Source organism: Idiotropiscis lumnitzeri, chromosome 3 (genome assembly GCF_059441095.1).
Source record: "Idiotropiscis lumnitzeri isolate Australia: NSW breed Sydney's pygmy pipehorse chromosome 3, RoL_Ilum_1.0, whole genome shotgun sequence".
NCBI lineage: Eukaryota > Metazoa > Chordata > Actinopteri > Syngnathiformes > Syngnathidae > Idiotropiscis > Idiotropiscis lumnitzeri.
Window position 1 is genome coordinate 4,810,945 of NC_142393.1, and position 437,500 is coordinate 5,248,444.

Genomic DNA, 437,500 nt, shown 5'->3' on the forward strand with positions numbered 1-437,500 from the left:
TATTTTTTACAGGGCATTTCAGATTTTTGCTTCTGGCGAGGCGGCACCCTCCCTATCAAATAAATTCACTTAAGCCAGCTGGGGGATTGTGGGTAAACAACCCCAAACTTGGGTCACTGAGCCACTTTTATTTTCCCGTCACTTGAGCTTTCCTGCGTGTTGAAAATGCAATTGAATTAGGCCGGTCGCGGTGCGGCCCTTGTTGTGGGGGGGGGGGGGAACGGGAGCACCGGGGTCCATTCTAATTGACTCAGAGCGCCGCATCTCCACTTTTTTAAACAAAGTGACTCTCGCTTGAGCTTCATTACATGCACCCCATTTCCATAGGCCTCTGGGACCGAGACCTGGGCCGCTCCCGTGGAATAAATGAGTGCTCCATGATAAATGGTTCTATTAGCAATCCAGATTGTTAAACTGCGATATAACAGATCGGAGCGGCAAGCGGGGGTCCATTCATTTTCCTCCCCTCTGCACACGTTTCCATGTGTAAATAAGGTATTAAAACTGGGCATTAGCCGCGTTCTGTGATAGAGAGGAAATTGTTCCAAATAAATAACCCGGGCCTGCGAATATAAAACAGCCGACACGGAGGCTTCGAGGTGGGCACGACATAGGTAGCGTCCCTCCTCCATAAAAACGGCTGCCGTATATTAGCTTGGGCCTCAAGGACCTCGCCCTGTCTGGCTGTTCACTTATCAGGCGCCGCCTGGCGAGAGCGACAATAATGCCGAGAAATTCCGTAAGTAATGACTCTGTCAGCTGCTATCTGATTGGCTGCAGCCGGCGTGTTGTGATGTTGTTCACTTCAAATGAAAGCCCAAAAAAAACACAAAAAAAAACAGGAGGACTTTTATTGTGAAGCACTTATGTCACATTCTCAAACTGGAGTCGTGAGGTTTTGGATTGGCAAAAGTAAGATGCGGCACTCGAATGAGGGGGAAAAAAACTTGTTCTGCCAGCGGTGGGGGTTGATTTTTGAAGTTTTGGTTGATTGTTTTGAAAGAGAGGAGAAATCTATTAGCCTTAAGTTAACATTGAGGCTGAGCCATTGGCTCCGTTGATTGTCTGGAGCGCCATCCTTGGCAAGGAGACATTTTGGAGGACCTCCGCTATGAGAGGAAAAAAAATGGAGGACGATGTCACGTGCAACTCCAACAATTCAGAAACTTTGTTGTGAGAGACATAATAAGGGCTAATAAATTCACAAGTCAAAGCTTGAATATATTAAGGCACCGTTAACGAGGATGAGTTTTAAACTGGTTTTAAAATGAGCTGGTTACTGTTTATGTTAATATATAAATGATGTTGAATCAATATGGTCTGTCGATGGAAAAAAGGGACGATTGAAAATATTTGGAAAATGTTGGTGCGTGATACTGCAAGATTTGCTATTGATGCTGAAGAGTGCCGATGCTTTTTAACTCATTTACTGCCATTGACGGCTAAACACGTCAAAGATCCATTTTTTTTTCTTTAATCTCCTGGTAGGTTGATCCATGTCAAATAAATGTTCACGACCTTTAAGTGTTTTGATGCTTTTTTTTTTTCTTTCCGTCTTTGACTTAAAATTTTGTCTTGTACGATAGTGTAAACATAGAAAGTATTCTGAATCCTTTTCACTTTTAACACTAAATTGTATTTGTTCAATCAAATCTGAGCTGCCTTTGTTACATTGGTACATTTGTTCTAGTTCCACAAAAGGTTCACTCCTACATTTTATTATTCATTTAATTTTTTCTAAGTTCGGCGGGCCGGATTAAAACGTTTAACGGGCCGCATGTGGCCCCCGGGCCGTAGTTTGCCCACGCCTGTGCTAAAGTAACACATTTGAAACTAATATTGAGGAGGACTACATGTTACTTTCACCACTATTATTGACGTGATTGTTGTCTGCCAGACCAAAAGGCCTCTTCCGCTAAATTCTGGCGCTCAGTAGGAAGTCTGGGTCTGTTTCGTCCATTATTTGAGAAAGTGTCCTTTGTTCTAAGTGGCCCCAAAAGATTAGCGAATCTCTGTCGGAGAACACACGAAACGCTTGATGCACACTTTTCATCAGTCCAGGAAACACGCGATCTCTGCGTGGGTGTCACATGACCTTCAGAATACCACAAGCAACATGGCCGCCCTCGGCGTCGGCCTCGTTGAAATATTCAACAAGGTCGTGTCCAGCTTGGCTTGTAAAAGCGCCACTTCTTCAGCACGGGGGCCTCGTAGAACCGATCATTTCCACTTCAAAAGTGGCGTAAAGCGCTTGGCACACCTCCTCAAAGACACTCCTCTGCATCCCGGCTGCAACTTTCCGGAGTTTTATCGTCACACGGCCGCCATCTAGTTGGTTTTGCGCTGGAATTTGCTTGCCTTTCATCCCGCATGTATGTCAATGTTTAAATCATGACCACTGCGCTCATCAGTCCTTGAGTTGTCCAACCCAAACACTCACCTGTCTTCTCTCGCCACGTCGCCTATTGATCAGCGCTTACGCGCTCTTAAGCCGAGCACGAGTCATTAGTCATGCACTTTCACGTTGCCGCTTCTTCACGACTCCTGACTGCGAGGCCACAAAGCGCTTCGTCTTTTGATATGCATATTTGATTATTTCATCACCCCGCCCACCGAAGCCGCTCAAAGGCAACATTTGCCTCCTCCCCCCCTGAAAGTTGAACGTTACCTCTGGTCTCTAGTGGCTTCTTTAGGAGGTCTCCAAAACCACCGACGTCCATTTTGTCTTTCTTCTCGTCTGCTCGAGTTGCCTCCATGGCCGAGCATCTGAAAGACATCAACGCAGGAGGGCAATTTAGCGATGACAAAATGCTTTCCTGCATGTTTGTCATCTCTCCCGTGATTCAAATGATTGGGATTATTATCAGGCTCAAAACATGGAACGTGGAAAACGTGCACGACGGCGACCTTCCAGGGCTGGATTTGTCATCGATGACTGAGAGCAGTGCTTTCTCAATTATTTTCTGTTACGCCCCCTCCCCTTGCAAGATAAAAAAACGATTCTCACCACCACATTTTCGTTGCAAAACAAACACACCGTAGAGTTAATACTTGAGACAATGAGCCACTGCCAACTACTGGAGTGGAGGTGCAATTACACTCTAGTGTACTGCGATGGGCTGGCAACCCGTTCAGGGTGTACCCCGCCTACTGGCCAAAAATTGCTGGGATAGGCTTTACAAAAAAAAAAAAAAAAGCATGTTCCATAATATACAAAGGGATTCCTAAAATTGCATTTAAATTAATTTATTAATAATTATTAATTCATAATTAATTTAATTTTGATGATGTAATAATAATCCCCGTCTAGTATAGTGCTTGTAACATCCGATTTTGTTCAGCCTTTCATTGATGTGACTGCTTATAAATCAATCTCGTTGTAACCCACTCTAATTTGCAAAATAGAAATACATAATATTAATTTCACTTTCGACGAACAAGCTACTTGCATAACCATGGATGTGCTTACTTTGCCCTTTTAGCTTCAACTCAAGCTCTCTGAGTGCCGTAGAGGGCGGCGAAGCGATCAGCTGTGAGTGGCACGCATGCGCACACACGCAAATATGCAAGCGTTCCGTAAGCCCACATGAACAACGATCCCGCCAGCGCACAATTGCAGTTCCAGATTACAAATCAGATGAGATCGGGCTGAGGAAATAATAATGAATTTCAACGTTGAATTATGAACGGCGCTCTTGTCACCCTAACAAACGACCGTGCGTCTCAGCCCAAAAGGTCACGGCGCAGTAGAGTAAAATCTCTGTCAATTCCTCGCCAGCGCACCCCTTCGCAAGGGCCACTTGCTGGAATTTATGGTCGGGCCTGCCACCTATTCTCCTTTGAATAATAGTGGTCCCGTAAAAGAAAGCCGAGTCTAAAATAGACTGCGGCTCGGAAGGGAGCGAGTTGTTTATTGCGTGTGTGGCTGGTGTGCAAATAAAGGTGAGCAGATGACGTTGAAATTTATAGGACCAATCAAACATGATCTGACATCCAGTTCAAACCTGCTTGAGATTCTAGTTGGGCCATTTTCAATTTCTTATGATAAAAAAAAAAAGGAAAAAAAGAATAAATTGATATAATTAACATTTTTAATTCCGTTTTTTTCCCGACTATAAGCCGCTACTTTTCTTTTACGTTTCCTAGATTTTGAACCAAGCGGCTAATACAACGATGCGGCTTTTCTGTGGATTTTTCTTTCACCGGTAGGAGCGCAGAAAATACGCTAAATAAATCTCGTCTGTTTTAATTAGCAAAGTAGTTGCCGTGTTAAAAGGCACTGTTTTAACAATCGGTTTATGTACCTTTATGTGCAAAGTACAAAATCATTCTGTGTATTTAACTTTAAAGTACAACTTATCATGTATAGTAAATAAAATTTTAATTTTATTTATTTACCATTAATTTTTGTATTCACATTTTCAGTGCAATCAAAGAAAATGATGTCATATTTTTTCCATCTGTTTTTTTATTTTATTATTTTTTTTTCACTTTCTCATTTTTCATGAAAACTTGGACCTACTATTTTACTGTATTGTAATCTTTATGGTGGTGCTTAGAGAGCAAAATCTATATTTCGCGCCGCATTTAAGGGATCATGTGGAGTGAGTGGGTCCTTATTGTCATTATCATTATGACTCAAAGCCCTCTCATGTCCAAAGTTTGGCCAAAAGTGCGATCACTACTTATCACTTGTAGGAAATCAAAAGTGTGAGTCAGAGACGATTACGTTATTGTTACCCGCAATATGTTAGCTACTTCAATGCTAGAAACAGAACAGAGTTTATCTGTACTTTCTACTTTGTCAAAATAGGCTAGAAATTTACGTTGGCAGCCTGAGATTCTGATTGATAAAAATCTTGGGCTCTTATAAGATGCAAAAAAAAAAAAAAGTGGGACATCAGCGCCATGGAGAAACGAGAACCAAACCTAATTTACAAAAAAAAAAAAAAAAAAGACACACATACATGCAACTAAGGTGTATCGTTTCACTTATTTGTTCATTTAGTGTTTTTTTTTTTAGTCATTTCACAACATTAACGAAGCAGTGGGAACATGTGGCTTTGATAGCATTTACATTTTTTTTCTTCTCAACACTATTCACTTTACTTTCCCCACCATATTGCTGGTTTTTATGTTTGTTTTATTTTTACAGTGCAGACACAATTTCTCTCGTTCATCATCATGTTGATCATGCTGACCTTTTTTTTGGTTAGTTTTCATTAGTTTTTAGAGCAAGTTTATTAGTTTTTATTATATTTTTTTTCAAAAATGCTTTGTTTTAGATTATTTTTTATGAGATTTAGTGTTAATCTTTGTTTTTTTTTAAAATACATGGATGGAGTGTTTATCAAGTGCAAGATTTAAAAATGGTCATGAAGTACTACGTAATAAATTTAAGTAAACTAAAAAAATGTTTTCATGGATATGCAGCAATACAATAACATATACACTTAAAATACATTAGATCAACCCTGAAAGCTCATTTATGACTTTTTTACTTTAATTATTGTTCATTTTAGTTAGTTTTACATCCCAAAGATGTATTTTCAGTTAGTTTTTGTTTTATTAACGTATTTTTATTTATTTTGTTTCATTAACAAAAATGTTTTTTCCAATTTTCGTTATACTTGTTTTTTTATTTTTTCCGTTCACAGTCACAACCTTGCCGGTCTCCAGGAATCAGACAAGTTGACCTCAAGCAAGACAAAGACAGCTGACCACATGTCGACATGGACCATTCCCCTGACTTTCGCCTCCACATCCCTTTTTTTTTCAGGTACACACATGCACACAAACACATGCTTCATGTTTTGTCTTATTACAACTTCTGCGTCAACGCGTCTCTCAGAAGGAAAGCGGGAGCAAAAGAGGGAAAAATCAGCCGCTTCCCAGAGGTCTTCAGAAGTCTTGTCAAATCTTTTGCTCCTGACATCGAGTGCATGTGAGGGTTTCAAGTGCATGTATCTCCTCAAGCAGCCCAAAGCACTAAATGATTACAAGGCTGCTTTTCAGTTTTCTGCTTTTTAGATGTGTTGGGGGGGGGTGAGTGGGGGGCTTATGACAGTTTATTGTTATCTTTGGATGAGAGACCGAGCAGATTGTTTTAATCTTTGCCCCTGTCTGGACTGTGATGTGCTGGTGGCTCACGGGATGCAAGTGTGTGAAAAGCAAGTGAAGGCGCTCGAGGTGGTACAGTAGGAAAGTGACACGACCATCACACTTTTGGGAACACCCCCCTCGTCTTGCACATGTTAGTCTGACTCACATGAAAGGCCCCCTTAATTTGTTCACATCCTTTGACCATCTGTGGAAGGTTTTCAGCTTCTTCTTGGAAACATTTTCCTTCTACGTGTGGACCTGTATGAGCCTTCATGTTTTCAGTGTGTGGCCTCTCGCAATCTAGGCCATTTCGAATCGTCCATCCACTTTCAGCGCTTATCCTCATCAAAGTCACAAGGGAGAGGTGGGGCACACTCACCCTTGACTGGTTGCCAGCCAGTCTCAATATGCAAACATTTACACCAGCAGAATTTTTAAATTCTTCAATGAACTTGCCATGTTTTGGGGATTCTTGCAAGAAAGTGTATTAACACGCAAACCCCATACAGGTGAGCAGGAGCCTGGAATTGAACCCTCAACCAAAGAACTGTGAAGCAACATTGCTAACCGCTAGTTCAATGTTGCACCCACTTAGAATTAGACTGTGTTTATTTAAACATCCTTACACATTTCCTAAATTCACATCACATTCCAATCACTTGTGTGGTTTATAAAATACATCAAATGTTAATTTTAGCTCAAAGCACCAACTGTATTAAAAGCTTAAATTTTAATTAAATCCACACAATTTTGTTTGCATGAAAAAAACTGTAGAAAACAAACAGCTATGCAAAATAATTGCAAGTGCTCTATTATAGCAAGTGTTATATTATCAGTTATATTAATTTATTATTATCATCATTATTATTCGAATTATTATTAGTAGTAATAGTAATATTAGCGATTCAACCAAACTGTACCTATTTGTATTTAATTTCTGATGAAATAGGTGTCATGCACGACTCACCCAATCTGCCGGTTTTCCTCTCCCGGCGTCCAAATCTCCGCTTCGAACGCGTATTCAAGTCAAACTTGGCCTCTCAGTGCCAAATGAAAAAGCTCACGACGAGTCAACGGAGTCTTCCGAGCGGATCCAGAAGTTCGGTGCAATCGGGATGACACTTTCCGGCTGCGGAGCGCGCAACTTCTCCAAGTGAATGTGCGAAACTTTTTGGGTGGTGATGCTGCGAGCTGGAGACTCAGCGTGCGCTGCTTCTAAACGAAACCCCATCAGCCCCCCGCCCCAGAACCTCCAAGCCCCCCCAGTCCCTCCTGTTTGGATGTCATCAATAACCAATCACCGTGCAGACATCATGTAGATGCGAAGTGCCCGAAAACTACTAGCTTGCGTTTCTTGAAGTCGTTCATCTTTTTTTCCACGATTACAATTCATGCTGCCTTTTTAAAATGTTGATAAAGCCGCCCTTTTTATGCATGATCAAAAGCGTTTTAAATTCATTTAATTTAATTTTGGGGACCATGAATAGATGTTGAATGTTTTATTTTATAATGCTTGTTGCGCCGATTCTTACCATTATCACGTGAATGAAATGTATTTTAAAATCAATCGAATTTCCAACTGTAATTAAGAACTCCGCGAAGTCCATTAAATTTAAATCCTTAAAAAGCGGTTAAGAATTTGATCGATTGTGAAGTGATGACGGAGAAAACTAATACAGTTACTGTTTTTTTATACATTTGGTTAGTTATGGGCGCGTGAGTTCAAATATTAAGTCGAACTGACTTCAGCTTGACTGGCCTTCATCTTTGTTGATAAAACACTGACCCTTAGTGGCTAGAAATGTGTACTGCAACCAGGGAGTCACCAGTTCCTTGTAAACGCTGACCTCTAGTGTACAAATGACAGTAGCACTTTTTTTTCAAGCTTTTCTTATGTTGTCCATTTTATTTTTATGTACAGTACAGTTTCTATCCATAAACAGTTAATGCATTTTCTCTCTCTTCACTCTTGCTCTTTGAAATAAATATACAGCAGAGTGTGAATTTAATTTGCCCTTGATTCATTCTATTCATTTTAAGTATGAAAATAAATCAAGCATTTGGATTTCAAGCTTCCTTGTGCACAAGTTTCTCTGCAAAGACGCCATCGGCACCTGGCAAATCCAAGTCCATGATTATGAAACCAGCAGTCAATTGAAATGAAAATACGCAATCATAACGGCTACTAAAAAAGGCCATGTGGAAATAATCTGTCTGTCAGGCAGTAACAATGTACACCCATCACCCCCCCTTTCCAAAGTTTCACAAACGCCACATGTAACTGATGACTTCTCCAGAGACAACGCCTACGCCGCCACCAGACAAGCTTTATGTTAACTCACAGCATGAAGCGCCTTGTATGTTACTTACATGTACACGATACATGCTGTAGATTCACACATGTGAACAGAAGATTTGGTTACATGCTAGTTGCATGTTCGGGATGTTTGTTGTTTGTATGTTAGATTTATGTTTTGGGCAAATGTTGGTTACATGTTAGTTATATGTCGAGGTCCTGTTCTCGGCTGATCTTAGTTACAGTGACTATAAAAAGTCTATGCACGCATTTTCAAATGTTTTTGTGATACAAAAAATAAACTGAAACTAAATAAACTGTACAACTGAAACGTATTTTTTTTTCAATCTTTCTTCGCTGGTATTAAACTAAACAACTGAGATTATGCGGTTATGAATATGTCGGAAAATAGCGTTGATCGGGGTGTGGTGGCAGGTGTGTGCTGACATTAGTTCGGATTTGATTGGTTGATTCTGAGCACAGCCAAAGCTCAGTTTGAAGAGGGTGTGCAAACCTTTGCAACCACATGTTCTTGTTTGTTGGTACTTTACCTCTCCAAACGTTAAAAATAAATTGACAGAGCTTCAAAAGTTAAAGTTTTAAAATGATTTGTCTTGGTTTCATTTTTTTTAATAACAAAAACCTGACATTTGAACATAGGTGTGTTGATTTTATATATATATATATATATATATATATATATATATACCTGCTGTAAATGTCACATAATATGGTCTTTTTCATGTTGTCTCCAGATTCTGAGTGAATATTCTACCTTTAGCACATGTGCCGCCTCCATCTCATCTGTGACTGGCTGGTCTGTTTTGGTCGTCAGAAAACACATGTTAGACAACCCTTTGACCTTTAATATCCGCAAAGTTTATTTGGTAGACACCCCCCTTGCTCCCTCCTCTTCTGCTGCAATGCGTATTAAATCAGATATGTCGGATTGAGAGACATTTAACCCCGTGGTCTGGTATTTTCTCCTGCGAACTGAGTCTTCTCTGTTTGCTTTGACTGTGCGGCCGCACCTACTCGCCATCTCTTTCTCCCCGTGTGGCTCAAGTATTGGTCTGCTTATGAGCCCGGTTCAGTTCTGTTAGCAACCACTGGAGAGAGCTTGTCATCGTGTTTCCTGTGTCAAGACCAAATTGCTCATTGTGGATTTGGAATGTTGGGCCTGATTTGCTAAAACTCCGCATGTTGGTTATTGTATGTGTTAAAATTGCCGAAATACATAAATATGCGTGCTGAGCTGTTTTTCAACGTTGGAAAATGAGCTGAGCATCTCAGTTAGGTTGGAGAAGGGGGGGCTTGTATTTGATGGTTAGCCCCAGGACCTATGAGTCGGTAAAACCCGCCCTGCCTCTGTTATACTGCCCCCTGCCTTTATGATGCGGTATTAAAAGACACAAAACAAGCCACTGCAATGGATCTCAGATAGGATAAATGATATTTTGTGTGCTAAATGAATGTATTTGCGTGACTCCTCCCAATATCTTGCCCGTTTAAGTTTGCACCTGATTTGGCATGCAAAAACCTTTCGTGTTCTGTGATGTAATCGCGGCAAAGAAGCATTTATTTATTTATTTTTTAAATAACTGAGCTGATTTCCTGAGCATGTTGGATGATTGCAAGTGGCAGGGCGAGATTATGACATGATAGCCATCGCCTGGGAGGTTCCCATACGGGGCAGGGTGCCGCGCGCCCGTCAATGTTTGTGAATGTTTGCCCTTTTGGCCGCCAGCCAACAGAGATCTGTCAGCACCATCAAACAGCGAGCGGCAGGATGCTGACTCCCCCATCGTCTCTGTCACCCTCACTGCTGACACCCATTCATCACACGCTCCGCCCCTCAAAGGCTCCAACTTACTCCAGTTGGACTGTTCCCAAATAAAATGTGTGCCTTTTGCACCGCAGGTTGGGCCCCGGCAGCCAAGCTTCCACCTGCCACACCTGGACCATTGCGACTTGGGGAAGTGGACATTCACCATGATCAAGGTTGATGTTACAGGGAGCTAAATGGAACCAAGTCCCCAAGAAGGTACTTTACACTGTAAATAAATACATCTGGGGGCGGGGGCAGCCCCCAACAATAGCAAAAATATTTTTTTAATAGAAAAAAAATGCACTCTACAGTATTGTACTGTATAAAAACGCACAACCTGCCAACAGAAAAATATGAGAGTAAGACACGACTGTACCTAATGTATTGTCCTTCCTTGCTTTTCTGTGGGATTTGTTGAGTCACTGGCAAATTCTTTTCTGTTACGCCCCCCCAGCAAGAAAAAAAAACAATTAGCGCACCCCCACCACCACCACCCACTCTCCGCCGCAACTATAAATAATAGCATTTTCGTTGAAAAACAAACCTACACCGTAGAGTCAATACTTGCAGCATAGAGTGCCACTGCCAAATAGTGGAGTGGATGTGCAATTACACTTTATTGTAGAACAGTGGGGAAAAAACATGTTCCCCAGGTTCACATGCCCTCCCCTGGGGGGGGGGGCTGCCGCAGTATTTGAGAAACTCTGGCTTAAAGGTAGAGTGAAAAAAAACACGTACTCTTTGTCATATATGTTAAATCTGTCTAAATGACCTGACAATGAAATAGAATTGCAATATTTTGGGGGAGAGGGAGAGATTAACCTACTTAAGAAGAACTTTATTGAGATGTTTTTGTTTCGTTTGTCACTGAAAGTGTTTGAAGGACATCAATTTGCCTGAAATTAAAATAAATGATCGCACTACTGCCACCTACTGCAATGCATGTGCAATTACACTTTATTCTTGTTCAGCATAAAAAACATGTTCCCCGGGTCACTCATGTCCCCCTATTTGAGAAGGACTTAGTAGAGGCATGAATATCACGCCATCCTTCGTGGTTCGGGCATTCCTCGAAGTTGGCTGGTTCATGTGACCTGATGTTTGTGAGGCTCAGTGTCCAGCTTCGTACACAATGCCGCCACCCGTGCCACCCATCAGACACTTGGCCCGCAGCGCTTTGACTGCTCGGCGCCTGCTCCGCTCCCGTTGTGTTACGGTTCAAGTTCACCTTTTTGTTCAGGTGGCTTCCAATTGGCCACGCCGAGATCAATGAGCTTCTCTCTTTCTCCTTTGGGGCAATGTGAGAACCCGCTGCCGTCTTCCCCTCTATACGACGGCGTCAAGCGGCAAATCGGGAGTGGCCCTCGGAGGCCGGGAGTGGCCCTCGGTGTGTCACGGAGGATCTCCGATGGTGACGTGATGGCTGATGTATTGCGAGCAGCGTGCCGAGGTCAAGAGGCCGCTGACTTCACATGATATTTTAGGAGGCGGGCGAAAGATTAATGGCAGCTCTGGGCATGGTTTGGAGGATTAATAGATAATAGAAGTCCGGCGAGCACACGTTTGTGTAAGGAGAGACGGGTCCGGTCACCTGAACGGGGTCGTCGCGGCTGCAGAGGAAACGCGTTCCAGGCTCCAGATGCGTGCATGCAACGGCGCATAATTCAGAGCAGGCCTTTCCTTTGCCCCCCTCCTCCTTTCTACCCCCCTATCCGGGCTGCTCCACGCCACTTGCAATGTCATGTGTGAGATGTGTGTGCGTCTGTGACTCCGGGGCAGACGGGAACTTGTTGGCCACATGGGATTGGAGGAAATGAGACACAACGGACTGCATGTGCTGAGACTCCAGGAGACGCAAGAACATTCCCGACGTTCACGCCGCGGCCTTGAGCACCTGCGTTAGTTTGTGTGTGTTGCGTTTTCTGAATGAGCGTATCCGTGTCGGGAGGAAAAGGTCAACAGCTTTGTTTTTTAGCTTCCCCCTTGTTCTCCCGCACTGGAGCGGTGATGAATGTTGGTTACTTTCAACCGGATGACAAGAGGCAACAGTCTGCTGCATCTGCCGCATTTTCGCACTTGCAGGCAGTGTTGCCACAGTTAAAAATAACTAGTTAGTGACATTAAGAGTTACATTCAGCAGATCCCGACAACCCCGCTTGAAATTAAAATAGGCAACCGGTTTTACCAATACTTAACAAATTCAATCCATGACATATATATACATTTTCAAAATTGTAGTCCCTGCCTCCCGAAGACGTATTTATACGTCTTTGCGTCAGAGCTCCAAGTTTTTATATCTTTAGAACACAATATTCCGTAGGCCTTGAAAAATCAGTCAAAAGTCCAAAAAGAAAAAAGGCTGGGATTAAATGAGTTCAGTTAGTTTAGCAATTAAAAAAAAAAAAATCTAAATCACCTCACCACCCACGATTACTTTTCCGCCACCGTCAATGAATATTTCCCGGCTGAATTTTCATCCCAGCATGTCCCTGGATCCATATGTTTTTTTTTTGTCTTGGCCGTTTTTTTTTTTTTTTTTTTTTTTTTGCCATACAAGTAGGGTTTTTGAACCTAAATAACACTTTGTCACCGGCACAGAGTGTGCCACGTACGTTGTTTTCTTTCGCTGTCACAAATTCCAAATGGTGACTGAATTTCCAGCTGGAAAACACGAATCTCTTTCCTTCCTCCATTGTCACTTTTTTTGCGGCCAAAATGTGACACGGCTCATACGTGACGTCACTCTCCCAGAAGAGACCGCTAAATTGTCAAGTCTCAAAACGCTTCACTTCAAGCTGCAAACACTGTCGTCCCCTTTTCTTCATGTATTTTATAATGCATAGTTGTTTCCTGTATATTAACTAAGAATGGGGTCTCCTGTATTTTATTATTTGTTAATTATCAGTTTCTTATTACAAGCTTTATGCAAGTTCTCAGAGCAACTATTTTGTGTGCAGAGAAATATTTTCATCCCAATGTGCCAACATATAATGACAAGTGACAGTAAAAAAATACATTTTTACTTTAGTATGTAAATATATTTCATAATCTGTAAGTACAGCGTTTCATGCTTGCCAATAGACTGGCCAATGCATTTGGCGTCAAGATTCATTTTCCAGTTTGACAATCCGTATTAGAAATGAAATTGACCATAACTTTGCTGTCCATGCCTCAAGTCCACGTCCAAGGCTGCGTGAGGTCGGGCTGGGGGGCAAACCACAACGTAACCCGAGAGCGCTGATCCAGGCAGCAGCTCGTGTGAGTGGAGGTTATCGTCCTTAACCTCATGAGCGTTAGCATCCCACGTTACCTCATCTTCACCCCTGAAAACAACTCGTCATGTGCCATTGTTGTTCTTTGAACATCTGATGTGTGTTTGTGTGTTATTATCATTATCATTATCTTAACACCAATTTAATGTACATTAACTAACGTGTGTGGCCGTAAAAGTCATGGAAATTGTTTTTGGAAAGTTTTAACAACGATATTCATGACCTGTTCATTAGAAAAGAACTTGACCAAAATCAATCGAATATACGTCAATATTTATCTATGCTCGCAATCTGATGTGCTCTGCTTCCACTAACATCTCTGCGGGCAGGGTGAAGCTAGTTTACAACATTATTAATCACAAAGTTTTCTCTAAAAGTTGATTAAAAATGTATTTATATATTTATCCTTATTTATTATTATTATTATTTATTATTACATTTTTTATGAAAACATATCATTGTAAAAAGGTAGCACTTTTCATGACGCGCACGACTTACACTCTCAACATGGCGGCTTGGGGATAAATTGGGAATTAAAAGATTTTCAGAGGGTGAGGGGGATATTTTTTCGTTTTTAAAATCTTTTATATATGAAAATCTTCCAAAAAAATCATAATAATCTTTTTACTCTCCCTAAAGTTTTCTTTACAATATATATTATTTTAAAGCATCTGAGGGAGAGTAAAATGTTTTAAAAAAATGTTTTCCCCAAAAATGAGAGTACCAAAGTCAATTTTGGTTGAAGCATTTTCATCCGATTACACCCCCCCCCCTTTTTTTTCTTTCTTTCTTTTTTTATTTTTATTTATTTATTTTTTTAATATAACGGTGGAGTTGTGATGGCCAATGCTCTTTTGATGTCCTCACCTCGTACGCGAATACAATCAGATGCGTCCTGGGAAACTAGCTACCTAACTTCCCTCCTGACATTTTAACCAACACGCTGGTCAAAAGTTCTATTTCAAAGAAGGAATGAAGGACTGAAGGTGGGAAATGTCCAGAACATGCCTCCCACACTCCAACGTTCTGTGATCCGATTGGCTCTTTAGGACCTCTCTCTGCAGGATCCGCTGCGACCTGTCTTATCGGAGCTGCGACGGGCGGGCCGAGGGTTGATTGACGGCACACTCTGTCAAAAATGTTGATGTAAAGCATACAAATGTTCCACCCTCAAGTGCCTCTAAAAAGGAAACGTGTTTGGGTCCCAGGAGGAATGATGAGGTGGCGAGAACGTGCTCTCAGCCCGCCTCCCTGGCGATGGCGCCGATAAGAAGCTTGAGAGTAGGAAGCAGGCACACGGACGCCCCGCAGCTCAGCCATGGAGGCTTTAGAAGCCATTCCAGTGCTCCACCATGTCATCTCTGGCATTTTTCTTTTGGGCTCAGAGGCCACTTGGGTCACATGAGTCCACTCTGTCAAACGGCTGTGATTGTTCAGGCCTGAGAGGCTAAGTCAAGGGTTTGAGCCTCAACGGGCAGTGGCGGGCTTGAGTGGGCCGGTCGGTTCCTCTTGACTGGTCACAGCTGCAGATGGCATTCCTCTTCGTATCCATCCATCCATCCATCCATGCATCCATCCATCCATCATTTTCTATGAAGCTTGTCCTCATTATGGTCACAGGTGTGCTGGAGCTCATGCCAGTTAATGTTTATTCACAAACTTGTATTTCCAATTCTCTTTCCGCAAAGAAATGAATAACCAACGCCACTACGCCTCCCCTCAAAAACAAAATTTTATGTGGTGTTTTCATCAGAAACATAAGACTTTACAATGTTGCATTGTGAAAAAATGTATTGTAATAATTTAATAGTAATTATTTATATATTACTATTAAATTATTACAATACATTTTTACAATGCAATATTATTAATTATTAATAACATTATTAAATAAATATTATTATATATATATATATATATATATATATATATATATATATATATATATATATATATATATATATATATATATATATATAAAGATAAAGATGTCCTTTATTAGTCCCACAATGGGGAAATTTGCATTGTGAAAAATATTAGTGCTATCAAGTGATTACTTTTTTTAACGAATTAATAAAAAAAAATCCCATGATTAATCACATTTTTCAACTACTATTTTTTGCAAAGCTTATAACATATATTTACTTGAATAATATCTTGGAATTGATGAAAAATCACCAAATATGAATATTTAATTCAAGGGCTGTTCTAAGAGCTTTCTCGGATTCTTGAATACGATCTAAATGGAGACATCTTTGCAGACATTTATTTTCGAAACATTTCTCAAAACTGCCCACAAGCGCCACACTCCAGCAGTGTTGGTTTGCAAGGCCCACTGGTAACTTAAACACAGTGTTCTGTTCTGAGACATGCTAAAGACCGCGAATAGGGCACAATATTTGAAAAGTATGCAAATTATTTTTGAAGTTAATCAAACTGAGTTAACTGAGTTAAAAAATTTTGGATTAATCACCTGAGTTAACGCTTTTATTTTGACAGCCCTAATATATATATATATATATATATATATATATATATATATATATATATATATATATATATATACACATGTATATATATAAACATATATATATATATATGTATATATATTTTTATTTTTATTTTTTATTATTATTTTTTTTTTTTTCAATTGTTTGGGTTGAGCTTGTTTTACGTGCACTTTTAGTCCAGCTGCGACAAATAGCAGACGTCTATCTCGTTTCCCACACGCTGTGGTGGAGCTACGCCGCAGCAGTCAGATTTATAACGTGTTTCAGCGAAGTGAAAGAATTGCAGCTGCTAATCACTGTTTGCGCTGGCCGCAAATGGACTTTTTCCAAGACCATAAAACACCAGAGTTTTACATTTCAAACTGCACAGTCAGAGTCCAGCCTAATAGGATTCCGTTTGATCTATTCCTCTGGAGTCTTTGCGGCTGCATATAAGGTACCATTGCCTCAAAGGATGTCTTGATTTCCAGACAATATATATCATGAACTGTATATACAGTCATACACACATACGGTACTGTATACGCTAACTGACCTTGGTATGAAGATCACTTCCTCAAAATTCTTCCTCTAAAATTCTCTGTGTGTGTTTTCAATCAAACACCATGTTTAGTATTGTGCAGTAGTGGAACGTACATACATACGTTCAAATTACCGGTATTAGACACAGCTCTCATACTACACCACAGCAAAAAAAAAAAAAATTGCCACTTTAAAAAGTGATTATTTTTGTTCTGAAATGACTCGCAATTATTAACTATTGTCACAGTCACATGGCCAGGAGACACACCCCTCACCAGGGAGGGAGGGGCAGTGCGGGGATGTAGTTGAGGGGCTTTTGCTGTGATGAATTCATCCAGAGGTCAAGTTCACGAGGTTGGCGTGCCTAGAAATCCTTGAGGCTTATCTCTGTAAGAGTCCAGTGAGACAATGCAGATTGGGGGGGCGGGGGCACTTTGTGTCCATCTGGTAGGGGGGAAGCGGGGAATGAGGAAGGAGGGCAAGAAAGAGAAAAGGAGAAAAGAAGAGGAGGATGAGGGAGAAGAATTTATTTGTGACTTGAATTTTCTCCCACCCGGGTTGGCTTGTTGCCGGATTTCCATTGGCTGAAAGTGGTTATGATGTTGTGTAAAAATTTTCACCGGTCCAATTTATAGATCGGAATGACTGCTTATTTAACAGAGGTGTGAAAAAAGCCATCTATGTCCAACTCGTAAGACAAAAGAGGCGGTTCACGCCGTCCTCTAGCGTCTGCTTCCAACAATGTCCTCATTCCATGGGGAAATGCTTTTTTTTGTCACCAGGTAGGGGAACGACCGGCTGGGAATGAAAACCCTCATTCACCAGCCACACCTAACGCCAACAACAACCCTATTGTGACCGGCCCCTGGGGACGCACCCACCTGAGACATAAATAGAAGGAACCGTCCTCAACATCCAACAAGAGTCCTGTTGCCTCCATTCAACTTTTGTCGGCAGGTAATTGTGAACATCCCACAAAAAGTCGAACTTCTGCCAGAGGCAGCCCATGTCTATACGAGACCCTCATTTGACCCTTTTTTCAAACACAGAAATCTTCAAATAACGAAGCTCACACATCATTGTTTAATAGCAAACTCACCAATAGTCCCTCATGTCGCCACAAGGGGGAGTAAATGCCCCATACGAACGTTGAATTCCGTTTCACAATGCCAGTATAATACAATTACGATTCATGTTGCCGCTTAGTGCTGCCGCACATATCGTACATACCATAAACCGCCACTGGTCATAACCGAGCAAAACGCTGAACAGGCTGTCATTGTATAAAAAAAAAATTGTCAAATATTGCTCTTGCCAGCTATCTTCTCGCTTCCAAACACCAAAAAGGTTTTGAGACAATTTTCTTCCTTTAATCCTCTGCTGTGAATACTTTTTGAAATCTGTAGACCTGAAAACAGCATCTTTGTGCTTCAAGGCCGATTGGTTCTAAAACTGGGGTCTGGGTACCACCAGGTCTCTGTGAACTCTAGCTTGGTGGTCCGAGAAATTATCGGAGTCGAGCCGCTGCTCCTCCACATTAAGAGGAGCCAGATGAAGTGGCATCTGATTCGGATGACTCCTGGACGCCTCCCTGGTGAGGTGTTCCGGTCATGTCCTGGGACGACTCAGGAAACGCTGGAGAGATGATTGTCTCCCTCCTGGCTGGTCTGGGAACGCCTGGGTATACCTCGGGAAGAGTTGGCTGGGGAGTGGAAAGTCTGGGCATCCCTGCTGCCTCCGCGACCCGACCCCCGCGTATGGATGGATAGATTGATCGACCTACTGGCACTCGTGCAAAAATAAGACCAAACCGGTTACTCCTCCCTGCCTTAGTGATGGGCTGATTTGATCGTGTGACATGTTACATAAATCTGTCACTCATGAGTGATTAGATTGCAGCATCTGTAGCTACGAACAATCCAGATTTAAATACGTCAAAAGGTGAAAATGGACTCAACTGAGAAAATGTAGGTTGAATACCGTATTTTCCGGACTAAAAGCCGCTACTTTTTTCCTAGATTTTGAACCATGCGGCTAATACAACGGTGCGGCTTTTCGGTGGATTTTTCTTTCACCACTAGGGGCGCTCTATAGTTTAGAAAATACGCTAAATAAATCTCCCAAAAAAATTTCTCTTGGGTCTGTTGTCTTTTAACTAGCAAAGTTGTTGCCGTTGTAAAAGGCACGGTCTTAAAAATCTGTTTCTGTACCTTTATGTGCATTCACAGTACAAAACCGTTCTGTACATGCAGTAAACAACTCATTTTTTTCAACGTAGAAAACTACGGCTTATAGCATGATGTGTCTTATATATCATAAATAAATATATATATATATATATATATATATATTGTTGGAGTCGAGTCACCGTGGAAATGAGAAGTAGTTAGTAAATCAACCTTTAAAAGCCAAACTTACTCCAATGCGTGTTCGTTTTTTTGTACTCAAGAAGAAAAGGGTCAAATAAAGACTCAACAACTGATTAGAGTTCCGATATTTAGTTTCTTCAATTTCTGGAGTTCAGGAAATAGTACAAAGACAGATATCTGGGCGGCTTTTTCTTAATCTCACGAGAAACTGCACAGTCGAAAAATGCGCGCCATCTTTCAGCCCAGCTTCAGTTTTTATAGGAGTTTTTTATGTCAAGGGTAATGTAGGTTGAATCGGTCGTCCTCGCTCCCTCCCACGGCACGGGTCCACGTCCAAGGGAAGGTTTTCCCCAGGTTAGTCATCGTCTGGATAGTTGATGATGGTCGATTCCCGTCTGGTCCCGTAGACTGGCACGCCAAGGCTGGCCTTCTCCGGCGGGCCGTCCCTCGGTCTCTCTCTCTCCGCTGGCATTCTTCTGTAATCTTGTCGGTGTGCATGTGCGCGTGTATGTGCAGGTGTATGTATATGTCTGTGTGTGTGTATGCGTATGTGCATGTGCTCCGATCTCCAATTGTTATGTCTTTCGGAATGTGTTTTTCTTTTGATAGCGTCTGTGTGAGTCCTCCAGTGCCCAATTTGGTATGTTTGCATCGCTACGGCCAATGTGGAGAATGTGCTTCGTCGTATTTGTCCACGAAGTGCTGTGAATGTGAGGGCAGCTCATGGAAATGCTATGTGCATAAATCTATTCTCACTACTGAGAATTTCAATAAAGTTCACACATTTCAACTAAGTACTATAAATGTAGCATATGAGAATCATATAATAAATCAGTAAACATCAGGCCTACAATCCCAGTCATTCTTGTGACCCGTGCTTCTAGTTTCATTTGATAAATTCTTCTTGTTTCATCAATGTTTAAAATATTCAGTAAATATGAACCTGCTAATTTTAATTATCGACATTCTGTCTTGTATGTGTTTACAATAATGCCAGTAATCATAATAGAATCCTTCAATATATATATTATTTTTTATTTGTTTGTTTTTGGTGTGTGTTTCTAAAAAAAAAAAAAAAGAGCTGCTGCGGCTTATATGCAGGCACATCTAAAGTCCGTAAATTATGGTACATCTTTTCCATCTCGTGGCACACTGCACTCCCACGCTGTTGGTCTTCAGCATCCTGGTCACGTGATGTCACGTTTTAAATTTGTATTGAATTGGAAGAGGATGTTTTGGACTGGTGAACCTTAACCTGAGCTTGACCTGAACGTGAACCGCTGCGCGGGAGTCATTATCGGAGAGGGCGTTTCCATGGCTCAAGTGCCGTGTGAATGAGTCGCTGAGCTCTCCGACGCCTCATCTTGCCGTTGTTGGCATTGTCCTCAGGTGTTGCTCTGTCACCGGTGACGCCTGGCCAGCTGGACCAGGCCGAATTCAGGTTACATCCGACCCCGGTTGTTTGTGTGTTTCTCCCTTTTGTTTTCATTTGCACCCTTAATCGATTTATACTAATCAGCTAATGAATCGTTTAATCCACCATCAGATTACGAGCAGCAGAAGCCGCTCTGGTCACTGCGTCACGTCGTCTCATGTGACCGCTCGCTGGCTTGCGGCGGTTCGTTCGGCTCCGAAGCGGCGGGCTAAACATCCTCTGGTTCGGCGGAGTTCTAACGGCGTCGTGATCCAACGGTCCTGTCGTGCAGACAGCTGGCACGTCTGATCCTCACAGATTGGTTTTAGTGGCACAAACCAAAGCTGATTAGCAGCGCGCTGCTAGTCCTGCTAACCTGTCACAGACACCGCTGCCCTGGCCATGCCTTCATGCTGCTCACATGGGGGTACGCAGGTGCACCGAATAACGTCTGACAGGATGTAGCATCCCAGTCCGTACATCATGTTTTCTCATCTCAATACGGATGCCTGCAATGGCTTTGCTACCGGAAGTGGCTAAAGTCAAAAGATTTTTGGAAGTCTTTACGCAGTTCTGATCGGCTGGATCGAATCGGCATTTGATGCAAAATCGGTGATCGGTTGCCAGGTCATAATTGGCAAAGTGATCACAGCAAACACAATCGTGTTCACTCCAGGGACATTCTGTACTGCCATTGATAATAATCAAAGGCTTTTCAGCATATACAGTCGGATTTAAAAAAATCTGAATGCTTCATGTATTGAATGTTTATCCGTCTTTGTTGGAGAATTTTTATGGGTTTAGCTGTTCTTATTTTTAGCCGATGCATTTTGTTGGACATCAATTATTCACAAATATTCACAGGCCAGATCATTCCCGACCTTCCGTGAATCGCTGCGGCCTACACTGCAGTGAATAAACTAGTACTTTAAATACGTTGGCTAGATTGGACCATCTTGGCGGATTTTTTATTTTTTTTTTAAGACTCAGTGATCGGCTTTAATATCTTGATCGTTTAAAAACTAGTTTTTAGGTTTACTGAGGTGGATTTGATTTTCTTTACTGTTTTGTTCCATAATTGTGCTTTTGTGAAAGGCTTTACGGTGTAATATGAATCCCACTGGGGAAAAAATATATATAGATTTTTGGACTATAGGACGCACCTGCATATAAGCCGCAGCAACTGTTTTTTTGGGGGGGGGGGGTTTTGTACTGTGAATGCTCATAAAGTACGTAAACAGATTGTTAAAACAGTGCCTTTTTAACACGGCAACAACTTTGCTAATTAAAACAGAACAAAATTATTTAGCGTATTTTCTGAACTATAGAGCGCCCCCTACCGGTGGAAAAAAAAATCCACAGACAAGCCGCACCGTTGTATTTGCCGCATGGTTCAAAATCTAAGAAAAAAGTAGCGGTTTATAGTCCGGAAAATGTGGTGATTATTTTTTTGATCATTGCCGTTTTCTTTATATGGTGGTACACGTCGTACACATCTGACATATTCTGCCCAGGTTTTGTCAAAACTTATAACCAAAGAACTGTATGTCTTTGACAGCTCAACATGTCCAACATGTTTCCTCGCATGCTTCCATGTGTTCCTTTGCATATTTCCCTCCATTTGTGTTTGGTGTGCACGTTTCCTCCTCACCGGTGATGTTGAGACCCGAGAAACAAAGTTGGCGCTTTCACGTGGAGAAAGGAAGCGTATCTGGTGTCGTCACTTGAAAGGTGAAAGTCTTCACAGAGCTCCGCTTTGTGTGACGCTTTACAAAAGCCACCTCGGCTCAGATAAAGTTTAAAGCAGTCGCTGGAGATTGAGTTACTGTGTGCAAGCCACACTGCTGCCAACATGGCAACTGTGTTTCAAGTCTGTTTCAAAGTGAACAAAGCCCGCCACAGTTGGAGTGCAGGTTCTGACCCGAGCCGAGGGGAACCGCACAAATGTGCAGCGAGATATTCTCCACCGCCATGAGAGTAACTTCAGATCAAAGTCACACAAAAGCAATTGCGAAGTGTATTTTGTTGCTCTGACGCGACCCCTCCCATCACGCAACACCTCCGAAAGGCCTCACGAAAGGGTGACCACCTTTTGGTTATTCAAAATATACGTTCGACTCCGTGGGGACGGGTTGTAAAGTACAAAGTACGTTTAGCATTTATGAATGAACTCATTTGAGGTCAGCTGCTTTCAAATTAGAGTTCCCCATATTGCCGGCTGTGTTAGAGCATTCTGACGGATATCTTTGACATATTTTGCTCTTTCTGTGGACTCTTTTATTTGACCAGAAAAAAAAGTTATTCCTTTTTTCTGTTCAATAGTAATCAGCAATAGAAGAATGGTTGGTCTAAAACAGGGGTGTCAAACTCAAATACACAGCGGGCCGAAAAGTCAACTTGAACAAAGGCGTGGGCGAGCATTTAATTTTTTTAAAATAATATAAATGCTGATTTTTTTTTTTTTCCGCAATTTTTTTATTAGAAGTGGTTTTATTTGCGCGACACAATGTTTCATTTTTAAAATTACTATTATTGTTTTGAGTCTTACTATTATCATGTAGAACAGGCGTGGGCAAACTACGGCCCGGGGGCCACATGGGGCCCGTTAAACGTTTTAATCCGGCCCGCCAAACTTGAAAAAAATTAAATAATTAATAAAATTGTGGTTTTGTTGTAATGCTTTTGTTCACTTTCATTTAAAATTAAATGTATTTTTTTTTCTCTGATGAGGTGAGGTTACCAAAACACTCCTTCCATCTGCTCCTGGTCCGGCCCCTCTGTCAAATTTTAGAACCCATTATGGCCCGCTAATCAAAAAGTTTGCCCACCCCTGATATAGAATGTAAAATGGTACAGTAGTCATTTGGTGTCGCCTCGCGGGCCAAATATAATTACACTGCGGTCCAAATTTGGTTTGACACCTGTGGTCTAAAAAAAATACTTATGATGAAAAAACTGAGAGAGCAATTATTTCTTTTTGTAGAAAGCAGCAGCTCAAGTATAACTCAAGTATTTGACATGAATATTTTTTTGTGATACCTTAAAGTATAAAACAACAAAAACAAGATTGGAAAATAGGAAAAGTCTACTTGAACAAGTGAAATTTATTTGAGATTCTTCTTTCCGACTCAAAAAAATCAATGATGTTTGGCCCGGGAGCCAAATGCTCCTCGGACTGGTAACAATGATTGTGAGGCATCATCTTGTGAATGAGGATGGAGTAGAGCAGTCTGTCACTTTGACCAAGGCGGAGACGCTAATGCTAATCAGGACTTAGCTTGACGGGCGCTCAGTGACTTCGCTGGATGGACCGGTTGACAGATGATTACTCTGTGATAAGATTTGAATGGCTTAATGTTGCAGCTATTAATCTGCTAAGAAGCGTCTTTGTGCTGATTTGATGAGCAGCATCCGTTGAATTAATCTGCCGCCATATGACTGCAGCGGATGGTCGTGGCCCCGCCCCCCCTACGCTCCAACAGGTCTCACCACGGCTGAACAGTTGGAATCTGTTGATTTTGTGTTGCAACGCTAAGGTGAAGGCTGTGCTGTAAACAAAGTTTGCCTGGCCATGCTCGTGGCAACGTGATGACCTATTTGGGGCAGCCAGTCATTGTTTGGGCAACTGATCTGATCTATTCGATGGAGTCGGCCGCAATCTGGGCCAGCGCATTACCAGGCCAGGATTATCCGCATTCAAGCAGCCTTATGCTTTCACATATGACAACAAGCAACCTACACAAACAAATAAACAAACAAACAACGTCGTTGTGATGCTAGCAGGCGGCAAAAGATTTTTCTCACATCGTTCAAAGTGATTTTGTTAGAATTTTTCTTTTTACTTTAACGGGAAGTCGAGTTAAAACATTTCTTGAGTTAAACACAAAAAGCTGGACGCTTTTATTCATCTCACGGGGCGGCCATTTTGTCTCGTACTGCCACGTGCTGTCGACTGAAGATGACATCACAGTGCCAGGCTCAGGCAACGGGCGTCACGGCTCACCTGTTTTCCGGGTTTGGTCATGTGATGTTCGCAAGCTTATCTATGATGGATTAACAATGGCACCTATTCGCTGTAGTGAGAAGTGAAACCATTGGTGGAAATTTTACGTTGCGACTTGCTCAACAAACTAAGCTAACTTGAATACATTTCTCTGTGGCGTTTTGATGTTATTTTTTGTCTGTACAGCGAAAATGCTGTAATGTGTGATTTATGGTATCTATAAATCTGGGAGAAAATGAGAAGAAACAAATGTAAACCGAAACCTCTTTAAATCATAATTCACAATACTGAGATAATAAACTGAATTGTCGATGCAAACCATGAAGTTCGTTCTTTGAGCAGCTACAGCCGTGTTTTCAGCGAAAGCCGAACAGAAGTTTTCTGTAATAGCGGCAACATAGCTTTAACCCCCAGGGGCCAATTGTTAGTCCATTTTAAACATACAATGCAACCCAACTTTATTTATAAAGCATATTTCACAACAGCTGGAGCTAAAAAAAAAAAAACACTTTCCATATGGTGTCATATAAATTAGCAGAAAATTACACAAACACAAATTAAAACATATAAACGATAGATACCAGAAAAACAGCAGAACAGCGACAGTTTCATGTGGACTCGACAGCTAAGGAATAAAAATGTGTCTTCAAATGAGTTTTAAAAGTGGACAGAGAGGGGGCTTGCCTAACATTTAATGGGAGGTCATTCCAACTAACGGCAAAATGTCTGTGCCAGAGCTGTGTAAAACCGGGCAGATTTTAGTGTTTAATTCATAATCCACAAACTCAAAATACATCAGAATACCGTGTTTGGACTAGTGGAGGAGCATAGAACATATTATTAAGAAACCTTTTGACTTGACTTCCCCTTTAAGATCTCTGTGAGCAAATAAATAATGCACATAAATAACACATGATTGAAGGTAAGCGCGGAAAATGTGAAAAAAAACGGAGCGCTGTGTAATACAGAATTGTGGAGACGCACGTTTAAACTGTTTTCCAACATTTTTGTGATCCTGAATTTTTCTGCTGTGGCTAAAATGGTAACCCAGTAGTGTCGTTGTGATTTATCTGACTATATTGACCAAACTCCAGTACCTGATCAAGTGACAAAATATTTTGCTCGTTTTTTTTTTAATATGCCTGCATTAAGTGGCTAACGTTCGGATATGCTACAAAAATACATATTGCTATCTTATAAAAGGGACGAACACGATTAGGTCGGTCAGCCCCTTCAGGTTCAGAATTGGATTCTGGCTCCGGTGGCTCAAACTTGGATGGATGTGGAAGCTTCAGACAGATGCAGGATCAAGTAGCATCAATTTTTCAGGTTGTTATAGCAACATTTGATGACACTTGAATCGGGTGTGGTTTTGATGTATTCAGCGGACACGCCCACAGTATTTAAGACTTTGGTGATTTTTCACCATTCTGCATAATTATAATTTATATTCAACATATTTGCTTTGTAAGAACTTTAACAGCTGGAAGACTTTTTCTCTATTTGTGCTTTTACCAGTGTGTGTGTGCGTGTGGGGGTGTGTGTGTGTGTGTGCGTGCGCGTGTGCATATACACGTGCACGATGTCTCCTTCGTGCCAAGCCTGTTGCCTCAGACCCAACAAAAGCCTCTAATGCAGATTTAGATTTACAATCCTGCACCACAATTGTGCTCCCATGGACAGGTCAGCATCAACAATCTGTTGTTTCCTCCTTTTCATCACTCCACCATCATTCGCCACCGGGGAGGAGGAGGAGGAGGAGGAGGAGGTGACTGCTGGCTGGGCGGGGGAGTCTGAGGCTGAGGCTGAGGATGAGGCAGGCGAGGCAAAGATGGTGAAGATCCTAATTACAGGTTGCAACGGAGCACTGTAAGTAATCCCCCACTGCTGCTCACCGTGCACAAGCTGCGCACATCAGGAGCTTGAAGGTTCCGACCTTTGGTTACCGGTGAAAACGACAATTTTCGTGCGTCGAGCTCAAAATCTGCTGACTCATCAAATAGTCGGAAAATGACTCCTAGATGGGATGAGACCTATTTTGAAACCGAAAAAGAAACCGTGGTTTAGCAGAGCGCGATGAATGAAAACAAGATTACGGCGAGCTTGTGCTCCTTAAGCTGCCCGTTTCCCTCCCTCTTCTGCCGGGGGCCGAGGGGCCCCTACAAGCCCCCCCGCCATCCCCACCTGGGGAGAACAATATCCTCAGATCATCTTTTGCCAGCAGATGGTTCTTCCAATCCGCTGGTTTCCTCCCAGCTTGAACATGTGTTCACATGTTCCTGCCCTAAAAAACACACATGCATGACGCCGTGACCGTCACATGTGCCCGCCCTGATTATGGGATGCACGCAAACTATTACAGCTGGAAAAAATCTTCCTGACACTCAAAATATTTTCAATTAGAGGCCTGATTAACTCATTCACCACCAGCCTGGTAAAAAAAAAAAAAAATGGATCGTTGACGTCTTTAGCCGTCAATGGTAGTAAATGAGTTAATAATAATGCCTCTGTTGACTGCGATTTGACTCTACGTGTTCTCGCTGAGGTGCGAGTTGAACACGAGGTGATCAACTCGCGTCTGACGAAACTTTGGAACGCTGCAATGATGAAACAATTAGCACCTTCAGTGACTACTAATCTACGACTGCAAAATTTTTTTTTTTATTTTCTAGATGTCAGCGCTAATTAAATGCAAACAGCTTCCTGCTCAAACTGCTGGCAGGAATGTGGGACAAAACCCGGCAGGTTATTGCTAACAACCCGGCCGATGATGTCATCGCCACCAATGACTAAAGCCATTGTTCCCGCTGACGACTTAAGAGCAAAAGTTGCTATTGTACTTGTTTCCAGGTCACTTGATACATTTTTTACCCGGACCCCCCCCTCCCTCGCACTGCTCTCATCGGCCAATTATTTCATTATCAGGGCCCCACCCACGCAGCCCGCTGCCACTGGGAATCCCGCCGTGTCAAATGACAATAAAACAGGACCACAACTTGAGAGTACGCGTTCTCGCCACTTCAGTTGAACGATCGATATAATGCTTGTCTTAGAAATGACTTTGGTAAAAATGGAAGTCATTTTTCAACCTCTGTATTAAGAAAAAAAAGGGAAGTAAAGACTTTATCATGAGAGTAGAGAAGAAGTAAAAATGGATGTTTATATTCAATTACACTATAGTTAAGAGAGAATTCTAATCAGTGATGGCTTTGTGTGTCCCTAAAAGTAGTTTTACTGATTTCAAAAATGTCTACAATTTGAGATTGCAAATTGTGACTTACGGGTATTTTTTTTTTTTTTTTACCTAAGCGCAAAATGGATTTTACCATGCGTTGTAACATAGCTATGTTTCAGTAAGAAAAAAAAATCCACCTGTTACTGAACCAATCACTTAATCAATAAATATTACTAAATATAATGTTTAACTCATTCACTGCCAGCGCAGGTAAAATGAAAGTACGTCTATATCCGTCAATGGTAGCGAATGAGTTAAGTGCTAGTTGGTGTTGGCTTGAAACAGAATCTTCCCGCTTTGCAAATGTTGTGAGATTTGTGGGGAAATTTGAATATTTCTGGTTGATCTTAAAAAAAAAAAAAAAGACACCTTATTTGAAAGTGTTCTTTTCAGATTTTTTTTTTTTTTACAACAGCAGAAGCTGGTGGCAACACCGTTGCTGCCAATCATTCCCATGGCTAACCACAACAAAACTATTCACTTAAAGTAAACCACGGATGGGGAATATGTTGCTTTTCTAAATCTTCGTCAGGAATACTTAAGTCGTAGAAAGTCCAGATAAGTCTGTTATCGGCCACTTGCTCAAATCACGACTGCAACTCGGGCCTTGCACAAGAGGATTCAAGAGGGAAAGAAGTCCAAGGGGAGCTTTGCGTGCAAAACGTGCAGACTTGGCAGACACATTTCCCCTCTCACGTGTCGTCCCTGTACAAATTATTTAGGAAGGTTCCGAGAAGGTGGGCCCCGGGTCGGAGAGCGGCATGCTCGGGGAGTGCGAGTGCTGCCAGCGCATGTGCCACTAATTAGATGCGGGCTATTGTCCGTACAGGGTCAGTAGAGTGAGATTTGGGGGGATTTGCTGCTGCTTGAGCGAGCTGATTCACTGCTGACACTGATAGGAACACAGCAGGGGGCCACTCCAGTTACGTGCATGGGTGTGTGTGTGTGTGTGTGTGTGTGTGCAGGGTACATTAGTGCCACACATGCATGCACACACACATTATTATGCTCCCAGTCATGCAATGTCCCATCTCACTGCATCACTCAATCGCAGTGTGAAGCACTGCGGGGGTCCGTGACATCCTCCGTTCGCCACTAAGCTCTTACTCCTCTTCTGGGTGCGTGAGGGGGAGGGGCTCCGCGCGCGCGCGTGCATGGGTTTGCGTGTGTGGGTGTGTGCATGAATGCTGCCATGACTGCGTGAACACGTCAAGTCCAAATGCGCGTACGGTTCTGAGCCAAGCTGCTGGGCATCCTCGTCTTGCCTCTGGTCACGCGATGACGTCACAGTATTGGCGCGTACCCGTCAGCAGCTGGAAGTAAAAAAGTACAGTGGTGTCTTGAGAAGCGAGTTTAATTCGTTCCACTTGAAAAACTCATATTCCAAATCATTGTTCCTCAATGAAATGAATGGAAAGGTCATTACTCTCTTTCAGTTTCCAACCGTTTATATATCATGATTTAATCCTGCAATCCGGTTCACTGTGTCTTGGCCACCAGGTGGCAGTCATGTAGACACAATCGAAGTACTTTTAAGTCTACTACACTAGGACACTCAGAAAGATATTTTACATGTTTTCATAGATAACAGAGTACATTTGTTAAAACATGTGTTGCCATGTTTGTGTTCGAATGCACGTTCTTTAATAGCATCGAGGCTAGGCTGCTTCTCACGACAAAACCTACACGCGGCTCCAAGTGATGACGTTGCGGCCAGTACGTTTCTATTACCTACGAGGATTGTATTTCCACCCTTTGCCTTCATCTCTCCAAACAAGGTAAATAGGGAGGGGGAAGACAGATAAATGCTTAAAGGGGAAGTAATGCTTCAAAAACTCCCGACTTTCGATGCTAACAGTTAGCATGTCAATGACGTCTTGCATCGTTTGTTAGCACTAAGCTAAGCGGACATTTCCGACCTAAGGTTATGTGGTTGGTTTAAATACATTCATAATTATTTAGTCTTTGTTTTATATTTACTTTAAGAGTTCATTTAAATTGGCAGTGGCAGTAAACGGGTTGAAGCCTCTTTTTATGATGATTTGTTCAATATTTGACTTGAATTGAGCTACCTGCCACCATACAGCAATGGCAAAAAAAAATTTAATGAAATAAAACAAAGAAATCACCCTAATAATGGCTTTCACGTTGAAAAACATATAAGTCAGGTTATTTGTATTTGAAGTCACCACTGTACAAAATACAAATAATACAGTACCCACCATGTGTTCTACATTTGCTTGTCCCCCAGTATGCAACAAAAGCATTCCCCGGATGGGAAGGTTCAAAAGGAGGGAAGAATTCAGCCGCTCTGTCAAGCCCGAGGTTTGTCTTTGTATTCTTGTGAAGTTTTGACTTTGTCACTTGTTGGCTCGACTGTGAAAATGTCAAGCGTGTATATTGTATGTACAGTGTGTCACCGAGATCAAAAATCACTGCACTGCAGCATGGGAATGTCCTCCTGGGACAGTCTAGCACGCTCTTTTGTGCCTCTGTGATTGTCTCCCGCTGCATACGCTTGTTTCAAACATTGTCCTGGCCTGATGGAAATTGGCTCATTTTCAAACACAATGACGAGCGGGGTCCGGTGACAGGAGCCGGTGAAAAGGAGTGATCTTTAAGAGCATCTCTTGTGTCCCAGCTGCCACTTGTGTCTCCCTCCGTCGCTGCAACAAATCCACACGTAACAGCCGTGACCGCCGCCCATTGTTTGGCCTGCGTAAACACTTTAAAATGAATCTTAACTGGCCCGCCCAGAAAATACGTCCCATATTATGCATGTCGGGCAGCTCCTGCAGGAGGGATGAAAAGGAGGACAACGGTTGGCCTGTGATGCCAAAGAAGTCTTAGCGCGTCCCCGCAAACAAAAGGGCTCCATCCCGCCGCCGTTGGCCACGCATGCTTCCATGTTGCCGTGGTTGGACTTGCGAAGGCGGCGGGCGGAGTACGCCTGGAAGGTGTGAGCGGCATCGCGTCTGAACTTGAAATGTTGACCAAAACCTTTTAGCCCTTATGGCCGTGCTGCTTTAGTTACCACGGCAACCATGTCAGCAGCAACCGCATCACATCCATTTTTACTAAACGTATGACTTTTTTTCTGGCGTTGTACTCACCTGCTGTGACATTGGTGTTCTAATGGGGATGTTTGTGTCACCCATGTGCTCCTTTTCTTGACAGAATGGTGAAAGCGGAGAATGGAGGTCGTGAGAAAAGTATTTTTGAAGGCATTTAAGGAGACATGGATTTTCTATTCATTGGACTCTTTATGGCAGTCGTTCTCGCACATGGGCAAGCAAGCAAGAACGTAATTTGCGATAAATTACGCAGTCTCATTTTTCTAAAAGTTCATCCCTACAAATGGAGACTGGAGCACTGGAAACAACACCCAATGACTCCTTCCTACCTTAGCGTTGGGCCAATTATGGATTATAAACCACTACTTTTTTTCCTAGATTTTGAACCATGCGGCTAATAGAATGGGGCATCTTTTTTGTGGATTTTTCATTCACCACTAGGGGGTGCTCTATAGTTCAGAAAATACGCTAAATAAATCTCGATTTATTTATTAATTAATTTTTTTTTTCCCTCCTGGTTCGATTTTGTTTTAATTCGCAAAGTTGTTGCAGTGTTAAAAGGCATCTGTTCATGTACCTTTATGTGCATTCACAGTACAAAATTGTTCGGTACATGCAGTAAACAACAATTTTTTTCCCAACGTAGAAAACTGTGGCTTATGGCCTGGTGCGGCATGTATATTTTTTTTATTTTATTTTTTTTGCTGCGGCTTATATACAGGTGCCTCTTATAGTCTGGAAAATGCGGCACATAACTTTTCAACTTGTAGTTTAGCTTCTGCATGCCAGCTAGTGACGAAAATGAAAAAAAATATATTAATCAGGTCAAAAATATTTTTAATTAAAATATTTATGTGGTTTTCGGATAAGGAGGGAGTTATTGGAAAAGGGTCTCTCTTGTAACGGGTGCGTCCTTGGACTTTTTTTTTTTTGGTCTGGTGATGCCAGTGGTGTGAGCATAAGGGCAAAGCCCTTGAGAACACAAAATGGGCATTTCTTTCTGAGTTTCGTCTCCTGGACCTGACCTTAAAATTAAGTCAGAGAACGTGTGAAAGAAAAGTATCTGTGCAACACGACCAATGTTTTGACTCGCCTCATGAGACTACAAGGACATTTCTCACTACAGTTTCTTTTGCTCTTTGCTTACCTATTGTCTTGAGTTTCTTAATATTTGTTCGACTGTCTGCTCCTTTTTCAAGCTACACTATCTCGTGAAGACCTAGATTTGTTCTTTGTTCACCGAGTGCTCAGTCTGAGGTCAGACCGAGTATAAGGTCATCGTCACACTTGTTACCTGCAGTGATGGACTCTTATGGAGAACTCAATTCATCTTTGTTCCATTCCACATACTGTACATAATCAAGCTGGCTCTGGATCAGAAAGTGTTCACATCCAAGGTTGGGTCGGGTCGGGTGAGTCCACTTTGTCTCCACTGACGGGCCCATAAAGGCACATGTAAAAGGAGAAATGTTATCAGATGGTTGCGGTCAACCACCATGACAGAAGTCAAATGCCGGTAAAAGGCTTCAGCCCCGTCGCCTCCTGACAGAATAGGGAAAGGCTTCAGTAAAACCCAAATTACGCTGACAATGACCATGTAGGTCTCGTGTTCTGCGTGAACCCAGCTGTTCGTTTTTTTTTTTTTTGACGGTTTGGGTCCAACCATACAATACATGTGCGATCAATTTAGCTCTCCTCCTTCACATAAAGTGTATGTACTGAAATAATAATGAGCTCTTCTCAATTTACTCGCAAATGTACCCTATGCGAAACGTCGGTCCGTTTAATTTGACATGAAGCAAACATTCTGTTGTAGGAATGACAACAGGTGGAGATATGTCACTTGCATATATAGATGAACAAATTGTTTGCTCGTCAATTAAATTTATTGGACCAAACAAGTCGGATCATGCACACCTGATAATTCTTGCACAGTGGTTGGGGATCACTTATGTAAGACAACCTTGCGCCACCTAACGAGGCCCCACAACGCACACAAACAAGCAATGAACCTGATGGATCAAATTTCAGAACAGGTCAACTAAGAACATTTGGCGCTATCATGACCATACACCTGGGAGCCACCGCAAAATACATCACAGGGTTTAGTCCGGGCAAGGTAGAGGTAATGGATTAGAGCACAGAGAAGATGAGTGAGACTCTCCCACTTAAGCTAGAGATAAACCTAGAAATCCCGGTGGTGGACTTGAAAGAGTCCCGGTTCAAAGACATGCCACAAATCAATGGCAGAGCTGGGATCAAACATGTCCGCCACCCTATGTCCCAGCGACGTAGCACTCCTTTTAGTTGAATACACACAAAGTCACAGATCAAGGGCCCGTCCTGGTGGCTCAGCTCCCGTACTAAAAAGGACCTAATGTACTGTACATAAAAAAATCAGGGAGAGTTTTATTTTCGGGATGACCCTAAAATGCTCTTTACTAGTGAACTTCATTTCACCTTCTAGAGACTTTGGAATGAACACGGCCCACTGTTCAATATTTCAGTGGTTCTCGAGTTGAAAGGCAAAATTCACAACAGGTGTTTGATCCATCAAACCAGACCAAAAAATGGCAACGCCCCCCTCAGGCAGGGGGGAGCAATGACAATGACCTGGACTCCCAAAAACATACTTCCATTTCATATCTTTAATAAGTGAGATATTCTGCAATGACGACAACCAAAATAGAATTGGAAGCAATTGACGATTATTCCCTCAAGATAGGCCTAGCTCATTAAAGAAAAATAACCGCAGACCTCCGATTAATCGCAGCAGTTTTTTTTTTGTGCCGGTTCGTCAAAATGAATGCGGGTCATAGACACAAACCACCGCCTCTAGTTTTCTCTTTACATTAACTCATTCGCTACCATTGACGGATATAGACGTACTTTCATTTTACCTGGGCTGGCAGTGAATGAGTTAAAAGACTTGAAAATGACCCTTTGCTCTATCATCTCACTCCAGCTGTTGGTTGTGTCACGTCATCACAAGGACCGAAAAACTTGGAATAACACATTTGATGTTATCGTAAAGCCGAGACTAGGAAAAGACTGATCTAAACCAGCTGAGACGACCGCCACACACTTAACGATTGCGACGACAGCGCGCACTATGACTCCAGTAAAACGCTTAAGAATTCCTTTTGACTTTCATTTTTGGTTATAAAAATCGTAAGGTGCAAGATCGTCACGAGAAGACCCCCCAACGTAAGGAAGACTTGGTTGGTGTTGCATCATCTCATGGGCCTACATTGACGATAGGAAGTTGTGAATGCGTAAGAGAAGAGTTCTTGGTCAGAGTTGACTTGTTCCATCTGCGGCGAGAACACGTCGCGTTAGGAGGGTGGGGCACGCGCTTATTTGGTGGAGGGGCGGAGCTGCTGTTTAGTGGCACTTCATTCATCTGGCTTAGAGCTTGCCTTTGTCTGCCTGGCAGGTGCTTCTAATCCCACTGTCACTGGGCTGGACAAGATGTTTGGACAAGCCCTCCCCAACACACACACACAGAGGCGTGATATGATCCCAACCCACATGCTAAAGTCATGCCTGATTATACAGGAAAAAAGCGGGAACTAATGTTCCATTGCAGAAACAACCGTAAGCGTTTTTCTTTTTTTTTTTTTTTTTTTTAAGCTCAGCTCTACATTGGATTGTTTTCTGACCTTATTTGGTCTTACATTCTACTGGAGTGAAACATGCGTCCAATAATTGCTCAACTGTGCATTCATGCATTTCGAGAGGTTGATTTATGTATCGCCCCTTTGAGATGAGCAGCCATCTCGTTTTCGACATGGGATAAAACCTCATGTAATGTAGAGCGGTGCTATGAGATACGAATTAAATTTGTGCCGTCACCACGGTCTCAAATTATCTTTCCCCATTGAAATGAATGAACATGTCATTAATCTGGGCATGCCTCACCTAAAGAATTTGTGATTATTTTTTTTTTAAAACAGAACTATGTGAGTTTTATGAAACACATACAACTAACATAAACAAATAGAATGAAAATAATTAAACAATTCATTGCATCTCCTTCAGGTGTTCGCGACTTGGCCACTGGAGGGCGTGGTCATGTGGTCATGAGCACATTTTTTTTCGCCGCCGACCGTTTTCTTGCAATGACATCTTTTGCCAGACCATCAACGGCACCGATTTAGCCATTAGCGGCGAGCCAGCCTCATCAAGTCAGCCATCACAAGGTTTTCGTCATCGGCTACCAAGCAACGTGACTTCAAAATAAAAGTCAAACACACACTAGCGCAAAAAGTACAATGCCAAACTTGAACTGGATCACAACATTCCAGTGTGCTCATATGCACCATCGCATCGCTCATGTGCGCATCTGATTTTAAAAGCTTCTGTGATGTTTCTCATGACGTCAAGCCGAGATTTGTATTGCACAAAGGGGTCATTTTATTTCTTGACCTGACATTGAAATGCAACATATGAGCATGTTGTGACCTTTCCTCAGGCTTTCTTTGCTTAAGTCAGTACCACAATGTTCTATTGTGAGTGTCAGATGGGGATATGGCTGCTCAAATCTTAAAAACCATGGCATTGATTTTGGCCTGGAGGGTCAAGAAATGACCTTCAAACCGTCTTCTTTTGTTGAAGCTCACATAAGCAGCTCTGGTTCCGTTGGTATTTTTGGAGATCCGCATGATGTGTAGGATGCCGTTTCCCCTCACAGTCCTTCTGGTTTCGTGTCTGTGTAACCTGGTTTCCAGCTGCGCTCTATTTTAGCGGGAGAAGAGGCCGCTGCTTTATTTTGGATTCCTGGTGGCCCGGTTCCTCAGCCCGAGGTCTCCAATAACCCAATTTGAGTTGACTTTTCCCGTTGAGGGAGCGCCATGGCCCGGGGCTATACACTGTTACAATTCAAGTGGTACAATGAACACACACCATCGCACGGCGCAAATTCACCTCTTTCTTCTTTTACAAGCCTCAATAGAACGTTCGACCTAATAATGTTCCTCTCTTGTCTTCATTGGACAAAAGACACCATTGAGATTTATTTGCTTCCTCAAATTTCAACGAGAATCCACCTGGTCAGTTTTCATGCTCACACGCAATATGGACCTATGCGGACTTTGCTCATCAGCAGCGCTTGTCAGAACTTGGCGGAGTTTGAATGTCAGAACCTCCTTTGGCTACACATTGACCCAAATGATTAACCTTGTCCCAGATTTGAGGAGAAAAGCATGAGGAGTTGCATCAACTTCAGCTCATTTGATTTGGAAACTTTCTAAAGATATGAAGCACTACCTTCAACACTCCTCTGATGCCGACCTCCTGTCTCCCCACCACAAAGGAGGAGAGAGCCTTCACCGTGGCAACCAGCTCCCTCTTAAACTTGCTCGAACCACAACCGTGACTGCTTGACCTTGTCGACTTTCAGTTCTTCTCATCATCCCGGTTATTGAATCCATTTCTGTTTTTCGACTCTCATGAGAGCAGTGGTGGGCGGTCAAGGCCTTCAAGTCCTTCTCTGCTGGCCTGATCATCTTCTTCACATTGATGTCATATTATATCCTAATGTTGTATTTTTAGGTTTGAGTTTTTATCCAATCAGAATTCATGTGTTGCCGGGCAGATTACATAATATCAGTCGCACGCACTATACGTCCGAGGCCTTCAGATACAATCGTGCGGGCGTCTGTTCTGTGTCTCAAGGGAGCTTTTACCGTTGATAGACAGTTGCGATAGCCAATCAGATCACAAGTAGATGACAGTAAGGCCTTCTTTCTGGCCTTATGTTTAAGGTGATGAATGTGTTTTGTGATTGGATACTCACTCGTGAGGGGGCAGCGCTCTGCGGAATCAACACACCCAAAAGTCGTAACTGGCGACCGTTCGAATGTCTGAAATATATTCTGTTTTAAAGCACTATGGCCGAAGGAGGGAAAAGTGTGGATTTAATTGCAGATACACTTAACACACTTAAGTGTGTTTCTGTATATTATTTGTCCAGCTGTGGTGTTGTAAATGATATGAGGGGGATTTATGCAAGTCGGACTTCACTGAAGGCCTTCGTGTGAATGCACGGTCCCCCCACTGCATCTGAGGTACCACGTGGTTGGGACGTGCCTCCAACTTGGAGCATAAATATCAGTAATGGTGTTTGTCACATCAACTTAGGCTGGTGCGGCCCGACCCAAATCTTGTTGCATGAACTGATGAAGTCTACTCGGATGACGGGCAAAATATGTTCTAAAGGCCTCAACGCACCAATCCGACGTCGGCCATCGGAAAGCTCGTACATGCCGTCTGTTTGGTGTAGCGCACCACATCATAAAGTCGGAGCCGTTGTTTGGGCGTCTAGTGGGCGTGTTCAGCCAATCAAGACATCGGATCGGGCCGTCAGGTTAAATGATCACTGTGATTGGCTGTAAACTAGCGAATCAGTGCACGAAAGACCGCCGTTATTTGACCGTCAAAAGCTACGCAGCCTGCGCAGAAGGTCCGTCGGTTTTTACGGCGTGTTCTTCTGTCATTTTCCGGTCCGACGTCCCGACTTCAAGGCGACGGTTGACCACAACGGCCGATGTCGGATTGGTGTATAGAGGCCTTAAGACAGAGCAGTCCCGTTGCTATACTTTTAATATGTTGCTTGTCTCTAATTGAAAAGGGTCTGAGTATTTTGAAAAGCTCTATACAGTATCAATAAAATGTACGATTATATTTTTATGATAATAAATTCAAACTCACACTGTCATGGCCTTTAAATTGGTGTTCCAATGTCTTAAACGGTGTCATCTGGATTAATCTGATGATGACACTCATGACAGTCTCTGTGATGCGTTGGGTGTTGGGGAGAAGGGGGCGGGGGGGTGAGGGGGGCGTCTTGGGCGGGTGATGCGCGCCGCTTCGATGGGAACGTCATTGAAGGCCGAGTTGTGCTGCTGGGAGCGTGAAGCTATTGTTTGGGTTGGCACGGCGCGGGGCGCCTGCGGGCCGCGCCGTCAAAAGGTTTCTGTCCGATGCCCAAGCGCTTATTGTTGAACATCGTGGCCCCCCCTCCCCCGCCCCCTGAAAATTAGCATAGAAGAATCCAAAATGCAAAATGTTCTGCAAATGACAGCTGCTTGACTGAAACAAAGGAAGCAAAATGGCTTTTGGTTGCGCTGCACTTGTTATGCTAATGACCTCCCTCTCCGCTTCCCTGCTTAGCCCCCCCCCCACACCCAACCACCACCACCCGCCGCCAAGAGGAGCGCCATACAAATCACGCTTGTCCTTCACTTTATTGCACCAACTTGAAACAAAGCCCTACTTTTATTTGCGCCTCAATCACATCAACACCAAGTCAAGTTAGCGTGCAAATAATTGCAAGTGAAATGTCAACATGACTTCCTGAGAGTCTTCTGAGCGGGACGGTGATACCGATGCTTAGAATGCTAATATATTCGCTGTTTTTAGAAAAAAAATGGTGGAAAAAATCTCCAGTTTCAGGGCTGCTCCACTGGGATCCATGACGAGAATGTCACTTTAGGCCACGCGGACGCGAGCCCATGTCAACAGAAGCGCAAACCTTCGGCAAACAGTGCATTGACCTTGCTTCTGCGCTCGCGCCGATGTCCTCTTGGAGGTGCTTCCAGCTTGTGAAGGCTTGGCGTTATGTCACACTGCAGCTTGGTGACCTGAGCATGACGGTTCACTTTCTGCCACTTCCACAATGTGTCTTTATGCTGTCCGGGCCCGTTGCTTGGTGCTGAAAGAGATGGGCCGCGCTCGCCTCTCACTCTTTGAAAATTAAGTTGCTGTCGCACGCCTATGGACCCATTGTCTTGCAAGCGGGGAGCCGGTGCTTGGTATTCCCGGCACAGAGCGGCCTTGGCGGCGTGCTGCCATTCCGATTCCCTCCCTCGCCATTCCAACTCAATCTGGGTCTGAGCCCTCGACTCCGGCCCGCCTCCCCGTAGGTTACCACACTACTGTATGTGTGAGCCGACATGGGCTGACATGGGAATCGTTCCACTGCGGGAATGTGACGCTTGACTGCAAAAGACGTTTTGGCATTTGCATTTGGTTGCTCGCCATCTTTGGAGAGAGCTGAGAGGCGTCTCACCTGCTATCTTGTGAAATGCTACCTTTCATAGCACTCGTGCAGCTGGTTTACGTCCTAGTTCCCTGGAGTCGCCACTGATGAACGGTTTTGTTCCCCACAGCAGAGCTCCACAAATACGTTTTTAAACGATCAGACATCACTTAAAGAGGAACCGGGCAGAATTAAAATCATCTTTAGTGGCCAAAATGATAGCAAAAAAAAGTTGTGAATTGATATAAAGTGTCCAATAGTGTCGTATGAGACACAGAATGATGATATTGAATGTCTGCTGGTTTCGGTGTGCATTGTTCCATATCGCCATACTATCAAGTTTCTGAAAACATTCCACTGCCTTGTGAGGGCAACGTGGCCTCCGATTTTGTGTCCATTCAAAGATCTGCGCTGGTGAAGAGAATCCTTACGTTCAGCATCTTATACTTCATTGTCTTGGTTGTTCAGAGCTTCTGATACTTCATTCAGGGGTTTGCCATGAGTCGACGCTGCTGATCAACTCACTTTGCATCGCTGCTGACCCTCATTGAGGGGAGAATACGTTTATTAGTCCACATCACATGGCCAGGGAAACTCATCAAGGAAGTCTAGAATTTCATAAGTTAAAAAACAAAAACACTGAGAGATAAGTGCTGTCAAGCGATTGAGTTTTTGACTAATTAATCGCAAAAAAAATTCTGTGATTAATTGCGATTAATCGCATTTTTTCTATGACTGTTTTTTGTGAAGTTTTTAACAGGTATTTATTGGAATAATATATTGCATGTAAATTATTTTTTAAATAAATAAAAACTGAGTTAGCTGAGTTAAAATAATTAATCGTGTTAATTTAAAAAAAAAATAATCTTGAGTTCGCGCTTTAATTTTGACAGCCCTAATATATATATATATATATATATATATATATATATATATTGGGAGGTATGATAATAGGCAATTACCTAGACCCTTTTGTCTTGTTACAAATGTACGTGTCCTTCTTTTCTCAGAAGGCGTCCAATGCAGTCCTCAATGTTGTGTGAAACATAAAGTTTGCTGTGCACTAGTTTGTTGTCCTGTCCCAGAGAATACGCGCTAATCTGACCCACAATTGGGGATGAGCATGGGGCCTAATGAGGTAACAACGATGGCAGCTTGTATGAATGAAGGAGTTGTTACCGGAGGTGCTCGGCCTTGGGGGGGGGGGGGGGGGTCGACAGCAGGAAAACGCTTCCTCTCATGAATAGTCATCAGGGCCACACGTCATCCCCGTGAATTCTAATCAGGCTTACATGCACAGTTTTTTCTGCTCATTAATATTCATGAGCCAGTGAGGGTCTCCTCTGGGGTTCAACGTCTGCCGGCCCGAAGGAACGCCGATAATTGGACTGGTCTGGATCACCTTTACATGTTGATTATTTTCAGGTTGCTTCTCAAGTTGTTGTTGTTGTGACCAGTCAGCAAGAAGTCATGAGTTGTTTCTCATTTCATGCGGATAACCAACCTGTGGCCACAAGTTTTTGTGGGCTTGTTAGACACGGTTGTTATGTTTGAAGCGCAAATCAGGATCAGACGGCCACAGGGCAGGAAACATCACCCGCAAACCTCAGAGACGCTCACCATCAATTACAAAATTACACACACTTGAAGAAGTACACAAAAAACACATATGTTTGGGCCAGTCAAAGTCATTTAAGTTTAAAAAAATGGAAAAATCTAGGTTAATGATATTTATTGAAAAACTCGTGTCATTAAAAACCGGAAGGCGATTTTCGCAATAACTTGAAACATTGAGTTGAGTTCCCCAATTTAAAAGTTTGATGCCTTGAAATTTTCCAGTTCACGCAACGCTTTCACAGTATACAGATAAGAAGAACACGTAGAAGTACTGATTGAATTCCTGTACTTCGGTTAAAAAATGTCATGTAATGACACTTTTGTACTATTACCATTCAAAAAAAAAAAAAAAAAAAAAAAAGGAGGAAAAAATTTAGTCTTTCAAGAAATGGCTCGCTTACAAGTTGCAAAAAAAAAAAATTGGGCTAATCATAACTGAAAACTACACCTTACCTCGATGCTTCTTTTTTCAATTTACAGAGAAATATGTTTTGAAAATGTGTGATGGTCTTTTGGCCAAAATTCCAAAAGATATGGCTTGGAGAAGACACAACTCTGCGCATCACCAGAAGAAAATCTTACCTACAGTGGAGCATGGTTATGGCCTCCGCATATTTTATGGCTGCTTTTCTTCAGCTTAAACTGCATGAGGCCTTAGAATGAATTATGAACCGTTCCAAATGGCAGTCAGTCTTAGAAATAAACTTTGAAAAACTTTGCTTCTGCCAGAAAGCAAAAAAAAATCAAATAAAATTCAAGGAAAAGCCCACTTGAACACAAGTTAGAATGTGATTGGTTCATTTTAAACGTGGCCACATTCGAGTTCTAAGAGGGTGTGTACACTTATGCAATCACATTAGTTACTTCACCTTTAAAATTTCCAGTTGAATTGCATAAGTTTTTGTCACAAAGTCTTGATTTTTAGCTTCTTCTCATTTTCCATGTCACAAAATTATTGGCATTTGAACAGGGTTGTGTTGACTTTTTTTATTTATTTATTTTTTTTATATCCAATATATGTTGCGCCACTGAATGTTCCCTGGTTCACGTTGCTGCTCGGCCTGTTTTCTTTTTTTTTTTTTTTTATCGTACTCTATAAGTCTCCAAGATGCCAATCAAGATCTCAACCTTTTTTTACTTTACCGCTCTGAGTTTACGGCTTTTTTACATCGTGTCATCACCTGCAGATGTTGAGAAAAGTTACGAGCCCATTTGGGCAAAGTAAGGCGTATAAAATTGCAGATGTCTGTTCAAATGTAGGGAATAAATCTCAAGTCGGCTCAACTTTATTTATTCTTTACAGAGCACTTTAAAAAAAATAACCACAGCTGCATACCAAGTGCTGGATATAAGGAAAGAAATCCGACATGTAAAAAAATAAATAAATAAATAAAATATTAAAAAACATTGAAACAGTCAACACAATAAAACACTCCAACAATGCGGAGTTAGTCAAAAGAGCAAAGACTAAAAATGTGTTTTAAGAGGAATTTTAAAGATGGACCGAGAGTGAGCTTGCCTGACGTTTGGCGGAAGGTCAAGTCTGGAGTGATCATAAAAATGAATCGTCAAGTGAAGTACTTTGTGTATGCCTGAAAAATCTGAAAGTATTTGTTTTCATGTTGTCAGTCATCTTCTGGGGGCCCCCCCTGAGGAAATCCCCCAGCGGTAGGCTGAGGAGCATCAATTGCATGTTTTGGTCCGCACATTGGAACATTCCAGTCATTCTGTGGCATAATGAGTGGCGACAACAACTTCTGTGGTTCTGAGCTCCTGTCAAGTTAATGCGGCCCGCGTTTACGTTTACACTTGCCTGAAATGTTCGGAGGCTCTCAAATGCGCATGCAGTGGGATGAAAAAGAAACACAAACACACGCAGAAAAACTGAAGTAATAGTTTATGATTATAATAGTGGTTGCAAAAGTGGGCACACCCTCTTATAACTCATGATTCTTGAACTGACCAATCACATACAAAATTGTGAAGAACACTCAACTTGGCTCATTTAAAGGAGAAGTCAAGTCAAATGTTTTCTTTACAATAATATGTTCTTCTGATTAATATTGGGTTTGTCTAGTGGTGGGCGGTCAAGACCTTCAAGGCCTTCTCTGCTGGCCTAAAATGATCAAGAAATCATGATCATATTCTTCACATTAATGTCATGTTATATCCTAATGTTGTATTTTTAGGTGAGAGTTTTTATCCAATCAGAATTCAGCTCGCTCGTGTTGCCAGGCAGATTTCATAATCTCTGTCGCACGCACTATTCACACGAGGCCTTCATATAGAATTGTGCGGGCATCTGTTTTGTCAAAGTCAATGAGTATTCAGAGTTGATTGACAGTTGCGATAGCCAATCAGATCACAAGTTGGTCACAGTGAGCCTTCCCGCTGGCCTTACGCTGAAGGTGATGAACGCGTCTTGTGATTGGATACTCACTCGTGAGGGGGCAGCGCTATGCGGAATCAACACACCCGGAAGTCGTAACTGTCGACCGTTCGAAAATCTAAAATATATTCTTGCTTTTTTTAAACCACTATGGCCGAAGGAGGGAAGAGTGTGGATTTAATTGTAGATACACCTGCGGGGCCATTTTCTAGAATGTTTGTCCAATATGAATTAAGCAGAATTTTTCTTTTTTTTTTTTTTTTAAACAGTTTTTCTCCATCTCGGGGGCGGCCATTTTGCCTTGATGCTGCCACTTGCTGCTGTCTGAAAACGACATCACAGTGCCTAAAAGCTCAGGTAACGGTGGTCGAGGCGCACCTGTTTCCGAGGTTTGGTCATGTGACGTCCGCAAGCTTAGCCCTGAGGCACTGTGATGTCACTTTCAGTCGCTAACATGAGTAAGTGCAAAGCAAAATGGCCGCCCTAAAATGGATGAAAAGAGCTGGATTTTTCTGCTTAATTCATGTTCCACAAACGCAATATTAATCAGGATATCATGTTTAGTCTAGCGAGGTTGCACTTCCCGTTTAAAGTGAAGTCCAGCTGACATTTCTTTCATTGCATCTTGCAGCAGAGAGCATCCCCCAAAAAATTGAGCTGGTTGTCATTAATAAAATGTAGCAAACCGAAGAATAGTACAAAATGATTTCCAAGGGATTGGAGGTACTATCGAACACTGTGAACTCAGTCATCATTAACTGGAGAAAAATATAAAACAATAGTCACATTACTAACAACTCTTCATCCAGAATTCATTAAAACTGAGAAAGACAAAATAAGGAATTTCTGGCAAGTGCAGGCCGTGTCCTATTTGAAACAACAATCTCTTGTAGTCAACATAAGTCGGGGCTACAGGGTAAGGTGGCAAGACGAACGAGTTCTTACAAAATGTACGTCTGGGGAAAAAAAACACCGCACATGACCAAAAGAACACCATCCACACAGAGGTGGAACTGGGGCCTCAGTCAAGTGGATGGAATGTTGTTATGATAAGTTCCAAAGACAAGCCCATTTTTGCAGGAAAGTTGAAGATAAAGAATTTAACACCCCCCCCCCCCCCCCTCCAAAAAAAATATCATGCGTGTTGCTTCTCCAGAAGAAATGTAAAGTTTTCTTGACTTTTATTGGCTGACTGTTTTATTGTTTACGGTTTAATATTATGAATTCTTATCTATTATTTTTATGTGCAGCACTTCGTATGCAGCTCTGGTTGTGTGCTCGATGAATCAAGTTGAGTTGACACTAAAGACAAAAGCCTCTTCGATAAAGTCTTCGCCACCGTGCGTGTGCGTATGCCTGCCATGGGTTTTTAGAGCATGTTCAAAGAAAAAGCTTTGGCTGAAGGTCAGTGAGAGCTCAAGTGAGTCGGTGTTGTCTCACTCTCTCCATCAGGTGTGGGCAAACTACGGCCCGGGGGCCACATGCGGCCCGTTCAACATTTGAATCCGCCCCGCCGAACTTAAAAAAAATTAAATGAATAAACATTTTTAATGTTTTATTTTCTAAATACTGTGTTTTTTCAAAGACACATATATTGTTTTAATGCTTTTGTTAACGTTCATTTAAAATTAAATGTTTTTTTGTTTTTTTCTCCGATAAGGTGAGGTTACCAAAAGACTCCATCCATCTGCTCCTGGTCCGGCCCCTTTGTCAAATTTTAGAACCCATTGTGGCCCCCCCAATCAAAATGTTTGCCCACCCCTGGTCTACATGGTCTGATTGGCTGACGACTAGTGTACATTAGTCTTTTTTTTTTTTTTTTTTAATATCAGAAAAAAATGAGTGTTGTATTAGGGGTGGTTTGACTTTCCGTAGCCACTGTACGTTCTCACTAAACATCCACAGGAGTTGTTTGGGTTGGACTGTGCCCTTGTACGTTCGATAAGAAAAACGAAATGAAGGCCATAATCGCCCGTTTTAGCAATTTACTGATATTTTATGCAAATCGACATTTTGATGACGGTAGAACCTGGACTTGATTCATACCACCATACCGAAATGCTCAAAGCCAGGCAAGCTCTAAAATCAACAGAAGGACTGTCTTTCCAAGTCGTTACTTAAAACGTGTTGTTGTTTTACTTGAATGTGTTGTCTGCTGAGCCTGTGGCGCATTCCAGCCAGAGCTTGAGTGTTCCTTCTTGACACACTTGACACCTGCAAATATTTGAAGCTTACAGAGGAGACCTGATTGCGCTGAAGCAGAACGTCCTTCCTTGTGCCGCATGAGATAGTTGTCCCGTTCCATCCCAGTTTGGGATGTGTGGAATCTCTTTCATAATGCGCCTGTGACCTGCATGCTCTCCTGGAGGTTTACGCCAGGAAAGGTTTGACGCCTTGCCTGACCTGCTCTTTGTACGATACTGAGCCCCTTGGTCCAATTGGTACACCACTAATGGTCGAAAAGCAGAACTTTTTATAGCAAAAGTGACGAGGTTGTGCAATGTTCGGGCAAGGCATGGGTGTGTTTTGCTCAGCTTGCCATCAAATATGTTTCAAAAGGCGACAGCCGTCTAAATTCATGCTGGGAAAATATCATGGGGGTTTTGACAACATTTTTGAGTTGGACGGTAGCTGAATGTTACGCATTTGTCGTTCTTTGATTTTTGAATTGACAGATTTGTTTTATGGCAGGGCTTGCCACTTTGTATTAAATGATGTGAGCAGGTGGAAGACTTCGTTTCATCTTTGGTAGACGAGCACAGGGATGGGCAAAATAAACCTCTGCCCTCACTGGCCCCTTGATTTTTTTTTTTTATTAAAAAATGGATTTGATTCTGTTTTTGTTTTTGTTTGGATATTTGGGGTTTCCAAAAAAAAAATCCCAATGCTTTTCAGTTGCATGCGAATTTTCACTATTCGCATTCTGGCTGACTATCAGTTATTGTGTTGTACCACAATGACTTTTACTGTGTATGTGTGTGTTTTGTTTGGTAATCCCACATTTGATAAATCGAACAAAGTTGGATTTAAACTTTGAAATATGTGGTTTAAATTGAATTCAATCATTCTTCCCACTTTAAAGTTACAATTCTCATTTTAAAATCAGAATTCCGACTTCATTCTCAGAATCCTCACTTTAAAGTCACAATTCTGACGTTGTTCTCAGAATTCTGCCTTTTAAATCAGAATTCCCACTTCAAAGACAAAATTCTGACTTTAAAGTGGCAATTCTGAGAATAAAGTCCGAATCCTGCCAACATTTAGTTTTTATTTCTTCACTGGCCCTGTTCCTCCTCCGTCCCGTGTCATCAGTTGAACGTGTATGACACTTCAATGAAATGACGCCGTCAGCCTCGTGCAGCCGCCTCTCTGGCGTGCTGCTGAAACCGCAACATGACGTTAAAAGACGTCTTTGCATTTGCTGGCCGCAACTCCGCGCAGCCTGCTGATATTTCTGAAGTTCCTCCAACTAACATTCCTCACCTCCGAACACCAACAACCGTGAATTTTCTTCAGCGTTTGTGAGCTGGAGCCAATCCCGAAGTGGCGATGGGCATTCCGTCCCAGGGATGGAACGGTCCGCCCATTCGTCCAGGACGGATGCCCATTTTGGGGGACACAGGATGAGACAATTTTTAAAATTTAAATTCTTTTTTTTTTTTCTAGACGTGCTTACCTGGTGAAAACCCACACGAGACCATGTAAAGTCTGCCAGAGAGCAGTTTCAAATCCCAAACTTCAAAACTTTGAGGCAGACCAAAAGACTTAACCACTAGTGCGCCGTGCCGCGTTGCCACCGACCAATTTGGAACTTAATTCATGCGTGCAGTATTTCAATATTCCCCAATAAAATACCATTCATCTGTTTCGACCCTCCCCCAATTTTTTTTTTTTTTAAGAAAAATAGCATTTAATTGCAATTTAATTTGATCATGCGCATCAGTAGCACATGATTAAAATGAGCTGATTTTTTTTTTCTTTGCTTGCCTGCCTTTAAGGGGCGTGGTCTAGTGAATGCTCATACTTTGGCCTATTCCAGTAAGTGGTCTCATTTTTTGTGAGTAGGTGACCTTAGCGAGCAGACCTCGCTCATTTATTCACGTGTGTAAAATGAAAAGGCAAACGGATGTTTCATTTATTGCATGTTCTCTTCCTGAGCTTTCAGAACTTTAATCGCTATTAGTCCACAAGGACTATCACACACGATGATTTGCTCTATAAAAAATCTATACAATAACGACTGTGTTGTTGTTTTCTTTTAAATGTTTGCTCATGTTGTGTGAGTAATTTAGCAAAATATACATCTGTATTGTTAATCTGTGCAATTAATTAGCCAGTGCCTCAATGCTGATGTTAGCGATGCCTAAAGTTGCACCGCGTCCGCTCAATTTATCATCTGAAATGTAAATTACAGCCGATATTCGCTTCCACGCCGTTTTCCTCACGTTCCATCTTCTTCTTGACTGACGTTCAAAAATTAAAGCCAGTTCTGCCATTTTCAGAACGGCTCTGCTTCTGCTTTGATCCAATGAGGGTTTGTTTACTACACTGTAAAAAATTGTAGTTGAGTGAACAAAACATTTTTGGGGGAGAGGATTAGGGCCAGTTTAGAAAAAAAAAAAGGTTGGCAGGATTCTGACTTTATTCTCAGAATTCTCGCTTTCAAGTGAGAATTATGAGAATATGGTGAGAATTTTGACTTTAATCTACGAATTCTGAAATAAATCAGAATTCTCACTTTAAAATGGAATTCTCATTTTTATACTCTGAATTCTCAATTCTGAGAAGAAAGTCGAATAAATATATATATATATATTTATTTATTTATTTATTTTTTATCTTTTCACTGGCCCTAATCCTCTTCTGTAAAATTTCACTTTCACAAACTTCAATAACATTTTAAGTTCAGGAATTCAACAAAATATTTAATGTTTTGCTAATGTCAAAATTCCACCTTAAATGACTGTTTTAGCCCCCCCCAAAAAAATATGTCCCCCCCCCTCCAGTGTAATCGGAGTTTTGACGTGTGACATCACCAAGAACGATGATGGCTTTTAATCAGACAAATATTACGTCAGCATTTGCTGATGTAGCTGTTGTTGTTACACGAGAGTGAGAGCACCTTCGTCCCTAATTGGCTTTTCACACAAAGATGATCAATCAGTTCACATCCATCGAGGCCTGAGGCTCTTCTGATGGCAGCTGGAAAACCCCAGACCATCCCGACATTCCAGTCCAGGCTTTTTGTCAGAGCACGCCAATGTCACATGACCCAAGAAGCTCAAACAACTCCATCATAAGAAATTTATTTTTGCAACAGTCACCATGAAGAAAGCATTGAAATGTTACTGTACACGGACCACATGTGCTTCATTCTAAATGAATCTAAGAAATGAATTGAGCTAGCAAAAAAAAGTGTATTTAAAAAAAAAAAAACAAGACATCTTCCAGGCAGAAGTGAAGATGATGATGATGAGTCACATGACAGTGTTTAGGCCTCTCATGACAACACTCAAATACAGTACCTCTTTGGTTCCTTGAATGCAGTTTTAGAAAAATAACTTTTTTTTTTTAAATTTGATGTCCCGTGTTGGCAGCTTCACAGCTCCGCAGTGCAAATATTCTAATAACAGTGGATGGGAGGGGGGTTGCGGGAAGGGCCGAGAGGTGTGATGATGCTGCCATAAGGGAAGTCGCTAAACAACATGGGAAAGGTTCTGAAGAGCAAACTAGAGAGCCTTAAAGCAATGGAACTACTCACCATGCGTACGTTTCAAGTATTGCCGATACTGATAGTTTGTCGCTGGCGTTCAGCTTTTCTGCTGTGTGCTCAATGTGTTGCATAGCTGGTGTGGCACTTGTGTCTTGGACTGGTGAGGCGCCACCTAACGGTCACTGGAGGCATTTCAATCTGCAAGTGCTCGAACTGTGTGAGGAGCCGAGCCTCCGCTTTGAGTCTGATTTGAAAATTGGCTGTGAGGTCACAGAGGTCAACTCCCAGCACAACACAATGCAAATACAGTGGTACCTTGACTTAGGAAAATCACCACATTTATTTTTTGTTGCATTAAAAAAAAATGGAACTGCATTGTAAAATATAAATATAAAAAACATAATCAATGATAATGTCAAGAAATAAACTGGTTGTGTGAATTAAGCCAAAAGTCACACACACATACATACCGTAGTACTCGTGTGTGTCTTTAAGAAGCCGTGTGAGTGAAATCACAAGCTCTGCCCCCATCTCCAATTGCAAAAAAAAATTGCAAAAATCTGTGTATGGTTGACGACCATTGTAAACACAGTGAAAAAATATGTACGCACTGTATGTACATTTTTTTTCTTGTGTACTCAATTTCTTTCGTTTTGTGGAATTTGTTTCATCCCAATCCTTTATTTATATTTATATATATATATATATATATATATATATATATATATATATATATATATGGGGGAGTTGGGGGGGGGGCTATGCCTCTGTGCCTGGCCCCTTGTGTGGCCCGTGCCACCAAGTAGATACTAATTAAAGCCTCAGTAATTTGCGTTACATTGCATCATTGCCATGAGTGCATCACATGCTGACTTGATATACTGTGACGGCGTAGCGTGACATTAAATTAAGTCAATTAACGCAGTTGATAACTACCTTGAAGAAATAATTACAATGAGGCAATTTAGATAAAAGGTCTGTGTGGGTGTATGTGCGCGTGTGTTCAAAATCGTTCCCCTCTGTGAAATTGTTAAAAAACCACCATTGCATGCTCCTTGTGAGTGTTTTCATTTTGTATTTTCCCGAGGCACTCATAAGTCAAGGTACCACTGCGCATCAACAAACATAAATATATGTACAAGCTTATACGCAAGTGCACGTGAGAGCGTACACTTCTCCACATGGTCCATCTGTTTCGGACTGTGTGGCGGTCACAGCCGCACCGAGAAGAGCTCAAGCGCAGCCGCACTCCTCCACAATCATGTTGGGAACGTCTCGTTTCACAATGTTGTACTCGTCGTCAAAGTAGAGCATGGACATGGTGCTCAGCCTGGTCGGGATGCAACAGGAGTTCATTGAGCCCGGGCTCATGCCCCGCATGCGGTACTGGTTCACGACTGCCGTGTGGAAAGACGACGCCGAGCCGGGAACTCCTGCCATGTAAGCGGGACACTTCCCTTCACAGTAGTTCCCGAAGTAGCCGGACGGCGCGATGATCCAGTCGTTCCAGCCTATGAGCCGGAAGTCAATGTAGAACTGCTGGCGGCAGCACAGACTTGCGCTGCCGTCGCATTCCAGTCCTCGCTTCCGAATGCGATGCTTGGCGTCCACCTGCCGGGCCTGCACCACCAGAAAAGGCCGGTGCGACTCGTCGTTGCGGTTGAGGAGGACGGGCGCTACGCCCACCGCCTCGCATCCGTCGCAGCGCACGTCCAGGTTCTGCCGCCGGTCGCCCTGCTCAAACACCAAGCGCACGGCGTGGGTCAGCGTGAAGGTGTGCCACCCGCTCCGTTTCAGCTCCACGCACTTCTCCACCAGGTTCCACTTGCTGCTCAGGCCTGGTTCCTGGTAGTACACCTTTACCGTCACCTTCCGCCGAGACCGCACCTCAACGGGGGAAGGCATCAACTTGAAGTAGAGCCAGAGGGTGGCTTGCGTCACATCCAGGTTCTGGTTGCCCTCGCTGGAGATCAGGAAGAACAAACTGGACTTGGACGTCACCAGGTCGTCTGCAGACAACAACAGACGACGGGAGTTATGACAACAAACTGACCTCAGAATTCTCTTGCGCACCAGTCAAGTCGCGTCTTTTCTTCCGTGTTGCTGCAGCTGATTTGATTCTGATCCTCATAGTGGCCAATTTGAATATAAAAAGTTTTTTTATTCTAAGCCAGAGGATCAGATCTGTACCACCGTATAATTTTAATATCACACTAAAGCAAATACAGGACATTCTGGCAGAAAATCTGCATAGAAATTGATTTTTTTTCTTCCCTTAAACCAATTATAAATATTTATAGTCAATATTTCCCTTACGTAAACATTGATTGGACAATACAGTCGTATCATTTGCTTGCCACTAATTTTTAATAATTTTTTTTATTCTTAGTAAAAATATACAGTATATGATAATCAAAATCAGGGCCAGTTTTTAATATATATATATATATTATATTATATATATATATATATAATTATATTATATATCTATCTATCTATATATATTATACATATAATTATATTATATATATATATAATATAATTATATATATATTATATTATATATATAATTATATTATATATCTATCTATATATATATATTATATATATAATTATATATATAATATAATGTATATATTATATTATATATATATATATTATATATATTTGTAAAATACTGCATACGATGAGATGATTCTACATTTATTTATAAGGTTTTCGGAACAGCCCTCTGAGGGACACCACAACTCCCAGCTGGCCAATGACCAAAATAAATAAAGAGTCTCATCAGCTGTGCGCCCAGGGCGGAGTGAACACATGCACATGACACAGGTACAGTATACATGCTGATTGACAGTTGTCAGCTGAAGAAGATTAGAGCAATTATTCAAGCGTGAACTTTGTGAACTCTGAGCGGAGCCAATTGAGACTGACACTGAGAACCTGAGATAAACTTAAAGCTTCACACTTGGGTGCGCATCTTCACGCAAACGATCACGCATGCAGATGCAAGTGCACGTTCATGCCTCGTTCAGGTGATGCGGCAATCAGACGTTTCTCAGGGTGCAGTTGGACACACTGGCCGTCAGTTACTGCCCGGGATCGTTCTGACTCAACTGTTGCGGTTAACTGGAAGCCACTCAAGGCGTTAATGCAGCCAGTTGGCTGCAAGCATTGTTGACAGAAAACATCTGAAACTAAAGGCTGTCAAAGCTGACGTCACGGCTCACGTTTCTTTTTCGGGAATGTGGTGATTTTGAGGTGTCCAACTTTTTGTGTCGTATGTGAATACAACACAACTGTTAGCAACAGGTGTGTTTCCCCCAAAAAGGGGGGGGGGGGGGGTATACTCATTTTCATATTAAAGAGAGCCTCTCACACATAAAAAAAGTTGCATGAACTCAAACTTTTAAGGCAACAGATTTGATGCAATTTCAAGTCCGGCAATTCAGCTAAATATTTTAAGTTTTGATGTTGTGAATAGTGGCTTTTCCACCCCCCCCCGCCCCCCAAAAGACACAACAACTGTTGTCCCTTATGTTGTACTAGCAACTTCAAGAGGAAGTAAAAACAACTCAGCAAATTGTTTTGGAGTAAACAACGGGCTTGCTTTGATGTGCTAATTAATATTCTCGCCATGAATGTCTATAGTTAGTATTTTAAAGTTGTTTTAACTTATATAAATGTTTTAGCCTCAATAAGATACAAATTGTGTTTTTTGCAGTGTATAAAATGTTTTTCTCATCCCCACATGAGACAAATATGACAGAAGTGAAGATTTTTGTGACGTGTATCAATAATATAGATAAGTCGTTGATCAAATTGTGCTATTCTGTAACATTTGTGGTACACGGGCTCCCTTTAGTTGTACGTGAAAGAATCACTGCTGAAGTTCAGTTTAGTTGGAATTAATTTTTCAGAACAGTCTGCATTTTCTCTTTAATAACCGTCTGTGTTTGAAGTTTAAACTTTTATGTACAATTATATGTAACTGCACTATATTTTTATTGAATGATTGAGTGTATTTTTTGTATTATGTATATGTGTTAACTGGGTGGAAAAAAGATCATTGGTTGCCCATGAGTTATATGTGGTAAGTTAGTTGAATTTTAAAATAGATGTCAACACAACTTTATTTTACTATACCAAAGTGCACTGTTAATGGTCCAACTGTGCATGCACTGGGGGGGGGCTTAATTTGATCATATAAATTGGTTGCACATGATTTATAAGTGGTAAACTAATGTCATTTTAAAATATATCTCCGCTCGCCACATGATGAACTTACAATGTGACTTAGTCATGATGTTGGTATTTGGGCAGTGTGTTTATTTGCTACGTGGTGTCAAAAGTTCGAGAACCGCTGGACGACGCACCTTTTTCGGCAAAGCTGATGATCTCCGAGCTCTCCTCCAGGACGTCATTGTTCATCGGGTGCCCGTCCAAATTGGGGATCTCCACCCTGCCGTCTTCCCGCAGCTTCCCGGCGTGGAGCTTGCGCAGCGCCGTCACCATGGCAGCCTTCGGCACCGGGTGCGTGATGTTGGGCCGCTTCCTCATCTGCAGTCTGCTCAGAATGTGCCTCTTGACCGCTTCTAGCAAGTCCGCGTCCAGCCGACCGGATTCGGTGGTCTCCTCCGTCTGAGCGACGCCGCAAGACGCGCAGCTATCCCGGGACGGAGCGTGCGCCTCCCCTTCGGTCGTGGTACTGGGCGCTGCAGTGCAGAGGATGCAGAGGACGCAAGTCGAGAGCACAGCCAATCGGAGCAGCCAACAAGTCATTTTCTGTTTGAGAATGAATAGAAGAACTTTGTTCCCGCTTTGGTCACATGCACTTCAAGTCATCAAGTCCAAAGTGAAGTCCGGGGAACACTGAGTTACATCACGCCAACACTTTGCCACTCTTGCGCTCGTATGCAGCTGCAGAAAAAAAGGACGCGTCACGCTTCATCAGTCAGGGAAACTTAACCCGAACCCTTCAACATATTCCATGAAATGTGAATCCATTTGAAAAGTTGCGCCATTTCTTCAGAAGTTCCCAAACAGGGCTGCTGCACTGAGGCCGACGAAGAGGAGGATGAGGACGAAGAGGAGGGGGGATTGGAAGAGGAGGTGTGCCAGCGAATGATTCCATTCTGGCATCTGGGACTCAACGCGCTCCACACCAGCAAGTCCTTCTAGACGCAGGTGGGCGGGGCTAGTGGTGGGGTGGGTGGAGTCCAGGAGAAATTCTCAATGATTCCTCACAGTTCACTTGGGCTTGTTTGTTTGTTTTTAATTTAATGTGAAACAGCACCCGAGGCACGTGTTCATCGCAATTATTTTTTTACTGCTTGTCAGAGGTGGAACAAGTTTATAAAAGTTATCCACCCAACATACACAACTTTACCTTGTAGAACAGCAGCATATTTTTTATTGATTTACATAATTTCGTATTTATTTTCTATTTAATTATTTAATGTTTATTTAATCTAAATTAAATATTTGATTAAATTATTGTTGTATTGCACAGGGGAGCTCTCTTATCTCGTTGCACACTGAGTACAATGACAATAAAGGGCTTTCTGATTCTGAATTATGTTTTCAGAGGATTTCAAAACATGTTTATCTCTCAGACACTTAAAATGTAAAACACTGAGCTACTTTGTGTAAATGCAAGTCAAACTCATGTTTTTCGAGTTTAGGACGCATAAAATTTGTTAGTTAAAACTTAAAGCAGCTCGGCAACACATGTCACGGAACACGTGTAATACAGTATTTTACTTTTTTTTCACTTGACTATGGGGGTGGGTGGATAAGAGCTCTCTTTCCTAGCCCCTAATCGTTTATTATAAATCTCTTTAGAACAAAAGATGAGAACGTGAATTTGGGGAAGCGAAATAAAATGAAATCAAATGGTGTTGGATTGATTTAGCTGACGTGAACAAAGTGGTGCAACAGTGCCATCTTTCGATAAATTAGTAAAACTGCAGCAAGAGGAACTATCGACTCTTCTTTATTTGCCTTTGGTACGAATGAGTTTCAACCTCATAACTGAGCCATCAAACTCTTAGTAGTCTTAGCATTATTCCTCAGTAAACATAGCTTGCAACTCATCGAGTGTCACGTGCTTTAAAGCAAACCAAAAGACGGATGTTTATTGATAGTAATTTAACTACACCATCTATGTGCGTTTTTCCTCGATAAAGTGCGAAAATAGAAATCTCTAAACAGTAAAAGAAGAATCAATTGAACGAAATATATTTCCGGGCGTCTTTGACGTCATATCCTGTGAAGGTTTATGCCTTTTTCTAAAGAGAAGATGTGTCACTCCGCGCCACATTCCCGGATTGGTAGGCTGAATGAAAGGATACACGTGGAAACCCGCGATTCTTTTTAATACTAGTGCTTCTTGTGTAAAATTACTGGAAAAGGTTTTGAAGGCGTGACATTTGCGGCATGTGTATCCATTATCCGTCAACAGTCTCCGCCCTCGTGGTGACATTTTGAGCCGTCAGAGAAAGTGCTCTTGCCGCGCTTGCTCTTTGGCTGCCTCGGTCACAACACAAGGTGGGGCACAAAAAAAGTGCTGCTCGTCTAACTTGATTTTCTTTTTAAACGCTGTATGGCCTGTAACTTTACAAACAAGTGAAACAAGTACTAGCAGGTGAGTTTGCTGACGATTTATTGACAGCTTCCGTTTGCTTTGCTTCCTAGCTTTGCTGGCATTTTTAACGTCGTTCAAGCTGCACTTGTTTCCCCCTCGGATAGAGAAAGCGCTATCTGGACCAGCGGATCACGTGAGCGTCACCGGCCTCAACCAATTGTGTGTCTCCGAGGCGTTTCCAGAACGTTTAAATCCAATCAGAGTCGATATTTTGTTTGAGGGCGGGAACCCGAGTGAGCTATTTGGAGGCTTGTCGAAACTTGTTGATTGGCTGTCAGTTTACTCACAAACTTTAAATTATTGTTCTGGCACTTATTTTTCCGTTTCAGGTTAATTCCTTCTGTAAGGAATGAAAAATATATAAATCACAGAAAATGTAAAATACTGAATATTAATTAATATTTTAAAATATAAAAACATAACATATGAAAAAGGAGTAATATTTTCTTAACTGCTTCAATAATCGGGTATAAAAATAAAAAAAATTGTAATTGTCTTTGAAACCTATTATATCATGAATATACAGGTCCAGTGCCGGTTCTGGCAATGCCACCCTAACATGGCTCAAGATGGCCACCACCAAAAAAAGGCTTTATGTAGAACCCTTACACTGTAGAATTATTCTCATTAATTCCTAACGTTAAGTAAAACGAATCAAAGAAACTTATATGGCCCAAATACGAACTCCTTCCAACTTGTGCCAAAAGTATTGAAACATTCAACAATTGGACATTGCTTTGAAAAGTTTGCAGTTGGTCAAAATCAGTTTAGCTTTAAATGTAGTGCATTGTCGGTTCATCCTGAAGTATGACCATCCATACATCCATTTTCTGTTCCACTTATCCTTACAATGTCTAATAATAATAAATAATACATGTTGAACTGTACTGGTCTATAATGGTGTCTTTGCAGGTGTCGCTTTGAGGCATCATGGCCTCAAGCAAAAACAAGAACCAGACATCTCTGGCGCTCCACAAGGTGATCATGGTGGGCAGCGGCGGCGTTGGAAAATCCGCCCTGACGCTGCAGTTCATGTACGACGAGGTGAGATCGCACCACTCCCGTTTCCCACGGAGCCTTGCTTGTCTTTTTCCATCGCACTCCATGGTGTGTGTGCTTGTAGTTCGTGGAAGATTATGAGCCCACCAAGGCCGACAGCTACAGGAAGAAAGTGGTCCTAGACGGGGAGGACGTTCAAATTGATATTCTAGACACGGCGGGGCAGGAGGACTATGCCGCAATTAGAGACAACTACTTCCGCAGTGGAGAGGGCTTCCTGCTTGTCTTCTCCATCACAGAATACGAGTCCTTCATGGCCACAACAGAGTTAAGGTGTGATCACCTTTCCAGCCATGTACAAATATTTTGTTAATGTACACAACAACAGATTGACTCAAGTTTTTAATTTGACACTTGATGGGTGGGTAGGCAATCCAGAAACGCACACATAGAATACAGACACAACACATTGAAGTCCAAGCACAATAAATAGAATGTCAACTAAATAGAGCTATTTGTCAGACTTATCAATCAGCAGAAAAGAACGCCTCTTTTCTCAGTCATCACTGTGAATCATCGTATGTGTACCTTTTTAAAACATTTAGACCCACATTAGCAGTTGTGAGTGATATATAGTTGTACTTAATACACTTTTGACTCCTTCCTGTCTCAAAATAGGCTTGCTTGTTACATTTTTTGACCCTTGCGAGTAGCGATTGATCCATGGTTGAGAGCTAATAATTAAAAATAAAGGGAAAAAAACAAAAAAAGAAGCAAAAAGCGAGTATTGATGACAGGACAGGTTTGGAGAAGCTTTACTTACTATAATTAGGTAATTTACCGTTTTTTCACATAGTTGGCAAAGCTACGGGAGCACATTTTGATTGCATAAAAGTTCACGGAATGCAGGCTGGCTCTTACTTTATAAAAAAAACAACCGACATCCAGCCTTTTAATTTCTTCTTATCAGCATGAGCATTATGCAACTTAAGAAAAGAGGACAACTATTTTATGTGCAGAGAATTTCAAGTTATCAAAATGGATATTGTCAAAAAATTAACAGTAAAAATTAATTTTCACTTTTGAACTTATGTACCAAAATTAAGTCTCTGAAATGTGTTTGAGTTGAATTAGTACTTCTGCTTTTAGCAAAGTCTTTTATTTATTTTTATTTATTTATTTATTTTCTTAACACTAGTATCTGTACTTGCACTGAAGTAAACAAGCATGTTCCATGTTTCCACAGGGAGCAGATTTTGCGTGTGAAGGAAGAGGACGCCATTCCAATGCTGCTGGTGGGGAATAAGTCAGACCTGGAGGACCGGCGAAAAGTTCATGTTGAGGAGGTGGTGGAAAAAGTCAACGAGTGGCGCGTTCAGTATGTGGAGACTTCAGCCAAGACCAGAGCCAACGTGGACAAGGTATGCGCAAAGCACACCGTATTCAGCAAAAAAAAAAAAAAAAACTTCCTACTGGCTTGAGCTGTGGGGGGGGGGGCATCATATAGAAGTCTGTGACAAAATGTCCGCCCCTGAGATGGATACAAATGGCTGGAATTAATATTCCACAATCGCAATATTCCTCAGGATAGCGTGTTTAGCCTGGTGGGGCCGCATAGAACATATTATTGTAAGGAACATTTTTTTACTTCTCATTTGAAATATTTTTAAAATAATACAAACACATTAAACACATAATGAATTGACAGAGAGCAAGAGCAATGAAGCAGCAGTTTACCGATCCCTATTTATGATTATAGTAAACAAATCCCATTTTTTCCAAACTCACAAACTTGTCTCATAATCTACTATACATCAGTAAAGATTCCCAAAGATTATTTTGTATATTTAAAACACTATAAAAAGAACCTATGGCCATCGTGTTCTGTAGGCGTAAAAAGCAGGATTACAGCGGACGACGTTCAGTAATTTCAACAAAAACTTGGCGAAATTGAAATTCAGTACTTCATGTTTTGTCTTTTTTTCAACATGACAGTCTCAAACTAAATGTGTGTCACCATCTAGAGCAGGCGTGGGCATACTTTTTGATTGGCGGGCCACAATGGGTTCTAAAATTTGACAGAGTAGGCAATGGATGGAGTGTTTTGGTAACCTCACCTCATCGGAGAGAAAAAAAAAATGAAATGAAAGTTAACAAAAGCATTAGAACAAAATATGTCTTTAAAAAAATACAAAGTATTTTGAAAATAAAATATTAACAAGGTTTATTCATTTCATTTTTTTCAAGTTTGGCGGGCCGGATTAAAATATTTAACGGGCCGCATGTGGCCCCCGGGCCGTAGTTTGCCCACCCCTGATCTAGCGCAAAGTGTAATTACACCAAATATAGACAAAAGACAAACCAAAATAAAGTTATTAATTAATTAATGGAGCGGGGTTTAATGTACGAGTATTTCCAAAATTCCCCATCTTAACTTTACATGAAAATTTACTAGAAATCTTTGCTATACACGCATGCACTGAAGTTTACCTGAAGCTCATGTTGAACATGCCGTCTGATAATCGTGGCTTTCTGTCAGGTGTTCTTCGACTTAATGCGTGAGGTGCGCATGAAGAAAATGGCTGAGAGCATGGACAAAAATGGGCCGAGCGGAAAGAAGAAGAAAAAACGCTGCTGCATACTTTAACACGTTAAAGAACACGCTGACAACACAAATGCTGCAGACGGCCGACAATCACCTAGCCAACTCTTAATCGGGACCACCACTTCAGCCTGAAATCATGTCACTTGGATGTAGCTGGAGTGGCCTGCGCCTCATCAGAACACAGCTCACGGTTATTGTTCTCGAAAACAGTCCAAAGTGTCCTTTGTGTGTGTGGACCTTTGCTTGCTTCCGTTCTCGTCACAGTTTCACGTCACACTTTTTGATTTGCGAACCAATTTTACATTCTCCCCACACTTGAGCATGTTCCACCATATCTGAATCAGCCTGTGTTCACTACACATAACATGGTAAATCAAGATTTGATAATAAAAAAAAAACTCACTTGTGTTTTGTATTTTGAAATAATTGTCATCATTCAGCCGTTATGCATTATTTTTCCAGTAGATGGTGCTGTACATCTCAATTGATTTGGTAAAACGTTAAGAGGAAATACTGTACGTAATTATCTATCCATCTCATCATGTGCCGTCATCTGTTTGCGCTTTCACTTAGGCATTCTGCGTTTGAGGATTGGAATGGTTACTCTTGTGTGCTGCACAACAAAAACATGCGGTATGTTGCTGAGTATAAGTTGAATTTCCTGTTGAGGGACAATAATCAGTGTGATGAATTTAAATTCAATAGTGTGTCGCATGCGGGAAACGTTTAATTAGGACACAGTAACATCATTCTTGCATGCACTTATCTTTTTTGGGGGTGTTTTTCTGCATAAAAACAAAAAAAAGGGGGTTGCAATAATGTTATAGGGAGACAAACCATACAAGACAGCAACAAATGTGAAAGCAAAACAAAGGAGCAGGTTAACAAAAGACAAAAATGTGAAATTGTGACCTAATAAGTGTCATCCCAAACGGCAAAAGAAAACATGGTTTTGACAGAACTGGATTGGGTCAGGGCAAAAAAAAGAGTAATATGTAATAAATTACTTAATAGGAAATGTCATAAAATAGCTAAAATAAAAGTTGGGAAATATAAACATTAGTGATAGAATGTCTTTAATCCAAGGGGATCTCTCTCTCTCTCTCTCTCTCACTAGCCCTTAAAACGTTGTTTCCCAATAGCAGCACCAGAGGGCGCCATTTTTCTATTGCAGAGTGTTGGTTACTTGAGCGATGGTCAATCGTCTGGTGAGTACGTCCCAAACTATTTTTTCCCACAATTCTCCAGTTCAGTAATTGCTAAGGGAGATTTTGTGGATGGCGGCACAAAACACTCACTTACAAAGACACGCTTCATTTCGGGAGAACACGAATGTTGTATCGAAGCGACGCTGGGTGGGAGGAAGAAACGCGGCTTTGTGCAAATTTTACTGCTGGATGAAGAACAAATACCAGCATGCACACAATAGACATTTGGGGATTTTCGTCTGCTTCATGTCATCTTCTATTTTCTAGGAAATTCAACACATGGCAACTTCGTGTGTGTGTGTGGGGTGTGGGTGTGCGTGTGTTTGATGTGCCCATGTGCAGAAAGGGTACAGTAAAATATTGTATTCATCAGCAGACTACGCTACACTTAGGCAATCGTGAATGGGGCATTGAGTGTCATTTGATCCAATGCCAGTTGCATGGATGTCAGCTATGTGAATCGTAGACAGAGAAGGCGTTCGCCTCAAGCATTAAACCGAGCTGCCAATTTGCCAACTTCAAAGAGGCGTAACAGAGACTGACTGTGGTCAGTGTGTAAGGAGCCATGACCAGACAGAGTGTGAAGTTTAACACCTGTAACACCTGAGGCTCACTGCTCTTGCACCTCTTTGTGTCAAAAGTGACACTGCCCCAGATGTTGCTGTTTAATTATCTGAAGGCATCAAGCCAAACCGCAGAAGATGTGTGAAGTTTTGTCTGAAAGGGGCTCACCACTTAATGGTTGCTGTACCGTTTTGGCCTCTCAGGTGCCAACTTGCCGTGGAGGTAGAGGGAGGAGGACTAAAGGATACTTCCAATGTCTGCATTGTTAGGGAATTTCACCCAGAAATATCTTAACCCTGAAATTGAGAATTTTTACATCATTCAACCTTAGTTGAGGACTCCCAGACAATTGCTACCACAGATGTGGACAGACAATGAGGCGCAGGCTGTGTTGTTGTTTTTCCATGCGGAAGAGTGCAGAGGAAACTGGAAGCCGTGGTCACAAATGGGAAAGTTTACATCAAATATTTACAGGGTTTGGTGAGATCTTTGTCACCCAAAAACAAGTAAGTGCCAACTACAGCTAGTTTCAAATGCATGTCGTGTATTTAAAATACCCACTCCAAAAAAATGGCTTTAGGAAAGCCCCCACTAGCTTAATGCTAACACGATGTATATGAGGCAGTTCTGCACTGAAATTAATAATAATGATAAATTTGAGTTGGAAGCGACTTTCAGGACACTCAAGGATGCTGTACAGAGTAAAATAGTAAAGTAAAAACACAAATAAGGGTAGAAACACCAACACGTTGAAACAAACTGGATAAAATACAATAACGTGGACGAGGGACATATTTGGATTAGGGAGAGTAGTTTAGGCGGAACAGATGGCTTTTGAGTTTAGTCTTAAAAACAATTAGCCAGATATCGGTAAGTTCAACGTCTTACTTTTCCGCCCTCTATGGATAACCACACAACATCAAAAAAATATACAGTAAATAAGATCTTGATTGATTTATATTGCGGGGTCCTAATAAGGTGTATGGGGGGGTGCTTTACAGCAGCAGCTCGAAGGAATGGACACCTGTAAGCATTAACAACCATGACCCAACATATTTGGAGTCGCAAATATTTCAAATTCATGGCGTTGTAAAAGATTTCTTTTTTTTTTTGGGCAATGTTGGCAAGAGTGATTCACGGCGAATACGTCTCATGCCAGTGTTAAATAAAAACTTGTATAAAAAATATAGACGGTATTTTTCTCAATTATTTTAGTTTTGTTAGCAGAAAAACCTGAGCCAATGTTAGCTACCTTTTCTCTTCCCTGTACGACCACTAGGCTAAAGGTTAAAAGAGAAACCTCGTGTATTTTTTTGGTCAAATAATCAAGATTCAACAATAAAATAAATTCAAATACTTTATATAGGGACTGTACTTTTCTTTTTCTTTTTTACTTTTACTTAGTAAATGAGTCGAGTTTTTTTAAAATACAAATATCTGCACTTCGACTTAAGTGCTTTGGCCCCTCTGGTGATATGACAACACTTTTACTCATGTTTTAAAGGATGTGACGAATCACACGAATTTCAGCGGAAGTGGATAGGTGGATGCTGTGACTCGTCTCCAAGAAGCAAGACGTGATGAAGCCTGTTCAGTAGTCCCAAAATAAGCATGTCTGAAGACTAATGTTGAAATGGCCCCCTACGTACGACTGTCACAAGCCTAATTGGAGTTTTACAAGTGTGCGTGATGAGTCGGATAAGTGTAAGTTGTATTTTGAAACTCGACATATGCTCGACGTTTATTTTGAAATGCGCTGCGCTAGCAGGAAGCACAATGTGGGGAATAACGGTTGTTCCACCTTCGTTTGTGCTGTGGAACCAGTCTACCGGGGATGGACCTCGGTGTACGGGACGGGACGGCGGCCGAACGGAAACCAACAAACCCGGCCAACTGATCGCTTCAAAGGGAACTGGAGCGGTTTTCGTAAGCGAGTTCCCGAGACTGATCGTCGAGCGGCGGAGACAAACAAGACAAGGGTCGGGAGGGAGCAGACACGAACGAACCGCTCCGGGTAGGACCCGCCAAGCAGCTGTTCTCAAACCAGATGTTTTGTATCGGTAAAATATTAGCGAGGCTCGTGTTTGCTGCTTTCCAAAGCGACTTTATTTGAAAATCTCCCACAAACTGGGAACCTACGGCTAGCTAGTTAGCCTTAGCCGGGGTCCAGCTAACAGCTACCGCAGCCTGCTAGCCGCAAGGCCGTTGTACAATATTCCTCATGACTGGACGGGGCTCCGGAATCTTGTTTTGAATCCCATAAATCGGCGCCACTGTCCTCCTCCTTTCCTCCCCTGGTAGTCGAGACATGGAGAAGTCCTGCTCAGGTTGCTGCACATCTGTCAGCGCCCCCGAGGCAGGAGCCGGGAGACGGCGGGGACCGAGTGCCCGCAGCGGCCAGTAGCTACGGCACTGCTCAGTGGCTGTGAGTACCATCGTGGTCATGATGATTTGGATTAGAAAACATGGGTATGCAATTTGTGCATTTGTGTTCAGTTCTACAGCAAACGTCCCACCCACCTGGAAGAAGTCCCCTGCGGCGATGAATTACCAGCAGCACCTCGCCAATTCGGCCGCCATCCGGGCCGAGATCCAGAGGTTCGAGTCCGTCCATCCCAACATCTACTCCATCTACGAGCTGCTGGAGCGGGTGGACGAGCCCGTGCTTCAAAACCAGATCCGGGAGCATGTCATCGCAATTGAAGGTAGGACAGGACCTGCTTCAACTATCAAAGCGCTGCTTAGAAATTCTTTGAGGAAAACTTTCAAAACCGTGTTGCCTTGTGCGATGTGGTCACCGTGATAGGAGCTTGCGATATCTGTCATGAACGTGAAAAAGGTTTTATAGTAGCTCCTAAGTCGCTTGGCGGAGGACTTTCCGTTAAAATGCAAGAAAGGGAAAGAGGATTTACTAAGAAGTAATAAACCAAATATTGGAAAACTCCAAATGGGAGGTTATTGACTTATAATTATGAATCTAATGCACAATGTAGGTACTGACACCACACAAGGTTGGCCCAAATGTCCACTTCTTGCGTTTTAACATCCTTGACCACACAAACTTTATTATATTCTCAATGGACACACACCAAAGTGGCCGATACGTCCCTGACACATAATGACCCCAAGCCCCGTTCTTGTCATATGGAAGCAAATTGTTTGCAATCTCAAAACATCTCATCCCATCATGCCTTTGACAACTGAGTGGAAGTCACATTGTCTGCAAATATTGCTGCAGTGTTTTGGTCCAGCATGCAGATTGCCAGTGAGTCATGTCCTTGTCCTATTTGGTCTTCCTGGTTTGTGCATGACGACCGTCAGATGGCGTTAAGCACTGCTTCCTTAGTTTTCTTCCATGTTCTCTGAGTGAATTTCAGAGCCTACAAAGTGACTCATTAAGGGTGCTCTGAAATGCCAAAACAGCAGGAGAGAGTCATTTAATTTCATCTTTGTCCGTTTTCGAAAGTAGGATAGAAATCTGTCCTTAACATTTGCAATGACGGAAGATTGTTTATTTGAATGCATCACTTGCGTAATGCAGTGGGTGAAATCTCTGCACCTTTTTGTCCATAATGCCCGCCTAAACCCCACCCCCATGCAGATTAGGGCCAAGCGCAGACATTCAATGCCTCTCAGTTAAGTGCTTGTGTATTTTCTGCACATCATCATCTGGTGCCCTGCAGGCCCCTCTTCTCTGTGCATAAAGCCAAGTGAGTGCTCAGCAGAGTCGTGATGTGAGGATTCTAATGCTCATCCAGGCGCAGTGGTCATATTGCAGAGGCGGCGGGAGCATGTTGATATGCATTTGACGTCAATGTTTTTTCCACTACGCTTTGTTGGGCGATTGGTTAGGTTGAGAAGGAGAGACTGAGTCGAGGGTCGGAGGGTAGAGCGAAAACAATATTGAGTGCTTGAGCGACACAACAACGGCCCAACAACAACAGTAATAATTCAAAAAATATGGAAAAAAAAGGGAATGGAACATTTGTCAGGGCATGATAGTGATTCCGGGATTAATATGACAGATGTAATCCGGCGAATGTCCATGAAATCTATCTGTGAGCGGACATGTTACTGGCATGCCCTGGCAAAGAACACTGGGCTGCAAGTTTAAAAAAAAAACCCAAACTCACCTATATGCAATAAGATAACAGAACATTGAGTTACAAGTTGTCATCCGTTTAATATGCGGTTAGCTTTCAGCGATGTGAAGTCATCAACTCGGCAGCATGTAGCTAAACCCGTAAATCAAACCGAGGTCAGAGGTCACCCACTCCTGTTACCGACTGATGGTGAGTCAAAGGGAGCTGGGATTAGCGACAAACACCACTTTTCCTTTTTCTTAATCCGCCCGCCAGACACTCGCTGGCCAGCCGATCTTCAAACGAGACGCGAGTATTTGAGAAGTGTGAGGGAGATTATAAATGGTGACGTGTTTACTGTCAGTGTGGTTCATGTGAGTGTGTTTGTTGTTAACAACATACTCGCACACTTCAAAGATTGCGCGCGCTGCTGATGTCCCACTCTGGTCCAATCTGTGTCATTTCGGACACCCTGCTGAGTCTTTGTCTCGTAAATCCTGAGTTCAGTAGCAAATCCGCCCCTCCCTTTCCAAACGTGAGGCCCAAAGCTTGACTGACGTTTTCTTTTCTTTCGATCATCTTGTTTTGCGTGACAATGACGGCCCGCTTTATGAATAAAGCCACTGTTGACGTGTGGCAATGTTTATGTTTGGGGGGTTTCATGGCTTCAGCTGCTTATGTCATTTTTATTTTTGTTCGGTTCTAGTACCCCCCCCCCCCCCATTTTTTTGCATGTATCCTCACTATCCTCACTTGATGGTCAAACAGTAAGGTGACTCCGCTCTGCGCCACAAAGCTGTTGTCGCTCAGGTGTCCGCCTGATCCGTGATGGATCATCTGTCATGTTTTTAGAATAAATTAAACAAATGGGAGCAAAAGGTCCAATGAAGCCTCAAAGAGTCCTTCTGATTATGAGCAGACGCTGTAACCGTAGAACCTCCGAATGGCCTCCATCAGCACATTTGATCGGATAGCGTGCACGTCAAAACACAAAACAAAACAAGCGACTGAAGCAGATCGGTATCTCTGGCTGCTACGATGTCATTTTCAGACACAACTGCCCAAAGCAGGACATTGCCGTGTCCAAGGTACACTTCTAGTCAGCGTTCCTAGAACATTCACTTTAATATTTGCGTGGTAATTGCTTTCAACACAAAATGCGGCGTGCTGTGAGTCTCAGGTTTTTAAACTTGACGCTCCATTTACCGACTGGCAGCTTTACACCAGTGGCGATACCTCAGAAGGCGGTAAATTCGTGGGTAGACTTGAACGTCTCATCCAGCGCAGCCGTACCTGCAAATAAGAGTGTAGTGGAACTCCGACACTCACAGGTCACCACATGAGCTGACTTTTTCCTTTTTGATGAAAGCTGTGCTGGTTGTATGTGTCAGTGTCACGTCGGCAGCTGCAGCTGTACATGGCCGCTTTGCTTCCCTGTTCTCTGTAAACACTCCCCTACAAAGGGAAGCGCCGGACACTGACCCAAACAATAGCAGAGGCAAGTCCCACATGGATCACATACAGGTATAAAAATAGACTTCCTGACCTCAGCGCAACAATGCGCTTGCATCTTCCTGTGAAGGTGGCATGCGGGCGCGCTGCAAAATCAGCCGTCAAGGTGATTTGGAAGACACTCAATACATTCCGGTCCAAATTCTTAGGTAGGGTTGGCTTGACGTTATCACGATTCATTTTTTATTATTTAGAATTTAAGCTGTAGATTTTCAATGGAAGTTTTTGCATTTGTTTTTTTTTACATTTGGGTACCGTGCGTCTGGACTTCTACTCTGGGGAAAAAAGCTCAGATACTCCAACATAGATGCCACTTTACCAGCCTGAAATGAATGTATTAAAAGTGTGATTTTGACTATTAAGGTATGCTGTTAATGACATAATTGCTGTTGCGCAATCACAGCATCCCCAAAATGCCTGAATTTCCCCTAATGGAGATCAATGAAATTAGATTATTTTTAGCTACTTTTCAAAATAAAATACAAAGCACATAATGTTCATCTATGCTGTGATGTTTTGCTCTTCTTATGTTCAGTACATTTTTGCACCACAAATTGTGACTTTGTCTTGTGTCGTAAATCAAGCAAGACTCCAAAAACGGAGTCAGTTAAATACATGATGGGATTTATTTTATTTTCTAGTGACAATCATTTGTTCCCTACTTGTTAAGGTATATTTAGGGCACCATGTAGGGGATAACCTATACTTAATTCACATTCCTACCGCACTGCAAAATAGCCGACTCACTATATGGCGCAATCCACTGTAGTGTGGAAGGGGAGTGATGAGAAATCTGATCCCCGGAGCCACGCCCACCAACGATAAACCATTATAGAGGAACATAAAAGTGTGGGAAGTTGAGATTTCCCCTGAAAGACAAGAATTGCGAGAAGACAGAATGTGCAGTATATGCAGATGGAATTAAAAAACAGGAATAGAACATGAACAGCGAGTGCTTCTTTTTTTTTTTTTTTTTTTAAAGAGCCAAACTTCCTTTATTTTAGACAAAATCATTTCACAGATTAACTATTCTTGTGAGAATTCCTCATTTAATTTACGGTGGTTTATTGATGCGTGTTTTCATTTTAATGTTCACACTCCAAACATGCCAACGGCTGTGGCTTCCAACTCTTACTGCTATTTTATTTTTTTTTTGCTCCTTTTCATTCTGGTGCCTGCGCCCTCGTCCATGTGTATTTGCGACGAGCTGGAGTTCAGCTGCATTTATTTTTAGTAAGCATTCCTTAAATCCAGCAACGACATCTTGTGGCGATCGTTGCTCTGGCCTTTTGTACTGCCTCGGCTTTCAGAGCAACTGTTGATGTAGTTCTTTTGGAATAAATATCATCCCTTTCGGATTACATTCCCTAACCCTAATTTCATTCAAGCGAATATCGTCCGTCGATGTAAGTGTGGGTGGATGTTGCGATTGGCTTGCGACCACTTCAGGGTTTCCCCTGACTCTCTCTCAAAGGCAGCTGGGATTGGCTCATGCTTGCCGGCGCCCCAGTAAGGATAAGCGCTTCCGAGAATGGATGGATAGAGGATTAGCTGGAGACCTTACTACGTCCAGAGTGTACTACTGGAGGATGCTCAGGAGATGGCAGCAGTTATTTGCATGTGCGGCCTGATCATGTGGGGGTTTCTGAGCATGTGGACATGTGGCTTTTAAACCCCCCAAGTGAGGCTCCATAAACAACAATTATAATCTTGTATTCCTTGTTGGATGAATCGTGTGGTGTAGATTGCAGTCTACCTAAAAGAGAGAAGGTCCAATGTTCTGAAGAGGTGAGAAGCCAGCACACCAATGGAATGTGAATTTCTCTCAGAGTGGAGAGGTCAGTGATGATGAAAGCGGTTTGAGCGTCAAGTTTGTAGGAAGATTTTTTTTAAGTAGCAGAAAAAAAGGTTGATAATAACCTTGAAGCTGTGTCAAGCATTCAAGGGAGCGAACTCCGTGGGGAGGGGGGGGGGGTTCTGGTGGTGAGCTGAGGGAAGATGTGGGCCACTCGAAGTGGGTCATGCACATTACTAATGTATTTGTTGTATTTGTGGGTTTGTTTCTTGCTAAATTACTCTAACCGTGTTGCCCTCTCGTCTCGGACCGATGAGCGTCTGGTTGGTTGTTAATGTAAGCGCTGATCAGCTGTGAAATGTCATCCGCGATTTTACACGGAACTTATGGAGCGAGGGATCCTAACGAAGGGGAATAGTTACGTTTGATAGAAATCGACTTGGAGCAGGCGTCACCCAAAGCAGGCAGATGGTTACCATGGCGATTTCCCCTGTCAAACTTGGTGGGCGACAGGCTTTAGTCTCCTCTTTGAGCCAAATTAAATGTGATTAATGTGAAAAAATGTGATGCTTCCACAGGGTGTGTTTTGTTTAATGTTGATGGCACTGGTGTTTGTGAGCTTCTTCCTCAAAGGCAGCTTTGGACCTTTCTCAACCTGCCCTCCCCCCTCTTCCTATCGTTAACTGACTGACCCATTTTTACAGTCTCCAGGGGGTGTGGCAGTATGGGGGAGGGATATGATGTACCTCCTGCCGCTGCAGCCTTTCAGGTGTGCGAGTGTGTCATCATAACACGACACGGCAAACATTAAAAGGATGAAGGAATGAACCGGGGAGGAGGCTGTACTGTTGTACGTATGTTGGGCCTCGCTACGTTTAAGGATTCCCAGTTTGAAGTTAGACCTTGAAAGTGACCTTGCGTACTGAACATCTCAGCAGGACTGATATTGACATGACTGATTTAGTGTTTCAGCGCAGAGAACCAAATTGTGAGTGAGATAAGTCACCTGCTCAAACTCTCACGTCTTAAGCCAGAGATGTACAAAGTTGCTGTTGTTCTATATTTCTATAGGCTCTGAATTAGAAAAAAAATATGGTTTAAGTGGTGTAATAAGAAAAATAGTTATGGGGAAATGTGTGTTGCTATGACAAAAAATGTAATTGGTGCTTCCTTAAATCTTTGTAAACTCAACTTTCAAGGGGACGTCAACCACCCTCAAAAAAATCTTCACACGAATATGTTCTATGCTGTCCCACGAATCAACACATGGCATTCTGATTAATATTATATAAAGATTCATGTTCGCCTTCTGCCCGCTGTCAGCTGCCGTCTGCCTCTTTCGAGTTGACACAACTTTAGGTTGGCTAAATGTCTGAAATATAACCAGTCGAGCTTTGTGTGCACATTCTTGCTCTTGTCCGCTTCAACTTGTGTAAATCTAGAATAGATCGGTACGGTATTTTGGATTTTGTGATCACATGAGCTCACGTTTGATGTCAATAATTCCAATCAGCTCTTATACGTTAACAGGTTGAAATGGACAAGAGTAGTATTGTGCACTTGCATTTTGGTGGCAATCGATCGCCGTTTTAGACAACAGAACTGACAATTCAAGCAAATTACCTTGCTTGCCTCCCTGCTGTGAGTAGACGCTTAAACTGGAAAAAAAATAACAAGCTGCGCTCCAAAAGGGGGCGTGCCAATTTGTCGTAAATGCCGTCACAGAAAAAGCTCTAGGATCACTACAGAGCCTTTTAGGGTGGTGAAGTTTTGTACTGTTGTCATTTTTACATGCAAATCTATTTTTAAGTGCCAATGTTAACGTTAATGAAGCATTTATTTATTTATTTAGCTTGTATCTTAGACATAAGGTGAACTGCCTCCGCGCCCCCATTTGTCCCATTTTTTTGTATATGTCCTTATCCACTTGAAACTGAGCAAAATTGAAGGAGAAAGTTGCTGATTTTGATTCGACAAATTAGTAATCCAGGAGAGTTTCTCCCCCCTTGCCAAAACAATGCCTTCAATCGTACCCTCGGCATCTTCATACCAGGCATGAAATGTTTGTGGCGAAACAGAAGCAAAGTTGACTGACAGCAGGAAGAACGAGCAAGTCCCGCCCCCTTTTTGGACAAAGTAAAACCCGAGATGGTCTCGTGCTGCTTCAACAGGGAGAAAATAACTGAAGAGGAAATCGTAACGAACGCGTGCGACAAGCGGTCATGCTAAATGGGTTGAGTTTTTATCTTTAATGGAAAACTGTTACTCGCGGGGAGGAAGTCAAAGGTCGCTAAACAGCTCAGCTGGCAACACTGCTTGGGAATCCGCCCCGTGTTTTATTAGTACCGCTGCCGGCGCACTGTGTGTGCGTGTGCCTGAGTGCGTGCGCGCGCACAGCTGAGAGTGCAATGGACGCGACGGCATCGGGACTGTTGTGGAGGGTTCCCGATGGCCATCATCTTGATATAAAGCTTATTTAAGTAAGAATGACGACCGAGTGGAGGTGAAAGGGGCTCGTCTGGCGGCGCAGCGGGGCGCGTGCACGCGCACAATGGGACTCGACGCGGTGAATAAAATTAAGCTGCCAGTTTTGGAATCGCGCGGCGTTGACAGCGGGACACGCAACGTAGGAAGGGAAAGCTGCCAGCTTCCGTAGGCGAGGACACCTGCACGCTGTTATTTTATTTTCCCCTCCTTCCTTTTTTGGGGGGGAAGAGTTTGCTTGGCCAACTGAATTCTGTGGGGATGAAGGCGGAATGTATTTCCTGTCCGCTTTTTGCGCCTCTGGATGACGGGAAAGTCACTCAATAGTGTTCATCACTGGGGCTGTTGAACTAGTTTAACATGTTGCGAAATGTGCACATGGATGGTTAAACCATGTGAGACATTTGATGCATGTAAGGAGGCCACCACACAGGATGTTTATGGAGACTTTTTTGGAAGATGTGCTGAGTTTCTGAGGCAGGATTTGCGATTTCAGCCATGTTCCTTCTGGAAGGGAACTGTTCTGAAGGGATGGAGAGAGGGACGGCTCAGAGGAAAACTGTGTATCGTATCTCCCTCACGCTGGTGAAGAAGGAGACATTGGAGGGTGAAGATGGAACACACGCAAAGTCAAAAATAGGTGTCTTCAAGCAGCAAGCCTCACTGGAGGCCCAGCGCAGTGGTCTGCTCGAACAAGTCCAGGAAGTGGAGGACGAATCGGATGATTTGTCATCGCAAAGCCACATGCGGAACTTCAGGACGTATAGCACCGGCCAGCTGGAGCTCGGAAGGCTTAAACTGGCCCGCAAGCAGCAGCTTCAAATGACAAAGAAAAAAGCCTCCATGTTTATGAGTTCGCCCGAACCGCCACCTTCTCCCAGACTTGAGGAGAACATTTGTACCCGAACAGACTCCCCTGGGAATGTGGTGAGTAGCGGCGTGATGAAGATGAAGAGACTCTTCAAGTCAAAGAGTTTGGAGAAGGGCCCTGAGTTGTTGGATCACGGTGAGACAACGCCACACTTAAATGGGATGGCACCTCTAAACGGGACAACACCAACACCGGAGACGCCGCCTCAGCAGGATCCTCCCGGCCTGCTGCGCCGCAGTTTCAGCTTTCGGCACTGGACAGGCAGTGAGCGGCTACGTTTGCAAGCACTAATGAAGGACAAACACCACAGCAGTTTTGCTTGCGCAGACCGCGATCAGATGTCCGGGGGCCCGAAGGTCACCCAAGTCGCCATGCTCCAGAGCCCCGCTAGCCGCCCTCGCCTAGGCACCATGGAGAAGAGTCGGACGCTGGAAGTCGGTGCCATCCTGAACAAGACCGACCCCGTGTTTGAGCTGAGCCGCTGGGAGAGTGCACTCGGTGGTAAGAATCGCACGCTGGACAACAGTGACCTGCAGGTTCTGGCTGCACACAAGGACGGGACAGCGCTACGGAGAGGAGGAGGCGGACGTTCCAGTGAGAGGAGGTTGGTGCGCTTCTTCAGCGGCATCTTCTCCCGCAGGGACGGGACCGGTGCCTTGACGCCGGTGGGAAGTCCCGGTACCATCCGCTCCCTTCGCCACAGGACCACTCCTTTGCAGTCCAGCACAGAGAGTGTGAACGGAAGCTCATGCGGTAAACAAGCATCTTCGTGTGGGGGTGTGTGTGTGTGTGTGTGTGTGTGTGTTTCGGGGGTTAATGTGTGTTAGTTTAGGACAGCAAGGTGATGTTTGGTTGAGGCTGCCGCTTGTTTGTCTTTCATTACTTCGAGCTACGCGTAGTTCATGTCCCAAGTGCAAACAGTGTCGGGTCAGCTTTAAGAGGACTCTGGGTAGGTGAAGTGACTACGTCAAGCTAACAAGCATTTTCCAGACGGAAGTGGAAATAAATTGAAATAGCAGTGAGGGCAAAGATGAGGTCATAAGGGAAGTGGAAGATCCCGACACAGACTTTTGTATTTGAAGACGTGTTTGGGCCTCTTCAGAAAGTCAAACTTTCCCAACATTTTGCAACGCTTTTAATTAGAGGTGAAAAGGTGCTTCCTTTCGAATATAAAGCATTTTTTTTTTTTGCAGTGAATTTAACTCGACTTTGCCGAACCAACGTCGTTGTGTGGCGGTCGTATTTTGCTCATGTAAGTCTGTAGTGTGAAACTGCAGCAAACTTTGTCGGTGGCCCGTTGCTCTAAATATTGCTGCCGTAAATTTTTTTTAGGTCGATGCCATTTTTTGGCCTAAAAAATTAATACAGCTTAATGTGACTTTGATGTCAGCTGAGTAATTTAAAAAAAATGATAATGCATAAAACTATTTTTTTTCCGCCAACCACGCATTTAATTGAATTTTCGCTGCTCGTGAGCCATCCTGCTATTGTTGGTCAACTGTAAATATGTGCTTTAAAAAAATAATCCAATGCATTTAATTAATGAGGTTATAACAGGTGTGGGCAAACTACGGCCCGGGGGCCACATTGCTTATACATGTGTCTGCTCAAACAACACGGACACATTAAGAAACAAAAAACAAAGCGTAGGACATTATCATAGGGTCACCCTAATTATACTACATTCGAAGTGTATCCCTTATTGAATCACGTTTACTGCCAATGACGGCTAAAGACGTCAAAGATTCATTCTTTTTTTACTCGGCTGGTAGTGAATGAGTTAGACGGCAAAAACGTTGATGGCAGCCTGTGGAATAATGTGGAGGTCACCCTCATTTAAATCAATGGCGGGGAAAGAGTCAACACGGGCCAATTAAACGCGACGTAATGCTCAATATTAGTATGATTTACAGTCTGTATCAATTTGTGCCCTGTGATTTGCTGGCAACCAGTTCAGGGTGTGCCTCGCCTCTCGCCCAACAACGTCTGGGATGGGCTCCAGCACACCTGCGACTCGAATGAGGATTAGCGTCTCTGAGAATGGATGAATTAATTTCGTGTTGTCACTTCCGGGTTAAATCTAACAATATTTTTAAGAAAATGGATGTAGACTGTTAGTATTAAATAAGAAACTTTTTCTGGTCTCCTCTGGCTGGAGCACATCCATCCAGTCATTCTTCTTGTCATTCGGGTCGAGTGTTCATTTCCCAGCCTGGTCTCCGTATTACACTTTTGGTGCAGCGCTGTTCAGTATACACAGTGTAATGTCAACACAAAGTGCATCTGCGCTCCATAAACACAATAAGTTCCTGAACTCAAACCTAGATTTGAGGTTTTATTGCACGTCATAAAAAAAGTATCTAGGAACTCCAACTCATAAACGACGCACAGTGTTCAGCTATAATGTGGAAGTCGCACTAATTTGTGATGATTCACCTTCAAAATGGCTCTTTGGTAAGCTGTTGCTTAAATGGATCGTTCACGTCCCGCTCGAATCACAGCGGGTCGCAGGACCCAACTGGCTTCAGACCTTCGGGGAAACACAGCCGCCAGTTTGACATCTAACGCAGAAAAAAAAAACACTCTGTTGAGAGAATGTGACACTTGAGTGTCACTCTGCTGGCGTGTGCAGCTCTGTCAACCCCCGACCTCAAAATCTTCCCAACAGACCCGATGAATGCTGACAGGAAATCTGGCAAGTCAGGGGCTTTTTTTCCAACGTGTGTAGGGACTCGAAAGGGCCGATTTTCTGTTTGACAACATTTTAGTGGTAAAACATTTGGAGCGGGTGAGAGCTCGACACTGACCCCGCTGATGTGCCAGCGTTCGGCTCAGAAGTCAGTCAATACAGTATCGCCGTATGCTTGTGTGAAAGAATGTGTGTGTGTGTGTTTGTGTGTGTAGGGGTGTGCGTGTGTCTATGTGTGTGACCTACATCCACATCCATGCAGAAGTAATGTGAGGCGTGCACTCGACTGATCAGAAAGTCGAAGGGATGCTTCCCTTCTCCATCTCTCTGCCGTCATATTCTAAGGACCGCTGTCGCACGCCTCGCCATGTGACCAAACGCAGCTGCGCCGTCAAGCGATTGTGCGGGAGTCTCAATTTCGTGAATGGCCGACCTCCAGCAAATGGTTGTGCTGTGATTCCGAATTCGAAAGCCGGGGCGACAGCATCACATCGCCGGTGTAACGGCCACTCAAAAATAGCATGACTGCGTTTACATGCTGTCAATAACCCTTTCAAAACCCAAATATTGACAGTATTCGGGTTTTGAAAGACTATGGAAAAAAAACTAATATGCACTTATGTTACGTTCTAACCCGAATATTTGGTCACATAAACGCGATCGGTTTACGTCCTTTTGAACAGGGCGTTGTTTTGTGTTCTGTGGATGTTGTATCTTATCCGAGGCCCGGAAGTACTTTTATACGTATGCGGCGTCCCGCTAACTCATCATAGCGAACTTAATGTGAATACATTCATTTCTCCGCAGCATTTTCACATTATTTTTTATCTCTACGGTGAGAATGAAAAATTTTATACATCGACATACACTCGTGTGTGTCCGATTCTGTGCGTCTGACATGCAACTCAACAGAAAATACACAAGCTATGGTAAAAAGCACAAAGCACACTTTCGGAGCAAGGAGGAAACCGACTGCTTTATTTCTGCAGTGAATGGCTTGAATATAATGTGTTTTATTGACGATAGAAAGTAACAAGTGGAAATGACTTCTGTTTGCGTCACAAAGTTGCCTGTGTGTCGTGCATAAATCTTGACATTCAAAAGCGGGAGTAACTCGTGCAAATAAATGGGCTATTCCGAATGCTTCAGAAATGGTCATTTTGACCTTAACCCGAGGCCTGATCAATACATGCAGTTTACCGGTATATTTATTTTGTTTTACAAAAATGCTGAACTCTATTTCTAATTTCATTTATCCCAGGGGCATAGAAAGGAGGAGAGTCTCTGTCACCAACTTGCAGAAGTCCAGTCAATGAATAAATGATTCCAGTTGCCGCGCTCTATGCTTCATTCTCGCCAGTTTCCTCTTTGTATTATTTTCATATACTGTAGCTGCAGTGGCCAGGACAATTTGCTTTTTCCATAATTGCATCATGTTGTTTGTGGTTCAGTGAAATAAAATATGTGGCGCCTCAAATCGTCGTTTCCAGTAAGAACCCCAGGGATCTTGTTTTTTTTTTTCACCACCGGGGGTGTGAGGGTCAGTTGTTGACTATTATTTTCATGCCATTGCGCTATTTTGTCGCGTCATTATGCATGCGTCGGGCCTTACTATTTCTGTAAGTCTCACGGTTTGGGCATGGTTTGTGTATGTGTGAGTGTAAAGTGGCGGCCTACTTGACTGACGATTGGGCATCTGCTGCGTTTATCGAGTGGCTGCTAGAGGTTGCGTAGGGGTCAAAGAGTGCAAGCGTGTGTCTGTATTCTTCATCCTCCTCCTCAACACCTTTTTCCTCATCAGTACGAAATTAGAACGTGTGGTGAGTGTATGTGACTATGTGGTATGCTGTTGAACAGGTGTGTCCAAATTATGGCCCTAGGGCCACTTGCCGCGCCCTCTAATAGGGCTGCTCGATGATGAAAAAAATACTAATTGTTATTTTTGAAATAATTGAAATCCCGATTTTTTTTTTGGGGTACTAAAAAAAGTTTACACGAGATACAAATCAAATTTATTTTATCTTATAATTAACAAAAAGGTGCCAATATATAAATTCAGGTATGGTTTTATTTTACCATCAATGCCTGTGTTTACTTGCTCTACACTTATAAATTGCTATAGAACTATTGTAACATCTAAATAAAATTTCAATAGACCGGCCACATTTTAAACTCGTGTACTCACTATAGTATTGTATAATCAGTAATATCTTAACTATTTTTATTATTTATTTTTTACATTTATTATTTATCATTATTTTTTATATAATATATACTGCATGTAATAGCCATTTTTTACGATTATGCCAATTTTGTAGTCGTTGAGTGTAACAATTGTAATTGTAATTGAATTTTAATTAATTGCACGGCCCTACCCTGTAAAATGGTTTTTGGCTCGTCAACTGGACCTTACATACTTCAATTTCTATGTATGCACCCCTTGGCGTAAAAACAGGCAAGGAACTTGTTTGTCTCTGTGATATGAACGCTCAAGAACCCAACCCCCACCCACTGCAGTGCAAACCAGCATTAGCACTCTTGCAACATCCATCCAGTTTCACCTGCAACACAGACTAACTGCCAAACCACTAAATTGCTGCTTCATTAACATAGTTTGATTCTACTATGCGTTTGTTTTCGTCCAAGTCATCACGTGATACTGGCCAGGACTTGTTGGCGTGCGAACATCGCGTCACGGTGATCCACCCCCTGCTGCGTAAAGCTCTTAACCGTATATAAGGCTCAAATCCATCAGGAGACGGGATCACTCTCCCTTGAACTGCGTTCGCCCTTCCTTGCGTAGCGACGAATCGAGTTTGGAGAAAAAGGCCATACCATAAACGTGTCATTGCTTCGCATCCTAAGCGTCATTTGCAAGGCGAACCAGTTAGTAGCTAGCTGGTGTCACGGTGGCTTGGTTTGATTTAGCATGAAATGAAAACTGCTAGCATGGTGCCAGCTGTGTGCGTGCAAAGCTGGTGGGGGGATGGATCTGTTGAGTGTCGGCGTGATATGTAGGTCAGCCAGTTTATTCGCCAGAGAATTTATGCATAGGAGCTGTTTCTTGACATCTGAGAGAGACCTCTCAATTGCTTTTTAAAAGGACAATCTCTTAAATTGCGTATTGTAGCCTTTTTGTTGTGTTTGTTTGCACATGTGCTTATGCCCAAGACACAGCTGCCAGAGAAAAAAAACATTTTGAGCATGTACAGTGAGGCCAATTAGGGTAATTTTTCAGTCAGCCCAAAACAAATGGGGTTGATGAATTTAAGACGAGAGATTAAATCGCTCTTATATTCAAGGTATTTCCTTGGGGGCAACAAATGGCACCGAATTTATTTTCCTGTGAAAATTGTGACTCCTAAAACATTTAGATCAGATCATGATAGAGGGCAAACACATTCAGTACTTTTTCAAAAATTCTTGCTTGTGTGGTTGCAGTTCTCTGATATATTTTTTTTTTTTTTTTTTGGTGCCGCAAACCCCAACAAAAGCACATTTGAAAGCGGCCAGAAGCTTGGGCTCGGTTCCTCTATTACTTTTTCTGCTTCTTTCTATTTTCAAGTATTCTCGAAACCCTGTGGCAGCACGCTGCCGGTCGTAGATCAGTTTTGGTACTAGAGGCGTGCAGCAAAAACGGTATCATCGATTGAAAGTATGAATTGACCCAAAGGGAGAAAGTTGAACCCTACTGGCCAATCACGGTAACACATGGCGATTTATGTTTTTGCAAATTTATACCGTTTCTAATTCCACATTGGAGAAATAAATGTAGGAATTACAAGAAAGGAAAAATAGCTCGCCGGTGAAGACATTTATACAAGTAGTAAATTTTATAAAATGGAAAACGGAACTCTTGTCTGCGTATAATCCAATCCAGTCTATCGGGACGGTTATTTCCTATTTGATTACAGAGCGTTCATTTTGATGTTTGAGATTTGATTAATCAAATTAAATTGACTAAGCTTGCTCCCCACCCCTACATTTTTAAATAGAAACCATAGACACAAATATGTGAATGATTAAGAAAAATAGTTTTTTGATTAAAAAAATCAGCAGTATCTTTTCATTTATTGCTCTATTTTGCTGCCAAACTTAGAATTTTGACTTGAGATTTGCACAAAAAAGTGTTATCCTCATTCTCATATGTTTTAATTATTTGTCAGTTTTTGTTCTCTAATGCACTGCATTTATATCTATTCAGAAATGATTCATTTATTGAATTAATCTTAAATTAAATGACTTTGTACTCTTAATTTAATGTCAAGATGTACATTGTTACCGTAATTGGACGCTATTTATATTCCATTATATGTATTTTAGGCCATATGGACGAGCCCTAGTAGGTATCACAACTCTCTTCTGGTTTGGCTAACGGGGTTCTTGATTGTCGGTGAAGAGAACATTAAGTGTGAGCTGTTTTGATCTTCACATGTTCAGTCCATCACGCACTAAAAAAGCTGTTACAACGCACATCCTGATTTTTTGTTGTTGTTGTTGCCTGTGGGGTGTCTCACATTTGAAAGAAAGGGGCAAGATGTTAAAAATCTTTGCTTTCGATGTGTGTGGGTGATTGTGAACGGCGGGTAGGATAATGCATGTGACTGATGAGCCAGTGCTGCCTTCATTTGTAAGATGACAGTTAGCATACAACGCACACACCCTGCCCGGAGGGGAGGAACTGCCGTTCAAGAGGTATGTGGGGGAGAACCTTTAGCAAAAGCTTGAAGACGGGCAAGTGCTTATTAAATTTGCGCGGGGAAAAAATACGCATGATGTCTTCTATAATGTTGCTAAAATGAGTACACAACAAAGCAACTGACTCTAAAAACAGGAAACAGCTGAATCAACATCCTGCCTGGCAGCAAGCTTCCACACAGGCGGGCATCTGTGGAAAACCTCTACAATGTCCTCCTGTGTGTTTGAATTCTCTTGGATTCCGTCCAGACTGATAAGGCGAGAAGTGTGGAAACGTGGCAAGAGACGTTGCTTCGGGATGTAACAAAAGAACAATTTGAATGTGAAAATCGGTTTTAATTTAAAAGATGCGAGCGCATCGAATCAAACCCAATCAAATCGTTCCACTTTAAAATATTTCGCGATAAATATAGAATAAGTCTTTTATTGGCGAGATATAGCTTTTGAAGGAAATGGTACAATTGCAGTTCTGATAAGTTGATTCATATGTATGTAAAACGACAACAGAAAACTCAATGCACCATATCCTGTCAAACTGAGACGTACCGAATCAAATCGAGTCAGAATCCCACTGAATCAAATTGGAATCCTTCCACTTTTGATTGATTTATTGATTTACTTATTGAATATCGAAACATTACAAGATAAAAAAAAAATGGAAGAAAGAAAATCATCAGTCCACTTTGAAATCAAACCGTCCTTGAATCGCGTCGCACCCCATTGACCAAGACACGTAAGAAATTGTCTTTTGTTGGAGAAATGCACACGCATCGTCATTTGGATAGTCAAGCATTCATGAAAAATCCAACTATTGAATTAAATGTATTGAAATAAATAAATAAATGTATTGTAACTGAACATTTCAAATGAATGTAAACTCGTCAATCTGACCGTTAAACTTTATTTTTTTTTGTGCACGTAAATTCATTGGCAGCTGCTGCGAATCATTTATTTTATTTTCCACATTCAAGATCAATGGAAGAAACCAATGCTGTGAATCCCCGTCTATTCACAATTCACTATTCATGAATTCACTTGTTCAGTTTTTTTTTTCATGTACTGCCGTATTGTTGTGCTCTTCCTGTAAAGAATGTGCCAAAGCTCTGACTAATTAATAACTATTTAAAATGTGACAAAAGGCATTTATTAAAAAAAAAAAAAAAAGAAAAGCAGGGGCGGCATCAATTATTCGGGGCAAGGCTCCCCCCACAGATAGCGACGGTTAAGTGGGCCGTTCCGAGTTGGTTCCGTAGAAGCATCTTGGCGTGCGGCACTCCATAAATGATGGATATTTGTAGGTCATTGCATGTTCTAGATATTTCCTGGAACGGTCAGATATGAGTGCAAGCCGGTCGAGCTTCTACAATACCTGGAGGGCTTTTAGCACATTGGCGCTCTCGCAGATTGCAGCGAATGAATTAGTGAGAAGGTCTGAAGGGGTGTGGCCTACTGGCCTACTTAATGCACATGCACCGATGCTTTGCTACAATTCCAAAGGGTTGGAAAATTTGGAAATTTTCATGAGAAGTTAAAATTTTTTTGGAAAGGGATCTTTAATTATGCGGCAATATAAACATTTAGTTTTGACACCCGTGCAAAATTCAAAAATTCTAAATGTGTATGTTGAGTTATACGCTGCTCATGCCTTGACCCAGCCTGTTCAAATATGAACAAAAATGCACCCCAGTCCAAAATTAGAAACCAAGTCCCAATTAACATGTTAAATGAAAAGACCCCTCTTTGTTTGAAACCATCTAGATTGTAGAAATCATTTGTACATGTGATAGAGGAATGCTCAGTGCATGGTGCAGTGGGGGTGCGCTCAATGGCCTTGCGCTAAACCGTGAAGCTATCTGCATTTGATTGAGAAATAGTAATAGATATTCAATTGTTCTTGCTTGAAATCTGCTTTTTTTCCTGCTGGGGATTCTGCTCAAATGTATTTTAAATATGTTGTAGGTCTAGATCAGAGGTGGGCAGACTTTTTGATTGGTGGGCCATAATGGGTTCTAAAATTTGACAGAGGGGCCGGACCGGGAGCAGATGGATGGAGAGTTTTGGTAACCTCATCTGAGAAAAAAAATACATTTAATTTGAAATGAAAGTGAACAAAAGCATTACAACAATATATGTGTCTTTGAAAAAACACATTCTTTAGAAAATAAAACATTTAATAAGGTTTAATCATTTAATTTTCTTCAAGCTCGGCGGGCCGGATTAAAACGTGAAATGGGCCGCAAGTGGCCTCCGGGCCGTAGTTTGCCGACGCCTGGTATAGAAGAGCCAAACTTCAATTTAGTAAATTGTTGTTACTAATGCCGATTTGTTTGCTTGTCAATTAAAAATGAATGCTTTGTTTGACGCAACATGATAAATTGAGTGGTCAAAATGCCAATCATGTTTTTGTTTTTTTTCCCCCACCTCATCCAGATGCGTTTGTGAACAGCCAGGAGTGGACTCTAAGTCGCTCTGTGCCAGAACTCAAAGTGGTGAGTTCCCTGACAATACAACAGTTTGTTGCATCAAAATCTATGACGTTTCCTCCTCATTGAAAAGTTGCACTTTCCCTACAGGGCATTGTGGGTAACCTGGCCAGTGGGAAGTCGGCGTTGGTCCACAGGTACCTGACAGGAACGTACGTCCAGGAGGAGTCACCTGAAGGTACAAAGAGATAACAACTACCGTAGTTTCTGAACTATAAGCCGCTACTTTTTTCGCCGAGCCGCTTTAAATGTGATGTGGATGATTTAATTTCGGGATGAGCTTCGTGCGCCCCAAGATTTTTTTCTAATAAATGTAAATAAATTACAATGCCAAAAAAGTGACAGTTTGCATATCAAAACTCAAAAGTTGCATCACTTTTAAATTGAGGTTCCACAAGACCCGCTGTTGTTTTTTTTTTTATATGATATTCACCTTCGTTCAATTGTCTATCCACCTTTCGAAAGTCTTTGGTTTATTTTTTTAAAGTACTGACATCGGAGTGTTGCACAAGTGTGAGGTTGTCAGCCAAAGTCAAAACTTCTGATGAGGTTTCTTTTTTTTTTTTGACCAATCCTTTTTTTCCTTTGTTTTGATGAGAGCATGCATCAAAGGCTCGCCAAAACTTGAGGATATTTTGGTGTAAACGTTCCCGTTTTCTCCGTACTCCTCCGCAGGAGAAAGAAAAAAATAAGCACGAAATCTGCGCCTCCCTGTCGATCTGCATCTGCGGTGGCTTTTTGTCTTGGATTCCTTTATCGTGCAAAAATGTTGAATCAAAGTGGAACATCTTAATATACTGCAAGTATTGGTCACCGTAGCCGACCCCGCCCCGAGAAAAGTGTTGATAAAGTTTCAGCGCTTGTTCCTCGTTCTGACTTTTCCTTCATACAGCGTTAACCGTGGTTGATCTGTTGGTATCCCGTGCGTTACAAATTTGTCATTCCGCTTGTCTGTGTTCGGTTTCTCCGTTAAGTATGTGTGCAGCTATCCAATTTATTTGTTTACAGTTTCCCTCCAGTGTCAGCTCTGATTAAGAGTTTGATGTTCTTATTGGTGAGCGTGCTGGTTTAAATCTGTGACTGGCCGCTGCACTGCTGCGGGCCAAAAGACGTTTCTGTGTTGTTTTCAAATTCCTGGAGCCTAAAAATATGCCGTAGTCCTGATTCCCATGCCGATTGATTCAGAGCTCAGACGGTGGCTTTGGAAGAGGACAGCAACCACAGCGCCACAAAGCCGCTAACCAGAACTATTCTGAGGCCGCGCAAAAGCAGTAGCAGCTCAGCTCAGTGGTGTGTTCACGGACGCTCAGACCCAGAAGTATTATCTCAGCAGAGACGTATCCCGGCCAAGCGGCGCATGCAGCTGATTGAACGTTTTTAACCACCAAGTGTGTGCAAACAAGTTGCACATGGAAGCAACATTTCTAAATTTACTGCACGCAAATGGAAACAGCGTTAAAAGTCAGATGGCAATTCCGCAGTTTTCATTTGAATGCATCTCTCTCAAGCGCTTGGCTGTGATCTCTTGCTTGCCAGCCTAACTGTTGCATTAAGACCAAATATTTGCTCTCTTCACCCTTCTTCTTTGTTTTTTTTCTCTCCTCTCTGTCTTCTTGCTTCTTGGTATACTAGCTGACGTGGATGCAGGTAACTATCCTTGTCTTCACCTTCCTCCCGTGTCCATCCTCCCGCGGATGTTTGCAGCAGCCTGGCAAAGACGGCTGGGATTCCATTAAATCACATCATTGGTTCTTAAAAGCTAACTATGCTGGAATAAAATTGAGAAAAAAAAACTGAACCTCAAGCTAAACTCGCCTGGCTGATACAAAATCATCGTAGTTTGCTCTTAGTCACTCGTCATCATCATCATCAATCGTCCATCATTGGTGATGGAAGTAATCCTTCTTTCCTTTCTCGCTTCTGAGATATAATTCAGCGTTCATGATCTCTCATCGACATTACAGCATTTTACGTAGCCGAACATCTTCCAATTAGAGGTCGTCAACACCCAATCTCATCCCGTCAGTAGTATCATTCCAACTGAAATAATTTGCGTAATAGTCCAGTTGGCTCAATAAATGTCGAGTCATTTTATTTAATGTAAGTAATGCTTTCTTTAGGTGGTCGCTTTAAGAAGGAGATGATGGTTGATGGACAAAGTCACCTGCTGCTCATCAGGGATGAAGGGGGCCCCCCGGAGGCACAGGTGAGTACTGCATGCGTGGCGCACAACCCCAATGACGACCTTTACGTGATCAAGGTGGAAGAGTCTGTTTGTGTAATCTATCCACGATGTGATGAGTCACATTACTTCCGTCTCCTAATTGGCTTGTTTCCATCTGCAGTTCGCTTTGTGGGTTGATGCAGTCATCTTTGTCTTCAGTCTGGAGGATGAGATCAGCTTCCAGACAGTTTATCACTACTTCAACCGGCTTGCCAACTACAGGAACGCTGCCGACTTGCCACTGGTCTTAGTTGGAACGCAAGGTTTGACCTCAGCACACGCGAACACACATGCCGCTCACGCAGATGTGCGCCAACAGTTTTTTTTGTCTTATACACTGTTGCCATCTGGTGGAGAGTTCATGTAGGGACACTTAGGATAGAGGGAACAATACAAATTCAGTGGTGCGTCGAGCCACGCGATTAATTAGCTCCCTAATCCAGCTTGTTACTGCGTTTGTTCGGATAATGAATCTGTTCTCCAAATTAAATACATTTGAATGTGTGTTTAATCCATTTTCCCAGTCGACATGATTAATATTCACCACTACCACTTCACCGCTGTGGTCTCCAGTTGTTGATACACACACTGAAGTGCAGGTAGTGTACAACTACTGCAAAGTATTTTCTGCACTTCAGAGGAAGATCTTTCCTGAAATATCCGCTGGCAACACAAAGCAACAAAGTCAACCAAGTTATTGATTATGCCATTTGGAATTCTGACCAATTATGACCTTAAATTGTGCCCACACCGAGTCATGATGTAGAACTGGCTGGGCAAAAATGAGCAATTTTTTAACATCGGAGTTTAACCACCATATACTCCTCAGCTGTTGTGAGGATTTATTTTTGTATTCTGCATGCACCACATGCAAGGATCCTCGCACTAATTGACAGCTGTAGTTGGGCGAATCTGTGATAAAGTACGAATCCATGATTAAAAATGCTAATTTTTATTGTTGTTATTTCTGTTTTGAGGGCTCACATTTCTCTTCAGACTCAATAGCCACTTGCATCGCTTTAGCTCTCTCTTATGTCGTCATGCTAACAAAATCTGTAACCTGCATCGGTCCCGATTCAACATTGCATGAGCAGTGGCTCATTTGTCTGAAACAGGCCCGCACCTCTAAAACGGAATAATTTCAAATGTTACAAATGAATGTTACTGTAATTTTTTTTGGGCTTGTTGAATTCATTTAATCACCAAAAAGCAGACAAATTTGATGGAGGGAGAAAAAAATATTTTCTTCCTCACATTTTTAAAAGCTAACATTTACATTTTGCATTTCAATTTCCCCTTTTGCCCCCAATTAAATACATTAACCAGAATCTTTTTTTTTTTTTACCTTTGTCACAGTCCACTATCTTAATTAACCAATTCATAATTATTTAACAGCCTTGATTTAATGAGCTTTTTAAGTATATTAATTGACCTTGACTCTTTTGTGTCTTTATTGAGGTTGTTCATTAAATCTACATACTTCACTGTTATACTCTTTAATCACTTTGGTTATACATCTTGGAATTTTAAATAATTCTGTTCCTTTTGAACTGTAGTTGCTTACTCTTTTTTTCCAAACTTTGGACGAATATTATTTTTGTTTTATTGTGATTGAGGAATATCAGAGACCTTTTAGTTAGACAATTGGGAACTTCTTTAATAGGGAAAGCATGCATTGTATTTGTCTTGAAAAGAACCAACTATCTACATCATCTTTGGAACAAACACAAATTCATCTACAGGAAAACACTCAATTGGTTATTATTATTAAAGTCGTAGTTTCATGTTTTTATTACATTGAAGGGTTTTGATGATTTTCACTATTTCATACATCCTGATAAAATCCTGTTAAAGTCGTATTGGTCGAGAACGTCCAGTGATTGTGGTCATGGTGAAGTTCTGGACAGTACTATTGTCTCTTTGACTCTGAGCTCACTTTCACCCAAAGCCAGCAGATGGCGCCAAATACCAAATTGTGCAATATGTAAATGGGTAAGACAGTAGCATTGGCTTGGAATGAACAAGGGATAGTCATTGGTGTGTGATATTTTGCTTTAAACACGCATATCTGAAATATTTTTTCAAGTTTGAATCCATTCGCTGATATAAAAGTATTCTCCCCAGATGCCATCAGCTCATCCAACCCGAGGGTGATTGACGACGGCAGGGCCAGAAAACTGTCCAACGACCTGAAGCGCTGCACCTACTACGAAACCTGTGCCACCTACGGCCTCAATGTGGAGCGCGTCTTCCAGGATGGTGAGAATCTTCATTGCAGAGTCCAGTCTTCTGGGAAGGTCACATTCCCCTGCTGCACATTCGCCAACTCTTAATCGCCCGTCAATTAGGGGGGAAATTGACCCGCTCAGCTATTTAGCTCTAACCGAACAGCAATTAAGTTTTATCATAGCGAGGGGAGCAAGGCGAGGAGGGGGCACTGCAGAAGAGAGCCTTCCCCGGGAGGATTCATAAAACACCGACACATTAAAGGACCGGCACGCCCACAGTTACCTAGGTCCAGATATGGCTGCTATTCCATGGCCCGGATGCACAGCGTCCATACTTAGAAATCAAGCAATCCCGATTCTCACTGAATCTATAGGAGGAAGTTCCAGGTTGCTATAGTTATACTTCCAAGTTTGCTATTAAGCTGGGCGAATGTAGGGAAGACAGTGCATGCAGATTAACCACTTGTGGTCCAGCTGTCCATCTATTCATTTCAATACACGCTGGTCCATTCGTACACTGCATGTTTTAAAAATCCATTTAACCAAATAGAAATACTTGACCTAGAAGAAGTATTTTAAATCAGTTAGCAAAGTTAAAACAAAAAGGTTTTAAAAAAGGAGAAGGAAAATTCATGATTATTGGTGAATACACGCCACAGTTTGTGTTCGGTTCTTTGTGTTGAAGTGTGAATGAGCGTCATGCATCTGGCTCGTGTCCTGCTCAAATATAAAGGGAGAAAGTCACCTGCTTGTGCACGCTTGTCTTCAAGTTGCAAATCACCACATTGAAGTTGAATGAGACAATATTTAGTCATTCCCAAATTTGCATTTGTCTTGTTGCCATGGCAACCTCTTTGAAGGGTGCATGGTGTCATAATTTCACAATATTTGTTTTCATTTCTGTAATGTTTTGTGAATGAGCACTGACTGGCTTATTTGTTGTAGTTTGTGACATGTGTGTGTGCGTGCGTGCGTGCGCATATGACATGTAATGAGAAGTGAAGCCTCGTCCAGTTGGGAGAAGTGACCTCTGTGTGAGGGAAGGAGGGGGTAGGGGCGAGGTTGACTACGCTGTGGTCCTCGTCCATCAGCGCGCTAATTTAATTAGCCTAATTACGGCGACATGAGCCCCAAATGCACACACGTGCGCACACACACACGTCTGTGGCTTCTTTCTTATCTGTCAAAGTGTGGAAGCCGAGCACATCGTTCACACTCCCTAACAAGCTGAGATGAGCACTCGCTAATGTTCATCCAGTACAACACATACACACGTTAAGTTCACCTGCAGGCTACACACGTTGCTACGTTGCTATTAGAATACCATGAAAACAAAGTAAAGTTTTACGCCATGTTTTTAATAATTGAATGTCTGTGTGTGTGTGTGTGTGTGTGCGCGTGTTCAACTTGAAGTACACAAACCCAATCCAAACCTAGCTCCGCAACAAAAGTGATCTTCATGAAGGGATCGTTAGCCCTCAACTCCCCACTAAGCATAAAGCAGCCGCCTTGATGGGTGTTTGGATGTTTAGTAGTATCAGATTAATTGAGGCCAATTCCCCGTGAGTGTGGACTTCAAATTTTACTGCCGCACATATTTTTGGGGATGTTGCCCAATGTACAGCTTTTCAAGAGTGTCCATAAATGATCAGATTTTTAGGTTTTAAAATGTCTCCTGTCACAGATTAACTTTACAGATTGCAGACTCAGCGCCCCACCGCCCCTTTTCTTCCCACCACCATCTTTATGTGACATTCTGCCATAAATCTGATCAGAGCGCTGATATTAAAGCAAGTGGTCGCCTCTCACACCGGGGTTGTGATTGATGGAGGAAGATAAATTGTTAATTAAATTATTAAATTAAATGTGCGGTTTAAATATTTAGCGCATCCTTATAATAACTGTTCTTAACACATACACTACCTTCTAGCTGCACGCATGCTGACCTAACAGAACGCAGATCTATACAGACATCCACATCATTATTTTTGAGACTGCAGAAGGAAGCCAGCGTCCAAATGAAGTTCAGTACAGAACCCACTCGCTGAGACCTAACCGGATCAGATTATTTTTCAGGCCGGGAAAAAAAAAACTGAAGTAAAACTTTATCTGCATTTATTCTATAAAATGCTTTTGCCCATAAACAAAATAAAAATCAACTTCTGCCTAATATGGTCGTTCAGGATTTAAGGATGCAATTTAACACAAAATAAGGCAGGATACGTTCTTTTTTTCATACATGGCACAGTATAAAAATTAACAGGGTATCCTGCCAGACATTTTGATCTTAATGTTTTCTTAAAATTATTTAATGAACAAAAGTGGTATTTCTTCATTATGATAAAGACGTCGAAGTGCAATTTAAGGCACATGTAATCTTGGTCCACAATATTGGAAAAAAAAAAAGTTAAAATAAAAAGTAAGCCAACGGTTGAGCTACCAGCCGGGCACGTGTTGCTAATGCTAACAGCTAGCTGCTAGCCTCTAACGCCGGAGACGTGTTCCGTATCATACAATGACCGCATAATTTACTAGCACTTTGTCAGCTTTTTTTCTTAATTAGCGACTGAATATGATTTTGGAATGGCGTTATGTTGATGTTTGTGCCTACGTCATGTCAATTAAAACTGCGATAAGGCAAGCCGAAACATCAAAAACAGTAGTCAAGGTTAGCCATCACGCCACCATGCGGCCAACTTGGAAGTGAAAGTCTGCTCAGGAGTCAATGACTCAATGTATTATAATTTAGTAATCTTTACTTTGACGTTGGCCTTTGCGTAGGCGACGTGCAGCTTCCTTGGCATGTCTGTCCGAGTGACGGTGTGGGATAAAATGCAGAAAAAAAAAATCCTCTCTCATCAATTTGTGGAGTCGTTTCACCCTGATTCGTCTAAATAATCTAATCTCATACGTGGGACTTTAGTGAGCCATGAGAGTTTTCCACTTCCTCTGCTGCTTTTATAGCGAATTGCCGGATCGTGCTCGGCCCGACCCATGGTGCGGATCGCGGGTTAAAGATGATCCGTTTCACCACTAACTCAAGTGAAACTTGTTCACGTGGTCTGTGTTGCCACGTCCTCCACCCTAACGTCTTCTCTCAGTGTCTGCCCTTGGCTCACCCTGCATTGCCGGGAGGTAAATGTTTACGATGGGCTCCTCATCAACCAACTTTAACGAGTTCAATTAAAACAATCGCGTCGTCTGTGTTTATTGGATCCAATATAGACACTCGGTGAAGTCTTAACTCTCTCATCTCCTTTCAAGCAAACTTGTGCAGCTTTTATGCCCGTTCAACCTCTGTTCTGTTTTTTTCAGTGGTGTTTGAAGTGCAAATATAATCAATGTTCTGTGATACACTTGTTTTCATTTTCAAGGCTTTGCTGCCACTGAGATTGACTTAGATTAATCTGACGAATTGTCACCCCACTAGGTCAAATATTTGTATAGTATTTGTATCTCTGCAAAAAGATTAACACTGGATTGTATTGCAGTTGCTCAGAAGATCGTTGCCACTCGGAAGAAGCAGCAGCTGTCCATAGGCCCTTGCAAATCGCTTCCAAACTCCCCGAGTCACTCGTCCATCTGTACCACGCAAGTGACCAACGTCCAGGTTAACCAGGTCAGTTGGGCATTTGATGACAAATGTTAACACAGTAGTGTCATAGTTTGGACGTGGAACTGTCATAACGCACATGGCGTCATGTCATTAAGGTGTATTTCAAATTTGAAAAATGAGTTTTCCTCCATGACAGTGACAGTCTGGCAACCAATCATTGGACTTTATTTCCTCTGATTTCACCATTCACAAGCGATGCATATTTAATTATTACTGTACTCACAAAAAGTTAAGGATCTTCAGTTGTTGGGTGAACGTAAAATGCACTATAACCTTTACAGGTGAATTTATTAACCCAACGGCAAAATTCACAACAGGTGTTTGAGCCATGTCACTTTGTTGTCCTTTTGGCACTCTTCCAGGCTCTCTGTTGCAACCTCCCGGAAACGCTCTTTGCTCAGTGGCCGCCTCCTATTTGAGCAGTTGATCAATTGTTGGTGTCAAAATGTGAACCGCATGACGGAGAAGACCGTTTAAATGCCAATTGTAATTGAAGCAGGAAATGTATTGGTTCGATCATAGATCAAACGCTTGTTGTGAATTGGGCCATTCAGTTTCTGTTAGAGAACAGCGAGTTGTGCAAGAAGTACCGAAACGCTGACCAGTTGAATATATGCATTGAAACGTTCACAGAAGGTTAAATTTGGTTCACTTTTAAAGTTATCGTGCATTTGGGAGTAGTGACTCGTAAATCAGTGAAAGGGTGATGAAAAATGATACCGGGCTGATATTTCGGACAAAAACAACAAACGTAACCAAATCACGTCATATTGCTTTGTGGAACGAGGCGTCAGTCCCCTGCCGGTGTCGGTACTAGATGTGGTCGGGGTCCTTCGGTGGCTACCATCCTGCTGATGACGTCACGCATAAATCACGTATTTCTCAAATATATTTTTTTGCCTCTTTTTTTTTTTACCCTTGGCTGTCGTATTTACATATTTTGATTTGCTAAATTGAAAAATAAAAAAAACTGTATTACTGTCACGTTGGCGTGGCAGCTCCTACGTCACTTCCGTCTATTCCCAGAGTAGCGGCTGCTGCAACGGCATGTGGAACGTTTACGTTTCTCTTGACGAACGTGCAAAAATGCCGTAGTTGCCATATTGTATAAATGTAATGTCTGTATATAGTGTGAAATATTTCTAAATTGAACATTTCCATGTTTTCCCTCCGACCCTTAACCTGTCTTGATTCCCGAATCAATGAAACATTGACGTGACATCGCCGACAGGCACGCAGAGGACACCCAAAAAAAAAGGATGAATCCTCGCAAAAGTAGCAGTAAATTTATTTAATTTTTTTAAGCTTATTATTATTTAGTAACTCTGAAAAAATATATTAAAAAATTATATTCTAACGTGTTTCACCGAAGGACCCCGACCACATCTAGCCACCCGACTACATCTAGTATCGTTATACTTGTTTTCCACTTCCTGAATGTCTTTTTGTTTCAGACAAGTAATGGCGGCGGTAGTCTGAGCGATTACTCGTCATCGGTGCCATCCACGCCAAGCACGAGCCAGAAGGAGCTGCGCATCGACGTGCCGCAGAGCACCAACACGCCCACGCCCGTCCGCAAGCAGTCCAAGCGCCGCTCCAACCTCTTCACGGTCAGTTTGCGCCAACGCCTGCTTGAGGCCTGGCGATGACATCATTGTCATTGTGAGTGACGTGACTGCCTCTCTTGCAACAGTCGAGGAAGACCAGCGAGACGGACAAGGATAAGAAAGGTCTGGAGGCTCGCGCCGACAGCATCGGCAGCGGGCGAGCTATTCCCATCAAACAGGTAAGACTTCCTGTCTGCTAGCTCTTCATTAAGAGTGAAATCACACACTTGACATCAATTAGCGCACCAAGCTCTCCTGGGTCCTCCAAGCGCATCATTAGGAGACTCGCGCCTCCCCTCCCTCTGTTCCCCCACTTGATCGCCCACTTCACGCCATCGCGGAGCACTTCAAGCTGCTTCCTTTGCATTCGCCCTCTCATCTGCAGCTGAGCGCTTTGGCGGGAGCGGTAGCACTTTAAAGGAATAAGAGGACCGAGAGGAAGGGGAGGGCGAGCAACCTGCTGTGACGGCGAGCGGTGCGTCGGAATTGGCTCTTAATTTGCGGCCAACGTGTTTCAGCGGCGGCGGGCTCTCCTCCCGACAAGCATATCAGGCAATTAGCGAGCGCTAATCATGACCCTCGTGTCGGCGCCGCAGCCTCGTTTGTAATCTCCTAATGAACAAATTGCATCTCTGATTAGGGGCCGTCTCACCGGGAGAGAGAGCAGGCGAGACCGCTGCAGAGGCATCGGTAATTGCCACGGGACGGCGTTCCCATGGTCTATTTCAAAAACCCCGTTCTCTAAATGCGTCTCCGTGGGCGGAGTTCAGATTTTTTTGTGGCAGTCATTTAGTTTGAGAGCAGTCGGAGTGCCAAAAGCACGTGACTTGTTTTGAAAAGGAATCTCCATTATCTGACAATGATAGTTGAACTCTTGCCAAGTGTAAAACAAACGTCTTACTGCGCTTGTGTGTGTGCGCATGTGTGCGTTTGTGTGCGTCATTATCACATAGAAATGAAAGTGGCCTCTTGATGTTATAATCTATGTTTCTCTTCCTCATGTCCCGTTGCGTGTTCACCAGGGAGGTCAAACGAAACGGCTCGATTTTGAACCCTCACAGGAGCTGTCAGTCATAAAGATTAGAGAGGAAATCAGTTGGACGACGCGTCGAGTGTTTATGGGGGTTTGAACTGCAGAGAGCTTACCTCTGTGCCATTTGGGTGAGCCCTCCTGATCTCATTAGAGCGACTCTGGGCCACTCGAGGTGATGCCGGTTCAGCCCGCCTCTTTTTAAAGAAGTAGTTTTTTTTGCGAGAAGTACGCTCATTAAAAATACCCGTTGCAGTGGATGGGTCACAGTAACAGGAACAGTCTGACCTAATTGGTCCTGTGCACGTATTATATTTACACACTTGCCTTTTTGAAAACATGCACATTTATTTATTTGCATATTAGTAGATACGGTCATTTTTGTCAAACTGTCACGGATTGCTCATCCACGTGTTCACGTCCAAATAAGTCGAAACAAAAACAGATTTGTCGTACATTACATTGCCACTTTCCTTCAAATGTTGGCAAAATTATGTGATGAAACGTTCTTCCGATGCGAGTTTCTGCAAACCTAATGGTGAGTGAAATGTCCCGCTGAATAATAAACCTTGGAATCATTTTTTTCTGGAATGCAGCGGATGCAACCAGCTTTGTTTACTCCTCCACATCTGCTGCACTTCGCTAATTAGCCGCTAATTGGCGCAGGGAAGGCGAACAGCTCACTCAAGTCTCTGTCAGGCAGTTTACCGAGGAGTTCTAGGAACTAATGATGGACCGGCGAACTTATACGCCAAGTACACGCATTTGAAAAAAAAATGAATTTAAAAAAAAAAAAAAGAAAGGGAGCCAAAGACAGGCAATGGTAGCTGTCGAATAAACAAAGTATTTTGACCAATCAAGCCAGGATTCTACTCAAACATCATACAGGCCTGAACATTCAGTGGAAGTTGTTCCAAAACAGCATGTCACGGTCACACAAATACAAATTTACATAACTACAGTGAAGCTTGTGATCCAGCATGTTCTTCAAATGATATCAAATCAATAGAATAAAAAAAACTGACAAATTAATCCCCTGAAAAAAATAGTCACAGCCTCCAATACATTATTATTATTATTATTATTTTTATTTTTATTATTATTATTATATTATTATTATTTATAATATTAGTATTATTAGTATTAGTATTATTTTTTAATAATATTATTAATAATAATATTATTAATAATAATATTATTATTGCGCATAAACAAGTAATCATAAAAATAATGATTGCAACAAAACCACGGACGCTCGCTGGATCCTCACAGTTCGGCAGATGTGGATTCACCTACTTGTGGATTTCTTTTCAATATGTTTTTATTGGGGGGCAACCTGTTTCTTGCGGAAAAATACACATTGAAGGATTATCATTTATTTATTTTTTTAAGAGAAGAGCAAATGTATCAATCCAACAGATGTGGAAAGTGCTTTTTTTTTTTTAAAACTTACTGAAAATCATCAACATTAAAGTTAGCAATTAAAAAAAATCACATTGTTCTGCCACTGTGCTTTAATGATAAATGATTTTAAGCTACAACAGCAGAAGTCTTTGCACGCATGTGTATGTGCGGAAAATATGACATGAAAATAACAATGCCGTGTGTCATTAGCAGGGAAACTGACCAAATTTCCCCAAATGAAATTGCAAAAGTTACTCTGAAAGGATGAGTCAACATGATTACCTGAAATCATAATGACAGGAGCAGATCGCAGCATGATGAAAAAAGCAAACTGGTGTCAGTCAACGTTAAGTTGCATGCCTGCGTGCGTGCGCCTTGCAGTAATGGATGAATATGAATGATGTCTGATGAGGAGAGTGCTGACAGGAAGCGAAAGGGGGGCTGTATACAGTCAGTGCCTTCCAGACTTTCCTAATAATATGAACATCTATTTCCCACGTTCCCTGATAACAATGTTTTAATTGAATAAGACTGGATTTTGAAATGATTTCAATTCTGATTATTAGCCAAAAATAGAATTGCCTAATAAGTGGTTGTATTTTCTCCAAGACTGACATTTTTTGACTAGTATATTATTTTTACATGTACTTAAAGCCCCTGTTAAACAATATTTTATTATTTACAAAATAAATTCCCATTTAATCAAACATTAATGTAAATCACTTGTGGTACTCAAAAATATAAAAAAAAACAAACAAACATAAGTCGCACGGGAGTATGATTCGTATTTTGTGCGGGTAATTTATTTAGCAAAATACTAGACAGACATTTGCTATTGGAAAGGCAAGTAATAACATTGATAAAAGAAAAGAGAATAAGCTGTAAGATATGCAAACACGATGGTTATATAGCAACGCGAAAAAAAAAACATGAACAGAAATGGTGTCCAGCATTCCTGATAATGCTTTTGGGACACGGCAGTCCGTGCTCTCATAGAAAGGCTGTTGTGTTTCATGAAGTGGAAGCACCAAGAAGGTCCGCCCGCAAAGTCCTTTCTATTCATCGCCTTGGCAACGACCTGAGCGTGGAGAATTACCGTAAAGTCACCGGTGACTCCCGCTGCATGTTGTTCAAGCAGTCACTGGCGAACGCGTTCCTTTATGGCTGTGGACATCTAGCTATCTTTTTTTGGGGGGGTTTTTCATCGTGGTAAGAGTAGCCTTAAGAAGTTTATAATTCACTCCAAACATTCTTTCTACTGCTCGATTTACACTTTTCAGATGCAAATTTCACTACTTTCAGATATGTAAGCTGCAGATTATGATTGTCTTGAGGGGCTTTTGTGTTCAATCATTCTCATTTGTCTTTGTAAGAAGTAGGCGATATCAGTGCATAAGTCTAGAGTGCCCTCTTGTGGCTGTCTGTGAAATTACTTTTACAAGTCGCTCCAGACTATAAGTCGCAGGAACAGGCAACCTATATAAAAAAAAAAAGGTGTGAATTGTAATCCGTAAAATACGGTAGTTTGAATTTTCCATGATTTTCAATGATTTTGAAATGATTGACAATTGAAAGCTAATTGAACGAATATGAAAAAAATGGGAACCTTTAAACTTTTTGGGGACCCCGCCCACTGTTCCTGAGATAATAGTTTACGTGACACACTTCCTGACATGGGACAGCACTCCTTGCTGCAAGGAGGCGATTAGTGTTGTAATTGGCTCTCTCCGTTGCAGACGGGTACGGGGCTGGCTGGTTTTGACAAGTGTGCTCGTCCCCTCTCGGCGCCCGCTGCTTTGTCAGGAGTTAAATTGCATGGTTAATTCGGATGTTATTTACCCTGTAATTCATTAGTTTGGGCCGTCATTGGCGGCTTGCAGGCTGTAATTTCACGCTTGGCAATAAAAGATGTCTCATAATCTGCTTCATTTAGCAGCCAAAGAATTTAATGAAATTAACTGTGGCCCTAATTAAGACGGTGAATATTAAAGACCTGCTATCAAGGCTTTAACGAGGGTGACACTATCCGCATTTCGCCGGGTCGGAAAAATATCATTTCCCTGTGAAAGGTTGTCACTGCTCGGAGCCATTTTGGCCATGATGACATTTTTGTCACGCACACTCACCCCTGCAAATGAGATTTTGCAGGGGGCGTCGCTCTCATTTTAGTCGGAGGAATAATTAAAACATGGCACACAGGCGTCAATCAAAGAACATACTCATTACGCCTCATCTCCAGTTTTTGTTTGCCACGGGCTTGTCGCATGATCACCGTTGTTGGCCTCAGGGACTTTGTGTTTTATGTCTGTTAATACACTAAAACTAACTAACTGCTGTAGTGAGCTTTTGGGTTTGTCATTCATTAGCCAATTTCCTTGGTTGCTAACCTTCTTGTCCTCTGAGGGAAGTGGCCCTCAGTCAACTTCCTTTTCATCTTCAGAATCTGTTTTTTAGCACAAACCAATTGCCGATAATGTACAAAGTTTGTAAAAGTTTGATCCACTGAGGCGTTTTTGTTGATCGCATATCAGCCATCGTAACCATTTGGCCAGTCCGCCCGCAATCTGGGTGCAACCACACACGCGCTGTCTGAGAGCGTGATGGATGAGCTGCGATGGCCGGCGCGATAGAGGAGGCAGCGTCCAGCTTCCCTCCCACCCACTGTCACCCCCCCCCCCAAAGTCTGCTGTCTAAGGGTGACACCTCCAATTTAGCTTCCTACTCTTGTGGGATTTCCATGAACAAAAGGGCTGCGGCTCCTCAGAGATCTGTCCGTTCTGTGGAAAGCGTGTCCTCCTCTGTCTCGCCGATTGAGCGTCCCCTGTATCTCCTTTTGGATCACACCCGGGACCGTCCTTTGTGTGAGCAACATCGGGTTGATGGAGGGATTAAATACTCTATTAGTTTATAGCAGACCAGGAAAGTTCCTTGACTGCTTGACACAAAAGAGGCTTGGTTGTGAGCGCGCATGATGGTGATAGTGTTCTGCTTAAGGGCCGTTTGGACCACTTCGCTTGGTAGACAAAAAAAAAAAAAAAAGGCATTCTTGCAAAACAAATTGTGGAGCTTGCGAATGGTTGTTAGAGATATTCTAATTGGTCTCCTAAAAAATGTATCCATTTTTTTCTTTGGTGGTGTATTTTCTTTATTTTTTACATTTCATATATATATATATATATATATATATATATATATATACGCATACTTTATTATTTTTTTCCCCCCCCCTTGGACCTGATTCTGGGAGTACAAAGTTAGACACGCAGTTTGCGACTTTCTGGAACGTACTCTAAGCGTATTCAACATCTTTGTCTGACACGTGACTGTTGCACGACCCCCCCGGTACGAGCCTCATGTGTCTTCTAATGAATGACCTCATCTCTCAGCGTCCTGTCAACAAGCGACCTTTCCTAAGCACTACTTCTTTTCAGTCTTTATTCACGGTCCAGCTTCCTCTACCTGAGCTTTTCTGTGACGCTCGCCAGCGCCTTTGGACATTTTGGGACGCTTAACAAATGACATCATCTCGCCATCAACCTGGCCTCCCCCCCCCCCCCCCCCCCAGCTATCGACCTTTTCCTAAGCACTAGGCCACAATACTTCATGGGGCGGGGAAGTGCCAAGTGAGTATATCTGAGGACATATTTATTTCGCCACACAGAGACCTTGTGTGCCGTCATGACAGCCAGCCCGCTCCTGAAGGCGAATCGTGCCGTGTGTGTCACGGAGCCTGCAGACGCACATAATGAAACATATTAGCCGTCAGCGTTCAGTTAGCCTCACCCTCATGCAAAGTGATCGCATGTCATGCACAGGGGACGGATGACTCAAATTAATCCGCTGATGTCTCCTGTCCCAAAAAGTCTTTCGGACAGACCAACGTGAGGAATGTTAGCAATGAAACAATCACCGCAGGTCATTACAATCTTGGACACCTTCTGACTATCTCATTGCCGCATTCGTTACTGAAAGTTGCAGAATGTGTTTATGCGGTGTTTCAGAAAGAATTCCAAGGCTGAGTTGACAAATGCTTTCAAATCTAAATAGAAAGTTTTCCCCTTCAAAAGTAATCTTGGAGTCTGACGGTCTTTCCGAGCCTTCTTTGTCAAACCTTCATGGATTGTTTCGTAATAGCTACCCTGATGTCGTCCACGTCTTCAAAATTGGTCCCGTTCCTGATCCGCTTGAACTTGGGGAGGAGGTGGGGAAAAAAAATCCCATTGAAATCTGGTAGTCAATTCTACTTTGGTATTTTAATTTGCGTAATGAGGTGTTCAAATCAGAAGGATGACCTGTCAATGTTTTTGGGAAACCTTTAATGATTACAAAGAAGGATTTACTGGCAAGCTTGTCTCAGAAACAAAACGGACCTCTCTCTACAGTGGCTGTGTTAAAAAGCGGCCTTTATGTTAATACAGCGTGTTCTCGTTCTTCATTTGCAGCCAGAAAAACGAGAAGAAATATGTGGAAACATAGCCGTGCCTCAGCGGGAACATTAAAGACGTCGCTAAATAGGGCTCAGGTCTGACCTATTTGCATGTGCTGCTATGAGAACAACAAATTGCAGAGTAAAAGTATGACCTGATGGCGTCACTTGAATTTGCTTGCAAATGAATGCCTGCACTTTTGCGTGAGGATGTCGTGTTTCTCCGATTATTTCATGCGCGGTCACCGTGGGCCTGCTGCTCCTTCGTCCCTTCAACCACTGGTTGTCTTAATTCAATTCATTTCAACCTCTTCCCTCAAATACCGGTTGTCTTAATCAAAGCTGAGCGTTGAGAGCAGCTCCGAGTGTGCTTCTACCCTCACTCGTCTCCTCCTCTTTGGGTGTTGCCGCCGCATGCCCCCCCCCAAACCCCCTCCTCCCTTTACGGCTGGACTCTATTAATATCCTGTGTCGGCGTGTTAATGTTGTTGAGGTCCAGTGGAGTGACACGCGTGGCAGCACGGCTTTAATTGCTAATCAGTGGACAGTTTTATCCGCTGCCGCCGCCTCCCATTACCCCCCCGTCACTCCTCCCCTCGCCATGCCTTTCCTCGCCGCCATCTACGCGACCTTCGTGCTCTCTCACCTAATGAATGGAGCACAAATGAAGTGTGGGCGGCGGTGGCCCGGCCTCGCTGCTCAGTCAGCTGCGGCTGATGTGCGTAGGAGCGGCGAGCAGAGAAGCGGCGACGTTAACAAGCCTGAAGAGGGAAAAAGTCAGACAATTAAATGACGCCGGCAAATGTCGTAAGCTCGTTAAGGCACTCGTGTACGCCGAGACGGACAATTGCGTGATTATGGCGCTAAATGCACTCAGACTCGTTAGTGGACGTTTTTGATTAAAGCGTTGTCTCGACTGAACAACAGGAAGCCGTCACTAACTTAATCCAAGCTTTGGATATACCGTTTTACTCTTCATGTGTCATGCAATATGCAATTTTTTTTTAAATCCTCTTTTAGGTTAGGGACAGTGCACGTCAGTATGAATTTCAATACACATGTATAATGTTTATGGAAATAAGCCGGATTGTGGTCTAGTTTCGGCTAATTTAGCAAAATTCGAGCCGGACATAAATGTATATAGGAAGAGAGTCAATGAGTACTTTTTAAATAGAAATACATTAATTTATGGTGAAGTTGCAGACCAGTGAATTTTAATCAAATTTAGTGCAAGTCCTGTGTTCTTGAACACGGTCCCTCCTGGTCGGTTCCGTTGGAATGCTGACATCTTTTCTCCACATCGCACATGCTTCTGAGTCACACACACTGCATGTTCTGCTTCGACACTAAGTGTGTGCTTGTTTGCAGGGTATGCTGCTGAAAAGGAGCGGCAAGTCTCTCAACAAGGAGTGGAAAAAAAAGTATGTGACGCTGTGCGACAACGGGCTGCTCACCTACCATCCCAGTCTCCATGTAAGACACGCACACTTCAGAGGTGTTGTTTGTATTGTTATTGATTAACCGATTATTAAAAATTCTCATTTGTAACGCGTTCTCTCACACTCCCGTTGACATGTTTTAACCGTGATCATCAGTGATGGCCATTGTGTTACCCAGTATTATGAAATCACACATCCCTTAAGTGTAGGTGAAGCCCCGGGTAGCTGAGCAGCTGCATCCTGAGGTTGTGGGTTTGAGTCCTCCTGGCTCGTTCTCGTGACACATTTGAGGAAAGCGCGCACGTCCATCAGCGATTAGAACAGCCGATGCAGTAAATTAGTGCGAAAAGTCATCACTTAACACATGAGCTCACGCAAAACGCCTGCAGCACAAAAACACTGGTTTTCCTGAGCAGCTCGCCGTCAATTAGCATGTTTGCAGAGGCTAATCGGATGAAACTCAATCAGCGCTGCTAATTGCCTTACTATGTGCAAAGAAATCACATTAATGTCGCTAATTAAGTGGATGGAAATAACGCCGCCTTATTGGCCAGGAAAGTGCGAACCAACTATTGACTCTTTTTTTTTCGTATTTCTGAGTCACTAAGCAACAGCCTACGTGGCGACGGAGTAATTGTCGTGCTCGCTTTCTAGAGCTCTGGGTCTCACCCGTCCGTCTTTTTCAACATCACACAAGTCATATTCGCAAACGGAACAGTATTTTTTTTTTTTTCTTAAACATTCATCTTTTCGTTTTTGTGATGTCTTCATTACTCCCACTTAGTATGGATTCATGCTTTCATGTGTGTCAGCACTCCTTGGTGAGTGCGTATACGCACAGATTTTTCTAGCTCTATACACGGTGGCCACCTGCTATGAATGCATTCAGTCGATCGACATACGTGGTGTCCTGGACGCCACACGTTGTGAGGACAACTGGGCCGATGATGAAAGTACCCCCATGCAAATGGAGACTCAATTACCTCGGTCAATCTGTTGGAGGAATGTGTGTGCGTGTGTCTGTCTTGGTGTGCCTGTGTGTTCACCGCTTTACCCAGTGGGCTGCCGGCTCGATGGCTCTCCAGTGGCTTGTTAAGACGCCATCAAGAGCACTTGGCTTTGAATTGGCCTTTTGTCAGCCCGAGCAAGAAAGGCAGTGTGTGCACGTGTGTGTGCGTGTGAGGATTAAAGGTTTAAAGCAGTCAAAGCGATACAGAATCACGTGCGTGTGGACACAAGTTAAAAGTGGTTCAATTAATGAGCTTAGCGAGCGATGCGAAAACAAGTCTTAAGGACTTAAAAACAATGTCAATGTTTTTACGGAATACATTTTGACAAAATTTGGTTGAGAATTAGGTGTCGATGTGGATATCAGTTGCACCTTGTTCCGTATTTCTACCAACCTTTCATAATTACCACCCTCCTCACTGAGCATGTGAGCGTGGATTTAAGAAGTGTCCCTTGTTGATCCAAAACATTTGTGCCGACATCAGAGGAGGTCCCATGATCAGTGGCATCAGTCTTAGTCCACTTGAGCCAAACTAAAGGGATTAGCGAGTCTTTGTTTGCCCCTTCCTCCAGCCATTAATCAGAATCTTTTTTGGGTTACATTAACAGTCCTGGGCATGTAAATTCAAATTTAAGGAGCAATGTAGTCATTTTTTTTTTTTGTACTCCCTCGCAGGACTACATGCAGAACGTCCACGGTAAAGAGATTGACCTGCTCAGGACTACGGTCAAGGTACCGGGTAAACGACCGCCGCGAGCCGTCTCCACCTGCGCCGCCATGCCCAGCCCCAAAACCAACGGCCTGACAAAGGACATGAGCAGCCTGCAGCTTGGACACACACCAGGTGAGGTTTGGCAATATGCAATTTGGCAAACCATAATTTGACAACCGTTAAAGAATCAACATTTTCATTTCGGACTCTCCTTGGAATCAATAAAGGCGATTAGAATGAAATGCAGAAGGTTATTGAGGCTGAGACTGCCGATTAGCATCTGACAAAAGATGTCATAAAAGAGATGCGCGTCTGTTTGTTACACGCACACACATTCAGGCGGCCGAGCTAATAGCATGAATATTCAGTGAGGCGTACTCATGTACTAATTATTGTCATGAATATTAATGCAATCAGAGACAGAATCCACTCTGCCAACACCGAGAAATGAGCTGCAGTCAGTGAGGAAGGAGAATATGAATGCGATGGTTGGGTGAAAGGGGGTGGGGGGGGGTTATTAGAGAGAACAGGAGGTCAGGAGAAATCAGAAAGAGGGAGGTTAAAGGTTGTGGGGGATCACCCAACAGTCGAACGAAGCAGCCTGTGAGGGAGTTTGCACACACCAGTCAATTTGTGCTTTGCACTTAACGTCAGCTGTGTTTGGCCAGTGTGAGATTCTCATTCCTACTCAATTTCGGTATGCTTCCTCTCCGATGGCATATTTTGGCGAGGTAGGCCATGGCCCGACACCATTGGTCATTCCATGCCAGTTACTCATGCTAGCTGGCACCGTGCACAATAGAAATCAAGTAGAACAATTTACGAATGTACCTGGATAACAAACGGAGTCAGTCGCAACATTTAATTGAAAATTACAATTTACAAATTAATCTTTTGAATGACAAGGTATCATCCTACGTAGATTTTTAGAAAAAGACCATTTTTTCTCTGGATTGGTAAACCCAAATCAACCAATGCATTTGAAAAGAGACAGGCAGAGTTGGAAAAAAAAATATCACTTGAATCAGAATTTTCTGAATTATGGAAGAAGACTCTTTTTCATTGGAGGAGCTGTAGTCCCCCTCTCGTTTTTCTCTTCCTTAGTAAAAGTTTATGAGCAAGAAATAATTGTTTCATGTGTTTAATGTGTTTCATTTCTTTATTTTATATCATTTCTATATTGTATATTTATTTTTAACCACGCACTGGTAAAAAAAAAAAAAAAAAAAAAAAAGGAAGTATAACTTAGTTAGAATTCCATTAATTTCAGTGGAAACATTAACTCGATTAATGAGCATTTCAGGTTACAAATGGGCTTATGGTACCAATTAAGTTCAGAACCGCTGTAAATTTAATTACAGTTACTGTAAGTAAAAAAAAAAAAAAGTCCACAATACATTGTGTCATGCATTGACAACGTAGGTGTCATATCATTAAGTCTGGTGCTCATCATACCCAGTTATTAATGTTAACTGCCAACACGAAGACTAAAAATAATCCACTCTGTAAAGTTGCAATAATGTGGCCATGCCACACATCGTCAGTCTTATTAAACACTGGTTCCGACATATCAATTTGTTCATGCAGACGTTTGATCAAAAAACGATTTTGTCATTTTTCCCGACAGGTTCAGTAAGCAGCAGCTCGTCGGTATCTCAGATGGCGAGCGGTATAAGCTTGATGTCCTTTAATAGCCGCGGCCCGGACGGCTTGGGCGGACATCAGCGCTCGTATTCCGTCTCCAGTGCGGACCAGTGGGCCGATGCCACCGTCATTGCCAACTCGGGAATCGGCACTGGTAAGTAAGCACAGCAACATTGGGGCTCGCTGATCGAGGCAATGATCTCACATGATCGTAGCAAGTTCACAGGGCGGGAGGGCCGTCTGCCTTTTTGGCTGTCGTCAGTGCCTTTCTTTGGCCGGGGGGGGTTACGTTCCAAAAAGCGCTTAGCCCCTTTATGGCGACGAATCGTCGTGCTGCATTTCTGTGGTCGTAGCAAGTGAAATTTACGCAAACTCTGCTCCTGCATAAGGCTTAACACAAACCAAAAAAAATTTAATGAAAGCGATGGCTCGTAACTGGTCAGTTGGGGCACTTGTATGTGTAAACAAACTTGGTCACGCAATGAATTAAATAATCATGTCAAGCTACCACTGATTATTCTTTTGATGCACTTGCCAAAGCTCTAATACTGGTCGTAGACTATACCCCACACACACACACACACACACATGAACATGCACACACACGCGCTTAAACTGACATGCTGCAATGCAGTGACGATCATCTCGACTGACACTGACAGTTATGCCTTAAATATTGTGCCTTCAGCCCTCCACAAATAATATTTAAAGGTGTGAAATGGTTTCAGTGGGGAGCTCTGACACAAATGGGTTTCTTCTCTTCCGCTCTTCTTTTTTCGCCGCACGACAACGGTGAGCGCTTTGAAACACTTGTGGACAATAGCCGATCAAGCATTTTTTTCTCAAACATCTTTCTCAGCTGTTATTCTGAGAGCAGATGTAGCCAATCAAAACTTTCATTTCCTGACTCGGGTCGCTAAATCCTGGGAATTTTCCAAGTTGGAAGCTTCCCGTGAGAATTAATGGGAATGTATGGGAGCAAATTAGGAATTCACAAACGTGACTTAAATATAGGTGGGGGAAAATATATTTGAGTTGTACAGTGGGACTAACAGGTGTCCCAACTTTTTTTTTTTGCTGCCGTCTCTCAAGTGAAGTAAAAAAAAAAAAGCAATTAATGTACCGTAATGTTCATAAGAAAACAAAATGTTTGCATCTCTGCTACTTTGCCATTAAATTACCCTCGATTTCCAACTCTAAATATTTTCTAAATTCCCCAGGTTAACGTCCCACAGAAATTGAACAGAAATATCATAATATCAATGACATCACGGCACGTGCACAGCAGACAAAGCCTCAGCCGAGCGAGCGTTCTCGGTCTGTCGTGACGAGCAACGGAGCGAGTGGAAGCCGAGCCGAGCCGCTGATGTCCAAACTGTTGACGGGCTGAAGGGAAACAATCATAGGGAAAGTCAAGGAGGAAGTCTCCAGGCTGCGTGCGGGTGGGGGGTGGGGTTGTTTGATGTGGATGGAGCGCAGCGCGCAGATGGGAGCGCCGTTAATCCACGCCGGTTAATTGCGCGCTCGGGGATGGCATCTTGTCAGCAGAGATAAGTTGTCACATTTTCCACTTGAGCTGAGACTAAACGATTGTAAAATAAGTTATGGCCGTCCTTGGGGCTGTCTGCCGTGTGGCGGCCAGTGAGCTTGTGTGTGTTTTTACATCGACACACACACACACACACTTATACTGTGGCCATGTCAGTGTCACCGCCGCGCTGTGATATTGATGGAAACTGAATGTTATTTTATTCCGCCGCTAGTCACAGCTGTCAGCAGCCGGGATCAAGATGGAGGGTGGAGAGAGATGCCGCTCCTGTTCTGCAAATGCATCGCACCTTCACTTTCCAATCGGCATCATAGACAGTCACTCGGATAAAAATGTGGATATTGTCATGGCTTTATGAGGATTTCTGTAGCCAGTAACAACCGCATTGTTTTGACACAAAGCGGCTTAAAGGAATTCAGAGAATTTTCATAATTGGAGACTTTCCATGAGAGTTGATGAGAATTCATAGTGATAAACTTTGAATTTACAAATTTGGGTCGGATCTTTATTGGGAAGTTAAATAGTCAAAATACAATACAATATAATTTTATTTGTATTGCGCATTTCAAAACAGATGGAGTTGTAATATATATTAGCAGGTAATAAGAACACAAATTAAGACACATAAACACATTTACAATAGATACCAATTGGAGGTGAGCAAGCGTTGGATACGAGGCCTCTTTAGTGATGTGGGTGGGGAATGTCGCAATAAAGGTATTGTCATGCCCTTGCATGTGAGCTAAGAGCGATACGATTTGTTCTGCATGGATGTAGGTTGATGGCAACACAAAATGTTTACATCAGAGGTGCAATGATGAATCAATTTTATCCATAAATATTTTAATAACTGTTTGCTCATTTTGAGACCTTGTTTAATTTAAAATTTCCCAAATGGTTAGATTTTTGCCTCTCAGCAATAAATATTAACAGATGTATGTAAGCCGCCATGAAAACAGACCAATTCGACGATCGACTTTATTGATTGTTGCATCACAATAAGATATTTGCAAACATCTGCTACAATGATCAACAGCGGACCAAACGAGTAACAATCATAATCTTCATGTTTTTGATTCAAGCGATGGATATTAAATTTATTTTTTTCTCAATCGTAATCATGAAATAATTGACCAGTTAATTGATTATTAAAAAATTATTAATTAGTTGCTGCCTTAATATTTATGTTTGAAAATTATGCCTTCAACCTCAATTTTCAGTTCAATTCCATGGAAAGTTTTCACCTTGGAATGTTTCTAAAACTCCCCTTAACTTCCCATGAAAATTTTGCATAGACGTTCCAGCCCTAAGAAAGTGTTTGCATTTTTTTTCCAGACATGGGCCTAGGCGACTCCATGTCTTCCAGTCCCAGCATCTCCAGTACAACCAGTCCCAAGATGGAGCCGCCCCCCTCGCCACACGCCAACCGCAAGAAGCACCGGCGGAAGAAAAGCACCAGCAACTTCAAGGCAGACGGCCTCTCTGGCACTGCCGAAGGTGAGATCATCCTCACGTGTCTTGAAGCTCAAAATGTTCAGCGCAAGTCCTGAAAAACACGTACAGTCAAGCACGCACCAACATTCACTCCAGCACTTTGACTCCGTTTCGCACACCCACATGCCGAACAGATGTGCGAGCAGCCGTAGCAGATGTGATGTAGGCTTCTCCATCAAACAGCTGACGAGGAAAATTATGGTCAGCGAGACAAATTTACTAGTTTGTCTTTTCTTTATTTTCACCTCCTTCCTTCATCATCATTTCCTAATTCCATCATGTTTCCTCCTCCTCCGGTTTCTCCTCTTTGTTCTCATTTCATCAGCACTCTCTTCGTTCCCCCACCCCCCGTGAGTCAGCCAGAGAGGCTTAAGTGAAATATTATAAATAATCTGTGGTATTGAAATCTTTTATCAGCGGTGTCACTTCCATTATTCAATAAGCGATTAGTTACAGTCTTCCCAATTTAGCCATTAAGCAGCGAGCGCACTCAGGCGGCCGCCGGCTCACCGCCGCTTGTCACGCCGGGCGGGCGGACAGGTGGCTGAAGTATCGTCATGTCAGAGTGAAGCCCGGCGTAATTCATGAGGGAGAAACGCCCTCTTGTCTCCCAGCTCCCCCTGATTAGACCCGCAGCACTTGGTGAGGCAAAATTGAAGTTAACAATTGATTTTGTTACCATAATAAAACCAGGTGTGACAGTTGTTGCTAAAAACTGGTCAAGCCGTCACAGGGACATCGTTTCAGGAGTCATTGCACCCTTTGGGTCACTTTGGGAATGGCTTCTCTCCAAACAATACAGTATAAAAAAAAAATAAAATCAGTACATATAAAATTGTGATCCAAATTACCGCATTTTCCAGACTATATGGCGCACCTTTATATCAACTGCAGCAACTCTTTTTTTTTTTTTTGTGGGGGGGGGGACTAAACAAAACAAAAAGAAGATACAAGCTGCAGTTTTCTATGTTGAAAAAAAAAGAGTTGTTTCTGCATGTACAGAACGATTTTTGTACTGTGAATGCACATAAAGGTACAGAAACAGTGCCTTTTAACACGGCAACAACTTTGCTACTTAAAACAGAACAGAACCAAGAGAAAGAAAGAAAAGAAAATCGAGATTTATTTAGCGTATTTTCTAAACTATACAGCACCCCTAGTGGTGAAAGAAAAATCCACAGAAAAGCCGCAGTGTTGTATTAGCGGCATGGTTCAAAATATAGGAAAAAAGTAGCGGCTTATAGTCCAGAAAATACGGTAGTATAAGCGGTATGAATATAGATGGGTGCAAAAATTACTCCAATAGTACATGTTGTGTCTTATTAAGAATAATAAAATCTAAAACACAAATGAGGGCCTGGATAGCTAAATATGTCCCCCAATTGCTCCGAGTTCATCACACCCTTTCACTAAAACAATAACAATAGTATTATAGTGCCTGAGCGTACAAGCTTTCTACATTAGAACACAGGAAAATTCTGTTAAATCGCCTCCAATTTTTCTGTTCACCCTCCCACCCCGCTTTTAGTTTCATTGTTGTTCATCTCATTTTGCTCACTCAAACAAACTTCGCCACCAGCAGGGCTGCAGCCATTAAATTTCCCACGAAGCACGTATATGCAGTGTGACGGGACGTCTGCTCATGGAGGTACAACCTGAGCCAGGTGCAAGTGGTAATTGTTCAACTGGAGTGTTTTTAGCATTTAAAAAAATAAATCAAATAAATCAAACACCCTTTCGACCACTCAGAGACGTTGCGTGTGAGCTTGACAATTACACAACTGACTTTTGCTCTTGCCATGCTACCAACGAACCTTTCCAATTTGCCGTTTGATCCCAAACGAGTGCTTACGTGATGCAAGCCGTCTGTGTTTCCTCCACTTTGTGCCGAGGATAAGCTTGCCATCCCCTCGCTTGGATCACATGACTTGTTGATCCCACCTCGCGTTCTCTGACTGCACCACACCTTGGAAGGTGTGAAGGCATGCCAAGGATGTCAGGTGACATTATCGGAGGTGCGCTTTGTGTGCATGCGAGCGAGTTTTCGTGAACAGCAGCGTGCACTATTTTCCAGGTTATTAAAGTAGTAAAAGGCTGCTGATATGGAGAGTAATGACCTGTGTCGCAAAGCAATACTGTGCGCGCTGACATTTAAGCTTTTAATTTGTGTTTCCCGAGGCCCCGTTTGTGTCCCTCACACCTCCCCTCTCATTGCACCTGGCGGCCTGCTGTCACATACACACGCGCGCACACTATGCACGTCGGCCCCTCCCCCCTATATTTGGTTTGCTCTGTTTGTGCCGCTAAAGGTTGCCGGTGTCAGAGTTCACAAATTGCCTCGACGCCGCCTCTCTGCGTGAATGTCGCTCACAGTAGCCGAGAGCGCTGGCAGTAATTACCAATAGCGCGTGAGCGACCGGCCGTCTCGCAGCGCTCGGATACGCTCGTATACGCCACGCCGTCACAAGGAGGACGATTTACTTGCAGCGCAAACCAAAGGCCCACTTTCAACGCATTTTCATGTTGCGTTTGTGTCTGATCCTTTGCATATCTAGATTTAGATCGCCAATGATCATTTTCAATAACCTTCATAGGACAGAAGTACATAGCAACATAGCATTATTAAATGTGGATTTAACTCCTGTACAGGCGGCAGGCTTGAGCTCGAACAGAACAAATATGATAACTTTCTGCTGCCTCCAGTCGTGACAGCTTCCAGAAATACAGAAACGCAAGTTTTCCGTGTGATCATCCACTCTTAAAGGGAGCCCTCAGGGGTGTCGTGTGCCACATATTTTAGTGGCATCCTAAACTCCGTGGTGACTGAAGGATGTTAGCAGTCCAAGCCAGGTGGATAGACACCCCCCCCCTCTAAAAGTATTAGAACAATTTGTTCATTTGCGCTGTAGGCTAAAAGCATCTTGGTCTGACATCAAAAGATGAATATGAGACAAGAGAACATTTTATTTAGTTCCTATATTTTAGATTTAATACACAGATTTAAAGATCGACTGGCTAAATTCTTCAGTGCAGCAAAATAGTATTTAGCAGCAGATATCGGAAAACATATGTGCTTGAAATAAAAAAGTTAATTGGACTTAATGTTTAGTTTAATCTACTTCATCAATTGTTTTTTTGGGCGGTGTGGTTAATTAGCACTTGAGCATGAGTTCACACTGTCATTGTGTTCATGTCGTTGGCAACAGTTTGTGCTGGCAATTTAAACTTAAACTGTGCTCCAACTTGCAGTCGGGAGGACGAATCAAGTCTGCTGACGTGCTTCCGCAAACAACTTCAAAATAAAACTGTCCCAAGGCACTGGTGCTTTATTTGGACAGGTTTTATTTTGAAATTGACCTTGTCACCATCTTGCTGGCGTCTTGGCATCATGCATCGCTATGGCTGGCTTGACTGCCTTCCCGACCATACACAAATTAACACAGGAAGCAGAAAAAAAAATCCTCCAGCATTTTTATTTATTTTTTTTTAATTGAGGTACTCAAATTGCTCAAGGCCTCTTTTCACCCTCCTCACCTCTCTCACTCCCAACAGAGCAAGAGGAGAACTTTGAGTTCACCATTGTATCACTTACGGGTCAAACGTGGCATTTTGAAGCCACTTCGTATGAGGAGCGCGACGCCTGGGTGCAGGTCATCGAGGGTCAAATCCTGGCCAGTCTACAGTCCTGTGAGAGCAGCAAAAACAAGGTAGGTCCGCCATTAGGCAGTGTTACATGCATGCTAGGCCAGGGCCTTTGTGACCACCTCAACCATGTGTGTTGACGTTTGTGTCCTCCTTCCAGTCTCGTCTGACCAGCCAGACGGAGGCCATGGCGCTGCAGTCTATCAGAAATATTCGTGGAAATAGTCGCTGTGCCGACTGTGACTCTCAAAGTGAGTCGAGAGAATTGTTTCCTTGAATGTACAGTGAACCCCCGCTAGATCTCGGGTCACCTTTTGCACACCCCTCTGCATCGTGGATTTTCAAGTTTTTTTTTTTTTTTTTTAATGGGTTTTCACAGTACACATGCAAGTCTGAATTTAGAGTTGTCTGCCTTTGTTGTAGTACCACATTGTGCCACTACACGCTGCTGGCAGCACTGAGCTCAACTGGATCTAAATGCAGCGTAGTTGAGAAGAAGCATAGAAGGACCTCTGCTGTGTTATGTTAATGTGTCAAAAATGGGTTTGAATGAGTTAACATATTTTAAAGTGCATGACAGAAATGGAAAAAGAATCATTTTTTTTGTGGAGTTTCACCTATTGTGCGTGGGTCTGGAACATGATGATTTCTAACGATGGTTCACTGTACTATTATGTTTCAAGCTGAGCGCCACTAATGCTGTCGTTTTGACGCACGCAGACCCGGACTGGGCCAGCCTCAACCTCGGTGCCCTGATATGTATCGAGTGCTCGGGCATCCACAGGAATTTGGGCACCCACCTGTCCCGAGTGCGCTCGCTAGACCTTGATGAGTGGCCGCTGGAACTCATCAAGGTCATGTCAGCCATCGGCAACGAGTTTGCCAACAGCGTGTGGGAGGCCAACTCACAGGGTCACCTGAAGCCGGGACCGGATGCCAGCAGGTAAGCCGCCCTGCTGCACTTTTACCGGACACTGGTGGGGGGGGGGGGCATTGTTTGGGTGAGCATGGTGTGACCAAGATGAAGCACGCCAAGCTAACAGGCTACAAAACTTTTCACAATCGAATACCATCCACTTTGACGGCGAATACTCGCTTCACTCACTGTCTAGATGTGAAAACTGGCTTCATAATGAACCTTTTCAAGTCAGGTCAATTTTGTTTGTTTGCGCCAATTCACAACAGAAGTTATCTCAAGGCACATTAAGACGTTGAGCGGGTCAAGAAGCACACTCTTGCATGAATGTTACGCCATCTGTCTTCCGAGCGCCAGTTAAAAGACGAGCTGCAGCATTTTGCCCCAGTTGGATGCGCTTGAGATATGACTGGCTGACTCCAAAGTAAAGTGCATTCCAGTAATTTAGCCTCGATGGATTACTGTTTCTAAGTGCTGCTGAGAAAGAAAGCGCTTCACATCAGCAAGTGGCCTAAGATGAAAGAAGCTGGATCGAATAACAGCACCGATTTGCCGATCTAATTTAAAATCACTGTCCAATTTAACACCCAAGTTTGAAACTGTTGGCTTTAGATAAGATGCCAGGGGGCCAAGGTCAACGGGGTAGCAAGTAGAAGGGCCACTGGGACCGAACGCCATAACTTTTGTCTTTTCGTTGCAATTCAAGAAATTAAGTGACATCCAGATTTTGATTTCCTCGTCTACATACTCCGTGGATGGTGGGAGGAGGAGAGAAAAGTCGAGAAAAGCAAGTTTCTCCCTGCGGTTAAGGCCGATGGCAGCATAGTTTGAGACGAGTCAGAATATGCCTAGGTCATTTGACCGTAAGCCTCAAATCTGGGAAGTTGCCGTCCAAGCCTACGTTGAGGTGTTGTCGTGTTCAGAGAAGCGAGAGTACAAATGAGCACAAGAGTGCAACGCACATGTCTGCGGTAAAAATGCAAATGACCATAAATCAGTCAGCCATCGACTGTGCGCACACACAGCGAGCGTATCGACGTGCCATTAACCCTAGTCCATCAGAACACTAATGCTTTTATTGTTGCTCATGTTCCTATTTATTTATTAATCTGATGTATGTTTCCCCCTGAAGAGATTAGAGCAAGTCAATATTATCTCAATTTAGCTGCGACGCTCCACTGCAGCTGCATCACTTTCTAGCCCGTCAATAGTATTTATCAGACCATTCCTTAAGTGCCGTGATTTTCCCTGCCGCCCCTGTTCATGACTTCTGTCTCTACTTTCCTGAACGTCATGCTCATTTCACGGCTGCGTGCTGCTAAAAGCTTGAACTGAGCAAGAAATATTTACTGCTTCAGTTGTGGAGCTGTGAGGCCAATTGTTTGATTTTTGCATTACAATTGTGACTTCAGATTTGAATTGGACAGCAAAAGACGAATATGAGGCGAGCTTTGAGTTCCACGTGTGACTTGGCACTTTTTTTTATTTAAACACTTTTTTCATGTGAGCAAAAGTATCGAAAGATGTAACTGGCAGGTGTATTGTTACCCCGCATAATTCAAAGACTAAACATCGCTAAAGATAATCAGTATTAAAACGGATACATTTTGTTACTGTGGTTGTTTCAAATATTCCCACATTTTGAATTTATTGAATTTAAATCATCTTTTGTTGGAGTGAATTGGTGAGAAAAACAAAAACTAACTCCTCTCGTACCTGGAAAAAAAAAGTGGCTCAGTGTTTCCGTTTCCCCTTCCTCATCCTTCACGAGGCTCATCCATCTCGTCGGACAACTTTATGGAGTCGTCGTGGCAGCCTCTGAAGTGACTGACGTTACACGCATGCTTTAACATCAACTCCTTTGCGGAAGGGAAAAAAAAAAAAAAGTATGATGCTCAAACATCATTGACACGGTCTTCAGTGGAGCGCCGCGTTTGATAGAAATCATGGATGAGGAAGCCAGCCTTTTTGCAGGCAGTCGAAGGGATCACAGGGAAGGCAGAGGGGGGAGAGTTGGGTGAGACAGATAGATGGAACACTCACCCCACCCCCACACATGGTCTCTCAAGTGAGTAATAGAGGCCGAAATTTCATTTTGCAAGTGGCTGAGTTAATGATCCAAAGGGTAATTAATGGCCTGATTATCTTAATGTTAAATATGGCCAGCAGCAATTACGCTGACCTCCTGTCTGTCAAGGTCTGTCCACCCCACCCCCCACCCCCCACCCACCATCCCCATACTCACACCTCCCAACCACATCCTGTTTGGGGCTGGATGGGAAAGAAATTGGGAGACTCAGCAAAATAAAGAAAGAGCAAGGTAGTGGTGGCAAAGGAAGATGGGGCACTATGGTGGGAGTCAAGAGGATGGTGAAAAAAAGCGATGAAAGAAGGTTGACGGAGGGAAGTGTGCAAGGGATGGATAGTTGCGATGAGGATGGAAGCTGCGGAATGACCGAACAAAACGGCGGAGAGAAGAACATGATGCAAGAAAGGATGGCGAAGGGAGTAGGATAGTCGGAGCCCAGGGGAAAATGGAGGAGGGTTGGCGAAGGAGTTGCATAAGCATGGCTGCCTGTATTAAACACCACCTCCTCCTCCTCCTCCTCCTCCTCCCCTCGCTGACTGCCTGGTCTGGCCAGAGGGAGAAATTATGTTCATGGAGATCACGCCCCTGTCCAATGAGATATGTGACAGGCCAGTCTCCAGCTGTTGTCATCATCTCTTTATCAACCTCTGCTTTGTACCCACCGCCGTTCACGGCTCGCCGTAAGCCCACCCACAACATTGTCTGGTCCGGGTCACATTAGCGTCAGGGAGACGAGGCTCGGGACCACAGCACTTGAAGATGGAAAAGGGAGACTTGTTGACATTGCGGTGAGAAAGTGGCGCTGCGCTGTAGGCTTCCTTTGCAAGTATTTTTCTCCGCGGTCCAAAGCACAAAAAGACTGAGCCATCCTCTAAACGTTCCCATTAACCCCTGGCTGCCCGCGGTCAAGCGTCCTCACCTCAGCTGGCATGCTCGCTGGCATCGGCGCCACAGCTGATGCCACAGCTGAGGGGGCTGCTAAGTTTGGGCTCCGTGCCCGTGGTGGAATCGCCACAGGGGGTCGGCCGCTTTCGTCTGCACTTACTGCGGCACCCTTGCTTGTGTTGTTGGCGTCGTGGCTCATTGTTTTAATTATCTGTGGAGTGACACGCCAACACCAGCACGCCCGGCACCCTGGGCCTAGTCAGGCTCCACTTGACGTAGCGTGTTAAATAGACGGCGGCGGACAGCAAGTGACAGCGCCGCGTAGCCGGCCTCCTGGCTTCGAGACTACAGAGGTGACGCGCGGCCATGTCGCTTCCTTCCAAATAATGACCTTTGGCGGTTTTTCCCAGAGGCTGGCCTTGGCCTGGTTCTGCTCATGTTTGTTGTGGATGTTCTGTGCATTCAAAGCACTTGACTCACCCGGTTTGAGCCACCACGCTTGGTGGGAAATGCCATTGTGCGGCTTTGTGCACCTGATAGTGTATGGAAAAAAGTTTGCAGACAGGAAAGACGGCGTTGAAAGAATGAGCATCAACATCACATGAGTTAATAGCGTGGCCCATAAATGACGAATGCTGAGCCAGTATTGATTCAGCGTGGTTCTGACTGCAGGACAGCGATGAATACCAGCTCAGAGTAATAATCTGCCGGCCCCACCGTCCCCAATCCTGAAAAAGCCATCCCAGCACCAACAGATTTCAAATGGGACCTGCTGCTTTTAATCTGAGGTGGGGCGTCAGGTGCGGCAGTCGCCTTAGCAGGGTGGTGAGATTGGGCTCAGGGGATTTGATGGGGCGGCCAGGACAAGGGGGAAGGCGGGGGGGGCCCACATCACAATATAATTGCCCCCCAGGGTCAGAGCAGTGTCAGGGGGGTAGGAGGGGATATATCCGCCGCCGCTGCTGCTGCCCCGATTCTGTGATCATAACACACATTGGACTTCTGAGAATTTAGTCGGAATGATGACAACGATTGAGCATCCCAGACGAGACGCGACGGATTTTTCAGCTTGGAGAACATTTCAGAAGTCAGTCACAAACAAAGACATGTTTCTCTGCTGGAAAATTCTCAACTTGTGCGCTGCTGAGCTCCCTTTTGGCCAACGATGACCGAGCCCACCCGGCTGGCCTTATCCCTCCGTCATTATACGCAGCCCCTGCTGATGTGCGGCGTCCTCTCGGCCTCTCGGCCTGCATTTTAAGCAGCGCACGCTGGCAGAAAGAAGCCTCCTGACAGGCGGGCCAGTGCAAATAATTGGGCCTCCATTCTAATTCATCCTTGATTAAATGAGTCCTAATAGACATTATTTTTTACATGACTGCCTCGCTGGCGCCCGCAGCCGCGTCCTCCGACTCGCCTAATGAGCCCTCCAATTTACTATTGACATTAAACCGGCTGACATGAGCCAATCAGATTCCCTTCATGGTTGGTCGTCAGCGAGAGGTTCCGCTAATGTGGGCTAAAAGCACATTTTTTATGCCCGAGTCATCACAGCATCATAATGAGGGAGTAAATAACAGTCGCTACATGCATGACTCCGCCGCGCTCCTCGAGCAGATCGGAATATATGTACTATATGTAATATAATATGTACGCCGCCGGTAAGCGTCCTCCCACCCTGTGGCTGATTGGCCCACTCAGCGACTAGGGTGGTTTGGTCGGGGGTGGGCGGATGGGGTCTGCCTCGGGTTTGTGGGTAATAGGTTTGGATTGAATGGGTTCACTCGCTGCTGAAAAACACTTGAGATGCTTTTATTTAGCCATTTTACTCATTTATGCAGACTTTTTATCGTTACTACGGCAACATGGCCTCCCTGGTTTGTTAACAAGCATGGACAAAAAAAAAATTTAAAAAATCAAGACCTGATGTATGTTTATCAAAGAATTTCGAACACTGCGTTATTATATCCATGTCCTCTTTCTTTCGGGCCTGATCAAAAGAGATTTTGGGTTGCTTTCAACATCTCCATGTTTAATTACCGAAAGAGAGATTTAGCCGACATGTTCCACGGCGTGGGCCCATTTCTACTTTTTCTTCAATTGTCTCCCTCCTCATTTGCATCGCTTAACCCATTCGCTGCTGTCTAGTCGAGTTGCACGGATGACTCGCCCCCTCCCCCCTCTCATCTCCTTTAATTATCTGTGCCTATCGGAGGGCAGCTAACGACCGTCCGGCAAAGGCTAATTGATTTCAGCCTCTTCTCCTTGCTCTTTGTCTTGACTTTTTTTTTTTTTTTTATCCAGTGTGGGGGAATTGATGTGCAGTAGGTTTCATTGGAACATTCCGCAGCTCACCTTGTGACAAAAAGTGTGATGTGGTGATTCATCTTGACTGCACATTAGCTCGGCAGTTAGCTGATGCTCTTACCCATCTATTAATCTATTAATTAGAAGGCTAATTAGGCCAGAAGAGGAGCCACTGACACTGTGTCACTCTTAACCCTGTTTCCTACCGCTCATTACCTCTGACGCGCGCGCACACACACCCTCTCAGACTGTAATTAATGATCGCCTTGAACAGAAGCCTATTAGCTCAAGTCGTAGCTTTTTTCGGGTTGCCCCTTTTATGTTGTATCAATGTGTGTAATGCTTTTTTTTTTTTTACTTTGAAAGAATAAATCATTTGGCGAGCTGAAGTACACACTCGGACATTGCGGGTCAAGTCCAAATTTCTAGTTGCGTGGCGTAACGTAGGACCGTGTTATGCCCGGCGGATGCAGCGAAATTAAGAGCAAGAAGAAGTGGTCGCCGACTAAGCGGCAGTAATGGTCAGTGTTCACACAGAGGAGAGAATATATTGTTTTCATGTAGAAATATACAATGTTTACTTCTCTTTTGTTCCATGTGTCAGTTTTATTGTGAACTTCACCTGGCAGTGACAAATGAACAGCCTGAAGCAAGCACGCTTTGCTCTTATTTGGAGAACGGTTTGAGTGAGAGTGAGAACAGACATTGAGCAATACTGTCAAAAGTGCCTTTCAATAAGTTTGAGTGTTTTGGTTAATTGAAAACATGTAGAAAATGTGGCAGAGGTAAAATGATTGTTTTTTTTTTTTTGTTTTTTTTTTTCAATGAGCGTGTCTTCAGTCCTGTTCCTCGAGGGTCGCTGTCCTGCCTGTTTTCCCACCTCTCTGCTGCAACACACCTACTTGAAATGATTGGGATGTTATCCAGCTTCTGCAAATCTTGCGGATCGCTCAGCAGGTAGAGATAGAAAACAGGCCGGACAGCAGACCTCAAGGAACAGAATTGAAGGCCCCTGCCTTACAGTTTCAGTAGGACAGCTCAACATTTAGTTTGTCCCTTTGACTGAAGCAGTGCAGATTGGAGTTTCTTGAAAATGTTGCGGCAGCTCTGGACAATCAGTGCAATGTCAAGTTGAGGACAAAGAATTCATTCATTTTCAGGTTTTTTCAGGTCCAAAGTCGGACACGACAAAGCTGATCAGGGATTTTGTTTGCCTTGCTTTTTTTTTTTTAATTGTTTTTACTTGCGACAATAGTGCTGATGATGTCATAGTAGATTGAGTCGTTAAAATACAAAATGTAGGAATGTTGCTCATGTTTGCTTAGATTGATTTTTGATTGAAGTGCAAGGGGCTCTCGGAATGGTGGTCAAGACCAATTTCATTCTTAGATTTGAAAGGTTTTTTTTCTCGTTATTTCATTTGGTGTTATTTGTTGTGGGGGGGGGATGCAGAATAAAGCAAGGAAACAGCAAAAACTATGAATCCAAAGACCAGCTCAGCTGTCTTTTTGCTTTTAGAATTGGTTGAAACAAGTCAAGTGATTTAATGATCTCTTGAAATAAAATTTCTTCTTTGAAGGAAGAGAGGAATATACGCTTTCTGTTACATTTTTCTGCCATTCAGTGTAATAATGAATACTACAAATTACTAATCATTTTTGATTATAAAATAATTATTATAACCTAGTTACTAATTGATATTCATTGGCACACAAAGGAATGCTGATATTGTAAATATTCACATCTGGACTTTCCATGTTGCAAATGTCAGTTAAAGTGGTGTTAAATTAATTAAGTGTGTAATTATGCTAATTAGCTGGGTGTGATTATCAGTGTGTGTTTGCGGGTCATGGATAGATGACCCCATGAATCGCATTGAGGGAGCAGCCAAATGGCCTCTGGCCCCTCTGTGTGTTGTGTGCGTGCGTGCGTGCGTGTAAACATACCCAGACAAAGGAGGTGCTCAGAAGGAACATTTTCACACACACAATGTGAGGAACAGGAAATCCGAAAATCTCAGTGGGCCTGGTGAGACTCCTCAAAAAACTGAGCTGAAATCAAATGTCTTCAGCAGACGAGACATGTCCACTTGCGCTGAGGCCAACAGGTGGACACTGCGGGCGGACCAATGTATCAAAAAAATAATAAAATAAAATAAAAAATATATTAGTGCTGTCAAGTGAATAATTTTTTTAACGAATTAATCACAAAAGAATTCCATGATTAATCACATATTTCAACGACTATTTTTTGCGAAGCTTGTAACAGATATTTACTTGAATAATATCTTGGAATTCATGCAAAATCACCAAATATGAAGTACATTTATTTCTTTGATTCTTGAATACGATCTAAATGTACATCTTTCCAGGTGTTTTTCTTCTAAATATTTTTCAAAACTGCCCACAAGCGCCAAGTGGTATCTTGAATGCGGTGTTTTGTTCTGAGATGTGCTAAAGATGTACAGCTATGGCACAATATTGTCAAAGTATGCAAATTAACTGAGTTAACTGAGTTAAAAAATATGAATTAATCACCTGAGTTAATGCTTTAATTTTGACAGCCCTAATATATATATATATATATATATTAGGGCTGTCAAAATTAAAGCATTAACTCAGGTGATTAATTCATATTTTTAATAATATATATATATATATATATATATATTACACACACACACAAATGAAAAAAGTTGGAGTCAGTCTGTGACAAGTAAGAAGCTCAATTGAGATTCATTAGACAGTCCAGACTCGCTAGAGATACAGTAAACGCATCAAATGGGGGGAGGGGGGGGTTTATATCCTCTGGGTGCTGTTTTTTTTTTTTTTTCTTCTTTTTTTTTTCTATCATTAATTTAAATTACACACATACTTTACCCCTCTGGGCCTGTGTGTGTGTGTGTTTGTGTGCGTGCGCGTGTATGCCTTCTCACCCATACTCATGTTTAATTATCTACCCAGCATGCCTGAGTGCAGGAAAACAGCGCTCTGCCTAATGGGATGTGAAAAGAGACACACATTAGCACACAGAAATATGAGGCTCCGCATTCACAAGATACACACAGACATATAAACACGCACACACACTGTGGTTAATTAGTGCAATTAGCCTCTCCACTGTCGAGAGCTGTGTGTTTTCAAGACTCGTTAGTTCGTAATGATGGAGTCACTGTGTACACGCACACACACACACACACACGCGGACTCTGAGTCTTAGCAACCGAGGTGGTGGGGGAAGGAAGGCATGCGTTTCCTGGGTCCAGTGGCCTTGATTTCCCTTCTCGGGGACAGAAGGTCGGCATCCCGCTGCGCACGCTCACACACGTGCACACGCGCTCTCACACTGAGCGACACCCCCGGGCTTTGTCCGGGGGTCATGGGCCGTGCTCTCGCGGACGGCCTTCCCCGTCCGGAAGAGAAAGCCTCCGGGACATTCCGTGATGCTAGCCGCTATTGCTTGTCTCCAGGAAGTTAATGAGATTGCGGCCAGTTCCCACACAAGGTCTCGGCTTGTTTGTCTCATTCATGTGCCGTCATGTCACCTCGGCACATATTTGAAGCTGATTCGATACTTTGGTTTATACGGAGCCAATTCACAATATTTCCAAATGCTTTGTGCTTTCGTTTTTTATAATTGTTTTGAAAATATTAGAAACAAATCAGACTGCATATGCTGAGAAACCTTGAATTCTAATTAATGATGGATATTTTATGGACCAAACCAGTCACCGAATCATTTTTTGTGCCTTTGTTTTTCACTGTCAATTTGCATTCTTGTTAATAATGTGATTTTATTTTTTAAGTCCGATTTTTGATGGATCTAAAAATTAAACACCATATTAATTAATTTCAAATAATAGTTATTGCAACACTAGTATATAGAGAGATTTAAAAAAAAAACTGGAGGGCTTCAGTAACAAGAGAACAATGGGCACAACAACAATCGAATCAATGTCAAATTTGAATGATATATGGCCTTATGGGTCCATCAATGTTTTTCACGCTGATTTAAAAAAAAAAAAAAAAAAGTCTTTACTTTTTTTTTTAGCACATCAGGTTTCTGCGATTTTATTTTTTTTGTTTTTAAGTTTGACCTGTAAAATTCGGATTTTACCATGTTTTGTAATTCATCGCACCTGTTGCTCAACCTCACCCTTTATTTATTAGTATGACTAAATATATTTATGTTATCATTTAATTATTATTGTGAAAACTTAATCTGCTAGAAAAACAGGGGTAGATTCAAAACCTAGAAAAGTCTTAAAAAAAATAATAATTAATTGTCCGTTATCAACACAGCCATCTGCCAATAGTGATCGCAACTTTGGTGTGACGTTGGCAGATGCATTTTCTTCACATGATGGTAATGGACTTCAGAGTTCAACGCTTTTGTGTCCCCCTCCGTCTCTCGGAGGGGACATGTTTTCTTAAAGTGGGGGGGGGGGGGCATCTCAATGTCTCCTCCCCGCCCTCGCACTAATCCCAAGGCCTTGAATGAGTGGCTGTTTACATGGTAGGATTTAGCCAGATAATCGCCACCGGATTAAACACGGCCACGGCTGATGACACTGGGTTGAAAACAATACTACCCATGTTCCCTGCGTCTTATTTGAGGCACTGGGGACATGACATCATGTCATAAAGCGTGCCGTGACATGCCACATGTGAACCCGGGCGTCATGTTATCGTGCCGTCTCCCGCTGTGTCTTGGCAGGGAGGAACGTGAGCGCTGGATCCGGGCCAAGTACGAGCAGCGTGTGTTTTTGCCGTCGCTGCCGTGCGCCGAGCTGTCGCTTGGCCAGCAGCTGCTGCGCGCTACGGTGGAGGAGGACGTGCGCGCCGTGGTGCTGCTGCTGGCGCACGGCTCCAGGCAGCAGGTCAACGAGACGTGCGGCGAGGGAGACGGACGCAACGCGCTGCACCTGGGCAGCCACAAAGGCAACGTTGTCATCACACAGCTTCTCATCTGGGTAACATCATGCATACATCCACTTTCAAAAGCGGTTAATTTTATGAGAGGCCAGCACAGCTGACTTTGGGCGAGAGGTGACTTATAGGGGAATTTTTTATGGATTTTACTGGTTGCTGCGTGGGCCGTAAATATCAGTGTAAAGTAACTAATTTATCACAATTACAAGATGCAACGGCTTTTGTCAAGTGTGACTACTTTGATAAGTACTACTTGGTCTAAAAAAAAATAATAATAATAATTATATATATATATATATATATATATATATATATAGGTTTGTATTTGATTTTAACAAATAATTGCTTGATTTATATATTTTTAACATTTGTCAACATTTGAATCAGAGATGGCTTTATGTGTCCCTAAACATATTTTTGATTCTGATTTAAAAAATCTTAATAGATTTCAGAATTTTTTTTTTTTTTAGTTTGACCTTTAAAAGCTTGCGAGATACAGATTTCCCATAGCTATGACATTTCACCAATTGCTGAACCTAAACCATAATTCAGAAATATTACTAAATATATTGCATATGAGTATTAATACTAGTTGCTGTATTATGATGATGAAAACCTGATGTGTGGGGAAAAAATTAGGGTAGAATCAGAATGAATGCAAAAAGAATGTAGAATCTCTGATTAAAAAAAATAATAATAAAATTGTTGACCAGTATAATTAAGAATAAAAATCTTTTAACATTCACATTTTTTTCCTTTTTGTGCAAAGTTTGCTTTTAGTTTTCCAAAAAAATACTGTGCTGCCTTTGAACATTTCCTGTCTTTCTGACGCGGGCAGCATTTAAAATGTAAAATTCTTCGGACCACCAGTGCTAAATTCTTTTGCCTGCCTGTCGACAGTACGGTGTGGATCTGATGGCGAGGGACGCCCACGGCAACAGCGCCCTGGCTTACGCCCGGCAGGCCAACAGCCAGGAGTGCGTGGACACGCTGGCCCAGTACGGCTGCCCGGACGAACGCTACCCGCTCATGGCCACGCCCAACCTGTCGCGCCGCAACGCCAACCGCAACAACAGCTGCAGCAGCGTGGGCAGCGCCGCCAGCAGCAGCGCCTTCATTTGAGGACTCGTTGGGAGAAGCGTCGTCCTCCTTTTGGGAACCGCTCACTACCTGCTGTGACTCCGCCCACCTCTCCCGTCAGACTGGTTGAACTGGGTGACGAGCGTGGGGAGTACCCAAAGCATGCTGGGTACTGTACGGGGTCACTTTCACCTCAGACTCTCAATGGCTGGTGTCATCCTTATCGTCACACACTACAAGGCCAGTTTGCTCTCAGGCAGCGTCACTTTCCCCGCCTCCCCCACCAAGCATATCGTCTCCCGGCCGACGCGGCGCACCGAGTCCCATGTCCACCACATGGTGTTGTGGCGCCGCCATAATGTTTTTTTTTTTTCTAACTTCTGTGAACTAATTGACCCATGTTAAATGTGACAAATATGTGAAATCTGGCATGTTTGGACTTTTTTTCTCGACAGGGAATGTTGGATCAGGCTCAGGGACGCGGTGGGTCAGAACCAGCATGTAAGTTGTGGTTACACTCGATATGGCGAAGATGACGGCAAACCCTTCCTAAAACGACCGTGTCGCCATCTTGAAGGCAGAAGTGGGGGGGCGGCAAGGATGACTCCGCTAACATGACTTGACTCCAGTGAGACTTCTCTTGGCAAGTTTAGGAAATTCTAAAGACTCCACCTGACTTTGACTTGGTTATTCACGAGACTAGACGTCAAAATCTGCATTGTTGGTTTAATATGTTTTTGAGCGAAAAGTATGCTGTGATGTGGAGTGCAAGATTCTTGCATTTGGTTTGAGGATTTTTTTTTGGGGGGGGGGGGGCGTGAATGTGTTAGTATCTAATTAGTCGATATACCGAATGCAAAGTGGCAAATGTGTGAATTTCTGTTTTGACTGATTGTCAAGATTGTCTTGACATATGACTGACTTCACCAGATGATTAATGACTTGACTGGACTTCCTTGCGACGTCCTCCCACCTCTGCCTAAAGCTACAATGTTTGTGTCCAAATAGCTCCAGACTTTGCCGAAAGTCCCACGCGTGAAAGGGAAGGAAATGCTAACCACTTTAGCATCATTCTGAAGCTAACGCCCATGAAAACGACACTCAAAAAGAGTGACGTTCAGTCGAGTTTTTCGACACGCCGTCCCTTTAACACTAAACTGCGTTTGCGTGCTTCTACGCGTGTCCAAAAAGGGAATCTAACTTCTTCAGGTGTTTTTACACCAGCAAATCTTGTCGTAAGCTCCTGCTGTCCTTTAATCTTCAAGCTGGGAAGGGCTTTTTTTTTTTTTTTTTTTCCTTGTGTGCAAATAATTTAAAATAATGTTCTGGTCCTCCTTGAGATGTGCTGACAGCCGCTAGACTGAAGGTGGTGCTCATTTATCCACGACTTCAAGTTTAATCTCCAATCTGGAGACTTATTTATTTATTTTCTCTTCTTCTACTTTGGCTTCACAGTGTCAAGTCTGACATGATTCAGGCCGACACTAGAAAGCAAGGCTGCATTAGTGGATGATTGAGGGCTACAAAGTACGCTTAATGACCGAAATTGTCTTGCATATCTCTATGATTTGACTGAATGTGCTGTTGGTTCGCTGTGTTTCCTCTCCATGTGACTGCTGAGTAATGGAGGGACCCTTTCTGTCAGTTTGTCAACTCCCCTCAACGTTTGTACAGATCTTGAGATGGGTACACACATACCAATGTTGAGCACCAATTGAGTTTCTGTTTCAAATATATTTTGGTATTTAAACAGTCTTCTTCATCATCCTGTTTATATTTCGACATCGTGACAGCAATATGACATCTAACAATTGATCAGCTGTACTTAGCCATCAAACAGGATGTCACCAGTGTCGTCATCCGGTGGCAACCGCGAGATTGGAGGAGTCGCAGGAAGGCATATGTGGGAATTATTTGAAATGTAAAAAAAAAAATGCAGTTAAGATCCTTGTTAGAGAACCACAAATTGTGCAAAAAGTACTGAAACACTGAACAATAGGACAGGTTTGTAGAGAGGTTAAATTAAGTCCACCTGAAAAGGTTGTAGTACACTTTAGCTCATCCTATTACTTGTATACTAGTTTGGCTAACTGTGAGCTCTGCTTAAATTGCCTCAATAGGATAATGTTAAGAGTCCATAAATTATATTACCTTATATATTCTAAATCTCAAATTACCATACGGAATTTGGGATGACAGTACAGCAAACCACATATCCCCCAAACCATCGCTCCTCGCTCGACAGTTGTCTGTTGTAGTACCAACACTGACCTGTGGGAGGTGCCACAGGGCATCCAGACACACGGAAAGTCAAAAGAAGAAAAACATAACCAGCTCGTGTTTCCTTATCTCATGACTAACACCACTGCTAATCATTCAGAGACATTGGAAAATCGGATTCAAAAGTGGCCCGATTATCGTTGCGTATGTGTGTGTACACCGCTTTAAAGTCCCAGACACTCCCAACGTTTATCTTTGCCTTTGTTTTTAATGCACCTGCCTTCATTCCATTTGTGCTCGTGGAAATCCCACCCCTCACCATGATGTCCCATAAAAAACTTTTATTTTGTGATTTTTTTTTTATACACACAATATTTATATATATATATATGTATATATATATATATGTGTGTATATATATATATATATGTGTGTATATATATATATATGTGTATATATATATATATGTGTGTATATATATATATATGTGTATATATATATATGTGTATATATATATATATGTGTGTATATATATATATATGTGTGTATATATATATATATGTGTGTATATATATATATATGCTATTTTATTTATGACAAAAATGCACTAAATTCACTTAGCATTAGCTCGTAGCTTTGAGGCTATTTGCAATTGGATGCGTTTACTTTCATTTTAGATGAGGTTAGTGGCTACGGGTTGGCTTGAATTTTCCTTCATTTTGTCTGTGCGCTTTTTAAAATGCTGAACATGCTTCTATTCCAGCACAAGTTAAAAAAAATAAAATTAAAACCAACATGAGAAGGGCAGCTAGCTCTCAGACAAAAGGAGTCAACGCTAACCGTCACCTCTTCGTTAGCTCCTCTCTCACATGTGCATTTTGTATAGTTTGCCCCGTTCCAAGTCCATCCAGGTTTTAGTATTCTTATTTCTCGTTCAGACACATTATTGATGTTCTTGTGGTTCTAATAATTATAATTATTGTTGAGTTGGATGTACAGTAAGATAACTCAGAATCTTCTACTGTAATGTGTCTGTTTTCAATAAAAACCAGAATGATGTTCACTCACTTTGGTTTCCAATTGCACCTGCATTTACTTTATTTCCCAAGAAGCTGTCGACCGAGCTGGATTAACCCCACATTCCAGTCCAGAAACAAGTTTAAAAAAATCATATAAAAAGCATTACAAGTAAAGGTTAAAGGGGGAGGTCAACCCCCAAAAATTCTTACCAACAACACTATCTTCAATTCTGTCCAACTAGTCTAAACATGGTATTCTAATTAAAATTATTTGTGGGCTATGAGTTAAGCAGTAAAATCAACAATTTTTTTGCCATCTCAGGGGGGTGACCATTTTGCCACTTGCTGACAACTGAACCTTGCATCTAGTTCAGGTTTTTTCCAAATCTCTTTGCAAAAATTACAAATTGTTTCAGCCTCCCCTCCAAAAATATGTAAAGTGTTATTAATAGGGATGGGCGAGTACCAAAACCAGGTACATGTATCGGGCAGAATCCAGTTTTATGGAGACTGCCGATACTAACCACCGATACTTAAGGCAAATGAAATCTGACATTATGGAAGTCCTCCCCGGTAGTAGTTGGCACTATACTCCAGCAGTTTAACACATTGGCAAAGCCTCATCTGCGTCAGAAAGAGGTTATGTTAATCTTGCCGGGACCTCATGTTGTCGAGAACTCTTAGTGAACACTCGTACTGGTATTGGACTGAAAACAAGTCATATTGAACATCCAGAGTTATTCATATGTAAAATAGCGCTCCATGATATTATACCTTGCAAAATATGAATCTTCATGGAATTAAACCAAACTTAAAAAAACACTTTGTGTATCATATCATCAGTCATTTACGGGATTGTGCTGCTGCACCTGTGTTAGTGAATTAGTCACCTGGAGGCAGTATAATGCAGACATACAGTTCTACCTGGAGATGGTCCTCGGTCCTGCAGTAACACTTGGTCGGTTTATTTCGGAGAGGATAACGAAAATATGCAGGTAAGTTTTGTCCAGCGTTTCTGTTCAATACTTTGTCGCCGAGCCCGATGTTATTAGTTAGCTCGCAATGCTAAAGAGCATGTTATCTTAGTGCTACCAAACGACGCAGGTCCGGCATCGTTTGTTAGCATTAAGCTAAATGGACTTGAGGAAAGGCCAAGCTATGTGCTTGTTTCAAACAAAAAACATGTTTCTCAGTACACGTCGACTGATACAGACCAATGAGAATAAGTTCTAAGTGGGAAATGTGATTGAGTGATGCTGCGTTCAGGATCCCCAGTTTAGAGGAGGAACCAGCTATTCGGTGGTGTTCATGTGACTGCATTTAGAGTGAGTTATTTCACTTCACTATGTATTTTATAGTCACACTTCTGAAACAACAAATTTGCTCCAAATACCTTTCAATGTCAATGATTAATAATGTGCATCTACGTCACTGATCACGTCAATGATTTTTCTCAATATTGACAACAAAAGCTGGTTTAAATCTCTGCATGTTTACATTTGCAACTGTTCACTGCTCTGTCAACAAAAAAAACACATGCAACTTGTTTTTGGAGGGCTAAAAAATTCATTTATGTTGGAAAGGTTGAAATATTTAATTATCTACATTTTTATGGCTGCGATGTTAGTTATCACAATAAAGAAAGCACATTGTTTGCTCCAAAACAATTTGCTGATTTGTTGTTTGTATCCCTAAGTTGGAGGGACATTTTCGTTGAAAATGCAAAAAAGCTAGTTTTCACATTAACAAACTATAAAATATTTTGTTGAATTGCCCAATTGAAAATTTCATAGAAATTTGTGCCCTTGAAATTTTGATTTCACTTACATTTTTTTCAGTGTACACCATCACGAGTAATTCACAATGTCCCATATAGGGAGCCGTTTTTTTGAATAAACCCACGGGCACCATGTTGGTGACCTCTGCTTAAACATTTAGACGGGATGAATTGCATCCCTTTGGGTTCATTTGGCATTTTCCAGCCGAGTGTGACGTGGTTACCTCAAGCAAAAATCATTATGACGTCACGTTCACTAAAACCTCTACATCATATAGTTTCGTAATTCAGGACACCGACAATAAATGTGTTCATGTTGGGATATTTCTATTATTATTATTATTATTATTTATAAGCAAAATAAAATTGGTGAGGGGGTTCTTGAATTTACATTCTTTTTAGAAACGTCTTTAGTTATGATTGACATTTTGTAAACTTAAAAAAAATCCAGAAATATGACAAACAGCGAAAATAGCAGCGTCTTCTCTTTTAATGAGAACTACAGTTAATCATCGATCGGTATTGACACGATCGGTAACCAACATAAAAAAATATTTCAATAATTTTAATGAGTCTTCATCGTAAAAAAAGGCCTAACTCCACAATGTCGCGCGTGCAGTTGGCGTCAGTGGGAACGACTTCAATTTAAGTGTTCTTCTAATTTCGATTGTCATTTTTCACCTGACTTGAATTTATTACAAGTTTCCGTTTTCACTGTATTTCGGAGTGTGCGTTCGAGCGTCTTTTATTGTTTGACGTTTCATTATAATGAGCGAGGGAAATGTATCACGTGACCCCGACAGTGCTCTGTCATCCTTCAAGATTTAAAAGGCAATGTTTTTTTGTTAAGTAAATCATTCGTTGTCTGGATGTCTCGTCACTTTGTTAATATTATAATATTTATATTATTTTGTTAATTTTACGTATTTCGTTTTATTTAGGTGGTTTTAATGATAATTACTGAGCTAGAATATAAAGTCAATCTGTAATTATGTGTCGTTATGGAGTAGAAATAATTTTGTAATCTGTATTTCTGTAGAAAAACGATATGATTTGACATTTCCGCTGTTGGGGCGAAGACGTAATAAAACCTTTTTTTAATTACTTAAATATTTTAATTAATTTATGAATGCAAGTGAATTTCATTGCATTCTTAGTCGGAGTGGTAAAATGGCAAAAAAAACCGTTTTTTTTTCTCTCGACGTTTGAGGCCTTAAGCGCCCTGGCGCAATTAAATTTTACCTTTCATTTTTCTAGAGGCTCGGATTTGAAGTCCAAAGAAATAGCTGCTGCTTAAAAAAAATAAAACTCTGATGTGAATGAAGGGAAAAAAAAGAAGAGACTTTTTTTGTTTGTTTGTTTTAATTGACACGTATTTAATATTTGTCACTGGAATTCACTGAGCACACTTGGATTTAAATAAACTAGCAGCGTCTTTGGGGTGGAAAGAAGAGAAAACTTGTTAAAAAAAAATAAAAAATCACTTCCGTCCTTGGTCAGTTTTCGGTACTGTATTGTCTCATCATCATCATCATCATCATCATCATCACCATTATCATCATCCTTGTTTCACGTTGGGAGTCCGCCCCCTGTACAAACATTGTCCCTTTAGATGAGAACATTATTGTCCTTTGTCTTAAATGAATTAATTTAGATCCCATTGCACTTGTTTGAAAAAAAAAACTAATTTACATTTCTTGATTTTTAAGCTTTGGCCTGAATTTTTTCTCTCCTTTTTTAGAGAAAGCGAATAAAACGAGTGCTAAGTGCGCTGAAGAGAGGCCAATTCTCGACAGTTGTTCTCGACGGTTCTACGGTCGGCTCTGCTCCAGCTGCTGGTGCTGACTTCTTATTGCGAAGCGGCTCACGTGCACCGGGATGGGAACCACGATCTTGGGATTCCGCGACGGTTCCCCGGACTTGTTGTTGACGTTGCCGGCTTTGACCCGTTTCCACTTGGCGCGCCGGTTCTGGAACCAGATCTTGACCTGCACCTCGCTCAGTTTGAGCGCATGCGCAATCTGGGAACGCTCGGTGAGCGACAGGTACTTTTTGCAGTGGAACTCCTTCTCTAGCTCCAGGAGCTGCTCGCTGGTGAACGCGGTCCGCCGCCTGCGGTTCTTACCCCCGCCGCCACCGCCTCCTCCTCCGCCTCCCGGTGGGCCCGAGCTAGGGCCGGCCGATGCGTGGAGATGCAGGCCGTCGTCCAGGCCGGCCGCCGCGGAGCTCATCATGTTGTCGTCCGAGCTGTAGTCTGCGTCGCTATCCATGGAGAAACTCTCGTCTCTGCGCGCACAATCGTCTTCTTTTGACTCGTCCGGACTCGCGTGTCCTCGCGCTGACACAATTTAAAAGTGCACATTTGGAGAATGGCGTTAATATCTAGTCACCCACTTTTTATATACACTCGTAAAAAATAAAAATATTGCTATACTACCTGAGTCGGTTTGACTCAACTTTGTTTTGGTTTTAGTTCATTTTTATGGGTTTGTTTTTAATACAAAAAAAAGGTCAATCTGTTCCAAATTTCTGGGTTGTTTAGAAACAGTCGAGTTTTAAGTAGGTTCTCAAGATGGCTCCCAATGATAATAATTAACAAATAATAATAATAGATATTGTATTCTAAGCAGCTGGCCTCACTCAGTTAAACTAAAGTTGAAGATGACTTCCTGTCCAGTTTCCAATCATCGAAAAAAAAATTCCTATGCAATCCAAATTCGTACCTGCGGTCGTTTGCACCGACGTATCCGCGTCTTCTTTCGCCGGCACCGGCGCCAAGCTCTTGGCGTCCTCAGCGTGTTTCCGGCCCGCGTCAGGGTGCTGCTGCCCGGGCGAGAATCCTCCCGGCAGCGAAGCCATGAGCGTGGAAGTGAGAGCCAGGCCGGAGCAGAAGCCACCCTGCAGCGCCGGGAGGTGCGGATGCTGGGGGTGTCCAGTCGGCTGCAGGGAAGCGGGCGGCGGAGGCGGCGGCGGTTGCAGCATCACCGAGCGGTAGGGCATGAACATGGGGTAGCCCGTGTACACGAAGTGTCCCGGGCTGGGCTGCGGAGGCCCCCCGATGAGAGAGTCGATGCTGAAGGCGGAGCTGCTTCCGAGTGGCCGCTGCATCACCACGAACGGCGGACTGGACGTCGCACTCATAGGAACGACGACGACGCCAGTGGCGGGACGACGAGCACTGTGCGCAACCGGCTGCGAAGGGGCCGAGGACCCCCGCGGGCTTCAGGCGAGCCCGGGACGCTTTGGTAGGAGCCCGGAAGGCTTCAGGGGAGCCGGGCGCAAACGCATTCCATCCGAGCAGCCGTCAACTTTCACCGCCGTTTTCCACACCACCAAGCGGCTACGCTCTCCTCCACGCGCACAAGCTCGTCTGTGGACGTTTTGCGATTTCAATTTGCGCTCCCCGCTGTTTCATTGCTCTGGTTGACGCCCCGCCCCTGCCGCACAACCTCGGGCGACGATTGGTCTGGCGTGATGACGTCACAGTTCCCTTCCGGCGTGCTGGGTGAGTGACATTTGACATTGATTTCTTTTTCTACGATGTGAATTATTTTATACTGATATTCAGTGTATGTTAAATTGCTGTCATTTGAAACTTTTTGCTGGAATGTTTAGAATTGTGTTACAAAGTGTGCAATTTATATAAACTGGATTGACCTGTCTATGTAAATGAGGGATGGGCACCTAAAAGAGCGGACTACAATTTTTCATCATGTGCTACTGTGGCGTCACAGAGGACCACGAACCTCCTAACCAGATGAATGACAAAAATAAAAGAAATTATGCATGCATACAAGACAACTTCCTAAGACAAGAATAACTTGTTTGAAGCAAACAACGCAATACCCACATACTGTATTTATTTTCCATCGCAAAGGACTCCTTGCATAAAAAATAACATACAAGGATGCCATAAAACTCCTAAACAGCATGCCAAAATTACTTTACTTATACCGATTCTCTGCTTTTTATTTCCTCACAAAAATCCAGCCACTATTTTGAGATACTATGTCCTGCATCTCATTTTAAATCTGCAGAAAATAATATTAGGCCTACTCACATTATATGGCAGTACAGTAAATGCAACTTGGCCATGTCTGCCATCTAGTGGTGAATAGGGATATTACAAGTTCAACTTCAGTAGATATTTGCAGTTCGGCACCCACAGATTCACATATTCTCAGATTTAGTTTTCTTTTTTAATATTTATTTTTATATTGTGTTTTTACATTTCCTAAGCCCAATTTCCCCACGTTTCTTGTGTATTAAAATATTAAATGAAAATTCATCAGCAATATTAAGAATTTTTGGGTTAAAAAAAAAACTAATTAAAATTAGTCAAGGGGCCACTGGCCCATCTTCGATGTTTATCTTCAATTGTTAATTTAAAAGAAATAGTGACATTTGAGCTCACGCATGCATGTGAGCCTCGGTTCCCGTTAGAAAATTTCACGGCGGATGTTTACTCCTGAGTATTGATTTTGGAACTTTCACTTCATCCATCCTTTCTTCATAATCTATACCACTTTTCCTCATTAATTTCCCATATTTATTAGGCCATTTTTATTTCATGAGCATCCGACCCTGTCTTTGCTGTAGTGAATGCTTTGTTTTTAACTTCAGCATTTTTCATTCTTTATGTTGAATAGTGACACAGTGAGCTAAAGGTTAGCACATCTGCCTCACAGTTCTGAAGTTGAGGGTTCGCATCCAAGCTCTGGTCTCCTATTGTGGAGTTGGCATGTTCTGCCCATACTCCAACTTCCTCCCACGTTGCAAAAACATGCTTCTCAGGTTCAACCAATAAATTGAAGTGTCAGTCATCTTCAAATGGTCGCCCATGCCACATTATCATATGTAGCCGCATGACCTCCGACCCTGAGTGGATCTCCCAGTGGATGCCCCCCCCATCCCCCGATGGGCTGAGTCAAGGGCACGCTTGAACGCTCACACCCCCCAAGGGTCACTGGGACACCATGTCATTAAAGGCGTCCTGATGTGTGGTGACATTAAATAGCAGTATTTTTCAATTAGCGCTGACAAATTCAATCAAAGTCGCATAGATTAGCAGGAACGAGCCGCGGCTCATTTACAGGCAATTTTAATTGCGCGGCCATTAGACGAGCAGAGCGCGGCCTCGCTCTCATTATCAATCATGCAGAGCATCAATAGTAAAAGGTTGGAAAAGGGAGAGGAGGGGCAGCGGGCCTGCGAGTGTAGGCGTGCGCGCATGGCTAGCGCGCACGAGACTGCTCAGCCACACTCTACACAGCAGCTAATAAATAGTCGCTTTTGTACTTATAAATTATCCAGTTTAATTAACAACAGGGATTATGATTGGACGATGATTTAATTAAACCTTTCCCGCATGCAAGGAGAGTGCTGCCTTCATCCATTACGGACAGAAAGGGGGGAAGGAGGGCTGGAGGGGGGACTTGGCAGAGGGGGTGGAGGCGGGGGTGCGAACATAGGAGCATCTCTGAAAGGAGCGGCTTAATGCTTACCTGGTGACTTCACTTTCAGTTGAAAGCCCGTAACGCAAAACATTTATATCGCAAATCATCGTACAGCATCCAAATGAATGGAAATGCTATTAATCCGTTCCAGCCTACAGAAAACAACCTCCCCAAAAATAATATTCTAAATCAATGGCCATTGTGCTGCTTCTACAGATGTGCTTGCATTGGCCACCAGGGGGCACAATGGTGAGGAGTGTTCATATTGAACTTTTTGCTTTGAATAGTTAGCATGAACCTGAGATACAAGTGCTACATTGGTGCACTGAACTTAATCATATTCACTTGATAACTAGTAACAGTTTGGCAGATCGTGAGCAATTCTTCAAAAATTAAGCTTCAAGTTGTTATTTTGCCTCTCCTATTTGAAGTTTAATGTCAAAATAAACAGAAAACAAAAAGAACTACACTTTGGGTATTTCAAACCACCACATACCACAAGGAAAGTCTGCTTAGCATAATGTTTATAAATAATGCACAGTGCCATAGAAATGGTAAAAATATTGGTTTACGCGTAGTTAAAACATTTGAAGCGACGGATCGGGAGCGAATTAATGGCTTCGCCATTTATTTTAATGGGGAAAGATGATTTGAGTGCAAAGACATGTTATGTGGTTTGGTATAAAAACAGATTCTTTTTGTTTCATGTTAAGTTCGACAGTGATGTAAACCCCGAATGACATGAAATAGATTGAAGTTTTGAACAACTGTTCACCAATCGCCAAATTGCAGCTTGTCGTGAAATTTGCTCCCTTCAACCAACTCTCGTGACTCAAGTTTTTGGTCGCAAATCAAAGCAAAAAAAAATGGGCAGAGTAAAAGCTTGTATTGCAAAACCGTGTAAATGTGGTCACTTGTAAGTCAAGACGCCTCTGGAATGGTTCAGTTTCCCCTGTAAGACCCCCCCCCCCCTTTGCCCCCCTCCCCGCCTCACCTGGCGTTTAAATCTCCAGCTAAATGGCATCTTTGCTCATATTACTGCACGTAAAGTGGCGAGGACGTGGCGGGAAAGCCATTAGCTAGCTCGGCCGGCTGATGTGAACAGATGCGCGTCGGGTCGGGTGGGGGTGCGAGGGTGTCTTCGCCGTGAGCGCTGGTGCCACTCGCCGCCATTCAGTGAAAGCGTAGCAGCGTGGCGGCATCGAACCTTTTCATCAGCTTTCAAATGCCAGGGTGCGTTTGCTTATACACGTGCCTCCTGAATGCCGCCACGCAGTGAGAAGACGCTTCAGGCTTTAAAATCTAGCGAATCAAAGGTGTACATTTACTGTTGATGGGGAGTCAGAACACAAACACGCTGGCCTGCTTACAAAGTCCCTCTTAGAGTGTGTGATACACACACCGACAATCAGGCTCATTTGGAGCTCAATGTCCTCCATTTGATCAAAGTAAGTAAATGTTTGATTGTCACGTGTCTCTAAAAGATGATTGCAATCAATTATTCTGTGCCGTGAGGTGACGTTAAATGTGATTATTCCTCTTCGATTTGCTCTTCATACTCTTTACACTTGCAAATGCCTGTATGGAGTGGACATCAACATTCTGTGACACTGTAAATGTGACTTGAACAAGAACGATAGCGACCTTTTCCTTCTGTGGCAAAAGACTTTTTTTTTATGGTGGCACCACTAATGAGTAAAATCTTCCATGTCATTTGACCAAGGCAGAGACGACAGAGCAGCGCAAAAGGCTTGAATGATGACCACTTTACCACTGTCTGAAATGGCACACTTGCATCTGCTTGCAGGCTAGGTATATTTTTTCAAAATTAATGACCGAATGTTTTTTTTAGACGATTGTCCAGAAACGCAAGTGTAGTTTTAAATATGGTCACGTGGTATGATAGTAACAACAAACATTACGGATGTTTTTTTTTTTACCGTCAAGTGAGTGATCTCTCACATTTTAAAGTTATTTGATATCATGTTACAATCATCAGTGTTTCACTCTGTCCTGTTTCTCATACAGAGTGGACGATTAAAGCATTGACTTGCTTACTTCACTTTTATTAACTTCTTAACTTGTGCAGTACAGTACGTTACTTCAGTCTGTTGACATAGGGAAAACGTCACTTCCTCTTTCTCTCGTCCGTCACTGTAATCGGCCCCTAAGCAACATAACATAACTAACAATAATATTGTTACAATCAGGGAGGCTTTAAAGAAACAATGTGTTTGTGGTCACTCCGTCAAGTGAATGGAAGGAAGATAAACTGCAGGAGCTAGAAATCAGGTGTCACTGCCCCCTGCTGGTCAATCATGATTGACACGCTAATTGCTGTGGGAACACTGCCTTGAAATCCGTGTTTCCCAACATTTTTTTGAGCCAAGGCACATGTTTTACATTAAGAAAATTTCACACACGTCACCAAACAAAAATGTCAGCAAATACCATTAGAAATGTACTTATTCGGTGTGAAATGAGAGACAGTTTAGTTGAATGCAAAGCTATTATTCTGATGATTGGCAACATTTGTGTATAAAACCGAATTATAACCTATGCCATCTAGTATAAGATACTTGAATTATTCTTCCTTCACAGACAGATGATCAAAGTTTCAGTTTTATTGGTTAGTGGTAGCGATGGTTAGCATGGCGGTGGGATAGCTGCTCAAGTCATCCGTCACCATGCATCAACTTTCCAAAACACAGCAAGCAGGTGTGCATTGGCCTGAATGACTCTAATTACACTCAGAACACAGCCATCCCCCCTCTTTAGGCCAAAGAATGTCAAAGCAATCTTTTCCACCTTTGACAACTAGCAGGTAAGTAAACACGAGCGCTCGTGTTAAACCCAAAGAATGAGAGACGTTCACGTCGAAGTCAGACACCAGTTGAAACATCCAGACGCTCAAGCGGCAACTTTCAGACAAGTTAATTAGATCTCAACTTGTCTCAAACGCTCATTATCCAATTATCACCCACTACCACCGTAGCACCAATAGGATGTAAGGAGCCGGTTGCTAATATTGGGTTAGCACCGCCTCGTCCCGCTGGCTTCCGCTGGTGTGAGCGCCAGATGAATAGTCGCCTTGTTTCACCGTCTTTTCTCAGAAGAAACGTCTGAGAGCATGTTGAGTTGCAGGTGATGTCTGACCGTGTGACCGTTCGTGTTAACAAGGTTGCTTGCGCTCTGGCATCCGAGGAAACGTCATCGGGTACGATGACCCCCGGACACTCGCTCGGGCCTTTGATGGAACGGCGAGCGCTGGCGAAAACTAAGCGAGCACAGGCCTCCCCTCGCTGCGTCCGACATCATTAGCCGGGAAAGTGACGAGAGCGCCGCCGCTAATGAGCCCTGGTGGCATAATTAGCTACGTGCTCGGCACTCGGCCTGCTGCTCACGGCTAATGGAGTGAACAAGGCGGAGAAGGAGCCGTTAAGATGGGGTGTGGTTTTCCAGATCACCGTGTGAAATCTTCTGAACGACATCATCATTTAGCACGGTTTGGCTCACTGGCCATTTTGTCGAGAGCTTTTGGCTGGCGTGATTACGGTCAGATCGTGCTTACCTTGAAGGACTTATCAGGAAAAAGTCCGATTGTGTTAAAAGGTAAAGAATTGCCGTTTCCGTCGGCTGCTCCAACTCGGTTGCCAGAGAAAAGTGCGTTGTTCTCAGCGATGAATATGTCCGAAGAACGATGTTTTTATTAAAAAAACAAAAAACAAAAATCGATGCAACAGTCACGTGGAATTCCAGCCCAAAAAATATTTAAAGACCTGTTTTCTGGGTTAGATCATTTAATGTTCTCAAGCTGAGCGCCTAGGCCAGGAGAGTCCAAACTTTTTCTTCCAACGGCCGCATTTCGAAAAATCAAAGAATGCAAAAGCACGATTGGGGTCACCTTGTCTTTATTTAGACGCTGGTAAGAATATGCTGAGCAAATATATAAAGTGAAATTGTTCGTTGATAAAGCCCAATTTTTTGGGGCGGGGGGGGGGGGGGGGGGACCATTCAACCACATCCATTTCTGCACTGAGCAGCAGCAGAATGACTTCAGCTTCACATCCAGAACCAAAACGAGCATGACGTAGAGCCGAAAATGGAGCACATAATCGCAGTTTATGCTCTTCACTAACTAAATAATCTTTTTTCATTGTGGCACTATGAAAACAAATTTGGTTTCTAATTTAGCGATGAGTTCTTAGCCGAAAACAAGAAAGTGATAGATGAGAAGGAATTTCCTCTTTTCCTCCCTTCAATACCACCCCATGAAGACAACAACACGCGGCGTGTCAAATGTGAATTTTAACAGCGGGATGCAAATGCCCCCCGGGCCATAGTTTGGACACCACTGGTTTTTGTACTCTGATGTCTTTTTCAGTCAATAGCAAGTGGCAGTACAAGGCAAAATGGCCGCCCCATGGATTGGATTAAAACGGGTGTACTTTTCTGCTTAATTCATATTCCACCAACGCAATTTTAATCAAAATTCAAAATTGGGGTGCATAGAAGATAATACTCTTTAACCTGCCGTGATATTTATTTCACGCGTACAATCATCCTACTGACATGATATGTCATTCAAATGTAGCATCTTTGCGCACTGTCACCGGTGAAATCAAATGTCCCAAATAGTTGGCCTGAGAGGAATCCATTGCGGAGGACTGCTACGAAATGAAATGGGAATAGCGATTCGGCTCTGTTAGATTTGTTCATGAGTGTCACCTGTGTGTGATTGGTGACAGGAGGTGGAGTCATCTAATGGCCACGGCTAGCAAGGTCAGCGAGGTGATTGGTCGCATGATCAGAGTAGGGAGGTGGCATGCCGGGTCGAGGTCGCCGCTGATGACTGCTGTGATTGATTCGCACAGCAACACAACAATCAGTAAAGAAAGCTCACATTTCCAGTGACTGCAGCCAATTGCTTGTCGATCTGCGGCATCTCTTTGAACCAAAGCACTCGAGTGAGCTCCCTTCTAATGATAGCACCGTCCAAAAGTGGCCACCACTGGTAGTTCAAATTATTTTTGCAACATGAGAGGCTGAGCTCAGTCTGGAGGAGCGCTGCGTCTTCTGGTAGAAAACAGGTTAAGGGCTATTAAATGGCAGCTGTTGGGTCAGCTGGTGGCTAATCACAGAGAGTGACGGCAAGGAGGCTCCCACGTCTTCAGGGCTGCTCTGGAACCAGATTCGCCGACCGCCCCCTTCTCCCTTTTGTAAAGAGCAGTGAGGAACACTTGAGAGAATTCAGCATGGTGTGAATGTCTTGGGGAAAGTCTCAACTTCAGGATGTTATTGGAAATGTCCTCACAGATGGTGGCTATAGTTGGTTGGTTGTATTGGTTATCATCTGTTTGCAATATTGAAAGATCGGAGTATAAGTGTCAAGTCTAAGTACTTTTACTGTCTCAAGTCTTCAACTTCCAAGCAATACTGTCAAAGTCTATCTGTTCCCAATCTCACTTCAGTGCCATTTTCTCGAAACAATAGGTGTTCTTGACAAATGGCACAGCTTAGGCTGATGGAAAATCCAAATCCTTCGAGCAGGAGGTCACTCAAAAACCAAGAAAGAATAAATCAGGGGTGGGCAAACTTTTTGAAAATTTGACAGAGGCGCTGGACCAGTAGCAGATGAATGGAGTGTTTTGGTAACCTCATTGGAGAAAATAAATAAATTTAATTTTAAATGAAAGTGAACAAAAACATTACAGCAAAATATATATCTTACATTAACAAGGTTTATTCATTTAATTTTTTTCAAGTTCGGCGGGCCGGATTAAAACGGGCGTCATGTGGCCCCCGGGCCGTAGTTTGCCCACACCTGGTCTAAATAATTCTTTTCTCAAGTCATGCTCTTATGCTGTAAGATCGTTTAGTCATTTTGATGAGCTCCTTTTTATTCCTTTACTTTGCTTTACTTTTTCAAATCAAAGTCCATTCAAGTCTTTAGCCAAGCAAGTCCTGAGTCCTAATAATGGTAACATAAGCATGATTGGAGTCAAGTCTTGTGACTGGAGCCCCCCACTTTTGCTAATATTTGACAGCCCTCTGCCTTCTGTGACGCGAGGTGACGCCAAAGATGAATACAGACAATCCTCACAATATTTAATTGATATATTAAGGAGGAAACAGTGGCCGCATGGTGGAGTGGTGGCGATGCTCGTGGCCAAGGTCAGTTAGTTTAGTGATCACTCAAAGATTCACATCAATCGCAGCTAATCAAGAATGTGTACAAGATGCACACAGGAAGTTGCATTTCAAATGTGTCCACAAATTTATTTCCCCTTTGGTCTGAAAACAAACTCAACCTAGCAACACAATGTCAGACATCTCGCTGAGGAGATGTTTGGCCTCGGGGATCCATAAACACGAATATGATGTACACGTGCATGTACACACACAAAGCAGCACTAATTACACGTCCCCAGGGAGCACAACTGGAGCGAACGCAGCAGCGTCTTCTTGCTTAAGGGTCTTTTTAAGGCGAGGAGGGCAGTGACGTGGACAATCACTGAATAATTCGATTTAGAGCAGAAAAAGGTGAGTTTGTGTCGGCTGACTGAGCCCACCTGGTCCAAGATGCACGGCGGACCATCATGTCGTTTCACCTTCCAGAAGCAATGTCGAAGAACATCAAGTTAAACCTGAAAAACGTGACGCTTCAAAATCAGGTCAGAAATAGTTTGATCATGTGACCTGGACAAGAACACCACCCCATCCCCCCTGCAACCCTCATCCCCCACTACCACTCATGTCTTCTTGTTTGGGGTAGATGGTCGCCTTTGAGATGTTTCAGAAGTGGGTCAACGTCTCATGTAAACATAAGCTAATTAGTCACTTGGACGGGGGACATGTTGGCTGTGTTTGTACATGTGCGTGTGTTCATTGATGCAGTGTTTCGCAACCTTAATTGAGCTATGGCAAATATTTTAAATTACAGTCTTTTTTTACAAACAAAAATACCAAAGAACATGGATAAACAGGTCAATTCAGAAAAAAAAATCAATTGTTCTGCCTGTCACAATACGTTGCTAACATCGGATGATGAACGAGGATACTGACCATCATTTGGAGTAAAGAAATATTATTGCGTGTGGGAAATTGGGAATCACTACATCGATGGACCATGAGTGATCTGAACGCAATAAACAATCACACTGGAACATAACGGACCGGTTTCCTTCCTGTCCTGACATAAAAATACACTGGCCAAATAAACTATCATATCATTTTTTTGGGGGGGTTACTTGGAAACAATGTAAAGTTTTCAGAACCATTGGTACTCAGTAGTTTCGGGTGCGTCTCAGCAACAATTCATTGTCATACGACGCCATCTGCTGTTTGAAGACACGTATTATAAATAACAGGTTCTTTAGCTAGAATAATTGGAAGATTTGTGTGCAATGACAGGCCCTGATGAACTGACTGATGAAGGCTGACAAAAAGTAATCATTATCCTATCCTACCTAAGCCACTGCAGCATTTAAATATGTTGGTGCTAATATACCTGTCAAAATATCAGTAACATGTTACAAAACAAGACAACAATAACAGGTAAAATATCAGGCGACACGGTGAGCGCCTGGTTAACACGATGGCATCACAGTGCACGCTGGGTTCGATTCCATCCTGTGCCTGTGTGGGTTTTCTCCGTGTGCTCTGGTTTCCTTCCGCATTCCAAAAACATGCACGGTAGGTTGATTGGACGCTCAATTTTCCTAAGGTGTGATAGTGAGCGCGCGTGGTTATTTTATTCGTTTGCCCTGCGACTGACTGGCAACCACTTCAGGGTGTATCCCGCCTACTTCCCGAAGACAGCTGGGATCGGTTCCAGCACTCCGCGACCCGAGTGAGGAGAAGCGGTAAAGATAGTGGATGGATATTTATTTATTTATTTATTTATTTATACATTTATTTGTACACCAGCGTCCGTACTTATACTGAAGTACAGAATGTGAGTACTTTGGCCACCTCTACCAGTAAACACAAGTGAAAGACCCCCAAAGTAAAAGGAATGGGAAATTATTGTTGAGGAGGAAACAGTGACGCCAGTGGTCATTAGTGGTAGTGCAGGCGGAAGCTGGCCACCTGTTGTGGACATCGAAAAATACGTGGTCTCAGTCTCACCTCTTGTTATCAACTCGACTACCTAACTCCACCAACTCCTGGAAAACGTCCCCGACTCGCCGTCGCTTTTGTCGCTAGGAAGGGTGCAACTTCATGGATAAACTAAAGAAGGTCCTGAGCGGAGAAGATGAGGATAACACGGACGGGACCGGAATACTGGAGGTGATGTCAAACAGAGCAGCTCTTTTTAGCTTGTTGTTAGCTTCCAAAGGCTAACCAAAGTTCAGCTCTCAGAATAAGGACCAGACGGTACACCTTATACAAACGGATGTTTATTTGGTATTTTTACATAGTTTGGTCGTTTGTAGTTTGTTGCAACCACGCGTTTTACATTAATGTTCAGCATCTCATCCAATCTCTATTTAAGTTTGAATCGAGACATGTTTTTCCATAGTAAAATCGAGAGCAAGTAGGATAGCCCAAAATTGTACTCAAGTAAGTAACAGAAGAATGTGACTTAAGTAAAAGTGAAAAGTAGGTGTTTATTATTACTCGAAAAATAATATCCAAGGACTCAGTGAAAAATCTACTCAAGTATTAAGAAACAAACTGGTTAGTAACGCATGATGTATTTTTTTTTAAAGAGGATGAATATCAAGTAGACCAAAAGATAAAATGGGAGTGTGCTACTTAAAATATTGCCCATAAATATGACTTAACTAAAACAAATACAATGACAAACGCAGGCAAATTCAAATGCAAGAATGGTCTAAAATTAGCTTTTTTGTTTTACAGAAAAACTCCCTTTGCAGTTTGCACACTTGATCTCTCATGGCTCATTGGAAGGCAACCTTCTCAATTATATATTCACAGGGGGTCCTTCGTTTACGATGGAGTTACAATCGACCCGAATGCAGTTGTAAAGTCCCAATTACAATAAATACTGTATGTGGTTGAAAAACCTCTCCATAATAGGCCATACATATAAAAGAATCCAATGTTAAATAAGACTTAACGTGAGTTTTTTTTTTTAATATTGTGAAGAATTCTTACACCGCTGCGCGAATGTGCTTCATAGTAGGCTGGTAATAGCCTTGGAATGTCATAATTACCACAAATAGTGTATTTGCTTTGAAATTTGAAAAACAGTTGGGCGCCCAAAATATAAAACAATCAAAAGAAAAACAATAAATACTTTGGTAACTGCGCACTTTTTGTCAGGCCCCTATGTACGCGGCTTATCTTTTTTCGCTAAAGTTGGAGCCTATCCAAGAACCAGGCTGCACCCTGTACTCATCACTCAACAAACACATGACTTGAGATAGACAAACATTCACTCACTCATGCACCCCTGAGAGGGAATTTAGAATCTTCAAACATTGAATTTACCGAACATGTTTTTCTGGCTTTGAGGCAACCGTGAGAACCACTCAACCACTTTAATAGTTTTTTTTTTTTTTTATAAATACTGAAAAGGTAGTATAATGCAATTGTTTTTCCATAATTAATTCTTTGGATCTGTGTGCTTAGTTATGATGATGATGATGATGATGTCATCTCTCCAGAGAGCCGATCAGGCGTCCACCCTGGCCTGGGGGACAAGGATGAAAGGGTTCCTGTTCTTTTTCATTTTGGGGATCCTCTGCTCCATTCTGGTGAGTGGATGTGGCTGTGATGTGTTGTGGGCAGCTTCTTTAGGTTAGGGACCATGACAATAACAATTATAAAAATAATTAGCTAATTTTATTTATAGGCACCTTTCAGGGCACTCATTGTCAATAAAAGCAGTTGGCGCTCAGAAAATATTTTTGACACCCATTTTCTAGTTTAATAATAACCCCGCTTGCTGTTTTCATGGTCACCAAATGTTTGTTTCAGGGCACATGTATGCTGTGGTTGCCTGGGTTTGGTCTCACCGTGTTCGCTGTCATGTACAGTGCAGGAAACCTCTGCGCTTTGTCCAGGTACACACTGTGTCATCACTCCACATTACTGTGGTTTCTTGATTCAACGTTGCCTGTCTGTGGTGTGCTTTCAGTACCATGTTCCTGGTGGGACCATACAAACAATTAAAGCACATGTGTGCAAAAGAACGAGCGTTGGCCACAATCATCATGCTGGTGAGATGAGAATCGTTTTGTGATGTCATTCGCTAAATGCTGTGTTGAAGACGGAATAAATCGGTTCGGCAATTGGTGATAATCAGCCTGTTTGTCTGTCTACAGGTGTGTCTGGTACTGACGTTGTGTTCAGCTTTCTTGGTGAGAATTTCATCTCATTGTTTGACAGGCATGACATGTATTTGTCCTAGTATTACTATTATTACATATTATAATTTATTAGAGAACCACCCACTGTAATGTTTTGGCCACAGGTGCCTAAATTTAACAGTTTTTGCAATTATTATTTTTTTCCCTTTTTTTACACACCAGTGAACCCAACCAAATGTTATTTTTAATGCCAAATTATAACAATTGTTATTATACATTCATTTTCAAGTGTTCTGTTTCGCAGGGAAAAAAAAAAAAAAAAAACTTCTGCCTTCATTCATGGAAGCTTGGTTGAGCTGGTTTGATATTTTTTTTTACGTGTTTACGACTGACGCTAACTGTTAGTTGTCGCCAATAAAGAGACGCTACAGTAGAACTAATATAATAAATACCGGTGACAGCATTTTGACATGAAATCTTGACATTTTCCGACATTTTTTTTTTTTTTACCATCTGATAGAAAATATCCGAAAATTTAAATTTTGCAATTGTGGAGAAAACACTCGGCAACATGGGGAGGTCTCTTCACTTGTTAAAATCCAAATTGTGTCATTCATTTTACGATTCAATCACACAAAATCCTAAAGTCCAACGTAGAGCCCAAAGGGTTATTTAGAATATGTTGCCTGATATTGTCCTGTTGGGACACGCCTGATGAAATTGACTGACCTCTGTCTCCCTCTAGTGGAATAGCAACGGTCTTGCACTGCTCTTCTGTTTCTTGCAGTTTATGGCGTTCTGTTGGTAAGCTTTACGCACACGTGTGTTTGGCGGATTGGAGAGGGGGTGGCGGTGGGTTCAGGTTTCTCAAAGTAAGTGCAGAGTTGCCAGTTAAGTTTAAAAATAATGAAAATAATAATAATCTCCAGCCATTCATTCACTTTTCACAGTGATGGAATACATTTGAATTTGGACAAATGTAATCAGAATTGAGCTGAAATTGTAGTTTTCTAAATTTCACTTCCTTGAATTTCCTCAGCCTGAGATGCTGGCCACCCTCAATCTTACGTCATTACACACGTGCACACTATAACAGACACAATTGGAAATAAGACCGCTTTTTAGAATTGAATAAAAATTCATCTTTTTACTGCAGGTATGGCCTGTCTTACATCCCATTCGCCAGGTAATACACGTGAATGCACATGCACAGGTAATCAAGCCATAAGCGATCCTTAACATCAAAAGTGGAATTTGTTCTTTGTGTATTTCAAGGGACTGCATCAGCAAATTGTGTTCCGTCTGTTGCTAAAATGTCCGCGTGACCACTGCAAGTCTTCATGCCAGGTGTCAGGTGTGGTTTACGGCGGGACAAATTGTGTCTTGTCCACCTCTTTACAGCATGGAATGTCAGCCCACCTTTTCTACTCTGCAAATGTCTATTATTTATTATTATATAAATGTTTTTACATTTCACAGCGGGTTTTTACATTTCAGATCAGGTGTGTCTATTATTCACGGTTACATAATCTTGGAAACTGTTTTTAATGTATCGTGGTAGGACAGAATTCCGATCTCAAAGCGCTGCTACTGCATATATTATGAGGGGGCATAATGACACGCTTTGTGTAAGCTGGTGGTTTGTGAGGGGATTTGTCCTCATTCAGCTTCAAAATGTCTAGATATTTCCGAGCATAGATTCAATTTCATTTTTATGAATATTTATATGAGTTTAAAAAAAAATAAAACAGAATAAAGCGGCAGCATTTTAAGGCTGAAATCTTTCCTAAATGCTCAAGTTGCTCAATTTATTCCATCAAATGTTGATGTGTGTCCTGCCGATGTTTACCTGCCGCCTTAGTTCACGCTGTCTTTATGCCTGACGACAGGCTAAAGCCACTAAATCTCCCTGCTGATTAAATCACACACACACACATCACACACATGCACATATCAGGTGTCGTGTGTTTCCAGATGTTTGACCTCTTGTCAGTTTCACGCTTCCGCTAACGTGTCCGAGGTCGCCCTCAATGTTCTCGGCTGACATTTAAATGTTGGTGTGTACCCGCCGTTGACGATTGCTTATAGAAAAATTAAAAGCAAATCTCGTTCTCAGGAGGAAGTCCACTTTTTCACCTTGTTGGAGCATTTAAAAAGTGGCACCGGCATGAAAGTAGGAGGACGACGTATTTTCTGGACTGTGGATTTTTTTTTCTCACTTCGTCGCATGAACGTGCTCTTATTAATAAGCCATCCAATGTCATTGTTGGTGCGTTGTGTGTTTGCAGCTTGACTGTTCAGTTAAGAGTGGTGAGGGAGGAGCTTTGCCCGTCAGATTGTTTTCCGTCGCTCACTGCGGTCTTTCGCATCTCCACCCAAACACTTGTTAGTGCTCATCTTTTTTTTTTTTTTAAGTCCGTCTCCATTGGGAGTTTTTTCAGCACTCAGGTAAGTCAGACTTTCAAGTTGTTTAAATGTAAAAGATGTTTAGATTTTTTTTTATTTTCAAGTTTGGTCATCATTCATGTGCATTTCTGTATGTGTTTAGCGACTTTAGTGTCATCAAATGAGTTGAATGTCACATGTTCAGTTCATATTGGGTTGCCTATGTTGATGATAGACTGCCTGCATTATTATGTACACCCCAGGGGCACAGACGATATTTTGCAACTGGGGGAGGAAAATAATAGAATACTGTATATAGACTACCAGGCAAAACTTTGGACACCCTTTCTCAAGCAAAATCTGCCGAAACCTAACTGGTAGTTTATACACGCACACAAAGACAATTCTGATATTGAGCTGGCTTCAGTCCTAATCCTGTTTGGCAAAAAGTCAAAGTAACATGTTCACTGCAGGAAATTCAAAATACTTTATTCTGATGGCCTGTTTAACCATAAAAGTGTTGATTTTGTTCCAATGACACTTACACTTCAAGATTAACACCAGGAGTGTAAATAAAGTAAGTCTATTGTATTTAATATTATGACACAATGACATTATGTACAATCCAGAATCACAACATTTTACAGTAAGTACAAGAAAAAACACAAATAAAGCAAATCTTTTTTTTTTTATTTAAATGTACCCTGAAGAGGCATCTTTTAGAATGTGTACTCCACAAGTTAGGTTCTGTCACTGCCCGGTGTTAGTCACAGTAAGTAAAATTGGCCTAAGAGGGCAATAAACAGACACCAAATCTTCCAAGTATGAAGGAGTCGAACCATTTAAGGACCTGTAAAATGTTGTTGTAGGGAATCTTAAAAGGAACTTGTCGCTGTTAATGCGAGTAAAGATGTCGCTCTGGCTGTGGGATGCATGCAAAGGTTTCGCAGCGGTATTGTGACCTCATGTGTTTTTGTCTTGCAGATGAAGGTGGAGAAGCGACAAGACGATGGCGAAACCTCATCGGAGCGCTGCATATCTCGGCTGCTGACCGCGGTGGAGAGTGAGCTTCAGGCCGGGCGGGAGAAGGGCGACCCCACCGAAAGGGGGCTGCAGGTCACCCTGGAGGACGGCGAGCTGTGGAGGAAGTTCCAGCACGTCACCAACGAGATGATCGTCACCAAGAACGGACGGTGAGTCGCTGTCTCAAAGAAGAGCTTTTGCATTACACGAGCTATTTGGGGAAAAAAATATTTGAATACAATTGAAGCTCTATTTTCAATTACATGACTTCGCAGTGAGAAATCATCACGTGTGCCACGGGAATTTCACTGCCAGCGATGTACTTACTGTACCGTGATGGCACAGACAATTACTTGCTCTTCCACTAGATAGCAGAAGGTGAAAGTCACTTCGCTGTAAAAACTCAACTTGCATTTTGGGGGCTGAAATGGTAATTTAAGTTAGAATTAAAGTAAATCAATTAATTAATGATATTTATTGCAATAATGTAACAAAGAAAGCATGTTGTTTGCGTCAAAACAATTTGCTGAGTTTTTACTTGTATCTTAAATATTTGGGGAGGCAATACAAGACTATTCATGTAAACTCTTATTTCTTTATGAAATGCGAGAAAGACAATTTTCACAACAGCAAAAATGTAAACTATTTAGTTGAATTTCCCAACCTGTAATTTTAGCAAAATTGCCTTGAAATTTTGAGTTCACACAACACTTTTTTATAGTGTTGTTTCCGTTCCTACACGTTTTTTTTTAATTCATTCTTTGACCACACACCACAGCCAGCTTGCAATGTTACTGGCTCAGAGCCAAAGCTGTTCATTTGATGCCCAAGTTAAACAAAACCTACTTTGCGTAGTTAAAAAAAAAAAAAAGCCAATAAAGAGTTAAGTAACATTTTCTGATTTATAAATCACTTTTTGCTTCGTGTACTGCTTTATTATGCAATAGTTTGCTTTGTATAAATATTAATTACATGGCCACATTATTCCTCATTTGTAATCCTCAACCGTTGAGGTAGAAATGCTAACGTGAAAATATCTCCTTGATGACACGCAGAACTATTTAGGCCACGATGCTGTGATCACAAATTATTGTTTGTGTTTTTCAACACTTTATGGTGAGCACTACTACTTTTATTTCAAAATGTTTTTAGTCTTCGGGCTTGTTTGTCTGTATCTATCTCTGCCTCTCCATTAAACATGACAAATGTCAGTGAGCAGTTGGACTAGAAGGCTGTAAATCACAGATTTCATATATATGGGTGTGCTTTGTATAAAAATACAAGCATTTTCAGTGGATGGGACCCGTAGCCCCCCCCCCCCCCCCATACATCATACCGTTGGGCCAATAGCCATGTATCGTTTTCAGCGAGACTGTCATGTTCAGTGTTTTGGTTAATTTTGCCCCAAACAATGTCGGAGATTGCACAAATGCTGTCATTAGCGGTGTGTCTGATGCCATGTGCCAGAGGGGGCCTGCTTGGCCGGACGACTGGCGCTCAGCCCTGCATGAGCGCGAAGAGGAGGAGGAGGACGGCAAGAGGGAGGCACGGGGGTTGTGTCCGCAGCGGCACAATGCTCAACAACTCCAATAAATGCCCGTCAGATATCAAAATACTTTGGGCGTGACTGAATGCCTGAAAGGGTCATTTTTAAATTTTAAATTAATTAGCTGTTTTGTCATCCAGGGCAAAAGGGCAGCGACTTGATTTTTATTTTATTTTTTAAAGCAATTAGTATAAGTTCTCGTCTCTTCCTGGACTTTGTTTGTAAATGTCTTGGGTTCTTTTTTTTTTTTAAATGTACTTTTAATTATGTGACGCACAATTAGATTCCTTGTGTATGAAATGTGATATATATATATATATATATATATATATATATATATATATATATATATATATATATGTATGTGTGTGTGTGTGTATATATATAGATATTTAAAAAAAGCTGGCTTGCCTTGCCTTACCTTGAACACCACTAGGGGTCTATCGCTGCACGTGCTTGTAGCGATGTCTAAATTTGAATTTCCCCTTCAAGGATTATAATGAGTATAATATATTCCAAAACACTACGATGAATCATTATCTGTAATCTTCCTTTGCATGTTGCTCCCTTGTCATCAATGTAAAGCTGATTACACAATTTACTGTCCTTTCATTGACAATGACATAATTGAACACATTTTTACCCGTTATGGGAGTTGTGAATGTAATGATTTTACTTTAAACATTGCCTGTGCAGTAATTAAATGGAGTACTCACAAAAAGGAAATTTCAGGATGAACCTAAAAAGCACTTCTGGCAAACTTAATTTCACCCTTCGTAAACTTTGGAATGCAAATCTTCATCCACTTTGGAATATTTGAGTACTTTTTCCACAACAGCTGAACAGGAATGGACAATGCATTTTCTGGTGCAGTTACTATTGCGATTTAAACGGTCCCCTCCATTCTGCTGTTCCTATTTTGACATCATGATCACACAGTAAGAGCAGCATTCATAAAGACCAAACCGAGTTCCCATTTGCTCAACTGAACATTTGTCATGTGCTCGTCTTAGGCGCATGTTTCCCGTCCTGAAGATCAGCGTGTCGGGTCTGGACCCAAGTTCCATGTATTCCTTCCTACTCGACTTCATCCCGGCCGACAGCTGCCGCTGGAAGTTTGTCAACGGTGAGTGGCTGGCGGCGGGCCAGTCAGAGGGACGCAGAGAGGGTCGGGCCCCTGGTGGCATCTACATCCATCCGGACTCACCCAACTTCGGAGCTCATTGGATGAAGGCAGCGGTGACCTTTAACAAGGTCAAACTGACCAACAAACACAAGGCGGAAGGACAGGTATCTAAAAGTAGTTTTCCGATGTACGCTACACGACTTACTACTTGACTCTTGTTGATGAGTCCTCTTAATTCACTGAGCCATCTTTCTTCTCTTTCTTGCGTTTTGTCAGTATTTTAAACCATTTTCATTTTGAATTTCAGAGAATTTCCGATTTCAAAGAAAGGATAGTAATTATAATAATCATACTTACACGATATTCAGTTATTTATTTTTTTGCTCTCGCTCTACTGTTGTTGTGCTGGAGTGGGAGAAAGCTTAGCACTTAATAATCCACTTCACCGACTCTTCTCAAACACTTCACCTGCGTGCCCCCTCGTAACCACGGGAACGCCATAAACACATTTTAATTGGTTGGCTGCTGTTTAATGCACTTCCTGTGTAGAGGTTCTCAGTCATCACTCAGAGGCCTCACACACACAGGACAGTAATGCAGTGTTGATGGCTGTAATTGAATAATTGCTCATCTTATTTGTCATTATGGTAATTATGGTTTTTACTGCGGGAATTAATTCAGCCATCATGTCTGAGAGAAATATAGAGTGAAGGTGAACTAAATTCAAAGAGCCAGCACTCACTCCAGCTAACATTTGGGAGGGAAGGGGGGTCTGGCACACACACACGCACACGCGCACACACACACTCAGCAACAACAACAAGGGTACAAATGAATCCTGCCTCTCAAAAAAGAAAATTGTTTGTTCTTTTGTGTTGTTCTGAAGGGCCAAGATGGTTAATTGGACCTTTTTAGCATTGCATTTGGGGCTTATTCAAAGAAAAGTGTTTCAACAAAAAAAAACAATGATGGCTTTAGTCTGTGCATAGACAATGTACAAACCCGTGTGTTTTTGTTTGTCTTCCAGATCATGTTAAACTCGCTTCATAAGTACGAGCCACATTTGTACATCGTGTGTGTGGGCTCGCAACATCGTCTAGTTTCGGACGTGTCCTTCAAAGAGACTCAGTTCATCGCAGTCACCGCCTATCAAAACGAAGAGGTACAGTACGTTGTTGACATGATGACGTCCTCATGCGCCTCAAAACCTCTTCAAAGTCACCTTAAAGGGGGCGTCCTGTGAAGAAATTAACATTTTGGTGAGGAGCAGCGTGGTTTGACTTACGGCTAAAAAGTCTGCGGACCGTCACAAAATCTCCCAAATGCATTTGTGAAAATGTGGCATGGTCCATTGAAACTTTTTAGCCCTAATTCAACAAGATATGTTTGGCTTATACTGTTCATCACCAAAAGAACATCATGCCTACAGTTAAAAGAATGATGTCAGCAAAAGCCTACGAAAACAATTTCAGTTCATTTCTGGTTGATCAGGAGGTTGATTATGAGGGTGTGCACACTTTTGCAGCCACATCATCTCAGTTTTTTTGTTTTTACTTCCACTTGACAAAAAGAAAAAAAATTGCAAGGTTCTCATTAATTGGGTTAGTTTTTTTAAAATTGTTTATCTTGGTCTCATTTCTTGTATTAAAAACTTGCTATTTGAACCGGAATGTGAGGACTTTTTTTTTCAACTGTGGGACATTCTTGACGCAGAGGCGATGGTGTACATTTTTTTTTTTTATTGACTTGCTTCTGAATGTAGCACATACTCAGTTCGACACATATTGTGTAAATTTGCATGAGGGAAAATTCACAAGTGTCCTTCAAAATGATCAGTCTGGCACTAATAAAACATCAGTAGATGTTCTGGACTTTGTTTTCTGCACAGATCACAGCTCTGAAGATCAAACATAATCCTTTCGCCAAAGCGTTCCTGGACACCAAAGACAGGTGAGCGTGAACAAAGAAGGTGTTCCGTGTTACATCTTTCCGCCCAGGATTACGTCGGATGTTGGCATACTATATGTTTTGTCATTCTGCTGACCCCAGGAACCCTGGTGGGCGGGGCTTGGCAGAGCCATTGGAGGGTCATGTTGGAATTCCACCATGTGAGTTACTAATTTCAGTGTGAAATGATGCACAAAACAATATTAGGGAACGTAACATATTTATATGTGGTCCAATCGATCAAATTCTTTGTATTATACAAAAAACGGTTAAAACCGGAAAATTGTTTTTTCGTTTAAAAGATGCACGTGTATCGAATCAAACTTTTTTTTTTTATTGACCGTCATGACTTTTCTCGAAAATCAGTGCAGCCGCTGAAAAGTGGTTGCTATGGAAACCCGGTGCAGGAATAATGACTAAAACAAAAACAAAGCCCCCTCTCTGTCCACGTTTAAAACCCGTTTTTTTTTTATTCTTTGGCTTTGGACTCAACATGAGACTGTCGCTGTTCTTCTGGTATCTATTGTTTATGTGTTTTAATTTGTATTCTAATTTACTGCTAACTTACATTACACCACATGTAAAGTGGTTTGTTACAGCTCCAGCTGTTGTCAAATGTGCTATATAAATAAAATTGCATTGTATTGTATGCTATTAATATCGTGACATAACGGCGACTATGTTGTGGCAACGTTGTCAAATCATGATATTGCCGTTATCGTTACATCTCTAACGAGTACACAGGAAGAACAACACGCGGTCATGTTGGTATTGTCATGTGTGGCTTTTCTGACTTGAACCACAGATGAAATGTGACTTTCACCATAACACATCAGGTTGGTCTCTGTGTTCGCCGGTTGGAGGCGGGGCTTTTACTTATGGCGGCGGCGGCCTTTCGCTTCCCTCCCACCATCAACACGGGTACGGGCACCGCGGTTATGCCGGGCGACACTCTCCCTATCACTACCTACCAGACCGCTCGCACCCCTCAGGTAACAACAACGATATAGTGGTGCCTTGAGATATATTTATAGTTTATTAACCCAAGTAATGGCTCAACTTCAACGACTTGCTTGATTTTTGCCACAGTAACCTGGAAATTGCTTGACACTTCACATGTGACTTCCTCCCACCTGTGTGTCAAGGTGGTCAGGTGTTATCTGAAGGGTGGAGCGCCACCGCTTCCCATCCCCCGACCAACAACATGCCTACATCAATGGCCTCCCACAGCTCCAGGTGAGGCCCCGCCCACTATTTCATATCACAATTTCATATCATCACTTGTGTGTGTTCAGCCAGTATCCTTGTCTATGGACGACTGGCTGCAGTGAGATGAGCCCCTCCCCTTCGCCGTGTGCCGTTCTCCAAGGACCAATCAGCAGCGAGTACCTCGCGCAACCTCACAGTACTACTCGAGCTGGTGGAGCATTGTGGGCTCCTGGCCCCGCCCAGTCTCTCTAAGAAGGCACATGATTGGTTGAACAAAATTCACCTGTTACTAGTAGATATTTATTATTTATTGAGGGGTTTCAAAATAGTCATCATCAACCAGCCTCACTCGTTATACACAAATCATGTTGAAATTCCAACAATATAACAGAAAAAAAAAATTCAAAGTTTGTATCCAAATTGTTGTGTGTCTGGAGTCCAAACCAAGTAAATCTTGGATAATCTGCCCTTGTCTGGAGTGAGCCGTTTTGCACTTAGTTCTGTTTCTGAAAAGTGGGTCTTAGTAACTTAGTAAGAATTATAACCCAATTGTTCAGCAAAAGACAGTTAGGCGGCAAGGTCGGACTGTTCCAATGCAAAAACAAAACAAAAACTATGACACGGCTGCCAAAGCCAAAAGGTAAGAAATGTCTCCTTTAGCACATTTAGTCATGGTGTCGCACGTGCTAACCTGACATCAGGGGTCTTTTCTTCTCAATAATAATTTGGCCCACTGAACATTTGCATTTTCAAGAGTCTTGTAACAGTTGTTGCATTCATTCATTTATTTATTTCATTAAATGTGTATTTGTTTCATTAAATGAGTCTTTAATTGTTAAAAATAGAATTATTTATTTAAATAAACCTGTATATAAATGACATAAACATTTAAACAAAATTGTTTTTACCTCATCTATAAAGTACACATCTGTCGGATTTAAAAATTAATTGAGGCCCTGCTCTACATCACTTTATCAAGTGTTATTTTTATTGTGATGTTTGTCTTGTTTGTTGAAACTAGTTTGGCTGCCGCACAGCACTTTCCCATGTTCCTGTGTAATGAAATACAATGCGAATAAATAAATTCAATAACTCAAGTAACGGTTGTCAGTATATAAGCTTTTACTTGCCCAAGCTCTTGTGCGTTTGTCACAGAGATGCCTTCCAATTGGAAATTGGAATCACTGACTGCTGGTGTTTGAAGCAATGAACATAAAATAGTTTATAAAAATCAAAGAGGAAGAAAAGTTTAAGGTCTTAAGAAGGAGGAACAACTGCAAAGAAAGGCCAACCTATTGTCACAATTTGGTAAAATTCTGATAAATGTTTTTAATTCACTCACGTATAATTTACCCGATTTTGCACTTTTTGTGATTTTTTTTCTGTTTGTAAGTCGTAAAATTGTCCGGATTTAAAATGTTTGTCTTGGCTTCGTAAATGTTGGAAACGGTGGACTCGTAATATATGACGTTGTAGCGAGAAGAGCGGCCTGGTGAGGGCAGCAATGGGCCACAATTTGTCCAGTGTGCAAGCATGAGCAAAGAAGAAGAAGTCTGTACCGGAAGTGAATTTTAAGATACTATTACGACCCGGGTGTTAATTCTGGTGAAACTTATTCGAATCCTTATTTTGTTGGATACAATGTTGGAATAAAGGTACGTTCTTCTGCATAGTCAGCGTCTATGTATATTGAGTTTAGATGTTCAAAAATAGAGTTTAAACTGTTTATTTAATAAGAAACAGTGAGATGAAGTGTTAATTGAGCTTTTTAGCTGCTACTTTTTTTTTAGGACACATGAACCGAATGGAATGTTTTCAGCACACGATTCTTCACATTTTGCAAAATAAGTGCTTCACTGCCTTAACGCTGACGGAGCTATCCGTATGTCGTAACGTTGCTGTTCATGTCACCACCGTGCACCGCTTTCGTGGAGTTCTCGTATTTAATACTACGTGTACATTTTTGTGCAATAAAATTCAAACGTCGGTACAGTTCTTCAGTGGAATTAGAGATTGAAAGTATTGCCGTTTTCCTTTCTCTAACATTTTTGAGGAAATAGTGTGCCACCCAAATGCAGTAGTGGTTAATACAGTGCATGTACACGCGTGCAACATTATATTGGCATCTTACAGTCACTGTTATTTTGACTTGAAATAACCTTTGGCCTGCTAAATACCAATGTGGCCGTATTTTCATCATGGTATTCCGTAGCGAGAGGTTGCCGTTGGACGAAGACATCATGGCCCACATCACCATCAACCAGTATCTGCAGCAGGTGATGTATGACGTCAACAACAAAACAGCATTCATCAGCTCAACAAGCTTCTTGTCCTCCTGCAGGCCTATGAAGCCATTGACAACCAAAAGGGGGCCCTCTGCGCTGAGCTACTTTCCTTTAAACACCCCCACGTAGCCAACCCCCGGCTCCAGGTGTGACTCCATCCACTTTATTACCTATACATAGACAAAAACAGTTATCGCGACAGACGCAAAGAGTTTCACAACTGACTCAGTAAGCTGCAATAATGGCAATATTAATCATATTTTGCAGACGATAAAAGATGTATGCCTGTGAGTATTTTAAACATACTTTATTGTTGAGTTTGCTGCCACCAGCTTTTGTTTATGGCCTAGGTTTTTGCTTACAAATCCAAGCAAAAACAATTACAGCTTGACGGCTTATGCACACACACAAAAAACAAACAAACAGGTCAATTCATGAGTAATAAACCTTAAATAGTTCACCTGTTGCCCAGATCAAGATTTGTGTATGTGTGTATTTCAGTTGGCCAATCCAGAGGACAAATGTCAACAGGTTCTTGAGCCACCGTACGACGAGATGGTGGCTGCTCATCTCAGGTGGGCCTGGATATTGATTTGATGGTGTATTGACAAATAATCACAGTCTCTGTCTCACAGCCACATTTCTTGTTTGCCAGGTGTACATATGCAGTTGCTAATCACGATTTTGTAGAAGCCTACAAGTTCCAGACTATTGTCGTCCAATATCCTTTATGATGATGTCAGCATTCAATTGATAATCCATTCTGATCATGTTCCACATCGTCACTCACTGTTACCACCTTGACCTGACTCACATCCTTTTTGAGGGCATTTCAGTCACACAAAGAGGAGAACTGGTGAGTGGCAGCTAAAGCGAGTTGCACACATACCAAGAACCAGCATCTTTCCCTACCTGCTTCCCATCAATGTCAGTCAAGGCCCAATTGTCGGATGTCTCTAAAAGATGATCTTTATTATTATTCTGTGGCGTGGGTTGTGTTGTGAGTGGTGATGCCGCACCCCACCAGTCCTGGAAGCAAAAAAAAAAAGAAAAAAAAGTAATCATCCTAAAAGTCGCATTCTCTCCCTTTTGTCTTTGTGTCTTTTAGGGCTCTGCCTGTAATGTTCACTGTCACTCTGGATCTCAGGATATTTGCCAACAATGTAAGCGAACGCGTTCGCCAAAGTCGTGTTGGCTTTTTTGAGGTTCAGTGAAAATGTTCCTGTCAATGTTTTGATTCAACTGACTACGATAAAGCCGAAAATATACTGTATTTGATTCTAGGCAGAGCAGCAGTTGCAACAGAAGGGCAAAGGTCAACCAAGTGAAATGCTGGAAAAAGCTGCCGAGCAACTTATGAGCTGCTTTCGAGTTTGTGCCAGTGACAAGTCAGTAATATTGTGTTCCATATTAATGTCATGTACTTAGTATTTATATAAAGTAGTAATATGTGTTTAACTATGGTGTGTTTTTTATAATTATAATAATAAAGATGTTTAACAAAATTATATTAAAATTACATACGTACACACGTTTACGTCTCACTATTTAACACAACACATTTTCCCACGTTTTGGAGATTCTATTCTCGTCCAACGAAATTAAGGTTGAACCTTTTGGCTATAGTGTTACACCAAAAGCAATTGCTGGTTGTTGTTTAAAGTTGTTGGTTTTAGTTAGAATTATCAGTGTGTGTTTATGCAAAACCTTCAAAGCAAAGAAAAAAAAAGTTTCCAACAACCCAGGAACATCCTTTTAACGAGGTGGAATTAGTTTGGTGTTGATCAGAGTCTTTTTAAATGGTGACTGGTGTGTTGTGTCTCCCATTTAAAATTTGGAATGTGATTTTTTTTAAAATTCTGAACACATCCCCTATTCTAGCTTTAAGGGGGTGTTTGTACTCATTTTAGCTGAACCACCTCGCTCAGAATTCTATAAAATAAAAATCAATTCAAGTGTATAGTTTATAGACTACATTAGTATTGGAAAACGTTCTGAAATTATTTATTATGGTCTCATTTTTGTAACAAACAAAAACCTGGAATTTCTTTCTATAGCCACTTTCATTGCTATCAATATTTACTTCGCAGTCGAGCCGGGATTGAGGACTCAAAGAAGTGGGGCATGATGTTTCTAAGCAACCAGCTCTTCAAAATCTACTTTAAGGTCTCACATCTTTTGTATGTTTACTCACTTGAACTGAAACTGACAAACATTTGCTGACCTATTCTCCTCTAACTGTGGATTTGTATGTTGACGACTCGCACATTTGCAATCGTGTCTTTTGGAATCAGATCAATAAACTGCATCTGTGCAAGCCGCTCATCAGGGCGATCGACAGCTCCAACTTGAAGAATGACTACAGTCCCGCTCAGAAGGTCACATACAAATACTACGTGGGACGCAAGGCCATGTTTGACAGTGATTTCAAACCAGGTAGCTTAGTTTATGATGTCATCGGACCAAATTGAAGATTAGCGTCTGATACGAGCACGATCGTCATGTCTCTGCCCCTCCCGCAGCCGAGGAGTCTCTGTCCTATTCATTCCGACACTGCCATCGCGCCAGTCAGAAGAACAAGAGAATGATTCTCATCTACCTGCTGCCTGTCAAGATGCTGTTGGTCAGAAAAAATCTCACCCGTTGAACTACTTTGAAACTGGACCTGGTGTAACTGCCATTTGCTGATGTTTTAGGGCCACATGCCGACACTTCAACTGCTCGAGAAGTATGACCTCCTGCAGTTTGCCCAGGTCACCAAAGCTGTCAGGTAAAGTCTGCGTAGTGAATGTAATTAATTCGATACATTTTACCATCTCACTACGATGTCAGGTAACAAAAACTTAATGTCAGCATGCTCTTTTCCACGGCCATGTCCTCTTTTGGGACCTTTCATTTTTTTTCCCAAATCATCCAGAATGACTTCACCTTTGCATGTATTTTGACACGCGTCTTTTGTTTTTTTTTCATCCGTTTTTTTACAGTAGTACATGGCAAGTAAATGTTATTTATTTTAGAGTCAAACATTGAAAATGTATTTTCTGTATTCAAGTAATATATTGCTGTTGTTTTGGCATTGTTGTCTCGTTTAAAGCCGGCCATTCTTCATTTTCCTTGCAGGATCAATTAATCAGTCAATAGCTTACGCTTAATTGATCTTCCAGGTAACGCAGAAATGGCACAATTTAGAGACGGTTAATGAAATACTTTCAGACTATTAATATACAATGCTTATACAGAGTGCCTAACTAATTTAGTTGAACAACAGTCAATGTGAAATCTATGCACACTAAACCAGCTGAGTAAAAAAAAAAAAAAAAAAAGTGTGGCACATGAATGTGTTTATGTGTGTTTACTTGTCCGTGTATCAGTGACGGTAACCTGCTGTTGCTGAACGAGGCTCTGTCCAAACACGAGACCTTTTTCATCCGCTGTGGCATCTTCCTTATCCTGGAGAAGCTCAAGATCATCACGTACAGGAACCTCTTCAAGAAAGTGTGAGCATCTTGCGACTTGCTGAGAGCGACGTGAGCCGAGGGTCCGACTCAACTCTTCGTTTCAACCGTGTTCAGGTACCTGCTGCTGAAGACTCACCAGTTGCCTCTGGGCACATTCCTGGTGGCCCTGAAGATGATGAAGGTAGAAGATGTTGATGTGGATGAGGTGCAGTGTATCCTGGCGAACCTCATTTACATGGTGAGCGCACACGCCCGACACACACCCCGACACGGACGGACACGGGAAGGAATCCTGACACGGTTTCTCTGCTCTCAGGGTCACATCAAAGGTTACATCTCACATCAGCACCAGAAGCTTGTGGTCAGCAAACAGAATCCCTTCCCTCCGTTGTCTTCAATCTCCTAGGCTGCTTTAATCTTAAACTCAACATTTTTTTTTTTTTTTGTAAAGTGCTGTAAATCATGAAATGAAATTGACTTCTTTTTATGCTCTGTGACTCCTTCATTTTGTGTTCATCACGAATTATAGGCATTTAGTAACTATTTCATTGATTCGACGTTCAGGTTTTATTGTCTGGATTCAAAAACATCAGGAACATGTTTCGCAATTTTTCTTTCAGTTTTTTTGGGGGGGGGGAATAGCCAATTCAATTTCATCATTTTGACTCTGCATGTCCACAATCTCCATCAGTCCTCCAAAAGCTCCCCTCCTCCTGGAACAAAAATTGTCACTCAAGACCACAAGTGTCAATTATCATTTAATCACTTACGTCTGCTTTATGTTCAAATCTACACTAAAATTGCAACTTGTCATCACTTTTAATAGCATCGGTCTCTTGCAAACAGTTTAACAACGTTTGAATAACTGTTTTTCTTGACTTCTGAAATTTCAAACAAATTATCCATCAATTTGTTGTGTACATGTAATAATAGGATGACGGCCCAATAAAGGGAAGGCAAAACTACAATGTGGCTCGTGACAAAAATGGCTAACTGATTTTCGGTTCATGTACAGCAAAAGAACTTCCATCCCTCAGAAGCTGAGCGGGTCACTCCTGAGTTGTCTCAGTTTAGTTTCTTTTTGACTGTTGTGTTCTCATGTGACTCAATGGCCTCCAGACGCTCGCTGATCCAGGCCAGGTGTCGGGACACTTTGGTAAAGACCAGCCCGTTACCTAAACAGCCTTTAGGTGGCACGATGAGCAGCCCCGTGAGAAACGCTGTCCCTCGTTCCACCGTGGCGAGAGGCATAGCGGACAACAGACCGCCACATTGCTGAGCTCTTGAACTGAATCCATCGCTACTATCCTTCCGCGTGGAATTCTGCTTGTGTCTGACTATTTTTCCTGTCCGTCCCGTCACGCAGAACATTTTATTGCTGAGTGGGAGCGAGACGTTGAGGTGGCCGCGGCATTCGTCCAAGCTCATGTAGATGAGGTTCTGGTCCAGGTGTTGGTTCATGCTTGCAGCGACTCCGAACCTCCCAGAAGTCATTAGGATGTTTTCACTGAAATCCTTGGTGGGCAGACACAGGTGGCGAAGGGTGGGGCCAAGGGGCAATGGGCCGGTCAGTTCCAGGAGGGCCAAGTCGTTGTCATGGTGGTTTAGACTGTAACGTTTGTGGGGATGGAAAGCCTTAACGGACATCGTTGTACCCGTGGTACCTAAGAGAAAAAAGCAGAAGGCCCTTATACAAGTTATGAACTGTCATCACTTCTTCTGACAAATCTTGATTGAGTGAAGTATGTTACCAGCGACGACAAAAAAATTGGAGGCTTGGGGGTCAGATTCCTGTAGGAGGCAACTGGCAGCAGTTAGGACGGTACGTGGACCCAACAAAACACCGGCACAAAGCTCCGTCCCGCCGCTTCCCAGAAGCAACGCCTGGGAACAAGACGCGCGTTTATTGCGGATGGTTGCTTATTCAGCCCCTTACATGATGTTTTTGGGGCTTGTTTCTCACAGTTAATGGGGAGAATCCGCCAAGTGAAAAATATAAATGTAAAGTGTAAGCTGTTTTAAGACCAAAAAATGATCTTATTCCTCACATTGATGTCATATTATATCCTAGCGTTGTATTTTTAGGTGAGAGTTTTTATCCAATCAGAATTCCGCTAGCTCGTGTTGCCAGGCAGATCTCACAATACCATACAGTAGCGCGCACGATTCTTTCCAGGGCCTTCAGATTCAATTGTGCGGGCAACTCGTCTGTCAAAGTTAATGGACTTTCAGATTTGATTGACAGTTGCGATAGCCAATCAGATCCCGAGTTGTTGAAAGTGACGACTTCTTACTGGCCTTACGCTAAAGGCGATGAATGCCTTTTGTGATTGGATACTCACTCGCAGGGGGGGCAGCCCTTTTCCGGAATCAACGCACCCGGAAGTCATAACTGGCGACCGTTTGAAAATCTAAAATATATTGTTGCTTTTTTAAACCGCAATGGCCGAAGGAGGGAAAAGTGTGGATTTAATTGCAGATACACCTGCGAGACGGACCTTTCAAGAGAAGCTAGGTTGTCCAACACTCACTCAGTACTGTGTAACTGTGTTTCTGCATATTATTTGTCCAGCCGTGGTGTCATAAATGATGGCATCATGAGGGGGCATGGCCCGCCACTGATATAACGTGAGCACAAATCACAAATTTGTGGCCATAAAGTCGTTTTGACTGTTGAGGAAGCTAATCGAGTGCACTTTGTCTAAAAAAGCAAAGGTGTGCTCCATTTGATTACCTAGACCAAGTTGTTCATGGGAAAGATCTTCAACCCACAAATTTTTGCATTTTGCGTGCTTATTTCATCTATATTGAGATTCAAATTTACATTACGTCTGGAATACTAATGTAAAAAAAACGCGGTCGTGTTCATGTCACCTGCCAGGGACAGTTTCCATGGTGACACATTGAGTGCGTCTGAGGGGCACCAGGCAGCTTTCCGCAGGGAAACTCCACTGAGGAAAAGACCAGATGTCAGATTGAATATCAGATGTGAGAAATGAAGTGTTTGTGAGTTGCTGTTATTTGGGACCTTCAGGCAGGCAGCTTCGTCCATCGCTGTGCAGTTTGAATCCTGCCACGCAGGAGCACATGAAAGCGTGTGAGCTCGTCGTGCACAGCTGGTGACAAACGTTGGGGCCTTCAGTGGGACACGGAAACCTTTCTAAAACGTAACATGTGCTGAAGCGGGATTGTCAGATCATTGGAGAGGATTTTTTGAGGTTACCTGCTACCACTTGTGCTTTTTGCAGCTTTCCTCCATCTTCCTGACTGTTGGTTTCTACCTCGGCTCCCAATTGGCATATGTTTCCATAGTGAGGGGAAGAGCAGGAGCAGTGGAATCCGCCCACCTTGTTTGTGCAGTTCCCTCCATGAAGGCAGGGGTTGGGCTTGCACTGGTTCCCATCTGTCACAAACAAAAAAAAATGGCTGTAATGAACAAATTCATTTCATTGTTTATTCATCCACATCACGAAAGCAACTGTGGCAAGGAAGGATTTCAGTACCTGGCAGCTGATATGAGGGGAATTCACCTAAGTCACATTTGTGAAAGTCCCAAAGCAACGCAGCAAAACTCAAACAAATCGAAAAGTCATGACAGTCAGGTCACGCAAATTTGCTGTTAACGCTTTTTTTCTTCCAATAACGAAACCAATCGCACGTGATCTTGAAAATGCAACTCTTCAAATGTCAACAGGCAAAACTGTCAAGCCGAGTCGGGTCTCGTCAATACCGGGACTAATAAATCAAGTGGGCTCTTTCACAAATTGTAGCCAAGCAAGTCCAATAATTGGTGACTGGCGTCAAGTCATGTGACTGAAGTCCCTCACCTCTGCCTGGCCCAAATAAACTCAGGCCAGTTTACTTTGCTGTCCTCTGGAAACAGGAAGTAAGTGCACAACTTTGTATCCTGTTCCAACAACATGCATTGCTCATTCTAAATAACGTTGAGAGAGCGTTGGTGGATTCAGGACTATTTCTTGAAACAAATTTTTTTTTTTGGGGGGGGTTTAAACTATTGCTCTACCATGTATCGTAATTCCATAGAATGGAAGGATGTGAGGAGAGTGGAGACATCTGGAAAACTGCAGCATTCTTAAGAGGCTTCTTAAGATTGTTGTCAGCAGCTGGATTGACTTCACAAGAATGAGTAAGCCTCGGTTCTTTCTTTTTACTCATTTTCATACAGATTTATTTTATTTATTTATTTTTTTTTTTTTGACGGGTGTGTTGCTTTGGGAAGACATTTCGCTCAGAGTCTCATGTGCTATGTCCAAAACTAAAAATAGACATCAATTTTACCGCTTATCCTGTGAGAGATGGAGCTTATCCCAACAACCAATTACTGAAGACGTAACCATGGTTTCAGACACTCACATTCACGCAATGTTCTGTTTTTCAGATGTGGGAGGCAGCCTGGAGTACCCGGAGAAAAGCCATTTGAGCACGGGACGATCATGCAAACGCCACGCAGGTAGGCCAGAGCTTTTATTCGAACCCACAGCATCACAAATGTGAGACTGAACCACCAGTTACTTCACAGTGCTGCTTTTCAATTTTTTAAGGGATTTTTTGTAATTAAATTTCTCATTCGAAAGTTATATTTTAAGTGTGAAGAAAAAGGATGAAATTCTTTCGCTCATTTAGCCTGTTTTCTCAGGCTGAACGTAGATGTGACACCACGGTTAAACGTCCTCAAACTGACGTATTTTAACACGCTCCTCCTAAATGGTAACTAACGACCACCCGTCGGCAAGATTTAATTGCAATGAACTTACTCTCGTAAGTCCTCCAGAACTCGACCTGTCGGGATACAAACATGTCAGCAACTAGAATCAGAAGACGAGCACAGGTGATGTACTACTGATTGGGCTGACCGTCTTGTCGGTGTCTTCAAAGTACTCCCTGGCCTCCTCGTAAGTGCAGCGCTCCTCGTGACATTCCCGCTCCAGGTTGCCCTGCAGAATCTCCTCCACTAGGAAGTGATTTGCTCGTTTGGAACGCAGGAAAGTGCTTTGTGCCGTTGGCGCCTGCACAAACACTGAAACACAATTCAATCAATCATTTGGACACCCAGAAGTATTATGGTTGCTTGTGTGAGTGCAAAACTCCGCCCCTTGTTTCTCTTTGGCCACGCCCACATGGAGGGAAAGATCTTATGTGACAATTGAGTGTTCTTAGACCGCTTTATAATTCATTTCTAGTAATCGCACATTTAAAGATTACGCTGGTGGCCTTTGGTGACAATCGATCACTCCGATTAGCTGTCAACGAGCGAATCAATCATGCAATAGAAGTAGTTTATGACATAGTTCACAAAACCAAAGCCAACGACATGGAAAATAGCATTAGTGAAAACATTAAGCTCGGCAAAACGTTGCTATTTACTGTGACTTATTGCTTCCTGTATGTTGAGTATTTTGGACTAGGTTCTGATTATTTTATTTCATGAAACCCCGACTGCGGATTGTTTTGATTAAACAATGACTTCTCGGTTACAGAGTTGGTTACGAAATTGCAATTGTGGGCATGCGTATGGCTGAGGCGTTGTGTCACCGTGGCCACCCACGCTGTTAAATGTTTGGCTACGCCCCTGGCTGTCCAATTTTTGCATTCGTAAAGGCAGAATTGCAGTTAACCATTTTTTGAAAAACTGTTCTATGCAATAAATCAAACAAAACAATCCAAGGCAACAAAATTAAGTGAGCGTGACTTCTTGTTTTGCGTGACCACGGATTGTTACGCCACTCAGAATGCGCCTCAACGGTAATTTGTTTGTCACCTAAATTGTGTTTTTATCCACTTTAAAAATATGATAAAATCCACAACACATCCAATGGGAATAGCCATGCTTTTCAGAAGAGGCCTAAAATCTGACACGTTTTCCTACTAAGCGGTGAAGAAACATGAGAATCATCAAATATTTGTGAAGGGCGATTGTGTCCCGTTTGCATTCGGATGACCACCAAGCACGAAGACAAAGTATCAAAAAGTTTCGCAGGATGTTTAATTCTTACCGTCTGCATTGCCAAGGGCCTGATGGACGCATGCAAGCAAAGTGAACAAGGGGAGACGCAGTCCAGCGAGCGCCATGACACCGAGTGGTCGTCGAGTGTCGTCACATCCCGGTCGTGAAGCTCTCGCTCCGCTCAGACCTGCGCGCGGTCCTCCATGACGTCCGTGAGTCTCCTCAATGTTTGTCGGTCTTCATCACGTGTTCACGTGTTGACAGCAAGCGCAGTTTGCAGGAACTCGATGTTCTTCGGACTTTGATCTCCCAAAACAAGCAGCGCATCTGTTTGTTAATTCGTTTTATTTGCAGAGAGGGCATTTCCTGATGCCAACCAAATAAGCGCTTGATTATCTTTCATCAGGGTGTCCTTAGTTCATTTTGCTAAAATAGAGCATTTCACACGCACACTATTTTTAGTGTTTATTTATAGGTTTTGAAAAATCCACAAATTTGAAAGCGGCACGATTTTACGACTTGTCTCCGCGGTCTGTCAAGAAGTTGAGGCTGTCTCAGAAATACAGCCTCCTGATTGGTCCACGTTCCCTCCTGACCCGGTCTGCGCTCTTCTTTTCGCGCAGCAGCAACTTGATGGCGGAACGGATCCATTTGATGAATTTGGACACTTGCGTGTAGACGCCGTATTTGCCTTCTTTTGCACAGCCTTCGCCCCAGCTCACAATCCCAGTGATAAAATTGGTCTTTTTGTATGACGTGACGTGCGGCCCGCCACTGTCTCCTCGGCACGAATCCATAGCTTTTTTGTCATAGCCTGCGCAGAACATGTGTGCAGAGATACGGAAGCTGCTCGATTCTTTACAAGTCTGTTGGGGCACGTAAGGGACAGAGAGGCGCTGCAGGATCTTGGATGTTGGCAGATTTTGGCCAAGACGGCCGAAACCGCTAACCATGCCGTCCTGCTGCTTCATGAGGACCTGCAAGGACAAGTTAAAGTCCGGCTTTAACAAATGTGCATTTACATGTTGTACACGACTCGCATTTCTTGGCGTAAAGAGAATTGGGATTTAAACAATCCTCTTGGGCATGCTCTTTGCTTATTGACATCATAAGGTTTTACTAAAATGTCCCAATAATGATAACATTAAAAAAAAAAAAAAAACGATAAACAAGCCACAGCAGACTAAGCCACAGTTTTCTATGTTGAAAAAAATGAGTTGTTTACTGCATGTACAGAATGATTTTGTTCTGATAATGCACATAAAAAGATTGTTAAAACTGCCTTTCAACACGGCAACAACTTTGCTAATTAAAACAGAACAGACCCAAGAGAAGAAAAAAAAAATCGAGATTTATTTAGCGTATTTTCTAAACTATAGAGCGCCCCTAGTGGTGAAAGAAAATTCCACGGAAAAGCTGCACCGTTGTATTAGCTACATGGTTCAAATTCGAGGAAAAAAGGGGCGGCTTATAGTCCGGAACATATGGTACTGCCCGCAAACAAAAGGCCGGCACACACTAACCTTTTCAGCAAAATCCGGTTCAGGAAGGCAGGCTGGCAGGATGTACCTGGAGAACTTGATGGGCGAGGCCAGTTTGAGGAGCGCGATGTCATTGTGAAAAGTGTCCGCGCGGTACAGCCTGTGGGTTATGGCAGTCTCCAGGTAGTAAGTGGCTTCAGTCCCCTCATCTACCAATAAGTCAAACTCACCTGGATGGACAGAAACCGTGTCATTTTATCACAAAAACTTCACAAGGACACACTCTGATTGGTCAAGTCGCACCCACCCAGCCTCACAGAGATATAAGACGTGTGGTTCATGCAGTGCGCCGCCGTTAAGATGATGTATTCGTTGAGGATGGTTCCGCCACAAAACCCTTGGTCGTTTTCATCGAGTAGAAGGGCCTGCATGGACAAAAACGGGGCGGGGGGGAAAGACTCACCATGGTTCGACTTTCCACATGGAAGCGCCTTTTGAGTGGAAAGACTTGGGGCCAGATTTACTATGAGCCAAAAATGGTGTGTTCAGTCTCGCTAATTGCGCACTTACGGCAATCGTATTTGAACGAGTGTTTAGCACTTGAGGCGGCGCTGATTGTTTTTACCATGGCAAATTTGGGAGAGCGCGGCACAAGTCACAAAAAGAAAACTAAAGTGATGGAATTGGAAGTGTTAGTGGAAGTGTCAAACATAATATTGCAGAAGCCAGCCAAAAGCCCTGCTTCCTTTGATTGAACGCATCTCTTAGATCATAGGTGTCAAACGCTAGTGCTGGTGAGCCGCTTCCCTGCATGCTTTCAATCTCTCCCGGCTGCAAAACACCAGCTGTGTGTTGCACCCGGGAGAGATGGGGAAAAAAATTGCAGGAAAACGGCATTCCGGGACTGGAGTTTGACACCCGTGACTTAAATCATCCAGAAGCTCCCAAATGTCATTGCTGAATAGACCATATTTCGTGGTCATTTTTCTTTCCTACTTTTCAAAAATATCCGTTCTCGCCTCTCATTTGCCTGTCTCCGCCTCGCCGCAATATGACGCAAAATTCATCTTGTGTTTGATACAGTTCGTCAAATCTTTGGCAGATGCGATCCTGTGACAGCCTTGGTTGTTAATAAATAAGCTCTCAAATATATTTGAGGAGGAATCAAGTTTGCTCTTGCCAAACTTAAGTAAATCGGGCCGTTCGTATCTGAGTTGTTCAACTCTCTGCACCTGCCATGGACATTCTCCTGGTGGACAGTCCTCGCCGTTGACGATGCGGGTCATTCCCACCACATCGGAGAAGAGTTCTTCCTCCACCACCGATTCATGCACCATTTCTTCGCTGGTGAGGTTGCCAGGAGGTGAGCTCTCCGGGAGACTGACGGCAAACGTGTCATTGCCTTCAACGTGGGTCTGGTTGAGCGCGGTGACATTTCCGTCTGTGATGTTAGGGCGCTGGTATGTGAAAATGGTCCTGGTTTTGCCGGTGATTTTGGCGCCACATTTGAAAGGCTCTGCAAGAGTTTTGGAATGTGAGGAGGAGGCTTAGGGGATCAGAATGCGGTTCATGCGGAATCCTGCTCACTATTCGATTCACAGGATTTGTCATCGGAAGCCAGGAAATATCCATCAGCGCATGAGCATACGATGTTTCCTTGCTCCACCTTACAGAAGTGCTCACAACCTCCGTTTTGATTCTCGCAGATCTGTGGTATAGCTGGACGGAAAGAGGACATGAACAGGGTGGAAAACACTTCAGATGGATGATGATCCACAGGGCTGTCATTCCGCACCAATTTCGCAGTTGGAACCCTGGTAGCCGTCAAAACAGTAGCAGGTGTAGCTGCCAATCCCGTCTTCACATCGTCCCCTGTGAGCGCAGGGCATCGAAAGACACGCGTCGCCATCTGGGTCAACCACATAACATTTGGATAAAAATAAAAAAAAAAAACAATCACCCACCAAATTATCTGCAAAAAAAATAATAACATCTCACTGCTTACCAAAGTATTTGGCCCAGAATTTGTCCTAGATAGAATAAAAAAATAAAAGCATGAAATTGGTTAAAGAGGAAGACAAGACAATTCTTGTCCAACAATCGAGTTAAATTTAAAGTAGTGTTGCGATACTCGCTTACCCTAACTACATCTACTTGCAGAAATTAATCAGGTTACCGACATACGCTAAGCAGGATGTTTACAAAAACAAATGTTTATAACTGACTATGTTAATAGTTTAAAGCATAAATATAATTATGATCCTAAAACTCTTTACATTACCTTATACGTTTACATTACATCCAAAAACAGTCGGGCTATTATTTTAAATGCGTTCATCTGATACTGTGTTTTCTGAACTGACTAAATAAAATTCGATTAGTTAGACAAAATACTTAATTTTTGCGGATGACCTTCAGAATCATAATGCCGTTAATATCAATATTACAATATTTAGGGCAACTTTTATGAGGGAAACAAGTGGCACAGTTAATGATTTTTTTTTCACCTGTGTCTGTCTACCTGAGCAAAATACAGACTTTTTATTTCTGCGGTAATTCCAAAAAAAAAAAAAAACATAAAAAAAAATGTTGAGGTTCAAGTAAGCTTCTGGAAAAGCAATCTACATAAAGGTTGTTAACCTAACTTGGGCTGAGATCTTTTTAACTGCATATGAAGTAGTTCAACATCAACTAGCAAGTAGCTAGCTAGCTAATTTCTAGCTTGGCTTGTTCATCATAACTGTACTCGTGTAAAGTAAACTCGTAAAAACCTAATTTAGGTGATTTTACTGCTACTACTTATAGTAATCCCCATTGCTAGGTTCACCTATTGCAGTCCTGCTATGTTGTTTATTTATCTGTTATTAGTGTTAGTGTTTCAAAAATTGCGTCTACAGTTTGATCAGCATCTTCGAAAATCTCCCGCGCCTCCTCCCAACTGCAGCGTTCCTCCCGACACTCGCGCTCCATGTCGCCTTGCTTGAGCTCCTCAAAGTATTTGTTAGCTCGTCTGGGCCGCAACAACACCTGACTGGCCTCCTCGGTGCCCAGGAACACTGAGGAAACCGAGAGAGAATGGCATCTTTAGAGGCATGCACGAGCATCACAACTGAAGATGAGCAGAATTGTACGTCAATCTGAGGATCAATTGTTCTTTCCATTTTTAATTAGCAATTGAAAAATCAAGAAGGAGTGAATAAGTGGCAGATTCAATTTTAGCATCAGATGAAAAATACTAAATTAAAAACATGACATTTGAGCATTCTTAAAGCTACGTTAGCTTGTTAGCCATGCCGCATTCATTAAAAGCCACGACCACGATTCGCAATAATCCATCAGCCATATAATGTATAATGTAAGTGGCTTCATCAATTACGTTTGACACGAAAGGGATGCTTCTGCCGTACAGTAGTATGTGGGAAGCCAGAGCACCGGAAGAAAACCCGCTAGAGCGCGGCGAACATGCTAACTCCACACAGGAAGGCCGGATCCCGGATTTGAACTGCAAATGTGAGCCAGCTAACTAATCACTTTCACACAGTGTTGCTGAAACCCAAACAAAATCAGAGCCTAAAATTCAAATATGAATAATCTGTCTTTTTACTGTGTGTTTAAAAAAAAAAATCAAATAATCAGCATTTTTTTTTTTTATTTCTGACTTTCAAGAGATCAAATGTGACACAAATCTACATGCGCTCAGAAAACAGTTTTGCAAATTAGTTTGTCCAATCGGGTGCTCGAACCCTCATCAGGTGTAGCGTGCTGACATCACACTCCACATACGAAACATAGAAGCATACGAAACAAACATACACATACTAAACACACAACACACACTTATCCCCCCCCCCCCCCCCCCACTGTCCATCACATCCTTCGAACGTACCGTGAGCGGTGGCCAGGCGCAAAAACAGCACGCCAAGCGTCAGTCCACCAAAACAAAACATGGCGTCCGGTGGCGAGTTGACGAGAAGAAGCTCTTAGTGGCGTTGGGATGATCTGAAGTCTGAATACACAGCGAGGGGCAGGAAGGGAGGCCGATGACCTCTGTGGGGGAGGAAGGGGTGTCAACGTGTTCGAGTGGACCCATCTGGATGGGAGGGGACTACTTTTGTCAAAAAGGTTTCACATACTGTACAACTACCACATGTTGGAATCCGAGACTTTCCCTGGAAAAGGAATGTTATGAATGTTACGACTCTAGCGAGCAATGAAAAATAATTAAAAAAAATATACACTTTTTTTTTTTTTTAATGGCTTACTTGACAATGTTGCATACATCACAGCATGGAGAAAGCACAGGAAGAGAAAGTGAACTCAGCATGTTGAAAAAACTCATTAAAAGGAAACAAATACATCAGAAGGTAACAACTAAAATCACATTTATTAATGGCAGAGGCATTAAGTTAACATAATAAAACAAAAAATTATATTGACTGATTCACAAATTCAAAGAGAAAATGTTTCTCTCATTTTGTCCTGGGACATGGTGAGCATTTTGTTCCCATTATTTGGATATGTTCATTAAAATAAAATGTCCCCAGAATCGTCAGGATGTTCCGAATCAAATCGTCACGCTTGCCACCTCCATCGTAGCCGTTATCTGGTTGTTGTTCTCGTTGCGAGGAACAGCGCCTATCTTCTGAAATAAGGACCGACCTGGACTGGGCTTTGAAGATAAACAAATGTGAAAGGAGAATGTGAAGTGATTACGTCGACGCCAATCTTTCCATGCGGAGCCATGCTACGTTCAACCTGGAATGAGAGGCTTTTTTTTCTGTTGAGTAATGTCATGCTGTTACCGTTTTGGGGGGGCGGAGTCATTTATCTGCTTCTTGTTGCCTTTTCTTGTCTGCCTCTGAGGTTTTGGTTGGCTATATGCACTTTGATTAGGATCTTCTGTCGCGGTTTTGAGTCTGTTCTGTTTGACCGGAACATTTAGAACAGTTAATACGAAATGGCCCATAGGTGTGAACGCTTGTCATTTTTTAAACATTTTTTTTTTTACATCAGGCCTGTAAACAAACCAGATAAAATTCCCTCTGCTGTTTCCTTACTGGGCAATTTATTTCATAGTTGATTCATTTTGTGAGCCTAATAGCACATTTGACAGTGTCATTTTTTTTTGGGGGGGGTGGAGGACAAGGAGGAACACAAAAACTCAGCAAACAATGATGACAAAGAGAATAGAAAATAACTGAATGTTTGTTTGTTTTTATTTCAGACCCGGAACAACATCCAATTACAAATTAGTTAAATGTTGCGCGTTCAACTACTTTCTGTTGCATCATGTCAGGCGACATCGTTGTTGCGGCCGTGTTCCTGGACTCCACCCAGTCAACAAATTTGGCCACGTTGGTGTAAACGCCAAAGTAGCCTTGGGTCGAGCAGCCCCGCCCCCAACCCACCACGCCCGAAAGGAAGTGGGTGGAACCGTAGACAGTGCTTAATGGGCTCCCGTCATCTCCACGGCAACTCTCGTGTTGACCCTCCAGGTAGCCGGCGCATAGCATGTTGTCGGTGAAGTTGTAGCGGCCTTTCTGGGAACACTGGGAATTGGGAATGATTGGCACCGACATCTTGCGGAGGATGGGGGAAGTCGGGACACCCACAGAGGCGGTGCTGTGCTCGTTTCCTCCACTGGTCCTCTTGCCCCAACCGGACACAGTGTGGTAGCGCAGAAGCAGCAACTCGCGCTCTGCCAAGTCTTTGGTGGGCAGGCAGATAGGTAGAGCGTGGCTACTTAGCGATACGGGTCTACTCAAACGCACAAGTGCGATGTCGTTGTCTCCTGTCGACGGCTTGTAATTCTCATGAACGACCACCGTTGAAACGGGGATTCTTTGTTCCGTGCCATCGTCAGCGTCTATGTTGTGTTCCCCTGGAAACGCAATCCAAGTCAGGTCAAGTCAGTTTTAATTTTGATGTCCCCCAACTGAAAACGCACGTCCACAGTCTCACCACCACCAATAACTAAATAAATGTCAAGATGAAAGGAGTTGCAAAGAGAAGCAGGTTAGGAACGCTCTGCATGGATTGCGTTGAGACAAATCTATCGCCGTATCAGTGATGTTTCTAAAATCAAGTTGAGACGATGACGAGAGGAAGGGAAGCTCAATCAAACCGAAGAAGTGATTCGTGGTCGTGGATGACGTCATGTATTCGCCTACCTGCCACCACAGTCAGTTTGTCAGGGTTGATTGTGTGGACACAGTGAGCTGCGGTAAGGACCCGGTCGGGACGAATCAGAGCGCCTCCGCAGTGACTGGCTCCGTTCAACTGAATCAGAACCTAATGGGGAATAAAAAAAAAAAAAGAAAATTCACGATCGTTACAGTGTGAAGCTATCTTCGTAAAATGCACAGTGCCTCATCAGTTTCTGTTTTGGATTGGACCAGACTACCGAATGACAATCTACGGGCCGTTGGTGATGGCACTTGCACAGCGTCTCAGTTTGTCAGTCATGTTTCATGACGAGAGCATCTACCTGCCAAGGACACTCTCCTTTGGTACAATGAGTGGATCCAACAAGCCTCGTCTGACCCATCATGCTCTGATTATTTGGCGCGAGTTGACCGCATGGAAACTCCACTGAAAGACAGAAATGAAATTTTAGGAGGATTTAAGTACCATTTGTGCAGTATTTTTTGTTTGCTCACAATTGCCATAAAGTCTTGTAGGCTACAGGAGAGGTGCCGTGACTTCTGGAAAAATATTTGTGGCTTGTGAGCACAAACTATGAGTTAAAAGCTTCCACCATATAGATAATTGATTGCTTTCAAACTGATTGCTAAATGGGCACGTTTGAGGCCAGTGCTTCTCAAATAGTGGGGCGGGCCCCCCTGGGGGGGGGGCAGTGCAATGCTGAGGGGGGCGCTTGCTTTTTTTCACACCATACTATGTAAAGTGTAATTACACCTCCACTCCAGTAGTTGGCAGTGGCGCTCTCATTGCTTATTGTGCACAGTGAGTATTAACTCTTCGGTGTAGGCTTGTTTTGCAACGAAAATGCTGTTATTTATAGTTGCAGCTGAGGTGGGGGGCGCAAATTGTTTTCTCCTTGCTAGGTGGGGTTGTAACAGAAAATAATTGAAAAGCACTGTCTTAGGCAGTGCTCAATGCTGTCCACTGTGAGTGTAAGAGTTTTAGATCATGTCTGTTTCTCACTAGATCACAAGAATAAAAACGCTTTAACATAGCGAGCAAATGGCCCAGTTAGCAACATTAATTCGATTTGTAAAGTAGTTTCTCTCTGTTTGGGACCATGGTGTTTGTACTGTTAGACCTGAGCACCCCCTAGTGTAAGCATTGCACATTGGCTAGCAACGGCCGATAAATATTGCTTTTAATTCAGTTGAAATAGGTTAAGTTCATTTCTATTAAACAGGCATTCAAATAAATAAATCAAAGTCATCTTCAGCTATTTCCAAAAGACGCCCACCCTGAGCGATGCACTGTCGTCCATCTTCGGCCAGGACGTAGCCATCAGCGCAGAAGCATTTGCGGCGTTTCCCTGACCCGTCACAGAAGTGCTGACACTGGCCGTTGTGGAAAATACACTTGAGCGAGTCTTCAAACACTGAAATATCGGAAAGGGGCGGCACAATGAGCGATGACATCATCACATATGCAGTACATACTGATTCGGTCGTTATTTCCTGCCGTACCCATCTGACAGAAGCGTCCTTCAAAGCCTTCGGCACATTGACACTGGAAGCCGGTCCCAGCGGTGACACACACGCCGTTGTTAAGACACGGGTTGACTTTGCAGGGGTCCCGACCTGACAGCACAATGATTGAGAACAACAGCAAAAGTTAGACCGAAGACCAGGAGCAGAAATTGATTGTTAGACCGAAGCTCGACTTACGTTCATACGTGTCCCAGAATTGCCTCTGTGGAAGAAAAGAACAGCAAGTGAGTAATCTGGTGCTCAGCTGTCATTCCAATTAATCTCACAATTGCAACTAAGGGCTTTACGATTTATTGTTTTGGGGCCTTAGTCCCGCTGCTTGAATGCTAGGCGGCAAGTTATCTTGCGCCGCGGGAGTACGGACTTTATTTGAAGTCCGCACACAGCAGCAGCAACGAGCTGCGTGATGCAGAACTACTCGACTAACAAGTAGCATTTTAACCGAAGAGGCCAACGAGGAGTCGCTTAGCGTGCTAATCGCTAAAGTGAAATACAGAGTCGGGAACGACCCCAAATAAGTGCTTAGGTGTGCAGTCGACTTTTAACAGAAATCTTTGAGGAGAGTCAGCAGCTATGAACAGAAATGTTGTATTTCAATCAAAATGTATGGAGACATAAAATAAGAGAACGGCTACATTAGCAATTTAGCAGACGCTCTCACACCGGAACACATAAACGGCTGACGTCATCGAGGTTCAATGTCAAATATATATGAAATATTTAGAATCTCAATAATAATATTTGCACTATTTTTCACCACAGAGTACTGAATTTTGAGATCTACACAATTAGTCTGAAAATTATATAATTTAATCAATTTAGCTTTGCTAAAAGGACAATGATTTTATTGCCATTTAATCTGACCTTTGTGTACAAAGAACATGTTCATTTGTACAAAATATAAAACGTTTTGGGGTTTAAAAAATGCATTCTCACATACACGTTTACACATAAATATAAAATTGGCATTTTTTTTCATGTTATGTAAATGTTACTGTAAATTGTGCAGAAAAATGCAAATCAAATCGAAATCCCAATATCTTGTCTGAAAAAACCCAAAACATTTTTTTTTATAAAATCGTCCAGCCCGAATCGCAACACAGCAACGGTACGTAACTGACGGGGGAACTCAAATTACAGCTGTAAGTATCTTGTCTCGATAAAGATCGGGAAACACTCATGTAACGAGTTGAAGGTCAAAAGGCAACCGGCTGACCGTCATGGTGTCGTCCTCAAACACTTCTCTGGCCTCCTCGTAGTCGCAGATCTCCTCGCGGCATTCCCTTTCCAAGTTGCCCTGTTTGAGTTCCTCCAGGAATCCGGAGTTTGCACGTCGCCATCGGCTCAGCACCGCCTCGGCCTCCTGCTTCTCCACAAACACTGATGGCAAACATGCACGTATAGTTGAGTCATGATTCACAAACTTTGTTCAGCATTGATAGGATGTTAGAAAAATGACAACTTTTTGTACCTAAGAGACAAACCTGCGGCTGCAGTGATGCCAAACAGCAGAAACAGCAAAATGCAACTTCTCGCCAACATGATGTCCGCCGTTTAACTCCCAAAAATCAAGTTCCAGGCGAGGCAGAGCCTTTAAGCGAGCCCTCGGTTAAACCTTGCGACCCTCGGACTCTCCAAAACAAACACGTTCCCCTTTTTCCATCCGGTCTGTCAACAAACCAGAGGTCGATTTTGCTTTGGATGAATTTTGGTCTGGTCTATTTTATCGTTCCACAAAAAAAAAAAAAATTGCTTCGTGGGGAAAAATGCCTAAAGAATCTAGTTGTAGTCTGATAAATATTAACCCAGCAAAACACTTTTTAAAATCTCAGTCCGAGACTCGGCTTTGATTAAAAACTATAATTTGTCTGTGAATGTGAGCAAGTGTTACATCAGGTGTGGGCAAACTACGGCTCGGGGGCCAGATGTGGCCCGTTAAACGTTTTAATCCGGCCCGCCGAACTTGAAAAAAATTAAATGAATAAACCTTATTAATGTTTTATTTTCTAAATACCGTGGTGTGTCAAAAACATATTTTGTTGTAATGCTTTTGTTCACTTTCATTTAAAATTAAATGTATTATTTTTTTTTCTCCGTTGAGGTGAGGCCACCAAAGCACTCCATCCATCTGCTCCTGGTCCGACCCCTCTGTCAAATTTTAGAACCCATTGTGGCCCGCCAATCAAAAAGTTTGCTCACCCCTGATTTAAATGATAGTTTATCCAAGGGTCATTTCCAAATTTACAGTCTTTTGATGTACAGGTCGCTTTAGAATGCTTCCTACTTTTCCTTTTACGTCTCAACGGCGCCACAGCACACACGTAGAAGCCAGGACACTTCCAATCATTTTCGATCAACCTTTATTTAGTTCCTCTCCCTAATAAGCATGTCCTATTTCCTCGGCATCAACAACATGTCACGTCAACGTTTATTTCACAAAATCATTGAAAACACTTTTTTGCTAAAAGGCGGCACAAATTCCCCATCCAAGTGCTAATGATTGATTTCATTATGCCAATAGATGACCTGTTGACATTTTTTTTTGGATGGGGGTGCGTTGCAGCCACACATGCCGAACATGCCAACAACTGCCATCTTGTGGCATCTTAGAGCATTTCAGAAAGAACAAAAAAGAAAAAATCCAATCCAATGAAACTGCAAATATACAAGAAAATTTCGTGTCTAGGCTTGAAAATTATTCATGGGAAACAAAAATCCAGAGTGAGGGGAAAATGCTTTTGTTCATGATAAATGTATCAGATCTTAACGTTCCGAGCTAAAGAGGGTGCATGATGATTGATAAGTTGGCGCTCAAGTGGTGAGGTTGTGCAGTGGAACTTGTGTGTCGTTGGTGAGCTGGGCTGGTGTCGCCGTGCGGTTGTGTATCCACTGCAGGTAGTTGGAGACGCGCGTGTAGATGCCGTAGTGGCCTGGCCGGGCGCAGCCCTTGCCCCAGCTCACGATGCCCAGCAGGAACGTGGTCTTCTTGTACTCCGTCACCAGGGGGCCGCCGCTGTCACCCTTACACGAGTCCTCCCGGCCCGTTAGGTATCCGGCGCAAAACATATTTTCCGTGATTTGCACGCCGCTCTCCTGGATGCACTGCTGCGTACGTATGCGAGGCACCCGGAGGCGGCGCAGGAGATGTGAGGTGGGGCCGTTCTCGGCTCTCCGCCCCCAGCCGCTCACCGTGTGTATGCTGATGGCCCACAGATCGCGCTCAGCCAAGGACTTTGTGGGCAGGCAGGCCGGTACGGCGTGTGGCGTGTAAACCACAGGCGAGGCCAACCGCAGCAGGGCGATGTCGTTGTCCGCCGTCCTCTTTTCATAGTGCTCGTGCATGAGGATTTCAGACACCTGGATGACCTGCTCTGTTCCCTCCTCCACCTCGGTGTTGTGCTCGCCTACCAAATGGAAAGCAGTTAGAGAGCAGTCTCAACATCACACGGGACATTGTGCTGTCACCAGTGGTGGTAAGGAACAAAGTCCAAATTTATTGTTCCTCTACTTGAGTAGGTTATCCAGTTGTCTAGACTTTATTTGAGGACAGCGGTGACGTGTTTGACTTGTGAGTCCCCCAAATGCCCAAATCTTTTTACTTATATCTCTACATTTGGAGAAAGGTAAATAAAAAAAATAAGTTAAACATTTGTAGATGCAATATTTCCTCTTCCCTTCTTTTGAGCAGGAATCTCAAACTCAACATATGTGGGGCGCGCTGGAGATTTCATCAGGGCTGCATCAAGTACAGCCAGAGCTGGGCACTTGACTCTGTTTTTACTGGTCAGTCCCCTGCCCTCCAGCCGCAACTTGGGTAACCTTCCGGCTTCGAACCCCCTCCCCGGCCTTCATCATAATTTTTTTTTTTTTTTGTCGTTTGCCCAATTTGACGCGTAGGTTGAGATTAACTTTTGGCCGCGTCGCGACCACATCACACACCAAGGAGGGCCGATTCGTGGGTCGGACTAAAATCCACTTCAGGCCACGCTTAGACGAGCCCTTTTTTAAAATTTGTTTCCCCCATCCCTTGCCCCAAAAATGGACGTCCAGCGGGAACATTCCGTCCCCACGACAAACTGCCCGCTCTGAGTAAAGTATTCCACATAAAAAAAAGGTTTTGAGTATCCCCCCCCCGTTGGGTGACTTGTACCTGCAACCACATTTAGGAACTGGGCCTCAGTATCTTCCAGGCAGTGAGAAGCTGTGAGGATCCACATCGGTTTAATGATTACGCCGCCGCAGAAACCTTTGCCTTTATAAAGCAGCAACACCTACAAGAAGCATCCAGAAAAAACATTGAAGTGCACCAGACCTGCAGGAAGAACACGTTTCTGTGCAGATGCCTCTGGTCGAAGCATTTCCTCAAAGCAGCATAGAGAGTACCTGCCAGGGGCATTCGCCTTTGGGACACTCATCTCCACCCACAATCCGAGCACGAGGGTCAAGCCGCTTGGCTTTGTTTGGATCTTGAAGGACTGGAGCCACGCCACACGTTATTGACTCTGAAGCAAGGAAAATGATCTGTACTTTATCGGACATTTCATAGATGTGGAAAAATCCAAGCTTGGCGCCACTCGCGAATAAGCGCTTCCAAGACGAAGAGAGAGGCTAAAGTGGCAGTTAAAAAGATATCGGCTGTAATTCACATTTCAGCAGCTAAATTGATTCGAAAAACCGATGTGGTGTCCATTCAGTCATTGTTAACACGATCACCGGAATTCTCGAAATAATTCAGGAGATGGCAATAAATAAACGAGCCTAGCCTACCATTGAGTGTTTTTTTGTTTTTTTGTCTTTGGTTCTGTTTAACTGACAATCGGTGAGACTGTACGGTCGATCTCAAAGTTAACCCAAACAAACATTGGAAATGCCTTCAACAAACCCCGTGGTTGACGCGCTTCACAAGTTGTTGGATAGATTTTTTTTTTTTTTAATTAAGGAAATGGAAAAAAAAGTTTTGGAGCTCATGGCTTCATTTCATTCTGCTACCTGGAAGTATCCACTACCTACTTTCCAAACATTATGAAATCTACTCCATGTGTGATCACATCACGTTTGTTTATTTTATTTTAAACTTCATCTTAACAAACTTAACCCTTCCGAATAACTCCAAGCTCACCTTTGGCCATGCAGCTCCGGCCATCATCGTTCAGGACGTATCCATCTGCACAGGAGCAGTTGACTCTTTCTCCGCTGTCGTCCGCATTACAGAAGTGCTCACAGCCTCCATTTTCGAGCAGACACGTGTCTGGCCGGGCATGTTCGTCTACGAAACACAACGGGATTCTTGCTTTCCTGGATCAAAGACGCATGTGAGCATGTGACGTCGCCTTACCGAGCTCACAGTTGAGGCCGCTGAAGGGCGGCGGGCACAAGCAGTTGTAAGACGCCGGCAGGACCGAACAGCTTCCCCCGTTCAAGCACGGACTCGACTCGCAGCTGTCTGGAACTGCGCGATGCCACTTGGTCAAGTTACTTGTCCATAACAAGTCCAAACAAGAAAATGCCATGCAAGGTGCCAATTTGCAAGTGTATCTGCAATTAAATTCCCTCCTTCAGCCATTGTAGTTTAAAAAAGCGGGAATATATTTTAGATTTTCGAATGGTCGCTAGTTACGACTATTTGGTGTGTTGATTCCGCATAGCGCTGCCCCCTCACAAGTGAGTATCGAATCAGAAGACGCGTTCATCACCTTCAACGTAAGGCCAGCGAGAAGGCTTTCCTGTCGTCAACTCGCGATCTGATTGGCAACGCAACTGTCAATCAACTGTAAAAGCTCCCTTGAGACACAGAACAGACGCCTGCACGATTGTATCTGAAGGCCTCGGACAAATAGTGCGTGCTACTGGTACTATGAAATCTGCCTGGCAACACGAGCTATCTGAATTCTGATTGGATAAAAACTCTCATCTACAAATTCAACACCAGGATATAATATGACATCAATATGAAGAATATGATCATGATTTCTTGATTATGTTAGGCCAGCAGAGAAGACTTTGAAGGCCTTGACCGCCCACCACTAGTAAATGTACACTTGAACTATTATTAGCACTAATGCTACAATGGTACTGAGTTTCGATTTTGGTTGTGACTTCCCAATATTTGTAATTGGGCACACTTAACAAGCATGTATACGTATTGTCTCAGTTTTTCCTTTTCACCAATCAGACAGAAATTATATTGGCATAATTTAACACATTTTCTACTCACAAAACCATTGTCGTCCAAACAAATTAAAAAAAAAAAAAAAAAGCATTATCAAGTTGAAATGGGCCTTATAAGTACTTGTTCTGCTTACTGCTGTATGTCTTCCAGAACTCGTCCTGAAAAAAGACAAAGCGATTGATCACTGAAAGGACACGTGGTTGGAGATGAAGTTGAAAACAAAGCAGGACATGCCAACCGTGGCCTCTTGATGCTCAAACACTTCACGTGCTTCCTCGTATGAGCACCTCTCCTCCAGACACTCCCTCTTCAGATCGCCCTTCTGCAGCTCCTCCAGCCAGCCCGAGTTGAACCGTCTGGTGCGCACCAGGACGCCGCGCGCCTCATCTGGATCCAGAAAGACTGAGGAACGAGCACACTACAGGTTTGAAAATTGGAATTTGGCACCTCTCCGGGGGCTGCGTCAATATCACGCGACATAATTTCACGAATGGTTCCCGCACTACTTCTTCTCTGACCTGATGCCAACGATGGCGAGCTAAAGACGGTGAGCAGGCTTACAAAGACGCTCAAGCACGCTGTTGACGCCATGGGAATGCTGGTTGTTCTGAAGTCCATTAACCCCAACATTGGTCAAATGCTGATGAGCCTGAGGAGAAGACTCCGCCTCCTTTATGTTGCTGTTGGGAAGAAGTTTCTGCGGGCCCTCTGCTGGTGAGCATTTAACGCGACGAGTTCATTTCGTCCAGCTGTCATTTTGACCAATCATTTACATGACAACAGTGATTTGGATAGCAAACAGTTGACTTTCAAAAGGAAATTTGGGGAAAACACTGGTCTTTTTGTATCTGCGGAAACACTGAAAGCTACATTCTTTTTAAATCAGAAATGGGCAATATACGGCCCGGGGGCCACCTCCGGCCTTTTCGTAGTCTCTGACTGGCCCTCCCTGAGACAATGAAGTCAAAATAAAACAAACAATGCATTTTACGCTTTTACTTTGACCGTTGCGCAATTTAATGTTAATGCATGTGTTCATTGGTACAAGCGAGGGAGCGAGCAGATCAAAAGCTACAATTTATGTCTGCGCTGTCAACAAATTGGGTTTTCGCTATTTTTTTTCCAACATTTTTTTCCTATAAAGAGACGAGCAAAATCTCTGTATTGTCATATCATCACTGTCATTATTATTATACTTCCCACTTACACTATCTCTAATATCAGCTAATGTGAGTTGGCAGTTGTTGCACAAAATGAATCTTCGAATTTTGATTGTGCAAAGATGTCATTTTGTAAACTGCTCGTAGTTTTGGATACAATTTGTACAGGTACTCCTCTTCCCGCCCACATTCCAAAGACATCCAGCATAGGTTAATTGGATGCTCTAAATTGTTCAGCGAGTGGTTGTTTGTCTTTGTGTGCGCTGTGATTGGCTGGCAATCAATTCAGGGTGTGCCCCGCCTACTGCCTGTTGACAGCTGGGATAGGTTCCGGCACACCCGCAACCCTTGTACAATTTCACAGAATAAGGATTGTATTTTCGGTTATGAACTCATTTACGACTAAAAAAATGGATCTTTGACGTCTTTAGCCGTCAATGGTATTAAGTGAATTAAATGTACTTTAGGCATTATGCATACATCATTTTTTAGCTAGATGAAAATAACACAGTAAGTTGACAACCACCGGAGAAAAGATCTTTGTTTGGTTTATTGAAACAAAAGTCACTCGTTGAAACCAAGTATCATGTCATCAGTTGGCATATTCCAGAGCGTTACCATCTGCTCATTTGATGTTGGATCCAGTCCAGGAAGTTGCTGACTTTGGTGTAAATGCCGTACATATTGTTGTCAGCGCAGCCGTTTCCCCAGCTCACCACACCGGTCAAAAACCACGTTTTCTTGTAGCGCGTCACCAGAGGACCGCCGCTGTCACCCTTACATGCGTCCTGGCCTCCCCTTTGTAGGCCGGCACAGAGCATATTTCGGGTGATGTTGAGTTTGGTATGCAGGCGACACTCCTGCAGCGGGACCCGCGGTAGTGCCAGGCGCTGGAGCAGTCTGGCCGTGGATCCGTGCAGTGACAGGCGACCCCAGCCTGACACGGTGTTGTGTCGGATGGCCGCCAGCGTGCGGCTGAACGAGCTGTTTTTAGCCGGAAGACAGATGGGGACGACGTAGAGACCCAGTTTGATGGGACGGTGGACTTTCAGCAGGGCCAGGTCGCTGTCGTAGCTGGACTGGTTATAACCACGGTGCATCAGGACTTTGGACACTCTGCGCTTCTGTTCCGTCTTTTCGTCCGTCTCGAGGTCGTGCTCGCCTTCAGAGAAGCAAATAGAGGCAGACAAGATGACATTTCATATGCAAGTGGCCTCAAGCTTAGCGCTTTCATTGATCGCCTTACCCACAACGACATGCAAGATGTTGTTTGGTTTCTTCCACACGCAGTGAGCTGCCGTCAGTATCCACTGATCGGAGAGGACGATTCCGCCGCAAGTATGGTGGTGGTTCTCAGTCAGGAGTGCCTGAGCGGCAGGGAGTCATTTTTATCATTCATTTGTCTGTACCTCACTATGAGATTGTCATACCCTGAAGGATCTCCCTCACCTGCCAGGGACAATGTCCTTTGGGACAAATCTCTCCGTTGACAACTCTCGGGGCAAAGTGGACCAGTGGTCGTCCACAGGGGACAGCGTCTAGGACACAGCAGAAGGCGCCGCTAAACTTAGAGCCAATCTGCAATAACCTTAAAGCAGTGCTTCTCAATTATTTTCTGTTCCCCCCCTCGCTCTAGCAAGAAGAAAACAATTCCCGCCACCACGCACTCTCCTCCGCAACTATAAATGATAGCATTTTCGTGGCAAAACAAACCGACACCGTAGAGTTATAATACTCCCTGCGCAAAATAGGCATTGAGAGCACCACTGCCAACTACTGGAGTGGAGGTGCAATTAAACTTTATTGTAGTACGGCAGAAAAAAAAGCATGTTACCCTAGGGGGGGCACACCCAACTATTTGAGAAGCAACCTTCTTAAAGCAACCTTAAACTGCTCTGACCTTGTGGATTACAGGTACTGTTGTCCTGATCCAAACGGTATCCTGTCGCGCAGAAACAAGAGTGTGTCCTGTTGGGAAACTCTCTGCAGAAATGTTCACATCCTCCATTCCTATAACGGCATCCGTTGGCGGTCACGCGCACTACAAAGAAACAGACACATATTGTAGTAGATACATGTCCAAATGTCAGTCCATAATGCAAGCGGGCCTTACCTTTGTCACAAGTAGAACCGTGGAATCCAGACGCACATTGGCAGACAAAAGTATCGATCTTGCGAGTGCAAGTTCCGCCGTTCTTACAGGGAGAGGACAGGCAGTGATCCTCAGCTAGAAACACACCTCGCGTAAGAAAGCTGATCAAAAGCCGCCTTGCTACGTTTAGACAGACTCACCTGTGTACATTCTCCAGAAGACCTCCTGCAAAGCAATTGCGCCATATTAGAAGAAACCTCGGCAACTGGACTAAAAAAAAAAAAAACACTGACCAGCTGCTGCGGCAGAGCAAAGATCTCCTTGGCCTCCTCATAGGAGCATTTTTCCTCGAGACATTCCCGCTCCAGGTTGCCTTGTTTCAGCTCCTCCCAGAAGTAGTTGGCTCGACGGGTTCGATGCAGGAAAACGTTTGCGTCGGGTCTCCCCAAGAACATGCCTGTTTCAACAACGAGGGGTGGAGTAAGTCACATATGTGCAAGTCATAAGTATTTCTAAGTCTTAACCAGGTTACTGCGGCAACAGGTAAGCGCATCAATTGGAGTCCCCACTTAACTCGTTTAATGCCATTGACGGCTAAAGACGTCAAAGATCCTATTTATTTTTTTACTTGGCTGGTGGTGAACGAGTTGATGTCAACTAAGTCAAGTCATGAGTTGGGTTTAGCAAGTAATAAGTCAAGTAAGAAAGCCACTTTGCTTATAGTCTGTACAGAACTTGCATTCGTTAGCTGTCCAATCACAGTCGTTCAACGGACTATTACTCGTCTTCTTAATTAAACACACAAGTGAAATGAACCTTGGTTCGTGTTTGACCAGCTGTGAAGTTAACGAAGTTTACAAATCAGTGCGTGTGGTTGATGGTGATGGATAAACAGCGGTTAGACGTCATTGTTGTTTTCTTTCTTCTCTTTCAATTGCAAATCTTGCATATTGCAATTCTTTTGTCGTGGAGATCAAAAATTCATTCGTGAATCTGAATGTAATAATCGTAAAAGCTAGATAATTGCGTCCTGAGGTGGCCATCAACACTCTGGCCGGTTTAAAAGTTTGCATGTACTACATAAAAATAACTTTTCCGTCACAAACAAAACAATTACCTTGATACAGTTTTGACCATAAACAGGGAAGTTCTGTCAAGTCGAGTCTCAGGTAGAGAGTCAAAGTCAAGTCTAGACGAGGAAGTCTGAAGTCCTAAAATTGTGCATTTAAGATTTGAGTCAAGTGTTCTGAGTCCATTCATGTTGTGCCAATCTTGTTTCGGGTTAAATAAAAGACAGCTGGACCTCAAGTTGAGAGGCGGGGTCACTTGTTGTCTCGAATGCTATTAGCTAATGCGGTCACCAATGTTACGCCCAACGCTACGGTGAACATCAACATGATCAATTAGCTCTCTAACGTAAGGTTCCGCCATGTTTTGATTGAGGAGAAAGATAACGCAGAGTTGAACAAGTTGAGAAGGCGGAGTACTGACCTTCAGGAAGCCCAATGCATGCTGGGATACAAGCCAAAAGAAGTCCAAGAAAGAAGAGCGGCGTAGTGCGTCTGCTTGTTGTCGCCATTTTTATTCTGATCTGACCAAAGGTCAAAAATGGACGTGAAACGTGAACACAGGCCATGTGGAAACTGCCCAAATACAGCTCAGCTCTGTTGGTTTTGTCTCTTTGGACTTTGGAGCCAACCGTTTTCCACAAATCCCTTTAGGTCCCTTCATCAGATATTCAGTCAACATGATTGTAGACACAAACGGAATGCTTTTATTCATTATTGACATTTTTAATTCACTCGTGGCTGCAATGAGGATGTGACAATGTGTTTGCAGCGGTTCCATGAAAATCAAATCATTTCAAAAACTAGTCGAATCGGATCCTCGCATTTGTAAACCAGAAGAGAAAAGGGCTGCTGTCGTGGTTTCTTTGGATTGGTGTCATAATGGCAATTGTCAGTACTGCAGAAATTTGAGTATGTCTGGGATATAGTCCTGAGCATCCTTTAACTGGTCCTTCCAGTCCTGTGGGATGGTGGACTTGGTGTACGATCCTCCCGCTCCCAGCAAGGCCCCCAGTGCAGCTCCGCGGTTACAATTCTCTCCTGAAAATGAGCAGGAATCGCATCTATTAAATCACGGGAAGGCCGGAATCTAATCACATCATTGTCAGAATGTGATTCAGTCATTCATTTCTTCAAAATGACTCAGAATCTTGCGTTCAAACCTCCGCAATTGGTGTTGGCCAGGATTCCTGCTGCAGGGTCGTCATGAAACTGGTGGGCGAGGTAAAACATGCTGGAAAGAGCTCCTGGAGGATCACCCCCCCCCCAAAAAAAAATAATTAATATTATTACAATGTCAGAGTAAGGAAGGGAGTCATAAAGAAAATGATCAGGAGTGGCACGGTGGCACCTTTGGTGTAGCACGCCAGGCCGAGACTACTGACAGCGCTCTGATGGACCTTTAGTCGTTCTTCAGACGCCTTTGGAAACCTAAAACAAAATAACTTAAATGTACCGTGTTTGAAATCATCAAATGGAACATGTTCTAAAAACCGGAGGTGGAGTTGTGAGGCAAAAACATGCCGTAAATTGTCGTGTGGTTGTCGGTACGCACCTCGCAGCTTGCCGACTGAACTTCTCGCAGGCGTCCCACGCTCCCAGCGTCCTCAGGGCCAGCTCGGCCTGCTGACGGACACTGGCACCCCCCAGCACAGCATGAAGTGCTCTCGTGTAGATGGATGCGTACTCGGGCACGCTTGGGTGGGGGTGGGAGAGCTTTACAAAGTGAACTGCAGCACAGACCTGGAGAATCAGAAGTGACAAAAGGGAATCCTAGCGTTAAGTCAAGTTCATATTTCATGTGTGTGTAAACGGCAGGTGCCAGGGTACTTCTTCCAGTGGATACAAAACAGGGTTATCATAGTTTGGGAATTTTATTTATAGTTTTATTTCGTTTTAAATTTTTTTTTTTTTTTTTTTTTTTTTTAGTTTTCAGGGCGGGTATGTTTGTTTTTATTAGTTTTAGTTTTTACTTTAGTTTTAGTTAATTTTAGGATTAGTTTTAATTTTTTTAAAGAAGTATTTTACATGTGATCAAGATAAAAAAAAAACAATTATAAGTATAAAAAAAATAAATAAAATATAACCTTGGATAAAATGCAAGTGACTAGTGCTGACGTGGAAAGTTTTTTTTTTTAACTGACCCTTTGCCACCCCGAAGGACAAGGTGGCGTCATGTTCTTCTCATTGAGTGTGGTACTCACCGCTTGCTCCTCATTGGTTGAGGCTGACAGCATAATGAAGGGGATGCTCATGGTCAGGCATCCGATTGCATCGAGCTGGCTGTCCGGAAACAACTTCAGCTTCTTCTTGGTACGTTCCTCCGCAAACTTTAGAACCTTTATAGAACAACGAAAGGGATGCTGCCGGTGTAAAGATTTACATAGCTGATTAATTATTTCTCAATTATTTTCGGATGCTCTACAACCAACTGGTGACGAGCCCAGCGTGTTGTTTGCATTTTCGGCCCAGCTCAATTTATTTATTTCTTTTTTTGTACCTCCTGGCTGGAAGTCGGCTTGTTGTCCTGCCATTCAGAAAAGAAGGATCGGTGATAGGACTCGGCGTAGGTGTCGGCGTGGGTGCCAGGTGTGGTCAAGAAGTGAACGTAGTCTGCGAGGACGGCGGCTCGAGCGTCAGGATGCGAGATGTCAGCGAAGTCACCGCCGGCCAGCGTGTGTGCGGCTCGGAGGGCGCACAGCACATTCAGCGTGTTGTTACCTGCCTTCAGACCTGTGGAATTCAAGACGGAACACGTAATTTTGCCACCCAGAAGTACGTGTAACAAACAGGCAGTACCTTGGTGATAGTGGACGGAGCCACCGGGAGATTTCCAATAGCTCAGTTTGTCATGGAGGATGATGTTACCCACCACCTCCACTTTGTTGGCAGCAGACGACCAGGAAGTGCGGCCACTACCAGCTTCATCAAATGATGACAATCACATTTTTGAAGAAACATGCAGATTAAACACTTGGGGGGGGGGGGGGGGACTGATCCTCACCGGTGTTGGATAGGCTGAGGATGCTGCTGGGGTGTTTGATTCTGGGTGACTCGAATCCAGAGATCCACCCCCCAAAGTCCTTCCTGATGTCATGGATGTTGTAGTACCAGTGGACGGGCATAGACATGGCGTCGGCGGCACACATGGCCCATAATGCCTCACTCACTGACCGCCACACTGCAGTCATCTACGACAATGTCACACTTTTAGAACTTAATTCAGAGTCAGAGCCAGTAAACTGCTCTTTGACGTATCGGACTATAAAATACACCAACTCCTATTTAAATTTCTGATTGAGATGATTTTATTTTGTGCAACCACTCAACAATATAAAATTGACTAAATTCAACACACCATTTTCCCAGTGTAGTGAGAATAAGAAAATTGTGACAAACATTTTTCTAAATTTCCATTTCGATTTTATAGATTTTAGTTAGGTTATCTTTTTTTCCTCAAAACGAAAGCAGTGTTGATAGATTGTTCCTGAGACTATATAAGACATGCTTGTGGTTATTCTGATTCAGGTGATTTTATTTCCCAGGACATTGACTCAATCGCAACTGGCCTGCTCGATTTGCCTTAGAAGACAGTTCGCATCTCATCCGAGTAGGTTTCATCATTCTTTTGAAATGCAAACCGATAGTCGATACGATGCCCTTGTAGAGGGGCACGTCTGTCAGTGGAATGTGCAACTCCCTCATTAATATTCCATTCAGTTGACTATTTGAACGTAAAGGGCAACCCTGCGTGTGTTGTAATACATCCTGTAAATATTACAATATTATTTGAATATAATTTTCCAGGGTAGTAATTTAATTGTCGACTTTTAAAATATGAGAATTACACATTTTTCGAAATAGTTTCTAGTTGTATTTAATCGATTTTTATATTTTCAAGTCAAGCAATTTTAGTATTTTGCTGTCCCGCTATTTAAATTAAAAAGACGGGTCACGTACAAAGTACAATTTACGACCTTAATAGTTTGCATCTTTTAATGAAAAAACACGCTTCCAGTCAAATGATTTGGACACACTGTCTAATCCAAAACATTCTAGGAATTGTGTCATTTGCAACAGTAATGTGTACAAATAAATAGCACACAGGCACAGGGGCACCTATCACACTTAATCACACGAATAAATGTTTAACTGACCTCTCATAGACGCTCTTTGCTTTCCATCCAGTCCGACTTGCGTAACTTGACGTCTACCAGTTACAAAAGCATGCCGGAAGCAGCACGTGCGTGCATGAGTTTGTTGTCTTATTTACTGAACTTCTGTGCTAAACATTATAAAACGTCATAGAACGGATTCTCTGGACTAAACAGCAGAAACCTCCAACACTGCGTACAGTGCATTTATTGATAAGACATTATCCTTACTGAACGTATTGCACAGTTACTACGGTGGCCGGTCAATGTCAAAAATTGTTTGGTTTTCTCCCAGGCAAAATATTTTCGAGTGATTTTTCCGCAGATTAATAAATATAATATTCATACGGGTTCCAACAAACGTTACGCATATATTAAATAAAAGAAAATAATATACAAATGAAGAAAAACGCTTTGGGGCTTAAAGATGTATTCTTTTTATGTTTTAGGAATATTTATTTACTCATTTTTAGTGTTGAGCGGCTTGGTGTATGAATATCAAGTGTTCCAAATTGAATGTAAAGACATAAAAGAAAATGGTAATATACAAATGAAGAAAAACGCTTTGGGGCTTAAAGATGTATTCTTTTTATGTTTTAGGAATATTTATTTACTCATTTTTAGTGTTGAGCGGCTTGGTGTATGAATATCAAGTTTTCCAAATTGAATGTAAAGACCTTTTTACATTTCTATTGTAGTTTTGTTGTTGTTGTTGTTGTTGTTTTGCTGTATGCTATATAGTACATTACGCATAAACCGGCAAACGTTATGCCTGCCAGACCAAATTCGGGGTACAAATATTAAACATTTACGGAAGCCGGCCGGCGCATTGTGTGGTGGAAGAATCGGACAACAAAATAAAATGACTTTTGGCCCAGAAATATAATGGCAGCCAAACCGTTACGTTGAAGCTAAGACAACGACATCTGCTTTACGGCTAATTTATTGGCGGTCGCCCTTGAATGTAATTGATGTAGTTAATTTAGCCACGAATGCTACCCAGTTGAAGAGCGCCTGCAAACCTAGCTTAGCGGTCATCACAAATTGGTTTTAACTCGTATGCAAAATATTTGTTAAAATCGCTCGCCTGGATTTAAATGGAGGATTCATTTGATCGTCGAGATGTTGGTGAGATTTTGGTTGAATGAAAGTAACAAGTTGTAGACGCGCTGGAAGAAATGTATTTTTTTTAAAAGCGTGTTCTGTTTGACTGATTTATTGAAAGAAAAAAAGGTATATATTTTTTTCACAGAGCGGGCTAAAGCTTTCTGGGCCAAGGAGAATGTGGATCAGGTGTTTAGTGTCATGTCCAAGCGGCTGGATCACCTGAGAGAAGTCTTGAGGTCCAACACGGCAACCGACAAAGGTTTTCTCTCTCTGCTTATCTTTTCTGGCATTTAGTTTCCTGTCTGATGTTTGCTTCTGGTCCATTAGAACGGGTTCAGGCTTTGAAGCTATTCGACTGTCTGGGGTGGTCGGTTCTGTCTCCTGTGGGCGACATCCCGGTGGTTCAGGTGGTTGTTGGTGCAGGTAACTCGCCGACGCTAACTTTGTGTACATCGCAGGTGAACTTGGAACCCCTTTGCCGCTTAAAAGTGATGAAAATACTGCAAATGTCACCGTCTTTCTCCGTTGAATTTGGTGTTTTTTTTCCTGAAGGGGACCAAAATATTCAAAATGTAAACATTAAAAACATCATTCTTTCATATTGGTGGTAAAAAAAAATGAAAGAATGACATTGACACCAATTTGGTAATCCAACATTTGTGTATGTACCGCTTGTGGGTCAAATTTGATCATCTCTGCCATATATTTTTTTTCTGCGGTAAGTGCTCAAAAGTGTGCTTGAAACATTCCAGAGAACCTTCTTTTTCACCTACATTTGCACAGGTGTAGTATTTAATAGTAAACAAAGTATCACTTTATTTGCGGAAGAGCTGATTAAAAAAAAGGCCATAATCAAATCAAAGAAAATACTGAGCTGACATTTCATGTTATGGCAGACAATTATGCAGTGAAAGAAGTACTTGATTTGATTTTCCAAAATAATATGACAACACATTGGATAGTAGAGGGTTTTATTCCAAACAAGTGGTGTAAAACAATAAAACACTTTACCTTTACTCTGAAACACTGAATAAGACTTAATCATTCTTTCATTCATACTTCTTCATATAGCCTAAGAATACATTTTGAAAAGTGCTGTTGTTCATAATTTGATGGACAATTATTATAAGGATATACTTTGCCCGAAACGTACAATTTGTGCATGGAAAAACAGTCTGTAAGGATGTTAAATATATTGCTGATTTTGTCCACCTGCTCAGACAATAAGCGGGAGCGCCACAGCCCCACGCCCACACCTCCTTCGTCAGCCATTGAAGATCAGCTGCTGCCTCCTCTGCTGCTCATCCAGCCGCTATACAAGCCGCACGTGTGCTGCAAGGTACGAGCAAGCTGACCACCAACATTCACTTCCTGTTCTGAAGCTGCCCATCTCCTTCTAGATGTGCCTACCTACTTTACGAGGCAAGCAACAATCCTCCCTGCTGTTTTGGGCTAAGAACCCGCTCAAGGTCCCGCTGCTGTGCGGTTTCAAAAGGATGGTGGCCAGGCCATTGATGATCAGTGAGGGCAGAGCCAGCGACGATCAGCAGAAAGATGAGGAGGAAGATAAAAGCCACTGGGATGTCATTTACAAAGCTCCCTGTGGGCACAGCCTCCGTAACTATGACGATGTGATGTGCTTCCTGCTGGCCACAGAAAGCTTCGATGTATTACAGGTCAGCTTCTTACCATGGCTCATGTAGCAATGGTATCTGAAAGGTGGAATTTTTGTGAGTTGATACAGTGTCGCACAAGCTTTATTGAGGCAACTAGTTAACTGGACATTCCGCCATGTAGTGGAGGAGCATTTTATTGCTCTACCTGTCACTATACGTAGCGAGCAGATGGAAAAAAAACATTTTATTGTAACTATATAATAAGCTTGGGACCAATGAAGTGGGGGGAAAAGGCATTTTGATACTGTAAATCACTCACTTTTAGTCAGTAATAATCAAATAAAGGGATAGCTGAGAACTGGTTAAATAATTACTTATTAGAACCAACTCAATTTGTAAAAATGGATGATCTTGATGTTGCTTGTAGTGTCCGCCAGGGGTCAGTGCTGGCCCTCAGCTGTTCAACTTCATTTCTACTCAATGTATGTAAATTATTAAAACTAATTTGTTTGCAGATAGCACAAATATATTCCACAGTAGTGACAATCAGAATGAACTCATGAGTACAGTAATTTGAAAGCTCAATAAAATGAAAAAAATAAGATTCATCATAACAGATTAATTTTAATCAAAATAAAACAAAATTATAGGTAATTGGCAACTATAAAAATATCAAAGAATTTCTAATTCATATAGGTGGTGTACAACTAGTAAGTATTAAGGAATATAAATATTTAGGAGTGATACTGTAATTGATAAGTTACTATGGAATGCCCACTTCAAACTCACAAGAACTAACTAAAATTTCCAAAAGCCTCTCAATCATGAATAAACCCAAGCAATTCCTCGCTTGTGATACTCTCAGAACTTTATACTGTTTCTTAGTCCTCCATTAACTCACGTATTGTTTCAAGATATGATTAAACAATTGTCAATGTCCCATACTTCCAATATTCACGTTACAAAAATGAACATTAATAATATATGCATACGGCTAAATTCCTAGCACGTACTAATGATCTGTGATTCAATCAAATTTATGATTCATGACCTTGAGAATGATTATACATTGTATCTTTTTTTTACTTAGAGAGATATACATATTCCACTACCATTACCATTTGTTGCGATGTAGTTCCCGTTGAAATATCCTGTCTACCAAAACCTTTTTTGTGTGATTGACTTTCAAATGATACGTCTTGCTCTTCCCTCCAGCTGGACTATTTCTCCTTCAACATGGCGGTGCAGTTGGACCCTTCGACAGTCCAGGGTAGCCAGCCCCCTGAGATAGACCTGAGTCGCGGCTCTGAGCCGACCCCAGTGGAGTTGTGTGTGGGCCCCGGTGATTCCCGGCCATCTGAATTTCGCTACAGGAAGGAGCGCTGGCCGCATGGCTGCTTCCTGACCCGCGGTCCCATGTTTGATGCTTGTTGTGAGTGTACGGATGGATGCTTGGATGCACAACGCTGCGCCTGCATGGCCATGACGGGAGCAGGCAACCATTACAACTATCAGAGACTCTCCCATCCTGTGACGCCCGGGTGAGTTAACCATAAACAGATCAGTCAACTGTCAATCCTTTCAGCTTCCCAAAACATGTTTATACCAATCAAGGATTTCTGTTCTGTTCTTTATTTCTTCTTCTGAATAACGACAGTTTGTTTGAGTGCGGGCCGTGGTGCAGCTGCGATCATGCTCGTTGTCAGAATCGACTCGTCCAGAGAGGAATCCGAGTCCGTCTTCAAGTTTTCTGGACAGAACGTTGTGGCTGGGGTGTGCGCTGCTGCGATGACTTGGATGCTGGTACCTTCGTGTGCATGTATGCAGGTAACACAAACGATACTTCTTCATTTCCCTGTTTGTCTGAAAATGCGCTGTGGGTTTTTGTTTCCTTTTTTCCAAGTCTTGCCAATTCTTTTCATGGTCTGTCACGTTATCCATGACGTGTTGTGTTAGGAGAGGGATGCTCAGTCCCAGAGGCGCAAAGGCTCATATTTCTGCCCTAGGCTACAAATGTATTTTTTCTGACTCTGAATTCCCATCCTTCAAAGTAAAAGTACATGTTTTGACATCTCCAGGCGTGATCCTGCAGCGGGTCCAGCGACCCACTGAGCCTCCACCCCCGAAACTGACCAGAGTGGACCTGCCATCGGATGACGAGGTGGAGGTAGTCACCGAGTGGCTGGCACCGCCCGTACTGGAGGGGAGCAACTTGTTGGAAAATCCTGACGACCCAACTTCGCCGCCACTGCATGTTCCAGTAATCCAGAGACCAGCCGATGTCAACGCGAATCCGAACAAAGACAAGGCGAAGAAAGCTTCGGCGTCACCAAACAATGTTGATGGCATCGGCAATGAAAGGAGTTTGAAGAAGGTTGTAAACTCAGAGGATGTTTATTTGCTGGATGCCAGAAAGGAAGGGAACGTGAGCCGCTTCCTAAACGTAAGTGGACCACAACACCAGTAAAAAGAATTGCAGCTCAAAAGAATGTAAAGATGTCGCGAATATTTAAGGTGTCTAGAACTGAAAAAAAAATTTACCTTCGATATTGTTTTTGTCTCGTCTCTTGCAGCACAGTTGCCAGCCGAACCTTTTCATTCAGAACGTCTTCACGGACTCGCATGACCCCGACTTCCCCATCATCGCCTTCTTCACCAACAGGTAAAACGACAACAAGTGACGCAGGTGTAATCTGTACTTTTCGAAGCCTGAGTAAGTGTGTGTGGGTTTGTGTTAGTGTGGTGAAGGCAGGTACTGAACTGACGTGGAATTATTCTTCCGACGCGCACACGGTGTCGCTGTCCCAACAACAGGAAGTGCCCTGCGTCTGTGGCACTGATGGCTGCTTGGGCCAGTTCCTGGAGGAGAACCTTTGTGAAACATGTGAGCTTGGATTTTGTGACACGATGGAGGAGACGTGAGCATGCCACCTTGAAGTCATTTCCACTTTTTTATATGTCCTTTCTTAATAAAAAAAAAATCAAGAGTCCATGTGACATTCTGCATCCTATATTAACAGCAACAGGTGGATACACAAATTATCAATCTTTTCTGTAGTTAATCATTTTTGGACCAATGAAGTCAAATTAAATAATTTCCCGTGGATGATCTCTCACAACACGCTGTAATGTGGGTAGTATAATTTACAATCTCTAACTGCTTGCTTGGTCTCCCGCTCATAATTTTACATGGATTTCCTCGTCCAGAATTCCACTGCCCACATCTTTGCCAGAATGCTCCTCCACTCGCAGTACTTCATTCATATCGCTGGAATGGGTAGCGGAATCCTCGCACCTCCAAAAAGCATCACTTTGCAGGAGACCCCCCCCCAAAAAAAAGGTGCGTTGGTACAACCAATTTAGCTGGTATACAGCTAAATTATTATTGATGGCGAGAAACTATTTTCGGATTTAGTGAAACATTTCAAGGGAAATAGGCCCATTAATATTTGTTATATATTGTCTAATTACGCTACTAAATACCTTAATACAAACTACAATTGATTTATTAGGAAATAGAATGGATTCATATTTTTGGGGAAAATTCATATTGGAGGTTAATCAGTGTTTTTTTAAGCGTTTCTTGGGTTCATAAAAACAATCTTCCCAATGCATTTCAATGAGCATCAACGACATGAAACCTTTTCCTTTCTTTTTATCGTCATAGAGTAAGCCATGATAGAAGCCATTCCAGTTCCTGTGTCTTGGTTTGACTAAATTTGAATGGAAAGAAATTTAAAAAATGAATACAGAAAGTCAGGATAATAGGGGAGCGATGCCTCTTAATAACTATGCTATGAATATAGTCTGAACAAAATTAATATATAAATATAATAAAAATTCATGAAAAAAATCGGATACATGGAGAATATCTGTCAATCCAAGTGCAGTATGTAAAATCAGAAGAAATGTGCTGTAGACTGGAAGACCAAAAGCACTCATTTATTGATTTGACATGTCAGCTTACCAAGCAGTCCAGCTTGGCAGTCTGAGAGTAAGAAAAATAACTGATGCAAAGTCCATCTGAGAGCACCAACAGACACAGTCTGAATAAAAAATAAAAAACAAACCAAGAAAAAAAAAATCCTACAGACTGCTGACCGTCTCTGAATCCAAAGCAGATGTTTTCCGCCGGTATTCAGTCTCTTAAGATCCGAATGTAGATGTTTATGCTTGGATGGTGTTCTTGGCGCTAAAGGCCACGTAGTAGAGTAGGATTCCCACCAGGGCCGCCACCACCTCAGTGGACACCCACGGTCCGCTCCATACACCCTGAAGTCACAAAGGCGCAACATCAGACAGTCATCAACCTTCCATTAAGAACGTCAAAAAAAGGTGGAAAATGAGTGTCAAACGTTTACACAAAGTCAGGTTATCGGACTTAAATTGAACCGAAAAGCCTTATGAGGTTTTTGGGAGCAGAGCATTTTAAACAGCCATTTTCGGTTTGCCCACTAATGTAGCTTCCGCTGAAGAAAAGTCAACTCAAGGGACACGCGACTCACCCTGTGGTCCACGTTGACGGAGAATAGAGGCTGAATGGCATTCACGTCTTCATTGTTTCTCTGGGCCTACAAAACACACAAATTCTCATTCCAGGCGAAGACAAAAAAGCAAAATGACTTGACTAGCTTAACATCTGGTGCTAACCTTGCGCAGTGCGCTGTAGGACTCCTCGTCAAAGAACTTGACCTGGTAAGTCCCTGAGCTGGCCTGCTTGTGAGGAAGACTCCAGGACACCTAGGATCAAGTCAAAGCCGTGTTAGGATTACGAGGGCACAGACACAGCCATCAGATGGTGAGTACAGTACTTACTAAGTGTCAATCAAGACAAAGCAATATTACTGGAACTATTGTATTACATTGTTGGTGTATTATAATTACAGTATTTAATTTTGGAGGTAACTTGCCCAACACTGACACATTCAGAGTTTAACAAATGTACTAAATCCCAACCCACTGGAAAGTTGTTTGTCAATATGTGCCCTAACGCTGACCAGTCCATTTTTTTGTCTGCATGTGCTCTGTATTGACTGGTGACAATTGCAGGGTTTGACCCGCCTCTCACTCAGTCAGTTGGGACAGATTCCAGCTCCCCTGAGACCTATACGGATGGATTTATAGAAGTGAATGAACAGCAGCATAAAATGGTGGGTGTTTTAAATGACTATTACAATGTGTTACTTTGCTTTGGATTGAATGACTAAAATTAGCTTGCCCACAAATTAGTTTGACTATTTCTATTTTTTTTCTGGCATCTTAAGTGTGTGAGTTTTCCCTAAATTTTGAATGGAAACGATCACTGGCAATATTGAAAGTTTATTACCAACCTGGTGCACATAGTCCATTGGCATTATAAAAATCAAATAGAACTGAATGTTAAAAATGTGTCAAGTACCAGAGGCCTACCTGGTACTTGCCAACATCCTGGCCTCTGGTCACAGGAAATTGTCTTCCATTCACATCAGCATACAGAGTGACGCTCTGCAAGGGGGCACAATGGTTAACAGCGGTTCGTGTTACCAATGGCAAGCAACCGTTAGTGGTCGCAACGGTTGGCAATCGTCAGGGACTGTTAGGAATGGTAAGCACTGGTTAACAAATGTTAATGGTTAACCAAGGCTTCATGTTTCTTGGTGAGGTCTCTGCTGCGGTTGCATGTCAACTTGATGTGAATTTACCTGCGCTCCGTTGGCACAAACCAGGCTGAGCTCCACGATGAACACAGACTCTGCGGAGATGACAGCGTCCGAGGTGGTGTAGGCCGACGGGGTGATGGCTGGCTCTGTGCAGCTCTCTCCTGTCACGGGAAACATTGTACATGCAGTATGATAGCCATTGGAACAAGCTGCCACTTCAAATTGGAAATGTGGATAATTCCATATCGTGTTTATTTTGTAGTACTAGTATACTCTTTGTCCCCACTAGTAAGACAAGTCGGCACACTAGTAGAACAACTACTGTTGTGGCTAAACTGCACTAGTTGACATCTGTGCACTCCTAGTACTACTAGTGAAGCGTTAGATTTACAACTATTGTAATTTACCCTAGTAGTACTAGTAGCATGCAGTTGACAGTCAGGGACAGATTTGCCTCAAAGGGCAAAGAGCATATAATACACGGTCATTAAGCCGAATATGAAGAAGATGGAACACATGCTCAGAGGGCTTTTTACTGAAACACAGATTTCCAGTAGTAGCTAGTTAGCGAAATAGCTCCATAGCATTTGGAAAACTGTCGGCTCGAATCACCTATCTTACCCGAACATGCAACCACCAGCAGGGCGAGGAATGCAGCAGCTATCCGAATCATTGTAGCTTTTGTGGCTTTACGCGTTGTGATTTTAAGTCTTGCTCTGGAAAAGTTCTAATGCAACGCTGCTGTTCGGTGACGACGGGCTTGGGAAAAGGAAAGGAAGTCCGCTAGTCCACATCAGCAAAGCACGACTGTTGGTCGAGTGCGCATGCGCCGTAGTGACGCGGACGCGCAAAAGACACGTCATCAAATGGTAACCGAAAAAAGTGCACATCACATGTATGTGAGGGCGGTGTCAGTTGAGTGGTGGGTGGCGTCGTTGAGAGGGGACGAGCCAGGTTGGGGAAGATTGGCTCCGGCAGTTAGTCTCCGTACTATCGTGTAGTGTGTGGGTTTAAAGCGACAGTTTCGATTGCCGACTGTGTGCATCAATGAACACTGGGACGGGTTTTACACTATTTTGTTGAATCTTCTTTGTCCAAATTTAGTATATTCATATTGAGTGTGCTTGTGTATATTGTCATATTATCTTTCATTGGAAAATAAACAAAAAGTGAGAACCTCTAGCTCTAAATAATCAAGTGAAGTAATGAAAATACAATATTTCCCCAGACGCCCCCACCCAGACACGCACATACCGGTCCCCGAGAGATTAAAAAAAAAATCTGGTTTCGTTTCTGAAGAACGCCGTTTTTGTGCTCAAGCCATAACAATAGTGTGACACGTGATTTAGTTGTCAATTGTCAATATTTTCATTTTTGTATAATAGTTTGGGGATTGCGTATATTGTTTAGGATTTGTATGAAAATATCTACAACTAAATCACGTGTTACAATGGCAACCTTACTTTGACGTCATATGGCAAATTAATGCCAAGGAAACAATTTAAAGTGACTTCCAATTGTTTCCTTGGGAGAGCTTTATTTACTCAGACTTTGAAAAGTTTCGCTAGTAGCGGCGAGGCCTGGACTATTTGACTATTTGAACAAATTAATTTTAATGGCATACTGTTTTAAAACGTGTGTGTTTACAAAACAAATAAAAAACAACAACAAACAAAGCCTTTTTATGTCATGACAAAAATCAAACAATACTCCAGAAACGCTAAATTATTCTCCCCAATGATTTGATAAAATTAGATGCAACATGGCTTTTCAAACTAAAACGTCATTAACGTTGCTTTAGCTTGATGTTAGTGCGGCTTGATAACTTTTAATGTGAAGGGTCCGCCCACACCGTCAGCGGAACAGGATGTTGCTACTATGGCAAAACTTCATACCAGCTTCCTTCTTTTACTTTGCTAGCCAGCCAATAGACAAGTTAGCTAGGTTGCCTCTGTAAAGTCGTGCTGTAATCTTTATTATGAATTATCTGAATGCTGTAATCTAGTCACCGCCCCACGGGAAACTCAGCAAGATGAATATACGAAACGCCAGGGTAAGCACGTTGCTATCATGCTGCCAACACAGAAGGTTAGCTCAGGTAGCCGCATCACGTAGTCGACTAAACGTGCTGCCACTGCTAACTGCATTAGCATTGTAGCCATTACTGTACTGTAAGTGTTGTTTGTATTTGGATGGTGTGCACACGCTGTTTATGCTATGTCGGAGGGGGGAGGTCTGTATGTGTGTGTATATGATGTATGCATTTACTATATATTACATAAGGGTGGCCAAAGTACTCACACCTAAAATGTGCTTAAATGCAGATCCATTCATCCATTATCCAAGCTGCTTCTCCTCACGAGGGTCGCGGGCGTCTCAGAAATTCTGATTGGACTCATTTACTTTATTAAAATACAGAGTGTGAATAAGTACTAACGTAATTAATTCTTTTCTTTTAGTATTGCTTTGACTTTGCATAGTATGGCATCTGTATTGTAAGTTTGCATTGCAGTCATTTGTTTTAGTTCTGCTTGTTTGAATGACATTTTTTATTAAATTGTCTCTCATCTTTCATTTCAGCCGGATGATCTTATGAATATGCAGCATTGTAACCTTCTGTGTCTGCCAGAAAACTACCAAATGAAATACTACTTCTACCATGGATTGTCCTGGCCGCAGGTTGTCCACATTTCTTCATCTTTTTACACTTTTCCTTTTTGTATTTTTGACATTCTTGTTCCGCATGTTTCAGTTATCGTACATCGCAGAGGATGAAAATGGCAAAATTGTGGGTTATGTGCTGGCCAAGATGTAAGCATGGTACACATAACATTGCCCCCAAACTCAATAACCTTTAATGTTAATAGATCATTTTTTTTTTTTTTTTTAGGGAGGAGGACCCAGATGATGTACCTCATGGACACATCACATCCTTGGTATGTTTGAGCAAGAGCTTGGTGCTCTGAAGTCGGCTGAATTATTATTATTATTATTATTATGCTTATGTTTCAATTGGTATTAAATTAAAGTAAAATATGTAATAAAGCCATTCTTGCAGATGCAAGCCCACAGATTGCCTAACAAATTAGACGCTTTAAGCAGCAGATATTTGAACAACAATACTTGTAGACAAATATATAATTATTAAATAGTTCAAAGTAGAAAGCAGCTGTGAACGCGTCAAACAATAAGCAGTGGCCTTGGATGTCTCCCAGGCAGTGAAGCGCTCCCATCGACGTCTGGGTCTGGCTCAGAAGCTGATGGATCAGGCCAGCCGCGCCATGATTGAGAACTTCAATGCCAAATACGTCTCGCTTCACGTACGCAAAAGGTACCGCGCATGGTTTTCATCGAGTTGCCCATGCCATGTTTTCTAACCATGTCGTTGTCCCCACTGCAGCAACCGAGCGGCCCTGCATCTTTACTCAAACACACTCAAGTTCCAGTAAGTTCCTTTCCATCCACTTTATAGAAATCAGAAAGGTTTTGGCAGCTGGATTCGTACTGGTTTTTGGTGTTTTACCTTTTAATTTTTTTTTCACTTAGAAATGTTAGTTGTGGAATTCCTTTTTTCTTTTTGAGCCCACACGCAATTCAACAACCAAGAAGTTGCCAACATTCAATTTATGCTGAATGTACTTGCATGTTTTTCAACCTCGATATATGGAATGTATCACCCACACGTTTGTTTCATGGAGAAAGTAGCACAGAAATTAGCCGGCTTTCTTGTTCCCGTGCAGGATCAGTGAAGTAGAACCCAAATATTACGCAGACGGGGAGGATGCATATGCCATGAAGAGGGATCTGGCCCACATGGCAGATGAGGTACCAACACAATCATTACCAAAAAAAAAATAATTTAGTGCAAAGATTAATTGTCAACTAATCAATTATTAAATTCATCAATATTTTTTTTATCATTTAATCGTTTGATGCCTATTTTTTATTTAAAATTGTCCAACAAGGTATTTTAACGTATAATCGATTACAATGGTCAACAAGAAATTTCAATCCAATGGCTTTTACTGTCCCTTAACATTTGAGGCTGATTTTAAAAATGACTTTAATTTTATTTTTTTGTAGCACATGAGGTTTTTATATGAGATATTTTCATTTTTTGTTTCTAAGTTTAACCCATAAAAGTTTGCGCGACACAATTTTTAAAAATGTTTTAATTTGCAGTTACGTTTCAGAAAAAAAATCTCCTGCCGCTGAATGTAGCACTTAATCATAAATATTACAAAATTAATTACTATAATATATATTTTTGAGTTAGTTATGATTATTATAAAAACCTTATGTGCTTGATTAAAAAAAAACAAGAGTTAATTTGGAATCAGCATCAAATTCATCTAGAAAAGTTAACTTGGGTCTCTGAATAAAATAAAAAACAATGTAAACGTGGTGACCAGCATTATTAAAATCATTGATTAATTTGACGATTGATTTGCTGACAATTAATTATTGCTGCTCCACTTATATAGATAACTCAAATGAGCATAGATGTCACAGTATGACCCTTAAAATAACTGCTCCTTTAACACACTTGGCGTAGCAACACACACAAATGGAGCATCCATCCAGTAGAGCTCAGTGCTGCTCAGCATGAATGTGGTACAATGTGGTACTACACTGAAGGCACGTAACTAAATTTGGTCTGCACTCCATACTGTAACAAAAATGTCTTAAAAATCCACAATACAACTGGAGTGTAAATGATGACCCGCAACATAGTGTGGGTTCTCTGTGCTTGTTTACAGTAGTGAATGTAGACTTTGATGTGTAGAATATGATTGTGAATGTCATTTTGACTGTGACATCCCTTAGCTGAGAAAGCCTGGCCCCCGCGTGCCGGGTCAGGAGGCGCCTTCCGGTTCCGGTGACCCTGACAGAGAAAACGAACGAGACAGCGGCGGAGACAGCAAAGAGCTGAGCGAAGTCAGCGAGGCCACCGAGAGCACGGACGTCAAAGATTCCTCGTCAGATTCGCAATGACGCCTGTAGGCTATTTTTAAAAAAAATTTTTTTTTTTTATAAAGGATAGAATAGGAAAAAAACTAATCTGCCTTTTTAAACCCCCCCCTCCAAACGTTGATGTGCTCACACAATCATCACCTGATGATGTGCATTGACACGCCCGTTTTCTTTTGTTTGCTGTACACTTTGGTCTGCCCATGTAACGCACTGATGCTAATAAATACGATACAATATTGCAGTACTAGTACAGTTTGATGCCACTACTAGCGCAGTAAATTTAATAAACATCTTGGGGCATGAAGAGTTCTGATAACTGCGGTCAGTTCATCCTTTTAAAAAAAAAAACAAGGATAATGCTGATGAACTTCAAGAAGCACTGACGTCAGCGTAGTTCACTGACACCAAGACAGTGCTTTGGTGCCATCTTGTGGGCTCTTTGTGCAAATACACAGCAAGACGTAAAACCGTGCCAAGTCAAACTTGCACATTAAACGAGGCTTTGGCCGGTGCATAGAAAACTAAGGTGGTGCAGTTTTTCAACCGGCGAGAATTGGATCCTCTAAAATAAGGAAAAGAAAAAGACCGTTGCAAATTCGCGCAAGTCATGTCAAAATGAAACTCAACTGCACTCGTCAAAAGTTGCAGATATTGGGGGGTTAGTGTGAAATTTCAGGATGACACTAAAATGGACTAAAACCAGATTAATTTAATCTGAATTTCTGCAATTTGAATGCACACGTCCACCTATTCAGTGTTTTGTGTATTTTTTGCGCAGTTTTGCTCCGACAATAAATTTCCTGGTTCACTTACAGTTGGTATTGAAATGGTCCTCATCATGCTGCTCTCATTTTGACATCATGAGACCAAGACGACGCCTAACAATTAGGTTGCCATGGAAGCCGCCCCAGTGTGGTTCTGAGTCACGCGGCATGACATAGATCCGCCCCTAAAACCAGCTAATTCCTTCAATATGCAGTAAAAATGGCAATTATCCTTCATCCTTGCGGCATTTGGATGAAAGCATTTCACAGTCGCGTTACTAAGAACGCTTACTCTTCTCATTTAATACTCCAGGCTTATTTGCTACTTTTCACCAACTAAAGGGACAGAATCATGGAAAAAGAACTTCCCCAAATGACACACCTTTTTCAAATGACGGTTTACTTTTTTTTTTCGATTACGCAACATTATCCAGTTTAGAGGAAGGAAGTGTGTGAGTGACAGAGAATATCCAGCGAGTTTGATACGGGCCACCAGAAACGGGAAATAACTTGCGCTTTATAAGAGTGGGCAGTTGAGTTGTGAGAGTGAGGCCGACAAAGCAGCGTTTCATTTATTTATTTTTGAAGCCGCATCATGAGATACCTTGAGGGGATTGTAGCCATCATAAACACCAATCCTCATAAAGTGCCCTGACATGACCTCACACTTTTGTACGCAACACCGATGCCATATTTACGCTAGTTTTATAGGCATTCGATTCCTCTGGTGAGTGTTTCCATGCACCTTATGATGATTTTATGACATCGAATTCAAACGATAATTAGCAAGTGAGATGCACTTTTATTTTGACTTCTTAATGTCAATATTATAAATATCTTTTATTCTTAAGTATTTTAAATATCTGCCCTAGTGTGGATATTTTAAATGGGTTATTGTGCTCCTGATACAAGTGTCAGCTAATATTCGTTACATTTATTTAGCGCAGTGAGTTTCGTGGGCTCCCTCTAGTGGTGTGTGAAAGAAGCACTGCTTAAGTATAGTTCTATATACTGTATTTGCATTTAATCTTTCAGAACTATTTATTTTTTAAAAAGATACTGGGATACATTTTTACATTAATGTACAATACTTGAAAGTTGAATCATTTATGCACAATTTTTATTTATTTAAGTGCAGGGGTAATGTTCACGGTGCTTAATCTAGGCTTATAATATTATAATATTAAACACGTTTTAGGAACGAAACCTTTTTGGTGTTTTTTAATGAACGCTATTCTACCACACGACTCTATTATTGTTAATGGTGGAGAACCACAACATTATCAATTAATTTCACCCTAAATGGGTTCATTTAAAAGATTAAAAATATGTATGGTGAACAAATATTTTTTCAGGAAAATGAATTAATATATATATATATATATATATATATATATATACATATATATAGTTTTTTTTTTTTTACAATAAAACACGATTTTCAAAATAACTGGATTGTTCACTCCAGTACGCTCGTGAGGATAAACAGATCAAATAATGGATGGATATTTGAAGTTAGTTGAATGTCATAGATCCTTTGCTGATCTCCAAGGTTGGCCGCTGCTTCAGTGTACCTGCTGTCAAAAACCTCCAGCAGCTGCTTTCAATGATGCCCACCAATCAGTGTGTGAGCGTGTTTTGCCAGTTCAACAACTCATGCCAGGGAAAAAAAAAGTTGACCCCCAACGTTCTCGACTGGCATCCCGACACGTCCCAAAAGCTCACGTGTGAATATGACGAAAGAGAAAGCAGAGTGAGTCACTCACGGCTAGCGTGCGCGCGCGCGCGCGAGCCGAGTTGCACTTGCACCCCACCCACGTCTGCGCGTGTCCAATGTGAGGGGGAGGTGAGCGTTAAGTGGCGTCTTTCAGTTGCTTGCTGCACTCGCGCAACGCAACACAACAGACAAGTCAAGCCTGCTCCTCATCAGGTAGGACGCAGACACACGCACACGCACACACACACACCCTCTTGTTTGACAAGTATGTGTGCCCTCATTCCAAGTGTTCACGTCGAACCTTTGGCCTTGCTGGTTTTGCCGTCTCCTTCTGGCTTTGTCACCAACAGGCTGTGAGTCAGCCAGTAAGTGCTTGTTGGTTTTACTGGCGTCTCATGGCCGCCTAAAGTGTGCAAGACGAACAAGGGTCGGACATATCACAAGCCGCCCCGGAAGTTTTTTTTTCTTTTGTTGTTTGTAATGACAGGGTGTTGAATGAAAAGCTTTCCAGTTGACGTGTTAAGGGTGGAAAAGGTAGCCGTTGCCCCCAACCTGGGCAGTTAACGCAAGAGTGAAAGGGGTCTCTGACAGACAGCTGACATGAGGCCATATCAGTGACAAGGCAACGGTAATGTGTCCTTCAAGCGTCCCCCCCAAACACACACGCAGCCCCCCTCACTGGGGCCCTTATCAGTTGTTGCAGGTAGTAGGTACCTGACATACGGATGATATAATAATTATTATTATTATTATTATCTTAAAAACTCCCGTGCAATGACGCGTCGGGATTGTGGAATCTCCCTGATGGGGCCATCCAACCAGCTTGCTAGTTTACTATAAATAGGCTTTGTTTACCTAAATTATTTGAGTGAAAGAAAAAATAAAATAAAAAGGGACGTTTGTTTAGGCATATCTGTTTGGGCTGGCAACTTCCGTGTCGCCTTACGTTGGCGTTCAGAAAGTCGCGGGACACACGGACTTAGAGTTCATATGGATGGTGGCGAGAGAGAGAGAGAGAACGCCAACAAGAAACGAAAGTTAGCACAAGTTGGTAGAAGGTGATTGTGGTTCGGACCAAAGGATTTCATGATGTTCTTGTTGTGGTTTGGGTTTTGTGTGTTGCACTTATTTGCGGCAGGCTGCTTGGTTTGAATTGAAGTTTCCGCATAACCTTCACTGCATTTCAGCAGAACAGAATGTTGAAGAGTCATGTGTGATTTAAAAAAAAAAAAAAATGGGGAAGTGCGTGTGTGTGTTGGTCATGCAAGAAAAAAAGGACTCTTCCTCTTTTTTTCACACAATCACTTAAGTAAAAAAATATTCGCCTTATAACTGAGCGCTTATCTTTGAACGCCCAATAACAGCGAGGATGTTTTCAATGTCCTGTCACACTTTTAGAATTTTATGTTATCGGGGTCAAAAAAATATGGCTCGTGGGCTACTTCCAGCCCGTTCCATGCTTGAATGCGGCCTGTCGGGCATTTTCATAATCAACTCTGCTGCTGTTATATTTACTGTATATTTGTTGCCTGAGTTTTGCTGTTTGTGATTAATTGGTTAACTGTTACATCATGCTCAGGGTTGAAACTCTAGAAATGTTTTTAAAATAAGAGAAAGTAGGTTGGCCTTTCTTCTTTTTAGAAAAGGAACAGAAAATGTCGCTTGTGTGTTGCAGCATGTGAAGCAGGACACGTGCTACATGAACTCAGAGCTTAGTGACACAAAGTTTCTCGGCTAGTGTTTGCCAACCTTTTACTAGGGATGGGCGAGTAACTGATGTCATGTCTGTTTATATGGTCAATAGTTATACTTGTATTATTAATGTGTTGTTAGCACAATGTATGTTTATTTTTCAACTCAATTTGGGTAGTCTTTCCAAATTTACCTGCTTTCATCAACTGAGCAAAATAGAATATTATTTTTCTGTGCAATTACGAGGTCTGTTTTTCCTCTGGATAGTTGTAGTTTTTGTCTTCAGTATTTATTTTTCATATTTTAATAGGTTAAACACACCATTTATCAAAAACAGCTGATGCATGCCATTTTTTCTGTTTTATTGCCCAGCCCGACATTCCAACTTCCTAGTGTCAGGCTTAACAGTTAAATCTTTTATTTTGCACATCAATTTGTTTTGAACAAAGACTAACCTCAGGGATTTTTTTTGTTTATATATCACAAATGAATCCTAAATCGGAGTGAATTGTTTGAGTTTTATTTTGAACCTCAAATCCTTTTCTCAAATATAAACAAAAGGCCTTTATTTAAAATTGTCTGACATTGGTTTAATCGAGATTTTATGTGGCAAAATTGCAAGTGGCATCTGTTACTTGGTATCCGTATTGGTTCATACTCATGAGTCGAGAACGCGTATTGGTATCAGTCTGGAAAAAAGTGATTTCGAGCATCCCTATATTTTACAATAGGAAAAAAAGCTCATGGCACATCATCAAACGAAACGTCACAAAAAGTAAATGTACTGATGACCTTGTATCAAATTTCCCTCAACCTGATGTATGCATTTGGAAATGTGAGCTTGTTTAGCGGAACACAAAGGCATTATTCTGTTGTTTACACTGATTATTTTGACCTTCTGCCATCTCGTGGAAAAGCTTTGTCATTGTTCTGCCTGACACAATACATCGTTGGCACAGATAGACGAACAGGGACGCATTATTTGTTTTGAATATTTATTTTGTGGTCAATTAAGACGGCTAATATTTTATAAATGATTTTTTCATTATTTATTTGATTTTAACTTTTGAGCTGTCCAATCTGTTTTAGAAATCACTAAAGTTTTAAATGCTCATTTTTTTTTTTCCCCACAGAAGTCCACCTAATTGGGGCAAGCATGGCTTCCCATGTGAAACTCAGGAAGGACAAGCTTGGCCTGGTGGACTATGACACACAAATTAAAGGTAAAACAAAACATTTTCTTTTTTAGTTTGGTGTTTTCAGTCCAGTGAAACTCGCATTATTTGACAGCGAGCGAGTCTTTTCTCGTTTAAAAGTGTCGAAAGCGTGTGGGTGGGATACCAGCGTTTTTGTTTCTGTCTCTGTGTCGCAATTGAGTCTGGGACGTACCACAACTGCTGCACAGCAGAGTCGCCTGTTAGTATTTGATTGCCCTTTTTGCCTCGCTAGAGGTCCGATGTCAGCTGGTGGATCAACTGAAAGTGATGGACACGCAGCTGGAGCAGAAGAGTCAACACCTGCACGACTTTGTCGACTACCTGCGGCGGCGAAGCGAGATCGAGAGCGAGTACTCGCGATCCCTGGACAAACTCGCAGAAAGGTTCACCAACCGGATCAAGAGGTAGTCCGTTTTTTTTTTTTTTTGTTTGTTTGGATCCTGGAACCGGAGTTTACCTTACCTGTACTCTATCCGTGTTTTCGGTAACAGGAAAGAGGCAAGCAGTCATTCTGTGGCCCAGATGTGGTTGGCCTTGCTGTCACACACGCGGCAAGAAAGTAAAGACCACAACCAGCTGAGTGACAACTGCTCCTCTTTCCTCATCCAGCCTCTCTACCATTGCCTGGAGTACTCACAGAGGCTGGCCAAGAAGGTACTCAAATGTGCGGGTTTGTTTGTTTAGTCATTTATTTAATGCCCATGCACAGTAGTGTTGCGACACATTAGTTTACTGCTGAGGTTTAATTTTGTACTAGTAACCAAAAGTGGCACTACAAGTGGAACAAAGATTACTAGTAGACGCTGTAATTCTACTGGTGCACTGAATTGTCTTACGAGTGAGGACAAAAAGTATATGAGCGCCCAAGTAGGATATGAAAAAGTTCTGAAAGTTGCTTTCCATATTTGTTCTTGGCTTCCAGAGTAAAGAGATTTGCACGCAGCTTCAGGACGGCCTGCTCAAGGTGACCACAGAGCTTCAGACCGTACGTGAGAAACTCAAAACGTCTCGAAGCATTTTTGTGTTTGTTGAGCCAATCAAGAAGGTGCGGTGGTCTGTGCGTCTCTGGTGCAGACTTGGCGGACGTACTCCCACTACCATGCCGACTACCTGTGTGCAGACGGGAAGTTAAAGGAGGCGGAGAAACAGGAGGAAAAGCAGAAGCAGAGCGCAAAGAAACTGGAGAGGCTCATTGAGAAGGTGAACATCACCTCCCGAGATAATTGTGGGTCATCTTTATCACTTCCTGGAATATCAGCGATTTTGCTAAGAGCCAAGCCAACATGCTCACCTCAACTTTGTTCAATATATTTTTTAAATGTATTTCGGAAAGTATTCACAGTCACTTTTCAGGAGCCCCCAAAAATGGCTAATTTGTTCAACCATTAGCATCGCGTCGTGAAAGAAAGTGAGCCATTTTCATGACTTTGGATTTCTCAGGAATGTGTAAAAAAAAAAAAAAAAATACATAAAATGGCACGCGTGTGGGCTGACCAGTAGTATACATTTTTGAAAAATTATAAAAAATCACCAAAATGTGACCTATGAGGTTTTGGCTCAACGGCAGCGGTATTTTTTTTTTTAATTATAAAAAAAAGTTGTATTAAGGAGGAAAAAGCTCTATTATCAGCTGATTGGGCTGTGTTGCACCCAACGGCACATTAAATGTAAAGTTTTGAAACCTCAAGGTCCTGCGCTAAAACTTGAAATTCATCCCACACTATCCTAGAAAGTTGTACATTGACAAGAAAAATACCTTTTTTACAAAGACAGAAATGCCCTCAGCGCTCCTTCGATGGTCCGTCCAATAAACATTGTTGCCCGCAATGCTGATGTCCTTCACAGCTTTGAGCTTTGGTTCGGTGAACCAAGTTTCATTGTGAAATTCAAGTGAAGGCTCGCGACCCCGATCTGATGTCGAAGGTCAGCCGTGGCGGAGCAGAACAGGGCCGCGCGACGTATTCTGCGTTGTCCTCACGTCAAAGTGATTTGTTGTTTTTCCTCTGTGCTCGTAGAGGCAAGGAAAAGTCCAAGATATTTACTTGAAGTGCAGCAAGGCCCGAAACGATTACCTGCTCAACTTGGCTGCGGCCAACGCTTCCATGAACAAGTACTACCTCCGGGACATCTCCACTCTCATCGATGTGAGTCTGCACTTCCAAACTTTGATTTGCTTTTGAACTCTCAATGCGCTGGTGCTTTTTGCTAAGATATATTTTTTTAACGCAGCCATCTCGAATGCAAAATGATGATGGCCGTTTTTAGTCGTTGCAATGTTCTTCAAATGATGTCGCGGTAGAAGTATTCGACGGATGTTTGACCTCCCCCCTAGTGCGCGGATGCGGGCTACCACTTGTCTCTGGGCCGAGTGATGCAAGCCTATCTGTCCAGTCGGCGCCAGCTCCAGCAGAACTTGGACTCGGGCCTGCAACATCTCCAGGGCTCGGTGTCCGGGCTAGACCAGTGCCGGGACCGAGACGCTCTCCTGCAGGACCACCACGTCACCTTTTGTTTGCCCCTTCGTTTCCCCTACCAGCCCCACGACGGAGACCAGGTGGGTGTCCCGTGCTTTGGCTTTTCTCTCGATTCCTCCTCATTTGGTTGTCCTTGCAGCTTTCTGAGATTAGCACGGAGAGTGAGATGAGGTGTGAGCTGGAGACCAGGTTCAAACAGATCCAGACCAGGCTGAGAGCGGTCGCAGAAGAAACGCAGGAGGTAAAGCGTCACCGTCTGCCCACGGCAGGCTTAAGCTGACTTTCTTCTTCCCCGACCTCGGTATTTTCTGCTCTTATTTCAGCTGTCAGTCAGCACGAATGTCCGCTTTGGTCTTCCTCTTTGCCTCCTACCATTTCAATTCATTTAATGTTTAACGTAAAAATGAGGGGTGGGGGGTATGAAAAGTACTTCAATTTCTGCTACTGCACAGTAACTTTCATAGAGGATGATATGTTTGCTATGTATTTGGTTTCAGTAAGTGGAGTTAAAATATTCAGCGTAAAATTCTCAGACAAAATTTTACACTGAATTTGTTTGGTCGTACGTTTGCGAGCAAACTATTGCAAGTTTGAATGTAAACAAACAACTGCACTTTTGTAAGAGCCGATCTTTTATCCGTTAATGAGTCAAGCACCTATAGGAGGATTGGTTCAATTTTCCTCCACATTACTACTCTCTCACACTCTCTCGCACTCTCTCGTAAGAGCGTTCTTTCGCTCTCTCTCGCACTCTCTTGCTTTCTTTCTCGCTTTTTTGGTCTGTGTGTTACTTTACTTGACTTTACTTTACCTTTACTTTCGCTGGCTCTCATCTCTGTCCTTAGGTCCTCCGTGAATGAATTTGTTGCAGAGTGCACGCCGGCTAGCCAACTCCATGATGGGACAATGTTCTTTGTGGTTCTGTCATGGTAGAGAAATGGCTTTGGAATAGTAGCTCCGTTATGTAAAACAAACAAAAAAAAAAATGCAGCCAAAATGCTGCAATAGTGAAAACAACTCCCAAAGAGAATCTCGGCAGCCCCCTCCATCTCCTGTCTCACTTTCTTTGACCGACTCATTGCAACCGTCTCCAAACGCACCTGGCCGCTCTCACGACTGTCGTATAAAGCTTGGCTTTCCTTTCACACAAGGCACAGCAAAGGCTTCTGGGAAAATGAGTCCGACATGTCCAAAATGTTGCTTTTTTCTTTTTTTTTTTTTGTCCGTCTGCTGCAGACAAACAAGAGCATGTGTGCAGCCAAGTCGTCTTTGTTGGAAACGATGGCCGACTTGGACTTGGAGCCGAACAGCAGCCAGGAGGAGAGCACAGACAGCCTGCTAGCTCGGCCCAGTGCGGCTCGACGCAGGGCCAACCAACAAGAAATGGAGAACCTCTACCTCACTGTGAGTTTTTTATTTGTTGGAAGTGAGAGACCACAATGACATCATATGCGGTGGGAGGAGAGACGCGGTTGTTTTTAAACTGTCAACTGCATTCAAGTCCCACATGGTTTGATGAATGTTGAAAGTGAAACTGAAAAAATCTGATGGAATACTGATTGAAAAAAACTTGATTCAAAGCATCAGGACTTGGCATGATTCTTCAGGCTGCTGCAAAGCTTGCCGATGAGCCGATCATTTGTATCAGGTGTGTTGGAGGAGGGAAACATCCGAAACAGGGTGGCGGCCCTCGAGGACCTCTTTTTTTCACACAGTTTGACAACTGTTCTGTCGCGTTAGCGTGAAAATGCATCTTTGTGCTAGATGCATGCACCGCATGCGCTGATCAGGCTCACTCAACGACAGCAGCTGCTTTCTTTCAGAGAGTCAAAGAGTTCCTCATCGGCACCTCTTTAGAGTCCAAGCTGCAAGCTAAACATGACCTGCTTAAAGTGGCCGCGGAAAAAGGTAGCGCGAATGCTTCATGGGCTCGTCAAACAATGACCTGTACGAGTACTTCATCGTTTTTTTTCCTTCCACCATATCCTAGGACACGCGTCAAATAAACATCTGCCAAGGTAAGTCAACCCCAAGTTTTTGGTGTGGTTTTATTCTTTTCCACATGCAGTACTTTTAAGATTTAAACACATTTACATTCATTAAAACAAACTTTGACACCGGAAAACAAGCTTTGTAAAGTGTTCTTTTGCAACCTTTCACACGCAGAGGTCTCGGAATAAGAGGCACAGCGTGCTTGCTTCAAATCGTTTGCCACTCTCATTTGGAGATGACGCATGAAACAATCATTACGTTATTAAACATCCAAATGTTCAAACTGTGACATTTCGTCTAGTAAAAGTCTGCTAGCATATAATGCGGAATGCTCTGGATGGTTTTACTGTCTGCGCACAACAGACACTTCATTAGGTACACCTACCAGGAGTATCTCCTTGCTGGAATTGACACAGTGGCAGAAGATGATTATTTTTTTGCAGGTGTGCATGGAGATAAGAGATGCATCACATCTACTTGGACGTTGCCGGTGATAACGGTTAATTCACATAACGTAAAAAAAAAAAAAAGAAGCAAGAAACGGCAAGCTGATTGCCACTGATCTTACTTCCGGCTGAACGATGACAGAGAAAAATCCAAATTCCGATTCTGACAAATCTTGATACGTAATCTACTTGTGCATATGCCTTGGTGTTTGTTTTCTTTCCCACTTCAGACACAATGGGAAGTCTGCACGCGTTCGAAAAAATCCCTCCAGTGGCAATTTGTTGCACAACCACAAACTTTTCAACGGTGACATGCTGTCCTTCATGCAGGTAATGAAATTTGCCATTTCGATAATACAATTTTATATTTTCTCACAAATGTTTGAAAATATTTTTATATTTGCATCTTTTCATGGGGGAATATTGAAGAAATTACGCTTTGCTTTGTTAGTGGCTAGTCGCTGTTTAGCTTGTGTATCAGTGGAAATGTGTTGGTCCCTCAAAATAACTCAACACACAGCCTTCCATATCTAGGCTGTTGGCAACAAAAGTGAGTACACCTCGAAGTGAAAATGTCCGAATCGGCTCAGATTGCCCTTTTTTTTAATTTTTTATGTTAATGTTCCTCCCCGGTGTCATTTGGCTAATTAGTTTGGCGAGGTGTCAGGTGTGAATGGGGAGGAAGCGTGTTAAATTTGGTGTTGTCGCTCTCACACTCACACTGGTCACTAGAAGTTCAACTTGGCGGAACCTAACCCGATCCTTCTGCTTTCCGTTCGGTTGAGCAGACAACCACTTCTTTTTTTTTTTTTTTTTTTAAACAGCCAAGAGAAACCGTTTGTGTTTTTTTTTCCCATCTTACATATGTGTATATACGTACATATTAGTCAGTATTTTTAGTCAGTTTTTGCCACATTAAAATTGCCAAAATCTGCTCTTTCCCATGAATAAAAAAACACTGTAGTTAAATTAATGGATGTTGAAGTGAGAATACATTCGTGTCCGCTGTATGTATGAATTATTTTTCATTCTTCCAAATGTCGTGCAGGCATCAGGTCAACAGATTCCCCTTGTGGTGGAAAGTTGCATTCGCTTCATCAATCTCAACGGTGAGCACCGACGACGACTCTCGGGATGTGTTGAGCGTCTTTGATGGTGAATCGTGGTCGTTGTTGTTTTGCTGGACAGGCCTCCACCATGAAGGCATTTTTCGGGTGTCGGGCTCTCAGGCGGAAGTCAACATTTTGAGGGATGCGTTTGAGCGAGGTAGGCCAGGTTTCTGTTGTGTTGTGTTCATCACGGCTGCGTCGAGCTGCAAGAAATGCTCGCAAAATAAACTCACTCGCCCCACCATCAACAAAAATGCAGTTTTTTTTTTTCGCACTTTAAAAAAAAAAAGTGGTGGGAAAAGTTGCCAACGTGTTAATGCTGCCTGTGCTTTTTGTAACTTAGCTCCTTTGTTTGCATCCATGCGTTAGAAGTACATGTAAAAGTTTGCTCTGTACTTTTTAACCCCCAAAGAAGTAGAATTAGTAATTCTCCTTTTCCCAATTGTTTTTCTTCAAACGTCTACTTAATTGTGCAATGTGAATACTTTTTCCACGTGTACGTTGTTGGCTTTGGCTGCCCGTGTGTAGGAGAAGACCCGCTGGCCGAGCACAAATCTGATCTGGATTCTGTCGCTGGAGTGCTCAAGCTGTATTTCCGAGATTTGAAGAATCCTCTTTTCCCCGTCGACAGCCTCAGTCGGTTGCTGGAGTACGCCTGTGAGTGTCGTCGTCGTCGTCGTCTTGTTCTGCTTGGAGTCTTGGATCGAAATACAGTAAATCTTCGCGCTTCACTTTTTGCGGCTTGCAGTGACGCTTCATTGACGTTAACATTGGCACTTATATAAAAGGTTAGCGTGTAAAAATGACATTAGGACTAAAATGCTCCCCCCAAAAGACTCTTGTGATTTTAGTTTTTTTTGCGGAGTTTTCCAAAATGTTCACCCCCCCCCAAAAAAAAAAAAATACAGCCATACTTTGGAAAGACACGTCGTTTCGAATAGATGAGTTGACTCGGAGGCTTTCTACATGCCAACCGGCTCTCCTGTCTTCTCTCCAGTTTCTCCATAAACTGCATTCTCTTGCTTGTTTCTGTCAGACACCAAAAACGACGGCGAGCGAGCCGATCATCTGAGAAGTGTCATCTCGTCCTTCCCCGAGCCGCTCATCATTGTCATGAGATACCTCTTTGCTTTTCTTCATCAGTGAGTGCAAAGGCACCCGCCGCTCGTGCGTCCGTCTCCGCCTCGTCAATTACCGTCATGTTCAAAAAGGCTTCGCCGTTGGAGTGTCATGTCGTCAAACGCGCGTTGTGATTTGCACCACCTTCCCAGCGTGTCGCAGTACAGCGACGAGAACATGATGCAGCCGTACAACCTGGCGGTGTGCTTCGGTCCCAGCCTGGTCCGAGGGACTCGGGACCAAAACCAGAACCAGGACCAGGACCAGCAGGACGCCGTCACCCTGCAGCCGCAGATCAACGCGCTGGTTAAGAGCTTCATCCTCCAGCACGAGAGCATCTTTCCCAGCCAGAGCGAGGTGCAAGGTCCCGTGTACGAAAAGTGCATGACGCTGGAACAAGATGACGGCTGGTGAGAGAAAAAAATCAGTCGGCCAGTAAGGTCAAGTTTGCTCGTGCTGAAAAGCATTCGGATGTTATTCTGCTTCCCGAAACATTTTTTTTCCTTCTTTTTGTCGTTCGACTATTTCGTCCATATTTCAACTTCAAAATATTCACCTCATCCGCGGGCTCCACATCGCTGACACCTGTTTTAAAGTGTTGGATCATAAAAGGCCCACGACCACTTGGGTTAGTCAGTTTTACCCAACTGTTTGGGTTATTCATTTAATAATGTTGGGTCAATCCAATAGGCTTGGGTTGATTAAACAACCTCACAGTGAGTTTGTTTTGTGGATTGTTCATTAACTATTTCAAAAATAAATATTTTTGTTTTGTTTTGTTTTTTTTAATGCAACTTTTTGGGTTAAATGAATAACCCAAAATTTGGCATCAAATTGACCCAAGTTGTGTCGGCCCTATTGACCCATTATCGGGTTAAAGTGGACTCTCGCATACTCATGGTTTGGCACCCACCGATTCAGACTTTTTCTTTTTTTTAAATCATATATACACACACATTGATGCACACTATTTTTGGGGTCCCCCCCCCCCCACTGTTTTCCGTAGGAAATGGTTATTGAATTTTTATCAGTATTTTTTTTTTTGGAAGAAGATTGGTTTGTGACCATAAATATTTTGGCCCAAACAACACCACAGCAACAACAGAAACTGTCTTACTTAATCACTCTAACTTTTTAAATTAGCCAATCCAAGAGGAAGAAAACATGTTTTTATTTTATTTATTTGTTGCTTTCTAATGCAGTTTTTCCTCCCCTCACAGTGAGCAAAATGTGGAGGAAGGCGACGGCGAGACAGACTTCTGCAGAATTGGTGAGCTCTTTTGACCATCTTGCTTTTTTTTTTCCTTCTACCTGAAATGCAAAAATGTAATTGACAAGTGATTCCCAATTCCAATTAGTGCAGAATTCATCAGATGTGTTGAGGGAAATTGAGGCCAAAGTGAATATTTACCTCTTGCATACACCCCAAAAAACTCTAGCGGGAGGGACTTGGCATCCTTTCACACACCCACTTTTTCCACTTTACTGATATTATTCCCCGTTGTCGGCAGGTCCAAAAGCGAGGAAGTATTATTGCATGCATCTTGGCTCATTAAAGTTTGTGAAACAGGGAATTAAGTTTGTAATAATTGAGATCTAATATGATATGCAACAGAAGTGGAAGCGGGACACCCGGTCAATCGCAGTAACTCGGCAACAGGATCCCTTCAGAAAACCAGCGAAGCTTCCAAAACGGACAAGAGTGGACTGGCGGATCACCGCCGTTCCGCTTCGGGACCAGCAGGAGGCAGCGTCCCCGCAGGCGGGGCAAAGGTCATCCTCCAGATTCCCACCGGGCCACAATGCCGGCCAAGGAGGATCCACTCTCCTGGTTTTGCACGCCGAGAGTGAGTACCAAGCTAGCAATGGAGCCATGTTGGCCTTGTCAAACTCATTTTCTTCCTAGTTTAGTTCATCATTACATGAAATATGCAATATTTCAGACTCCATTGCAATTTTCATACCGATTTTCTGGCAGAATGAAAATAAATCAATTTATGGCAACATCAAATAATGTGGAGTGCATGATTGGTTTGACAGTCATGAATTAACGGATCAATAAATCCAAACCTCACCCGCCATCTTTTCCTCCTCCAGACAGATGAACGTCTCCCATGAGAATGACATCAAAGTAGACAAGGTTTGTGGTCCTCCTCCTTGACTCTTTTGAATTGACCAATTTCGGAAGCTGTTGTTCCTCTGTTTTGGAATGCTGAGAACTAACACTCAACTCAAATTTGAATGGAAATGCCCTCCATCCGTTCTTCAGCCCATCTTTGGCGTTTAGCATTGTTAAGATAAATATACTTTCGTAAGTCATGAATTACAAATACCGTATTTTTACGGCCAGCTGGCTCAAAGGGCGCAACACCAGTTGAGGGTGCTATTTCCGTCTTTAATGCATATACTAGGCGCGCCGCATTACAAGGCGCTAGCGCTAGCTCGTTCGCACCAGCGCTAGCGCTTCCACTCAGACTCAGCCAATCACAAGGCTGTTTAGAGAGATGTGCTGTTGTGCTTTGGGCTTTTTGCAGTCTGTTGTCTAAACCTGGGACGTTTCTTGCTTGCAATAACATAAATGATAAGACAGACTACAACATTGTGGACAGCTGCCCTTTTGTCCAGCTTTCTCCTACACATCACCCAAACACCATAGTCACATAATGTATAAGTCACGGTCAATTAGAAGCATAGATGACTCAGATTTTGTCCAGCAGGGTGTGCTAACATGCACTCCGAACAGCCCAATGAGTAAAAGGGTTGATGGTCGCGAGTGATGCTTAGTCCATATAATGGGGGCGTCGCTTTACAAGGCGCTTTGTTTGTTTTGGGGAAGATTCTGGACTTTAAAGAGCGCCCTTTGGCCCGGAAAATACGGTACTCTTAGTTTGTTCTAGCTCCATTGATTAGTTATTCTAAAATTATGTTTTAGATTTTGTTAGTAACTTTAAATTTTGGTTTGATCCCAGTCAAATGTATGACTTTTTATCTAATATACAGGGACAATGTATATATACTTAATTTTAACTTTGAAAGCATTTTTTTCCCAAGTAATTTTGTTAAACAATTTAATTTCCTTTTCTCAAGTTGCATTTTTGCTTTATCAAAGCCTACCTTTATATATTTCTGCAAGCCAATACATCCATATTTGTATTTTTTCCATCTTAAAGTTCGCCACACAAGATCAATTTCCTATTTAAAAGTATAACGTTCACCTCAGATTGAAGGAAAAACTGCCAGTTTAAATTGACATAAACAATGCGTACATTTTGTTAACTTTGCAAGTAACCTTAATCTTGAGCTGAGTAAACTACAAGTCCCATAATTTTCCGTCCTCCTTTCACAGGATGTTTGTCGTCAGATGGACTCGGTATTCAAGGAGCTCATCTCTAAGCACACGTTTCAAGAGCCATCGTCTTCCTCATCTTCCTCTTTTGCCGGAGCCTCGAAGGAAAGGAAGGCGTGAGGGAGCGGACCTCGAGGGGAAAGATGAAACAAAATAAAGCCCCAAAACATTAAAGCTGTGAAAATGACTTCTAAAAAAATAATAAGTATAAATAAGTATATTGAATTGTCACTGCTAAAGATTCTCGTACGTTATTCTGAAATCTGCTCATGAAATTTTCCATCATTTCCTCATTATAGATACTTTTCATAATAAAAAAAGTTCATGATTCTAACATCAAGTCTCACGTTCTACATTTCAACAATGGAATTCACTCCACAGCTTTTCAGTTCATCTTCAGCATTCACACAATTTCAAGAAGCTGCAGGTCAATGTTTTTGGTTCTAGTGGTCAAATATCACTTTTGAAGGATACTTGTTGCAAAAGGACAGTTTTTGTACTTATTTTGTAGTAGCTCCAGGGTATTTGCATACAAATTAAATGTACTCCAGAGATTGGGAGTGTCTTGAATGTTTGTTTAATGAAAATAAAACTTGCCCATCAAAAGCCAAACGTTAGTTTCAAAAAGAAGTACCGTATCTTGTATTGCAGCGTTCAGTCTTATTTGATTATTTACTTGTTTTTTGTTTTACCTCAGGGAAATATTTGCCATCAGTGTACAGGAGGTCCTCTGAATTTGTTCTCAAGTTGAAACGTGCTCTAGTCCATCGCTACACTCATCTAAGATTAGGCAAGGGGTAAAGTCATAATTGGTGTCAATATTTGCATTTAAAATAGACTTGTTGGCTATTACCAAAAGCCAAGCAACAACAAAAAACTGCAGTACCTGTGCCCTCCTTCTTGGAGATGTTCTCGGAATGTGGGAGGACCCGCTGAACGATGCGCCGCACGTGGAAGAGCCCTTCAAGACTAAATGGGAAAAAAAATGCTGTACACGTGACAACTGGAACTGCACGTTCGCTCGTCCGTTTTTGTGCATTTTGACAAAAGTAAAATCAAACCAAGTGTGTACAATTTGTGGAAATGTATATTTTTCATAAAATCGATTATTCTAGTAATTTACAAACTCACTTTTGAAAAATGCTTGTTTCCATTTTTAAGCAAAATGACAATAATTGCTTGATTATCTAATTATGAATACGACCACAAAGATATATGATTCTATGGAATTTTGCATTCACTTAGCCTTCCCCCCCCCAAAAAATGATTATTAGAGTAGGATGGATTACAATAAAAGTAATTACAAATATCATTATAATATACATGTTAATTTTCTTAATTTTATTTTATTTTATCTTAATCAGAACTGCTTCCGCGATTATATGAAATTATGAATAATACTTCAAAATATTAGTACGATGTAATTGCTGCATTAATGTAGATGTTTTTGTGAAGATACTTTAAAAACAGTATTAGTATTAATATATTTATTTGTATGGTTTTGTAACTATTGTTAGTAAACTAGATATTCTAAATTGCTTAGTTAATTATTCTCAACTCATTTTTTTTATCACTTTGAAAATAATTGCAACTGAAAAAAAAGTTAAAAAAATCGAACATTACAGTTTATAAACAATAAAATCAAATAGCGTAAACAAATACATCAAACAAATTACGAAAATATCATCAAAATATTTTTTTACACGTATGTTTGCAAAAAAAAATAATAAATCCATTTTGTTTTCAAAGCCATTTCCGTTTTTGAACTAAATACGTCCCTTGCCTTGAGGCCAGAAGTTTCCCACAGTGCCACTGTTTTATATTCAAATCATGTGCCATCATCAGCCAATCGGCGTTCTTCTAACAGGCAGGCGGCTTCAAAACAAAGCAGAACACGCAGTACCGCGTTCACTCATTGGTCCATCCCAGCGCGTGCACAATGCAGCTGCTGCCGTGAGCTCGTTTGTGAGTGAAGGGGGCAAAACTGCTCCGGTGGAGTCGTGGCCAGCCAAGTGTGGCGTCCGGATGGAGTCGAGCTTGTGGCTCGGCAACAGGCGCTACCGAGCCGTGCTCACCGGCTGGACCTTCAGCTGGACCCGAGTAGAGAACAAGAACCGCCATGACAAAAAAAGTACGTCGCACTTTCAAGGCACACGCGCGCACGCACACACGCACGCACGTACGTTCCTCATTTTCCCAATACGTCCATAACGATAAATGTACATGACTTCAACTAGAAATTGATGCTTTAGTCACTCCCCTCCTGCACTATCCACGAAATTCAATTTGTGGAAATGTAATGTTTTTTACCTGTTGATCGTGAGACTTGAAGTTTGTTCAATGCGTCAGGAAATTTGGGGAAAAAAGCGAAATGTGTTAAAAAATTATAAAATATTTTTTTACAACGGTAATTACATCTGGGAAATAGGACAATTTGCATGAATTTCTGATTAAGATAAAAATGATTTGGATTAGGAATCATTTGGAACTGTATTTTTTCAGTTTTTATTCAATTTATTTCTCATTCCGTTTTCGTTTGTCGAACACAGTGAGCAGAGTCTTTGATATGGAAGTACTGACTTTTTGGATCATTTGCAGATAGTTTAGAAATTTGGTTTTAGAATTGAAAAAAAAAAAGGAGTATAAATACTATGAAAACAACACAGAACAAAGAGGACATGCAGAAAAACTAGTGCAGTAACTAGTGCAGTAAAGTGTTTAAAATAATGTGTATTCCAAATAATGGTTGTAAATCCAGTCAATTTATTTCTATAGCACTTCTCACAGGGAGGAATCACAAACGGTCAAATCATAAACAAAGAAGTCTTTCTGTCATCACTGTAAAAAAAAAATACTCTTGTGTTTTTTAACATCTGGTTTAAAACTGCAACTCAAATGCAAGTCACCTTTAGTTGAGTTTTTCATGTTGTTGACAGGACAATGACCATTTCTACTTTGTGATGAGATAACTTGCACTTAAGTTCACAATGTTGGAGGCGCAAAAAGCTTGAAGAAGCTTCGCAAGACAAAAGCACTTTTGTCCGTTGTTAACCACAACATGTGGTTTTGTATCCGTTTGGAGTGTTATTGTGACGACTTGGAGAGCAATTTTGTCATTATAAGCACTTGGAGGATAAGCGGCAAACACGCACAACCGGTTCAACGGCATCAACGAGCCCAACTGTGGCAGATGATCTAACTTTGGTGTCAGGTGTTTACTGCAATGAGAGTACCTAACATTCTCTCAACGGCGTCCAAACAGAGCACGTTTCGTAGGTTTTGTGCAAGAAAAGGAAAAAAAAAAGCCTACGTGAACAATCTCACTTTATGAGGCATTTTAAGTGGAGTCGGGAGTTTGCTGACTCATGAGTTTGAATGTGACTTGTTAAATCTAAATACAACCGAATCAAGCGTTAGGATGTGCACACTTTTGCAACCACATCAGTCAGTTATTTATTTGTTACTTATCCTCGGAAAGATTTCTTTTTTTTTTTTCTTACAGGTCACAATGCTGGAATTTTTTTTTTTTTTTTAATATCATAAAACCAGCAATTTAAAAGGGGTGTGAAGACTTTTTAGATCCACTATATGTGCTCTTTGCATGCCTTTATGTGCTTTCTTGTCACTGCAGAATCGCTTTTGACTTTTCGTAGTAAGCAAAAGTGTTGTCGATCAAACAAAGTCAGTGTCGTCTTTTGTGGCGCACGCTGCGAATGGAAAAAGGCTGACAGATCGTTGACTTTCTCGTGTTTCATGACGCCGCTTGTTTGGTTTTCAGTTTCAGTGTCGGTGGCGGATATCGTCGGCGTGGAGGAGGGGCGAGTTAGCGTCCTGCCCCGCAAGTCCGCAGTGGACTGTGATAAAGACTTCACAGGTGGGTCGTCAAACGCGGATTTATTTATTTGCTTTCATCTTTCATCCAGATTAGTTTATCTTTAGTGGTAAATATTTTTTTGTGTTTCATTTCCTTTCTTTTCCAGTGTTCTATGTGAAGCGTGTGAGCAGCGGGAGCTCCCGTGGGTTGCTATGGCGACTGGGTCAGACCCAGTTTAGCTGTCCTAGTCGGGTCCTGCGAGACCAGTGGACCAAACATCTGAGAGCTGCTCTCAAAACTCATTGTAAGGAGTCACATCATTTGTTTGGATGTGCGAAAATGAAATATCATCGTCGTCATCCTCATCCATGCTGATCCTCTCTCAGGTCCTTTGCGCCCAAGCAGATTATTGGTCTTCATCAATCCATTTGGAGGGAAGAAGAAAGGAAAGCACATCTACGACTCTCTGGCTGCTCCTCTCTTCGAGCTGGCTGGAATCAGCTGTCATGTTATCGGTAGGAAAACCACACCACCTCTTTTTTTTTCCTCACACCAAATTTACTGTAAAGATAAACTGGCCTGGTCGTCAGTCCACGTTCAGGCACATGACGACCAACCCTGAACCGCAATAAATTAATTGGACTGATTTCAAGGCTGGATATTATTCATATGCTCATTTTTTTTTTTTTTTTTTAAATTTAGTAACAGAACGAGCCAACCAGGCCCGAGACCATCTCCTCAAGAAAGATCTCACAGGCTTCAATGGGTTAGTGTGTGTGTGTGTGTGTGAGTTCCAAGCGCAACTATTTATTTGTGTGTGTGTGTGTGTGTGTGTTCTCCACAGCGTGGTGTGTGTTGGAGGCGACGGCATGTTCAGTGAGGTGCTCCACGGCGTGATTGGTCGCACGCAACAAGAGGCGGGCCTGTGCGAGAACGAGCCGTCAGCTGTGTTACAAGCGTGTCCGCTCCATATGGGCATCATCCCGGCGGGTCGGCGCCAAACACCAAAAACTGCCACTGGCAAATTGTGCTATTTCTCACTTTCTGTTTTTTATTTATTTATTTATTTTCCTCCGGTAGGTTCCACCGACTGCGTGTGCTACGCCACTGTGGGAGTCATCGATCCCGTCACTTCGGCTTTGCACATCATCATCGGTAAATAAATTTAGGGCCGCAGCTATCGAATATTTTGGGATTTGGAAACCCAATTGAAAATTGGTTTGAATAATTGAGTATTTGGATAAAATACAGTAATATAGTTTTGCTTAGCTAAGGACAGAAACTAACATTTCACTTAAAAATGAAACTTTTTTGTTTTAATTTGTATATATTCAACGTTTTTTCTGTTAACATCGAAGTGCGCACATTAACTTTTGGCTATTAACTGCCTCTGAACAGAAGTCCAACAGCTCTTGCCAGCCAATTTGGGGAACACGCTTAGTGGCTAGCGGCTAGCAGCTAGCGGCTAACACTGAGATCAGCGCTAAATTCTACAATGTCAGTGTAATTAATTAGTTTTGGGAGGGTCCTTAATTAGCTATTAAACATGATTTCAGGATGATGTGTTGATTTTGGTGGCGCCATTTTGTGACGTCAATTTAAACATAAACTGGACTAGATTGTCTTGTTGTGTTTGCAGGCGACTCTCAGCCTTTGGACGTGTGCTCGGTGCATCACTCTAGCACTCTGGTGCGCTACTCGGTGTCCCTGCTGGGTTACGGCTTCTACGGGGATGTGCTGGCCCAGAGTGAAAAAAATCGCTGGATGGGACCGCTCAGATACGACTATGCTGGTATGAGCCCAAGGATGCTGCTGTAAAAAAAAAAAAAAAAAAAAAAGATTCCTCACATTCTTCTTGGCCTCATTGAGCAGGATGACCTTACCTTGGGAGCGTAAAGCTGAACTTTCTCTTCGCAGATGAATTTTATTACCCCGACCATTCCAAAGGCTTCACATACTTTGTCTAAGAACACAAATGCGATGTGCGTTGATATCGTCGTGTCTTGTCCGCGCAGGCATGTTGGTGTATCTGAGCAACAGAAGCTACGCGGGCGTCGTTCACTTCCTGCCAGCAGACCCGATGCTGTCCAGTCCGAGGGACAAGACGCGCTGCCTGTCAGGGTAAACAAATTCATAAAAGGACAATTTTTTTTTTTAAATGATAACCAGATGTGCCCGACCAATTTTTTAGTTTTTTTTCGGGCATGCCAGTTCTGACATTTGGCAAAATAAAATTCGACAACTATTTAAAATCAATTGAATTTAACAAACAAAAGTCAAACTAAAATAAAACAAACTATTATAACCCATCTTGCGATTATACCATACGTGTGTGCGTGTTTGTCCTTGTGCGCTTATGTGTGTGTGTGTGTGCAGGTGCGATGTGTGTTCCAGGAGCACAGAGCGACTTTTCCCCCAGTCTTCAGATTCAAGCTCGCTATGCAGCTCGTACGTCAGCCAGATCAGCAGTGACTCAGAGGGTAACACACACTCGTACACACACCAAAGAAAGACGGACGCACACTCGGGGGAACATTGCAAAAGGTCTATTTTTAATTCCCTAAAATATGATATCACTGGTACCCGCCTATCCACTCTTTGTGACTTGCACACTTGCAAGAAGCAAGACAAAGGAAGGCAAAATTCACTCTGACCCTCCACATCCGGGTCACCACCTCTTCTGGCGCCATCCCTCAGGATGCACACCAAAATTCCACTAGCTTCCTCCACTCGCCATCAATTCCCTAAACGGTTGACTCTGAATTCTTTTGTGACATCTTGACCATTTTTTGGACATCCCTCTGTGACAGTCTTACTGTGTTGATTCATGTAAGCTTCAGCTTCAGCTGTCTACATATTTGTAGAGCTGTCGTTGGACAATATTCCACAACGCCAGACGCTTGCTCTTCGTTGTTGCACATTCAAACTTGTATCGCAATTCGTGTGCCGGTGGTCACTTAAACGCTTGCGACCATTATCGGCATCATCTACACAGCTGTCGTGGTCTTGTAATTACCGCCACTTTTTCTGATGATTCTTATTCTGAAATTTCAAATGGACTTTTTGATGTTAGAAATGTGTCATTGTGTCAAGTTTCATACACGCAAGGCAGAATGTACTTTATATGATGAAGACCACAATGTTATATTTTATTCTGGTTGGACGTGTTCAAAACGGGAATCTAATTAATTAGACTTTGTTATAATTATTTTTATTTAAATAAAGGAGAAATATTTGACTCAATTCAGGTATATTTTGGTCATGGAATGAATAGACATGAAAGTGGGCATGGACACCAATGTTGACGTTTGTGTGTGTGTGTGTGTGTGTGTGTGTTTGGTTCTCCCCACTTCAGGTGACTGGGTGAGGGTGGAGGGCAGGTTCCGGTGCGTGTCTCTGACTTGTATGTCGTGCTCGTGTCCCAAAAGCCCTCTGGGCCTCTCGCCCTCGGCTCACCTGGCTGACGGAACGGGCGACCTCATTCTGGTTTGGGACTCGCACCCGCTGGGCTTCCTCAAGTATCTCTACCGGCACACCAGCTCACAGGACCAGGTGCCAAAAGTAGTCATATTAGCAATTCAATACAAGTCCGTCCCTAAAATGTGCGTCAACGATACCTAGGCGGAAACAAATATTGTGTGGAAGTTAATGTGAGAGATAAGATCACTGAAGGAAGATAAAAAAAAAAAACGAAATTATTTTGAATGATGCCATTTGATTTCCTACAAATGAATGCGTAAGAAATCAGTTAAACTCAACATTCGATTTATGTTATGTTTGCTAACTTGCTATATGATTCTTATTTCCCTGTTTGTGGTTAGTTTGATCTCCCGTTTGTGGAGGTCCACCGTGTGAAGGCGATCCGCTTCTCGGTGTCCTCCGTCGAAGAAGAGGATGTGTACAAGAAGGCGGGAGAACTCGGTCCAGCTGACGAAGAAGATGAAGAGGAAAAGATCGGATATGAGGAGGACACACGCAGGAATGCATCTCAGCAGCGCCTGACCTCCAAATGCGCGCAAGCCCCGAAAACGACGTGCGGGGTCCTTTGCGGCGTGTGCTGCAGCAAAACTCCGACGACGTCCATGTGGAACTGTGACGGGGAGATTCTGCCCTTCACAGACATCCTCTGCAGGTAAGGTGTCGTCAAGCCCGTGAAATCTGTGTGCGCATTTGGCTCTTAAAACAGTTACATGCGTGGTTTTATTTGTAGGTGGAGGGAAAGAAAGAATGTGAATTTTAATTTTATAGGTTTTCTCAATCGCTTTGGTACATTTCTCAGAGCAGAATTGAAATGAGCAAATCAGTAAGTGCATTTCTCCAAACGATTTGTGCAACTAGCAAAAGCCGTTTTCTTTCCCAAAATCGTTCATCTGTCTATCCAAAGTAAATATTTGTCAGTGCAATCAGAATGACAAATCTTGGTGTCATTGTGCACAGATAAGACTTCAAATTGCTGTGTCATGCGGTCAATAGTCAGTCTAACATCGCTGAGGTATGTTCTGACGGGAACTGTCGCTAAAGTTTGGATGATAATTCTTCTAAATTGTCCAAAAGATTCATTGCACATTTTACTTTTACAGTTTGCACTGTCATTTGTTGATAAAACAGCTCATTATGGGATGGTGAGGAAAAGACAAAGCACTGCTTAACACAAAGAAAAAAAAAAACCCAAAAAGTATCAATTTGAAATTTTCAAATGTGTGAGTAATAAATGATCAAATGAAATGTTTGTTGTAAAGATATTTTGGTGCAAAATCCTGCGGATAGCAGATTTAAATGTTAAAGAACGAATTATTGTATTATGTAAAATAAAAGAAAAAAATCTAATTAGTTCTTTTGTATTTGATTGAATTTGAACTTTTCAAAAATAAATTAAAATGCGTTGTACAATTGTTCATTTAATGAATTTTCATTTAAATTGTCTGGCATATTTTAATTATACAATAAAATAAATGTGTTAATGTAATATTGTTTGTCAATAAAAAAACTAAATATTTTGTTTGATTAATTTTATTATAATTATTAAATAAAAGATTTTTTTTTTACATAAATTGTTTATTTCAATATTCAAGAAACTGTACATAAAATTGACCACATTTTTAATTCTAAATATTGAACAATTACAATTGGCAATTTTAATTTAATAAAATAGATGTAAAATTTGTTATTAATTTTATTTGTACTTAATTAGCATTATATGTGAAGATGTATACGCCACATTACTTTTGTTACAATCGTTCGCACGTTACAATCGTCCCATGGTTTTGAGGTTCGGGGTTAAGCGCTTTTGTTCCGGCCTCGTTTGAATTTTTTCCTTGTGCTTGCTTGTCTCTCCAGGGACTTCATCTTTCTCCCACATTCCAAAATCATGCGTGTTTAGGTTAACCCAAACTTTCATGGTTGCACTTAAGTGTAATTGTTTGTATATGTCCTGCCACACCTGTTCTACTGTTTGAGTTCAGAGTGTTTTTGTTGGTCTATCAGGATTCACGGGCAGTTGGTGCGACTTTACGCCAGGGGCATTGAAGACGCGGCGAACGTGCAACCAGGAAATGGCCAAATGTGACGATGACGGACGAGAGGGATAACAAGAAAGAAAGCCTTTCACCGGAGATGCATCAAATGCCATTTTTAACCACTGGAGTGAATTCAATAAACTATTTATTTTTATAATCCATCCAGAGCATTTGTCCTCATTTGAGTGGCGGGTCAGCTGAAATGTATCCCAACTGCGTCTGCTGATCAGTTGTGTGCATTTCTATAAAAGTAAAGGCCTAAAAGTTGCCAACTTTCTCTAAATGTCAGGGCTCATATTTCATTTTTAAGATAAATTAAATAATTTCTCCCCTTACAAGAAGAAGAAAAAAAACACCCGTTAACTTTTTTGACAGTCTTGTGGTCCAGCATAAATCCATATCCATCCATCATGGATCACATTACTCGCGTTCCCAACATGCACACCCAATCAAACACAACGGCGAAGTGACACTTTGAACTTTATTATTTAGAAAAGTGTCAATATTGTCAACGCATGCGCTTCACAAGTGGGGTTGCACCCACTTGTATTTCCCCTCGTAGCGGAAACCCGCCGTCCTCACCAGCTCGTCAGCTTCGCTTGGGCCGCGACTGAGCACAAAAGAACAAACGAGAACATTGACGTGGTCTGAACATTTATTTGTGGACAGTGGAACATCACACACCAGCATATTGTGTGAAACTTCAATTTGATCAAACTAAATAATGGAAATAAAGTTGTGTTGTATTGTAAATCAAAAGAAATATTGTTCCATAGTCAAAACGATTTAAAAGTTGAAATAGAAAGTTGGCCAAAGGATGTTTTGACAAGTGAATCAAAAGCAATTCACATTAAAAATGCATCAATGGGTACAGAATAAAAGTTTTCATAAAAGTTATTATATTCTCGTCGCTATATAAAGTAATTTTGGTTACATCTTGGTATTGCTCATATCCGTCTATTCCTCAAATAATTCTTCCATTTTTCAGAATGGTTTGACTGTGCCGTTGAATGTGCCCCCAAAAGTGAGGGAGCAAAGCGTCCTCTAAATAGTTTTGACTGGCAGTTAAACGTGTCTCAGTTGCATGTTAAAGCTTTTACAGCTAACTTAGCTTAGCATAGCATAGCCTGCTCTATGATGAACACATGCAGTCATGTATGTACCCAAGCTAGCAAGAAATTAGACTTTTCACTCTATCCAGGCAATGTTGAAAATAGTTTTACTACGGTGGACGCGAAAGGTGTGCCGAGACAAAAACAGCCTAAATTATTTCTGATATTGCAACAGTGACATAAACTCCAACAATAAAACAACAAATATATTTAAATTACTTTTGCCGATTTGTGAGTTTTGGGGCTTTTGCAATCAGGCTGTCGTTCAATGTTGTGTTGTGGCTTTTGCAATTGTTGTGACCTGTATTCTATAATGAATAGCAATTCTGAAAATAAATATTCAACAAATGGAAATGACAGATTTCATCAACACATGGAATGCACAAATATTTTTGAGGCAAGTGGTGATGTTATATAAATTGTATTATATTTTGGATGAAAGGAAACCAAATGTACCTCCCGTATTTGTAGGGCAAAGGACGTGTCTTCTTCTTGTCAATTTGGTGGAGGAGTGGGGTAAAAATTCTCCATGCTTCTCGTAACTCATCGCTGGGAGAAAAGTGGCAAGAAAAAAAAAAAAAAGGAAGTGAGCGCAGAACATTTTCAGCATTAGGCAAGGCTTTGACACGTGTGACGGAAACCTTCGCACGAAATGCATCTGATTCCCGCAGATGACGTCCAGTAAGAGCCTCTCGTACGCGTCCGGTAGCTTCACGTTCTGCCAGGATGAGAGGGGAGATGTTTCTTCAGAAACGCTTTGCTCCAATTTCTTCGTCGTCTATGCAGATAACATTCTAATATACGCATTTAGGAATGTGAGTGGCATGTCAACTCCAGATTGGAAGCCCGAAACTGAGAACCACAAGTCCACCGTGCTGCCGTCATTTATTTGAGTTCACCTTGTATCTGCTTCTGTAAGTGAGGTCCAGCTCGGTCTCCTCTGGGCTGAAATGTCCGCCGGGCCGCTTGGTGGTCATCTTCAGGTAGATGGCTTCGTCAGGCTGCACGCGGACCACCAGCTCGTTCCTCTGACATTCATTTCCGAAGATGTCGCCGGGCACGTCGGTGAACTGCAGTCGCAACTCCGCCTTGCGCTCGTTCAACGCTTTACCACAGCGCAGGATGAAAGGCACTCCTTTGAGGGAACAAAAAGGAGTGAGATCACGCAATGATTTACAGTAATTGCGGTCGCCAACCCCAATAAGGGGCGGGGGTCAACGGTACAGTGACGGCTATTTGGCTTCAACTAGTTTGGGAATTTTCGTCATAGTTACTTTTGTTTGTTTTTACTCTTTCAATTTCTCAAATAGTTTTAATTACCAGATTTGACTGACTACAAATTGCTCCAGTGTACAAGTTGCACGCAATAACCAACTACGATTCAACTTTTGGTCACAATGCGACATGATATTCCAGTTAAGGTAAGCCGTTTTGACTGAAAAGAAAAACTTTTCTATGGTTAAAAGTGGAGGTTATGATTTCAAATGTGTGACTTATAATACAGAAAATATGACAGATTTTAAAGCTGGTTTGTTTGTATTTATTCATTTGTATTTTTTAGAAAATGTTTTTTTTTTCCAATTTAGTTGTCATTAGTTTTAGTATAAGCTTTTTTCTTTTTTTTTAGTTGTCACGTGCAAGATACAAAAATGTTATTTTGTTCATTGGATTGCATAAAACAATAATGTCAAGTACCGTATTTTCTTTAAGGTGCACACACAAAAAACTTTAAATAAATAATAATAATAATAATAATTAAAAAAAAAAGCTATACAAGCCGTACCAGAATATAAGGCGCAGTTTTCTATGTTGAAAAAAATTAGTTGTTGACTGCATGTGCAGAACGATTTTGTACTGTGAATGCACATAAAGGTACATAAACAGATTGTTAAAACAGTGGCTTTTAACACGCCAACAATTTTGCTCATTAATACATAACAGACCCAAGAGAGAAAAATCGAGATTTATTTAGCATACTTTCTTAACTGTAGAGCGCCCCTACTGGTGAAAGAAAAATCCACAGAAAAGCCGCACCGTTGTATTAGCCGCACGGTTCAAAATCTAGGAAAAAAGTAGCGGCTTATGGTCCGGAAAATATGGTGAATAGGTAAATGAAGTTTATTATTTATGCCTTGATTTAGCATATTTTTTTAAATTCTCCTCCTACCGTCCCATCTTTCATTGTGCACGTAAAGCACAGCAGTGGCAAAGGTCGGAGTGCAGGAGCCTTCAGGCACGGTGGGGTCGTCAAGATAACCCAACTTGGCAAGGCCCTCGCCCTCGGGATCCCCCACATACTGACCGAGCAGCACCCCGGACGCGTCCACAGGAGCGATGCACTTCAACACCTTCACCTGGAGAACGACCCAAATTAAAGAGTGCGAAGACACAACAGTATTGTCAACGTGTCCCGCCCACGTTTATGATCTGTACCAGCATGCGTTTGTCAATTCCAGGAGAAATTGATCTAAAATCTGGCGCAATGTGGGCGTGGGCCGTGTTGTGACGCACCCACAAATTGCAAAATGTTCACTTTGAGAGTGCCGTCGCAATGTCGTCAGACGGCGCATCCACTAGCAGACGTGCTGGCGGAGCGGTTTCAGAGCGGTAACAGCAATAGACGAAACTTGTTGTCCTGGCGTGCTGCACTGTCACCTTCTCATTCCTGACGTCATCTGGCCCGGTGGAGGTGGGCTTCTCCATGGCAGCCAAGCAGAGCATCTGGAGGAGATGATTTTGCATCACGTCTCTGCGTCCAGCAAAATAAATAAATAAATAAAAGAAACATTGGGCAAATTCGCATCGGCCGGTTCGCTCACCGAATGATGCCAAAGTCGTCAAAGTATCCTCCGCGTCCATACGTCCCGAAAGGTTCTTTGAACGTGAGCACCACGCACGACACGCTGTTCCTGTTCCAACTTGGTCCGAAAATGCGATTGCCAAATCTGGAATGGGAGGAAATAAAAGTAGGTCTTTCTCCGACCCGACTTAGAAGATGATGAGATGGACATGTTTAGACATGGTAAAAGTTCTCACACTCTGTGCTTAAGTGGAAGTAGACATCCTGAAAATCATTTGTAGACCTGTTTTGATAATTTGGCACGAAGAAGACAAAAATTCCCTGCGCACAAAATCTTATCAATTGATGCTCATCCTCGACACATGTTGACGTTTAAGAGCTAGCTAAGCGTGTTGACGTTTATGTTATCAAAAACAAACTGTGTTCAAATTCAACTAATTTGAGAGAAATCATATACACGACAGGAAGGGTGTGTTTTTTCTTAGTTATAATGATATAATTTTCAAAAATCTTTTTAAAAGCATTTAATCAAATTTAAAATATTCCCGCAACCCTTGTGAGGACAAGTGGTACAGATAACGGATGGATTTTAATTATTAAATAGCTTTATGGGAACATGTTAAAAATTAAATGGAGTGGTCAAAATGAGTCTTGTATGCAAGTGTCCTAACCCTAACCTACAGTTTCACCTTCAATTTTTTAAATTTTCATTTATTTATTTATTTTTACAAAAGTATCTCTACATTTAAGGACAGAGTGTGCGTGTTGTCGTGTTTTTTTTTTTGTTCTTTTAGGCACATAAATGAAATAAATAAATAATAATAACAAATAATAGCTAACAGGTTGGCCAAACGTGACCCGAGTTACGACATGATTCAAATTCAGAACTTAATCTAGCGTTGACGACGTGCTTCAGTCTCTCTCAGGGGATGTTCAGGAATTTGTTCTTCTGCCTTTAAGAAAGAATTGCTTGTGACGTAAGCGGACCTGCTTGGACCGCAACCTCAAGTTGACTCCTCTCTGTTGTTGAACTATGACATTTTACCAGCCATACAGTAATGTAGTCACTGTGCTTCAGTTTCAGAATCTCAATTCAAGTGTTGGAGGCCGATTTGCCACCTCAATCAAGGAAATACCTCAACGGGAACAGCAAAATATTCCTCTGAGCTTCTTGCTCTCGTGGTCTTTTGTGTGCGATGTGTGCATGCTACCTGAGCACCATGAGGTTCTGGACCATCTCCTTGCCCAAGTAGTGGTCAATACGGTAGATCTGCTCCTCTGTAAAGAGCGAGGCCATGTGTGCGGAAAGCTCCTGGGAGCTCTGCAGGTCCCGTCCGAAAGGCTTCTCGACGATGAGGCGGTTCCAACCTCTGCAGGGGACATGAATGTCGTTTGGAGCGAGTCAGTCATTTTCGGGATTCAGTGGATTTCATTTGTATTTTTTTAGGTGGCTTCTGTTGTTTGAAGCGCATCCTTGCTGATGTGCACTGCTTACACTAAAAACATGGCTGCAAACAGAGAGGAACGACTTTACAAAAGCAAAGTCAATATTGAGAATTTAGCCACTTAGTTACTAAATGTAGATATTTTTTCCACATTATTATATTATGATCACATTATTTTTACAAGAAGAAGCACTTATTTTCATTTTTCACGTTATAGCCATCTCTCGTTTTTCACAGTTAATTGGGATCAGAACTGATGCAAAAAATGAAAAACCATGAAGTAGAGGTTGACATTGTTTATTTATTTGGTGGGGGATTTACGCCTCTATTACGCTGTTGTGACCTTCCCGTGTGTGTGTGTGTGTGTGCGCGCGTGTGTGTGCATGCATACTGACTTCGGGCTCATGCAGTGGCCGCTGATGTTTGTGCAGACGTGGTGGTAGACGGTCGGGGGCAGCGCCAAGTAGAAGAGCCGGTTGGCCTCGACTCCACCGGGCAGAGAAGACACATGAGCGTCGAGCTTGCGGAAAGACCCGGCATCATCGTAGTGACCGCTCAGGTACGAGTTCCTGCTGAAGAAGGTGGCGAGGCGCTCACCCTCGCCATCAGTCACCTGAGGCAAAAGGAACACAATCGTCCGCAAATTTACACGAGCACATTAGCAATCACATTTTTGTTAGTGGTCAAAGACCATTCTTATTACTTTATTGTCTTCTCGGGAAAACGCTGAAGCGACATGAAGCTCAGTTCATGTTTGACCAGCGATTGCTGAGTTAAAACGATGCTTACTTGTTTTTTCTGAGTTTTATGGAGTCAGATCAAGTTAGATTTAGCGTTAGATTGATTGCTTGTTATGTCTATTATCTTTGAATTACAAACCTCGGATGTCGCAATTGTCTGACAAGCATAATCTGTAAATCCAAATATTTGGTGGCCACTGCACATGGCCTCATCGCATACCGGCGGGTTGCCGGGTCAAGTGTTCTGATTGAAAGATGTGTAAAATACAAGTAAAAAAAAATGAGGGCTACCTTCATGTAAGGCAAGCATGCCGCCTTGATGTCCTCCACTGTCAAGTTAGAGCGGGCGAAGCCCACGAAGTAAGTGTCCTCGGGAAGCAGGCCATCTCGAAACAACCACCTAAGAGAACAAACTCCAACAAATTAAAATTTTCGTTAAAGCTATTTTTTTATGATCAGACTCACCACAAAGTTGAGTATATCTTCTTCTTTGCAAGATCGCCCTATGGGATGAAAAAGATTGATTATTACTAACAATCCTCAGCTCGATTTATAGAAGAAAATATATTTCCTGTACACTTTGGTTTTTGTCTTAACGTCTGCTTTTTTCATCAGGCTGTGTGAAAGAAGCAATTTCCTAACCCATTTCAAATTGGTCCAAAGGGATAAGCGGCTCAGAAAATGGATGGTTGGATGCTTGGTTGGTGTGTTGAACGAACACTCTGGTTTCTGGTGTTCAACAGTGTACGTCTAGAGACACTGGAGGTTAAAATAAGTTATTACAGATCGCAAAGACATGCAATAATTGTCTTATGGAATTGTATGTGCTTTTATTTGAATTTGACCAGTCAGAAGCAAACTTAAATGTGCATAGCAAAAAATCCTTTTAAACATGACCAGTGCTTTGGATATTATTTTATATTTATATATTTATGTTGCTACTTCAGATACATGCACGTTTTGAGTTTTTTTAGGCATTAGTGATTGAAAAAAATAATAATTTGAGGTATTATTGATTATAGTGTTGATGTGCACATGTGAGAAAATGTGGACATTGGACACTGAGTTTGCTCGAGGACACTTTGTCGTGCCACTTTTTGTCATTTGCCAGTTAAGCTGATTTCAATTTTGACTCCAAAATTATAATAGCGGTCGAGTTGATTTTGAGTGTGCGGTCCAAAGGGCAGCTTGGCGTGAGAAAGAGAGAGCAAGAAAGAGGGAGAGAGAGGACTTTGACCACATTCTTTCTATTCGCAAGTAAATACATGTGCTAACATTTTAAACTTGCACTGTTACGGGTCTTATATGCCTCAAATAAAAATCATCTAACAGAAACAAGTCCCTTTCCTGGATTGTTCCGTGAAGGATTGCCAATGGCCAACTGCCGGTGAATAAGTAACATTATCTAAATAAGATAAACTATGTTTGACAAAGTAGCACTCACCGAGGCTCCCAGGATGATGAAGATGTTGGAATGACAGGACTGAAGCTGTCCGTGGAGTTCCCTCCTGAGCTGGCTGAAAACCTCCGAGCGGCTCAAAGGCGTCGCGTTTTTCTTTTCCTTCTGCCGCACGTCCATCAGCTCTGTCCAGACATGACACACACAAAGTAGCACAAAGTGAAAAGCCACCGTCGACCGGTGCGAGGGGAAAAAAAGAAATGGGGAGCTACTGCCCCCTACCTGTAGAAGGCAGAACTACAAGTCCCCCAACCCGGGATTGTTCACGAATTCACTCCATTGATGATGTCACATGACACAACTGCCTCCAAATACATTGCGTTGCTGCAGTACGATTGGTTCCATTTCTGTGAGTTGCTTCACCGTATAGCAGTATGATATGGTTCATTCTAATGTCGATAAAATACAATCCAATCCATTTGCCACGTGATACGATTCATTTCAATGACATTGCAATAGGATTGATTCAAATTCGGATGTGATAGGATTAGGAATGGCACTGGGGGGTGGGGCGGTTCTTCCGATTCAGTCCGTGCAGGGTGCAAACCAATACGATTCACTGAGTTTCTCATGTGATGCAAAGCGAGTCATTCCAATTACGATATCATGTGATTCACTCCAATTTCGATCAAATAAAATTCACTCCATATATGATGCCATACTTTATGATTCACTCCAATTCTGATGCCATACAATGCCATTATTTCACTCTGATTATGATGTGAAACAATTAACTCCTATTACAATGTAATACTTCAATTATGATAAAATACAAATGACTTCATTTATTCCCTTCAATCCCCCACACCCCCAAAGCAACAACAAAAAAGTAGTAGACACTCATCTTACAACGTGATAGGATTCATTCTAATTCTGACACAGTACGATTGACCCAGTTCGGATAAAATATGATTCACTTCAATTATTACCACTTTTTAGAGTAGTTTGTGCTTTCTATTTTTAATGTTTTACATGTATGTTGAAGGAAGTGGGGCCCAGCGAACAAATTCGCATTAGGACCTTTGGCTCCACTCTGTTATTGCTGCAAAATTCTTGGCTCTTGGACAAACACCCTTGCAAACGTTGAACATTTAAACAAATTTTTACTCATATAAAGTAAGAATGCTTTGCTGTGGCTTTCGGATGTTTATCAAAGCTGCACTTGATTGCACTCGCCAAGCAGGATGGCTATGGACTTTATGTCAGATCAGGTTCCGCAACACTTTCACTTGACACAATTGTTAGGAATGCTTCTCGACCTGCACAATTACTGAACAAAAATTTACTGGAGCCTTGAAGGAGTCTTTGCCTTAGTGACAGTTAACGGTTGGTAAAATGCAAACGAGCCAAACAGCAAGTGGTCGAGTGTCTGGCAGGAATTTGAGATTTCTGGATCTGCTACTGGCTAGATTGTTGAATACAAACTGTATTGGAGGAATATTAATTGATCATTTAATCCTAAAACTCTTACATTGTGAACATAAATCTTATGCTTGTTCCGTTGCATGATTGCTTACTTTGCTGTAAAATGGAAAAAGTCCCATCTCAATGTTAAAATCAAACCTTGAACAAAATAGTGTCCTTTGGCCACAGTTTTAATAGCGTGTCTATTTATTAGAGTATTTTGCTTAATTTATGGTACTCTTATCGTCACCGCCACTAGCTTGGCCCCCATCACCAGAGGAAGTTTATAAAATTCACATAAAACACACACAGTAACCCTCACTGAGACTTGAGCATCGAATGTCAGTGTCCACATTTGCTCCGATGAGCAACTTCAAACCGCCCAAACTCGATTTTACGCCTGGATTAGCGTTAAAGCAGCCAATGCCAATCGAAGTGGGTCTACGTGAGTCCGCCCCGACTTGGAGCCAAAAATTCGTCTTCCGGGTTGGACTGGCTAAATGCCCTAAACGGCCGAAGGACGTCACCTGAAGGTCCAGCGCTGGTAGTTGTTAAAGGCGTTACACACATCCATCACAATGACCTTGTCCTTCACATGTAAACATTTCCCACTGATGGGATTCTTCAGGAGGTTCTCCTGAAGAGGTGGGAAAGGAAACGCGTTGGCAAGGCCACGTCACACCCGTTTCCAGACCCAAACACAAAGAACCGAACAGACCTGTGTGAAGACCCACACCTGGTGTGGTGACGGCTTGGACTGCCCTCTTTTCAACGTACACCACACTATCCTCACCGGGTCGGGATAAAGTGCCGCCTGAAGACACAACTCCTTGCCGATGTTGTGACGCAGCTCCTTTTGGGACGTATACTCAAAGTACTGGAAAAGATCACAGACGCAGCCTCCATTTCACAGCAGTACGATCATCAACGATTTTTAACATGCTTTGAACGACCTTAATCGTAGAAATGGCATAACAGTATCGTTTTTAATCTGGATTCAAAAGCATTTACACTTTATTGGTATGTTTTGGATTTTTATTCATTCAGACTTTTCACTCCGCTAGTGATAATAAAAGATACCAGCAAATTTGGGCGGGTTTATACACAAATACAGAGAAAAAAAATGATGGTTTAACGGTGATTTTGAGGGACGTATAAAACGCGGGCGCATGTTAGTCACAAAATTTTACGATCAATTTTTTTTTTTTTACTGTGACTCCCTACATTTGAACACACTGTGCTTTCTAATTCTTACTTTGTCAAAATGAGTCGCGTTATCGCCTTTGATTGATTTATCGAAACAGTATGAAATGCATGCTAAAGATTATTGAACATGTTGATTTAAAATTCTGACATCAAAAACAAAAATAAATTAAATCCTTGGACTCTATATGAATCATGTTGAGAACAATTATTAGATGCCCCGTGGGGATAAAAAAAAAAAAAGTTCTCTAAATCTGAAAATGCCATTACAGTTGTTTAAACACGAAAATGAACATTTTCCCCCAAATGAACAGATCTTTACCCTCAAGGAGCACAACACAGGATTGTGAGGGTGGCTCCTTCTTATTACAAAGCCTTGTCTTAACAAAGACCGCACTAATGAGGAATGAGACAATCACATCCGACGGGTGCTACGTGCTTAACTGAAAATACAGCCTTCAGCTCGGTGTTATAAAAGGCAGGCAGTGAGCTCAGCTGTCTTCAACAAAAATAGAAGGCAGAAGTAGATGAGTGACAATGAGAGAGGGGGCGCAAAGAGGAGAAGGAGGTGGAGGGACCTGAAGATGAACACCAAATTGAACTTGAGAAATCTGCATGGGCAACACTTAATGATCACGTTATCAATCACATTGGACTGAGGGTTGAGGACCCCAAGGTGGAAGGGGTGCCATGTTCCCTCGGGCACAGCAGACAACTATTGGAAACATGGTTCTGGCCAACAATTGTATGAGGCTGAGAGGACTACAAGCCAACGACATGAATGATCACAATATTTTCAATAATATCCATTCCCCAAAAATATCAAGTACACATGAAGCAACTGTATTGAGAGCCGTTTGACAGAAATCCCGTGAAAAATCTGTGTAATGGGTATGTGGTGGTGTTTGGTGTGAACATTACCATGATGTGGTATTGTGCAGTGCACACAACCTTTTTGCAAGAAAATTGACGCTCTCTTGTCTTTTACTGTGTTTCAGAGAGTCTTGCAAATACAAGGTTGAAGAAGTTTGGAATTTTTGGTCAATTTTAACCAATTTAAAGCGGTGGAAATAGCTTGGAAAGAATTAGAAACACATTGCCATTGCCACTCTCGAAAGTAACTCGAACGTAGTTGTCGCCTCTATTTAACATCTGAATGTTTTTTGTTTGTTTTTTTACAAGTGAAATTTTTTAAGGTTTACCCAATTAAGTTGGCTTGTTTGTTTAAAATCACGCCCTGCGATGCTTCGTTTCAGAAGGATGTGCAGATCGATTTTATGATTTCACAGATAGAAGTGGACAAGAGTAAGAATGCGCATCTGAATTTTGGTGGCGATTGGTCACCAAGACAGGAAATATTACAATGCGTGCCTCCCCTCTATGATGTGGACAGGCTCAAATGGGGCACAAAAAACACGCCATTTCCAAAAGTGGACGTTCCAATCTGTGCTGACCTAATTTTTACTTACAGACCGATGACATAAGTGCAGAAGGTCAGCCCATTCAAGTGTCCCTTTAAACCGACGTCTGGTCAATTAAAACTATTTTAGAATCTTGACAGCTAGGACTAATTTGGTAGTAATTTGGTGGTGTACTGTACGTGGGAGTTTGAGTGCTGTACCTGGTTGCCTCCCTGGTTGTGACAGTGGTACAAGATAACAGGTTGGCCTTCTGCGTTCTTATCACCAACGTCCAGGCACGTTTTACTTCCGGCATTCATTATCTGGAGCAAACAATAAATGTGGGAAAAGTTTTACATCTGCGGCTTGATGGAACCTATACTTGGAGCAAAAAAGACAGAGCTGACTTACTGAGCCGTAATATTGTGGCTTTAGCTCAGGAATGTACATCTCTGGGTAGAAGGTGTTGAGGTACCAGGAGAAGTTATTGCAGTGTAAGCTTTCTCTCAGTTTCAGACGATCTGAGATGTCCCCATATGAGCGCTACAACCAGAAACATTTTTTAAACCCAACAATTGATTTTTCTTTCCATGGTGCCAGTTGGCATCAGAAGTGACGTCAAAGCAAAAGCAAAGCAAAAATTAATTTCCCCAAAAATAAAAAATGAACAAAATGAGCAAAACCGCTCTAAAAATTAATTAAAATGTGTATCTTCTTGAATACTTTGTACTATGAATTTGCAAAAAAACAAGTTTATCATGTTGTCATTATGGGGTGGAGTGCATCGACGTTTTAAGGAAAAAATGAATTCATTCTATTCGGAATCAAGGGCGTAAAATGATATAATGTGACATATTTGTGGCCACTCCAAACAGACTTTACAAAAAAAAAACAGTATTGGTCACAACTACGCCACGTTGCTCACCACCAACTATGAACAATACAAACTTTAAGTAATACATTGACGCGATGCCTATTTTTCAACTATTGTAAACCAAACCAAAACAAAACAAAACAAATAAAAACAAACAAAAAAAAAATAACTAAAATACAAATAAGCTGTTTTTAGTTGTACTTTTTAAACAATAAATCTTCGCCGTCGGGTTCATTTAAGCTCGAGCTTGTCTTATTTTACGTTCAAAAGTGAAGCGCTGTGAATGCAACCTGGACAGTGCAATCAGCAACAGTTCAATCGAGGCAATTTTTTTACAGTTTGTATTTAGATACAAAAAGCTTCTTCAATACTAGATTTTTAGGTGTGGTCTCTCCTTAACTATGCCTTGGTGGGTGTGTCGCCTGGGGCTGTTCACGTTCATGTTGTTGCTGACAGGTACGCCGTCATGAATGACCGTCCTGAATAACAACCGGTCCTTCACCTGCCTGGGGGCAAAACAGCTTGTTGGGGCCATTCTTCGTTGTGGATTGAGACAATCTTAAGCGATCCCTGAAACCTCCTCTCGTTAATTCTAGTACATGATAAAGATGTCTTCTTTTACACCACTTTCAAAATGCTGATCCTCCCCATTCAGAATTTCAATGTCATTGTCTGAAAAAGAATGGCCCATCTTCCCGAGTATATCAAGTTAGGACGGAAGAAGCCTTTTCTACGACACGCAAAACACCTTCAACAAATGAGAAAAGACCTGTTGCCTCGATTCAACCTTAGTGGATTATCATGATCTGGATAACTGAGAGTCTACACAGACATATAAATGGTCTAGTAGCCCCTCCCACATGAAGAAATCGTCACCTCACTGGCCATGGTGTGGGCCTTATTGTTGCGATGATAGAAGAGCACTTTGTAGTCGTCCATCCAGACCTCGGCCAGGCGCACTTGGTTGCGAGAGATGACCTCGGTGCCTTTGGGGAACGTGTGCGGACTCTTTGTGCGGAAGACGTGGCCCACCACTGAACAAGGAAGGATCTCCAGCTGACCGCCGCACTGCCACACCTAAACACATCACACCACACATCAAACACCGCTAGCGACCGGAGCTGGGATAGGAACCACTCCCTAGACAATATACAGGCGTTTTGCAGTGCTGTTGAAATGTGCAGTGGTAGTTCATCCCCTATATGGTGCCTTGACTGTATCCCACAATCCATTCGGAAAAGCAGTGAGCAACCAATGGTCACTTAAAAAGCAATCCCAAAATGCAGTGCACAATTACAGAAAAAAATATTTTTCATTTCCAAGGTTTTTGTTTGATTTTTTGCACGAGAAAATTTCATGAGAAGCAAAATGTCCTTAATAAAACTAGTGCAATACATGTCAACAAGGTAAAGGGCTCAAGTTTCGGAAACAAATGAACATGCGTTTGGCTTAAAAACTGCCACAACTTCATTTTTGGCAATTCTAGTTTATTGTGGTTGACAGACCGTATTGGAACATGCTGGGCGTTCTGACAGAGGGCGTTTACTTTTATTTTTACCCAGACATACCTGACAATTTGGCCAAAGAAAGTAGACAAGGCCATTGACTAGGGCTGGGCGATAAACCGAAAATTTACCGTTACCGAAATGTATTACAGTGACCGACATCATTTTGCCCATTTCGGTAAATTCGGTGTCTAAAAAAAAGAAAGAAAAATAAGTCTTTTATGTCTGCGGCGATGTTCATGCCTCTTTAAGACGGCTACAGCGCATGTAGTCACGTGACTCATGAGCTGTAGAAGAATGTAAACAGAAGACGCGTTCGTAGCTGGCGATTCAAATCCTGAAGCGGCTGACACGGCTGCAGACGAAGTAACGTTAGTTGAAATTGTTCCTGTCGCGCTTGTCCCGAAAAGAAATTGGACATCTGTCGTTTGGAAATGTTTTGGGTTCCATAAAGACGATGTTTGAGCAAAAGAACATTAACTACAAAGTGCGTCGTAAGCACCTGAAACAGCGCGTCCAACCTTTTCTTTTTCACCACCCACAACACAACCATGCTGTTGACTTGGAACTTGTGCTAAAAGTTCAAAGTGAGAAGCAAGGTTGGGCAAGTGACAACAGCCCACTAACGGAGGCGACATCATACGAGAGAACGTCTCAGTGGTGGACGCGATAGCCTAGCACATAGCTCAAGATAGAGCTCCTCTAGTAACAGTGGAGCGCACAGGATTTAAACGCCTCATGAACGTAGCCGACAAGAGGTACAAAAATATTTGTCGCAAACCGTACTTCCTGATATGGACAACATCGGGACGGGAGCTTAGACATGTCAAGCATTTTGCATCCACATCCGACTTGTGGTCTTGTCGCAACATGGATCCCTGTTTGAGCCTGAATGTGCAGTACACAGACGACCACTGGCGACTGCGCACCAGAGTACTCGAGACGGCACATTTTCCTGATGAAGCACACGCGTTTATTTGGCATTGGCATTCCATTGACATTTTTTTTCATTTTATTTAGCATTTTGTTTACAGGCGACTAGCGCCTTTGCACATGGCATTATTTCTATTGTTTACAAGATACCTTTACACAAATCTAGGCCTTTGCAAATGGCATTACAGCATCTCGGCACAATATATTTGCAGAAAAAGATTTTGCGAGAGTTACCCTTTTTCTTTGTGACATTGTTCAAGTCATGCAAAGCAAGCTATTTTGAATGTTTATTCAAATGATTTTTGTACTTTTATTTTTCATTGAAAGTAATGTGTACCAATTGGTCAATAAAAAAAGCAGTTAATATGCATTTCCTGCATTTATTTTGATTTTGGTCCTCAAGGGGGAATTTATCGTTATCGAGGTAAAATTGCCTAATTTATCGCGATATTGATTTTAGGTCATATCGCCCAGCCCTACCATTGACCAGCTAAAATTAGGTGAACGTTGTGGGGCAGTCGGCGGCATGCGGTTTTGATTGAAGTGCTGGCAGACAGATTCTATGCTTCCGTGATATGTGTCGTGTACCGACATCGTATTTCATTCATAAATGAAAGAAATCAATTAATTGAATACATTGGAATTATCATCATTTACTATATATCTTAAAACACCCCGTGGCGCACCTATTGGTGTGGAGAGGGGATTTACACATAGGGCACAAACAAATGCCCACTGTGATCACCGTGGTCAGGTGGAGGTCTGTTTGCAGTTTCTCATCAACCTACGTTGCACATTTTGATCTTCTGCATGCACTCCAACATGTATATTTCAAGAAAATAGGGTCCAAAGTAGTCTGTTTGGTTTCATTATGTAAAATACACTCAGTTTAAACATAGCGTCATTGTGCGTTACGCAATCGTAACTTGAACATAACATGTTGTCTGCACACAGGAAGGCTGGAGCATAGATTTGAAAATCCAACTCCAGAACTGTGAGCTCAACACTAGGTCAACATGTCACCTGAGCCAAACTGTCCCGTACAAGATAGGAAATGGAGTTAAATTAGGGATACACAGCATCATGTATCTATTATAATTTGTCAAAAAAATTATGATTGATATATTCCCAATATGTGAGGTGAAAATAAAAAAATAAAATAAAAAACGTGGCAAAAAGACTGACCCGGAAGGACATCTCCAAATTCTCTCCACCCCAAATCTCCATCTGGTCATCATATGTTCCGAGGTGTTCAAAGTAGCTCTTTGATATAGAAAAGAGACCGCCGGCAAAAGTGGGAGTTCTGAAAAAAAAAAAAAAAAATACATGGGTGAAGCTAGCATTTCTTGGTCTTACTTGTAATGCAGGAAAGTACCAGAATATCTAATCATTTGCTGCTTAAATAGATTGTTCAACATTCTGTTTTTTACTCGAGTAGTCCAAATCAACACTGAAAAAAAATGGCGGATGAATTTACTCAATTTTATTTTGGCAAGTGTTCGCAGAAAATTAAGTAATCTCTAGTCAGATACATTTTTCAAGTAGATGTAAACTTTTGATAATTTAATTTCGTGCAACCACTTGACGAAAAAAAAATTAGTAAATGCAGCACACCATTTTTTCTCTGTTGACGTAGTCTGTCCATTTTTACTTTTACTGAACTGAAGGACAGAAATCCCTACTGGAACTTTTGTCATTTCTGCTTACTTGACTGGATGGGTTTCATTGTTGCGCAACTTAAAGATGTCGGCGGGGATGGCCTCCCAGGTAAACGCCAAGGCCCAGTTGAAGGATCCCCGACTGCCGTAGTTCTGGTTGGCTACGGGCTTTTTGAATTGGAACGTGTTGAAGTCGATGGTGACGATACGCGGACTGACCACCGCCGTCGGTTCTTCCGCGATGCGGCTCATTAGTGGCTCTAACCAACCGTGGAAACATTCACCTAAAAGCACCCAAAAAAAAAGGAAAATAAACGGTATTTTTTTATTAACATTTATTTTTTATCATAGTTGCTTCTTTTGTGTTGTGAACTACTAATGTTGAGTTGCTCATTGTAGCATGCCCTCCGAACAAGGATGAGACTTTACTGATGATTTTGCGGTTTATTTTTTGAGTAACATTTATCCGTAACCGTGTAACCTTCAACCGTAAGAGCTAAAACACATTTCAAAACACACAAAAACAATTAGCTAACATATTTTACATTCAACACTCAATATTTACACAAAATACTAATATACATCATTTACACACCTTTTGCCACTTCGGAGGGGGTGCTCGTAAAAGAAATGCTCGTTTTTCTGACGCTCAATATGAAACTCTTGGCCGTACTCTTCGTTAAGTTACCTTACGTGTGACCTGTACTAAACAGGAAGTTTGCATTTAAAATAAAAGCGCTTAGCTTAAACCGGAAGTACCACATTTCAATGGTAATTTCAAATGAAAATAAAATACAATAAATGGAATCACTACTGCTGTTCCAAAAATATGAATATGGTTAGTTATACTCGTCATTAAGACATTACAAATATAACGAAACACCGATGTCATTTTTGTTTTATCGATGGCCATTCTTATCTGCAACACAAAATCACGGCTGAAACATGAGGATGAAAATGATTTAAAATGATGAATATGGACGTGGACGGAGGGTGATTCTTTTTTATGAATAAGGATGAAAGTGTAAGGATGTAAGATTGCCCAGGTCCTGGACGGAGGACGGACCAACAAAATAGCGTAAAAAAGGATGAGCCTATTTTTGACAAAGTAGAGGAGTTGAAAGATATCTTCTTTTAGTGTAGAGTAAAAGTTAAAAGTCATGAGAAATGTTTTGTTTGTGCATGCTTACAGTGCGCATCAAGGAAGGTGAGCACTTGGCCTTGTGCGACGCTGGCGCCAAGCAGCCGGGCTGCGACCAGTCCCTTCCTCTCCTGCTGCCTCATCACGCGTACAATCTTAAACTCGCGGACGAATTCCTCCAGCGGGCTCTGCAGATACTCTTGGGGAAGGCAAATATTTGACATTACAAAATCATTTTAAAAATGGTTACATTTGATTTATTTACTGAAATGTTTTTCTCAATTTATTTATTTTTTTTTGCTTCTGTGAAGATGAGAGTTGAATTATGGGTGTGGGATGACTTGGCACAGGATTGTGTGTCACGAGACAATGACTGGTGAAAGGTATCTGATTGTAAAAATTCAGACATTAATGAACAAACACTGCTCATCAGCAAGCTATGCCAAAGCCTGATAACAATTATTGTCATGACCCGTGTCAGGCATGTCAGTGTTTTTGTTGTTATTTTCTTCCCTCCTTCCTGCCATGTGCTTTTTCTGTTTATTTTGTCAGCTGAGTGGGGGCGTTTTCCTCAGCACCCGCCCTCGCCAGCCACACACCTGCTTCCCGTCAATCATCACGCACCTGATTCCCATCTGCTCCCCTCATCACTCTGACTATTTAAGCCTCCCAGACCGACAACGCAGTGTTGGGTCATTGCCGCACTTCACGGACTTCCACGACCGCGTTGTTTCCTGCCATGTTCATGCTCTCACCCCTGGTCTCCTGTCCCTGTCCGCTTAGTTCGTTCCCGTCTCGTTTTGTTCCTTGTCCTTCTGCCAGTTTAGTCACGTTTAGTTGGCCTTTGTTATTTTTCACCCTGCCACGTTGTTTGTCCCTGTTGAGCCATTCAATAAATCCCCTTTAAGTTACACCTTCCCCTGCTTCCTCGCTTTTTGGGTTTTTGGGTCCTCCCCCGATTCGCCTTGCGACGAATGATTTAGCTCAGTTCATAGTTCAGAATTGAAATTTTATTGAACTATCATTCCAAAAGTGAACGAGTTTATAATTCACCCAATGTGTTGTTGCGAGCTGCCAGGGCCATATCATCAGGCTTTAGACTTCGCTTTAAGATCCTTCTGTTCGTCTTCAAATCTTTAAACAGCCTCGCCCCACCTTTCCGAGCTCCTCCACCCGCACCTGCCCGCTGCCTCAGGTCTGAGGACTAAATCCTGCTGGAGATACCAAGGACTATGCGCAACCTCAAGGTGCATCGCACCTTTTCTGTGGCTAGTCCTTCCCTATGGAATGAGCTCCCATTGAACGCTAGGCAAGCCCCGCCCCCTCGCTGTCCACTTTTAAAACCCATTTGAAGAAACATTTTTTATTCTTTAGCTTTCGACTCTACATGAGTCTGTCACTGTTCTGCTGTTATTCTGGTAACTATTGTAGATGGGTTTTCATTTGGGTTCGAATTTCTCAAGCACCATATGGAAAGCACTTTGTAACACAGCTCAAGTTGTTGTAAAATGTGCAGTATAAATAAAGTTGTGTTGTATTGTATGCTACAAATCTGCTTCGCTTTGTCTCTCTCTCCTTTGTGGTTGGTACTAGGCACGGTGACACCTTCGCATTTATTTACTTGTTATTGACGGCGTTATTGATTGCGGGTTTGATCCTCAATGACAGTGAGTTGCCTTGTTTATAAAATGTATTATGTAAAAAAAAAAAAAAACACCATCCCTTGAATGGCTTTTTTAATTGAATAAACTAACAAAAATGTACTCAAAAACTCTCTTTGTAAAAAAAAAACAAAAAAACAAAAAACTTTACTTGATTTTTTTCCACCCGGACTTTCCAACCGGTGCATCCTTGGTTTAAAACATCCGTGTGTTCTGTGCGTTCGTTGGTTTATTTTTACTTTGAGTGGAACAGTGCTTGGGCTGCGACTGATGACGTTTCACGAGATCACAAGGATGTAAAAACTTGACATGAATGAAAATTGAAAGACGACTGATGTCTCTTCATCGCAATGACTAATTAATCAGTGACAGAATACAGACACTTCGAAAGCTCGATAGAGGAAAATGCAGATGACTTCAACAACAGCTTGAACTAGTGATTATTTGCGTGTTTGCCTCACAGTTGAGAGATTCTCGGTTTGAATCTCAGCTGTATGTGGTTTGCATGTCGTCTGAGAGTATTCCCTCCCACATCCCAAAATCATATTCGCTTCATTGAAGACCCACAGAATAATCCACATTGGAGGATTCTTGAACATTTGTGCCCTAACATTGATTAGCAACAAGCTCATAGTTAGTCCAGACATGCCCCGACATTGACTGGCGACCATTCGGTTGTTAGTCGAGATGTGGCTATTTTTATTTTCACTCTTAAAAAAAAATATCACGAGTGTGTTGTTATCATTTCCTGGCCTCCCACCTTCGGTGCTCGCATCGTCCACCAGGATGATCTCTTTGAGTATGAAGGCAGGTGAGGTGTGCAAGACGCTATAGACCGTCCGGAGCAGCGTCGACCAGGCCTCGTTGTGGAAAACGATGATCACGCTGGTGTCAAGCAGAGGAGGGCAGCGGAAGAACTTCTGGGCCAAGCACCTGGGCGAGTGTGGTCAGGTTAACATTTAATACATTGTAATTACAACCATCTTAATACATAGCAATATGTAGGCTAGTAAACACGATCTCTCTCATTTTTATGCAACATTCGAAAGAATTGTTCAGCATTTCAGGCCAGCATCAATTTAGGTGTTTCTATTCCACAGAAATAACCCCCTTAAATTACTGATGCCACACAAATTTAAATTGTTGTAATTAGGGATTGTACCAGGTATCGGTATGATACCGGCCTTATTTTGTTTGGTATCGGGTACTCATGGAGGCTGCTGATATCAGCCATCAATACTAAATGCAAAGAAAATCTGACATTTCCCAAGTGCTCCTCTGCAGTGTTTGACGCTATACCATGGTAGTGTGACACATTGGTGAATCATCATCTGTGTCAGAACGAAAGCGATTGTTCAAAGAGGGGTAAAAAGAGTTATTTTTATTCGAGGTCAGTGAGTACTCAAAGAGTGAATATTTGAATTTGCATCAGCCTTAAAAGGGTGGCATTGAACATCCCTCGTTATAATGTTGGTGAGCTGCTGCATCTGTCAATGAATCATCATCCTGAGACGTGGCACAAGTTACGAGGGTTGTGAAAAAATAAAAAGAAAGATTACTTACTCTGGAGGTCGAGTGTCGTCGCCGAGGCTGCGGCTGAGCGAGATGCGGTCACTGGCAAACTGATTGAAGCAATGCTTGATCATACCCTCCTCCTTCTCCTTGGATTCCTCGGGAGACAGATTGTCTTTTTTAAAGGCGTCCCCATTTTGACCGGGCGCTTTGAGGTCCTGAGGCGGTCTCTCCAAGTGAGGCTTGAGCTCATCCTTGCTGTAGAAACCAGGGAGGCAGGCGCTGTTCTCGGTGGGAATCTGGAAGCCCAAGTTTTTGGCAGCCTCTCGGACCATGATCATCATCTTGCCGTTCCTCTCCACCTGTTCCCACAGCCCTGGTTCGGCGCTGAACGTGGCGTCCGGGTCCCTGTGGATAAACACCAAGGCCACCATAAAGACAACCCCCCCGAGGACAGCCAGTTTCAGGGGGGAAATGCGGCGTCGGGGTAGCAGACGCATGCTTCAGACGCAGCCGACGCGGCCTCAAGGTGGAGTGTGAATGTGTAAAGTGATTTGAGGAAGTGGTGGCAAATGAGTCATCAAGGAGACATTCGCGTAACTGGCTCCCTTCAGGTGTCAGAGAAGCAGCAGGTTTGTTAAACACAACACCTGCTCTCCCCAGCACCCACGTGACCGCAGCTCACTCCCACATCAGTGAACACCTCCCGCCTTTCCAGGACCTCCCCAGATGACTCGATACCTGAAGCGTAACTATTTCAACGTCACCCCGCCAAGGCTTAAAACAAGACCTGTTTCCTGGATTGCTGAAACAGGATCTAAGTGCTGCAATGGTGGCTGTCTAAAGTGAACACATGAAACTCACTCTTACTCTTGACCATCATTTATTTAGTCAGGTGTCATTCAAAGGGAGCACCAAACGGCTTTGACTAACAAAATATATAATATATATCTCCTTTAAAAGAAAGTTAGATGAAGATGGAAGAGTTAGTCAGAAGTTACCAAGAAGGACAAACACAAAATGGCAGAATAAGGAGAGATGAAACATTTTAACCATCTATCCTTTTTCTATAGTGCTTGCATGTCCTGATTTGGGTCACAGGACAAAATTTGCATTTTTTTTTTTTAAATGATTAGTACTATTATGTATTGATGCTAACAGATGTTATGCAAACAAATATTAAGTTAGAAACGCAAATGTAGAAAATAGCACCAGGGCAGATTTAAAAGGTTTTAAACATTGTAAACATTATATTCTCATTATACAGAGATGTTCAAGCCGTTAAAATCCTGGCACAGATTCTCAACTTGTGCGACCCCAAAAGGCAGGAAATGTTACTCGTAACCACAAAAGAACGCAATGCAGCTCGCCTGCTTTGGCTAGCGCACGCCATTGCTAGCATTATGCTTTTGGGTGAATGCCAAACTCATTTGAAACGGCTTATAAAACATTAACATACTGTACCTGCATTTTCAGGGGCTAGTCTTAATACAACGCACTTTGTTGTTCTTAATTTCTATAAAACGGGAAGGACAAATGATTAAAATAAAATAAAAAGAATGCTATCGCCTATCGTCACTCACCTAAACATATCTTGTGAGAGCGCGCCACCCAGTGGCTCAAAGCTGAACATCTACTCGCAGGTATTATGTTCAGGCAAAAAAAAATAGATTGAAACGGTAAAAAAAAGTTACAATCTTATATTACAACTAGAGTTATTGTTGAGATTGGATTTTTTTTTTTGCAATAATGTGTTTGTGCAATTGAATTAAGCACGTTTTGGTGCCCAGAATTTGAGAAGAAAAAATAAATACTGGACATGAAATATACATAGATGAATATACTTACACAAACATTCCAAAAGCTTCTTATATTATGCCAACAATTCACTTGTAATTTCACATTTACCACTCCGTTTAGTGTCTGTATTATTATTCATATAGTCTTCAGATTGAAATTTTTGAATTCCTGGTACTAATATTTACAGAACTACTATCAATCTCTTCAAGATGCACTGGATTCATTACAAGCGTAGGTCCAAATAGTCAAACAGTAGATTTGAGCGCAAGTAGATTTCAAATGGCACGTGTGATTCAAATTAGACGGAACCTTTGTTTTATAGTTTGTGATGAAGTGACGAAGGTGTCAAACAAGCCAAAGTGCGGCTTTACTTAAATCCACTGTTTCGTTGTGCACATCACTTTGCCAACTATGCACGGTTGATCTAGTAACAAGGGGGCTTTTTCACAAAGGATTAGGACAAATTTATGAGGCTTAATTAATGTTCACTTCAGCATGGAGTGATGTGAGAACTTTGCCACAGGCTGGACAGAAATGCATTTTTCATGTGCAAGCAATTACGCATTCTCCATTGCTGAAACGGGAGATGGATTTATTTGGGGCTGATGGGGAAAGGAGACGAGGAAGGTCTTCTCAAATGACTGAATCTGAGCCGCATTCAAACGAGAGCAAGTGTGCGCAACATGCAGCATGTCACGGAAACAGTTGGACAATTTTCTTTTATTTTGTAAAATATAGACTACAGTCGTGCTGTAGAAGTGCATCAACAGACAGAAAAGGGACACACAATTAAGGCAAAAAAGAATTCATTTGCTGCTGTCCTATGTAAGGAATAAAGACTACGGGGTATTTGGTTGACTTTTCAGGCAAAGGCGTCACCGTTTAAGGCATAAATATTGTGGATTTCCACGGAAAAGTCAGCTCCTAAACACTGCAGTGCATGTACAGCACAAGTCCTGTACAGCGTTTTCATTTGCAGCAAACGGGAATCCCAAAGTGGCGCGTGTCCTTCAGTGGTCATTTCACGTTTGTTCTGACGTACATTCGACGGACTGGCTGAGGGGTGACAAAAAAAAAACAAGACAAAAAAAAAAACAAGTCGGCGTGGCTTAATTGGTCCATTGCAACTGGTTCACATCAAGGCAAAGAAAGTCCTTGCATACGTATGCGCTCTGTCCTAAATCTCTTCAAAAATATACTTTTAAGTTTGATTTGAAATATTTTTGCTTGGAATGACGTTGGCGTCAAAGTGGACATGATCCTCTTCGCCAGAAGTCTGGCGATCAATACGAACCATGCAAACAAGAAAGCATCATCGCAGATAGAAAAAAAACTCACAGTGAAAAGTTTCAGTATGCTTCTTCGTAGGAAAAGTTCAGCAGTCTGTTTCACTCATTCACGCACTCACGCACTCACACACGCACGCACACACACGTCAAGCATATTGTTTGCACTCGTTATCTGTGATGATTTAGCCCGCCTAAAGACACACGCGTGTATCCGCGTGTGTGTGTGTGTGTGTGTGTGTCCCTCAGTGACTTGACCACACAAACGATTAAATGAGCATACTCAGTGTTGTTCTTTGGTCGTGTTCCTCCTTCATAATGTATTCATACGTGTAGCTTATCCTTCGTACTGTACATCGCTAAAAATCCATCTGCACCAAAGAAAAAAAAATAAATTAAGAGTCCAGAGAAAATACTTGTACAGCTCATAAAAAAACAAGCACACTCCCATCCTAAGGCAACTGGGCTTTTGGGCTTTGTGCTCGCTTGTGCAATTAAAAAAAAAAAAAAGCCTTCAAACACCACCAACAGAATCCCGTGTGTGTGAGTGGCGCAGGGGACGACAGCATTTGTCAACCCTGTGGGGTGGTTTGGGGGGGGGGGTCCATGGTTAACTGCTGGGGGGGCCATTGGTCAGGAAGTAAGTGGTCATTTCGCCTTTGCCCTTCACCTTGACCAGTCCTCTGCAGTCCAGCTGGTAGCCGTTGTTGGCCAGCACGTGGTAGAGGTCCGTGGTCACCTGGGAAAGGATCAGCAACGCATATGACACCTTTTTTTCTTAGAGCCATTATTTGATGTTTCATGTGAGAAACACTTCCCTCCAAAAAAAAAAAAAAAGTAAAGCAAGGCTTAACTCAATCAATCCATAAAACATATTATACGTCTTTGCCTTTTTTTTGTTTTTTTTGCGGCCGTGCAAAATCAGTCAAAATCCAGAAAAAAGTTGAAATTGATGGGTTTTGTCTAGTAAATATTTCTAGGATTAAATCAGTTAATTTATGTGCTTTTACACATGTACAGTTCCTGGTTTTTACATATCCTATCCAGTATTACTTTCCATTGCACTAACTATTCTCTTATTTATCTAATTTATATATTTATCTGAATTATTGTTGTATTGCACTGGAGAGGGGAGCTCTCTAATCTCGTTGCACACTTGAGTACGATGACAATAAAGGGATTTCTGATTTCTGATTCTGATTTCAAAATCAGCTACGGATCAATTTGTTGGGTTTTAAAAAAAAACAAAACAACTTAATTGTTTCCAATGGAGAAGATTGAAGAATTGTTTTGCACAACAGGTGGCAGCATTGTCCTATATTTTATATGGGGAAAAAAATTAAGTATTTGTAGTTAGTTGAGGCAAGGGAATTCAAATGCAGATGCTTTTGGGAGACAAGTTGAAGCTTTGCATAGAAATACAGCGCTCAACATAATGAAGCACATCGCCTTTTAAAAGAACGCTTTTGATCCATTTAATACCATTTAATGATTTTTTTCCCCGTAATTATGCCACTTGCCCAATATCAGCCACCATATATTCCAGCTAATGAGGACAAGCACCATAGATAATGAATGACTGGATGGATATTTAGTCACATGTGCAATCCACTTTCAGTCCTCATACGGACTCAAGAGTTAGTGTATCTATTTGATCAGGGTTGCAAATATAACAATGAATAACGTTTAATTGGTAATGTGCTATATAGAGCATACAGGTTTCCACTATAATGCTCACTGCTACATGGGATGAACCTAAACATGATCGGCAAGCTTACATGAACTAAAAAAAAAAAAAACATTGCATGAAATAAACTCAAACCAAACATTGACATTTTTAAAGTAGGATAAACACCACACTCAATTCCTCTGGTATTCATAAAATTCATGGCGTGTGTGTTTGTGTGTTACCTGAATGTAGTCTGGCACTCCGGTGCTGTCCATTCGACTCGCCACATTAACCGTGTTCCCCCAGATATCATATTGGGGCTTTCTGGCGCCAATCACCCCGGCCACCACTGGTCCCATGTTCAGCCCTGAGGAGCACAAATCCACAATTGGTCACAGACGTGCAACTCAATAAAGAAGTCTCCTACTGGGCTGCAAAAGCAGGAAAAAAATGGGGAAAAAGCCAAGCTGGAATATCAACAAGGAGCAATTTCTGACCAATTTTCATCTGGAAATTGTTGAAAGAGTGCTCGTTGATGTATTTCATCTGCTCCCTGAGCCTCATGGCGTAGTCGGCCATCGCTAGGATGTGCGAGCGACCCTCTCGATCGTAGCTGGACACGTTGAGGCCCGAGGCGGCCATATAAGTGGAACCGATGGTTTTGATTTTCTCCAGCTGACGGAATCTCTCCTCACTGATGATCTGGGAAAGAAGACGTGATGAGACCACACACAACCATTCCAGACCTAGACACACTAAATTTCCTGAGGGGGTCGTAATGGCGGTGAAACCAAATAAATGTTTCATCGTCTCATCATATTATTACATATGCATGACAAATTGACGGATTACTCGTTATGAAATCAGACATTTTCATAGTAGATTAGAGTTTGTTCAGTTATGGTTCAAGGTCCTGTAAAACGGGTTCTAAAAAAAGTTATTAGTAGTAGTATTTATTACACATGGCAATTTGAAATGTTGGTACAGATTTTAGCATGATTTGCCTTTGCGGGCCAAATAATGTGGTCTGGCGGACCGGATCTGGACCCAGGGCCTTGAGTTTGACACCTGTACACTAAAGAGAGATTGTATGCATGCAACTTTTTCCTTTGAAGAGCATTTTTTTTAATTCCGTGGGTCCCAAACTATTTTTGGAACGCCTCCCTTTTGGAGATGAAATCCGATCGAGCATTTACATCATCAAAAGTCCGGGACTATTTGTTTCATCCATATAGCAATTTATTTATTTATTTTTATTATAACTTATCTACACAAAAACTTAGTTTCATTGTAAATAATAAAAAAAGCATTATCTATATGATTACATAATTGATTATCTTATACTTTAATGATATATCTTTTGAAATGTCAGGTTTCACAAGACAAAAGACCATCATTTTGTTTTGTTTTGTGTTTTCAGGTTAAATTCCAGTCTCATAAAAAAACATGCAGAAAGAGAAGTGTAATAAAATGTACGCACTGTAGTATTCGTGTGTGAATGTGTGCCTTTAAGGGGCGTGGCTGAGTGAGTGGCATCAAGATCAAGAGTCGGTGGCCAGTTAGTCTACTCTGCGTGTGAGTGTGTGGGTGTGAGTTGAGCGGTCTTATTTTGTCTTTGTGTGTCTGGCCGTTTGTCCCATTTGATAAACTGTGGCTGTACCTTAATTGATACATTTTTTAGCTTTACTCAATTGGGGGGTGTATCTGAAGTTCACCCATAAATATCAATTTTGGCGCCCAACACACGAACAAAAAAAAGATCTACGGCTCTTAACTTAACTTAAGGTAGCAGTGTATTTTCGTCGATAACTCTTGTTTGAAAATTCACCTCATCAAAATCAGCGATGATTTCGTTGAGCAGTCGGAGACACTCGACACCCTCGTTGTTGCCTTCCAGCTCCACGTAGAACTCGGAGAAGTTGCAGATGGAGGCAAACATGACGGCCACGCACTCGCACGACTGGTAGTACAGCTCGTCGTTGCGCCGCTCGCGAGCCAAAAAGTGGGCGGCGACGTCTTTGGGCAGGATGTTGTGGAGCAAGCGGCGGTTGTAAGCCTGCAGCTCCTCCATCTCCTCCTTCTCCTCGGTAGCCTGGGGAGCGAGAAGAGGGAGGGGGGTTAAGGCTGCGGGGTTTCCTTTTTTTTAAATTCTGTTAGTTCGTGCATCTTCCTGGCTAACCTTTTTTCACTTCTCACTTTGGTACACATTTTCACTTTGGCATCAATTTTTTTTCGTGTTGCCAACAATTTTCTGTTATCTTTTGATTGTTCATTGGGGTTAGATGATTTTCATATTATTATTATCAGCAGTGATGGGAGCAGCCAAGTACACATAATTTGCTAACTGTACTTCAGAAGGTTTTTCCAGGTGTCTGTACTTTATGTACTTTTTGGACCCTTTCACTCTCAGTTGAAAAGAGAAACGGTATTAGTACTTTCTACGCCTTACTTTGTCCAAAAAAAAGGCTCATTACTCTTTTCAGCTTCAGCAGATGACAAGACAATGTTAAAAAAAAAAAAAGAAAGCAAACTGTGGCTGAGATCTTGATCGAGAGAGATGTTGTGGCCTTATAAGGCGGAAAAAACAGAAAGAGCAGCGACATGGAGGAATGTGAACAAGGCAGCATTCAAGATGCAAGATATCTCCCCCTCCTTGAAACCGCCACCGTCTGTTGTTTAAAATGTCTCCATCTACTCGAAAAAAAAAAATGATATCTGAGGCAGTCCGTAAACCAAAAAATTGGTTTCAAAAACCAAATTAATTCTTCAGAAAACGCTGATAAACATTCATTACAATTTCTCTAGGGGAAAAATTGTGCGTTTAAATTAATTGAAAAGTTGAAAAAAAAAATAAAAAATCTACACATTGTCCCTTTATATAGTAACAGTTATGTTTTTTTAACCAGTATATATTTTTTGATTTATTTTACACAAGTATCTAGCAGTCCCGTAACTTTGGGCGTCTACCTGCATTTACCTGCAGCTTCCAGAGGAAGTCGAGGCGTGCGGTGGACTCCACCTGCTGGCCGTGCAAGTACAGCGCCAGAACAAAGACGGTCAGGATGACGGGGGTCATGACCTTCAGGGGCACTTTGGTCACACTCTCCAGGCTAAGGCCAGATCACCGACCGGTTCGTCATCAGAGTCAAGAGAGGAATGAAAGCCAAACAAAAAGTCAACTTACCACTGTTCTGCTGTTGCATTGAAAGCAGGCCTAGGAAAAAAAAAAACAACAACACACAATTTGAATCAGCTTAATTGTCATTGCAATGTCAAAAAAATGACATCAAACTCATTTTTGCTACAGTGACCACCATTTGTCACACACACCCACACGCAATATACAAATAAGTAATACTTCGATAGACATATATCTTCCATAGTCTTGCTGATATTGACGTCATTCACACTCACATTCACACACACAAGAAGCACGTTTTTCTGAGACGAATTGGAACCAAAGAAGGCCGCAGCAAATAACGAGCCATTTTTTCATTTCTGAATTTTCAGATAGACTTGACTTACAGCGCGTTGGCTTTGACCAGGAGGTCGGCGTTGTCGAACAGGACAACCTGAGGCCACTCCACCAGCAGAAGGAAGACGAGTTGGATGAGCAGCATGAGCGCTAGCTTCCCGATGCTGCTGATGTGGAGGAACACCGAGCAGACCAGCAGGGTCAGCAGGACGCTGTAGCTGAAATACTGCAGGAGGGCAACCGCTTAGTGACGCAAACACACAATGCACAGCAAATCGGCACAAGCTGAATGGAGACGGATTTGATCCTTTAATATTGGCAAAAAAAAAAAAGATCTGAAACACACATTGCATTGTTCTTCATTTGCACCAGCGTAAGAAGAATTACTTTTCAATAAATCTCTTGCTGTCATAAATTGAACAATAGTTGCACACCAATATTTGCTTACCACTATTTGCCATGCCTGCAGCTTTAAAGTGCAATTTGTTGTTAAAAATATATCACTTGGAAAAACCAGTTTTCATCATTGTAGAATAGATCACATTAAATGAATCTAAAATACAAAGTCGACTAGGGGTCACCGACGTGGTGCCCGCAGGCATGAGATAGCCCCCAAGGATCACATGAGTATGCTGAGGGCCTGCTCCAAAAATAACTCACCGGTGATATGACAGTTGTCATTTCCCATTTCCTAATTATTATGATAAATCCTGAACATGATTGATGACTTCACACAAATTATTAATCATCAAATTCAGCTTTTCTTTTTAAATCTTAGGCAGCTGGCCAAAGTGAAATCTCTCCTTTGACAACACTGAGAAACAGTAATCCGTGCGTTTGTTATATCTCGGCTGGGTTACTGTAATGCACAAATTAAGTTGGAGTCTGCCAGGACAAAGTGAATATCATTAGGCTGAAGATTGACCTGTGGGGAACTCCACATGGTACCTGCATTTCATTTGATCAATGACTTCCTATTATTTTCTCTTTACAAGATAGTTGGGAGGCTGTGATTGGGCTTTTCTCATACTTTCCAAGTTTCTCACTGGCATAGTTTGATTGTCAAGGGTCTCCAGTTGCTCCAAAATGCTGCTTCTCGCCTCCTAACTGGAGCTCGTAGGAGGGAACACATAACTCCAATTCTGGCCTTCCTTCACAGGCTCCCTGTACATTTTAGAGTTCATTTTAAGATTCTTTTATTTCTCTTTCAATATTTAAATGGTCTTGCTCCACCACCTCTATATAACTAAATCATAAAATCAAAATAAATCAGTAATAATCACTAGTCAATAAGTTGCTCTCAGCTTCAAATGGGTTGGTGAAACCTGATTTAGACATTGTGAATACGGTCAAAAGAAATTGTGTTTTTTTTTAAATAATGATATTTCGAATGGTACTGTATTTAATAATAATAATAATAATAATAATAAAAAAAATAAATAATAAATTCCGATTTAATACCCGGTGTATATGCAATTATTCTACATTTATATATAGATATTGTCCTCTGAGGGAAACGCGATGAATATTTGTTTGAGAGTGACCTTGTAGTCTTCAAAAACATCTTCAATAATGTACAGTGTCATGTAATGTATTATGCATTGTACTGCACATCAAACCTTATGAAACCCACCTGAGGGAAAGGGCAGGGTATGACCTGGCTGGAACACACAGTCAAGCCGTCCTTTGCTGTCCTGGTGAGGTTATTCAGCAGGCAGAGAGTCACCGACGTGTTCAGTTGATCCTCGGCCACGCAGTCCATCACTTCCGTTCTGCTGCACGTAAACTAGAACACCAGGCGTGTAACATCAGCAATAGGTCAAGTGATACCACTCAAAGCTTCACCAGACACGGACAAAAAAAAACAAAGAAAACACACAAGCATGTATATGCACACACGCTCATACACAATCCTGCTATCCTGGTGTACTGCTGTCAAGATCTGGTTGCTAGGCAACCACTGGCAAAACAAGATGGGGAAAAAACATTCATCTGTGGGCTTTGGAGATAATATTGTTACTTTTGGATAATGTGCTCAAGTTGAGCGCCAATTAGCAGACACACCACACACATACTCACACACACAGAAGCACACAAACTTTTCCACTGCACTGTTGACACTTTCCAGCGACAAATGACAACTCTTTACATGCTTCACTTTGCTGCATTTGTCCCTTTCCCTCTCATACGCTCCATTAATAAAAATAAATAAAATGTGTCTAATTGATTCAAATGTACCGACATGTAATAGCAAAGTAGCAGTCTGTGTAGCTGGGTTTTTGTGAGTTCTCACTTTATTAAAATAATAACCTAAGGCATATTTTGACCCAAAATTGCTTTTTGGCCTTTTACATATCCTCATGATGCTGGCCAGTGGCTATCTCGGCTAAAATCGGCAAAATCCTTTGTTAAATGGAACAGTCATTTATTAAAATAAAATAAAATAAAATAAAATAAAATAAAATAAAATAAAATAAAATAAAATAAAATAAAATAAAATAAAATAAAATAAAATAAAACTACACCCAGGATTGGCCACCATCGAATTGCAGGACACATGTAGACAAAAAAGTGTGGACAATTTACAACCTTCAATGAAGTGCACATATGTTTGCCGGCGTACCCTAAAAGAAATCACGCAAGCAAAGGAACAACATGCACATGGACTGATGTCGACCCTTCCTGCCAGAGCTGAGAACTGTGACGCAAACGTCCAAACCACTCAACCATCACCGTGCTTCTCCATAAACAACATAGCAGCAGTAATTAATCAATCACGAGTCAAACCTGTTACATGATTTGAGACTGCCAAAGCGTACCATGTTAGCGAAGGAAGCGATGAAGAGGAGGAGGATGGTGAAGACGGCCACCAGCGTACTGTTTGCACGGGACTGCACAATCTTCCTGGTTAGCGTCTGCAAGGCGACTGGGAACAGCTTGAAGATGGACAGACGGACAACAAAGAGTGGACGCCACGTTAGAAGCAATCACGTGACTCTATCCAAATTAAGCACAAAAACACTTCTCAGTAAGCCACAGTAATATTAGTTGCTTCTCACAGATGATAAAAAATATATGTCAGTTTGTATTGTTGCATTATCTATGTGTTGTTTCATTTCTTGTGTTCACATTTAATTTAATATTAACACAGCTACACTGGTGTTTGTTAACCCATCTATGGCGTTTTTGTATTGTTTGTTAGCATGAAGCTCATCTTATTCATAACATGTCAATCTATATAACAACATTAGTCTAATTATCTTTGGCATGTGTTGTAAACTGAATGCTTAAAAAAACAACAAATGGCTTTAAAAGCTAAAATCAGTTAATTAAATTGGCCGACAGATTAATTGGTTGGTCCTGAGTTGATTGCATAATTGCAATACACATTAACACATTTTTATTGTATCCCAGAAATATCAAATGAATACCTTTTTTACATAAAAAAAATCTAATAAATAAAATGTGTCATCTTGTAACAGTTGTTGTCACATTTTTATCTTTAATTGAAAAATAGTGACCGCTCCAAACATTTTCACTTGCTCCTTAAAAATTTTATGTGGGCTGTATAAAATTCTATTCCTGTGACGGGCCAATAAAAAATGTCCCACGAATGGCTACACATACATTACGGCAAGCGTTTGACATTTTTATCACGGACATGATTTAACAATATAGATTTTTTTTTTTGTCTTAACTCTAATCTGCAGGAATCCGAGCAATGGCTGCTTACTTTGATGCAGGAGTAGATAGAACAAATGAAGAGGATGTTGATCAGGATGATGAAGATGCTAATGTACAGGCCCAGCATAAGCGGTGTTCTGCGGAAAAGAAAGGAAAAAAAAAACGTTTAACTCTCATCAAGCCTTGGTAAACGGATCACGAGGCAACGTTCAGTCGAAGCATGAGAAAGCGAGAGCTGCTTACATTTTCAAAACGATCATCTGAATGATACAGATGCAGCAGAAAACCAGGAGGGCGCAGGCCACGTAACCACCGAAGCCATCGTCCACCATTTTAGAGTACTGACGACAGAACACGCAAAGGCACAATAGAACAGCGGATGAAAAACTGATTAGAAACGAAAGATGTGATCTGAGGAGGTCGCTCATACCTTTTTCTCCAGTTCGGCAGTTTGAAAGGTGAGCAGGAAGTTCTTGACGTGATCTTTGCGCAACTGGTCGATGCTGCGAGCGTCGATGGCTCGGCCCAGGAACTCGTCCACCTCGTCTTCGGGGTTCAGGGCCTCCTGAGCGCAGCGGCTACCAGGTATATGCAACAGTAAGAGTGTGTGCGTGTGTGTGTGTGTGTCAGACGCCAACATTTCCAAAATGTGAGTAGGTTACAGTATGTGTTGCCATGAATTAAAAAAAAAAACAAAAAAACTCACTTGTCCTTGCTGGATGCTTCGTCGATGCCCTGAGAGGAAAAAACAAAAACAGCGAAAGTGAAAAGGAGGGTTAAAATACAACGGAGTAGCTCAGACGTGCACAGCGACATAATCCCCAGGAGAAACACTCATGTTTTAATTAATGCTCGGAGGTTGCAAATTAGAGATTCTCTTTGCCGTCGGGGTTCAAACCCTCCGAGACGCAGAGGAAATGAGGAGGAGGACAACGATACTTGTTAATAAAGACTCCAGGCTTTACAGGGAAAACACGTGCTGGGAGTCTCTTCTGTAATTATATGCAGTGCGCATATTCATGGCTCAGGATGTGCAAATTCCAATTCAAGGATTTCGTTTTCGAACCTCTCCTCTGTCATTTGTAGAAAACGTGCCTGTTTGCAATTTTCTGGAGGATGGCAAAAGAAATAAAAATTACATTTTATAATAAAGATATGCGGTGAAATTTTCATCCCAGGAAATAAATACAAAAAAAATAATTAATTAATTTAAAAAAAACATATATATATATATATATATAAATAAATAAATAAATAAATAATTAAAAAAAAGTTTTTTCAGAAGTTCACACATTGAAAGAAAAAAGAGTAGATTTGAACGATCTTGTCCCAGCTTACTAAAATGAAGCTTTACGATGAAATGTAAGACCTTAAATCCTTTAGAAATGTTATTAAATGTTTCATATTTGTGTTACTTTTTATCCTAACCATACTTGTAGTTTATTTTCTAAAAAAAATAAATAAAAAAATCTATACCTTAATCGCTGTTAGCCTAACAACGGCTGTTTTTGAAGAAAATTGTAATACGGTTGAATACTGTGGACCCTAGCGAGTCGTGAATAGTGACGGTCCAAAGGAAGTAATATTACTCAATTCTTCGCAGGCCAGACGAAGGACAAAATTAAGTCACTCATTTATCAATTTTTTTTTTTTATAATTGATGACATTGAATGTCAACAAAAAACTCACTCCTGCTACTTTCCGTCCTATTATGCAAATGCAGAGTTTTACTACATTAGAATAATAACATAAAACATGAATTTGCCTAAGACGGGCCAATACACATTTTGAATAGTTCGGTATGTGTCATATCAGATTTAATATTGGGGGGAAAAAAAGGCAGACGTGAACAGTCTACTCCAAAAAATTACATGACATTTCAAGTGTTCTGAATGCTTTGGCAAACCAAAGATAAATATGGACATAGTAGGCCAGTGAATTATCTTTTCTTTTTTTTCTGAAATAATCTCACCATCTGCCTGAAGACTTTGGACTCCTTGGTTCTGGAGAAGGATCTGTCAGGCACCCAGCGTGGCATCAATCCCTCAGCGGAATTTGCACGAGCTCGCTGCATTTTCGCCATCATGGCTTTCTCCTCTTTCTGAAAACAAAAAGAAAGCATCCAACAGATTGTGAAGTGTGTTAAACGACTGTTTTTTTTATGAGCGCTTCCACGCAACCGACCCTCTTCTGACTGCAGCCTAACACCAGAAAAGTTTCAATGTCGTTCTCCTTCAAATAGGCGTTCCTCTCCCCTCCGAAGCCTGGCTCCACTTCGTAGTCCTCGTTGAGGTACTGAAGAGTGGCTTTGGTGATGTGGATGCGCCTAAGACACACACAGACAGACGCCCACATACGCACACACGCAAGCGCACACACAAAGTCAGAAACTAAACTCTGGACGGCAGCGAACATGAGTGCAGAGCAGTTTTGAAGAGCGAACCCGGCCTTGCCGCCGGCCTCCATTTGGTTGGCGAGCGTCACGTCGTTGGACCACACGTCAAACTGCCACTTGCGCAGACCCAGCACGCCGCAGTGAACGCGTCCGCTATGGATGCCCACCCGCATGTTCACGTTGACCCCGGTCACTTCTCGCACCAGTCTGCACACACGCACGCACACAACATACGCAAATCCGACAAAGATTTGGTGAGGTGGGAGAGGAAGTTACAGTAAGTTGTAAGTCTAAACCTTCAAGTTTGAGATGGGGAACGATTCTTCTTCAAGATGCTTAAAGCCACTCCAAGTTGAGATTTACAGTCAAACTAAACATAAAACTAGCGGGATTGTTGTGTATTTAAAACAAATGCATCGCTAAGTCTCTAATGCATACACATATTTTGTATACTTCTCTGAACAACTGATGAAACACAATTAGTGCAGCAACACATTTAGACATTCAATGTTACAGAATGGACAGTCATATATTCTTTCGGTGGAGACAAGACGAGATGATATGATGAACATATTCACGATCACAGTTTTTAATAATACCAAACCAGTCACCATATTTACAAACTACAATTTTTTTCCCCATTTTTATCTTTTTAATATCCTGTTTGTCACTAAGCTCAGCTAAATTTCCTAGTTGTTGTGTATTTGGTATTTGAGTTGCCAACCTCTCCTGTTGCCATTTGTTTCCCCATTTGATCAAAAACATAATCCTTGAGTCCAAAAGTAATAACATTCGGAGTTCCTCCAATGATATTTTTGCTTTATGAGGCAGCTGCTGTACTCCACATGGTGTCACACTGGTGGGTTGCCAGATTTTCCAGGAATACACCAAAAACAGAATTTCTTTTCAAAAGCAAAACTAATAACAAAAAGTTTTGGAAATGCAGGAGTTTCTAATGAAAAGAGGACAAGTCATGTGGAGACGATCATAAGCCGCTGTATTGCGATGAGCATGAAACGAATGATCAAACGGAGTAAAATGCTCCATATAAACACCCCAATAGGAATAAAAAGGCAAATGTAATTTCATTCAGATTCACAACGGTGGTATATTCCAGACTACATATGGTCCACGCCAGCTTTGAAATTGAAGTTGTTGCCGTGTTGAAAGGCACTGCTTTAACAATCTGTTTATGTACCTTTTTGTGCATTCGCAGTCCAAAATCATTCTGTACATGCAGTAACAATTAATTTTTTTTAACATAGAAAACTGCGGCTTATAGTCTGGTGCGGCTTTTATGTGATTTTTTTCCCTCAAAAAATAGCTGCTGTGGCTTACATGCGGGTGAGTCTTAGTCCGGAAATTATGGGGTATCATACTATAATCTGGAGTGAATTGTACAGCATCTTAAATGAAGTGAATCAAATTAAATATGAACTCAAGTGAATGGAGTGAATCGTATCACACCGTAATTGGCATTGTACTTGTCAGATTGCTTCATACTGTAAATGGAGCGAACGGAACGGCGTTGCAACTGACTTACGAGATGGCTTCAATCATGTCCACGCCCATCTCCACGCAGCAGTGGGCGTGGTCTGCCCGGGGTTCGGGCAGTCCCGATACGCAGTAGTAGCAATCCCCCAGGATCTTGATGCGGAGGCAGTGATTCTCCTGCGCAGGGAGGACATTCAAGATTGTAATTAAAGCACTGTAAAAAATGGGGAGTGAAAAAAATGAGGAAAGTTTTTTTCTCTCAGGCATTTTAAGTAAATTTCACTAGTTAATTGAATTAAAAAAAAAAAGCCACTCACGGGAAGTTAGCTTTTTCGGTTTTCACATGGCTCATTGCATACGCAATGCGATTGGGGATTGAACCGACAACCTCCAGTTTTGGAGATGGCTGTTCTGCAATTTGGGTTGAGTATATTGCTACTATCTCCAAAAGGATTCCGAGGTTTGCACCTGACACCGATAATGTACTGACAAACCGTAGCAGTACCGTAGCTCAGGTGTAGGTTCGATCCTCGACCGCGTTGAGCTCCTTGCTGTATGAAATGTGTGTGCGAAAACGTAAAGTGGGTACACCCTTGGGGGGCCTTTTTAAGTTTAATGAACTTGAAAAATGTACTCAAAAACTTTCAAATTTACTTTGAATTTCTGAGTGAAAAAATGTCTGCCCGGATTTTTCAAGTAAACACCACTTCTCATTTTTTACAGTGTGCTGATGTTGATGTGATCTGCTTTGGGTTGCCTTGTACTTGTGACATGTATAACAACAGAAGTTTTAGCTGATCGAATCGAATCTAACGACTGAGATGACTCATCGGATTCATCCCAGAGTAATTGATGTGTTGTGCAATGCCCCTCCATTTTGTAACAGGGTCACATGACTTCCGCGGGCGCGGACGCTCACCGATGCCAATTTATCGAAACGGGCAAACAGCTCGTTGAGCGTCATGACAAGTTCCTGCGCCGTGCACTGAGACGCCAGGCTGGTGAAGCCCTCGATGTCCGCAAATAAGATGCTGCATGGGGACACACACACAGAAACAAATAACATGATTAGCATTAGCATCAATGTTAGCGCACATAAAGACGTCCCGATCAGGGTTAGTATAGCTTTGGAATTTTAATTCAAAATTTTTTTTTCATTTTGAGTTTTGATTTTTAAATTTTGTTAGTTTTAATTAGTTTTCAAGGCGACTATTAGTCCTTATTAAGTTACATTTTTCGGAAAACAGTTTTTGTTTAGTTTTAGTTGAAACTGTAAAAATGTTTCATTCATCCATCCATCCATGTTTTTTTCAAAAGATATAAACATTTAGAGAGTCTGATAATTGCATATGCCTTTAATTATTAATCATACAGAAGTATGTGATAGTTGACAAAATTGAAAGCACCGATGAGGTGTTCAAGGTCCACATTTGACAACCACGTGGGAGATTGAATATGGTGCCGATCGTGTTTCCGGAAATTGACACCTTTGTGATGCAACAGGTGGCACCACAACGTGCACCACAGTGGAGTATTTGGGTCACCTATAAACGAAGACCAGGCTGCAACCTCGTTTCTTTGTTCCCTCCCTTTAATTGCCATGGTAACCTTAAATGCACATCCCACTGCTTAAAGGTTGCCACTTCGGGCTGGAAAAGCCAATGCTCGGTCAGAAAGATGAAAGGCTTCATATCAAATCTTGAATCTTTTTCTTCTTGATGTTTTCCTTTCTCCCTTATTGAAAGACACAAATCATTTGCAACACTTGACATTTTGTGGGGTTTTTTTTTTCTATTTGGGATTTTCATTATTTTTCAAAAACATGGTAGCACGTTAACTTCACTGAAGACAGAGCTGGGCATTCCGTCCCAAGGGAGGAACGGTTCGGCCCGTGAACATTTTTTAAAAAGGATTTGATTAACAAACGCCAGAGGTTGACTTTAGTCCGGCCCCACAAATCGGCTTCGTGCCTGTATTTCATTAATCTGACATCACGTAACCCGCACCTCCTGCCTGCTACTGGGGCATACCTTAACAAGAGAGGGAGGGGGGGGGCTAATACCACAATCCCTATAACACCAATTTCGCGTACTTAATTGTAGGTTCATGGAGATGAAGACCGAAAAAGACAGAAAAAGAAGAAGACAAATAAAAATGAGACAAGACCATAATAAGGTAAGCGCATTTCAATGCTAAATTAGCCATCTTAGCATCTCTCCCGCGGCGGTGTCATGCACCAAAGTTTTTTGGTTTTTTTTTCGTGGGCCAGAACGGAGTCGGAGGCTGACGATTTTTATGAATAAGGCCGCAGCGTCGAGGCCGGAACTATACAGAGATTGCGGCCGGGGGCGGGGGACTGACTGGCAAAAAAAGGGTCAAGTGCCCAGCTGTGATTGAAGACAAAGAAATAACTCATTTGTCCAGTCCATTGTTTGCTTATATATTAGGCATAATAGTGATGGGAAAATGAAGCTTCAAATAAGCTTCCTGAACCAGTTGTTGTATTTTTGAGTCCACGAGATGGCACTGTTGGCTTAAAAGGGCTTAAAAATGGCAAATCAGTGTGCTTTCAGCCCAATGTTGAACCGAGAGTGCCATCTACAGGAGTCCAAAAGTACTACAACTGGTTCATGAAGCAGATTTAAAGCTTCATTTACCCATCACTAGGCACTAATATCGTATAATGATTGACTTTCATTTGCCAGTTATAAGTAATGATCAACATGTGACATTTTGGAGGTAATGTGCCAGCCGCTGGTTTTTTAGGCATGAGTGTGCTGACGTTACCTAACATTGTCATGTTTTTGGATGTAAATCTTGTGGAACATCATATCTTCTTTCTTGGCATTGATGTCAGCTTTCATCTCCATGGCAACGTGCCTGGGAAGCACGGACAGTAGGAGGCGCTCCTGAGAGAAACGGGAGAGAAATGAAAAAAGTGAGAGTGAGGGAATCCGTGTCTACGGTCACGTTCTCAACGTTAAGAAGGCGCAATGAGTCACGCAGCCTTGTTGGCGTGTGTGGGAATGTGTCTCTAACGTTGGAGGTACACTCTGAAACATACTGTTGACCTGGAAAAGCTGCGACAAAAAAAAAAAAAGATTGCTCTTTTGTGTGTGCGCACGCGCATGTACCTGCTGCTGGTTTTCTCTCTGCAGGTGAATCCTGGCCTGGATGTATCCTCGTGTTTCCTGGAAGGCTTGTCTCTGGGAGACCTCAGCGGGGTAATGGGTGCAGATCCCGATCATGTTGGTGCACAGGAAGATGATCACGTTGGCACTTATCTGTAAAAATAAGTGATAATAGTAATAATAATGAAAACAAGATGCTAAAAAGCTGAAGCGGAACTGAAATGCTGTGCAATTATTGAAATGTAGAATGTGAGAAGGTACATTAAACAGTTTGGTCAAAAATAATAACATTCACAAGACATCTTGGTTTTAATCGGTCAAGAAATTTGTAAGGGTGAGGTTAAGATATCTTGATTTGAAAACTTCCCTGTCAACATTTTGCAAATATAAAAAATAGTTCCCAAGAAGACCCGAATGAGCTGGCCTGGTTGAAGTTGCAAAACTTGGACTCATGAGTAAAATTTGAACAACTTCAATGTATGTAAACAGTAGTACTCATTCATGGACTAACAAAAAGTATGAATGCACACTGGGAAGCTACAAATGAACTTCCCCTAGTGGGATAAATAAAGTTGTCTGAATCCTAAATGTGCAAAATGTCTCCTTTCATTTGAATGGAAATAATTTTTCGTGGAAAATTAGGGAGAGGATATGTTCAGTGTGGTGGCACAGCAAATGACTGTCAAGTGATCAAATGAGCGATGAGCTGTGGAGCAGAGCAGTCACTATTAGTGCATTACTGAGGCCGTGTGCGTGTGTGGGTGTGGGGGTGTGCGTGTGTGTGTGTGAGTGACCAACAGCATTATCTATGGGAGCAGTTAAAATGGATTGAACATCACATTAGCCTTCTGGGGTCATCAACCTTAAAAGCATTCCTCTTAATGTTCTGTGCGGTGTTTGCGTGAGTGTACGGGGGTGAGTGTGTAAGTGTGTGTGCGTGCTTCGATTTTTTATGGCATACATCTGTGAGTCAGTCCCACGGGAAATTGGCAATGTCGTGATCGCAACCATTCTTGCAAATGTAACCAATCTCCGTGAATCAAGCACAAGCGTGCAATGTCATCCAATCACAGCAATGTTTATGTGAATTGGACCAATCATCGGAGCTTCTTGTGAGTTCCACCATTCATAGCAGCCCACCTGCGCAAAAATCACACACTTCTTTGTTTTACCATGTTGCTATCATTTACAGTATATGCACGTATGCGAGTGTGAGAATTTGCTTTTAGAACAAAATAAAATAACATGTTGCTGGGAGCATCGGGCATTAGAGGCCGTCACAGTGACAACGACGACAAATAGAAAAAGCTCGCAAAATCCTGGAGGAACTGGTTCATGTTTTCTCCTCACTTGTTCGGCACAGCTGAGCCTGAACATCAGAAACAGAGCCTTGAGCTGTGGACTTCCCCTCCCAAATATATAAACACACATATACACACACACTCTGTCCCCTCCATGCTCAGAAACACACTCCAGCCTGGGAAAGTCACTTGACCCGTGACCGCAGCGCAGAACGTTTCCTCTGAAGATCATATCATGAATAATGAGAAAAGGACATGCCACAGGTCAAATTTCAATCTGTCTTAATAGGGTCAATATCACAATTAAGTGCCTTTAGTGTCCTCATCAGAATCATTCGGTCATCATAAAAACGTAACAGTCGAATGACCCTCTGAGGTCCTTTTATTAGTGGTCAAACATTTGGACACATTCCATTTCACCAATATGCAATAGATGTACCGTAGCTTCACGGCCAAAAGCAGCATCAGTTGAGAGTGCTATTTCTGTATTGGATGCTAGCTCGCGCATGCTAGCTCGCGCATGCTAGCTCACGCATGCTAGCTCACGCATGCTAGCTCGCGCAAAATGGACTCCAGCCAACGCAAATTCAAGTCCAATCATTTGTACTGCATCCTTACAATTGAACAATCGAACAGCACCAGCATGCCTCACATATGCAGACTAGGTTTCCCCAAACCTTGTGTGTGTGTGTGTGTGTGTGTGTGGGTGCGTGTGTCCGTGTGCGTGTGTGTGCGTGTGTGTGCGTGTGTCCGTGTGCGTGTACGCCTGCACTTGCTTTTTATGACAACAGATGGAGGAGGTTTAGGGTACGACTCACGCACGCACATTCTCCCATGAAAAAGATGCCAATGAAAGTGAATCCAGATGGATGTTAAACACTTCCGGATAAAACTGTGAAAGGAAAACTGGTGAACCGTTTATGAGACAATGTTTACACTGTACACGGTCACACGCGCGCACACACACACACACACACACACACGAGTGGCCACTTGTTGCCACAACAAGAACGAGAGCATGTGACAGCTTTCATTACCAGAAGACGGACGTCTGGCTAATTCCACTGTTTATTCCAAAGCCTAACCTAAGCCAAGCAGTCGGAACAAATAAACACAAGTAACAACATTAGAGCATTTCAAGGGTTCGCTCTCTTGACCACTAAGAGATGAACGCTTGTCTCCGCTTACTTTTATGGTCCCGAGTGATGAACATTTGCGTTCTATGTGCTTACTGTGACTGCGTATTCTTTCTCCTACTCACTCACAGATTCTTGCAAATTTATCGGCCATAATTATAACTCATTCACTGCCAGCCATTTTCAGACCCTCCTTTACCGTACTACATGATTGTTTTTTTAAATTTCTACATACAAACCCAGGATTAAAAGTATCGATACTTAAAATACATAAATATGTAATTGGAACAGTACAGAGATTGGGTTTGCAATTAAACGATTAGACAGAAAACAGACCAGACTATTAGACCACATTTTATTGAGTCTGTTTATTCTGCACAGTCGTAAATTTACTTGTCAAAATGTGTGTGTTACTCTTTTACGGGATTATAAAGGCGAAAATAGGAGTGGTAAAGTCAATGGCGGTTCAGGTCTTGAATGCGAAGATCCTGTTGTCTCAATAGGCCAGTGCTTCTCAATTATTTTTTGTTACAATGGATGAAGAAAATACTCGCCCCAAACGTAACTATTAATAATATAATGTATCTATAAAATTGTTGTAATCTGCAAAGGAGCAAATAAATACTCCAGGCACACTCTGACAATGAGAGTGACACTGCCACCTACTGTCGTGGATGTGCAATTACAAATTATATGGAGAAACGTGAACCAGGGATTATTAATGACGCTTTTAGATCTGCTGCTTATGAAAAGTAGCGATGATAGCTATTGTCAATTTATGCCCTCGAAATAAAATCAAACTGAATTGAATTGAATTAAGTCACACACAACAGTTGTGGTTGTCATCTTGTTTAACGCTTTTAGATTGTTCTTTGTTGTTCCAATTAAAGGCGCATGCAGCTTTTTGTGAACAAAGGACTCTGCATTTGAGTCCAACAGTTTGTGATGTTTGAAAAGAAGATATGCTTTCATTTTAAATGAAAACGAACAAAAGCATTACAACAAAATATCTGTCTTAGAGTGCGCCTCCTAGTGGGGACACATCAGAATGACAAGGATAATAAAACATATACAAGGTTTATTTATTTAATTTTTTCAAGTTCGGCAGGCCGGATTAAAACATTTAACGGGCCGCATGTGGCTCCCGGGCCGTAGTTTGCCCATGTCTGCTCTAGACTTCCACAAAGCCTGCGGTACTCAGTGTAGTCTATCCAGTCACTTGTCACTCTTTTCCCTTCTCCCCACTGCACCGTCAGATCACAAACAAAATGGACGTGTTCTTTACACTATTGGCTAAGCGCTTATTAAGTGCAGTATTGAATTTACATAACATAGTCACTCAATTAGGACTTGGCCAATAGTGTTTATAATTCATTGAGAGTGCCAGGCCTGTCCAATCTAACCTGATCACATTGATCCCTAACAGATGGCTTGGAACAGTGGGAGTGCGCTAACGAGGTTAGCTTGCCTGGCTGAAACAGACGGCCACCTACACTTGCCCAGCAGTGGTGCGAGCTTCAACCTCAATGGATGAAGCAATAACATGGAAAGGATGTAGAAATAGAGACAACGAGACAGCATAAAAGATGATGACGCAAGAGATGAGAAGAAGCAAAATATTACATATTCGCGGCATTATTTAAGACATTTTATGGATGTTGTTGGCGGCAAGAATGATTCATGGTTGAATCTGATGATATCTTATGGTGTTCAAAATTCTTTGTCTAATCCAGTGCTTCTCAAATAGTGGGGCGGGCCCCGCTGGGGGGGTGCATTGCTGAGGGGGGCGCCTGTGAACCTGGGGAACATGCTTTCTTTCCGCCGTAACCACAATAAGGTGTAATTGCACATCGACTCCAGTAGGTGGCAGGGGCGCTCTCATTGTCCGTTGTGTGCAGCTAGTATTGGTTTGTTTTTCAATGAAAATGTTTATAGTTGTGGCGGAGAGTGGGCGGTGGCCGTGGGGGGGAGGCACGAATTGTTTTCTTCTTGCTCACGGGGGCGTAACAAAAACTAATTGAGAAGCTCTGGTCTATTCTGAAGAGTATTTTTCCCAAATTGTTATCATTAGATAATTTAGCATGCACTCAGAAATCTAAATTCCCTTCCTGGTATGAATAAAGTATCTATCATCTATCAGAAAGGAATTGTTTTGTTTTGTTCTGCCAAATGTGGAAGCCAAACAGCACATTTTAACGTGACAAATGACCAAATCGAAAATTTATCACGATAAAATGTGATAGTCCTCACGTTATAATGTGATCTTGAACGTTTTTATTCTGGCGCGGCAGAAATGTGCATCCGTACCATACCGGTTAATAAAAGAGGGAAAAGTTTGTTTTTTTCTCCTAGTGCCAAGTTATAAAAACAGTTATTGCATAACTAACAATCTCGACTTTGATTCTTGTACTTAAATCCATTTCAACTTCAGGTGAAGTTTTTATTTATTTATTTATTTAACACAAGTAACTACAGAACGTGACTAAAGGCAGCACACGGTGAGCTTCTGCGTTCAAACCAAAAGGAGTGCTTTCATGACAGCTTCATCACCTCGACCACAAACCACATGAGGCCGCTCTCTTCTCATCCTGATCACAAGAATGTCAACAGGAAAGTCGGATGTCCCGACTAAACAACAAAATAATGCAATTAAATATGGAGACGAGACGTTTGTTCATAATGAATCGGGCAAACTCGCAAGCTCCAACACATCATCAAAACAATGCGGCAGATATTGAGCACGTACGCTAACTACAAACATGCGGAACCAAAGTCAACGGCCTGAATTGTTTACAAGACGCCTGTAGCGACGTCACTGGGATAATTCAGTTCAGTTCAGTTCAGTTCAGATCAGTTCAGAATACTTTCCTATCCCAAAGGGAAACTTGTCTTGCAGACAGTGCGAAAGACAGTCAAGAGACTTTAGGAACAGTGAATACTTTTAAATCTGTCAAAGCAATCGAAGGTAAGCGGACAAGACCAGCTGACAGCCGAAAACAAAGACACACTGACTGATGTCAGACCTTGTTCGTTTGTCCGTCATAAGAAGACTCTAAATTTACGGCCTGGGTAAGGACCTCAAAGCAGAGGTGAAGAGGATCTACTTCCCAGTCTAGCATGACTGCAGTTTGCCTCAAATCTTAGCTAGCAGCCAATTGTTCCGAGATGCTAACAGTATGCCACATTGCTCAGCAAATTGAATGTAGATCCTTTGAACAAAAGTCTGTCGGGTGGTTGGATTCTTCCTGTAATCAATGAAAGTGATTTTCCCGTGACGCTGTGCAGATGTTCCGTTATATGCTTTTCGCTTTCCAGAATAAAGCGGTTAGCATCTCGCCAACGGTGCCCGACAATTTTTATCAATAAGGCCCGAGGGTTAAGGCCGGAAGGGTACCCAGGTTGCGGTTGAAGGGTGGGGGACTGACTAGAAAAAAAGGGTCAAGTGCCCAGCTCAGGTTATGTGTGTTGAAATGTACAATCTTTAATTCTTTTGCGTAATGTTCCAATTTTACAGATAGGAGTGACAAATAAACAGCTTGAAGCAAGCAAGCCAGGCCTTTTTAATCGATGTATTGGTTTAGTTGCATTTAAATACTAAGAAGCAAATGTATTTAAAAAAAATTATAATGGTTTGTCTATATGGCGGATTTTCACGGATGGGCCTGGAACGATATCCCGCAAAAAAACGAGGGTTCGTTGTAGACTTTTTACCTCATCTCACATTTGGAGGATCTCCAGAACGTTTCTCGGGCTCTCAGACTATTGGCTCAACTGCTTTCCAAACATTGGCTTATAAGGTGCGGCTACTGCTAAGGTGCTGCAAAGTATTTCTGAAGAACAAACGAAGGGAAAAACAGTCGAGTTGTGCTTGGCAAACACGCGAAATCCTTTGCGTCTGCTGCAGGCGGGGATCAAACAGAGAACAGCCTTGGGACAAACTGTTTGAAGGGTGATCATTAGTGAGGCATACACTAATTGAGTTGCTTCAACCAATCCATCCATGCATTCTCTGTACCGATTACCGTCACTAGGGTAGCGGGTGTGCCTAATCAATTCCAGAGCCAGGTCAAATAAAAGTCCGCATGGCCATCGAGGCGATCACATTGTGTGCCAGCGGGCATCCTCTTTTACATGCACCCATAAAAGTTGTTTAACCAGACAATCATTGTAGTCTGGAACAATTTCCATTTGTTTGATTGGTTTACTTTGATTCTTACATACACACACACTTACTGGTCAATTTATTAGGTACAGCAAATTAATAATGCTTATTTTTAGAGGTATTACCGTGTTTGTATTTTTTTTTAGATCATTTTGATCCTCTATTTAAGTTACCGTATTTTACGGACTATAAGGCGCACAAGTGACTCTTTTTGTGAGAAAAAAACAACAACAACAAAAAAAAAAGATTCACAAGCCGCACCAGCCTATAAGCCGCAGTTTTCTACGAAAAAAAAAAAAAGTTTTTTTCTGCATTTACAGAATGATTTTGTCCTGTGACTGCACATACACTTTGCGAATTAAAACAGAACAGACCCAAGAGAAAAAAAAAAAAATCGAGATTTATTTAGTGTATTTTCTGAACTATCGAGCGCCCCCTACTGGTGCAAGAAAAATCCACAGAAAAGCCGCACCATTGTATTATTAAATCTAGGAAAAAAGTAGCGGCTTATAGTCCGGAAAATACGGTAAATAAGAGAACCAAATTGACAGGAACAATCACATTTGCAATATATCAAAATGTAGTCACTGCAAAACTATAACCACAAGAATAAACATGTCGTTAAAGTAACAGCTCTTTCCCTGAACTATCGTTGGCGGATGTGTCGCACGAGTCTCCTGAGATTGAGGACCTAATTAAGAGCCCAGCGAGTGTAAATATGCAGCGCAAATATTTAGCTTATTATAAAGTGTGTTTGGCAAAGACTCTTGAGCCAAGTGTCTGTGAGCAGCTCCTAGTGATCGCGCAGCAACGTAATTGATTATTAACTCCTGTGACGATCGAGTGACTCGGGCCAGGTTGAACGTGATAACAACCACACGGGGCTCGTCAAATAAAGCCTTTGGCCTGTTTGGATTCGTCAAGAGGCATCGGAAAAGTGGAAGATATTGCTTGCGAAGACATCTCTTTCACCTCAGACAACCTTGAGTTCACAATATCGCTTTCAAAATGTGGAGACTTGACATGTCTGAAAACAATTCAAAGCCAGACACTGACCACACTAAAGCGAAAACACATTCAATGACTAACCCACAACCACAAGCGGCTATTTTACCCTCGAACTATCAAAGTGTGGTTTACTTTACCACACATAAATAATAGAAATACATGCACAGGCAAAATAGCTTCGCAATCTAGCATTTCCCATCTGTGTGGGATACTCGCTTCTGATTGGGGCATTTTGGCATGAATTCCCCTTGTAGGTTTTTGTCAAAGAACGAGTCCTGGAATTGATCCAAAGTAGCTGCTTCGCAAACAAAATGGCTGACAAAAAGCGTGATAGAGTCCTTGAGACTTTTTGGTGCGTGCTCTTAGGACAGACAAATCAGAAGGGTGTCAGCGAAACTGGTGATGGGGGGCTTATTTTTCTTTTCTTTTTATTTTTTTCAAGGGTGCTCCTCATGTGAGTTGTGGGGTCATGCGGACCCATAAAATATATTTCCACCAATAAAACACACTTGCAAAATTTGGTGCATTTTTAGACATGTAGTAATAATAATATAATTATTATTATATTCCAAATATAATAATAATAATAATAATATTACAATAATAATAATATTACAATAATATATATATATATATATATATATATATATATGTATAAATGATTATTATAGCAACAACAACAACATAATAATAATAATAATAAAAAACAGACATTCCAAGAGGGCCTTAAGATTGCCCGTTTCTCAGGCTCTAATAATGTGCATTATAATTACAACCATCCCCAGTGGTTCCATAGTACCGCTAAAACGCGTTCCCAATGTCTTCCAAAGCTGAGCGTCCCAGCTTGAACTGATAATGTGATGCCATTTGGTAAAAAAATAGGAGCGGAAACATGGCACTTTGTAGGCGATTAATTGCGGGCTTTTCATAATGTGTAATTGTCAACACAAGAAAAGCATAAAAGTGGCTTAGGGGTGGGCGTGCCTCATCTGGCAGCACAGCTCTGTTTTTGCCACAGCTCAAGCCAAACTAAAATTAGCCTCATGAGCCACAAACTCAAACGCCGAGGCCACTTCTGTGTAGGCTAAAAAGGCCAATCTCTGCATCAATTCATTTTAGCACATACGATGAACTTTCCAGATGCCCCATGACAGAGGAGAATCGAGTACGACTTTAACTCACACGGAACAACGTCAATCGTAGTATGGCGTCCATAAAAAGATCAACAGTACCTATCTGTCGTATCTGTAGCTCATTATTTTTTCCCTCGAGGTGACAGAAGTGGTTTGTTGTGTTTGCGACGGGGGAGGGAACCTGATTGCGGCGTAGTTTGCATACGACCGTTTTCTGTTTTGCGTCAGACAGACCAAGATTACCCGCCTTTCTGTACATGGGGGCCTGCCTCTGTCTGTTGTGGTGAAGATGCAACTTCTATTTCAGGCACGTCGAACCCGCGTGTGTGAAATAATTATGTAGTATATGTGCAAGCATGGAGGGTGACTGGTTAGCGTGACCGCTTCACAGTCCAGAGGTCGTGGGTTCAATTCCGACGCCGGCCTTCCTGTGTGGAGTTTGCATGATCGGCCCGTGCCTGTGTGGCTTTTCTCCGGGTACTCTGGTTTCCTCCAGATTCCAAATGCATTGTAAGTTAATGGAACACTCTAAATTGTCCCTCCGTGCCATTGTGAGCGAATCCCGTGAGAGTCTTTGCAGGATAGGAGTCAACTTAACCTTTAATCATGGGATTGGGACGGTACAGGATCGAAGTTCACGGGAGCGGCAGAGTCCATGCCGAGCTTTTTGTTTTTTTTTTAATGTAGCTGACCTCCAAAATGGGAGCAGCGCGGGAGTGGGACTCATTCTGAATGGGAGCAGGACGGGATGAGAGTGGTTTTCACCGGGACGGGATGGGACAGGATTTCTTTCTTTATTTTTTTTTTTTTAACTATGGTCCGCGGCAGAATTTTTTCTATGGGAGTGGAATGGGACGGGAGTGAAAATCCACTACCGTGTTACTCTCTATGGTGATTCATCACATCCCAGTTTTTTTCTGTCGTCCCCACGAGGGCACCTCACCCAGGGGTCTTCAATCCTCTTACACGAGGTTTGCTGTCCTGTCTCCCTGCTGCGACACATCTGATTCAAATGATCAGACAAACAGCAAAGGTCTGCAGAAGCTGGATAACGATCCTGATCATTTGAATCAGATGCGTCGCAGCAGGGAGAGATGAGAAACAGGCAGGACAGCGGACCTCGAGGATTGAAGACCCCTGGTACACCGTATTCTCTCCTCCGTGGAAACGACGGTTGCTGGAGCTCATTTGGATACCTTTCCTGCATTTTCTTCTTCTTCTTGATTACGCTGTCTTCCAGTAGAGCAAATCGCGGCCAACCTTGTTGTGGGTGTGAAAGATGTACGCCAATATAGTTGGAATTCACTGTCTACCTGCTGCTCCTGCATCCAAACAGGAGGAAAACATTCCCAGCAAGTCGAAAATTGCAGGTTAAAATAAACTGTAGTCATCATTTCAAATGGACATGATTTGATCGACATAATTTTCCCCTCAGGGGGTCATCAGATGTGATGTAGTGTGGTTTGCCAGTACCCAGGGCGATTAAAAAAACTTTTAAGAGCAACAATTTGTTTTAGTATTGTTTAGGCCAGGCGTGGGCAAACTACGGCCCGGGGGCCACATGCGGCCCGTTAAATGTTTTAAACTGGCCCGCCGAATTTGAAAAAAATTAAATGAATAAACCTTGTTAATGTTTTATTTTCTAAATACTGTGGTTTTTCAAACACAGATATTTTGTTGGAATGCTTTTGTTGACGTTCATTGAAAATTAGATTTTTTTTTTTCTCCTCTCCGATAAGGTGAGGTTACCAAAACACTCCATCCATCTGCTCCTGGTCCAGGCCCTCTGTCAAATTTTAGAACCCATTGTGGCCCGCCAATCAAAAAGTTAGCCCAGCCCTGGTTTCTGCAGTATGCTTTAGTTCTACAGTATAGTATAATTTGGAGTTTTAAATTGGGCCTTTGCACAATGGCCTTTCTGTTTCACATTTTCTCAGCAGAAATGAAAGGGTTTGAAAAGTACAGGAAAAAAATTATGTTGGGAAATTGTATTTAACTGCCTGCGGCTTGAATGAAATGTAAGACAAGACAATAAATAGAAAGTCCACACAGTCAAGAAGCTGCTCAACAGGAAAGTAGGTTGTATTTTTTCTTTAAACAAATTAACTGGTATCAAATCAGATTACGTTCCAATGACTTTTCAGCTCAATTTCATTAGCGCCGCTCTGGAGGGAAAAACACAGCCGATGAACAATTTGGAATCAGGTCATCCAGGCTGGAATTTGTACAAAAGTAAGGTTAGTCATTAGGTTCTATTGGCTTTGTTTTGTGCAGTATTAGAACCAACCGGGACTCCCCCAAAATGTTCCCAAAATGTTGCCGCAAAGTTCAAATTGTTTTGGAATTTGGGACAGTCACCATTCATGACGTCATCGTCGCACGCTATCCTCACTTGACCGCATTTCAGCCAGCAACAATGAATTCACTCTGCACGTTTTTTTTTGCTTTTCCTTTAACTTTTTCTGACACTGAAATGGCGACGATGAAAAGAGAAGAAGAAGAGCCACAGGAAGTTAGCGTGAAGTCAGTGACCGGATTCTGGCGAACAAAGGACTTTTATTTGGATCTTGTGCAACTTGTGCAGCTCATTTGGGACGTTTGACAAGACGAAGCACTGAGTGACCAAGTAAACTGTACGTTCGCGTCTCGTGTTAGTGTTAAAAGGCACTGTTTCAAGAATGTTTATGTACGTTCACAGGACAAAATCGTTCGGTACATGCAGTAAACAATTAGTTTTTTTCAATATAGAAAACTGCGGCTTATAGCCTGGTGCAGCTTGTCTACAGTTTTTTCTTTTTCTTACATAAGAGCTTTTATTTTTGTATTTTTTGTATCTGATTATATCTAGCCCGCAAAAAGTTTACTTCAAACATCGCCTGTCCAGCTATTTGTTTTTTATGATGTAGGCAATTCGGATTTAAATCAAACGTAAAGAATCGCAATGAGGAATTTTTGCAGTGTCATGGGACACATACCAGAAGCGCTACAAGCGCAACGTATATCACTGAATGACATCAATCGAATGGGGGAATGCACAAGTATGCGTTTGTAAGACTGGGCTGGTGATGTGAGACTTTGGCTGAACGCAGAAAACGAGAGGAGGGAGGGGAGGGGTTTGTGCGTAACGGGGTGTTCACTCCTCCTTGCTGTGTCCCCAACAAACCAGCCATCCCACTCATTGCCTTACAGCCCACCCACACACCACCTCACTCACACGTTATTTCCTGCCCACCAGTCGTGGCGTGTACCCAAGTAGAAATACTTTGTTACTGAATTTAAGTTGACATTTCAGGTACCCGTTACGCGCCTCCATTGTTGAAGCGGCCGACCAGAGCTGTGGCTTGAATGTGGTTGGTTCCTGTCATGGTGGCAAGGGGATTAAACTCCTAAATCTCCCTGGTAAAATCTATTCAGCGGCGCTAGAGAAGAGGATCCGTCAGGAAATTGAATCTCAGATTCAGGAGAAGCAGGAGTGGTTGTCATCTTAGCCGTGGAACAGCTACAACGCTAGAGGACGTGCTAGAGAGTCTCCCAGCTGGCCTGGGAGCACCTCGAGAGCCCCCTAGAAGAGGTGGAGGTCTGGACTGCCCTGCTAAAGAAACTGCCCCCGCAACTCGACCATGGATAAGAGGAAGAAAATGGAAGGATGGGTGGATTGTCACCCGACTAAAATAAATTTAGTCCATCGGACAACATGTATACGGAGCTCATAAAAATACGACGATTCAATTAGTCCGCACAGAGCAGCTCCAAAGGAAAACAGAAATAAGTTTCACAAATATCAGATAACACACACCAGTCTCCAGAAACTCACTTTCCAACTCCTGTCCCCGTTCCTGATCGTACACAATATTTACTCTTACGACTCTCCAAAGCATACAAATCAATACTGCAACCAGAACAGCAAGTTATACACGTGAGCGTTTTGGTTCAGACGATCACGCTCCAAAAACAATCTGAAAGAACCCAGATAGCGTGGACAACATTTCAGAGAGAATAAATCTCTTTCATTCGGGAGGAGTAATACGCAAAAGGATGGATTTATTAAACTTGAGGCGAATTGTGACGGCAAATCAGAACGCAAAAGCAAAGTGATGCCAGTGCTCGTGGAAACATTTTTTTTAAATGGCAGAAACAATAAATTATTGTTACGTCTATTCAGCAATACAATTCTGGAGCTTCCCAAGGGCTGGCTCAGAGCCAGTCACAAGAAGGAGTCATGCCTTTTATTTTATTTACACATTACACAGAACACATTTTTGTGCATTTTTTTCCCCCACAAAAATTAACTAAAGAAAAAAAAATTGTGGTACTATGTTTGCGAGCCCCCCTCACACCCAATTTTATTTTAGTTTTAATTAATATTATTATTGTTTTTATAAAGGCCACAGTGCAGAGGTCGAGGGTTTGATTCCAGGTTCGGGTCTTTCTGTGAGGTGTTTGCATGTGATCCTTGTGTCTGGGTGGCTTTTCTTCGGGTACTCTTTTCAAAAACACGTAATTTAGCACCTGCCATTTTGGGGTCTGAGAAAATCAGGCTACAAGACGTTTTTTTGGCAAGAATAATCTGGTAAAAACGTAAAAATAACAGAACGATGTTCTTCCCTCGTCAAAGTGACATAGCTGCATTTCCGTGTTTCAAAATCATTCCCCAAAAAACTTTAGAGGATATTATATGATTTGGTTGAACATTTTGGTGCACTGTATTTCCAATTTTAGTCCAAATGTTCTTGTGTAACTTTGCTGTTGCAGCGAGTGGGCATAATTGTGAAGAGGCAACGTGATTCTTTGTGAGGTTTCTGCACTTGAGAGCGAGGATCCTGTGACTTCTCCAGATGAATCATGAGACGAGGCCCTTGTGAATGTGTTGAAATGACTCATGTTCAGTCACAGACAATATAAGAATGTGCTGTCAGACCTTTTGGCTTGGGTTGGTTAAATGAGGTCCATTTTGACAAACGAGGTAAGCTTTGTTCACGGGTGACGAAAGTACTTAGGCTTAAAAGCACAGGTACAGAAACTTGTTTAAAGAAAATGACTTTGGTAAAAGTAGGACTGAGTGAACTCCTTTATTGAATACAAATTAGGCTTTAGAACAGGGGTGGGCAAACGTTTTGATTGGCGGGCCACAATTGGTTCTAAAATTTGACAGAGGGGCCGGACCAGGAGCAGACGGACGGAGTGTTTTGGTCACCTCACCTCATCGGAGAAAAGAAAATACATTTAATTTTAAATGAAAGTGAACAAAAGCATTACAACAATATATATGTCTTTGAAAAAACACAGTATTTAGAAAATAAAACATTAACAAGGTTTATTCATTTAATTTTTTTCAAATTCGGCGGGCCGGTTTAAAACATTTAACGGGCCGCATGTGGCCCCCGGGCCGTAGTTTGCCCACACCTGCTTGAGAAGATCAGAAATTAGAGTTGCTACCGCGGTAAAAACGTCTCAACTTAAGACTAATTATTTATTTTTTTTGCATTTGCATTTGCAGTAGTGAAACCACACAGGCCTGTTTTACTGCCACTTCTCCTCTTTCTAGCCCCCTCCACTCCTGCTTGGAGAGGACGCTAGGTAACGATGACTGAATCCATGGATTCTGCACGGACTGACAGGGACAAGATCTGATGTGGACCAGTTTCCCGGACGTGTTGCTACAGTCGGTTTCGTATAAACCAAAAAGCCCCACTTCCCCGAAAAATTAAATGGACTCAGAGGCTGTTTTAGTTCACATTTTACAGCACCATACTGTGAGTGAAATGTTGTCCACGAGGCATCATGGAAGGGAAATCTGTGGTCCCTTCTCAGCGTTTTATTTTATTTTATTTGTATTTTTTATTCCACCCCCCAAATGGGCTTTTGAGTTTTTCCTTGCCTGGTTGGGGCGTTTAGCTGAGAGGATGTCGCTAATCTAATGAGCCCTTTGAGACACTTTTATGCTAAAGAGCTATCCAAATAAACTTGACTTGACCTGAGGAAAATTTCGCAGAAGCACACATATCTGAATTTAGCCGAATAACAAAGTATTTTGTTGCTTCCCACCACTGGCTTTTGTGTGTGTGTGTGTGTGTGGCATTTGAACAGCAGGACATTGTTCCGTGTTTGCACAGCGATGGAGATCATGTTTGTCAATTACAACACAGTCTCGTCGGCGCATTCTCTCGCCATTACACTTGCTGTTGCCTGCTTAACTATGCAACAGATAATGGAGGGGGTCGAGGGGGCACAAGATGGATAAACATGACCGTTGACTTGTGCTGACGCTGAACTCCGACACACAGCTATTCACCTTCGCGGAGAAACAACAGGCCATAAAAGCCCAAGCTAGCATTCCACGCAGATCAACATTTAACACCACTAATGGATTCCAAATATATTTGTTCTGGCTGGTTGGCTGTCAGCCATCGCACTTCAGCCTCAGCCTCTATTTACTTTCACGCTGAGCCAAGTTGTTAGCTGCTATTGGAAGATTGCAGTCACTCGGCTATTATTAGCCAAGCTATTATTTTCCGTCTTGTTGGCTAGGTTTTAAGAGCACTATTTCATTCAGAATTGATCCTAACTGTTACTGCCCACGTTTGTGGCCGTTATCTATGCCATGGTAATAGTGTACAAAAAAAAAATAGGTAAAAGCCCTGAGATACGAGATTAATTCATTCCAGGACCACCCTAGTAACCCAAAACACTTCTCAAATCTTTGCCCATTGAGATGAATTGTACAAGCTCAAATTTATTTTTTTCTCTTCGGCGAGATGGACACTGTGCTGCTCCTTGGCCACTTGGGGGCAGTATAATTCACAGAGAATTTCGTACCTGACGCATTATGCAGTCGTAATAATTTCAGTGAGGATAAGGAATATCCATCCATCCATTATCTGTACCGCTTATCCTCACAAGGGGGTTCTGGAGCCTATCATAGCTATCTTCGGTCAGTAGGCGGGGCACATCCTGAACTGGTTGCCAGCCAATTGCAGGGCACACATCGACGAACTACCATCCGCAAACACACTTAAACCTAGCGGCAATTTGGAATGTCCCATCTATGTGCCTGTGAATATTGTGACATTGTCTGTCTACATATTTTGCTCCACCGTTTGTGTGCAAATATCCATTGCAACACTGCAACATCAGTGCTTTTCCCTCGCCTGTCTATGGCATTTTGCATTGAATGTTGGCATTATGTTAAACGATCTAGCAAAGCTATTTAGTTGTTTTAAAAACATAAAGTGTCTTTATTTTTTTATTAGGATTAGCAATAAACTTCAAACTGGGAGTGTTAAGGCTCTTTTTCAAGAATTCACCACTATCTGCCAAATAGCAGCTTGGTGGCGAGTGAAATAACTTGAGTTCTTTCCCATCATAGAATGCTCATATGTCAAAATTTGCCCACAAGTCAAAGCAAAAAAAAAAAAAAAAGTCTGTATGATGGCTCTTATCTCGAAAAACTATTGGGTCACGCATATACCAAGGCACTACTTTATTTGTACTTGGTTACATCCCACACATGATGTAATTGTGAAAGAAGTAGCGTGGATATGATTTGAGGCATCATTGCGATGGCTGCTTTGTTATTAGCTCAGGGAGCTGTACTACTAATCCATGAAGCACACACACACACACACACACACACACCCCCGCACACACACACCCCCACACACGCATGCACGAAGAGATCAAAACCATTTGACACATTAAATAAAGACAGTGTGTGGGCCATGGCCAACTCCACCAAGCCCAGATTCTTAGTGTCATTAGACTCTTATATCACATGCAGAATTAGAATTAGGTGAATTCTGAAGAAAAGGAAACAGAGAGATGTATCTTATTTAAGCTAGCATCTTCCATTTCCTTGACCATTTTGTCATCCAACAATTTTGTTGTGTTTGTTATGTTTTTGGGTTGCACATGACATAAGTGCTTAAAGTGGGAGTTGTGCAATTGGGCATTATTCTCTTGTTAGCACTTTTGTAATAAAGTCAGTCGTGTGTGCTCATTTTGACTGCCACACTAGCAACATTTGAATGTAGCCTCCGACCAAAGCCGTTGGTCACTCACACGCAAAATGGAATGTGATTAGGAAAGTTTCATCATGCGAAATTGTGACTGAGAACGAAAATGTAGCTTCAACAAAATAGCAGCACTAGCAATGCTAAGCTAGTATTAGCACTGTTAGCAAGCCGACATTAGCCACGGATGCTAACTTGGTAGAATGACTTATTTGTAATGGAGTCTTACTGTCATGCAAAATGTTATTGGTTTGAAGTTGGATTTTCTTTTTTTTTTGGGGGGGGGGGGCATCCAATTAATGAAAAATCAAAAAGAGGTGATAAAAGTACCTGTGAGAAGAAATCTTGCTAATTCCTCTCAGCTACCTGAGGTTCCCCTCCCCTTCTTCTGTCGTCTAATCTTATGCCCAGATGTAGGCAAACAAGGGATGGGCTTTTTTTTTTCTGTTTTACTATTCGGAGGTTCAAATTCCACCATAGTTTCAGCAAAGCTGCAGAAGACCAAATGAACTCGGTCGCCACAAGGCAGCAGGGTTGTGCCCGCTATGAGTTTTCCTGTGAGAGCACAGCAAATAATTGTTTTTTTTTTCTCACGGTGCCGTATTTTATGTTGCTTTTTTTTTTTTTTAATTAGAGGTACAAGATGGGGCCAGAGAGGGCTCATTTGATGATTAATTTCAGACGAAAAACGAGATGCATGTGTGATGTTTTTATGTTTATTCATTTTTTATTTGTATTTATGCTCTCTGTCCTCTCAACCTCTGGATAATGTGCTCTTCATACTCCGTATTTTCCGGGCTATAAGCCGCTACTTTTTTTTCTAGATTTTGAACCATGCAGCTAATACAACGGTGTGGCTTTTCTGTGGTTAGTTCAGAAAATACACTAAATAAATCTCGATTTTTTTTTTTTCTCTTGGATCTGTTGTGTTTTAGCAAAGTTGTTGCCGTGTTAAAAGGCAGTGTTTTAACTCATATATATATATATATATATATATATTTAACTTATATAATTTATTTATGTATGTTTTTATTTTTTATTTATATATTTATTTTTATTAAAGAGTTGCTGCGTCTTATATACAGGTGCGTCTCATAGTCCGGAAATACGGTTAATATTTAGAAAAGGCCAGATTAAAGTTTGTTGATGAAAAAGAAATGAGCTTGGTTAGCCCACTATCAAAGTGTGTGTAAGAAAATGAGGGCCCCTAGGTGTGGCGAGTTGACCTTGAACCGCTGAGTTTGGAAGAAAAAAAAAAAAGAAAGAAAGATTACATCAACAGAACATATTTCACAATGGCACAACGCATGCCAAATACCGTAATTCCTAAAACAGTTACAGTGGCCAGCCGGTGTAGTTGCAGTCGAGTTCTTCCCGTGTAATGTTGGCTTCAATGAACTATCCGGGCCAATGTCATGTCTGTGCCAAGTCATTCATGGCTATCTTGCTCTCCAGTGTGAAGAGCAGGGATCAGTAAGTTTCCATCAGTCCCGCATCCGTTTGACCCCACAACAATCTACGCTAGGAACAGGTTTTTCCTCCTGTGCTTTAACAACACACAAAAACAAACACCCAGCCCTGATGTACCTTTGATACCGGGCTCTCCTCCTAAACCGTCTGTCAATAGATCCTCCTATGGACCAGCCCCGTTTGGGATTTGGAATCGAAAATTATCCTGCCCGCAGGTCAAAGAATAACACAAGTTTGCTTGAATCTAAATCCACGTATGACATCTTTCCCAAGCGGCTGTTTATGTTCGAATCCGTACAATGCTTTTGTTAAATCACATCATGGCATTTTAAGCCATCTAAAGCGGAAGGCTACAGCTGTTCATACGTATGCTATGGAAATACATACGGTACATTAGTTCAAAAGCAGGACGCGTCAGTGGAGGTCACATGTAAATGTGTCCGGTGAACAAAAGAGAGACAGTTGGGTTTCTTGGAAGCAAAATTAATCTGGTTTGCACCATGTATGTTTACGTTACAGCCCCCCTCCCCACTCATGTCACAGACGTGTGGCTTTTGGCCTTTGTTGACTTTGAAGGAGGAAGAGGCTGAAATCATCGGTACCAGGATTTTATTGTGGCGTCTTTAGATAGCGCATATGGATATTGGCTACGGATCCTGGAAGGGACTATCTTCCCAGTTCAAAGCAGTCACAAATTACGACTGGACAGCAGTCCATCATCTTCTCTTGCGAATGTCCGTCCTACAAAAGTGAGCTCCTTTGGCTGCCAGAGTAGTTTTATCTTTCTCCTCCGTGCAGTTGCTCACTGAAGCCCCTCAGAGTCTAATAATATGACATGAAAGTGGCCGTGAGTGTGAGGAGCTCAGTGTCAACTCTCTGGGAAATAAAAGGTCGCTCCGTCTGAGAAGGATCTTTTGAGAGAGGTCTTTAACGAAAAAAAAAAAAAAAAAGAGGGGGCAGAGGAGACTGGCAGCTCTTATGAAGTCCGGTGAGTCATGCTCACATTATTCATACTCTCCACCCACGTCACCCCCATTACAGCCGTCACTCTGCTACCTCCGCACCCCCCTCAGGGATGTCATGCTCTATCGAGGAGGTCTCTCACAAAAAAAAAAAAAAAAAAAAAACTTTTGTCCTGACTGTCATCACTCTCACATCTCAGCTCTATGTGCGGCATGGCCATCTCCATGGGGAAAATACAAATAAGGGAAAAACAAGAGAAAGCTGGGAGGAGGATGAAGTCCCAGAAGGAGAATGCTACTTTCCCAGATCAGGGAGTCGAGCCATGTGACGCTGGGGGCCACAAAGTTTGTGTGAGGTTATGTGTGTGATACGGAGAGCGTGACAGTCTGAATGGACTCTCTCTGTATTCACAAAAGTGCAAGTAGCCTGGAGCCAGACAGACGGATACCTGGTGAAATTGAGCTTACAATCAGATACGACTGCTGTTTTCTCAGGGGAGAAAAGCCAAAGGTGGCGAAAGTGTTCACGCTACGTGCTTAAGAGGTACAGATAGATATGTGGAAAAAGGAGTAGACAGACATACGACATAAGACAGATAGATACTTGATTCATCCACGAAGGACATTCAGCATTCCCCTCTTAACCACAATGAAAACAATAGAAAGCACATCAGGCATGCCAAATTTCTAATCATAAAAATACCAAATTACCCGTATTTTCTATAAGGTGCACCTGGATATAAGCCAAAGCAACTCTTTTTTTGGGAAAAAATAGCAGAAAAAAAACAGACCCAAGGGAAAAAAAAAGAGATTTAATTAGCATATTTTCTGAACTATAGAGCGCCCCTAGTGGTGAAAGGAAAATCCACAGAAAAGCCGCACCGCTGTATTAGCCGCATGGTTCAAAATCTTGGAAAAAAGTAGCGGCTTATAGTCCGGAAAATACGGTAAACATAGTTTCTGCACATTCTTTAGGAGTGATTCATATGCTTGAGTAAAAGTGAAAATGTACAAACTTTAAAGAAATACAGAGAAAAATGCTGATTTTTCTTTTTTTTTTAAACAAGCGCTACTTAGCATTTTCTCTGCTTTTTTCATCAATTGAAAACAAATTCTTAATATCAAGAACAGTCTGGATGTGCCAAGTGTGGTTTTCCTAAGAACATACTCGAGAATGCCCGTACTAAGAACAAAAGTCTCTCTGTAAATTGGAACGCGTACTCTGACGTGTTTTCGTGATAGCAGCGCAAAATCCATCTCGGGATATTCTCCTATCCATGACTTCACCAATTTACGCATCCTTGTTTTAAGATAGCAGACAAGAATACTACGCGGAAATTCTGTGCCACGACTGATGACGTTTAACGAAATCACAAAGTCGTAAGAACAGATAAGAACGCCAATTGAGAACGGGCTAATGTTGTTCCCATAGCTTTGCTAGCATGCTGATCAAATGAGGAGACTGCAATTTTATGTTGCCACAATACACAACGGATTCACCACGGCTCATTTTTGTAGCCGACAACACAGAGCAATTCTCCTAAATTGGATGGGGAATATTTTGCCTCTCTGAATCCATTACTGTTATCGTTAATGCTCCTTGGTTCATGTTTCTCATTTTTTCTGCCTTACGACGAGATCCCAGCTGAGTTTCCCTTTTGTTGATTACCTCTTTTTTTTTTGTCATATCGTCATTTGAAGGTTTTAAAGCCGGCGTAAGCAAACTATGGCTCGGGGGCCACATGCGGCCCGTTAAACGTTTTAATCCGGCCTGCTGAACTTGAAAAAAAATTAAATGAATAAACCTTGTTAATGTTTTATTTTCTAAATATTGTGGTGTGTCAAAGACAGATATATTGTTGTAATGCTTTTGTTCACTTTCATTTACAATTAAATGTATTTTTTTTTCTCAGATAAGGTGAGGTTACCAAAACACGTCATCCTTCTGCTTCTTGTCCGGCCCCTCTGTCAAATTTTAGAACCCATTGTGGCCCGCCAATCAAAAAGTGCAGATATCTTTTTCACATACGTAAGGAGAAAAACTAGTAACAAAAAATAAATACTCAAAATACAGCTACAGTACCTGAAAAAGCTACTTAAGTACAGGAACAAATGATTTGTACTTGATTATTTCTCACCACCACCATTTATAGAGACTCATGCGTATAAACTTTGGATACGGTTCATCCAAGTCATAAACAAACCCAAACAATGTTGCTATCCTTCGTCCCAGATCTATTTTAAGCTTGGGAGAGAGAAAGCAACAAACTTGTTGAACAGTGCGAAGCCATTGATCGCACGTTGAAGTGGAACATACTGTGTCGAGGCCCGGGGGGCAGCCGTCCTTCGGAAGAGCAACAAAAGTGACCCGGCCGGGCGCGTCGACACGGCGGCAGCAGACAAATGTGCAAATGCGCGCCTGCAGCCAGCCTGTCTGGTCTGCAGTCCTTCACGCACATACTGGCAGCTCACTCAACCAGCGGCGTTGTGTCAATATTGTCTCATTCCCGATGGCTCCGCAGTCATCTAGGTTGCTTCATAGCGATGCTTGGTAAAGAAAACCAATAACCTGCAGTGCAGTGGACTAGGCAAGCTCAACCCATACCACAGGCAAATATGAACAGTAACGTCTTTTCTAGGTGGAATGCTGAGGGGGCGCATGTGAACCTGGGAAACATTACAATTATTACAATAAAGTGTAATTACACCTCCACTCCAGTAGTTGGCAGTGGCGCTCTCCTTGTCTTTAGTGCGCAGTGATTATTAACTCAACGGTGTCGGATTGTTTTGCAACAAAAATGCTATTATTTATAGTTGCGACGGAGAGTGGCGGGTGAGGGGTGCGAATTGTTTTCTTCTTGCTAGGGGGGGGCGTAACAGAAAATAATTGAGAAGCACAGGTATAGACAAAGTGACATTATTCACAACCATACTGTGCAAGTACAGCCATCCAGCGCTAAATCATGGTCCACTTTTTGTAGTTTTACGGCATCACAGATTTTTTTGAAATCCTATTTATATCGCGATTTATTCGCTATATATCGCATATTTTGCAGTCATTATTATACCATACGGACTGTTACTGCAAAGCAATAAGCGTGAGCCAAAAATAAAGAGTGCGTAAAAGACAGACTGTCCAAAGTCTGCAATCATTTCACATGAACAAAAGAAGCTAAAGTGCAATCTGCCTATTCCAAAGTACAGATGTTTTAAATTACACACCTGCACGTCTACAGTAAAGTAAACATCGTTAGCTAATTCGATATCGTCACCTACCACTAGTCAGAATGAATTATAATCCCTCCACCCTTAGAGAGCTAGACTGAGACACCGGTGCACTTTCAATTGCTCCGTGTAAGTACAGTAACAAAATAAACACAAGCACATATTCACACATGACCTGCTGTTTGCCACACTGAGTCACTCAACACGCAGAGTGGCTAACGATTCAGCCGGTTGACAGACAGCCAACTCTACGCTGTCATTCGCTGACGCCCATGGATGGCCGAGTGGTCTAAGGCGCCGCGTTCAGGACCCAGTCTCCCCAGGAGGCCTGGGTTCGAATCTCGAATTTCCCCATTGTGGGACTAATAAAGGGAATATTATTATTATTATTATTATTATGACCTTAGGCAAGCTGGCTAGCCTTTCAAAGACACACGCAGCCAGTCATAGATGGACACAGATACTACAGTGCTGTAGAACATGAGGATGGTGACGCCAAGTGGACAAAAATATGAAGTATGAAATTCTATCAGCCAGGGTGTAAAAAAACAATACAAGAAACTTATTAAAACATGTAAATTAAAGACTACTTTTTCATCACGAGTGATAAGCACAATACAGCTAGCCAGTCAACAGCTGGCAAGCTAGCACGGTAAGCTAGCCGAGCAGTTGACGCACAAACAGACAAACTGAGAATGCACCACACCATTTTCACAATATCCCGATGAACATGCTTTGCTCACGAAAAGCTACTTGTGTCTTATTCTAAGTAGAAGCCAACAAAATAAAAGCACCAAACACGACTTGTAAAGCAACACGCTCCGTCAGCCACTTGGCGACTGAGTTTTGTATCAATCCAAAGGAATCGTAAGAACAACAGGAAGATCATCTTACTAAAAGGAAACCGGCAGCGGGAAGGCTTAGCAGAAGCAACACTTGACACGGGACCACTGCCGATTATCTCCAACGTTTATGACTGTCAAACAATTTGGACAAAAATAAACTGTCGCGTTTGTTCTGCTTAGAATGTGTGTACGCTTTACTTCTAAAGGAAGAAGAGCGTTTGAGGTAAACGTGTCAAGTGTGTAAAATATTTCTTCCTAGGGAATTTTAATCAGAAAAGGGCAGAAATTGGGGAATTCGGGGCTTATATAGGGGTGCAACTATTGATTATTTTAATAATATATTATTATTTATAAATGATTATAACATTTATTTTAAAAAATGACACATTATTGATAGTCCACAGTGCACAAAATGCACAAACATTAATTATTAAGATTTAGAGTGTGATTATCCATAACGTCGAGAATGTTGAATCGTTGTTCTACATAAATCAGAGAATATTTACTGCTGAGAGGCTGAAATTTTGAAGACTTGGACCATTTTAAACCGATAAAAGGCATCTAAAAGATTGATCGATCATCAAAAATAATTTTCAATTTGTTGAATATTCGATTAGTTGTCGATTAATCGATGCACTTCTAGAATTATTAAATTAAGAAAAATTGTCCCCTAAATGTTTTGAACGGTTTGAATCTGGAATGAGAAAAATAAAAACATTTAGTGTGTCATTCACTTGAATGTGTTTGTGGGTTTTGTTTCATTTCTTTTTTTTTTTATGTGTGAATGCTCTTCAACGTTTGCGCAATTTTAAATATTTCCACAATTTCTATTTCTACAACTATAAAATGAAGAAGGAAACTAAATCAAATTTTCCTTGTGATTGGTTGTCGGGCCTCAGCATCCCAGCCAGTTCAGTCCTGTTTCATTTGACTAAAATAGCCTCCTTGTCTCAAGCGGGGGATTGCGGACTGAATGGCACCGAGCTACATGATCAAGATATACTGTAGCTCCACAATGAGAATAAACAAGCTCCATAATCATGATCGGGCTCCACAATGCTCGCTCAAGCCCACGCCACCTTGCACAAACGGAGAAATGAGACACAGAAAAGCTGCTTCATGCATTCGTTTTCAATAGATTGGAATATTGGACTGGAGTTTTTACAAACATTTTAAATGAAAATGAAAAAAATCAATCCCGCAGCTGTAAGCGTTCCAAAAGCCTGTAGCACGTCACAGCGGCCCTCCAACATCTATGATGCCTTTCTGCGAGTCAAAGATTTCAAATGTTACTATTGGTCTACAAAGTTCAGGACAGTCACGGAGCTAAATCTATTTAAGACAGTTTAGTTCCCTACGAGACTTCAAGACCCCACAGCCTTATTAATTGTTTCCAGACCCAGAACCAAATAAAGTGAAGCAGCTGATATCTGCTCAAGCTCTTGCTATATTTAACCGTGCACACAGCTGCTTTTCCTTATTTTTTTTCATTCATCCTGCTTTCATGTTGGAATTTCATTTCGATTTCTGTCTTTTCATTTATTGGTAACCGTTATTTCTTTACATCAGGTGAGAACTATGTATTTTTTTCTTGTGTATGTACAAGTACAGCATGGTGGTTTATAAATAAAGAGCGCAAAAAGCAAAATGCGATTGGAGAGGCTGACGAGAGCTTCAGAACCATCTGCTTTTGACACGCCGAGAGCGAGCAAGGAGCCGGAACAATGTTTGTCCTATATTGATGTGGAGGGAAAGTAGGGCGTCTCCACATGAGTACAGTAACAACATTGTGCTCCATTGTATGGTGATGATGGTGGGCCGTGGCGGCGGCCTGACGACTATCTCGTGGTCACACGCCAACAGCAACCCAAGAAGAAACGGCACAAGACACAAACTTCCAAATAGTCACAAAATTCAGGACAAGCAGGGAAGTATTTGACGCAATTTCGCATTTTCTCAAATTTGAACTGTTTACAACACTTTGGGAACTCTTTACCGCCTTTCACAACAAACTTCCCAAATTGAAAAAGATTCCACCTTTGGTAACGGAGTCAAAACATTCCAACTTCAAAATGTTCAACTCGGTCAGAACATCATGCGAACTATTAATCACGTTCCCCGAAAATGTATTCACAGTAGAATTCCCAAATGAATAAATATTTTACACAGTTACCTCTTCTCACATTTCGTGACCAGTTCAAACAATTCAAAGTTCATCTCATATTTTACATTTCAACCGTTCCTTTTATGGCGCAGCATTTCAGTACGGCGTCAGCTCTTCGGTATTCATTTCACTCACAAATCGCATTCGCTCCTCTTCAAACGACACTGCGAACTGTTTGTTAGTTCAGAAGAGCTGGATTTGAATCCAAAATGATTCACGCAATCCAAGTTTGAAATGAGGTACAACTGTATTGTACTACACTGACAGTCCTTACTCATATTTTGCCAGAACATTAGGAACGCTACACACGTCACTTCAAACTTTGCAGACAACATGAACCCTCCTGTGATGTTCATTGCTCGCCAAACGCAAAATAAATGTTCCAGGGTCAATTGACCCGGACATATTAAATGATCCAAACGTGTCCAAAACTCATAAATAGCAATACGTAGGCTTTATATCTCAATAACAACTCCATCAACATTTGGTACCTCTCACGTCAACGTTAACGTAAACGTTTGAGGTTCAAACATGTGAAATGGGGTCTCTCCCACGACCCAAAAAGGTTGACCCTGATTTCTATAAACCTTATACTCATGGATTAAAGGTGAGCTGACTTTAAGCGAGAGATAGTGCAGGCCAGGGGTGGGCAAACTTTTGGATTGACGGGCCACAATGGGTTCTAAAATCTGACAGAGGGGCCGGACCAGAAGCAGATGGATGGAGTGTTTTAATTTAATTTTAAAATGAACAAAAGCATTTCAACAAAATATATGTCTTTGACACACTGCAGTTATTTAGAAAATAAAACATTAACAAGTTTTATTCATTTAATAATTTTCAAGTTCGGCGGGCCGGATTAAAACGTTTAACGGGCCGCATGTGGCCCCCGGGCCGTAGTTTGCCCACACCTGGTGTAGGCCCTGGACTGCACACCAGAAAATTGCAGGGAAATAAAAGAACTAGATAGCTGCTCACTTTCATACCTATAGAACATTTTGAGACTTCAATTCAACTTGGAAGCGTGTTTTTGGAATGTGGGAGGAAGCTGGAATACCCTCAGAAAAACACACACACACAGATTGGATTGCGCAGCAATACGTTTGTCACGATGCATGACGGGTAAATCCAATCAAGCAGCAACTTACCAGTTCCGAGATGAACTTGTCCTCTCGGTTGCGTTGCCAGGCCGTCAGAGCGTGGATGACGGACAGCGTGACGCCGCTAAGCACAGCGGCTCGCATTCGAACAGGCAACAGTGTGTAGATGATGTAGATGAAGAAGACTGTCCACCAGACGCCCTCCGAGGCACTGCGGGGGTCCACCATCAGCAGCCCGTAGACCTGCACCACAATCAGCACCCCGATCACGAGGTAGCTCACAATCCACATGTAGTCCTGGTGGAAGAAGTTGCGGTTGCACACCACCATCACAACCACGAAGAGCGCCATGGCGACGCATAGGACGCAGACGTAGGCCACGTCGGGAACCCGCTGGATGCAGTGGAAGGCCAGCATGACTCCGCACACCACCACCAGGACCCCCATCAGCATGGTGAGAGAGCTCTGGTTGAGTCGGAAAAAGTAGCGCTGGTATAGACGCTCCAGTTTAGCCGACTGGAACTTCTTGGAGTGAAAAACCCACACCACACGCATCCAGCAGTCGGCGGCACTCATGGCCTTGCATCGGCCCTCGGCGGACTCCCTTAAGTCCTCCTCTTTCCTCCCCTTCGCTTCGCCATCCTCAAAGCCCAAGTCCACGGCCTTCAGACCCAGATCCACGCCTTCGCCGATGCGTTTGTCGTAGTGGTCCTCTTGCCATCCGCAGTGGAGGCCCAAGTTTCCGCCGCTGGTGCCCGCTCGGCTGTGGTAATGCTGGGGGGCCACATTCGGGGGATCCGGGTCCTCGGGATCCTTGAGGCAGCTCATGTAGCGAGAGGTGCAAAGCGAGGACTTGTCGTTCTTCTTTTTTCCATTGCGCTCTCCCCAGGCCGTCTTTCGCTCATCCACTCTGCCCACAAAGAGGCCTCTGGCCCACGACATCCTGAAGACAACGTGAGGGACAATCAAGAAAAACATTCAAAAAACGTGTCCTTAATGAGCTTCTGTTGGCGCGCGTATTTTCTTGGTAAATTGGCTTTTGTTTTAATGTCAAGAATATTATTATGATTATGATTATTATTATCATTAATAATAATATTATTGTTGTTATTATTATTGTTATTATTGATAATAATATCATTGTTGTTGTTATAATTGTAATAATTGTTATTATTATTATTAATAATAATAATAACAATAATGATAATAATAATAATAATAATAATAATAATAATAATAATAATAATGTTATTGTTATTATTATTAGTAATATTATTATTATTATTATTATTATTATTATGTAATGTACAGTAAATCTCGGTAATATTGTGTGTTCAGTGTACCAAAGTGCAATGGAGTTATTTGGTTGGAAGTGTGACCAAATTTGGGGAGGAAAATATCCCTCAAAGTTCAAACAACTGGAGAAATATGAGCTGTTCGCGCCGATCACTCAGACGTCATTTCAGCCAGCATCAAAAGATGAACTGCGCTTGTTTGTATGGCTTTTTTTTTTTTTATGATAGGACCACCGTGGAATGACAACGAGAAGAATATCCACTGGAAGCTAGCGTGACGTTAGCATGCTCTCATTCTAAGAAGAAACGATTCTGGCATACTTTCAGTCGAGGGTTTTGCGGTTTTATGATAGTTGACTGAAGACTGAGCACATGTCTTGTTTCTGTTAAGACACACTACTGGTTTTATATTGGTTAGTTGCTACTTTCTGTTTTTCGTCAATTGTTATTGGCTTAAAAAGACTCAGACGGATTATTGGGGTAGTTTTTGCATGAAAAAAGGACTTGATTTGGATCTTGCGTGACCGGTATGTCTGATTGGAATCTGTTTGCCATGTTTTGAAAAAGTGAGTGACGAAACAGACTGCTGAGCTAACTACCTAGCAAGTTAGCACGCTGCTAATTGGTTAGCTGGTGTATGCTTGTTAGTGGTGATGAAATGGTAGTTGTTATGAGTTGACCTTTTATTACTAGTTTATTTCATTTTGCACTTACTTTACAGTTAGGGCCTTATTTTTGAGCCCATTTTTCGTTCATTATTTTCATCAACGTGCGAAAGCAGAAATGGGTGTTTGCGCTGTTGTGGGAGTGAACACAGCTGACTTCATTTAGATTCCCGTCATTAAAGGAGCTCCTCTAATTCCCTTTAAAGAATGCCCGACATGGCACAGCAGTGTCTAACAAATTCGCAAAGACGGTAATCTAGACTTGAAATGATGAAAATGAAGACGCGCCTGTTTTCACATTGAGTTGTCTACAAAAAAGGAGATCTTATTGGAAAAAAAAATAGATTGTGACATTTATTAATCTTCCTCATTAAAGTTAACATGGTTTTTAATTAATATATTTTTTTACAGACTTGGAGGCATCACTGTAAACGTCAAAATGGATTGGGTAGGAGGAGTCTTATAAAAAAAAAAAAAAAGCAACAACGGAAAATAGCGATTACAGGTGCCGGTTACCACTTACCTGGGTGGTTTGGTAGGATTTAATGCGCTGCGCTTTAGGCTAGTTCATGCCAGCGGATGCACCCAGTGGGCTCCGTCAGAGGTCTTTCTGCAGTCTCCAAAGTGTTAACGTCTTCGCCTTGCACACCACCAGTTGCCTCTGTAGGCCTTCATGTCTCCTGGGAATATAAACACACACCACACAAATATCAGCCGCAGATCCAAATCAGGCTTCCACTGCCTTCAAACCATATTGCTTCTCACCAGTCGACTGGTCTCTGCCATCTATCGCAACAATCTGCTGCTGTCATTGGTGTGCTCCATTTGACAACAAGGGCCTCTGGAGTGGCCACTAATCAGAGATCAAGAGCTCTCCAGCCACATCCAATTGTCCATGCTTCTTCCATATGAGATCTTATGACTCACTGGCTTCAATGACACCGACCTCCAAATTTCTGTTGTGGACGGATGGGGACAAACCGCGTCGAACTTGGAAGGTGCATGTGAGGCAGACAAACAGCAGGCAGCATGAAAGGATCCGAATGGAGCACAAGAGCCTCGTTCACAAACTCAGCTCATGTACTGTAGCTGCTGCTATGTCACGCAAACTATAAACTAGATATCCGTGAGTGCAAACCGTGGGAGCTCACTAAGCATGCTATTCGTATATACGGCGAAGTGGCGGCCAGTTATTACATAACAGGACGCTCGCTCGCTCAGTCAACAGCTCTCCGTGTTCACTCGCATGCAGCAGGCAAACACGCCCGCGAGTGCTCGCCGCCGTGCAGCCCGCGTGCACGCCGCCTTCCCTTGACTCACGAGTGCTGGAGCCAAACATTCCGCAGGGCAACTTAATGCGCGGCCGGAGATGTGCGGAACGCGCGGTGAATGTTTGGACTCTGAACGCACTGAGATGTCAAGTGGACCACGCGGCGGAACGGTGCCAATGGAATCAGCACTTTTCGGTGGCAGTGTCACTTTGACGCATTTGAGCGCAGGGGTCCACACACGCACGTACTGTACCTCTGGCGAGGGGCGATCTCACAACACCCGCAGCGGTGGAGCTCCAGGTCCACGTAACCGCCGACGTTGGAGCCTGATCCGGATCCAGATGCGGCTGTGTGTGCCTACGAGCGCCGACCTAAAGACTGCTTCTACACTCTCTCTTTCTCTCTCGCCCATTCTCTCTCTCTCTCTGTCGCTCTCTCTCTCTCTCTCCATCAGAGAGCCAGTAGCACCATCTACTGGTTATTTGCAGCAAGAAAAGAGAATAGATGTTTGCACAACCAAGCAAGCAAAAATGCTAAGTTGTTTTTACTTATATTTTTAAGGTTGGGCGAAAAACAAGGGACATTAGCTATGTCATCTTTTATGTGTTTGTTGAAATGCAGGAGTGCGAATTTTCACATTATTATTGGTTACCTTTAAATTGAAATGAAATGAAACCCATTTTTTCACAGAGAAGAAAAACGTCGCGGTAGGCTACCAAACAAAAACTACAATTGGAACGTTTAATCTCTATCTGACACTATACATCATTGATAAAATACATTTGTAGTGAATAAAAAATAATATTTGGATCATCCATCCGTCTACTTAGCCAGCCATCAATACAAGAATTTTTTTTTAAAAAGTTGTGTGAACTCAACATTTTAAATCAACAAACTCAGATAGAAATTCATGTTGGACAATTCAACTAAATATTCTAATTATTCTCATGTCAAAAATGTCCTGTATTTCACAATAAAGAAATAAGAGTTTGCAGAATTGTTGTTTTTTGTATTGCCCCTAACTTAAAGTCAGAAGGAAAAACAACTCAGCAAACTGTTTTGGCGCAAACAACTTGCTTGTTTTATTGTAGCATCGTTGCCATAAATGTCAATAATGTATATTTTAAAGTTGTTCCTACTTAATTTTGGTTTTACCACTTCAAAAATACAAGATGTTTTACAGTCCATCACTAATACAAAATGTGCGCAATTAGTGTAACAATATGATATGTTGTTGTTATCGGGTGCACCAGTAGGGGGCACTGGGGGGCAGTTGGGTGTGTGTTTAAGCCTGTATTTATGATTAGAGGGAATGGGAGAAGCGGGTTGTTGCAAATAAAGGCTGGCCGAGTTGGGTCAGAACAAAGAAACTGGACGTGTATTTTTCTTAGAAAACCCCACTTAAACAATTAGGAGAGTCACTCGGTCACACAAGCGAAAGAATTCTGTTTCGAGAGAGGCAAACCTGTGCGCTAGTTGATATTTGAACACTACTAGTATTAGTGCAGTGTAAAATGTTAATTAGTAGAATGTTATAATGACATAGTGTTGTTCCCTCTGCCTCTGTCATATTATTGCACAAAAATAGAAATATCGGTCGGCAGTAGTGCTGAAGTTTTTTTTTTATAGTGAGGGGTAAAAAAACTGGTCCTTAATCGAATAACAAATGAATGCTCAACCTACCGTACATATACTGTAGTATGTTACTAGTGCAGCACAGAAGTGTGCTAGTAACGTTCAAGAGCATACTTTTGGCTAAATTGGTACTAGAAGTGGAAATAGTGGTTATCAGTAAAATAGTCATTCAACTAGTGTGCCGTTTGTGGCATCGTTAAAGGTCGCCAAGAAAGCAGTGGCATTAACGTCTCTCTCTTTCGCTCTTTGCAGTTGTCTTTCCATTATTCGCCACCAGGCGGAGCTATTGGTTTCAAACTTCCTAGAATTCGTTTACTGTCCGTACTGTAAAATGCTTCACTCCTAATCATGACAATGGGACGTTCATTTTTTTGGGATCTTTTTTTTTCTTCTTTTTTTTTACTTACAGTGTAGTTCAGGGGTCACCAAGCGTTTTAAAAGTGAGAGTTACTTCTTGAGTGCTGATTAATGCAAAGGGCTCACGGTTTGATAGTGATACCCACTTCTGAAATAAGAAATGTGCTCAAATTACCTTTACCATTATTATTATTAATAATTTACTCTAATCATCTAAAAGAGGCCAATCATGTGAATTATTTAACAAGGTAGGAAACCGATATGCAACTTTATTTCAAGACATTTCTGAGAGTGTTTGCATTTTCAAGTGATCATTCCTACACAATGTCTTATCAATGGTGATATATTTATTAAACAGATCCAAAGACTACTAATACGATCCTTGGGTGGAGGCCTGGTGCCAGTGAATACCACGTTGGTGACACCTGGTAATGGTCAACTCAATAACAAACCACAGTCTGAAAATACAGCAGTTCTGCAATATTCAACAATTTACCTTTGTCTGATGTCAAATGGATCCTATCGCCATTCCAATTATAAATGACCCGCCAATGTCCATTCCAAAAGCATGCGACTCAGGTTACCTGAAGCCTCCAAATTGTACATGGTCGTCAATGTGTGAATGCTTGTCTGTGGTTGGCTGGCGACCAGACCAGGGTGTAGTCGGCCTCTTGCCCAAAGTCAGCTGGGATAGGCTCCAGTTCACCTGCAATCCTAAATTGGTACTTTGGTACTACAGAAAGCAGAATGATGAACGGATATTTCGAGTTTCTATCACTCTCACGCTCCCAAACACCCCAAAATGTTCAATTGCGCTTATACCCAAATTAAAAAAAAAAAATCATCTTAGCTCGAATGTATAGTGTTCAAAGTTGTTGAAATATATATATATATCTATATATATATATACATATATATATATATATATATATATATATATAGTGAAATTGAATCCAGACTGAGCTCATTCAGCTCAGGTGTTGGTGTGAGCTCCTGTCTGCAGTCATCAGGTGTATGAAAGGACTCCGCCAGCCAGGTGTTTTCTCACCCCCTCTCAAATATTCAAAACACAGGCCCTTCCCTCTCCACCCTGCCGGTACCTTAAAATAGCTGCCGCGCATCCATAATGCACCAGCAGCAGGACTCTGCCCTCAGAGGCTCTAAATGGGACAGACAGATTGACATGTGCACTCCATGCTCTGCTGCAGTTCCCAAAACAGAAGCCATTTTCTGTTTAACTTTCAAACCTCCAGTCAGTCATGTTTTATTCACATTTATTGCTCATGTGGAATTGGAATGGATGCCTTTGCTCCTTCTTTCCACCGCCCCACCTTCTTCTACACTGTTTCTTGCAACCCGTCCTATGAATTATGAATCTTTGCTGGTGAGCTCCACAACTGACACAGTCATCTTTTTTAGTTGTATGCGCTTATTGATTTCCGTCACAAAGATACATCTATTATCGTTTAATTCATACTTTTGCTGTGTAATATGATAGCATGTTAGCTGAGCAAGGGCGGGGCTGTTGATAATGATATCGAAGCACTATGCAGATCGTTCACGTCACATCAGTTATTCAGGGCCGAGGTAATGACCAATTACGGCTTAGCCCGTGACGTCACATGACCAAACTCAGAAAAAAGCTGAGCCGTGATTGGTTGGTTATTGCCTGAGCCCTGAGCAACTGTGATGTCATTTTCAGTCGACAGTAAGTGGAATAATAGCCGGCCCCTGAGATGAATAAAAATGTGTGGACGCTTAATTCCTTTTCCACATTTTAACAGGAATGTCGTGTTTAGACTTGTGGGGGCACACATAACATTATTATTTTAATTTTCAAAATAACAGTTACTTTAATTACGTTCAACCGATACCAACAAATCCGTGCCATTTCTTAAGCCCCCTTTTTTAAACCAATAACGCCATCTAGCGGAGTCACAAATACAAGTGGTTCATGAAGCAAATTTGAAGCTTCATTTTCTCATCACTCTTGAAATGCGACATGTCTACTTTGGCGTCACTCCCCCTGACGGCAATGCAAATACTGAAGTCGTTGAATGCTTCACTTCAAGTTGCTAACATTGTATTCACCCTTTTTTTTATGTTTTCGATCATGTTTATTGCGTCGTAATGAAAGAATGGGCATTCCTCCTGGATTTGTATTTATTTATTTTCTTTAAACTACGTGTTTCACATTTTGTTCCACGGATATATCAGGGTAACGAGTTACTTTCTAATGTGTCGCCGGCATCCCTGCTTGTAATTAAAACAAAATAATAAAAAACAAACAATTTATAAATAAATAACAGTCCTTCTTCCAGAAACATTCTGAGTAACGCCTTACATTACTGCATGGCAGCAGAAAGACGATGCTCGCTCTTTAATTGTGTTACTTTTGAGAGGGAGGAGAGAGGCTGGGAAGGACGAGATGCAGTAGCGATCGAGGCTTGCTGACGTAGCAGCAGCGGAGGGCGGGGTGGGGGGAGGGGGGCGGGGTTGCTGTGCACAAAGTCCACGAGAAAGAACGCGTGCACTCACGCAACGGTGCACTTGAGTGTTGCCCGGGAGAGAGAGCGCACCATGACTGCCTAACGGAGCCAGAGCAAGAGAGCGCGAGAGAAATGCTCTCCCACCTCCCACGGAGTAAGTACTCCGCTTTCACCGGATCTCCACTCGTGGATCAGGAATAACAGCACATGGCTGACGTGTGAGGAACATTTCTGCTCCTCTTACGAGCACCGAAAACTTTGAGAGGTTGAGCTTGAGCCGCGACCAAAGGCATTTGACGCGTGTTCCCCAGCAAAGGCATTCGGTGGCTTCGTGTGAGGATCTCGGATGGTGCGGGTGGGCGTACTTGCTGGAGGGAGAAGGAGTCCATCTGGGACCGCGAGGCTTCCTGTGCCGGGTCAATTAAATAGTGCATGAGACGGAGCACTAAAAGCCTGTCCCGTGAGGCGCAAAGTGCTTTCTTTGTGTGTGTGTGCATGTATCAGTGCGTGATGCCTTGATTAAAGTTGATGAACCAGCAATGTTGAGATGGTCAGCGATTTCAGTTCCCCGTCTAAAAACAGTGCCTATGTTTATTCTTGTTGGAGCTTATTATAATGCCCAAGGGGAAGGTCCCAATGTTGGGTTGAGTGTTGGCTTGGGTGCAGCATGGATGGGTAATATATATATATATATATTTTTTTTTTATTGGGAGACACAGACAGCTCAGTGAAAATGTACCAAGCAGTACTTGTGATGTTTTAACGCTATAATCGCTCGGTTGTGCGCTTATGTAGGGCAACATTACATATTTATAAGTCTGACATTTCCTCAGTCAAGAGGCACCAATTAGGCCCAACTCAAACCCAGAGCCCAAATGGAGTCAGCGGAATAGCTGCACGTGCTATTAGTGAAGGATGCTGCAGTGGGCAAAAAAATTCTACGCAGCGCCATGTGGGTTAGTTAGCTAGTTAGCGCCGACAATCCTGCACAGCAGTTTGGAGAAGTCAGGGTGAGGCTGCCCTTAAGTGTGCACTGTGTATCCGGAATTTATTTATTTATTTATTTTTTAAGCATCCTGTTGGGTTACTTGGTGATGATGTTGGGTTACTTGATGGATGGTACACATGTACATTATATTATATTGTTTCATGGGACAACACTGAAAAAAATGACACTTTGCGACAATGAAGTCAGTGTCTTGAATAAGAGCGTCCCCTCAAAATAACAAAGCCAACGGCCATGAGTGTCCAAATTGCTGGCAACAAAAGTGAGTACACCCCCCCAAGTGAAAAAGTCCAAATTGTGCTTTAAGTTTCATTTTGTGTGGCCACCAGTATCTCCAGCCTTGCCATAATCTACAGGTGTCAAACTCAAGGCCCGGGGGCCAGATCTGGCCCGTGACCTCATTTTATGTGGCCCGCGAAGAGCAACTCGTGAGCGTCAACTTCCTGTTTCTGGCATATTTTCTTCACTTTTAACAACATTGAGATATGAGATATTACAATTTATTTGTTAGAAATCCTCCCCCTTTAAAATAAATTCAGAAATTGTTGAAAAAAACAACTGACTAGCTTCTGATTTCAAAACTGGCTTTCCATCAATTTCTTGTGCATATGTGATACTGTAAAGTGATCAGACATTTATATGGCTTCACATGTCACAGTCATAATGGCCCTGAAAGGAAAACCATCACTATGATGTGGCCCGTCCGCAAAAATGAGTTTGAGACCCTTCTCTACGGGCATGGAATTCAGTTTGACCGGCTGCCACTTGAAACCTCATCCACTCCTCCATGACAAAATCCCGGAACTGGAGGATTTTCGAGACCTTGTGCTCGAGTGAAAAAAGGTTGGGCACCACTAGTGTATGACAAGGTTTAAGTCAACAGTGGGAACGGACTGCGAAGCTTTTTGGCCTTGGCCACTGTTTCGTGCATCAGCGCGTGCCAGCCTCCGCGTCATTGCCTCGTCCTTATTGCATCAGTAGCGTTACTCTTTGCAGATGGCTAATGCAAGATGTCAGAGTGGCCTAAGCATGAGGGCTTGTTTGTGCTGGCAAACAGACCTGGTCTTGCAGTGACTTCAAAATACAGCGAGTCCCCGCATATCGTTCACGCAGGCTGTATCGCACGTTTTGAACGAGTGATTTTTCTTTTTTTTTTAATGGTAAACAGTTCGACATGACCTTCGGTGTAGCATCGTGTTGTTGTATGCTCTCTTTGTATCTAGGTTGCTTCTTTGTCAAGTTTTATAATTACTGTAACGTCAATGCTAATTCCTGTTAGCCTGTATATGAAATTTCACATGATCTGTTAGCATTAAGCTAGGGGACATTAGTTTGACGAAATTAAATGGCTTGGTTGAACATTTTGGTGTGCAAATTCTCTTTTGTTGGACAGTTTGAGTTTAACAGTAAACTTTCAGTGTGGGTGAGAAACTGCTTGATGCAAGAGCACTGTAGCTCTTATTTAGAGAACTGCGAGAACATCTTTTTAGGCACTAAAAAGAGTGTGTTCTAATAAGTTGAATGTCTTAATAAAACCTTTAAAAAAAAAAAAAAAAATATATATATATATATTTTTTTTTAAATATGGCCCCCCTTTAGTGCGTATTTCCACATAAGTTTGGGATTACGTACTTGGTGGTACACGGGGGGTTCACACTCCCTCTGTATTGGCTGCGAGGTAACGGGAGCTGCTCAGGACAGGATGGAGCTTCTCCGTTTGTGCGGCTCTCCTATTGATCCACTCTGCCCGACTCTGGTTGCATTGTCAGGGGATGCGATGATCCACCTCTGCTCGGAATGCTGCCTCAGCTTCCTTCCCCCTTTGCGCCGAGGGCGAGGTGCCTCTAACATGAAACGAGAATTTTGTCATATCAATTCTACAAAAGATGTTTCACTTCACGGGTTCTTCTGAGCAGAAGGTATGGAGGATTGATTGGTTTGGTCCATGAGTGGAATTTATTTTTCACTAAGCCACGCCCCCCGAAACACAGATTGACCAATCACATCACTGCATTGGACAACAGTCTCCCACCTGTCGAATGCCTTTTTTTTTTTTTTTTTTTTGGGAGTCAATTGCAAATTTTACTATTTTTCTAAGGCCGGCACAGTGGCCTCACAATGCAGAGGTCGTGGGTTCGATTCCGATTCTGGTCTTCCTCCCACATTCCAAAAACATGCATGGCAGGTCGATTGGACACTCTAAATTGCCCCTCGGTATGAGTGTCTTTGTGTGCCCTGTGATTGGCTGGCAACCAGTTCAGGGTGTACCCCGCCTACTGCCCGAAGACAGCTGGGATAGGGTCCAGGAAGGCTCTGGATGTAGCTGCGCTAAGCCATTTCAAGTGATCAGATCTCGACAAACAAACCTTTTCTCCTTCTTAGTATTGTTCTCGTATTAACAGTAAAACGAATTCTATGTTGTACTCAGCTCATCAGCCTAAATGCTATTACAGTATCGTCGCTGTCCTGTGAAAAACGTGTCTAATTTTTTAATGATCTGTAACGCAGAAAACGCATTCATGTCAAAATAAAATATCGAGAAAACATATCAACAGTATTTTTCACAGGACAGCGATGAAATTTGGCTCCAAACAGTAGGCCCACTTGCTACTTGTGGTGCTTGACTTTTGCTCTGTATTTTTTCTATACGGCGTCAGTTTTTTTCTACGGCTGTTTGATTGGTCCATTTGATAAACTCTAGTTTACTTGTCAGGACCGTTTCCATGTGTGATTTTTTTTTTTTTTGGGGGGGGGATCCCTGCTGACATGCACTGCTTATGCGAACACAATTGCTGCAAGCAGAGTGGACTTCTTTTACAAAAGCACAGTCAGTTGCGTCCACTTCGCCCTTAGGTCGCTATATTTAGACACTTTCCCTATAGCCCTCGAATTGAGACAAACCAATTAAACTCCCGCTACGAAACTGACAACATGAGCGAAATCACTTTCCATTACAGGTTCCAGAACAGTCCGACACCACACAACACCACATCGGCCTCACTTGGTCCAGTCTGGACACACGGAGCGCACTCAATTGGGGCGGGATCAACTGAACTTTGCATGGTCAGTCAAAATATGAATTTCAGTTGCATCATGTGGCACCGTCTCAAATTTCAGCCCATCAAATGCACAGAAGCTTTCAGATATGGAGCAGACGGAATACCTCGTGCCGGCCGCCGTCATAACAAAAAAACTACGAATTGTTTCCTTCTTGCTAGGAGGGGGCTGGGGGTAACAGAAAATAATTGAGAAGCACTGTTTTATACGAACCCCAAACTGATTTGTCTGTACATTTCTGTTTATTTTAATTTATGCAGCGAAATTGTCATTTCGGCATCAGTAGAAATGGAAACAACAGTATAAATAATAATGTCGAGATTCAAATATCCTTGTATGGCCCCAAACTATGTTCACCTCTCACTGCCTTATTTTTTTTTTCCATCAGTGTGTTTGTCTTTGTATATAGTTTCTGGGCCCCCATGTGACAAGAGCTAAAAAAAGAAACCATCACACCTGCATGACAGTACCAGGAGGATAAAACAATACTGCGCGATGTAATATTCTCTGTACGGGGCACACACTGTGCGTCGTTCACATTCCGATGGCCGAGGCGGCATCTGTCAGGATCGCTGGGCTTGTCTCAAATCTGTTTCGATTTTTTCCGGGGGGGGATTCATCTAAAGTCAGTAAACTTTGGCAATCCTCCCTTCGAGAAGAAGAAGAAAGGGAAGAAAGAGGTGATGGAGGAGGAGCGCAAAAGGGAGCTAGGTGAGGCACAAAAAAGGGAAGCGGAGACAATGCGGAGCTATAATTAGACTGACTGAAGAGTAAAAACAAAACCAAATTGTGCTAATCTCCTCCTACTTTGCTGCCATCTTCCCCTTACTCGTCTTGTCATCATTTCATTCTCTTGGTTTAACATCGGATTAAGCAGCAAATGATCACTTCACGACGTTATTTTCTCCCCGTTTCTCTTCTCTTTCGCCTAGTTGTCTTTATTCCTTCGCCAATTCCTCGCTTAGTTGGAGGCACTGCGCCCCCAACTCCCGCTTCATGTTCAGTCCTCACGATGAAAATAGTCACCCCGTATTGTCCACTCCAAAGGCTGTTTGTGTGAGTGTGTGTGTGTGCCTGCAGGTTTTCCTTTTCATTTAGAAAACATGTAAAAAAAAATAAATAAATACAGCCCTTAAGATATGTTGTGCTAAAAGCACTTCATTCTTAGGCCAGTGACCTTAAATGAGGCCGATGAGAGCGTGCGGCCTGCCAGCATAATGGACACCAAAGTCGGGCGTGCATCTGAGCTGGCCTTGGAGAAAGCGCTTTCGCATCAGGACAGGGGTGAAATATGTTTTTTTCCTCCAAGTGCCGCATGTCGAAAACGGGAGGATACAAGGGCCACGTTGACGATCTTCACCTTTCATTGACTAAATACCAGTGGCAGGCCATGCATTTCACACGTAGGCCTTCAGTAAAGTCCTACTTAGTCCTACTTGAATAAATTCCACTCATAATAGCACCACAGCTGCATGAATAAAATACAGAAAGACATTTATGCCGTACTGAGTGAGTGTTGGACGACCTAGCTTCTCTTAAATGGTCCGTCTTGAAAATGGCCTCGCAAGTGTATCTGCAATTAAATCCACACTGTTCCCTCTTTCGGGCCGTTGTGGTTTCGAAAAGCAATAATATAATTTAGATTTCCTAACGGTCGCAGTTATGACTTCCGGGTGTTTTGATTCTGCATAGTGCAGCCCCCTCACGAGTGAGTATCCAATCACAAAACGCGTTGATCGCCTTCAGAGTAAGGCCAGCGAGAAGGCTCACTGTAACTAACGCGTGATCTGATTGGCTACCGCAACTGTCTATCAAATCTGAAAGTCCATTGACTTTGACAGAACAGATGCCCGCACGATTGTATCTGAAGGCCTCGGATGAATAGTGTGTTACTGGTATGGTGAAACCTGCCTGGCAACACGAGCTAGCTGAATTCTGATTGGGTAAAAACTCTCACTTAAAAATACAGCCCTAGGAAATGATATGACATCAATGTGAAGAATATGATCATTTTTTTCTTATGTTAGGCCCGCAAAGAAGGCCTTGACCGCCCACCACTGCTAAATACGGTCAAAGCAATTCAGCAAGCAATTAAACCGCGGTGCCTTGAGATATAAGCGAGTCGATTTGAGATGAATGATATTTGATAGATACGGTATTTGAGATACGAGCACTGGACGGTGCCAGTCTGAAGCGTCAAGTTGAGTTGAGGAGAAAGAAAATGATGGACTGAAAAGATCCGGTCAAAGTTCATTCGATACAACAACAACAACAACATAACATGGAGAAGTCTAACAAGATAAAAGTGTTAACTGGGTCAAATCTGACTTAACAGACGCAGCGTTCCAACTTCTAGGTGCCGGTGTTTACCATTCAAGTTCAGCAGCAAATCTTTTATCAGAGCAAGCAGCTGTCTCAAAACAATGTAATAATCGGTCCGGGTCCATATGGTGAAGCATTTGGATGTGAATCTAGGCTGAGGACCACATCATCGTCAAAACAGTCCAAAAAAAAAATCTTTGAAAGAGTGTTTGCCATTCCGGAGAGATTCCCTGACTCTCTTCTAAGCTCGTCGCAGCTGTTCGGCGGCCTTATCATCACGCTTTCTTTGTTTATCCTTAATTTGTCACCCTTCTCACAGCTTATGCCAAATTGTGCATCACTAACGGCAAACCAACAATGTCATTCTTTAGCATGGCTAAACTAAAGGGAACACATGATGGAAATTTGACTTTTTAATTGCCGTTCAAGTGTGAAATTACACAACCAAGTAAATCCTCAGAGAGCATCCCCATTTCTAAAAAGTTTTCTTCTTCTTTTCTTAAAACAGAACAGACCTAAGAGAAGAAAAAAAAAATCGAATTTATTTAGCGTATTTTCTGAACTATAGAGCGCCCCTAGTGGTGAAAGAAAAATCCACAGAAAAACCGCACCGTTGGATTAGCCGCATGGTTCAAAATCTAGGAAAGTAGCGGCTTCTCGTCCGTAAAATACAGTAAGTAAAAAAAAATAAATAAATCATGCAAGCGCGGAGTGAACACGTAAATTCGGACACCCAACTTGAAACTGTCAAGTCTCGATGCTAACCACTCCTCCGGTGTGCTGCTGCGCATCAAAACACATCCCCCTTCTTCCTAGAAGTGACACCAGAACGTCCTGAATGAGGGATTGGCTGCTACTCAAAGTAGCAACGTGTGATGCTGCAAAGGCAGATGCTTGAGATTTTCAATCGGGGTGGAGCTGATGCTGAGCTGTGCACTGAGCAGCCTTCCAGTCGCTGCGTCGCTCTTGCAGAGGAAATGACTGTAGGCAACGCGGCAATGGCAGCTGTGAAGCACTTAGGCTGATGGTGACTCCCTCCACCCCCCCCTGCCCCCCCGCAGCCGTAGGGGAGGTGGGGGGCAATCATGTCTGACTCCAGCGCTACAGGACTGATCTTAAACAAGGTACGTTGTGATGCGCCCGTCTTTGTTGCATCGCTCTGCAGGCAGACTCTTGGTCACGAATCTCTCTTCCCCTCCCGCTTCTATATATAGACCACAAAGTTACACGTTTTCCGATGGCACCACTAGTAAACAAACCCTCCCGTGTTATCTGACCAAGGCAAAACGATAGAGAAAAGAGGCAAAATGGCTTGAATGATCATTTCAGCCTTCTTTTCCAGAGCGTTAGTTTGAATGTTTGAAGTGTCAGTGGGAAATGAGATGTTACGAGAGGTGAACTGCTTTGAAGTTATCTTTGAGGTTCGTTGAAATGTTTCAATTAGTAATGAATTGAATTGATAAAACAAGCATTGCAGCTCGATTGATTCTTGAGGTAAGACAACTACCGGAAAATAGGACTGGGTATTGATTCAAATTGATTCGATTGGATACACAAGGGCCTGATTCGATTTTCATTTCTCTTTCATGTTCGATTCAAGCAAGGATTTCACGCAGTGTCATTTTTACTTTTATATGGAAGGCATTCTCAGAAGTACCAATGCTGCAATGAGTACAAACTGCTCGTTGTTGACGAGGTACTTTAGTAAAAATATTAATATTTACATCAAGAATTGAAGGCAATGCAGTTACATTAATCGTGTATATTTTATTTAACAATACAATAAATCTACCTTCATCCTTGTTGACGCCGACTTCACTGCTTCCACCATTTTGTTTTGAAACGCTGATTTTGCATGGTGACAAGTTCTCATGTGACACATGAAGTTATGAAAATTTATTGAGAAAAGACGTTATTAAAAGTATCGATATATATTTTCATGAATCGATATCGGGCTATTAAAGAGAAAATCGATTTAAATCAATAATATCAAATCCAATCAATATATAACACATGATGATTGATTAAAATTGTTGGTTCTTTTATCTTCTACGTTTTTTTTTAGGGTGTTAGTTACCTGACATGTTTCAGTAGCAGTCTCGTCTTCAGAATGTCACATGAATGGTGCGCGACTCGACCGATCTGATGTTCCGACCTGTTTGAGACAAAACAACCAATGAGTTTAAATATAAATAAGAGACAGAATGAACTTTATTTAGTTTATTCATTTACAAAAAACATTATTAATTTCAATAATAAGCATAAAATGTTCAATCACATCAATATATATATTTATTTATTTATTTTATATATAAATCATAACTGGTAATCACTAATTATTTTACATGGGTGGCAGCTTTCCGTACAGGATGCAGACATGCCTCGCCGCCCTCTTTCTGCTGCGGAGACCCGAAGGAGACAATCACCCGATCACAAATGCAACGTACTTCTTTAGTCACTAGGGGGAATAAAGGAAGTCATTTGTGATAACATTTTGCTTGCTGAAGAACGTGGTCGTTGGCTTGCGAAATGTGGTCTCACTGAGGCACCGCTGTGCGCCAGTTTCAAAATGCATGCTTCGAACTGAGGTTGTTGCATTACGTTCGTTCACCACTAGATGGCACTAAATTCTACACGCTCTCCCTCTATTTATTTATCTTTTTGACACTACCGCAAACACCAAAATGTTTTTCTCTTCAGTTCGGGTCAACGGGAGTCACTCACGCTCAGCTTCCCGGAAGTGTCCTCCTTATTGGCTATTCCACTTCACTCACTTTTCCATCACCTTAGCACTTCTTGGCACTCTTACGTTCCTTCCCACGGATGCTTGGCTTTGAATGGGCACCTTGCTGCGAGTCCCATATGTTAAATGTCATTTCATCGCAGTCTTCAAGCAGTCTTGACATGACACTTGAGCTCGTGCTACATTGACGTTAAAGGCAGATGCTGTTGCCCTAATATTTGCCACGCCTGCATCTACCGTGTTGAAATACAAAAAGCTAGAACAAAAACTACGTGGGGAAAAATTGATTGGTGCTTGGTTAGTTGTGTTGTCATTTTTCAAGTGTTTTATCACATTTGGTAGATTTATTTTGTTATAAGGTGATAAAATCAAGGTTGAACTTTTGGTCATAATTTGGTTTGGTGTGAATACAACGCTGTTGGATTGGACATCAAAAAACACCATGCCTATAGCGAAGCATGGTGCACACTTGTCGAGTCACATTGTTGCAGTTGTTTGATTTTATTTCGCCTTTTGACAAGATTTGTGAAAAATCATGGAAGTCATACAAGTGGTGGAAAAAGTTTGGAAACTCTCTCATTTTAATTCAATAATTTCCACATTTCGCAAAGTTGCAGGCAAGCATGTTCTCTATCTGCCGCTATTTGACTCGAAATTAATTGCTCCCTCAAGCTTTAGCTGTTTTTTTACTTTGTGTAATTTTTTCCATTGAAGGTGGTGCGGTTTTGGATCTTTCAAATAAGTCGCATATGATGTACAGTATATTGAATATGGTTTGAGTAAAGCATTGGGACTCCACTCTGCATCTCTCAGATCAGTTTTTCCTGATTATGGGGACACAAAGTTTCCTTATGCTGCTAAATTTTGTTGTCGACTTATGAACTGAATTGGAAGCCCAAAACAGGCAATTTTGTTCGCCTGTCTAAGGCGTTTTTTTATTGTGTATTATGGAAAATACAATCTCTACAAAAATTGTCTTTGTTATATGTTTTGCCAATAAATAGCTTTAGGTACGCACTTTTTAAAACTTCTATTTAAAAAAAGACCCCCCCTCCAAAAAAAAAGGTCTTTTATCTCAAACGGGGAATTTGGATTGGTCGTAAGTGATCTACAGGCATTAAATAAAAATTGGACACTTGGCCGATTTTGCTTTGTCACTTAAATGAAACCAGCCTTCCTTTCCTTTAGGGTTCAGCCGATTCCTACACTAGTCGACCCTCGGATTCCGACGTGTCCCTGGAGGACGACCAGGAGGCGTCTCGGCGTGAAGCCGAGCGCCAGGCTCAGCTACAGTTGGAGCGAGCCAAGGTGAGATCAAAGTGCATGTCATTATTATGCTCGTTTGATAGTTTCCACCTTTTTAAAAAAACATCTTTATGTGAAGTCGAAACCAGTGGCCTTTGCAGTGAAAACCAATGTTAGTTATTGTGGCGCCCTGGATGAAGATTGTCCGGTCCAAGGCGCAGCCATTAATTTCGAAACCAAAGATTTTCTGCACATCAAAGAGGTAAGAGGCCATCTTTGTGTCATTACCATCTCGGCTGATTTTTGTCGCAAAGGACACTCGAAGCAGCGAATTCTTTTCTATCCTGCAGAAATACAACAATGACTGGTGGATCGGTCGGCTGGTGAAGGAGGGCGCAGACATCACGTTCATCCCCAGCCCCGTCAAACTGGAGGCGATCAGGATCAAACAGGAGCAGAAAGCCGCAGCCAGGTCAGAGGTCACACGGACATTTACACCGCAGGATGAAGTGCACAGATTCTCTGTACTGTGCTAATTATACTTTGTATTTTTATGTTTGTATAGCAGGAGTATTGCCTTATGAACTTTTGTGAAATAATCGCAAAAACTGCATGGACTGTTTTTTCGTAGACTCTAAAGTGAAAAATAAAAAATAAAAAAAAAAGAGAGAGAGAGAGAGAGAGAGAGAGAGAGAGAGAGAGAGAGAGAGAGAGAGAGAGAGAGAGAGAGAGAGAGAGAGAGAGAGAGAGAGAGAGAGAGAGAGAGATAGATATAGATATAGATATATATAATACTTTTGTGTATTTTTTTTTTCTCCGATGAGGTGAGGTTACTGGTCCGGCCCCATTGTCAAATATTAGAACCCATTGTGGCCCGCAAATCAAAAGGTTTGCCCACCCCTGGTTTGGAATTTAGTCCTCAAGCTTAATGCTAATGCTATGATCACCACATATTGCTAGTTTTAGGCCAAACCTCCTATGTCACAAAATTTCATATTTCTTCCTGAATCTATAGTATTGGTATTTTTCGTGTTGACTGCTCCGAACATCCAAATGGTTTTGCTCTCGCCAAAATAAAGGAATTGGACCGACAGTTCCAAAACTTTTTTCAGGGAGTGTAAACACGCTAGACCTTGCGTATTCTACGTCATGCGCCTCTGCTGTCACTGCCCCGAAGCCACATTTTCACGACACCTTTTAATGAAGGTTTCCTCGTTGGCACGCCTACTTCTCGCATCTCTCGGCTTTGCTTTGTGCTTTTCTCCAAATTGCCACCTGAGGGGAATTCGCCCACGATGACGCTTTGCATTTTGTCGCTCTGCAGGAAAGGAGGCAACGCGTCATCCGGAGGCTGGAGATCCACGCCGCCATCTGCAGGTATGTGGAGCTGCAAAGGCCCAGCTGCCGAGTCGTTCCTCTTCAGGGACTGCTCGCCTCGCCAAAGAGAGCTGCACCACCCTCTTAGCATACTGTATGTTAACAGGATGTGAAAGTTAAGGCATGCGCGAGATGAACCCTGAAAGTGCTCCAGCGTTAGTGTCCTCTTTCTAACCCACAGTGGCATGCTTTGCTAATGTTTTTCTTAAGCAAACTAATGATGAATTACCTCATGCGCTTCCTCCTTCTTGTCTGATGTTTGCTCCTTTTTTGTTCTGAAAGCCAAACAGAAGCAGAAACAGGTGTGTTTTCCACAAAAGAAATGCTTTCTGGGGCTCTGTCTGTGCGTCATTAATAACAATCGGGTTTTGCGGGTTTGTATTCATTATTTCTATGTGTCGATTTTTGTCTGGTGTAGACAGAACTTGTCCCTCCGTATGATGTTGTTCCCTCCATGCGGCCGGTGGTGCTGGTGGGGCCTTCGCTGAAAGGCTACGAGGTGAGACAATTGCAAGCTCTTATGAAGTACCAAAAAGACAGACTTTTGTAGAATATTACTTGAGGAAAAGTTTGGAGTATCTGATATTAGTTGCACTTGAGGTTATTTTAATCCATGAAAATTGCTAAAAATATATTTGAAAATAAAAATTGTTAACGAAACGAAATAAAAACAAAAAATGTTTTATTGTAATGGCAAGAATTCTGTTTTATAAAAAAAAAAAAAAAACACATTGAAACTTTATCTTTATAGCGAAAATGTCCTTCACAATTTATTTAATACACGAGCTTTTTGCGTTGATTTTAAATGTATTTATTTCAATATTACTGCATGGCCCTTTGCCAGAAAAAGAGAAGGTCAAGCAGTTGTTTGGGAGTTGTGGTCCACTTAATGTGTGTCGCGCAGAAGCGACGTCATCAAGCAGCAGCCAATGAAAAAAAAAAAACATCATCGTCCTCTCCTAGGAGACGAGTTTGCGTGTACAGTGTACAAAAAAAATAGAAAAACATACAACTGTGAGTCATACTTCTCAACAAGAATTCAATCCACTTTAGAAGTTGGAAACTCAGCGAACAAGGAATCTTAGCTTTATTTAATTCGAGTGCATGCATGCACGTATCAAACTTGAGAAGCGGTATCGTGCACTGCACTTATTGTAATTCAAAGTCTGTGCCCTGTATTTTCAAAATGCCATGGTGTTTTCCTAATCTTGCACACAAGTACAAGACAATTTCAAAATTTAAACTAATACTTAACTGTTTTTGAAAAGACTAAAACTAATAGCTGCGCTGAACACAAATTATAACTCTTTGGATACAACTATTATGGCCCCTTAATGAGAGATCTTCTCTTCCTCTTCTTTGTTTTCTACGTGATGTTCCATCTCTTCTACTTGAGCTCAGTGCTGCCTGTGGTGTTGTGGCATAATGTGGTACTACATTTGTGCCACGCAAAGTCAAATATTGATATGCTTGTAACTGCTTGTAACTGTACAACGCCATAGAAATGATGGCTTAAAAATCTGTGACATAGCGAGGGGATAAACTAAGAGATGTGGCATTCGTTGTCCTATGTAGTGTAAAAAGAATGTGTAACAGGATGTGATGTAATGAGAAGCTGTACAGTAATCCATCCTTAAATAAATCCAGAATGATAAAAATAGGATGCGTGTCACAGAGATCAAACTGTAGCCACGTTTGCTTCTCTTCATTGTGCCAAGCCATTTGATTATATTGTGTGCGTGTGTCTTATCATTGTCTTTATTGCCCATCAGTTCTGCTCTGCTTCTTTCTTTTCGCTCACTCTCTCCCTTTGTTTAACTGTAGACGAATTTCTCTCCAGCAATTTCCTCTAAACGTTAAATAACTACATACTGGCTGGTCACGTGCCAGCACACCTCTCCAGGCCTCATTTCAGCCAGCAACAAAGGATTAACTGTGTGCGATTGTTTTTTTTTTTGTTGGTGGTGTTTTTTGGGGGGGGCTTTTTGTCACGTTTCTGCTAGGAAAGCACCATTGGAAAAGAAGAAGAAGGATATAATTATGGTACTTACAAGAAAAAGCACTGAGTGACGAACTAAACTGCTCCATTAGCTTCACATGCTAGCCCATATCTGGCTAGCTGCCATCTGCTTGTCACTTTACTCAATCACGTCACAGTTTGGACCGCCCACATGCGTCACCTAGCTCTTCGAACAGAAAATGAACTACAAATGAACAGAAAATGTTCGAACAGAACCGAAAAGGGGGGGGGGATAGGAGAAGGGGCCCATGAGAGCCCCTGATAAAACTATACACCGGGCAAAATAATATGTCTCTAAGGAATACACGTACAATTAGCCATACATTTCATTTCCAATGCATTGGTGGCAAGAGTAAGTGTATATGTTTCGGAAACATGGCACCCCCCTCTCCATTTATGTCAAATGGTTTAGCCCACCTGCTCCCGCCAGCAGTCACGTTATCGGACAGTGAGTGGATTGTTGATGAGTCAACTCTACCCACCTCTGGTATAACTTGAGAAAGAAAAAGTCGAAGCGCGACTATCCTAATTCATCTTTACGTGTTTGTAGGTGACAGACATGATGCAGAAAGCCTTGTTTGACTTCCTGAAGCACAGGTTCGATGGCAGGTGCGTACAGATGTGCTGTTGCATGTTTATTGTTTTTTTTTTATAGTGCCGAGAGTGCGTAGAGCTGTGCCCTCATGACAGACAATTGTTGCCACGAGATGCCTTGTCCTGCAGGATCTCCATAACACGGGTGACTGCTGACCTGTCGCTGGCCAAGCGCTCAGTGCTCAACAAGAAGGCCATCATGGAGCGATCCAACACGCGCTCCAGTCTGGGTAAGTGGCAATATGGCTCATATCCATTTCTTTGTGTTCATACGACTTTCTATACGACTCTCAGCTGAGGTCCAGAGTGAGATCGAGAGGATTTTTGAGCTCGCCAAGTCCCTGCAGCTGGTCGTCCTGGATGCCGACACTATCAATCACCCGGCGCAGCTCCTCAAAACCTCCCTGGCCCCCATCGTCGTCTACGTCAAAGTGTCCTCACCCAAAGTAGAGCACAAAACAACTTTGCACACCTACACTAAAGATGAAAATACATGGCAGTATTGGCAGGTGTGGGCAAATTACGGCCCGGGGGCCACATGCGGCCCGTCAAACGTTTTAATACGGCCTGCCGAACTTGAAAAAAAAATAAAGAATAAAGAATACTCGTGACTTGGACCCTTGAAGGTCAGTCAAATAAAATGTTGAATATGCAAAAACAAATAATCCCTCAACCCCACAGTAGCTGAACACTCAAGAACATTCTAATTGTGCTAACATTGCAGCTCTGCTGGCTTTGGCATGATTAACAAATGATTTACTTGTTGTTCAATGTTTCACTTTAGCCACTTTACACTCCAACCTATTTGGATATAATGAATTATATTTTTATCATGTTTTATATCTCCTTCAAACTGTAACCATGTAAATGAAAATGAAGTCGTTTGTAACTGCTTGTGTGTCTTTGTGTGGGCTGCACTCTCAGGTTCTGCAGAGGTTGATCAAATCTCGAGGGAAGTCACAGAGCAAACATCTGAACGTCCAGATGATGGCGGGGGACAAGCTTGCTCAGTGTCCGCCCGTATGTCATTTCTCTCTCTTGCGTCTTAACACACTTGGTTTTACATGCAGCAACATGCACTTAAGACTTCAAACTGAATTGACATATTTATTTGCTGGATACGTCCCTTCTCAGTCTGTATCGTCCCAACTACGGCTCGCCGTCCATTTGCAGCTCACGATCCATTTTTCAAAAACGCCATTTGACACGGCCCTTAAGGCTAGTTGGGGTGTTCAAGGTGACGGTGGGCAGAGTGAAAAGCGAGGCCATGAAAGAAATGGTGCCACTACTACCAATAAATTGGTTTATATATTGTAGAGCTTTTCAAAGTAGGCAAAGATACAAATAAACTTTTTATGACTAAGATAATAATAGCTACTCATAAAAATAGTGCAGTGAATAAAGTTTACTCTTATTTTGGCTGGGCTGCAATTCGGGACAGGGGTGGAGCTCGTGTCTTGGGTACAGGGCCGTGGCCACCCCAAAATCTTCAATAATACTTGACTCATCACCTTTTAACAGGAAACTGGTGTGTGGCAGTTTATCAACTTAACTAGCAAAGGTAAAAAATATATAATTGCTTTGTTTGATTTATTTTTGTGTGATTAATTAATTTAAAAGAAAGAATGAAGAAAAAATGTCCAAGTGGCCCTTCCATTTTTCTGCATGCGTACCTGAAATAAAAAATGTAGACACCCCTAATTGGAAGAGGAATAGATGAATGACAAAGTGTGTGAAGGCTACTAAGTTTTGATAAAATATGAATAAAACATATTTACCATTTGTATTCTTTTTTTTTTTTTTTTTTCATTTTGAAAATGATTCCTTTCCCTGATGATAATTAACATTTTGGAGGCAACGGCCATTTAAAAGCTCATTTCCAACCATTTCAAACATTGGATTCTATTTAGAAAGTGGCCAAAAGGTAAAAATAAAGATTTTGATTCATATGACTTCAAACAACCTTTTGTGAACTTTAGCACGTTCTTATCTTATTTCTTGAAACCCCCAGTAATATAGAACTTAACCAAAAATAACTGTACATATTAGGACAAATTTGAAGACACTTTATCGGGTAAAAATAAATTATTCGTAAATGATCGATGGATGATTTTGTATTTTCTGATGTGATCTTTGTCTCACCACCAGGAGATGTTTGACGTGATCCTGGATGAGAACCAGCTGGAGGACGCCTGCGAACACCTGGCTGAGTATCTGGACATTTACTGGCGTGCCACCCACCTTCCTTGTTCTGCCCCCGTCAACCCGGCCCAGGACCAAAGCGTGATCACCCCTCCTTCTGCTAACTCCAGTCAACAGGTATGACAGCGCAAACATCAAAATCGCGCTCATGTTAACGACGTCGCATGGCCCACTCAAACTATTGCTTATGTTTCCTTTCTAGTTCTCTGAGACTCAAGAGTTAATAGAGTGACCACTTGCGGTGAGTCTTCCTCTCATTTCTGTTGCAACATTTGAAGGCCAAAATTCAATTGACGTTGCAATGTCCGCTCCTTGAATGGAAGGCCAGGGGCAGCCTAGAGCGCCACCATGGGGCAGCAGCAGCATCAGCAGAAGCTAGCGTCTCTCCACCCTCAACGGACGAACAGAAGGAGCGAGGGGAAGCGAGACGAGATGGGGGTTTTGGCCACGCATCGATTCGTCCTGTAACATGAAGAGCTTGCCCTGCTCACTGCTGCCCCCTAGGGGAGAGCCACTTGTTGCACACCACATAACAACTCAGGGTCGCTTTCTGTACACCTTCTGCTACCCACACAACACACACGCACACACAGGCAGCTCCTGTGTGTGAGCGATGGTCAACAGTGGCTAAGGTTACACCGCCGATCAGCCTGCCTGTCTGTCTGCAGCCCACTACACACGTGAAACTCGACGGAAATGTTTTCAACTCAACTGCCCATTTCTTGTACAAAACTATTAATACTGCTACTACCCCTCCCACTAAGTACTACTACTACTACTGCTACGATTACCACTACTACTATCACTATTACAAAGCACAATTAATTACTACTACTACCGATTAATAGTCGGCTATTACTCAGTATTACTACTAGTAGTAATACTCGTACTACTAACAGTACAACTACTAGCAACTACTATTTCTCCTAACTAGTGCTATTATTTTTACTATTAATTCTTCTACTACTTAGTACAATTACTGCCGAATACTATTACTAATACCAGTACAAGCATACTACTACTTTTTAGTAGTACTATTATTAGTAGTATATATTGCTATTCCTGCTGGTATTCCTATTACGGCTGATAGTAATAGCTGTAGTAGTCGTAGTAGTAGCACTAACTTCCACTACTCTTTAAAACTATCGCTGTTACTAGTAATAACTACCACTACTGCTGCTACATATTAGTACGATAACTATTACTTATAGTACTACTACTCCTACCATCCACTAATTAGAACCCACTACTACTAGTCGTGCTATCACTACGATTTATTGTTACTAGTACTTCTGCTGACTACAATTCTATTATAATGAGTAACTGCAGGTAGTGGCTACTACTAGTAGAATTACTCACTATTGGTATTTGGTTTATATAATATTAGTACTACATTTGACTTTTTCTGCTAATACTCCTACTTATAGTTGTAGTAGCCATGCCTGACGCAAAGCACCAATTTTGGGGGATGGAGAGTAATTTTAATTAGTATTTACTACTGCTAATACTTACTACGACAGTTGTATTACTACTGCTTTACTAGTTGTATTACTATTACAACTACCTAGTACCTACACGACTTATACTTATAGTACTGCTCAGTACTAGAAGTAGCACGAGTACAGATCTACTACTTGAATCTTATTTCTATTACTACTGTAATTATTACAATGCATTGCAGCAACCCACACAAGCATTGTTCTCTTGCCGACTTGTGTAGCGGGCTTACGACGACTAACGCAGGTGGAAGGTGCCCCAAGTTCTTCACTAACTCGCCGTCTTCCGTCGCGACCGTACGGCTCGCGCGAGCTGACATTCCAGTTGAAGCAAGTGATTCCTGAAAATGGCACAAATTGTTTCGAGGCGTCGGAATCGAAATCTTCAATCTTTCAGAGTAGCTTGATTTGCTTCTGTAGCCTTTTATTGTACAGTTTGTTTTCTACACTAAATGGACGTCGTAGACGATAACGTATCTTTCTGCACACGATCATGCATGTCAAGCACAGAGTCGCAAGGGAAACAAAACTCCTTGACGGCTTTACAGTCACTTTTTATGGATGTACAACTGCCAAACGCCACATCACTCAGACTTCCACCAAAATCAAAGAAGAAAAAATCCAAACACACTGATACCAAAATTTGTTTCGATTCAGGGTTTTTAAGCAAAATGCGTCAGAAATGGATCTCACATTTTCATTTAGCTTTGACCCAACATTGAAAATCTGAAATGCTTCGTCGGACACAAACAACAACAAAAAAAAATCAATATGACATGAGTACATAGTAGTCACTTTCAAACTTGAATCCATTATTACACAACCAGGTCGATGATATTATTTTAAGATTTATTAATGACATTTTTACATCCACGTCTTCCTCAACAAGTCTAATGGATTTTGGAAATGCTATTTCAGGTGATGTACACGTGGACAGGCTATATTATTACAAAGCACACGTTCTTGTATTATTTCAAGCATAAAAGTGATAAATGATTGATTATATCCTATAATGGACTGGCCAGGTTTCAGGGGACGGCAACCTGCGGAAAAAATTGCAGTACCTATATGGAAAATACACGCAGCTCATCTTCATAATTTTCTTCCTTGTATCGGGTATCACCCATCAGCTGGTTACAATTGTAAATAATGTAATGTGCATGACATCGTTGTATTGCGGTTTGGCAGGATGACGTGACCCGTCAAATGTACGCATCGCTTCATTGTACAGACTGTATGTTTAAGAAGGACATATTATTAGAATTATAAATTGTTATGATTACAATGATTATCCAACTGCACAAAATACCGAGGGGAAGCACACAAATTGATAACACCACAGAAAGCACGTTTTTCTTTTTATGTACTCCACGCTTTAGGATATAACGGTACCTCCAAGTTGGACGGCAATCTGGTCGACTTTTTAAACAAAATATCTCATTGAGATCAACAATTTTTGGAATAATTTGTACAAGCCATTGTATCACCTTCATTAACTGTACAGGCAGTAACATTTGAACATTATTCACTGTCACACAAGTCTAAGATGACAAAATGAGGAAGCCTAAAACATGTGCGTGCCACAAATACATATATATATATATATATTTGGGGTTTGCATCTCAAACACAGTTTGATACATCACTGGATACATGGGGTGCCATATGATACCAGGACGGTTTATTTTGGAACGGTTGGATAAGATACGGTTCTGTTACAGTGGGTACGGTGCAATGAGTTTCTTGTTGCCATTTTACAATATCAATGAACTTTTCAGTTGGATACTGTAAATGTGGTATACATCTCTCGCCCCACAAGATTCAATATTGTATCTTGATATATTTGAAAACGATTTGATTCACTTTGATTTGATGAGCTCGCACGGATTTTCAGTTTCAAATCCATTTTTTCTTGCATATATTTACAAAAAAAAGTCAGCGTTCAGCAGCCATTTCTAAGTCCTTTGTATCACTATCATGTCGACAGTAATTAAACAAAACAGGAAGTAGAATCCTGTTCAAATAAAAGCTGTAAGAGCGTAACAGAAATACTGACGCTCATTTCAAACTATCATGACACTCAATCATTCCAGATAAAAGTATTTGGATACAGTTGGCATCTTTAGAATTGTCTGTTTCCCAAAACGTCAGAGCAGAATCTTTGCTGACTTTTGAGGACTTCTATGCTAGCTAACCAATATGATGTGTATTTTTCTTCTCTGTGGTACCACTAATCAATTTACGTATCCCAAAATGGTTACAGTTCTGAAATTAAACCCAAAGCACACGTTGTTCAAGGATGTTCCGTATGCAATACAAAGCGGAGCGTTTCCCTGAAACACAGCTGAGACTATCAAGATACCTCCTCAGGTATTTCGTGGAGTATGTTTGCACTACGCTGTTTTTTTCTTGTCTGCTTTATGATGCAATAAATGCACTACAAGTTCCGATCTGACACCTCATGCTTGATAAGCTAGCAATGTAATATAAATGGCGCTGCAATGACACTATATGACCACCAGGGAGCAGCATGTGTTCCTAGAAATCTCTGTGACTCCCCCCGAAAAAAAGGGAGGGCGCGTTTGTGACGATTTATTCAATGACGGATCACCTTTTTTCTCCTTTCATTTTGGCGTGTGTATGCTTTATAGTTTTTTTTTTATGAATTGGATACGCAATTCACATCCCCAATTCTAAATAGGTTTATTTTGCATGTCTAGAGTCAGTACAATGATGTATTGAGATACGAGTGAACCGGCTTCTGACTTTTTCCCAGATACGAGCACTCCAAGTTTGCAGTGACTCAGCTCAAGTTTAACAGATAGAGAACAATTATTAAATTAAAAAAAAGAGGCTTCAAGCAGGTGAAGTTTAGTCTCAAACTGAACACAAGACAGAGAATTATACGTTGTAGCATTTACTTGATTTTAAATATTTTTTTATTGTGAAGATATATAATCGTGAAATTTAGGAAAAATGTGTATATAGTATATTATGGTGATTATAGTTTTGTATGAGTTTCAGTCTTAACGTCCCTCTGAGGGAAAATGTTGTGGTGGGCAATGAAAATCAGTTCGGCACTCTGGGCAACACCATTCAAATTATTAAATGAACCTCATAATATGACTATCAAATCAAGTTTAAAGCCGTAAAACCGTTATTATCGTGTATGCCACTGGAACAGGAACTACCATTGTGCCAATAATTGTTTTTACTAGAGCACGACTAATATGGATTTTCTTTAGGGCCATGCAAATTCTGATATTTGGGAGAATAAAATGTTAATAGATTAATTGGCTTTTAAATTTTTTTTTCATCAGAAATGCAAGTAAACGTGATTAATTTTTTGCACTGATTTTAAATCTTGACGTTTTTCTCGAGCATACTGGTTTTCATCAGAATCCTAAAATTAATATGCAGTAATATATTTACTAATATTTATGGATTAACAGTTCAGCAACAGATCGTTTTTCTGAAACGTCACAAATATAAATTACAATTAAAATCTATATTGCGCAAGCTTTTAGAGGACAAACTTACAAGCAAAAAAATTTTTAAATATTTGAAAAACCCGATGTGCTAAAAAAATTTAAGGAATTATTTTTAAATCAGCGTCCAAAATAATTTAAAATAAAATCATCTAAAATAAAATAAATCATCTCTGATTAAAATTAGGTTGACCAGTGTTATATGTGATGAATAAAATAACTACTTTTCTCTTAATGCGTACAACAATAAAGATATGAATTACAGGCAGAACATTTGATTGTTTTGTAATCATTTGTCCTTCAGTATGTTTATTTTGCAACATAGAGATAATCGGCAAAAAAAAGGGCAGAAATCAGCCCATTTTTGCAGATTTAAAAAAAAAAAGCTAATAGCAGCCGATTAAATTGTTCGGGCCCTTGTTTTTACCTTTTAAAATCACATGCCAGTCTCAGACACATTTTTCATGCAGTGTCCCGCTCTCAGTCCAACTTGCGGCAGGCCACTCGCCCTCATAGTTGCCCCTCATCCACAAAGCTGAGCTGGGTGGCGTTCGTTTCCCTCGATGCCGCCACCTGGAGGCTCGGGGGAACATCCTGCAGCTGGCGTGCCTCGGGAACCTGCCGGAAGCCGAGCTCAGGAGGTGATCGGGTGGGGAATGCCGGCTGGGGATGAGTGTGGCAGAAAGGATGGAACGGATATTGGGACGCGCTACAGGACGCTGGCTCTATACTTGGTCCTGTCAAGTCCAGCAGAAGAGGTGTGGAGGAGGCCCCAGAGGGAAGTGGCATGAGCTTTAGCTCATGTGGGGAACTGTGAAGTGATGGCGGAGCTGAGCAAGGAGACCCAGCTGCGGGATTATCGGAGGCGATGATTCGTAAATTGGAACAGTGAAGCGGGTCAAACTCAGCTGCGTGTGTGTTCGACCGCTCCACGCCGAGCGGAGGAGATGATGGCTCGGGTATCAGGATGCATTGAAGGTGTTGGTCGTCTGCATGTTGGGTAAAAAGCGGCGGTGCCGGGGAGCAGGTGTGCGAGGAGATACTGGGCGGCGGTGTTACCGCGCTGGGGATCAGCAGGGTGGAGGGGTTGTGAAAAAGTGGTTTGAGAAGTCGGGTCATTTCCTGAAGATCCTGACTCACAGTGGTTACCTGACGAGAAAGAGCCTTCATCTGGTGGAGACGTTGAGAAATAAATCAGAGTTGAAATTAGGCCAGACAATCCCGGAAACCAAGTTCAAGTGCAGCAGTCTCACCTCGTGTTTTAGCTTAGCGATAGCCTGCATTGTGTCGTCGTCATCGTGGTCCTCTGTGGATGCAGAGTGATGACAAAAATTACCGACAAACCCAGACGCTTTCAAAAATGAGTGTCAAGGAAAGTAATGCTTCGTATGTTACCTGGGACGGAATCATGACTGGGTGAAAAATGCTGCTTAGTATCAGGAGTAAAATCAAACTTTGTGTCCGGACTGCTTTGATTTTCTGTTTCAAAACCATCTACGAAGCTAAATGGGAGCAAATGTGAAAAAAGAAATGAGCAATCCAGAAAAGCGTAACAACTTCGAAAAACTATCTCAATACAGTCGATTCCCTGTTGAAGAATGTTGCCGCATTTTAGGAAAAATACACTTCTAACTTTACACAAACTTTAAGCCATGATGTCATCATATCAACTGACTTCAAGCAATGCAAATCAACTTAACTCTCCACACCTGGCCAGTCCTTGTTGAGTGACGGTACAAATTACCACTTCGAGAACCTCTTCGCAAGGTAAATTAATGATTTTGCGCACACCCTGTATATAACGACCATTGTCAATGGATTTTCTTACCTCTTGAAGTATTAGTATCTGTCAGCTGTCAAGGGTCATTGGTAAGTTTTTCTCACAACTTAGCTAGCCATTTAGCCGCTAAATTAAACTCAAAACACTCACTGATTCAGTTTTTCTGATTCTCTTGGCCATTCAACCGAATCACTTGTTCACGATGGAATGTTCATTTTGAGTTTGCTAGCTAGCTAGCTGGTTTGGTTCGTTAGCTTTCCCACTAATTTGGCTACCAGGATGGCCGAGTGGTCTAAGGCGCCGCGTTCAGGACCCAGTCTCCCCAGGAGGCCTGGGTTCGAATCTTGAATTTCCCCATTGTGGGACTAATAAAGGGAATATTATTATTATTATTATAATTTGCTTGCCAGTTAGCCTGCTAGCTAGCCAAGTAATTAGCCAATGTAAGAGCAATTTCAGGCTGTGGCAGTTTACACAATTCTATTTGTTAAGCCATCTATGGAGTTTTGAATTGTTTGTTAGCATTAAGCTAAACAGACTAGCTATGTGGTTGCCTTAAATGCACAAAGGTGTCATTTTCTTTGATATTTAGTTCTACAAACTTCAAGTGGAATTGGCAATAAACCTCTGAAGCCTCTTTATCAAAGAACGTCTCACTATCTGCCCTTTTTTTTTTTTTTTTAAATGTAGTAAGTAGCACATCGGCTGAATGACAACTTGTATTTTAAGGCACCACTGTATGTGGCCCCGAGATGTAAATTGACCTTTGCTTTGATTCATGCTGTAATATAACAAGAGTGGATTCCCACTGAGACTGAATAAAGACATGCTCAGCACCCTTCCCGGAGATCAATGATTGGTTTCATACCGAGGGCTAAGCTCCGGCTGCGGGCAGCTGAAGCTCACCACAGGAATCGGCAGGCTGGCGGGCCGAGCATGATTGCTTGCTGGTCTGAAGGGTCTCGGCGGGAGCAGAGGTGAGCGCAGAGGGGAACGCAGGGGCGAGCGTAGACCTCGGCCCAGTCTGCCCAAAGGAGGCATCTTTGGGAGAGGTGAGCGCTCCTCCTCGGAGTTTGACCCTTCCTCGTCCTCCTTGATGGAGGGAAGCTTCTTCACCAGTCCGCCGTTGCTCTCGCAGTCGGCCTGAAGTTGGAAAGATGAGGCGGGATGGTCGAATTTAAATTTTTTTTATCTGTGCCAGGACTGTGGCCTGTGTTTGCCAATTTGGCAGGCTATTCTCTGCGCAGCGAGGTAGGACAGCACAGTTGAAGAAGTTTCTTCGCATAGTGACAATTTGATTGTAGAAAGTCATTCTAAACCTTACGCCTGCTTAGATCATAAGTGGCCAGAGCAGGGGCCCTCTTTTGGTTGACAGGAGCCCTCGCGGGTACATCTTCATTTTGGTGCAGGGGCAGGTCTTGTCAGAATGTTTGGCACTGCAGTGTGCCTCACTGGCTGTTCCGGCGCATAACACTACCATGCCTATGATGCACCTGATCATTTTGTCATTGAAAGTAGACAGTGGTGGTGTAACATATATTTAATTCAATTATTCGTTAAATTGCACTAGAGAGGGAAGCTCTCCAATCTCATTGTACACCGAGTACAATGACAATAAAGGGCTTTCTAATTCTGATATCCAATTGCCCACGTCACATGCACGACCTACTAAATCATCCGCAAGGGGGGCTCTTGCAGTTTAGCTACAAATGTCATGCAGGGACCAAAGCGAGTCTATTTCTATTTCCGCAATGTCAAACACTGCGCTCTGATTGCCCTGATTTTAATGCAAGCGAGGGATGCCGCTACCATTAGCAGAGACTTGACTAGGTTTCCACCCACAACGGCGCAAACGCGCTTTTATGGCGATTTCTACCTGTGCAAAGTCAAGCAAAATACCCAGAAAAAGAAAACTCCACTCATGCACACAGTTAGACTGCACTTAGGACTAGACTTGCACTGGGAATGAAAATGTCGTAATGTTGTTCATTCATAAATCTTTAAATCAATGTCTCTTAGTACCCACTTTCCAGCTCAGATGTGTGTCAGCCACAGCGAGATTATAGTGTGCGACTAGCAAGTGAAATGTAAAATGAATGAAAGGAGACATTTTTGTTGGCCATGACTGAAGTTGGATTTGACCACTCCCACAACGACAGAGACCACTCTCTCGCAGATCCGCCGGGTCCGCAGAATTTGCACAAGTCACGAATATAGAGCCCTGTAAATTTCAGAAAGTTGAAGATCTCACTTCCCATTCACAGAGTTGCACTGAAGCTGAACTTCATTCACTTTTACAGCAAGTCTGTGAAGGAGTGCGCTCATTAAGAAGCAAGCACCATTCACTCCTCGGTGCTGGTTCTTTCAAGGGGAGGCATGCGTCGCCTCCATCCCGAGCTGTCCTTTCCTCGCCATCTCTGTTCCCCAGCATTTGTATCTTCTCCATCCCGTCCACGTGCGAGCAAGACTGGTATTTTTAGATCATAGAGGTTTAATTTTAGCTGAGGTTTTGCTCTGAGGGAAGGGGGGAGGAAGAGGGGCTGGTCTGTTTGGGATTTCATTCTGTGTGTCGGCTGCACGTGCCACCGCAAGTGCGTCGGGCAAATGTGTCTCTCTGCAAGAGTGTCGGAATGCACATTGTGCATCGCGGCGCACAAGCGCAAACGTGCGCATTTGTCATCTCGTTCATATACGGTGGCCTACGATGTGTGCGCGCGTAAACAAAAGGGCAGCTCAAATCCAAGTGCTTCATCTTCCATCCCCCTGCGGCTTCCTTTCATCATTATTTTACAGCAGCTCATCTGCATGTAGTTGGCGTTCTATTATTATCCAGCCAGGGGTGACCCCCCCCCCCTCCCTCCCCAGGGTGACCCCCACCCTCCCCTAACCCTCTAACAGCGCTATATTTAGCCCAACACGGGTTGGGAAAAGCATTACCGCAAGTCAAGTACTTGAGATGAGAATTTGTGTTCAGTTAGCAAGACAAGGAAAAGCAAAGTGTGCATGCAACAGCTGAGAGCGTCTGGCATTAGGCTTGCGTCTTTAACCGTTGGCTGCAACTCAAGCAGAGGACTTGATCCTTTCTCCCCCGAGTCCAGATGGCTGATGTCTTTTTTTTTTTTTTTTTTTTTTTTAAAGTGTTGAAAGCAAAGTGTCGCGTGGAAGAACGTGTGGCAAAGATGAGACTAACCTTAAAAAACAGATGGATTCAAATCATGAGTCTCACCCTGCATTTTCTTTCAGGCATTTAGAAAATAGCCTAATTTCATTGCAGGAGCAGAATTGGAAACGCTGATAACATGACAATTAATTAATTGGCCATCTGCTTGAGTCGTTAAAGAGTTAAGAATTAAAAAAATAGAATTGGAATTTATTCAGATGAAATAATAAGGTCCTATCCAGCTCATTTTAGACGTCTCTCACTTCCAAGACGCCTGATTCAAAAATCGGGATTGTTTGTCAGGCTTCTGCAAAGCTGGTTAAGTTGATCATTTGGATCAGATGTGTTGAAGGAGGGAGACATCTAAAACAGGCTGGATAGGCGCTCTCGAGGACCGGACTTGGGCACCCCTGTTTTCTGTCATTAATCAGAGGAAATGTGATTCATTCACAAGCTGTCCCGTAACAGATGCAGCACAAGCTGAAGCTAAAAAGACATACGCCATCTGGATGGAGAACATCTGGAGTGTGTCACAAGCTTATGCCCCCCACATATCGTGTTCCAGTAAATTTATACATTCGTCAGCATGACCGTACCTCGGCGCTGTGTCCTTCCCTGAGGTTGTACGTTAGATCGTGTTGGATCTCTGTAAGGAACTTCTGCGCGTAGTCGGGGTACAGGCAGAGAACCTCCCGAAGACCTTTGAGGCTGATATACTGCAAGTCGCAGTAAGTCAGAGCCTTGACACAGGCGTTGGTCTTAATCACTTCTTCCTGAGTCAGACAGTCGGAGCCAATCAGGTCGCCTCTTCCTAGAAGGGGAAAAGAAATACTTGGTTAAAAGTGTAGCTTCATGATTTTGGTACAAACTAAGAGCGAGGAGGTGTTATTCTTCCCAACATTTTAAAGGGGATGATATGCACCAGTTTCTTTATTTTCCAGCCTCCCTCTGCATCACATCCCTTCTGCTGAGCTGTAAATCCAAAACGGCGCTGCCAAAGCAATTTGTGTATGTGTGCGGCCGTGTTTCTGGGAGAACAACACACCTCCTGTGAATGAACACTCAGGAGGCACCAATGAAAAAAAGTGTGTGTGATCATGTTGTGCATGTCCTATGTGCACATTCCCAGGCCAAAATGCTAATGAGGGCAGCACCCACTTCATTATTTAGAGCAGAATGAATACAACCGGCTATTTTGCCGTATATGCAAAGCTGATCTGATCCCAGAGCTGTTTGTGATCTTGTTCATATGTGCGATGAAGACCGATGTGAGTGTTGTGTAACAGAAAATTGGCTGCGGAGAGGCTTTTAGGTTGGTGGGAATGTTGCAGATGGACAAGGTAAGAATGCTGACATTGGAGTCACCGGCTGTGTATTTTCTTTGGTTTCTGAGCGGTAATTGACATGGACTAGATCATATTGTCATATGAAATGACTTTCAGGTTATAAACAGATGCACTCACTGACATTCAGACTTAAAACGTGTGTTCGCCTAGGTTTGCACTGAGTCCCGTTTTGCCACTTTGTCGTATGGTGTCCCACTAGGTTCCGTTTTAGAGCCCTTGCTGTTTTCGTTAGACATGCTGCCCTAGGTTCCATCCTACAAAAACACGCAATTTTCTTCCATTGCTATGCAGATGACACTCAAATCTATGTCCCACTGAGACGCTTTCTCTTTGAGACCACTTTTGTCCTGCCTAGAGGATATCAAAATCTTGACTGAACTTCCTGAATTCCAATTAAAAGAAGACAAAAGTTATGGTGTTCGATCCCAGTGGCCCCTGTACTCTCAACCCTGTTGACCTCGCCCCCCCCTGACATCTTATCTAAAGCCTGTTGAGCAAAAAAATTCGGAAACATTGTGGGCACATCGCAGCTCTATGCTCAATTATCAAATGTCACCGTTATAGTCCAGTTGAATGAGAGCCATTTCCTTGACTTCTCAGTGAATAAGTTTAATTTTATTTATTCGGGCATGTGAATCGGTATGAATGTGTTTGAATTCATTGCAAATTCAATATGGGATTGTTTGTGGGATCTTTTGAAACCAGTGACGCTGTCCGAGGTTCGGAACATCAATTGTGCGATTTTCACATGAAGCGCAACAAAGGTTCTTGCTTACCCAGAATAGCGAGCACGGTGTTGTCCTTCAGCACTTCCATGGAGCCGGAGCACACAAAGTAGATGGCTTGCAGGGCGTCGCCCTGCCGGATAAGGAATTCCCCGGGAGCGCAAAAGGATGTCTTAATGATAAGTGAGAGTGAGCGCAGGCATCCTCTGCTGGCTGACTCAAAGAGTGGCAGCTGCAGCAACTCCTTGTTCAAGTGCATGGCAATGTCAGCCCGCAGCTCATCTGGGAAGTCCTTCAGCAGCTGGGGAGTGAATACCAATTTAAAAAAAAAATGGATGAGAAAAAGTTGGAACTAAATGTGACAACAAATGTAGGTGAGATACAAATTTCATTTAGTTCGCCTGTCCAAACAAATTGTTGGAACCTCTTGACTCTGACCGTGAGCCCCATGATTTAAAAGTATTTAATAGTTGTACCTCACTGACGTCGATGCCGTTGTTGACCGACCAAGTTGTCTGGAAACACTCCATCATTCGCTGCTCAAGGGCTTTGGGTAGCCGGTGCACTCTGATGAAGTCCTTCAGATCCTTGGTACGGGTGTGGTAAAGGGAGCGGCGTGAATACATCCTCTGAATGATGGCAGTCACGTTTCCAAATACCACGGCGTGCATTAATGCTTCAGAGATGAAAAGTGAAATGAAAATCAGCAGAGAAACATTTGGTATCTGTCAAGCATGAAGCTATGCGCACCTCCAATCAGCATGGTGCAAATGGAGAAGATCTTCTCCGAGTCCGTGTTGGCTGACACGTTGCCGAAGCCGACGCTGGTCAGACTGCTCAGGGCAAAGTACAGTGACGTCACATAAGAGCTCCGCACGGATGGACCCCCGTTCAGCGCCATGCCTGTACCGCCTCCCGCCCTCGGGCGGGACCGGCTGGCGTTCCACTGGGCCGCACCAAACAAACCCGCCTCGTTCAGTGGCTCCAGGCCAGAGCTGTTCCAATGACTGGAGTTAATCAGTTCTGGTGTCACGGTGGCTTGGGGCGAATCCGAGACCCCCAGAAGGGAGGTGAGTGGAGCCGAGAAGTACGGTGTGCCCAAACGTTTGGCGAGCTCATGAAGCCAGCCTGTTGGGAGGAAGAGGGGATAGTTCAATAGCAATTTTCCTGCTAAGCCAATGTTCTAAACCAGGCGATGGATTCTCTGTCAACATGCTGTGTCATGGTCCTGTTAAGAACGCTGATTTATTGTTTTGGCTGTGTTCAATTTTTCATATCTTGCTGGGGGCTTACTTCCTTGACTCTTTTTGTTCAAATTATTATAATTATGTCTGGTGCAGCATGTTGTCTCACATGGTCCTGTTTTGTCATTCATCATGCTGCCATACTTTCACTTGCAGCTTCCCCAGTTGTCTCTTGTTGTGTAATTAATCCTTTTTTTTTTTTTTTAAATCTCATGACTTCAACTCCATGAGCAAACTATGACTGCTCCACTCAGTGCGATTGGCATCATTAGAAGTCACAACAAGGCTGGAAGAGTCATTTCGGTATATTTTTTGGTCTCTTAAATGGATGCTAGTTAGCTAGCTAGGTTGGGAACCTGGACTTTTAACCTACTCTGCTAGTATTTTTATCTCTCAAGCAGTGAGGACTTGTGGTCGTTTGGTCGAACCTCGGCCTAGTTTGTGTAGGACAACCACGGTTACAATTATATCATGAATCGAATTGAGAGAGGTGAGCTAGCTATTGCTACGTGCTAGCTAGGAGGCTAAAAGTTCAGTGACTTTTCCTTAATTTACTATTGCTCAGAGCTTACAAGCATCTCTTACATAAGCAATAACAATTTAAAAAAAAAACCAATCAAGCCACTCTTTGTCTGTATTTTCCGATAGGAATCATGTGACTGCAAGAATAACAGTTAACACCACAAACACCTCACAGCATTGTTGATATTTGCGGTTAACACAGTAGGAGGTGAGACGGATCGCCATAATTCGATTTTTTTTCTCACAAACGCATGCTCTATGGATAAAATTATTTCCTTGATGGTTAGAACGTTTTTTTTGCTGCCAATTTTAGGTACGTATGCTGCCAATAAGTCAACCCCTACCAAATGATGAAACGTAATCACTTTGCTCATCTCCTGTCCGTTCATTTATTGCGCGAGTGGCCTCGGACTCTGCTTGAAAAAGTCAGTGCCAAGAAATTGGGTCGTTACTGTCTATGGAAGTGAACACTAATAAAACTTTTGGCAAGCTTTATACTGCGCATAACAATTGTATTAAGACAGAAATCCTGCCACAAACCTATGTCCCAAGAAGCAGGGCTGTTACTTTCAATCTCGCTACGGCCGATGAAGTACCAGACGCACGCCATCCAGTGGGCCAGCAGAGCAAAAGTAGACATGAGCAGGGTGAGGACCACGGCGCTGTACTGCGAGTAGCGGTCCAATTTCTGCAGCAGTCTCAGAAGACGCAGGAGACGTACCGTCTTCAACAGGTGCACCCCGAAGTTCTAGGGGGCATGCACAGGAACGTGGAAGAAATGAAAACAAATATCCACCTTCATTTGATGGAGATGATTTATTCATTTCATATGACGTATCGTAGTTCATCTAGCAGTGAGAGACGGAACAATGACACGCTCTTCCACTAGATGGCAGAAGTTAAAATAAACCGGTGTTTCCGCCTGTTGCCTTTCACGCAACAGAATAAGACTGTAGCTTTGTGTTCAACTAAACAGGGCCAAATTTCACAATCGGCAAGTCAATGAAAGAGCATCATTTCAGTGCATACCATAATCTATTTTTGACATTTTTTAATTTTTTTTTATCTAAAGTAGAATGTCAGCCTTGGCTTGCTAGTATTCGGGAAACTCTGTGTTGCGCTCACCACGCTGATATTGAAAGCGTAGAGCAGGTCGAACGGCAAAGCGGCGATCAGATCCACAAAAAGCCAGGATGTGACGTAATGGATGCAAATTGAGCGGGCGTCGTAAACCACCTGACCGGATGTGCTCACGTAGGTCGTCCGGAAATTTAGCACGATATCTGAAACACACACACACACACAAAACAAAGTGTTCATTTTTCGTGTCGTGAACACAAAAGTGACTTATCGACGCAACTTCGACAGAATCCTCACCAATCATAAAGAGAATTTCCACCAAGATGTCACTGACACTTGGCGGGTTTCGCGCTGTCGACGCACCGTCCTCTCGAACCTCGACTGCTGTGAAGCAGACGTTGTAGGGAACGGTGACGGCGACATAGAAGGTCGCCAGCAATATCAGCCAATCCCAGCCGGCCTTAAATGCGCCATAATGGAGGAGGATGAAGCGGGACTTTTGGATGTCTGCCACTTTGTATTCTGGCACCGGGTTGGCATTGGCTCCCAGAACACTCTTGTTATGAAAGAAGGAGAAGAAAAAGTTGCTGGTCGCTGAAGGAACTACGTATGGAGACAAGTATTTTTCGAGATGTCTCAAGGCAATCTTTTGTAATGTTGAGATTTTTGCTGTCTGTGCAATGAAACACGGAACTTTGTCAAAGTTTAGAAACTGTGACGTTTACAATACTGAGTTGGAAATGAATAACGTTAGATGAGCAAACCTGATCCCGATTTTATAAATTAATAAGCTTCGTGGTGTATTTTATTATTCAAAAATCACATTGGCACGACTCCCCCTGCCACCATGCATACCGCACTCTCCTGTCCAGCGCTTTTATCAAACGTCTTTGTTCCCAAGGTCTGCGCTACTTTCGTTGATCTATTCAAAGTTCTGCTTACCACAAATAATAAAACTCACCTTATTCATCCCAACATCATAATTTCATAAGTTAGCGAGGGATGATCGCTGCAGGGTTGTTATGCACCTTTTTTATTCACCATATGCTATGACGAATGTTGTATTGAAATAATTAGCTGCACTATATTTCAGTGGCGAGCCGTGCATTTCACACCTAGGCCTTCAGTGCAGTCCTACTTAGTCCGACTTGAATAAATCCCCCTTTGATTACCATCATTTATGACACCACGGCTGGACAAACAATGTACAGAAACACTCCTAAATGGCGTCGCAAGTGTATGTGCAATTAAATTCAAACTTTTCCCTCCTTCGGCCGTTGTGGTTTAAAAAAGCAAGAATATAATTTCGATTTTCGAACGATCGCCAGATACGACTTTCGGGTGTGTTGATTTTGCATAGCGCTGCCCCCTCACAAGTGAGTATCCAATCACAAGACGTGTTCATCACGTTCAACATAAGGCCAGCGAGAAGGCTCACTGTTGTCAAGTCGTGATCTGATTGGCTATTGCAACTGTCAATCAACTGTAAAAGCCCCCTTGAGACACAGAACAGACGATTGTATCAGAAGGCCTCGGACGAAAAGGGCGTGCTATTGGTATTATGAAATCTGCCTGACAACATGAGCTATCTGAATTTTGATTGGATAATAACCTAACCTAAAAATTCAACACTAGGATATAATATGACATCAATGTGAAGAATATGATTATGATTATGTTAAGCCAGCCGAGAAGGCCTTGAAGGCGTTGACCACCCACCCCTGCCATATTTATTGTGCATGTATTTGCTTTTGTTTTACTCTACTGTCTGCAGCTACGTCGCTTTTTCAAATGAGAATGTTTTCTCAATTGTCCTACCTGGATAAAAAAAGGGAGAGTTTAAAAAAAATGATTCGGATTGGCCGTTGTGAACAGTCAAGACTTGTTAAGTGATGTAGTTCAAGTCAAGCTGATTCTCACGAATTCAAAGTCAAGTCACTTTTTAGCTGAGGAAGTCACAAAACTGGTAACTTAAGACTGACTCATGCGCATTTCTCACATTGTTGATATTCAATTTGCTCTTGGTCTTGTCTTGTTTCTGAAGGTGGCCAGAAAGCTGGTAGAGGACGGCCCGACTTCGGCGGCGCTCCGTGCTGAAACCTGCCGGGCGGCTGATCTGGTGGACCTCAAGGCCTGTTTCCTCATCTGAAATGTGCCAAAAATGACTCATGGATTTTGGTGATTATGTGACTCTGTCGAGTATCACTTGGACATTTTCAGCTGTTTGATTGTTCAAAGGCGATCTTGAGCTCACCAGTGTCAGACTCATTGTCCTGGTCTTGGTCCTTGTTCTCTGTGATGTCCTTCTGCGAGACGAGGAACAGAACCACCTCACTCTTCTCATTCTTTATGGGCACAATGTCCAGCAGACACCAGAACTTGGAACCTGTGCAAAGAAAACAAGTTGGTGATGTATGGTGGATATAAAAAGTCTACACACCCCTGTTCAAATGCCAGCATTTTGTCATATTAAAAAAAATAAATGAGACCAAGATAAATATTTTTTTTCACAACAGCTCTTCTCATAAAATGAATTACTCAAATAATGTAGTTGCACAAGTGTGCACACCCTCTTTTAACTGGAGTTTGGCAGAGTTCTGACCTAACCGTCGCATTCAAAGTCATGTTAAATGCGAATCGTCACACATCTGCCACCATTTAAAGTGCCTCTGATTAAACCCAAGTAAAGCTCAGTTGTTCTAGTGGGCTTTCCCAGACATTTTTTTTGCTTTCTTGCCGAAACTGTAAGTTGTTTTGCTAGCACAGCCTGTTATTTGGAACTATTCGTAGTCCATGTCATTTTAAATTCAAACGTTCAGCTTAAATTTACCGTTCTGGAGATTTATTTTTTTTAATCAGTTTATCTCGGTCTTGGTATTTTAAATCACAAAAATCTGGCAATTGTAGGGATGCGTATATTTTTTAGATTTATTTTTCCAACTGCAGCACAAACCCACATTTGAACTCTATGCCAACTCTTACCGCTCTTCTTGTAGAGGATGATTTCAGTCTTGAACTCCCGCCGCTCATCCAGAGCTCGCTGCATCTGCGAGGTGAGGTGGTCGCTGGTCTCGCCACCGTACAGGAAGTGACACGTGCAACTCTTCTGCATGAGCTCGCCGCGGGCAAAGCCGGTGAGTTCACAAAAGCCATCGGAGCAGTAGACGATGGGGTAGAGCGTTTGGACCTGGGCGTTCCCCAGGACAAAGTTGCTGTCTGGGGAGAGCAAATTGGAACCATTAGGAAGACAAAAATGGGAGCGTCTGTGGTTGGTTTTTTCACTATTATGGGAGAACAATAAAATTTTCTTTGTCTGTGTATAAGAATTGGATATTGCCGTTAGCTTTGTTTAGTCAGCGTACAGTTAAACACATTGACAGTATGGAAATGTTGAAAAAATAATTGCCTCCGTGCAGTTACTGTAATTTAAAAAAAAAAAAAAAAAAAACTCGATTAATATTTCGTGCGCAGCTCTCCCCGTTTGGCAGCGTGTTCGCCTCAGCTCTTGGGTCAGACTTCGCTATGATTTCTTCTTCCTTTGAAGAGTCCTCCTTGGGGACAATTTAACATGCCTGCTGGTTTTCAATGAACTTCCCTTTGTCTCCCTTCACTTCTTTCGCTGCTCTATTGTTCTCTCCAAACAGTCTTTGCTCATCTGGTATTACGGCGCCACTGGCAATTATCCAAGCTAATAATGAGAGGAAAACGTACACGTGAACGTGCTGGAATGGCAGCACGTTCTGGGGACAGTTGTGCATAATTCATTTTGGAGCAGATTGAGTGAGTATGCCGTTCTTTCCTACGGGATCATTAACGTCCATTCATGAGTGAATGTGGAGCGTGCGGAATGTTCACGTTGAAGGATGCGAACTGTGCTGGATCGACTAAATGAGAGGACAGAAAGACGAAAAAGTCACTCATGCATGAATAAAGAGCCAATAAAGCTCATGTAAATGTGCTGGCCAGATTTTATTCAGACAGGAAGTACAAAGTACATCTTGGTGCATGTCCTAGCTGGGAGATTTCGTTTTAAATGTATCCAATTTGGTCATTCTGACTCCACAATCTCCCCTTTTTTTTTTAAATTTTTAAACAAATAGGTTATGTGTGAACTTTGACCTTTAGGGAGAATAGAACTTGTGATTTTGGATTGTTGATGGCAAATTGAATTGAAATGAGTGCATGAAATTCACATGTTAAAACCTTCATTGACAGGGAATGTTTGAGGTACCATCTTCGATTTGGAATCTTAATCCATAAATCAGTAAATGAACAACAGCAATCAATCGGCCGTTTCACACATCATTTGGTGAGTCGTTGAAGCACATGCGTTTCTGATGGGTTCTTCTAGCACTGTGCCTTGTTCTATAGATTTTCAACTCGATGTTACCCCACGTGAAAAAAAATCCCTTAATGTGAGTTCAGATGGATGTTCCTGGATGAGGAGTTCCCAGTTTGCTTGATGTGATTTTATTTATTTTTTTCATTGTGGGGTGACATCAAGTTGAAAGTCCATGGCGCAAGGTCTCGGCATCTACTGATGTGTCTCCCAAAATGTTGTCACATCTAAGTGCTGTACGTGTGAAAGGGTGTCTTGATTGCGCCATTAAAGGTGGCGCGCAAATCGAGGTGCATCACTGTGGCGTTGACAATTGGTTGAACGTTCCAAATGGAAGATGGAATCGCATATTCATAGTCAACGTCTGATTTAGTCTTTAAATTCCATGCATGAGTTAACAATCCAAAACCATGAGTGACTTTTGAAGCACCCTGTATTGTGTGTTTTTACACATTTTCAGTATTCCATTGATTGCAACATTTAATATTACCTAAGAAGAAGAAGTTACTGTGCAAAATATATAAATTCAGCAGACAATCAAATCAGATCTCATCTGCCAAATTGTAAATGCAAAAAGATAATGCAATTCTCACACATAAACAAGCACATTTTCCCCTACTTTGTACAAAGAGAGCGATAATGAAGCTTTAACATCCACAGTGTACGTAATTATGTATACATAATGAGATTTCTTGAATGAGATGTGATTAAAACTGGGATGAGTCAGCTGACGCCCAAGCACAGATGAACTCGGAAAGACGACAAGTGCAGGTCTGTTTGTTGACCATCCCCGGGACTCGTTTCCGAAACCGCTGCCGCAGAGTACATTTTCACTTACCCTCAAATGTCCGCTGACAAGAATCTGTCACACAGGCACTTTTACTCATTCACTTCCTGTACTTCCATTCCAGCCCCCCCCCCCTCCGCCGACTGTTATTTATGTTGCAGCACAAGCAGAACTACTGTGGATTATTGTGCACGAGGACGCAGTATGACCAGTAATACACTTCTACAAAAGGTCACCAGTGAATGTTGATCACCCATTCATTAATTTTTTTATAATACACTTCCTCGCTACTGCTATAAGAATGTACTTGTATGGGATTATTGGGATGTAGAAGAAAGTTGGACTGGATGGAACAAATTCACCCAGTGACCAGGGAGAACATGCAAAATCCAAACCAACATAACTCAACTCTTCTCAACTTTATTCAGAGAGTACTTTAAAAAAAACACAACTGGATTCTAAGTACTCTGCAATCAGTAAACCTCAGACATATAAAACAAAGAGTTTTGCGCCATCCAGGCAATAATTTCCTCCAGACAGGACAAAAGTGTAAAGTATTCTTTTATCTTAGTGAGACAGTGATCGGAATGTCATCTGCGTAGCAGTGAACGGAAATAGCATGCTTTCTTTAATTGGAACCCAGGGGTAGCGAATGCAATGAAAACGGCAGGGGTCCCAAAATTGATCCCTGTGGAACACCATACGACATTGGGGCAAAGTGGGACTCAGTGCGACCGAGGCTAACACAAAAAATCCTTCCTCCAAAATGGGATTGAAATCACTGCAGAGCAGGGGTGGGCAAACTTTTTGGTTGACGGGCCACAATGGGTTCTAAAATTTTACAGAGGGGCCGAACCAGGAGCAGATGGATGGAATGTTTTGGTAACCTCACCTCATCTGAGAAAAAAAATACATTTAATTTTAAATTAAAGTGAAAAGCAGAAAATAAAATAAAACATTCACAAGGTTCATTCATTGAATTTTTTTCAAGTTCGGCGGGCCGGATTAAAACGTTTCACGGGCCACATGTGACCCCCGGGCCGTAGTTTGCCCGCACCTGCTGTGGAGTGATACCGCTAATTCGTAACTGGTGCTGCAAACGAGCCAACAGAATACTATGATCCAGCGTACCAAGCACTGCAGTCAAGTTCAGCAAATACTCTACATAGTCTTTAAAGCTTCTGCGCTATACAGCATCTGAATACCTGACTGGTAAACTTTCATTACATCATCCATCCATCCACTATTCGTTCATCCTCACACAATGACATTATGTTCATCCAAATTAAATTCATTCTAAATGCGAACCGTCCATCATCCTGCCACTAATAACTGAACTCGTCCAAGTCCACTTTTTGCTCCTCTAAATGAAAACAAATGGCCCTCCTGGTTGTAGACACACAGAGCGTCACACACTTCATGGGTCAGCATGTCCCATTAAAATTCCCTGACTGTTGCTTTTACCTTGGAAGCTGCCAAGGTTTGGAGCTGCCGAGCAATCAATAACAAAAAGCTCAACTTGAGAGCTCCATGTCAGACCAGCTTTTTATTACTCGAAATTGCTCCCGCTGTCATCACTCAGGACATTATGAATTCATCTCATCGTGTCAGGTCCTTTCTTTTGTGACACATTATAAACAAAGGTCATTCCCCGGAGGTGACGGTGCTGCTTCTCTGAACATATTTGGAAGGTCAGACAAGTTGGAAGTACATCATCAGATCTTTTTTTGTTTCGGGTGTGTGCACTAACAATCATACGCTTTGACACTGCATGCATGAAATTCGCGCTCATGTATGTCATCAATGGACCTCAAGGAGTACGTGAAATGGAATATTGCTCACCTCATTGCAATTCAACTGCTATACATTACAGTAAAGTGTTTTTTTTTTTTATAAATAAACCTATTAGTGATTTCAGAGTGTCATTAAATTTTACTTCATTACTGCTCAAGTGATGTTCAGTATTACATGAGTGTTTGTGTGCGTTTCTGCGCGTGCATGTGTGGCATCATTTATCAATTGACGCAACTGTCAAATGAGCAACACAATCACAGCCAATTGTCATTGGTCGATGTGATGTAATCAAAGTGGCATTCACACATAACACTTGGAACTCACGGGTCCCGTCGAACCGAGTGGCGATGGTATCCAAGAAGGTGTTCTGTGGCGCGATCAGACCCCGCATGACGGGCATCCGCGAGCGGGTCGAGCCGCGTCTCTCGCGACGTTCCGTGCCATGACTCTCGCCGGAGGTGCTCACGAAGCCCGGGAGAAACCTGGACGTGGTTCCCGGCGCTCCTCCTCCTAAACCCTGGAGGAGGGCGCCGAGTCGCGACACCCGGGACTCCACGGTCCAAATTGGACCAGCGACCACCGAGCAGGCGATCCCGGCTGGCAAAAGGAGCGGAGAGGCGCCCGTGCGGGAAGGAGAGGATGGAGAGGATGGAAAGGTGGAGAGACCACGGCGAGGATGGTCACATTTTACGCACGGGTGTGCTGCTGCAATCCCTCTCCTCCTCCTCTGATGCCCTCCTCTCCTATCCTCCTTCTTTCCCTCTCTCCTCTCCTCTCCTCACCTCATCGAATCAATGGGTTTCACCCTCCTAAGTCACTCTTTCACTCTCATTGAATTGCTGCCATTCTCATCCTTTCACGCTTTGATTGATGGCCGCTCAAACGGAAAAGGGCACAAATGGCTTTGACTTAGCTGATGTGTTCAGTAAACATTTCCTATTGTGCATCTGGTTGTCTGCGCTACAGTTGGGTTGAATAGTTACGAGATGGAGAGGTGCTTTATATATATGCTGTTATAGGCGTGGGCAAACTACGGCCCGGGGGCCACATGCGGTCCGTTAAATGTTTTAATCCGGCCCGCCGAGCTTGAAAATAATTAATTGAATAAACCTCGTTAATGTTATATTTCCTAAAAACTGCGGTGTATCAAAGACATATATTTTGCTGTAATGCTTTTGTTCACTTTCATTTAAAATTAAATGTATTTTTTTTTCTCAGATGAAGTGAGGTTACCAAAACACTCAGATCCATCTACTCCTGGTCCGGCCCCTCTGTAAAATTTTAGAACCCATTGTGGCCCGCCAATCAAAAAGTTTGCCCACCCCTGTCGGCTGTTAAAGGAAGACCTCACCGCACGCACTGTAACAGTTGCTCTATAGTCTGAATTCGAACGTGGATGCCTCAGGTATGTGTGAATTGCATGGGTTGCAACGTTGCAATCTCTTCACTCCCGCGTGTTGGCTTGCCCGTGAATATATTTGCTTGTGATAAATGCAAGTGGTGCACTCTTCTATATCACAAAAGTGTCCATTACATCAGGAGAGGAGGTTAACATTTTTTTCCCTCTCAGAACAAATCAGCGGTTGTATTTAATGACACAAACCCCCGAAAGTCTTCCTTGCTGATAAACATGTAATATACTTATCCCCCCCAAAACAGGGGGGAGGGTGTTATTTCCGGGACAAACTTGGAAAAATCCGAAATATGAAAGAATATTGGAGAAAAAAAATCTGCAAATTTGTGGCTGCTGAACTGCGAATATGCAGGAGTTGACTATACTTTTAAGTTGTAGTATCACCAATCACCACTAGATGACATACACGTCTTTGTTGAGCTTACACTGTACTACCCCATACGACAATGTGATTTGATATATATATATATATATATATATATATATATATATATGTGTACATATATTTATTTTTTTAAATTTTTTTTTTATTTTTCGTTATTTTTTTTAGATTTAGAATTACATGGAGACAAACACTGCACCTCAGTAATATAAACATTTTGGATGAGTTCATCTGTTCAGCAAATGCGTGTTCCTCTATGCAGCACTGATGAAACATTGTGCCCCTTTCCAGTATTTTAATTTGCCCATCCCTGCATGATAGACTATGGCAGGGGTGTCAAACTCATTTTTGTGGACGGGCCACATCGTAGTTGTGGTTTTCCTCAGAGGGCCGGTATGACTGTGAACCCATATAAATTTATTGGAAAGCCAGTTTTGAAATCAGAAGCTAGTAAGTAATTGTTCAACAATTTTTCAATTTATTTTAAAAGGGGAGGATTGGTAACAAATAAATGGCAATATCTCATATCTCAGTGTTGTTAAAAGTGAAGAAAATATGCTAGAAACAGGAAGTTGATGCAGATGATTTGCCCTTTGCGGGCCACATAATATGAGGTTGTGGGCCAGATCTGGCCCCCGGGCCTTGAGTTTGACACATGTGGACTATGGCATTCAAAACTCCATCTGCCTTGGTGAGATCACACCTTTCGTGAGAAAATGAGGCCATCTGCTGGTCGATTATCACTCAACACTCAAATGGGTAACGCCAACAAGTTCCTTTTTTGCTCTTCATTATTGTGTTGGGTAATCAGAGCTAGCGAGCTGTTGCTACACTGAAAGAGTTAATAAATCCTTTTTTGGCTTAAAACAAAAAAGCCAGCAAAGGTGTTGGCCGACCTTTCCTCAAAATGTCAATTTTTTTCTTGAAACCACATTTTGAATCATGTCAGATGTTTTCCTCTCCCATTCATCAGTTTTAAGTAGCATATTTAGCACAACCAACCAAAGGAGTAGGCGACGAAAGGCAATTATGCTGAACCTATCAGAGGATGTAAAAATGCCAACATTATTCTGATCCTGATGAAAGTCTAAGAGTGGTGAATAGAAATTAGGAAACATTCATCATAATGGTGTGTATAAGGAATGAGCCAGCGCTCGGGATTTGGAAGGCCTTGGGCAGATTACATACACATGGCAATACAGTGAACAGGAAATCTGATAAATCTGACAAAAAAAAAAACAAAAAGAACATACACATAACTAGAAGCTAGACAGCCACGGCAGAGACGCACACCATGAAATGAAGATAAGAGACTGTTGTGAATAAATGAATTACAATGTCATTGTTAACTGCGAGAGAAAGAGACAGCAACAAGGTGACCTTTTTATGCTCATGCTTGAGTAGAATTTTAAGTGTTGGGATAAACTGAATAAATAACTTAGAAGTGTAAAGAAATATGCTTCTAACAAATATGTATAATTATTTGATGTTCAAAATTATGCATAATAATTCACATACTTTGTTAATACCATTATGTTATTGTTGTCCAATGTATTTCCTTCTCTATTTTTGGCAAACCATCCTATTTTTTGCCATGCTTCCAGAAATGCAATAATATTAAATGGTGGAAATGAAATCAAGGAAGTCAGAGCCTGTTGCCACATATTGCATGGCTTGCTGCGTGAGAATCACCTGCAGCGATGAATCTATAATTTAAGTAAGTCTGCTGCTGTTTTCACATAGATGCGGTTTTATTTCTATTTCGACTTGTAGACTCTTCTTCTGACTCACTCTGACTTTCTTGGCGGTTTCCCCTTTTGATGACCCTGGTTTGTGCTGTTGTATTTTTGTTGTGCTGTTTTCCCTCCATGCCTGAGGGTGGCGCTGTCAACCGTGGTTTGAACTTGTGTGTTTTCCAAGTGTAGACAAGTAAAATGGCTGCTGCTGGAGCTTGTCGTTCTCTTCCGTTGGCCCTACTGCAACTACGCTAGGTTTGCTGGTTCAGGTAGCTGTCGGGATGGGCAGCCATTTTGTTTTCAGTTTTCATCAATATTTAACAACACGATAAAAACATGAATGACATCATACTCTCAGGAATACTGATTAGGAAATGTCCTAGTGTGTATGGACTGCTACAGATATGTTAGTCCATGATGGCTGCAATAAGTTTTGTTCTCAGTGGATGGAAAAATGTTGATATCATCGTGGAAAAACTGAAATCTGATTGGTGGCTATAGTTGAGTTGGCTTGAGAGATTGTTGAAATGGGTTCTTATTAATACAACAGGAACCCCGAGCAGACACTGCTCTGGTAAGATGTCAGTTTATGAGAAGGCTAGTTTTCAGTTTTGTTTTCTTTTAATTTTTAATTATTTTTTAGGGGAGGGGCTGAGTTGGGTTTTGGTGTTGGGCTCCATTGATTATGAACTTGCCCGGGGCCCCCGATGTGTAGGGAATCATTCAGCGTTCTGGGGACCGCAACTTTATCGCGTTCGTTGCATTTTAAATTTTGAACCACAAGGTGTCAGTGTAGGACAATTGTCAAAATTGGCTAAAACACCCGCCTGTTTATGACGTCAGTAAATCGCCGAAAATGTACTGCAGAAAGCATTTTGTTTTTATAATTTATTTATTCCTCCGTATGACTGATCCTCAGTTATGTATTATCCACATTCTATGTGGGTTAAAATAATAGTTTACTCCGCCCCTCCTGGAATCCAAACTTTCCGACAGCCATTGAAGGCATCACTGGAGATGGACCTGCGTCTCCAGGCTGGATGCAGGACGTTGCAGACCGGGCTGTGCTGCGTCAACATGTCGGACGTCTTCTGCCTTAAATGAACAGTTGGTACCGAAAGCCGCATTAGAGAAAAAGCAGCGTGTATGCGAACAACATCTGGCGTGCGTCCCTGCTTCTTGCGGTCTGCAGCAGCTGGTGCGTAGTACGATGGGACGCCCCCCGCTCGGCGTATCCCTGCTCGCGATGGCATTATTGCGAGCGTAAATCCCCCCCCCCCCCCCCCCCCCCACCCTCGTTTCGGATCGAACGTCTTGTATTTATATCCCGGTGAAAAATGGCGACTGGAGCAGGCTGGCAGCCCGCGTACGGTACCTCGACAAGCGGCTCCAGCAGCTGCACTAACAGCGGCGCATCAGCCAAATACGTCCCGTCGTCAACATCCAGCATGTTCTACGACGCGAGTTTAACGCTGGAATACACGCAAGACCTCCATTTGAAGATGAGCAAGAAGATTGCGCAGTTGACCAAGGTGAGAGATGTTGGTTCGGTGCAGCTTTGAGTGGAGTGGCGAGAGGCTCTTTTATGACGTGGGACATTGCTTGTAAACAAGTGATGGCATCTCACTGAGTGACTGCGGCGCAGTGTGGCAGCTGTCATGCTCAACTTAGATTAGTAAAATGCAACTGATATTCGTTAAAAAGAAAATGTAGTCTATTAAGATGGTTGCATTTGCATGTCTTATTTAATTTCTTAATATTACAACGTGTGTGTGTGTGTGTGTGTGTGTGTGTGTGTGTGTGTGCGCGCGCGCAAACTCTCCAGGTTTCCCACATGACCAAATTCACTGCCGAACCTGTGCATGTTACAAAGCGGCTATTGCCACCAGAAAAAAAAACTGAGGAGGGGTTGGGGGCTTACGTAATCTTGGGGGGGATGCAGGGTTTTGTCAGTCTTTGTACCTGAATGCAGAGCAACTGTGGTCGTGGGAAATTCGAGGTGGCAGCTGTGAGTTGATTTTAACCAAGTCAAAGTCTGCAGTGCAAGGAAGCACAGCGCATAGGATGCATTTTTACGTAACGTGCAGACAAAAGGGGGGTAAACGCTTTGTGTTATTGCACACCGTGAAGCCAAATCACCTGCTCCACGGTACAAAGAAATTCAGGTCAGAATTTGAATTTGGTTGACAGGCAGCCTCGCTCAAGTCAAGTGCATCTCATTGTTTTGGTTGTAATCAGACCAAAACCTCATTTTGTTTTAATGACAACAAATGAGATGACTTTGACCCTGCAAGCAACAAAGACAATTATGAGGATTATTAATGTGTGGCAAAGCTACATCCGTTGTTTTTGCATCCCAGCTGTACTCAAATGGGAGTTTTTTTCTGCTATGGCGTCATTGTGCAGAGATTAGCCAGGCAGGGCTTTTCTTGATCTTTTTATACACTGTCACAAATAGGCTAGGAAACCATTTCTCTTCCCAAAGTGAGTGTTTTCCAACCATTTATTGCACCAAAGGGCAAATTGTACCTTGAAAGCACACCACAAAATAAATGTCTCACTTTGTTCACAGACATGTGGGAATGTTTACAAAACAATGTCCATAGTATTTTTCTTAGTTACAAAGTAAGATTCTCGTTTTGGAGGATCATCTAGCCAGGATGGTCCATTTTTTTTAGTCAGTTAAATATTACTCATCTCCCGCCCCAATCCATTGAAGAAATAAGCAAAATGCCAGCCCCCATCTGAGAAGTCCCATTCAAAATTTTAAAAGAAAAACTGACTGCTTGTTTTCAGAATTATGCTCAGTAATATTTTTATCAACTATTTTTGAGTTGTCTATTAAGATATGACCTTTATTTATTTTTTAAATTTCTGGTTAATTCCCATTTTTCCTCATGAGGCAATTTTCCAACTCTGGGTATTTCCAATCCTACTCAGTGACCTACGCCGCATCGTTTAAAAAGAAAAAGCTGTAAAACCAACAGTACTGGTACATAATAAACATCTGAAATGTGGTTTAGCTGCTGCAATGGAGCATGTTGCGACAGTACCACGCCTCGACATCATCAGAAGATGTAAATAGAAGCACGCTGATAGAAAGGAACATGAGCATCATCTTCAGAATCTTTCTTTTTTTTTTTGGAGTGCATACAAAAGTGTGATGCATCTCCCTTCTGAGGGACGACGAGGAACGCGAGAAGAGATGAAAGCAGCCTACATCATTACAATAATCATGTATAATTAAAGGCGGCTTCCATCAAAGGCTTGCACAGAACACAAGGCTGAAATAGACATTTTTCTCTGGCCTCATATTCTATACATGAAGTTGGAACGAAACAACATCCTGATAGCAATCGGACAATTTTTATTTATTTTTTTGCTTTGACTTGCGAGCAAAGATGTTCGAAATGAGCACTATATGGTGGCAAACAACTTTAATGGCATTTCTATTCATTCATAATCTCGCATCTCAAGGCACCACTCTAGTTAATGCAACTTCTAATAGCAGAAATCTAGTAGGGATGGTTAAGTACTGATACCTGGTATCAATATCGGCCTTATTTCAATATATCGACTACTTGCGATAGCAGCTGATACCAGTCACCAATACCCTCTTCTGGGGGTTTTACTATCAGGAACTAAATGGCATGCAATTTTTAAGTGAACCGCATCCATGTCAGTCCTCTCATATGCCCATTAAGATGTAATTTTTTTGAATTATTATTATGTTGCTGAGAGTGCATTTACGAGTGTGCTGCTACCAAGATGATGATGTCATGTTTCTTTACTAACTCAATTTGGGTGGTATGATGACTGACTTTCTCCATTAGAGTATTTCATGCATATACTTTACACGTTTACCTGCTCGCATTACGTAAGAAAAATGCTTAACATAATTTATAAGTAGTATTTTTCTTCTGGATAGTTGTATTTTATTATATTTTTCTTATTTTGCAAATAAAAAAAAAAAAATAATCTATATCGGCAATACTGAGATTGTGATAAATGTTTGAGCTGTATCGGCCAGCCCTATTTTTCAACTTCCAAGTGTCATACTTAACAGTTAACAGTTGAACCTGCATTATTTTGCACTTCAATTTATTTTCAACAAAAAAAAAGAATTTTATTGCAAAGAATTTATACTTAGTGACTTGTTTGTTTTATTTTTGTATTTGTTTTTTTTATTTTTTTTTTATTTAAATGTAAAATTCTTCATTGCTGAATGACAGTCCTGCATGCATTTTTTTCCGCAAATAAACAAAAGGTGTTCCTTTAAAATGATCTGTCGTTGGTGAATGGAAATTTTATTTATCAAAAAAATGAGTAGTATCGATTGCTTGGTATCGATGACTACTCAAATGTTCATGGTATCGGTCTGAAAAAAAAATGGTATCGAAGTAGAAAAAAGTAGGATGAATGAAGCAGATGTCACTGACTTTGCATCTTTGACTACTTTTAATTTGTTCACTCCTCTTCACTAAATGTGGATGAGCCACCTCCAGCGGGATTAGAATTCCGCTGACTCTGTTGACACTTTTGCTTTTGGAGGAGTGGTGGAGCCCCTCAAATGGATGATTTTTTTTTTTTTTTTACTTAAAGCCCCCCTTGTTCGCACGAGCGCATCCTTCACCTGCAGCGCCTATAAAGGCAGCTTATGCTTGTGGGAGTGAGCGAGCATGACTTTGGAGGCGTTATAACATTTTGCTGATTGGAGTTTAATGCTGGAAAGTACAAATATTCAGTTCATAAATGTGTGCGGTCTGTGTTTGCTTTTTCTTCTATTCATGATGATGCTCATCGTTGTCCATTTATTGATCTTATAACGACTTTGCAGGAAAAGCGCACAATCAATCCTCATTGTGTCATCTTGTTTTCCAGGTCATCTACGCTCTCAACACCAAGAATGACGAGCACGAAGAGGAGATTGATTCATTGAAGGAAGCCCACGAGGATGAGGTACGGATTGTTTCAGCAAGTTGAAATAGTTGCTGTGAAAAATGTTATTAGGACAATAAAGATGTTGACGTATGAATCTATAAGTAAATGTTTCTTCAAGGCTTGAGATTTTATTGTTGTGTTTGAACATTTTTTTTTGCGTATGGTCTCTGCTCAGGTGCAGCACATTGTGACAGAAACCCGAGACAAGATTATGCAGTACAAGAGCAAGATGGTGGACGAGGCCGACCTGCGGCGGCGGCTGGCCAGTCTGGAGGAATCTGTCGAACTACATGAACACATGAAGAGACAGGTCACCAAATTTTTTTCCGTTTTGTTTCGATATAGGATTTAGATATCGATTTAGTTGTCTTGGCTTCATTTTGTCAATGAAAATCTTAAAGCTAAGAATGCAAAAGGCAATATGGGCGAACGGAATTTAGAATCAATATTACAGTCATTGTAAACCTGCCCAAATAAATTACCGGTATACTTTTACACATTTGGAGCACCAACATATCCAAACAGAGCATACAACAATTCCCACAGTATTAATTCCCTCTTCTATGTCAAAACAACAACAATAACTGGAGCTTAGTTGGAGACCTTCTCTGCCTCTTCTTCTTGCTCTCAATTTTTTTATAGTTAATTTCGATGCTGCCTGGTGATAAAGTGGCGGTGCATCGTACCTTAAATGTATAATCACCTCATCGTAATTTTACATGTACAGAAGTGAAGTGAAGAAAAATACCCAAATGAAGAAACAAGAAACATAAAGTAGTAAAGTCTTGTGCCGAAGGTGGGCGACAGAATGATAACAGCCCTCGATGGTTGTGGTCTTGCAGGCTTTGGCAGAGTTTGAGATGTACAGACAAAGAATGGAGGATTCGCAGCTCTGCACTGAAGCCCAACACACGCAGCGAGTGGTTTCCATGAGCAGAGAGGTATACACACGCACACACACATACACGTGAGCCGCATAAGCTTAAAAAAAAAAAGCCATTTTGCAGTATTTGTGATTTTAATCCCGTGTCAATTGCTAATCTAACAACCCTAAAAATTATTCCATATTCTTAAAAGACTCTGTAAAGCTGACAAAGTACAACCGGGCTCGTCATAGTCTCTGAATGGCCAACAAAGTATGTGGTGCTTTTATTTTAAAAGTGCATTTAGTGTGCACATGTGTGGACGCTAGCACATGCGAGGTAGCAAACAAGAGCTACGACTTGTCTGAAGTGTTGCCAAAAAAGCAACAATTTGCTATATTTTGCAATGTTTTCCATTCCTGCACGGTGGAAGAAAGAGGGCCAACATTTGTCCTGGTAATTCAGTATGCAAATTTACAGTTTCATGTACTTTTCTTATTGGGTGGATTATGAATAAGCATTGTATACATACATTTTAATAATAATATACTTCCCACTTATTTATATATTTGGACTAGGCACGGTTAATATGAGTTGACGGTTGTTGCACAAAATTAATGTTTCAATTTTTTAATTGTAACGATGTAATTTTAATGACAGCTTATAATTTTATTTTAAACTGTATTTCCTAATTATATCAGTATGTAGAATATTTACACATGAAGAAATTTCTTGAAAAAAAAAAACAGGTTTTTCTAACTACATTACAAATATAAAAGGCAAAGTTGAGGTTATCATGTTGGCTTTGCGTTCAACTTTCTCACCTGGCCCCTTTGCAAAATAAATCGCCCACCTCCGTTGAGGCTTCCAAAATATTGTACGCGTTTAAAGATAATTGCTGAAAACGTGCGAAGTCTGATAACAGTGTAGTACTCAGTTTTGTAGAGATGGCGTTAACATTCCAGTTTTCCAGATTTAAATATATATATTTTATTTGCTGTGGATAAAACTGCTCTATTTGACATACCATCTGGAATGAGATGCTTTTCACCACTATCTAAAAAAAAATGAGCGTCTTTGTTTGAATCAGTAGTTATCCGGCGCTCTTACAAATTACTTTGACGGAAAAGGCCCATGTCGAACACTACAGCGTACAGCTAGCTAGCGAGCTAGCTAGGCGACTAGCTATGCCTACACCCCGTAAATGCATCTTTCCTGGATGCCACAATTTACAAAAAAGCTCAGTGTTGTTACTTAACTTACCAAGCAAGCTAGTACACAAGACCTTTTTTTGTCACGTTACAGGGACATTAATGCTGTAGAGCTACCTGAATTGGTCTATCAATGGATCTTTTATCTATAGTATGACACGTCCAATTGTTGGCAGCTGTTTAAGAGGAGAGTCATTGGTAAAGCCAACTCAACCCGACCCCAAAACAACAACAATGTCTCACTGAAATGAAATTACAATTTTCGTACATCATGACATATACCATGTCACACCACACACATCATCCATATCATGTTCTTTCTGGTATTATCTAAAAGCAGCAGGCAGTCTCTTGTTTCTATCTTTGGATCAAGGCGCGAACTTAGATCCATGGCATTACATCGCACGTTACATTTTTTTCTCTATTTGATTTCAACCGCATGTCTGTATGATTCGTCTATGTGTCAGGTTTCTTGTATCAGGAGGGCCAGAGAAGCTGCAAGCATTCGCTCATGTCTGCTTATGTCACGCTCTCACGATTAAATATTCTGAAAATATGGAGTGAACCACTGTGGGAGTTGGCCTCGGCACAGTTTGCACGCCTCCAAATAGAATAGAATATTTCCCGTGATCTCACTAGGTGGAGGAGATGCGTCGGGATTTTGAGGAGAAGCTGCGGGCATTCAGCCAAGCTCAGGCCCAGTTTGAGGCGGATAAGCGGCGAGCGCTGGAGGAGATGAGGTCCAACCACCGCCAGGAGGTGGAGGAACTCCTAAACAGCCAGCAGAACCAGAGCGCCACCTCCACCGAAGACCAGGAGAAATTGGCTGAGCTCCATAGACAAGAGGTGGGACAGAAAGGAAGAGAGAAGAGGTTGACGCTCACTAACATTGGCTTTTGGAGACAGTTTATGCAGCAAGTTACTTAACGGGGTAATTGCTGTTTTGGTGGCTTAATTTCTGAATGAAGCAAGCGTAGGGGTTTTGTTGTTGTGCAGATGTGAATTGTTGCATGTCATCCCGCTCTTTTACTCACACTTTTCCTTTCCTATCAACTAATATAACAAATATTAAAAATGTTGCCACTCTTGTGGTGCTGAACAATGAATCAAATTCAAATCGACAACGTGCAGCAGAAAGCTATTTTCGATTCGCAAATGCTGCATTTAAAAAAAAAAAAAGAAACAAATATATATATCTATATACACACTTTTAGATATATATGAGTGTATATGTTATAATATAATATAATATAATATAATATAGATAAAATGCAAATTGAAGTGATAAAACCACAGATTTGTTTGCATTATTGTTGTAATCACAGTATCTACGCCAAAATTGTGGAATTGTTTTCAATTTTTTGTCACAGTGAACGCTTAAAAGACTACAAGTCAAAGTGTTTAGTAAGTTAACAACTCCAATTGAAGTAACTACTGAAACTATACTTCATATTAATTTACAATTCATTTAACTTTTTTTTAGCTTAAGGCTAACGTATAAGATCAAAGAATTTTCGTATCATAAATCTGATTTTTTTTTTTATCTTTGTGGTTGTTAATAAAATCCATGGGAAGAGGACTGTGAAAAAATAAAATCTACATATTTGCAATACTGAGGCAAAAAAAAATTACGATTACATTCTTTTTGAAAATTGTTCAGCACTTGATTGTTCGTCCATGTGTTATGGTTATGTTTTGTTTTTTATTTGTTTACTCGCAGGTGGAGTCATTAATGGAGAGGGTGGAAGAGCTGACCAAGGACAAAATTCGTGTGGTTGAGGAGTACGAGGCTAAACTGGCCAAGGCTCAGGAATACTACGAGCGCGAGCTCGAGGCCATGACGAGGACGCACCAGCTCACCACCGAAAACCTGCTGGCCTGGAAAAGGACCGAGGTGGAACCGCGCGAACCCTCTCCAACAACATATATGCAACACCTTGTCCTGCTGAAGGTCCGAATCTGAACCTAATTGCTTGCGCGCGTTCAGGTTGAGCTTCGGAAAGAGTTCCAGGCGCAGGAGGCGGCATTGCAACGCTCACTGTCAAAGCTGAGGAGCGAGCTTCAGAGAGCCCAGGAGGAGGCCCGAGAGAACCGGGACAAGACCAACAGACTGCAGACGTCACTGGTTAATGCTGAAGGCACCATCAAGGTAAGGAAATCAACATTGCATTTTGGAAGATGAATACTTAATTGCTGGGGTGGGGAGCAATAAAGGACAAATAAAAATACAGTCAAAGATTTTTCTGACAGCTTTTGAATTTTACTCCTTACATTTGTTTTTCTGTCTGAAATGTGAAATCCTTCGTGTACTGTGTGTTGTAGAACCTGCACAAGCAGCTGGAAGAAGCCATCCAGGATGGCGAGATTTGGGTGATGCAGCTGAAAGACACCGAGTATGAACTGGAGGGCTGCCGGGAACGAGTGCAACAGCAGGCGACGGAAATCCTCCACAAAGCTGGTGAGCCACCTGCCTGAAGCAAACACACTCACTGGATGCACTTTTTCAACACGAAGGCTATGGATATATAAAATGCTGCATTTACGATAATAATAAACACACACACACACACACACACACGCACACACAGTCTTGCTCCAGCGTTGTATCTGATGACAGCCAGAGCGTGTGAGCTGAGCTCTGGGAATCTTGTTCCTGTGTTTTTTGGACTCTGGTTTGGGTTATTATCTTGCATTATCTTACATCATCAATGAAGATTAGTGTGGCCGTCCCGGAAGATGCAAAGCCAAGCTTTGGCAGGACTTCCACTGAGTTTCATAGATTAGCGCGAATGTCTGATATTCTCAGACCAAGCTTTTCTTTTTTTTTCAAAACTTTAGCCTTTCCATCATTTTGGTAAAGCTTTATCTTTTTCTCATCAGCTCAGAAAGTTAGGTCCCAGAATTGTTAAGCATGACCTTACTCATCTTCTTTCAAAGATATAACATCTGTGCTTTTTTGTTCAGGTTCATGACCGTCAGTCTTGTCAGTCAATATTTTTGTGTGTTTCCCCGCTAGTGGCATGGAATGCTGTGAATAGCAAAAATCTCAGCGTTATGAATACTTGTAGAGACAAGATGATGCCCAAAAATTATTTTTATGTGAGACAGGGCTTTGGCCTAACTAACAGAAGCTCCTCCCCTTACTTTTGACATTGTTTCATAGCATCACGATGTATCAAAATGATGCCACAGCAATAACTTTACTTCCATCCATCCCTCCATTTTCTGTTACTGCTTCTCCTCACTAGGGTCGCGAATAACTTTATTGTATGGTTGAAGTGGCTCAAGTACAAAAACAGAAATTTTGTTGAGTTTTTCAGCAATATCCTGATTATGGCGTTCTGCACTGAATCATAACATTAAGCTAAGTTGACTTTTTGGGCATTTTGCTGTGTGTCTAAGCATAAAGCCAATGGACATTTAAAGTGATGCAGTTCCTTGAAATACACAATGTCTAATTCTCTTTGATTTATGTTTAGTTTTTTTAGTAACTTTAACTTGGTGTGTCAAAAAGCAGGTTAGAGCTTCGGTTTTTAAAAGAATGGTCCGCTATCTGCCAATTTGTTGATTGCCTGGAAGTTAGTTGTGTTCACTGTTAAAATCAAAGCAACAAAAAAAAAAACATATCTTGACAAAAATTGTAGTTGGGTCACTCGTATCTCAAGGCAGCAATAAATATATTGGATTTAATTAGTCACCTTTCCAAGAGTTCTCACCTGAAGTCAGATCGAAGAGGTTCTACTTACCTGAAACCCTAATGAGGAGTATCGGAAATGGATGGACAGATAGATAATATCGTCTGAAATGTCATGAATAAACCGTATTAAATGTAGAGTTGCTTGATTTATTGTTTCCCAGGTCAGATCGGATCCTTGCAAGCCACTCAGATGTCCCACGAGGCATCCATCAGGAACCTGGACCAAGAGCAGAGTCGGCTGAAGGAGAAGATTGGCAGGCTGGAGCAGGAGAGGGAGGCCCTGCTGAACCAGAACCAGGTGGCCGGCGAGCAGCACAAACAACAAGTGCTGAAACTAGAGCAGGTGCGTTGTCAAGTCTCAAGAAGTGGCTGGGCAGAGGGGAAGTTCATGCAAACTCATATGATCACATGAACACTTTCGTCTTCCCATCAGTCTCTGCGTGAGGAGCACCAGGGCTACGAGAAGGAGCTCTCCAGACTGAGAGCTCACTACGAGGAGGAGACGCGTCGCTACAAGGAGGCGCAGGTCAGGGCGTTGGAGGAGATGGAGGAGAAGCATCGAGTCATGAGGGAGGAGGCTCAGCAGGAGAAAGAGGAAGAGAAGAAGCTTCTTATGATGGTGAGTCCGATGATGAATGAGAGGAACTGAGGTTGCTGCGACTTCACAACAACCGCTGTTGTTAAAAAAAAAAATCTGCACATAAGGAAATCCATCCATCCATTATCTGTTCCACTTCTCCTCACAAAGGTCGCGGGGGTGCTGGAGCCCATCCCAACTGTGTTCGGGCAGTAGGCGGGGTACACCCTGAACTGATTGCCAGCCAATCGCAGGACAAACATAGACGAACAATCATCCGCGCTCACACTCACACCTATGGGGACAATTTAGAGCTGGCGTGGGGTAACTTTTTGATTGGCGGGCCACAGTGGGTTCTAAAATTTGACAGAGGGGCCGGACCAGGAGCAGATGGAGTGTTTTGGTCACCTCACCTCATCGGAGAAAAAAAAATACATTTAATTTTAAATGAAAGTGAACAAAGGCATTACAACAATATCTATGTCTTTGAAAAAACAAATTATTTAGAAAATAAAACATGAACAAGGTTTATTCATTTAATTCAATTAAAAGTTTGGCAGGCCGGATCAAAACGTTTAATGGGCCACATGTGGCCCCCGGGCCGTAGTTTGCCCACGCCTGATTTAGAGCATCCAATCAACCTCCCATGAATGTGGGAGGAAACCGGAGTACCCGGAGAAAACCCACGCAGGAACGGGGGGAGAACATGCAAGCAACACACAGGAAGGCCGGAGCCTAAATCGAACTTTGAGGCCATTGCGCTCACCAGTCGTCCACCATGCCGCCCAGCTCAATTTGAAATAAACCAAAAAGCAATTGTAGTTTTCTAACAGCCAGAATTTTGTCAGTTGGCGACTAACACACATGCAGCGTTGGTTCCATTCGGTTGTCTGGCTGTCATTCCTCCTCTTTCATTATGGTGGAGATCCTCGAGGTTGTAGAAAAGTGCCATAAACGGCACCGATGTTCTCCGCTCGATGTGAACATGCTGCCGGTGAAGATGCAAAATAACAAGCGCAACTACTCTCAGGCAAAGAACGTCATGGCCAGAAACTCTGAAAATGATGAGTTTCAACAAAATGAAAATGAAATGAACTGATGACGCCAGCTCAGACGAGAAGTGAAACATCTTTTAAGACAACCACAGGATAGCCTCGTCTGCAAAGTGGAACGCATGATTGTGCGTATGGAAAACAAAAAAACAAAATGTAACGGTTAAGTCGACCAAATACTTCAGGGAACATCGCAAGGTGACTTAACTCGAAGATTAAAACTCGAGACTTGCACATGTGTGAATTGATCCCATCGCTGGGTGATGTTGATCAAATCGGGCAGGTACCGACTTTCATACGCATTAATTGCGACGTGAAGCCGCGGGCTGTTCTCTCTCTCTCAGCCGTGCACGAGCATCAGCAATTCGTGTTTGCCCTTCAGCAAAAAACGTGTTTGAGATAAACGTATGGGTAAGAAATGCACATCCCCCTCTCTTGTGACTGCACAATTTTAATTAGGCCAAACAACATCTCTCTGCTTTGTTCCCGTGCTCATCCTCCGTTTTCAATACTCAAATGTTACGTTTGCAGCGTGAGTTAGTTTTTGCTCGTGTGTACCGCCAGAAAGTAAGATGGCCTTCATCGCAACAAACCGTTGGACTTCAGAAGGGATTTATCATTTGGTATTATGCGCCCTTCGTCTTTTCCACTCTTCCGCTTCAAAGGCTGATTGGAGCTGACTGCTAATTGGTGGATTTTCACTGACATTAAATCCTGCCTCTGAGCATTGTGCAAGCGTGTGGGCGTCAGATGACAGATTTCCTGAAAGAATGAGAGAGAGTGCGACAGAGATGGAGGGTGGGAGAGGATGAATGGATAGAACGGGCGTGAAAAATAATTCCTATAGGCTGTGCCTTGTCGTCTTTAAAATGGATGCCTGTTTTTCTTGGGACACAAATGAAAAGGGGCTGTGGGAGGGCAAAGATGGAGGCAATGTAGAAGTGGTCATTTATTTTTTTTTGTTAAGCACGGATTTAATCGCTCAGAAACTTTTAATCCCTGCAAGCAAGATATTAAAAAGTTTCTACTAATTTCTCATGCTCCATTAACTCCAAATTCCAGTTCACTGAGGGCCCCGGTGAGACTGCAGCAGAATTTCTTCAATCCGCCTGCAGGTGGCAGCTTTATTGGCCATGTCGAATCATTCACTGGTCCTCGAGGAGAATCGCTTCTGCGGTGTGAATGTTGATGAGCGCTCTCTGTCGGATTAGGCTAACATCACCTGTCATGCAGATTGCCAAAGCTTTCATCCTCCCAAAAAAGGGGGGAAAGGATTTGCGATCGACATACAGAACAGAGTGCCTGTGTATTTAATTGAAGGTATTTTGTGAGCAAATATGAAAAACAACTGTCAACCTTGGGCCTCATGAGGGAGGCTAAACTGGTCGAGAGAAAATGGTGACAGATTGCAAAATTAAATCTTAAAAACATGAGGAAAAAATGTAATGGAATAAAAAATATATTAAGTGAAGCAGAAATACACTGCTTAACATCCAATTTTAATCAGAGATAGATTCATGGATTTTTTACGCTAATCTAAATATTTAAGTTTTTTCTTAAGTAATTATTTACCTTTTTCATATATTTATATATTTGTTTTAAATTTGAGCTGTAAAAGCTAGCTCAATACGGATTTTACACTGCGCCGTAAATTTATAGCTATGACATTTCAGGAAAAAAAATGCATCTGTTGCTGAACCAAACCCTTAATTCATAAATATTACTAATTATATAACTATATTACATATATTATTATGAAAACCAAATGTGCAAGAGAAAAAACCAGCGCAAAAAAAATATATAGAAAAGTTTACTTTCATCTCAGATTAAAACCTTTTGTTTTTTTCCCTAATAGAACAAGAAAATTTAAATTGGCAAGACTTCTTGAAATAAGTCAACAAAGCTATCCTTATAAGCCCCACAGACGTTTTTAAACATGAACATGACTCATAAGGAAAAGGAAAAAATCAAATAGCTTTTTTTTTTTTTTAAATTTTTGGGCACATAACTGTCATCATAATAAACGTGCTATTATTTTTGATTCATTACTCCAAAAGTAATTATTTTACTCATTTTAATGACTAATCACTAGAGAATAAAACGAAATAAATTGCAAGGCAAACCACCACTACAATGGAATCAACAGAACAAAAAAAAAAAAAAAAAAAACCCTCCAATCCTCTTTTCCCCCTGTAACCAGAATCTCCACAGAGTGCTCCCATTTTAGAGCTGCCTCTTTCAAGTGTAAACACTTTGTCTGCGATGTGTCTTCTAACTCTGAATCTCCTCCCCAGAAAATGAGTCAGGAGTTTGAGATAAAACGTCTGTCTCTGGAGGAGCAGCGAGACCGAGTACAGCAGCAGCTGGACAACTTGAAAGAGGAGCTGTCTGCCAAGCTCAACATGGCCAATCAAGAGGTAAAAATTGTTGGTTGGATTCCGCAAGTGTTGATGCAACTCCTGGATTAAAAAAAACAAAACAACCACAACTAAAACTAGTAAACTAAACAAAACAAAAACTATTAAAAAAAATTCCAAATGAAAGAAAAACTAACTAGATTGAAAAATCCCAATCTTGGATCACAACTGCAGCTGACTTCACCTTTATTTATTTATTTTTTTACATTGCATCATAATCTGCAGACCTTGAAAGACAGTAACAACCTTTTTTGGACAAAGTAAGGAGTAGAAAGAACAGATATTTGTGGGATATAAAGTAAAAAGTACTCAGAAGAATAAATTCACAACAATCCACTTTAGTACAATAATAGTTGTATTTGTACTTTTTTACTTGCCACCATTGCAGGTGTCCCACCTCCAGGAGCTGGTGAGGGAGCGGGACCAGAACGTGAGCTCGGCACAGAACCAGATCACCTGCTTGAAGGACACGCAGGAGAAGCTCAAGATAGAACTGGACGCCACCAGAGCCCGGGTTCGAGAAACCAGCAATCTGCTAACAGACCTACAGGTGAGCAAGACGGGAGCTTGAAGCACACAGCATTTCATTCGGAATTAAAGCTGCGGGGGACAAGCAAGATGACAGAGTAGATGATTTATGAAAGCAGGAAATGAGAATTTGCAAAGCAATAAGTGTTGAGCCATTTGTGAGCTAATGATGATGGAGCCATTATGCGCCGAGAAGCCCGTTAATAGACAGAAGGGGACAATACAGGAAGTGTGTGCGCATTGCAGAGCCGCAATACAGCAACATAACTGAAATGTACATTTGTTGCGTACATAAACATCTACTCTATGCTCATAGGAGGAGATTGAGACTCAGAAACAGCAGCATGAAGCCAGAGTGATGTCAATTCGAACCGAGGAGAAGCAAAAGATGGACAAGATGGCCGACAACTTGGAGCAAAAATGGAGAGAAGCGCTTCGGTAAAAAAAAAAAAAAAAAGAAAGAAAAAAAGTTTCATATGTGTCAATAAGAACTACAAACAGAGAACCTATATAGCGCGCTGAAAAATCCTTTAATTTTGACTTCATATCGGCGTCTTTAATTCAGATTCCTTCCTGCTACGTTTCCATTCTCATTGTCAATTGCATTTAATCGCTATAGCAGGTGTTTTCGACAGAGCCGAACTTCAACTACTTCCTGCTTCTGTGTCTAAGAGTCATGGGAAATGTAGTCCTATTAGCCGAATGCGGCAGTCAGACCGAACGCGTTTCCAACTTTACAATTTGTGACCGCGGGACAAACGACACAGACGCTTCCAATAGCTGCTGGGACCGAGCAAAAAAAAGGTTAGCTAATGAGTGAGGAAGAGGACGTATCTGGTGAGTGCAGTGATTTGTTTACGCCTGTTGAACTGTCAACTAAGATAGCATTTAGCATTAGCCAAACTAATAATTACCACTAGTCACCGAAATTAAAACTTTTTTCTCCCCTTCAGTCCTCTTCCTCAAAGGAAAGCAAGCAAGAGACGCAACGCGGCGCTATTTTGTGTCCGGTCTGAAACTAGCATAAAAGCCCTAAATTGGTCAAATAAACATACGGTAGAATTATCTAATTAACATCGCATACAAGACACTTGAGATACGAGTGTTGTATGTTGGCCGTGAATTCAACTTGACTCACTTCACGATAAGCAGCACTTAAATAATTTATTATTTATATAAATTTATAATTAATAAAAAAAAAGATTTCGGCCATATCATTTTTTGGGGGGATGACTTCAGTGAAATTGAATAATTATCCAATGAGCCGCAGCATAACTCTGCACCCTTCCCCATATAAAAAAAAATAATAATAAAAATGTGCCTCCGTCTTTAGTGAAGAAGTGCGGCTGCTGAGGGAGGAGCTGAGCGAGGAATACGACGCTGACAAGCAAGCGGCGCTGACTCAGCTCTCCCAGCAAAAGGAGCTGGAAATGATGGCCGCCAGGGAGGGCTGGCAGAGGAAGGTGGAGGACCTGCTCGAGCAGGTAAAACTCCAAATGGCATGCTACGGCACTGTTCGCTCGCTGTTGAAGGAAGTTTAAGCAAAATATGCTTCCTAGAAGTCAAGTTACAGTCTTGCTCATGTTAAATGAAGCTCTAAATGAATCTCTGGCTGGAGAGCGTCCTTTGTTTATTGAAGAGCTTTTTAGGAAAGTTTGGAAAAGTATGATTATGAATTTGTATGTCTGGAAAAATATATGAATTTCCACATTAATTCAATTATCCGCTGACCTTTAACCGTTTAACATCATCCCCCCCACTTTGATTGAGTGATCTGTCGACTTTATCAGTGATGCGTTTAATTAACAGTGTTGCTGTAAACAGCCTTTTCCTGTTTTGCACAATTCACGTCATTCCCACTGCAACAGTAAATTAATCCCCTGTGCTATTTATGTTTTTTAATGTTCCTTGCCAGTAGCAGTAGGAAAAAAAAACAGCATAAGTTCGCCCCCAAGCAACAATATGCATCATTTTAGCTGTAATCGCGAGAAAAGAGCCTCATTTGTTACTAAGTTGTGGTTGCAGAGCTGCCCGAGACGCTGCGAAAGGAGAGCGTCTCGCTTCTGGCTAAGTCAGCACTCTGCTGAGTCACAAACCGAAGTGCCAAGGGAAAAGACTCTTCCTAATTTCTACCAAGACGCCCGTGGCCTCCGATGCAAACACTTTTTGACAAGCTCTCGGCAACGACTATTGAAGGAGGCAGACTGGCAATCAGAACGCTACATTCAGTCCAGCCATCAACAATCAATTTGTTTCTGTGAAAAGAAGCTGTTTTGAAACACCTTTATAATTGTACCAAATTCTTTCTGCAGCTGATGTTGGCTCATAAAATATTTTGTACAAAAATTATACTAACAAAATCAGTTCTACTCATTATGATCCCTCAAATAGCAAATGAATCTAAACCTCTTTTGTGATGCAGTGCAGTTGTATTGATTTTTATTGACAATATATCTCAGATGATTCATCTTACCTCTGCTAAGGACAAGTGTGTAAAGGAAAAAGTATGCATCGCGCTTAGTTCATCCAATTACTGGATCCAGTAACGACCCTGCAGGTCATGTGTAAAAGTTCCCGATATTGTCTCATCGTGACAAATTACCTCAAGTGGATACATACCATCAACTCACAAACTCCAATTGAATTTTGGCACAACCAATCTATTTTTAAGTTAACTCAGCTTAATTTATTTACATTTTATAAAGGAACAAAAAAAAAGATAAGTGATAGATGTACAATTTATGAATTTTAGTGCACTGAAAAAACTTGTCTTGAATTTATTCAATTTTATTTCTCCACAAAATACAGTGCAATTAATCTCATTTATCGAATAATTAAGTAGATGTCCATTTGACTTAAATAATCTATTTGGATCTAGATTTTATTGTGTGCAACCTCTCGCCGATATAAAATTGAGTAAATACAGCAAAAATTATTTTCAGTCTACCAGGTTGTGCACGAACACCTCCTGTGCCGACGCACATATTGCACATGCCAAAACCACCACGGTTCCTAACATTTAATGAGCCAAAGCCCCCATTTTACACCATTAAATATTTTCTGCAACACCCCTGCTGATCTTTCACATCACCCTGGCTGTGAATCTCCGCAACCTCAGCCACGACCATACACTCCTAAACATGACAATTTGATCTTGTTGTTGCGGCTCCATCTGCAGAGCTGCTTAATCACTGACCTACTTGGCCCCGATGCAGTAACAGCAAAAAAAAAAAAAATCTTCATCTTATGTTCACTTGGAACCTCATCAAAATGTAATAAAACAAAACAACAACCAGCAAACGGCAATCAAAACAGTACCCCTCGCCCTGGTGCTTCCCATTTATGGTCATCCCCTACTTTCTTACTCCGTTCAGCAAATCCCATTCAGTCCTGCTCCTCATCTTCGTCTTGTTAAAGCCTAACCCTGCAGCTCCCCATTTCCATCCTGCTGCACTAAATCCTGCAGGGGATTTAACTGCCAGAGGAATGGAAGAAAGTCGTGCCCTTCATTGCCCCTTAAGCGTCTAATAGTCACAGTATCTCCTCAAAACAACCCGCTACTTTCGCACTCATTGATAAGCTATTAATGCTTTGAAAGGAGTGGCTTCTATCATAATGATGACATCACCACTATGACATGTTTGATGTGATGGGACGCATTTTTTTGGTCCCTTGGCCATCAGTGTGGACTTTCCCGCCTGAATCCACCATTTGTACATTGCAGTTATAGAAACCAGCAATAGTATATAAAAACTCAATTTTCACATCAGTTCACAATTTCTCTCATACCATGACGGGAAAAAAATAAACATGGCTAACCAAGAGGTCATATCTGAAAACATACACGCAAATCTTGTCTCGCAGCGTTCACATTCAGTGTAATCCTGATGTGTTGTCCCCGCCTGCAGATATCTCTGTTGAAGCAGTCTCTGGAGCTGCAGTTGTCTCAGTCGCAGGCTGCCCTCCAGCAGCTGCAATCTCAGTTCAGCCAGGAGAGGGAGCTGCTGGGCCAGCAACTTAAAGGTATGCCAGTGTCATATTTAATCGCATTGTGTTCCGAGCTGGGATCTGGAGTTGGCGTGTTTTCCCCATGCTTGTGTGCGTTTTTCTCCATCCTTCCTGAAAACATTCATATCAGGTACATTGAAGACTTGAAATTGCTTCTAGGTGTGAATTTGAACATGGATGGTTGTTGATCTTTGTCGACAAAAATAATAATTAAAAAAAAAAAAAAAAATTGCCCCCCCCACAAAAAAAGCTAATAAGCATTCAATATATGTTTTCCATGAAAAACAGTAGGAAATGGGGAAAAAAATCCTGAACCGTGAAAAAATGCAAAATTAAAAAAAAAAAAAAAAAAAAAAAATTCTAATGCAAATTCACAGTTGCTGATCTGCAAATATACTGCTGTTGACTCTAGTTTTAAGTTGTAATATCACCAATCATCACTAGATGGCAGACAGCGCTTGCACTGGGTCTTATACTACTAGAATGTGAGTGGGCCTGATATTTATTTTGGGTGAATTTGGAATGATAAGCAGGAGAAACATAATACTCCAACATTATTAAAAAAATTGTAGTCAGTTGATTTTTGTGAGGGGAAAAAAAAATTACAAAGTGAGTTCTTTCACGCTTTGTATCGTCCCTGAATTGTAATCTTTATGCAAGCGACGCCATTAAAGTGCAGGAAAAAAATTAAATCCAGTATGTGGTTATTTTATTGTTTATTCAAACCCAAACCTGTTGGGTAAGATAAGTGGATCTTTTATTCATGCATTGAAACATATATTATCAAAAATGAAATAGAATTAAGAGCACATAAATTGGGGCCGCCTCTAGCATTTCAGGTGCCCATCCCTGCTCGGTATGATATATAGATCGGACTTGATTCTTGTTGTTTCCCTGCTTTATTTAGTTCTGAACTCCAGTTTCATATACATATAGTATACAGATAAAATATGTAATAATATATATGTATATATATATATAAATATATATATATATATATATACTGCAGATATTTGGAGAAATATGGTAACTTTAATAAGGTTCTGATGTCGGTTTTCTGGTGCTTCTGATCTGTTGCTAGCTCACGTCATGTCCTGTTTAGTGTGTGTATGAAGTGAACGTGTGAATGTTTAATGCCACGTTTGTTTCCTAGAAATGCAGAGAGAACACCAGAGGAGGGAGCATCGACTACAAGAGGCTCACTGCTGCGCACTGAGCACGATGGAAGAGGCTCGGCAGCACCAGATCCGGGTAACAATACACACGGTGCAAAGAGCAACTGTGCAAAAAATTGGACGATGTCAAAAGTAACTCAGTTGTTTGATTCACATATTTTATCACAGTCATTTCAACATAGAAATGGCAAACCAGGACTATATTGGCATGTTTTGGGGCACATGTATTGGTTCTCAAAAAGGTATTTATTCGTCAGGGGGGTATTAATCATAAACAGCATCTGGATAAAGCAGTGGATATAGGAATTTGTTATTACCCGATTTAAACATGCACATACTGAAGCACATTATCTGGAGTCATTTCCTCCAGAGAGGAACATTATCGTGTTGAGCCGTTGCTTTGCCCAGCCTGAACCAGATTGATCAATTTATCCTACAAAGATCAATTCCTTTGTGGAAAGTCCAAGAATGAGTTACGAGCCTGTGAGGAAATTACCAACTCTGCAGGGAATGGACGGACTAAGTCAAGTGTTTTACTTCTTTAATTTTCCTCATTTCCCTGCTAAATGGTTCTAAGAAAAATGAAGGAGCTCGATGGCTCATTGTTGGCATCGTGACTAATGTGCGACGATAATACATTCCTGGCAGGAACATTTAACGCACCATGAATAAATAACAAGATGTTGATTTGAGGGGGACCTTCCCTGCGTTGTTTTAATATTATATTGGCTCGGCTGAGATGGATGGAAATGGATGTTGTAAATTAGTTGTGCTTTTATTTGTGGTTTTGATTTCATTTTCTTACCCTTTTGTGCTGCCATTATGTTCCACTTTGCTGCTGTAAAACAGGAATTTCTGTATTGCCGGACTCATAAAGGGTTATTCTATTCTATTCTATTCAACCTTGTCTATAATATTTCAGACGTCATAGGGATGTTTTTCCAGTTCCTTTCCACCTTCCCACTATCCACTTTCCTCCCCTTGCTCTCTGTCACCTCCAGGCCCTGGAGGAGCGTCTGAAGCAGGAGCAGAGGGAGGAGGTTCATGCTCTGAAGGAGGCCCACAGGAGGACCTTGGACATCCTCAGACAGCAGTCCGACCAGGAGCTGCAGACGCTGCGATTTGAACTGGAAGATGAGGGCAAAGCCAAGCTGGGTAATTGTTGCATCTGCGATTTGTTTGCGTGCAACTCCCTGTCTGCAACGGGCTGACTTGGGTGGTGAGGGGGAAAAAAAGGCAAAATTGCATATGAAAGTTGCTAGGTTGGTAAAATTTGAATTTGGGCAATGCAGTTTTTAGCAATGATGTATGTTGGTCTTTACACTTTACTGTATCTGGAACGTATCCCCCGCAATTGAGTTCACGAGATTTGTCAAAGCTCATCAAATCAACTTGTCATTTTTACGTATCTGACGGTATATGACAGTGCACTCGCCTGTTTCAAATAAGAATTTCCGATCGTTCTCTGGATTCACCGTAGATTCAGATCGTCGTCATTTACTCATTGTCTTGAAAGAGGATTAATGTTTTCTCATGATGACCACTTTCTCTGTGGCAGCGTCGCTGCGTGCTGAGCTCAACCACCTCCATGCGACAGCCATCGAGCATCTAAAGCAGATCCACCTGAAAGAAAATTCATCTGCCAAACGGGAACTTGAGAAGGTCATGGAGCATAGCCGCCAACAGGTGACTTGGAAACCGTTTTTTTTTTCTCACGTTTAGGTTATTTCTGCAGCTTCCGGGAGGTTGAACACAACTTTTCCCGCCGACTGTGTTTTATAGGAGCAAGAGCTCCTGGTTCGTATCTCAGACTTGCAGTCGGAGGTGTGTTCCCGTAACAACCGCATCACAGATCTGGACCACGAGATTCACTCTTTGAACGAGACCATTGATACCCTGACTCGAGAGCTCGAGTTGAAAGGCAAAGAGGTGCTTCGTGTCCGCAGTGAAGCTAATCATCAGATAAGGTACTGCGTGCTAACGCTTCCAAAAAGTTTTTTTTTTTTAAATCATCTGTGAACTGAAATTCATTGAATAATTCATTGACGTTAACATTGCCACTACTACTAAAAAAAAAAAAAAAAAAAAGTTATTTAAGGGCTTTTTTTGTGATCTGTTGCCTTAAATGGTGACCGATCGCGACGAAAATGCAAATGCACATTACCTACTACCATGTCCACTTCATTCTGTGGAAGTATAAACGTGTTCTGAACAATATTTTGGATTTATTGACATCAAAGAGCTCATGTGATCACCTCCACAAAATCAAAAATACCGTGCAGATCGATTCTCCACTTACACAAGCTGAGCCGACAATAGAGCAAGAATGCGCACACGAACCCCGACTGGTTATATTTCGGTCATTTAGCTACGCTAAAGTTGTGTCATGTCTCAGGAGGCATAAATGTTGCATGCGTATTTGGGCTGTGCAGGGCTCATGAGCAGGATTTTGCCAAGAGGCAAGAGCGGGAACTGGGAGAGCTCAGTGTGGTCCATCACAGAGAGACTCATATCATGTTGGCAGACTTCAACAAGGCTCAGGAGGTTCTCAAAGACAAGATCACCGCCTTGCAAATAATGTAAGAACCAGAATAAATGCCTCTCCGAATTGCTCCCTTTCTCACATCATGTTTGCCTCCTTTTTTTTTTTTTTTGTCTGCTCCATGATGGTGAAACGTCTCCCTATCCAGTCTGGAAGGGACGGAAGAGAAATTGAGGAACCGAGAGAGCCGACCTGAAGATCTGCATCTGATCGCAGAGCTCCGTGAGATGGTCACCGAGAGAGAGGCTTTGGTCAAAAAGCTGGTGGTGAGTCAACTGAATTATGTCACAAAGTTTTTGCGCCAGACACTTTAAGTTTCCCCTATTGTATGTATCTTTTATTTATTTATTTTTTTCAACAGGACGACAAGAAGTTTTACCAGTTGGAGCTGGTCAACAGAGAGACGGGCTTCAGCAAGGTCTTCAACTCCAGTGCCAATGTTGGGGTCATCAACCCTCTTATCAAGGTCAGTGGGTGTGTCGGTCTGCGTCAGATGACACAATGTGAGATTGTGTGCGTTGCAATGTGACTGCTTGTTTGCGCATGATGCATGTGGTACAACACACACACACACGCACACACAGCTAAAGGCACCACATTTGGTGACATAAGTCGATCGATCTTGGAGCGACAGCCAATTAGCAACGAATTTGATCTATCGCATCGTCTTTCAGTCAAATATAATATAATTTAATGCGTGTGATTCCTATTTAGAGGTGGCTTTGGTGACATCTTGTGGCATCTTGGGCCGTTTCAGAAAGACCACATAAGTGATGCATGGTTAGTTTTTGGGTTAATAGCTGCGGACGGTTCCACAAATGGGTACATTTTTCAATAGTGATGCGGCACCGCCACATCGACCGAGTGTCATGATCAAAAACGAGACCAATGTTTTCTTCCTAAACGGTATATTTTTATGATTGTAAAGTACTCTAACATTATGCAGTTTGAACCTTAACACTGTTCTTCAATATAGTTATAGAAAAAAAATTAAATAATGATTTATATTGAACATAAAGGTTATATAAGAAATTTACTAAAAGAAATATTTAAAAGTTAAATACAACGGAGCTTAGTCAGTGATTCTTTCGGCCTACCACCACCGTTTTACCGTTTATGTTCTTTAAGCAGTGTCACCAAAAGCAGCATGCTTCTGTGGAAAGCCACCTCAATACAAAATTGCTGTCTTGCTTACCATGCAGTATCCCCCCCCACCCCGACACGCCTCTCTATGTTTGTGTGTAGCCAAAACCAGGCAGCCAATCAGATCAACGCTTGGCCAGCTTTCCTAGCCAGTCAGCTCTCCGATTCGTCAGCCCTCCCGCCGTGAGTCGTGCGAGCGAGGAAGCGGAGGGTCGGGAAGTGGAGGAGGTAGGACCGGGCCCATTTGCGCCTCCCCACTCCCCCCTCCAACGCGCCCTCCCCCGGCTAAAGAAAGCTCCGCCGCTCCTCCGTCCTCTCCCTCACATCCCTCAGCATCCGCCACCTTTTCCTCCTCATCCCCCTCCGAGTCATGCGCTTGCCCATCCTCCTCATCCTCAGGAGCCGCAACATCAGGCAAGTTGTAGGAGGTGAGAACTCGTGTGACTTGCTGCCTCAGCTGCCTTGAGATGATGCGGCAGACATGTTTTGCTGCCCCCCCCCCCACTTGTCACCACCTTCCATTATTATTATTCTTTTTTTAAACTTTTCCTTACGACCATCCTCACCCCTTCAATCCATCACTGTTACCCCCTCACTTCCAAACCTTAAAGGGGAAGTCCTCCCAAAAAACTTCTTAACAAGAATATGTTCTGTGTGCCATCACAAGTCTAAACATGGCATTCTAATTAATATTAAATTTCTGGATTATCATTTAATTGGAATAATCGACCCGTTTTTCGCCATCTCAACGGCGGCCATTTTGACACTTCTGTCGACTGAAAATGACATCAGGCTTGCTCAGGTAATGACCAATCACGGCTCACCTGTTTTCTGAAACTGAGTCATGGCTGGTCGTTATCTCAGCCACGAGCACCTGTGATGTCATTTTCAGTCGACAACAAGTGGCAGAATCGCGCCCCCCTGAGCTGTACAAAAACGGGCGGATTTTGCTGCTTAACTCATATTCCACAAACGCAATATTAATCACAGCGCCATTTTTTTAACTAGTGGGGCTCCATTGAACATATTCTTGTTGAGAATTTTTTGGGGTTGACTGCCCCTTTAAAGGAGGCCACATCTTGAATTTAGTACAAAGACGGCCTCGCCCTGATCTCATCTCATTCTTGTCACGTAATTCTTTTTAGTCGGAATTTGAGTTGAAATATGACCAAAATAACCCCGACCTAGAGGAGCCTGCCCTTCTGCCAGTCGAGATGCAGATAAATTGTAATCCTTTGAGAAAAATCATGACGTTCTTTGTAGTCATTATGCTTCAACTTTCTAATTCCATTGCCATTACAGCCTTTGAGACATGCTTCAAATCCCACTCCGCTTTTCGTTGCTTAAAAAAAAAAAGGGAGGCCAAACTTACAAATCAGTCTCGGTGGGAATTGAAATTCATAGCAACAAGAAAGCCCAGGCTGCAAATGTGAGACTGAAGATAGCGTCTGTAATATGTTTTCTTTCTCTCAGAGTGGACCTATGAGCATCCATTATGGAAACTGTGAAGGACAAACTCAAATCTGACTGTTCCGGAGAAAAAAATAAATAATCATACAGCAAATTAAATTGACAGTACTACACAATTTTGCACCAGTGGGTTGTCCAGTTGTGCTCTTAAGTTTACACTATATATAGTATAGTAAAGTATAAACTATATGCAAATGATTATTCATGTCAGAAACTTGCTTGATAAATGATGACTTTCCAAATGCTTAGCTAATGCTTATTAGTGTGTACTTATTAAAAAGTGTCACCCAAAATACGAATTGCATCACCCCCACTCAAACTGTGCCGTATCATATCGAAAATCGAAATCTCACTGAACAGAATGGAATCTTTCCGCTTTCAAATCAAACCCTCCTTGAATCATTTCGCACCGAACGTATGGAAAACCGTATCAAATCGATTTCATTTATACATGTACACGTATACATTACAAATTTTGCCAGAGTGAAAACTTATGAGCACAACTGCATGTGTGGACCTGTGAGTCTCTTTATGAATGTGTTTTGGTGGCGTTTTTTATGGCATGTTTGTGTTATCGGTGATCCTGGAGGTAGACTTTCACACTGTGTGCGCGTGTGTGTGTGATTTGTTTTGCATACGCGAATGCAATTGTGAGGTCACGTACCAGCTTGGTGCATGCTCGGCATGCAACGTAATGCTTCCGACGCTGCGGCCGATATGAAAACGTGCGCATGTCTATGTTTGGCATTATTTATCACAGCGACACTGTCTCACCCCTCCCAGTCATTTTAATGAATGTTTTTATTCCCTCCCGTAGCCTTCATGAGGCAAATGCAGCGGCGTCAGACCACAAAGCAATGGAGACAGGAAAAAGCAAAGATTGCACTGCAAAAAAAGAGGAGCTGTATGCTCACCACTTCTCTTTCTGATGGGCAATTCTGTTAAACGGGGATGCTATGGGACAAAACTAAATTTGGACCTCAATTCATTTGAAGATTTTTTTTTTTTTTTTGCCAGAGTCACAGACAGAATTGTAGTGTTCCCGGAGTCTTTGTCCGGATTCACAAAAATGCATGAGACAAGGTGAGCTAGACGTGAATATTTCTTCTCATTCTGTTATTCCAGACTGATTAAGACGATCTGTTGGACGTGACCAAATCTGAATCGATAAGCAGGAATCTTTTGAATGCTGCTTTTGTCCTCCTCTGACCAATTTTAGCTTGCCGTCTCATTGCATTGACTGCACATTTAGTGCAACCTCTGAGCTCACTGTGAGGCACCTCAGCAGTCTGGCGAGGGGGAATCATTGACAAAGTGACTTTTTATTTTTACAAATCTGATATTTATATTATAATAAACAACTGTTTTTTCTATGGTCTGTCATCAGACCAGAGACATCTCGAGAAGAAGTTCTATCTGCCAGGATGGCCGAGTGGTCTAAGGCGCCGCGTTCAGGACCCAGTCTCCCCAGGAGGCCTGGGTTCGAATCTCGAATTTCCCCATTGTGGGACTAATAAAGGGCAAATTATTATTATTATCGCTGACAGTGTGGCTTGCTATTGACCTTTTTATGAAGCGTTTCATGCTTCACTCGATCAGGTTCCACACAAGGCACATTGAACTTGTTAGCCGTGTGTCTCTGTCTGCAACTCCGGACCATAGAGCATGCGAAAACAGAAACACTCTTATAATGCTGCTGTTGCAAACTCAAAATGTATTTTTTATTTTATTTTTTTCTTGGTGTACCACCCACTTAAAAAAAAACTTGACTTGAACGGTTGCACTGTTGTTGTGAGTCTTTTATATTTTTTCATAACAATATCCTGCACAGTTTCCAACTGCATGATCATCATCTGCCCGGATGAATCGTTTTATTATAATTACAGGAAGAAAAATGAGTTACCTAGATATGGAGGCCTGAAAGTGCCAAAATTAAATAAATACGCCATGAAATGTTTGGTTCAAATTGTCATTAAGTAATTAAATGTGGAATTAAATAAATAAATGTGTTATTAATCAAATTATCAATGATTATACGCGACAGGATTTGAGTTCGTCAGCGGTTAGCCCCGCCCACTAACTTTGATGGGCGAATTTGACAGATAAAATGAATTCCTGAAACACTGCAACACCGGACCATTAAATAATTAAATACATAAATAATTAATTAAATACAGAAATAATTATATTGATTTTTTTTTACCTACAAGCATTGATAATTTAATTAATTACTCATTTATTTAATTCCACATTGAATTAATAAAAGAAACATTTAATTAATTAATGACAATTTCAATTAAACATATCATGGTGTATTTTTTTAATTTTGGGACTTTCGGTCCTCCCGACCTAGAAAGAAAGCTGTTGCTTAAGTTGACTCCCATTTGTAATTATCATTCCATGCGCAGAAAATGACACAGTGGCTTAGTAACTGAGTGACGTGAATCTTTAGCGCAATCTAGTGGTGAACGTTCAGATTGCAGGAAGGTGATTCCGCATCACTGCCCAGATTGGCCGCTTTTATCCTCTCCCCCAACTATCATCAGATCACGTTTTATGTTCAACTTACTTTGCCTGCACCAGCAACTATCACCTCATCTTCTGTCTTCTTCCACACTCAGTTACTCATTGTACCTTGAAGGGCACAATGGCTTGAAACTTGAATCTGCTTGTAACTTTTGGTTCCTTTAAAGAGCCCCTGAGAGTCCGATAATTAGCCACGAACCGCCCGTGGTATCACCTTGAGGGACAGAAATGGACTTTCACTGTAGCGACATTTTTGATAGTCTACATCTTCCACCTAGTCCATTTTTGTTGTTTCCCCCTTTCTGTAGCAAAGTGGCAACAAGGGTGAAATGGATCTGAAAGGCTTTTTCCAAGCGAAAAAAATGGATCAGAGAATGTATTTGTCCAAACCCCAAGAGTTGGTCCAGGTGTCATTTTGGATCTGAATCCATCATCCTGAGCATGTTAACTGAGTGTCATCATGCTTGTACTATTACCTTTTTTTCGTCTGAACTTTCAGTGCAATAGAACATTGAATACAGAAGATTGTATTGTTTCATACACCCCTTCACTGAACCGCAGTTGGTTCGTTCCACTTTGCACACTGTGATGACGACACTGAGCTGTGATGATGTTAAGATTCGGTTCCTGCGTTCTTACTTCTTTGCATCGAATTGCACGGCATTAATTTATTTATTTTGTACTTAATCGTTTGTCTTCTGACCGTTGTTGACTTTATTCAGATCAAGAAGCACATCCAAGATGTTTGTACATATATGTAGTCCTCCGTTGTGGTTGAATGTTTTTCAGATGTTCACAAATGTCACGGACACAAACAAAGAATACACACTGAGTTTAAACGTTAGGAGAGATCAAGTTTTACTCTTACCCCTCGGATTTAGTCTTATGTTTTCCAAATGTTTACTTCCCCCCCGATTTTATTTTCTGTTCTGTCGTCTTCCAACTGAAGGTACTGTAATTATTATCCAACATTTCTTCCACCAAGCATCCCAACAAGCAAAAGCAGTTACACTTTTATCTGAGAATTCCCCCAGTTGTCGTTGACTATATACAGTCCACCGTATTTACCTGTGTGAGGGACCGACGCCGAGTCCCGCGAAAAAAAAAAACAGCTGAGGCGCGACTCATGGGAAATGTTCGAACACTGCCACCGGTTGGCCGCCCGTGAACCATCAAGAGCAACTCCTTTGGATAATTGGGAGTCTTTTATTTGTGTGGTGTTATATAAAGTGCAGTCCAAGGCTTGCGTCCTTTCACTTTCAACTCGCTGCTGTCAACCGCAAACAATCAGTGAATTGGTGCTGATACATCTGCCCCAAGTTTGCATTTTTGAGCTGAGTTGAAAGTGGATCAGCCTTGTGACTTATATACTTTTGTTTGTCTTGACGTAAATGTACAACAATTATAACAATGTTTATATTTATATCATTTCTGTTGTATGTTATCAAACAGTAAAACTTTGATTGTGACCTTTTGGCTTCGGTGTTTTGTTTTGAGCGGGAAATCGTTTCGAGTCGAGAAAGAAAATGTATACCCCGAACACAATTGTGCTGATGTGCTTTATTTGCTAGGCCAGGCGTCACCAAATGGCGGACCGCGGTCCGGATGGTTCGGACCGGACCCATGGCCAATCTATGATGAATTTTTTTCAGGGCGCATTCGCAAACGTTGGCGCTGCCATTCTAGTAAATACGGAAAAGGCGTCACTGATTTGAGCCAATCAAATCTTTTGTTCACGATCCACTGCCAATTGCGCAGCAGACCGGAAGCGAGTGCTGCTGACAGTATGCCTTGCTAAAACGTTAGCGAGGTCGATGCGTCTTGTTTTAAATGAATGAACGGAGAAATTTAGTTTCGTTCTGGCTGCAGCCAATTCAAAACCAGTGTGCGTCATATGCTCCGAAACCGTCGCAACATTGCGAAGCGCCACTACGAAACAAAGCACCGCCCTTTTGTGCACAGTTATCCGCTGACGTTTGAGGTGAGCGCACGCAAAAACATCAAACTTCGAGTGCAGTACAACAGATTTTTACATTTTCGTTTACATCCCAGCGGCATGCAAACGAATATTCAGTAAAAGTATCGTGGATTTTGGGGAAACATAAAAAAACGTTCAAGTGATGGGGAAGTTGCGAAGGAGCGCTTAAATGCGGTTGCACAAATTTATTAATATTTAAAGGAAAACACAAAGCCCAGATGTGTGAAATAATCTACCAAATCCCAATGGCCCTGACTTCGTTCCAACCCAGATTTAAGTCACTGGCAGGGCAGTCACAAACTCATTTTTCTCATTAAGAGAAGTTAAAAAAATATTCAAAAGAAAAAGTGGTGTCAAAGCTCATTTTGAATTCGTTTTTCATGAGGACAGCCATTTTTATTGATTGTGTACTGAACAAGTTGACCTGGTTTACTTGGATAATTAGGCTTTCCGTTTTTTTTAGGCTGATAACTCTTTGATTTAAAAAAAAAAGGTAAAGGATGTTAACTCAATGCTTAGCACTTGATATATTTCTGCAGGAGATATTTTACTGTTTTTTTTTTTTTCTGGAAGTGGCACCCTTAAATTCCTGGAGCCACATTTTCTTGAATGTGAAATAAAGGCCTTATATTTGTTTGACTGGCAAAGGTGTTTAATGGGAACATTGCTAAATATTTCGTATATGAGTGCGCTCTGTTGAAAATGACTAAATATTGAAACTATATAAAAACCTTTCAGTATTATTTTCCATTGCACTCTCTTATTTATCTAATTTATATATTTGTCTGTATTATTGTTGTATTGCACTGGAGAGGGGAGCTCTCTAATCTCGTTGCACTCTTGAGTACAATGACCATAAAGGGATTTCTAATTCTAATTCTAAAATTCTGTGACTTTTAATTGAATACCTCTATGCTAGATTAAAGATTGACAGTCAGAACACTTTGGAGAACATAACATCCAGTTTCAGACGTGGTAAGTTATATTGCTCTACTTGTTAAATATTTTTTCCTGTCGCTACATATATGAAATGGCGCGCCGACAACTGCTAAAAACACCTTCAAATGAAGTTGTGATGTGATGAAACATTTTAGGTGTTGATTGATTTCGGAGCCAGAAATGTGGTTTAGAATTTGCATTCAGGCTACTAAAATGCAAATGAGGACCCTTAATGATTGTATTAAGCAACAACCTCTCCAATCTCGTACACTGAATATAATGACAAGAAGGGGCATTCTGATCCTGAACATGGATTTAAAAAATGTCAAAGAGCGCTAAGTTGATCAAAGTGCTCCAAACATCCCTCTTTGAGAATAGTCTGAGATTGCATGCAGCTCATGCTTCTATTCGAAATGATGCTACAGAAAAATCTGTCTGTTGTAATAAGCACTCACTCTTGCTCTGCATTTAAAAGCGAACTAAACCTAAGATGTTGAGACCTGTGATATTTTATTTCATATATCTTCATTAGCAGCTGTTGTTCGCCTGTTCATACTTGCATCTATTCAAGTTATTAAAAAAAAGTTTAAAAGTGAATTTGCCTTTTTGTACTGCACTTTATGAGGGCCGCTATTTTTAGATTTTTTTTTTCACTCCTGCAAGAGTGCAAATTTGCGAGAAAGTGATGTCTGTGTGTGTATATATATATATATAGTTTTTTACAGGTATGTCAATTTTGTAATCGTTGAGAGTAATAATCATAAATGTAATTGAATTCCACTTAATTGCTCAGCCCTACCTTGAAGCATCATGAGATTTATATAGTGTAGCTCAACAAAAAATCTTAGCATTTGCTGCAACAACTCTTCGCTAGGAGCGTCATTTTCATTGTGTCAGGCGTGCGGCAAGATGAGGCCACGTGAATGTCGTCTAAAACAGCAAATGATGTTCTCAATGATGCCATTGTTGCTTTATGTTTATTTAACAGTGAGCATCAAGTGATGGTTTCATCTTTCGTTCTCAGGATTGGGAGCGTGACGTACACCCACCTGTGGAAGTCCTGAGTCGCTGTGAGTTTCACACAATGATTTTTTTTTTGGTTTGCTTTTGTTTTTACAGTTAATGTGACAAAATGTCCAACTCAATACTGCGGGTAGGTGCATACTGTGGCTCACTCATTCTTCAGCTTAAATAAATAGCACCAAGTCCGGGACAGACTTGGAGCAGCAGTAGGGAGACATGCAGTCACACATGGAGTGGATCAGTGAAGTGTGGGGGGTGCCCGGTCCGCAGACGCAGCATCAGCTGCTCAGCAGGACGATGATGTAGATGAGAAGCAGGCAGATGAGGATGAGGGTGAAGTTGACGAAGAGCTCCTGCAGGTTCCTCTTGGCCTGCGGAGTCACCTCGATTTGGGATGCGCGGCGAATGGCCGACTTGGTGATGTGCTGGACGCGCTCCATGTTTGAACTTTTGCGGAGCTGAAGAGAGGCAACGGCAAGGTCGAGTTGGTGAGCCTCGACGAGGGAATCAGGACATGGAGGTGGTGCAGGGTGCCTGGTGAGGGGTTCTGGTCCGGACTGGTTATGCAACAGAACGCTTTAATCTTCTGCAGGTGAAAGAAAACAGGAAGAGAGTTCGTGTTACCTGCCTGCTGTGTGTATGAAAGTTTAAAGTAATTATCTCTCATAAACGAAAGCAAACAAAATTAATGCAATGGTGTTAATACAGATTCAGAAAGTGGTGGTGTCAGGACTTGAAACCAAAACTCGACCTCTGTTAAAGGTACAAAGTGTTTCCTTGAACTTGAGCAGTGCTTCTCAAAAATGTTGTTTCCCCCCAGCAAGAAGAAAACTATTTGCGCCCCAACACCCACACTCTGCCGCAACTATAAATAATAGCATTTTCGTTGCGAAACAAACCTACGCCGTCGAGTTAATACTCACCGTGCACAATGGGCAAGGAGAGTGCCACTGCCACCTACTGGAGTGGAGGTGGAATTACACTTTATTGGAGAACGGTGGGGAAAAAAACAGATCCCCAGGGTCACACACGCCCCCCTCTTCAGGCCCCGCCCCACTATTTGAGAAGCACTAGACTCGACCCAGTTAATTTTTTTACATAGTCTCTCGAACAGCGGTGCTCATTACGTCGATCGCGATCTACCAGTCGATCGCAAAGGTAGTATGGGTAGATCGCATGACATTCAAAAATAGATGTCAGCCTATCATTATCCGTCATGTGATTGATACAGGGCACCCAGTCAGATGACACCTGATTTTTTTTTTTTTTTTGTGACACATAAAAAATTGCGCAAACACCGGCGCTAAGTGCAGCACAACTAACAAGCTAGCGAGTTGGTTACCTCCAATTTTAAGCCCTCGTTTTATTGTCTTGAACTCAAGGGGGGTATAAACGTGAGTGGGAGTGCCGGACCAAGTAAGAAGACAAAAACGAATCACTTTAATACGGAATGGGAGGAGGAGTTGTTTTTCACGATGACATTTTCAAAGTACGTTTGCCTCATCTGCCAGTCTACCATCGTAATACTAAAGAAGGGAAATGTGGAGCGGGATTTTCGGACTGTTCGTGGAAAATATGATACCGACTTTCCGCCGAAAAGCGAGCTGAGGAAGAGAAAGGTGAAGGAATTAAAAAGCCAGTTATCAGGACCGCAGTCATTTTTTTTTCACACAACTTACTTCAAAAGCGAAAGCCGCCACCGAGGTTGGCTCATGCGGTTCTGCAAGGTACATCGACATACATTGAACAAGAAATCCTCCATATATATTTATAAATAAATTAGCATTTTTATAGCAGGTAGATCATTTTGCCTTGGTCATTTCATAAGTGGCTCGCATGCTGAAAAAAATGTGAGCACCCCCGCTCTAGAGTAACCGTGACAGTCACACCAACTAACTCGGGCACCGGGATTGGGCATTCAGCGTCATCAGGTGAGATAGTCAGAGAGGCCCCGGCTGGTTCCGACAGGATGTGGGCCAGGCCAATTGAGGACGTGTTCTGCCAGGATGCAAGAAGCCGTCCATTGGACCTCAACCCAGGGGAACATTTCTGTGTCCAACCAGCTCGCGTGTCGCTTCGCAATATATTCTTCGGAGGGACGGACCAAAAAGGAAGTGGGGCAACTTTGTCCCCTAAATAATGCACTGGAATCTGGACTGTGCCGAGGGTGCAGAAGCAAGTCCAAACGGGCAAAGACACACATGAAGATGTGACCTCACTGGCATGCTCACCCCACTTTGAAAGAAGATGGAGGCCGTAATCTGAAGCCACTGTGATTTCTCAGTGCAGTTCACGGTCATGAAAATGCGAGTCAGATGCTGCCACGGAAAAGGGCATCCTCCTCACCAAAAGAAACCACCTCCCGCGAAACAGAGTCTTGGATTCAAACCCTGGCCGCCAACGACCAAGGAGCCAAGTCCAGCGAACAAACTCAGCATTCATGCCATCCACCGTCGAGGACAAGCATTCGGAGTATTCCCCTTTGTCACGCTAACGAGGAACAGAGGCCCCAACGATGGCGTATTTTCACGGCCCAGTATGACCCTCTGGCCGTCGGGCTAATTGCGAATCGGAACCGGGCTCCTCCCAAGACCGAGTGAGCCGCATACTGCTGCGTTTCACTCAAGCATCATCAATCAGACCGTCCGGAGGTAATTCAACCTCAGACAAATCCTGGCCACAGCACGGCGACTCCGTCGTGGCACCAATGACCCACCGTTGGATCATGAGACGAAATGCTAGCACAAATCGGGCCAGTACCGCAAGAGTCGTGTCGAGCCAAAAACGACACTCCCGCTCAAATCACAAGAAGCAAACCTCAACCACACTTGAAGAAAGCAGCAGACTGTGTGACCTGTGTTTCTCCACAAGTATGCACATTGGTGCCACCTGCAGGTCACGTGTGACTTTGTTGGTATTCTCAAATCTCGAAATGCGCATGCGCGACAGTGGCCGTCCGTCCAATGCAGCAGGGATGAAAGCGAATTCTCCTTTATCTCTAAAATGTTCACATTGAACCTTGAATCCAAAAGGCTTCTTGAGGAAGGTGTCGTTAAATCCATTTTTTCTAATCTTGGGCGACTGGCTAACGTAAGGCTTCCTCCTTTTTCAGCATTTATAAACCGTTATCCATACCTTTGTTACAGCTCAGCTTGATTCCTGTTCCGGACTTTATTTTGGAGTCAGCCAGTCCTCCTTCAAGCGTCTCCAGTTGGTCCAAAAATGCTGGAGCTTGTAGGAGGGAGCACGTAACGCCTCCCTTCGGTGGCTCCCCGTACATTTCAGTAAGTTTTGTTCATTTTATGATTCTTGTCTTTCAGTCTTTAAAAGGTCTCGCCCCACCTGAGCTCCCTGAGCTCCTCCTCCTCTCCATACGTGCCCGGTGCCTCAGGTTAGCGACTCCGAGGGGATCAAGCTTTTTTCATTGGAACCATGTCTCGCTAACTGTTGGGCAATTGCACTCGTTGTCCATTTTTTTTTTTTTTTTTTAAATTCGTCTTTTTTTTCTGGAGGATGTGTCACAGTTGAGATGTGGTCCATGATGGTCACGCATTCATCTGCTTTGGTGCCAAAATTGTTTGCAACTTTAGAAATGAAGAAGCGCTTTTGGTTTAAATGTCAAACATCTGCAAAGAAGAAGATTCCGGTTCATTCAACATTTTGCCAATGAGCTAAAAAAAAAAAAAAAAAGTGACTTTATGAACGTCAAACTGAGATTAAAAAAAATCCACAAGCTGTGAAAATGCAGATCGTCTTTTGGCCTCGGTGGAGGTTTGCGCTTCACGGTGTCAACTCATCAGCAACCTCCTCTCGCTCTCTCCCTTGTGGTCATGTGACCTCCGCTGTCGCACAGCACATCGTGTGATGATAAGAACTGCTCGGAGGCGCCAGCTGAGGTCTGATGATGCGCCATCCCAGACTAGGGGGAGTGGCAGCATGGCTGTCATGACAACAATGTGCAGTGAACGTCGCCGCGGCGGCATTGACACGTTTCCCCAGCATAGCCACACGCCCAAAAGTCTGCCACATGCCGAGTTTGATGGGAGATGAATGTGAGCACATGGGGGTGACATTTGAAATGTCTCTCATCGCGGCTTTGAATCCCTTTTATGATCCGATGCGGGACTTTCCTCTCAACAATGCCAATGTGACAAGGTGACCATGCTTTTGTATTAGCAGCTGCTGCTAACACTGACCATCTTGCGCTTATATGTCACCTCTGCCAAGTTTTTTGCTATTTTTACCCGCTAGTGAGCTTCGAAAGATTTTTATATACCACTACTGCATTCTTTTATCACTCTGATTTGTTTTTTCCCCCCTCTGAACTCTCCAGTCCCTGATTACAACTCGACGTGTTATCGCCTCACTCCCTCAAGATAACTCTTTAAGTGTGTGTGTTGAAAGCAAAATATTGAGACACTCTCCATCGCATCTTCGTGAAGTGAGGAACAGATGTTGAGAGGCTGTGAGAAGCATTTTTATCAAGGATTATAACCAGTAAAGGAGAATTTGCTTCATTCCAACGCGGTTTTTTTCTCCCAGATTTTGAACCTTGCGGCTAATACAACGGTGCGGCTTTTCTGTGGATTTGATCTTTTAATTACCGTATTTTCCGGACGATAAGCCGCTACTTTTTCCCTAGATTTTAAACCAAGTGGCTAATACAATGGTGCGGCTTTTCTGCTGAGTTTTCTTTCACCAGTAGGGGGCGCTCTATAGTTCAGAAAATACGCTAACTAAAATCTCAATTTTTTTTTTCCTTGGGTCTTTTCTGTTTTAATGAGCAAAGTCGTTGCCGTGTTAAAAGGTACTGTTTTAACAATCTGTTTATGTACCTTTATGTGCATTCACAGTACAAAATCGTTCTGTACGTGCAGTTAATAAAAATGTTTTTTCAATATAGAAAACTGCGACTTATAGTCTGGTGCGGCTTGTATGTCCTTTTTATTATTATTATTATTAATATTATTTAATAATTATTATTAATTAATTATTTTTTTAATTTATTTTCCTCCCTAAAAAGCGCTGCTGCGGCTTATATACAGGTGCGCCATAGTCCGGAAATGACGCTAAATTAAAAAAAAATTCAGTAAAGCCTTTTGAGCTGCTCCAAAGACATAAACATGTGATTCATGATCAAACGTAATGCAGAATTCATAGTACAGTGCTCGATTCTAAATACCTTCTCGATCAATGAAGGCTTAACGGTGCTTAATGAAGAAGTTCTTTATTGTTCTCTTGACTCACACCGCTTTTTATTTTTAGTTTGACATAAAAACCTAGTCAAATGGGATTTAGAATTTCTATATCATCTCTAATGTTTGTCTTAAGAAGAGTGTACTTGTGACAATATCGCATAATGTGTGACAGTCAGACTGTCAGCTGATCCTTTGTGGAACAATGTGCAAGTAATCCTCAGTTTCTCGCCGCTAATGAGTGAAAATAATTCTGCGTTGCCAGTGAATCCGAGTAGCTTTCAAGGCCTTTGCTAAATTTAGCCCCCGTCTAGACCCAATAGATTTGAAATCTTCATTTTTCAGCAAGTCATCTCTGTGTCGGCGCTTGATTTGGCCTTGACACAGCTGGAGACGTCATTTGTGTACGAAAATTCTGAAGATTTCCATTTTTGGTGGGCGTTTTGTTTATTTTTGTTAGAGGCAGACGCAACACTTTCCCATCCTGTGAGTGAACACAAGCTGCTATTGTTAGCTCCTCTTCACATAGCATCACTCCAGGGTGGCTGTGATGCGTCATGTGGCTGCTTGTGAAAGCACCCAAAAAAAAAAAAAAAAAAATCAGCAATTGATCACACGCTCGCTCATCGTAGAACTTAAAAAAAAGAAAAAAAAAGAACATAATGTGAGTTGCCATGTCATAATTTGAGATGGTCTTTGTTGTCTGCGCTCCCTTTTTAACAGCTGACGGGTTCCACCGCTTTGCAGCGGCATTCCTTATCTTCAAACTCATTCAGAGTTTCCATCAAATTGCGTTTCAGCTGCTATGGAAACTTTACACGCATTGCAGAGACTAGTCAAAGTGATGATGGAGAAGTCATGAAGGGAAGCGTGTTCCTGCTCTTGACTGATGAGCACAAAGATTGTTTTGGAAGCCAATGAGCCCAAGTCATTTGGATCTAATTTAGCGACGAATATTTCCCTCCAAAGTCAGAAGTGCGCTCACTCGCCAGGGAATGAAGTCTTTAGTTTAAGCTTTAGCTTAATGTTTTGTTTTGATTGACAATGTCAGAGATGTATTCATTTAATAAATAATGAAAGTTTGCACTGCATCCAGTCACAAGTGTTTCTAAGATTGTGTTGAAGATCATGAGCACTAGATTAGATGAGGCTGTGCACTTCCACATCCGTGCAAACAACAAACAAATTAATAACGATACGGTGAAATGAAATTCCTCTCTGACAGACTCAAACAAAACAAAGCATTGTTAGATTTATAACGCTGCAAAATACAGGATAAAGTTCTCAGCGTGAACCAAGTAACTGAAAAGTCAGGGTGAACTTATGTAATGTTGCTTCTTACCTTGCAGCTATGAGCAGGTCTGACTGGTGTTTGAGAGACGAAGAAATGTCGGATATTCAAGGCTGTAAACTGGAGAGGGAGGGAGGGAGAGAGAGAGAGGGAGAGAGGCTGGGAGAGAGAGAGAGAGAGAGAGTGACAGAGAGAGAGAGAGAGAGGGAGGGAGGGAGAAAAAGGTTGACCATATCCCAAGAAAGAGTATGTTGTCAATTAGACATTTTAAACTTTTTTTTTTTTTTTTAGAACAAAATTACAAGGTGGAGTATCAAATATCTGGGCCACATCTTCCACTCGGAAGACATTTGAAAAAAAAAAAAAAAAAAAACTGAACAAGTAAGAACAACATCGACTGCTATGCTCCGAAAATATCACAAGCGCAATCTAAATGTAAATAGCCTGCCAATCACAGAGTGTTTTAATATTATTTCACACTTTCACACCGTATTAGAATTTTTTTTAAGAGTGGACCGGGCATGAAATGTTAAATCTTTCGTCCTTTGGACACTGCAGTCAAAGATGAAGATGCATTAAGGAAGACAAACACGAGTTTAAGAGTGTGTGCCGTGCGAATTAAAGATAATACAAATGTTTTCTTAGCAGGTACACGAGACAAGTTGTCAAAGCTTGTGGAGACTAAAGAGAGATTTAGTCTCGGCTGGAATGTGATAGTGTGCGAAGAGAGGAACAAAACGAAAAGGTGTGTTCATTATTTAACTGATTGGCTGAGAAGTTTATTAGCTTTGAAGTCTGTGATTTGGAAAAAAAAAAAAAAGCCCAAGGTCTTCCCTTCTTGCAGCTCACATGCTTTCTGTTCACGTCTTCCTCAACTGGACTTGCACTTCTTTTATTTCCTGCTGCGAAGAATGAGTTTTTTTTTTTTTTTTTTTTTTAAATGCCTATTTTTTTTTTTTTTTTTGTTCCGAGAGCTGCACAGCTTTGTATCCTTACATGGTGAAAAGATGACTGACCCAAAACTGGAGTGAGAGGTTGAGGGAGAGAATGAAACGGCTTCTCTGGCATGTCAGCACGTCTTATCTCCCCAGCATAGAAGAGGTGATAACATTTGAGACCTTTTCTGTGCCAAAATCAAAGATCACCATTACATCTGTTTTTTTTTGGTTGGCTTAAAAATAAATAAATAAATAAAAAGGTAGGCGGCTGGTGGGTTCATTAAAAAAAAGTGTTTCCTTGAGATAAGTTCATTGATGCTAAAGCTAATTTGCATCTATCTTGTGAGGCTTGCATCCTTTAAGCAATGGACTGAACACAAATGGTGCCGCAAAAACATGTAGACAGACAATATGACAGTGCTCACTTGGCTTTATATGATCAGGATTTTGCAGACGATCACCAATCAGTGCGTTAAAAAATAAATATGAATGATCACTGTTCCCATCCATCCAACTCGCCACTATTCGCAGGGAATTGGGACTGGAACGACACAGAAATCGGCTAAATTTGCGGATAATTGGCCCCAATTGAAATGAAAAAATATTTACAATAAAAGGCTAAAAATCCTCTAAAAAAACGCCGAGAAATATTCAATAGACGGAAAATGTGTGGGAGGGCTGCCAACCCCAACTAAAATCCACAAATGATTTAAAAATATTGGGGGGGTGGGGGGAGATGAATAAAAATCTGACTGTATATGTTGAGAAAGCTATGATTATTTCCATTGGCAGCAGAGAACGTCCCCGGAGTGAGCGAGATGGGGTTTGCTGTAATGTCTTATTTTGCAGATCCGATTGGTGATGTCTTTGATCGATCTGCAAATTAATATTCGAACCCGATTACCGATAATATAAAATGCAAGTTTGTACTCACATTCACACGTTCTTTATCCTCTGCCTAGAACGACTAATATTAGTGGCGCGCCGAATATTTATGCAAGGTGTTTTCCAGCCTCCATGTTTTTATTGTCATGTTTCCCTTGTAGAATGAAGTGGAAAAGGGGAAGCCGTCTCTCTACCCCATCAGATTTTTGTTTACTTTGGACGAGCGACTGCTGCTGTTGGCAGCTTTACACACATTCCCTCTCCCTTTGGAATCTCTCCAATACCCCCCGTAATCCTCCATAGCCCTCTCCCCAATCTCCCACATAGCCCCTTCATCACTCCCACTGTACTCCACATTTAGACGGCTATGTGGAGTGGCCCACAGCAAGATTATCCCCACAGGCCTGCGGCACATGAGCGCAGGATTGATCATATTTATATTCATGTTTATGGAGTTATGAATCCTCGTACCAATCCAACTCTGGAAAGGTTGGAAACTTTTTTTTTTTTGGTCAATATTAAAAAGAGTAGGTATTAGGAACCACATTAGGGCAGCCAGTCAGCAGCTATGAACAGAAATTTTGTATTTCAATCATTATATGTATCTAAACATAAAATAAGGCGACGCCTACATTAGCAATTTATCAGACGCTCTCAGATCGGAACATGGAAACGTCTGACGTCATCATGATGAGGAGGTTCAATGTCAAACGTATATTAAATATTTAGAATCTCGTCAATAATATTTGCACCACAGAGTTTTGAGATCAGCACAAAATATTTTTATTTTTTTATTTAACGTTGCTAAAGCACAATGATTTTATTGGCATTGAATCTGACATTTATATACAAAGAACATGTACATTAGTATGAAATGTATAACATTTTGTGGTTTAAAAAAATTGTGAAAAAATTGCAAATTGAATACAAATCGCAATACAATTTTGCAACTTTTGAATAAATTGTAGGAGAAACTTTAATGCAACATACTGTTTTTTTTACTTTAACTTTAGTAGTTTTGTGAAGAAGAAACACTACTTTTACTGTGTTACATTGAGCTACTCGTGCACTTGCTAACTATATTTTTAGCTCCAGGTATTTACATTTATTTGCGCAGCTATTCTCATTTGTGACAGACTTGAGTCCCCTGACTCTTTTTTGACGGTTGGCTCGTTTGACAAATCAAACAGAGCCAAGGCGGTCACATGACCGCACTCTCTGTCACAGAAGTAAAGTTTTCAAAGTGACACATTTACATGAAACAGGGCAGGAATCTCTTGTTACGTTACAGTTGGGCTTCAATTCACCCGCGACCCAAGCAGTATGTAAAATGTTTGGATGGACTTGGAAAAAAAAGAAAAGAACAACAGCCACGTCATATTCTGCCATCTGTCTGCCTAAAAGTGTCAAAATGTCAGCCTACAATTACCTCACTTCAATGTGTCCTATGAAACCAAAATTCTACTCAACTATACAATTATTGGCTTGTCTTTATATTTTAAATATACAGAGTGTGTTCACAAACACAACAAAAGGATCACACATTTTGAATGTAGCCCTCCTTTAGTTTTAAGCTAATAAGTCAGCAGGAGTTCATGGGAGTTGTCTCCAAATCCAATGGCTGGCAGCCTCACAAAATGCATGTCTGCACATTCACAATACCCTGGAAGACTTTGAGCCTTGTCATTGTTCCAAAAAAGAAAACCAAATCAAGTTGTGCACCTCAACAGTGACATCAGCGTCATGTTATGTTTCCCTTGCCTGATTCGGCTCAAACAATAAACTGAAAGGAAATACAAAGGTAAAACTGCAAAATACACAGTTCCACAAACGCACCACAGTCGACTGTGAATTTATGAACCCTGTCAAACTGCACTCAGAAGTCCTATAAAACATGTCCTAATATTTAAAAAGTGGTTTTACTGAAGCTACCTGTACGCATAGTCACCAGTAACAACAAGCTTTGGTTTATTCCAAAAATCACACACAAACTTCGAGATGGGATGTCAAGCGAGTGTTGCCGACTGGCTGCGGGCTTTTGTGGTAAAAGACAGCGATCGGAGCCTGAATGTTGTTGTGGCGTCTTTGGTCGGATGTTGGACCCGCGCAGTGGAAAAATATCTGTTCTATTTATAAAAGCCCATTTAACAGAGCAGGGTCATCTGTGTCGCATTCAGGAACACCAGCAGTCAGGATGTGAGGACTCACTGTGTCTTATGTGATCAGTGAACGTCTCGCCTTCCTCAAAAGCCACAAATCCAATTGAATGTCGAGTGTTCGAAACCCTAAATGCAGTTGCTATTTTTAGATCAAGCTTAAACAACATTGATTCACGCAAGACGGCGACATTGAATTGACTGGTCATAAAGTCTACATCGGGTTTCCGATTTATTTTTTTTAATGAATGCGATTAATCACACTTTTCAACTAGTATTTTTTTGTGAATCTTGTCACAGATGTTTGCTTGAATATCTTTTAATTACTGTATTTTCCGGACGATAAGCCGCTACTTTTTTCCTAGATTTTAAACCAAGTGGCTAATACAATGGTGCGGCTTTTCTGCTGAGTTTTCTTTCACCACTAGGGGTGCTGTATAGTTCAGAAAATACGCTAAATAAATCTCGATTTTTTTTTTCTCTTGGGTCTGTTCTGTTTTAATGAGTAAAGTTGTTGCCATGTTAAAAGGCACTCTTTTAACAATCTGTTTATGTACCTTTATGTGCTTTCACAGTACAAAATCGTTCTGTACGTGCATTAAATAATTTTTCAATTTAGAAAGATGTGGCTTATAGCTTGTTGCGGCTTGTATATCGTTTTTACCAGCCGAGTTTAAAAAAAAAAGATCTTCGACGTTTTTAGCCGCCAATGGTGGTAAATGGGGGTGGGGGGGGGCGGCTGGATCACTTCCTTTTTGAGGCCCCACTGAGAAATGACGTCCTGACTGCTTTGGCAGGAAATAACCTTCGTATTGACAAGTCGTTCTTCTTGTCAGCCAACTCTGAAGCTGATGGCGATGCTTACTTTGTCGGTTTTCTCCCTGCTCCTGCTTTACTGCCGTCTTACCTCCGCAGGTATAAAACTTTTATACTTGTTCTGTCGTCAATGGTATCGTGTGGTTTTCTCTTTGAAGATTTTTGGAAACTCAGTGATCGCTAATATGTTTTGCTTTTTAATACTACATTTACGTAAATGATCTCATATGGTTATTATGCCCTAAAAAATATTCAATAAAATAACTTGACTTAACTGTGGTTTAAATAAAATATCAATACATTGGCTTTATTCCCTTTCAGCATTTGAGCTCTCCCTATAATATAAAAATTAATTTTACAATCTGGCTATTTGTAAACAATCGATTCAGACTTATGTACGAGTGAAAAATCAAAAGCGATGTTACATGTTAATCCTGTTTGTTTATTGAGGTGGCTTGCTGAGGTGACAAGTGTGAAAAAAAAAAGAACAGGAAGTGAGGTTTTTGTGCAGTTTGACTAAGTGGAACAAAAAGAAAAAGCAACTATACAATTTCTGATTAAATGAACATATTTGGCAAATACAAAAACTACTCAGGTATGAAACAATCAGGCCATCTTTGAACCTTTTTTTTTTTTTTTGAATCCCTTTGACTCCCCCATAGACTCCCACGATGATTGTGACGCTTACGCCCTCATCGGCGGAGGCTTTGCTGTGCCTCTGCACCACAAGCTGCAAAATTCTGAAAAGTTGACATGGAAGCACAACAGGACCAAAATCTACGCTCGAAGACCAGACAGGGTCGTGACGGGAAAACGGGATGACGTTTATGAAAATGGATCCCTGAAGCTGACAAACCTGAAGCGAAGCAGCCAAGGCAGCTACATGCCTGAGGTTTATGATATGAAAGGGCAACTCGTGATTGATCATAAGAAACTATATTTGTGTGTGCTGGGTATGTATCGACGACATGTTGTCTTCATCATTTCATTTCGGGTAAAGATATCGTTTTTAAGTTAAAGTCCTAAAATGCTTGTTGACTTAATTTCAATAAGTGATCTGTGATGGGTTAAATCAGATGGAATCATAATTATTTTTTTTCATGAACCGCTACCAGCAGCTTTGGAGACTAATTGTTGCTCTTTTAAATCTGATCAGATCCTGTCTCAAAGCCAAGATTAAAAATGGAATGTGCCTTGCCCGATGTGAAATTCACTTGCATGCCTGGTCAGGTAAGAGCAAACACGAGCAAGTTGAGGTTTTATGTTTTCTTTTGTCTTCTTCTTCCAAATATTGCCAACACTCAATGCAAAAAAATTGTGGTTGTCTTTTTAGCAACATGAAAACAATTATGAAGATCATTTTAACTGTCTTAGTTCGGCAACTGTAAGTGAAACAAGTGAATTTTTTCCCCCCATTTTGCAATTCCTCATTTTCATATCATATTATAACGATGACATATGTATGTTTATGCATCTATATGTACACACAGAGAGAGAGAGGGGGGTGATTATTTTTTTTAAACTAATTAATCACTTAAATATGCTTGAAATGGAGACATCTTTGCAGGCATTTTTCTTTTCTCATTTAATTTCTCCAAACGGCCCACAAGCGCCACACTCCAGCAGTGTTGGTTTGCAAGGCCCAGTGGTAACTTGAACGTGGTGATTTGTTCCGAGACGTGCTGATGATGTACAATTAATCTGGCAACGTATGCAAATTGTTTTTGAAGTAAATCAAACTAAGCTAACTGAGTTAAAAAATTGGGATTAATCACCTGAGTTAACGCTTTAATTTGTACGAGCCCTAATATATATATATATATATATATATATGCCTTCTATTGAACATAATTACATATCTATGGATATTCTAAATAACATTTGAGTTGCCAATAAAACTACTCAATGCCTCTTTTTGACCAACAGACACCCGAAGTCACCATTGAGTGGTTTCAGAATGATAAGCTTTTGCCCAAAGAAACTGCGAGTACTGTCCTGCGAATTGCCACATCGGTGCCAGATGATTCTTTCTCATGCAAAGTTTCCAATCATGTCAGTTCCATGAGCAGTGAGGGTGCCATACAAAACTGCACCGACTCAAGTGAGTATTATGCCGATGATCTTGTTCGATTGTCTTTGTTGTTTCTGTAACGCGTTTCTCTCTCACCACGGCCTCATTCAAGGCTCATCGATCTTCCCCAAAGTATTATTTGGCCTTGATTCTAGGATTATGGTGAGCATCCTGGCCGGCATGGGAGGTAAATTTGCTTCGCCAAGAAACTATGGAATATTTCAAGCATGTCTTACAAGTTCTTACTTTTGTGTCCTCATCAGGCCTTGCTCTGTTGCTGGTCATCATCTTAATTGTTTGCTGCGCCCGAGCCGGATGTGAAAAACAAAAACACGTTCAAGGTAGGGCATCGCGTGGCGAGTACTTCCTATCATACAAAATAAGACATTCGTTCATTCAATTCCAACAGAGGAGGAGGAGCTTCGTTTGGGGTGGACCAATCCCGAAGGACAGCATCAATGTCATCATCCCCCCAATCGGCATCCGCATTCTCACGGTCAAACTGGACCTCGGCAACACCGCAGCAAACAGCACAGCGAGCCGCAGCATCCAACAGGCCAAGCTCGGGCCAGCCCCAGAAGAGCAACACGGGTCAGAATCACGGGCTCCTTAAACTGGGCTCTTTCACAATCCCTGCTCCGTCGACTTAATTGTGAACTTTGTCCACGGGCTGTCACCTGTTTCTTCCGTCCGTCTAGGGCGCCAGACCTGCCGGTGCAGAGCAGCAGGCTCCTCCTCTTCCTCAGCCAAGGAAGAAGGTTCCAGGTCAAAGATTGTGACGGCATGTGAGAAACCTCACCTTTAGACATCATGAGCATCATCATCTCACAATATTTAGATTCACTTATTTAACCACCGGAGATATGAAAGGTTGAAACACACCGGTTCAAATGCCAACTTCTTGTGATGCAAAAAAAATCATCAGAGATGATTATTCATTTAAAAGCTTTTTCCAACATTAATGTGACCTAAAAAAACTGAACAGCTCAAATGATTAAAAAATAATATTCAAGCGGGGGAGCCAAATTAAACAATTGATATAATGTGGTTGTACATATAAGAAAATGAATGTATTTTATTTTATTTGAATAGGGGTGTGTAGACTTTTCTTTTAATATAACCACTGTACATTGGAGAAAATATAAACGTCATGAAATGGATTTCAAGAATCACAATAATAAACTTATCGTTTAAATGCCTCTCGAAGTCTGTCAATAGAAACTAAGAAATAGTGTCTTCATGAAGGCAGCATTTTTGATACAACTCTTGCATTGAAGTTTATGCGGCTCTATCCGATGCTGTGGCCAGTCAATGTATATTGTTTTACTTTTCCTTTCCTGTTATTACACAAAATGTTCATGTACAGACAAAGAATCTAAATTGTTATTTATTGTTTATATATATATATATATATATATATATATATATATATATATATATATATATATATAATTACAGGACGTTAAATCTAATTTGAAATGCAAATATTTGAAACAATTCGCATCAGACTCATTAAATACACGCCCAGTGTGATATCAAAATGTATCAGCCGACAGATTTTCGTTTTTTTTTTTTTTTTTAACTGCACCGTGTTAAAGTGTCAGGATGGTTTGTGAGTTTTTTTTAAGCCTCTGCAGCGCTCTCAGCGAAAGACAAAGCAGACGCATCACACTTTCTACACAGATGTGTTTGTGGTTTTCAGTGTGTTGACGGTGCTGCGTCGTGGAAAATTGTGAACGGATGACTGCAGGCTGTTTTGTTGCACTGCAAATCATATTTAAATTATGCATTGAACTGGTCATCTTACTTGTAAAGTTTGATCTCAGTCATATTGATATGTCATCTACCCCTAATTTTTAGAGTTGTAGTAACAAAAAGTAATGAGGTTTATGTATAATTAATATCACATTTATACTTGCTGCTAAATTATTCACAGGGTCATTCGGTTATTGATGTGAGCGCTTCAATTACGTTTCATGGAAGGTTGGCTCAGAGGATGCGTCCTTCCCCTCCAAAATAAAAATGCACTACTAATTTTGTCCACAAGATGGTAGTGTTGTAATAATTTCATATACTTAAAAGTATTCTGGTGGCACTTTTATGATAAAAGTTGAATTGCGTCTTTCATGAGAAGAAAAGACGTCGCGAGAATGTGCGTTCACATCCAATCCCTCCACACACGCACGTGCAGGCACACACCACACCACAAACCAATTGACGTTGCTCTCTTCCCATCCTCAAATGCATCAGCTAAACGTTGACCTTTGAGCTTGATGTTTCAAATCGCCCGCTTAGTTGCTTGCAGAGTGACTCAATGCGGCCGAGTCTGTGTGTGGCGTGGACGAACGTATTACTGCTTGTCAACTGCGCTAAAACCACTGACAAACATGAAGCAGTTTCGTTGAATGAATACAAATACATTGCAATGGATAAACAAAATACTTTTTGTGCATGTGCAACACTGCAAAACAGACAATTGCTCCAATCAGACAATAGGGGCGTGCCATAGGGGGCTGTGCCCCCCCCCCCTTCCACCAATTGAGGCCAGAGTTAAAAAATGAATATTTCATTATTTTATTTTTTTCATTCTAGGCCTAGCTTTTTTTTGTGTTGTGGGACACTAATGCCTTACTTTGACACATGTTCCTGCTGCAACATTAATTTGCCTTTTGGGACAATAAGGACATCCTGATTTGTATTAAGGTAAACTGCATCAGAGCAAATAGATGTACTTCAAATATAAAAGAAAAGTTTTCTCTAGAGTTTAGTATAGCTTTTATTTGAAAAATAAGTTAATTTATCATTTCATTAGTATTATTCAATTTACTGTGTTTTATGTTGGATCTTAATATGGAGCTTTGGTACAGCTGCAATTGTTAATAATTGCTCTCCAAATAAGGTTGAGCTGCGGTGAGTGGAGTGTATGTGTGATGGGCCGGATAAAAGAAAGCAGCGACCAATATGTGGCCCTCGGGCCTCACTTTGAACTGGCCAATAGGTGAGTGATGACGTATGTTTAAAGAAGCCGTCGAAAAGTTCAAGTCTGCCATGTTTGCTCACCCTGGAACAAAACACGGGGAGATTTTTAACTGTGCCAGTGAAGGCAATCACTTGGAAACCGTGCTGCGCCGACAATATGTGTCACATAAAAGCTAATTAAACTAATACGTCATGCAGCATAAAACCAGCGTGAGTTCTCTCTCTCTCTCTCTCTCTCTCTGTCTCTCTCTCTCTCTCTCTGTCTCTCTCTCTCTCTCTCTCTCGCTCTCTCGCTCTATCGCACTCTCTCTCTCTCTCTCTCCCTCTCCCTCAAACCACCTAACTTCCGGCCACGCTCTCCCGTCTTGTACCTGCCTTCGTGTGACTCACATCCCGTGCACAGATTGCAGTCGTTCCCTTGTCCCGACCACATAAACACCCATGTAGGTCCGGAAGGTGTGCGGATCTATCGATCGATTTTTAACGGCTTGTTTGGAAATCGTGGTGGCATCTCATTTGTGTTGCGGCTCCGCCCGGCGAGCGGTGCTAAAAGTGCCTGGCGGAGTTTCTTGAAGGGTCCGACAGCCGCGGCAGCAGGGGGGGGGGGGGGGCGACACTTTTACCCCCCACGCTGGACAAAGAAAGACGTGGGGTGGGGGGTTAAAGGATATATTGGAGGAATGGAGAGAGAAATGATGGAGAATTACGTCTTGACGCTGCTGTGGGCGACGCTCATGTTCGGTAAGTCGTCTCCTTGCTTGACGATTGAGAGCTAATTAACTCGAGATACGCGCCGCCGTGTGATGCGAATCGCCGTTGACGACTGTCCAGTTTTAAAACGCGCTTCCAAATCTTAAATTCCTAAATTAGTTTTGAACATTTACGTCGCTGTTGTTTCAGTGGATACCTCACGCTAATGAATTCGGGTTATACCGACTTCTTCCAGGAAGCTGAAATTCCAATACAGCAACCACTTTCTCCTCAATCTGTTAACGCTGTTGTCTTTTTTTGCGGCGGTCTTCACTTAAAAGTTGATATCAAGTAGAGGCAAATGTGTCAAATGGTTTGTGTACATTAAATGAGAGAATACCAGTTATAGAAATGGATTATACAGTAGTTTCCCACAGGCTATGTTAAGCAGTCCAACAGGCTGCTAATTCCAGTGTTGTATATTGGGCTCTGGTTGCCTTGACAGCAGGTGGCTTGTTGGTAAATACCAAATGAAGTTCACTTGATTTTATTGTTTATTTTATTTTATTTAATCAACAACACAGACAACAGCAGTATTTCCATGCTCAACGCAACTTTATTTATGACATGTAAAAACAAATAACAATGGACTGAAAACTTAAAATCGAGATCCAAGCAGAAAAAAAAGTTGATTCTGCTCTGAGATTCTCATAGTTAGTTTCGACACTTACTGGGAGCCCTGTGAAAGAAATATCATTGATCACCACTAATAAAATCAATCAAACAAAAAACTAGTTGAGGGCCCCATTTGGAAGATTCCCAAGTGTGACCCGTTTCTGCCGTGTCAATGGCACCACCCATGTTAGCCAGAAGCCAACAACAGCTCATAAGGTGCCTTATGCGGAGGTTTCCCGAAATGTTGACATTGTGGTGTCTAAAAGCCGTGTGGTTGTTTTGTTCTTGGTATATTGGCCAGTTCTCGCTCTCTGGTTCCATTTTCCCCCTAATTGTTTCTCGTTTTCATTTTGAAGCACCGTGTTTGTACCGTATCTTTGTCACTTTAGCTCTCAATTTGGGCTAAAGGGCCTCGTGACTGCTTAGTCATCAGCGAGATTTCCACCGTAGGGCCAAACACGATTCTGATACTGACATATTACCATATGTTTAGTCATCAGAGTTGTGTGTGTGTGTGTGTGTGTGTGTTAGAGGGAGTTGGCTGAATTTAGTGTTGTGTCAGATGCTCAAATGTCGCAAGCTCTCCTGTGGTGTGATTCTGCAAAAGAAAAGTCGCCACCTGATTGCCGACGTTTACTTCATTGAATTCCTACTTTTCCTAGCGCATAGAAAAAACATTAAGTCTAAACAGGTGAATAAGAAAGAGGCAATACCTGGCAGCTCCATGAGTGGCGCTAGAGAAATATTTGAGTCAAGCAAACTACTCAGATGTGCAATTAAAGATAGATTACAATACAGTATTGGCTTATAACGCCCGCGATACGGCACAGGATGTTAACATAAAAGACAATTTTAACTTGTTCCCCATTTTGCCGCTAAAGCAGCTTCCTCTAAGGGAGGGGTGGGCAAACATTTTGATTGGCGGGCCACAATGGGTTTTAAAATTTGACAGAGGTGCCGGACCCGGAGCAGATGGATGGAGTGTGTCACCTTAGCTCATCGGAGAATTTTAAATGAAAGTGAACAAAAGCATTACAACAATATATATGTCTTTGAAAAAACACTATCTAGAAAATAAAACATTAACAAGGTTTAATTTTATTCTTATTTAATTTTTTTCAAGTTCCGAGGGCCGGATTCAAACGTTTAACGGGCCGCAGTATGCCCACACCTGCTCTAAGGAGATGGTTTCCAACGTTATAGGAAGTGGTTTGACGGGATCAAGTTCTTCAACTCAACTCAACTCGACTTGATTTTAGAGCACTTTCAAAACAACCATCGCTGCATACAATGTGCTCTACGTGGAGTAAATATTAAACATGCAAAAATAAAAACCGTAAACACTCAAGACAGTGCTGAATCTCTTGTGGAGTCGCAAGCCATAGAACAAAAATGTTTTGTACAAGACAGGCGTCCAGCCAAGGCAGTAAGAGTGCATAGACACTGTGTGCTTTTGGATCGCACTCGGAACTTGTTCGCCAAACCGGTTACATCAAAATGCTCGTTTGTTTGTTTGTTTCTTTATATGTTTAGAGCACTTGCACGGTGTCGTTAAGCTCACTGGCTTGAGCTACACAGTGGATATAATAAACGTTTAAACACCCCCATTTCGAATGTCAGGTTATTGTCCTGAAAGAAAAGTCATTTAAAAAAAATAAATAAATAAATCTCTGCACCAGTAATGTGACCTTTTAGCCTGTACAACTCAAATGAATTTGGAAAAAAAAGCACCTGAAATTAATGGTGTTGCACAAGTCTACACCCCCTCATATGGTCCAATGTGGCTGTGTTGTGGCTATCCAGTCACATTTAAACTTTTGCTAAATGTTGGTGATCCTTTTAAAACGCCCCTAATTTACCTCAAATGCACTTCAGCGGTTCTAGTCGGCTTTTCCTGCCGTCCCATTTAAATTCGAGCAGTCTGCTTTTTGAACTGTTCATAATTTCCTTCCACCGTGATTAAAATTCCAGTTCCATCTGAAGGAAATGAAATCTCCTCTACTGTCCTTTCACTTTGTCGTGTTTGATTTAAAGGGAATTCCCATGCAAAGGACTTTCTCTCACGATATACAGCTTTTAGTTGCATCTTTCAATCTAGTTGACAAGGTTAATCCTCAAAGCTTTCCCGGTTTTAAAAAAGAGCAGCAAGAAGTGGGGAAACACTTAGTTTGTCGTGTTCCAATTTGATGGGAAAGCACTCGCTTTGCTGTGGACGCTGACAAGGCCAGGCAAAATAAAAAAATTAAATTAAATTCGTGTGCTACTCGTGTAAGGGGTATCTAACGTACAATTTTTTATAGTGGATTATGTTTTTATACAATGGCTTATTTTGGACAGTTTCTGACAAAGGAAAAGAAAGTTAAGTTCTTTACAAAATAAACACTTTTTCTCTTGGCTGGCATGATAAAGCAGTGTCTGCATTCATGCCAGCAACTGATGGCTTCATCACAGTTCTGATCTTTTGAAGCTCATTTTGAGAGGAAAAAAAAAAAAAGTTCATGGTTGTCATCCCAATTTAAACTGGAAAGAACGGGAATATCAAATCTTATTGCTGTGGAGAGAAAGTGAAAGCGGGCAGAGCAACCTTTCGGTGGCACTCCCCAAATATAAAAAGTGATGACCTATGAGTGTAATAAATCTGTAAATATTTTTTGAAGCCATCTGAAGTTGGGGTCGTAAAATGACAGACATTTTCAAAGTTGTAAAAATTTACATTGAAGTGAACAAAAGACATATTGAAACCATTTATTTTTTCTGTGGCCAACCAAAACGTTGGTCTTAGAAGCCTGCAGAACATCCATCTATCAGTCCATCAATTTTCGCACGCTGACATTTTCGACATGAAAAAGATTTCCGTTCGGCTAACTTCGATGTTTATCTTTAGTTGATCTTTTTGTCCCTGCTCTTTTTGACTGGAACCATTTCCACATCATGGAAGAGACGTGAGTCGGACAAACTCCAATTTGCATTCACGTGCTGTGGTTGACCTGCTGGTTTTATTCGACAGAGCGTTACATTTTGCAAATGCGGACGGAGACAGCTTCCTTTATGTTTTTCATATAAGTAAAGTGAATTCTTGTAGGCTGGAATGCTGACAATTTTATGCTGATAAATGGCAACTTATGACATGTTTTTATTTATTTATTTTTTTCCTTTTTTAAAAATATATCTACCGCTTCTCCTCACTGGGGTCTCGGGTGTTCTGTCGCCCATCTGACATGTAAAGATTTCTGATTTAGTGGAAGTAGCGTTTCTTCTTCACGAAAATACTCACTTAAAAGTAAATGTATCCCATTACTGCCCACCTCTGCGTTTAATTAAAGCGCATTTTTGTTCGAGAGTCTTACCATCGAACAAATCTTGAGCGGAAGATCACAAATGAGCTGAGAGAACAGCTGCAGCTCATGTCTCATGAAGACTCGTACGACCTTTGACTTCCGGTTACCTCAAGCAACCTGGGTCAGATACCTTGCACAGACATAGAACAAAAATCCCCGGCAGTTTGAAGAACATAAGTTGAAAATATGCGGCTGGTTTGGAGGTGAGAGGCGAGGCACATTTTGAATCTGTGTGGAATGCGCTACCGTCAGCCGAGGACAGAGGTCACTTAGGCCTTGGAGGTGGGCGGGTCACACTATGACTTGTCGCTATGGTTGACACATTTCAGGACAAGGTTGAATTGCAATTTTTCTGACATTGCAATTTCGATCGAAATGCAAATAGGTTGCTGATATTATTAAAAAAAATGTAGTGAATTAATACTTTTGACTCTGGCTGATGCATCTGATTCATTTCTGGGTTTTGGATGTGTCTGCTTACTGGGCTGCTGTTCGCTGTACTATTATTTTTACTCTCGTCACTAAATTAATTAATTTGGTTGCTTTCCACTTTAACACGGTTCCAGCCAGACTTCTGTGAAAAATTTACTGTAAACCAAAACACTTTTTCTTGTGTTTGGCAACATAACATTAGGTTAGTGAGTCTCTCCACCCCTCACATTTCTGGAGAATTGGGACACGTCTCGTTTGTTGTGAACGCGAATTTCAAGAGGGGAAGGGACAAGATGAGACGTAAGGGGTGCTATTGGGATTCGGGCCAAGTATCCCCCCCAGGGGTTGCAAACAGTTAGAATGCTCACGAGTGGCAGGCCGCTTCTAATTGTTGAGTGTGGCAGGAGAGGAGGAAGCCAGCGTTTTTTTTTTTTTTTGTGAGATTATAGTTGATACAACAGATTCTGGGTCGGTTAGGAGCGCTGCAAAAAATAAAAAATAAAAAGCTTTGACAATGGTCGTGTCTAAAATCCCGATTTCGATCACAAAACGAGAAATTTTGAGCACGACTTGTCGCTTACAAGTGCTTGTTTAGATTCCCGTTGAATGAAACTGAATGACCAGTCTGAATGAAAAGGCCAAAATCCGAATGGAATCTCCTTCGTAACAGCGTCATGTAAACAGTTGAATCGGAATAGAATCAGGATCAGAATGCCCTTTTTTGTCAATGAACTCAGTGTACAACGAGATTGCAAATATGAGAAATAATTCAATTAAATCTATCAATCAAATTAATTAAAAATGAAATAATTAAATAATACATATTAATTAAATAAATAAAAGCCTGGCTGCTTGACATAAATGTTACCTTCCAGAGCTTTTCTGTGATGGGATAACTTTTTTAAAATTACTTGAATTGTTACTTGTGATCAAACTGTTGCCCTAATAAAAGTGTAACAACAATCTCAACTACTGTGTTAAATAGTCACGTGATGTGGGCGTGCCACACGGCTGTAAAACGGCTTTTCTGATTAATGTGGCGACGCATGTAACCGGCAGATCGGGATCGATCCCGTCACATGTGAACGGTTGACCAGAGATCTTCAATCGAAATAAAAAAAAAAAATCTCCATCTAATCTCCACGTACACCCTGCTGATGACATTAGCCGTCGCTAATGAAAGGAGGAATGGTGGCCTGTAAATTGTCTCATCTACGTAATTCTCTCGCGTTCTGCTTCCTGGGCAATCGTTGTAATCTGCTGACACAATCATTCACATGAATTCTCTTCAGCTGCAACTCTGTTCTGTTTTCTACTGTTCCTGCTCCTCTTCTGGGCATGTTGATGCGTGTCTACTTTGGCAACTCGTTGTGTAAAGGGTGTGTAGTGTGGTGTAAACTGGAGACCAGCCTCCTTCCGAGTGCGTGCTTGTTTTGGACGTGTGCAAACTCTCTCTGTTCTTTTCAAGGATCCTTTCAAGGATGCTCACGTTGCAGTTTGGTAAAATTGCACATGGCATGGAATTAGTATCTTAAAACACTTAATCACATCACAATGTCATACATCCATAAAAATTTTTTATGCGGCTTCAAGAGTTGTTTATACTTGAGGGGTTTTTACCCTTTGCTGAACTTGACAATGACAGTTTTTCATTGATCATCAAAAGATGAAACCTTGTCACAGGGAAAAATGTTTTTATGAATTGAAAATGAAAATTGAAAATATTTTAAATTTTGCATTTTGTAACTTTTTTTTTAATCCCCACTCTCACTTCATCTCATCTCATTCTTTTTGAGAATATTTCCCATTTAACAAAAAAATTAAATGAAGCGCGTGTACCTGTCACATCTCATCACATTAGATTGTAATTAGGACCGAGGAAGTGGTGCGGCGGTCCTCTTTAATTTGTTTCGTTTCATTCTTATTAGACCATGACCAAATAAATTGCTGCTTTGAAGGTTAGGGTTAGCGTTCTTAAAATCTCAAAATATTCCAGCGCTGTACATCCTGGTGGACAGTCACATTTTGTAGGGGTTGTGACTGCCCCAAAAATAGGCTGAAAAATTGGTCTAGATCAGATTTTAGGATTTTTTTTTTTGTTTGTTTTTGGGTGAAAAATTCAACCCAAGGCTAATTTAAACATGAATTGTGTGGCAATAATGCCTCAAGCGAGCCAAAACATGGTCGTGATTGCTCTTTTGCTTTCCACTCCAGGTGGGTGTTTGGCCCGGGTAGTGACGGTGTCCCCCGGCCCTTTGATTCGTGTGGAGAGTCAGCCGGTTTCCATCAGATGTGATGTCAATGACTACACTGGGCCTCGTGAGCAGGTGACTACTTTCTCCTCCGCCTCCGCTTAACTATTTGTGTTTTTTTTTCCCGTCTTGAGCTGAGCTTCTCATCCTCTGCGCTCCAGGACTTTGAATGGATGATGTCCAGAGAAGCCAACGGACAGCGTATGAAAATCATCTCCACCTTTGACGCCAGCTACTCCCAGGGATCGCTCAGCAAGCGCGTGGCGTCCGGTGACATCTCAGTAATGCGTCTCCAGGACAACGTGGTGGAACTGAAGATAGCGGAGGCCAAGTCACAAGACGCCGGCTTTTACTGGTGCCAAACGCCCAGCACCGACTCTGTCATCAGCGGCAATTATGAGGCTCAGGTCCAACTCATTGGTATGGGGAAGGCATGTGTGTGCATGTGTATGCGTGAGTGGCGCCATTAGTGAAGCATTTGACCAAGCTAGCTAGTTTTACTTTTGAAAGTGACTTTATCTGCCTACGGTTCATTTAACAGGCAGTTCCATGACTTAACAATGCTCGAGTGAACATGTTTAAAGCCTAGCACACGAGCAGCCACTAACGCTTCTTTTACAGTCGCTGGCTTGTATTTTGACATTCACATGAATGTGTTTTACACATGTCAAGCAGGAGCTCTTGGCAAAGACTGAAAGAGGATCTCTATGAATTCCTTCATATAAGATGTGGAAAAATGGCTCACTTATACCAACATCCATCCATTCATCCATGTTTTTATACCACTTTTCTTGATGTTCTACAACAGGGATGGGCAACTGAAATGCAATTTTTCATTTGTGATACTGAGGGGGCAAACAAGACTATATTTAATATGGAAAAAATATGTGCTCATCTCTCATAATGCAATTTTCAATTAATGTATAAAAGAGCCTATGTCCGAACACAAAAACAAAAGAGTTTGAAGCGAAAAGAAAATAACCCCATGCTAGGGGTCATTTTAAATATATTTGAATAATCTTGCCAGTAGTGTAAATGTGCCATTTTCTTCTAAGGTAAATCTCTGCTGCAATAGACGATAATTCGATATGTATCTTGATATATTTTAAAGTGGAACGATTTGATTCGGTTCTATTAAATACACTCACAGCTTTTAAATATCCATCCAAACATTATTTGTACCACTTCTCCTCACGAGGGTCGCGAGGGGTGCTGGAGCCTATCCCAGCTATCTTCGGCCAGTAGGCGGGGAACACCCTGAACTGGTTGCCAGCCAATCGCAGCTTTTAAATAAATACATGTAATTATAATAAATAATAAAATGTAAAAAAAAATATATAGATTTATTTTCCGGTTCAAACCATGTTTTGTTACACCCCAGTGTAGTTGCACCTAAGAGATCTGCCATCTAGTGCTGATTGGTGATATTATACATTAAAACATCAGGTGACCCTTTCTTATTCACTGTTTGGCTACTGCAGTTTTCTTTTTTTTTTTAGTATTTTTTTTCATAGTTTTGCCTATTTTCTGGGATTTTTTTTTTTTATCCACCATTTTCTCAATTTTTTGGGTAATGTATGCTGAATATTTATCAGTGTTTTTTTACAATTTTTTGCGGTTTGTCAAAATGTAATTTTTTATTTTATTTTTTTAATGAATCACGGGTCCACTCAGAGTGTGATAATTTTACGGCCCATCCCTGTTCTAGGAAATGACATGCATGGAGTAGGACTCCTTCCCACTTTTACGCATTTTGTGACGGCGCCTTGGAACTTGATCTTGTACTGATTGCTCACCAAAATGAGCAAACCTGTGAGTCTTTCTTCGCCTACGGCGGTTGAAAAAAAAAAATGGAAGTTGGGGTTAATTTTGGAACTTCGAGTGCTTCGAGTAACGTTGAGGCACTACTGTCTTTTTTTGCCTGGGTAGGTATGAAATTGATTTAATTATTCTTAAATATCCTGCTCAAAATATCATTTCTTTCTTGGATTCATGCGCCACTCGTGCAACCAGAGCACAGCTCGGGTCCTGCATAATTCGGCCTATTTTATGACAAAAGATTTAGAAAATTGTGTATTCAGCATTTTCCTTTGAATTTAATTGGGTTTCTGGCCTGCAGTTACCCAGTAAATAAATACCCTGAATAATGATTTATTTTTTTCTCGGGATTGGGGGTAAAGCTTCTGCTGTCCTACCGAAAGGAAAGGATGCATGTTTGGCATTTCTAAAACCTATTTGACACCAAAAGCGATGATGCCTGAGAACAGGTTATTTAGCTCCATAATGCACAATCATGTTCAGCTGCTCCCGAAGCTCAGCTCCCCTGGCACCTTGTTAAATTTAGACCTGAATTAACTTGGCAGAACTGTTATGTGGATCGTGCGTGCGCGCCTGCGTGCGTGCGCGTACTTTGCTGTGCACTAGGCGAAGAATATTCATGTTGTTTGTGTGTAAGGGAGGCGCTTGGTTGTTAGCTGAGATGATGAGTCGGATTTGCCGCTGCAGGGTGTGTACCAGTCGAGACTTGTGCACGGCACACACACACAGGCGGCATCTATCTCCCCGATGAGGGTGTTTGGTTATGTAAGAAACAAGTGAAGTGGAGGTCGCTGTGGGTTTGGAAACTCAGTTCAGGCTAATTTTAATTGATAGCGCAAAACGTGGGTTATTTTATTTTTTTTTCTGCCTTCGCTATCTGTCACCAACATTCACATCACTGCCACCCTGACCACAAGTTGCCCTGGACTGGACTGCGATTATGACATCACTAGATCCTTATTATTTTTCTTGACAATGAAATGCATATCACTCTGATGGAGGTCAACGCTTTCTTCTTAAAAATGTGTCAGGTCTCCAAACACAAGTAGGCAGTACAATTTATACTCAAATGCCATTTTTTTGTGACATAAAATATTAGATCAAGATAAATCATTTTAAAATTTTGTCCACCATTTAATGTGATACATAACCCGTCCTACTTTATTAAAAATGTCTTTTTGAGAGGGGACTTTAAAAATAGTAACAATAATCAAGCGCACTTAAATGGTGGCAGGTGTGTGCTGCCGACTTCCATTTAAAAACAATTTTGAATGTGATTAGTTCATGCTGAAGGTATGCGCACTTGTGCAACCTCATTGTTTCAGATGTTTATTTTTTACTTGCCCTCTCCCCAAAAAAAAATATATACATTTTCAATCGAATAGTGACAGTTATATAGGTCAAATTAAGGGCGTAGTTAATTTATTTTGGGTTTGTTTTCTATATGCAAGATGCTGGCATTTCAGCAAGGGTGTGTAGACCTTTTTGTTGCGTTCCAAAAGCCTGCACGTTGTAATGAGATTCAACACAAGTGCTTTATCTTCAAATAGTTAACGTCAGAATTACCGCCATAGCATTGTCAGTAAAAACCGAGCACGATTATCTCTTTTAAGTCATAATTACAGCTCAGGTGCAGCGCACACTGGTAATGGTGTGTGTGTGTGTGTGTGTGTGGGGGGGGGTGTGTGTGTGTGTGTGTGTGTTCCCCCAGGAGATGATTGTGGTATATTGTACATGGTTCCCACAATGCATACTTAAGCTGGGTTGTTATTTTTATATTTACACAATTCTTTAAAAATGACAATTAGTCATAAATCGGGAGTTAAATATCAATCAGATTGGCTAATTATCTTAAAATAAGATATCTAGAGTTTTGGTTTGAATGAATTATTGGGTTGGCAAAAATCCCTCCTGAACACAATAACGGCAGTAGAATTCAGCAACACTCCCCTGGGTGTGTTTCATCCACTCACCATGTGATCTCGCACTTCTTGCTTTAACTTGTCAGGCATCAAGCTGGGATACATGTATCGTTCCAAACTTTTTGGTTGAGCAAAACATGTTTAGTGATTGACCCGTTTGCTGGTGACGCTGAATAGGGTAAGCAGTAGAAGATGAATGGATGGATGTTTGGTATTAATTGACAGCCAAAATACACGTTTTCCTCGGGCTCATTTATTCTCCAAATGTTCACAGCGAGTTAGGCTCTCCTTGAAATAAAAAGTAGGACGCAGGGAGCATCTCAAGCAAAGACGGAGCTTATCTTCATTTTGTTTTGTGTTCTTCCTTTTATCAGTTATTTTATTTCCTTGCAAAAAAAAAAAAAAATGGAAACATGAAGGGATTTGAACGCCATGACAACAATGAGAAAAGGCACATTCTAATGAGTGCACAGAATTTGTGATTGAATGCTCAAAGGCTTTTTTTTTTTTTTTTTTTTTGTTTTGCAAAGGGAGTTTTTGGCACTTTCTGGATTTTAACAAGAAAATCAGGTTGCACCTAAGAGTGCTTAAAAACACATTAGACCACCTTTCATACAGAGAGCATCCATCCAGGAAGTGCTTTAATGAGGACTCTTTAAATGTCAATGCACTCTCGATATTTGACCATTTTGAACGGAAATGAGTCATTTTCAAGATGAATTCACATTTTATATGCAAATTTAGTTTGAGAATCAAGCATATGACATTCAACCCTGAAAGAAAGTTCTCTTCTGGATGTTAAACGGGAAGTCAACCCCCAAAAATTCGTTGCAATAAAATGTTCAATGCTGAATTCTGATTAATAATGTGCTTGTGGAATATGAATTAAGCAGCAAAATCCACCCATTTTTTTTTAGCCATCCAACCATTTTGCCACTTCAGTCAACATGAAATGACATCACCGTTGCTCCGGCCTCAAATTACTCATCGTCCTTGTGCTTTATCCTTCCTTTCCAGTCATCCCCAACACACTCAAGGTGAGCCCTCAGACTCCGCCCTCTGTGGTCCCCGAGGGTGGCGACGTCACGCTCTCTTGCAACGTTACCCGGGAACTCACCCAGCCCACCTACCTGTCCGTCAGCTGGTCTCTGAAGAAGGGAGCAACATCCGAGGAGATTTTGACGTTTGGCCCTCAGGGCGACGTGGTCACAGGAGCCAAGTACACGCGCCGTTACGCTGATGGAGCCATCCGTTTGGCGCCCGGGAAGATCGGACTCTTTGAGTTGGTCATTTCCAGAGTGACGACGTCCGATGAGGGGATTTACGAGTGCAATGGAACTGAGTGGACGCATGAAAACGGGGGGAAATGGATTCAAATTGTGGGCAGCACAAAGGAAATGGGAACTGTTGCTGTTACTCCGACAGGTAAGAAGCACTCTTCTTCTTAAAACACAGAGGAGAAACTAAAAATAAGAATAAAAGCCAGTGGGTGACTTTGGCTCGCTGCTCGATTTTTAGTCTTCTGAGAAATGCTCGGCTGCACCGACTTGAAAATACAGAAGCAAGTGGTGAGACCAGGCTTCAAACTTACGGTGTTGTGTCCGCGCAGTTGTTTGTTACTGAAATGCTGATTTTAGAACCGAGCTGCACATCCTGGGCCGCTTTTGAACGTTTCACCGCGGCGCCACATCACACTTCTACGTGGTAAAAGCCATTTCAAGTCAAAGGAAGAGCGATTGAAAAAAAAGGCCGGTGGCTTTTGAATGACAATTCTTCTCGACTGCTGTAGTTTGAATATGTGAAATGTCAGTTTTCAAAGACAACCGCAGATTTTATACATACACGTGAGAAAATGCTTTCCACAAAACACCTTTTGGTTCCCATTTTTTTCCTGCGATTTTTATGTACAGTATTCCCTCGCGACTTTGCTCATCTTGGCGTTTTCATTTGTCACCATACGTTTATCTATTGGTGGTTTATTTCACTGGTTTGTCTTCAGCACCCCTGAACTAGTTGCCAGCCAATCACAGTTCACAAGGGTAATGATAGTTTTTGGAATTTGAATTAGTTTTTATTTCATTTAGATTTTATTTTTAATGTAGTTTATTTCGATTAGTTTTCAGGGTGGGTTTGATAGTTTTTATTAGTTTTAGTTTTTTCAAAAATTCTTGGTTTTAGTTTCGGTATTAGTTGTCATTTTAAAAAATACGATTTTTACACATGAGCAAAATAAAAAAAAATAAAAAAGACGGTGAATATTGCGCAGTAAAAATTCAACAAAAATATTACTTGAAAGCATTTTGATAATACAGAGTACAGTTTACGGTTTTAAACAGTCCACAGACTTTAATGTGCCATGCATACCGCTTCTAAAGTTGGATGCAGCCATGCATACGTGCCCCCTAATTATAATAAAGCTCAATTCCTGTTGAGAAGTATTAAACCTGGCTATTTCGTGTTCCATTTTTTTTTTATAGACTGTATATTTATTTTCTTGCATGAAACAAAAAAAGAAAAAAAACTTGCGTTGTGTTTTGGGCTAAATGTCAAGAGCAGGCGAGCCATTCAAACTAATGCGGCGTTTCATTTGCTTATTAACATTAGAGCTTGCGATAAATTCATCACAGCTTGAAGAAACATTTTTTTCTCCATAAAAAAGGTCTCAAGAGTTGACATTGATGTTCGAGCCCAAAAATTATTTCACTTGTCCTGGCAAAGGCAACTATGATGTTTTCTGTTGAAGGATGAAAAGAGCTCAGGGAGGTTCAGCCTGGTGGCTGGTTCTCTGTCTGCCTCAAAGTGGCTTCAAATCTCTGCTCGGACCTTTCTGTGTGGAGTTTGCATGTTCACCCATGCTTCCGTGGATTTTCTGCACTCTGGCTTCCGTTCCCACGTTCCCAAAAATGCTTCTTAGCTTTATTAAAGACTAAAGTCAACTGGGATATGTTCACCTGCAACCATGATGAGTACAAGCTATCTAGAAAAGTGTTGGCTGGACAGAATGAGGAAGGAGTGGGCGTGCAACACGTGACTCTTTGCTGTGTGGATGTCTACATTGGAATGACATCCTTTGCGCTGTGGCCAAGGAGGATGGTGACCCTCACCGCTGGAGTGTTATTGTGTTTTAGTCGGGCCCCACGGACACGCACACACACACACTCATTCCCTGTTGTTGCCGTAGCCACCATATCTTATATCTTTCTGGGTCACCATGTCCTCTTAAGTACTGGGAAACACTCCGTCTGATTTATAATGAATCTCTAGTACAATTATGCACACAGGTGACACATGCACACATTCACACACCACACAGGTCTGGGGTCCATCGTGGTTCTTGTTGACTGAGCAACCTGAGCAAAGAAGATGAGAAAAGTCAAACAGAGTGGGCTTTGTCTGCTTTTGTCCCGCTCCAGACGCCATACAGAGATTTTTTTTTTTTTCCCCCAGCATGCTAAGCTGTAGGTTGCTATTGGAGACTGTGTCCAAGTTGTCAGTTTGGAGATACCCGCAACAGTTTTTAATTAAGATGGCTGTCCTTTGAAAAAGCAGTGCAAAGTTCCTACTTGGCATTGAGGGGAAAAAAATGCTGACATTAAAAATATGTTATTGCTCTTCCGTATCTGACATTTACAGAATGTCTCCTGTTTGAAGGCGCTTTATTTTTGATGGTTTTCCTAGATGGACCAGTAGTTACCCGAAATGCTATTGTGTGTTGATCGTGATCTTATCCCGCCATACTTCAATAAAATGTAATGGCTTTTGTCATGGCAGTTTAATCTGATATCATAATTATACCGCTTGCGACACCTAGGAGGCATGTTTACATTTTATGGCATTAGGACTGAACGAATTGGGGGAAAAAAAGACGTGCAAGTTCAGCAGAGGAAGTCTTGAGCTGGGATTCAAACCCAGAACCTTTTGAATATGACACATGTGCTAAACAGTTATCAATATGAGTTCATCTTATTTTGTCAACAACACATCATGAATGATTTGAATGAACAAGACAATATAAAATGTCGTTTAAGATATCATTTAAATGTTGCATAATCAGAAATTTTATTTCCAAAGTACAAAAATATCATTTCAATCCCCTGTATTTTCTGCATTTAGTATTGCGATAAAATCAATTTATAAAAGTTTTACCAGCAGGTTACAATTCGAAGATCACATTTTATGGAGTCACAAAATTACCGTTTAACTTGAGGTTTTTTTAGACTGATATGATTTTTTTTTCCTTGATTGCCTGTGTCATTTTAAAATTTACACTGAGCGAATTGCAATTCTTAGTTTTTATTGCTCTCGTTTTCTGTAATATAAACGTGTATTCTTAAAATGTGTCTGCCGTTACATCTACATTATTCAGCACTGAAGTTTAAAAGGCCTGCAAATGGAAACAGTCTGCAGGAACGCTGCAAGATTAGTTGATTTTTTTTTTTTTTTTTTTTTCCACGATTGCTGCCATCTGCTCTTATCCTTTCAAGGTCAGTCCCTCAGTGTGAAGGCTTCTTCGTCTTCCTCGCCACCCTCCATGAACCTGCAACTCACCCCCGGTGACAAACTGACAGTGCTTTGCGCCGTCACTGCCGACAACCTGCCTTCCCTGTCCCTGGAAGTGTCCTGGCTGGCCAACGGCCGCGATATCATCACCATGGAGCGCAGCGGGGTGGTGATCGCCAACGTGTCAGCCACCTCGGCGCAAGGAAATCATGGGGAGGCCAGCATAGAGAGGAGTGGGGCCGGCGAGTACAGGCTGGCGCTGAGGCAGGTGAGCACGGAGGACGGAGGAGCTTATGCCTGCCGCGTCCGGGCCTTCATCGAGAAAGGAGGAAAGAGCTCGGGAGGAGGAGGGCGGTGGCACATGGCAGCTGAGAAGACGTCCAGCCCTGTGATCGTGAAGGTGTCGCAGATCAGTGAGTAAAATGTCTCATTGTTCGGCTCTTTGTTGTTTTTTTTTTTTTTTTGTGAAATACAAAAATCAGAGACAATGTTAACAGCGCGCATGCATATAGTGGATACAAAAGTCTACACACCCCTGCTCAAATGCCCGGTCATAAAAAAACAAATGAGGCCATGATAAATAATTTCAAACCTTTTTCAACTTATGTGACTTGTCCAACTCATTTGGAAAAATATTAAATCTTTTCAAGCATAAGTGAGAATCAACAACTGAGCCAGTGCTTCTCAGATAGTGGGGCGGGCCTCCCTGGGGGGGCGTGTGAACCTCGGGAACATGCTTTTTTTCCCCGCTGTACTATAATAAAGTGTAATAGCACATCCACTCCAGTAGTTGGCAGTGGCGCTCTCATTGCCCATTGTGCGCAGCGAGTATTGACTCTTCGGTGTCGGTTTGTTTTGCAACAGAAATGCTGTTATTTATAGTTGCGGCGGAGAGTAGGTGGTGGGATGGGGGCGGGAATTGTTTTCTTCTTGCAGTGGGGGGAGTAACACAAAATAATTGAGGAGCACTCAACTGAGCTAAGGTTGAATAATTGATGATGAATTGATGAACGGTTCCAAATAGAAATCAGTGTCTGAACGAAGCCTCTATGTTTCTATAAGAAAATATCGAAATAAATGGAGGCGTGTGTATGCGCTGACTCTCATTTAATAAGTTGGAATCTGATTGGTGAATTCTGAACACAACCATATCCTCAGGAGCGTGTTTTTTTTTTTTTCCCTTGCAAAGATTGTTTTTTTTATTCAGTTGTGCATGTTTCGATGAAAGAAGCTTTTAAAATGATTTACCTTGTTCTCATTTATTCAATCACCAAATCCTTGCATTTCAACGGGGGTTTATAGACTATATATTCACTGTAGATTTATGCAATTTCCAAGTGCATAATCCTTCTAGTTATCAACTAGCAGGTTTCCACGTTAATAAAAATTAGAATAACATCTCTTGTATGGGAACACGTGCTAGATGTAGTCATAGTTTGACACTCCCAGTTTTGCAGTACAAAAAAAAAAATACCTCTTTGCAGCTATACGTTTTCCTGATTCTGCCATTGAGATTCCCATGTGGTGTCGTAGACGACTGATTTGCATGAAATTTCGATTTCTAAAGAACTATGTTTTAGAAAGTCGAAAACCACTGAAGACAGAGTCAAAAATGGATTGGCAGATGAGTCGATAGATACATTTTGCCAATCGACTTTCCACTATGTTGAATCCATAATCGGTCGAATCGGTCACATCAATGCGATCTGTGCATCTTCTGGCTGCCGCTTGATATGTCCATTTTCTGGCTTCACAGACTTCAGTGAACCGCCGCAGCCTAATAACTTATGAGAGTCCCAAAAGGACTCACGATGTGCTTGCACATGCTTGCGTGTGTCTGCGCACACACACTTGCGTCCCACATACTGAGGATGCGGGACTGTTCTAACTGGTAGAGCTCCTCCGTTGTAGCCTGGAGGTACACATTCCATCAAACCTTCATCTGCACATCCACACGTGAGCCCCTTCTCCCCGCTGCACCCTCCCTAGCGCTCATACACACGCCGACAAACTGTCATTTTGGCGCTTGTTATGGACGCGCACACATTCATACACACTGGGGGTGATTCCTCTCACCCTGGGTTGTACTTTGAAGTGTGTGTGTGTGTTGCTTTGTCAGCTGGAATTATTGTCAATAAACTTCTCACGATGTCAACCTACAAGCAAACTTTTATAGCAGGGCTTCTCAAACTTAGCATATTATATTAGTATTATGTTATGGCCATGTCGTATGTAGCTCAATAATTGCTGATGTTTTCAGTTTTTGCTCTACCCTCATTTTTTTAGTGTGGCAAATGAGGTCACGGCCCCAAAATATTCCGGCACGACCGATAGTTGACGCCTGGATGCATAGTGCACCCAACTCAACACCTGGCCACGCAATTCCTGACAGGCTGCGTGTTGACAGAACAGTTCAGGCCACTTCTCTAATCTGCTTTTCATATCTCACACGATTGCATAACCTTAAAGGTTGCAGCGTGCACCATGTTGTTTTGGCAACAACGTTCCATTCCTCCCACGAGGCTCACCGTCGATCAGGTGGCATCTATGACACATTGACGTTGTCTTAGTGGGAGTAGTTGTGTTCGATTAGCTTTCATTCAGTCATTTCAATGAGATTAAAATTTTCACAAACGAAGACGTGGCGGGGACAAAAAAAGGATGACGCAAACCGAAAAAGTGAAGGGGGAAGCTTGAATTCAAGTGCGTCAAAAAAGTTGAAGAGTATTTTAATTGAAAAATAAAACATTAGTTGCGTCAATGTAGGTCCTTTTTTTTGTCTGGAAAAAAAGAAATTCTTAAACCTATTTTAGAAATAAAACAAGATGAACAGCATAGCACTGTTTCAAAATAGTTTGATTCATTTTAATAATTCTTTTTTTACACTTAAACATAGCCAGGTTTTATGTATTACCTAGTATTTTGTGGCTCCCAACATTTTTTTATGTCAATTATCAGTCCAAGAAATTTATTATCATGCTCTTTTTTTTTTTTTTATTTATTTATTGTTTTAATGTATAAGGCCCAAACATGTCATTTTGTTTAAATTGAGCAGTAACGTAATGCCAGACCTTTTTCTCAATGTTTTTAATCAGCAAGCTCTGAGAAGCCATGCAATTATTTATTATTTGAATCAGGTGTGTTGGAGGAGGGAGACATCTAAAAACATGCTGGATAGCGCCCCCCCCCACCCAGGGCTAGAGTAGGAAACCCCTGCTTTAAATGCTGCAGGTAAAAAAAAAAATATATATATATATTAATAATAATAATAATAATAATAAATAGTATTAATAATAATAATATATATATTAATAATAATATATATTAATAATAATCATATATATATATTAATATATATATATATATTAATAATAATAATAATAATATTGCTATTAGCAATTTAAGTGTGATTAAAATAAGAACCTCAAAATAAAGCCTGCGAGCTGGATTCAAACGGCTGACTTCACGTGCAAACATTATATGCCATGCTGTTAGCTTCCTCGTAGAGCTGTTTGGCGTCTGACGTTAATGATTCCAGCCATCACTGAAACAGGATTCTCATGTCCAAAGTCTATTTTAACCCGGCTCCAATCATTTATCCGGCCGTCTCCTGCTCTTGCTGCTGCTAAGTACACAACTTGAGCTAGGCTTGTTCAAGTGACACAATTCAGATTTTCTCTCTCTCTCTCTTTCTCTCTCTCTCTCTCTCTCTCTCTCTCTCTCTCTCTCTTTTCTCAAGTGGCAGAATTCAGTTACAGTATATCTCATGGCAGCTTTAATCGAAAAAAATACACGGAATCAAATATCCTCAAATCAGAATCATGTATCAGATGTCTGCCAATGCAACTGAAAAAGTATCATGTCAGACTCTGAGGGAAACCCCACAGATTGGATATACTATACGTTGTCTTTGCGGGGTTTACGTCATTGAAATACACACATCGGTGACATCTACATACCCATGTCATAAATAAACACCAGTTGTAAATCCTAAGTTGTAAAGCCTAAGTATGGACCTTTAATTATGGTCTAAATATGACCCATTAGTGGTGTGTCCATCATAAATTAAAAAAAAAATAATTGTTGTTGGCGGCCGGTGGCGGATTGTGAAGGTCACCCAACATGGCTTGAAGATATACTGTAAAAATTTTCCTTCATAATTGTGACATCCGTCGTCTTTTGTCGTGGAAAGGCAACCCAAACGAAGTTGAGTAGCGTCAAATACAGCTGCGGCGAATCAAGTCGGTTCAGAGCAAAGAAAACAAGAATCTTGGCTTATGCTTGATATGATTATCACACTATTAAAATATCTGACTCTTCTCCCGTATCAGATTAAGCTTTACTGTTCCAAAACGTACCGTCAGCCAGGCCTCGTGTGAGTGAGAGCTGTGGCTCACAACAGCTTTTTGGTGAGTGTGCTCAATGTGCTTTCCTGTTCTCCTTTTCGAACATCAAACGACTGAAAACACAGAGGCGACTGGTTCTCGTCTTTCCCGCCCAGCATTGTCGGTGCTTGTGCGGTCCGTCACCGCCCGCCATGTTTTACCAAATTGTGATTTCTCAGCAAGCGTGTTATTGCAAATACACACGCAGTTTTACATGCGCGGCAGAAGGAAAAGTCAAACGAGACGAATTGGGTGGGTGGTTAGTGTTGTCAGAACCCGGATCAAATCAGTGTGTCGCACCCACGCTCTCCGCTGGCAACACAAAAGAAAGACGTGTAAGTGATGGCACCTTTTAACAATTCATGTGTCATCTGCTTTATCCCAACACCATAAATATGTGAGACTTTTTCCTTCTTCTTTGGAGAGATAACATAAACTAATTTGTTTTAAGGTTGTAAATCACTCTACATTTTTCAACCTTATTGATTCGATCTATTTAATTTTGCGCCACAGAGCGAACTGGAGTCAGGTGAACATCAAATAAAAGATGTCGACATCGAAACGTAAAGGAATCCAACGTTATCTATCTGTAAATTGTTAATGAAGTCAAATGCAATCGTAAATGTGTTATTACTATGGCGTCCAATCTTAATTGTATTTTTTTTCTTTGAAAGCAAAATGACAGCTTTTGCGCATGAAATTTTGCCCCAATTTCGGTGTGTTCCACGGAAAGGAGTCGTGATTGGTATCAGTGATGCGCTGCCTGTGTTGCTTTTACTAAATAAGACATTCCAGTGAGTGAGAGTGGCACATGAATAATTGCCAGGGAAGCTTCACACTTCCTCATCCATCAAAGTGTGTGCGTGTGCATGCTTGTGTATGCGCGTGTGTGTGTGCGTGCCTGCATGTGTTTGTGGGGGTGCTTGAGTCTTAAAGCAGATGGTGACTGTGCATGAGGCGCTGTGGCTATATGTGATGTCCAAAAGACATTGCTCCAAACTGCCTTTTGCCAAACACATAAACGTGCACTAAATAACTTTGACATTTTTTTAAATATATCATATTAAGCATTTCAAGGGAGACGTTAAACCCAGATGCATGAACGCGGTGGCCAAAAAATTAGGAACATCTCACAGCCCACCACCTCTCCTTAAGCAGGTGTGTGCTTGCTGCTTGCTCAAGTGTAACGATGCAATCTGGACGGCTGACAGAGAGACACACACCTCATCTCCCACAGTCAACAGTGCCATTTCCTTTTTCTTCCCGTGGCCCGGCTTCTTGGATTTCAGGTCCAAAGCACAAAGCAGCAATCACTGCGCTGTACTTGTCTGGCCACGCCGGACAGAACCTGGCACTGACAGATGAAAGTAATGTGCCGCCAGGATGGGAATCATTTCTCCAGAGGCAGCTCAGTCGCTTACGGTGTTATTATTAGAAGTAAGCTGTTGTTCAAGGAAAATGCTGCTCATGATAGCGCTATTAACTCATTTAATGCCAGAAGTTTTCACTAGAGGAAACCCCTCAATCCAGCGTTTTTCTGGATTTTGCGAGGCCAACAGAATATTGTGTTCTAATGCTATAAAAACACGGAGTTATGACGGGGGGGAAGACGTATAAATACGTCTTTGGGAGGCGGGGACTACATTTGTGAAAACGTATATGTATGTCTTATGGATTGAATGAGTTTAAAAATTAAAACCGGTCCAAATAGTGCTTCTATTTGTTTTGACAATAGATTCGATGGGAATACAACTTGGAGTGTTTAACTTGAAGCATGAACTCATATTAAATGTGTTTCTAATTTTAGAGTCACTGTTATTGATGATGTTTAGTCAATATCTCGAGCAAATTCAACAACAGGTTTGGCTTTCTCATTTCCCCCAGAACCGAGCTTCACACTGGATATTGAGACCATCGTTCACCCCCAGATGACCAGTGAACCGACAGAGTTGGCTTGTCATGTAACCAATATTACACACCTACCCTTGGGAGGCCGGCTGGGCGTTACGTGGGAGCATATTGCACTTCCTGGTACTTTCACTGGCGCATTAAAAAAAATGAATGGGTGAAGAAAAAAAAAAAAAAAAGTTTATGATATTGAATTTTTTTTCATTGCCGCAGGTGCTGCCAGCGAACCTCAGGCCACACATTCTGTTGGCTCTATGGACGGCCACGGCAATCTGTTGCCTGGTGCAATGTATTCCGACAGACTGGAGAGCGGCATGATGTCACTGACCAAAGTCCAGCCCGACACGTTCAAACTGCGATTCCTGCGCACACAGGTAGCGAAACTTTTGACGTCCTAGAAATGTCTCTGTAAATTTGCAAGTTAGCTGATGGATGCCATCTACAGGAGATCGACATGGGCCAATACGTTTGTGCCGTCTCGACGTGGATCATCAACAGCCAGGGCGACGCTGTGAAGACCGCTGAGCACCAGAGCTTGCCACTGACCGTGCGATGGGACACCAAACGTATGAAAACTTTAATTATCCTTACACCTCCTATTTCCAGGTTCTCTGAATATGCCATTACTTTTATTTTAGGAAGATTAATATTTATCCCAAAACTACAAGTCAAATTCTGTGATGCGATGTAGACTGTAGGTCAGTGCTTCTCAATTATTTTATGTTACACCCCCCCCACACACACACACCCTCTCCACCGCAGCTATAAATAATAGCAATTTTGTTGCAAAACAAACCTACACCACAGAGTTAATACTCGCTAAGCACACAATGGGCAAGGTGAGCGCCACTGCCAACTACTGGAGTGGATGTGCAATTACACATTATTCTAGTACGGTGGAAAATAATGTTCTAGGGGAAGAAAATGGAGATGATGCCATCTTGTCATAGTAACCCCGCTGTTAGGTCTGATGAATGAATCAAATGTCCAAAAATTCATTGATATTATTCGTAGACTTCAGAGAAAATCCCTCAACAGATCTTTTGTCTGCTCCTCTCTGTACACTTCCCCTCCTCCCACCACATCCAAATGCTGAACTTTGTGCCCTTACTCGAGCTAATTGAGCCATGATGTCATAGCATTGCTTCATGGGCACGCACATCTGCTCTGAATCAGAATTTCTTCATGGTGTGATTGCTTATCTTCCTGTTATGGGGGGGACGCCGTTCCCTTCCGTCCAAGCTGAATGATGTCTTTCATAAATGATTCATTCATTGATCCACTGGTGCTTTTTGTTTTTTTTGTCAGGTCCAACGCTGAACGTTGTAGCCAAACGCCAACGCGAGGCTTCTGTGGGCGGTGCTACCTTTGAGATGAGCTGCACCGTGGCGACCCAGAACCTGGGTGAGGCGGGGTATTCCGTGCTCATCCAATCACAAGACAGCCTGGAAAGTAACGTGAGGACTATCATGACCCTCAGCCCTGACAGCGTCATGCAGCACGGGGGGGCCACAGACCCCAACAGGAGGTGCGTAGTCTCCTGGGAACCGGTTGAGCTCATCAATTTTCTTTTAAAAAACGGCGTCCTTTCTGTCCATTCAGAGACAGTCTGGTTTTGACAAAGTCCGGCCCAGCTGAGTTTCGGTTTCGCCTGGGGGGCGTCCAGTTGTCCGATCGAGGTTTCTACTGGTGTGACATCACTGCATGGACAAAACAACAACCTGGTCAAACGTGGACCAGAGCCACGAGCGCAGAGTCCAACAAAGTCAAGATCGACTTTCAAGAAAATGGTGCGTTCAATGCCAAATGGAAATACAAGTTGCATTGCAAGCAAATCAACCGCCCACACTTGCCAATGGCTCACAACCTAAAACAGCATTTTTTAATTTTTTTATTTTTTTAACTTTGAGTGCACATACCTGCCCCACTTTTTTTTTTGTTTGATGTGAATGGGAGGCCGTCAGAACAAATGTTGAGGATGGCGTAAACGTGCATCTGTTTAAGATGGGATGAGCGCTTGGAACACGCGCAAGACGTTTGAAGGATGAAAGGAGGAGGAGCTAAGCCAGGCAAATTGTCCTCTGAGGAGAAAGGCAGCCATGCATCGCTCCTTCTTTCACCTAATTGTCGATTTTCCTCCCCCCCCCACTCCCTTCAACGCTCTTTCCTTGTCTCCCCCTCCCTTTCTGTGATGTCTTCAAAGTGAAGCCCCTTGGCCAATCACCCAGCTGCAAAGAGCTACACCGCTGCTTCCCTTTTCCCTGTGTTTGTGCGTTCATGGCTTTCAAATGTTCGTGTACTGTATGGATGTGGTGAAATAGTTTTAGTTGACCCATGCATAATCTATATGAGATTTCAGGTAGGACTGTCATGACGGAGAAAAAAAAAAAGCATCAGAAGGTGGTTTTATCTGAATGTAAGGTGGCACCATCCAAGTTGTCAGTGGAAAAACATTTAGTGGGCTTTTCCGGAACATCTTGCGGTTGCATTTAATGTTCTTTTGGGTTGTGATTTGAATATCACACTTTATTATTCTTCACAATGCAGTTGCATCAAATATTATTGCATAATATTGCTATAATTTGTGTCCATCCTTCATTGGGTCACCTCGGTATCATGAAAGCCAAACATTCCTCTCACCTCCCAAAAGATTTACCGGTGTTCTTTTTCCAAAGAAAAAGAATTTCAAAGGGTCGAGTTCTGTTTTTACAACCTGGGTCAGATTCTCCACAGCTGGGCCCCAATTTGTGTTTGAATGGTACACACACACACACACACACAAAAAAAGAAACATTTGGCATAGTTGTTATAGCTACTATGCAGCACGTGCAAGAAATGTGGACTAAATGTAGAATCCTTTATTAAAAAAAAAAAAAAAAAACTGTGGGCAGTCCAAAAAATATTTGAATCGCTTCTTCAAAATGTTAGGTTAAATGAATGATGTCAGAAGTGACCTGAACCTCTCCTGGGACCCAAGACCTTATTGCCGTTGTAACTTATTTCTCCATTATTTCTGAAATCCTCAGAGGATTGAATAAGAATGTTTATTTCACAAGTTTGTCTTGAAGCATATCTGCACGTTATTTTTTTTAGGACCCTCCTTTTCCATTGCCATCCATTCGGACACCAGTACTGTTTATCCGTGGCAAACGGCCAAGATGAAATGTTCCCTCCGCGTCTCTGGATCCTCACCAAAGACCGGTACCACACACACACACACACACACACACATGCATAGGCTTCCATTACATATATTCAAAGTCATCCCAGAAGCCCAACCCTTACTCAAAATCTATTTGAAAAAGAATTAACATCCAGAGTGTACCCAAAAATTGTAAATAACCTTCTAATGATTATTCAGTGCTACGCAAAATTAATTTCCTCATTCATAATCGCAAGTCATAAATCGGTCACTTAGTGTTCCTTATTTTTTTTTTTCTGTCACTCCAAATTCCTCTTTCTCACGCACATACAGAACTGCAACTCTGGTGCGCAATTTGCATCTGTGCAGCGCTCACCTGTCAGTCAGCAGCACTGCTAATAAGAGCGCTCGGCATTTAAAAGTGCTTTATGGGTACTGTAAATGCGCCAAACAAACACGCCCCGTTAACTCATTCACTCATAGCTTTAATGACGCGTTGCATTTACTAGAATTATATATATAGTGAGAAATTGCATGTTCACCTCACGGTAGCGGAAGTATTTCAAACACCGGTCAAATGAATTGATTTTGTTTCTTGTGTCCGCAATACTTACAAGACTGCTTTTCTCTCCCATGAAGCCAAGCTTTCATCCCCTCTGCTGTCTAAAGACCCATCCAGTTTCCCTTCATCCTCACACATCCATTCTGTTAATGTAAACATGTCACATGAGCTCATGTGCCACTCCTTGCCTCCCTCAACCCATCTGTCAACATTCCCCCTCATTTCTCGCCTCTTTACTACACCAGCCGTCGCATGGTTTCTATAATAAATCCCTCGAGCAAATCGATCAAACGCACTCCTCCTCGCTTGTAGGCTTGTTTGGGTTTTCTTAGTCGGATGTTGTTTCCCGTTGTGCGTTGTACATGTGTAAACATGTTTCTTTGCACTTGGGTCCTCGCGTGAATGTGTGCATGCATGTTGCGTACACCCTGTGAGTATATTCGGCCAATGCCGTGGACTGTTTCCACCAGTGGTAGGCGGTCAAGGGCTTCTCTGCGGGCCTAACATAATCAAGAAATCATGATTAGATTCTTCACATTTATGTCATATTATATGCTAGTGTTGAATTTTTAGGTGAGAGTTTTTATCCAATCAGAATTCAGCTGGCTCGTGTTGACAGGCAGATTTCACAATCGAGAAAAGAGCAGGCACTATTCGCCCGATGCCGATGCAGCCGTCGGTTCTGTGTGAATGAGGGGCTTTTACATTTAATAGACAGTTGCGATAGCCAATCAGATCTCGGCTTGATGACAGTAAGGCCTTCACGCTGGCCTCACGTTGAAGGTGACGCAACGCGGCTTGTGATTGGAGATTCACTTGTCGGGGGGCAGCGCTATGCGGAATCAACACACCCGCAAGTCCTAACGGGCGCCCGTTCGAAAATCTTAAATATATTCTTGCGTTTTTCAAACCACAATGGCCGAAGGAGGGAATTTAATTGCAGATGCACTTGCGAGGCCATTTTCAAGACGGACCTTTCAAGAGAAGCTAGATCGTCCAACACTCAGTCGTGCATAAGTGTCTTTCTGTATATCATTTGTCCAGCCATGGTGTCATAAATGTTGGCATTATGAGCGGAATTTATTCAAGTTGGACTAAGTAGGACTTCACTGAAGGCCTACGTGTGAAATGCACGGTCCGCCACTGATTTCCTCGTGCAGATGATTATTAATTAAAGTTCTCGCATTCATTGTCCCTGGAGCAGCATTGTTCTTTAATTGTGTTGAAACCGCTGAGGTCAGTAAATGGGAATCACAATTGCTTTTCTGCCCATTTTGCAGACCAAAATTCCCAGAGGTAGGTAAATGTCACGACCCGGGTGACAAGGTTGAGTGGCACGCAGGATTGAATGTTAAGTAACAGGCAAGCAAGCAGCTTGGTGTCATGTGACGTGCATCAAACGGAGGTGGCTAGCCAAGCCTTTGCTTCCTCAGGCTTCACTCTCGCCTGCTCACAATAATAACTGGCGGCTGGTATACTCAATGTTGCAATCAGTCCCGTTTCTAACTCGCCCGTGGAAATTTGGGGGTCCGATATTGAGGTGAACTTGTATTTAGTCAATTATGAATGCCATCGACAATGTCATGAATCTGCGCTACATGGAATTTATGAGATACAAAGCAAGCAGTCAGTCTATTTATTGGACTCTCATCATACCAGGCATACCGATCATTCTTTAAAGACCCCTGTAGTAAAAAAAAAAAAAGCGTGTAAAAATGAAATCGTTACCACGTGTACAAGTTGCCCTCCATGCTTCAGAAGTCATTTGAGAGCGCCGTACTCAATTATCTGAAAATGCACGGCTCCTCGTCCCTCATGGTTCCGAATCAGTCTGCTTTCAGAGCCGATAGAGCAAAACACTCGGACTCCCCCAACAGCAATGCATGTATTCTGTTAAGCCATTGCGGCTCAGCCTTCAATATTTCAGACCAGGAGTCAGGCCTCCAAATTAAAAAAATAAATAAATAAATAAAAGATTCACTCACTTCCTAATCAGATGTATGACAGAAGAAAAAAATGTGTTTACATTTTCAAATGATCACTTGCACGACATTCCTACAAACTCACAACATCCCATCACTGCTGAGCTATTTTTGGAACAAGCCCGCTGGCGATTCGTGACGTCTTAAGGGGGCTAATTGGTACTGGTAGGCACCAATTTTTATGAGCCCTGCTATAAACCTTGTCTTACAACTAAACGTAGTGCTGGAGCTTCAGTTTCTTCTAGAACAAGGAGCGGAGTCTCGGGAAGCTCCTATCTTGTCTTGAATCTTTTTTTTCCTCAGACCACACAAATTGTCTCCTAATCCGTTTCAAGCAAGCTTTTCTAGAACTCATTCTCATGTCCTGCAAAACCATCTGGTATAACAGCGCTGGATGCCAAGCACAAAAAAAGACTTCAACAGCACAAAAAGGAAGAATCATTGGCTTGCCTCCTCCATCAGTGGATTCACTCCGCTCCCAAAAAAAAAAAAAAAACATTCTCTCCAACCCCACCCACCTCGCTTATCATATTTTTCAACTGCTGTTTTTTGGAAGAAGGTGCTGCTCTCTCCCCACCGCGACCAAGAACCGTTTTCCAATCCAATAAGAACATGTTTTTTACGTAATGTATTTTGTTTGTAAATGAACACATAATGATATCATGTGTGGAAACTTACTTCCATCGGATTTCATCCTGTGGTCAATTTCTGGATCAGAATCAGTCAGTTGAATTATTGTGCAATTTGTATTTTCTGCCAAATACAATTGTCATTCGTGACTCGTCACTGGTGTCTCTCGTGCGTGTTTGTGTGCTCAGTCATCATTTGTAACTCAGATGAGCAAGAGTGCAGAAGCATTCCTGAGAGGCCGTTGAGAACGGCTCTCCTGTTGGAGCTTGTTTTTATGATGGGCCTTATTAACACAAAGGTACATTACACACCCCTTTGATTCTGCTTTTTACTGTTGGGCAGTACGATGATGATGACAATCGTTTGTGGTGTGCTGCATGCATGAGCTTATTTCAAAAATAAATATTCAAAAACCCGAAGCGGAAGGCTTGGGCGGTTTTACGGGGTGGCAACTGCCACCTCCAGCAAATGTCTTGCCACCGCTACTTTTGGCAGGAAACCATGTGACTGTTTTCAGACTTTGGTCATGTGACGTTCGCAAGCTGAGCCATGACTGGCCGTTTCCTGATTGCTCAGCAACTGTGACGTCATCTTAGTCGGCGAGTGACAAAATGTCCGCTTGCTGAAAACGGGTGATTTTGCTGCATAACTCATATTCCACAAACGCAGAATTTATCAGAATGCCGTGTTTGGGATAATAATGCCGCATTATTCTCTCCTTGCACACGTCCCCGTTACAGCTAGGCAGACAGACAACTCCTTCAATGACCACATCTGTTGATGAATCTTGCTATTTATTCACGTAGAAGCAAGTCAGGAAGGTGTAAAACTGTAACAACAAACACATAAAATACTCGAGTGTTGTTTCATAATAAAACACAACAAAATTACGTAGCACACCTTGTTGCGACGTGACAAACAGTTAGCCAAATTTGCATGCTAACGTTCCCGAGCTAATGCGCTGATCGCTAGCTTAAAGGCTAATCATAAGCACACATGTCGGAATGTAAATACTGACATATCGCAGAATACTAAGAACATAAACATTCAGGCTGTGCTTGACTCAGAAGACGAAGTGTGCAGTCGATCATAACGTCGCTAAACAGGAAGTGCATTACGCAACAACATCCGGTTTGCTTTTCACAATAACAAACATTTTGACAAAGTAACGCACCTCTGTAACGATGGAAACAGATAAACAATATATGGCTCGTCCGAAGCCAGAATACGCATTGAACATATTATTGTAATGAACATTCATGACTTTGATCCTCTTAGCTTGCCCCTGCTTGCCAACTTGCTTTCTCATTCCGATCGGAATGACTGGCATGTTCCGGCACTCAAGGCAATGTGTCTTTAAGACTCACTGCAATCGTGTTTACCAATGATGACATCACCACTTCGAATTTTTTTTTTTCTTACTCTCACTTTTGAACAATTGCCACTTTTCCAATGACGCTTTGTGTTTTCAGCTTTTCCACCAAGCCCCCCCCCCCCTCCTAATTAGACATACCTTTGTAAAAGTAGCAGGAGGTGATAAAGCTCCGTGCATCCTGAGGCTTTTTTGGCTTTTCAAAGAGCACATCAAGATTAAAGCATTAAAGTGGAACACAACTTCGAGCGGTTATCATCCTAAAAAGCCTACCTCAGTATTTGCAGGACACCAAAGTAGTGGAACCAAAAGGCGTTGTGGTTGCTGCTTCACATATGTACCTGCCCACCTGATGGATGTTGAGGTTGTCAGCCACCTTTGGCATTAACAGGTGGACAAAGAGCATAGTATGCATCATTTATTCCGTCTCTTTTCAAAGACGTGTCGTAAAGGTGCAACTGCTGCTCCTCCATCAATCCATAATGGCTGCCGCCGAACGGAAGCGAATACCATTCAGATGTTTGTCGTGACATTCTCCGAGCAGGTGATTAACACCTGCCAAATTGTTGCTTTCGAGCGCCTCTGATGGATGAATGCATCTTATCATGTTTTTGGCTCACAAGTCTATCTTCCCTTCCTTTCGTTCCTTTTGCTGCTTTGACTCCTCCTCGCCTTCCTCTGCACTCTCACCAAATTACCCAGCTGTCTTTGCAGGGGCGACAGGCAGCCGTTAATTAGCCAATCTCACGCTCCGTTAGCCGGCCGGGGAGATAGAACGAGCTTGTGAAAGAATAGGTGGTGATGTGGAGAGGGAGCGAATGAGGCAAAAGTGGAGGCCGCTAAACAGACTGTTAAAGTGAGCAACAGTGGTGGAGGGTGAATAGCGGAGCCAGGAAATGGAAGAAGAGGAGGCTTGAGAATGGTGTGAAAAGTTTACCGGGTTGTGGGAGAAAGAGCTTGTTGAGAGCAGGGAAAAGAGGGCCAAAATGATCCCCCCTCGGTTGCTTGTCAGTGTGAATAAAAAACATTTGCAGTCATGCCTTCATGAGCAAATGTTTGTTGTTGCATAAACGACGCGTCACAAATATGAAAACGTAATAAATTAATTGGTGAGGGGTGAGTCACACCAAATACATTTCAAACCAGAGGCAAGAATTTTTCCATAGCATGCCCAAAAATTAAATGCAATTCAATGAACTCATTCAACTGTCATTGACGGATATAGAAGCCAAAAAGTACCTTCATTTTTCGTTTGGCTGGCAGTGAATGAGGTAATATTGTTTTGTCCCTCTGCTGGAGTGGCACCAAGAATGTCAAAAGTGGTGATTACGTAAGTATCAAAAAAGCCAGAAGACACCTCACAAGGGTCACGGGAGGTGCTGGAGCCTCTCCCAGCTGTCGTCGGGCAGTAGGCGGGGGACACCCTGAACTGGTTGCTGATATAAAGCCGTGCTTCTCAATTATTTTCTGTTATGCCCCCCCTAGCAAGAAGAAAACAATTCGCGCCCCCGCCCACCACCACCGCACCACACTCTCCGCCGCAACTATAAATAATAGCATTTCCTTGTAAAACCTACACCGTAGAGTTAATACTCGCAAGGAGAGCGCCACTGTCACCTACTGGAGTGGATGTGCAATTACACTTTATTGTTGTACAGCGAAAAAAAAAAAAAAGCATGTTCCCCAGGGTCACATGCGCCCCCTCAGCATCGCATCGCGCCCCACCAGGGGGACCCGCCCCCCCATTTGAGAAGCACCGATATAAAATAATAAGGTTTAATTCCGTTTCTTCGGCAAAATGTACCACTCAGATTGATTTCAACCAATCAGCTTTTTCTGTCCGCTGATCCTTTGATTCAAATTTCATGCGCAGAGTCCTTTATTTATTTGCCCCCCACCCAAAGATAAAAAATACTAATTTGTAATCAAATCGAGTGTGTACTTTTGACTCAAGACATCAATCATCTTGTGCTACTGTTAAATTAAGAGCAAACAAAAGGAAGAAGCGGTCGCCAAATAAGAGACGAGAGAGCTACACGGTGACGGTAAAATGAATGAAATATGTTCCGCAGCAAAAGAATGCAATGATTTTCACTCCATTAGCCGGGCAGTTAAAGCAGAATTTAAGGAAGCCTCAAACAGCATATCAAAATATCAAATCCAACTCTTAGTTAAGAGGCCAAATGGCAAGCAGGCAAGAAGCCGAATTCATCTCCTGTAGATCTTTTTCAGCACTCGGCAGTAATGAGGGATGTATTGCTGCCCGGCAGCTTTTGTTTCCGAGAGGCTAAATGGTGTTTTTATCTTTTGTCGGGATTCCGCTTTGCCAGCGCCGCTCTGCTTTATGGCGCAGAGAACTCACAGCCATTTTCATTATAAGCTCATGTGGTAATTGTCGGTCTTTTGCGTGTCTGTGTTTGAATTTCAGGCAGTTTGGAGCCTTGGAGTCTTCTCGAGGGATTAATCCGGAGAAATCCAATCAGGCTGTTTTCATTTCCGCAGACAGCCGTTTTAGTTTTATGAGCTTAGACGAGAGCTAGATAGTCAGTTCGAGGTGCGCCGTAGTTCTCGCTTGCCATCGCGACGCTTCTCCTTCTCCGCTTAATGACGCCACCGCATCGCTTTAAACCGCGCAATGAAGCTTCCGCCGTTGAAATTCTTCACTCGCCAGGTTGACTGGATCGTCCTCTATTTGGGTTTCTGAAATCGCTCATCGTGCTCAAGTTGCACTCCATAAGCGATGGGCAACTTCAATGCCGGGATGGGGGGGGGGGCGCACAATTCCAAAACCAGATGTATGCACTAAAAGCACCAAAATAAGTTCACTGGTCACAGTCTGCTTTCCATATTTTGGGCTCAACATTTCCATCCTATCAAATTGTTGTGCAGCACGTCAGTGGGCACGCCATTCGTCTTCCCAAAATCGGGATTGAGTGCGTTCATGGAGCAGGACAGACGCTGTCGGTCCATATGGGGCCTGGATGAGTCTCTGATTGCCCTGTAGGAGGAAGTAGTGGTGGCAAAAAAGCTGAAGGCAAAACACGACTCCCTGCTGTTGATTTAAGGGTTGTGTGATAAACAAAATAATCTCTACACTCACGAAGTATTCCAAATCCTGCGGCTCCATCCGTCCCTACTCGCTGCACATTCTCACTCGTCACCATTCACGACTGTCAAGAACAAAGAAAATAGTGGCGGGGGGGGACTGAAGACGAACTGTAAGAAAAGCCGAAGCTTACTAAATATAACTCGATTCCTCGACCAAGGATGTCGTCACCAAAAACAAGCTGACTTCATAGACCAGTTCTGCGTGTGCAAAATGACTTTGATCATTAAACAGGAAAGGCGATTGTTGTCAGACGGTGGCGAAGAGCCGCATTTTTAGATTTCAGTGCACCTTGCGACACACATTTGCAAATACAGTGAGTGCTCTGATTTGAATTTTTGGACATACGAGCCGTCATTCAGATCATTTTTTTTTTTTTTTTGCTTTGACTTGTGAGCAAAACTTTGAGAAACAAGCTCTGTATGGTGGCAGTACACTCAACTCGCTTTATGACAAACGGCCGATTGTTGAAAAAAAAAAAAAAAGAGCCTTGATGCTGTTTATTGCCACTCAACAATTGACGTTTGCTGTCAAACTAGACAAAAACTGAGAATTTTTGCAAATGTATTGAAAATTTCAAGCAAAAAATGTTTTTATTTTTAATGTCCATTTGGCGATGAGGCCGTGACATAACAAAATACTTGGAGGACATCTGTTGGAGATGAAGGCATCGAAATATTTCATAAGCGGATGTCGTTCGCCTCCCTCCTTCGACATTGAAGTGATGCGATCGTTTCGAAAATATGTTCTGGTTTATTTTATCCTCTCAATGAGAGTCGATTCTGGACTCCGTCTGTCAAGCCGAGTCCACGGCACAATTGACTAATTAAGCGTCGCGTCATTTTGTAGAGTGCGTCTTCATTCAAGGTGGCGCAAAGGCCGGCGTATGACAACGGGTACCGTGATTAGTTTTTTCCGCAGCGCCCAAATTTTCAACCTCCTTCAGGAAGCAAGCCTGCCAGGGAGAAGTTGAGATGTGATTCATTACTCGGCTTCGGGTGACTTCACTCTTTCCTCTTCATTATGTTCGCTCCATTCTCTTCTCTCTTCCACCTCGTCTTTTCATCTATCATTTTCTCGCCTAACACCCACCGTCTCTTAATAGTTTTCATCATTGTTCGCCTTTTTTTTTTTTTTTTGCTGCTGCTGCTGCGCATTGTCATTTGCAAATGCTCTGTTGTTTCGGTCCTCTGCAGCGCTTGCGTTGTCTATTTGTCTCCTAAATGACGGCGTCATCTTGTTCTGACGGGCCTTAGTCTGTGTCTGCATCCATGCGTGTGTGTTTGTTTTTGCATTTTTGTTGTGCACGTGTATTAGAGTGCGCGCACGTGTGTAGGAGGCTCCACAGTCCTAATAGTTTCTCTCCCTGACACACTAATGACTGTTTCTTACGCTCTCTCTCTCTCCTCGAAATAATTAGTTCTCCCCTCCTCCAACGATTACATCTATTATCATAATTCTCTCTCATCCCTGTTTGCATCCATTTGTCTTCAGCAGCATCCTTCTTCTTATGCTGCCTATCCGTCAGTTTTATCACCCTCGCTGGGAGAGGAGCAGCCGCCCCCCTACCAACATGTTAATGATGAAGCTGCTCCGGAGGTTGTGATTCAGGCGGCTCTCCGTGCATGTGCGTGTCAGTCGTCTGGGCTGCATCCAAAATACCACAATGAGCCGCCTTTCTTAAATGTGACACTTCTCCGTAAATGTTGTGCTTAAAACGCATAAATAGCGCAAATCATGCCAGAGCGACAGCATGTCTCCCGTTCCAGAGGGATTTGGAGGAAACTCCAAACGGCGTTGTGCAATCTGGGTTTTTATGTGTGGTACTAATCCATAAAATGTCATCGCCACCAAACGTCATCGTGTTGTAATGCGGGCTTTTTATTTTGCAATTCCGTTTGTGACTGCAAAGATTGCTAAAACAGGCAAATGTTCTGAGAACACAAGTGGTCTCATTTATCAACCATGCGTAGAAACTGTTCATTTATTTATTTTTTTTAATTTTAATAAATTTTAGAAAAGGGGTGGGCAAACTTTTTGATTGGCGGGCCACAATGGGTTCTAAAATTTGACAGAGGGGCCGGACCAGGAGCAGATGGATGGAGTGTTTTGGTAACCACACCACATCGGAGAGAAAAAATAAATAAATAATTTTAAATGAAAGTGAATAAAAGCATTACAACAATATATATGTCTTTAAAAAACACAATATTTAGAAAATAAAAAATTAACAAGGTTTATTCATTTAATTTTTTTCAAGTTCAGCGGGCCAGATTAAAACGCTTAACGGGCCTCATGTGGCCCCCGGGCCGTAGTTTGCCCACACCTGTTTTAGAGGCTCCAAAATTCCATATTGATTAAACATGCTGACGCAAAACAATTATTACTGTACTAAAAAAACATCCTCATGCGTGTTTACCTCATTTACATTCAGAAGCGCCTCCATTTTTAAAAAATTTTTATTACATTACTTATTTTCGAAAGGGGCTATGCACATGAATCAACTCTTGTACGATACCCGCGTAAATGTGCCCACACGTTAGCATACAACTAATTTACAATCATCATCCCTCCTCGGCAGGTGACATAAATCCTAGACAAGATATGTTTCAACGACTTGTCTGCCCGTGTTTCTTTCAGACCACTTGGCCTACGAGGTGCGTTGGTTTTTCACACGGCTTCGTGGTGGACAGACAACGACACAAGTCGCCAGCGTTGACCGCTTTGGTGTTGTGAGGAAAGAGTTTCGCAACTCCTCCAGCGACCTTTCCATCGAACGGGAGGACACGCATTCGTACACGCTGAATGTCCACGGCGCACATGACAGGTGAGTGTCTTTATAGACGAGCTGTTTTTTTTTTTATTTATTTTTTTTTTTTTTTTAGGCTTGTTACTTTTTTTGCAACTCCTGCGACGGATGATAACGTGACATAAATAGAGAGAGGTTAAGTCAGCCGTGGTTGATATTTTGATTGATTGAGAAAAAAAAAAAACAGCAGCAGCAGAAGCGACATGTTGACGGCAACCGATTTGAAGAAGCAAGTCTTATTCAGGAGTGATATTTTTTGGTGGCGACAAAAATAAGTCGTCGTCTTGTGCCAGCTTAAAGGCAAGCTCCAATCAATACAACTGAACTTCTTCCAGTGGCCTTTTATTGTGAGCAGCTTAAGGCACACCTGTGCAATAATCATGTTCGCTAATCCAGTGGTGCCCAACCTCTGGGTCGTGGCCCAGTAGCGGTCCGTGGGCCACTTTGAGCCGGGCCGCACAGCTGAAAGAAAACAATCCTTCGGTTTTTTAATTAGTCAAGGTTGGAAAATATTTTATTTTGAAAAGTTACCGGATTCTCTCCATGATGGACTCTTGACGCATGCTAATTGTCTTGGTCACATTATGCTAATAATACGAGCAAAGTTAGTAAAAAATAAATAAATAAAAAATAAAACAGACCACATATGTCGTACGAGAACCGCTTCGCACAATATGCGGCGAGAACTCACCCCCCCGTTGCCAATCTGCAAAGAGAAAAAAGTTTGGGGACCACTGCTCCAATCAGCATCTTGATATGCTGAACCTTTCAGTTGAGCGATTGAAATACGGGAGCAAAAACCAAATGTTTATATTTTTTTTCTTTTTCTTCTTCTCAGCATGAGCGAGTTAAAAGAAGGAAGCGCTGTTTTGTGCAGAGATTTTTATTTTTTTTTTAAATCGTGCCAAGTTGTCCAAACATCGATTTTATTCAAATGATCAAATCAACATTTTTACTTTTCAGTCTGATTCCCTTTACCATTTTTTTTTTTATCCATCTCTACTTCCACTTGAGTGATTCAAAGCGTCTTAATATGTTTTGTCTTCTAGCGACAGCGGGGAGTACCACTGTGACGCTACCCCCTGGTACCTGTCTGCCTCCACGGGAGCCTGGACCCAAGCCGGGGAGTTGACGTCTTCCAGAATCTTCCTGACAGTCCGATTCGCCGGTGAGGAGTGTGTGCACTCTGATGTGACGACGTTCTTTCCCCAACACAAATTTACCGACTCTTCTGCTTTCTTGTTTCGTTTTACAGTGTGGGAGTCCCTGCAGTTGCCCCTCTTGTATGGGGTGTCGGCATCAATAGGTAAAATAACACACTCCAAAACAGCTCGTATTGTTTTTGGACTGCGGATTTAAACAAGGCTGCTAACGCCAGTCAATAAAATCAGCGTAGTTGGCACTGAGGCTGCTCTTGCTGGGTGTAATCCAAAGTGCTGTAATATTGATGGCAATTTTGCTTTATAAGCATCTGTAGTCTCGGTGGAGGAGGGATGGCAGTTCAGGCGGCAGGAGAACAGCAAGAAGAATTCCGACCAGTTGTAGTGTTCACGTGTAACGTTTCTATTTGTCGTCAGGAGAAGCCCTGACCTCGATCTCATCACACAAAAAGCTTGTCATAAATTGTTCCAGAAGAGTGAAAGCTGTTCGGAGTCGTTGTAGCGTCAAAAAAAAGGAAAACAAGAGCTTTATTTTCTCCCATGTTCTTTTCTTGTAAAGCCATTTTAATGTGCAGGTTGTCCTTGTACCTCATTGTACACGGGCAACGTTGCTTTTCTCACGTCAGGGCGCCAGCGTTTTTTTGTTTTTTGTTTTGTTTTTTAGTGCACAATCGCCACTGGAAGCGTGAGATTGCTTTGCAGTCGGTTCAAAGTAGCAACACCGTAAAAAGGAGCAGTGTGTTATTTTTAGCCGGCAAATATAGTTTTTGAAAGCAGTGGTTCTCAAGCTGAGGTTCGTGGACCACCAGGGGGCTTCACAGATCGTAGCTTGGGGGGGTCTGTAAAATCATTTGCATTGAATTATGCATTTCTACGTAGAAAAAAAAAAAAACTCCTCCGTACCGTAGCTTTGGGACAATTAAAAACTCAGATTTGATTGTGATATACAATACAATGCAATTTTATTTATATAGCGCATGACGAGGCATTTCTTTTTTTACTTTTTCTATTTCTTCTTCTACATCATTTTCGTGGTTGGCAAATACTTTTGGTGCATGATGGCCATTTTTTTTCCTGGATTAAAAAAATTGCCATTATTCTCCAAACAACTCTTTTTTTTCTTTTTCCTCTAAATGTCATCAATTTGTCGATGCAACATTACAACTTATTTCCCTCATATTATACTTGTGTTAATTCCTGTTAGTACAACGAATGCCTGGGAAAAAAATTATTTTGTATGGGGAAATTGTCAGCAATAGGCATGCATCCGTAAAATAAAAATAAAAAATAATCATTAAAAAATACAATCAAAGAACCTAGTGTCATATTTTTGAATTTGTTGAATTTGTCCTTTGTACAGGTGTGGGCCTGTTCTCGCTGGTCCTGGGCCTGGTTTGTGCCCAGTGCTGCTGCCGCAACGCCGCGCACACCCCGCGCTCGCGCAACAAACTGATGGACCTGGAGATGGACTGACAAATACTTCCCCCTGCGCCCTCCCACTGCAGCGCTCCCAGGAGACAGCAAACGCACAACAGACTCACTCCCGTCAACGACTTGTGGGACACCCAATTGTTTCCAAGCAGAGGACGTTGGGAGTAAAAAACAGGCGGCGCGTTTCTTTGGGAGCCCAACTGAAGCCGACCGAGTGCTTCCCGCGGTACTCGGGACCATTTCAGATCTGCGGTTGGAGGAGCAGGGATTTCCCCTCAGTTGTTTATTTTTGTATTTTATTTTTGGGGTTTTCTTTTGGATTTTGTTTTGTTACTTTTACAGGCACAGGAGATTTCACTGCCACGTGGGAATAAAGGACCACTTATTTAGCAAACACTAACAAATGAAGAGCTCAGGCTGCCCCCGTGCCACATTTTGAATACCAACAGAATGTGTTGCCGGTTACAAATGGAACCTTATTGTCTAGTCCCACAGCCGACTAACGTGACTGTTCAGTCAGCCTGAGCCTCGTTTCGGTGGCGACTTTGGAGAGACCACAGAAGGTCAACACCCCCCCCCCCCCCCCCCCACGCAAGCGGCATTGCACTAGCAACCCAGAGTGTTCCTATTAACTAATGGACGGAAACTACCTTTTATTCTCTGCTCTAGTTTTTTTGAAAATTAAGAGATTTTAAAGTGAGAACAGATTTTTATGCATCCCAAGGAGACATGCAGCGTGCGTGTGCGTGTGTGATGTCACTTCTCGAGAAATGTTTTGTGCGTGTTGCGTGCACCGTGCCAGTGTGCATGTTGTGTTTTATAGCACTGAGTGAGCAACGGGATCTGTTTTCAGGGTTACATCAAACACTCCCAAAAGTTGCTGTCACTCCACGACTGTAGTCATGTGTTCAAAAAGATATATATCTATATAAAATTTCGCTTTTTATTTGTCACCAATATAAATCATTTCACCTTTCAACAATGAATGCATCCTCCATCTTTGCTCTGCGGAAGGGAAGCACAGCCAATCCGTTTGCAGAACTTCTTAAGTGGCTTTTTTTTTTTCTTTTAAGTAACATTGCATGGTACCTTGAAATACGACTTCAAATTGTTCTATAACCAACCAAACACTCATATTTGAAATCAACTTTCCCCATTCAAATGAATAGAAATGGTATTAATCCGTTCCAGCATCCCCCCCCCCCCAAAAGAAAACACAAATTATTGTCATATTTTTCATTCAACAAAATTGCTCCCAACAATTTACTTTGGAAAACCTAAATTCATATCAAGTAAAGAATGAAATCCGTTCTGAATCGTGACAATACATTTTGGTCATGAAGACACAATCAAAAAGAGGACTTTCACAACTACTGAAAGTGATCCAGTACGCTGTGTTTTTTTTTTTGTGTGCAAAGGATAAAGAATATATGTCTCAGTTCAGTAATATTGTCTTCATGTGTTGTCAAATATTTGTTGTTCTCAATTATGTGTTGGCAAATACACATCATGAAATTCTCTTAATGTTCTGATTCGTTTGACAGTAAACTTTAACCAAAAGTGGCATTTTCCATGAAGCTTGAAATCTCTTTTTTGAATCTGCCAAACTTGCGTCGGATTTGTCGTATGTCAAGGCACCGTAGTAGTTTGCTCATGTTGAATTGCACAAAATGCGGCCAGGTCGTTTTGGATCGGATCGTGCAGCTCTGATGGACTTTTGTCAAGCTTTCAAGTCGTATTTCAAGCAAGCGAGACTCGTACGTGAACTTGGGATGAGCAATATTACGTGGTTGTGAATTATTTTTCGCCCTGAGTCGGAGTCCTCGGGGCCTGATTGACGGCGCCTGTGAAAGTGCGGCTCCACTTTTGAAATGGAGCACCACCCAGTATGCAAGCATCCTTATTTCATGTCCGCGCGTATTGAAATGCATTTAAATAGTCTGTGCCAAATTGTCAACTTTAACAAATGCCACTGACAGACATCCCGCTTTTTCATGTTCTGTCATTTCATTTTTTTTTTTTTTTTTTAAATAAATAGATTTTAAAGGCCTGATTTCAATTTTGTTGTGTAATTCCCCTTTTCGTCCAATCTGCAGTTCTAATAAAAGTGGCTGTCTCTTGACGTGCGTTTTTTTGTGTGGTGCCGACAAGATGGATTGGAGTATCAATAAGGCAACGGGTGTTGCTTTGTTTGGTGGGGGCCAAGGGGTGCTCGCCCCGGCTGGCCCGCATGCGCTTTGCAGAAAATGAGTTTTTCCAAAGCATCTGATGCGGTTGTGAGCGGCGTTCCCACACGGTGAAAATGTGGGCCACGTTGCCATTCGTCAGCATGTGCGGTTGCAGCCATCAATCGTTTTGGAAAGACTTCAAAAAGTCGCCTCGACTGTTTTATAATTCAACACTGGGCTGCATCTTAACTTCTTCTCGTTCGTCTTCCGGGATTCATATTTAGTTGATATTCTCTCATCCTCCATTTGTCTGCGGCTTCTCTTTCTCCGCTGGCCTTCCGCACATCTTTTCATGGCCTCGCCTCTCCCTCTTGATTGAAAATGCAGATGAGCCTCGGCTGTTCTCCCGGGTTTTGATTTTCGCACCTCTTCAACGCCAGTCTCTGCATCCGACCCGCTCCCTCTCATTTGCATCTTATGTGGAGACGAGTGGGATCTGGTGGCGTCTGCTCCACGTGCTCGTGGTTTGCACCGCGCTCTCCCAGGGTCCACTTGACCCACTTTCCTGGTCCTGCTTTGTGCCTCCACTGCTGTCATGGATCATTTAGTAACGTCTCGTTGCAACTTTAGCGATTGTCTTCCTCAGCTCGTGCTCGCTCCCTGCGCCATTCCTGAGACATTTTGTGGTGAGCTGAGAACGGATGGACAATGGCAGCGAGTTTGTTCTCCCCAGCAGGTGATGTTATTTCTTATTTTTCATTGTGAGCAACACTGAATGTTTACACGAGCTCCATCTGCTCCATCATGTTCTCGTTCCCGAAAAACCAGGACTTTCCTCACTAGAGCAGATGTTGGATTTTTTTTTTTTTGTCTTAAAGCTAAATGCTATTTTGTGACTGTTTAGAGTTCTTCATCATGGTTGTATAGGTATGACTAATGAGTGACTACCACTGACCTGAACTGAAAACAGAACAAAACTTTTCAAAGTATTTTAAAAAAAAACACAAAAAAATGAAAATTATCAAAATTAATCCAGCGAAACCTGTGTGAGGGAGGCTAAATCAACTGGTTTGGTTGTCTTTTGCTCAATTTAAGATAGCCTGCTAGCTAATGTCAACGCTCCATCAAGCTAACTATTGTTTCATTAATTCCAGCAAAAAAAAAAAAAAAACGTAGCCAGTTTTTAATTAGTTAATCAATGATGATTGATAACTTACAAACATTCCTCAATTGCTCAAGCTAACCTAACGCATTGCCCTAATTTACTCCCATATTTTAAAAAAAATAGCTAGTTGACATGAGGGAAAACAATGTGACTGACACTTTGTACGCACTTTTTCTTTTATCCACAAACAACAAAAAGGCATCACGCTTCACACCCAAATTTTTGTCTTGACTGCCAGGCACATTTTGTTGGATCAACGCTGCATGTTTGTTGCTTTTACTCCAATCTTGTTCTTTGGGCCCAGCAAAGCAAATAATGTTTATTAAAAGCAACACCTGAGTGAGCACAGTGAGGCCTCACTTTGGATTTCTGACATAGCACATCCCACAGATGGAAGCGCCCGCTGTACTGCACTCTGCATCTTTTATGCACCAAATTCAGAATGTGTGTACGAACATGGAGACCGCGTGTGCGTGTGTGTGTGTTTGGAAGGAGAACAGAGCACTTGCTGTTCTATTCGGAATTTGTTCGCTTTTGTGATTGTAACAATACAAGAGACCACAAGGGCGTGAAATTTTGAACTTGAATGGAATGTAGTTGTCTCAAACGGAGTATTTAACCGATTTGTTGGATCTTTGTGATTGCGGTTATTAATCTAGCTTTAACTCTGGTGTTTTTAGTAAGAGGTTCTCAACCAGGGATCCCCTATAGAGGAAATTTATTTTCCAAGGAAGACCCTCCTCCCGCGTGATGCTAACATCAATCAAACATAACTACTGTGGCATCCTCTATATTAATCAAATTAATCTTTTTATGTATTTTATTGTATTTTTTTTAGGGCAGTCAAAATTAAAGCGTTAACTCAAGATTAATTTTTTTTTAATCTACGCGATTAAATATTTTAACTCAGTTAACTCAGTTTTATTTATTTCAAAAATTAATTTGCATATCTTGCAAAGTCAGGTTTTAACATTGTACCGTATTAGCTGTACATCTTTAGCTCATCATCTCAGAACAAAATAACCTGCTTAAATTACCACTCGGCCTTGCAAACTAACACTGCTGGAGTGTGGTGTTTACAACTAAATGTACTGTGTAAATTTTGAGAATTTGAGAAGATGACTCCATTGAGATCATATTCAAGGATCAAAGAAAGCAATTAGAATCATCTCTGATTTAAAATAAACTTCAGATTTGGTGATTTGACATAAATTACAAGATATTGTACAAGTAAAAACCTGTTGAAAGCTTCACAAAAAATAGTATTGGAAAAATGCGATTAATCGCGATTAATTACAGATTTTTTTTTGCACGATTAATTAGTTTAAAAAATGTAATCGCTTGACAGCACTATTTTTTTTTTTTTTTTCACATCTGAGAATTTCCAAAAGCACAGTTCGTATTGCTAACTTTTATTTTTCTAAACGCACTTTTTTTTTTTTTAATCGACATGCCCATTTAGACATTGCAAAAAGCAGTGATTTAGCCACATGTTGGAAAGCTTTGACCTGAGGTAAGTGCTTCCAGGATGCAAATATTTTATATGATACATCAAAATCATCTTCTAGTATTTAATTGGCCGAGAAAAAGGTAGAGGGGGAGCTTGAGTTCATCACTTCATTCCGAGCATTCTCCATGAACTTTGTTGGACCGCGTCATAGCTGTCGCAAACGCTCTCACCTCCATCCAGCAAGACCAAACCTTACATGGTGTGTCATGCACACGCACGCACAGAAATAACTGGTCGTGTGAATTTGAGTCGAGGCTGGCGTGCTGCCAGCTAATAGCTTGCTGAAAGATGGGCCTGCAGCAACTGTCGTGCGCACATGCTGCAATACTGCTTGCCTCATCTAACGAACGCTTATTAATACCCTTGATGACGAATGCGTCTGATCGTGACCGTGCTAATTGTCGTTCACGCATGTCAGAAGGACAAAAAGAATATTGAATATGCGTCTGAGGGATTGATCGGGTATTGCGCATGTAAAAGGTCATAGTTGAATTTTTTTCCCCTTTTGCTGAGGGTAAAGCGTCTCGACACGCACGTCCACGCTAATCGCCAACAGTGTGTATTGACATCCTAGCTATAATTCCACATTTGAAAACACGGATCTGAGCTAATGCTCCATAAGGGAAGTATTAAAGTGAAAGGGGATCAGGAAAGTCACTTGAAGTCGTACGCAGCTGTCAAAACTCGTGTGAGTCTTCCGCAGTGCATGACCCCTGAATAACTTCACGAAACAATGCCACGATTTCTCAATTCTCATTTATAGCGCTGCTACTTTTAGTTTTAGTCTTAGGAAACAAAACTTTGGTCTTTGATGAAACATTTTAGTTAAGCCCCCTCTCTGTCCACTTTTAAAACTCGTTCGAAGACGCATTTTCATTCTTTAGCTTTCGACTCCACATGAGGCTGTCGCTGTTCTTCTGGTTTCTGTTGTTTATGTCTTTCAATTTGGGTTCTAATTTACCGCTAATTTATATTACACCGTATGGAAAGTGCGTTGCTACAGCTCCAGCTGTTGCGAAATGCGCGATATTAATAAAGTTTTATAGTATTGTGTAACACCAACGGTGGCATTGGGCACGTTTGTGGAGAAGAAGAAAGACGAAGAAGGAGACAAATAAGACCATAATTAGGTAAGCAGATTTGAATAGTAAATTATCCAGCTAATGATGTTTAAATAAACTTCTGTCGTTAGCATCTCTCCTGTGGCGGCGTCATGCGTGTTGGGAGGCGGGGTCGGTGGCCGACAATTTTTATGAGTAAGGCCGGAGGGTCGAGGCTGGAACAGTACAGAGGGCGGGGGACTGAACGACAAAAAAGGGTCAAGTGCCCAGCTCTGGTTATAAGTACCGTATGTTAAGATATCTGTTAAGAGGACTTGGTTGTGAACGTCCGACAGACGACTCACTGATATTTTCATCCCGTCTCGTCTCGTCTCATCAAAGAAAACTCTTACGTCTTGTCACGTTTTAAGTGATCCACAAGACATTTTTTTTTTATCGTCACCGTCATGTTATCGTCATGGAAAAAAAAAAGGCGCATCAACGAAATTATTTTGTCATTGTTGGCGAAAACAGCAGTTTTTGTGATCGTTTCATGAAAATCAAGGGCAACGAACGAAGTCGGGAATTGGCTGCTCGGACATAAACTGTCTCCAATTCCAGCTTGTTGCGTTGTAAACGCGCCCATAAAATCCAGCTTGACCTGCCTCTGCCCTCGATCTGCGAAAAAGGCGGACAACTCTTCGAATGGCATGTCTCCGGCTGAGAATAGACGGCGTCAGTCTCGATGTTAATTGGGTCGTCGATGAGCCGTCGGTCGCACGTATGCATTGTGACCCGCAGAACAACCCATTAATAGGCATCTAAATCCTCCTTGAGTTCGGTCTTAATGGGTCGCAAATACCAACCAGACCTCCACCGGGCTCGAACAATCCTGAACATGTCAGCCTGTCTGATTTCACTGAATATTGCATGCATTCGTTTTCTACGTCATTATGGACAAAATCCACACCGGAATGCCGTGGCGCGCGTTCAAACCCGAACGCCAGAACCGCTCAGCACAATTTGGTTTCTGCTTCGCAAATGAACAATGACATGAAACGGGACGTGTGCAACCTTGCGGGACCCTGTCCTGTCCCGTTGGCCTTATACGGAAAAGCGTCGCCAAAATGTGGGTCAAGTCATCTTGAAAGTGAGACGCCATGTTTGTGTTCATGTGGCCAGCGCACCATCAATCACCGCATTTCACGGTCACATAAACCCGGAGAGCGAGGGAATGTCGAGCGGGGGCAACGTGTCGACATCAAGCAGCAGCCCCAACGCCTCATAAAATACAGTATTCCATTACACATCCTGGATAGATCGGCAAAAAAAAAAAAAAACAAGGTGAATTCAGATGCTTCTTGGATAACCTTAAAAGAGGAGGACGAATAAAAGTCAGCGCATCCGTTCAGACTTCGGACTCGGCAATGCCTGCTTTGATGTGGATGTAAGATAAAGTTGGCAAGTATTCCCTTGTTTTTATGATACCTTCCAAATCTTCTAAATCTCGCTTGTGTTTGCACCACAGAAGGAAGCAAACATTCTATCACGTGATAATTGACTGAAAATAAAGAAATACATTCAAAATCAGACTGCAAAGAAAGATCTGAATAAAATGTCATTTGGCAAAAGTGCACAGATGCCCACTTACTATTATTAAAGTCCCTGGAAAGTGTAAATAACAGTCTTGTAAATTTAACACACCACAAAGAAAAGTGAAAAATTAAAATTGATATCAGGTCAAATGAGGCTCAAAAATCATGATTTTTTTTTTTTTTTTAAACACGGCTCAACTGTCAATCAAATATTACTCCTATGACCTAGAAACATGGATGCTACTTCATCTATTTTTCTTATGCCGACATATAATTTGAGTTTGAGTCACAAAAATATCCCCGCTTGAAGCATCTGGCGACAGGAACATATCCCGCGGGGATTTTCGCAAAGCTTTTTTTTTTTTACGCCTCAACAACGAGGCACTCTAAAAGCCAGCGCAAGCCGCTTCCCGTATGCTAGGTGTCAAGTAATTCTAAAATGTTAATAACTCCCTTCTTCACCATCCTGTCTTTTTCTATGTTACATTCATGCACTCGCAGCCCACAACTAGGCACTCTAAAGCAGCTGAGGACTGTCCGGAGGCAAAATGCATTTTTGAGGAGTAGCGCATAGCTAGCTACCTAAACATCACTCGCACGTGTATTAGCCATACGCCCATGAAAATCTAGAAGTGGGGGTGAGTGGGGGAACAGTTTAACATTTAACATCTATATATCCAAAACTGTTTGTAGATGCGCTCAAACAAACTTGCATGCTCTCCTGTGACCACTTAATTTGTAGAATAATCATCGTGAAGAACAAACACGGCTCGTTCTCGTCGTTTTGGGTGGTCTTCCTCAAAAGGAATGCCAACGCGAACGTCGGGTGGTAAAATATGCCAGCCCCCCCCCCCCCCCCCTCCCTTTTCTTGCTCTCCTGCTCGGCTTGTCTCGGCTGCTTCGTGTTCTCTTGGGTCAAATTCCAACAATGGACGAGCAGTGCCTGCAGCCAAATTTCCAATTAATTTTTCCGCTGTGTGTTTCTGCGGGATTTTTTTCCTCCCCTCCAACAGCGCTGCTGCCGTGTTTTACATTTCAGACGCTATTAGAATACTTTCACTTTTGCAGTCCTGACCAGTCTGTCCGCCACCTTATTTTTTTAGTTTGGACCTCCAGAAAAGATCAAGACAGGTTATTCGCATAGAATAAATTTACGACACAATACGCAAACACACACACATCATTTACATAATCCCACTCGTGTTACTTCAAATCAAGAAATGGAAGAAAAAAAAAATAAAGAGGACGAGCTGCAAGTTTCCTGTCGTGCATCTGCCAAGTTTTCCCTTCAAAAAATGCTGAGTCAGGAGCGAGTGTCAGCATTTTTGTGAGTGCATGTGTGCGACTTTCCCCGCCACACGGTAATATTTATAAGATTTCACGGTTGGCGCGATCGCTGAAGAGCATTTCATCAAGGTCCGCTTCCCCAAGTACATTCCAAAGTAAAACGATTACCTCGACATGATTACAACTAATACATTTGTTTTCGTATGCACCAAAATACTTTCTCCTTTCATTTTCATCTTCTTGTCTGTCTGACACACGCACGCACACACGCACGCGCACATGCACAGTCTGCTTCATTCTGACAGGCGTGTTTGCTGAGGTCACAAAGTTGTGTGCGTTCCTCTGGTTTCTTAGCCACTTTGTGTTCTCACTGTCACTCTCTTGTACGCGCACACACGCACGCAAACACACACACACGCACACACACATCCTTCTCGAATTTCTCTCGACACTGACGCACATGTAACCATAGCAACAGCAATACGTTCATCACTCCATATACGTTTTATCGTGACTTAAAAAAAAAACAATGTGATATAAAAATAGTGGTTTCATCAAGCTGTCCAAAGTCGACACCGTCACGGGTCAGCCAACCGACTGGATTTGTATTAACACATCAAACTTGCACTTGGTGCATGTGCAAATTTCCTTCGTGTTCTTCATTAACCCAAGGGGACCAGATCCGCCCCCCCCCAATACAAACTTGACAACGATAAACATGTTGGATGTGATTTTTCCATCTGCCTTTCATTCCTTCCACCATCTGCCATTGCCAGTGACTCTGTTTACAGAAAAGATGGCGGCATACAATACGGATCGCAGACGTGCATCTCACCCGCTTTATCTACATGATTGACCCTTTGATAAATTAAAAAAAAAAAGGTAAATTGCAAAAAACATTTACAAACCCAAACACTTCTTCAGAAATTGCTAATAAACATACAATGTATATTTACCGCGAGAATCAGGAGAAAAATCCAAAATGTGTTAAAAATCTGCATAGATGGGTGCCCAACTATAGTTTTACAT

At 42.0% G+C, this 437,500-nt stretch overlaps 27 protein-coding genes and 2 long non-coding RNA genes across 55 annotated transcripts; 14 read left to right on the forward strand and 15 right to left on the reverse strand.

Moving 5' to 3' along the window:
* Positions 1-47,962: 47,962 nt before the first annotated feature.
* LOC148339528 (inhibin beta B chain) lies at positions 47,963-53,513 on the reverse strand. Its single transcript, XM_088291954.1, has 2 exons — positions 52,762-53,513; positions 47,963-50,394 (listed from the first exon to the last, which is right to left on the reverse strand). The coding sequence occupies exons 1-2, from the start codon at positions 53,165-53,167 to the stop codon at positions 49,619-49,621; spliced, it is 1,182 nt and encodes a 393-aa protein (XP_088148080.1). The 5' UTR covers positions 53,168-53,513; the 3' UTR covers positions 47,963-49,618.
* A 1,161-nt stretch (positions 53,514-54,674) lies between these two features.
* LOC148339529 (ras-related protein O-RAL-like) lies at positions 54,675-59,043 on the forward strand. 2 transcript variants are annotated; one of them, XM_088291956.1, is made up of 6 exons: positions 54,675-54,934; positions 55,082-55,164; positions 55,944-56,075; positions 56,155-56,363; positions 57,277-57,451; positions 58,570-59,043. In XM_088291956.1, the coding sequence occupies exons 3-6, from the start codon at positions 55,962-55,964 to the stop codon at positions 58,675-58,677; spliced, it is 606 nt and encodes a 201-aa protein (XP_088148082.1). In that variant the 5' UTR covers positions 54,675-54,934; positions 55,082-55,164; positions 55,944-55,961; the 3' UTR covers positions 58,678-59,043. The 2 variants fall into 2 exon arrangements, with proteins under 2 accessions (XP_088148082.1, XP_088148081.1); XM_088291955.1 differs by lacking the exon at positions 55,082-55,164 and having other exon boundaries at positions 54,677-55,031.
* A 760-nt stretch (positions 59,044-59,803) lies between these two features.
* agap1 (ArfGAP with GTPase domain, ankyrin repeat and PH domain 1) lies at positions 59,804-121,981 on the forward strand. 3 transcript variants are annotated; one of them, XM_088291953.1, is made up of 22 exons: positions 59,804-59,843; positions 61,912-62,111; positions 62,232-62,421; positions 62,709-62,832; positions 62,904-63,112; positions 80,969-81,027; positions 81,112-81,199; positions 83,142-83,227; positions 83,367-83,508; positions 85,370-85,504; positions 88,965-89,092; positions 90,544-90,699; positions 90,783-90,875; positions 98,925-99,029; positions 100,680-100,848; positions 102,344-102,514; positions 105,245-105,406; positions 108,956-109,110; positions 109,206-109,296; positions 109,766-109,988; positions 119,959-120,214; positions 121,074-121,981. In XM_088291953.1, the coding sequence occupies exons 2-22, from the start codon at positions 62,097-62,099 to the stop codon at positions 121,293-121,295; spliced, it is 2,979 nt and encodes a 992-aa protein (XP_088148079.1). In that variant the 5' UTR covers positions 59,804-59,843; positions 61,912-62,096; the 3' UTR covers positions 121,296-121,981. The 3 variants fall into 3 exon arrangements, with proteins under 3 accessions (XP_088148079.1, XP_088148076.1, XP_088148077.1); XM_088291950.1 differs by lacking the exons at positions 59,804-59,843; positions 61,912-62,111; positions 62,232-62,421; positions 62,709-62,832; positions 62,904-63,112 and adding exons at positions 70,156-71,904; positions 82,654-82,668; XM_088291951.1 differs by lacking the exons at positions 59,804-59,843; positions 61,912-62,111; positions 62,232-62,421; positions 62,709-62,832; positions 62,904-63,112 and adding an exon at positions 70,156-71,904.
* A 3,005-nt stretch (positions 121,982-124,986) lies between these two features.
* On the forward strand, positions 124,987-128,705 carry LOC148339531 (uncharacterized). Its single transcript, XR_015842528.1, has 2 exons — positions 124,987-125,487; positions 128,011-128,705. It is a non-coding gene; the product is annotated as an uncharacterized LOC148339531 (long non-coding RNA).
* Positions 127,640-129,639, reverse strand: gbx2 (gastrulation brain homeobox 2). The gene is made up of 2 exons (XM_088290778.1): positions 128,993-129,639; positions 127,640-128,607 (listed from the first exon to the last, which is right to left on the reverse strand). Exons 1-2 carry the CDS (start codon positions 129,408-129,410, stop codon positions 128,081-128,083), a joined length of 945 nt encoding a protein of 314 aa, XP_088146904.1. The 5' UTR covers positions 129,411-129,639; the 3' UTR covers positions 127,640-128,080.
* Positions 129,640-139,654: 10,015 nt separating this feature from the next.
* Positions 139,655-143,796, forward strand: LOC148339533 (vesicle transport protein SFT2B-like). Of its 2 annotated transcripts, none has more exons than XM_088291353.1 (8): positions 139,655-140,017; positions 141,361-141,450; positions 141,674-141,759; positions 141,834-141,915; positions 142,021-142,056; positions 142,793-142,809; positions 143,162-143,191; positions 143,281-143,796. In XM_088291353.1, the coding sequence occupies exons 1-8, from the start codon at positions 139,949-139,951 to the stop codon at positions 143,315-143,317; spliced, it is 447 nt and encodes a 148-aa protein (XP_088147479.1). In that variant the 5' UTR covers positions 139,655-139,948; the 3' UTR covers positions 143,318-143,796. The 2 variants fall into 2 exon arrangements, with proteins under 2 accessions (XP_088147479.1, XP_088147478.1); XM_088291352.1 differs by having other exon boundaries at positions 139,695-140,017; positions 142,751-142,809.
* Positions 143,797-143,949: 153 nt separating this feature from the next.
* Positions 143,950-152,338, forward strand: LOC148339534 (T-box transcription factor TBX19-like). 8 transcript variants are annotated; one of them, XM_088291346.1, is made up of 9 exons: positions 143,950-144,453; positions 145,375-145,583; positions 147,973-148,249; positions 149,113-149,247; positions 149,974-150,035; positions 150,135-150,193; positions 150,869-151,024; positions 151,178-151,268; positions 151,328-152,338. In XM_088291346.1, the coding sequence occupies exons 2-9, from the start codon at positions 145,375-145,377 to the stop codon at positions 151,491-151,493; spliced, it is 1,155 nt and encodes a 384-aa protein (XP_088147472.1). In that variant the 5' UTR covers positions 143,950-144,453; the 3' UTR covers positions 151,494-152,338. The 8 variants fall into 8 exon arrangements, with proteins under 8 accessions (XP_088147472.1, XP_088147473.1, XP_088147475.1 ...); XM_088291347.1 differs by having other exon boundaries at positions 143,950-145,583; positions 151,122-151,268; XM_088291349.1 differs by having other exon boundaries at positions 143,950-145,583; positions 151,122-151,268; positions 151,332-152,338.
* A 392-nt stretch (positions 152,339-152,730) lies between these two features.
* pcid2 (PCI domain containing 2) lies at positions 152,731-157,618 on the forward strand. The gene is made up of 15 exons (XM_088291756.1): positions 152,731-152,896; positions 153,454-153,517; positions 153,583-153,672; positions 154,028-154,101; positions 154,182-154,247; positions 154,341-154,382; positions 154,635-154,689; positions 154,811-154,914; positions 155,617-155,692; positions 155,821-155,962; positions 156,049-156,149; positions 156,223-156,296; positions 156,898-157,023; positions 157,099-157,222; positions 157,301-157,618. The coding sequence occupies exons 2-15, from the start codon at positions 153,482-153,484 to the stop codon at positions 157,388-157,390; spliced, it is 1,200 nt and encodes a 399-aa protein (XP_088147882.1). The 5' UTR covers positions 152,731-152,896; positions 153,454-153,481; the 3' UTR covers positions 157,391-157,618.
* Positions 157,619-157,729: 111 nt separating this feature from the next.
* Positions 157,730-163,234, reverse strand: prozb (protein Z, vitamin K-dependent plasma glycoprotein b). The gene is made up of 8 exons (XM_088291752.1): positions 162,999-163,234; positions 161,859-162,022; positions 161,760-161,784; positions 160,208-160,387; positions 160,013-160,144; positions 159,859-159,935; positions 158,736-158,868; positions 157,730-158,648 (listed from the first exon to the last, which is right to left on the reverse strand). The coding sequence occupies exons 1-8, from the start codon at positions 163,072-163,074 to the stop codon at positions 158,050-158,052; spliced, it is 1,386 nt and encodes a 461-aa protein (XP_088147878.1). The 5' UTR covers positions 163,075-163,234; the 3' UTR covers positions 157,730-158,049.
* On the forward strand, positions 163,040-192,568 carry setdb2 (SET domain bifurcated histone lysine methyltransferase 2). Of its 3 annotated transcripts, XM_088291748.1 has the most exons (12): positions 163,040-163,161; positions 178,441-179,004; positions 186,155-186,219; positions 188,016-188,129; positions 188,198-188,293; positions 189,091-189,209; positions 189,271-189,546; positions 190,702-191,027; positions 191,144-191,313; positions 191,565-191,929; positions 192,060-192,148; positions 192,225-192,568. In XM_088291748.1, exons 2-12 carry the CDS (start codon positions 178,880-178,882, stop codon positions 192,406-192,408), a joined length of 1,929 nt encoding a protein of 642 aa, XP_088147874.1. In that variant the 5' UTR covers positions 163,040-163,161; positions 178,441-178,879; the 3' UTR covers positions 192,409-192,568. The 3 variants fall into 3 exon arrangements, with proteins under 3 accessions (XP_088147874.1, XP_088147875.1, XP_088147876.1); XM_088291749.1 differs by lacking the exon at positions 186,155-186,219 and having other exon boundaries at positions 163,041-163,161; positions 192,225-192,485; XM_088291750.1 differs by lacking the exons at positions 163,040-163,161; positions 178,441-179,004; positions 186,155-186,219 and adding an exon at positions 187,550-187,891 and having other exon boundaries at positions 192,225-192,484.
* Positions 163,402-168,461, reverse strand: f10 (coagulation factor X). Its single transcript, XM_088291751.1, has 9 exons — positions 168,317-168,461; positions 167,326-167,486; positions 166,436-166,460; positions 166,226-166,339; positions 166,018-166,149; positions 165,663-165,946; positions 164,738-164,855; positions 164,473-164,660; positions 163,402-163,926 (listed from the first exon to the last, which is right to left on the reverse strand). Exons 1-9 carry the CDS (start codon positions 168,375-168,377, stop codon positions 163,504-163,506), a joined length of 1,506 nt encoding a protein of 501 aa, XP_088147877.1. The 5' UTR covers positions 168,378-168,461; the 3' UTR covers positions 163,402-163,503.
* On the reverse strand, positions 169,629-173,769 carry f7i (coagulation factor VIIi). The gene is made up of 8 exons (XM_088291785.1): positions 173,606-173,769; positions 173,338-173,501; positions 172,299-172,323; positions 172,098-172,211; positions 171,872-172,009; positions 170,918-171,021; positions 170,601-170,721; positions 169,629-170,311 (listed from the first exon to the last, which is right to left on the reverse strand). Exons 1-8 carry the CDS (start codon positions 173,661-173,663, stop codon positions 169,680-169,682), a joined length of 1,356 nt encoding a protein of 451 aa, XP_088147911.1. The 5' UTR covers positions 173,664-173,769; the 3' UTR covers positions 169,629-169,679.
* Positions 174,465-178,912, reverse strand: f7 (coagulation factor VII). The gene is made up of 8 exons (XM_088291753.1): positions 178,809-178,912; positions 178,529-178,692; positions 178,424-178,448; positions 177,457-177,570; positions 177,241-177,387; positions 176,505-176,623; positions 176,272-176,392; positions 174,465-175,525 (listed from the first exon to the last, which is right to left on the reverse strand). Exons 1-8 carry the CDS (start codon positions 178,906-178,908, stop codon positions 174,933-174,935), a joined length of 1,383 nt encoding a protein of 460 aa, XP_088147879.1. The 5' UTR covers positions 178,909-178,912; the 3' UTR covers positions 174,465-174,932.
* Positions 179,982-183,178, reverse strand: f7l (coagulation factor VII, like). Its single transcript, XM_088291754.1, has 8 exons — positions 183,034-183,178; positions 181,836-181,999; positions 181,743-181,767; positions 181,564-181,677; positions 181,351-181,491; positions 180,900-180,988; positions 180,697-180,817; positions 179,982-180,612 (listed from the first exon to the last, which is right to left on the reverse strand). Exons 1-8 carry the CDS (start codon positions 183,176-183,178, stop codon positions 180,065-180,067), a joined length of 1,347 nt encoding a protein of 448 aa, XP_088147880.1. The 3' UTR covers positions 179,982-180,064.
* Positions 183,106-187,015, reverse strand: LOC148339542 (uncharacterized). Its single transcript, XM_088291757.1, has 9 exons — positions 186,767-187,015; positions 185,614-185,800; positions 185,409-185,531; positions 185,110-185,342; positions 184,814-184,948; positions 184,165-184,352; positions 183,961-184,040; positions 183,773-183,856; positions 183,106-183,650 (listed from the first exon to the last, which is right to left on the reverse strand). The coding sequence occupies exons 2-9, from the start codon at positions 185,798-185,800 to the stop codon at positions 183,502-183,504; spliced, it is 1,179 nt and encodes a 392-aa protein (XP_088147883.1). The 5' UTR covers positions 186,767-187,015; the 3' UTR covers positions 183,106-183,501.
* Positions 192,569-193,407: 839 nt separating the features above from the next.
* ssr4 (signal sequence receptor, delta) lies at positions 193,408-195,963 on the reverse strand. Its single transcript, XM_088290758.1, has 6 exons — positions 195,747-195,963; positions 195,168-195,286; positions 194,896-194,970; positions 194,137-194,226; positions 193,992-194,057; positions 193,408-193,758 (listed from the first exon to the last, which is right to left on the reverse strand). Exons 1-6 carry the CDS (start codon positions 195,796-195,798, stop codon positions 193,654-193,656), a joined length of 507 nt encoding a protein of 168 aa, XP_088146884.1. The 5' UTR covers positions 195,799-195,963; the 3' UTR covers positions 193,408-193,653.
* A 1,029-nt stretch (positions 195,964-196,992) lies between these two features.
* On the forward strand, positions 196,993-200,141 carry naa10 (N-alpha-acetyltransferase 10, NatA catalytic subuni). The gene is made up of 8 exons (XM_088290757.1): positions 196,993-197,178; positions 197,706-197,804; positions 197,878-197,936; positions 198,016-198,061; positions 198,341-198,456; positions 198,526-198,570; positions 198,866-198,950; positions 199,953-200,141. Exons 1-8 carry the CDS (start codon positions 197,158-197,160, stop codon positions 200,118-200,120), a joined length of 639 nt encoding a protein of 212 aa, XP_088146883.1. The 5' UTR covers positions 196,993-197,157; the 3' UTR covers positions 200,121-200,141.
* Positions 200,142-202,548: 2,407 nt separating this feature from the next.
* On the forward strand, positions 202,549-216,309 carry LOC148339545 (SLIT-ROBO Rho GTPase-activating protein 3-like). Its single transcript, XM_088291493.1, has 22 exons — positions 202,549-202,793; positions 205,406-205,495; positions 205,722-205,893; positions 205,981-206,143; positions 206,412-206,474; positions 206,564-206,689; positions 207,505-207,633; positions 207,822-208,043; positions 208,103-208,204; positions 209,200-209,367; positions 209,787-209,871; positions 209,954-209,981; positions 210,632-210,731; positions 211,450-211,510; positions 211,590-211,667; positions 212,039-212,167; positions 212,547-212,652; positions 212,782-213,039; positions 213,850-213,899; positions 214,245-214,476; positions 214,727-214,769; positions 215,976-216,309. Exons 2-22 carry the CDS (start codon positions 205,429-205,431, stop codon positions 216,093-216,095), a joined length of 2,502 nt encoding a protein of 833 aa, XP_088147619.1. The 5' UTR covers positions 202,549-202,793; positions 205,406-205,428; the 3' UTR covers positions 216,096-216,309.
* Positions 216,310-217,898: 1,589 nt separating this feature from the next.
* Positions 217,899-225,466, forward strand: LOC148339546 (ceramide kinase). The gene is made up of 13 exons (XM_088290673.1): positions 217,899-218,106; positions 219,754-219,849; positions 219,956-220,093; positions 220,176-220,304; positions 220,492-220,555; positions 220,634-220,779; positions 220,870-220,944; positions 221,429-221,581; positions 221,805-221,910; positions 222,166-222,269; positions 223,145-223,341; positions 223,611-223,921; positions 225,274-225,466. The coding sequence occupies exons 1-13, from the start codon at positions 218,001-218,003 to the stop codon at positions 225,353-225,355; spliced, it is 1,707 nt and encodes a 568-aa protein (XP_088146799.1). The 5' UTR covers positions 217,899-218,000; the 3' UTR covers positions 225,356-225,466.
* A 302-nt stretch (positions 225,467-225,768) lies between these two features.
* On the reverse strand, positions 225,769-233,358 carry LOC148339547 (glucose-6-phosphate 1-dehydrogenase-like). Its single transcript, XM_088290084.1, has 13 exons — positions 233,084-233,358; positions 232,847-232,986; positions 231,868-231,905; positions 231,694-231,802; positions 231,058-231,275; positions 230,429-230,587; positions 229,237-229,362; positions 229,073-229,166; positions 228,585-228,771; positions 227,317-227,552; positions 227,059-227,135; positions 226,874-226,966; positions 225,769-225,915 (listed from the first exon to the last, which is right to left on the reverse strand). Exons 2-13 carry the CDS (start codon positions 232,979-232,981, stop codon positions 225,828-225,830), a joined length of 1,560 nt encoding a protein of 519 aa, XP_088146210.1. The 5' UTR covers positions 232,982-232,986; positions 233,084-233,358; the 3' UTR covers positions 225,769-225,827.
* A 152-nt stretch (positions 233,359-233,510) lies between these two features.
* galnt6 (UDP-N-acetyl-alpha-D-galactosamine:polypeptide N-acetylgalactosaminyltransferase 6 (GalNAc-T6)) lies at positions 233,511-247,939 on the reverse strand. Of its 3 annotated transcripts, none has more exons than XM_088290081.1 (11): positions 247,736-247,939; positions 246,204-246,560; positions 245,401-245,573; positions 243,029-243,178; positions 241,888-242,122; positions 241,366-241,483; positions 238,619-238,819; positions 237,280-237,411; positions 237,090-237,191; positions 234,984-235,142; positions 233,511-234,902 (listed from the first exon to the last, which is right to left on the reverse strand). In XM_088290081.1, the coding sequence occupies exons 1-11, from the start codon at positions 247,783-247,785 to the stop codon at positions 234,789-234,791; spliced, it is 1,791 nt and encodes a 596-aa protein (XP_088146207.1). In that variant the 5' UTR covers positions 247,786-247,939; the 3' UTR covers positions 233,511-234,788. The 3 variants fall into 3 exon arrangements, with proteins under 3 accessions (XP_088146207.1, XP_088146209.1, XP_088146206.1); XM_088290083.1 differs by having other exon boundaries at positions 247,617-247,751; XM_088290080.1 differs by lacking the exon at positions 247,736-247,939 and having other exon boundaries at positions 246,204-246,743.
* A 713-nt stretch (positions 247,940-248,652) lies between these two features.
* Positions 248,653-295,227, reverse strand: LOC148339549 (adenylate cyclase type 6-like). 2 transcript variants are annotated; one of them, XM_088290298.1, is made up of 23 exons: positions 295,086-295,227; positions 294,085-294,241; positions 291,650-292,544; positions 265,090-265,239; positions 264,743-264,864; positions 262,875-262,986; positions 262,005-262,132; positions 260,510-260,668; positions 260,251-260,392; positions 260,039-260,167; positions 258,773-258,801; positions 258,497-258,644; positions 258,310-258,407; positions 258,116-258,203; positions 257,202-257,318; positions 256,016-256,168; positions 254,433-254,608; positions 254,092-254,121; positions 253,885-254,017; positions 252,736-252,999; positions 251,405-251,609; positions 251,150-251,274; positions 248,653-249,977 (listed from the first exon to the last, which is right to left on the reverse strand). In XM_088290298.1, the coding sequence occupies exons 3-23, from the start codon at positions 292,541-292,543 to the stop codon at positions 249,849-249,851; spliced, it is 3,531 nt and encodes a 1,176-aa protein (XP_088146424.1). In that variant the 5' UTR covers position 292,544; positions 294,085-294,241; positions 295,086-295,227; the 3' UTR covers positions 248,653-249,848. The 2 variants fall into 2 exon arrangements, with proteins under 2 accessions (XP_088146424.1, XP_088146425.1); XM_088290299.1 differs by lacking the exon at positions 295,086-295,227 and adding an exon at positions 294,327-294,723.
* An 11,290-nt stretch (positions 295,228-306,517) lies between these two features.
* LOC148339550 (voltage-dependent L-type calcium channel subunit beta-4-like) lies at positions 306,518-319,822 on the forward strand. Its single transcript, XM_088289147.1, has 14 exons — positions 306,518-306,822; positions 309,630-309,749; positions 309,826-309,948; positions 310,037-310,158; positions 311,011-311,063; positions 311,346-311,365; positions 311,482-311,562; positions 313,634-313,692; positions 313,807-313,907; positions 313,972-314,123; positions 314,602-314,697; positions 315,826-315,996; positions 316,082-316,120; positions 316,203-319,822. The coding sequence occupies exons 1-13, from the start codon at positions 306,784-306,786 to the stop codon at positions 316,109-316,111; spliced, it is 1,167 nt and encodes a 388-aa protein (XP_088145273.1). The 5' UTR covers positions 306,518-306,783; the 3' UTR covers positions 316,112-316,120; positions 316,203-319,822.
* On the reverse strand, positions 310,904-313,232 carry LOC148339551 (uncharacterized). Its single transcript, XR_015842419.1, has 3 exons — positions 313,115-313,232; positions 311,293-311,338; positions 310,904-311,155 (listed from the first exon to the last, which is right to left on the reverse strand). It is a non-coding gene; the product is annotated as an uncharacterized LOC148339551 (long non-coding RNA).
* A 1,332-nt stretch (positions 319,823-321,154) lies between the features above and the next one.
* LOC148339552 (voltage-gated delayed rectifier potassium channel KCNH8-like) lies at positions 321,155-338,411 on the reverse strand. Of its 2 annotated transcripts, XM_088289148.1 has the most exons (15): positions 337,964-338,411; positions 333,702-333,935; positions 332,974-333,105; positions 332,719-332,864; positions 331,017-331,275; positions 330,765-330,922; positions 330,180-330,387; positions 328,624-329,001; positions 328,350-328,549; positions 327,925-328,174; positions 326,399-326,613; positions 323,511-323,785; positions 322,258-322,364; positions 322,116-322,168; positions 321,155-322,032 (listed from the first exon to the last, which is right to left on the reverse strand). In XM_088289148.1, the coding sequence occupies exons 1-15, from the start codon at positions 338,037-338,039 to the stop codon at positions 321,373-321,375; spliced, it is 3,351 nt and encodes a 1,116-aa protein (XP_088145274.1). In that variant the 5' UTR covers positions 338,040-338,411; the 3' UTR covers positions 321,155-321,372. The 2 variants fall into 2 exon arrangements, 1 of the variants encoding a protein (XP_088145274.1); XR_015842420.1 differs by lacking the exon at positions 321,155-322,032 and having other exon boundaries at positions 322,117-322,168; positions 323,549-323,785.
* Positions 338,412-342,473: 4,062 nt separating this feature from the next.
* LOC148339553 (protein FAM184A-like) lies at positions 342,474-385,348 on the forward strand. 9 transcript variants are annotated; one of them, XM_088290743.1, is made up of 25 exons: positions 342,474-342,703; positions 346,053-346,130; positions 346,288-346,422; positions 346,955-347,053; positions 348,826-349,032; positions 349,907-350,080; positions 350,174-350,335; positions 350,509-350,644; positions 352,045-352,226; positions 352,317-352,502; positions 355,807-355,929; positions 356,318-356,479; positions 356,774-356,895; positions 357,791-357,941; positions 360,366-360,480; positions 361,619-361,716; positions 362,642-362,795; positions 363,199-363,326; positions 363,423-363,607; positions 364,073-364,219; positions 364,331-364,448; positions 364,544-364,648; positions 373,263-373,308; positions 376,408-376,545; positions 385,205-385,348. In XM_088290743.1, the coding sequence occupies exons 1-24, from the start codon at positions 342,509-342,511 to the stop codon at positions 376,497-376,499; spliced, it is 3,300 nt and encodes a 1,099-aa protein (XP_088146869.1). In that variant the 5' UTR covers positions 342,474-342,508; the 3' UTR covers positions 376,500-376,545; positions 385,205-385,348. The 9 variants fall into 9 exon arrangements, with proteins under 9 accessions (XP_088146869.1, XP_088146863.1, XP_088146866.1 ...); XM_088290737.1 differs by lacking the exons at positions 373,263-373,308; positions 376,408-376,545; positions 385,205-385,348 and adding exons at positions 365,428-365,753; positions 367,613-368,206; XM_088290740.1 differs by lacking the exons at positions 373,263-373,308; positions 376,408-376,545; positions 385,205-385,348 and adding exons at positions 365,428-365,739; positions 367,613-368,206.
* On the reverse strand, positions 373,197-379,905 carry pln2 (phospholamban 2). Of its 2 annotated transcripts, XM_088290749.1 has the most exons (3): positions 379,799-379,867; positions 374,941-374,981; positions 373,197-373,847 (listed from the first exon to the last, which is right to left on the reverse strand). In XM_088290749.1, the coding sequence occupies exon 3, from the start codon at positions 373,699-373,701 to the stop codon at positions 373,540-373,542; it is 162 nt and encodes a 53-aa protein (XP_088146875.1). In that variant the 5' UTR covers positions 373,702-373,847; positions 374,941-374,981; positions 379,799-379,867; the 3' UTR covers positions 373,197-373,539. The 2 variants fall into 2 exon arrangements, with proteins under 2 accessions (XP_088146875.1, XP_088146874.1); XM_088290748.1 differs by lacking the exon at positions 374,941-374,981 and having other exon boundaries at positions 379,799-379,905.
* On the forward strand, positions 384,500-387,392 carry LOC148339555 (T-cell surface antigen CD2-like). Its single transcript, XM_088290747.1, has 8 exons — positions 384,500-384,641; positions 385,205-385,495; positions 385,699-385,772; positions 386,469-386,643; positions 386,726-386,800; positions 386,877-386,954; positions 387,023-387,204; positions 387,312-387,392. The coding sequence occupies exons 1-8, from the start codon at positions 384,578-384,580 to the stop codon at positions 387,390-387,392; spliced, it is 1,020 nt and encodes a 339-aa protein (XP_088146873.1). The 5' UTR covers positions 384,500-384,577.
* Positions 387,393-389,940: 2,548 nt separating this feature from the next.
* ptgfrnb (prostaglandin F2 receptor inhibitor b) lies at positions 389,941-428,453 on the forward strand. Its single transcript, XM_088291946.1, has 15 exons — positions 389,941-390,333; positions 396,942-397,054; positions 397,141-397,399; positions 401,737-402,144; positions 405,204-405,632; positions 411,489-411,635; positions 411,726-411,886; positions 411,958-412,078; positions 412,821-413,040; positions 413,115-413,302; positions 414,606-414,713; positions 424,947-425,133; positions 426,165-426,283; positions 426,371-426,421; positions 427,636-428,453. The coding sequence occupies exons 1-15, from the start codon at positions 390,273-390,275 to the stop codon at positions 427,746-427,748; spliced, it is 2,685 nt and encodes an 894-aa protein (XP_088148072.1). The 5' UTR covers positions 389,941-390,272; the 3' UTR covers positions 427,749-428,453.
* The last annotated feature ends 9,047 nt before the right edge of the window (positions 428,454-437,500 follow it).

Bases quoted from the DNA above. Each gene is read 5' to 3' on its own strand.
- f7 (XM_088291753.1), bottom strand. From the start codon at position 178,908: ATGGACTTCAGAACAACCAGCATTCCCATGGCGTCAACAGCGTGCTTG. The intron at 178,693-178,808 runs GTCAGAGAAGAA...CTCGTTCCTCAG, and splicing joins CTCGCCATCGTTGGCATCAG to TCTTTCTGGATCCAGATGAG. The intron at 177,571-178,423 runs GTAAGCAGAACA...GGCATCGCGCAG, and splicing joins GTTCTGGAAGACATACAGCA to TTCCAGACAGCTGCGAGTCG.
- LOC148339528 (XM_088291954.1), bottom strand. From the start codon at position 53,167: ATGACTTGTTGGCTGCTCCGATTGGCTGTGCTCTCGACTTGCGTCCTC. The intron at 50,395-52,761 runs GTGCGTCGTCCA...TGTTGTCTGCAG, and splicing joins CATCAGCTTTGCCGAAAAAG to ACGACCTGGTGACGTCCAAG.
- ssr4 (XM_088290758.1), bottom strand. From the start codon at position 195,798: ATGATTCGGATAGCTGCTGCATTCCTCGCCCTGCTGGTGGTTGCATGT. The intron at 195,287-195,746 runs GTAAGATAGGTG...TTCCCGTGACAG, and splicing joins GCTGGTGGTTGCATGTTCGG to GAGAGAGCTGCACAGAGCCA. The intron at 194,971-195,167 runs GTAAATTCACAT...GCCCCCTTGCAG, and splicing joins TTTGTGCCAACGGAGCGCAG to AGCGTCACTCTGTATGCTGA.
- LOC148339542 (XM_088291757.1), bottom strand. From the start codon at position 185,800: ATGACTGCAGTGTGGCGGTCAGTGAGTGAGGCATTATGGGCCATGTGT. The intron at 184,041-184,164 runs GTGCGTACCGAC...ATTTTGTTTTAG, and splicing joins TTCAGTCGGCAAGCTGCGAG to GTTTCCAAAGGCGTCTGAAG. The intron at 183,857-183,960 runs GTGCCACCGTGC...GTGATCCTCCAG, and splicing joins CCTGGCGTGCTACACCAAAG to GAGCTCTTTCCAGCATGTTT.
- agap1 (XM_088291950.1), top strand. From the start codon at position 70,779: ATGTTCCTTCTGGAAGGGAACTGTTCTGAAGGGATGGAGAGAGGGACG. The intron at 109,297-109,765 runs GTGAGTCGAGAG...TGACGCACGCAG, and splicing joins TGCCGACTGTGACTCTCAAA to ACCCGGACTGGGCCAGCCTC. The intron at 109,989-119,958 runs GTAAGCCGCCCT...GTGTCTTGGCAG, and splicing joins CCGGGACCGGATGCCAGCAG to GGAGGAACGTGAGCGCTGGA.
- LOC148339545 (XM_088291493.1), top strand. From the start codon at position 205,429: ATGGCTTCCCATGTGAAACTCAGGAAGGACAAGCTTGGCCTGGTGGAC. The intron at 208,205-209,199 runs GTAAAGCGTCAC...CGTCTGCTGCAG, and splicing joins TCGCAGAAGAAACGCAGGAG to ACAAACAAGAGCATGTGTGC. The intron at 213,900-214,244 runs GTGAGCTCTTTT...GATATGCAACAG, and splicing joins GACAGACTTCTGCAGAATTG to AAGTGGAAGCGGGACACCCG.
- LOC148339547 (XM_088290084.1), bottom strand. From the start codon at position 232,981: ATGGACGTGCGGCAGAAGGAAAAGAAAAACGCGACGCCTTTGAGCCGC. The intron at 231,276-231,693 runs GTAGCCCTCATT...CTTTTGCCTCAG, and splicing joins CATGCTTGCCTTACATGAAG to GTGACTGATGGCGAGGGTGA. The intron at 225,916-226,873 runs GTACATTTGGTT...TTTTGTGCTCAG, and splicing joins TTGCCCTACAAATACGGGAG to TCGCGGCCCAAGCGAAGCTG.
- pcid2 (XM_088291756.1), top strand. From the start codon at position 153,482: ATGGCCCACATCACCATCAACCAGTATCTGCAGCAG. The intron at 154,102-154,181 runs GTGGGCCTGGAT...CTTGTTTGCCAG, and splicing joins ATGGTGGCTGCTCATCTCAG to GTGTACATATGCAGTTGCTA. The intron at 155,693-155,820 runs GTCTCACATCTT...TTTTGGAATCAG, and splicing joins TCTTCAAAATCTACTTTAAG to ATCAATAAACTGCATCTGTG.
- ptgfrnb (XM_088291946.1), top strand. From the start codon at position 390,273: ATGGAGAGAGAAATGATGGAGAATTACGTCTTGACGCTGCTGTGGGCG. The intron at 397,055-397,140 runs GTGACTACTTTC...TCTGCGCTCCAG, and splicing joins ACACTGGGCCTCGTGAGCAG to GACTTTGAATGGATGATGTC. The intron at 413,303-414,605 runs GTGCGTTCAATG...TATTTTTTTTAG, and splicing joins GATCGACTTTCAAGAAAATG to GACCCTCCTTTTCCATTGCC.
- prozb (XM_088291752.1), bottom strand. From the start codon at position 163,074: ATGGCGCTCGCTGGACTGCGTCTCCCCTTGTTCACTTTGCTTGCATGC. The intron at 160,388-161,759 runs GTAAGTTCATTG...TGTTTGTGACAG, and splicing joins GTTCTGGAGGACTTACGAGA to ATGGGAACCAGTGCAAGCCC. The intron at 158,649-158,735 runs GTAACATACTTC...TTTTTCTCTTAG, and splicing joins CAATTTTTTTGTCGTCGCTG to GTACCACGGGTACAACGATG.
- LOC148339529 (XM_088291956.1), top strand. From the start codon at position 55,962: ATGGCCTCAAGCAAAAACAAGAACCAGACATCTCTGGCGCTCCACAAG. The intron at 56,076-56,154 runs GTGAGATCGCAC...GTGTGCTTGTAG, and splicing joins TGCAGTTCATGTACGACGAG to TTCGTGGAAGATTATGAGCC. The intron at 57,452-58,569 runs GTATGCGCAAAG...GCTTTCTGTCAG, and splicing joins CCAGAGCCAACGTGGACAAG to GTGTTCTTCGACTTAATGCG.
- LOC148339555 (XM_088290747.1), top strand. From the start codon at position 384,578: ATGGCGATGCTTACTTTGTCGGTTTTCTCCCTGCTCCTGCTTTACTGC. The intron at 385,496-385,698 runs GTATGTATCGAC...AAATCTGATCAG, and splicing joins ACTATATTTGTGTGTGCTGG to ATCCTGTCTCAAAGCCAAGA. The intron at 386,644-386,725 runs GTGAGTATTATG...GCCTCATTCAAG, and splicing joins ACAAAACTGCACCGACTCAA to GCTCATCGATCTTCCCCAAA.
- f10 (XM_088291751.1), bottom strand. From the start codon at position 168,377: ATGTTTTGTTTTGGTGGACTGACGCTTGGCGTGCTGTTTTTGCGCCTG. The intron at 167,487-168,316 runs GTACGTTCGAAG...CGGTTTCCTCAG, and splicing joins GCGCCTGGCCACCGCTCACG to TGTTCCTGGGCACCGAGGAG. The intron at 166,461-167,325 runs GTAGACGCAATT...TATTCTATCTAG, and splicing joins TCGAAGATGCTGATCAAACT to GACAAATTCTGGGCCAAATA.
- gbx2 (XM_088290778.1), bottom strand. From the start codon at position 129,410: ATGAGTGCGACGTCCAGTCCGCCGTTCGTGGTGATGCAGCGGCCACTC. The intron at 128,608-128,992 runs GTACGAATTTGG...AAATTGTGTCAG, and splicing joins GTCGGTGCAAACGACCGCAG to CGCGAGGACACGCGAGTCCG.
- LOC148339549 (XM_088290298.1), bottom strand. From the start codon at position 292,543: ATGTCGTGGGCCAGAGGCCTCTTTGTGGGCAGAGTGGATGAGCGAAAG. The intron at 262,987-264,742 runs GTAACGTCAGCA...GTCCCCATGCAG, and splicing joins CAAAAACATGACAATGTTAG to CATCTTATTTGCGGACATCG. The intron at 254,609-256,015 runs GTGGGTTTCATA...GCCCTCCTGCAG, and splicing joins TACCCTGCCCTTTCCCTCAG to TATTTCAGCTACAGCGTCCT.
- galnt6 (XM_088290080.1), bottom strand. From the start codon at position 246,652: ATGCGTCTGCTACCCCGACGCCGCATTTCCCCCCTGAAACTGGCTGTC. The intron at 245,574-246,203 runs GTAAGTAATCTT...ACACTCGCCCAG, and splicing joins GACGACACTCGACCTCCAGA to GTGCTTGGCCCAGAAGTTCT. The intron at 238,820-241,365 runs GTCAGTCTTTTT...TGATGTGTTTAG, and splicing joins ATTTGGAGATGTCCTTCCGG to GTGTGGCAGTGCGGCGGTCA.
- LOC148339553 (XM_088290737.1), top strand. From the start codon at position 342,509: ATGGCGACTGGAGCAGGCTGGCAGCCCGCGTACGGTACCTCGACAAGC. The intron at 350,081-350,173 runs GTGGAACCGCGC...GCGCGCGTTCAG, and splicing joins TGGCCTGGAAAAGGACCGAG to GTTGAGCTTCGGAAAGAGTT. The intron at 361,717-362,641 runs GTAACAATACAC...TGTCACCTCCAG, and splicing joins CTCGGCAGCACCAGATCCGG to GCCCTGGAGGAGCGTCTGAA.
- LOC148339533 (XM_088291352.1), top strand. From the start codon at position 139,949: ATGGATAAACTAAAGAAGGTCCTGAGCGGAGAAGATGAGGATAACACG. The intron at 141,451-141,673 runs GTGAGTGGATGT...TGTTTGTTTCAG, and splicing joins GGATCCTCTGCTCCATTCTG to GGCACATGTATGCTGTGGTT. The intron at 142,810-143,161 runs GTAAGCTTTACG...TTTTTACTGCAG, and splicing joins CAGTTTATGGCGTTCTGTTG to GTATGGCCTGTCTTACATCC.
- LOC148339534 (XM_088291343.1), top strand. From the start codon at position 145,324: ATGCAAAGGTTTCGCAGCGGTATTGTGACCTCATGTGTTTTTGTCTTG. The intron at 150,036-150,134 runs GTGAGCGTGAAC...TGCTGACCCCAG, and splicing joins TTCCTGGACACCAAAGACAG to GAACCCTGGTGGGCGGGGCT. The intron at 151,025-151,177 runs GTAACAACAACG...CTGTGTGTCAAG, and splicing joins AGACCGCTCGCACCCCTCAG to GTGGTCAGGTGTTATCTGAA.
- f7l (XM_088291754.1), bottom strand. From the start codon at position 183,178: ATGGCCTGTGTTCACGTTTCACGTCCATTTTTGACCTTTGGTCAGATC. The intron at 180,989-181,350 runs GTCAGAGCAGTT...GCTGTGTCCTAG, and splicing joins CAGTACCTGTAATCCACAAG to ACGCTGTCCCCTGTGGACGA. The intron at 180,613-180,696 runs GTAAGGCGATCA...GCTTCTCTGAAG, and splicing joins CATCTTGCATGTCGTTGTGG to GCGAGCACGACCTCGAGACG.
- LOC148339550 (XM_088289147.1), top strand. From the start codon at position 306,784: ATGTCTGACTCCAGCGCTACAGGACTGATCTTAAACAAG. The intron at 309,750-309,825 runs GTGAGATCAAAG...CTTTATGTGAAG, and splicing joins TACAGTTGGAGCGAGCCAAG to TCGAAACCAGTGGCCTTTGC. The intron at 311,563-313,633 runs GTGAGACAATTG...ACGTGTTTGTAG, and splicing joins CTTCGCTGAAAGGCTACGAG to GTGACAGACATGATGCAGAA.
- LOC148339546 (XM_088290673.1), top strand. From the start codon at position 218,001: ATGGAGTCGAGCTTGTGGCTCGGCAACAGGCGCTACCGAGCCGTGCTC. The intron at 220,305-220,491 runs GTAGGAAAACCA...TTTTAAATTTAG, and splicing joins AATCAGCTGTCATGTTATCG to TAACAGAACGAGCCAACCAG. The intron at 220,945-221,428 runs GTAAATAAATTT...TTGTGTTTGCAG, and splicing joins GGCTTTGCACATCATCATCG to GCGACTCTCAGCCTTTGGAC.
- naa10 (XM_088290757.1), top strand. From the start codon at position 197,158: ATGAATATACGAAACGCCAGG. The intron at 197,937-198,015 runs GTAAGCATGGTA...TTTTTTTTTTAG, and splicing joins GGTTATGTGCTGGCCAAGAT to GGAGGAGGACCCAGATGATG. The intron at 198,062-198,340 runs GTATGTTTGAGC...GATGTCTCCCAG, and splicing joins ATGGACACATCACATCCTTG to GCAGTGAAGCGCTCCCATCG.
- pln2 (XM_088290748.1), bottom strand. From the start codon at position 373,701: ATGGAGCGCGTCCAGCACATCACCAAGTCGGCCATTCGCCGCGCATCC.
- setdb2 (XM_088291748.1), top strand. From the start codon at position 178,880: ATGGGAATGCTGGTTGTTCTGAAGTCCATTAACCCCAACATTGGTCAA. The intron at 188,130-188,197 runs GTTTTCTCTCTC...CTGGTCCATTAG, and splicing joins CAACACGGCAACCGACAAAG to AACGGGTTCAGGCTTTGAAG. The intron at 191,314-191,564 runs GTAACACAAACG...TGACATCTCCAG, and splicing joins CTTCGTGTGCATGTATGCAG to GCGTGATCCTGCAGCGGGTC.
- f7i (XM_088291785.1), bottom strand. From the start codon at position 173,663: ATGTTGGCGAGAAGTTGCATTTTGCTGTTTCTGCTGTTTGGCATCACT. The intron at 173,502-173,605 runs GTTTGTCTCTTA...GTTTGCCATCAG, and splicing joins TGGCATCACTGCAGCCGCAG to TGTTTGTGGAGAAGCAGGAG. The intron at 172,212-172,298 runs GTAAGTCGAGCT...TTGTGCTGTCAG, and splicing joins ATTCTGGGACACGTATGAAC to GTCGGGACCCCTGCAAAGTC.
- LOC148339552 (XM_088289148.1), bottom strand. From the start codon at position 338,039: ATGCCCGTCATGCGGGGTCTGATCGCGCCACAGAACACCTTCTTGGAT. The intron at 333,106-333,701 runs GTAAGAGTTGGC...TTCTTTGCACAG, and splicing joins CATCCTCTACAAGAAGAGCG to GTTCCAAGTTCTGGTGTCTG. The intron at 326,614-327,924 runs GTAAGCAAGAAC...TTCCCCTTCTAG, and splicing joins CACCGTGCTCGCTATTCTGG to GAAGAGGCGACCTGATTGGC.